This window comes from Grampus griseus (assembly GCF_964374135.1).
Source record: "Grampus griseus genome assembly, chromosome: 1".
Lineage (NCBI taxonomy): Eukaryota > Metazoa > Chordata > Mammalia > Artiodactyla > Delphinidae > Grampus > Grampus griseus.
This window is the reverse complement of record NC_139017.1, coordinates 33,431,556-34,008,271: the sequence shown is the minus strand read 5'-3', so window position 1 is coordinate 34,008,271 and position 576,716 is coordinate 33,431,556. Positions and strand designations below refer to the sequence as shown.

At 43.5% G+C, this 576,716-nt stretch overlaps 1 protein-coding gene across 3 annotated transcripts; it reads right to left on the bottom strand.

Moving 5' to 3' along the window:
- Positions 1–214,322: 214,322 nt before the first annotated feature.
- Positions 214,323–509,641, bottom strand: CACNA1E (calcium voltage-gated channel subunit alpha1 E; the record flags this gene model as incomplete). Of its 3 annotated transcripts, XM_082675182.1 has the most annotated exons (48): positions 214,323–215,252; positions 216,803–216,993; positions 217,947–218,127; positions 219,154–219,282; positions 221,732–221,843; positions 225,842–225,948; positions 226,225–226,325; positions 227,579–227,686; positions 228,784–228,889; positions 230,955–231,051; positions 236,448–236,575; positions 240,398–240,563; positions 241,104–241,195; positions 245,468–245,533; positions 249,033–249,158; positions 249,910–249,993; positions 253,507–253,617; positions 254,446–254,610; positions 255,430–255,631; positions 256,457–256,594; positions 257,123–257,283; positions 259,675–259,771; positions 261,405–261,416; positions 272,233–272,339; positions 273,108–273,167; positions 273,869–273,998; positions 275,162–275,321; positions 277,364–277,677; positions 278,082–278,735; positions 279,905–279,961; positions 284,065–284,162; positions 285,644–285,711; positions 287,756–287,873; positions 288,731–288,803; positions 289,254–289,385; positions 289,748–289,860; positions 291,504–291,616; positions 292,398–292,607; positions 293,554–293,643; positions 294,262–294,315; positions 298,755–298,870; positions 353,386–353,489; positions 415,420–415,601; positions 416,745–416,897; positions 418,228–418,331; positions 481,103–481,242; positions 482,097–482,202; positions 509,375–509,641. In XM_082675182.1, the coding sequence occupies 48 exons, from the start codon at positions 509,638–509,640 to the stop codon at positions 214,710–214,712; spliced, it is 6,945 nt and encodes a 2,314-aa protein (XP_082531308.1). In that variant the 3' UTR covers positions 214,323–214,709. The 3 variants fall into 3 exon arrangements, with proteins under 3 accessions (XP_082531308.1, XP_082531309.1, XP_082531310.1); XM_082675183.1 differs by lacking the exon at positions 219,154–219,282 and having other exon boundaries at positions 509,375–509,640; XM_082675184.1 differs by lacking the exons at positions 219,154–219,282; positions 279,905–279,961 and having other exon boundaries at positions 509,375–509,640.
- Between the last annotated feature and the right edge of the window lie 67,075 nt (positions 509,642–576,716).

The following is a 576,716-nucleotide window of genomic DNA, read 5'->3' as shown; positions in this document are numbered from 1 at the left end:
TGCATCCTTCCAATCTCTGTCTCCATAGTCACAATGTCTCCTCCTTTTCTGTCAAATCTTTGTCTGCCTCTCTTTATAAGGACACTATGATGGCATTTAGGGCCCAGTTGGATAATCCAGGAAATCTCCCCATCTCAAAATTCTTAATCACATCTGCAAAGACCCTTTTTCCTGAGAAGGTAACATCTATCCACGCGATATCTTTAGATGGCCATCATTCAGCTTACTACCCTGATGCGCAACAAATAGTATCAGGGGTCTTCTTACAACTATGAATATTAAGTGATAAACAATTTTTCACTTAAGGTAGCTGAAAGGTCAGTGAAAGTATAATTTTCCTGTCACTTAAAGAAACTTTGGCACTACAGCGGGCCTTAGAGATCACTTATTTTGCAAGGGAGAAAGCTGCAAGTTACACAGCTTTTAACGGCAGTCCAGAGTTCTTTTCATTCTACCAGATCCTCTTTTTCATTTTTGTGTAAAGTTTGATTTCTAATCTTTAAAGTCACTAACAGTCATAACTTTAATTAGCTCTATTAATTTCAGAAGTTATGGTAGATTTAAATAAAATACTTAGATCTCAGAAATGAAAATTTTTACATTTTCTTTTTATACTAATAACATTGCTTTAATTTTAGAATTGCTTCAATTCTCGATCTATAGCTGTTTCTGTCTTCTAAGAGCCATTCATAATTCCCATTTCCATCTCAATTAAATGATGTATTTAAGCTTTCAAGTCTTTCCAGCACCATTACTCCTTATTATAACTTGTTTTCTACCATTGCCACTTATTATCTGGGCAAATATAAAAGAAAAAAAAGTTTTCAGTCTTAGCATGCAATTTTCCAAATTCTTCTCCTTCCATCATATTTCAAAAGATCTTAAAACACCCTTACACCATGCAAAAGAGATTACTGCCAATATTTTCACAAATGTAAAAGAAAGCATTTATTAGAGGCATATTAAAGATGATGCTTTTGTAATGATACAGCAGTCCTGAAGAGAAGCGGTAAAGAACTAAAGATGAAACTAGAGTGATGAGTCTGGAAGTCATTCCCAAAATCTTTTAAAGCAGTTCTGAACCTTTCCTTGAATCACAGGCTTTTGGAGAATTCAATGAAAGCTATGGATCCTATCCAAAAAACCCACATTATTGATGTTTTGTGTTATGATTTCAGAGTCACAGACCTTATAAAGCCCATCAACTGGACAGGAATTAAGAATCTCTGTTAGATTCCTCTTCCAAATATGTGTCCAGCACCAATACCCAGGAACTTAAGTCAGTTACAACAGGAAAGGGCTACAACAGACTTACAAAGTAATCCTCATCAAAGACTATCTTTTAGGGGATTTTACAAAGGGAAAATCACACAGAAGATGACTGAGACAATTCATACTCCAAAGGGATAAACATATTTCTTCGAATGCTGAAATGAATTTATTACGAGTATAAATTAGTAAATTAACTTATAATTAGTCATGTTAAATTAACATGTTAAATTAATCATGTTCTCTCTTATAAAGGTAACAATTATTCTTGTAATTATAAAATGGTATATGTAGTTTGAAAAAAGTACAGGTTCATCTCACTAAAGTATTGTCATAGCTTTTAAGAAAAACAAATACTTTTTTGAAAAATTTGCAACAGTGACAAGGCTAACCAAATTACTAGTGTACTCTAGGAAAGAGTCTACCTTTGCATCCTGAACTGCATGCAAACCTGCAGAGGGGTTACAACTATGGAAAACTCCAATAAGGACTAGTCCTTAAAGGACCAAGCGGAGCACCAAATTATGAAAAGAGCCAGAGGCTTCTTGATAAGGAGTCTGCCAACCAAAAACTTCATTTAGTTCTGTCATTGAAAACTGTTATCTGTACTTGTAAATACCTACTTCTTTACTCCTGCTAGAAATGACTATGGCATTTCTAAGGGGAAAAAAACCCCCCACGTTCTTAGATTTATTTTAAGCCATCCATGAGGAAGCAGGGTCTGGGGAAAAAACCTGGACTAAGTTAATGACTATATTGGAAAGCTGGCAACATGAAATCTTAATGGAGACAAAACCAAAAGGTGATGATAAACTTAACAGTCCTAGCCACTAGGATTCCTCTGCTCTATGAGTCCATTGTGCCTCCTCAGAGCGCCTGACTCAGTGAAGGAATGATCGCAGGAAGCACAGGAGTGGGGTTTCTCTCCTGTATGAATCCGCTGATGGCCTTGCAGGGGTTTCAACCAGGGGAGGTCCCTCCACATTCAACACAGTAGAAGGGGCGCCCTCTGTAGTGTGTTTGTCGGTGTCTTTTTAACCTGACCAGTGGTACAAAGGCCATGCCACATTCTTGGCACTTGTATGGCTTGTCCTGCCAATAGATCACCTTATGTTTCCATAGAAGATTTGGTTTGCAGAACCCCTTACGACAAACAGGACAGATAGGTGTATGGTTTGGAGCCTTTCTTTTCTTTGTTTCCATCATCTGAACTGTGATGGTTCAGGTACGCAGTGGACCAGGGATTCTCAGGGTACCATTTCTACAACCATTTTTGAGTGTTCCATCCAGTGCATGTTACACAGGTGCCTCCACACATCTGCTGTGTAGATGAAACCTTTATGACATTCAGGGCACTTCTGTGTCCCATCCCTAGAGTGAAACAATTTGTGCACGTGTAGGTTGGCAGCCTGGAAGAATTCCCTACTACAAATGGGGCAGCAGTGGAAACATTCCGCTAAATTGTTCTGCTTATACTCCTGAAGTCCTGTAAGCTCCTGAAAAGCTGTCCCACAGTTCTTAGGTTGATCGGAGCAATCTTCTCCAGAGAGTGGCTCTAGGTCTTCATCATCAAATAAGGCAATAAGGATATGTCCATCATCCCCAATAGGCTCTCCCTGAAGCTCTTCTGAGTGCTCAGAGGAATATGTTTCCAGGTCTTCCTCCTCACACTGTGTGTCAAGATGGGTACTAGAAGGACAGAGTCCTGCGGTGGTTTCTCTCCGCGAGTGGTAGTAAGTTTCATAGGTGTCGTCATCTTCTCACTCAAGTTATACTAGGAGCTCTTGCTTACCTGAGAGCGCCCCACCCAAGATATAGCCAGCTCTGGAGGGTAGCAAGTACTCTTCTTGAACTTCCAGATGGAGGCTGGATTTCTTTCTTTTTTTCATTGAAGTATAGTTGGTTTACAATGTTGTGTTGGTTTCAGGTGTACAGCAAAGTGATTCAGATATACTATCTATCTATGTAATTGTTCAAATTCTTTTCCATTATAGGTTATTATAAGATGTTGAATATAGTTCCCTGTGCTATGTAGTAGGACCTTGTTGTTTATCTATTTTATTACATAGTAGTGTGTTTCTGTTAATCCCAAGCTCCTAATTTATCCCTCCCCCCTTTCCTCTTTGGTAACCATAAGTTTGTTTTCTATGTCTGTGAGTCTGCTTCTGTTTTGCAAATAAGTTCATTTTTTTAGATTCCACATATAAGTGATATCATATGATATTTGTCTTTCTCTGTCTGACTTCACTTCGTATGATAATCTCTAGGTCCATCTATGTTGCTGCAAATGGCATTATTTCATTCTTTTTTTGTGGCTGAGTGGTATTCTATTGTGTATATATACCACATCTTCTTTATCCATTCATCTGTCAGTGGGCATTTAGGTTGCTTCCATGTCTTGGCTATTGTAAATAGTGCTGCAATGAACATCAGGGTGCATGTGTCTTTTTGAATTAGAGTTTTCTCCAGATATATGCCCAAGAGTGGGATTGCCAAATCATATAGTAACTCTATTTTTCGTTTTTTTAATATATTTTATTTATTTTATTTTGACCATGTTGTGCAGCATGTGGGATTTTAGTTGCCTGATCAGGGATCAAACCCGTGCCCCCCTGCAGTGGAATCACAAAGTCTTAACCACTGGACTGCCAGGGAAGTCCCTATTTTTAGTTTATTAAGAAACCTCCATAGTGGCTGCACTAATTTACATTCCCATCAACAGTTTAGGAGAGTTCCTGGAGGCTGAATTTCTGATGTATCTTCCCCAGGCTCAGGCTGGTTTCATCTGAAGATGATTTCTCTGTGACCTGGACATCTCTGACTGCCATGCTACCTCTATACCCATCCTTGGGCCAATGGGCTAAGCATTTGTTTTTGGATTTTTGTTGAGGTTCTCGTCCTTCATTCTTACATACTTCCTAAGTAGATATTCTAAACAGATATAGCTTCATTTTAGTTTTTTAAACATTCCAAGGGGAAAAAAAGAGATCAGTTTTGTTCATAGAATTAGTTAAAATTTACTCTAGGAACTACAAAGTTATTTGTTTTTCTAAACAGTTAAACAGTTTTAAATTCTAAAAAGAATTAGAACTGTAGTTGCCTGTTTTTTTAGTCAAGATTGTACCGTGGGTTTATACTTTAACTACCACTCCCAAAATACATGGCAGTGCATGATAGATAAAATATAATAAAAGAAAACAATTAAAATATAGCTATATTCCAAAGCAAGATACAAATCCTCATGGACCATATCTGAATAGAAACAAAATGCAGTGATTAGGGCTAAAGGTGTATAGTTGTTGGATTCTGGGTCAGAGAATTGGCAAAAGTGGCTGGGAGTATAATTCTCAAAGCATAAATGAAATAAAAATGCAGCTGGGCTGGAAGAATATGTGACCACAGCCTGTGAGATGGCTGATGTAAAGCTGTATACCTGGAATAGTAGGTAGAAGCAGATAAAGCCACTAACCCAGAATATGATCAAGATAGGGGAAAATTAATAATCTAGAAAACAGAAAAAAAATCACCATGAGAAGCTGGTTCTTTGAAAACACTAAACGAAAAGATAAAGCATTAGCAAGATGGACAAAGGCAAAAGGAAGGAGAGCATGAAAACATTAGAAATGAAAAAAATCAAAATTACATTTCAGTAGGAAATTTAAAAACTAGAATAAATATTTTGAAAAATTAAACTGATGCCCATATATTTAAAAACTTAAATGGAAAAATTTCTAGAAGAATATAAGTCATCAAAATGGCCTCAAGAAGATAAAAAATAAAATAATAACCACTAAAATTTAATCTGTTATTTGAAGCCTTACTCTCTTTCCTTCAACCTAAAAAAAAAGACTTCAGCCTTATGTGGTTTTACACTAAATCTACAAAGAATACGTAATCCTTTTCTAATGCAAGTCATCCTAGAAAATGAAAGAGAAAAGGCAAATTTATATCAAGACTGGATTAGAATAATATAAAGAAAGAAAAGTATGGCCAAATCTCACTTATAAATTCAAAAATCCTAAATAAATATTAGGAAGTCAAATCCAGCAGGAAAAAAGAAAATCCAAAAGCCAAGAAACCAACAATGAAACAAAACTAACACATTTTGACTAGAAGGGTTTTTATCCCCCCAAATGAAAAGGTGTTTCCACATCAAGAAATTTTATTGAAGTAATTGACCACATTAATTAAACAAAAAGCAACATAGGATCTTCTTAACAGGTGTGATAGAAAACATATTCAAGAAAATTCACTAGAAATTCATGATAAAAACCACAAAATAGACACTTTTTTAGAGTTCCTTGAAAACAAAGCTTCAGACGAGTAACAAAGTATTGAGTACTTTATTTGGGAGGTGATTCCGGGTGGCAGCAGTGAGGTCGCAGAGAAAATGAAACAAGCAAAGAAGATGAGCCAATATAAATGTGTTATCAATATCACTGTTATAAACCACAACATCTCAATACCACTGGGATCCTTAGAAGCGTAGAAAAAATCGTCCATCAGAGGAAGGAAAGACTAGAAGCCAGGACATCCATCCTTGAGCTCCCATTCACCATTGATTCAGGGGTAACCTCTAGCCCAGCACTTCTATGTAGCATCTCCACACAAGGACTGAGTGGACTCCTATGGTTTTTGAAAAGCCCTACTATTGCAGAGAAGCCCATCGGGGAAAACTAAAAATGAAAACAAAACCCCAGAGATATATGGCATATGCTTGAGGTGAGATATTGTTAGCCTGAGTCAACAATGTTCACTATAGGTGCAGCTGAACTATAGTGAACTTTGCTGGGTACCAAAAATGTCTGCTACAGTTACCTAATAAGAAGCTACAACCAACATCATAATGGTGAAACTCTTTAAGGTCTGGAACAAGACAAGGATGCCTCTCATTATGATTATTACTACTCAACACTATTTGAGGAACCATGTGATGCTATAAGTTAAGAAAAAAGTATAAAAGTTTGAAAGAAAGACAAAACTGTCTTTGTTTGTAGATGATAGATCTGTCTAAAAAAAGTAAAAAAAAAAAAAAAAAGAAAGCTGGACAGACAAGCCATTGGAACTAAACACAAGATAAGCCTATAAAAATCAATAGGTTTCTATACACCAGCAATAATCAACTTTAAAATGTAACAAAAACAGATAACATTCACATTAGCAGTGATCTCTAGGAATAAAAGCCAGTAAAATATGAGCAGGACTCATGGAGACAATTATAAAATGTTATTTAAGCGTATAACATAGGGGAGCTTCCCTGGTGGCGCAGTGGTTGAGAGTCCGCCTGCCGATGCAGGGGACGCGGGTTCGTGCCCCGGTCTGGGAAGATCCCACATGCCGCGGAGCGGCTGGGCCCGTGAGCCGTGGCCGCTGAGCCTGCGCGTCCGGAGCCTGTGCTCCGCAACTGGGGAGGCCACGGCAGTGAGAGGCCCGCATATGGAAAAAAAAAAAAAAAAAAAGTATAACATAGGACCTGATTTAATACAAGGTAGATCAGATTCATGCTTATGGATGGGAGGACTCAATAGCATAAAGATTAATTTATCTGTAACACTCTGTAAAGTCATTGCACTTCCAATGAAAACCTCAATATGAATGTTTTAAGGACCTTGAAAAACTGATTTGAAAACGTATATGGAAGAGTTAAAGGACCACAGACAGCCAAAATAATTTGGGGAGGATAAAAAGAAACAAGAGGAGGAGGAGTAGCCTGAGTAGTTAGTAAGACATATGACACAGCAAGTCATTTTAGAGTAATTAAGTCAGTTTTACATTGATGTAAGGATAGACAAATAGATTAATAAAACAGAACAGAGAGCCCAGAAAAAGATCTAAGCATGTGTAGGCTCTTAGTATGTGATAGAGCGGATATTACAAATCAGTGGCAAAAGGTCAACTTATTCAGTAATGGTGTTGGGATAACTGGATACACATATAGAAAAAAATTAATTTCTTCCCTATAATATAAATGATTAAATACCTAAATATGAAAAACAGAGGTTAAAACTGTAAGAAGTAAATGTAAGATATCTTTACAGCACCAGAGAGATTTTTTTTAACAAGACAACAAAAGGGATCATAAAGGAAAATTGGTAGAATTAGACTACATTAAAACTTTAAAGATCTGTAAAACAAAGGGTAGCATAAGTAAATATAAAAGACAGGTGACACTTTGGGAGAACATTTATGACTCGTGTGACTATAAATAACTCAGATGAATCAATAAAAAAAACTCAAAAGAAAAATAGGCAAAGATTATTAAACAACTTTAAAAGAAGTAACTTGAACATCCAAGGAAAAGATGCTCAACCTTATAAGTAATCAAGGAAATTCAAAATAAAATGCAATTTCATTTCTTGTCATTAGATTGGCAAAACTTAAGAAAATCTGACAACCTCCTTATGTGATTCACTGAGAACACAATATCACTTATATAGTATTCCTGCCAAAAATACATAACCCCATCTAATCATGTGTAAATCATCAAGCAAATCCAAATTTAGGAACAGGAAACAAAATAACTGGCCTGTACTCTTCAAATATGTCAATATCATGAAAAATAATATCTAAGGAACTGTTCAGGATTAAAAGAGACTAAAGAGAAATGACAAAGGCAACATGTGTGCTGGGTCAGAAAAAAAATTGCTAAAAAGGACTTAAGTGGGAGAATTGGTGAAATGTTATAGTTCTTTAGCAATGTTAAGTTTCCTGAATTTGATCATTGTACCATGGTTACATAAGAGAATGTCTTTGTTCTTGGGATCTACATGTGGGAGTACTTGGCGCTAACAGGTCATACTTTCTGCAACTTATTTTTAAATGACTCAGGAAAAAATTATGGAAATAAAACATAAATGCATATGAAGGGAAGGAGGGGAGGGAGGAAAGAAGAGAGAGAGAGAAAGAAAGTAAAAGTAGCAAAGTATTAATAATTGGTGAATCTAGATGAAGCTTATACAGGAGGTCATTGTAACAGTCTAGCAACTTTGCTGGTTTGAAAATTTTTTCAAAATAAAATGTTTAAAGCATCTGTTCATATCAAGTATTATTAAGGTTGTAGGAAAATGGAAATTTTCATACTCTGCTAGAAAGGATGCAAATTAGTACAGTTCTTTGGAGAGTAACATAATAATAATGTATTATATTGTATTGTAGATACATAATAATAATATAATATAATAATAATGATAGTAATATAAGTAAAGGTGAACATGTTCATATCCTGTACCCCAGCAGTTCAAATGGGATGTGGGAAGAAAATAATAGAACTTTGTATTTATTTATTTTATCTTTTAAGAAAAAAATTTACATTTTACAGTGGATATTGTATATTAGTATGATAGAGCATTTATATAATTTATAGATAAATATAGAAATGTTGGGGATAGGCAGTTAAATATTTTCTTGATAGGGCAGCCTGATGAACACAGTAGGAGACCGCTGGTCTTAAGAAATTCAAATATGCACGAGGATATATATAGATATGTATGTTAACCGCAAATTGATTTGTAGTGGCAAAAATCTGCAAACATCCTGAATGTCCATCAGTAAGAGAAAAGATCAACTGTCTTTTATTCATATGATGGGGTACTAAATAGCAGTTAAAATGAATGAAACAGAGCTGTAAGTATCTACATGGGTAGGTTTAGAAAATGTTGAGTGAAAAAAAGAAGTTGGAAAACAATAAAGACACAATACTATTATTTATGGATATTTAAATCTGCCCTAAAAACAAAAGCACTGCCTAGACAACAAAATCCTGGTGCTTGCCTCTGGGAGGGATGGAGGAGACAAGTACCAGAAAAGAGATTATACAGAGCTTAACTTAATTTGTAAAGTTTTATTTCTTTGCCCCTTCCCCTCCAAAGAGAGAGTACGATCTGAAGAAAATATTACTAAATGTTAATTTTGGTTAGTTCTGGGTAGCAGATATGTGGGTGTTTGCTGTATTATTCTTTGAACTTTCTTGTACCTTTTGCTTTGTCCAAAAAGCAAAACTCAAAGTTTTTCATTTTCCTGATGAATTACAGGCCCCATACAGAAAGCACCTGACCAGCCAAACCTGTTCCTACAACTCTGCATATATCTCAGCTTCTGGACACACCAAAGCAACTTTAAATCAGAGCTTCTGAAAAAATACTTATCCACAGAAAACTAATGCCTCTTCTTTTCATAAATGTATTCCTAATTTTATGGAAATGTCAGTCTAGTAAGGAGCATGTAGAGCCACAAGTGATGCCATGTTGAACCCAGATATTCTGTAGTGCTAAGTCATTGGCTGTTATCTTGATGTATGCAAGGATAAAACTGGAAATTCTCTCAAAGGTTAAAAAGTAATTTAAGAATACAAAAGTTGCATATTGCTGAGTTACATATGTTAAAGTTCATTACCACTTCTATATAAAATTACCAGCCTCTTGCTAATGGCTCCCTTAGTTCAATATTTCAAGTTATGCTTGTATAATAAAAGAACTTTAATTATTCAGGGAAAAATTAATTTACATTTCTCTAACATTTGGCCTCTTAATGGCATTTTTGTTTGTACCTGTACTGACTCCACCTCCACAAGAAAGAGAGTGAAACTAAAAAATTGGTCTCTTTTACTATGTGTTGAGAGAATTAATTACATTTTAGTGAGAAAAAAGAATAGACACTATTGATTTAAAGGAGACTTGAGGATTACCCCCAAAATTTAATTGTAGGAACTTCCTGTGGCCCTCATTTGCATTAATTATTAGGAGAGGGCTCACATATTATTGCTGCCAAGAAATCTATAGGATAAAAGTCTATCCAATAATCCACCTATTTTAAGCAGTAATTTGGGCAGTTCCTCTGAGCTAGTGAGTGGAGAGAATAAGACATTAAGAATTTCTGTCTGAAGGAGTTTCTTAGGTCCTCCTCTTACCATATGTTTAATGTGTGCAGGATCTGTAGTGTGGTCTCTTTTTTCATTCCTTATATTAGACATTTGTCTTTTTTTTTTTTGAAAAGTCACACCAGAGGCTTGTTAATTTTATTAGTCCTTAAATTTTTTGTTTTGTTTTGTTGATTCTCTACTATATATGTGTTTTCTATCTGATTCTCTCTTACCTTTACTATTTCATTGCTTCTACTTTTCTTCCCCCCTGCCCACTGCCCCTTGGCAAGTCACTTTTTTTTCCTTTTTTTTGGCGTATAGTTGATTTACAATGTTGTGTTAGTTTCAGGTGTACAGCAAAGTGAATCTGTCATACATATACATATATCCACTCTTTTCCAGATTCTTCTCCCATACAGGCCATTACAGAGTATCAAGTAGTGTTCCCTGTGCTATACCATAGGTCCCCATTAGTTACCTATTTTATATATAGTAATGTGTATATGTCAATCCCAATCTTCCAATTTATCCCTCCCTCGCTTACCTCCTGGTAACCACAAGTTTATTTTCTACATCTGTAACTCTATTTCTGTTTTGTAGATAAGTTCATTTGTACCCTTTTTTTTTAATTCCACATATAAGCAATATCATATAGTATTTGTCTTTCTCTGTCTGACTTCACTCATCTTCTACTTTTCTTGTGCTTATTTTTTAGTCCTTTTATAACCTCTCTAGAAGGGTAGAATTCTTGCTCATTAATTTTCAGTCTTTCTTCATTTCTACTATATGGCTTTAAGGCTATAAATTTCCTTCTAAGGATTTCTTTAGCTAAATTGTACAAAATTGGATTGTATGTTTTCATATTGTTCAATTCAAAATATTTCCTAATTTGTTATCATTTCTTCTTTGACCATGGGTTATTAGAATATGTGCTAAATTTCCAAATATATGAGAATTTTGTGGTTACCTTTCATTATTCATTTCTAGCTTACCTGCATCAGGGTCAATAATATATTTTATCTAGTCTATATGATTTCATTCATTTGAACGTTGATGAGACTTTCTTCATGGGCCAGTTTATGGCAAATTTCTGTAGATGTTTTATGTGTGCTTGAAAAGAAAGTATATTCTGAAGTCTTGGGTAGAATGTTCTATATTTGTCCATTAAGTCAAGTTTCTTGATTATTCTTTCCTGGTATTATATCCTTAAGTTTTTGACTGCTTGTTCTATAAGTTGCTAAAAGAGGTATGTATAAAAAACTCCCATTGCAATTATGGACTTGTCTGTTTCTCTCTGGTTTTGACCATTTTTACTGTATATATTTTGAGACCATGTTATCTTCTCTGCTTAAAATGTAGGGAAAAAAAAGAAAGAAGAAAAATTGGTTGCAAAGATAATTCCATCTCCTTTTAATAAATCAAAAATGTTGCTGGACAAGTAACTAACATTGTAGGATATTTTCCATGATGACATTTGTTCTGGGTTGTATTGTGTCCCTCCAAAAGAAATAATGTTGGAGGCCTAACCCCCAGTACCTCAGAATATGACTTGACTTAACTTTACTCTGTAAAGACTTACAGTTCAAATGAAGTTCTTAGACTGATGTCCCTATAAAAAGGGGAAAATTGGACACAGTCAGACATATATAGGGAGAAGATGGCCATCTACAAGCTAAGGAGAGAGGCCTGTAACAGAATTCCCTTCACAACCCTCAGAAAGACCAACCCTGAACTCACCTTGATCTCAGGCTTCCAGCCTCCAGAACTGTGAGACAATAAATTTCTGTTGTTTAAGCCACCCAATTTGTGGTATTTTCTTATAGAAGTCCTAGCACACTAATAGGATATTTATAACAACACAATTTTGTCATTTAAAAAGAAAAGTATGTTTTTAGCAGAGGGAAAAAAAAAAACCAATAACCTTTCTGCCCTTAAAAATATAAAATGAGGAACCAGGAGTTGAGAAAAGCTGATTTGCTATTTAACAGAATATCCTTTTACATGTTAATAGTAAAGATAAAACTTTTTATCTGGTATCATGAGGCATTTTTATTTAATAAACTTGGTGGGTCAGTCTTACTGAGTGAAGGAAAACAGTTCCCATGTTCTCAGAATTGCATTTTATGATTTCCTAATTAAGGATGAGGAAGACAATTCCCCAGTTTCCTTCAGAGAGGACTGGAGCAATAAACATAATGAACTCTAAGAAGTTTAATAATAAATCACCAAATCCAATGAGCATAATAAATACAACCAGGGAATTATTTTAATATAGACTCAGTGGAATAACCACAAATTCAACTTCAAAGCAGCATGAGTTACACATATAGTACACATATATTAAACTTTGCTGGAAGTCAAATTTTAAAGAAGCTTAATTTTCTTAGCATAGATCTTGGGCCATGCCAGTTTTGAGGTTATTTCTCATTGGAAAAAAGAGAGGTATGACAATGTATAGCCTTACCTGTTCTAAGATAATGTCAGCAAGAGTAACAATGTCCTCCTACAAACCTTGCTAAAGAGAAAATATGAAGCTGCAGTAAGCGTAGGATATGAATATGGACCAAGTGATAACTTCTTTAAGACTGTCTGTAGAATTTTGCAATCACATACACAGGTTGTCTTATTAGCAATATGCTGTCTGATTCCCAAAAGTATACCCTATTCTGATATTTTGAGGCTCTTATCTCACATGTTCAGACCAGTGCCTACAATATACGTTTGGCAGACGGTCAACTGATGAATAATATGAGACAAAGTTTGATGTGGCTCCATCTTTACTGGATCTCATAAACCCAGAGCAAGCTTTTTTTTTTTTTAATTATTATTGTATTTATTTATTTTGGGCTGCATTGGGTCTTCGTTGCTGCGTGTGGGCTTTCCCTAGTTGCGGTGAGCTGGGGCTACTCTTCATTGCGGTGCATAGGCTTCTCATTGCAGTGGCTTCTTGTTGTGGAGCACAGGCTCTAGGCATGCAGGCGCTAGTAGCTGCAGCACACGGGCTCAGTAGTTGTGGCTTGTGGGCTCTAGAGCACAGGCTCAGTAGTTGTGGTGCATGGGCTTAGTTGCTCCGCGGCATGTGGAATCTTCCCAGACAAGGGCTCCAAACCCTGTTCCCTCCATTGGCAGGCAGATTCTTAACCACTGCACCACCAGGAAAGTCCCCAGAGCAAGCTTACTGTCAGTAAGAAATATATGTATCAGTTTCAAACCCTTGACTATGACATCCAGTCTGATATGATAAATATGTAGACAATTTTGGCTGGATCAATGAAAGTCTGATTTAAAGTCTTTGGGTTTAAGTATTTTCAAGTCAAAATTTGTATAAAGGGCCACTGTATGCAGGAAACTCATACCTAAGCTCTTCCTTGAGAGTTTGAGTGGTTCAAATGATAGAAATCTCTCATATTCATTAGGTATTCCATCCTACCATCTGACTGCTCTACTTATTAGAAATGCTTTCCCTAGAGTAGCCCTCAATTGGCCTATAGTTAAGTCTACTTATAAGGCTTAATTGTGCCTTAGGGAGATATAAAAAGAGGTTCATTCTAGAAATGACAGCTCTTCAGATATCTAAAGAGAGCAATCATGTCTCCACTAAGTCTATTTCTAATTACAATATAAATACATTTCTCTATTTCAATAAATGCGGGGGATACATTTAATTTTCAGTAATGGGGTTTGTGATAAGTAGGGGCTGGGGAGAATGATTTAATAATAGAATTACTTCTTTAAAGGGATTTTTGACCCTGCCTTCAAGCTTGTAATAACCTCCCTACTAATTTGTGTCTGAGCTAAGTTTCACATTCAGGGAGTCCAAAGAATATCTCAACAGGAAGCCAGGAAGGTACCTGGAGAGGAGGAAACAGTGAGCTGGGATAAAAGGAACCTTCAGAGGACATATAGAGATAAGGATCTTAGGTGATTTTATAGGTTGTTCATGTTGTCTGTCGTCTCTTTCCTCATTCTTCTATTTCTAGCCTTTTAAATTACAGGTAAGAAAGATCATTATGAAAAGATTATTAAGACTAAAATGTGGTGAGATACCTCAATTCAGTCATGAATTCCTTCACCTTATGATAAGCAGGATTTATACATTGTCCAGCAATTCTGTTCTTCCCAAACTTGGTTCCATCAAAGACTCCCTGGAAAAAAAGGGTGCATATTAGTTTCCATTAATTTGTAATTTCTGAAAAATCTGATTTCAGTCCTTTAAATCTTGGTGCCTAAATTCTGAAAGACAAATGTCTTGAGAAAGATAACTGGAATGGTACTTAAGAGTGAATTTAATAAATAGAAACCATCTTTCACTGTTCTAATTTTCAGTAATAGCTACCTCTCCCTGTATGAATACAATATGAATCAATCCCTCAAATCTATAGATTTTAGGTATGAGCATTTTACATCCATATTTTATAATAATATATAAACAGACTGCTATTCTACAATGTTTATTTTGTGTGTGTGTGATATGGGTACATGTTATCTTAGAGGCCAAAAAAGACATGGGAGCAGGGAAGCAGTAGAAGAAAATTAAGGCCACATTCTAATTGGCATAAAAACCAGCCCATGTTTATCCCTATACCTGCCCTTGCCTTTTCCGTGCTGGCCCAGTTTCTCTACTGATGCTGTTACTATTTATTCCTCCGGTCTGTCACATGTGTATGGCCACAAACATATAGGATAAACCTTTTTTTTCTTTCTTATTTGCAGTTATCCTACTTTTACTAACCAGCCTCAGCCCTAGCCAGTCTAAGCCAATATAATTGTGCTGTGATTAGCATCAGAAAAACACATCCCAGCCCCTTCAACGTCTCTTGTAGAACCTGAGATTGCCAAAGCTTCAATTATGTGGAAATGATTATATTGCTTAATGTGGTAGGGACATTCCTGTTGGATGGTTATCACAGAAATTAGTATTCAAAAAGCAAAGGCAGAGAAAGAAAATTAATGGCCTATATATATATAGATTATCAGATGCTAAAAGTTCTTTTTGAGAAACAAATTCCTGTTAAAGTGTATCATTCGTGAGGTCTAGAGACATGACACATTAGTGTGAATTCGATGAATATATTTAAATCTCTCCTTAAATATATTAAGCTCAGAATAAAAATATATGCAACATTCAGAAGCACATACGCACAGCAAATATATGGGCTAAAATAAACAGGGAAAATTTTGTGGGGTGATGGTCACGTTCAGTATCTTGACAGAGATTTGCGTTGCATAGGAGTATCTGTTTAGCAAAACATATTGAATGATCTATGCAAGATTTGTACATTACATAGAAATTTTACCTCAAAAGGAAAAAATCATAAGCAAATATTGAAATCTAGTTAAGGATGTACATGCTGAAGTGTTTAGGGGTGAAGTGTACTGATGGCTGAAGCTTACTTAAAATACTTTAGAAAATAAGATGGATCATTGGATGGATACACAGATATATGAATAAAGCAAGTAGTGTAAAATGTTAGATAGTACACATCAGTTTAAGTCAAATAGGATTTATATAACTCGGCACCATGTGCACAGTACGCTAAGTTGGCAACTAGAATTTTGGATACTTCCATTGAATGCACGAGTGACATTTTATTTCTAGGCCTTATTTTGATTATCTCTAAGTTGTAAATTGTCATCCATAATATTAAAGTTAGAAAAATAACTCTTAAATGTTATTTGAGCTAAAAAAATATGTGAAGAGAATATAATCAGTGATTTTTCCATCAGTCTGGGCTATGTGGCAATAATGATCTCAGAATCCTAGTGGCTCACAACACAGCTTTATTTCTCGTGTCCATACTGGGGTCACGTTTGACTCAGTTCCATGTCTTTTCCATGCCAGATAAAAGCAGCCCCTATCTAAAATGTAAGAGTTTCATGTCAGAATGAAAAAGAGCTGGTGGTGAAGGACCACAAAATGGCTCTTACAGTTCTGTTCAGAGGTAGGACTGTCGGTTCAAGTCACAGTCCAATGACCAAAGCAAGTCACACGACCATGGCTGCCACGAGCAGAGATAGGTCATCCTCCCATAGGTAGGGGCCCTATGGAAGAGGCAATGAATATTTTGAGGAAAGATACCAACTATTACAAACTAATGTAACTTTCAAATTTCATCAGAAATATTTTGAACTACTATGTTCCAGTCCTTTAGTAGTATTGTATTAATACTTATATAATTAGTATATAATAGGTATTCAACAAATGTTTGCTGAAGAATGAGTTTTTCTGTATTACATCTTTTCAAATTTAGAAAGGAATCACAAATTATTCAATAGGATCCAGGAAAAGAATGTAATAAGCAAAATACCAGGTTTAAGACAGAGAGGCCTTGGGACTTCCTTGGTGGTCCAGTGGTTAACATTCTGCACTTCCACTGCAGCGGGCACAGGTTTGATCCTTGGTCGGGGAACTAAGATCTCACATGATGAGTCGTGTGGCCAAAAAACAAAAGAGGGGGGTCTTAAAAAAAAAAAAAGTGAGGCCTGGAGTGGACTGTGGGGAATGCATGCCCTGTTATTACCTTGTTGCATTGGTGTGGTACATCTGTTACAAGTGGTGAAGCAATATTGATACATTATGATGAATGAATAACCCCAAGGTTTTGAGCCTCAAAACTAGACAAATCAAAGTTGTCAGAGAAGTCAGGGCAGTAGCTGAAGAGAAAGAAATTTAAATTCAAGAAAGAAAAGAAATTTAAATTCCAAGGTAGGCATATAGACTAAAAAGAATATAAATCTCCTACAGTGGAAAAAAAAAAAGCAAAGAAGAGTATAAGTCAAGGTCTGGACTATGCAAAAGGTAACATTTCTGTGAAAAACCAGATAGTAAATATTTTAGGCTTTGTGAACCTACCTCTGTCACAATCCCTCAAATCTGCCATGGTAAACACGAAAGTCGCCATAGACAATACATAACCAAATGGACATGGCTATCTTTCAATAAAACTTTGTTTACAAACACAGTCAGTAACCCGGATTTGGCTCCTGGGTCATAGTTTGCTGACCCCTTTTCCAGACCATGGCTTCTAGATTTGAGTACTACCTGGGATGATGGGTTGATCCTGGAGTACAAACCACCTCAGAACATCACAGAGGTGGCCTCAGGCCCTGTACCTCTGTACCTGGTATAATGCCAGACATAACAGAAAGTGCTCAGTACATGTTGAATCAAGGTCACCGGTGAATACAATATTAAAGAGTCACAGAACTTGGTAAGACCTCTCTTCCAAGATTTCTTGGCAAATAACTCAGAGGGAATCAGATAGTGACAACCAAAATACAGTTTTGATGACTGGCTTTGATTCCTCTTCACTTTTCTCATTTACCATGTGTGAGATATTATGCCTGTTATTTTTTCATAAGTTCACACAGGATTCTCATAACAACTTTGCAAGGAATGTACTTTTTTCACATTTAATTTACTTTTATTTAGTTATATCTTTATTGAATGAAAGATTCTTTAAATTCTACAGTGCTTTACAATTTTCAAATTTTCACACATGATTTCATATAATCCCATAATAACCCTTTTTCCCCCTACCCTAATATTGCCCCTCCCCGCTTCCCTTTCCACACTGGTAACCATTAGTTTGTTCTCTATATCTGTGAGTCTGCTTCTTTTTTGTTTTATTCACTAGTTTGTTGCATTTTTTTAGATTCTACATGTAAGTGCTATCATACAGTATTTGTCTTTCTCTGTGTGACTTATTTCACTTAGCATAATGCCCTCCAAGTCCATTCATGTTGCTACAAATGGCAAAATTTCAATCTTTTTTATGGCTGAGTAGTATTCTATTGTGTATATATATATATATATATATATATATATATACCATATCTTCTTTATCTGTTCATCTGTTGATGTACACTTAGGTTGCTTCCGTACTTTGGCAGTTGTAAATAATGCTGCTATGAATATTGGGGTGCACGTATCTTTTTGAATTAGTGTTTATTTCTTTCAGATATATACCCAGGAGTGGGATTGCTGGATCATGTGATCATTATAATTTTAGTTTTTAGAGAAACCTCCATACTGTTTTCCACAGTGGCTGCACCAATTTACATTCCCACCAACAATGTAGGAGGGCTCCACAAGGAATATACTTTTATTTTCATATAAGGAATGAAGATCTTGAGTCTTATTGGTTGAATTATGTACCCCTAAAAATGATAAGTTGAAGTCTTAACCCTCAGTACCTCAGAATGTGGTCTTATTCTTGGAAATAGGGTCAGCGCAGCTATAATTACTCAATGGTCATTGCAGCTATAATTATTTAAGATGAGGTTATACTGGAGTAGGATGGGTTTCTAATCCAATATGACTCTGGTCCTTGAAAGAAGACAGCCATGTGAAGACACAGAAACACAGGGAGAATGCCTTACAAAGACAGAGGATTGGAGTGATGTATCTATAAGCCAAGAAACACCTGGGGCTACCAAAAGTTAGAAGAAGGCATGGAACAGATCCTCCCCTAGTCTTTGAGAGAGCATCACCCTGCTGACATCTTGATTTTGGAGTTATAGCCTCCAGAATTACAGAACAATAAATTTATGTTGTTTTAAGCCACCTAGTTTTTGTTACTTTGTTATGGCAGGCCTAGGAAACTAAGACACTGAGACTCAAGGAATTTGTCACTTGTCCAAGATCACCCAGCTAGTGTGAGACAAAGTCAGTAGTCAAACCCATGGCTGTCTGACTCCCAAATCCATGCTCTTTTGATTACACTGCACTGAATCAGTCTTTATTCTACTTTACTGTGATAAAATGATGTAAAATCAAATACTGACTCATACTAGAAAAGTGAGTCCCTCTCTTCTATTCTCACTCTACAATATTCCCTATGAGCAATACCGCTTCCTTCCTTTCTTCCTCCCTTCCTCCCTTCCTCCCTTCCTTCCTTCCTTTCTTTCTTTCTTTCTGGCTGCATTGGGTCTTCATTGCTGCGTGAGGGCTTTCTCTAGTTGCAGCGAGCAGGGGCTACTCTTTGTTGCGGTGCCCGGGCTTCTCATTGCGGTGGCTTCTCTTGTTGCGGAGCACAGGCTGTAGGTGCACAGGCTTCAGTAGTTGTGGCTCTCGGGCTCTAGAGTGCAGGCTCAGTAGTTGTGGCGCACGGGCTTAGTTGCTCTGTGACATGTGGTATCTTCCTGGACCAGGGATCGAACCCGTGGCCCCTCCATTGGCAGGCAGATTCTTAACCACTGTGCCACCAGGGAAACCCTCTTTCTTTCTTTCTTTCTTTCTTTCTTTCTATCTTTCTTTCTTTCTTTCATTTTCTTTCTTTCCTTCCTTTTTTCCTTCTTTCTTTCAAGACTTCTCTACCAATATTACCTTTTAAAGTAAGGTTTCTTATACTATCCTTTATAGTCAGAAGCTATAAAGCTATACAAGTTTTGTCTTTCACCCTATTCTGGCCTCATGCTATCCATTTTTTACTGTTTTCTTTTTTAAGTAAACCATCTTAATCTATCTATACATGGCATATTTCTTTTAAAAACTTCTCCAGCACACATATTAATGAAGATCTCTTAAATATAGTCAATAAATTTATCCAAGTGATATTTCCTGGAAATGAGGGAGTGGAAAGTGAGAAAAAAATAGTACATGCTTTGCACCTTTCAAAATATACTATCTCTGATTCTCATTCCAATCCTATGAGGCAAGCATTATTCCCCCTATTTTTTGAAGAAGAAACTCAAGTTCAGGGAAAGTTAAGAAACTTATTTAAGATCAAAGCTAGTATATGGTAGAGCCAATATTTCCCCCAGGTCTGTCTGGCTCCAACATGCTTTACCTTCATCACATTCTCCCCTCTTTCCCTCACTTTTTTTGTGGCATTATTTCCAAACTAACACTACCTTTCCCCATTTCTTACCCAAGGAGTTACTTTGAGTTGTCATTTTCCATATTCATATATATACCACTAAATCCTTGCCTCTCACTTTCAAAATTGGCCAGAAGTAATATTGTGAAGTATGTAGAAATCCTATCAAGCATCCTTTAATCTTTTGATCATTTGGCAAACTTTAACAAGGCCTTGTGCAATATTTTGGAGACTGACAATCACATACAGCCTTTTCTCTTTTCCTACATTCTTAGAGATTGCGGTGTCCCTTCTCCTTTATGAAACCTAGTTCTCCATCTGGGCCCTTGATCACATCCCTTTCAGTCTCCTCAGGGATCTTCCTCTGTCTCAGATCTGTATCTTTCATCATTCCCTCCTCCCCTGCTGCATCCTCTCTGCTCACTAATATTCTCTCTCAAAAAATCCTTCCTTTATCCTCCTATCTACCCCTCAAGTCACTACCCAATGGCCATCTTCCCACCTCTTTATTCCCAGCCTTGGAGAGGAAGGTGTAGTTCATATCTGTCAACTCCATTTCTTGTTCAACCAAACCACTGAAGTCAGAATTTGCCCCCACCTTCCACTGAAACTGGTCTTAGATTACAAAAGCTACTTCAATATCAAAACCAATGCATGCTCTGAGGTCATCATCCAACTCCATTTCTCTGCTGCATTTGACAGTTTTTTTCATACCATTCTGCTTAAAACTCTCCCCTCCTTTGGTTTCTGGAAGATTGCATTCATCACGGTCCTTTTTTTCCCCTTCTTCTGCCTTCTAATGTGACCAACTGCTTGTCTCTCATTTCATGCTGTCCTGAGAATTCTTCCACTCTGATGATCTTCAACCAATGCTTTTATGCAGAACTATGCACCAGGACTATATAGTTGAGCCTGTTTTCATATGACCTCCTCTTCAGTATTTTCAAAGGACTTACTTTTCTCTTAAGATGAGTTTTGAAGTAAAAGTAGAAATTTTCTGTCAGACTCACAAAGTAGAGCGAGCGTATTCCAGGGAGGCAGCTACAAAATGATTTGCAGAAAGAAAGAGGGGAAGATTAATACAGATCGAGAGGGTTATCATCGGTTCAGTCATGCTGCAGTGTGCAGTGAACTGCTGGGGGTAGGGTGGGAGGAGAGAGGAGAGGTGAGGCCAGGCAGATAGGCAGAGGTCAAACAATATGAAGGATCTTATATGCCATGCAGATGGTTTCAGATTTTGCCCTGTGTATGGTGAACCATTGTGGAATTCTGAGCAGAGGAGTTCCATGATTGGATCTGAGTTCTAGAAAGCTCATTATGTTAGGAGGGTGGAGAAAGGATGAGACTAGAGGCAGGGGAACAAAGAAGTTGTGCTAATAATCCAGGTGAGAGATGATAATGGAGTGAACTAGGGCAAAGAAATGGTTTGGAGAGTAGGGACAATGGGCCTTTCTAAAGTGGAATCAAGAGAATTTGGTGATTAATCAAATAAAAAGGTACATAGGAGGTAGACTGTAGGATAATGGGCTTTAGATGAAAAGCCTATTTAGATGAAAAAATATTCAGCACAATGGACTATAGGAAGTAAAGTAGATTTATCGGACAACATTCATTTACGAAACAGATTTACTGAGCATTTTCTACATGCTAGGCACTGTGCTAAGCCCTAGAATGATTTCCATTTTGGATGTGTTTGAGATGCCTTGAAACATTCAGGTTCAAAACGTCTAGCAAACAGGTAGAGTAAGGCATTTAAAACTCAGGAGACATGTCTCCATTGTGTTGCTATTATTAACAACATTGTGACATTTTTGTCCAGATGACTAATTAGCTATACAGTGTGGAAGATATTAGCGAGATGAGAATTAGTTGAAATCTATAATAATCCCATGCCATGTTATTGATATTACTTTTTAAAATAATATCCTACTAATTTGCATTCTTGTACGATTAACAATTTTCCAAGAAAGAAAACTTGCAACTGCATAATTGAGTGGTGTAGGACTGATTTCTGCAAAACTGTTATAGAATCAAAGGTTAAAAAAATCCTCTTCGTAAGCATTTTATCACCCTCAAAGAAATTGCTACCTTCACCATACTTTAGTGGTGTCCTTTGACTTTACAAGAACATTTTATATATGATGCCTAATTTTATATTGATGACAGCCTTATGAATAAGTACAATCCTTTTTGGGAAATGGTCAAAATTTAGAAAGAGCTTGAATGTATGCATACCTTTTGACCCGGTAATTCAACATTTAGAAAATTCAACTATTCTAAGGAAATAGTCCAAGCAGTAGAAAAAGTTATATGCGTGATGATGTTTATCACAGCTTTATTTATAATTTTTAAAGAAAAGGAAGCAACCTTGGTGTCCATGGGAGTAAATTAGAGTTCATTTATATGTGACCATTAAAATTATGGTTAGAAAAATGATAGACATGCAAAATGCATATAATAGAATGGGAAGAGAAAAAATGCAGGAGAAAAATTTTAAGTAAACTGTAGTTCCAATTACGTAAAAAATACCCAGGAGGGCTTCCCTGGTGATGCAGTGGTTGAGAGTCCGCCTGCCGATGCAGGGGACGTGGGTTCGTACCCGGTCCAGGAGGATCCCACGTGCCGTGGAGCGGCTGGGCCCGTGGGTCATGGCCGCCGCGCCTGCGCGTCCAGAGCCTGTGCTCCGCAACGGGAGAGGCCACAACAGTGAGAGGCCCGCATACCGCAATTAAAAAAAAAAAAAACCCAGGAAAAATAATGGGAGTAAATTTGCCAAAATACCAACAATAGTTATATTTGAATGGGGAAATTAGGGGTTATTATTTTTATTTTCCAATTTATCTGTGTATCAAAGATTGATCATTTTAGCTTTCCTAGTAATCACTTGCCCTTTTTCTGGTAAATGTGCCCTGACTCTTCTTAGGGAATTGATGGTTCTTTCTCTGAGTTCGCGTGGTTTCAGTGAGGTTGACGCCACCCCTGCCAGGAATATAGCCCAAGTCAAGATCATTGGAGGCAAATAGATTCAATTCTAAAATTTTTTTTTTTTAACTTTTGGAAAAGATGCAGGTTGTTTTCACTGTGAATTGCTAAGAGGATAGGATGTAATTCTGAAGTTTTAGGCAGCTGTTTTGTCACCAGGAAGTAGAAGAGGTCCAGGGAAGTGGATTCAAATTACCCAGACATCCACATGGCACTGAGAAGTGGAAGAAACAATCACTGAGAAATATGTTTCAACCAATGACCTTGAACACAACTAGATTAACAATACCTTTTCTCTTGGGCAAGGTTAAAGAGTTAAAAAAGAAAAAAGTGGTGAAAGAAAAAATAGGAGGGTAGAGAATGAGATAGAAGTTGCCTTTTCTATAGTCACATATAGTTGTTAAGCGCTTGAAATGTGGCTAGGAAAACTAAGAAACTGAATTTTTAAATTTAATTGTAATTAATTTAAAATTTAAAGCTACAGCAGTGTAAAACATTCCTCCATTAAACACAGCTTTATTGTTTTGTTAAGATCATAGTTCACTTTAAACACTGTATTGTCTCAGATATTATTATTGTATTATAGTGTGGATGTCAGGCATGTGTGTCATTTTAGTAATATACATAAACACATCATGGATCTAGTTGGTGTCAATCCATTGATTCAATTTGAATTTTTTTTCTATGAATAAATGTAACATTTTTTTAATAAATGTATTTATTTTATTTATTTATTTTTGGCTGTGTTGGGTCTTTGTTGCTGCGTGAGGGCTTTCTCTAGTTGCTGTGAACGGGGTCTACTCTTCATTGCGGTGTGCAGGCTTCTCTTGCTTCAGAGCACGGGCTCTAGGTGCATGGGCTTCAGTAGTTGTGGCTCGCGGGCTCTAGAGTGCAGGCTCAGTAGTTGTGGCACACAGGCTTAGTTGCTCCACGGCATGTGGCATCTTCCCCGACCAAGGCTCGAACCCACGTCCCCTGCATTGGCAGGTGGATTCTTAACCACTGTGCCACCAGGGAAGCCCCCAGTGCAACATTATAATGCATTTATTTGAATATATTATGCAGACAGCATGAGCTACAGTAGTATCGATATAAATTATAATTGGTAACTAATTAAAATACATATTATTTTCTTTATAATGCAATTAACTTATTTTTCCAGGTTGAAAAATAAGTATGGACAGATTTTTAAATTAAAAATGAAGGCAGAGGGACTTCCCTGGTGGTCCAGTGGTTAAGAATCCGCTTTCCAATGCAAGGGGTGTGGGTTCGATCCCTGGTCGGGGAACAAAGATCCTACACGCTGCGGGGCAACACAAATTTTACAATGAATTGCAATTTGATGAGCAAAATTTTAAACTATATATATTATATACAAAATATTTTAAGATAATAAAATGGACATTTACAGCAAGCACATAATAAAATTGATCAATAGTCAAAAGAGAGTCAATGTAATTAATTGCCTGAAATCAAATTTAAATAACCAACAAAAGATGTTTTTAATGATTTTTAACAGGATCTGAGCTTGTAACATTGGTCAGCTATAAAACAACTTGACTTCCTGCACACACACACCCACCCACCCACACACACACACACACACACACATACACACACATACATATCACACTTCTAGATGGAGAGACAGTAGGTGTAAGAAGTTATTATTTGTTATAGAAATTTTGTTAGAAATTTATGAAGAAAAGAATAAAAATGTATTTTTATTACCATTAACCACTGTGCCACCAGGGAAGCCCTCAATATTTTAAAATATTAATTACATGTTGAGATGATATTACTTGAAATATATTGGCTAAATAAAATGGTATTAAAATTAATTTACACCTATTTCTTTTACTTTTTTAATGTGACTACTAGAAAATCTAAATTTACGTATGTGGATTGCATTAAATTTCTGTTGGGCAGTGCTGGGCTGGAATGTCAGGTGTATGGCTGCCTGTTTCTCCCATGGACTGCCAGCTCTTTGAGGATGGATACTACAGCTTGCTGTGCATTACCTTCATGAAAAAAGGTATTACAGGGCTTCCCTGGTGGCGCAGTGGTTGAGAGTCTGCCTGCCGGTGCAGGGGATGCGGGTTCGTGCCCCGGCCCGGGAGGATCCCACATGCCGCGGAGCGGCTGGGCCTGTGAGCCATGGCCGCTGAGCCTGCGCGTCCAGAGCCTGTGCTCTTCAATGGGAGAGGCCACAACAGTGAGAGGCCCGCATACCGCACATGAAATAATACTTTTCATGTAGTAGATAACCAATAAACGTTTGCTAAATTTAATTTCTTTTGGAACAAGACACTACTTTCTGTGATGAGAAACTACTCTCATCTTGTGGGTTTTTAGAACATTACTAGCAATGACTGTTAAATTTAGATGTTATTTTTTCAACCAGCGGAATCTAATATATTTCACATTTTTCTGTCTTCCCTTAGGTGCCAGTTCTTTGAAGCATCTTTATTTGTTTCTGAGTTCGCCCCAGTGCCAATTACTTGAGGATACCAGATAACTTTGCTCCTTCTGTACTGATTACTTCTGTCAGCACCAAGATAGAAATACAAAGCTAAAACATCGAGAAAAAACCCTGAGGGAAAAGAGAGGAGAGAAGGTGGGAAGAGAAGAGAGATCTTAAAAAGAGAAATGGGTAAAAAATCTAGTTCATGAAGCAGGAAATGGAATGGAGAGTCTGGTCATGAATCCCAAGCAAGTACCTTGAGGAGAGGGATCCCGACAGAACAAGGGAAACACGAAGACGTAAGGGTCAGTCATTGTTCAGATCAATGAACAAGAAATTGGGGTTTGGAGGCTAAGATGTGGAATGATCAGTTCAAACCCATATTCCAAGGCAGCAGTTACATATACTTCTGACGACCTGGGTCCGGAAGGCACCCGGGAAAATGTTTTTGTTTATCTTGAGTGAGTTTGACATATGACCACCTTTATGATCTGTTTAAGTTCTTTTGATTCTGCTTGATGGAAACAGGTGCACCAGAGCTGCAACGCATCTTTCTTGGTCTCCCACCAGGTACTCAATGAAGCACAGGGAACAGAAGAGAGTTCCCAGTAATAATGCTCCTTCTCCTAACTGGTCCTGCTTTATAGACAGAAAGTGAAGAACCAAGATGGGTTTCTGTGGCTCTTCCAAGATTTGAGGAATGTGTGAAGCACGGTCAGCTGCATCGTGGGGCTGTGAATGCCAACACTTAGAAGGCTGTATTAATCAAACAAAATTATTTTGCTAATATGTATTCACAATGTATAGTCACAATCACCTAGTTTTAAAAAACTTACTTCTTTTTGGGGGGCAATAAAGATTCTATGTATTGGGTGAAATACCACATTAAGTTTAGAGCTTTATAACACTAGGATTTTCTTTGTTTTATTTAATGTTTTGAGGAATTCTGATGCTAACAGGGTTAGATCTGGGAAAGGGACTGAGTCAAATGCCATTGGAGAGATCATTGTATGCACAGAGGCTCCTGAATGCCTGTGGAATATGTCCTTGGCTGGATCAAACCTCAAATCAACCTCTTACCCATTGCTCTGTCTTAGCATGCTGGCAGCCTTCCTTCAGAAGGCTAAAGGAAGAGCAGGGAGAAAGACACAGGTCAGGTATCTTATGTGGACCTTATTCATGTTATCTTATTGAATAACAACAGCCTATAAAGTGGGCATTGCCATCTTCATTTTACAGATGGTGAAGCTGAGGCTCAGAAAGCAAGAATTACAGCTAATAAAGTGTAGACCTGAGAGTCTGACCTAGTGTCTTTCCAAGGTGCATTCTCTATACTGTTCTATCTCAATGTGAGGCCTAGGAAAGAAGGTATTGGAGGGGTGACCTTCCTGAGCTGACATTTTAGCTTATTCCATATTAGCCTCCACTGCATTTCGCAAGGATCCCCTCCGAAATTATTTAGTCAGTGAGCCTCCACTGAGAAACAAATGACTGACATATAGGAAATGTACATGTAGGAACATATAGAAAAATATTCTCACAGATAATAAAAAAACATGCACATTGAAACAGTGATGAGATTTTAAATACTCTTCCCTGGACCTTCAAGTCATCTGCGCCCACACCCTAAGTACGCATGTGCTTGTTTATGAGCCTGAATTCCAGCCTGAATTCAAGGAAATTGCCTGGGAATTCCCAGCCCTTGTTTCTCCTGACCTTCTGGCACTCTAATCCTGCTCCAGCTTCCAGCTTAGTGACCTGACCTTATCTCTGGAGGCCTGTCTGTGCATATCCTACCTGATAATTGGGTCCTAGCTTGATTCTTTGAATTTCCTCTAGTTCATTCCTTTGGCTCCCAAGGAACTGCCCACCCCAGGCTCAGTCCTGAGGAATCGAATCTGGCCGCAGCCATTCAGTTGACTGTGTTGGCGTCAGGAGCTGGGGTGAGAATGCTGACATTTTGTCTAAATGTCCTCCTCTGGCAAAATTTAATTTACCCATTGGCATGCTCCACTTTCAGTTTATGGGAAATGGGATATATGGGAAAACAGTATTCCAGGATCAACTGCCCACACCATTGGCTCAATTACCAGAAGTAATGAAGGAGTGTTATCACTGCCTACAAGCCTTATGGAATTTTACTCAGCCTGTCACTTTCTCTCGGGTGTTCCAAGTAAGTATGCGGCTTCTCAGGAAGTGTTTTTGGTCTGAGCAATGCGAGACTTGCTACAAAGACCAAAAAACCCCCAAAAAACCCACAATTATATATGGCAGAGCTATAGACTTCATGACAAGAGCCTTTGTCCCCACCAGAGGACACATTTTTTTTTTTTTTTTTTTTTTTTTTTGCGTTATGTGGGCCTCTCACTGTCGTGGCCTCTTCTCGTTGCGGAGCACAGGCTCCGGACATGCTGGCTCAGCGGCCATGGCTTATGGGCCTAGCCGCTCTGCGGCATGTGGGATCTTCCTGGACCAGGGCACAAACCCTTGTCCCCTGCATCGGCAGGTGGACTCTCAACCACTGCGCCACCAGGGAAGCCCCAGAGGACACATTTACTTTGTGAATCTGTGGCTGTTGCCCTTCATAATTTTTTTCACATATACTTCCAGAAGGTTCACTGGGCTCTCAACTTTACCCAGGGTGGGGGGCATATCTTCATCATAAGAGTTAGTGGGACTATATACAAGTGACCAAGCCTCCCTGTGCCATAGTCTTTTCATTAGTAAACTGGGAATAATAATAGTACCTACTTGAGAATTGTGAGAATTAAATGAACAAATGCATGTAAAGAGCTTAGAAGGTACCTGGCACGTAATAAGCACTCAGTCTAGGTTAGCTGTTGTTGGTGCTCCACTCCCTTCAGGAATGAACAGTAAAGGCCCTTCGGCTGTTAACATTTCTCAAGGGGATGATGCGGGACAGTCAGTTTCTGCTCCTGCATCCCCAAGTAACTTCCTCTAGTGAGGTCTTGGAGCACAGTACAATCAGATTTTCTATTGGTGGCTTTTCTATAAAGAAAGTCACTGGTGTTTGGTGAAATGATGTGTAAAGTGACCCCAAAGTGGAACTCCTCATCCAGCCCCAGAAGGAAAGCGGATATCCGTCTACTCATCAGTGGGGAAACCTGCATGTTTCTAGGAAGGGAGGTTGGCATGTTACTGCTATAAAATCTTGTGAGGGGCTTGCAATGCCATCTTGTGGAGGAAAGGACCCTTCTAGTCAGGTTTTAGACCACATTCTGCCCCTAAAATATTTTACCTTGGAAAAATCACTGATGTATCTATGCCTTTTTTTACCACTTCAAAATTGGGCATTAAAATAGATGAATTTCGAAGTCCCTACCAGGTCTAACATCCTAGAATTATGTAATTTGTGAATCACCATGGTTTAGGAAAATCTTAAGTAAATAGATCTGTTCTTCATGTGGGGTCCACACTCATAATGCCTGAACACCTTATTAAATATTAGAGGAAAAAAAAACCCAACAGATAGGCCATTTGGCTATTTTAAGGCCCTATTAACATAACTTCACAGGACATTTGGTAACTGACTCTTATAATTCTGCAGCTCTAAGTGCAAGAGTGTTCTCAGACCAAGCTTAGAGTGAGGGTAGATGAGGGAGAAAATGAGTATATATCCACATCTCAGTACACGGTACCAAACGCTGCAGTCACATTGTACATTGTCTGGGCCAGAAATTGATGAGATGCACCTGATTCAGATGAGGACCTCCCCAGCACATATCCTGCTTAGCCATTAGAAACAACCCAAATGCCTATCGACAGGCAAACAGATCAAAAATAGTGGCATATTCATGATTGAATACTATAAAGGAATGACAAAGAATGAAGTACTGCTACATGCAACAATATGAATAAATGTCACAAACACAGTAGTGATCAAGAGAAGTCAAACACACACACACAAAACACAAACTGTGTGATTCCACTTATATAAAACTGTAAAAAAGGAAAAAGCTAATATATGATACTAGATATCAGGATAGTAGCTACCTTTGGAGAAGAGGGTGGAAATTAGGCAGGGCATTGTAGGCAGACAGGGTAGGGGATTCCTGAAGGAAGAGAACCAGATGTAACTTTTTTAATATAATTTTTAAAGGTTACACTCCATTTACAGTTATTACAAAATATTGGCTATATTCCCTGTTTTGTACAAACACTTTGTAGCCTACCTTACACCCAATAGTTTGTACCTCCCACTCCCCCACCCCTATGCTGCCCCTCCCCACCCTCTCCCCAGTGGCACCCACTAGTTCGTTCTCTATAACAGTGAGTCTGCTTCCTGTTATATTAACTAGTTGATTGTATTTTTTAGATTCCACATGTAAGTGACATAGTATTTATCTTTCTCCAGACATAACTTTCTTGACCTAAGAGAAGCCATTTTAGGCTTAAGCCATTTTGTGATCTCAGCCTGGCCACAAGTGCTTGCTCTTGACCAGGCCAAGGAAATAACTTAACCATATTGGGGACACTAAATCAGTTGTAAAGACTCCCATTTCTGTTTCGAAGGTAAAGGTTAGCCTGAAGCACATTCCTGAGCTATTCTGCAAGCTCTAAACCCCCCTTGAGTACTCCACCACCAGACTAACTGGAACCTAAGGAATGATGAAGCTGACCTTTGCTGACCTTTGAGACTTCAATCAACTAGAGCCAGGACTCTGTCAACCTTTGCCCCAATTCTAAGCTGCATTCTCTTCCGCTCAAGCCCCTCCATGAATATGCACGTACTATCCCGCCCAAGCCCCTTCGTGTATGCAAGTACCCTTAGCTTGAAACTTCGCTCATTTGGCTGTTCAGGGAAATACTACCTCAGGAAATTTCCTCGGTGTTCTCCCAACTTGTTGTGAGTAATAAATCCTTCCTTCCTTCTGCTCTTTTGCTTGGTTGTGTCTTGGCTTGACACCCACCAAAAAGCGAATCCAGTTTTCAGGTAACAGCTTGAGGGAGGCTACCTGGATATTTATAATACTCTATTCCTTCATCCAGGAGATAGTTACGTGGGTGTGTGTACTTCAGGAAAATCCATCAAGCTGTACACTTAAAATACATGGTTTGATAACATCAAGGAACATTTTTATGGGGTTTTTTTTGTTTTTTTTTTTTTGCGGTACGCGGGCCTCTCACTGCTGTGGCCTCTCCCGTTGCGGAGCACAGGCTCCGGACGCGCAGGCTCGGCGGCCACGGCTCACAGGCCCAGCCGCTCCGCGGCATGCCGGATCCTCCCGGACCGGGGCACGAACCCGTGTCCGCTGCATCGGCAGGCGGACTCTCAACCACTGCGCCACCAGGGAAGCCCAAGAAACATTTTTAAAATTCAAGTTTCACCCATGACAAATGATAAGATATATTGAAGGAATGGAATACTCACAATTTCCATAATTTACTGAAATCTGATTTGCATAGAATTTCCACACTTTTTGAGACTAAAGTGATGGATATGATTTTGGCAAAACTGGGAGAGGCTGGTGCAAGTAGAGAGAGGGACACGAGAACAGCATAAAGGTGAGCAAATGCAGATCACATTCAGTGACTAGTGAGAGGTGGGGTATCATGGGAAAGGTGGATGGGAAGGACATTAGGGGCCATGCTGTGGAAGGTTTTGAATACAACGCAGGGTTAGTTTTTAATCTCATAGGTCATAGACAGCCAGTAAGAGTTTTGAACAGGGAAGTAATATTCCTTTCCTCCAACTCTTTCTTTTTTTTTTTAATTGGAGTATAATTGCTTTACAATGGTGTGTTAGTTTCTGCTGTATAACAAAGTGAACCAGCTATACATATACATATATCCCCATATCTCCCCCCCTCTTGAGCCTCCCTCCCACATCCCCCATCCCCCCCTCTACATGGTCACAGAGCTCGGAGCTGATCTCCCTGTGCTATACAGCAGCTTCCCACTAGCTATCTGTTTTACACATGGTAGTGTATGTATGTCAGGGTGAGGTGTAGGGAAGGTATCTGAATGTATTCAGAAATGTTTTGTCCTAGGCTTGCACACACACACCATGTACTTACATATAAAATGAACGTATCCCCCACGACAATCCGAAGAAGTAGGTTATTCTTTCACAAATGAGGAAATTGATACCTGGAAAGGCTGAGTAACTTGTCCAAGGACAACAGAAGTGGCCTTCTGCCAACAGTGGAACAACCTTGCTTCCTTTTGAAGAGTGACCCCAGGAAACAGAACGTAGAGGTATTCAGCAGGAGATTTATTAATTGGGGGTGGGAGGTGGCGAGTAGGGAGAGGAAACAAAGAAAACCTCAGGAGAATTCTGAAGAGGCCACCATCCAGGGCTAGTGGCTAGCATGGTTTCCATGATGATAGATAGCCGCTCCAGCCACAAAACCTCATCCTCGTCTAGGACAGAGAACCTGATTTGGTGATTTCACTCAAGCTGTGGAATCAGAGCCACTCAATCCTGTGTCAGCTCAGGGCACTGCCTCTAGAAAAATACTTTTTAGCAGGTCATTATTAACAATTCTTCTTCCTTGTCTCAGAAATGTTCTGCTCAGTGATGGGCTGAGTGAATGAGTGTTTTCTGAAATTTTCCATCTCCTTCAGATTTGGTTCATGTGAAAAAGAGTTGAGAAGGTGGAAAATTTCCTTTACCTATACTGAAATGTGCGTCACCAGTTGTCTCTATATACATGAATCTATGATGTGCCGTTTTCTCTTTAACATCCAATGGTACTTTCGATGTCAGATGGTGGTTTTGGTTCAATTCCCAGACCCATCCCTTCCTAGTTCTGTGATTTGGAGCAAATTAATAGATGTCCCATAGTTTCAGTTTTCTTATCTATATTGTGGGATATGGTGCTAATACTTGTTTCACAATGAGAAAATGGACATAAAGTGCTTAACACAGCCAAAGCTAAATAAACTATTAATCTCATGTCTAGACTGTTTTTCTGTCTTTTCCACCACGTAATGGAGAATTTCTTAGTAATTTTTAACACCTATTATCCTAAGGAGTTGGGAAATGTGGTGTTTCAACTAATTAAATATTATGAGTAACTAAGTTGATACACACACACAAACAAAATCAACATGAGATCAAGAATATTTAGGGAATAAGAATCACAATTATCGGGGCTTCCCTGGTGGCGCAGTGCTTGAGAGTCCGCCTGCCGATGCAGGGGACACGGGTTCGTGCCCCGGTCCGGGAAGATCCCACATGCCACGGAGCAGCTGGGCCCGTGAGCCATGGCCGCTGGGCCTGCGCGTCCGGAGCGTGTGCTCTGCAACGGGAGAGACCACAACAGTGAGAGGCCCGCGTACCACAAAAAAAAAAAAAAAAAAATCACAATTATATTCAAGAGGCAGTATTATTGAAAAGCACTAACACTCAGGATTTGATTCCCATTGGCTAACTCTAGAGTCCCTAGTTTAAGCTTCCAAAGATAGGATCCTAAATGGGTTCTGTGTGTTCCCATTTCACAAATGCATAAGCTGAGGTATTTCCTTTTCATCTACAAGTTTATTACACCTGAAAACGTGAACCCTCATTTTGTAACCATGAGAAAGTCATTTAAACTCTCAACGTTCATTTTCCTTATCTGTAGTATAGAGACAATCTCAATACCTCCCTTCTGGACTTGTGAAGTTTAAATGAGAGAGTCAATGAAAAAGAATTTAGCATAAGGTATATACCCATTAAATGTTAGTGTGATGGCTTCTCTTAGCGCCCCACCTGGATCCTCTTTACAGGCAGTGCGCCCACCCCCAGGCTCCTGTTGACTGATAACAATTCACAGCTGCCCCAACCCTTGAAACCAGTCCTCAGCCAAAGAAGTCTTATTGGCCAGGAGGCAACGCCCCTTCCCGCCCAGGGCAGAGCTCAGCAAATGGCAGCAGACTTCGTGGTAGAAAAGGCTGGCTTCCTTGCCTTGTTGTGGTAGAACTTCGGCCTCTCTGTGGAGTCGGACTGAAACTAGTCTTCAGCAGGTACCACAGTCTCGCTTAAGCTTTCTACTTCCATCCTCCTCTGCTTCTTACCACTCCTCTAATCCGGAGAGCACTTTCTCGAGCATTTAAGAATATCTCAGTCCCAGCTGCTCAGGAGCCCAACTTAAGACCACTGGCTTCAGAGGTGAATTTAAGAAGCCTACCATGAGGATGGGATTCTGGAGCTGGCTCACTTGCTGTCTGGATGGCAATGAGGACCCCAGAGCTGAAGGTAGGTGGAGAATTGATAACCCTTGCTATGCTACATAGTGTGACTGCTAAGATTTCCATCTGTAATGAGCTGGGGTGAAATTCACGTGGGAGGGGATGTGCTAATTGGTACAATGAGTCAGCATTTGAGACTAATTTGTGGGAAATTAATGACTATAAGGTCTCTGGAATTGGACAAGTAGCTGAAGAGAGAAAATTACAGATTTATTGGTCAAAAATTTATAGCAAAACATGAGAGTCAGAAGGGCTTAACTCCTGCAGCTGGGATGGGGTGAGAGCAGAAACAGCTGAGATGGGGCATAGGACTTAATTGCAATAATGCAGAACTCTAAGAAGGCTGACTTCTCAGCCTGGGCAAGCCTTCTAAGTCAGAGTTGGGGCCTTAATGGGCAAAGAATGTGACCTTGAGACTTGGGATAAAGATATCACTGTGTAGATGTACTTTGAACTTTGATTCCTGTGAACCCTCTGATCCTGAAAAAGTGGTCTATTTCTCTATTGAAGATAGGGCCTCCTACCCCCACCCTTCTTGAAGATTATAAAGAGATTTCAAATGAGGCCTTATAAAATAGTGCAGAGACCTCTTCAAGATATCTTTCCACTTCCCCTCCTGGCCACCAGACTCATAACTAGCATCAAATCTCAGCGTAGCTCAATCAGAAAAGTGCTGGATCAGCCACAGGGAGATACTATATATTGAAGGAGCCTCAGGACCTAGAGAGAATTTATTGGCAGAACCTGTGGGAGTGTGTCTAACAGAGGCACCTGAGAGTGCTTGACTGAGAGAAAACAGAATATAAAGTTTGTTAAGGGGAAGTTTGTGGATATCAGAGCACTCCATCATAGCCATAAGATAATACCCTACAAGGGCCTAGCAGATGACTCTAAATTATTGGTGGCATACCTCTCAGAAGATTGGAAAAAGCAATGACCAACAAAAGTGAAGTAAAAATGCAAAACTGCTATTGCAAATGGTGGAGGAAAGAATCAGGAAGCTCAGATAAGTGAATATACTGGATTGGATCTGCCTTATAGGACCAGAAAACCACTGGCTGACCAAATTTTAAGGACGAGCCCAAGGTCACTCCATTTAGCAAGGCAAACAAGAGTGCACAAAGGTTCCCTTTTCTCCACATCCTTGCCAACACGTATTTGTCTTTTTGGTAATAGCCATTCTGACAGGTATGAGGTGATGCCTCGTTGTGGTTTTTTGATTTACATTTCCCTAATGATTAGTGATATTGAACATCTTTTCATATACCTGTTTGCCATCTGTATATCTTCTTTGGAAAAATGTCTATTTAGATCTTCTGACCATTTTTAAATTATATTTTCTGCATTTTTACTATTGAGTTGTATGAGTCCTTTATATATTTTAGATATTAACCCCTTATCAGATATATGAGTTGCAAATATTTTCTCACATTCTGTAGGTTGCCTTTTCATTTTCTTGATGGTTTCCTTTGCTGTGCATAAGGTTTTTAGTTTTAGTCTCACTTGTTTATTTTTGCTTTTGTTGTCAGATCCAAAAGATCATTACCAAGACCAAAATCAAGGAGTTTATCACCTCTGTTTTATTCTAGGAGTTTTATAGTTTCCGTTCTTACGTTCAAGTCTTTAATCCATCTTGAGTTAATATTTGTGTACCAGTTTCATTCTTTTGCATGTAGCTGTCCAGTTTTCCCAACACCGTTTATTGAAGAGAGTGTCCTTTCCCCATTGTATGTTCTTGGCTCCTTTGTCATAAATTAATTGACCATATCATAAATTAATTGACCATATGTGAATAGGTATATTTCTGGGCATTCTCTTCTGTTCTGTTGATCTGTGTGTCTGTTTTTAATGCCAATACTATATTGTTTTGATTACTCTTGATTTGTAATATAGTTTGAAATCTGGGAGTGTGATGCTTCCAATTTTGTTCTTCTTTCTCAAGATCGTTCTGACTATTCAAGGTCTTTTGTGGTTCAATACAAGTTTTAGAATTGCTTGTTTTATTTCTGTGAAAAATGCCATCAGGATTTTGACAGAATATATTTACATATAAGAATTTGTGACACATGAGACATCAATGGAAAAAGAAAGCATTCTGCATTGTGGTGCTGGGACAGTCTAACAATTTGTAGGAAGCATCAGTTCTATAAACTATTGGAAGGCAGGGACCTCTTCTATTGGTCTTGAACCTCCAGTGCCTAGAACATAGGCACACATTAAATAAACACTAAACTTCTCTTACTAGGGACTTAAAAAGTTAATCATAGTAAAGCAACAAGAAATTAAGTGGTTATCAACATTCTGTAGAACTATGTTCTTATAAGTAATAAATCACCAAAGAAAGAATCAACATATTTTTTACATAAAGATTTTGAAAATTTCAGCATATTAAAAAAAAAGCTAAAGGCATAACTGGCAAAGGGTTAATATAGAGAAGTCCTGTAAAGTAATAAAGCACTAAATAGATAAATAAGCAAAGTTTATGGACAGTTAATTTATTAAAATGAAATTGTTATAAACAATTATACAGAAAAACATATACAAAGCCATTTCTTCCTCCTAAGTTAGCAAAAACTTTCAATAAAAATATACAATGCAGGTGAATGTGTGGATAAACACATACGTGCAGGTATGCCTGGATGCTTTATGTACTGGTGTAACTGTGGAAGCTGATTTTTGTAAAATCTACCAAGAGTCATGAAAATATAAATAAGGTTTGCTCTCACCTTTACAGTTTTGGAAATAATCCTAAGGAAATATCCATCCTAGGGAAATAATCCAAATTTAAATTAAAATTTAGACAATAAGGTATTCATGGTTGTCTTATTTATAGCAACAAAAGATTGGAAACATAAGTCTAGTGAAACGTAAGTATAGTGGAAGGGTTAAGTAAAATATGGTATATCTCTTCGATAGGATATTTGTAATCAGTAAATGTAACAGCCACGAAGATAATCCAGTGCCATGGAAATACAATTATTACATAATGTTAAGTGATAAACACAAGATATAACACTGTGTATTGAATGGAGCAGGCCCCTTGAGATGCTTGCCAGTCACACTGTTCCCTTTTGTCAAACTAAGTGGTGGCCATGCGTCTGAGGGGTTTTATTTTACCCACAGATTGCTGGACCTTATATCACAAGACTCCTGACCATAGCTTCTTAGCACAAAAGATGAATGCCTGTATCAGTGGGCCCTTTTAAGCTGGAGAGTTGCAGGTTATAATCCATGGGTAACTTCTGGTGTTACTTCATAGAAAAATTCCTCCCAATCTTTTTTCTCTGTACTCTTCATGGAGTTCCTAACAATTGGATGGATTATAGACTTAATCTCTGTCTTTTACAAAATTTTTTTCTAATTTCCTCAACTTTATCCTCTAAATTCTCTATAGAAATGCAAATTTCAGCTGTCTTATTAATTTTCAAGAGCTCTTTCTTGTTCTGGTAGTTCCTGTTGCAAGGATATTAGACAACTAATATTCCATGTGCTTCTCTATATTTTCCAGCCTCGGTTAGATTTGGACTAGTTCTGGCCAATAGTCTGTGAGCAGAAATGATATGTGTCACTCCCAGGCTGAAGCAGTTAAAAGCTGTGCCTCAGTCCATCCCTCTCTCCTCCTGCTGTGTCCTTGTAAGCCACATGAAAAGATGGTGACATCACAGAATAATGGGAACCTGAATCTCTGAGTCCCAGATTAAGAAGAACAACTTTTGATTGCTTTGGACTTGGTATAAATGAGAAACTTTAGTTGTCCTAAGTCATTGAAAACTGAGAGTTTGTTACTATAGCAGAGCCTATTATATTTTAACTAACACAGTTCCTTTTCCATAGTACTCTGTCTTGTTTCATGAGCGCAATTTTTTTCTCTCAGGATACTGTAATTATTCTTCTGTTCTTTGTATAGTGTTTGTTTCTCTTCTTATTCATTTTCCCCATTTGTCGTCTCTCTTTCATGTTGGAGGCTTTCCTAAAAATCTTAGAGTTTTTGACTATTTAGTTTTAAAATAAGGTACAAAAATCTGATATGAAATTTTATATGCCTGCACAGGTCTTGTAGGCTATGGGGTTTCACCATGGTACAATCAAGGGTTAGCTCTTCATTGGGAGACCCACATATTTCAGTATGTGCACAGCTTTCTTTGGGGTTATCTGTTTTCCTAATAGAAGAATCCTTTAACATCTTGTCTGGGAAGTGGGATGGCACATGTGCTTGACTGTGTTCCGGGAGCAAAGGAAATAAGTGTTTTGTTGTTTAAAGTGCAAATTTTCACTGAATTCCCTCATTTTCAGTGCCTGGTTCACATCTGGAATGTTCTTTTTCAGTTTCACTAGAGAGTCAGCTTCTGATCTTTTTCAGGGACTCATCATGTGGCTGTGTAATTTTAGAAGGGGTGTCTGGGAGGATTCAATTGCTCATTACATAGATTCCAAACAAGCCCCTTATTTCCAGTCCTACATCTCACCTTCATCTTTGGTAGTGCCTGGGTCTCTAAATGCTAAGCCTTTCCAGGAACCTCTTAGGCAAGTTCCCCTTGTCTCTGTAGGCACAGGAGCTGAAGCTTACTCTGCCATACCTGTCACTCCTCCTCCACCTGATATTTTAACCTCAGTAGAAATGAGATCTTCCCAAGATGCCAAATCTTCTTCTCGATGGCTTCCTTCTGTGGTCTCTTGTTCCTTGTGGACTTACATACTTTTATTCCTTCACTGTGACTTTATGGCGGTCAGGGACAGAGAAGAAATTCTCTTAAAAAGTAAATGGTAAACCACCTTGTTTACCTGGAGATACATTGCTTTTGTAATGGAAAAATCTGAAAAAGAGACAGGAAAATGCCGACACTGCTCACTATGGATAACAGAAATCTGCAGAAGTACAGCAAGAAGGTGGCCAACATACACGATTTATCTGACCTTCTATCCACTCTCCTCCCTCCAATATCAGCAAAGGTTTCACAAAGTTATGCAGGTGCTTGTGCAGTTTTTGGAATATTAAAGTTTAGTAATTCAATTTCACAAATATTTATTGATGAGAAAATCAGATCTCTGAAACCCTTTTCCAGAATTGTTTTCTGCAAGTTGACACAAATGAGGCAAGCAGGAATTAATATTTTAGCTTTTAATTGCTTTGTTCTTTGGTTATTTCTCCAAGCAAAACAGAAAACATAAAAAATGACTTCTTTGGAGAAGCAAATGGATTTAAGTTATCATTTGAATTGACCGTATTGTAACATATAATTTCAGACATATTTCCCAAATGTTACTTGTTTTTATCGTACCTTAGTTCTATTAAAGTTCGTGTTTCGGGCTTCCCTGGTGGCGCAGTGGTTGAGAGTCCGCCTGCCGATGCAGGGGACACGGGTTCGTGCCCCGGTCTGGGAAGATCCCACATGCCGCGGAGCGGCTGGGCCCGTGAGCCATGGCCGCTGAGCCTGCGCGTCTGGAGCCTGTGCTCCGCAACGGGAGAGGCCACAACAGTGAGAGGCCCGCGTATGGCAAAAAAAAAAAAAAAAAAAAAAAGTTCTTGTTTCATAACATTTTCACCCCTCATATCTGACAGTGAGTCAGAAGCTGCTTATTCCCTTCATCCATCCTCCTTCCCCCCAACTATGTCACTATGAGAATATAAATGCTTATACTTTTTATACTTAAGCATTTATATTCTCATAGTGACATAGTTAGGGGGTGCAGGAGGATTATCACTATACTTTTTGGGAATCCATCCTAAGAAAAAAATGCAAAATTTAAAAAAAATAGGCATTAAGAGACTCATGACGTTCTTATTCACAATAGCAAGAAATTAGGGGAAAAAAAACTACCACCCATCCCTCAAACACACAACTTACCCAGTCAGGTATTAACTGCACAAGGGAGAAGCCGGCTGGCTTTAGAGGTACGTTAAAAAGTCCATCTTTTATAACAGGAAGAAAGCAGAGTATATGGGGGCAGATGGTTGGAGGTGGGTAAATGAGGTAGTAGGAGTTTGTGGAAATTCTCTTTTGATTGCTCCAATTTTGTGAGGAAAGTAAGAGGCAAGATCGTCAGCTAAGAATGAGCATGGGGGCAGAGGCGTTGGACTTGTGAGGAGAACGGAGAAGGTGTGAACTAATCATCTCAAAGAGTGGGAAGGCAAATACACCAGGGGAATCCAATGTGGCTGCTATGGTGGCATCAAGGGCCCCCTTGAGGTTCCGGACATGAATTTAAGGCACACAAGTCAGCATGGCTGTGTGTATGTGTTTCTAGTCACTTCAAGCTGCATTGAGTGTGTAGGCCAGTGCGGCTGGCAGAAATGCTCAAATTTGGAGTTTAGCCAAGCAAATACAATGAATTGAGGGGTATGGGAAATGATATATACACAGAAGTTACTAAGGATTGACTGTTGTATGTAAACTGGCTAAGGAGGGAAGGGGGCAGGGACAGTAAAAAGATGATAGAATCCCTGGATTATAGGTCCAGGTAGGGTCAGAATTCATTGAATCTGGGGCTGTAGAGGGAGATAGCTGAAGTTTATGGGAGATGGCTCAGGGAGAGGGCGGCATGGGATCTGTTGCCTGGAATACTTGCAATGATTTGTTATGACAAAGTCTAGGATGTCACCATGCAAAAGGGGACCCTCTTGCACTGTTGGTGGGAATGTAAATTGAAACAGCCACTATGGAGAACAGTATGGAGGTTCCTTAAAAATCTAAAAATAGAATTACCATATGATCTAGCAATCCCACTACTGGGCATATACCCACACTGGGCATAAAAACACAATTCAAAAAGACACATGCACCCCAATGTTCATTGCAGCACTATTTACAATAGCCAGGTCATGGAAGCAACCTAAATGCCCACTGACAGACAAATGGATAAAGAAGATGTGGTACATATATACAATGGAATATTACTCAGCCCTAAAAAGGAATGAAATTGGGTCATTTGTAGAGACATGGATGAATCTAGAGACTGTCATACAGAGTGAAGTAAGTCAGAAAGAGAAAAACAAGTATCGTATATTAACACGTATATGTGGAACCTAGAAAAATGAACTGGTTTGCAGGGCAGAAATTGAGACACAGGTGAAAAGAACAAACGTATGGACACCAAGGGGGGAAAGTGACAGTGGGGGGTGGTGGTGGGATGAATTGGGAGATTGGGATTGACATGTATACACTAATATGTATAAAATGCATAACTTATAAGAACCTGCTGTATAAAAAAATAAATTAAATTGAAAAAAAAAGACATTGAGGAGGAACAGAGTAGTGGCCTAGCAGCTGGAGGTGGGGGTGGCCCACATTTCAAAAAGAAGAGGGAGTGATCTTATTGGCAAATATCACTGAGGTCGAGTAAAAAGAGGCTGAAGAGAATCCTCTGGATCTACCATTTTGAAGGTCAAATCAAGGGAACTTGCATGGATTGACAGGGCAGAGCCAGTGGGTAGGGAATTGGGCACAGAGGCATTGAAGAAGTAGATGTGATTCAGATGATTATATCAAGACTTTTATCTTGGAGAAGAGAAACAGGGCAATAGAAAACATGAGTCTTAGAAGAGTAAGTTTTAAGCAACATTTAAGTGAAGATACAAAGAAAATAAAAAATACAAAAATAATGAATGATTGATGGAACAACCTCAAAGAGAAGATGAGGGAATGGGATCGAGGTTGCAGTTAGGTAGGAGGTAGAACTAATATTTACTGAGTGCCTTCTGTGTGCCAGGGACTGTGGAGTTACTTTCATATACAGTCGTCCCTCAGTGTCTGGGGGTTCCAGAACACCCCCGCCCCACAAATGCCAAAATCCACAAATGCTCAAGCCCCTTACTGTGTATCATGTCATTTAAATACTACAACCCCAGAAGTGTTGTATTCCTCATTTTACAGATGAGAAATTTGACCACAGCTCAGAGAGGTTAAGCAACCTGCTCAAAGCCACACAGCTAGTGAGGTTAGAGTCCAGATTCCAAAACCACGCCTATTTGACACCGAGATTCCTTCTTTTTCTACCACATCACACCTCTACCTCTTCCTTGAGATGTGAGATTGAGGTAAAGTAGGTAGAGTTGGAGATATGTTTGTAGAAAGGGGACCAAGTTGAAGATATTTACCCTTGAAGACTTGGGTTTTTTTTTGTTGTTGTTGTTTAATCCAAATATGCGTTCATGGGATCCTCTCTACCCCTCTAAACTGAGAGAAGATTGCCTCAATATCATTCCAAACCTTGTAGAGGTCTTCCAGCCTTCCACAGATCTCTGCAGATTCCCAGGTTCTTCATGGGCTCCTCTGGCTCGTGATCATGGCTTTCCCTGACTTGACTCAGTGGAGAGATCCTCTTGCATCCTGTGAGCACTCTAATGTCTCTGCCTCAAATTCTACAAAATGACATTCTCACAAAGCACTTTTATTTGTGGTAGACTTTACAGAGGCTTTTGATGGGGAGCAAAGGAGGGGATTTATCCTAGCAACACAAACAGCTTCCAACTGACCATAACTCACTCTTGTCCTTAAAAGACTTTTAGTATTTCCCACTGGGTTTTTCACTGGCTTCTTCACCCAAGGGTGTCAGCCTGCTTCAGCCATTCCTGTTAGCTTTCCTTTTCCTCTCCTTTTATCTCTCTTTTTTAACTCCTTCTTTCCTGTGGTAGCCTTGGGAATGCTAAAATGTTCTCATTCTATTATGCCGTACAACTGTCTGAGCCCCTACTCCCCTCTGCTGGTCTAAGCCTTCCTTTGCAAATCCAGGTTCATCAAGTTACTCCCCTGATTAAAAGGGCCTTCCACGGAACAAGATCCAGCTGTCTGCTTATGATTTTTATGTTGCCCTGTGTGCAGAGAGAAGTAAGGCCATCTGCTGAGATGGGGAGCTGGGCGGGGGAGAGCAGGAGGAAGAAAGGGTTTGAAAAGGGAGTGAAAATGTCAGGTAGCCACTGCAGGGAAAGGAACACCAGGGAAGGCAGAGACTCAGCTTAAGCAGGAATCTTTTAGATTTTTTTCTCTGGTAATCAGCTATCCAAGCAGAAAAAAGGTGAAAGATGGCTGGAGTTTCTTGGGGTTAGAAGTTTGCAGAGTGATCATGGGATAAAGACAAAACACAAAGTTGTGTAAAGTGATGGCGAGACAGTCACTGATGAGATGGGGTGTGGGTCTGGGGCGGGGTGGGTGGGAGAGGGCAGTGAGCAAGTAGGTAAGAGGAAAAAGAGTTCAACAAGATAGACAAACAGGGGTTGTGAGAGGAAGGGCAAAATGGGAGAAGGCAGTGGTCAGAAAGGGGGTTCTGGAGTTACACCTTTGCAGCTGGTTGGCCCTCCTGGCACTCGGGGATCTGAGCACCCAGTGTGCCAGAGCTGGCTCTGCCTCCCGGCCCTTGCATCTTCTCCCTGAAAGACTGCCTGAAAGACAAGCCTGTGGTGGCCTAAAGCAGCCCACCCCACCGGCCTCACAGACATGGAGATGAGAAAGGCTAATTAGGAAATCGAGACCACCCCCCCCCACACCCTGGCTCCCTCCACGTGTCTCCAAGCAGCTGTCCAGTCTAGGAAGAAGCACAGTGGCACAATAGCTGCTGTTTCTCTCTCGCACTTCTCTCCCTGACATCCCACTCTCTTTGTAGGGAATACTGTTCTCTTTTGTCTGCTGCTACACATATGGGGGTGGGGGAAATGGGCATTTGGTTTCCCTAGACCTGAAATTTAACACATCTCTACTCCCGAAATGCTCTCAATTTACATCTCCATTTTATCATCTTGTGGTCCTATTGTTCATAAGTTGCTTTCCTCCCCTTCCTCCCCTCCCACAGTTTCCCACATCTTTGTTTCAGTTTTTGCATGTTCATTTACTGCTCTTCCAATCACATGTCATCTCTGTTAACCCTGTATCTGAAGGTGAGCAGAGAAGGCCTGTCTTTGAGCTTTCGTTAAAGGTGACCTGTTGTTTAAGAGGTGTTCCACATGCCATAGGTAAGCCATCTGTCCTCCGTGTACCCTGAAGCGGCATCTTTCCTGCCAGTTTCTTCTCTCTATAGCTTCTGCCCCTAAGTCGTATCACTAATAGCTTGCTATCACGTACTATCGTGCCTATGGCACAGTTAGGGGCCACTTTAATGTGATAACAAATGTCCTTAGTCATGGGGCCATATGGAGATTCGGTGGGTGGTACCATTAGCTGTAAAGCTTGAGGCAGACTTGGAGTTGCCCAGAAAAGAATCCCAAATCAGAGAAATGTTTTAATAAAACATACTGCAACAGATTTTAAGCTGCTCTACCATCAAACAGGAGTCTTCCTCTTCTCAATTCAATTGTATTGATGTTTCCCCCAAATAGTTTCAAACACGACAGGAATGGGCATATAGATCCTGACACTTATGCATCATCCTCAATGATCATTTTCTTATCCTATAATGACCACACTTCATCATGCTTCTCCCCGGAACCAGGAGAGAATGCTGTCAGCCCAGTGTTTAGGGGATTAGGTGGGAAGCCAGTGACAGTTTCCCATCAGTATTTCACCATGAATCTACATATTTCTGATGAACTCACAGGTAAACAACAATGGACTTAGGGCAAGCTCTTTATCAGCCACTGAACTATAAATAGCCCTTGAATTTTGAAGCAGCCTGCTCCCCCTTCAAAGTGATGTCATCAAAAGCAACCTGCTTTTCTATCACATGGACCAAAATAGACCATGCCTGTAAGCAGCTTGCAGGTAGGGCCCACGTCTCTCCTCACTGCCCTAGCACATGTTAGGCAAGAAGTAGGTCCTCATGGAAGAAATGAGCTGAATCCAGAGCTGACAGGAGCCTACAAGGTCATCTACAAGATTATCTAGCTCAGGATTTCCAAAGATGGGTTCCTTAGAACATTAGGGCTCAGTAGGATAGAGGTTAAGTGGTTGAGGGAGGGGGAGGAGGGGGAGGAGAAGAGAAGGGTACCAGGACGGTTTCATGGCCAAGTTAGTTTGGAATATGTGATCGACAAAGTTTTTTTTGCTGTTGGCGGTATAAGTTTGAAGACTAGGTATGTCCTGTAATAAACAAAGTGCTTCTGAACCTTGTGAATGACCGAAAGAAGGGATAAAAGTGTGATTGTGTCTCTCCCACTGGAGTGCTGTGTATCAGTTTGGGAGAGGATGAAGCAACCTAACCCTCTCATTTTAAGAATGAGGAAAATTAGGGCTTCCCTGGTGGCGCAGTGGTTGCGAGTCCGCCTGCCGATGCAGGGGACGTGGGTTCGTGCCCCGGTCCGGGGGGATCCCACATCCCGCATGCCGCAGAGCGGCTGGGCCCGTGAGCCATGGCCGCTGAGCCTGCGCGTCCGGAGCCTGTGCTCCGCAATGGGAGAGGCCACAACAGTGAGAGGCCCGTGTACCGCAAAAAAAAAAAAAAAAAGAGGAAAATGAGGCTGAAAGAGGAAATGACATGCTCAGAAACACTTGACTTATTAGTCACACACCTGGGATTAGGATCTAGACCTCTCCTTACTGTGTGTTTTCCACAGGGGGTGTCGCCACATGGCCTTCTGCACCCAGGTAATAGGGAAAGAACCAAATGAATGAGCCTGTGGCATCAATCTGATGTCAGGTGCTTATTTTCAGCTTGACATCCCAAACATCAATGCCCTATGACTGTCAAGAATTACCCCACACCTCCCCAGGCCCTTAGAGGAGGAATGCATTTTCCCTCACGAACCACGCAGACCTCAGATTTCTGATCCGTGTGAAGAGATGTCATGCCCTGCTTTATGTTTTATTCAGGTTAGTCCAAGTCATCACTTCACCAAAAAAAAATAAAAAAGGCAAATGATCCTTATAAAAAGAAATTTGTGTACAAATGCAAGGTCCTTTGCTGAAACTAGATAAAAAAATAAAATGCCAAGAAGAACAGCTAAACGTGCATGTAACACTAGACAGAGGGGTGTGATGGAGTGGGAGTGTCTTCTGAATCACTGCCCTAAATTTAGCATTGCAGCTTAAAAAAATAAGCCTTTAAGATCTGCTTCCCAGAAATCCTGTTGTTTCTTTGCATATGTCTTACGTAAGTCTGTGCCACAGGCCTGCAGAATAATGAGATGGGAAGGGCACAGCCCTATTTTGAAAGAACTACCAAGAGAAATCCAAGAGAATTTGAGAGGATAAGAAACTCAGGAGAATGCAACCTCTGTCTTCTCTAGCCACGCAGCTGTGAGTGGTGCCGTCTGAAGGAAGTGATGTCTGTTAAGTGCTTCCCACCTAGAAGTTGTGGGGTGATTCGAAGATGTATTCATCTCCCCCACCAGAATAAAGCTGTCATTGTTGTCGTTCATCATTTCCAAAAGCCTTTATCGTTGTTCTTATTTAATTCCTAAAGGAGCATCTCTGTCACATGCCTTCATTCCCTTGGCACGTCACTCTCCTCCCCTGTTTTCCTTTCTCTAGCCTCACCCTGTGAGTGGTTCCAGAAAGCTGGGCCTCAAGAGTTTTCAGGAATTCATGTTTTTAGACTCTTCTTCCAGCTTACATCCAGTGGTTTCTTATGCAGTTTCTCTGAATCTCCTCTTAGCGAGTGGTAGAGAGTGAAAAGAATCCTGATGGTCAAGGCAGGATCGTGTTGTAGGCTACACAGGTGATGTCACTGAAAGAAGGTCACATTTAAGTGGGAACAAATGTCCTGATGTTTTCCAGCTCCCCTCTGCCTGCCTCTATAAGTGCCTGCCTCTGTAAATTGGGGTCAGCTTTGAGCACAACAGTGAGGCGAGTGGAAGGGGTCATGATGGCAAACTCCTCTCCAGAAGCCCCTCTAGGTGTCCTCTACTTGCCTGGACCCTCTTTCAAACCATGCCTCCCCTGCCCCCTATTTTCCCTACCTCCCCTGACAAAACCTTTTCACCAGTCTGCAATCCGATTTAATCCTCTTTTGCTTCCCCACTGAACTGCCAGAGATAGTCATGAATCCCTGCTAGCTGGTGCTCTGGAAGGAAGCTGATAAACAAATTCACAATAATCTATAAGTAACTGATAATAACTTCGTATATTACTTGCCTAGGATACTTTACATTTTAATAGAAGAGAGCTCATGTATTCATAGAGTTACTGGAATGCCTAGAACAAGGCCTAGGGATGAATTCAGGCAAGATCCCTGCTTATACTCTAGTGGGAGAGACAGACAATAAGCCAGAAAACAAATGAATAAGATGATTTTTTGGTAGCAGTAAGTTCTATGAGGAGAATAAAGCAAGGTAACATAGTTATTTGGGGAGCTGGAGTGAGCAGAGAGGTCTTCATTGAGGAAATGACATTTGAGTCTTCACCTGAAGAAAGGAAAGGAGCAAAATCTGGGGCAGGGTGTTCCAGGCAGAGGAAAGAGCCAGGGTAGAGTTCCTGATGTTGGAGCAACTTGGATGGGAACAGAGAGATGGACAGGGTGAGTGTGTGTAGTGAGTAGGGGACAGAAAGGAGGAGATAGCTCTGGAAGGGTGAGCTGGGGTCAGGTCATGGAGAACTTTGAAACCCATAAGAAGTTTGGAATTTATGTAATTGTAATGGGATGCCTTAGGAGAGTTTTAAGAAGGGAATTGACATGATCTAATGTAAATCTTAACAGACCAGCCCCTAACTTAATAGAATCTCTGTATTTGTAGAGGACCTTTCAAGCCAATGGAGGAAGAACTAAGAGGTGGTGGGTTGAGAAGTAGATTCGGGGAGTCTGGATGGAAGTTCTGACCTTGCCCAAAACAACTGACCAAAAGCTACCGCACGTCTTTGCCTTCAGGTTTTTCACGTAGGAAAGGATGAGGCTGGACCAATGAGTGTTCCCAGCTCTTTTCACATCAAAACAGATATAGAAGTTGATAGCAGGGCAGCACCCCTAGAAATAAATGAAGCTCCTCAAGGCTGTCCCAAGGGCTGAGGCACACTCACAACACACAGGGAGGGAATTTCTAGGCCAGATGATCTTGAAGTTTCCTCTCAGTTATGTTATCGTAAGATTTCATGACATTTCCTCATGATGCCCCTCAATCCACACCACACAGACAATCATCTATTTGAACGGAAGTAAGGGCGTAGTACTAATCTAGGTCATAATGACTAGTGTGGCCTACTATTTCGCATTTCCCAAGCATCAAACTTCATCCTAAATAATCAAGCATTGGCATCTGTGCTTTGTGCTTTCTGCTGCCAACCATGCAAATTTCCCAGATACACTGTGTCTCGAGTTCTCCTCTGCCACTTGGGTGGTCAATTCCTCCCCAAAGTGATCGACCCAGCTCAGAACTGCTGGTGCTGCAGAACGTTCTGGCTTTCGAGTTGACACATTTAGATCTCAAGCCAAGTGACAAGACAATCTACCACAATGGCTTATTAAGGTGGAAATTTGTATCGTTTCTTTTCCTCTTTTCCGTACTCCAAAAGAAATTTCTTCTAGAATAAAAAAGGAATAGCTACAGTTTATGTAATAGATAAGACATGGAAACTGAAGGTATCTGCACCAGGCGATCAAAAATCACTCTACAGCAATAAAAGGCAAATGTATAAACATGGTAAAACTTGCCCTCCACCCCAGGGCATGTTATTTGACACGTACATTCAATAGTGCAGATGTGTTGGAATATACCCATCTTCATTTTCCTGTGTCCTTTGAGACCTGGCCTAGTAGATACAAGCTGATTGAACTCTACATCACTCATATTTATTCCACCCTCTCTAACCTTTTTTTTTGTTTTTACTCTCCTACATTTACCTTTGCTCTGTGCCCCATCACGACCTCAGTTCTCTGACTTCCCTAGTTCTATCAGCCCATCCTCCCTACTCCCAACCTTACTTATTCTGCTTTTCACTATATACCATATGTTCATTCACTATATACCATGTGCTCACCAGGATCCCTTGTGACCTTGACCTTCAACTTTAGCAGTTCTCAACCATAGTCACTCCCTGAATTCTCCAGCATTACCAGAATTACAGAACCCAGACAACTGGGTATTGATTGTGAAAGGGTCAACCTGGTGGCTTTGTCCGGTTAACACTGCGCCCCACTTAGCTGGTCACAAGCTCCTCCGTAAGTATCCACGCCGTTGCAGAAGGTGTTCTTTTGTGTTGTTCCATGGAGGTGGTACCAGTGGAGAAAAAAATAAGACTTGAGGAAATAAAAAAGGGTACATCAAACTCTTATATAACTCTGTTCATTTAATAAGCTAGTCTTTGCCTATATTTCCTTTTCTTTCTTCTACTTGCTGTAGCCATCCTCTCATGTGTCTGACTTCAACTAACAGTTAAACATTTCTTCCTCTGTCCTATCATTGAACACACACTATAATCCTTTGCTTACATGTTTTCTCCCTTTCTAGATTATGGACATCTTTCAACACTGAAAATATTTCACTCCACTCTCTTCTTATTGCACAGATTCTGAAGAGAAGTCCAATATAATTTTTATCCTTCTTCCTCTATAGGTAGGATGTTTTCCCCACCATCCTCACTTCTTACAAGACTTTCCCAGGAATTCTCTGGTGGTCCGGGGATAGGACTCCGCACTTTAACTGCTGAGTGTCCAGGTTCAATTCCTGGTTGGGGACTAAGATCCCGCAAGCCATGCAGCACTGCCAGAAAAAAAAGACTGTCTTTGATTTTCTGCACTTTGAATATAATATACCTAGGTAGACTTTTGGCGTTTTTTATTTGTTTGTTTATCCTGCTTGGTATTCTCTGAGTTGCTTAGACCTGTGGTTTGGTGTCTGTCGTTAATTTTGGAACGACATTATTACTTCAACTATTTCTTCTGTTTCTTCTCTCTCTCTTTCTAGTATTCCTATTATGTATATGTTATGGCTTTTATAATTGTTCCACAGTTCTTAGATATCCTGCTCTGTTTTGAATCTTTTTCTCTTTGATTTTCAGTTTGAAAAGTTTTTATTGACATATCTTCAAACTCACTCATTTTCCCTTGGCCATGTCTAGTCTCCTGATGATCATCAAAGGCATTCTTCGTTTCTTATATAGTGCTTTATATCTCTAGCATTTTAAAATTATTCCTCAGAGTTTCCATCTCTCTGTTTCCATTTCCAATCTGCTCTTGCATGATGTCTACTTTTTCTATTAGGGCCTTTTACACATTAATCATGGTTGTTTTAAATTCCCAGTTTTGATCATTCTAAAATCTCTGCCTTATCTGAGTCTGGTTTTGATGTTTGCTTTATCTCTTCATGCGAGAAGCATGGGGGAATATTTCTTCACTATTCACCCCCAAACCTGGTGGGACTTCTGGAGGTAAAACTCATGAAAGTATAGGGACCCTCTCCCCTTAAAGTTGGGCCCCCAGGAGTTTTATCTTTCTTGTTCTTGTTCAGTCTCCAGCCATTAGTCATTTACTCTTAAATGTTCCTAACTGGTTCTTGCAGCAGCTTCTGTTCCAAGCAAGCTGTGATTCTTTGTATTTACATGTCTTTTCAGTTTTCAGGGTGGCAGTTTGCCCTGTGACCTCTATTCTCTGATTGTTTGAAGAGTGATTGATTTTCAGTTTTTTCCGTTTTTTTTTTTTCTAATGAGGACAGGAGTGACAACTTCCAAGCTCTTCCCATGTTAGACTGGCAACTGTGGGCTTACTATTCATCACTGAAGTCCTTTATAATGACATAATACCTAGAAAATAGCAGATATCCAAATATTTCCTAGGTCAAAGTCTACAAGAACAAGAAAATGAGGGGCCATCCCCCTAAAGATATAAAGCTTGTTTCCAGCTGTATTATGAGAGGAGCTTTACTCCTTGGTCTTGAACTGAAATTACAGTTTTGTTAAGGATTAAGTGCTCGCGCAGGCCTCTGCCGCTGCAGGCTTGCCCCGCAGTCCAATTATAACTACGTATCCCTCCCTCCCTCCGCCTGACTGAGCAAGAGCCCACTAATCAGCCGATGCTTTAACCCCATCCTGTCTGGGTAGGAACACATGCCTCAGGGGGACCTACATGCAGAGGTGGGGCCAAAACCAAAGCTGAACCCCAGGAGCTGTGCGAGCAAAGAAGAGAAAGGGAAATTTCTCCCTGCAGCCTCAGAAGCAGTGGATTAAATCCCCACAATCAACTTGATGTACCCTGCATCTCTGCAATACCTGAATAGACAACAAATCATCCCAGAATTGAGGTGGTGGACTTTGGGAGCAACTGTAGACTTGAGGTTGGCTGTCTGAGACTGATTTCTTTCTGATTTTTATGTTTATCTTAGTATAGTTTTTAGTGCTTGTTATCATTGGTGGATTTGTTTATTGGTTTGGTGGATCTCTTCTTTTTTTATTCTTATTTTAATAATTTTATTTATTTATTTATTTTATTTTTCTTTCTTTCTTTTTTTCCTCCCTTTTCTTCTGAGCCTTGTGGTTGACAGGGTCTTGGTGATCTGGTCAGGTGTCAGGCCTGAGCCTCGAAGGTGAGAGAGCCAAGTTCAGGACATTAGACCACCAGAGACATCCCAGCCCCATGTAATGTCAATTGGCGAGAGCTCTCCCAGAGATCTCCATCTCAGTGCTAAAACCCAGTTCCACCCAACAGCCAGCAAGCTCCAGTGCTGGACACCACATACCAAAAAACTAGTAAGACAGGAACACAACCCCACCCAATAGCAAGACTCTGCCTAAAGTCATACTAAGTTCACAGACACCCCAAAACACACCACCAGACGTGGCCCTGCCCAGTAGAAAGGCAAGATCCAGCCCCACCCACCAGAAAAAAGGCACCAGTCCCCTCCACCAGGAAGCCTACACAAGCCACTGAACCAGCATCACCCACTGGGGGCAGACACCAAAAACAATGGGAAATACAAACCTGCAGCCTGCAAAAAGGAGACCCCAAACACAGTAAGTTAAGCAAAATGGGAAGATAAATATGCAGCAGATGAAGGAGCAAGGTAAAAACCCACCAGACCTAACAAATGAAAAGGAAATAGGCAGTCTACCTAAAAAAAAATTCAGAGTAATGATAATAAAGATGATCCAAAATCTTGGAGATAGAATGGAGAAAATACAAGAAATGTTTAACAGGGACCTAGAAGAACTGAAGAGCAAAAAGCAATGATGAACAACAGAATAAATGAAATTTAAAATTCTCTAGAAAGAATCAATAGCAGAATAACTGAGGCAGAAGAATGCATAAGTGACTTGGAAGATAAAATAGTGGAAATAACTACCACAGAGCAGAATAAAGAAAAAAGAATGAAAAGAATTGAGGACAGTCTCAGACACCCCTGGGACAACATTAAACACACCAACATTCTAATTATAGGGGTCCCAGAAGAAGAAGAGAAATAAAAAGGGTCTGGGAAAATATTTGAAGAGATTATAGTTGAAAACTTCCCTAAGATGGGAAAGGAAATAGTCAAGTCCAGGAAGTGCAGAGAGTCCCATACAGGATAAATCCAAGGAGAAACATGCCAAGATACATATTAATCAAACTATCAAAAATTAAATACAAAGAAAAAATAGTAAAAGCAGCAAGGGAAAAACAACAAATAACATACAAGGGAATCCCCATAAGGTTAACAGCTGATCTTTCAGCAGAAATTCTGCAGGCCAGAAGGGAGTGGCAGGACATATTTAAAATGATGAAAGGGAAAAACCTACAACCAAGATTACTCTTTCCAGCAATGATCTCACTCAGATTCGATGGAAAAATTAAAACCTTTACAGACCAGCAAAAGTTAAGAGAATTCATCAACAAACCAGCTTTACAACAAATGCTAAAGGAACGTCTCTAGGCAGGAAACACAAGAGAAGGAAAAGACCTACAAAAACAAACCCAAAACAATTAAGAAAATGGTAATAGGAACATACATATCAATAATTACCTTAAATGTAAGTGGATTAAATGCTCCAACCAAAAGACGTAGACTGGCTGAATGGATACAAAAACAAGACCAGTATATATGCTGTGTACAAGAGACCTACTTCAGACCTAGGGACACATACAGAGTGAAAGTGAGGGGTTGGAAAAAGATATTCCATGCAAATGGCAATCAAAAGAAACCTGGAGTAGCTATTCTCATATCAGACAAAACAGACTTTAAAATAAAGACTATTACAAGAGACAAAGAAGGACATTACATAATGAAATCAAAAGAAAGCTGGAGTAGCAATTCTCATTTCAGACAAAATAGACGTTAAAATAAAGACTCTACAAGAGACAAAGAAGGACACTACATAATGATCAAGAGATCAATCGAAGAAGAAGATATAACAATTGTAAATATTTATGCACCCAACATAGGAGCACCTCAATACATAAAGCAAATGCTAACAGCCATGAAAGCAGAAATCGACAGTAACACAATAATAGTAGGGGACATTAACACCCCACTTTCACCAATGGACAGATCATCCAAAATGAAAATAAATAAGGAAACACAAACTTTAAATGACACATTAAATAAGATGAATTAATTGATATTTGTAGGTCATTCCATCCAAAAACAACAGAACACACTGTCTTCTTAAGTGCTCATGGAACATTCTCCAGGATAGATCCTATCTTTGGTCACAAATCAAGCCTTGGTAAATTTAAGAAAATTGAAATCATATCAAGTATCTTTTCTGACCACAACGCTATGAGACTAGATGTCAATTACAGGAAAAAATCTGTAAAAAATACAAACACATGGAGGCTAAACAATACACCACTAAATAACCAAGAGATCGCTGAAGAAATCAAAGAGAAAATCAAAAAATACATAGAAACAAATGACAATGAAAACACGATGACCCAAAACCTATAGAATGCAGGAAAAGCAGTTCTAAGAGGGACGTTTATAGCAATACAATCCTACCTCAAGAAATAAGAAACATCTCAAATAAACAACCTAACCTTACACCTAAAGCAATTAGAGAAAGAATAATAACAACAACAAAAAAAAAACACCCCAAAATTAGCAGAAGGAAAGAAATCATAAAGATCAGATCAGAAATAAATGAAAAAGAAATGAAGGAAACAATACCAAAGATCGATGAAACTAAAAGCTGGTTCTTTGAGAAGATAAACAAAATTGATAAAACATTAGCCAGACTCATCAAGAAAAAAAGGGAGAAGACTCAAATCAATAGAATTAGAAATGAAAAAGGAGAAGTAACAAATGACACTGCAGAAATACAAAGGATCATGAGAGATTACTAGAAGCAACTATATCCCAATAAAATGGACAACCCTGACGACATGGACAAATTCTATGAAAAGCCCAACCTTCTGAGACTGAACCAGGAAGAAATAGAAAATATAAACAGACCAATCACAAGCACTGAAATTGAAACTGTGATTAAAAATCTTCCAGCAAACAAAAGCCCAGGACCTGATGGCTTCACAGGTGAATTCTATCAAACATTTAGAGAAGAACAAACATCTATCCTTCTCAAACTCTTCCAAAATATAGCAGATGGAGGAATACTCCCAAACTCATTCTACAAGGCTACCATCACCCTGATGCCAAAACCAGACGAAGATGTCACACACACAAAAAAGAAACCTACAGGCCAATGTCATTGATGAACATAGATGCAAAACTCCTCAACAAAATACTAGCAAACAGAATCCAACAGCACATTAAAAGGATCATACACCATGATCAAGTGGGGTTTATCCCAGGAATGGAAGGGTTCTTCAATATATGCAACTCAATCAATGTGATACACCATATTAACAAACTGAAGGATAAAAACCATATGATAATCTCAATAGATGCAGAAAAAGCTTTGAACACAATTCAACATCCATTTATGATAAAAACTCTCCAGAAAGTAGGGCACAGAGGGAATCTACCTCAACATAATAAAGGCTATATATGACAAACCCACAGCAAACATCATACTCAATGGTGAAAAACTGAAAGCATTTCCTCTAAGTTCAGGAACAAGACAAGGTTGCCCACTCTCACCACTATTATTCAACATAGTTTCAAAAGTTTTAGCCACAGCAATCAGAAGAAAAAGAAAAGGAATCCAAATTGGAAAAGAAGTAAAACTGTCACTGTTTGCAGATGACATGATACTATATGTAGAGAATCCTAAAGATGCTACTAGAAAACTACTAGAGCTAATCAATGAATTTGGTAAAGTAGCAAGATACAAAATTAATACACAGAAATCTCTTGCATTCCTATACACTAATGAAGAAAAATCTAAAAGAGAAATTAAGGAAACACTCCCATGTACCATTGCCACAAAAAGAATAAAATACCTAGGAATAAACCTACCTAAGGAGACAAAAGACCTGTATGCAGAAGACTATAAGACACTGATGAAAGAAATTAAAGATGATACAAACAGATGGAGAGATATACCATGTTCTTGGATTGGAAGAAGCAACAATGTGAAAATGACTATACTACCCAAAGCAATCTACAGATTCAATGCAATCCCTATCAAACTACCAATGGCATTTTTCACAGAACGAGAACAAAAAATCTCACAATTTGTATGGAAACACAAAAGACCCTAATTAGGCAAAGCAATCTTGAGAAAGAAAAACGGAACTGGAGGAACCAGGCTCCCTGACTTCAGACTATACTACAAAGCTATAGTAATCAAGACAGTATGGTACTGGCACAAAAACAGAAATATAGATCAATGGAACAGGATAGAAAGCCCAGAGATAAACCCACACACATATGGTCAGCTTATCTTTGAGAAAGGAGGCAAGAATATACAATGGAGAAAAGACAACCCCTTCAATAAGTGGTGCTGGGAAAACTGGACAGCTACATGTAAAAGAATGAAGTTAGAACTCTCCCTAACACCATATACAAAAATAAACTCAAATGGATTAAAGACCTAAATGTAATGCCAGACACTATAAAACTCTTAGAGGAAAACATAGGCAGAACACACTATGAGATCACAGCAAGATCCTTTTTGACCCACCTCCTAGAGAAATGGAAATAAAAACAAAAATAAATAAATGGGACCTAGTGAAACTTAAAAGCTTTTGCACAACAGAGGAAACCATAAACAAGATGAAAAGACAACCCTCAGAATGGGAGAAAATATTTGCAAATGAAGAAACTGACAAAGGATTAATCTCCAAAATATACAAGCAGCTCATGCCTCTCGATATCAAAAAAAAAAACCCATCCCAAAATGGGAAGAAGACCTAAATAGACATTTCTCGAAAGAAGATATACAGATTGCCAACAAACAGATGAAAGGATGCTCAACATCATTAATCATTAGAGAAATGCAAATTAGAACTACAATGAGGTATCACCTCACACCAGTCAGAATGTCCATCATCAAAAAATCTACAAACAGTACGGAGGCTTCCCTGGTGGCGCAGTGGTTGACAGTCGTCCTGCCGATGGAGGGGACGTGGGTTCGTGACCTGGTCTGGGAAGATCCCACATGCCACGGAGTGGTTGGGCCCTTGAGCCATGGCTGCTGAGCCTGTGCATCCGGAGTCTGTGCTCTGTAACAGGAGAGACCACAATAGTGAGAGGGCCGCGTACCACAAAAAAAAAAAAAAAAAAAATCTACAAACAGTAAATGCTGGAGAGGGTGTGGAGAAAAGGGAACACTGTTGCACTGTTAGTGGGAATGTAAATTGATACAGCCACTATGGAGAACATTATGGAAGTTTCTTAAGAAACTAAAAATAGAACTACCATATGACCCAGGAATCCCACTACTGGGCATATACCCTGAGAAACCATAATTCAAAAAGTCATGTACCATACCCCAATAAAGATGTTAAAAAAAAAAAAAAAAAAAAGTCATGTACCACAATGTTCATTGCAGCACTATTTACAATAGCCAGGACATGGAAGCAACCTAAGTGTGCATTGACAGATGAGTGGATAAAGATGTGGCACATATATATAATGGAATATTACTCAGCCGTAAAAAGAAACAACACTGAGTTATTTGTAGTGAGGTGGATGGACCTAGAGTCTGTCATACAGAGTGAAGTAAGTCAGAAAGAGAAAAACAAATACCATATGCTAACACATATATATGGAATCTAAAAAAAAAGTTATAAAGAACCTAGGGGCAGGACAGGAATAAAGATGCAGGCATAGAGAATGGACTTGAGGACATGGGGAGGGGGAAAGTTAAGTTGGAATGAAGTGAGAGAATAGCACTGACATATACACTACCAAATGTAAAGTAGATAGCTAGTGGGAAGCAGCTGCATAGCCCAGGGAGGTCAGCTCGGTGCTTCGTGATCACCTAGAGGGGTGGGATAGGGAGGGTGGGAGGGAGATGCAAGAGGGAGGGGATTTGGGGATATATATACATATAGTTGATTCATTTTGTTGTACAGCAGAAACTAACACAACATTGTGAAGCAAGTATATTCCAATAAAGATGTTAAAAAAAAAAAAAAAGAATGAAGTGCTTCCCCAAACCTTCTGACCCAGCATTATATCCTAGCCTCCCAACTAACTCCTTACTCTCCCTGTCTTCACTAGGTACCAGATTTTGGGTTCTTATTGACCCTAACTCATAGCATTCTCAGATTTTCTAAACCTCAACTTGAATAAAAGACCTTGTGTTTTACTGTCATCTACCATGAGCTCCTTGCATTTTCTGTCTCCCATATTTAACTATTTTTCTTTAACTAGGTAATGCTTATTGGCAGGTTAGTAACACTAAGCACTGTTTAAAGTGCTTTTTGAAGATTATCTCATTGGCTCTTCTTAACAAATGTTGAGGCGGGTGCAATTTCTACTTTTGGAAGATATGAAATTCTGTCTGAAAGATGACAAATTGCCTCATTCACATAGCTGGTAGGTGGCAAAGTTAGGAAATTTTCAATCTCCTTTCTTTGTCCAGTCTCAGTTTATCAGTCCATCCATCCATCCATCCTACAAGCAAATACTGAGCATCTACATGTTACAGGCACAGAACTAGGTGCCTTTTTGATACAAAGATAAATTACATGTTCTTGCCCTCAAGAGTTACAATACCCTACTTGAAGGAGTGGGTAGAAGAGGATGAAGAAGTGGCAAAAGGGGGAATAGAAAGGGTAGAATGAGAGAGGTCATTTTTCCAGACATCTGTACAGCACTTCCAATGCAAATAACTTCTATTTTTCCCCTTCAATAATAGACAAATCTAAGACTTAGCTCTTGGGTTGAAATTCTCAAGAACCAAAGTTAGAATATCAAGAAGGTCTTCAAAAGATGCTAATAAAAATATGCCCTCCCCCAAATATGTCTTTCAACCTAGTCAAAGACAGAAAAGTAAAAGCTGGGAGGGGATATCTTAGAGCTATAATGCCAGTGTACCTCCTCCTACCAGTCATATCACCAGGAAGAGTCACCAGCCTATGGCCAACTCTGGAAAAGTGGCCCATAGAGATACCATTTTTGCAACCCATCGACCTATAGTAAACTTGGAATGGGGCAGACCTTCCTGCTTGTGTGCTCAATCCAGGAATTGTATTATATACTCTAGTATTAGTATATATATTAGTAATATATACTGTTCTACCTGATCTTAGATTTTTAAAGCTTCCCATATGTCCAATTCTGAGTTGCAATGATTTAGGTGTGGGCACCACCTCTAGAGATGAAGGTAAATGATAGAATAGGTAGATGGATCCAAGAGAGTAAATGAAACATGAGAGAAGAGGGAATGATTTGACCTTAGGGCAGGAAGGAAGCTTAGAGGTCATTTATTCATTTTATAAGTCCAAATATTTTTCTTTCTTTTACCATGCATATAGAACTTGCTTCCTGTATTGCGTCCTGCCTGTCACGTTCTCTCGGCTTCTCCCAATGTCTTTCCCATTTCTTTACCTTCTATTTCCCTTTTCTCCGAAGACTTGGAGCAGTCAGACCTCTGATGCCCCTGAGCTGTTTGGAATTGGACTTGTTACTTGACCTCTCTAAAATTCAGTTTTCTCTTCTGAAAAATGGAGATAATAATAGTTGTTTCATAGTGACTGCAAGGTTAAATGAGATAATATAGGTAAGGACTGTAGCTCAGTATTCAGACCATAATGAGAACATCATAATTGCTAGCTGTTCTGTTTAGCTATTGTTGTCATTATTTTAACTTTTTATTCGTACTTACTATTCTCGCTGCTTCTTTTTCCTACCTTGGAAAGCCATAGCTGGCTTTTCCCAGATGTCCTATTTAAGGCAGCTCCCTTTATAAAATCCAGAGGTTTGCATATGCATCAAAGTGTTTGCAACCCATAACTGGAAATACCTATGAAGATATGGATGTCCTGTTTACTCTGGCTGGGAAGACCTGGGATTTCCTTTTCAACTTATTCTAGTATAAGATCTCTACACAGCAGCTGTAAAAAATGGTTACCTGAGGACTGAAAGGCATCTTACTGCCCTCTTCTACCCCAGACTCCATTGAAATTTGACCCCAGCTATTAACAAAAGCAATCTAGAATGGGACTAGGAAGGCAGAGTCTCTCTCCCACCTGCACTCCCCACCGCCCCATATAAATCTTCCATTTTCTGTCTCTCCTGGAGCTCAGTTACTACCTGGCTTCTGGGGCCACACCCAGAACAGGAACAAAGAGAATGTGGAAAACTTCCTGCCAAGCTAGGCTCTCAGATGGCCCTGAGGGTGCCTACTGAAATATGTATAACCCTAGTCACTTAGAAATACATCTCATTAAATATAAAGATATTTTTTAAAGAACGGGAAATAATTTATAAAGATAAAAATAACTCAGCCTTGCCACAAAAGTGCAAAAATAAATTCTGTACCTTCTCTGTCTGATTCAGGGAGGGAGGGAAGAGATGGGGGAAGAGAGAATATGAGAGAGAGAGAAAGAATATGATGAGAAAGAATGTATTCTGGCTGAAGCTATGTGAGAACAGAAACTTGATCAACCAGCAGTGGTGCTATGAGGCCCAGGGATCTTGGGCAGGATAGTGGAGGGGAGCTGAAGTTTTAAATAATCTATTCCTTAGTTCAGAGCTCATCAAGTCATTCCCAGCATGGTGCTTTGTTTCTAAACAATGGCACACCACAGGGGTACATATCTATCCAGCCCCAGTTCCTCTCCCTCCGCAACACCTTTTAATTACAGGACTCTGAAAGCAGAAAATAGAGAGTTCTCGGAAGGTCCTTTCTTTTAGTGTTTTTTAAAATATACTGCTTGGGGCCTGCTGTGGCTCATACGTGACCTCATCTCCTCCGAGGCTCCCCCTCATCACCTGCCCCAGCCTCACTGCTCCCCATGACATTCCTTAAAAAACAGCCATGCTCCCACTTCAGGGCCTCTGTCTGTCCTCATGAGGCTCTTCCCCTGGACACTGAGAGCTGCCCGGGCAAACTCTGGTAACACCTATGACTACACATAAGATTTGTTCAGCTCACATTATACTGAATAATAGTAGCCATACTTGTACTTTTAAAAAATGAAAATGGCATCACAGACAAGGAATCAAGAAGCAATCTTATAATGGAGTTACTTTTTCCCCTCTGCTTGTTTCTCTCCTCTTCCTGAGCTCAGCAATCTCCAGGACTGGGAGTACCAGAAGTAGGGGCATCTCTTGCACATAGTGTACAAAACCCCTTTAATTTCTCAATCCTTGTGTTCTGGGCTCATAATATACCTAGTTGGTAATTGTGAGTAATTATAGTAATACATCATTCTAAGAAATCTGTACATAGTTGTAAATACATCTTTAATTTATCACCAATTACTGGGAGGCAGTCTGTCCAAAGCTCGGGTGTACTTGCTCTGATTGGGGCCTGCTTCCCCTAATCAGCTGAACTGAACTTGGAGTCTCCCAGCACCCATGCAGGGAAGGTAGAAAGCATGTCCTGACAGGTAGGAAGCAGCAGAGAGAAGGAGCTCCAGTCACTGTTGAAAGAGCCCTGGCGAGGCAAGGCATTCGTGCCTTAGATCAAGTGTCAGAAGACTCGGCTCAAACTCCAGCTTCTCCCCTTGTCAGTTCTGTAGGCTTAGAAGAGTACTTGAATATATGGCCAAACTTCACCTCTGTCATCTCTGAAATGAGATAATGTTGCTTGCTCTTTACTCCATGGGGTGTCTTAATAATAATGAAAATGGCTAACATTTATTTAGTACTCACTATGTACCAGACCCTGCTAAGTATGTGTATATATTTATACATGGAAGTTTACATATGTATATGTAAATATACATATTCATACCTACAATAAGGTACACAGATTTTAAGTGTAAAGCTTAGAGAATTTTTACGTATCTATACACTCATGAAACCACTATTCAGATCAAAATATAAAACAATATCAGCACTCCTCCTCCCAAGCAGTAACCTCCAGAGGTAACCACTGTTTGACCTCTGTTGCAGTAGATTAGTTATACCAACTCAAGACCTTGTCTAAGTGGATTCATAGAAGATGCATTCTTTTCTTTTTTCTGGCTCTTTTCGTTAAACATATGTCTGTGAGATTCATCCATGTTGCATGGAACAGTAATTTGTCCTTTTATTCCTGTATACTCTTTCACTATATCAATAAACTTTATGAATTTTGTTGATAACAGACATTTGGATTGTTTCCAGATTTTTCTGTTATAAAGCTGCTATGACCATTCTAGTGAAAGTCTTTTCGTGGACATGTTTTCATTTCTTTTGGGTAGATACTCAGGATGGAAGGTGCTGGATATTGGATTTATATATGTTTACCTTTAGTAGAGACTGACAAGTGGTTTTCCAACATAATTATACTAACTTGCAGGGCCAGCAGCAATACTTGAGAGTGCCAGTTGCTTTGTATTCTCACCAACACTTGGTATTGTTAGTCTTTTTAATTTCAGCCATTCTGATAGGGGTACAGTGGTATTTTGTTGTGGCTTTAATTTACATTTTCCTGATAACTTACAGTGCTGAGCAAATTTTTCTATGTTTGTTGGCCTGTTGCATAGCCCCCTTTTGAAGTTCAGGTCTTTTGTTTCTTTAATTTTGTTGCTTGTATTATTTTATTAGTTTATAGGATTTCTTTATGTATTCTAGATATGTGTCTGTTGCTACAGATATATATAGGTAAATATCTTCTCCCCATGTCTTTTTACTCTGTTAATTGTTCTTAAATTTAAGGAAGTCCAATTAATATATTCTTTCTTTTATGGCTATTGACTTTTGTGTCCTAAGAGTATTTGCCTACCCCAAGATTTATGAAGATGTCCTCATATGCTTTCTTCTAGAAATGTTATCATTTTACATTTTATGTTTAGGTCTATCTATGGTCCATCTTAAGTTAACTTTTATGTATGGTGCAAGGTGAAGTGAGGCAGCTTTTTTTTTCCATATTGAAATCCAGTTGACTCAATGATATTTATTAAAAGAACCATTCTTTCCCCACTGGCTTATAATGGTATCTTTTTCATAAATCAAGTGATGGTACTTACATGGACCTATTCCTGTACTCTATTATACTTCATTGCTCTATTTTATTCTTTCATCAATACCACATAGTTTTTATATTACTGTAGCTTTAAAACTAGGTCCTTGAACCCTCACTCTTCTTCAAGATTTTCTTTGCTCTTCTAGGTCCTTTATATTTCCATACAAATTATAAAAATAGCTTATCAATTTCTACCAAAAAATATCTGACAATTTGATTGGGATTACACTTAATACATAGATCACCTAGAGGCAAATTGACACCTTGACAATGTTGACCATTCCAATCCATGAATATGGTATATCTCTCTATTTATTTAGGTATTCTTTCATTTTTCTCAGCAATATTTTGTTTTTTCAGTGTGAGTATTTAAAGTGCTATACTTAATCTCCTGAACAACCCTAAGAGACAGGTACTATTATAATACATATTCTTACAGAAAAGGAAACTAAGGCTCATAGACGTTAAATGTCTTTCCCAGGGTAATGGAGCTGGGGGAGTCACTCTATGGATAAAATATAATTATGCAGGGACAAGATATTTATCGGTTGTAAAGTGCTACCCAAATGTCAGCTATGGTTATGGCTAAGTTTTCTTGAGCACATGGGCCCCATGCTGCTATGTAATTACTAAGAACCTTGTTCCTCTGTGAACCCAGGGTCCTTAACATCTCGGCTTGGTTGGTTGTCTTCTAGACTTTACTTTGAATTCCCCTTTCTGAATAAAATTTTGTGTCCTGAGAAAAACTGTTGGTGCAAGAACCATGTTTTTCTCATTCCTTTCATGCTGCGCTGTCTGGCATGATGTTTGAGATATAGTTTGTGCAGTAGATGTTTGCTGAAATGATAGTCTAGCCACGATGGTGAATTTTGTTAGCACTCATCATGTTTTCTCAAAATAAATCCTTGGTGAGCAAAGATCACCATGGCTCAATAGAAATTTAAGGACCAGTAGCTTAAATCCAAGAAATAGACTAAATTATCTATTCCAAATTTTAGAGGGAAGTAAGAGCCGAGGATATGGTCAAATGAGTAAGCCTCCTCTTCTGGAAGATCTCTCTTCTCTCACATATTTTTGAGTTACTGCAATATGATATTTCTGTTTCAGCAGTTTTATTTAATCAGTAGGTATGCAACTTAGTAAACACTAGGGCATAGACTAGGAGTTAAATTATTTCAAGTCTTTGAACTAAAGACTATTTTCTATGTTAAAATATCCCAAACATGCAATTATGGAAGACAATTTGCTTTGGAAAATGAACCATAAAACTCTGCGCTAATAGCTTATGGGGAGAGCTCTTTGTATACCTTTTCAAGAGGGTAGAAGGGTCAGGGTTTGAAATTAAAAAGAACAATTTCCACCTAATATCCATTACTATAAAACAGAAAATGTAAAGTGCAAGACACATGATCTTTCACTATCCTGTCAAACGTATGTCGTCTAAGCAAGGAAAAGCTATATAACAGTTCTCACAGTGATTTTCATTATCACGTATTCATGGGTTGACAATATAGAACCTCAGGAAGGAAACTTCTAAGATTCTTTTAAGGGAACAAATCATCTCAACAATGCTGCTGTGTGTGTATACTCACATGTGTGTTTCTGAACTTGCATGTGACCAGTGGATTCCCCCAAAACATGAGTTATAATTACTTCATATGTTCTCAGGGGTAATCTTGGGCATTGATGTTTGCTAAAATGGACAAAATAATATCTAATGATGGGACTAGAAGAGAATCCAAGAAATGCAGGAAAAATACTTGTATACTTAAAAAGACAGTGAGGCAAGAAATGGAAATATAAAGAAATAATAAGGTTCTTTAATTTAGAAATCTCATTCATGAGAAAATTGTTTTAATTATCAAATATCAGCTGTTTTTTTTCTCATTCAGGGAAACACCAAGAAGTATAAGAAAAATGTATCTAGTTGTGTACAGGTTACATTCTGCATCAATCCTTATAGATTCTTCTCTGTGAATTTTTCTCACTGGTCCTCTGAAGTTGATAGACTATTGACCTAGAGAAGCACAGAAGAGAATAATAATTACAGTGAAAATAACAGCATTGATAATCCACCTTGAAGTTAAACAAAGACTTTCTTATATCAAATGCAAGATGTTCCTCATATATCTTCACATTAATGCTCACATAAAGTTTAGGCAATTTAGGGGACTTCTCTGGTGGTGCAGTGGTTAAGAATCCGCCTGCCAAAGCAGGGGACACGGGTTCGAGCCCTGCTCCAGGAACATCCCACATGCTGCAGAGCAACTAAGCCTGCGAGCCACAACTACTGAAGCCCGTGTGCTTAGAGCCCTTGTTCCGCAAAAGAAGCCACCAAAATGAGAAGCCTGCGCACCGCAATGAAGAGTAGCCCCCACTCACCGCAACTAGAGAAAGCCTGTGTGCAGCAACGAAGACCCAATGCAGCCAAAAATAATAATTAATTAATTTAAAAATTTAGGCAATTTAGGAGCTGAAACAATTAGTGTTTCTACAGTTGGCATTAAGTTAAGATAAATCAATTGACTCACTTTACAGTATACATAGTTTCTCTGGATGAAATAGGTGGGATAATTCCCAATTCCTTCTTCAGACCTCTTTCAAATAGATATTTTTCTCCATTAATACCTTTTTTCCTCTTTTCTTTACTAATACTGTAAGAAATTAGGATACATGTCCTTTCATATTGTGTTACCTTTATTATTACTGCAATAGTGTAAGTCTCTGGTGAACAAGTAACAGAAACTAAAATGTGCTGCTGGCATTAAGGTAGTTTTGAGTATTACAAAAATTTAAAGAAATAGAAATGCAGCTTTGGGGTCCATTCAATTATTGAAACTTTAAGAATATAGTGTAATCACCCAATTTTATTCTTGTTTTATTAGTTCCAAATTTTCTAATGCTGATCCTAAGAGCTATTTATAAATTCTGGGACTCAAAGTATTCCCTATGTATATATATTTAAGATGATTCCTCAAGTAGAAGTTAGTTGCAGGTGTGCAAATTGAGTCTCCATAAAGAAAAGCTATCTAATGGCATCTGGAAGACTCAAAGGATGAACATATATTTGAGAATGGTCTATTGCAGGATTTAGATTATTTCAAGATTATTCAACAGCCTCAAAAAGTTAAGAGATGTGAACTCTATGAATTAAGAGGAAAAAAGTCACAAAGGGAGACAAAGCTGAGATGGGAATCATAAAATGAGATTAAAAATAGACCTAAAAAAGCTTTCAGGGAAATTGCAATACAAATATTACAAATTAAAATTTACCATAAAAAAGGAAAGAATCAATAAAAGAGAAAATGATGAAATCACAGAAAAAAATTAACAGACATAAAGAGCAGTATTGAGATTGTAGAGAATTAAAGCAGTTGGAAAAAATGGGAAGATATTCAGAATTCAGATTAAAAGGATAAATAGAGGAAAATGCTGACCAAGACGATGATGTATATGGATGGTAGAAAATGGAGAGCCCAGTACCTGAATATAATAGATATTTTTGGATGAAAGATCAGAGTAAATGGAACCAATGCAATTGTCCAAGAAATATCATAAAAGCATTTCCATTATCTGGAAAAAAAGTACCCTGTGTTTGCATTCAGGCTTTAGATATAATTAATAACTTTAAGAGGAAATGCATAGCTAGAGAGCCTGATCAAATTTTTTTAAATTAAATAGTCTTACAGACATCAAAAAAACCCAGAATTAACAGCAAAGAAAAATATTTTTTAAATCAGGCTGCGGGTACATTTTCAGCAATGATAGTCTAGGTTACTTTCTCTCTTGATAAGAACAACAAGAAAATCTAGAAAATTCATCTGTTTGAAAACATTGGAGAGTTTCAAAGCAGTGAGAATCTGTGGCGCTAAGACCCTGAGAGAAAAAGAAAGCAAAGGAGAAAAGCCCAACCTTTCATGTACCTGCCACGGCAACTGTCAGGTTCAAAAGCAGGTGCTGAGAGAATAAAATGCTGAGTAGAGCTGTAGACCCAGAGGTCTAGGGGAAAAATCAGGGAGTTAGGAGCTCAACAAGAAAGAATGGTACAGATTTTCAGCTGGGGCTCTGAAAGGTTACACCCTAGGAATAAGCATGAATTAGGAATAGATCTGTTCCCTAGGGACAGAAAGCTACCTTCAAATCATCTAAATTTCTGATGGTATTAAGTGATCTGGGATTGCTAGTACTCCTAGCCTAGGTGCCAATGAGAAGAAAACATAAACTATCTCTGAAGGAAGAGCATATCATCTAGAGCGTCAAATGTCTATACAGTCTTTCATTAACAATGTCCAGCCCTCAGTCAAATATACTCAAGCATGTGAAAACACAAGATTTGACTGAAAACTAATTAAAACAGACATTAGAAATAGATCTATGGGAAATTCAGATAAGAGAATTAAAAGGGAAGCTATTATGGACTTTAAAATAGTTATGATTACTATGTTGATGGAATTAAACAAGAAGGAAAATTTGGGCAGAAAAACTAAAAAATCAAATGGAAATTCTAAAATTGAAAGACACAACTGTAATTAAAACTGAATAGGTTTAGATATAGCTGAAATGGAAGATAAGATAGGTAAGAAGAAAAGGTAAGAATCAATAAAAGAGAAGATGATGAAATCACAGAAAAAAATTGAGACACCTAAATTATGGTAAAAAAAAAAAAGTCTAGCATATTTGTGATTTTAATCTCAAGGAGAAGATAGGGAGAAAGAGGCAGACACAATATTTGAAGAGATAATGGCTGATAATTTTCTTAAACTGAAAAGATCTTGAGCCACACATTGAGGGAGCACTATGAACTTCAAGCAAGATAAATAAAGAGAAAATTACACCGAGGATCTTTAACGTTTGCCAAAAGTTGACAGCAGTGAGAAAATCTTAAAAGAAACCAGTGTGGGGAAAAATCAGACTGGATCATAACAAAGAAAAAGAATAAAAGGAAGGATTAATAGATTTTATTACATTAAAATTGAAAACTTTTTTGTGATCGAAGTATGAGTAAATCAGAATGTCAATAGGACATTAGGAATCTATTTTTTAACATAGATGATAAAGTATTAGTACTTTACACATTAGTACTTCACACATACAATAGTATTTCAACTCAGTAGAAAACAAGAAACTTATGAAAAATGTTCAAACTTACTAGACATCAAAAATGCAAATTAAAACAATAAGTTTTCATTTTTGCCCAGCAGATCTACCATATAAAAAAATGATAAAACCAATTTTGGCAAGGACACAGGGAAATACGCACTCTCATTTCTGGTCAGGAAAGTAAATTCAGACCAATTTTCTAGACAGCAATTTGACCATGTGTATTGAAGCTTTAAATATTCCTTTCACTCTTTGCTCAATGATCTTTTAGGACTTTTATCTGAAGGAAATGTTTAGATGAGTATAAAAATGTATATACAAGATCCTGATAGCAACCTTTTAAAAAATGGCCAAAAGCATAATGTTAAGGTTGTTTATAATCCATTTCCTAAGTGTGAAGACATCTTTATCTTTCCAAATTAAATGTATGTGCAGTTGATATTAAAAGACTACCTACAGCTGTCAGGTGGAATAGTAAGTTATGGTGTGGTTGTCAGTGCCTTTCCAGGTGTGAGCTGAACTACAGACTGTAACTTAACAACTGAAGTGACAATTGGATGTAGTTACTTGCATCAGTATAACACTAAGCATTCCATTGTATAATGCTGTCAAGTCCCTTGAACTTTTAGCTTATTCGGGATGCCTCTTTATTGTGACAGGTTTTAGGACACAGTACCCTAAAATATGTCATGATGAATATTTCAAGCTGAAGGGATTTGTGCAGGTGCAGGAAAGATTTTCTGATCTTTCTCTGAAACAGCTCATAAGACCCTCATGTGAGAGGTGGCCTCCCTATACCTGGAGGAACGGAGCATCCCTATTTCCTAAGACACAGGAATGTGGAGAGGAATCTGAATGAACAGGCAGGCCTTCCTATTTCCCCCAGTTTATTACACTTAGTTCATACCTTTTTTTTTTTTCTTTGCCCTAGCACATTTTCCCACAACTTTCTAGTCTTCATCAAACCTAGCATAAAAACACTCAGATTTAACCACTTCTTTGGGACTTCATTTCCTTACCAAGGCTCCTGTGTCACATAAAACTTATATTAAATAAATTTGTATGCTTTTCTCTTGTTAATCTAACTTTTGTTACAGAGATTAGAAGTGTTGAGGAAAAAGAGAATTTTTTCCTTTCCTATAGTTGTATTAAATGGCCTAAAAAGATATTTGAATGATGAAAGCATTGAAATAAAAAGTTATCTTATAAATAGAAGACTGCATATCATATACTAGACAATACAATAAAAATTATATTGCCAAATCCCTTGTACTAAATAGAACTTTCAAAACCAGAGGAGTAAGGTATGGCCAATTCATGTGTTTGGAAGAACTAGTATCACTTAGGTCCTGTCAAATAATATAATTTTAAAAATAATAAAAATTTCCAAATAGGAAATGTAGACAAAATCCTGGCATCCCTTGAGGTGCTTTGAAATTATGCTATTAATCCTAATGGTGCCAAAAAGACCAATGTTATGAATATAGTTTTAAACAGCATAAAATTACTATAATTTTATATATGATTGCTAATGGCTAAAATGTTTTATAATAATTTTTAAAACTTAGATGAGAGGACTTAGATGAAAACTCTGATTTTAATATTAAAATATTATATGGACCAATGTGTTTTATTGTCTGCTAGCAAAAATTAATAAATAAAGACAACTTTTATATCCTTCTACGTCGATTTCCCCCAAAAGCTGTTATTAAATTAACGGTACACATCACAGTGAATGTCATCGGAGAAATGAAAAACAATTCATAGGCGTAAGATAATCAGAAAATGGTAACATCAAAGCATTAGGTATGTTTACTGCTGAGTAGCATTTATGTATTATCTTACTTCACTTTGTCTAATAAAACAGATTAATCATTATACTTTTCCTTTATAATCATAAATTCCAGAAAACGATGGAGCACATCTAGAAAATTTGGTAACCTGAGAATTTTGTACACAGCTAAACTTTCTTATATGTCAGCAAAATAAGGATATTTTCAGATATTTAGGCATTCAGAAAAGGTCCTACTCATGTATATTTCTTTAATAGCTACTTGGAGATTTGCCCCAAATGAATGAGGAGCAAAACTAAAGTTCAAGATTAGGGAAATCAGGACAGGAATGGAACAGCAACGACTTCTTAATCCAGTTAAAGTAGAGCTGTCTAAATGCCTGTTCCAGGTCTGATTGTAAAATTTTATGAAAATGTAAAATGATTATTTAAAAAACATCAAAATATAAAATAGCATAACAGCATTATACAAAAATGCCAAGGTTATTGTCAACAACAACCTAGAAGTTGGTGCTGGTTGAAGGGCGGAGTGGAGAAAAATCGTGTCAAATGAGAGGACTTCAAAAATACTGTTGAATTCTCTCTAATTTTAAAGAAATACAAGTTAACAGAATGCTTTCAAAAAATTTGTTGGAAACCAATGATATAATTAGGAACTGCTTATATGTTTCAAAAACTATAAATTATAAGTGCAGAGAAAATGTAGTTTATCGAAAGGCTGAAAACAAATAACAAGAAAAAATTTTTAAAGGATAAGACCACCACAAAAGAATTAAGACCAAATTTACAATTTATAGAAATAAATGTAAATTAGATTAATTCCTCCATTAAAAGACAAAGACGTTTAGATTGAGTTAAGCAGCATACAGTTTTTTTTTAAATCAGAGAATTATTTAATGCAAGGTAGCATTAAAATTTATAATCAAACATGACAAAAGTATTTTATGCAAATGCAACTAACAAGAAAAAATATCAGTGATAGTATCAGTATATCAATATCAATCAATAGCAATATCAGTGATAGTTTCAATATACTGATGGTGAACACCAATATCAGACAAAATTTAATTTTTACGAACAATTTTACCCAAAAAATAACAATTTTATTAACTAGGATGTAGTTCTCAAAGCTGAAACTGTCATAAACCTTTACGTGACAAATACTACTACCTCAGTGTATTTAAGGGAAAGATGTTAGATATAAGAGAAGCAGAAATACAGCAGCAGTAAAAGATTTTTGATACGTTTTGCGTCTTTAACAAACTAAACAGGTAAATAATAAGGAAAAATTAAATACGTATATAAAAATATATACATTATGTATCAGTCAGTGTTCTCCAGAGAAAACTAACCATTGCATCTTACAAAAATACAGTTTTTCCCTTCTGTAATTCATAGTACATTTCATTGATCACGTATTAAGCTGCAAAGAAAAATCATGTCCTAAAATCTGGTCATAATCTCTGACTAAAATGCAATGGACTCAGCATCATTAGTCAACAGGGAAATGCTAACCAAAACCATGATCTGTACTACATGGATAAGTCTTAAACATTATGCTAAGTGACAGAAACCAGACACAAAAGGCCACAACTTGTATGATTCCATTTATATGAAGTGTCCTCAACAAGAGAATCTCTAGGGTTAGAAAGTAGGTTAAATGTGGCTGGACTAGGTGGGGGAGTTGTGGGTTTTGGGGAGTGATGGTGAATGGACACAGTGATTCTTTTCGGGGTGATAAAAATGTTCTACGATCAGATTGTTGTGATTATTATCTAACTCTAAACATACTAAAAACCACTGAACTGTACACTTTCAAAGGGTGAATTTTATGGTATGGTTTTATCTCAGTAAAGTTGTTATAAAAAGTCAATGGAACTAGAGATTAATAATGAAGTATTTTTTAAAAGAAAATAGGAATTTATAAAACCTCTCTCAGTTTTTGGGTGAGAGAATTAAAACTCCAATCATAGATTATTTAGAAGTTTCTGGAAATTAAAACATTTCATATAAAAACAGAACATAGCCAAAGCTGTGCCTAAAGAGAAAATGAAGAGCATTAAATGATTTATTCTTAAAAACTAATAAAATGTTTAAAACATGTCACCGAGGAAAATAATTAATGAACTAGAAAATAGAAATATAAAAAGCAATGGAATTGATAAATAAATCCAGTAATCTGATATTTGGAAGACCAACAGCGTAGAGAAACGTTTAGAAAAGCATTATAATTTCAGGCTTGTCTCCTATTGTTACCCCAGGATGTAGGTTACATTTTTCTTATTAGTTGGTTAAGTCCTCTTATGGACAAGGCAAGGGATAAATCACACTTGAAGCAATCTTTCATGACCTGTGAAACTGTAAAGTAATGAAAAGGGAGATTTATCTGATTTCTCCATAGTTCCTACAGGGGTTCTGAATGATCTTGTATCCACCTCTTCCTTCTTGAAAGCACAGACAGATTAGGATGAGAGCTCCAAGTCTAGGCTATGTCCCCTTTCAAGTGGTTCCTAACCTTTGTGCGGGGCGGGGAGGACAGTGCCACAGATAACTTTGAAACCTAATGGAAGCTAAGTACCTCCCCCCAGAAAAATATACCCACATACGTTGTGCCCTACCATCAGTGGCCTCCTGGATCTTTCCTGTGTACCATTCAGTCCAGAAATGGTGACAGTAACACAGCTTGACATTTCAATGAGGGCTCCAAATCAGTGGTTCTTAAACTTTTTAGTTAGTGCCCCTTTACACTCAAAATTATAGAGAACCCCAAAAAGCTTTTGTTCACATGGGTGGGTAAGATCTCTCAATACTTAACCATTTTCAGAATTAAAACAGAAACTTTAAAAATTAATTTAAAATAACAATAATAAACCCATTATATATTAATGTAAATAACATAATTTTAAGAAAAATTACTGCTAAAACAAAACCAAAAATAAGTGGCATTGCTTTTGCAACTTGGCAAGTCTCTTAATATCTGGCTTAATAGATCAATTCTAGCTCAATACGCATATCTGCCTTTGCTTGTTACAGGTCATATAGCCCCCGGAAAACTACAATGTACACTCATGAAAGAATAAGAATAAAAAGGCCACTAATGTCTTAGTATTATAAAAACAATTTTGACCTTGCAGAACCCCTAAAAGTCTCTTGAGAACCCCCCTGTGGGGGTCCATGGACCACACTTTGAGAGAATTTTCCTCCAAGAAATTCTGTGAAACATTAATCCTTCAAAAGGTTAACAGATGTTGAACCAAGGGGGAAAAATTCAGCATATCCAAATGGTTTAGGGAAGACATGTTTCTATACCTGTGAGACTTTGTGTTCAAGATCAGTAGGACGGGCACAGGAACAGGGAGGAGCTCCTGCGTTACACAAGATGGCCACTGGATGGCACTGCTGTCCCACTCAGAAGATAAGCATCTGCATTAGGAAACAGCTTTTGGAAGCCTAAATTCCCTGGAAAGCTAAAAGACTTACACGGTACTTTAAATTTTTTAAAATAAAGTAGTGATTAAAAGTTGCCATAAAGGGTCATATAATCTCATTTATTCTCAGTGCAAAGGACAGTTTTCATTTAACCCCAAACTGGGGGCTTCCAGTCTATCGAAATCAACAGTGAGGTTCGGGGAGTAGCTCTCAAGTTCATGACTCTGAGTGAAGAATCTGAGGGGTCCGGAATGTGGAGATGACAGAGTCTCTGACCTCAGAGAGCTCACTTAGAATGTAAGAGAAACCAGGATGTCCTTGGCCAATATCCCCAGGTCTGATCAGTGTTGATTCAGCTTTACAATAGTCCAAAATTAACTGGACTAGTTGGGTGTGTCTGCATTGAGAAGGCATAGGGACATACTGCAAAAGCTGTCCTGGAGGACCAACAGCTCCACGGGGTGAGGGGTCCCTTACTGTGCCAGTAGGCTCTGTGGGAAGCCATTCAAGTGAAGGAAGATCCTGATGGCAGTTTGGGGGTGACATACGTCCTGGTCCACAGTGATGTACCCACACAGAGAGTGAGCCTGGCTCTACCCATCTTTGCTCTCCTTCAAGCTGCCTCACCGTGAATGTGGCTCTGGTTCAGAGCTTCACTATTCAGAGGGAACAGAATGTCACAGAGCAAAGGTCTGGAGAAGGTCAGTGCCTGCGATAGTCTGGTCCCCAGAAGTTCATTTTGCAGGCAGGCTCGTAGGATCTGAGGGGTGTGGAGTGGAGAGGAGAGGCTGGTGAGGCAGGAGGCAGGTTGGGAATTGGGCTTTTTCCCTGGGGGGCAGTGGAGAACTGCTGAGGGGTTTTAAGTAGGTGCCCTGCTCTGTGCCCCTTCCTGCCTTAAGTGCTGCAATACAGAGATGAAAAGTGCTAGGTGGTCAATGGCTATTACTAGAGTGACAGATGTACAGTTGTATATAAAAACAGCTAACACTCACTATGTGCTAGTCATTAATAGTAACTCATTTAATTCTCTTAACTATTCTATAAGGTAGGAGCTCTTATCACCCTCTCTTGCTAGAGAGAAAAATTGAGGGTCACAGAAGTTAAGGGACTTCCCCAATGACACACGGCCCATAAGTGGCAGAGCCAGACTCCAGCCGCTGTTTAACTACCCCATCATACTTCCTCACTCATAAGAGGGAACAAATGGTCCTAAAGTACTACAGCTACTCTGACAGACATCATCTGGGTCCAGTGGGAGCCCAAAGAGGGGATGTTAAACTCTACTGGGATTGGGGTAGAAAGAGAAATTGTAGTAAGAAAGAAATTTATAGAGGACTTGAACCGAATCTGACAGTTGAGTTTGTGTTGAATAAGCATAGAAGGGGGAAGGGAGAGTGGGAGGACATTTTGAACAGAAGAAACAAGGCCAGTCTGCAAAGATACAGAGGGGGCCCATGCCAAACGGCAAGTATCAATAGTTACCTTTGGATTCTAAGAGGTTTTTGGCTGCAAGTCAAACTGGGGAGGTAACTGGTGGCCAGGTGATGCTGGGCTCATGTATTCCATGTGAAGGAATATACCTTGTTCCTATTAAGCTTAGACTGTTAGATTCAGTCCATTTTTCAAACATCTCAAGATCATTTAGGAGACTGTCCCCTCCATCCCAACTATTAATCAACCTTCTCAGGTTCTAACATGCAAGAACTTGTTAAAAAAAATGCCTCTGTCCAATTCATGGTTGAAAATATTGACTTAGAACAGGAAACATTTAGGACAAAGATAATTACTTGCAATTTTGACACAGGTCTCCTCTGTATCTTTGCAGACTGGCCTTGATTCTTCTGAGCTCTTAAGTGAATGAATATTTGATTGATAGTTTGGCCATGTATAGAATTCTGGGCTGGAAATTATTTTCCTTTAGAATTCTGAAGGCATTGCTTCATGTTTTCTAGTTCTGTTGCCAACGCTGTTGACAGTGGATTAGTGGTAAATGCAAAGAGAAGACGAGGCAAGTCTTATGCCATTCTGATACTTCATCCTTTGTATATGGCTTCTGCCCCTGATGTTCTGACTTTTTACAATAATGTGTTTGGCGTGAGTCCATGTTCTTCCTTTGTGCTGGCCGCTTGGTGCACTTTTGTAATCCAGAAATTAATGTCCTTCAGGTCTGAGAACTTTTCTTGAATTTATTATTTGATAACTTCTGTTTTTGCCATTCTCTCTTTTTGGAGTTCCTTGGTATTCCTGGCTTATCTCTCTAATTTCATTCGTTTTCTATTTTTTTATATCTCTTTGTATTTTCTGTTCTCTGGGAGATTTCTTCAACTTACCTTCCCAATGTTTTTGAGCCTTCATGCTTTTTATTTCTAAGACTTCTTTACTTTTTAGTCCTGTAAATGCCCCCTCTTCTTTGTAGAGCATCTTGTATTTGTTTTACCAATAAAATTATTTCCCTTCTCTCTCAGGATATTGAAAAACATATATAAATTTAAAGGTTTCTTTTCCATTAATTTTCTTGGTTTTCTTCTAAATTCCTTTTTCCTCTTTTGTTGTAGTTGTTTGTTTTTGTCTTTCATATGAGAGAGTTTTTTCAAACATCTGGAAATTCTGGACTGTCCTTTCTAGTTTAAGAGTGGTGTCCTGAAAAGCTCCATGCTTGTGAGTGGGGTTCATTGACCAGAAACAGCTTCACTGTTGGGTGACCTGGTTGAATTGCTCCAGTGTGGAATCTTTTTAGTCTTGTCTCTCCTTTTTTTTCTTTTCCAGGAAAAACAAACAAACAAAAAACCTTTCACTCTTTTCCTAGAAGGGAGGAGCCCGGTGTTAATGTCCTGGTTGTACTATGTAGAAGGCTTTTCCAGTTGTGTGTGCAAACTTTTCTTGAATCCCCCTGTCTTCAGGACAGCACTTCTGCCTTCAGATGCACCTCGTGGCCCTGATCCAGCATCCCTCCAGTCCACCCTCTTCAGTCTCCTGCTGATGGGAGAGGGTGGTGGTGGAAGGTATCTGGGCATCTTATTGCTTCTTAAACCAACCTTCTGCTTTTCCTTCTGCTGTCACCTTCACCATCACCTTCATCATTAGAGGTATCTTGTAACTTTCAGGGGTTCTGCGGTACAGTTACTTTCACTGCCAGCTAAGATTTCAACCTTCTCAGCTCTGGTGAGTCTGTTATCAAATGCCCGTCTGCTTTCCACTTCAAAATTATATGTTTGGTGTTCTTATTCTCTTTGTCCTTAAAGATTTATTCCTTAAAAATTCCCTGTATTATCATTTTATTAGGGCTTCAGGAGATAGTAGAGATAATATATGCTGAATCTACCATACCTGTTGTAACAGGAAGCACACAACTATGCTTCCAATCTTTGTGCCGTATGACCTCCTATTAGGACCTTCCCTGACAGCCTCCACACCTACAGAACCAATGCTTCCTTCTTTATAGCATTCCTGTATCTGAACCTTGCACACACTTCCTTTCTTGTATGTATAACATGATTACGGAAGAAGTTTGGATCTCCCTACTGAATTATAAACTGCTCGAGTGAAGGAATCCTGTTATCTACTTTTACATCCTCAAGATCTAGCACACAATCAGGTACCTAGATGCTCAATGGATGTTTGTTGAGTTGAGTAGAAATTGGGTGGTGTTTTTCATAAGTGAACTCAACTTCAGAGAGATGAATGGTCTAATTGTCCTGGCAGCAGAAAGCCCCTAAATGGGGGTATTTTTCTAAATCCTATTTCATCATTTCTATGGATGGTGAGCAGTGGAATTGAAGATTAATCTTTTTTCTTTTAACATCTTTCTTGGAGTATAATTGCTTTACAAGTGTGTGTTAGTTTCTGCTTTATAACAAAGTGAATCAGCTATACATATACATATATCCCCATATCTTCTCCCTCTTGTGTCTCCCTCCCACCCTCCCTATCCCACCCCTCTAGGTGATCACAAAGCACCGAGCTGATCTCCCTGTGCTCTGTGGCTGCTTCCCACTAGCTATCTATTTTACATTTGGTAGTATATATAAGTCCATGCCACTCTCTCACTTCGTCCTAGCTTACCCTTCCTCCCTCCCCGTGTCCTCAAGTCCATTTTCTATGTCTGCGTCTTTATTCCTGTCCTGCCCCTAGGTTCTTCAGAACCCTTTTTTTTTTAGATTCTATATATATATGTGTTAGCATACGGTATTTGTTTTTCTCTTTCTGACTTACTTCACTCTGTATGACAGACTCTAGGTCCATCCACCTCACTACAAATAACTCAATTTCGTTTCCTTTTATGGCTGAGTAATATTCCATTGTATATATGTGCCACATCTTCTTTATCCATTCATCTGTCGATGGACATTAGATTAATCTTTTTTAAGGAATTTCCTTCAAACCTGGGACATGCAGTGGGTTTGGTTCCCTCCCTCAAGAACATGGCAGCAGGGTCTGGAACTAAGGGTGGCCTTGGGACAGGAAATAAGTTGGATTGTTTTTGTCAATGAGTCAAGGTAAGCATGGTGTCATGGTTCTGGAAGGATGAGTGCTTATGACCACCATCTCTTTTTGGGGGGATGAGATGTGATCAAGAATGAGTGTTGTATCCTCTCAAACTGCCTTGAGTGTTCCTTGGCCCTAGAACACATGTACCTAGCTTGTTCTGATGAAAACAGCCATCCAAAGCTGGGCTGAGCTGTGGATCCTCCAGCAGGGCTTGTAGAGTCTTCAGGGACATAAACAGAGTTCTGATTCAGGTGTCCCTGCTGGGAATCTAACCAACAGTGATCATGTAGGACACTCCTTGTACTGAATTGATCAATAAATCTGCCTCTTCCCCACTAGACTGGAAATCAAGAAACACAACTCACGCTGGCGACCAAGAAGCCACCCAGTAGCTGCCTTAATAAGTTGGAACTGTGGTCTTTCAGTTAGAGAACGCTGGATTGTGGAAGGTCAGCCTAGGATAGCAGCCTAAAACACTGGAAGGTCCACTAAGTTGGAAGGGTCTTTGGAAGCAAGGGAAGGTGGGAGGGGCGTGAATCCAGGCAGTGTGAGCAGGCAGTCCCAGGCTCTGTGGTACAGTCAGAAATAAGAGGTACCAAAATCACACCTGGGGACCAATTATGTACATCTAATCTGATAGGTGAGATGAGGATGGAGTGATTTGGAGTTAAGGGAGCTCGTCTGGACCAAACACCTAAGCTTAGCAACATTTCTCTCTGCTTAGCTATTCTGGCTTCAGAAGCGTTGCTTCTTAAGGTCTCAGGCTACTGTTAGCAGCTAAAGCCCCCTGCAGTACGACACTTCACTCTGCATGACAGCTCACAGTTCACTGTAATGACAGTGTTTAGGCAGGACCTGTCCAGGGCAGGAGAGAGAACAGAAGAGAGAGCAAGTGAAGGAAAAAAGATATCATTTTCTTAGGAGTGGATGGAGATTATACCCACCTGGGGGATATAAACCTGTCAGGAATCTGTTTGGGGTTGACACGATGTGGAATGCTGACACAGAAGCTGTGCAGCCTTGCAAGCCTGGGTGACCGAACGTTCTGACATTGGATATGCACATGCCGGGAGGAACTAGACTCTCGTAGCCAGAATGGCAACATTGGGGGGAAAAAAACTGCAAATCTGGAATGGAAGGGAGCAAATCCTCTTACCCTTTCTCTTCTTCCTTTGTGTATTTTCCTGTTTTATAATTTATAAAACAGTAAATGAAATTTGGACATGGATCTGAATGTTACTGAACTGCAAACACATGAGTTGCCCTTAGAAAACCCAGAAGATCTTACAGAAAACGTCAGACAAGGCCAGGAGTTTTCCAAGTGACCTGTGAGACAGTCTGAGCTTTTGTTCTCCTTTGGGTGAAGAAGGCCCTCGAGGGTCTTGGAGGAACACATGGGTGCATAAGTCAGGCACTCTGGACTCAAGTCCCAGCTCTGCCTGTTCTTAACTGTGACCCCTTAGCTGGGCAGGTGAATCAACCTCTCGAGGCTTTAGTTAATACACTTAGTAAACAGGAAAAATAGTCATTCCTACCTCATAGGCTGGTTGTGAATGTTACTCAAGATCACGTGACTAGCAAGGTTCACACAGAGCCTGGCACATAAGTGCCCAACACATGCTCCAAAGAGATTGTTGGTTTTGTTAGCACTCTCATGGCTACATGGGAGCAATGGCCCACCTGGGTGGCATTCGACCTTGTGGTCAGGCAGCGTGGACCATTCTTTGGTCACTCGGAGGAGATTATCGAAATTCAGCCAAAGAAATAAGTCCTCCAAAGAGAGTAGGTAAATAGAAATTGCGTCATAAAGCTGTAAGCATCCCAAGAGGAAATAACTAAGAAAGAATTCTATGCATGCTCATATTAGTCATTAGTAATATTTTCTGGGAAGCAAAAGTGTACTCAGAACATAGACTTAAGACCCAGACAGACGTGGGTTCCAGTTCCAGCTCCACTTGACTTTGGACAAATTCTTTAACTCCTTGAAGTACTGGGAAGTCCCCATCTGTTAAAATGGTACTGTCGACAGTTTCCTTGCTGATTGCTACTAGGAATAAAGAGGCAAAATATATCAAAATATGTTGCTTAATACCTTATACATAGAAGGCATTCCTCGATGCATGTTGGCTTCTTTCCTTCCTGTGGTTTCTCTTCTATGGTCTACTGAAGAATCGCGGATGCATAATTCAGAACCCAGATGTCAAAGAAGGAAAAATAACATTGAGAGATGAGAGAATCAAGATTAAATAACATCTCAATAGGTTGGAATACTGAGACTGAAAAACAAATAAGCTAAAATTATTAAGGATATATGTGAAAACTGGCACTTGTCTCAACACCCATTAGTGGCCAAATGTGTGATGGAGTTGGCTGTATGTACATGTGTGCACCCATGGGTGTGTGTGTGTCTATGTGAGAGCACAGCTCACATCTTGGGCTTCTGTGATGAAGCACCACACACCAGTTACTGGAATTGATGGTTCCATTGTAGCCAGCACTGGTCAGACCATCCCTAGAGCATTGTGTCACATCTGGGAGCAGCAGTTTTTAAAAAGGAACCCTGATACACCAGAATGTCTCCAGCGACATCACCAGTGTGGTGAGTGCCCTGAGGAATGGCTCAAGGGGTCAAGGAATTTTGGTATGAAAAACAGAATAAAAGGAAAACACGACAGCTATTTTTCCTTTTTTGTTGTTTTGTTTTGTTTTTTGCTTTTAATTTTTATTTTATATTGGAGTATAGTTGATTAACAATGTTGTGTTAGTTTCAGGTGTACAGCAAAGTGATCCAGTTATACATATACATGTATCTATGCTTTTTCAAATTCTTTTCCCATTTAGGTTATTACAGAATATTGAGCAGAGTTCCCTATACAGTAGGTCCTTGCTGGTTACCTATTTTAAATATAGCAGTATGTACATGTCAATCCCGAACTTCCAATTTATCCCTCCCCCTCCCCCTTCCCCCCTGGTAACCATAAGTTCCTTCTCTAAGTCTGTGAGTCTGTTTCTGTTTTGTAAATAAGTTCATTTGTATCATGTTTTTTAGATCCCACATATCAGTGATATCATATGATATTTATGACATCTATTTATATAAAGATCATCTTTATGAAAGAGAGAATAGGTGAGAAAAGTGTCATACAAGAAACGTAAAGTTGGAAATTTCGAGAAGAATATTTTGACCCTAAAACTTTTATTCACTCATACATTCATTCTCTCACCCAACAAACATTGATTGAACTGGGTGTGCACTGTGTGTTAGGCATGTTTCCCTGTAGGCAGTGGCATGCTGGTTAATGTTTAATAACGCTCTCGATTTGTAGCTTGTGCCGATCTCTGTGGTATAAATACTCCCACCATGGCTGATTACAGGCTACCAATGTAAATTGGGAGGAGATGCACCCAACTGACCCTCCCAAGCTGAAGCAAGCTCTCTCCAGCACACCGCTGCTTGTAGATTCTGAGGATGTCCATGGTTTAGAGGGAGAAAACACTCCAATTCAGCTGTGACCTAGAACACAAACTTGAGGAGGATGAGACTACTTGGGGTTTGGCTAGGGAGAAAAGCAGAGGGAAACACATTCTGACAGAAGGAGCAGCAGCTAAAAATATGCAAAACTATGAGCGGAAATGGTTGACATGGGGTTGTGTGTGTTGTCTGGCTTAATCGGAGTAGAGAGGATAAGATTCACTCAGGAGGGCTGACACTGGAGAAATGTGGTAGCTGGAACACGGTAATGAATTTGAGCCTAATTTCGAAGGCAATAAGGAATGGATCAAAGGTTGTTAATCGGGGAGTGATGTTGTTATACTTGCATTTTAGAAAGTTCAATCAGAGGGAAGGATAGAAAAATGGATTGCAGGGCTTCCCTGGTGGCGCAGTGGTTGAGAGTCCGCCTGCCGATGCAGGGGACACGGGTTCGTGCCCTGGTCCGGGAGGATCCCACATGCCGCGGAGCGGCTGGGCCCGTGAGCCATGGCCGCTGAGCCTGCGCGTCCGGATCCTGTTGCTCTGCAACGGGAGAGGCCACAGCGGTGGGAGGCCCGCGTACCGCAAAAAAAAAAAAGAAAAGAAAAATGGATTGCAATAGGTCAAGACTGGAGGTAGAGATATCAATTAGAAAAATCCCTCGGTAATTGACAAAGTGTGAAGGTAGTGATATTGGCAAATACAAAGGGGGGATATACATCTAAGTGATGTCAAAAGCATTAGAATAGATGGGACAAGATGACAAGGAGAGGGGGGAATAAGGCATGCTTATGACAAGTCTGCAAAGTAAGGGGGAAGGCTGAGTTAGGGAGGATGTGCAGTTCCGTGGGCCAGTGGTAGTGACGTTCATCTTGTTAGGAAATAGATCTTACAAGAACTAACTGGAAGAGCTTTTTAAAGTGCTAATTTCTGGACATCATGCCTGGAGATTATGAGTTAGTAGGTGAAGCTGGGCCCATGTGTCTTCATTTTCAAAGCACCCCAGGGGATTCTCATTCATTCCCTCAACAAATATTTGCTATGTGCCAGGTACCATTCTAGATATCGGAGATGCGGCAGTGAATGAGACAAACTCCCTGCCTTTGTAGAGCCTTTAAGTGGGTTAGAGAGAGGGTAAACCAAGTATGTGCAATAAACAATAATGTTTAGGTAGCAATACAGCCTATGAAGAAAACATAGGATAAGGGGATGGCATTTCACAGAAGGTGGGATAGGATTGCTATTTTACGTAAAGTAGTTGGTGAACCTTCTCTGGAAAGGTGACATTAATGCCAGGATATAAAAATAAGTGTTAAACTTAGAGAAACACTGTGTTACAAAATATAGGAAAAGTTATAGGATGTGATGTAAAAATGGCAGGGATGAAGAAATGGTAAGTTCAGACCTGTATTAAATGTTTCGGACCTGTATTAAAGCTCTCTGTTAGGCATCTGAGTAGAGACATCCAATAAGCCACATATAACAGAGTTTGTGGAGCAGATCTGGGCTCAGAATACTGATTTGGGAGATGTCAGGGTAGGGATGGTGGTTGAAGCCATGAGAGTGTGTGGAGTGAGAGTGGAACCCAGGGAAAGAGTGTTCTTTTGAGGGAGGTAAAGAAAGGACTCTGGGAAGGAAAATGAGAGGCAGGAGTCAGAGAGACAGGAAGGAAACCAGTAGGCAGTGTGGGTGGAGAAGAAGACAGTTTCAAGGAAGGTGATCCAAACAGGTTCAAGAGCTGCCTGGAGGCCAGGTGAGGTAGGGAGAGAAATGTGTCAATTGTACTGGGCAATGGGAAATAATTTTCTCTCTTGTTGAGAGCAGTTTCAGAAAGATAGTGGGGGGTATGGGGGAGCTGGAGTATAACAAACAGAGGAGGTAGAAAGTGGAGATAGGTGAGGTAAAACCATCTATTCAAAAAGTTGGTGAAGAGAAGTTCTAGATGGTGAAAGAAGGGCATAGGGTTGAGGGAGACTTTTTTAAGATGAAGAGCCTTGGACATGAATATGTGTTAATGGGAAAGAGCCAATAAAGAAAAGACGAGAGAAGAGAAGTCCTGATGATACTGATGGAGAGTGACTGAGATCTCTTCCCCTGAGACCAGAAGGAAGGGTGGATGCTTGTGCAGATATGTTTCTAGGTAGGTTTGGGAGAGAATGGATGTCCAACTGCAGGACCTTTATTTGCTGTGAAGTGGAAGTTACAGCTGTTCGTGAAGAGCAGGGTGGCCAGGTGGTCTAGGCAGAATTGGGGAAATTGGCAAAGGGACGTAAAAACTTATCCTTGGAAATAGGTTAGGGAGGTGACATGGTGTGATGGTTGGGTCATAGCTCAGGTGAGTTAGAGGCCCTGCCTTTGAGGACCACTGGCCTGCCCAGGTGTGAATGTGTTTATCCAAAAGCAGTATGGAGTCCAAGATGGAGGGAACTGAATAGATCTGGGTTTGGGGTTCTGCCCCACGAGTTTAGAGAGAAGGGAGAGAAAATGAGCAGCATTATCAAAGGAGGCTGTCCGTACTGCTCTTGTCATGCCGTGGCCGTTTGGTCCAACTCTCCCTCTTGGAGTGTCTGAGTGAGGACTGCTTACATCAGAATCACTGTAGAGCTTATAACACCTGCAATGAAGCTCTGAGGGGCGGAGTCTATGGATTTGCAGTTCCACAAGTTTCCTGCATGATTTTAATGTATACAAAAGTTTTAAAACCGCTCCTTTCTGAGGCCCCAAATCCCTCGACAGTATCCTGCTACATCTCTAGCCCCATCAAAACACATCCAAATGGAGCAAGAGGTCGGAAACAGGTCATGCTGCAGAAGGGAAGCCTCCTCTTCTGTGTCCCGCCCCCAGCGTAGACGTGTCAGATCCTCAACTTCCCCTGGCAATGCAGAGCTGCCAGGAGCGCATCTGTACTGATGCCGATCAATAGCGAGAAGGCAGGCCCCAGCCTCTGGCGTCCCCGTGCAGGCCCCTCTGGACCTCTGCCTTGCCCAGGCCTCCCCAGCAAGCCTGCAGAAAAGTCAGCTGTCCCCGGCACGTTCGTTCCCTGGAGAGCCCAGAGGGCTCCAGCTGCCCACCCCTCTCCCGGAGGAGCCCCTCCCCGACTGCCTGGCCTTTGGCTGGCCCTGCCGCAACTTCGCCTGGAGCTCCTGGCTTCCACTCCTCAGCCTTCACGGACGAGAGAGCGGGAATTTAAGAGCCGGAATTAATTAGGCAAGTGTAAGGGGGGCGTGAGTCACAGCAGACCTGAGTATTTTAGTCCATTACAAATCGGAGCCCTCCCAGCAAGGAGGAGCCTGCGGCACCGTCAACCGCCCCCACTGATTTAGGTGCTGATTTAGGTGCAGCGCTAGGGGGCGTCTTTCGTTGACCGGGCAGGCTCCAGCCAGGCCTCTGCAAGACCGTCCGTGTGGGTAGCGGGGTATGCGACCCTAACCTTTAGAGGGAATCCTTGTCAGTTTGTTCAGATAATTGGACGCTGAATAGACAACCCAAGCCAAACTAAAGGCTTGGGTAGGCTGTAAATTGAGAGCATCCTCGTTAACTAGAAGGGGCACGTTGGAAGAGAAAATTCTCAGAGGTTTTAAGGGAACCAGCAACCTGCCTGTGCTGAGTGTCTTCTTTGATCTTTTTCCAAACTCAATGGTCCAGATGCCCACTCTGTTATTCTCCAAGCTGGGGGAGCATCAGGGAAATGGTTGCAATTTCTTGTGGGGTGCTTTGACTTATAAGACGCTTTGGCTGAGTCCTTTTTCCTCAGAAATATGCCCTCTTCTCCTTCCCATGCCACCAGGTTCATCCCCCCAGACCAGGCAATGATTGTCAAATAAATGTAAAAACTGGGAGCAGTCTTCAAGCTCCATTTTCTATCACTTAATGAGTTTCATTCATTCAGCAAAATTATTTTAAATGGTGTCATGCTCCACACTGTTGTAAATGAATTTGCCATGAATCCTGCTCTGGGTAGTTTTAATCTATGAAGGGACGTGCACATCCTGAAATATAATAAAAAATGGAGAGTGATGAAAGTACCATGAGATATGTGAGGGTGATGAGTCGGGGGAGGCTATGAAAATCTGAAGAAGTGGAGATTAATCAAATGGGAGGTCATGGCGGACTTCCAGGAGGAGGTGGTATTTGAAGCATTTGGGCTTGCGAGCATGGTTATCCAGGCAGAGAGGCTAGACCACTTCTCTGAGTCCAGAGAGTTAGTGTGTGGCAGAGTAGCATCAATGGTAGAACTCAGGTCTGAATCCCACTCCAGTGATGTTTAGCCATTAGATGGTGGGTTTCCCTCCACCAGATAATTCAAGCTAACAAAAGTTATGAGGTATTTATGACATGCAGTACCTCTGAGTCTGATGAGGGATCTTTCCTCGAAGAACTAACAATAGTAACAACAAGCCCAGGCCAGCCAAAACTCTTCAGCCTTTAATAGTAACGGCACCATCTTTTTCCCATTGGAGTCATTCTAGATTCCTCCTTTCTTCCTCACTCCCTGTATCGAATTGATCACCAATTCTTGTTGGTTCTGCCTCATTAAAAATTTGGTCGATACGTATTTATTGGACATCTCTGTTAAGTTCTGGGAAACAAAGATAAATAAGGCACAGTCTCAAGAAGCCCATGATTAATGATGGAAGCAGACTTGTAAACCAAATATATGGTGTAATGTGATACGTGAACAATATGTTATGCCAGGAGTGCTGTAGGGGCAAAAAAGAGGACAGGAACTCAGCCTGGGGGGGGGGGGGCGGGGGGGGGCGTCAGCATGGGCACCAACAAAATTTTTCTAGTTCATGCCTCCACTCCATCCCCAATGCCATATATTGCATCAGGCTCTAACCATTAACAACTGGACTATTGCAAAGCCTCTTAATGGTCTCCTTGTCTCCAATCTAGGCCTCTATCCATATATTTTCCATTCTGCTGCTGGCTCTTTTAAAAATGCAAATTATGTACATACACACTTCACCCCACTTAAAGCTCATGAGTGGTTTCCTGTGGATTAGAATAAAAATTGAACTCCCGGTTTACCATACAAGGCTAGTAACCATATGACCCCTGCTTAACTTTTCAACCCTTTAATAGGTACTCCCCCTGCCCCCCACAGCCCTACTTACTAACTTGTGATTACTTTTGCACGTTATTCTCTTGATCTAGAATCCTTTCCCCATGTGTCTTCCTAAAGAAACACCACTTTTCTTTCCAGACTCCATAAAAGCTCACTTCCTGGGCCCTGCCCTCTCGTCCTTGGGCACAATTATTCATCCCATCCTCGGTCTTTTCTTGGTATTTGGAACATCCCCTGTTACCCTCATCTCTGTTCTGGACTGAAACAGTCTGTTAAACACCTACCTGTGTTCATCACCAGACAGAACACGGGCTATGTCTTTCACATCTTCGTATCTGTGCTGCCCAGAACAGTGTCTGACACGTAATAGGCACTTGATAAATGTTGGACACACGAATATAAGTAAATACCTTGAAAACAGGTGCATTTTCAGAGACAGTAGCTTCAAAGAAACCACCTACAAACTGAGAAGGAAATTCTGTGGAAAGCAACTAGGCAAAGAAAAGTATGTAAAGATGATTTAGTGTTGACATTACCTGTTAATTTTTAGTCAGAGATGTTTCCTTCATTTACAGTTAACAGTCAGCACCTAACCTGGGATACCCGTTCTAGCTAAAGCAAGTAGTTGAGAATCCCAATGCCTCAGAGGATCCCCAGAGACATGGTGTGCCGTGTCCTTTCTCTTCAGTTCTGGTACTTTCACCACTTTGTGATTTGGGTAATTTATCATCCTGGAGGCTTGATTTCCCTATCTATGTAATGAGAGTAATATCAGCTTGTAATGAGTTCAGTAATGGCCCCTAAAATACATGTCACTCAGAATGTGACTTTATTTGGATAAGGGTCTTTGCAAGCCTAGTAATTAAGGTAAAGATCTCAAGATCATGAGGTGGGCCCTGAATCCAATGGTAGTTGTCCCATAAGAAACAGACAAGGAGACACAGATGCAGAGGAGAAACCCAGAGAGGCCACGTGAAGGCAGAGGTAGAGATTGCCGGGATAGGTGTATCGGCCGAGGAATGGCAGGGGGCTGCCAGCAGCCACCGGGAGCTAGGACAAAAGCATGGGGTGGATGCTCCCTCAGTCTCCAGAAGGAGCCAACCCTGCCAACACCTTGATGTTGGACTGCTGGCCTCCAGAACTGTGAGAGGCTAAATTTCTGTTGTTTTAAGACACCCAGTTTGTGGTCATTCATCATGGCAAGCTCTAGGAAACTAATACACAGCCTGGCCTGGCTCACTGGGGTTTTGAGAAGGTCAAATGGGACAGTGTCTATGGAGGTGCTTTGTGAAGTTCTGTAAGAGCACCAGGCTACAGAGCTGGGGAACAGAGGGGTGGAGCTCCTAGCCCAGCACTGTCGGACAAGCAGTTCATTCCCCTGACCTGAGGGGAGGCTGACTTCAGTTCCAGGTGGCCCTTCCACTGCAGGCTCCACTATGCTACCTTGAGAAGTAACTCACCCTTTTCAAAGTGCTTTAAGAGCCCCAGGCCACAAGTACCATGAAGACAGAAGCCTACAGACTCTAACCCATCAGGTTACTTCTTTCTTTTTAAAGAAGGAGATTTTTAAAAAAATTTTTATTTATATTATTTTTGGCAGCGTTGGGTCTGTGGCTGCGCATAGACTTTCTCTAGTTGCGGTCAGCGGGGTCTACTCTTCGTTGCAGTATACGGGCTTCTCATTGCGGTGGCTTCTCTTGTTGCAGAGCACGGGCTCTAGGCACGCAGGCTTCAGTAGTTGTGGCTCACGGGCTCTAGAGCGCAGGTTCAGTAGTTGTGGCGCACGGGTTTAGTTGCTCCGCGGCATGTGGGATCTTCCCGGACCAGGGCTCAGACCTGTGTCCCCTGCGTTGGCAGGCGGATTCTTAACCACTGCGCCACCAGGGAAGCCCCATCAGGTTACTTCTTGAGGGTGTTTTTTTTTTTTTAATTGAAGTGCAGTTGACGTACACTATTATATAAATTATGGGTATACAGTATAGTGATTCACAATTTTTAAAGGTTCTATTCCATTTATAGTTATTATAAAATATTGGCTATATTCCCCGTGTTGTACAATATATCCTTGTAGCTTCTTTTATACATAAGTTGGTACCTCTTAATCCCCTACCCCTATATTGCCCTTCCCTGCTTCCTTCTCCCCACTGGTAACCACTACTTTGTTCTCTACACTCTGCTTCTTTCTTGTTATATTCACTAGGTTGTTGTATTTTTTTAGATTCCACATATAAGTGATATCATACAGTATCTGTCTTTGTCTGACTCAATACACTTAGCCTAGTACCCTCCAAGTACATCCATGTTGCTGCAAATGGCAAAATTTCATTCTTCTGTACTGAGGGTGTTTCGTACATAGTCAATTTCTGGCCCTTGGGCATAGGATAAATTTATTCATTATTTATCCTGTATTCTCCTAGCTGCTCAGCTGTGCCCATCTGAACGCTTTGGCCTGAGATGGTTAGGGACCTGGCTGCCTCCATCGCCTGGGGGCTGATTGCTTATTTACTGTGATCCAAAGCATTCCAGACTCAGGGAGCAGACAGGCCCTCTGTAAATCAGCATGGATATCGTGTTACCTCCCAGCGCCGTGCTGAAGCCTGCCCCAGCACTTCTGGGCCTGGCCTTGAAGGCCGAACTAGGGAAAACCATTTGCAAAGCTACCACCTCCAGCGTAGTCTTGTCGAGATGATTGCTACCACCCTCCCCCAGGAGGGCTTGAAGAGCCACCTGCCCGTTCACCCTCTGAAGCGGAGAAAGGGCCTGTATCAGAAGCAAACCTGAAGATTCGCCTTCAGCTGAGTAAGGAAGACATACCCATTGCAAGGATCTGAGGCCTACCTGTGAGGGGAGGGCATCAGTTCACTCTCAGCAGACTTGGCCATGACAGTAGAGCTTAGAGCGATGTTTCTCAAACTCTAGTGTGCATACGAATTCCTTTGGGATTTTGTTGAGGATGCAGATTTTTTGGCCCCATCCCCAGACTTTGGGGCATCTGTAGGTTTGACAAGTGCCTCTGGCGATTCTGATGTAGGAGATTCCCAGGGCTATACTTAAGAAACCCTGCCAGTAGAGCACGTGGCTTAGAGACCTGGCCTACAGCTGAGCTTGATATAGACTGAGGTTTGGATGGCAGCTCAGACGCCTAAGTTCTTAGAGCTTAGTCAAGTTGTTTAGTTACCATAGCCTCTGTTTCCTTATTTTAACATGAGGATAATAGCGCCCAATGTATATAGTTGTTTTGAAGGATTAAGTGATGTAGTAGATATGACGCGCTTAGTATAGTGTCTGGCATACAGTAAGTGCTCCAAAAATGTTAGAAATATCATTGTTGTTATTGGGGCAGGTGGTGGGCAGGGCAGGAGCCTAGAACTGGTATCCTAATGAGTAGGGGGAGGCCTGATGAAATCTGAGCAGGTCAGCTGGGACATCTGTTTCTCAGTAATAGGGCCGGAGCTTCCCTGTGGATTCAGGGGCAGGTCTTGATTCCCCAAGAGGGGCTTGCAAGGGGGAGGCAGGGCCTGTTGCTCCTAGGAGTGTCTGAGGGCATCGGCAGCTTCCAGAAACAGAAATCTGGGTTGGGGGCTGAAGCACTGTGCTATATATTTGTTTTGTATTTTTCGTATATTATGATGCTTTGACATCTTACGAACATTGCTGACTGGGGAGAGACTGCCCCTCCCAGGGCTAGTCAGTTCTTAGAGACAGCAAAGGGCTCAGCCAGGAGCAGGCCTTTGAGAGCAAACTAACCACTCCAGAGCCACGCCTCCTTTATCTGGCCTGCCCACCCCAGGGGGCAATATTCCATTACCTTAATCATCCCAGGGCCATGCACCGGACCACTAAAGACCACCCCAGTAGCCTAAAGCCTGCCCAAATTATTCAAACTACCAATCCTCAACTGTTTACCCTCCCTTGCCTTTCCTGCAGAACCCCCCAATAAAGGCCATGGCCCAAGCTCTCCCCTGACCCTATCTACTGTCACCTGACCAAAACCTGGCTCTTCCCCTGTACCCCTGCAAGGCATGTGGTAACCCACCCTCTAGGACTTGTGAGGGTCATACACTCTGTTTTCCTGAGAGTCGTATTTGGGATAGTCTTGGAGGGTAGGGTGGTTGAGATTTGCTAGAGGATTGATTATAGGGCCTGAGAGTAAGTGGGACTGACTGTAAGGATGTTGGCTTAAGCCCATGTGTGAATGTTGGCCTATTTATTGAGATAAGGAATGCTTGGGTAGAGAAGATAAGCCTCCAGGGAGAGGGCTCAAGAGTTTGGTTTTGTCCATGTTAAATTTAAGTTAGACATCCAGGTACAAAAGGCATTGGATATATGGGTCTCTATGTGTGGAAGAGGCTGGGGACTGACCTAAAAACTAGAGAGTCCTTGGTAGACAGATAGGACTAGATGATATCGTTTATGGAGTAAGGGTGGGTGGAGAAGAGATCCTAGGACAAGAGCTCTTCTACATTTAGAGATCTGGAAGAACAGAGGCTCCAGCTAAAGAGAGTTTTATATTATACCTGGCCTCCCCCCCGCTTTTTTTTTTTTTTTTTTTGGTACACGGGCCTCTCACTGTTGTGGCCTCTCGCGTTGCAGAGCACAGGCTCTGGACGCGCAGGCCCAGCAGCCATGGCCCATGGGCCTAGCTGCTCTGCAGCATGTGGAATCTTCCCGGACCAGGGCACAAACCCGTGTCCCCTGCATCGGCAGGTGGACTCCCAACCACTGCGCCACCAGGGAAGCCCTGGCCTCCCCCTTTTTATATCACCTGCCTGGCCCCTGTAAGCATTTGGGTGGTTAACATTACCAGTTCTGGAGTCAGACTCACCCAAGTTAGAGACCCAGCTCCACCATTTATCAGTGAGAAAACTTTGCCAAGTTATTAACCTCTCTTCAATTAACTCTTTCTTTCTTTCTTTCTTTCTTTCTTTCTTTCTTTCTTTCTTTCTTTCTTCCTTTCTTCCTTTCTTCCTTTCTTTCCTTTCTTTCTTTTCTTTCCTTTCTTTCTTTCCTTTCTTTCCTACTTTCTTTCTTCCCTTTCTCCCCTTTCTTTTCTTTCTTCCCTTTCTTTTCTTCTTTCCTCCCTCCCTCTCTCTCTCTTTCTTTCCTTTCTTTCGTTCTGTCCTCCCTCTCATCCTCCCTCCTGTTCTCCCTCCCTTTTGTAAAGTAGGGATAATAGCACCTACTTCCATAAATTTTTATGAAAATTAAAGGTGAAAATGCCTGTAAATGGCTCAACACCTAGCACATAGTAAGCTCTCATTAAAGTTTAGCTCTTATTAACAATGCTGTGAAAAATGCTTTATAAATCATGATATGTTAAGGAATTACTATTGCTACTACCATTATTATTTTACAGATTCTCAATTATATATACTTTTGGTTCCATGATCATTGAGATCGTTACTCATACATATGACTTATTATGTAAGAGAATCTGAAGATGGCCTCTCAGTGACCTTGAGAAAACCCACTTAAGTTGTATCTGGATACTTCTGTTCCCCCAATAAAATGATTACTTCAGATGCTTAAACAAGGCGAGAGAAAACTGCAGTATTCGGAAGGGGTTTGCCATAATCAGTCTCTAAACATCCAGCCAAAATAACGCTTCACACTCTTTAAGTGATGGGATCCCTGAAACAGAAGATTCTGGAAGAAAGGTTTGCTAAGACACCTCAGCATCCAGGTATAGAGTTCCCTGGAGACCGTCCGCCCTTCCCCAAGATTTTATGATAAACATGAGGATTCTTGAGGGACCTTCTCTTCCTGGTACTTAAAGAAGCACAAACTGCTGCAGAACTGAACTGATTTGGGTAATTTGTTCTCTACGACTTCTCTCAATAATTGAAGTACAAAGAGCCTTGCCAGGGATCTGGAAGAACAGGTATCCTGGCCCAGAGTCAGATGCTTCAATCCCTTCCGGGCCTTGAATTCAAACTCCATCAGTTTGAATGGAAGGTAGGTCCTTCTCGGCTGCAGGGTAGGTCTTCAGTTTCTCACCAGAATGGCACGAGAAGTGAAAACATGCCTCTTAAAATCTACCAGAGCCTCCAATAATCTTTTGTTTTCACAGGGTAAAGGGAATAATAGGACACTCTTTCAGTCCAGTCTGGTTAGTCCATCAAAGCAGCGTAAGGGGGAAGGTAGACACGTTTTAGAGTTTCTGGAAGCAGGAAGCAGCAGACACTGAGTGCCTGAGACTGGCAAGAACTCCATGTCACAAAATCAAGATGGTTCCACATTCATCCAAAGTTTTAATTTTACAACATCCATTGAGTATTAACCAGCTATTCTAATGACGCATTGTCAAGTTGTTAAATAATTCAGTTAGATAGAGGACAGTGGTCTTCAATGCTGGCTGAGCATAAGAATCACATAGAGAATTTCTGAAAAATATTGTTACCCAGGCCACACCTTCAAAGATTCTGATTTAGGGCTTCCCTGGTGGCTCAGTGGTTGAGAGTCCGCCTGCCGATGCAGGGGACACGGGTTCGTGCCCCGTTCTAGGAAGATCCCACGTGCCGCGGAGTGGCTGGGCCCGTGAGCCATGGCCGCTGGGCCTGCGCTTCCGGAGCCTGTGCTCCGCAGCGGGAGAGGCCACAGCAGTGAGAGGCCCGCGTAACACAAAAAAAAAAAAAGATTCTAATTTAATTAATATGCTGCAGGGCCCAAATATTGGTAGGTTTTAAAAGCTCCCCTGGTAATTCTAATTTGCAGCTGGGACTGACAACTACTGTGAAGAATATGTGGCCTTAACCTCATAGTTGTAACTATTAAAATAATTGGCTTGGACTGGCTACTGTTGGGTTTGATTGATTTCTCAGCAGTTGACCCACAACTGGTTGAACAAGTTGGCTATTCTTAGATGACCTAGGGATCCACAACCTCATTTTCAGCAGTTTAGAGACTTAAAAATGTTTCTTCAAAAGAGGAAATTATCTTTGATCCAGAGAAACCAGCCTCACATACAAAGATGTGTGAATTCCAAATCTGCTGAATTTGGATGTTTTAATTTTTATATGCAAACCAAAGAAAATGGAGTGTTACCAGGATGAGTCAGAACGCCTCTCAATCTGGTAAAAGCCACTTAAGGCAGGACCCTGGAGAGAGGTGACAGAGGAGAGTCCAGCAGCTCCCTTCTGTAAATACCATGTTCTCTAGTTTCTGTGTTTCATGCTTTGACATCTTAGGGCCTTGCTGACCCTGGAGGGACTGCCCCTCCCAGGGTTAACCAATTCCAAGAGATAGTAAAAGACTGGCCTGTAAGCATGGCTTTTATAGGCAAATAAACCAATCCAGAGCCCTCACCTCCAACCACCTCCTCTGTGGGCTCTAATCACCCCGGCGCCAGGTACCAGACAACTAGAAACAGTTTATGCCCCAGAACCTGCTGAAATTATTGAAATTAGCCAGTGCTAAGCCTGTTCTCCCTGCCTCACCTGTTTATCCCCATGTGTTCCCTGTTCTGTCTGCCTCCTAACTGACCCTGGTGCTTCTCCAAGTGGCCCCCCTCATCAGGCCTCTTCTCTTGTGGTCTGTGAGTATAACAAACTATCCTTTCAATGGAAATCATTTTCTGGTCTGTTGGCCTTGACACCTGAATAATGATAAAACTTACCATTTTACAATAACTTTCTTGGTATGGGGAAAGAAGAAAAGCAGGAGTCAAGCTAAGGGCAACTAGGAAGGAATTAACATCCTTGTCTCTATTGGAGGTGGGGGGACGTTGAGAAATCCTTTGCGTGTACATGAGTTTTAAACCCTGAAAAGAATTCCAACAGTCAGAATTTGATCCGTGACTGTTTACCTAACAGACGCTGCCCTCTCTTGCAGAAGCTTTTGTTGCTCCCTCTGGATGGAAGTCAGTAAGTCAATGAGTCATACTACTTTTCCTATAAGTAGTATGCCCAGGACAGGATGTCCAATGAGTACAAAACACCAGTCATAACAAAGCCCTCCTCAGGGGAATTCGTGGCACCTGGAGCAGATTGCCCTTTGCTGATTTCAGTGGCTATTAAGGGAAACCCTGAAGGTGTGAAAAAAGAGGAAACTGTCCCAAAGGACCATCCACCTGGCAGGATGTATGTGGCAGGAGAGTGGGGTTACATTACCAGAAGTCTTCTCAGATTCTCTTGAGGGTCGTTAGCTAAGTGTGGCTTAAGTGCTGATCAGATATAATACCTTGGCATCCGAGTCATATGGAAATGCTACCCTGCCCTTTGCTCACTGTCTCTCTGGGTTGTTACCTCTAGCTACTTGGTACCTGCAATCGTGGTGGTTTCACATACACAAGGTTTGAAAAATGAGAGTCTTTGCCCAAATTTGGTGCATAGCTCTGATTCAAATGATGTGCTGCGAGTTTTCTCATCTCGATTTCTAGAGCTTCTCGTAACTTAACAAATCTGGTTCTCAAAAGGTGGGCCACCATAGTCTCAGTAAGTACCTGAGTCCATACAAGATCAATTTGACTTCTCTGTGCCTCAATTTCCTCATGTATCAAATGGGGAATATATTTAACTACCTAAACATATAGAATGAGTTTATGTATGTAAAAATTAAGAATAATAGTACTTAGTAAGCACTCAATAAATATTAGCTCTCATTAACCACTAAGAAAACCACCAGGTGCTAAGAAGTAACTCATTTGAATTTTGTGAGGAGTAAACTATTCTTGACTCTCACATGAAAGGTGGAAGGAATCAGGGTTCTTTATCTTAGTTTCAGGGATGCTTAGGGTCTGCCCCACAAGTCTCAGAAGCTCAGAAGCTAAGGAGTAAATAATCATCTTCCAGCTTAGGAGCATAATTAAAACAGGATCATCAGAGCTTAACCTGCCTCCTGGAAGTCTGGTTTTCCATCCAGACTGGAGCCATTCCCACTCCCTCAGAGACAGACGGGTCCTGGGAGTTTAGGAATCTCCAAGGCTGGCACCCTAGCAGCTGATGGAGCAGAAAAACAAAAAAAGACTTCCCCATCAGACATATCCAGGCTCAAAATACATTCTGAGATGTAGTAGCTCAGAACTCTGTTTGGAAAGCACTTTCCCTCCCTTTGCCTGGTTAATTTCTTTGTCCTTCAGAAGCGATTCAATGTTGTTCCCTATGAAAAGCGTTCCACAACTGGCTCAGTCCAAATCCACTGTTCCTTTCTCTAGTCTTATTTCTGTTGTAACATTCCATTGCCATTCAGATTGAATGGGACTAAAACGATATATTACAGAGCACTGTGTTGTAATTTTGCTGCTGACGTGTCTGACCCCGTGAATCTGGATGCTTTGAACATGAGTTCCTCAAAGTCAGGGACTATGTTTCATTCATCTTTGTATCCCCAGGGACTGTCAAGAATGCTGACACAGAAACTGCTGGGTAAATATTAGGGTAGGTGAATGAAGTAAGGAAACTCCTCTGAGCATCAGTTTTAAAGTGGGGAAAAAAGGATGCCAACTTCCCAACGTTGGTGTGTGGATGAAGTGAGATGGTACCTATAGTTTGTGCAGGATAATCACAGCTCAGATTCCTCCCTGTGCTCACTATCTGGCCCAGGTTGGCCTTCAATCAATGGTTATTTGCTTTCTTCCCACAGGACCCCTTCATGGAGGTGACTTTCCCATAAGGGTCTCTAGTCTTCCTTCCCAGTCACCTTGGGAGGTCTGCAGCCCAATGACCTGAAGCCCAACCGGGCATCTTTCCTTAAGTCCTCTAAGTCTGCAAAGATTAGCCTTATTTCACCCAAGGCACCTTTCTTAGACTCTCCAGCCATACTTTCCCCAGAATTATTATCTGGAACTTCATGTCTTGTGGTTTTGGGGCAGGGATTCTCTCAGAGTCTGCAAATTTTTTTTCCTTCAGAAAGCCAAGTGCCCCTGCTGCCTCCTCAAATTCAATTAAATATTGTGGTGGAAACCTCAGAGATTAGGAGGAAATTTACCAGATATAGCAGGACCCACTGAAACACCTTCTGGGCTCTAAGACTATTTTCTGGACAGAAAAACGTTCTTTGCTTCCACTGGAGAGCACCCTGCTACACTGTCGCTATTTCGGTCAGTCAGAAATATGGGTTTTATTCCTTCTCCCTCTCCACCAACCCTTTTCCGAGCTGATAATCTCCATGATATATTCATCCTGGTCACCTGCAATCCAGTAAAATAGGTGATGTAAACCGTAGCTGTGGGGAAGGAACTGTTGCTCATTCAGACATCAGCTTTCCACCCCCCGAGGGAAAATTGGCTCCTGTGAGGAATGGAGGTCTGAGAAACTCAATACTCTGTGATGACCTATATGGGTAAAGAATCTAAAAAAGAGTGTATATATGTATATGTTTAACTGATTCACTTTGCTTTGCACTTGAAACTAACACAACATTGTAAATCAACTATACTCCAATAAAAATTTAGAAAGAAGATCTAGTAACTGCGCCCCTGGGCATTTCCAGACAATCAAGTACGTTGCAAATGACTCTGAAACAGGATGTGTGCTCCCTTACGGACTGCCCCACAGCACTGCGTGCTCCTGCCATGGCGTCTAGGGAAATCCCAGGCCTCAGCAGCCCTGCAGGAAGACCTTAACTGGAGACCATTCTGTCTGTAGTTCTATGCTGGCTGCTGGCAGGTGGAGATGGTGTTGCCTGTTGGCAGTGGCACCCCATCCAGGACGCTGCACCTCACTGCCAGATGCTGCAAGATGCTGGGCATGACTGAGCTTTGGAGTTTGCCTCCGGGTTCCAGAGGAGGGCAGGGTGACTGATCGTAACACAGCCAGGCAGCCCCTGTGCCTGCCAAGCATCTGTGTGCTCCCCAGTGGGAGCCACCGCCAGTAGTCCTTGTCATCAGGAACTGATGGAAACACCACCCATGATCCCGTGGTGCAGGTGCAGCTCACGGCTCCTGAGTTTTTGCTGCATTGGCCCAGCCTGTGCTCATGGTAACCCGAGTGCTAACACCGTCTAACTTCCTTGATTCTACCAGGGAACGCCAGCAACGGAGCCTCTGTTCTGCTACTCTAAGAAACTAACCTACCACACTCCCAACACTGCCCGTTGTTACTGAGATGGGCTTCTCAGGATCACTTAAAGTCATCAACACAGATTTTAAGTCAATCTTGGCCGAATGCTTTTAGGAATGCCAAAAGGACCATATTTTGGACATGAGTGTTCTGAATACAAACTAACCTTTTGAATGTCTGTGTTAAGAAGAAAGCAGAGGAGAAAATTAAAAAAAAAAAAACCCAAGCAAACAATACAGCCAATTAGATGTGACAACACTAGCTAGAAATGCTGTTTGGAAACATTTTCATCACTTCTAGAAAGTGCTTAAATAGCTGTGTGTGTCGGGGGGGGGGTCCCACAGAATAAAAGCATTGTAATAATCCGTTTAGAACAAGCTTGCTAGCTACAGCCAAATCACTGGCTAATTTTAGTAAATCCATTTCTATCCCTTATCTCCCCCCTTCTCTTTATTTTCCACAGATTCCTGTTTTAAATTACAGATTTCTAAAGGTTCAAATGTCTGGCATCAAAAGCACAACCCATAAAATAACAATGAACTGAACTTCACCAAAATGTAAAAACTGCTCTTTGAAAGACACTATTAAGGCAATAAAAAAGCCAAGCATTGGAGAAATATGTTTGCAGAGCACATATCTGATAGAGGACTTGTCTTAGAATATATAAAGAATTCTCAAAACTCAGTAAAAAAAATAAATAACCAAATACTAAAAAGGGAAAAGTATTTGCACAGCACTACACCAAAAAATATATACAGATGGCACGTCAGCACATGAAAAGATGCTAAACATCATTAATTAAGTAAATGCAAATTAAAACTAAATGAAATGCCACTACATGCCTTTCACAATGGCTAAAATGAAAAAGACTGAGCATACAAAGTATTGGCAAAGATATGGAGGAAGTAGAACTCTCAGACACTGCTGGTGGGAATGTAAAATGGTATCACCTTGGAAAACAATACAGCAGTTTCTGAAAAAGCTAAACATATACCTACCATATGATCCTGTTATTCTACTCCTGTTTACCCTAGAAATAAAAGCATATGTTCATACTACAGCTTGTTCACTGATCACATCCGATTAATTTACAGTAGCCCTGAACTTGAAACAACCCAACTGCCCATCAACAGGTGAATGGATGAACAAACTGTGGCATATTCATACAATGGAATGCTACTCAGCAATTAAAAGGAGTGAACCACTAATACACACAGCAACACAGATGAATCTCAAAATAACTAGGCTGAGTGACAGAAACCAATAATAAAGGTGTACATATTGTATGATTCCACTTGTATAAAATTGGGGATAAAGATGTGGAGAAGGGAAAGGGGGAAGGTTTACAAAGAGGCAGGAGGAAACTTTTGGGAAAGAAACATATGTTTGCTATCTTGATTGTGGTGATGGCTTCACTTTTTTTTTTTAATTGAAGTATAGTTGGTTTACAAAGTTGTGTTAGTTTCTGGTATACAGCAAAGTGATTCAGTTATATATACGTTTGTGTGTATATATACAATATATATATGTGTATACACATATATATATATACACATATATACACATATATATATACACATATATATATGTGTATACACATATATACACATATATATTCACATATATACACATATATATATGTGTATACACATATATATATTCTTTTTCAGATTATTTCACCTTATAGATTATTACAAGATATTGAGTGTAGTTCCCTGTGTTATATAGTAGGTCTTTGTTGGTTATCTATTTTATATTTATTAGTGTGTATATGTTAATCCCAAACTCCTAATTTATCCCTACCCTCCTTTCTTCTTTGGTAACCATAATTTTGTTTTCTCTGTAAGTCTATATCTGTTTTGCAAATAAGTCCATTTGTGTCATTATTTTTAGATTTCACATATAAGAGATATAGGATATTTGTCTTTATCTGGCTTACTTCACTTAGTATGATAATCTCTAGGTCCATCCATGTTGCTGCAAACGGCATTATTTCATTCTTTTTTATGGATGAGTAATATTTCACTGTATATATATATACCACATCTTCTTTATCCATTCCTCTGTCAATGGACATTTAGGTTGCTTCCATGTCTTGGCTATTGTAAATAGTGCTGCAGTGAACACTGGGGTACATGTATACTTTTGAATTATGATTTTCTCTGGATATATGCCCAGGAGTTGGATCACTGGATCATATGGTGACTCTATTTTTAGATTTTTAAAGGAACCTCTATACTGTTTTCCATAGTGACTGCACCAATTTACATTCCCACCAACAGTGTAGTAGGGTTCCTTTTTCTCCACACCCTCTCCAGCATTTATTATTTGTAGCCTTTTCTGATGATGGTCATTCTGAGCCAGTGTGAGGTGATACCTCATTGTAGTTTCGATTTGCATTTCTCTGATAATTTGCGATGTTGAGCATCTTTTCATGTGCCTATTGGCCATCTGTATGTCTTCTTTGGAGAAATGTCTATTTACATCTCTTGCCCATTTTTTGATTGGATTGTTTGCTTTTTTGATGTTGAGCTGTTTGTACATGATAGAAATTAATCTCTTGGTATCATCATTTGCAAATATTTTCTCCCATTCTGTAGGTTGTCTTTTCATTTTGTTTATGGCTTCCTTGGCTGTGCAAAAGCTTTTAAGTTTTATTAGGTCCCATTTGTTTATTTTTGTTTTCATTTCCATTACTCTAGGAGATGGATCCAAAAAAATATTGCTATGATTTATGTCAAAAAGTGTTCCGCCTATGTTTTCCTCTCGGATTTTTAAGAGTATCCGGTCTTACATTTTGCGTTTATTTGTGTAGATGACTTCACTTCTTGATTGTGCTGATGGCTTGATGTAGCGTTTAAATGTTAAAACGTTAAATTATGCCCTGTAAATGTGTATAGTTCATAGTATGTTAATTATAGCTCAATAAAAATGTTACAAATGCCTGGGAGAGGGATCCCATGGGATACTTTTTCTGTGCACAGTTAGAAATGGTGATGTCAGCATATTATCTCCACCCTTGGGTTCACGGGGCTCTGGATTCATGAGGCATCACACGGGGACATCTCCACAGCATTCCGAACCTGTAATTTGGGATTGCTTTTTTTTTTTTTAACGTCTTTATTGGAGTATAATTGCTTTACAATGGTGTGTTAATTTCTGCTTTATAGCAAAGTGAATCAGCTATACATATACATATATCCCTATATCTCCTCCTTCTTGCATCTCCCTCCCACCCTCCCTATCCCACCCCTCTAGGTGGTCACAAAGCACCGAGCTGATCTCCCTGTGCTATGTGGCTGCTTCCCGCTAGCTAGCTATTTTACATTTGGTAGTGTATATATGTCCATGCCACTCTCTCACTTCGTCTCAGCTTACCCTACCCCCTCCCCGTGTCCTAAAGTCCATTCTCTATGTCTGCGTCTTTATTCCTGTCCTGCCCTTAGTGGGATTGCTTTTGAGGTGAAGAAGGTATCTGTGGGATAATCTATTGACAGCTCAGGTCGCCTTGACACACATGTATCTAGTCCTTTTCTCAGTGCTCATGGGAACATGGTTTAAAACAGGAGACATTCTAGTCCTTAGAGGAACTTATGAGTTCAGTGGAAAAAGCAAGTCAGCTTCAGCATATAATGATTCAACAAAAAAATTATATAGTAGGCTTAGGTCTTAGTTCAATACCATGATCTGGTTTGGAATTATTTGATCATTTATAAAACAGGATGGTAATACATATCCTGTCCCTTTTGGAGGTGCTACAAACATCAAATAATTGAACAATTGTGGGAAAGTATTTGATAACTACTTCAATGTCAGCTATTATTAGATGCACGCAAGGAGAAGTAGGAGGTGAGGACTGTATGGTTAAGGATTGCTGGGATTGTCGGGTAGAAACTCCCAGAGTAAACAGGGAACACAGGAGATGAAAAGGGCTCCAGAATGTCCATTAGCTGGAGAATTATACTAGCTAAGAGCAGAACACCTGGGCCCAACTCATCAGTGTGGGACCCTCATAATTTGAGATCAAATTAGTGGTAGTTGTTTTTCATTTTTTGACTATCCAAAAACCATCCCCTCTTCCTAAAAGCACTTGCATTTTCTTTAGGGGCGCCAGTTCTCCCCTACGGTAGATATACTTGGTGGAAGGGAATTCAGTTGCCTGTGTCTTGAACCCAGTCCTAAGGGCCTGAGATTGTTGACCATTGTGTCTGTCCAACAGCCTTTCCTTCTCAGGAGACCAGAATCTCCCCTTACTCTTGGAATTGTTTCTTCTCCCGGTGCTCATGTGGTTATAGGGAACTTCCATGTGTTCACATCTTCCACATCCACAGTCTCTGGATGATTGCTTTACAAGTGGGTGTTGGCCCAAGCCAAGCCTATCAGGGTCCTTTCCTGGCCCTCTTCAAACTGGCACTAAAATGAAAGAGGTGGACCTTGTCTGGAAGTAAAATCTATGAAACATGAGCCATGGCATCTACACTATCATGCAGAGGAAGTTGACCTGTAGTAGAAGAACAGAAGAGGCGGAAGAAGAGAGCCCTGATGGCGTTCCAGGCCCCACAATGGTTTGGTTATTCAACTCCTCTTTTGCTTACATGATTTATTGTGTATTCTTAAAACAAAAACAAAAAACTCACCTTTTTGCCTCGCCATTTCGAATTGGGCTTATGTCACTTGTAACAAAATTTTCTATTTAATAAAAAGAGAGGAAGAGAATGTGAATTTCAAAGGTTTAGTTAACTGTTGAGCACCTACTATTTGCCTACTGCTCTCACATATCTTTAATGAGATCTTCTGAGATCTGTGGAATTATTTCATTTTACAGATAAGAAAAGCTGACAGATAATAATAGAGCCAGTAACAGGCAATAGAGCTGATGATGATCAGATTCAGGACGCTAATCAAAGTCATTAATTCCAAAGGCATCCACACTCTTCCCACTATTACGTATTACCCTCCTATGAACACAAGCTCTTCCAGGACCATGTCTTATCAATGCTGGTATTTTCAGCACTTTGAAATTTTCTTGTCACCTAATGGCCATCTTGTACATATCGGTTGAATGAGTGAAGTGTTAAGTTAAATTAAAATAGTTCTGGGGGACTTCTTTGGCAGTCCAGTGGTTAAGACTTCACCTTCCAGTGCAGGGGGCATGGGTTTGATCCCTGGTCAGGGAGCTAAAATCCCACATGCCTCCTGGCCAAAAAACCAAACCGTAAAACAGAAACAATATCGTAACAAGTTCAATAAACACCTTTAAAATGCCCCATATCAAAAATAATCTTAAAAAAATAGTTCTGAATTCAAAGAACTAGGAGGATAGGGTCAAGCAAGATTTGATAGTCTCTGCAAATAAGGTGTTTTACATAATTGTTATATTACTCCAAATGAGTGTAGAATTAAGCTTTCCTGCACCCAGTAATATTTTAAATACAGAGAACTTGCTCTCTAAAGGAACCTATGATGAGTCTTTTTAAAACAATAATTATGCTTCCTTTTTGACGTCTGCATAAATCTAGATTTTCCCATCGTATGTTTATTTAAAGCAGGAGCTGTGGACCTCTGGGCTACATATTTAGACTTCAGATATGTTTTGTTTAGTTGGCAGAGTGTTAAAAAAATTGAAATAATTGCCAACATTTACAAGCAGGAATTTTTAAATTAAACTTGGAAGTTTGGGTTTCTTTTTAAAAATGGGATATTGTGATAACACAGAGCTTTTGTCAACATGTGGCCATAATCAGCTGAATGAAGGAATGACTGCCCCCTTTGGTCAGAAGAAGGCCACAGAATCCCCATTTGATTCCCTCATGCTACTTACCTTCCTGTGTGCATTTGCATGAGCAAACCTGGTTTAAGTTGTATTGTCTCTTTTTTTTAAATTTTTTAAATTTTATATTGGAGTATAGTTGATTTACACTGTTGTGTTAGTTTCAGGTGTACAGCGAAGTGATTCAGTTATACATATACATATATCTATTCTTTTTCAAATTCTTTTCCCATTTGGTTATCACAGAATATTGAGTAGAGTTCCCTGCACTATACAGTAGGTCCTTGTTGGTTATCTATTTTAAATATAGTAGTGTGTATATATCAATCCCAACCTCCTAATTTATTCCCGCCCCTTTCCCTTTGGGTAACCATAAGTTTGTTTTCTAAGTCTGTGAGTCTGTTTCTCTTTTATAAATAAGTTCATTTGTATCATTTTTTTAGATTCCACAAAGAAGTGATATCATATGATATTTGTCTCTGACTTACTTCACTTAGTATGATAATCTCTAGGTTCATCCATGTTGCTGCAAATGGCATTATTTCATTCTTTTTTATGGCTGTGTAATATTCCATTGTATAGATGTACCACATCTTCTTTATCCATTCCTCTGTCAACGGGCAGAGGAATTTAGGTTGCTTCCATGTATTGGCTATTGTAAATAGGGCTGCAGTGAACATTGGGGTGCATGTATCTTTTCAAATTATGATTTTCTCTAGATATATGCCCAGGACTGGGATTGCTGGATCATATGGTAATTCTGTTTTTAGTTTTTTAAGGAACCTCCATAGTGGTTGTACCAATTTACATTCCCACCAACAGTGTAGGAAGGTTCCCTTTTCTCCACACCCTCTCCAGCATTTACTGTTTGTAGAATTTTTGATGATGGCATTCTGACCAGTGTGAGGTGATACCTCAAAACTTTCACTCATTAAAAACATCATTAAAAAATGAAAAAGCGAATCATTGTCTGAGGATAAAATGTTCAAATATACAAAAACCTAACAAAAGATTTGTATGCAGAATAATAAAGAATTCCTATAAATGAAAAAAAAAATGTATTCTCTCTCTCTAAGTCAGATAGAGCATGGGAAGAGCACATATAGAGAATGGAAAGATTCTACTCCATTGTCTTCCCAAAACCCCCAAAATTCACAGGCTGGCAGCTGTACTTTTTAAAGGCATGTGTTTTCCTGACTACCTAGAAATCTCTATTTGGTAAATGCCAGAAAGTTACTTCTCACACTGATTCACTTGGTCAAATAATAAACTTGATTTTGTTACTGGCGTATGTACCAGCAGTGGACTCATCCTCTAAATTATTTTCCAGTAATCTTCCCTAATGGCATTGAAGTGCAAATCGAAACGAATGCAAAACCAAGAGTTTGGAACTCTGGGCAATTAGCAAGCTCATTTGTTGACTTGACGAAGGAGAAAATGCTGATGTAGAAGAGAAAAATACTTTGTCACTTTTATGGTGTCTGGACTGGCCTTTTGCTTTGTTGCATTGTCTTCTTTTGGTTTTGGTTTCTTATGATGTAACCCTGGTGGAGCTAGCAAAGAAGAAGAGAAGAATTAAGATTTATTTAAATCCCCCTTCATCCCATTTGTGAATCACCTCCTTTAGACCATGCAACACCTATATATGATATACAGAAGGACACAGATGTTAAGCACATGGGGTCAAAGCCAGAATAACCAGTTTCTTACACTTACTAGAGCAGGGTCTTATTAGTGAAGTTATTTAACTCTTCTAATGTCTTTGCCTTCTTAGAAAAAAATTCTAAGGGTTTTGCATCCTGACTCTATGACTTGCTGTCTGTGTGTCCTTGGACAAGTAGTTAACTCCTCTGTGTCTCAGTTTCCTTAACTTTATATAGGGATGATGTCCCTAGCAAATTCTTCACAGGATCACTATGAGTACTGTCAGAGCATGGTTTCCTGAAAGTTAAAAACATTCATATGTATTTTAAGGATTGTATCAAAGGTTTATTTGACAATGATGGAACCAGGAGGAGGGCAAAACTGGTTTAAAAGAAGATAAGAAATGGATACATAGTCACTGGAAAAGAGAAAGAATGCTGTAATAAGATTGCAACGTTTGATACAAAACTGGTTAATATCCTACAAGAAAAACAACCATGACTTTGTGGTTATCTTTTCTAACAGACAAAAATCATTTGCAAAAATCATTTGTAACATGTCAATTTCCTAACAGTTAAAAACTACCTATGTAAGTCCTGGACCCAAACAATAGTAAATGGAAAGTCAAAGTTACCTCCCCTAAAAAGTCATAGGGCCTTTAGGCAGGTTGTTAGACACTACTGTGTAAAACTTTGAAAACTCATGATGGAGTCTTTTTACCTTATTTCCAAATTTCAGATCATTTTATTTAAAAGACTTAAATGAAATAACGTTCATAAAGCCCTTGGAATGGCGCCTACTAAGTGTTCATTAAATTTTATGTTTTTACACCATTACTCGTGAAATAGGGGAAAGTAAGTTTTCTACCCCATGTGATTATTACAATAATTAGACTATATAAGCTCTTAACATCATGCCTGGCACAGAGTAAGCCCTCAACAAATACGAGTGTTGTTATTTGTTGCTAGAATGTCAGATACTATATAAACATATTGTATGATCATATTAAGAATCCATGACAGCAACTTTGCCCATGATCACAAATTCTGTGAATTTTGACATTATTAACCTTTAAAGAATGCACAACTTTCAAGTAGCTTCAATTCCAAATCTATATAGTCTTATCAAGCGGCCTTAATTTGTTCTAAGTTATATGGGGAACACCTGAAACCCTTCAGGAGCAAGACTCTTCTTAGACTAATCAGTCTGTCAATCAACCAGTGAGGTGTCCATGGAATCACACTGACCAATCTGGATTCTGTGGTCTTATTTCATGGAATACATTTTCACAGGGAGCAAGTGAATTATCCCCTTTCTTGTAAATAGTGTTCAGTGAGGTTGTCTGTCTTCAAGTCTGTGCATTAGATGTGACAGATTGCGTATTCTCAAAAGCCCCATGAATAAGATCTATGAGCTTTACTACACTAGACTATGCCTACTCTTTTTGATCCTGTCCTCTCTAGAGAATACCCAAGACCTGCAAAATGTTTTGGGGAAAAGAGGAGTGCCCAGATTAAGAAATGAGGACAGATACTGTTTTTCACTGTCTATATTGGTTTCATTAGCAATGCCTATGCGTATTGAAAACTAGCCAATATTTAGAGGTATTCCCCAATAACGAAGCCTAAAGGCAAGATAGTTCTTTTCCATTCACACTTGACTATTATTGAGCACCTACTCAATGTAATTTCCCACTACCTCTGTTATCTCATTTAATTTATGCCAAGGGCAGAGATCATGCTTTGAGCGAACTGTTTCATACCCAGTGCAGTTATAGGATTGAGAATACTGCCAGGATGGAAAATTTTTCCTCTGCCCTCTTAGGTTCAGGAGTGTGAACTAAACCAACAAAAGATAGATTAACAGGAGAAAAGGCACACAGTTTTTTATTTATTTATGTGCACGGGAGTTCATAGAATAGAAGTGAAATTCAAAGAAGTGGTTAGACTCAGGGGCTTACCATCTCGACAAAGGAAAGGGATTTGTTCTTCAAGGGATAATAAATTGTGAGGAAGTGACTAGGAAATATTTGTGGGAACTACTGGGAGATAAGAGTTATTTTAGTAAGGTCTGTTTTTTGCAAACTCATCTCATTGTCAACTTTCCATCACTGGTAATAAGAGTAATCTTCTCCTTTGGGAGGTGGTGGGAGGCAACTTCCTCAATGGGAAATGTAGGCCCTGCTTTTAAGCAGACAAGTGGGGTGGGCAGAGAACTGTGCCTGCAACTGTTGATTTTTCAATTTCCTTCAACTCAAAATAATCCTTGTGCCAAAGTGGCATATTTTGGGGCAGTATATTCTGGACCACTTCAATACCTGTTGGGCATGCAAATGTTGACTCTTAGAGGCATTCAGAAAACTTCAAAATGAAAGGAAAGAAGAAATAGGGCATAGGAGCTACTTTGAGCAGCTTTACATAAGCCGGTTACAGCTATCAAGGAACATAAAGCTTGGAATCTCATACCTATTTAGAGAGACTAGAAGGTAATTAAACACCCTTGCACCTAATCTACTTTCCCAAAGGAGAGTGGAGAAGCCAAATTGCTCACATTGGAGAATCCTCGCTGTTACACCATAAATTTCCAAGGAATTGCGAAAAACAGAAAATCAGTATTTATTATATACAAACTATACAATGTTATCAGGAGTAAGAAAACCGTATCCAAACTCTGTGACATTAACAGGAATAAGAAAACCACTCAGCCTTTTGTTAAGAAATTAGGCTCAGTCAGTGGGTAAAGCCCTTGATCCATCAGTGAATATATTTGAGGCCTGTGGCTTTCCATCACTCTCTTAGGCATTCCAATTTTATTTTATTATTATTTTTTTAACATCTTTATTGGAGTATAATTGCTTTACAATGGTGTGTTAGTTTCTGCTTTATAACAAAGTGAATCAATTATACATATACATATGTTCCCATATCTCTTCCCTCTTGCATCTCCCTCCCTCCCACCCTCCCTATCCCACCCCTCTAGGTGGTCACAAAGCACTGAACTGATCTCCCTGTGCTATGTGGCTGCTTCCCACTAGCTATCTACCTTATGTTTGGTAGTGTATATATGTCCATGCCACTCTCTCACTTTGTCCCAGCTTACCCTTCCCCCTCCCCATATCCTCAGGTCCATTCTCTAGTAGGTCTGTGTCTTTATTCCCGTCTTACCCCTAGGTTCTTCGTGACCTTTTTTTTTTTTCTTAGATTCCATATATATGTGTTAGCATACGGTATTTGTCTTTCTCTTTCTGACTTACTTCACTCTGTATGATAGACTCTAGGTCCATCCACCTCACTACAAATAACTCAATTTTGTTTCTTTTTATGGCTGAGTAATATTCCATTGTATATATGTGCCACATCTTCTTTATCCATTCATCTGATGATGGACACTTAGGTTGTTTCCATCTCCTGGTTATTATAAATAGAGCTGCAATGAACATTTTGGTACATGACTCTTTTTGAATTATGGTTTTCTCAGGGTATATGCCCAGTAGTGGGATTGCTGGGTCGTATGGTAGTTCTATTTGTAGTTTTTTAGATTAAGAAACCTAAGTGCCACAATTGTAGAAACTCCATATTGGAAGGAATCATCTGTATTCAAAGGCGGTGTTCATGATTATGTTGAGCCTTTAATAGTTCGTTAATTCACATGTGTAGGGGAAGACTTTACCCTCTTAGGTTCTGTATTTGGGGCCTATCTATTGAACTGACAAAAAGATGGACTAACAGGAGAAAAGTATACAACTTTTATTTGATGTTCATATTTTGATGTGGCATGGGGGGCTTCATGGAAAGAAATGAAAACTCCCAAGAAGCATTTATACCCAGGGGCTTAGATACCATTTGAACAAAGAGTGATAAATTGTGAAGCCATGATAAGACTAAGGAAAAAGGTGTTTGGGATAGAGGTGGTATATTGTGGGAACATGACTGGAAATTAATTGTGAAAACTAATGGAAGTTAAAGGTTATGTTAGTAAGGTTTGTACAGACTCATCCTGGCATCAACTTCTTGTCTCTGATGACAAGAATATTTTCCTCTTCATGATACAAGGATGACACCTTTTTCATGGGAAATTTATGACCTGCTTTTAGGTAGAAAGGGGGAGGTCAGAGAACCTCCCCTTCCTGCATCTGCTGTTTCTCAATTGCCTTCACCTGCAGATAATCAATAGGCCAAATCAATATGCCAATACGTCACCCCAAAGTATATTTTGGGGTGGTATGTTCTGATTCCCTTTGATTTCGGACACACACAGCAGTGAGTGGTAGCTTACAGTGGGCAGCAGCTTGAAGAGAGACAGCTCTCTGACCGGGGGTCAAACCCTGATCCAGTGGTGAGAGCATAAAATCCTAACCACTAGAGCACAAGGGCCAGTGGCTAGAGTTTCGGTTCTGGGTCCTTGTCTGTCTTGAAAAGAAAAAATTCTGACAAAGAGACAGAAGGTAGAGAGGAAAGTAGAGTGTTTATTAGAAAAGCAGAGTACATGCGGACAGAAGCATAGGCGAAGTCAGCAAGAGTCGTGCCTAAGGGAAATTTAAATCCTTTACAAGGGGGCAGTCTTCCAGGTCTTTTTTTTCCCTCTGGCCAATTGTCTTTCTTTGCCCCCATGGCTGATTTGCCTCAGGACCTTCCCCTATGTGCGTGGGCAGCTCTCAGCCAAGATGGATTTTAGTGCAAGGGTCTTGGGGTGGGGGGTGGGGGGGTTGACATGACTTATTATGGTCTGGTATCCCCTGCCTTTTTACCCCTGAGGAGCCTTTCTGCAGTGTCTCCCTTACCCCAAGGATGGGAAATATGTGACTTCTTGATCTTTTGCTCAAACAGGATTTAGCCCCTCTCTGTCCCTGCCATGACTGTTATCTAAAAGTGTTCACAGGAAACAAAGTCCAGCTATTTACCCTGTCCCTGTTATTTGTATCTCGAAGTGCAGACAGGAGGCTGGTCGTAAATATCTAGCCTGGAGCCCACTTGCCTCCTGCCTCAGGAAATGTGAACAGGAGGCCAGTTGTAAATGCCTAGCCTGGAGCCCAGCAATCTCCTGCCTCACCCTTCTCATGGTTTTAAGTTCCATCTTTTTTAAACAAACTATGGGGAATATGATTGAAAGAGAGGTCCTTTCCTACATGGGTCTACTTTTAAAATAATATGTAATTTTTAAAAATTGAGGTATAATTGACATATGACATTATATTAATTTTAGGTGTACAACATAATGATTAAATATTTGTATATATTATGAGATGATCACTACAATAAGTCTAGTTAACATAGTTAACTTTCACCATACATATTTACAAACTTTTTCTCTTGGGATGAGAACTTTTAAAATTTACTTTCAGCAACTTTCAAATAAGCAACACAGTAGTATTAACTATAGTCACAATGTTCTAATTACATCCACATGGCTTATTTATTTTATAAGTGGAAGTTTATACCTTTTGACCCCATTTACCCATGTTGCTCATGTCCTATTCCCCACCTCTGGCAACCACCAATCCATTCTCTGTATCTATGAGCTTGGATTTTTTTTTTTTTTTGATTCCACATATACACGAGATGATACAACATTTGTCTTTCTCTGCCCGACTTGTTTCACTTAGCATAATGTCCTCAAGGTCTATGCATGTTGTCACAAATGCAAAAATTTCATGTTTTTAATAGCTGAATAATATTCCATTGTATGTATATGCCACTTTTTCTTTATCTGTTCATCCATACATGGACATTTAGGTTGTTTCCATGGCTTGGTTATTGTAAATAATGCTGCAGTGAACATGGGGGTGCATGTATCTTTTCAAGTTAATGTTTTTGTGTTCTTTGGATAAATACTCAGAAGTAAGATTGCTGCGTCACATGGTAGTTCTATTTTCAATTTTTTGAGGAAATTCTGAACTGTTTTCTGTAGTGGTTGCACCAATATACATTCCCACAAACAGTCCACAAAGTTTCCCTTTTCTCCATATCCTCACCACCATTTGTTATTTCTTGTCTTTTGGATAGTAGTCATTCTAACAGGTGTGACGTAATATCTCACTGTGGTTTTGATTTGCATTTCCCTGATGATTAGTGATATTGAGCATCTTTTCATGTACTTGTTTGCCTTCTGTATTTCTTTGGAAAAATGTGTATTCAGATCTTCTGCCCATTTTCATATTGGATTGTTTGCTTTTTTGCTATTGAGTTGTATGAGTTTTCTTTTACAATACTTTGGATATTAACCTCTTACCATATATGTGACTTGCAAATATTTTCTCCCATTCTGTATGTTGCCTTTTCATCTTTTTGATGGTTTCTTTTGCTACGCAGAAAGTTTTTAGTTTGATGTGGTCCCACTTGTTTATTTTTGCTTTTGTTGCTTTGCTTTTGGTGTCAGATCCAAAAGATCATCACCAAGAGCAAAGTCAAGGAGTTTACTGCTTATGTTTTCTTCTAGGAGTCTTATAGTTTCAGGTCTTACATTCAAGTCTTTAATCCATTTTGAGTTAATTTTTGTGTATGGTGTAAATAGCGGTCTGGTTTTGTTCTTTTGCATATGGCTGTCCAGTTTTCCCAACACCATCTACTGAAGAGACTGTCCTTTCCCCATTGTATATTCTTGGCTCCGTTGTCATAAATTAATTGACCATATATGCATAGGTTTGTTTCTGGGTTCTCTATTCTCTTCCATAATCTATGTGTTTGTTTCTATGCCAATATCAAACTGTTTTGATTACTATTGTTTTGTAATATAATTTGAAGTCTGGGAATGTGATGCCTCCAACTTCGTTATTCTTTCTCAAGATTGCTTTTTTTTTTTTAAACATCTTTATTGGAGTATAATTGCTTTACAATGGTGTGTTAGTTTCCACTTTATAACAAAGTTATACATATACATATATCCCCATATCTCTTCCCTCTTGCACCTCCCTCCCTCCCACCCTCCCTATCCCACCCCTCTAGGTGGTCACAAAGCACCGAACTGATCTCCCTGTGCTATGTGGCTGCTTCCCACTAGTATCTATTTTACATTTGGTAGTGTATATATGTCCATGCCACTCTCTCACTTTGTGCCAGCTTACCCTTCCCCCTCCCTGTATCCTCAAGTCCATTCTCTAGTAGGTCTGCATCTTTATTCCCATCTTGCCCCTAGGTTCTTCATGACCATTTTTTTGTTGTTTTTTAGATTCCACATATGTGTGTTAGCATACGGTATTTGTTTTTCTCTTTCTGACTTACTTCACTCTGTATGACAGACTCTAGGTCCATCCATCTCACTCCAAATAACTCAATTTCGTTTCTTTTTATGGCTGAGCAATATTCCATTGTAAATATGTGCCACATCTTCTTTATCCATTCATCTGTTGATGGACACTTAGGTTGCTTCCATCTCCTGGCTACTGTAAATAGAGCTGCAATGAACATTGTGGTACATTACTCTTTTTGAATTATGGTTTTCTCAGGGTATATGCCCAGTAGTGGAATTGCTAGGTCGTATGGTAGTTCTATTTTTAGTTTTTTAAGGAACCACCGTACTGTTCTCCATAGTGGCTGTATCAACTTACATTTCCACCAACAGTGCAAGAGAGCTCCCTTTTCTCCGCACCCTCTCCAGCATTTATTGTTTGTAGATTTTTTAGTGATGGCCATTCTGACTGGTGTGAGATGATATCTCATTGTAGTTTTGATTTGCATTTCTCTAATCATTAATGATATTGAGCATTCTTTCATGTGTTTGTTGGCAATCTGTATATCTTCTTTAGAGAAATATCTATTTAGGTCTTCTGCCCATTTTTGGATTGGGTTGTTTGTTTTTTTGATATTGAGCTGCTTGTAAATTTTGGAGATTAATCCTTTGTCAGTTGCTTCATTTGCAAATATTTTCTCCTATTCTGAGGGTTGTCTTTTCATCTTATTTATGGTTTCCTCTGCTGTGCAAAAGCTTTTAAGTTTCATTAGGTCCCATTTATTTATTTTTGTTTTTATTTCCATTCCTCTAGGAGGTGGGTCAAAAAGGATCTTGCTGTGATTTATGTCATAGAGTGTTCTGCCTATGTTCTCCTCTAAGAGTTTGATAGTGTCTGACCTTACATTTAGGTCTTTAATCCATTTTGAGTTTATTTTTCTGTCTGGTGTTAGGGAGTGTTCTAATTTCATTCTTTTACATGTACCTGTCCAGTTTTCCCAGCACCACTTATTGAAGAGGCTGTCTTTTCTCCACTGTATATTCTTGCCTCCTTTATCAAAGATAAGGTGACCATATGTGTGTGGATTTTTCTCTGGGCTTTCCATCCTGTTCCATTGATCCATATTTCTATTTTTGTGCCTCAAGATTGCTTTGACTATTGTAGGGTCTTTTGTGATTCCATACAAATTTTAGTATTGCTTGTTCTATTTCTACGAAAAAATGCCATTGGAATTTTGATAGGGATTGCATTGAATCTATAGATTGCTTTGGGTAGTATAGACATTTTAACAATAGTCTTTTAATCCATGAACATGAAATATCTTTATGTCTTTAGTTTCTTTCATTAATGTCTTATAGTTTTCAGTGAACTTCCATCTTTCTAGTCATTTCCTTACTGTCTCCTACTTGTATTTATCACATCCGACACCCAATGTCCAGGAGTGATTACAAATCTCCCATTATGCTATAATTAATAGAGTGTAGGAAAACCATCGTTTCCATCTTTCAAATACCATAGTTCATGTCAGTGCTGCCAAAGTTGAATCAGTTTTTTGGCTGCCACAGCTCAGAGTATTGACTCATACTCAGCCTTTCATTACACAATTCCTAATCTCCCTCACATGTGCTATTGCTAAGCTCCTTCTCCTCTACCTTGCTTATGCAGATGCTTTTCTGGAGAGGCAGCCCTGGCATTTAGAAGGGTATTTTTAGGTGTGGACTCTTTATTAACTTCTTCATTCATTCAAACAATTTTTATAATTTCTTGCTATTCTGCAGTCATTCTTCTGGGACTATAAACTGAATATGGTGGACACAGTCCTTGAATCTTTCAGTCCAATAAGGAATAGGAACAATTATTCCAGTGAGTACAACTGAGTAAGATAAGAGCTCTAACAGGAAGTACAGGATGGTATGACAGAGTCTCTCACCCAGGTTTGGGGAATTAAGAAATGTTTCATGGAGGAAATGATATGGTAGCTGAAGAGTGAAAGAGATGTAGGTGTTGGTTGAACAAAAAGAAAGGAAGAATGACCTCCCCACCAAAAAAACAAACAGCTTGATCAAAGAAAAGAGAAGCTGCATGGAGATTTTGAGACATTGAATCAGGTTAGGAGTGTAGGATCAGGAAGAAGCAGTAGAGAACAAGGCAGTAAGGGTAAGCCAAGTTTGAGTTTAAACATGATCCTAAAGAAATAAGGAGGTATTAAATGATATAAACAGAGTAATAGCATCCTATCATCACTTTAGAAAGATCACTCCGGCTTCAGAGTGAAGAATGGACTGAAGAGAGACATATTGTTGAAGGCAGGGAGACCAGTTAGGCTGTTGCACTACTCCAGGTGAGCCATGGTAGCAGTCTGAAACACAGTAGCAGCAGTGGCTATGGAGAGAAGGTGAGCAAGATATTTAGAGGTAGAAATAACAGAACCTGTTGAAAGATTAGCCAAGAGGGTGTAAAGGAGGGAGGTGGTAAAAATAATACCTGAGATTTTGGCTTGAATACCTGGATGAACACCGGGCACATTCACTGAGAAAGAGAATCTAGGTAGAGGAGCAGGTGTTTCCTTGGCTTTGTTGTTTGTTTGCTTGGGTGCAGGGTGAGTAATAAGTTCTGTTTTGCATGTGATGGGTTTCAGTTGACAATGGAGATGTTAAGTAGGAAACTGAATACAAGAATGTCAATCTGAATGACAGATTCGAGCTGGAGTTAGAGATTTGGGAATCATCAAGTGTATTGATAGGAAGTTAATACAGGGAGGGAATGAGAGGTTCAGTGGTAAGAAGAGACAAGGATATAAGAAACCCAGCCATTTAAATTTTGGAAGAGGAAGAGGACTCCGCAAAGGAGGAAGAAAGGGAATGCCCAGAGTTACAGATGGAAAACCAGCAAGGAACTCTCAAGAAGGAGGAAGCTATCAATTGTATCAAATACTGCTGAGAGGTCATCCAATGTATTTTCATTTTTTTATTACAATTCTGTTATCCAAACTTCAAATATGTCACTACATTCATTCATTCACTCATTAAAACAAATATTTATTGAACCCTTACTATATGCCAGATACTGTTCTAGGTCCTAGACATATATAGTTAATAAAATAGACAAATACCATATGTAAGGCAGATTAAAATGTTAAGCCAAATTAAGAAAAAGGGTCCTGTCTTACTTTCTATAATTTGGAAATTAGCATCCATGGGTTTCAGCTAACTTTGACCATCTAATGACATCAAATTTATATTTTGTTTTCTTCCCTAAAGGAATATCATGAGAGACCTTATGAAGTGGCATGTCAAATACCATATTGAAATCCAAATACAGCATGTATCATGTGTTTTCCTGATCTCCTAGTGTAACAGTGTGTGTGACTGATTTTTTTACTTCCTTGGAGGTGGAATTGTCAGAAAATCAAGTTTTGAAACTTGTCTGACACTTGGATTTCAGCCAATTCATTAGCCCACAGGTTATTAAATATCTGTTGAGCACCTGCCTTGTGCCAGGCACTTTTACCTAGATACCATGGTGGTCAAAACAGACAAGGTCCCCAACTTCTCACAGAAGATGGGATAGGGTAGTACTTAAGAGCATGGACTTTGTTTAAAGCCCTTCTCTTCCACTTAATAGTAAGTTATTTAATCTTTTCCTGCCCCAACTTCATCACCAACTAGGGCTTAGTTTCATCATCAGCAAAATGGGGATAATTATAGTAAACCTATCACATCGTTGTTAAAAGATAAGTTTTTTAAAAGATTTATTAATAGATGCAAAACTAGTCAAAATTAATAGGGTGGTAATCAACTGCATTTTACTGAACATGAGAGGTGACGTCTGAGACAGGTAGGAATTAACCAGATGATGGTAGGAGAGAGTAGGAAAGGGGAAGAGAAATGCACGTAAGTCTGGAACATTTGGGGAATTGAATTTAGCCTAGTCTAATGGACTATAGACTGCAGTGAAGGGAGAAAATGGTCAGAAAGAATTTGAAGATCTTCAAACCCTTGAACACTATGTCTAGGAATTTGGATTTTAAGAAAAGGATGAAATCTTGAACAGTTTGGTACAGGGAGTTGATAAGAATTGATTTGCATTGTAACAAGGTCTTAGGATTTCAATCAAAGAGCTGTGTAGAAAGAAACAAGACCGAAAAAAGGGAAATGAATTAGGCATTTTTACAGTTATCCAGGCAAGAGATGGTGGTAGCCTCAACCAGGGGCTTAAAGTAGTGATAGAGAGAAATAGAATCTAAATTCTTTATAGAGGACATCTGACAATGAGTGATGTGTTGTAAAGAGTAAGAGGGAGAAATTAAGTTTCCAACTCAAGTTATAACTTGAGCATCTGAAGAGATGATGCAGTCATTAACTGGGACAGGGAACACAGAAGAGGAAACGAGTGTTTGAGGGGGAAGATAGTAAATTTAGTTTTGGGCATGCATGTAGAGTTTGAGTAGCCAATGGGGCATTAAATGGAGATGTTAATGTAGTTAGATATGAATCATAGAGGGTAGAGGCAGATGTGGAGTCACTGAATATAGGAAGGAAATAAAGCTTGGTTTAGGATAGCTCACCCAGAGAGAGTAAGGAGAGAAGACCTAAGACCAACCCTGGGAACACCAATATTTTAAGGATGGGCAGGGAAAGAGCAACTACCAAGGAGACAAGGGGGCAATGAAATGTGTAGATGGAAAACCTGAGGAGTGCAGAATGGCAGAAAAGAGTGTTTCAGGAACAAGAGAGGGAGGGTCAAAAATACTAACAGAGAGTGCTCACCATGCAATAGGCACTGTTCTAAGTGTTATACATATATCGGTCATCACATCCTCTCAACAATTCCACATGATAAATACGATTATTATCATCCTCATATTATAGATAGGAAACTGTCAACTGAAAAAAAACGCACGACCTAAAACTTGAGAGTTATGTTTTTTTTAATATGAGGACTTAAGCCTGGGACACAGCATCTCAGATAACTGAGAGACTGCTCCGAAGAGGCAAGGTGGGGAGCCAGGATATACAGGAGTTTTTGCAAAAAAGACCAAGTAGTTGAAACATCTGAAGATTACTGTTAATTAAAGAAAACCAGATATCTCAAGTTAAGGAAGTTAGCGCTTTTCTTTATATTGGAAGATGCAAACGTCTAGTCTCATTGAAATCATTCCTTTGATATGCACCTCAGCTACGAGGGCTAGAATTCTGTGCTTTCTCATCCCGAGTCTCCTCAGAGTGCACTGCTGGGGGTGGCTGCAGAAGTTGACCACTAGATAGCAGGCATCCTGTTGTTTTTTTTTTAACATCTTTATTGGGGTATAATTGCTTTACAATGGTGTGTTAGTTTCTGCTTTATAACAAAGTGAATCAGTCATACATAAACATATGTTCCCATATGTCTTCCCTGTTGCGTCTCCCTCTCTCCCACCCTCCCCATCCCACCCCTCCAGGCTGTCACAAAGCACCGAGCCAATATCCCTGTGCCATGCGGCTGCTTCCCACTAGCTATCTACCTTACTGTGTTTGTTAGAGTGTATATGCCCATGACTCTCTCTCGCCCTGTCACAGCTCACCCTTCCCCCTCCCCATAACCTCAAGTCCGTTCTCTAAGAGGTCTGCGTCTTTATTCCTGCTTTACCCCTAGGTTCTTCATGACATTTTTTTCTTAAATTCCATATATATGTGTTAGCATACGGTATTTGTCTTTTTCTTTCTGACTTACTTCACTCTGTATGACAGACTCTAGGTCTATCCACCTCATTACAAATAGCTCAATTTCGTTTCTTTTTATGGCTGAGTAATATTCCATTGTATATATGTGCCACATCTTCTTTATCCATTCATCCAATGACGGGCACTTAGGTTGTTACCATCTCCGGGCTATTGTAAATAGAGCTGCAATGAACATTTTGGTACATGACTCTTTTTGAATTTTGGTTTTCTCAGGGTATATGCCCAGTAGTGGGATTGCTGGGTCATATGGTAGTTCTATTTGTAGTTTTTTAAGGAACCTCCATACTGTTCTCCATAGTGGCTGAACCAATTCACATTCCCACCAGCAGTGCAAGAGTGTTCCCTTTTCTCCACACCCTCTCCAGCATTTATTGTTTCTAGATTTTTTGATGATGGCCATTCTCACTGGTGTGAGATGATATCTCATTGTAGTTTTGATTCAGGCATCCTGTTTTTATCCTGAGTTCCCTCAGGGCTCACTGTAGGGGCAGCTGTAAAGTGATGGCTTGATGGCTGCAACATCCTGTGTTTACTGATATGGCAGGCAATATTTTTTATTCACAAAACCAAAGCCAAGAAGTTAGATAACCTCTCAAAGCTCGCATTAGGAAGAGTCATAATTCAGATTCAGACTCTCTGACTAAAGAGTTTACGCTCTTAATACTCTGCTTACTGTGTTGTCACACACTGCAGAGGTCAGGTCTGCAGAGTCTAAGAAGTGTTCATTAGATTTAACAAGACAGTTATTAGCAACCTTAGTAAGAGGAGTTTTAGTTGTTGGTGTAGAAAGGCATATTTGAGTAAAGGAGTGAATAAGAGACAGTATTTTTTTAAGCAGTTTAATTGTGAAGGGGAGATGAGAAGATAGTGGTTTAATGAGAAGGGATAAAGGAAGATTGTGTTATGTTTGTGTGCTAAGATGGAAGAGAATTGACTTCATTTAAATATGAACAGCAAGAAACTCAGTCGAGAGGGGTGGTTTAAGACACAGGGGAAGGAAGAAGTAACTAACAGGTGGAAATTTCTGAGAAGGAGGTGGCATACAATCCAGAGATCCCTCCCCGTCGATTGTATCATGAGAAAGGTAGGAAAGAGTGAATAAGGTAGGTCCCCTTGTAGATCTGAGGGATCTGAGAATCAGAGGGAGTTCCTATATGATGGAGGACAGAAGTTCATGTATTGTTAGGGGGCGTTGTAGGATGGAAGATGGGCAGTTGGGGGTCCAGTCAGGGCCAGAGATTCAGATCAGAAAGTCCAGATCCCAATCAATATAGTATGGGTATAGCTGGCCAGTCTCTTCTCAGACCTCATCTTATCCAAAGCCCTCTTCACAGGATCCTTGGGCCTTCAGCTTCTTGCTCAAGAATTTCACAAAGCCTAAATATGGTCCCTAGGTTTTTTCCAGTGGAGTCATTCATGCAGTCATGAATCACACCTGGAGGTTATTCCAGGGTTCAGTGCGTCTCACAGGCTCTTTACCACACCTGAACACACTTCACAAAGATAGGACCTTCCTCCTACAATCATTTTTGTGGAGGACTTATTGGAGGACAAATATTTATCTTAACAGCTTTGAAGAAAAATAAAAGCTTATATCTCTACCACGAGGTAGTAAAATTGTCTTTTCCTGATTTCCACTGAAGAAGCAAACAAACCATCTTCCTTCTCTGGAAACTGTGAGTGAGGGCTGGGGGGATCCCTCACGTACCTATCTTATGACCTTACTGGATATAAAATTTTTTTGCAGTTTCACAATTCTAAATGTATTGTCTGTTCCAGTGGGTATGTTTAGAGGACAGATGATAACCGGCTAGGTATCTAAGCAACTGTTCTATGACAGACTAAAATTGGGGAGCTACAAGTGAAATCATAAGAAGCATAGAAACATGATGTTAAAAAAGTCACAAGGCCAAAAAGCATTGCCAGGGGTTCCAGGCAAGGGACTGCAGCTGAGCCTCAGAGCTGCATTGTGACAAGACACTGCCAGGCTGCCATTGCACTGTGGTTGTCAAGGGAACTCAGGTAAACTCTCTAGGAGAGTCATCATTTCTCCTTCTCCAGCCTTCCCCATCTTAAATCAGTAGTTATCTCCTCTCATTTATATAACATTTTAAAAATATGTATACACAATATTGTACACCTGAAACTAATATAATATTGTAAATCAATTATACTTTAATAAAAAAGAATAAAACTATGTATAACTGGACTCCCATCCCAGAGATTCTCTTTTTCGACAAAACAGTTACTAATGTTTAGTTGACATACGATGAGCTAAACCTACTTAAAATGCACAATTTGGTCACTTTTGCCATAACAGCATCACCACAATAAAGAAAATGAACACATTCATCACTCCCAAGAATTTCCTCCTGCCTCTGGGCAATTCTTCCCTTCCACTACTCTAACCCCCATTTTCAGAAACTACAGATATGATTTCTGTCAAAATATATTAATCGTCTCCTGAAATTTTGTGTAAGTAATATTAGTATTTATTCTTTTTTGTCTTCTATCACTTGCATAATTTTTTTTGAGATTCAGTCATGTTGTTTGATCAATGGTTTATTACTTTTTATTGCTGAATAGTATTTCATTGTATGCATATATGACAGTTTGTTTAACCATTCATCTGTTGATGGATGTTTGGGTTGTTTCAAGTTTGGGACTATTGCAGATTAAACTGCTATGAAAATTCATGTGTAAGTGATTGTATAGATATATGCTTTCCATTTCTCTTGGGTAAATACCTGGGAGTGGAATAGCTAGCTCACATGGTAGTTGTATTTTTAACTTTTTAAGAAGTTGCCAAACTGTTTTCCAAAGTGGTTGCACCATTTAACGTTCCCACCAGCAGTCTGTAAGAGTTCCAGCTACTCCACATCCTTTCCAGTACTTGACATAGTAAATCTTTTTTTTTATTTTTTTAGTTTAGCCATTTTAAAAGGTATGTAACAATATCTCATTATGGATTTAACTTGCATTTCCCTAATGACTAATGATGTTGTGCATCTCTTCATGTGCTTATGTGCCATCTATATGTCTTTGATAAATGGGCATATCCTTTGCCCATTCTTGTTGGGTTGTTTATTTTCTTATTATTGAGTTGTGGGAGTTCTTTATATATCCAGATACAAGTCCTTTATCAGATACATGCTTTACAAGTGTGTTCCCCCAGTCTGTGGCTTGTCTTTTCATTTTCTTATTAGTATCTCTCAAAGAGAACCTTCCTTTTTTCTTCTTCTTTTTTTGATGAAGTCCAATTTATTCATTTCTTACTAAATGGATGATCCTTTTGATGTCATATTTTTAAATCTTTACCTAACTCAAGGACACAAAGATTTTTCTCCTGTTTTATTCTAAAAGTTGTATAGCTTTTACCTTTAGGTATATAATCCATTTTAATGTAATTTTGGTATACAGTGCAAAAATGGATTAAATTTTATTTTTCTTTGTATATGGATATCTAATTACGAATGATTCAGCACAATTTGTAGAAAAGACTATCTTTTCTCTACTGAATTGCCTTTGCATATTTGTCAAAAATCAGTTTACAGTAGATATGGGAGTCTATTTCTGGACTCACTGTTCTGAATCACTGATCTATGTGTCTATATTGACATTGATAAAACATTGTCTCAATTACTGTGGCTTTATAATAAATCTTGAAATCTGATAGTATTTATCCTCTAACTTTGTTCTTTTATTTTGAAGTCGAATTGTCTATTCTTGATTTTTTGCTTTTCCATATGAATTTTAGAATCAGTTTGTCAGTGTCTACAAAGAAACTTGCTGAAATTTTGATTTGGATAACATTTCATCTATAAATAAATTTGGGGAGGATTGATATCTAATAAAATTGAGCTTTCCCACCATGACCATGGTAAACCTCCATTTAGAACTCTAATTTTTCTCAGCAATGCTTTATATTTTTCAATGTACAGGCCTTGCACACCTTTTGTAAAATTTATCCCTAAGTATTTTATATTTTTATTACTATTTACATGTTTTCTTAAATTTCAATTTCCAATTGTTGAATGATTGTATATAGAAATAAAAATTGATATTTACATATTGATTTTCTATCCTGCAACTTTGCTAAACTCACTTATTAATCCTAGTAATATTTTGATAGATTTCATAGGGCTTTTTACAGAGATGTTCATGCTGTCTCTGAATTTAAAAAGTTTTACTCTTCTTTTCCAATATGGATACCTTCCATTTGTTTTTCTTACCTTACTACACTGGTTTGAACATCCAGAACAATGTTGAATAGAAGGGATGATAGCAGACATCTTTGTCTTATTATTAATCTTGGGGGTAAATATTCATTCTTTCACCATTAGGTGTAGGTTTTCTGTAGATGCCCTTTACTGGTTTGAGAAAGAATTCCTTGTTTGCTGATTTTTTTTATAAGGAATAGATGATGGGTTTTATCAATACTTTGTTTGCATTTATTGAAAAAATTATATAGGTTTTCTTTATTAGTCTGTTAATATGGTGAATGAGGAAATACAGTGACTGATTTTGAAATGTTAAAACAATCTTGCATTCCTGGAAAACTCCAATTGATCATGAGTTATTATCCTCTTATATATCATTGGATTTAATTTGCTAAAATTGTGTTTAGAATTTTTGCAGATGCCACAAAAAAGCTCTATTGTACTAGAGCTCATCAATGAAGTTGGCAAAGTTGCAGGATACAAAATTAATATATAGAACTCTGTTGCATTTCTATATACTAACAATAAACGATCAGGAAGAGAAATTAAGGAAACAGTCCCATTTACCACAACATCAAAAAGAATGAGATATCTAGGAATAAACCTACCTTAGGAGGTAAAAGACCAGTACTTGAAAAACTATAAGAAACTGATGAAAGAAATTGAAGATGACACAAAAAGATAGAAACTTATACTGTTTCTTGAATAGGAAGAATCAGTATTATTAAAATGACCATACTATCTAAGGCAATCTCTATAGATTGCATGCAATCCCTATCAAAATACCAATGATATTTTTCACAGAACTAAAAAAAATAATTCACAGTTTTCTATGGAAACAAAAAAGACATGAACAGCCAAAACAATCTGGAGAAAGAAGACCAGAGCTGGAAGGATCAGGCTCCATGGCTTCAGACCATATTACAAAGCTACAGTAATCAAAACAGTATGGTATAAGGTTAACAGCTGATCTTTCAGGAGAAAATCTGCAAGTCAGAAGTGACTGGCAGGACATATTTAAAGTGATGAAAGGGAAAAACGTACAACCAAGATTACTCTCCCAGCAAGAATATCATTCAGATTCAACGGAGAAAATAAAAACTTTACAGACAAGCAAAAGTTAAGAGAATTCAGCATCAACAAACCAGCTTTACAACAAATGCTAAAGGCAGGAAACACAAGAGAAGGAAAAGACCTATAAAAACTAACCCAAAACAATTAAGAAAATGGTAATAGGAACATACATATCGATAATTGCCTTAAATGTAAATGGAATAAATGCTCCAACCAAAAGATATAGATAGGCTGAAAGGATACAAAAACAAGACCCATATATATGCTGTCTACAAGAGACCTACTTCAGACCTAGGGACACATACAGATTGAAAGTGAGGGGATGGAAAAAGATATTCCATGCAAATGGAAATCAAAAGAAACCTGGAGTAGCAATACTCATATCAGAGAAAATAGACTTTAAAATAAAGAATGTTACAAGAGACAAGGAAGGACACTACAAAATGATCAAGGGATCAATCCAAGAAGAAGAGATAACAATTATAAATATGTATGCAACCAACATAGGAGCACCTCAATACATAAGGCAAATGCTAACAGCTATAAAACAGGAAATTGACAGTAACACAATAAAAGTGGGGGACTCTAACACCTCACTGACAAATGGACAGATCATCCAAAAAGAAAATATATGAGGAGACACAAGTTTTAAATGACACATTAGAGAAATTGACTAATTGATATTTATAGGACATTCCATCCAAAAACAACAGAATACACTTTCTTCTCAAGTGCTCATGGAACATTCTCCAGGATAGATCATATCTTGGGTCACAAATCAGCCTTGGTAAATTTCAGAAAATTAAAATCATATCAAGTATCTTTTCTGACCACAATGTTATGAGACTAGATATCAATTACTGGAAAAAAAACTGGAAAAAATACAAACACATGGAGGTTAAATAATACACTATTAAATAACCAAGAGATCACTGAAGAACTCAAAGAGGAAATCAAAGAATACTGAGAACCAAGTGACAATGAAAACACAATGACTCAAAACCCATGGGATGCAACAAAAGCAGTTCTAAGAGGGAAGTTTATACCAATACAATCCTACTGCAAGAAACAAGAAACATCTCAAATAAACAACCTAACATTACACCTAAAGCAATTAGAGAAAGAAGAACAACAACAAAAAAAACCCCCCAAAGTTAGCAGAAGGAAAGAAATCATAAAGATCAGATCAGAAATAAATGAAAAGAAATGAAGGAAACAATAGCAAAGATTAATAAAACTAAAAGCTGGTTCTTGGAGAAGATAAACAAAGTTGATAAACCATTAGCCAGACTCATCAAGAAAAAGAGACAGAAGACTCAAATGAATAGAATTAGAAATGAAAAAGGAGAAGTAACAGATGACACTGCAGAAATACAAAGGATCATGAGAGATTACTACAAGTACTATATGCCAGTAATATGGACAAGCTGGAAGAAATGGACAAATTCTTAGAAAAGCACAACCTTCTGAGACTGAACCAGGAAGAAATAGAAAATATAAACAGACCAATCACAAACACTGAAATTGAGACTGTGATTAAAAATCTTCCAACAAACAAAAGCCCAGGACCAGATGGCTTCACAGGCGAATTCTATCAAACATTTAGAGAAGAGCTAACACCTATCCTTCTCAAAGTCTTCCAAAATATAGCAGAGGGAATAACACTCCCAAACTCATTCTACGAGGCCATCACCCTGATACCAAAACCAGACAAAGATGTCACAAAAAAACTACAGGCCAATATCACTGATGAACATAGATGCAAAAATCCTCAACAAAATACTAGCAAACAGAATCCAACAGCACATTAGAAGGATCATACACCATGATCAAGTGGGGTTTATCCCAGGAATGCAAGGATTCTTCAATATATGCAAATCAATCAATGTGATATACCATATTAACAAACTGAAGGATAAAAACCACATGATAATCTCAATAGATGCAAAAAAAAGCTTTTGACAAAATTCAACACCCATTTATGATAAAAACTCTCCAGAAAGTAGGCATAGAGGAAACATACCTCAACATAATAAAGGTCATATATGACAAACCCACAGCCAACATCATTCTCAATGGTGAAAAACTGAAACCATTTCCTCTAAGATCAGGAACAAGACAAGGTTGCCCACTCTCACCACTATTATTCAACATAGGTTTGGAAGTTTTAGCCACAGCAATCAGAGAAGAGAAAGAAAGAAAAGGAATCCAAATTGGAAAAGAAGAAGTAAAACTGTCACTGTTTGCAGATGACATGATACTATACATAGAGAATAGCAAAGATGCTACCAGAAAACTACTAGAGCTAATCAATGAATTTGGTAAAGTAGCAGGATACAAAATCAATGCACAGAAATCTCTTGTATTCCTATACATTAATGATGAAATATCTGAAAGAGAAATTAAGGAAACACTCCGATTTACCATTGGAACAAAAAGAATAAAATACCTATGGATAAACCTACCTAAGGAGAAAAAAGACCTGTATGCAGAAAACTCTAAGTCACTGATGAAAGAAATTAAAGATGATACAAACAGATGGAGAGATGTACCATTTTCTTGGATTGGAAGAATCAACATTGTGAAAATGACTATAGTACCGAAAGCAATCTACAGATTCAGTGCAATACCTATCAAATACCATTGACATTTTTCACAGAAGTAGAACAAAAAATTTCACAGTATGTACAGAAACACATAATTGAGAAAGAAAAATAAAGCTGGGGGAATCAAGCTCCCTGACTTCAGACTATACTACAAAGCTACAGTAATCAAGACCATATGGTACTGGCACAGAAACAGAAATATAGATCAATGGAACAGGATAGAAAGCCCAGAGATAAACCCATGCACATATGGTCACCTATCTTTGATAAAAGAGGAAAGAATATACAGTGGAGAAAATACAGCCTCTTCAATAAGTGGTGCTGGGAAAACTGGGCAGCTACATGTAAAATAATGAAACTAGAACATTCCCTAACACCATATACAAAAATAAGCTCAAAATGGATTAAAGACCTAAATGTAAGGCCAGACACAATCAAACTGTTAGAGGAAACCATAGGCAGAACGCTCTATGACATAAATCACAACAGGATCCTCTTTGACCCACCTCCTAGAGAAATGGAAATAAAAACAAAAATAAACATGGGACCTAATGAAACTTAAAAGCTTTTGCACAGCAAAGGAAACCATAAACAAGATGAAAAGAAAACCCTCAGAATGGGAGAAAATATTTGCAAATGAAGCAACTAATATAGGATTAATCTCCAAAATATACAAGCAGCTCATGCAGCTCAATATCAAACAAACAAACAACCGAATCCAAAAATGGGCAGAAGACCTAAATAGACATTTCTCCATAGAAGATATACAGATTGCCAAAAAACACATGAAAGGATGCTCAACCTCACTAATCATTAGAGAAATGCAAATCAAAACTAAAATGTAGTACCACCTCACACCGGTCAGAATGGTCATCATCAAAAAATCTACAAACAGTAAATGCTGGAAAGGGTGTGGAGAAAAGGGAACCCTCTTGCACTGTTGGTGGGAATGTAAATTGATACAGCCACTGTGGAGAACAGTATGGCGGTTCCTTATAAAAACTAAAAATATAATTACAATATGACCCAGCAATCCCACTGCTGGGCATATACCCTGAGAAAACCATAATTCAAAAATATTCATGTACCACAATATTCACTGCAGCACTGTTTACAATAGCTAGGACATGGAAACAACCAAAGTGTCCGTTGACAGATGAATGGGTAAAGAAGATGTGGCACATATATACAATTGAATGTTACTCAGCCATAAAAGGAAACAAAGTTGAGTTATTTGTAGTGAGGTGGGTGGGCCTAGTGTCTGTCATACAGAGTGAAGTAAGTCAGGAAGAGAAAATCAAATACCATATGCTAACACATATATATGGAATCTAAAATTTTAAAAAAAAAAGGTTCTGATGAGCCTAGGGGCAGAACAGGAATAAAGATGTAGACATAGAGGATGGACTTGAGGACATGGAAAGAGGGAAGGGTAAGCTGGGATGAAGTGAGAGAGTAGCATTGACATATATACACTACCAAATGTAAAATAGGTAGCTAGTGGGAAGCAGCTGCATCACACAGGGAGATCAGCTCAGTTCTTTATGACCACCTAGAGGTGTGGGATAGGGTGGGTGGAAGGGAGGCACAAAAGGGAGGGGATATATGTGTATATATATATATATATATATATATATATATATATATATAGCTGATTCACTTTGTTATACAGCAGAAGCTAACACAACATTGTAAAGCAACTATATTCCAATAAAGATGTTAAAAAATACATATGACCCGGCAATCCCACTACTGGGCATATACCCTGAGAAAACCATAATTCAAAAAGAGTCATGTACCAAAATGTTCATTGCAGCTCTATTTACAACAACCCAGAAATGGAAACAACCTAAGTGTACATCATCAGATGAACGGATAAAGAAGATGTGGTGCATATACACAATGGAATATTACTCAGCCATAAAAAGAAACGAAATTGAACTATTTGTAATGAGGTGGATGGACCTAGAGTCTGTCATACAGAGTGAAGTAAGTCAGAAAGAGAAAGACAAATACCGTATGCTAACACATATATATGGAATTTAAGGAAAAAAATGTCATGAAGAACCTAGGGGTAAGACAGGAATAAAGACACAGACCTACTAGAGAATGGACTTGAAGATATGGGGAGGGGGAAGGGTGAGCTGTGACAGGGCAAGAGAGAGTCATGGACATATATACACTACCAAATGTAAGGTAGATAGCTAGTGGGAAGCAGCCACATAGCACAGGGAGATCAGCTCGTTGCTTTGTGACCGCCTGGAGGGGTGGGATAGGGAGGGTGGGAGGGAAGGAGACGCAAGAGCGAAGAGATATGGGAACATATGTATATGTATAACTGATTCACTTTGTTATAAAGCAGAAACTAACACACCATTGTAAAGCAATTATACTCCAATAAAGATGTAAAAAAAAAAAAGATGTTAAAAAATAGAACAAAACAGTATGGTACTAGCACAAAAACAGACACATAGTCAATGGAACAGAATAGAGAGCCCAGAAGTAAACCCATGCAATTATGGTCAATTAATCTATGACAAAGAAGGCAAGAATATACAATGGAGAAAACACAATAAGTGGTTCCAGGAAAACTGCACACTTACATATGAAAGAATTAATTTAGAACATTTTCTCATACCACATACAAAAATAAACTCAAAATGATTAAAGACCTATGTGTAACGTCGAAAACCAAAAAACTCCTAGAAGAAAACATAGGCAGAACACTCTTTCACACAAATTGAGCAATATTTTTTTGGATCTCTCTCCTAAAGCAAAGGAAATAAAAGCAAAAACAAACAAATGGGACCTAATTAAACTTAAAAGCTTTTGGATAACAAAGGAAACCATCAAAAAAATGAAAAGACAACCTACTGAATGGGAGAAAATATTTGCCAATCACATGATTGTTAAGGGGGTAATATCCAAAAAATATATACCACTCATACAACTCAGTATCAAAAAAACAAAAACAAAACCCCAAACAACACAATTAAAATTGGACAGAAAACCTGATGGACAAGACAGGCATATGAAAAAATGCTCAACTTTGCAAATCAACAGAGAAATGCAAATCAAAACCACAGTGAGGTATCACCTCACAGCTGAGAGAATGGCCATCATTAAAATGACCACAAATAACAAATGTTGCCAAGGATGTGGAGAAAAGGGAATCCTGTATACTATTGGTGTGAATGTAAAAAATTGGTGCATCCACTGGGAAAACAGTATGGAGTTTCCTTTAAAAACTAAAAATAGTACTACCATATGATGCAGCAATTTTGCTCCTGAGTATACATCCCAAGAAAATGAAAACATGAATCTGAAAAGATACACACCCCAGTGTCCATAGCAGTTTTATTTACAATAGCCAAGATATGGAAGGAACCTAAGTATCCATCAACAGATGAATGGATAAAGAAGATGTTGTGCAATGTGTGTGTGTGTGTGTATATATATATGTATAGATATATAGATATATAGTAGTATTCCATTGTATGTGTATATATAATAGAATGGAATACTACTCAACCATAAAAAAGAATGAAGTTTTGCCATTGCAACAACATGGATGGACTTGGAGGGTATTATGCTTAGTAAAATAGGTCAGACAAAACAAATACTATATGTACCACTTATATTACAAAATTTGTGTGTCCATAAAAATAAAACAATCTAAAATATAAAACAAAGATTAAAAAAAACTAGTGAATATAACAAAAAAGAAACTGACTCACAGATATAGAGAAGAAACTAGCGGTTTGTTTGTGGTGAGAGGAAAGGAGGGAAGGGCAAAATAGGGGTAGGGCATTAAATGGTGCAAACTACTTTGTATAAAATAAATAAGCTACAAAAATATTTTGTACAGCACAGGGAATATAACCAATGTTTTATAATAAATATAAGTGGAATTTATAAAAATTTTACATCACTATGTTCTATAACTGAAATTAATAAAATTGTAAATCAACTATACCTAAATAAAACTTTTTAATTTAAGAAGTTGAAAAATATCAGTTGACTGTAGATCCATGGATTTATTTCTTGACTCTGTACTCTTTTCCATTTGTTTATATGTCTGTGTTTTTGCCAGTACCATATTGTTTTGCTTACTGTAACTTTGTAATATATTATGAAGTCAGGCAGTGTTATGCCTCCAAGTTTGTTCTTCTTGCTCAAGAGTGCTTTGGCTTTTGGGGATATTTTGTGATTCCATGTGAATTTTAGAATTGTTTTTTCTATATCTCTAAAGAATGCCATTGGGATTTTGATAAGGATTGCATTGAATCTATAGATCATTTGGGGTAGTATGGACATTTAAACAATTCCTCAATCCATGAACACAGTGTGCCTTTCCATTTATCAGTGTCTTTAATTTTATAATTTTCAGAGTACAAATCTTTCACTTCTTTGGTTAAGTTCATTCCAAAATATTTTATTCTTTTTGTTTCTATGGAGAATGTGGTTATTTTCTTAATTTCCTTTTTGGGAAGTTTGTTGTTTGTATAGAAATGTGATTGATTTTTACCTGTTGATTTTGTATCCTACAACTTATAGACTTCATTGTTAATTCTAACAGGTTTTTGTTGTTAATTCTAACAGGTTTTTGTTGTTGTTGTAGTTAAGTCTTCATAGTTTTCTATGTATCTGATCATTTCAACTGCAGAGTTGATTTTTCTTCTTCCTTTCCAATTTGAATGATTTAAAAATTTTTTCTCATCTAATTGCCCTATCTAGGACTTCTAGTACTATGGAGAAAAGAACTGGTGAGAATGGGTGTCCTAGCATTGCACCCAATTTTAGATGGAAAGTTTTCAGTTTTTCTTCAATAATTATTATGTTAGCTGTCAGCTTATTAGATGTGGGCTTTATTGTGTTGAAGTAAATTCCTTCTATACCTATTTTGTTGAGAGTTTTAATCATGAATGGATGTTGAACTCTGTCAAATATTTTTTCTCTATTGAGATGACCATGTGGCTTTTTTACTTCATTTTATCAGTATGTTGTATCATATTGATTGATTTGTATATGTCAAACTATCCTTGCATCCCAGAGATAAATCCCTCTTGGTCATGATGTATGATCCTTTTAATGTCCTGGTGAATTCGGTTTGCTAGTATTTTACTAAGTGTTTTTACATCAATGTTCATTAGGGATATTGGCCTGTAATTTTCTTTTCTTGTAGTGCCTTGTCTGTTTTTGGTATTAGGGTGAAGTAGGCCTCTTAAGATAAGTTTAGAAGTGTTTCCTCTTCTTCTAGTTTTAGGAAGAGTTTAAGAAAGATTCGTAATAATTCTTTGAATGTTTGGTAGGATTCACCATGAAGCCATCTGGTCCTGGACTTTTCTTTGTTAGGAAGTTTTTGATAACAGATTCAATCTCCTAATTTGTTATGGCTTTGTTAAGGCTTTCTATTTCTTCTTGATTTAGTTTTGGTAGGTTGTATGTTTCTAGGAATTTATCCATTTCTTCTAGATCATCCAATTTGTTGGTGTGATTTTGTACATAACAGTCCTTGATAACCCTTTTTGTTTCTGAGGCATCCACTGTAATGTTTCCTCTCTCATTCTAATTGTACTTTTTGAGTCTTCTCAGATACTTTGTCTAGGAATTTAGACTCTCGCTAAGAGTTTTGTTTATCTTTTCAATAAACCAACTCTTAGTTTTGTTTTATTCTATTTTTCTCTGATTTATTTCTGCTCTAATCTTTATTATTTCCTTTCTTCTGCAAATTTTGAGCTTAGTTTGTTCTTCTTTTGTAGTTTCTTGAGATGTGAAGTTAGATTGTTTATATTAGATCTTTCTTCTTTTTATTTTAGACATTTATTACTCTAAACTCTTGGTACTGCTTTCATTGCATCCCATAACTTTTAGTATGTTCTGTGCCTTTTGTTGTTGCTGTTTCAAGATACTTTTAAAATTCCCTTTTGATTTCCTCTTTGATTCAGTGGTCATTCGAGTGTATTGTTTAATTTTCATTTATCTGTGAATTTTGCAAATTTCTTATTTGTATTGATTTCTAGTTTCCACTTTTGGGAAAAGATACTTGGAATGATCTCAATCTTTTTTAAATTTGTTAAGACTTGTTTTGCTACCTAACGTGATCTGTCCTGGAGAATATTCCATTTATGCTTGAGAAGAATGTGTATTCTTTGATTGTTGGGTAGAAAGTTCTGTACATGTCTGTTAGCTCTATTTGGTCTATAGTGTTGTTCAGGTCAGTTGTTTCTTTATAAATTTTTTGTCTGGGTGTCTGCCTATTATTATAAGTGGAATATTGAAGTTCCCTACTATTATTGCACTGCGGTCAATCTCTCCCTTCAGATCTGCCAATATTTGCTTTATATATTTGGGTGCTCTGATGTTGTGTGCATATATATTTATAATTGCTGTATCTTCCTGTTGAATAGATTCTCTTAACATTATACAATGACCTTCTTTTTTTAAAGGCACTTATTTAGTTATTTTTGGCTGTGCTGTGCGGCATGCAGTATCTTAGTTCCCTGACCAGGGATCAAACCTCGGCCCACTGCATTGGGACCGTGGAGTCTTAACCACTGGTCTGCCAGGGAAGTCCCTCCATTGACCTTCTTTGTCTTTAGAGACAGTTTTAGACTGAAAATATATTTTGTCTGATATAAGTATAGCCATCCCGGATTTCTTTGGTTACCACTTGCAGGAAATATCTTTTTTATCCCTTTATTTTCAACCGATGTTTGTTTTTATATATAACTTGAGTTTCATGTAGACAACATATCACCAGATCTTTTTCTATTATTGTTATCCTTTCAGCCATTCTATGCCTTTCAACTGGTGAGTTTAATCCATTTACATTTACTCATTGATACATGAGGACTTACTATTGCCATTTATTAGTTGTTTTCTGTTTTGCAGTTGTTTTGTCTCTCTCACTGTCTTTTCTCTTGTTGCTGTTATTTGATGATCTTTTGTAGTGATTTGCTTTGATTCTTTTCACTTTGTTCTGTATCTGCTATAGTTTTTCCTTTGTGGTTAGCTTAAAACTTGCTTAAAATATCTTGTAGTTATAATCCTGTATTTTAAGTTGCTAGCAACTTCAATTGCAAAAAACCCTCTACACTTTTACTCCTCATCTCTACACTTTGTGTTCTTGTAGTCAGAGTTTGGTTCTCTATATATTGTGTATCCATTAATAAAGTTCTATCTTTTAACTTTCATGTTGGGGTTAAAGGTAATTTATGTATCACCATTACATTGTTTCATCATTCTGTATTTGTTTATATATTTACTATTACCAGTGAGATTTATGCTTTCATGTTGCTTCTAGTTTTTGTTTCTATCTGAAGAATTCCTTTAAGCATTTCTTGTAAGACAAGTCTACAAGAAACTGCTCAGTTTCTGTTTGTCTGGGAAAGACTTTATCTTTCTTTCATTTTTTAAATGTGATTTTACTGGGTGTCTTATTTTTGTCCGTTTTTTTTTTTTCTTTCAGGACTTTGAATTTATCATTCCATTCTATCCTGGCCTACAAGATTTCTGCTGAGAAATCTATTCACAGTCTTCTGGGGGTTTCCTCATATGTCACTTTTCTCTGCTGCTTTCAAAATTATCTCTTTGTCCTTGAATTTGATTTATAATGCACCTTGGTGTGGTCTTCTTTGGAATGATCCAGTTTGGAAACTTTTGAGCTTTCTGAATCTTGATGTCCATTTTCCTCCCACGATTTGGGAAGTTTTCAGCTATTATTTATTTAAATAAGCCTTCTGCTTCCTTCCCTATCCTCCTTCTGGGACTCCCATAATGCATATATTCATCTAATGTTATCCCATAAATCCATTATTTTAATTCTTTTTGTTTCCTCCTCTGACTGGATGATTTCAAATGACCTTTCTTTGAGTTCCAAGATTGTTTCTTCTGCTTAATCAAATTCATTATTGAAGATTTCTATTGCATTTTTTCATTTTATTTATTGAACTCTTCAGCACCAGAATTTCTGTTTTGTTTTGTTTGGAGATTTCTGTCTCTTTGTTAAACATCTCATTTTGTTCATGTATTGTTTTCCTGATTTTGTTGAGTTATCTGTCAGTGTTTTTTTTGTTTGTTTGTTTTTGTTTTTTTTGTTTTTGCGGTACGAGGGCCTCTCACTGTTGTGGCCTCTCCCATTGTGGAGCACAGGCTCTGGACACACAGGCTCAGCGGCCATGGCTCACGGGCCCAGCCGCTCCGCGGTATGTGGGATCTTCCCGGACCGGGGCACGAACCCGTGTCCCCTGCATCGGCAGGCGGACTCTCAACCACTGCGGCACCAGGGAAGCCCGTCAGTGTTTTTATATAGCTCTCACTAAGCTTCTTTGAAACAATTATTTTGAATTCTTGGTCAGGCAAGTCATAGATCTCCATTTCTCTGGGGATGGTTATGGGAAAATTATTTTGTTCTTTTGGTGATATCATGTTTCTTTTGTGTGTGTGTGTGTATGTGTGTGTGTGTAGTCCTTGCAGACTTGTGTTGATGTCTGCACATTTGAAGGAGCAGTCACCTCTTTCAGATTTTTTGTAATGGCTTCAGTGGAAAAACCTTCACCTGTGGGTAGGTGTGAGAATGTCAATTGGGTGTGGTGCAGTGGCTCCAGCTCTATGAGGGGGAGGGGCAAAGTGGCATGGACACCAGGCAGCTCTGTCAGCTGAGGTCAGATTCAGTGAAGACCATAGGAGTCCTCAGCAGCCAAGGCTGTGAGTGTCTACAACAGCAGCAAGGGCTGTCTAGGTCCTCACTGGTGAAGGTTGCTGGAATACTCAGTGGTGAAGGCTTCTAGGGTCCTAATGCTCTCCTTTCCCCCCAGAGTGGGAAATTGCAGCTAAGGAGGTCCTTCTTGGTACCACTTTCTTGGTTGTAGGTATGCGCATGGTGGTGGTGGTTCTGGGGTCCAGGAGGTACATGCATATGCGCATATCACAATGAAAGGGTTAGAGGTTGTGGTATTTGCATGCACATGGTGGCATAGGGAAGTGGCACTGAGGCTGGAGATGGTGCAAAGGCTCTGGCCTTGGTGGGGAGGTGCACACTGATGTGTACTCTGGGCAGCTTCATCAGCTCAGGTTAACATTGGAGAAGACTGGAGGGTACTTTGTGTGAAAGCTGCACATGTCTACAGCAGTGGCAAGGGTTGCTAGGTTCCTCCTGCTCTCCTTTTCCCCCATGGGGGGAGGTCATAGCCGAGGGGATTCCTCTCGACGCCAAGCTGTGCTGGATTGGGACATGGATAAAAAGCTTCCTATGACTTTCTATACGGCTATCCTGAGTTTTTGCACTGCACTCATTTGCTACAGCTTCTTTATCGTACTCTGGAGCTGTCTTAGAGAGCTTTTTCTTGGTGGATAATTGTTTGTGGGTAATTGTTTAACCATTGTTTTTGTGTATGGTTGAGCTTTGGGGCCTGTTAGTCTGCCATCTTGCTGAGGTCACTTCCCTACACAGAGCTTTCTTTGTAAAAATATTTTAACTATAAATTCAATTTATTTAATAGATATATTCAGATTATTTAATTCTTCTTGAGTGAGTTTTGGTGGTTTGTGTCTTTCAAGGAACTTGTCAATTTCATCTAAGTTTTAGAATTTCTTGGTGTAAAGTTGTTCATAATACCCTTCTGTTTTCTTTTTAATATCTGTAGAACCTGTGGTGATGTATCCTCTCCCATTTCTAATATTGGATATTTGAGTCTTTTCTCTGTTTTGTTTTGTTTTCTTATTAGTCTGGCTAGAAGCTTACAGTGTTATTGATTTTCTCAAAAAATCAGCTATTTTTATTGATTTTTTTTCTATTTTCTATTTTGTTAATTTCCATGCTGATCTTTACTATTTTCTATCTCATGCTTACTTGGGGTTTAATTTGCTCTTCTTTTTGTAGCTTCTTAAGGTAAGAAGCTGAGGTCATTGATATAAGTTCATTCTTCTTTTATAATATAGGCATTTAATTTCCCCTTATGTACTGCTTTAGTGGCATCTCACACATTTTGATATGTTGTGTTTCATTCAGTTCAAAATACTTTCTAATTTCTCTTTTGATGTCTTCTTTGTCCCATTGGTCCTCTAGAAATGTGTTATTTAATTTCCAAATATTTGGAGATTTTCCAGATGTATTTCTGTTTTTGATTTCTAACTTACTTTCAAAGTGGTCAAAGACCATGCTTTGTATGACTTAATTCCTTTTCAATATATTGAGGCTTGTTTTATAGCCCAGAGTATGGTCTATCTTAGTAACAATTACCTGTACACTTGACAAGAATGTTTATTTTGATGTTGTTGAGTGGAATGTTCTATAAATATCAATTAGTTCAAGTTAGTTGATAGTGCTCAAGTATTCTGTAATCTTACTGAGTTTATGTCTAATTGCCCTATCAATTTTTTTTTTTTTTTTTTTTTTTTGCGGTACGTGGGCCTCTCACTGCTGTGGCCTCTCCCGTTGCGGAGCACACGCTCCAGACGCACAGGCCCAGCGACCATGGCTCACGGGCCCAGCCGCTCTGCGGCATGTGGGATCCTCCTGGACCGGGGCATGAACCTGCGTCCCCTGCATCGGCAGGTGGACTCTCAACCACTGCGCCACCAGGGAAGCCCTGCCCTATCAATTTTTAAGAGAGAAGTATGGGAAGCTCTCACTATAATTGTGTATTTGTCTTTCTCCTTCAAATTCAATCTGTTTTTGCTTCACATATTTGTTGTGTTATTAGATTCATAAACATATAGAATTGTTATTTTTGTAATTGTCTTTATCCCTGTTAGTATTATTTGCTATGAAATTTAGACCTTCCAACCTTCTTTTGATTAATTTGAGCATGGTATATTTTTTCCATCCCTTCATTCATAAGCTATTTGTGTCTTTATATTTCAAGTGTATTCCTTGTGATCAATATATACTTGAGTCTCACTTTTTATACAATCACACAGTGTTTGCCTGTTAGTTGTGTTATTTTGACCATTCTATTTATTGTGATTATTGATATGATTAGGTTTGTCTAACATGTTATTTGTTTTATATTTGTTCCCTGTGTTCTTCCCTGACCCCCTTTTTCTTCTTTTTCCTGCCTTCTTTTGGGAATACTTAAATAGATTTCATGATTCCATTTTATTGCCTTTGTTAGCTTATTGGCTATAGATCTTTGCATTGTTATTTGAGTGTTTGCTTTAGAATATATAGTACACTCCTTCAACTTACCAAACTCCATATTTGAATGATACTTTACCACTTCATGTATAATAGAACTTTACAATAGTATATTTCTTCCTTCCTCAGCTTTGCGATATATTTGTCAAATATTTTACCTCTACATGTGTATAAGATTGCAATACACTAAACACCACATTGTTATCATTTGTTTAAACAGTTAATTGTCTTTTAAAGTGATTTAAAAAGTGGGAAAAAATCATAAATATTTATCCATGTAGTTAGCATTTCCACTGCTCTTCATATGTTTTTATAGGCCATATTTCCATCTGGTATCACTTTCCTTCTGCCTGAATGATTTCCTTTAACATTTATGATAGTGCAGATCTGCTGGCAAAAATATATATATATGTGTGTGTATATATATATATATATATATATACACACACATATATATATATATTTCTGGTTTCTTAGTCTGAAAAAGCATTTTGCCTTCATTTTTAAAAGATATTTTCTCTGGGCCTAAAATTCTAGGTTGACAGTTGCTTTATTTTAGTCCTTTAGAGTGTGATTCCACTGTCTTCTCACTTGCATTGTTTCCAATGAGACATCTGTTTTATTCTTTACCTTTATTCTTCTGCAGATAATGTGTCTTTTATTCATTTGGCTGCTTTTAAGATTTTCTCCTTATCACTGGTTTTGAAGTTTTATTATGATGTATCTTGATGTAATTTTATTAATGTTTTTGTGCTTAGGGTTTTGTTGAAATCCTTGCATGTGTATTTTTATCGTATTCATCAAATTTGGGAACATGTCAGTCATTACTTCTTCAAATATTTATTCTGAAACACTCCTGCACTTCAGGTTCTTCAATTAAAAATATATTAGGCTGCTTGAAGATATTCCAAAGCTCATTAATGCTATGTTCATTTTTAAAAATTATCTTTGTGTGTTTCATTTTGAATAGTTTATATTGCTTTGTCTTCATAGTTTTCTGATCTTTTATTTTGTCATGTCTAATCTGCTATTAATCCCAGCCATTGAATTTTTATCTCAGCCATTGTACTTTTTATTTCTTGAAGTTTTCTCTAGCTCTTTTTAAAATATCTTCCATGTCTCTAGTTACCTTTTAAATTATATAGAATACAGCATTTAATTTCAATGTCCTTATCTATTAGTTCTAGTATCTGTCAGTTCTCGGTTATTTTCAATTATTTATCTCCTCATTATGGATTGCATTTTCTTCCTCCTCTTTATGCCCAGTAGTTTTTTTATTGGATACCGAACATTTTGAATTTTACCCTGTTGAGCGCTGGATATTTCTGTACTCTTATACTCTTGGGCTTAGTTCTGGAACATAGTTAAGTTACCTGGAAACACTTTAATTCTTTCTTGTGCTTTTAAGATTTGTTAGGCAAGACTGAAGCAGTTATCAGTTAAGGGCTAATTATTCCCCACCACCGAAGCAAGAAAACTTCTGTTTAATCTACCCATTGCCCCTTGAATCTTAAGGTTTTCCATTCTAGGTGTTGAGAATAGACACTATTCTTGGCCCAATATGAGTGTTTCATATTAATCCTTTCAGATTATTCCCCATAGTTTTAGATAAATTTTGTACACATATGCACTGATCAATAGTCAGATGAATGCTCAAGGAGTACCCTCTGCAAATATTCAAGGCACACACTCTCTCTCTCTCTATAGCATTTTTCTCTCTGATACTTTGTCCTGAGAATTCTACCAAGTTAATTTCACCAGAATCTCAGCTTTCCCTCTCCAGTCACAGTGCTCCACCCTGTACCAGAATCTGGCAACAACCTGGCTGCAAGCTGGGGTAATCACAAGACCTACCTCGTTTCTTTCCTGGGACCCAGAGATCACTGTCCTTTGTTTGCTCATGCCTGGGGTCTTGCAAACCATTGCTTTATATATTTTGCCCATGTTTTGGCTGTTTCCAGTGGGAGAGTAAACATGATCCCTGTTACTCTTAGTCAGAAGTAGAAGTCCCAGAAATTCTGTCTCAGGAGGTATTGGATTAGGCTTAACATATGATTCTGAGAAGCAACCAAGCTTGGGGGCGTCTGCTCTAGGCTAAAGAATAACCTCAGGAAAAATGATAACTTCCACAGTCAAATAAGATGAAGGGAATCTCTGTTTTCCTTCCATCATAAGCAAAAGTTAGAAGATGTTTCCTTCCTGCTGCTATGGCCCTTTGTCTAACCCAGAGCATAGTCAATCTTATATTTTTCTCCTTCAATGTTAAGATTCCAGGAAGTACTTCCTGGAATTGCCTACTCTGTCCTCTGACTCTACATTGCCCTCTCCCCCCCTAGTTACTGGTAAAGCTCACAACTAACCTTTGAGGATGATAGGTTGATTATATTATATGTTGTTCTACTTTGCAGACTGAACAATTGAAGGCCAGCAAATGGTGTAGGGCATCACCCAACCAGAGGCAGATCTAATAAGGAAATCTCTGGGTTCCCTTGGGAGTCCATAGATTTTAACAGAGAAAGGAAGGTAGCCCTTGGGGGAGGACCCAGAACTGCCAGTCTTCTGCAGCCTGAGACCTAGAGACTTGTGTCCCTTGTAATTTTGCCCGGATAGGTGCTGCTGCAAATGCTATTCTTGTTGTCAGGACTCTAATTTGGGACTAAAACACAGCAGCTTGGCTCACTATCTCAACACTTTAGTTATCACTTTCCCTTCCAGAATTTCAGTTAGAGATTTTTTCACCTTCACGAACTTGTGGGAAAAAAGGGTACCCCCAAATGACTCCTCATTGCCTCATGGATCCAGATTCAGAAGAATCCACCAGAGAAAACATCACTCACTCAGGCTCCCAAGGCAAGTAGAAATGGTGTATTATCCCCTTTTTATAAGTGAGGAAGCTGAGACCTTGATGAACTATATGTCCATGGGCCTGTGCAGAGATATCTCTAGGTTAAGGAAAAGTGAGTGCTTAGGACCTTGGAAACACGAAACTTAGTCTCTGGTTTCGCATTAGAATACAACATAAAGTGAAATAAACATACCTCCTACTGGGCATTTCAGGACTATCATCTAATGGCTAGAGTGATTATCAATCTTTGCACGCTTGTGAAAGGTACTGGTTGACTGCTGGTCAGATCAATTGGAGCACAGTAAGTTTAGCCAAACAAACTCAGCACTGCTTAGCATAACGGCCAATCACAGAGCTGTTGGGTGATGGTGGTAGTTCTTTTCAAACCACCAGAACTCTGATAACAAAGTGAATCTAGTTGTTTTCTATTATATTAAGCAACATATATCATTAAGAAAAGTGAAGTATCTGTAAGGTAAAGCTTAGTAAAACAATAAGCCTATGTTTATCCCCCAAATGTCTATCAGTAGAAAAAAATATTCCAACAGCAGAAAATTTGATCGAGTTATGCAAAAACGGAAAGAAGGAAAGAGGCTCTTTAGAAGATGGTTTTGTCTCCTGTATGACTTTTGCTTGGGGCCTAACTACTACCTCAAGTTGCCTCCTAATCATATAACCAGAAAATGTAGAGCCAGAATTATTAGGGTTCTTGGTATTAATACTTAGTTGGGTGGCTGGCAAATACACAATGAATGAGTTAATGAGAGAAGAAATGAAACTCTACTCGGCCCTTCCTGATGTGCCCTCAACCTGTCTCCCGGTCTTCTCACCTACTATGCTCCTTTTTCACTCCTCCAGTTTCCTTGACATTCTTGCTCTTTTTGAAGCATGACCTGCTCATTCTTGCCTTAAGATCTTTGCACGGGCTGTTTCCTTTAGCTAATTGCCCTTCTCCAGATCTCAACATGGTGGACTCTTTCTTACTGACCTTTCCTGATTCCTGATCTAAAATGGCTCATTAATCATCACATCACATCCTCCTCCTGACTTTCACCTTAGTATTATCGCCACCTGGTATTGGTGTATTTGTTTTTTCTCTCTCTCTCTTCTTCATTAAAATACAAGCTCTATAATAACCAGCATTTATATAGACTATGTGCCTTGCATCATTCTAGGAACTTTACACGTGGAATAATGTGTTTAATCCTCATAACAACCCCATGAGTTTAGTTTATTATTATTACCCTTATTTCACAAGTGATGACACTGAGTCAAAGTCTATAATGAAATCGAGGTGTGGGGAGATGAAATAACTTGTTAGTAAGTGGCAAGGCAGGGCTTCGAACCCAGGCAGTCAGACTCCAGAATGCATGTTCTCTCTGCCCCCTTCTGCAGGGAGTTGGGGACTCTTGTTAGTCAGGGTCCTCCAAGAAGCAAACACCAAGATGGGATTAGACATGCAAGAAACTTACTGGGGGAAATCCCAGTAACAGAATATGAAAAAAGAGCTGGAGGAAACTGGTAGAGAAGTTAGACCATGATGGAGTTCTGACCCTGGTGACGGAGAGAGGGGTAGAAGGCAGAAGAAGGAGGGAAAGAAGGAACACCACAGATTGCAGTATCATTTTAAGAAAAGTCTCCCAAAAAAGTCAGTCAGAATCATGCATCAGAGGAGTCATATCTTCCAGGACCTAGCCTGCGTTTGTACCTCTGCCAAGTTCATTCATTGACTGGGAGCAGTCCTTGGGAGGTGCAGCCTTGGCAGGAATATGGTGATGGATTTCAGAGCACAGAAGCTGGGGCTGTCAGTTAATGACATTCCCTGAGATGTGTATTTTCACAGTCACCACAGGGATGCTGCCTTGTTCAACTACCATACCTCGGACACCTAGACACCTAGACTAGAACATGGAAGACACTTAATATTTGTCAACTAAATAAATTACCCCTTGGAAAATAAATATACTTAATGATTGATGGTTGGATATAAACAAATAAGGGAACAAATGAACACACAAAAGAAATAAAAAGAAGTCTCCTAACTCCTTTAACATTTGCCCATCACCATTGTTGCTTTGGTGAAAAGCAAGAGTGGGAGGAACTTCAAATAGGGTCATAGGAGACACAGTATCTGCTTCACCCTTTCTTCTTGGTAATGCTGTGTTTAGGCAATGATTTCCAAAGGTAAGTGTCCTCCCCCAGGGAAAAGAATGCCATTTGGCTGTTGTTTGGGCAGATGTACTTCTGAACACTTCAGACCTGCACATTTCAAGAACTTAATCCACATGAAGTTATGATAGTTTACTCTCCTGAATCCATTCCAAGCTGACTAGATATATCGCATTGTGTTTTGTATCACAGACAGGCCCTCTCAGGCTCACAATTTCCTTTTTCTTTCTTCCTTTTTTCCCCTTTTTATTTTTGTTTTCGTCTTTTCCCCTTTCTTTCCATCTCTCCCTCTCTTTCTCCCTCCCTCCCTTCCTTCCTCCCTTCTTTCCTTTTTACCTTTCCTTTAAACAACAAAGATGTATTCTCTCACAGTTCTGAAAGCTAGGCCTCTGAAATCAAGGTGTGTCAGTAAGACAGAGCTCCCTCTGGGGGCTCTCGGGGAGAATCCTTCCTTGCCTCTTCTTCGCTTCTGGTGGCTCCTGGTAACTCTTGGCTTAGAGCTGCCTCCAATTTCTGCCTCCACCATCAGATGCTGTTCTCCCTGTGTCTTCTGTCTCTATATAGAAATTTTCCTCATCTTTATTTTTAATTCTGGCCAAATATATAGAACATAAAATTTATTTTAACCATTTTTAAGTGTACAGTTCAGTGACATTAAGTGACATTCAGTGACATTCACCTTGCTGCACAACCATCACCACGTCGGTCTCTAGAACTCTTCGTCTTGCATCACTGAAATTCTGTACCCACTAAACACCAACTCCCCATCCCCCTCTTTCCCCAGCCCCTGGCAGCCACCATTCTACTTTCTGTTTCTATAAATTTGACTACTCTAGGTACCTCATATAAGTGGACTCAGACAGTATTTGCCCTTTTGTGATTGGTTTATTTCACTTACCATAATGTCTTCAAGGTTCATATTATAGCATGTGTTAGAATTTCCTTCCTTTTTAAGGCTGAATGATATTCCATTGTACATTGTATTCGTTTTCTAGGGCTGCCATAATAAAATACTACAGGCTAGGTGGCTTAAATAACAGAAATTTATTTTCTCACAGTTCTGGAATTTAGAAGTTCAAGATCAAGGTGTCTACAGGCTTGGATTCTTCTTGAGGCCTCTCTCCCTGGCTTGCAGATGGCCACCTTCTCACTATGTCCTCACATAGTCATCTCTCTGCCTGTTGTCAGTGTGCCAATCTCCTCTTCTAGCCAGATGACCTCATTTTCCCTTAATCACCTCTTTAAAGACCCTACCTCCAAACTGTCACATTCAGAGGTAATAGGGTGAGTACTTCAACACATGAATTTGGGCGGCAGGGCACAATTCAGCCCATGACACCCATGGAACGGTTATCAAAATCAGAAGGTTAACATTGATACAATTCTATTATGTATTCTATAGTCTTGGTTCAAATTTTCCCAGTTGTTCCAGGAATGTCATTTTCCTGAATGAGGATACAATCCAGGTTCAGACCTTGCATTAGTTATCCTGTCTCTTTCATCTCCTTTAGTCTCAAACATGTTTTCAATCTTTCTTTCATGACCTTAATTTTTTTTTTTTTGGCGGTACGCGGGCCTCTCATTGTTGTGGCCTCTCCCGTTGCGGAGCACAGGCTCCGGACGCGCAGGCTTAGCGGCCATGGTTCACGGGCCTAGCCGCTCCACAGCATGTGGGATCTTCCCAGACTGGGGCACGAACCCATGTCCCCTGCATCGGCAGGCGGACTCTCAACGACTGCGCCACAAGGGAAGCCCCATGACCTTAATATTTTGAAATGTATTGTTCAGTTATTTTATACAATGTCCCTCTTTGTATGTTTCCTCGTGATTAAATTAGGTTTTGCATTTTTCAAGAATGCCACAGAAGTGATATTGTGTCCTCAGTGCATGATATCAGGAGGCATATAATGTTAATTTGTCCAATTTCTGGTGATGTTATCTTTGACTATTCGCTAAGGGTGGTGTCTGCCAGTCTCCCCCACTGTATTTTTTTCCTTGTAATGAATAAATATCTTATGGGGAGATACTTTGAGACCATGTAAATATCATGTTTCTCATACTTTTGTCTACAAATTTTAGTTTCCACTGATGATTCTTGCTGAAAACTATTACTTTAGCGTTTACTAAGTGGTGATTTTCTAGTAATCCTTCTACATTTATTGGAGTGTAATTCAAGGAAGAGCTTTCCTTCCTCCACCATTTATGTATCCAATTATTTGTATCTGTGTGCACTTATGGATTCAGTTTTACTCTATGAGTTATAACCTACGGTTACTCATTTTGCTGCTCAAATGGTTCTGGATGTGGTCATTGGGAGCTTATTCATTTGGCTTCAGTGTCTTTTTATATGGCTCTAACAGTTTTCAAGCATTTCCTAATCTCTGACCCCACAAGATGTTCCAGACTTAATATTTGTCCTGCCCAATTCTTGAAATGTGCCTTTTCTTCAAGGAGTCCTGGTTCATTTTATTGAGAATTATACTTTATTGAAGCAGTTACTTTTACTAGAGAATAGGCACTAGGTGTGCTCATTGGTGTAGGGGTATAATTGCTTCCAGGTCTTCTCAGCAGACAGAGCTATGAATGCACACAGACACACACACACACACACACACACACACACACACACACACACACACAGCTACTTTTATATCTATCTGTATATATATATATATTTTTGAAGAATTCTTTAAATTTTCTTTAATAGATGTTTATTGGAGTATAATTGCTTCACAATACTGTGTCAGTTTCTGTTGCACAAGAAAGCGAATCAGCCATATGCATACACATGTTCCCATATCCGCTCCCTCTTGAGCCTCCCTCCCATCCTCCCTATCCCACCCCTCTAGGTGGTCACAAAGCACCGAGCCGATCTCCCTGTGCTATGCTGCTGCTTCCCACCAGCCAACTATTTTACATTCGGTAGTGTATATATGTCGATGCTACTCTCACTTCGCCCCAGCTTCACCCTCCCACCCCATGTCCTCAAGTCCATTTTCTATGTGTACCCCTTTATTCCTGCCCTACAACTAGGTTCATCAGTACCACTTTTTTTTTTTAATTCCATATATATGTGTTAGCATATGGTATTTTTTTTTTCACTTTCTGACTTACTTCACTCTGTATGGCAGACTCTAAGTCCAACCACCTCACTACAAATAACTCAATTTTGTTTATTTTTTTGGCTGTGTAATATTCCATTGTATATACGTGCCACGTCTTCTTTATCCATTCATCTGTCAATGGATACTTAGGTTGGTTCCATGTCCTGCTATTGTAAATAGTGCTGCAGTGAACATTGTGGTACATGCCTCTTTTTGAATTATGGTTTTCTCTGGGTATATGCCCAGTAGTGGGATTGCTGGGCCATATGGTAATTCTACTTTTAGTTTTTTTAAGGAACTCCGTACTGTTTTCCATAGTGGTTGTATCAATTTACATTCCCACCAACAGTGCAGGAGGGTTCTCTTTTCTCCACACCCTCTCCAGCATTTGTTGTTTGTAGATTTTCTGTTGATGCCCATTCTAACCAGTGTGAGGTGATACCTCATTGTAGTTTTGATTTGCATTTCTCTAATAATTAGTGATGTTGAGCAACTTTTCATGTGCCTCTTGGCCATCTGTATGTCTTCCTTGGTGAAATGTCTATTTAGGTCTTCTGCCTATTTTTAAACTGGATTGTTTGGGTTTTTTTGATATTGAACACCATGAGCTGTTTGTATATTTTGGAGATTAATCCTTTGTTGTTTCATTGGCAAATATTTTCTCCCATTCTGAGGGTGCTCTTTTTGTCTTGTTTATGATTTCCTTTGCTGTGTAAAAGGTTTTAAGTTTAATTAAGTCACATTTGTTTATTTTTGTTTTTCTTTCCATTACTTTTGGAAGTGGGTCAATAAAGATCTTGCTGTGGTTTATGTCAAAGAGTGTTTTTCCTATATTTTCCTCTAAGAGTTTTATAGTGTCTGGTCTTACATTTAAGTCTTTAATCCATTTGGAGTTTATTTTTGTGTATGGTGTTAGGTAGTATTCTAATTTCTTTTACGTGTAGCTGCCCAGTTTTCCCAGAACCATGTATTGAAGGGGCTGTGTTTTCTCCATTGTATGTTCTTGCCTCCTTTTTCATAAATTAGATGCCCATATGCACGTGGGTTTATCTCTGGGCATTCTATCTTGTACCATTGATCTATATTTCTGTTTTTGTGCCAGTACCATACTGTCTTGATTACTGTAGCTTTGTGGTATAGTTTGAAGTTGGGGAGCCTGATTCCTCCGTCTCCCTTTTTCTTTCTCAAGATTGCTTTGGCTTTTCAGGGTCATTTGTGTTTCCATACAAACTGTAATATTTTTGGTTTTAATTCTGTGAAGAATACCATTGGTAGTTTGATAGGGATTGCATTGAATCTGTAGATTGCTTTGGGTACTATAGTCATTTTCACAATATTGATTCTTCCAATCAAAGAACATTGTATATTTCTCCATCTGTTTATGTCATCTTTGATTTCTTTGATCAGTGGTTTATAGTTTGTTGAGTACAAGTCTTTTGCCTCCTTAGGCCAGTTTATTCCTAAGTATTTTAATCTTTTTGTTGCAGTGGTAAATGGGAGGGTTTCCTTAATTTCTCTTATTTTTCATTGTTTGTGTATAGGAATGCCAGAGATTTCTGTGCATTAATTTTGCATCCTGAAACCTTACCAAATTCATTGATTAGGTCTAGTAGTTTTCTGGTGGAATTTTTAGGATTTTCTATGTATAGTATCATGTCACTGGCAAACAGTGACAGTTTTACTTCTTTTCCAATTTGGATTCCTTTTATTTCTTTTTCTTGTCTTGTCTCTGTGGCTAGGACTTCCAAAACTATGTTGAATAAGAGTGGTGAGAGTCTTGTTCCTGATCTTAGTGGAAATGCTTGCAGTTTTTCATCATTGAGTATGATGCTTGCTGTGGGTTTGTCATATATGGCCTTTACTGTGCTGAGGTAGGTTCCCTCTATGCTCATTTTCTGGAGAGTTTTTATCATAAATTGGTGCTGAATTTTGTTAAAAGCTTTTTCTGCATCTATTGGGAGGAGCATATGGTTTTTATTCCTTAATTTGTTAATGTGGTGTATCACATTGATTGATTTGCGTATATTGAAGAATCCTTACATCCCTGGGATAAATCCCACTTGATCATGGTGTATGATCCTTTTAATGTGCTGTTAGATTCTGTTTGCTAGTGTTTTGTTCAGGATTTTTTTTTCTGTTTTTTTTTGTTTTTTTTTCTGTTTGCTAGTGTTTTGTTCAGGATTTTTACATGTATGTTCATCATACATGGTCTGTAATTTTCTTTTTTTGTGATATCTTTTTCTGGTTTTGGTATCAGGGTGATGGTGGCTTCGTAGAATGAATTTGGGAGTGTTTGGGAGTGTTTCTCCCTCTGCAAATTTTTGGAAGAGTTTGAGAAGGATAGATGTTAGCTTTTCTCTAAATGTTTGATAGAATTTGCCTGTGAAGCCATCTGGTCCTGGGCTTTCGTTTCTTGGAAGATTTTTAATTACGGTTTCAATTTCATTACTTGTGATAGGTCTGTTTATATTTTCTAATTCTCCCTGGTTCAGTATTGGAAAATTGTACCTTTCCAAGAATTTGTCCATTTCTTCATGGTTGTCTATTTTATTGGCATATAGTTGTTTGTAGTCATCTCATAATCCTTTGTATTTCTACAATGTCAGTTGTGATTCCTCCTTTTTCATTTCTAATTTTATTGATTTGCATCTTCTCCCTTTCTTTCTTGATGAGTCTGGCTAGGGTTTTATCAATTTTGTTTATCTTCTCAAAGAACCGGCTTTTAGTTTTATTGATCTTTACTATTGTTTCCTTCATTTCTATTCATTTCTGCTCTGATCTTTATGATTTCTTTCCTTCTACTGACTTTCAGTTTTCTTTGTTCTTCTTTCTCTAGCTGTTTTAAGAGTAGGGTTAGATTGTTTATATTTCTTGTTTCTTGAGGTGAGATTGTATGGCTATGAACTTCCCTCTTAGAACTGCTTTTGTTGCATCCTACAGGTTTTGAGTTGTCATGTTTTCATTGTCATTTGTTTCTAGGTATTTTTTTATTTCTTCTTTGATTTCTTCAGTGATCTCTTGGTGATTTAGTAGCACATTGTTTAGCCTCCATGTATTTGTGGGTTTTACAGTATTCTTCCTGTAATTGACTTCCAGTCTCATAGCATTGTGGTCAGAAAAGATGCTTGATATGATTTCAATTTTCTTAAATTTTCCAAGGCTTGATTTGTGACCCAAGATGTGATCTCTCCTGGAGAATGTTCCGTGTGTACTTGAAAAGAAAGTGTATTCTGCCACTTTTGGGTGGAGTGTTCTATAAATATCAGTTAGATTTATCTGGTCTATTGTGTCATTTAAAGCTTGTGTTTCCTTATTTATTTTCATTTTGGATGATCTGTCCATTGGTGTGAGTGGGGTGTTAAAGTCCCCTACTATTATTGTGTTACTGTCGATTTCTCCTTTCATGCTTGTTAGCATTTGCCTCATGTATTGAGGTGCTCCTATGTTGGGTGCATAAGCATTTATAATTGTTATATCTTCTTTTTGGATTGATTCTTTGATCATTATGTACTGTCCCTCCTTATCTCTTGTAACAGTCTTTATTTTAAAGTCTACTTTGTCGATATGAGTATTGCTACTCCAGCTTCCTTTTGATTCCCATTTGCATGGAATATCTTTTTCCATCCCTTCATTTTCAGTCTGTATATGTCCCTAGATCTGAAGTCAGTCTCTTGTAAATAGCATATATGTGGGTCTTGCTTTTTTATCCATTCAGACAGTCTGTGTCTTTTGTTTGGGGCATTTAATCCACTTATATTCAAGGTTATTATTGATATGTATGTTCCTATTACCATTTTCTTAATTGTTTTGGGTTTGTTTTTGTGAGTCTTTTTCTTCTCTTGTGTTTCCCACTTGGAGAAGTTTCTTTAGCATTTGTTGTAAAGCTGGTTTGGTGGTGCTGATTTCTCTTAGTTTTTGCTTGTCTGAAAAGCTTTTGACTTCTCCATCAAATCTGAATGAGATCCTTGCTGGGTAGAGTAATCTTGGTTGTAGGTTTTTCTCTTTCATCACTTTAAGTATATCCTGCCACTCCCTTCTGGCCTGCAGAGTTTCCACTGAAAAATCAGCTGATAACCTTATGGGGATTCCTTTGTATATTATATGTTGTCTTTCCCTTGCTGCTTTTATTATTTTCTTTTAATGTAATTTTTGTTAGTTTGATTAATATGTGTCTTGATGTGTTTTTCCTAGAGTTTATCCTGTATGGGACTCTCTGTGCTTCCTGGGCTTGGGTGACTATTTCCTTTTCCATGTTAGGGAAGTTTTCAACTATAATCTCTTCAAATATTTTCTCAGACCCTTTCTTTTTCTCTTCTTTTTCTGGGACCCCTATAATGTGAATGTTGGTGTGTTTATTGTTGTCCCAGAGGTCTCTGAGATTGTCTTCAATACTTTTCATTCTTTTTTCTTTATTCTGCTCCTCAGCAGTTATTTCCACCATTTTGTCTTCCAGATCACTGATTCATTCTTCTGCCTCAGTTATTCTGTTATTGATTCCTTCTAGTGTATTTTTAATATCAGATATTGTGTTGTTCATCTCTGTTTGTTCTTTAGTTCTCCTCAATCTTTGTTAAACATTTCTTGTATTTTCTCAGTCTGTGCCTCCACTCTATTTCTGAGATTCTGGATTATCTTTACTATCATTACTGTGAATTCTTTTTCAAGTAGATTGCCTATTTCCTCTTCATTTATTTGGTCTTGTAGGTTTCTACCTTGCTCCTTCATTTGTGACATATATTTTTGCCATCTCATTTTTATTTTTTTAATGAGTGGGATTGTGTTCCTGTCTTACTGGTTGTTTGCCCTGAGGCTTCCAACACTGGAGTTTGTAGGCTACTGGGTAGAGCTGGGTCTTGGTCCTAAGATGAGGAACTCCATGAGACCTCATTCTGTTGAATATTCCCTGGGTTCTGAGGTTCTCTGTTAGTCCAGTGGTTTGGACTCGGAGCTCTCACTGCAGGAGCTTCAGCTGGATCCCGGGCTTGTGAACCCAGATCCTGCAAGCTGCCTTGGTGGCAAAAAAACCCCAAAAAACACAATAATAACAAAGTAAAATATAAAATTAGGCTAGGAAATTAACAGATATGTTAGGAAGAATATAAAAATAAAAATATAGATGAATCAACAACTGGAAGGTACATCAGTACCACAATATTAAAAAAGAGGAAGGGGGAAAAGAAAAAAAGGGGGGGGATGGAAGGCCTTGTCTGTGGAGGGTGGGGCCTAAGCAAGGGTGAGTTTTGGGTGGTGGGCAGGACCAATGCTCAGGACCCACAGGGCTGGAAAAGGCCCTGGGGGCTGTGGGGGGTGTGGCTTAGGCTCAAGGAACAGAAGGGGCCCAGGCGTACCCCCCACCCCTGGTCTCAGAGGGCAGGGGACCTCACCTGGGAGCGCAGCAGGCTTCCTGGACTCAAGTGGGTGTGGCAAATGCCCTCCTCTCCTGCTCCTCCTGTCTGAGAGGGCCCCTCCCTCCTGTCTCTCCTTATCTCCCTGGCCTCCCTGTTATGCCCTCAAGGACCCATGCAGCCTGGAGGGGGCCTTGGAGGGCAGGGGACCGGCCTAGGAGCTCAGCAGTCTCCCTGTACCTGAGTAGGTGGGCAATCACCCTCTGCTCCTTTCCCGCTCCTCCTGGATGGCTCCTCCCACCTGCCTCTCCTGATCTCCCTTCAGCTTCCCTCCTATGCCCCCAAGTACCCACACAACTTGGAGGAGGCTTTGGGGGGCAGGGGATCAATCTGGAGCTCAGCAGGATCCCCAGCCTGAGTAGGCAGAGCAATCACCCTCCACTCTTCTCCCTCTCCTCCTGGATGGCTCCTCCCACCTGTCTGTCCTGATCTCCCCGGCCTCAGGGGCACCGATCCTGTCTGGCTTCCACTTCTCCTCCCCCCTCAGTCCCCCACATCCTACCGGTTCACTTTGGGGTTCCTCCTGTCTCCTTGGGCATCAGAGTCCCCCAGCAGCAGCTGGCAGGCACCCTAGTTCTGTATATATTTTTAAGTCCTTGAGCTTATACTAATGCCTCCAATTTTAGTTCAACTTTACAAGGCTTATTCTAGCCTTCCCCTTTTCCTGATTTGCAACTCCTTTCCCTGACAAAGAGCAACCTAGCTCTTATTATTCATAATATATTTGCCGACTCATAGAATACTCATAAAGTAGTTTCAGAATTGCTAACCCATAACCCTGTGGAAAACAAACCTACCAACTAAAGTATAATATTTATGTAGTTTTTCCTTTTTTTCTTTTCTATTTAGTCTTAAATTATATAGTCAAACTTCTATTTTTCAAAGTTACATTGGTTAGTTATCCACTGCCACCACCATGCCATCAGTGTGGTTATATTATTGGTAATAGAGTTTGGCTCATACTTTTCTGTTTATATTCCTTTTGGAGTCTCCTTCACCACCATTCATTTTAATTATATATCTATATTTTGAGTATGTGAGATATTAATATAGATCTAAGTCACAACTATACAATTTTTATTTTTTACTCAAGAAGTGGTGTCCCCCAATTCCTACCACATTCCCGTTTTTCATCCTGTTTCTACCCACTGCCTGTGGCTGACCAATATTATTAGTTTCCAGTTCATCCTTTCTATTTTTTTAATAAATAAGTATATTTATGTATATTTTCTTTTGTTTAAACAAAATATTTTTTTTGATGTGGACCATTTTTTTTAAGTCTTTATTGAATTTGTTACAATATTGCTTCTGTATTATGTTTTGGTTTTTTGGCCTTGAGGCATGTGGGATCTTAGCTCCCCAACCAGGGATTGAACCCACACTCCCTGCATTGGAAGGGGAAGTCTTAACCACTGGACCGCCAGGGAAGTCCCTGTATATTTTCTTACTTTTCCCTTCTTATACTCACAGTAGCATGTGATAGACACTCTTGCATAGATTGCTTCTATTCACCTAATATTATGCCCTAAAAATTACTCCATATTAGTTCATACATAATTTTCTCATTTTTTTTTTACAGTTACATAGTAGTACTGCATTCTGTGGATGTACCATAGTCTATTCAATCACTTTGCTGTATTTAAATTGTTTCTTACATTGTACTATTACAAACAATTCTGCAATGAATAATCTTGTGCACGTATGTCTTTATATTGCTAAGTGTATATCTTTAGGGTAAATTTCTACACTACTTATAGCAATTGCTTTGACTCTTTGCTGGGTCAGTAATATTACTAAACCTGGATTTGGGTCTGCTTGCCTGAGAGCAGTAAAGCCAATCTATTGACACCAGGTTGTCATGAAGCATTTATTGCAGGGTGCTGAGAAAGGAGAACGGAAAGCTCATGCTCAAAAGACTCAAACTTCCTGATGACTTTCAGGGAAGGATTTTTAAAGGCAGTGTAAAGGAGGGGGTTGTAGGGTGTGTGATCAGTTCATGCACAATTCTCAGATCAGTTGGCATCAAGGTGAAGTTTCAAGAATCACCAGTCTTCTGGTTTCAACCAGTCTGGGGTCTAAGTGCTTGCGGTCAATGGTTTCCATCCGCTTCCTGTGGGAACAACTTAGGAATGTGTGTCAGACCTTTATCTATATCTTTCAGGGAACTGGGAGTTCTGTGATTCAGCTATGTGGCTGGTTTATAGTCTAAATTGTTACCAGTCTCTTGGCCCAATAAGTATTTTTCATTTCTACCTCTTCACATTTCCTAATCATTAACTCTTGAGCCAGACTTTTGAAACCCAGGGGAGGCCTGGGAGACTAAAGCAAAAGCCCTTTATTTCAAAGGCCAAGGATACAGGGGCTTGTATGTGGTTTCAATACCCCCTTTTCTTTGATACTTCTCAATCTTGAGGGGAATATGTTCAGGCATGAAGGGGAATAAAATTTTGGATAGAGAGGTTAATCATAAATCCAGCAGAGGAACTCGGTTTCAATAGGTTAGTGCGTATGTATTTTTTATTATGTAAGCACAAATTCTTCTCCAAAAGACTTGCACTAGTTTATATTCCCATCAGCAATGTATGAGAGTGCCTGTTTCTACATAGCATCACCAACAAAATGTCTTTTGTTGTTGTTGTTTTCACCTTTATGCTGGATAAGAACGGTATCTCAGTGTAATTTAATTTTCATAAACTTATATTTCATAAAATCTAATTATGATTGAGATTGAACATTTTTTCATATACTTGAAGGTCATTTTTTTTTTTTTGCGTTATGTGGGCCTCTCACTGTCGTGGCCTCTCTCGTTGCGGAGCACAGGCTCCGGACGTGCTGGCTCAGCGGCCATGGCTTATGGGCCTAGCCGCTCCGCGGCATGTGGGATCTTCCCGAACCGGGGCACAAACCCGTGTCCCCTGCATCGGCAGGTGGACTCCCAACCACTGCGCCACCAGGGAAGCCCTGAAGGTCATTTTATATATATTTTTGTTATTTGTCTATTCATATCTTGTCAATATTTTAATCAGTTTTGTGCCTCCCTTCTTAATTTTTATAAGTTGTTTACATATTAGAAATATTAGCTTTTATCTGTTATATATCCTGCAAATATTTTCTACTGGTTGACTAGTTCCCTTTTGACTTCGCTTGTTGGGGCTTTTGCCATGCAATTTCTGTTTTGTGTACTCAAATTTATCAGAAAGATGATTTCAAGACAGTGTCCTATAGGATGGTTGAAAGAGTTTCTAGAGAAGAAAAGCTTAAGAAAATAATCATTAATTTTCACTTATTTGGATTACTGTCATGTGAAAGAAGGACTAGACTTATTATTCTGTTTCTCCAAGGGAAAGAATTATATTAAATGACTTAAAATTGAAGGACACAACTTTTGCCATAATGCAGTGAGGGGCTTCCTAGTGATGTATGGACCATTGTTTTATAAGTAGCTTATTCTGTATCACCAGAAGAATTAAATTAAAGGTTGCTGTCATAGTGCAGGTTATTCTAAAGGTCAAATATTAGTCTTTGGTACAAAGTAAGATGCCAGTTGAGCTGGGGTAGTAAGCTCAAAATGGATTGTCAAAGACAGGAGTGATTAGAGCAAATTTGACATTGAGTGACTGAGCCAATCTAAGGTTGAAAAACCAAGAAAGTCTAGAGAAAATCAGAATGGGTAACAGGGGCTTCCCTGGTGGTGCAGTGGTTAAGAATCCGCCTGCCAATGTGGGGGACACAGGTTTGAGCCCTGGTCCGGGAATATCCCACATGCCGCGGAGCAACTAAGCCTGTGCACCACAACTACTGAGCCTGCGCTCTACAGCCCGCAAGCCACAGCTACTGAGCCTATATGTCACAACTACTGAAGTCCATGTGCGTAGAGTCCATGCTCCACAACAAGAGAAGCCACCGCAATGAGAAACCCACGCACCACAACGAAGTGTAGCCCCCACTTGCAGCAACTAAAGAAAGCCCATGCACAGCAGCAAAGACCCAATGCAGCCAAAAATAAAATAAATTAATTTTTAAGAAATGGGTAACAGAAAAGGGACTGGATCATATTTAGAAATGTGGGTTAATATCCTCAATGATTTTTATGAGTTTTTGCTGAATATCCAGCAAGGTAAATTGAGTTAACATAAACTATACCAATAGAAACCTTGTTAAATTTGCATTTTCTATAAATATTTATTGAGCTATGGCTCTGACACTGTCTAGGTGATCTAAATATAGCAGAACAAAAAAAGACCTTTTCCTGGTTTTGCAAGGCATGCAGTATTGAAAGTTGCTATTCGCCCTCTGTGAATCTGCTTACCAGAACTTTGTTCCAGGTCAAATTATTTCACCTAACACATAAGAATATCAAGAAATGTCATCTTGCTGAAATTCAGATGACTTATCTGGCTGGGCTGAACTGAACCAATTGTATTGCCCATATATTTCATTCTACGTACTTAGAACAACTTATACAATTTAATCATGACTATTCTAACAGAAGCATTTTCAGTATCACCCCATGAGAATTCAGAGGGATGAAGGGAACTGATAAGGTGGAAAGTAATAATCATCTCAGGCTGGGTGAATCAGCAATGGACCCCAAGCAGGACTGAAGACCTCATACTCTCAGGATCTCCATTCAATGACTAGACTACACAGCATGACAATTTGGCATCCTCGTCCTGTGCCTTTATGTTGCCTAACAACATACAGAGACATCCATAAAATTCATGGAATAGTGAAAAATTGCTTGAGACATCAGGCTAAGATTTACCCTAAATAGCTGCATTTCTCTCAACACTTGAATTTAAGTTTATGGACCTCTGGGACATAGAATAATTAGATGTCATAGACCTTTCAACCTTCGAGCTAGAAGATTCTGTACAGTCCACCTACTCTAACATCCCATACTGCAATGGCCTGGAGAGGTGAAGAGGTCTTCCCAAGATCACAGCTGGTTAATTGTATTTCAGAGTCTTCCACACTGTGGCTCCTGGGTATCTCATCTTCATCTCAGGCTATTTCCCCCTGTTCTCTGTATTCTGGCTCATCTCATCCTCCTTTAATTCCTCATATGCATGATGCTCTCTTTTGCCTCTAAGCCTCTGCACATGCTGTCCCCACTGTTTGGATTAATTCCTCTTTATCTCTCTCTGGACAACTTTCTCACTTAATTTTCTGATCTCAGCTTATCATGTAGGCTTAGTAAAGTCTCCTCTTCCATGTTCTCATAGTACCCTTTATATCCCCTTGGAAATGTTTATCACACCTGCAATTACATGTTTGATGCTTATTTCCCACCCCACCCCCACCCCCCTGCCAAAGTCAGTAAGCTCTTTTTGTCTTATTCCCCACTGTATCCCCAGATGCTAGCCCAACATTTTTGGACATAGTGGTTACTCAATAAATGATTTTTTATTGAATGGAAACCAGGATGCAGATTTAGTTTTTCTGGTTCCCAGTGTGACACTATTTCCACACAATAGTCCTGACTCCTGACTAAACATTCTTTCCCTCTGGAGGTATTAGAGGACACTGACAAGGATCAAGTATTTTCTCTGAGGTCATATGATTACTGTGGTACTTAAAAAGTATCTTAAAAAAGAAAGATATTTGAGAGATTAGAGTGACCCAAAGTTAGATGGATGAAGCCTCACATGAGATAAAAATGTCAGCAGGACAATTTTTCAATTTGTAAGACAAATATACACGTTTGGTTTGGTTAAATCCTGTATCACAGCAAATGTCATACGAGATTATCCAACCAGCAGGATCAGCCCATCAGTTCTGATATTTACTGGTGTGAGAGTTTGCCCTTATTGCCAAGGTTTTTCTGAATTCAAGAATACTCAGGGAGTTACCCATCGCCAGTCCCTCCCATCAGGAAACTTGCACAGGCCTATTAGATAGCCTCATCCACGAGAGAGCAGACAGCAGAAACAAGAAGAACTACAATACTGCAGCCTGTGAAACGAAAACCACATTCACAGAAAGATAGACAAGATGAAAAGGCAGAGGGCTATGTACCAGATGAAGAAACAAGATAAAACCACAGAAAAACAACTAAATGAAGTGGAGATAGGGAACCTCCCAGAAAAAGAATTCAGAATAATGATAGTGAAGAGGATCCATGACCTCAGAAAATGAAGGGAGGTAAAGATCGAGAAGATGCAAGAAATGTTTAACACAGACATAGAAGAATTAAAGAACAAACAAAGATGAACAATACAATAACTGAAATGAAAAATACACTAGAAGGAATCAATAGCAGAATAACTGAGGCAGAAGAACGGATAAGTGACCTGGAAGACAGAATGGGGGAATTCACTGCTGCAGAACAGAGAATAAAGAAAAAAGAATGAAAAGAAATGAAGACAGCCTAAGACACCTCTGGGACAACATTAAATGTAACAACATTCGCATTATAGGGGTCCCAGAAGGAGAAGAGAGAGAAAAAAGACCAGAGAAAATATTTGAAGAGATTATAGTCGAAAGCTTCTGTAACATGGGAAAGGAAATAGCCACCCAAGTCCAGAATGTGCAGAGAGTCCTGGGCAGGATAAACCCAAGGAGAAACACGCTGAGACACAGAGTAATCGAACTGACAAAAATTAAAGACAAAGAAAACTTATTCAAAGCAACAAGGAAAAAATGACAAATAACATAGAAGGGAACTGCCATAAGGTTAAGAGCTGATTTCTCAGCTGAGATTCTACAAGCCAGAAGGGAGGGGCATAATATATTTAAAGTGATGAAATGGAAGAACCTACAACCAAGATTGCTGTACCCGGCAAGGATTTCATTCAGATTCGATGGAGAAATCAAAAGCTTTACAAACAAAAGCTAAGAGAATTCAGCAGCACCAAAACAGCTCTACAACAAATGCTAAAGGAAATTCTCTAAGTGGGAAACACAAGAGAAGAAAAGGACCTACAAAAACAAACCCAAAACAATTAAGAAAATGGTAATAGGAACATACATATCAATAATTACCTTAAACGTGAATGGATTAAATGCTCCAACCAAAAGACACAGCCTTGCTGAATGGATACAAAAAAAAAACCCCATATATATGCTGTCTCCAAGAGACCCACTTCAGACCTTGGGGCACATAAAGACGGAAATTGATGGGACACAAAAAGATATTCCATGCAAATGAAAATCAAAAGAAAACTGGTGTAGCAATACTCATATCAGATAAAATAGACTTTAAAATAAAGAATGTTACAAGAGACAAGGAGGGACACTACATAATGATCAAGGTTTCAATCCAAGAAGAAGATATAACAATTATAAATATATATGCACCCAACATAGGAGCACCTCAATACATAAGGCAACTGCTAACAGCTATAAAAGAGGAAATTGACAGTAACACAATAATAGTGGGGGACTTTAACACCTCATTTACACCAATGGACAGATCATCCAAACACAAAATTAATAAGGAAACAAAAGCTTTAAATGACACAATAGACCAGATAGGTTTAATTGATATTTGTAGGACATTCCATCCCAAAACATCAGAATACACTTTCTTCTCAAGTGCATATGAAACATTCTCCAGGATAGATCACATCTTGGGTCACAAATCAAGCCTCAGTAAATTTAAGAATATTGAAATCATATCAAGCATCTTTTCCAACCACAATGCTATGAGATTAGAAATGAATTACAGGGAAAAGAACGTAAAAAGCACAAACACAAGGAGGCTAAACAATATGTTACTAAATAACCAAGAGATCACTGAAGAAATCAAAGAGGAAATAAAAAACAATACCAAGAGACAAATGACAATGCAAACACGATGATCCAAAACCTATGGGATGCAGCAAAAGCCGTTCTAAGAGGGAAGTTTGTAGCTATACAAGCCTACCTCAAGAAACAAGAACAATCTCAAATAAACAATCCAACCTTACACCTAAAGGAACTAGAGAAAGAAGAACAAACAAAACCCAATGTTAGCAGAAGGAAAGAAATCATAAAGATCAGAGCAGAAATAAATGAAATAGAAACAAAGAAAACAATAGCAAAGATCAATAAAACTAAAAGCTGATTCTTTGAGAAGATAAACAAAATTGATAAGCCTTTAGCCAGCTGCATTAAGAAAAAGAGGGAGAGGACTCAAATCAATAAAGTTACAAATGAAGAAGGAGAAAACGGACACCACAGAAATACAAAGCATCCTAAGAGACTACTACAAGCACCTCTATGCCAATAAAATGGACAACCTGGAAGAAATGGACAAATTCCTAAAAAGATATAAACTTCCAAGACTGAACCAGGAAGACATAGAAGATATGAACAGACGAATCACAGGTAATGAAATTGAAACTGTGGTTAAAAATCTTCCAACAGGGCTTCCCTGTTAGCACAGTGGTTGAGAGTCTGCCTGTTGATGCACGGGACACGGGTTCATGCCCCGGTCTGGGAGGGTCCTACATGCCACGGAGCAGCTAGGCCCATGAGCCATGGCTGCTGAGCCTGTGTGTCCAGAGCCTGTGCTCTGCAACGGGGGAGGCCACAACGGTGAGAGGTCCGTGTACCGCAATAAAAAAAAAAAAACTCCTCCAGCAAACAAAAGTCCAGGACCAGATGGCTTCACAGGTGAATTCTATCAAACATTTAGAGAAGAGCTAACACCCATCCTTCTCAAACTCTTCCAGAAAATTGCAGAGGAAGGAACACCTCCAACCCATTCTATGAGGCCACAATCACCCTGATACCAAAACCAGACAAAGATACTACAAAAAAAAGAAAATTATAGACCAATATCACTGATGAATATAGATGCAAAAATCCTCAACAAAATAGTATCAAACAGGATCCAACAGATTAAAAGGATCATACACCATGGTCAAGTGGGATTTATCCCATGGATGCAATGATTCTTCAATATACGCAAATCAATCATTGTGATACACAATATTAACAAATTGTAGAATAAAAACCGTATAATCATCTCAATAGATGCAGAAAAACTTGTGACAAAATTCAACACCCATTTATGATCAAAACTCTCCAGAAAGTGGGCATAGAGGGAATCTACCTCAACATAGTAAAGGCCATATGTGAAAAACCCACAGCAAACTTCATTCTCAGTGGTGAAAAACTGAAAGCATTTCCTCTAAGCTCAGGAACAAGACAAGGATGTCCACTCTCACCCCTATTATTCAACATAGTTTTGGAAGTCCTAGCCACATCAATCAGAGAAGAAAAAGAAATAAAAGGAATCCAAATTGGAAAAGAAGAAGTAAAACTGTCACTGTTTGCAGATGACATGATGCCATACATAGAGAATCCTAAAGATGCTACCAGAAAACTCCTAGAGCTAATCAATGAATATGTTATAGTTGTAGGATACAAAATTAATGCACAGAAATCTCTTGCATTCCTATACACTAATGATGAAAAATCTGAAAGAGAAATTAAGGAAACACTCCCATTTACCATTGCAACAAAAACAATAAAATACCTAGGAATAAACCTACCTAGGGATACAAAAGACCTGTATGCAGAAAACTATAAGACACTGATGAAAGAAATTAAAGATGAAACCAACAGATGGAGAGATATACCATGTTCTTGGATTGGAAGAATCAATATTGTTAAAATGACTATACTACCCAAAGCAATCTACAGATTCAGTGCAATCCCTATCAAATTACCAATGGCACTTTTTACAGAATTAGAGCAAAAAATCTTAAAATTTGTATGGAGACACAAAAGACCCCAAATAACCAAAGCAGTCTTGAGGGAAAAAAACGGAGCTGGAGGAATCAGACTCCCTGACTTCAGACTATACTACAAAGCTACAGTAATCAAGACAATATGGTACTGGCACAAAAACAGAAACATAGTTCAATGGAACAGGATGCAAAGCCCAGAGATAAACCCACACACTTATGGTCAATTAATCTATGACAAAGGAGGCAAGGATATACAATGGAGAAAAGACAGTCTTTTCAATAAGTGGTGCTGGGAAAACTGGGCAGCTACATTTAAAAGAATGAAATTAGAACACTCCATAACACCATACACAAAAATAAACTCAAAATGGGTTAAAGACCTAAATGTAAGACCAGACATTACAAAACTCTTAGAGGAAAACATAGGAAGAACACTCTTTGACATATATCACACCAAGGTCTTTTATGAACCACCACCTGGAATAATGGAAATAAAAGCAAAAGTAAACAACTGGGACCTAATGAAACCTGAAAGCTTTTACACAGCAAAGGAAACTATAAACAAGATGAAAAGACAACACTCAGAATGGGAGAAAATATTTGCAAACGAATCAACGGACAAATGATTAATCTCCAAAATATATAAACAGCTTATGATGCTCAATATTAAAAAAAAACAATCAAAAAATGAGCAGAAGACCTAAATAGACATTTCTCCAAAGAAGACATACAGATGGCCAAGAGGCACATGAAAAGCTGTTCAATATCACTAATTATTAGAGAACTGCAAATCAAAACTACAATGAGGTATCACCTTGCACCAGTTAGAATGGGCATCATCAGAAAATCTACAAGCAACATATGCTGGAGAGGGTGTGGGGAAAAGGGAACCCTCTTGCACTGTTGGTGGGAATGTAAATTGATACAGCCACTATGGAGAACGGTTCAGAAGTTCCTTAAAGAACTAAAAATAGAATTACCATATGACCTGGCAATCCCAATACTGGGCATATACCCAGAGAACCATAATTCAAAAAGACACATGCACCCCAATGTTCATTGCAGCACTATTTACAGTAGCCAGGTCATGGAAGCAACGTAAATGCTCATAGACAGACGAATGGATAAAGAAGATGTGGCACATATATACGATGGAATATTACTCAGCCATAAAAAGGAATGAATTTGGGTCATTTGTAGAGACATAGATGGACATAGAGACTGTTATACAGAGTGCAGTAAATCAGAAAGAGAAAAACAAATATGTATATTAATGCATATATGTGGAATCTAGATAAAAGGTACAGATGAACCAGTTTGCAAGGCAGAAATAGAGACACAGATGTAGAGAACAAACATATGGACACCAAGGGGGGAAAGAGGCAGGTTGATGGTAGTGGGATGAATTGGGAGATTGGGATTGACATATATACAGTAATATGTGTAAAATAGATAACTAATAAGAACCTGCTGTATAAAAGAAATAAAAATTAAATAAAAATTTAAAAAAAAACAGAGAAGAGAGTAATGCTGCAAAAAAACAAAAAAGGTTATCATAGGTATAAGTCCCAGAAGGAAAGGAGAGAGAGTGATTGGGGCAGACCTGAGAACTGAAGAGATAATGGATGAGAATCTTTTGAATGATTCAAAATGTTCAGCAGTCTCCAAAGAGGATGAACACAAAGAAAGCCAACCAAAGCACATAAAGTTAACCTGTTGAAAACCAAAGACAAATATAAGAACTGCTAATTCCAGTTTTCCCCAGTAGCCAGCCGCTGCCTGGGCCATGCCTGATATCCAGTCCTTTTCCTGATTTGTAAAATGCTCCCAGGAAATAAAATGCTACCAATTTCAGCTCACATAGAAAGGAGTCTTCCTCCCTCCAGAATTTTTTGTTATCTAGTCCTTATTGGTTCCACATTTCTTTGATGTCTTAAAATACTTTTTTCAATTGTCCTATTATTTCTTAGTTATTACAGATATAGTTTTCTTTTTTAAAAAATATACATATCTTTAATTTAGTTTATTATTATTTATTTATTTACTTTTGGCTGCGTTGGGTCTTCATTGCTGTGCGTGGGTTTTCTCTAGTTGTGTTGAGCAGGGGCTACTCTTTGTTGCAGTGTGCAGGCTTCTCATTGCAGTGTCTTCTTTGTTGCAGAGCATGGGCTCTAGGCACGTGGGCTTCCATAGTTGTGGCACATGGGCTCAGTAGTTGTGACACACTGGCTTAGTTGCTTCACAGCATGTGGGATCTTCCCAGACCAGGGATTGAACCTGGGTCCCCTGCATTAGCAGCCAGATTCTTAACCACTGCGCCACCAGGGAAGTCCCAGCAGATATAGTTTTCAACTCTCTAATAAAAACTGGTGTGCCAATCTGCTTACAATCAACTGTTACAAACTACTTTGATGTGGAAGTTCCCTTATATCACTTTTTATTTAAAGAAAATAGTTAAATTAACAGCAAAATTTCAGAAATTTGGGGAGGCAAATCATGCACTAATCTTAATGATATTTTATTTTACTGTCTGTGAAAAATAAAGGAGTTCAGTAAATTATTTCAATCAGTGTTAAAAGTTAATAAAATCTCAAACATTAAGAAAATATTTTAATATGTCATAGGAATATGAGAGGATATGAGGGAAGAATGAGATATAAATGTTGCATGTATGCCTTGCTTATATTCACAGTACATTATTATACATTTATAATTCAACAGGCTTGAATTAGTAAGCTCTTTTCAGTTCCCCGTGACATGTAGGTGACTAGATCTCTATCCTTGTTATACTCTGAATTCACTGAGCTGACACGGTGCCATGACTAAATCTGGACAGTGGTTTGCTGTTAAATGTCTGGTAACTGGCTCTTCAAGGAAAAAAAAAAATTTAAACCCTAGTTTGTAACATTTGCCAATTCCATGTTGTAAATATTCCAACCGTGTCCAACTTCAAGCTACCATTAGGAAGTTACTGAATGTGGGGTTTGGGAAGAGATATGAACAATTGGCTTGTATGAGCCCATGCCAACCAGCCCCAGTATACCACTGGGTCCCAGGATTGACTGAGCTGAGGGCAGTGAGAGGGAATTCTTTAACAAAGCCCATTCAGTCTCTCTTAAGATCTCACCACTGGCTACTCTGATGTGGTCTGAGTGCACAGTAGGCGGCCTTTAGTGATCCTTTCCTTGTTCCTTTGCCCATTATTCATTTCACACAGGCAACTCAGAAACAGCATCTCCTACAGAAACACTAAGAGAATAATAACAATAAAATGAAAAAATGTTGCTAAGTTCCATGTGTGCTATTCCAGCTGCTCCCCACCCTAACTATGACCATGGCAAGTCAGACCACTCTGCTTCACTTGTGAAATAAGAGAAGGACCCCCACATGGGTCCCACGTTGAGCTGCTCTAAGGCCAGGACCCAAAGGCAGAGGCAGTGCTTGGAGATGGAAGCAGCATACACAAAACAGAAGACTGTGTCATGGGGCAGAATAAATGTTTTACATTGCCTATGTAGCAATAAAATCATCTCTAGTTAAAAATAATTTATACATTTATTAAGATATATACCCAGATTTCAAGTGAGAGCCAGCTCTCAGTGGGAAGGAAATCTTAGTGGAAGGCAGGGAGAAGTCCAGTGGTTAAAAACAAACCAACAAACCAACAAACCAAAAACCCCAGCAGCTGTCATACATCTAGTTACCCCAAGGAAGAGTGGATAAGAAGCTAAAAGAGTCTGGAAGCTTCCAGAATGTCAGGGTTAGAAGAGCTCTTGAGGATCATCTAGCTTTACCTCCAAACCAGGTCAATGGTCTCCCCCACAGAGGAATCTTTTTTTTTTTTTTACATCTTTATTGAAGTATAATTGCTTTACAATGGTGTGTTAGTTTCTGCTTTATAACAAAGTGAATCTTAACATCCCCTGGAATTCAGAGATTTCTTTCTCTTTAATTTAGTTTCTCTATCCTCTAATCAAGTAGTATCCAAAATTATTAGAAAATTATGACTCTGACATCCCTAAATATGCTGAGAGTCTATGACCTTACTAAATATGGACAAAACTTAGAGAGGGACAGGAATGTTTCATGTTGATTGCAAACTTCAGATGACTTGCTGAGCCATGATCCATCACTGATACCTGATAATTGATCAACACAGCATTAAGGGAGAGGAAATATGGAGAAACGTCAAAGCAGAGGGAAGTTGTTTACTTCTTTTATGCCAGGCTTTCTCTGTTATAATTCATAAGGGACACACAGAGTAAAAAATAAGGTGTCATCCAGAATTTGGAAAAGGGGTAAATTTCCCTCACTGAATTATGACCAGCATATATGACTCTGGTTACAGCAAAGATATGAAAGTCATCTGAAAAATACAGCAAAGTTTGACTGTAACCCAAACGGATATATGAGCAGCGCTCACAAAAGCAAACAGTCAGGATGGGGTTGGTCAGTAAGAGAAACTTAGAAAAAGATAATTCATAGTGGGATGACTTAAGCTACATAAAGGAGGCAGAAAGTACATAGCAAGAGACCAATGTGGGCAGAACTTTTGATTCCCACTGGTAGGGCCCTCTCTGTAGTGTACGAAAGGATTCCAAGCCTTCCTATCTGGGGAGCAGAATCTCATCTAAATACCCTTGTTCTGCTTGGCTGTTTTTGGAGAATGTAGCTTTTCAGAGAGATTTGTCTGTTTATAGTGGATGTGGTCAAAGAGAGAGGAGAATAGGAAGGTTGTCTGAGAATCCCTTAGGGAGCTTTCCAGGAAGTATGGGAGCATCATAATGGATAAGGCAAGAAACCACATGTATGTTGAATTGCTCTCCATGTGACCCTGATATCCCCCCAACACTCATTCCTGAATATCACCAGACTTTAGAAAAAGAGCATATCACACACACGTGAAATTCCAGCCCATGTGATGATTATACAGCTGGCCCTTGAACAACATGGGATTTAGGGGCACTGACCCTTTGCACAGTTGAAAATTCATGTCTGACTTACAGTCGTCCCTCTGTATCAGTGGTTCCTCCTTACCTACAGATTCAACCAACCAGGAAACACGTAGCACTGCAGTATTTACTATTGAAAAGAATCTGCGTATAAGTGGACCCTCGCAGTTCAAACCCATGTTGTTCAAGGGACAACTGTATTTCTTTTCATAAGTTAATAAGTTATTAGTGATGTACACAGCAATTCCTGTGAGTTTAGTTAATGTAAAGCTACCCCTGATTAACCAACTCGCTCTCAGAAACCCCAAATCATTTTCTGGTCCTCGAAACTGATGACCAAAATCTGGACTGAGGTGAAATCATCTGGTTAAATGGCAGCCTTCCTGATGCTACCTGACCTCATGATGGGGACTCTTAAGTTTAGGCAACGAAATGTGGGAAGACTAATATCATAAGCTCTTTCTAGTTCCTACCTATGAAATGGGGATAATACCTTCTACATAGGGTTGTTGTGAGAACTGAATCAATATCAATGATAAAGAGCCTGGAACATCCTTAGTGTGGCAGGCTAGCTTGGAAGGCTGGGTGCTCACCAATCCATTTTCTTATGCACAGAGAAATGTTACATTTCCCAACATCCTCTGAAATTAGACTGAGTCCACCAGATTCTGGCTAATGGGATGTGGGTAGAAAAGTCCCTACACAATTAGCTCCCCCTTTCTCTTTCTATGGTGCTTCTTAGAAGCCACATGTTTAAATAGCAGTTTCACAGGATGCAAAGGTACTGAAACCCTGAGGTCACTGCCAAGCTGAGAGCCCCCAAGGAGAGCCTCTGACCCGCATTAAATAAGGGTATAAGCAAGAAATAAACCGTTGTGGTTCTTAGAGCAGCTAGAATGAATTCCTCTAACAAAGAAATTGGTATCTTGAATTGGGATGTTACTGAAAGCAAAAGCCCAGAATTTGTGCCAGGACCTAAAAAATCAGCACTGAGTGACAGCAAACCATTATTGGAGGCTAAAAAGATTAAGATACATATTAAACAGGGCTTCCCTGGTGGCACAGTGGTTGAGAGTCCGCCTGCCGATGCAGGGGACACAGGTTCGTGCCCCGGTCCGGGAAGATCCCACATGCCGCAGAGCGGCTGGGTTCGTGAGTCATGGCCGCTGAGGCTGCGCGTCCGGAGCCTGTGCTCCGCAAGGGGAGAGGCCACAACAGTAAGAGGCCCACGTACCGCAAAAAAAAAAAAAAAAGATACATATTAAACAGTGCCATACATTTGATGAAACACTAGAACTTGAAATACAATGCTGTAACCTGGATGTCAGATCATGTGTCTAATAACTTCATAAATTTAGGGGAAGAATCTGGAAAACAGGATGCTACCAATGCATGTTGGATACTCTTGGTTGCATTTGATGAGGTATTAGAAGAAAGAGATAAGTTCAGGAAAGACTCAGCTTGTTTGCAAGCAGAAATAAAATGAATAGAAAGTCCAGAAATCCAGGGCTTTGCAGGATTGTAAAAGCTGGCTGCTTCTAACTCTGAAGTGTTAGAGATGGGATTTTTGGAACCTCTGAAGACAAAACCCTTATAAAACTTCTCATTTGATGAAAGTGACTAGGGAAAAGATCAGATTCAAGTGACTAGGGAAAAGATCAGATTGTGGTTTCATGATAGCCATATTTAAGTTGAGATAGAGAACAATGGGGGTGAGAAAATAAAGATTTGAAAAAGCATATTTGAGAACTATGTCTCAGGAGAAATCTGGGTGTGGTTACTGGCATATGAGATGCACTGGAAATAGATAGATTAGAAGTCCATTATATTTCTGAGGGAATTATGTTACTGAAGAAACCATTAATGTGGATTTTAAGAAGGACTTTATTGTTCAAAACTTAAAACAATCCTCAAAACTTCCACAAACATGGCCTGCTTTAAAAGCTGCACAGTCCCCCCAAAGGGTACTTTATAGGTTTAAGAAACAAGGGGAGCCTCCTTGAAGAACCAGGAGCCACAGAGAACAATGAACAAGAAAACTCTTCAGAATCAATACAATAGAGGAACTACCCCACCCCAAAGACGGGTGCCTTTATGACATCTGCCTAACAAGTCACAGAATTGCTCCAGACAACTTTCTGTACAGTGTCTCCACTCTTCCCCTTTCTGAAGGGGTGTTTACTGTGGTTATCCCAGCCCTGTCCCATCCGTGTATTCTTTGTGCGGGCAGGGGAGGGGAAGGGAGATGCATATAACTTTCTCCTTATTTCATCAATTGCCAAGCTAAGAAAACCTACATGTGGAGCTGATGGAAAGGGCTGCCTAACACCTGGGTTCCTGAGCTTCAAGCAGGATACAGAGACTGGGTGGGGCTTTAATTGGCCTCCTTGATATGTATGTCCTATGTGTGAAAGCAGGAGTGAAAAAGACTTCCAGATTGGCAGCCTATGGCAGAGGCCTGCTAGATGCTCACCAATCCTGTTTCTCTCTTCTTGACACGGAAGACTACATTCCCCAGTGTACTTTGCAATTAGGTTGGAACAGTAAGAATGGATTCTGGCCAGTGGGATGTGGATAGACGTGATCATACTTAGCCCCTGTACTGTCTAAGAAGGTGGTCACTAAATTTAAGTCTAAATAAAATAAAAAATTGAATTTCTCAGTCATAGTACATGCCAAGTACTCAATAGCCACATGTCCAGTGGGTACCATACCGGCTGGTACAGATACTGAACATTTCCTTCATCACAGATGTTCTATTCAACAGTGCTGCTTTAGCCCTTCTGCAGTGACCTTGGCAGTCATTCCCTAAATGAGATGAAGGCTCAGAAGGTCCAAATAGTGGAGAGAGGGGTGACTCTAATGATTAGGACAAATTTTATAGATTTAAGTTTCAATTAGAAATAAAAGGTGCCACTAGTTAAACAAGTGACCAGTGGAGGAAACAGTCCTATTTATGCCTGTGGCAAAGAACTGGGGACAAGGGGAATAATATCTGCTGCTTTAAGAACAATGTTATCTTCCTTGACACTGAAAAGGTTTGCATCCTTTATCTGCTTATGGTGTTTGTAAAATGATACGAAAATAAGCCAACAGACTATCCTGACTTCTAGACTGATTATCCCCTCAGAAATCTTATTAGCACCCTTGAATTATGCTCTCTATGAAGGCAGAGTTTGTAAATCATAGGTAAACCTCAAGGCTTGTTGAAACATATTCCTAATCAATAAAGTTCTGGGATGCCTGCAAAAGTGCTTCTGGAAAATTGAATATTATCTAAATTATGATTAGGGCCAATGACTGCATGTATGGTTGAAAGATTCCCTGTGGGCATCATAAAAATTCTTCCCACCCCTCCACCCAACAGAATCAAGTTAACAGAGCATTTTGTGAAAATATTCAGAAGGAAATAAAGTAGATCTTTTTTTAACTAAAGAAAACAGAATCCACCATAATTTCCAACCTGACATAGTCTCTTTTCTCATCTGATTCTCCACAAGAATCTAATGGATAACGATCATCCTTCATGATCTTAGCTTTCTCTCTGATGATTCTGACAAGGTCAAATGTCCTATGTTAGTCTGGAGCCACAGGTGTTGTCTATTTGTCTTTCATGCATAAATGTGTGTCTATATTACATATAGACACATACCTCTTCCTTTTTAAGATTTTGCCTTTCTTCATATCTAAATGCAAGAATGTTCCTACATACACAAACATATCACACTGGTAGCATTTTGAGGGGAAAGGCAAACAGCATGATTCTACCACTATCTATGTGACCAGAGGCATAGTCACTTAATTTTTCAGGACCTTGTTTCACTCTAAAATGCACATAGGAATGAAATAATCTCTAAGATCCATTCTTGTTAACTCACATTATTTATGACTTTCATGTAAAGGAAAACCAAATAAAAAATATATCAAGAAATACTCTACTTAAAATTTCATTGTCCAGCTTAACCATTTACTAGTTTTAGGCAAGAATGTTTGACTTATTTAATAATTCCCATAAACAAATTAAACTTTGAATTTCCCTATTTTTTTGAATTTTATTTTATATATATTTTAATACAGCAGGTTCTTATTAGTTATCCATTTTATACATATTAGTGTATACATATCAATCCCAATTGCCCAATTCATCACTCCACCACCCCCACCCCCACCCCCACTTTCCACCCTTGGTGTCCATACACTTGTTCTCTACATCTGTGTCTCTATTTCTGCCCTACAAACCCATTCATCTGTACCATTTTCCTAGGTTCCACATATCTGCATTAATAGACGATATTTGTTGTTCTCTTTCTGACTTACTTCACTCTGTACGACAGTCTCTAGATCCATCCAAGTCTCTACAAATGACCCAATTTCATTCCTTTTTATGGTTGAATAATATTCCATTGTATATATGTGCCACATCTTCTTTATCCATTCGTCTGTCTATGAGCATTTACGTTGCTTCCATGACCTGGCTATTGTAAATAGTGCTGCAATGAACATTGGGGTGCATGTGCCTTTTTGAATTATGGTTTTCTCTGGGTATATGCCCAGTAGTGGGATTGCTGGATCATATGGTAATTCTATTTTTAGTTTTTTAAAGAACCTCCATACTGTTCTCCATAGTGGCTGTATCAATTTACATTCCCACCAACAGTGCAAGAGGGTTCCCTTTTCCCCACACCCTTTCCATCATCCAGTTGTTTGTAGATTTTCTGATGATGCCCATTCTAACTGGTGGGAGGTGATACCTCATTGTAGTTTTGATTTGCAGTTCTCTAATAATTAGTGATGTTGAACAGCTTTTCATGTGTCTCTTGGCCACCTGTATGTCTTCTTTGGAGAAATGTCTATTTAGGTCTTCTCATTTTTTGATTTTTTTTTTTAATATTGAGCATCATAAGCTGTTTATATATTTTAGAGATTAATCATTTGTCCGTTGATTTGTTTGTGAATATTTTCTCCCATTCTGAGGGTTGTCTTTTCATCTTGTTTATAGTTTCCTTTGCTGTGTAAAAGCTTTCAAGTTTCATTAGGTCCCATTTGTTTATTTTTGCTTTTATTTCCGTTACTCTAGGAGGTGGTTCATAAAAGACCTTGGTGTGATTTATGTCAAAGAGTGTTCTTCCTATGTTTTCCTCTAAGAGTTTTGTAATGTCTGGTCTTACATTTAGGTCTTTAACCCATTTTGAGTTTATTTTTGTGTATGGTGTTAGGGAGTGTTCTAATTTCATTCTTTTAAATGTAGCTGCCCAGTTTTCCCAGCACCACTTATTGAAGAGACTGGCTTTTCTCCATTGTATATGCTTGCCTCCTTTGTCATAGATTAGTTGACCATAGGTACGTGGGTTTATCTCTGGGCTTTCTATCTTGTTCCATTGATCTATGTTTCTGTTTTTGTGCCAGTACCATATTGTCTTGATTACTATAGCCTTGTAGTATAGTCTGAAGTCAGGGAGTCTGATTCCTCCAGCTCCGTTTTTTTCCCCTCAAGACTGCTTTGGCTATTTGGGGTCTTTTGTGTCTCCATACAAATTTTAAGATTTTTTTTGTTCTAGTTCTGTAAAAAATGCCATTGGTAATTTGATAGGGATTGCACTGAATCTGTAGATCACTTTGGGTAGTATAGTCATTTTCAAACATTGATTCTTTCAATCCAAGAACATGGTATATCTCTCCATCTGTTTGTGTCATCTTTGATTTCTTTCATCACTGTCTTATAGTTTTCTGAGTACAGGTCTTTTACCTCCTTAGGTAGGTTTAAACCTAGGTATTTTATTGTTTTTGTTGCAGTGGTTAATGGGATTGTTTCCTTAATTTCTCTTTCTGCTCTTTCATTGTTAGTGTATAGGAATGCAGGAGATTTCTGTGCATTAATTTTGTATCCTGCAACTTTAGCATATTCATTGATTAGCTCTAGTAGTTTTCTGGGGGCATCTTTAGGATTCTCTATGTATAGTATCTTGTCATCTGCAAACAGTGACAGTTTTACTTCTTCTTTTCCAATTTGGATTCCTTTTATTTCTTTTTCTTCTCTGATTGATGTGGCTAGGACTTCCAAAACTATGTTGAATAATAGGGGTGAGAGTGGACATCCTTGTCTTGTTCCTGAGCTTAGAGGAAATGCTTTCAGTTTTTCACCACTGAGAATGAAGTTTGCTGTGGGTTTTTCACATATGGCCTTTACTATGTTGAGGTAGATTCCCTCTATGCCCACTTTCTGGAAAGTTTTTATCATAAGTGGATGTTGAATTTTGTCAAAAGCTTTTTCTGCATCTATAGAGATGATCATATGGTTTTTATTCTTCTTTATTTATTACTATGGTGTATCACGATTGATTTGCATATATTGAAGAATCCTTGAATCCCTGGGGTAAATCCCACGTGTTGTGTGATCATTTTAAGGTGCTGTTGGATCCTGTTTACTAGTATTTTGTTGAGGATATTTGCATCTATATTCATGAGTGATATTGGTGTATAATTTTCCTTTTTTGTAGTATCTTTGTATGGTTTTGGTATCAGGGTGATGGTGGCCTCATAGAATGAGTTTGGGAGTGTTCCTTCCTCTGCAATTTTTCGGAAGAGTTTGAGAAGGATGGGTGTTATCTCTTCTCTAAATGTTTGATAAAATTCACCTGTGAAGCCATCTGGTCCTGGACTTTTGTTTGGTAGAAGATTTTTAATCCCAGTTTCAATTTCATTACTTCTGATTGGTCTGTTCATATTTTCTATTTCTTCCTGGTTCAGTCTTGGAAGGTTATACCTTTCTAGGAATTTGTCCATTTCTTCCAGGTTTTCCATTTTATTGGCATAGAGTTGCTTGTAGTACTCTCTTAGGATGCTTTGTAGTTCTGTGGTGTCTGTTGTAACTTCTCCTTTTTCATGTCTAATTTTATTGATTTGAGTCCTCTCCCTTTTTTTCTTGATGAATCTGGCTAATGGTTTATCAATTTTGTTTATCCTCTCAAAAAACCAGCTTTTAGTTTTATTGATCTTTGCTATTGTTTTCTTTGTTTCTATTTCATTTATTTCTGCTCTGATCTTTATGATTTCTTTCCTTCTGCTAACTTTGTATTTTGTTTGTTCTTCTTTCTCTAGTTCCTTTAGGTGTAAGGTTAGATTGTTTATTTGAGGTTTTTCTTGTTTCTTGAGGTATGCTTGTATAGCTATAAACTTCCCTCTTAGAACTGCTTTTGCTGCATCCCATAGGTTTTGGATCATCGTGTTTTCATTGTCATTTGTCTCTAGATATTTTTGGATTTCCTCTTTGATTTCTTCAGTGATCTCTTGGTTATTTAGTAACGCATTGTTTAGCCTCCATGTGTTTGGTTTTTTTTTACATTCTTTTCCCTGTAATTCATTTCTAATCTCATAGCATTGTGGTCAGAAAAGATGATTGATATGATTTCAGTTTTCTTAAATTTACTGAGGCTTGATTTGTGACCCAAGATGTGATCTATCCTGCAGAATGTTCCATGCGCATTTGAGAAGTGTAATCTGCTGTTTTGGGATGGAATGTTCTATAAATATCAATTAAATCTATCTGGTCTGTTATATCATTTAAAGCTCCTGTTTCCTTATTTATTTTCATTTTGGATGATCTGTCAATTGGTGTAAGTGAGGTGTTAAAGTCCCCCACTTTTACTGGGTTACTGTCGATTTCCTCTGTTATAGTTGTTAGCAGTTGCCTTATGTATTGAGGTGCTCCTATGTTGGGTGCATATATAATTGTTTATCTTCTTCTTGGATTGATTCCTTGATCATTATGTAGTGTCCCTCCTTGCCTTTTGTAACATTCTTTATTTTAATGTCTATTTTATCTGATATTAGTATTGCTATTCCAGCTTTCTTTTGATTTCCATTTGCATGGAATATCTTTTTCCATCCCCTCACTTTCAGTCTGTATGTGTACCTAGGCCTGAAGTGGGTTTCCTGTAGACAGCATATATATGGGTCTTGTTTTTGTATCCATTCAGCAAGCCTGTTTCTTTTGGTTGGACCATTTAATCCATTTACGTTTAAGGTAATTATCTATATGTATGTTCCTATTACCATATTCTTAATTGTTATGGGTTTGTTTTTGTAGGTCCTTTTCTTCTCTTGTGTCTCCCACTTAGAGAATTTCCTTTAGCATTTGTTGTAGAGCTGGTTTGGTGATGCTGAATTCTCTTAGTTCTTGCTTGTCTGTAAAGCTTTTGATTTCTCTATTAAATCTGAATGAAATCCTTGCTGGGTAGAGTAATGGTGGTTGTTGTTTCTTCCCTTTCATCACTTTAAGTATATCATGCCACTCCCTTCTGTCTTGTAGAGTTTCTGCTGAGAAATCAGCTGTTAAGCTTATGTGGCTTCCCTTGTATATTGTTTGTCATTTTTCCCTTGCTGCTTTCAATAATTTTTCTTTGTCTTTAGTTTTCTCAATTTGGTTACTATATGTCTTGGTGTGTTTCTCCTTGGGTTTATCCTGTATGGGACTCGCTGCACTTCCTGGACTTGGGTGGCTATTTCCTTTCCCATTTTAGGGAATTTTTCAACTATAATCTCTTCAAATATTTTCTCTCATCCTTTCTCTCTCTCTTCTCCTTCTGGGACCCCTATAATGCTAATATTGTTGTGTTTAATATTGTCCCAGAGGTGTCTTCGGCTGTCTTCATTTCTTTTCATTCTTTTTTCTTCCAGGTCACTTATCCATTCTTCTGCCTTAGTTATTCTGCTATTGATTGCTTCTAGTGTAGTTTTTCAGTTATTGTATTGTTCATCTCTGTTTGTTTGTTCTTTAATTCTTCTAGGTCTTTGTTAAACATTTCTTGCATCTTCTCGATCTTTGCCTACATTCTTTTTCTGAGGTCCTGGATCCTCTTCACTATCATTATTCTGAATTCTTTTTCTGGAAAGTTGCCTATCTCCACTGCATTTAGTTGTTTTTCTGTGGTTTTATCTTGTTCCTTCATCTGGTACATAGCCCTCTGCCTTTTCATATTGTCTGTCTTTCTGTGGGTGTGATTTTTGTTTCACCTGCTGCAGGATTGTAGTTCTTCTTGCTTCTGCTGTCTGCCCTCTCGTGGATGAGGCTATCTCAGAGGCTTGTGCAAGTTTCCTGATGGTAGGGACTGGTGGTGGGTAGAGCTAACTGTTGCTCTGGTTGGCAGGGCTCAGTTAACTTTGATCTGCTTGACTGCTGATGGGTGGGGCTGGGTTCCCTCCCTGTTGGTTGTTTGGCCTGAGGCAACCGAACACTGGAGCCTACCTGGGCTCTTTGGTGAGGCTAATGGCAGACTTTGGGAGCACTCATGCCAAGGAGTACTTCCCAGAACTTCTGCTGCCAGTGTACTTGTCCTCACGGTGAGCCACAGCCACCCCCCATCTCTGCAGGAGACACTCCAACACTAGCAGATGGGTCTGGTTCAGTCTCCCCTGGGGTCACTGCTCCTTCCCCTGGCTCCTGATGGACACACTACTTTGTGTGTGCCCTCCAAGAGTGGAGTCTCTCTTTCCCCCAGTCCTGTCGAAGTCTTGCAATCAAATCCCACTAGCCTTCAAAGTCTGATTCTCTAGGAATTCCTCCTGCCGTTGCCGGACCCCCTGGTTGGGAAACCTGATGTGGGGCTCAGAACCTTCACTCCAGTGGGTGTACTTCTGTGGTATAAGTGTGCTCCAGTCTGTGAGTCACCCACCCAGTAGTTATGGGATTTGATTTTACTGTGATTGCACCCCTCTTACTGTCTCATTGTGTCTTCTCCTTTGTCTTTGGATGTGGGGTATCTTTTTTGGTGAGTTCCAGTGTCTTCCTCTCCGTGTTTGTCCAGCAGCTAGTTGTGATTCTGTTGTTCTCACAAGAGAGAGTGAGAGCACGTCCTTCTACTCTGCCACCTTGGTTCAGGGCCACAAATTTTGCTTCTTCCTTAATTTTCTCCCACCAAAAGTATCAGCTCTGTGAAGGCACCATCAGTGGCTGCTTGTTTGTTGTATTTCCAACACCTCACTCTGTGCAGTTCTGGAGAGGAGAGAGCCCCACACGGTGCAGGGCTGCACAGGGAACTGTGAGGGTGGTCTCTGACCACAGAGAAAGAGACCAACTGCAATTTACCATCAAAGACTTTTACTGGAAGTGGCAAGCCTTCAGTCTATACCACAGTGTTCCAAAGTAGTTATATCACACAGATTCTGCCAGTTTTATTGTTGTCTAAGTGAGGAGACAGATTTCTGGTGCTTCCTACTCTGCCATCTTCCCAGAATCCTCCTACATTAATTGAATTTTGCATGTTAAACCAACCTTGCTTGCATCCCTGGAAAACCCCATGATGTATTATCCCCCTTTACATATTGCTGGATTTGATTTGTCCAAATTTTGTCTAGAATTTTTGTATCTATATTTATGAGGGATATTGATTAGTAGTTCATTTCTTGCTATGTTTTTATTTTGTTTTTGTTTAACTTTAATGTCAAACTCATAGAATGACTTGGAGAGTACTCTCTTCTTTTCAATTTTCTGAAAGAATTTGTGTATACTTGGTATTAATTATTTATAAACATTTAGTAGAATTAACTAATGAAGCCACCTGAGCCTGGAGTTTGCTTCATAAGGTTTTTCACTAAGTTCATCTAAGTTGTCAAATTTATAGGCGTAAATTTATTTATAATATTCACTTTTTAGCCTTTAAATACCTATGATCCATAGTAATGCCCTTGATCTAATTCTTGATAAGAATACTTTGTGATTCTTACCCTGTGTAGCTAAATATTTATCCCTTAATTTCAAAGAATCAGCTTTTGATTTTGTTGATTTTTCTCTATTTTTCTGTTTCATTAATTTATGTTCTGACTTTTTCTTTTCCTTTATTCTACTTCCTTTGAATTTAATTGGCTCTCCTTTTTCTAGCTGGCAGCTGAGGTCATTGATTTGAGGACTTTATTCTCTTCTAGTATTGGCATTAATTCTATAAAATTGTGACATTCTACAAGATTTGATAGGTAGTAATTTCATTTTCATTAAGTCTGAAATAATTTTTTTAAATAATTTATTTTATTTATTTATTTTTGGCTGCATCGGGTCTTCGTTGCGGTGCGTGGGCTCCTCATTGCAGTGGCTTCTCTTGTTGCGGAGCACAGGCTCTAGGTGCAAGTGCTTCAGTAGTTGCAGCTCGTGGGCTCAGTAGTTGTGGCTCACAGGCTCTAGAGCACAGGCTCATAATTGTGGTGCACAGGCTTAGTTACTCCGTGGCATTTGAGATCTTCCTGGACCAGGGCTTGAACCCATGTCCCCTGCATTGGCAGGCAGATTCTTAACCACTGTGTCACCAGGGAAGCCCTGAAATAATTTTTCATTCCCCTTTGATATATTCTTTGACTCATGTATAATTTAGAGATGTGTTATTTAGTTTCCAATTTTTGGGGGGATTTTCCAGAGATCTTTCTGTTATTAGTTTTTAATTTAATTTCATAGTAATCAGAGAATATACTTTATATGACTTGAATACCTTAAAATCTTTTGACACTTGTTTTATGGTCACAGTATGGTCTATATTGGTAAATATTGCTTGTGCACTTGAAAATAACATGTATTCTACTATTTGCAGAATCTTCTATGCTAGTAAAGTAGATCAAATTAAATGAAAGTGTTATTCAAGTCTGCTCTATCATTGTGAGAAGGTATTGACATCTCTAAAAATAACTGTAGATATGTTTATTTACCCTTGTAGTTCTGTCAATTTTTGCTTCATGTGTCTTAAAATTCTCTTATATGGTACATAAATTTATGCAGTAGAAGTAACAATCATAATAATTTATTTCTTTATCATTATGAAATACTATCTTTATCCGTAGTAATAATGTTTGCTGCATAATCTACTTCACTTAATACTAGTACAGCTGCTTTAGTTTTTTATTTTTACTATTGTTAGCATTGTTTATTTTCTATTCTTTTACTTTTAGTCTATTTGTGTATTTATATTTGAGGGGTGTTTCTTGTAAGTCGCATGAAGTTTCTTCCTTTTTAAAATAAATCAGACAAATCTTTGATATTTAGACCATTTACTTTTAGTGTAATTATTGATATGTTTATTTTCAATTTATCCTGTTGCTGGATATTTTTGTTTGTCACATCTGTTTTTCATTCTCTTTTTTTCCCTGCCTTCATTTGGATTTATTGAACACTTTTTTTTTTTTTTTTTTTTTGCGATATGCGGACCTCTCACTGTTGTGGCCTCTCCCTTTGCAGAGCACAGGCTCTGGACACGCAGGGTCAGTGGCCATGGCTCATGGGCCCAGCTGCTCCATGGCATGTGGGATTTTCCCGGACCGGGGCACAAACCCGTGTCCCTTGCATCGGCAGGCGGACTCTCAACCACTGCGCCACCAGGGAAGCCCTATTGGACACTTTTTATAGTTCTGTTTTATCTCTTTTTTGTTGTTTATTTATTATAAGTCCTTGTTTTGTCATTTTGGGGATTGATTTAGGGTTTATAGTATATAACTTTAACTTATGACTTATTGGTTGTCTATTTTCAAGTGATATTATACAACTTCTCATAAAATATAAGACACAACAGCATACTTTCATTTCACTCCTCCTGACCTTTGTCCTATTGTAGTCATAAATTTTAATTTCACAGATGCTGTAAACCACAAAATGCATTGTACTTTTATTTAAACATTTTTAATTTTTATTGGAGTATAGTTGCTTTACAATGTTGTGTTAGTTTCTACTGTACAACAAAGAAAATCAGCTATTCATATTTATATATCCCCTCTTTTTTGGACTTTATTCCTATTTAGGTCACCACAGAGCATTGAGTAGAGTTCCCTGTGCTATACAGTAGGTTATTATTAGTTATCTATTTTATACACAGTATCAATAGCGTATATGTGTCAATCCCAATCTCCCAATTCATCCCACTCCCCCATTTCCCTTTTGGTATCCATATGTTTGTTCTCTATGTCTGTGTCTCTAAAATTGAAATCCTATCAAGCAGCTTTTCTGACCACAATGCTATGAGATTAGAAATCAATTACAGGAAAAAACTGTAAAAATACAAACACACGGAGGCTAAACATTTATTTTTAATAAATGGTTAGTAAAAATATTTCGTACTTACCCATGTAATTATCATTTCCTGTTTTCTTTATTTTTTTGTGTCGATTCATATTTCAATCTGATGTCATTTTCCTTCTTCCTGAAAGACCTCCTTTATCATTTCCTCTATTGTAGGTCTCTTCAGATTTTATATATCTAAAAGAAACCTTATTTTACCTTCATTTTAAGAGTGAATTTCCCTGGGTGTAGAATTCTATGTGGATTTTTTTTTTTTTGGTACTTTAAAAATGTTGTTCAAGTGTTTTCTCTCTTGCATTGATTATAATAAGAATCAGCTATTATCCTTTTCTTTGTTCTTCTGTGTATTGGTTTTCTATTTGCTGCTATAACAAGATATGACAACCTTAGTGGCTTAAAACAGCACAAGTTTATTATAGTTCTGGAAAAATATTCAGAAGTCTGAGATGGGTCTCACTGTGCTAAAATCAAGGTGTTGACATTGCTGTCTTCCTTTCCAGAAGCTATAGGAAAGAATGCTGTTTTGCTTGCCTTATTCAGCTTCTAGAAACATTTTGCATTCCTTGGTTCATGACCCCCTTCCTTTTGAAGTCAGCAACATCAGGCCAAGTTCTTACACTGTTATTTCTCTGGTTCTCTCTATGGTCTCCCTCATCCTCTTTTGAGGACCCCTGAGATTATATTGGGCCAATTCAGACAATCCAGGATAATTTTCCTGTCTAGGGTTACCAGATTAGCAAATTTTATTTTATCATCTATATTAATTCCTTTAGGCATATAACATAAAATAGTCATAGGCTCTGAGGATTAGGACATGGACATCTTTGGAAGGCCATGGTTCTGACTTCCACATTCTGTATGTACAATATCATGCCTTTTTTTCTCTGGATGCTTTTAAGATTCTCTTATATCACTAGTTTTGAGCAATTAGATTTTGATATGCTTTAGAGTAGTTTTATTCCAGTTTTTTTGGTTTGTATTTCATGTAGCTTTTCGGGTTTTGTTTGTTTGTTTTTATATAATTATTTTTTATTGAAGTATAGTTGATTTACAATGTTGTGACAATCTCTGATGTACAGCAAAGTGACTCAGTTATACACATATATACATTCTTTTTTATATTCTTTTCAATTATGGTTTGTCACAGAATATTCAATATAGTTTTCTGTGCTATACATTAGGACCTTGTTGTTTATCCATTCTAAATATAATAAGTAATAGTTTGCATCTACCAACCCTAAACTCCCAGTGTATATTTCTCCCTCCCCCTCTCCCCCTTGGCAACCACAAGTCTGTTCTCTATGTCTATGAGTCTGTTTTCATTTTGTAGATAGGTTCATTTGTGCCATATTTTATATTCCACATATAAGTGATATCATATGGTATTTGTCTTTTTCTTTCTGACATACTTCACTTAGTATGATAGTCTCTAGTTGCATCCATGTTGCTGCAAATGACATTATTTCATTCTTTTTTATGGCTGAGTAGTATTCCATTATATATATGTACCACATCTTCTTTATCCATTCATCAGTCTGTAGATATTTAGGTTGTTTCCATGTTTTGGCTATTGTGAACAGTGCTGCTATGAACATAGGGATGCATGTATCTTTTTAAATTATAGTTTTGTCCAGGTATATTCCTAGAAGTGGGATTGCTGGATCATATGGTAATTCTATTTTTAGTGTTCTGAGGAACCTCCACACTGTTTTCCATAGTGGCTGTACCAACTTACATTCCCACTAACAATGTAGGAGGGTTCCCTTTTCTCCACACCCTCTCTAGCATTTGTTATTTGTAAGCGTTTTAATGATGGCCATTCTGACTGGTTTAAGGTGGTATCTTATTGTAGTTTTGATTTGCATTTCTCTAATAATTAATGATGTTGAGCATCTTTTCATGTGCCTACTGGCCATCTGTATGTCTGGTTTCGAGAAATGTCTATTAAGGTCTTATACCCATTTTTCAATTAGGTTGTTTTTTTGTTGTTGGCTGTATGAACTGTTTGTATATTTTGGAGGTTAAGCCCTTGTCTGTCACATCATCTGCAAATATTGTCTCCCATTTCATAGGTTGTCTTTTCATTTTTTTTTAATGGTTTCCTTTGTTGTGCAAAAGTTTGTAAGTTTGATTAGGTCCCATTTGTTTATTTTTGCTTTTATTTTTATTTTTTTAAATATTTTGGGGCTTCCCTGGTGGTGCAGTGGTTGAGAATCTGCCTGCTAATGCAGGGGACATGGGTTCGAGCCCTGGTCTGGGAAGATCCCACATGCCGCGGAGCAACTAGGCCTGTGAGCCACAACTACAGAGCTTGCACGTCTGGAGGCTGTGCTCTGCAACAAGAGTGGCTGCGATAGTGAGAGGCCCATGCACCGCAATGAAGAGTGGACCCCGCTTGCCACAACTAGAGAAAGCCCTCACACAGAAACGAAGACCCAACACAGCCAAAAATAAGTAAATAATTTTTTTAAAAAATATATTTTCTTATTTATTTATTTAGTTGCATCAGGTCTTGGTTGTGGTTCACCAGCTCCTTAGTTACAGCACAGAGGCTCCTTAATTGTGGCATGCGAACTCTTAGTTGTGGAATGCATGTGGGATGTAGTTCCCCAACCAGGGATCGAACCCAGGCCCCCTGCATTGGGAGCATGGAGTCTTATCCACTGTGCCACTATCTCTGCTTTTATTTCAGTTTCCTTGGGAGACTGACTTAAGAAAACATTGGTATGATCTATGTCAGAGAATGTTTTGCCTATGTTCTCTTCTAGGAGTTTTATGGTGTCATGTCTTACGTTTAAGTCTTTAAGCCATTTTGAGTTTATTTTTGTGCATGATGTGAGGACATGTTCTAACTTCTTTGATTTACATGTAGCTGTCCAACTTTCCCAGCACCACTTGCTGAAGAGACTGTCTTTTTCCCATTTTATATTCTTGCCTCCTTTGTCAATGATTAATTGACTGTAGGTGTGTGGGTTTATTTCTGGGCTCTCTATTCTGTTCCATTGATCTGAATACCTGTTTTTGTACCAATACCACACTGTTTTGATTACTGTAGCTTTGTAGTATTTTCTGACGTCTGGGAGAGTTATGCCTCCTGCTTTGTTTTGTTTTTTCCCCCTCAGGATTGCTGTAGCAATTCTGGATCTTTTACGGTTCCATATAAATTTTTGGATTATTTGTTCTAGTTCTATGAACAATGTCATGGGTAATTTGTTAGGAATCACATTAAATCTGTAGATTGCTTTTGGTAGTATTGCCATTTTAATAATATTAATTCTTCCAATGCAAGAGTATGGGATATCTTTCCATTTCTTTGAATCCTCTTTTATTTCCTTCATTAATGTTTTATAGTTCTCACCGTATAAGTCTGTCACCTCCTTGGTCAGATTAATTCATTGGTTTTTTTTTTTTTTTTTTTGGTGGATTTTAAAAGGTTTTTTTTTTTTTACATTCCTTTTCTGATATTTCATTGTTAGTGTAAAGTAATGCAACTGATTTCTGAATGTTAATCTTGTATCCTGCTACTTTGCTGAATTCATTTATTATATCTAGTAGTTTTTGTGTGGAGTCCTTAGGGGTTTCTATATATAGTACCATGTCATCTGCATATAGTGACAATTTTAACCTCTTACCTTCCAATTTGGATAACTTATTTCTTTTTCTTGTCTGATTGCTGTGTCTAGGACTTCCAATATTATGCTGAAGAGAAGTGGTGAGAGTGAGCATCCTTGTCTTTTTCCAGATTTTAGTGGGAAGGCTTTCAGCTTTTCACCATTGAGTATTATATTGGCTGTGTGTTTGTTATAAATGGCTTTTGTTATGTTGAGATATGTTCCCTCTATTCTCACCTTGGTAAGAGTTTTTATCATGAATGGATGTTGAATTTTGTCAAATGATTTTTCTGCATCTATTGAGATGACCATGTTTTTTTGACTTTTCTTCTGTTAATGTGTTGTATTACATTTATTGATTTGCATATGTTGAACCATCCTTGTGAACCTGGGATGGATTCTACTTAGTCATGGTGTATGGTTTTTTTATGTGTCATTAGATCCTGTTTGCTAGTATTTTGTTGATAATTTTTGCATCTGTATCCATCAAAGCTATTGGCCTGTAATTTGCTTTTTTGGTGGTGTCTTTGTCAGGTTTTGGTATCAGGGTGATGGTGGCTTCATAGAATATCTTTGGGAGTGTTCCCTCCTTATCTTTTGGAAGAGTTTAAGAAGAATTTGTGTAAGTTCTTCTAAGTTTGGTAGAATTTGCCTGTGAAGCCATCTGGTCCTGAACTTTTGTTTGTAGGAAGTTTTTTTTTATTGCAGATTCTATTTCGCTTCTTGTGATCAGTCTATTCAAAGTATCTATTTCTTCTTTATTCAATTTTGGTGGGCTGTATGTTTCTAGAAAGTTGTCCATTTCTTGTAGGTTGTCAAATTTGTTGGCGTAAAATTGTTCATATTATTCTTTTATGGTTTTTGTGTTTCTGTGGTATCAGTTGAGATTTCTCCATTTTCATTTCTTATTTTGTTTATTTTGGTTCTCTCTCTTTTCTTTTTGTTGAGCCTGGCCAGAGGTTTGTCAATTTTGTTTACCCTTTCAAAGAACCAGCTCTTGGTTTTGTTAAGTTTTTATATTTTTTAAATCTCTATTTTATTTATTTCCCCCTTGATCCTTATTATTTCCTTCCTTCTGCTGACTTAGGTTTTGTTTGTTCCTCTTTTTCTAATTCTTTTAGGTGGCAGGTTAGGTTGTTTACTTGAAATTGTTCTCTTTTTTTGATGAAGGCTTGTATTGCTATGAACTTCCCTCTAAGAACTGCTTTTGCTGCATCCCATAGATTTTGTATAGTTGTGCTTTCATTGTCATTTGTCTCAAGATAGTTTTTAATTTCCTTTTTGATTTCCTCATTGACCCACTGGGTTTTTTTTTTTCCTGTTTTTTAAATTTTATCATGAGACTTAGTTGTGTTTTTTTTTTAACATTTTATTTATTTATTTTATTTTTTGGCTGTATTGGGTCTTAGTTGTGGCACACAGGATCTTTTGTTGCAGTGCATGGGCTCTTCATTGCAACATGCAGGCTTCTCTCTAGTTGTGGTGTTTGTTTTTTCTCTCTCTAGTTGTGGCGTGCGGGCTCCAGAGTGCATGGGCTCTGTAGTTTGCAGCACATGTACTCTCTAGTTGAGGCACAGGAGCTCAGTAGTTGTGGCACATGGACTTAGTTGCCCCACAGCATGTGGGATCTTAGTTCCCTGACGAGGGATCGAACCCACGTCCCCTACATTGGAAGGCAGATTCTTTACCACTGGACTACCAGGGAAGTCCAACCCATTGGTTTTTTAGTAACATGTTATTTAGTCTCCATGTAATCGTTTTTTTCTCATTTCTTTTCCTGTGGTTGATTTCTAGTTTCATGTCACTGTGATCAGAGGCTTGAAATAATTTCTATACTTTTAAATTTGTTGAGGTTAGTTTTGTGCCCTAGGATGTGGTCAGTCCTAGAGAATGTTCCATGTTCACTTGAAAAGAATGTATATTCTGTTTCTCTTTTTTGGATACAGTGTCCTGAAAATATCAATTAAGTCTAACTCTTCTATCGTATCATTTAGGACCTCTGTTGCCTTATTGATTCTCTGTCTAGAAGATCTGTCCATTGATGTGAGTGGGGTGTTAAAGTCTCCTACTATTACTATATTCCTATCAATTTCTCCCTTTATGTCTGATAATAATTGTTTTACGTATTTGGGTGCTCCTATGTTAGGTACATATATGTTGATGAGTGTAAAATCCTCTTCTTGTATTGATCCTTTTATCATTTTATAGTGTCCTTCTTTATCTTTCTTTATAGCCTTTGCTTCAAAGTTTAATGTCTGATATAAGTATTGCAACTCCCGCTTTCTTGTCATTTCCATTTGAACGAAATAGTTTTTCTATTCCCATACTTTCAATCTATGTGTGTCCTTTGCCCTAAGGTGCGTATCTTGTGGACAGCATATTGTAAGCTCTTGTTTTTTTATCCAGTCTGCCACTCTATGTCTTTTGATTGGAGCATTCAGTCCATCGACAGTTAAGGTAATTACTGATAGACATGTATTTATTTCCATTTCAAACCTTGTTTTCCAGTTGATTCTTTGTTTCTTCTTTGTTCCTTTCTTTTTCTTTTTGTGGTTTGATGATTTCCTTTTATTTTATGCTTGTGTTCTCTTCTTTTAGGCTTTTGTGACTCTATTGTATGTTTTTGGTTTGTGGTTGCCCTGTGTTTCAAATATTTTAACCCCCTCCTATATCTGCTTCTTTTAGATTGATAGTCATATAGGCTCAAACACATTCTAAAAAAAAGAAAAAGAATCTGCATTTTCTTTCTTTCCCCACATGTTTTGATTTTGATGTTCCTTTTTCCATCTTCATGTTTATTCTTTGCTGTTCCTTGTGTTTATCATTGCTTTCACAAATACTTTTTTTTCTTTTTCTTTTTATCTTTATATACTGGCTAATTTAAGAGATTTAAATATATAGATATATATAAAGTATATCTTTATATACTGGCTAATTTAAGAGATTTACTTTACAACTGTGAATTCCTCCTTCCTATTTCTTCTTGCCTCTTTTCTGTTTAGAGATGGCTTTTCAATATTTCTTTTAGGATAGGTTTAGTATTGCTGTGTTTTTTAGTTTTTGCTTGTCTGAGAAATTTTTTATTTCTCCTCCTATACTAAATGATAATTTTGCTAGGTAGAGTATTCTAGGTTGCAGATATTTCTCTTTCAAGACTTTGAATATATTTTGCCACTCCCTTCTGGCCTGCAGTGTTTCTGTAGGGAAATCAGCTAATAGCCTTATAGGGGTTGCCTTGTAAAGAACTCTTGGTTTTTCTCTTGCTGCCTTTAGAATCTTCTTTTTATCTTTAACTTTTGCCATTTTTATTATAATATGTCTTGTTGTAGGTCTGTTTGGGTCTATCTTGTTTGAAACCCTCTGTGCTTCCTGTATCTGGATATCTATTTCCTTCTTTAGGTTTGGGAAATTTTCAGCCATAATTTCTTCAAATACATTTTCATTTCCCTCCTGTCTTTCTTCTCCTTTGAGTATCCCTATTATGTGTAGATTGACCCACTTTGTATTATCGCATAGGTCTCTTATATTGCTTTCTTTCTTTTTTTTTTCATTTGGCTTTCTGTCTGATGTTTTGATTGGGTAATTTCCATTAGTCTATCTTCCAGGTCACTTATTCTTTCTTCTGCATTATTCATTCTGTTATTCATTTCCTTGAGCTCAGCTTTTGTCTCATCAAATGAATTTTCTGATTTTTCTTGGCTCCTCCTTATAGTCTCTAGTTCCTTTTTACAGTAATCTGCATTTCTGTCAATAGCCTTTCTTAATTCCTTCAGTATTTCTATTACCTCCTTTTTGAATTCAGTGTCTATTAGACTGAGGAGGTCTATTTCATTGTTCCTTCAGGAGAATTTTCTTGGTAAATTAAGAAAGTTAATTTTTCTTTTAACTGAAAGTGGTTATTCTGCTTCTTCATTTTGCTTATATGTCTCTTAGTCTGTTAATTTAGGAGAAACAATTATCTACTGTAGTCTTGGAGGGTTATTTATAAGCAGGAGCATCCTGTGTAGCTTGTGAGAGTTTAATATTTTTGTGGCATGAGGGCTGTTTATGGTTTGCATGCTTTCTGTTTCTTTCCTCAGAGAACATTGGGGTGCACGTATCCTTTTGGACCATACTTTTCTCTGGATATATGCCCAGGAGTGGGATTGCAGGATCATATGGTAGTTCTATTTTAGTTTTTTAAGGAACCTCCATACTGGCTGTATTCTCCATAGTGGCTGTATCAATTTACATTTTCACCAACAGTGTAGGAGGTTTCCCTTTTCTCCACACTCTCTCCACCATTTATTGTTTGTAGATTTTTTGATGATGGCCATTCTGACTGGTGTGAGGTGATATCTCACTGTAGTTTGGATTTTCATTTCCCTAATAACTAGCAATGTTGAACACCTTTTCACGTGCCTTTTGGCCATTTGCATGTCTTCTTTGGAAAAATGTCTATTTAGGTCTTCTGCCCATTTTTTGATTGGGTTGCTTGTTTTTATGATATTAAGCCACATGAGCTGTTGTTTGTAAATTTTGGAGACTAATCCCTTGTTGGTTGAATCATTTGCAAATATTTTCTCCCATTCTGTGGGTTGTCTTTTCGTTTTGTTTATGTTTTCTTTTGTTGTGCAAAAGCTTTTGAGTTTAATTAGGTACTATTTATTTATTTTTGTTTTTATTTCCATTACTTTGGGAGATGGATTGAAAAAGATATTGCTGTGATTTATGTCAGAGAGTATTCTACCTATGTTTTCTTCTAAGAGTTTTATGTTATCCAGCCTTACATTTAGGCCTTTAATCCATTTTGAGTTTATTTTGTGTATGGTGTTAGGGAGTGTTCTAATTTCATATTTTTACATGGAACTGTCCAGTTTTCCCAGCGCCATTTATTGAAGATACTGTCTTTCCTCTATGTATAGTCTTGCCTCCTTTGTCATAGATTCATTGACCATAGGGGCGTGGGTTTATATCTGGCCTTACATTTAGGTCTTTAATCCATTTTGAGCTTATTTTTGTGTATGGTGTTAGGGAGTGATCTAATCTCATACTTTTACATGTACCTGTCCAGTTTTCCCAGCACCACTTATTGAAGAGGCTGTCCTTTCTCCACTGTACATTCCTGCCTCCTTTATCAAAGATAAGGTGACCATATGTGCGTGGGTTTATCTCTGGGCTTTCTATCCTGTTTCATTGATCTATATTTCTGTTTTTGTGCCAGTACCATACTGTTTTGATGACTATTGCTTTGTGGTATAATCTGAGGTCAGGAACCCTGATCCCTCCAGCTCTGTTTTTCTTTCTCGAGGTTGATTTGGCTATTCAGGGTCTTTTGTGTCTCCATACAAATTATAAGATTTTTTGTTCTAGTTCTGTGAAAAATGCCATTGGTAATTTGATAGGGATTGCATTTAATCTGTAGACTGCATTGAGTAGTATAGTCATTTTGACAATATTGGTTTTTCCAATCCAAGAACATGGTATATCTTTCCATCTATCTGTCTAGTCTGTTATTACTTTTATCAATGTCTTATAGTTTTGGGAGTACAGGTTTTTGCCTCCTTAGGTAAGTTTATTCCAAGATATTTTATTCTTTTTGATGTGATGGCAAATGGGATTGTTTCTTGAATTTCTCTTCCTGATCTTTTGTAGCTAGTGTATAGAAATACAAGAGATTTCTGTGTGCTAATTTTGTATCCTACAAGTTTACCAAATTCATTGATGAGCTCTAGTAGTTTTCTGGTAATGTCTTTAGGATTTTCTATGTATAGTATCATGTCATCTGCAAACAGTGCCAATTTAACAACTTCTTTTCCAATCTGGGTTCCTTTTCTTTCCTTTTCTTCTCTGACTGCCATAGCTAGGACTTCCAAAACTGTGTTGAATAAAAGTGGCAAGAGTGGACATCTTGCCTTGTTCCTGATCTTAGAGGAAATACTTTCAGCTTTTCACTGTTGAGTATGATGTTAGCTGTAGGTTTCTTGTATATGACCTTTATTATGTTGAGGTATGCTCCCTCTATACCCAGAGAGTGTTGGTCATAAATTGGTGTTGGTCAAAAATTGGTTTTGAATTTTGTCAGAAGCCTTTTCTGCATCTATTGAGATGATCATTTGGTTTTTATTCTTCAATTTGTTGATGTGCTGTATCACACTGATTGATTTGAGGATATTGAAGAATCCTTGCATCCCTGGGATAAATCCCGCTTGATCATGGTGTATGATCCTTTTAATGTGTTGTTGGATTCTGTTTGCTAGTATTTTGTTGAGGATTTTTGCATCTATGTTCATCAGTGATATTGCCCTATAATTTTATTTTTTTGTGGTATCTTTTTCTGGTTTTGGCACCAGGGTGATGGTGGCCTCATAGAATGAGTTTGGGAGTTTTCCTTCCTCTGCAACTTTTTGGAACATTTTCAGAAGGATAAGTGTTAACTCTTCTCTAAATGTTTGAGAGAATTCGCCTGTGAAGGCTTCTGGTCCTGGATTTTTGTTTGTTGGGAGTTTTTAAGTCACTGATTCAATTTCAGTACTTGTGATTGATCTGTTCATATTTTCTATTCCTTCCTTGTCCAATCTTCGGAGATTATACCTTTCTAAAAATGTACCCATTTCTTCCAGGTTGTCCATTTTATTGACATATGGTTGCTTGTAGAAGTCTCTTATGATCCTTTGTATTTCTGTGGTGTCGGTTGTAATTTCTTCTCCTTCATTTCTAATTTTATTGATTTGCGTCCTCTCTTTTTTTTTTTCTTGATGAGTCTGGCTAAAAGTTTATCAATTTTGCTTATCTTTTCAAAGAACCAACATTTAGTTTCATTGATCTTATTGTTTTCTTCATCTCTATTTCATTATTTTTGCTCTGATCTTTATGATTTCTTTCCTCCTACTAACTTTAGGTTTTGTTTGTTCTTCTTTCTCTAGTTGCTTTAGGTGTAAAGTTAGGTTGTTTATTTGAGATTTTTTTTGTTTGTTTACTGAGGTAAGATTGTATGCTATAAACTTCCTTCTTAGAATTGGTTTTGCTGCATCCCATAGGTTTTGAATCCTTGAGCTTTCGTTTTCATTTGTCTCTAGGTGTTTTTTGATTTCCTCTTTGATTTCTTCTGATCCATTGGTTGTTTGGTTGCATATTGTTTAGCCTCCACCTGCTTGTGTTTTTTACAGTTTTTTTTCCTTGTCTTTTATTTCTAATCTCATAGCTTTGTGGTTGGAAAAGATGCTTGATATGATTTCAATTTTCTTAAATTTACTGAGGCTCACTTTGTGGCCCAGCATGTGGTCAATCCTAGAGAATGTTCCATGTGCAAGTGAGAAGACTGTGTATTCTGCTGTTTTTGAATGGAATTCTCTATAAATATTAATTAACTCCATCTGCTCTAATGTGTCATTTAAGGCCTGTGTTTCTTTATTGTTTTTCTGTCTGGATCATCTGTCTATTGATGTAAGTGGGGTGTTAAAGTTCCCCAATATTATTGTGTTACTGTTGATTTCTTCCTTTATGGTTGTTAGTATTTGCCTTATGTATTGAAGTGCACTCCTATGTTGGGTGCATATATATTTACAATTGTTATATCTTCTTGGATCAATCCCTTGATCATTATATAGTGTCCTTCTTTGTCTCTTCTAATAGTCTTTATTTTTAAGTCTATTTTGTCTGATATGAGTATTGCAACTCTAGCTTTGTTTTGATTTCCATTTTCATTGAATACATTTTCCCGTCCCCTCACTTTCAGTCTGTATGTGTCCCTAGATCTGAAGTGGGTCTCTTATTGACAGCATATATATGGGTCTTGTTTTTGTATCCATTCAGCCAGTCTATGTATTTTGGTTGGAGCATTTAATCCATTTACATTTAAGGTAATTATCCATATGTATATTCTTATTGCCATTTTGTTACTTGTTTTGGATTTGTTTTTGTAGGTGTTTTTTCTTCCCTTCCTCTTTTGTTCTCTTGTGATTTGATGACTAACTTTAGTGTTGTGTTTGGATTCCTTTTTCTTTTTTGTGTATGTATCATAGATTTTTGGTTTGTGGTTAACATGAGGTTTTGATATAGCAGTCTATATATAAACAAGATTGTTTTAAGTTGCTGGTCTTTTAATTTCAAATGCATTCCCAATATCCTGCGTTTGTGCTCTCCTCTTCTCATAGTTGATGGTTTTGATATATTTGTGTGTGGATGATTTCCTACCTTTAATGTATGTTTGCCTTTACCAGTGAGCTTTTCCATCCATAATTTTCTTTTTTCTAGTTTTGTTCTTTTCTGTTTAGAGAAGTTCCTTTAGCATTTGTAGCAAAGTTGCTCTGGTGGTGCTGAATTCTCTTAGCTTTTGCTTGTCTGTAAAGTTTTTGATTTCTCTGTTGAATCTGAATTAGAGCCCTGCTGGTTAGAGCACTCTTGCTTGTAGGTTCTTCCCTTTCATCATTTTAAATGTATCATGCCATTCCCTTCTGACTTGCAGAGCTTCTGCTGAGAATTCAGCTGATATCCTTGTGAGAGTTCCCTTGTATGTTAATTGTTGCTTTTCCCTTGTTGCTTTTAATATTTTTTTGTCTTTAGTTTTTGTTAATTTGATTACTATGTGTCTTGGTATGTTCCTCTTTGGGTTTATCCTACCTGAGACTCTCTGTGCTTCCTGAACTTGGGTGACTGTTTCCTTTCCCATGTAAGGGCAATTTTCAGCTATTATCTCTTCTAATATTTCTTCAGGTCCTTTCTCTCCCTCTTCTCCTTCTGGGATGCCTATAATGCAAGCTTTGTTGTGTTTAATGTTGTCCCAGAGGTCTGTTAGACTGTCTTCCTTTCTTTTCATTCTTTTTTCTTTATTCTGTTCCACAGCAGTGATTTCCATCATTCTGTCTTCTAGGTCACTTATCCATTCTTCTGCCTCATTTATTCTGCTACTGATTCCTTCTAGTGTATTTTTCATTTCAGTTATTGTATTGTTCATCTCTTTGTTTGTTCTTTAGTTCTTCTAGGTCTTTGTTAAACATTTCTTGCATCTTCTCGATCCTTATTTCCATTCTTTTTCCGAGATATTGGATCATCTTCACTATCATTATTCTGAATTCTTTTTCCAGTAGGTTGGTTATCCCCAGTTCACTTAGTTGTTCTGGGGTTTCATCTTGTTCCTTCATCTGGGACATATTCCTCTGACATCTCATTTTGTCTAACTTTCTGTGATTGTGGTTTCCATTCCACAGCCCGCAGGACTGTAATTCTTGCTTCTGCTGTCTGCCCTCTGGTGGCTGAGGCTGTCTACGAGGGTTGTGCAGGCTTCCTGATGGGAAGGGCTGGCTCCTGCCCAGTTGGGTGGAGCTGGGTCTTGTCCCTCTGGTGGGCAGGGCTGTGCTCAGGGAGACTTTAAGCCACTTGTCTGCTGATGGGTGGGGCTGGTTGGTTGTTTGGCCTGAGGCGACTCAGTACTGGAGCCTACAGGCGGTTTGGGGCTAATGGCAGCCTCTGGGAGGGCTCATGCCAGTGAGGACTTCCCAAAACTGCTGCTGTCAATGTTGCTGTCCCCACAGTGAGCCACAGCAACCCCTGCCTCCACCAGAGACCCTCCAATACTAGCAGGTAAGTCTGGCCCAGTCTATTCTGGAGTCACTGCTTTTTTCCCCTGGGTCCTGGAGCACACAGGACTTTGTGCGTGCCCTCCAAGAGTGGAGTTTCTGTTTCCTCCAGTCCTGTGGAAGTCCTGTGATCAAACCCTGCTGGCCTTCAAATACAGATTCTCTGAGAACTCCTCCTCCCATCGCCAGAACCCCAAGCTGGGAAGTCTGATGTGGGGCTCAGAACTTTCACTCCTGTTGCATAACTTCTGTGGTATAATTGTTTTCCAGTTTCTGGGTCTCTCACCCAGCAGGTCTGGGGTTTAATTTTATCGCAGTCGTGCCCCTCCTACTGTCTTGTTGCAACTTCTTCTTTGTCTTTGGATGTAGGGTATCTTTTTTGGTAGTTTCCAGTGTTTATTTGTTAATGGTTGTTCAGCAGTTAGTTGTGATTTTGGTGTCTTTGTAAGAAGGGTGTGAGCTCATGTCCTTCTACTCTGCCATCTTAAGCTAATCTCTCTGTTTACATTTTTTAATTCTCATTTCTCTGTGTGTATGGTTTTAAAAATTTTTCTTTTACTATATCTTGAAGTTTACTAATTTTTTCTTCGAAGCCTAATCTGCCATTAATTTCATTAGGTTTATTTTTATCTCACACTTTGTTATTTTCATTTCTAAAAGCTCAATTTTAGTCACTTTTATATTTTCCATGTCTCTTCTTAAGTTTTGAGCATATGGAACTCAGGTATAATAATTGCTTTAATGTCTTTGTCTGCTAATTCTAACATCTGTATCAGTTCTGAGTCAATTTCATTTGATCACTTTATCTCCTAACTATGGGTTGCATTGTCCTGCTTCTTTACATCCTGGCAATTTTTATTGGATGTCAGATGTTTTGAATTTTACTTTCTGAGATGTGCGATATTTTTATATTCCCATAAATATTCCTGAGCTTTGTTATGGGTTGTAGTTATGTTACATGAAAACTGTTTGATCTTTTCAAGTTTTGCTGTTAAGATTTATAAGAGAAGACTGGAGCAGTTATCAATCCATGGCTTATTATTCCCTATTACTTAGGGAAGAGGCTTGTGTGTACTCTACCCAAATCCTCCTCAATTTTTTAGTTTTTCAGTCTGTTTTTGGGACTAGACATCATTCCAAGCCCTGTCTGATCACCAGGCACTGTTACCTCTAATTATAATCTTTCAAATAGTTTTCCCCCAGCCTTGAGTAGTTTCTTCATATGCATGTGCTAATCAGTATTCACCTAAATACTCAAGGGTAAATCTTTGCATATCTCCAGAGTTCTGTCTCTGTGTGGCGCTTTCCTTTCTGGTACTCTCTTTTTAGCAACTTGAGCTGCCATAGTCTCCTACAAACTCTCCATTCCTTATCCTCAGCTCAGGGAGTTCACTGGGCTCTCCGTGATTGCCCTCCACCCTGCACCATGGCCATCACAATGCTCTATCTCTCATAGGAATATGGTGTTTCCCATCTCTCAAGGACCATTTGCCTTCATTGCCTGATATGTAGTGTCTTGCAAACCTTTGTTTCATATATTTAGTCCTTTTTAAATTGTTTCAGTTGTAAGGTTAGATATGGTCCCTATTATTCCATTTTACAGAGAAGCTGAAGTCCCCATAGCCTCATTTTTTTTTTAAAGAGTAGAAACTATTTTGCATAGGCAGCAAGGGAGAGGAATGGAATTCTAGAAGTCATACTGCCTTTCTTAGAGGAGTTCACCTTCCTCTAGCATGTCTCAGCATCAGATATTTATTTGGTTTCTCGTTTTCTAGTATATTCTTTAATATCCATGCTGGATCTGCCTTTATGTAATGCTGCAGCTTTCTGTGGACCATTCTTCCTGGGTGTGTACTGTTGGTAGAGAGCAAAGTGTACCTAATATTGATAACTCATGACATACCAAAACAATATTTTACTATAATATAACCTCCAGAGAAAATATTTCAAAAAATTATTCAGAAACATCTCTTTCTGATATTTCTGGACTACACAGGTCTGAATCATAGATGAAAGATCAGACTATTTTATGAGTGTTTTTGAACTCCCCAATCTTTGTCCCCTTCCAAAAAATAGTTTATTCAGTGATGATAGTATTTAAGATATATGGTCAGAGAAATGTATTCATCATTCATTTATCCACTAAATAAATATTTGAGAACCTATTATGTGCCAGGCACCTTCACTCCCTTGGGCTGTATATGTGTGTCTCTCTTTAGCACTTTATACCTTTATTACTCTTTGTTTTGTGTTAGTATATAATGTCAATCTCTCTTCTGACTTGTGAACTTATTTCATTCAAAATCCATACCTTATTTATCATCTATATATCCCTCATAGCATTTGACATGTTTTCTAGAATCTAGAAAAACCTCAGTAAAGGATTTCCATTTGGAATGAACTTTTAAATACACATGTGCATTTGTGTTTTTGAGAATATAGATATATACCTTGTCTGTGTATTCCTTACTTACTGACTTGCAGCTTTTACACAGAAAACAATTTTGAGGAGACAATATAGTCCTTTCTTTGTAAAAGTCATTCCTTCTCAGCAGTAACTGTTGTGTCTCTGCAAGTTTGATCAAAGCAAGGCAAGAGTCCCTCAAGAGGCCCTGGTTGTTGAATTTAGAAGGAAAAATGTTTTGTTTCTTATGAATATTTGTAAGAGGACTATGCTTGGGAATGATGGTGCTAGTCATTTACATCTATGGGACATAATCATTCCTGTGGATGCACTACAGCTCCAGGCTGAGAGATAGCAAGGGTAGTCCAGACATATATAGATATTACCTGTTTCTCCCAATAGCTTTTAACTCAGACTAAATGATAACATATGAGGGCTCTTAAAGGAAAGTTTTCAGCAGAGGTTATTTTCAGCTTTATTTAGGCACTACTGACCTGTCTACTTAGTTATTTTATAAATCTTACCAGGGATAGGAGCATTTGGTTTCTATCTTTATTTACTCTTCTGCACAAATTTGGGGATGTATCAATGGATCTTTGCTGTCCTAATCTCTCCAGGTCACAGAGAAAAAAGTACTTTGGGAACAGCATAATGGGTTTACAGCTCGTAACTAATTTTAAATGTATGCAGTTACAGGCACATATCAAAACCTCCCTCAAGGCATGAAGCCCCTTTTGCTTACTAGTTTAGTCAGATTTTTTTTTTTTGTGGTACGCGGGCCTCTCACTGTTGTGGCCTCTCCCGTTGTGGCCTCTCCCGTTGCGGAGCACAGGCTCCGGATGCACAGGCTCAGTGGCCATGGCTCACGGGCCCAGCTGCTCCGCGGCATGTGGGATCTTCCTGGACCGGGGCATGAACCCGTGTCCCCTGCATCGGCAGGCGGACTCTCAACCACTGCGCCACCAGGGAAGCCCCTGATTATTTTTTAAATGGGCAATATTTATCTATAGGCCAATGAGAGCAAACTCCTGCTAAAATATCTATTTCCTTTTTTAAATTTTCAAAAAAATACTAAAGATGAACAAAGATTTGGGTTAAAAGATGAGGAGCCTAAACTCATGTTTCGCAATCTCACTCTTTCACCTCCTCTCTTTCTTTGCCTCTTCCTTCTCTATTTACATTATGTTTGAACTTTGTATTTACATGAATGAGTTAAGAGGAAAACTTTACGTATAAAAATGGGTTAAATAAAAGGTCTCTGACTGGATTTCTACTTAAAAGCATGATGAAATAACATGGACTAGGGCAAACTTAGCTTATAAACAGCTAGCAAACTAGATAATATACATGTGTCTTAGTTCATTCGGGATGCTTTAACAAATTATCATAGACTACGTGGCTTATAAGCAACAGAAATTTATTTCTCACAGTTCTGGAGGCTGGAAAGTACAAAATCAAGACACCTGCAGATTTGGTGTCTGGTGAGAGCCCATTTCTGGTTCATAGATGGGAGTCTTCTCACTGTGTCCTTACGTGGTGAAAGGGGCTATGGAGCTCTGTGGGGTCACTTTTATAAGAGCATTAATTTCATTTATGAGAGTTCATGGTCATGACCTAATCACCTCCCAAAGGCTCCACCTCCAAATATCATCAAGTTGAACATTAGCTTTCACATATGAATTTTGGAGAGACACAAATATTCAGTCCATAGTAACACAAAACAAGTATTTTCCAACGTTTTACAACAAGCAGGACAGGAGCGTGTCCCCTATTAGATAAATGGAGATAAACAAGTAAAGTGAGCCTCGTGATCATATTGGATTTCCACCTGGAGGCAACTTCTAGGCTGTGGGCATAGGTGGAGGGGGGTCAACTCAAGCAGGGCCCAGGGACCTTCATGAATTCAAGACATAGATATTCGGAAATTAGGGCTCAAGGCAGCTACAGTGGTGGATGTTACAGTACAGAATTTCAGAAAATATGTGCAGAAAAAGAACTCCAGAAACCTAAAAAAGAATCCTCATGAATCTTTGCTGAATACAAGCTATACAGTCCTAGAGGAAAACCATACAAAGCCAGGTAAAGAAAACCCAAGAGAATTGTAATCAGAATAATCCCCAGAGCTCATACAGGTCAATGAGATGTTTAAGCTGTGAGGATGTATTCAAACTATGGCTAGCCAAATTGGAGAGCCATTGGTGATCACACCAGGGCATTCAGTGTAGACTCCACAGCTTGGCACTAGGGCTATGCTATCATAGGGTGAAGACTACTCTAGACCTGCTCTAGAAAAGGTTAAAGACAGGCCTTAGAGATCAAACTGATCTGTAAATTACCTAACTGCCTGCCCAACACTCTTTAAGGAAAGACAACACAATCCAGACACTCAACAACATAGTATTCACAAAGTCCTGCATCCAGCAAAAATTAATAGACATTCCAAGAAAAGGAAAATGTGACTCATAATTAGAGCAAAACTCAATCAATAGGAACAGAAATGATAGCATTAGAATTGAGTGTCAGAATTGAGATTAATTGTAGGACAATTCAACTGGTGTTGAACAACCAGCTGGTGTTTGAGAATTGCGTGGTGGTATGTGGGGAGAACCTTGCCCCACATGCATTGTAATTGGTGACCAGAGTCAGACATGGCAAAGGAGAATTAAGGGAGAGGACAGAATTAAGTTTGCTAATCAGCTAACCTTAAAATAAGGAGATTATCTTGGATTATCTGAGTGGGCCCAAAATAATCACAAAGGTCCTTAAAATTGGAAGAGGCAGGCAGAGGAGAGAACCAGAGTGATGGTAGTATGTAAAGGACTTGGTTGACATCACTGGCTTTGAAGATAGAGGTGGGGGAGGCCCGTGAGCTAAGGAGTGCAGGAGGCCTCTAGTAACTGGAAAAGGCAAGGAAATAACTTCTTCTCTAGAATCTTCAGGAAGAAATGTATCCTGTTGACACATTGACCTTAGTCCAGTGAGATCCATGTTGGGTTTATGGTCTATAGCAGTAAGATAACAAACTGTTGTTCCTTTAAAACACTAGATGTTTTGTGATTTGTCATAGCAGTAGTAGAAAACTAACACTCTTGCTGAGGGTAAAATCTCAGGGAGATTCTTACACCAACAGGGCCATGTTCTTCACCACAGGACTCCTAAACCCAATTTAGCCACAGCTCATTTGCACATGGAGGACATGCCACATAAAAGCAGCCCATCTATAATCTGGCCAGTGGACAATCAGGTGTTGATTAAATTGGATTAATCAGATGTTTTCCCTTGAGCCTTGGAACTAGAGATATGAAAGAGCCAGAGTTCAATAGAAACAGAAGATAGAAGTGGAAAGGCCCAGAAGGAGTCAGCTCTGGGAAGAGTAGCTGAGTCATGCTAGTAGGGCAGAGTACAAGGGTGACCATGAATGGATGCCTACTTCCAAGGGGCCAGTTATTAACCTATTTGTCAAGTTGTCAGGACTCTGCAGTATCATGAATCTCTTCCAGTTTCGTTGACACCTTGATATGGTCAAGATCACTGTTATTCTTATGTCCAGATGTATAAAATTCCCTCTGGTACTAGGATCAACCTTGCTGAATATAGCCATTCATTTCTTATAAGCAGTGGAACTTATGTATTACTAGGTGCCTAGAATTTCAAAGGTTCTGAATGATTAGTGCCTCCCCAAGGATCGTTTAGAATTCTCATACCCTGTTTCAAATTTTAGTTAAGGAAGGGCCTAAGCAGCTGTAACAAAGAGACTCCAAAACAGAGGGACTCAAACAAGTTGTAGGTTTATATATTCCTCATTTAACAGTCAAAGTCGAACAGCCTGTGCATGGTAGGTCAAGCAGTTTCACCCTACAAGATCATCCAGGAATCGAAGTTCCTTGTACCTTGTTGTTTTACCATCCCTTAGGGTGCTTTCTGTCTCTACATGTTTCAGTCTCACTCACTAGCACGACAACTGCCTTCCAGCTGAAAGAAAGAGGGAAAGAGACAAAGTAGATGGCAAGCATATCCTTTCAAGACACTTGTGCGTATCACTTCTGCTTACTTTCCCTTGGTGACAACTTGGTCACTGGCTGAAAGGTTGGCTGTGATGTCTTCTCTGGTTTGGTGGTCCTGTGACCTTCTAAAATATCAGTGTGGAGGGAGAATACTATTCTTGAAAGAATCAGGGGGAATGAATACGGGGAAACAGTTATCAGTGTCTTCCACAGTTTCTAATGTTCATCTGAAAATACTACTATTATAGGCTAGGTCCTTGTTGTGCCAAGGATAAACATTGTTATAACAGTAACATAGTGTCTGCCCTCACGTAGCTTACATTCTAGTGGAGTGAACTGACACATTATAATTTGGTGTGATTATTTTTTTAATTAATTAATATTATTTTTGGGAGGCTGCATTGGGTCTTCATTGCTGAACGTGGGCTTTCTCTAGTTGTGGCAAACGGGGGCTACCCTTAGTTGCGGTGCACGGGCTTCTTATTGTCGTGGCTTCTCTTGTTGCAGAGCACGGGCTCTAGGCACGTGGGCTGCAGTTGTTGTGGCTCCTGGGCTCTAGAGCGCAGGTTCAGTAGTTGTGGCACACAGGCTCAGTAGTTGTGATGCATGGGCTATGTTGCTCCGTGGCATGTGGGATCTTCCCGGACCAGGGCTCGAACCCATGTTCCCTGCATTGGCAGGCAGGTTCTCAACCACTGTGCCACCAGGGAAGCCCCTAATTTGGCGTGATGATTGCTCTAATAGGGAAACTATAGGGAGCTATGGGAATATATAGTAAAGGTACTCAACCCAGCTTCAGTTCTCCCTGAAGCCTGAGTAGGAAGCATGGCAAAATGTAGTTGGGAAAGATTTTCTAGGTAAATAGAAGTGTGTGTTTACTTCCCGAGGTGAGAAACTTAGTGCATGCTGAATAAAGAAACCTAAGAAAGGGTGGTGACTCTCTTAGGTCACTCTAGTACCTTCTAAGTGAATCACTCATTTTTTTCAATAAGATATTTTCAGTGCTTATTATGTACTAGTCCCCTTCTGGGCACTGGAAAGCTGGAATGAGAGTTAAGACAGTGTTGTTAAGCCAGAAACTGCCATTCCATAGCTATGTAAATTTCTTTGTGTTCATGAAATAAGACTAGACTGTCTAACTTTTCTCTCAAGTAAAATGCCCAATAACCAATAATCTCACAGGGACTTTAATTCTAACCAGACTTTCAATATATACTGAACTGCTAACAGATTAGATGTACAAATACAAAATCTCATGACTCAGAGCATCACAAGGGGTTACCTGGTAGAAGGTCAGTATCCATAACAGTAAATTATACATATAATAATTAGATTAGCAAGCAGTGATATAGAATCAGGTTCTGTTCTAAATGCTTTCTGTGTTAATCTATGTAATCCTTATAAGAACCACATGAGGTGGGAACAAATACTGTCCTCATTTTACAGATAGAACTGACTCTCCCAAGGTCAGTAAGTGGTGAAGCCAGAATTTGAACCCAACCAATATGGCCCCAGAGTCCTTGTTCTTAGCCTCTATAGAAAACTGTGAAATACTTGGTAGTTAACGTTACACAACAGGGTCATGTAGTCTCTAAGATGTGAATTGCCCTTTTTTTTCCCCTCTTTCTTTCATACTGAGTTCTTATATCCAGCACCTCACTAGAAGTTTCAAGTATCACTCCACAGAGTGAAGGTCTTGTAAATGATTGTCAGTAATTAGGAAATAAATTGATTAGGATAATATTTAAAATTTGATTATATTTTTGGGATGATGAAAATGTTCTCAAATTAATTGTGGTGATAGTTGCACAACTCTGAATATAATAAAAAATACTGAATCGTAACTGTAAGTGGCTGCACTGTGTGACCTGTGAATTGTATCTAAAGCTTTTAATTAAGACAAATCCATGTGACTTCAGTTTATTGTCACCACAGCTAAAGCAATCCCCAGTCCTTACCTGGCAAGTGGGAGGCATGGGTGCTCTCTCCCTCCATTCCCGGGATGGGTCCCTTTTCACAAACTCTTTTCAATCTTGGAAACCTTCAAACCTCCAAGTGGGATGTGTCATCTCCCTTCACATCTCTCCCCCAGTTCTAATGATGGTGCTGATGTGAGGGAAGGGGGCGGAGCCCAGGAACTGGGTTCAGATCTGCATGACACACTTTAACAAGACAGTAGTGTTCTAGATCATACCCCAAGGAGACCGAGGAATTTGGAAAGAGGACACCTGGATAAATTAGGGATGTTTATCCTGGGTGTCTTGATAACAGTCTTCAAATATCTGATGACCTGTCTTCTGGAAGAAGAATTAGACTTAGGTAGCTCTAGAGGACGGGTCTATGAGTAATAGATGAAAGTTACATAGAGAGGGGAAAAAACGCCATGAAATGGGGCCCATCTCAAATTGCCACCTATTTAGTCAGGTCCACCTTAAAATACTACATTCAAAAGCTTACCCTTTGATATTTAAAGACTGGCTCTACATGGTACGTGCAAACCAGAGAGGAGTCACACTGACAGGAAATGCCCTGGGTCCAGTTCCACAAAGGACAAATTTTGGAGCCTGAATTAAAGATTCTGTGAGTGTCTGTCTAATCCCAGATACCTTTATAATTAATATCCTTTATCCTGGCTGAGTCAGTGTGAGGTCTCAAACCTTCTACCTAAGAGCAGACTGGCTCAAAGCAGCTGATGCTTCTAAGAAACTCCTCAAGAAGGAAGACAAAACATTATAGCTTCTTTTCCTTTGAAGCTGACATCAGCTACTAACAGAAAAGAACTTCCAAACCTATAAATACGGTTACATCTAGTGAGTCTCAGTTTTCCTTTTTGTTAAATATTTTCTCCGATAGCTGATATTTTCTGGAGGGAAGATATAAAGAGACTTTTGCAAGAAGAAAGGACCATGTAGCCCCCAAATGCCATAAATGGAAATACCTTTGGACTCAGAAGAGAATGTGTATTTGAGTTTTTATTTTAGATCAGGCTGTAGTTGGCCTATTGTGTAGCCTTACACAGGATAGATTTCTTTTTCTAATTTTTATTTTATATTGGAGCATAGTTGATTAACAATGCTCTGTTAGTTTTAGGTGAACAGCAAAGTGATTCAGTTCAGGATAGATTTCTTATCAATAAAATGAGGTGCTGGAATTAAATCCCTATTTCTCAAACACGGCTTCTCGGACCACTTTAATCTGAATCATCCAGGATGCTTATAAAATGTGAAAATATGGAGCCCCACCAAGACCTACTCTATCAGTATTTCTGGAGGTAGAACCCAGGAATCTGCATTTTCAATAACAGCCTAGGGGATTCTGATGTACGCTACAGTTGGAGAACTATTGGGTCAGATAGTCACTAATATCCCTTTCATCTTGAACGTTTTCTCATCCAGTACTTTTTCATCCACTGCGGAGAACCTGGAATATCTTTCAAGTAAAGATTTTGTACTGCATCTTACCCTTTATGGAGAGACCTAGGCTGACCAATGGTTGGTTTACCTAGGAGTAAGGGGATTCCCAGGATGCAAGCCTTTCAGGCAAACTGAAGCAAGTCTGTCATCCCATGAGGACCAGCTGAAGTGATTATTTCTTCCACTAGAGAGACCTGCCAGTCCACCAGGATGCCGGAAACTTCTCTGTGTCAGTCACAAATACACATCTAGCTGAGATTATAATTCCCGGCACTCTGATAGCAAAGGGTCAAGACACCGATGTGCCCCTTGGCATGAGGGTCAGCTCAGAAACTGTTGCCCTCTCTGTAGTCCATTGGCACGGCTTGCAGTGGGGATGGGTGGGTGGGTGGGCTTCAGTCTTGGGGGGAGTTGGCAGGGCAACTTCCATCAGCCGCTCCCATCCATCTGTACAGCTTGTAGCGTGAGCCAACGTGAGTCATCTCTGCTGCATCAGTGCAAACCACCCATGGGGAGTCCGACCTCTGCCTATTTCTAGAGAGGCATTTAACGAAGACTGACCTAATTCAAGCAAAAATACGTCTCAATTAGTGTGCAACTAACCCACTGATTTTTTCTAGAAAAGAACCTTTCTGCCATGCTTGGTGACTGGATGGTGATGCTTGGTAATGGTGAAGTTGCACTTTGCTTGTGTTAATGCTTCTCCTCCTTCTTCTTTCTTTTCCTCCCTCTCCTATCCTAGCTTTCTCTCTCTCTCTCTCAAGGAGGGTTAGCTGCTGGTGATCAATCATGGTGCCTGAAAACCCTCTCTTAGTCCCTCTATCTGGCAGAGCAGCTCCCATTTTTCATTAAATGAATATGGAAATTAGAAATGAAGAATAAGCAAATTGGGACTTGTCTCTGAGACAAGAGTGGGGGCATGATTTAAAAATAGATCTATAATAACATATAAAGACTGATGCAACCATAACATTTCTTATGTGAGGTATTAAGGGGTTGCCTTCTTAGATGAGAAGGCACTGTGATGCTTGGAGTGATACACTTTGAAGATGGAGCAAGGGTTCACAAGCCAAAGGATACAGGTGGCCACTAGAAGCTGAAAAAGGCAAGGCAAGGAACTCTGCCTCAGAGGCTCCAGAAAGAACCAGCCCTGCTAACACCTTGACTTTAGTCCAGTGAAACCGACCTCTGACCTCCAGAACAGTAAAAGAATAAATCCATATGGTTTCTCAAGCCACTAGTTTGTATAATTTGTTGCAATAGCAAAAGGAAACTAATAGACCATTTTAACTAACTAGCTGGCTCACTCATTGGAAACTACAGATTCGTCTGTCAGTGTGCCACATCAGCCAATCATCAAAGCCTGCCTAATCCTCCCCTAAGTGGACTTCTCAATTCCGTCCACTTCTTTCCATCTCTGCTGTCATTATCCTCGCCCGGGATAATGGGTTCCCCCTACAGTGAATTTCTCCTCTTTGAGCCCCATTCACCTCGTTGCAGCCAAAGTGTTTTTGTTTTGTTTTGTTTTGTTTTGTTCTTACAAATCAGACCATGCCATTTCTCTGCTTCTAACCACCTCAGCGGCTGGTCACTCACTTCAGGATAAAGTCTCGGGGATAAACAGAGTCACAGGTCAGAGGGTTTGTGATAGAGGTTCCCAGAGCCTCCTGGGAAACGGCCCCTCTGGGGTTCTACAGCACAGAACTGAGGGATTTATGTGGCCCGGACTGTGTTAGGCTGTGGAGGGGGTGGAGTTGAGGGTGATAGATGGGAGCTGTCCTCCAGCCTGAGAGTTCTGCCCTGTACAAGCCTTGTCATCACGGTGTGATTTCAAGACTGATGAGGTGCACCAGTGGAGGCATCCCCTGGCACCTCTCCAGATTGACCTACACGGAGAACAGCTTCAGTGTCATGCCTGGCAGTGGAACCTGGAGGAGATGGTTAGGCCTCCAAAGGGTCTGACGTAACCTCACTCATTCACGTCGTCATCTTTGGCAGTGTACTCCCAGTGCCCGATTTGGTGGTCACAAGATTGTATCTCTGACTGTCTTGGAGAACATTTTTATTTCTCTTCAGTGTATACTGACCGTCGTGACTTTCTTCTGTATCCTTTCGGTAAGCGGACCCGCTCTGGCTCACCCGTGCGATGTCTGTGTCTAGTCTTCTCATAATTGAATACTTGCCATTGACTAACACGGTGGTTGCGTGAAGGCTAAGCTCTGAACACGGTCTCTGTGCTCTCCCTTAATGCTCCAACCTTATCCCTTCACACACCCTCTCAAAGCTCTGCCCTTGAACCGCAGCAAGCTACTAATAGGTCCTCCCACACCTCTACCTGGTACCCTCTTCCCCACTCTTGTGGCCCAGCTACACTCTGCTATCCTTCAGCCCTCAACTCAAATACTGGCTCTCTCAGGAAGCTGTTTCTGACTCCCAAGCCCCTCTTAGGGGCTTCCATAGTTCCCTGAAAGGTCCCCCCTGCGTAAGAATCACACAGTGGGGCAGTGGTTTGTTTGTTGTCTGTAACTCCATTAGGCGGTGGACAGCTCGAAGCCACTACTTCATCTGTCTTCTTCACCATCAAAATCCTAGTTCTTGGCACCATAGTGTGTGATTAATAAATACATCTGATGAATGGGTGAATGGATTCATAATAACAGTAATCATGTTTTATGGAATGCCTGCTATGTGATAGGCACCATGCCAGGTACTCTGTGTGTGTGTGTGTGTGTGTGTGTGTGTGTGTATGTATGTGTGTGTACAGCTGACCCTTGAACAACACAGGTTTGAACTGCTTGGGTCCACTTATCTGTAGATCTTTTCAATAAATATAGTACCTGTATTTTAATTTTACAGATCTTTAAATTAAGTAAGTATAGGGAAAAGTTTGTGTTCAATTAGAGAACACAATATGTGGAATCAAAAGAACTAAGGTTTGAATCCTGATTCTGTCCAAACTGTTTCGGCTTCTTGCCCTTGTTTGAGTCACTCATCAGTTCCTCTGTTTTTGAGGCAGAGATAGCGGTATGCAGATTTTCGATGGCTTGGGGGTCGGCGCCCCTAAACCCTGCATTGCTCAAAGGTCGACTGTAATCTCTAATCCTAAATACAACTATGCAAGGTTGGTCTTGTTATCCTAATTCTGTAGTTGGGAAAACCAAGGATTAGAGGCTAAGTTACATGGCTGGGGTCACTATTCGATGCATAATTGGAATTTGGGGCCAGATCTATCTATTGCTTTATGTCAGTATATTTACTGAGCTGTATTTATAATGAAGCACCCTTTTCCCCTCTCAAACCTCTCCCAGCCATTCACACTGTAATCCCATCCAAGTCAAGCCATCAGATCTGGAGGCCCAGGAAAGCAGTGTTCCCAGCATGCCTGGGAACTGGGCCTGGATTCTATCCTTTGTTTCCAGGCCCAAATAGTTTGATGTCACAGCTCTTCCTTTGAATTCCTTTGAGGCAGGTAGCTCTGTGTTGGGCTTGGTCTTTCCCTAATACCTCCTGGGACTGTTGTGGGGGAATTATAAACAGCCTTTGGGGTGGGGCTGGGGGCTGTGAAGACTCAGGGTTTTTTGTGCTTTTTTTTCAAGAGAGAGGACCCATAGCTTCCATTAGAATCCCAAAGGAGTCTTCTGGATGTGTGAGCAAAAGGGCCTCCTGGGTATTTCTGTGCTGTTTTCTTCCCCTCTTCGTTTTTGGAAGTTGTGCTAGGGTGGGTGGAGCCTACTCTGGCTGCCCAGATTCACAGGAGTCCTCCTTGATCTCTGGAAAACCCACATTAGAGCTTTTCTAAATCTCATATCCCTCACGTATGAATGAGCTTGGGCCAGAATTGACACCTAGGCTCCTTTCTGCTCTAGCATTCTGGTTCTATGATTCCTGTGTGTTACAGAATCATTTAAGTATCAGCACATGGAGGCTAAAGGTATTTTATGCACACATGAGGTGTTGCATGCAGAAGCAGGGGCCGGAGGTTTGGAAGCAATACCTGATGCATGGGGGTCCCCTTCCTGGATGGACTCACGGCTGTTGAGCCACGTTGCTCTGCCTTTTTGGTTCTCTCTTCCCTGCAAAGCACTGCAATTTATTGATGTCCAGAGCGGATGCCTTATGAACTAATAATTTTTATTGACCACCTAGCAATGGTTTTTTAAAGGATTTTTCTGATTTTTTTCTTTCTTTTAATAGAGTAACAATCAGGCCGTTGGCGCTGAATCTGATTCTCTTACGTGTGCCATTAATTTGTCAGTTGCTTCATATTTCAAATTGCCTTGAATGTTGCTAGTTCATATGTGTGCAGTATTTTTAATATTGCCATTAACTTTATTCCTACTTTTACAATGACTGCCTCCCACTAATGTTTCTCCCATTTTGTTATTAAATGAATATGGAAATTAGAAGTGAAGAGTAAGCAAATTAGGGCTTGTTTCTGAGACAAGAACGGAGGCGTTATTTAAAAATAGATATACAATAATGTTTTGCTTGCTTTTTAAGGCTTAATTTATTCCGTTCTCGTTAGAAACCTGTCTACAGATCAGATTGTCCTCTGTGTTTCACTGACAGAAAAGGAACACCCACCCGGCATACTCTTCTGGTTAGAACGTGTCTCTGAGGGTTCAGTTTCTCGGATTTAGGGGGGTTGGGGAATGAACTTTTATGTGATGATAATGACAAGGATGGTGTTCCTATGGGGCGGGCACTGGCTATTCTCTTTATATGCAGTAACTTGTCAGTACCATCTAACCACCCTATGAGGTAGTTACTACTATTGTTCCATTTTATTTTATTTTATTCTATTTTAAATTTTTTGATAATTTTTTTTTTTTTTGGCCGTGCCGCACAGCACGTGGGATCTTAGTTCCCCGACCAGGGATTGAACCCTTGCCCCTTGCATTGGAAGTGCAGAGTTTCAACCACTGCACTGCCAGGGAAGTCCTATTGTTCCATTTTAAAGATGAAGAAAGTGAGTGTTAGGTTAAATGGCTTGCTCAAGGGCACACAGTTCATGAACGGCGGTGCACAGATTTGAACTCAGTTGGGTCTGACTCCAGCACTTGCTTTTATAACGTCTCTTCTCCTCTTTCTCTGTGTTGCCTCTTATGCTTGAGGTGTTCTAGAGTCATACACACCTGTGACTAGTCCCAATATTTTGTGTTTAAGGGACTGACATCTTGGTCTTTGGGAATTTTCCTAGCTTATTAGCAAAGGAACTTGGTATACAAGTAAAAACAAGTTTTTAATATTGTAGAAACTTTAAAGGACATGTGTTAGGGTAACCAACAAATGCTCAGAAGCATAATACAGAAACACCAGAAAGAAGTGCAGAACAGTGTCTATTTTTCTTTATATATGTTTCCTAGTGCCATCACCCTGTGAAATACTATGGACCTATGGTCTAGATTAGAAGGAAACCAAAAAAAAAAAAAAAAAAAACCCAAAACCCTTATTAATCCATGTAGAAATTCCTTAGAGACCAACATTTGCCTAAACAAACCAACTAGTAATCCCATAAAAGAATGAAGGTAAGGAAGACTGTTGCTGACATTCCATCTTCCCAGCTCCAATGGTGATGAAAGCCATGGGAAAGAAATTGTGACGGGAAAATACACAAAACCTGAGAGTTGGACAAGATCTCAGAAGTTTCCAATCCAGCCTCCAAGGACCTAGGCCATTTTCTTATAATCAAAACCGTCCAAAAATGTGGTGCAGTAATTCTTACTTAACAAAATTATATGTCTTAGGGCTTGAGAGGTTATCTTGGATGGAACTGCAGAAATGGGGGACTTATCCTAGAATTCTTGGTTTTATTTAATTGATAAAATAATTATTCAGATTAAAATAATAAACCCAACACTAGGATTAGAAGATGATGATGCTTCCCCAGGGAGAATGAGACAAAAAGTTGTCCTCCAAATGGAGACTCAAAGGGACCACTGGACCCGGGGACTGATTTCTATCTTTTTATTAAAGAAGCCATGATGGTCAAATAAGGAATGATATGGGCAGAAGGAAAGAATGGACAGTATTTCCTGAAAGGCTTGGGGAGTCTGCTCCGTCCTGAACTTGGCAGCTAAGCTGGTGTCCCATAATCTTCTCCCTCTTTTGGGAGGGAGGCTGCTTATAGTTCTTCTAGTCAAGAAGCCCTGTGTCCCATAAAGAGATTCTCTGCCTATTTTTAAACTCCTCCCCTGGACATAGTATTTTTCTGATTAGAAAAATTTCCCCAACTTTTTCCAACTAGTTTATCTGGTTATTTATTTATTTGTTATTTCCTCTAAGATGAAGAACATTTATTAATAAAAGAAAATCTTCTAGGACCAGGATGTCCTTGGAACTTTGGGAAACTTTGGAATTCCTCATAACTAGCTGGGCTGAGCAGACGTTGACATCCAGAAGCTGCTGCCCATCCCCCTTGAGAGTCCTGGCAACGATTCACTTCCATGATCTCCCTTTTGAGTGGGAGCAAAGAAACACATCGAGTGAGAGAGGGAATCAGGCCGATTAATTCTTTACAACAAGGTTTTATTTATTTATTTTCTTTGACCCCACCCCCCACCCCCCAAAAAAGAAACAATGAAAGTTGTTCATCTTTCTTTTATTTTTAATTGTTTTCCTTTTGGATCCAAACGAGCATTTATATTACAGGATATCCACCTGGTTAACATGCAGTGCTGAACTCTGGCTTTGGGAGAGATGCACCGATACCGTGGGCAGTCCAGCACTGGCTGCCATTCCAACACGGTCACTGAAGGGGCATCAGGCTGGCACACCGCGGTGGATGCTGCCTGTAAGGAAGTGTCTCAAGTGCCTTGACTCACACGTGTTTTGTAATGCAGGTGGCAGCATTTTAACAGCCTAAGGCAGATCACCCAATTTCCCTCTTGGTCCCATCTGATGTGCTCATCCTCTAAGAGCAAACCAAGCAGGGGGAATGGCCTGCCCTTGGGTCCCAAAGGACGGAGGGCATGGCCTGGGCACCCTGTTGTCCACTTCCTTGCAGTGTTATCTTTTGAGGCTAGTGCACCATGTGGAGTTTGAAATCTATTCCTGATAAAGCTTATCTCCTGTCCCGCTAACTGCCTCTCCTCCCTCTCCCCTCTTATGGTGCTTGTGCCACTAGGAAGATCAATGAAATCTCTCCACTACTGGCACTACTATATTGAAGAGCTGTTAGTTAAGGTCATCGAGATTGTCTTCAGGCTGCTTGAAAGCAAGAACCTCCTTTCTCTCCATCTCCCAAGTCTGGAAATTTTTTTTCAGGGCTCTATTAATCCTCTGAGGCCTTCAAATCCACTACCTAGAGTGGAAAGAACCCCTCTGCCCCCGATATCATGCTAACAAGTTGACCCGTGATCTGGCATAAATGAAGATCCCAGGTCACGCTCCTCTAAGCCTTCCTCTACCTGGGACCAGCTGGTATTTCTCACCTTAGCCTTGTCTTTGTCCTAGAGCTTGTTTTCCCCACCTCTACCCAACTCGTCCCAGCTATGAAATGCCCTGCACACTTAGTGCTTTAGATGTTTCTCCTCTGTTTGTTTTTCTGGGTGAGTTCCCAATCTTGGACTCAGTTTGAGTGGAGATGGACGGCTCTCTAATGTCACCAAGAAGGAGGTTCCTCTGCAATCACAGCACTTAGGGTGGCTTTGTATAAATTTTGGTTGGTCACAAAACCCCAGGGTAGAAAAACACTGACTGAAGTTTGGCCTGCAGGCTAAGTATCTATCTCCATGGGTAGCCATTAAAATATAATACCTATGTTTTTACTAAAGCTGTTGGGATCTGCTTAATGCTACCTAGCTCCATATCAAATGTAACTAAGACCAGAACTACAGTATACTTTAATTGGCAGTTAGATTACCTTGTTTAGCCCTCATTTCCTATTATTTTATTTTTTTAAAATTGGCTAATGGCACTTTGAAGCTTTGCAGTGTGTTTTTCCTGCTCATCTCTTATCAAGATTTCTAATAGATTTTGAGTGGTGGTTCTTCTGTGCTACAGGCCATCTCTAGAAGAAATTAGAGAGTACTGGAAGGAAAACTGAGTCACCAAATAAGGTCAAATGTGAACCTGGCAGTTTTGACTGATTTAGTCTCCTTGCAGTTTGGGGGTCCCCCTCTGAGTGAACCAAGAAGGAAGTGGTACTGCCTGGTACACATTCTCGGATCTGGTCCAGAACATAGAGAATAATCCATCCTTATCTCTGACAAGCTGGCAGAAGAGAGAGAGAAAGACCCACGCAGATTTCCAATGCTGAGTAGGAGAAGGGGTCTCAGGGAGGATCGTACGTGTTAGCTCGTGAGCATTGGATCTAAGACTGGTTCAGTGTCCACAAAGGAGACGCTGGACTGGGAAGCTCTGAGCATGGACACTCAACTGCCTTCCTGGATTCAAAAAAGAAAGTCTGGATTTTTGTTGTTGTTGTTGTTAGCAAGCTAAGAAGAAGAGGAAGGGAAAAGGGGAAAACTAGAGGGTGAAATTAAAGGAACTCCTGGATTCAGGATCCATTAAACATGAAGTTTCTTCCAAAAAAAAAAAAAAAAATGCTTACAGCAATGCCAAGAATGTCATAGGTCCTAAATGGGATATAGGGAGTGAAGAGTTTTCTAAACTGATTTGTGGAGACTTAAGTGCTTTATTTAAATGATGAGTTAGTAACTTACTTGCAAACACTTGACACACCCGGGAACTAGCCAAGCATTAGTATTTTAATTTTCCTAATAAGGGAAAGAAAGTAGAGAGAGGCGATACCCTGCTGAAGGCACAGGTTAGTACAGAAGGCTGGGATAGATTTTATTATTTTTGACTTTCAATAATTTTCATTTACCAAATTACTACGCCCTTTTTAAACTTTTTTATCTTTTCATCAAGACATAAATTTTGTATTTATTGGTTAAAGATGTCCTAGAAAAATTCTGTATCCATTCTATTATTTCCTTGGCTTTCCCTGTGTTTTCAGAGTTTTTCAGTCTTCTAGATAATATGTTAAGTCCCTAAAAGGAGAAGAGACAGAGAAATGAGAGACAGAAGCTGACTTAGAAGGAGAAAGAAGACAAAAAGGAAACCAGAGAGAGAAAATAGAGCTGGTACTGTGTAACCTCAGATTTTGGACTTAAATATCACATCATTAAATTGGACAGAAATTAATTCCTAAAGAGAAGCTAATTCAGAAACAATGCAGAGCACACGTTTACCCTTCTTTGCTGTTCTAGAGCAGGTCTCTTACCAAAAAGTGCAACTAACCAAACAAAAAAAAAAAATCCAAAAAACACTCCCATAAATCCCCTTATCTCTTTTTACCTGATCTACTCAGCTCTTTCAGACCCCCAGAAATAAGAATTCAGGGACCTCCCTGGTGGTCCAGTGGTTAAGACTTCGCCTTCCAATGCAGGGGGTGTGGGTTCGATCCCTGGTCGGGGAGCTAAGATCCCACCTGCCTCAGGGCCAAAAAACCAAAACATAAAACAGAATCAATATTGTAACAAATTCAATAAAGACTTTAAAAATGGTCCACATCAAAAATAAAATCAATCTCAATAATATATTTACATCACAGCATGACTTATTATAAAATCTCTTCTTGCATTTAGAAGGTCAAGATACCAGCCCCCCTATTTTTAGCATGGGGGGGAGGAAGTAAGACTATAAAAATAGAAGCGCAGTCTGGGGACACCCCAGCCTCACCAGCAATGTGATAGGATCTCCTCTGAGTCCCATTCTTGCTTCTTAACTAACTGGCTTGAATTTTAGGAGCCGCTTTTCAGGCCCTTGGGTAGGTTGGGACAATCTATGAATCAGTTATCTTTGGCTTGGAGTGATCTCTCTGGGATGCCTAAGCCTCAGAGGCTCAAAGCAGAAGGGACTCAAGAAAAAGACGGCCATCAGAAACCAAAGACGGCTCTTTCCGTTCCTAGTCTTTTCTGCCCCCAAGTGGTACATCTATATCTCTGACAGGGTGAGTTGTAGCACACGGCAGCTGACAATCGCCCCAGCAAGCTGCAGCTGAGCCCGCCACTAGAGCCAGCAGAGAAACCACGGGCTGCTGCTTTGCTGGGTTACACCTGCCTATGATGACTGGGTGGTTCAGAGAGGAGAAAACAAAAATCAAAAAGACAACACTCCTGACAGAGGCAGTGTTTATCAACGTGGGATCTCCTCTGATCGCCTCATGAAAATGTTAGGTCGCAACTCCTGAGTTAATCTCGTTTGGCTTTTGTTAAAATAAGAGTCTCAGTGTGGATATATAGTTATCCAAACCGGGACCTGATTCCCTATGGGGCTCCTGTCTGGAGTTAAACCATCATGCCCTGACTGGCCACTTGCATGGGGCCACTGTCCTCCTTTCCTACAGCATAAAGTCCTCTCCCGGAACTCCAGGGAAGTGCTCAATGCTCTGGAAACCAGGGGGGGGAAGGACAGACAGGATGGGTGAGAAGCAAGTGAGGAAGAATCTACCCCAAGGCATGGAAACACCTCTCTTCACCCCGATTCTCTGCATACACTGGCACTGGGCCTTTAAGATCTCAAACATAAGAGACATGAAACTGATAAAAATAGCAGTGAACGTTCCTTAACCTTCTCATAAAATCTCAGCAAAGTAGGTGACTTTCTGCTCCCCTCCTGTTACACATGCACCCCTTTTTCAATACAACCTCATAAGATGTATTATAGCTGAGCTTAGAAATTAAAGAATCTCTCAACTTATCCCCGGCTTGACCCACTAAAGAAATATTCTGTGCAAAAACGAGACATCTAGAGCAGGCTTTAGAAATAAGGATGTAATGAAAAACTGAGAACTTTCTTAAAGCATCAAAGTTATTCAATTTTGTTCCATTTTACTCCAGGAGAGACCTGATTTCCCTACGATGGGCTTTCATCGAGTACGTGGACGATTCGTACACACCAGCAAGAGTTCTGCACGTTACACTAGCTCAGATCATCTTGTATCACCAGGTGAGTCCCCGACTGTATTTCATGAGGCTCAAGCGTGCCCCAACGGCAGAGAGCCCAGCAGAGTCAGGCAGGTCGGCAGGTAAGCTTGGACTGGGTGGACTTAACCATCTCGGGAGTTGGGTCATCACTAACGTGTGGCAAAACGAGGGCTGGGATGGGAGGACAGAGGGCGCCCAGGCTCCTCACAAAGCCTATGTGAAGGAGGATGTGTGTGGAGGATGCGTGCTGGCCGAGTGGTGGAACATGGGGTCATCTCTTTGTGGTGGCAGAGTCAAGGGAAGGCAAAACCAGCAGATCTGGAGCTCAGCTTCAGAGAACTGGTATCAGTGATTTCGGTACCTCATAGAAACACTGAATGGGGAGACGTGAAACCCAGATCAGAAATAGATTCCTCAGCTAGAAAAACACACAGCCCCACACTGGGCAGCTGTGTTCACGGCTCATGTTGAGCCTGGGGGACCCTCAAGGATACCGTCCCGTCACAGTGTTGGTAAGTCTATCCTGACCCTGGCTCACAGGGCACCTTGGCCTAGAGCCTAGAGCTCTACCCCCTTGTCTGAAGGCCTGCTGGCACTCTGCCCCCTTGGTGACTGAGACAGGCAGCGGGACACACATATGCGTACACGGAAAGAGAGATGAATTCCCCACCAGAAGTCTGTCTGGAGCCTTAAGTGAAAAGAGGAGTATCTAAACACAAACCTAGTTAGAACATCTCTCTGCCTTGGTTTCTTTTCTTTTCCTTCTGCTTCCTTCTTTTTCCCTTCCTCTCCCCACTACCTCCCTCTTTCTTATTCTGAGGGGATCCCGAAGGCTCACACTGGCAAGGGAAACTGGACGTATAGCTAAAGATTCTTCCGAGGGGACCTACAGTGCTGAGTTTGAGCACGCTGTGTATCTCAAACACTGGTGGTGGTTCTGTTTTGCTTGGAATTTCTCAAGATGCTGCCATCCTTTTTAATCCAAAGAGAAGCACAGGTTTTGAGATTTAAAGGGGGGGGGGGAATCTTTTCAAGGGAAAGAGGCAGAATCTGACACCTAGGAATGGATCTCCAGGTTGGCTACTGGGGGAAGGTTAGGGTTCATATTTATTCAGAGGTGGAAGGAAACCACTGCAAGATTATGCTAATGCGTTCTGTGACTTCATAGAAAATTGTCTTTTATTATCTGGTCTTAATAGAAGGGTAAATGCAGGCTAAGGGATTAGAAACCTGATTTCTTGGTCAGGGGGAGATGAATTAAAGAGATGAGTTCGTAAGTTCATGGGTACTACAAAAGCCCAAGGAGTTGGTCAGGGGCCTGCATCTACAGTGCAGTATGCCACTTTATTCAGGACTCAAGTGCTTGTGTGGATGTGAGTTTAAGGAGTTCAGATGTCCAGGAAGGTTTCCTGGCACAGCAAATCGAGTGTCTGTAATGTTGTTTGCAGGCAAATCCCACTTCTGGTAATTGCTCTGCCAGCCTCAGTGCCTCCTGTTGCAATGGTGTAAGACGTCACTTCAACACCCATTCTCAAAACACAATGCAATAGACTCGCTGGTGCAGAATGGCCGTCCTGTGTCAGCCTTTCTCTCAGGAAAGCTGCATTTCCGAGGTGGAAGAAAGCAATTTTGTGCGAAGCAGCCCATAGCAGCACTTTGGCAGGAAAGGACACCGAGCAGGGGAAACCTTTAAGACAGTACAAGGCCCCGAGTCTGAGTCTCAGGTAACAATCCCGCCTGTTAGGATCAGGGTGTTACACAGTCACACTCCCAGTTACCCCTGAGCACACGCGTGTGCTGAGTGGGAGAGGAAAGGGAAAAAAGACGAGGGTTTCAGAGTGGGAGGCCTACGTCTCTGCCTCACTCGTCTCCTGCCCCAGGACTGCTTTGGTTTGGGGGCTGACTCTGGGCCGTGAAGCTCCATCCATGTCTAGGACAGAAGGCAGGGCCATCACAAATGATTTTGCAGCCACAGGGTTGAATCTGGCTTTGCAGAGCTGATACGACGATGCCTTATTTCTATTTCCACAACAACAACAAAACAAAAAAACCCAAGTTCGTAATAACAGCCACTGACTGCTCCTACCCAAGACGTGAAGTCTGCCTGGGCCGGAGGAGAATAAAGAGTGTTTGTTTATCCGCTGCGATCTCAGTTGGGGGCCTCTGAGTCGCCCCATGGAGGGTCCTGGGAGGCAGGTTCCATCTGCTCCTGGCTGGGAGAGGAGGGCCCTGCCTGGTACCCCCTGCAGGAAATCCTTCCACCTAACGGTGATGGTGCTGGAGGACTGGAGAGGGACATGAGGGGGTGATGTGTTTCCACCGAATGGATAATCGATACAGTGAAGGAGAACTGATCAGCTAAGAAAGGGCTCTCTTGTTCTCAATGCTTATGAGTTTTGGGGGTTAGGAACAATGTCCTGAGGTTGTCTTCTGCTCAGCTCTACTTTAGGGATGGGGAAAGCCCAGGGGAATATTCAGGACCACCGGGGTCCCAGGCCTGTCACCTTGTGTACTGAGGCCCCACTGGAGCCTGCTTTGCCAGAAGGAACAGCCCAGGTCTAAGCTGAGGTATATTTACTCATCACCTTAAAGTATCCTTGACAAACTGACCCTCAATCACAAACTAGCTGCAGAAGCTGCCCGTCCAAGCGTCCCTCCCTCACGGGAGCCCCTCAGTAAACTCAGAGCGACTCTCTCATTGAAGCTTCTCTGGTTGCAATCTGTTGGCCTTTCTCATCTCTACGGAAGAAGTCCCTACCAGGTGATGTGTAGCTCACCTTGGATGTGTGTGTGCTGCCCTCTTGGGGAGTGGCTGGGGAGGCCAGGCCACTAGCACTTGGGCTCACTGGCCTTGGCACGGCACTGGCCTTGCTGCTTGGCAAAGAGCTCTTCTGCTCCTGGCCCAGAGTCTGGGCTGACATGCAGCCGGTATGTGCTGGGCCGGCTGCAGCGCCGTTCCACATACTGAATTACCTCTATACTGGTTGGAAAACTGACTCTGCCTGAGCCCCTTAAGTGCCCCCCTGCCACACTCAGCCCACCCTCGGGGCTCCCCCGTGCCCGGCCTCTCCCGGGCTAAGTGAGGCCTGTCGGGGCATGGGGTGCCAGTGCTGAGGCCGGACTCCACGCTCATCAGCGGGTGCCCTGGTCACACGGGTTGTTAAATACTTTGAAAATGTCACCCTTACCAGAGCCTTCGGCACCTCCCTGGACCTCAGGGGGCCTCCCTGGCCTATCCTCAATGAACACAGCACCTACTGAGTGGGTGACAGGCCTCAGACGGGACTGCAGCGACCAGCAGCAGCAGCTCTCCGCTCCTTTGCCCCCCCCCCCCCCCGCTATGGTGAGGGCTGCCGGCCTATGGCTTTGCTCACCCAGACCGGCTCTCGCTGCTGCTACCACAGCGCCCCGACCCCTTCCCCTTCCCCCTCCCTCTCTGCCTCCTACCCTTGACATCCAATGCTCCTGAACTCAGCCTGTGCTTCCTCTGGGGACGCAAGCCACAGGATAACGCATGAGATGCCGTCATGGTTGGCCTGGTGGCAGGGGTGCTGGCCGAGGAGGAAGGGCTGGTGAGGGAGGAGAGTCCTCTCCCAGGGTCTCCATGACTCCCCAGTTAAAAGCCAGAATGTCTTCCAGGATTCTCAGGGCAACAGGCATAGCCACAGGCCGGCCTGACATCCCCGCGGCTATAGAAAAGTGGGAAGGGGCAAGGGGAAGCAAAGCCATCCTCGTGTCCCTTCTCCCCTGGGAATAACCCTCCATGTTCTTGTATATTCTTTCCCCAGCAAAGAGGCAGAACTATGGCAGTGCCCATCTTGCCAAGGGAAATACAGCGATTTGGTGGGTTTGACCGGTTTTCCTTCTGTCCTTTCCTTCCTCTTCTCTTATAATGCACGGTGTCCTTCTATCTTCTTCCTCCCTCTTCCTCCCCCCCGGGCCGCACTGGCTTCCCAATTGGGGTCTTGGTTTTCTCCGTGTTGAGAGAAGAGCATGCATCGGAGGGGGGCGCGGCCTCTAGCATTTGTCGTCTTCTTCCGTATCGCTCAGAAGGTCGCTGACGGCTCCACACATCATGCCTGGTCCAGGCCCCCCGTGCCTCCGCCGCCGATAGTGCCCATTGGGCATCTGCCAGCTGTGCCGCAGGGGCGGGGCTGAGCCGATGGTGTTGGACCTGCCGAGGCTGGTCGCCACAGCTGCTTCAAAGGTGAGCGTCTCCTCCTCGCCACAGTCCGAGGCGTGGGAGTCTTCGTGCAGGGCCAGGTAGGGCTCAGAGATGTAGCGCTGTGGGGAGGAGGGGTGGCCCTGCTGTACGTACCGGGGGTTGCAAGGCTCGGGCAGGCTGGCGTCATTGCCCTCCAGAGCTTGGGAGGTCAGTGGGGAGCCACCCTCGCTCCCATCAGCAGGTGGGGAGATGCTCCCAGTGTGTCTTATCAGGGAGCTGTAGGAAAGGAGGGGCCGAGGCTTCGGAGGGACAGGTGGGAGCTGCCGACGACTTCGTCTTGGGGTGCTGGTGTCGGAGACGGAGGGAATGGAGCTTTCACTGAGGGACCCTGTGCCCTGTGCGGCAGGAAGAATATGGCATGTTAGCCTGGGTTTGGCATCATTCCTACTTGGGACCTGGTTAAGGTCCCTAACCCCTCCTACAGAGAGCCACCAGAGTCCCCTCTGCTACCAGTCACATCCGCTCAGGGACGCAGAGATTACAGGAGACTCAGGAGCCAGTACCATGGAGACCAGGGTATGTCAACTTTCAATATGCTTATGCATCTTTGGGGTCTTGTTAAACTGCAGACGCAGCTCAGAAAGTCTGGGGTGGGGCCTGAGATCCTGCATTTCTAACAAGCTCACAGGTGCTGCCGGTCCTTGGAACAAACACGTTGAGTAGCAAAGATCCGGAAGCTCACTCTCTCTAGCACGTGGCACGTTGAAAGAAAGACTTGAAGCTTTTGGGAAAGACAACTACGTGAAAGGTAAACGAACGCTCTAGAGTTGCTCTGTCTGGGGAACGTTCTTGGGAATTGGATCTAAGGGCATGGCAAATACCTTCCCTCATCTTCTCTTTTTGCATCTGTGTTTTCAGTGGCGTGCTAAGACTAACTTGGCTTCTACACCCGCTCCCCACTTATCTGCTGGTTCAGGCCTGACACACCTAGTCCCAAGGGTCTCTGAGTCCAGGGGTTGGTACGTGGACCTCCAGCTCAGTGTTGAGGCTTAAGGTGTGCGTGTAACCTAGGAACCACATGCTCAAGATCTCCTGGGAGATTCTGGGGTCCTTCCAAGTGCAGACTTCTGGGTTCTACCTTACAGCGGGTCTCACTACTGAAGCAGAAGCCTCGAGGTCCCAGGAACGTGCACTTATAACAAGCCCTAGGTGACTCCGTTCTGCACTACAACTCGACACCACTGCTCTAGAAGTAAACTTCTCAACTGCGTCTGAAAGTTGGCTGTGGAAGCCCTTCCTCTTGCCCACTGCTCACTGACGATGGGTCTCACATCTGGACTCCGAGAGTATTGGAGCAAGGTAGGGCAGGGAGTGAGGGATGGTAGTCAGGAGGAAAACAGGGCCAGAGAGTGTTTTCACACAGCCCTCATAGTTGTATCTTAGACCTAGGCTGACGTTTCAGTAACTGGCCGGAAGGAGAGATGCTCTTCCTCTTGGGATGGCCGGAAGCTAGATAGATGAAGTTGAATTGATCTGACTTTTGAATCCTGTGTTGAGAGAGGAATCACCATTCCAACCAATATTAAGGGTCACACGACTGGTCAAAGCTTTTCTGGCTAAAAAACCATCCTTTCCTCTGAAATCTGCCTGAGATATTTATGAACTTATTTGTTGTGACTCTTGTAACTCTGGATACTGAGAACCAAGATGGAATGACCCCTAGACACCATTGTCTTTCTTGGGGGGGCTCTTTGGTTTTCTGTGAATCCGTATCATTTCTGAGTACACAAGTGTTAAGTAAAAAGCTAACCTCTATGCACAATGGATGCAGTTTCCTGTGAAGCTGAGGTCTGTGTGGGTGCTGGATGCCCACATTCTGCACCTCATGTTAACAGCCCGCCCCTCCCTGTCTTCTGCAGAGGCTCAGCTTCCTCTCCATGCTCACCGGTCTGTTGGAGGTCTGCGACCTGCACTCGCTGGGAGACCGGGACTGATGACGTTCTGGGGACTCCCAGTCGGCCTGGGTCCCTCGCTCCTCGGAGTTGCAGCGGGAGACGTCGGGAGAGAGAAGATGCTTTCGCTCTTTCGATCGTCCCCGCTCTCTGCCCCCTGAGCGGTGGGTGTCGGACTTGTGGCCTATGAGAGATGACAGAAGCAACTATCGTAACTCTGCCCATCCTGGCCGCTGAACACAAAGATAAGTCTTACAGCTTGGGACCAGGCCCCTCAAGGACCCTGGCTTCTGCAGACATGTCAACAGGTGATCTGAAAGGGAAGAAGGAGAGAAAGACTGGAAAATTACCCTTTTGTGAAGAGGTAAGTGTGCAAGCTGCCACTGGAAAGACTTGCAAATTCAAGGATGCAATCACTCTCTTCTTCCATTTACGCTAGATACAATTCAGGTAGAATCTCTGCCAGCAATGTGGCCCAAGAATCCTCTACGTCCTAAACATGGGTGTGTAACTTTTTAGAGGGAAAACGGCACTAGCAGAAGGGAATTAAGAAGTTGCTATGAACAAAGTAAACACAGTTACTGTAATGCCCTAGGACTGAAGTCAATGGATTTCACTTCTAGTCCCCTCTCTGCCACTTGCTGGCCCTATGATATGGGACATGTCACTGCTTTTTTATCTTTGTTTCTTTACTTAGTAAAAATAGTTTGAACCAGACTAGGGATTTTCTGTTTCTATCAATATGACCCTTTTCCTTAAAAAACAAAACTCAAATGCATAAAACAATTCCAGGTAGCACTGTCTGGGTCGAAGTGCAGTTAGTGGGTAACGCTCCGCCCTTGCCAGGGGGTCTCTAATGCTTCCCTAAGGCAGTGGAGTGGTTTTGTAGAAGGCCCTTGGGAAAACTCTGTTTTAATGATTTTTATAGCCCTGGTCTGGAAGAAAGAAATCTCATCAGCCTTTGTGATGACTAGAGAGGGTTTTGTTGCTTTGTTTCATGATGTGAGTCAGACAGGAAACCCCCTTTGTTAAGGAGCATTGTTCCTTCACTCTCCGCAACCCCATCTTTACCTAGATTCTGTTCCTGTGACTTTCAGTTCTCGTCAGAAAAGAGGCAAACGGTGAAGACTCCCTCACCTGAGTCAGAGTTCAGGCGGTGGGCTGACAGCCTCAGGGAGGAGTGGTAACTCCGGCGACGCGACTTGTAGGTGTTTTCGCTGCTTCGCTCCATGGAGAATTCCTCCAGCCAAGAGGAATTTGAACGCTTTTCCCGAATAGTGGAAAATGAACGTCTTATGGAGCTAGGGTCTGTCACCACCTGGAAACATGAGCCCCCCAGAAGAACACAAGGTATGGATTAATTACTGAAATGGTCTAGAAGTAAGGAAGATGTAGGACTGAGATTGTTGAAGACTGCAAATTGTCATCTCCCATAAATCCCTTTTGCTCAGACCTTAGCTGGAGGAGGCTGTTCCAGAAAGTGTCTTTACGTTAACATAGTCACTGGGCTGGTGCAGGGCTCCTCTTCACGCTCAGGAAAGCAAGGAGCTGAGGGTCCTGTGCAAGCTGCCCATAGAACCATCTACCCTGGAGACTCAGCCAGGACCTGCCGTGAACCTGGAGCCACTTTGAAACAAGTGAGGGCAACTGTCAAAAAGTCTCCACCACGAAAGCAGCACGGCTCTGCCGCTTGTTTCTTGCCCTCCTCGGGGAAGGCGCCACCCTATAGCGCTAGAGCTGAGGAGAGCCGGTAAATGAGTGGCTCCTGAGAATGCACTGCGCTCTCTCCATCAGTCCCACCCCAGCTCCTCCTTAAACTCTGGCATTTTGACTTGCCACAGATGTGAAAACAGATCCACAAAAACTTCTTGTCTCTGTCAAAACTTGATGTAAGACAGACAGACAGAAAAAAGCCAGGAAAACAGACAAAGGAATGAGGCGTGGCCTGCACTGGCTAGGACAGACAGTCCTGACACAGAGCTGTGTGTGTACGTAACTGCCTATGCGCTAGAGGAACCAGGAAAGGAGAAAAGGAGGAAAAATGCACAGGGGAAATCCTGGAAAATATTTCTTGCATGGCTGGTTGGTTGGGTCTTGAGGATGTTGAGCCCATCCGGGGGCCTGCCCTTTGGCTGGTTCGGCTGTCGTGGTTAGGGTTTCATTGCAAACACGGTGTGGAGGAGCAGGCTCTGTAGAGAAAGCCCGTGAGCCAGGTTTTGCTTATAGAGAAGGGGTGGGGGCAGGTCAAGGGCTCACCTGAAGATATCAGATGTGTGTTCAGAACCCACCAATTCAATACAGCCCAGGATGCCACTGCATATGGTAGGTGGTGGTTGCGTTTTACCTGGGGATCCACAGTCAGGCGTGGCATAGAGGATGCCCTCCCAGATCCCGCATGCTCCTGGGTGTCCGAAGGAAGGTAGATGCCATGGTTAGAGGGCTGCACGCTTTTTAATTCACTAACCTCTGGCTCCTAGAAATAAACACACAGCCAAGCTTGTGGGACCTGATTCCATCCCATTGCTTCTCACTTCCAGGGGATGCTTCTGCCTCCTCCATGTGAAGAACGGCTTTCAGAAGAGACACTTGCATCTCTAAGGTCTCCGTTGTGTGTGTATATATGTTTGTGTCTATGTGTGCACATAGGTGGTATACCAGATGTCCCAAACAGAAAGCGCTAACTAGGATTGAGGGATAAGGATCACCTTTTCTGGTTAAGTATCATCTTAGTTATCACTGAGCAATGCTTCAGATTTTATAGCTTTGTGAAATTTACCTTCTGCAAGTTGACAGTATGGGGTTTAGTCTTGTAATCTGAAGAAGCCATTTGTCAATTAAATAGAAATCACTATTTTAAGGAAAGTCAGCAATTTCCGGTGTCAGGTTTAGCTTCTGAAACCTTAAGACACGTGATTTTAAGAGCTTTCTTATGATTGAAACCATCCAATAATGGGGGGTGGGTAGCCATCTTTCAGGAATGCTTTGGACTAGTGCAGTCTAATAGAAATATAATGCAAATCACTTATGTCATTTAAAATTTCCTAGTAATTACATTTTAAAAAGTAAAAAGAAACATGAAATTTAATAGATTTTATGTAACCCAATATAGCCAAATATTCTCATGGCCACATGTAATCAATATAAAAAATTAATGAGCTATTTTACATTTTTTGGTACCAAGTCTTTGACATTGGCATGTACTTTACACCTATGGCACGTCTCAATTTGGACTAGTCACATTTCAAGTGCTCAGTTACCGTATGTATTGGACTATGAGAGCACTTGAGAGCTTTAAGAAGGTTGGATGGGAGAACTCTAGGGTCGTGCCCAAATCAGTTAATTTTCCTGGTTAAAGAATGTTAGTTTGGCAAATGTACGTGCTCTGTATAGACAGCTAGTGTCATTGCGCAAAGAGTACAGCCGCTTTAAAAATGTTTACGTGGGCCACCCAACAAAGAGACCTAGGAGTATCTTAGACATCTGGAGATTATACCAGAAAAAAAGCATTTTACATTTAGGAAATGACACCTAAAAACATGGGTGTATGAGTAGGGTACTATTAAAGGAAAGGGGGCCTGAGACACCCCCTTGGCCTCAGTGACCATTTGGCTGAGTGGTTCCTGGTACGAACGGGAGGACTGCCTTCAAAGGACGTGATGTGTGCACCTGAAGAAGTTACAGTGTTTGCAGTATGTGCTTTATATCGCACCCAGGTCTGACTCAAAACAGACGTGATAACGACACTGCAGTCTACGTGGTAACAACAACTGCAGCCAACGGGTATCAGAGGTGGTGCAAGACACGCCCACACACACAAATCATGGCCATGTCCCAGGACGTTGAGCAGGGAGCCCCAAAGGATGGGCAGGAGTACACAGTGGTGAGTGTATCGCATGGGCTGACACCTGAATTGAATTACAGACACCAGTACTGACAATGAGATGAACATATATCCAAAAAGTCCTGGCACTACAGCTCAGCCCCGGGAAACCTGCAGAAAGGGTGATGTAATGAAGCCTCCCTGTGAAAGAAAGGACACGTGATTGAGATTTTTCTCACCAGACAGACACATCACCAGGCAAGCCATAAAATGATGAGAGGCCCTTTTTAGAATTAAACTGTCTGGACCAATGAGTCCCTTTTCCCCTCTGAAGGGTACCCATTCCATCAGACATGGCCTCCACAAGCAGGCCACACCCACACTCCACCCACACATCCATTCAGGAAGGTGCTGGGGTACACTAACAGTGGGGCGGGGTCAGGGAAAAAAATGAAGGGGAGAGAAGAACACAGGTGAATTAGAATCAAAGTGACATGGGACTCACTTAATACAAGCTGTCTATATAGACTACTGCAAAGGTTGGGTTTTACCCTTTTTCTTTCCAGACCAATAACCACCTGGATTTTAATTCTAAGCTCCAGAGGGAACTTGACCTCATGGCTCCTGAACTCCTCATGGCTCCTGAACTAATAGTAAAGTCCATCATCTCTGGGAGTCCCATTTTAGCTTTGTATTATCAAAATCTAAAGTTCCATCTGTCATCCATTGGTGCCATCCATTCTTATGATGATTCATCCTCAGGCTCCCTCTCAAAGGCAAGATTTCATTTGTCACTTCTGCTTCTCCATTTGATGCCCAGGGGCATAAATTAAGAGGGCTTGGCCTGAAGCATTATAAGTTCCTGAAGCAGGTAAGGAGCCTCTGGGGTTGTAAAACCCGAAGAGGGAGCATTTGTCAAAGAACATGAGAAACTCAGCTATGAAACGGGAGATGGCAGGAAACTTTCAGGGTAATTGGTTGGACGATCAGAAAGGTTTTTTTTCTGATGGAGCAAGGCTATGGAATAAAATTTGAGAATGAGAGGGGGAGGGATCAGGAAACCAAGGAAGTATTTTTGAGGTCATGTAACTCATTCATTCACCAGAGATTGCTGTTCCTGGAATTGTCCATCGTCAGCTGGGTCCATACAGGCCAACTGGAATATTTCCTGCGGGGAGAGTGGACTCATCGAAGGGTATCCGCTCCGGCCACTCCTGCAAAGCAATGCCAAGTTCAGAGGTAACGTGTGCATAAGAGAAAGAGAAACAGTCATGACGTAGTTGTCATTACCAATTCCCACCCAGACAAGACTTCCTCCCCAGCATAGGGCAACACCCTTTAGCCTTGGCTGGCTTGAAAGCCTGATAACTTACAGGTGGCTGGCCCTAGAATAGAAAATTTTTTAAAAAAAGCATTGGAAAAGAGGAACCACTGTTTTCAACCTGCATTTGGAACCATTCATCATTTTGCTGGCGACTAGCATATCTGTGACAAATGACATCATTTGTCACACTCAGCCATATGGAAGACCAATGCTAGATTGTAAACCTGTTTCTGCTCAGTTTCTCCATTCGGCAGAAAAATGCCATAGTTTAAAGTGAACAGTTTGTTTAAATATTAAGCAGTCATGGTCTTTTAAAAAATTTCCTCCACTCTCAGAAAGAATATGGTTGTATTGTGCCAACATCCCTGGCCAAACCAAACAATTCAATGCCATGAACATTTATTGAAGGACTGCTCTGTATCAGACACTGCTGGTGTATGAACTGCATGGAACGATTTCAGAAGAGGTGAAAGAGGTGACAACGTCTGGGTCGATGGCTATGTAGGAGGATGCTTCAATGGTGATGAGGTAAAAAAGGACAGGGGCAGAGTTGGCCAAGTGTTTAGGGGCCTCTGAACGAAAAGCATGGACAGCTGTTGCAGTGTGCCTGCTATTAAACCACCGTTTGGTACCTGAAAGACACCCTCAGCCTATGGGATCCACTGGGCTGGTTAGGAAAAAAAAGGGGCAGCCAATCTTTCCTGAGAACTTGGCGCTGCTGCGGCCACTCATTGCTACTAGTACAGTAACAGTTCCTCTTTGACCTAAGCCAGCATGCAGACTGAGCTTCCTGATCACGGGAAGAGGAACGTGGTCAGTGACTGGGGCAGCAGCTCCCTCGGTGGGTGTGGAATTAGGAGGGAGAGATGGGACACCGTCTCTGCCAGTGTCCCATCTGCTCCGGAGAGAGCCACTGCAGAGTCTCCTGCTAATGACTGTGAATCCAGTGGAAAATCCGAGACCTAAGCAAGGATTGCCAGTCACTGCAAAATAATCCATTAGACTGGGATCACAGGGGACAGTCTGAAGCACAGACTTTTCACCCAACCCGTCCCCTCGCTGCTAGTGAGGGCTTTAGCCGAATTGTTACAACTGCTAGAGAGCAGTCTGCCATTTAAACGACTGCTTAAATGTCAATCATCTTCTGCTGTGTGCCTTGGCCTGATGGGAAACAAGATAAGCACTGCTCTATAGGAAATGGGCCCCCTTTTGTCCTACAGAAAATGAGTAACTCCAGGATCCCCAATAGGTAGACAGGACACTTGAAAGCACTGAACAACCTTATAGACTTGAAGAATTTGAACCCTGAGTAACCTCTTTGAAAACCTTGTCTGGCTTCTCACTGTTATTAGGAGAGAGTCCAGAGGCCTCTTTCATGACCCACTTCCTACCTGGCCACCCTCCTCTTGCATTACTTTCCCTTATTCCCTGAATTCCAACATGCTGGGCTCTCTCAGTTGGTTGAAGGTGCCGGGCTTCTTTCTGCCTCAGGACTTGAATAAAGGCTGTTCCCCAGAGTGCAGGATGCTTCTCAAACACCCGGTCCCTTGCAAACTCGTTTTTGAACTCATCCTTCAAAATTCTTCTTAAAAGGCACTTCCTTAAGGAAACCTTACCTGATAAACTCGTCAGAGGTCTCTCTCACACGCAATCAGATCATAATGTATTTTTTTCCCATCCTAGCGCTCACCAGAACTGTGATTAAATCATCAAAAATGACAAGTGTTTTTTTTCCTGATAATCTGTTTCATGTTTGTTTTTCTACCAGCTGTAAGCTCAACGAGAGAGGAGCCCTGTCACGTCCACCACGCTACCTCCAAAGCAATCTCTACTTGAACAATTCAGGGCTCTAGAAACACAAGTGGTTCCAAAGAACCAGCCTGCTCCTCCACCAGCATCTCCGTTTCAGGAAGTGGACCAACATCCACCTAGAAGCTCAAACCAGAAACCCGAGGGTCATCTTGGACTCCTCCCTGTCCCTCACACCATGTAGCAAATCAATCAATCACCAAATCCTATCCGTTCTGTGTATTAATTGCCTCTCAAGTCTGATTCTCTCTCCCCATTTCTATCCTGTTAGTCCAAGCCACAGTCTCACAATATTCACAATTGCAGCCATGTACTAAATGGTGTTCTATCTCTCGAACTGCTTCCCTCCAATCCACGGAGCCCACACTGCATTAAAGAATGATCTTTGGAAAGCCCAAACCTGGTCATGTCACTCTGATGCTCGTGTCGCCCATTATCCTTGGATGATACTAAACTTCTGTATCCTGCCTGTAAACTACCTCTGTATCCCTACATCCTGGCCCCTCCAAATCCATCACCTGCCACGTCCCCTGATATCTCTGTGCTCCAACCATCATGACGGTTCTTAGGTTCCTTAAACTTACCATACTTTACTTTATTTCACCTCTTGAAGTACCTGCTTTTGAGTCTCAATCAAATGTTACTTCCTCAGGGAAGCGTCCTCAAATCCTCAAACTACGTGCGTTGCTTCCTTTACACAGTCACAATAGCCTACCCTTCCACATTTTAACCTTTATCACTCTTGTAATTTCTTTTTTAAGAACTGTGTCCATGGGGACTGTGTGATTATCTGGACTGAATCCCCAGTGTCTGAGCCAGTTTTGGGGTCACACCGACTCTCAGTAAATATTGGTCAAATCAATGAGTGAATGAATTAATAAACATATGGGACAGAGGCTGGAATAGTCCAATGATGGGAGTTAATTTGTACAGCAAATTGTTGTGGCTAAAACAGATCTAGATGGTGGAGGGTGTCCTCTATTTCTAAGCCAAAGACCCTTGAAAAACACTGTGAACTCTTCCAAGGAGGTAGTCCCTAGTACTCTAATCATACCTCTTGACCACCTTCCCGCACGGACCAAAGATAAACATGTACTTGTTTTTTTGTAGACAGGAGAATCCATACCTGCTATTTAAACACCTCACATGTTTTGTAAAAACGACCGACGGCCTTGGTCGTTTTTTTTCTTTTTCAAATGCGTTGGATTGTGACCTTTGAAAACAATGCTTTTCAAAAACAGGTCTCCAACACCACAGGCAGAAAGAAATTTATGGCGTGAGAGATTCCAAATGGTATTCTGACTGAGGGCTCATTCCTAAGCCTGGGATTTCACTCCTCTGACAATTACTGAAGTTGTGATATTTAGTGATTTACTGGTTCCAAGAGAGCTAGACTGGAAAAAAGTCACTAATCATAACCAACGACAACAAGCCATTTACGCTGGGTAGAGGGACCATTTGGGTACATCACTTGTGATGAGAGAAAGAAAGCATTAAAATGAAGTATGTATATTACATTAGATCCTTTATGGCCAATGACCACGTGGGGGCTAAGGCTTCCAACTCGGAAGGATTGGCACATGCCTTAATTAGGGTTTTGTTTCCACTTTCAATATAGAAAATTAACAAAAAATTGTTTTGCCTGATTTAAGGTTCTTTTTGTTCATTACAGATAACACAGTGTAGTGGGAAGACTCTGGGCTTGCAAATAACTGACTTAAATTCCAATTCAGCTTCCTACCAGCCATATGGCTTTGGGCCACTTAGTGAACCTCTCTGAGTTCACTCTAAAGTGATGATACTAATACAGCCCCTTACTTCCTTTGTCCATTCACAGTGCTCCCTGTCTCTGGAGCTGGCCACAGCACCAAACACGCTCAGTCTGCTTTTCCATTACCCCTGCTGAATAACCATCTTAAGATACAACATGTGGTCTTCTCACCCTCAGAGAGGGGACCATCCATGCATCTCAGCGTTAGTATTAGCTCGGGCACGTCTAGGCAATGAGTTTCTGGGTCTGCCCGACGGCACACGTGATAATGCAAGCAGGGGAGTCATGGACCCTCTGGTAATACTCACAGGCCTGAAACGGGGTCCTGCTGGAGATAAGGCAGGGCTTTGGCATTAGCAATGATCTCCTGAGGCAGAGATGACGGCTCCATCCGCTGGAACATGGGTGCGTTTTTCTGTGTTGAAAGTGGAAAGGAGGAAAAAGGAACTCAAATGACTGTGGGGGAAAAATACCATTTGAGTAAAACAGGAATATGACTGATACCCTGTTTGACTATCTGAACCTCTGCCCCACTGGTTTTCTAATCCCTTGATCCTAGGGAGGTTCCTGGACCCTGCAAAGCAAAGCCTGACCTCTGCTTCTAAGCACTTGCAGGGCACTGTGCCCCAGGGATGCACAGGCCTGTCCCTTCAGGGGCCCACCCAGCCACCACGCTGTCCTTGACCTTCACCTGTTCCTCCAGCTGCTGCCTCTGCTTCTTCACCTTGCTCTGTTTATAGTAGTCCATGATCATCATTGCTGCATAGATTTTGCCCACAGTCAGGTCAGAGGCTGAAGACACAAGTGTGGCATGGAGGGGAACAGGGAGAAGACACGGGGGGGAAAGTGAGGACACCTAGGAAGCAGGTTTGCCCCTTCGGCCACCCACCCATCCAACATTTATTGAGGGTTCCATCTGTGCCAGGCACTGAGGCTACAGAGAGAACAGGCCCCCATGTCTAGCCTCAGGGAGCTTCCACGGCCACCCAGGGAGGGTGATGTTACCAATGATGTGCAGCACATCAGTAAGCACCTCTCCACCCCCAGAATGGTCTAGGTTTCCGTCTCTTAGTAACACCACCTTTTCCCCAACGGCTTGAAGGTTTGCTGAACTGTGTTATGTGGAAGGACAGAGCTATGTAGCCAAGAAGTTTCATCCACCACCGCAGTGACCTATCTTAAGAAACTGTTCTCCAGTGTGGAGGTTCCTCAGAAAACTGAAACTAGAACTACCATGTGATCCGGCAATCCTACTCCTGGGCATATATCCAGACAAAACTCGAATTCAAAAAGATACACACACCTCAGTGCTCATAGCAGCACTATTCACAATAGCCAAGACACAGAAGCAACCTAAATGTCCATCAACAGATGAACAGATAAAGAAGCTGTGGTACATATATACAGTGGAATACTACTCAGCCATAAAAAAGAACAAAATAATGCCATTTGCAGCAACAAGGATGCAACTAGAGATTATCATACTAAGTCAGAAAGAGACAAATAACATATGATGTCACTTATATGTGGACTCTAAAATATGGCACGAAATGGAAACAGACTCACGGACATAAAGAACAGACTCGCAGACATAAAGAACAGACTTGTGGTTGCCAAGGGAGGGAGGGTGGGGGAGGGAAGGATTGGGAGTTTGGGGTTAGTAGATGCAAACTATTACATATAGAATGGATAAACAACAAGGTTAGTATAGCACAGGGAACTATATTCAATATCCTGGGATAAACCATAATGGAAAAGAATATAAAAAAGAATATATTTATGTATATAATTAATTATGTATATAATCACTTTGCTATATAGCAGAAATTAACACAACTGTAAATCAACTATACTTCAGTAAAAAAAAAAAAAAGAAACTTTTCAATTAATGACAAAAGGAACTTGAGAAGTGAGGGATTTTTGTTTCCTAAGAATAAAAGAGCACCCTTCCCTTATCTCCTCGATCATTCTGTGTTCCCCCCAAGGGTGTGGTCTTGGCGTGCTGGGCCCACAGTGACAAGGATACCCTGGAGGAGACCCCACACCTTTGGGCATGGGCACAAGCAGATCTAACATCTTCTGGGACAGGTGAGGCCAGATGGCCAGGGTCTCCTTCTGTAGCTCTGAGTCTAGCTGCTGCCTGTCCGCACCACCTAGGGGAAGATACATTTATTAATAGCGAAAACAGAACAGACACAGAAATAACAAGGACGGAGGAAGGAGGTGGGGCAGGAGCTGAGTCAGCACGGCACGTCATATTCTCAGAGGGGATCTTGGTACTTAGCGACAGTGGACCTGGCAATACTGGGTCTTTCTGCTGAAGAAGCAGAACACATTTTGGCTCCGTTTTCAGTGACTCAGGGATATCCTGTCACAGAGAGCCGAGGCCCTGGGACCAAGATCAGCCTCCTCATTGATTCACAGAGGCTCCCAGCTGCTCAGTATATCAGAAGGGGGAATGCAGAGAGCCACGAGCCAGCCTCCTCTGCCTTTATACGTGTATCAGTTCTTCCAGCGATCTGACTCCAGAGTCTGAGTGACCTGATTTTTTTTTTTTTTTTTTTTTTGCGGTACGTGGGCCTCTCACTGCTGTGGCCTCTCCCGTTGCGGAGCACAGGCTCCGGACGCGCAGGCTCAGCGGCCATGGCTCACGGGCCCAGCGGCATGTGGGATCTTCCCGGACCGGGGCACGAACCCGTGTCCCCTGCATCGGCAGGTGGACTCCCAACCACTGCGCCACCAGGGAAGCCCGAGTGACCTGATTTTAAAAAGGATTTGGGTCAGGTAAGAGCAGGAAGCTGGAGGCCCATCTGCAAGTAGTAAACCCTTTCTTTCCTAAACCACTGAATTAGAAATCAAAAGGAACAAAAATACTGCCATGATAGCACCTGCCACAGAAGCCTTCCAAGTTGTTAAAGGCACCACATAAGGGGAAAAAAAAAAAAGAAAAAAAAGAACTGAATCAAAACTCATTTGTTCAATCAACAGATATTTCTAAAATGCCTACTTTGTGTCAGACACCAAAGATCACATACTGTTGAAGTTAAAAGGAGGCTTAGTGATTATCAAACCGTTCATTTCACCAAGAAGAAAGGGCAAATATAATAGTTACTGTAGCTCAGAGGTGAAACAGGGACCCTACTATTTGATCTCCAGGTCACTGCCTCATGGATGAAAGGTCAAACATTTCCATCCTGCGCCACCCTGCGTGAGTTGTTTCAGAATCTCCCCCCCCTCTAAGCTTACTGACCTTTGGCGATTTTAATGTCCAGAGCTGTCCGGATCAGAGCCATAAGCGTGGAAGTGAAGTGGACAGTCATGTCCTCAGCCACCGGCATATTCATCAGGACTAACCTCTGTGTGAAAGAGAGAAAAGAAACAGCAGGAGGAAAAAAATGTATCGAGAGAAACCTTGGTGAGAAGGGAGGAAAAGTGCAGAGGTCAAATGCAGAGACAAAAAAGAAGGGCAAGGATACCCCCGTCCCCTGTCCCAGTCCTGCCCTCTCCCAGCTTCTCACTTAAGGCTCATTGGCTGCTGTTTTGTTTTGCTTTGTTTATTTCTAGGGAATGATGCCGAATTCCAAGGGAAGAGGGACTAATCATTCTGTAGGACTCCTCCACAGTCCTAAGAATGTCTTTAATAGGGATTCCTAAAAGCAGTGGCTCAGGGGAAGGAGTCAGCTCTGTGAGGTGACTCCATTCCCTGTTTCAGGGCTGCTCTACAATTCCACTTGTCCCATGAATACCCCCCAAAACTCACATGGGGGAGATTGTGCTTTGCTTATCTGACTTGAAAGATGCATCCTGATGCCCCCTTTTTGAGTCTTTAAAAGATGAAATTTGCCAGCACATGGTTGAACATGCAGAAGTCCAGCTTATCCAAAAGATGAAGTGGAGCAGAATGGAAAAGTGGGAGAGTGCAAACAAGGTCTAGGGGAAGAGGGCTGGGGAGAGCAGAGAAGAGAAGGGTGATCAAGGCAGGAGCAGAGTGGGCAGGCCTTGTTCCCCTCACCCAAAGGAAGGGGATCAAACTGAAATGGCCAAATCCACTTTCCAGAGAGTATCTTGCTTTTGGAATTCTTTAACTTTTCCTCCAATCCCCACATCCCTTCTCCCACTGAGCTTCACCCCAGAAATTCAAAGAACTTAGGGCCACATTCCACCACCCGGTACCGTTAGATGTGGAATCGTGAGCAAAAAGGATGCCAGCCCCTAAGCTTCAAAGGAGGAGCCATGTAGTGGGGTGGATAAGGGTCCCTAATGGGCACCCCCATTCCAATGAGATGCTCTCTGGAGCTTTCAACTTGGAGGTAGCAGCAGGAGAAGGTCCTCCAACAGAACCACCAGCCTAGCAGGAAGGCAAGTGTTTCTTCCCAAGACAGGGTTTCTAAAACTCCATTGGAACATCTTGCTTAACGTGATGCCACAAACACGGTGTCTTAGAGTGTAAGGCCAGTTTCTTGTTTGTATCTGACTTCCATCTCTCTCCCACTTCTTTAGGCTTCTAGAGAAGTGGCGACATTGCTAGGGTGTATTCCTAGGTGAACGAAAGAGCTCCAGAGTTCTGGGTCAGTCTAAATAGCAATGGGGAGTTAGCAGTAACTATTATCCATTGTGGAGAAAAAGTTCAGGCCCCAAGGCTCCGAACACCCCAATGGCAGTTGACTCCCAAGGCACAATGCTGTCCTAAGCAAGCCGAGGGGAGTCCACCCATAGTCATGCCAAGAAGGCATATCTAATGCTGAATGCAACTTGTGTCCATCATCACCCTTTCCTTTGAACTGCCAGGAAAAACGGGTAGCTGGGCTAATGGGGAAGGGAGCTGCATCCTTCATCATGTATCATGGGATGAAGGTTGCCGTTCCTCTTTCTTTTCTGGTACCTAGAAGGAACCATGCCATCGTTCCTCCCTACGTCATGGAGGAAGAAATTTGTTAAGAGTTTTCCTCTCTCCTAAAAATTTCTTCTTGAACCATGTTTAGAGGAATTTCTGCATTATTTCCTGAGCTTAGCTGATGGAAGATTTTTTTAATAAGCTCTGATAGCTGTCTTGCTGCAGGCTTTCTTCTTGCCCATATATGCTATTCCACAGCCCACCACTCTGCCTCCTCTAGAAGGAAACATGCTACTTAACACTTCCTTTCTAGGAACCCACTCACAAGAAGCCACACACTTGTAGAAACAGAATAACATTAAAAAAAAAAACCCACGGCGAATAGTCTTACACACCACCTTGTGTATCGATTCAGGACTTCACCCCTTCTGTGAAGTTTCATGACCTTTTCATCTCATCATTCCTTTTTTCCTTGGTTCCCTCCTCTCCCTCCCCAGCCCGGCTTCCTCCCCACGTTCTGACCTCCCCACAGCTGGCGCCCATTTCCTGCTGGTCACTAGCCCAGAACAAAGGAAGAGGTGGTCTACCTTATATGCCACCTTGGAGGGACATCTCTTGCCGAGGCCTAGCGGTGGTGACATGAGAGTCAGCATTTCATACATCTCAGTGTAATGGATGCGGCCACTGCTCATGGCGGGGTGGTAAGTGGGGATGGGGGCAGGGTGGCAGGGCAGGGAGGGTGGCAGGGAAAGGATGCAGACAGGGAGGAGAGGAGAACAGGCATTCCCGGGGAGCCAAAACAAACAAACAAAAGAGTACAGAAAACAGGAGAAGAAAAACGAAACAAAATGGACAGACAGGAAAAGAACAGGAAACCCGTTAATCAAGGCAAGTCGTACACGTGTCTCCATCCTGGTGCGGGTTTATAGCACACCCAACACAGACCCGGGAACGTGGCGGCAACCTTTGGTCTCTCTGCGCGGCTGTCACAGGGACCGGTTTTCTCCTCCAGGATAAGCATCACCCTACCTCTCTGTTCAACTCATCCATCCCCCATACAACACAAGCTTGTCTTCAATTCCCAGGGCTGTGTGAGAGTGGTATAAACCAGATAGACGGTGTTCCAGCCGTGGGTTAGGATTTCTGGCCCCGGCTGGGGACGGGGGTGCTGGCCTGGAAGTCAGGCCTTTCTCCTGCTCTGAACCCGCAGGCGGAGCATCGTGTATCCCCCTCTGTGGTGTGAGTGCAGCAGGAGACGGCGGCTCGCGCTGGAAGTGCTGCGCTACGGCTGCTGGGCAGAGTCGGCCCGTTGCTTCCACCTGGCTCTGGTGGCAAGAGTGCTCTTTGTGCCCCGGCATGCCCCGGGGGCGACGGCATGCTGGGGACAGAAGAAACAAAACCAGGAGGAGGAAGAGCATCTCGCATGCCATGCTGCCCTCCCCGGCTCTCCCACATGCGGCTGCAGGTTTCACCAGGGTGGAGTTTAAAGAGTCTCTGCAGAGGCAGCTGTTCGGCCTCCTGAGTATGGGAATCACTTGTCACCATCCCAGGCCATCTCCTTCCCATCGCCCAGCCTGGCATCTTCCTGGGCCTAAGTCGTCTTCCGGCTGCCAGACTGTGCTACGCACCCGGGAGCCCGCGCATCCCTCCTGTAACACCAGGAGAGACTTCCTTATCTGGTGGGCTTGGCCTTGGACAGGGACTGGGTGGAGCCACTGTGCTAGTCGAAGAGGGAGGTCCTGTGCGCCCCTGAACAACGTCCTTGGTCTCACAAACAAACAGTGACTCGGCAGTTACAACAGAGCTCTCGGTGCCTCCAACAATACACGGCAGGACCCTCAGGCAAGAAATCTGCTCCGAGCCCTCGTCCTCTGCTGGGACCTTCCCAGACCCTCTGAGCTATTAAATTCTCCCACCGACTCTATCCTCTTTGCCTTCTTGACTTATCCTCCCCTCCTGCCCTCATTTTTTTTTTATGATTTCTCACCTCCCTTTTGTCCTATAGCTTTTATAATTGCTTGTGGCCGAACTACCCAGAGCTGGGCAGAGGTAGGCATGGCTAGAATCACACTTTTCTACACCGTATATGGGATGATGCTACTAGTTTGCTAAAAGGAGGCTCTCTGTCTCCAGGGAAACGAAACCAGAACTCCTTGCTGGATTCAAAAGATTTCTGCATTCTCTGGAGGAGGGAGAGGTCCCTCTGGTTAAATCCACAGATTAACGTGGAGTGAGAAAGAGAGAGAGGAGAATGTGTGTGTTATACGTGCACGAATGAGTGTGTGCATGTGAAGAAAACAGAGGTCAAAGCAGCCTCCGTTATTAAGTCCTTAACTCTTTTTTTATCCGCCGTCCCCCCAAAACGTTCCCTTCTTCCTTGTGTAACAGCTGCTGGTTCTGGGAGGGATTGGACCTCTTTAAACTCAAAGGAAAGCAACATGAAGGTTCCCTCATGTGGCGCAGTGGTGGTGGAGCAGAACGGAGAGGAGGGGGGTTGGAGGCTGCACCCCGCCGCCGGTCACGGTCATGGTCATGGTCACAGCTGGGGACCGGAGGCAAACCTTGCAAGCCACCCTGTAGGGGCAGTTCTCTCCCAGGCCCAGAGGTGGCGAGATCACCCGCACTAATTTGTACATATCCTTATACGGGATCCTGCCGCTGTAAAGGAAGCACAGGTGGGTTAATAGGACACTCAGAGAAGGGTAGGAGAGAAACGACAGCCTAGCCACGAAGGGGATGGCTGGAGGAGGAAGGGCAGCTGCTTTCCTTGGGCCCAGCAAAGCCAGATTAGGAGAGACTGAGCACGAAAAGCATCAGAGAACCACCACCTTGCAAACAGCGAGGTAAGTATCAGAGAACCATCACTGCAAACTGCACTGCCTCGAATTTTCTAAGGAATCAGAGCTCATTCAATGCCTAGTGGCCACGAGCACCCAGAGATATCTGTTGGGCCTATACCTGACCAGATGCAGAAAGTGGAGCCTGGGTCCAGCTAGGCCTCTAAGAACAAAGCCCACCAATTCACAAATACCTCTGACTGCCACCAAGAGCAGACACCAGGCTGCCGTGAAGCGGACTGCAGAACCCTTTGCTTTACACAGACACTGATCACAGTCAGTTACTCAGACCCACTTGTCAGGGCAGTGGGAAAGTCAGCCTCCTTCTACAGAGTGCGAGAAAGAAATTTCCCATTAGGCTAGTTAGCAAGGAGCACAGTTGGCATGAGGGAATTTGCAAAGGGCTTTGCTTCTCGTTGTGGCAGATTTTTCCCCCGAGTTCTGCTTGGGCAAACTCTTCTCAATTTGGCTGGAGCCTGCCGGGATCTGTGCTCAGAAAGCAGCCTGCAAGGGAGCTGAAATGCTCTCCCGCCAGCCCTGCTCCTGCAACCCAGCCCATAGGCAGCTTGGTCAGATCCAGTCAGAATTCCAGGAACACTGTGACCTATCTTATCACTCCCGTTTCACAGAGCCTGCTAGAGAATTCTGATTTCCTGTGTAAAGGACAGACTCAACAGTTGATTCATTTTCAGTGGCTAAAGCATCTGCTCCCTCAGGGGCCAGAACAAGTCAGCAACGGCCAGGGATCTGAGGGTCTGGACACATCCTGGTACAGACCAGGGCTTCCACCGGAAATGATAAGCACGCATTCTCCACCTCCAAGCATCCGATCCTCGCCAGTGATGTCGAGACTACAACTTTGCCCCAGCGTCACTCTTCCTAATCTTTTCTTGATTTTGCTGTTGATTCCTCCTCTTCTTCCAAACAGCAGCTCAGCCGTACTTCCAGGTCTCTTGACTCTTAAGGGGAGGTTCATTTTACCATGTGTTCTTTTGTTTCTCATTGTGGATGGGACGTGGGTGCGTTGGTCCTGCTGTCTACAGGCTGATGTGCTCTGCAACCCGTCTGTCTCCTTTTTGAAGACATTGGCTTACTTTACCTTGGTTAGTTTCCCCTCTCATCTCATAGAGAAGGCCAGTAAAACTAAAACCAGGACAAGTTATGCTGTGAATTTCAAAGTAGACACAAGAGGTTCTCTTTGGTCTTTTTGCTCTTTCACAGCTCATGCGTCTGAGTCTCATGATTAGTTCTCGTGGAATTGTTCTTCCCAGCAGATGGAAGAACTGGGGAGCAGCATGTTTAATGCCCAAGGCACCTGGGTCCCAAAATAATGTGAACCCCAAGAAGTTGGGGTTTCTGAGAGCCAAGGGCACCTGAGTGAGGCTATAGGTGAGCCATGAACTCCTTTGCTAGCAGCTGCTTTCTCCTCTCTCAGGTGAGTGAAGAGGTCCCTTCTTGGTCTCCCGATCCCATGGCCATCCAGCTTTACAGACACCAGTTTTTCATATTTTCTTTCCCATATGGTAATTAATTATAACAACAGTTAATACATGATTTAATATATTCTTCACAACCAGCCTTCAAGGTAGGCAGGATCATTACCACTCTTATACAACAAATGTGGAAGCTCAGAGTGGTTGAATGACTTATCCGAGGCCACAGAGCTGACAAGATACAGGCCTGGCTGCATTCCCCTGTAACACAGTGCCCACTGCATTCTAAAGCAGCCTATCCTACTAGAAAGAAGGCCCAGAAAGTACAAGCCATTGCTCAGCCATTGTAACAGGAATGGATTTAGAGAACTCTGTGCTAAGTCATTAATAATTACTGAGGGGAAGAGGAATTCTGATTCACTCTTTCAACATCTAAAGCAGGGACCCAAGTTCAGCAAGCCTCATAGGAGGACAGATTTGGGAAGAGTCTTAGATTATGAAGTAGTTCCAGGTGGAAGCAACGTGGTCCATTCCCATGAAGGATGGAATTTCTTGTAGTATTTTCAGAGGGGGACCAGAATGGATAGACTGGCGAGATAAGATCCTAAAACTAAGATGACTTGGGACAGAAAACTTCCCATGGAGTGAGTGCTCACAGCACTCTTACCCTGTCTTCAACTGTGAGGACCAAAAGCCTGCCTTTGAACTCTAAATCAGGGATTAGCAAACTTTTTAAGTAAAGGGTCAGATAATACATATTTTTGAATTTGAGGGCCATGCTGTCTTTGTCACAATATGCAGTTCTGCCTTGTAGTGGGAAAGCAGCCATAGACAGTACATAAATGAGCATGGCTGTGCTCCAATAAAACTTTATTTGCAGGGCTTCCCTGGTGGTGCAGTGGTTGAGAGTCCGCCTGCCAAGGCAGGGGACACGGGTTCGTGCCCCGGTCCGGGAAGATCTCACATGCCACAGAGCGGCTGGGCCCGTGAGCCATGGCCCCTGAGCCTGCGCGTCTGGAGCCTGTGCTCCGCAACGGGAGAGGCCACAACAGTGAGAGGCCCGCGTACTGCAAAAAAACAAAAACAAAAACAAAAAAACCAAAAAAACCCCCACCAAACTTTATTTGCAAAAAATAGACAGTGAGCCACATTTAGCCCATGGGTTATAGTTTGCCAGCCTCTGCTTTAAAGCCCAGAAGGCACAATATCACTTGAGAACTATTGGAAAGTGAAGAAGACCTAGGGAGGTCATCCCCGCAAATTCCTGCCATCTAACTCAGTTCCATGCAATAAAAATCCACAAGTATTTAAGCAATCAGTTAGAAGAATAACTTGCTCGCTTTTTTATATAATTTCAGAGTTATCTGAAACTGTACCTTTTGAGAGGGATGAGATAGAGAAAAGACGAATGTCACTGACCATGGTGGCCAGATGTCCAGCTGGCCCCAAAAACACTTGTCAACCCCCCTGGTGACTCAGAGGGGTCCACTAACCATTTTGGAAGCTCCTCTAGGGACTGACTCAAACACTCTGAGGTGCAGACTGTGTACTGAGATAGGCAAAGAAAGGGGAAAGCCTGTCACAGAAGGAAAGAGAGGGGAAAGGAAGATAAAGAAGCTAAGTGGTCCATAACTGGCTCGATCCCAGAGCCAGTCTGAGGACCTGGCCTCTTCCACGGGCCACAACCAAGAGGAATCTCCTCTCCTTCTCTAACAAGCAAGCATGGGTGTCTCCAATTCCAACCTCTTCCTTGAGAACTCCAGAGGCCCTTGATAGGGGCCTCACGGGGGGCGCCGAGAGGCCTACGCACCATGCCGCTCTGTCATACTCTGCCCAGACACGGACAAACTCGTCCAGGTGGTGAGGCCCCAGGATGGATGAATCCCGAGTCAGGTACTCAAAGTTGTCCATGATGACGGCCACGAACAGGTTGAGCATCTGGAGGGCAAGGGGGAGAAGAGGAGTTAGGAGAAACCCAAAGCAGAAAAACAGGCTTCAAGACAAATAAAGAAATCAGACGTTTGTGAGGCTGAGGCTCCTAACCAAAGCACTGTTGACCCTGCCGAAGGCAACGCAGCATTTTCACGACTGAACTACACGTCTTTCTGCCTGCATTATGATTTCACTTTCCTCTGCCACTTTATATCTGCAAAGTATTCCTCAGTCGCTTTTGTTATCTATTAAATTTCTTTAATTATTAGTGCAGCAGCAGCAACACGTTCTCAAAGGCTAGAGGAAGTCAAGGCCCGACACCAAGCCTCCCTGCCAGCCTCCCTCCCCAACCCCTGCTCCCCAAAGCGGCCAGTGAGAGAACTGGTGGGATGCCTTATAGCGGATGAAGGGCTCACTGTGCGACAACTTGAAGCTGTTCGCGGCTCTTAAGTGCTTCCAAGACCCTGTTCTCCACTTATTTGTTCAACAACATTTATTGTGCACCTACTATGTTCCAGACAGAGCTCCAGGTGCTGGTGGTGGGAGTTAAGAAAGGTCTGGTCCGAGATACATTTCCATAACTAGCACGTTGCTTAAGGCACAGCGGGCGTTCACTAGATGTTGTTACTTGAATATTCTTAAAGACATTTAGTATTTAGCAGAGACTGTGATGTGTTGGAAACATACAAATGTTACAGATTTTTTTAAGAGCCGTGAAAGAAGCATGTACAGCAGGGACAAAAAGGAGTATGGGTTCGAATTTCATATAATTTTCATGTCACGAAATATTATTCATCTTTTGATTTTTTTTCTCAACTATTGAAAAATGTAAAAATCATTCCTAGCTCATGGGCCATAGAAAAACAAGTGGGAAACTGGATTTGGCTTGTGGGCTATAGCTAGTGGAGCTCTATATAATCTTATCCAGCAACAGGAAGCAACAGGAACCCCTAAAGGGGTTTAAACTAGGAGAGAGACCAAGGGCTATGTGCATTCAGAAAGAACACTTGGTCGCAATGTGGAAGGTGTGGAAGGTAGGCAGGAGACCAGGGGGAGGGTTTTGCGACGCTCTTGAACTAAGCCAGTGCCAGACAGCAGCCTGGATAGAGAGTTTAAGGAGGTGGACTCAACAGGCCTCGACCACAGCGAACAGCACTTCTTTGTTGTTTCTTGGCCATCCAGCACCCATATACTGTACTTCCGGTCTCCTGGGGACACACCCTTTACCTATTCCCAGTTAATATGGTTTAGTGGGGCACCACCATGACCCAGGCCTCAACCAGCCATTGAATCCCATCTCCCTGGGCTACAGTGACTGGTAAGCCAATCAAGGCCAAGAAAATGGCATTGAATCTTCTGAGCAAGAGACTTGTTCTTCCTTGCTGGCCTTGAATACGTGGGGAGTGAGGTACACAGCTGCTGCTACAGCCACCTTGGAGCCAAGGACTGGAGTTGTTGGAGAAAAGAGCTCACATGCAGAAGCCTGGAGAAGAGATCTGACAATAAAGAAGGGAACCTGGGCCTGGGGATGTCATCTGAGCCCCAGATCAAGCTTGCTTAAGCCTGTCCTGCCAGACCCTTCATTTATATGAGCCGATGAAATCCCTTTTTGCTTAGGTCGGATGCAGCTGGACTTTCTGCCACCTGCAAGTGAAAGAACCTTGCCTGACAGAGATGAATTGGCTGTGGAGGTGAGCGAACAGGAGCCTCTGTTGCTGATTCCCAGGTTAAGTGGCTGGGTGGGTGGAGGTGCCAGGTATGCAGACAGGATACACAGGATAAAGACAAAGTCTGCAGGATGGAGTTGCTGGGAGTCTTCTCTGCAACAGAGACTGCTGGCTGCATCCTAATTATTATTAATGTTAACAAAAACTATTTGTATTATTATTGCTTTACATTTGCATAGTCTTCTATAGCGTTGTGTGCGTATTCACACCTACCAGACGTTTAATGCTTGCTCTAACCTTTCGTGAAGCAGGTTTAATTACCACCAGCCTTTCAAGGACACAAGTGCTTCCTAGACACATCTGTGTTCTTTAGCTCCAAGCACATAGCTGGGCACATCCCAACGCACCGGTAAATCTTTCTAGAGTGGTTGGCTTGAGTTGAGAAGCTGTGTGACTTGCCCAAGGTCACAGAGTCAGTGTCGGGCTGAGATTTGAAAGCAGATCATCTCATACTGAATATAGCCTCTATAAAAATAACATTAATGTGAATTATGCAGTAGCCTCTATCTCAAAATTCTAAAAGTACCTTTATGGTCACTAATTAATTTTCCAGTTATATCTTTGGTTTCTTTTGAAATATTTATTAAACACTTAAATGATGAAGGATAAAATGGAGATGTCTGCATGGCCTTCTATATCTCCACTTCCCCCTGTGATAAGCACTGATACTCCTGTATGAGTTTCACCTTTCAGTTCTAGGTGACGGATGCACTGAAACTCGCTGACGGCTTCACCTCAGTGTCTAGCTCAGTGTGGACCTTTTAATGGCCACGCAGTAAAAATGTGCTGAAAGTGCTGAATACAGGAATGAATAAACAAAAAACTCCGATTTATATCATCATTCTAAATTTCCTTGGTTATTTTCATTATAGGTTATACTTCCCTATTCCTAAATAAGATAATATTTTCTGTTCTTTTTTCATCAAAAAACCTTTCACATCCACGAGAAGGAACACATGTATCAGCTCACTATACCAATAATACTCTTATCAGCAAGTACTTTATCTTCCCATTTTACAGAAGCCACAAATGGGAAGGTGTCTTGGCCAAGGCTAGAACAGCAACAACGCCAGTGTGGGCTCCCCAAGTCTCCGGTCAGTTCAACCCCTGCTACGTCGGCCTGCCCACCACCCTTACCAGTCTGTGTGTTAGCCACTTCCCCACACCCGACAGCTGGACACATGGCAAGTCCCCTTGGGATCACTTTAAAGAGGTAGAAATTCCTGGACACCAAACAATTCACTGTAGGATTCCCAGCCATGAAGCTGACCACTTTTAAGTGGCATTGCTTTCGTTTTAGATTTTTTGTGTAGCCGGTGGCCTCAGCAGTGAAGCCGAGCCCAGGGACGTCAGGGTGGCCAGAAACGCCAGACTGACCCTTCCAGTTATCTGGTAGCCCCTCGCCCATTCTTCTCTTTATCACCGCTTGTGTGACTGTGCAGGGTAGAGATTTCTGGATGCTGCTGTGCTAAGTCATGTTTTCTCCCAAAGAAAGAATTAAGAAGGCACCTAGGGCTTCTCACTATTTTATAGGTGGGCGTGTGGCACGTATATTACTCAATATTTACTAATGCCTAAAGCAGTCATATCCTTTCACGTCTATCAAGCTGGCCAACTGTCACCAGACGTAGCGACATGAGAGAGAACCGCATCTACTACATTGTATATTGTCATCATCCTACTCTGATGAATGCTATCCCCTTACAGTTTCAGAGTACGTTTTCTCAAACAGTTCAAAGGTCTCCAAAGGAGAGAGAAAAGATTCTGAGCCCTGCTTGTGAGATAAAATACCGGAGATACAGAAGAGAAAGATTCACTCTGGGTCACAACTGATTCAACGTGGTATTCAATACTCTATTCACGGAACCCTACCTACTCTCCTAATTAGCTCTTCTCACACAGTCCTCGCCTAGAAGCAGCAGAGACATCTCTCAGCCATGGAAAGTCACCCACCCTGGCCTCCAAGAGCCTCCGTGAGGAGGCCTAGTTCTCATCATGGGCTGGGGTTCGTGGCGGAACGTACACCGAAGGAAACCTCTCGTCTGTTTATCAGAGGGGGGGACTGGGCCACATCTCAAGCCAAGAGCACACTGCTGCTCACCAAGAAGGAACAGAAGAAGATGAAAGAGACGAAGTACACGTAGGCCAGGTCGGTGCCACAGCGCTCGCTCTCGCTCTGCCCTGAGGGTGCGGTGGTGTCAGGCTCACAGCCCTTCTCCCCGAGGCACGACAGCATTATCTCCTGCCAGGCCTCACCCGTGGCACTCCTGAGCCCAAAAGACAACTCGGTTAGTAGCAGCAGGTCTGCGTGTCCTAACCTCTCCTCAGCACTCTTCCCGACTCACTCATCTAGGTTCCTCTTATGCTCAGCCTCCTTCGAGTGCGATGGAGAGTACCAGTGAGGTCTCTCCTGGGCTCTGCCACCTCACCCACTGCCTCTCCATCTTCTGTTGACAGCGGTAGAGAGGGCAGTGGGACTCTCTAAGACCCCACGTAAACCTGGTCATCCGTGGTTTCAGCCCTTAAATGGAATCTGGCCTGCAATCCACCCTCACCTTCCCCTTCTCAAAGCCCTGGAGGATGTGCTGAAACTGCATTTTGCAAATTGACTACTGAGTCAAAGATGTGGAGGAAACGTTCTAAAGTCAAGTCATCGGAGCAGTTTTTCGGACATCCTGCCCCTGCTTCCGCCCTCATCTCACTGTCTATCCTGTGAGCAGAGACAAAGGGGAACGGGCGGAAGAGGCAGGCCGACTGTTTCTCTCTCGCAGGAGAGCTCCAGCCACCACAGTTACGGATCCAGGTACCTGAAGAGTAGCATGAGGGACCCAAAGAAACTCCGGAAGTTGTTGTGCCGGTTGATGTGACTCTCCTCATCTAATTTTATGTTTCCAAAGACCTGGATGAGAAAAACAACAGAAAGCCCTGAGCATTATTGAGCGGTGGGATGTGTCCAGTGCAGGATATTAGATGTACCTGCAGGCTTGGTGAATTCACATGCGTGGCTTCTCCCACTGGCCTAACCATGAAGCAGACAACTCAAAACCCAGGAAGGCTGGTAGACCCCCACGTTCTTGGCCTGATATGCGGGAGGAGTTATATTCTCCAGTGACGCAAAGAGGATGAATGCTTGCAAGGACCGCAGAAGGCAAGATCTTTGAAAGCCATTCTGCTTAGATGTAGTTCCTCCCACACCTAATTTGGTCTTTTTATTTCTGTGATACCTACTCACTATGGTACTCAAGCAGTCTGTCAAAGACATTACCCTATAATAGGCATGCAGGGAACGAGTTACCCCTCCCCTCTTCCTGTCTCAGCTGGTAATGATGAGAACACTTGCATTTGCAGAAGATGTGATTTATCCCTTACAAAGGATAAATAGGCAGATGTTGTCCTGGAATTTGCAAGCAGTTTAAGTCAGAGAGGGGTATCTCTATCTTCCTTGGATATGTTCCCATCTGAAGAGTCACATCTCAGAAGTGTGATACAGCTATAACCCAGAGTCCATGAGAATGAACACACACCAAGTCCAGGCCAACAGGATGAAGAAAGTCTGGAAAACTGGATACTTGGAAAAGGAAAAAGAAAATGGATTGGGGCAAATCTGGCTATAGAGTGAGTTTACTAATCTGCTGTGGGTCTCTGGGCTTAGAATGAGGTCACTGTGCAAGTTCATGTGAAAAAAAGAGGGAAAAGTCAGAGATCTTTATCTATAGTGAATAATGATGAGCTCTCAGACACAGTGCTGTCTGGAGCCAAGGTCGACCCCATGTCTCTCTAGATGGGAAGGGTGCCCTTACACGTGTACTTTCCTCCCCAGACATGATTCAGATCTCAGGATCTACTCTCACGAGGCAATGTCTGTACAACCGAAGGCTTACAGGTCACTTTTCCGGCCTTTTGAGATTATATTGAGCCTGTATTTAACATGCTTCAGTTTACCTAATACGTGCTAAATGGAACACATTTCCCGCCCCCCCCCCAACAGTGTCTAGAATGTGCAATTAAGAACAGTCTCTGCTATTTTGTTCAAATAGCTCCCACTGACACCTGCATGGGGAATTTGTTCTCAACGCTGATTTTCAAAACCTAAATACTACTTGTCTCTCAGGGAGAATGGAGGTGGCAAGCTAGGCAGTGCTGGGGAGGAAGGGAAGGAGGGAGATAAGGCTGAGGGCCCCCAGTCAGACAAATAGTAGCACTGAAAAAAATCCCACTCAAACAATCAAACCTAGTTCTGGATGCCCCAGGAGGAAACCGCCATATATCCTTGCCCATGTTCACATCCCCTTCTGTCTTTCTTTACACTCATTTAACTCAAAATCCATAGTTTATGCCTGATTCATCACACACACACAACTTACAGTGTATTTCCTCCCTGTGACACTCCTGAAGCCATTATTCGTTGTCCCCTTTACGATATTCTCGAATACCTTACCCAATCGTGAACTAGCTGGAAGGCACACTGTGAGTTTACAAAAGTTATGTGTGTAATAGTCAAGGAACTACTGTCAAGCCAATAATGTATATTTATAATGAATGTGGTGTTTAAATTTTTCCACCTTTTGAAAAAGCTTTTCACTTAGTCCTTGTCAGTAACCCAAATCTCCTATATCCAAAGGAAAGGCTATGGAAGAGAAAGGTTTGATGAGACCCACTGGAACACTTAATGAAAGTATAGGCTTAAATCTGTTTCACTTGGGATTACAGAACTTTAGAACTAGAAGGGACCTGTAAAGCTATCTATCCAACTCCTCTACTGCACCGGTGATGGGGTTAAGGCCCAGAGAGGTTCAGTGACTCGACCAAGTTTGCACAGCTGGTCAGTGGTGGAGCTGAGGCTGGAAGCCTGTAGCCCCAGGACTCTCCCAAACCCAGCAAGTTACTCCTTCCTTCCATCTTCAGACTTCTCTGCAAAGCTCTCTTCTTCTAAGAAGCCCTTGAAAGTTCAGAATAATGGTGCTTCTCACAGATACCTCCTATTGCTAGTTCTCTTTCCAATGCTTGTCTACTTTCCTTTTGCTTTTCTGTTTGTACGGATCCCTCTGCTTTGTTATGACTGTATGAGACACAACCTTTCTAGGTACAAGCTAGGTGTCTGCTTTGTGCGTGGTGTGGGGTCTCCGTCATGGGACAGGATGAAGATGGCCAGCTAAAGGTAAGTCACAGTGGGAATGGCATTCATGTCTTGGTGGAATGGAAGTAGTGATCTTATTTTTTGGAAATAAGTCTGAGGGCAATAAATGATTACCCATTGTGGTTATTGTAAATATTGCAGTTTCACAACTGAAGAACTCCTATCTCCCACTAAAGGGTCAGAGAAATACTTGTATTTGCTTGTTGGTGGGAGGAGAGACAGTGCAGAGAACTTGCAGTCCAGTAGGAACATGGGCTGCAGAGCAGACAGAGCTGAGATTTAAACTCAGCTCTCCCACTTACTATCTGAGATCTTGAGTGTGTTACAAGTTACTTAGCCATGCTAAGCAACAGTGGAGACAATGAAACCCACATATAAACATTTTCATATCACTCCTGAATACATCAGTCATGTATCTTGTGGGGGGTGTGTGTGTGTGTGTAATATATATATTTGCGGGGAGAGAGAGAAAGTGAGGGAGAGAAAGGGAGGCAGGAATGGGTAAGAATATCTATGTAGCACAGTGTCTGGAACACTCAGGAATTCAAGTGATGGTAAACGGTATTATCATCATCAGTAGTATTACTAACGGGTTAATATTAGAGATGGTGTTATTCTAGTTTATTTTGCTGGAAGATGAAAAGGGGATAAGAACTATTCTAAGCATGGACCAAAAAAAAAAAAAAAAAAAAAAGAACCCTAATTTAATCAAGTTTCATTTGGCCGTTCAAGAACATTTTAATTCTAGAATCAAATATCTGAGAGTTTGGATGGACTTAATAGAAGTCATCAAGCCAATCTTCCACTTCAGCTGGGATTCAGCTTGCACCCACTTCTGACATCATCATTAAAGCTCTACCAAAATATCCTCCGTGAAGGAGAACTCATTACTTTTCAACCAAATCTCACAGTTTTTGACACTTGACATTCCATTGTATTTTTGGAGAACAAAACTCTCCAGTCATGGGATCAGAAGATGAACAAAATTTGGAAGTGCAGGCAAGAGAGAGGAACAAAAAGAAGACATTTCAGAGAAGCGCTCGAAAGGGCTGCTGACACGTCAAGCCTGGGGGATGCGTGCAGTGGCTCCAGGTGGCAGCCACCACTGAGAAGGCAGCTGGCCATTCAAAGGCAGCCAGACCACCTGACTGCAGAGACTCCCACTTGGCTGAGGTCCTACGCTGGGGTTTAGTCTCCAAATCTCCAAGTCAGAAAATCAGCCTCTCGGAGCCCAGCAGAGAGCCTGTGTATCCAACTAGACAGGTGCATGGGATGTGCTGCTGGCTGTTTACGGTAGGAGTTCACCCACCACAAATGACAGCTGCCTTTGAAAGATCTTTTGGCCTCTTCTGCTCAGTGGGTTTCTGGTTACCTGCCTAAGTACCCTGGGTGGGAACCTCATCCACTTCTCAATTCCGAAACTGGAAAGGATGTGGTAACCAAGGAGAACCATCCAGCGAGCTGCGTGGTCCTTTGACAGGCATCAGCCGGGATGTGGCCCTTGGGTTTCCTGAGGACTGGGCACACTGCCAGGAACTCTGAGCTGTTCCCAGTGGTGGGTCTTAGGGCATACATCTCAGCCATGTGGGATGTAACTCGCATACATTTTGTGCTGCTGTCTGCAGAAGAACAACCACCTGACCTTCTTTTAGGTCTGGCTCAAATATGGGAGGGTCCTGAGATACGGATCATCACGAGCCCTACCCTATCCTTAGTCTCGTGGGGGGAACCCCTCTGGCTAAGAACAGCGGTGTCATCTTCACTGGAGTCCAGCTGCTTATGAGGCAGCACCATGACCTGACGACCTCAGAGGAAGCCCCTGTATCAGACCACCCTGACCATCTGGGCAACCCGAGTGGGGAACCCTGCACACGTGAATTCCCAAGGTCATATTGCAACACGATCCTGGGAGCGAGCCTCAGGGCAAGAAGGGATTCTTGAAAGGACCTCAATCCTGTAGGCTCAGGCTAGAAAGCCAGGGACAACCTGGGCAACAACTGTCCCCCACCAGAGCCCTGATGCACCCTCTCTCACCTGCATCCCAATGATGGCATAGATGAAGAAAAGCATGGCAATCAGAAGGCAGACGTAGGGGAGGGCCTGGAAAGAAAGCAGAGACACGACCATGAATTTAAAGGCAGGCAGCTCCAGGGTCACCTGCAGCACGGGCAGACAGGAACTCTTGTCCTGAGACTGACTTAAAACACAGGGCTGGGGCTCTCTATTCACCCGGATGTTCTATTTTGGGATTCCGTACTTTTGCAGATGTCCATATCCTCTGACAGATATGTAAGCTGGTGGCCCCAGAGAGGCTTGTAATTTCCCCTCTGTCGAGAATATTCCCTGACCCACAAGTGTGTGGCCCATATATCCAAGAGAGAGCTAGGAAAACTTCTTGGGATTGGGATTCATCCCACTCCGTATGCAGAATATTAATAACCTGGGCAGTTGTGATGCAAATTACACAGCAAGCATTTAGCTTTGGCTCCCAAACCCCTGTATTACCCTTCCCAACCCTTGCTCAATGTGAGGTTCATAACGGAGCATTTGGAAGCAAAATGAAATGGCTGGGGTCTCAGCTGCCGGTCAGTTCCTAGCAGGCTCCTTCAAGCTCTGATGAAACATCTTTTTCCAATGTTTAAGCGTCCTGACCTTTCATTCTGTGTCACGCAAAATTCCAAAAAGGCTTTCAAAGCGTGAGCCATCACAAAACCCTGCCATGAAGCCACATGGCACAAAATTCCACACTGTGCCAGCTAACTGCCACTCTGGGGTGACAACACTTTACTGATGGGGGTGAAAGGGCGAGTGCAAGAGACAGAAGGCCGGGAACTGCCCCTGGTGGCTGGGGGAGGATGGAGACATAGGGCAGTCTGGTTTGGAGGCCAGGGTGGGCATTATAATTCTGGACTGATCTCCGTGCTGACATGGAAGCCCCTCTTCTTTACCACCCAGGAAGCCTCCCTGGCAGTTCGTGCAACTCCGAGTCTCCACCCTCTCTCGAGTGTGTACAGCATAACTCCCCGGAGAGCAATTGAAGGCTTTCAGACTGCATGAACCAGGCAGAGCTTATCAACAGAGCTAACTAAATGAAGAGCCCTGGGAGACTTTTACAACTTGAATAAAGAATAACATTAAAATGCAATAGGGCTTCCCTGGTGGCACAGTGGTTGAGAGTCTGCCTGCCGATGCAGGGGACGCGGGTTCGTGCTCCGGTCCGGGAAGATCCCACATGCCGCGGAGCGGCTGGGCCCGTGAGCCATGGCCGCTGAGCCTGCGCGTCCGAAGCCTGTGCTCCGTAATGGGAGAGGCCACAACAGTGAGAGGCCCGCGTACCGCAAAAAAAAAATGCAGTAGAGGGGTTTCCCTGGGGCGCAGTGGTAAAGAATCTGCTTCACAATGCAGGGGACACGGGTTCAAGCCCTGGCATGTGGGAAGATCCCACATGCCGCAGAGCAACTAAGCCCGTGCGCCACAACTACTGAGCCTGCGCTCCAGAGCCCGCAAGCCACAATTGTGAGCCCACGTGCCACAACTACTGAAGCCTGTGCGCCTAGAGCCTGTGCTCCGCAACAAGATAAGGCATGACAATGAGAAGCCCGCGCATCGCAACGAACAGTAGCCCCCGCTCACCGCAACTAGAGAAAAGCCCGCGCAGCAACGAAGACCCGAGCCAAAAATAAATAAATAAGTAAATAAATTAAAATGCAATAGAGAGTTGGTGGGAGAACCCCTTCTCCAGTGGAGTGCTGATTCTCAAGATCTGTGAGGAGCGACTACATCCCGAGGGGGCATGTGAAGACACCATCTGCTGAAAGGAAAGAGTAGGGAGGCAGGTTTCTCTCCCAGCTTTGAGGAGAGGACCAAAGAGTCATCCTGATCTCTCTTCTTGTCATGTTGTAAATTCCAACACAAAATAAGGAAGAGAAAAGAACTGAGTAGGGGTCAGTGGTGGAGAACTGGGTGATGCTCAGGGTGGGGCTGGGGAAGGTAGAGGCAGGGGCAACGCTGTTTACACAGTGTTACTTTCTGCTGTGTATGCACAGAGGCAGCCTTTGTTAAACCAGCTTCAAGGAAACAACTTCTACACTGTTCCAGGGCTGCACCATCCATCACAGTGTCACCTGGAGGCAGATTCAGCTGTCTTCACTGTTCTCTCTCTATTCACTGGAATACGCCAACCATTTGGTCATCAACTTCTGACATGCTTTTCTTTGCCCTCGATAGTATACACTTTGACAGAGAATCAGTGATCATGAGAATATGACAGGCTGACACATATTTCTTAAGAGACTCACTAACAACTGTAACTTGTTGCACAGGCCTCTATAAAAAGCTTTTAAGACCATCTTGTGTTTCAAATTCTAAATCCAGATCCACCCGAGACTCAAATGGTAAATTCTTGCTAAGGTTTTCAATTTCTCCTCTGTCACTGAGCTTTGGAGAAATAGTTTTCATTGAGGTGACACCTCTCTGGGAGTCATAGCACCAAACAATTATCTGAATCCAATAAAAATGTCAAGGTTGCTTGTGGGACCCTGAGCGTCCTTACAACTGGCCTCACATCTCAGACCCCCAGGACTTTGCTGAAGAAGTAAATCAGTAACGATGGTGTGGCACGAAGTCCCTTTCAAGTGACAAGAAACCATGAATTCACTGACAAGCTTTCTTTAGTTCAATCTGTAGTTAAAATGTACAAACAATTAAAATAAAGAAGGCAATTCAATAAATTCATGATTTTTCATCTTTGAATCAATTTCATCAACCACATTTTTAAAGTACATTCATTGAAAGACTCTTTTTTATAGGAGGAAAATAGTAGGCTTTTGAGCAGCGTTGATGTCCCCCAAAGCTGAAAAACAAACTCATTATATTTGCTAGAGCTTGAAGATATTGAAATATGTTTGGAGAACTTCTTTTACTGGAAACCTCTGCCATTATAGTGGATCTCAGGTATCAATTTTTAACTTGTTTATTACATATACATTTCTGTATGGCTCCATGAGATCATTCAGAAGAAGCTCTCACCATATTAACCTTGCTCAGGTGCCCTCTGGGTTTGTGGGATGCAGAGGTAACTATTAGCATGGCATATATTCAGTGGTTCAGGAAATACACTAATGACGACACGGGTGGGACTGGTATGAATCATCTTGTTATAAAACACAACTGAAGGAGTCCTTTGAAAAACCGTTCTGTGAAATAAAGCCACGGACGAATCCCTGAAAAATGCAGAGGATATGTGACTACAGGTGGCTGGCTCTGTCCGTGGATGGGATTGCCCAGGGCATACTGAAATACCTCGGGAGGGAGCACACCTCATAAAACGAGCCCCCTGCCTCAGTGGACAGAGAAGGTAACTGAGTTACAAAGTTGGGGTGATTTTTTAGCATGAGATTCTAGCCAGTTAGTCATAAGCTAACTGCTGCCTGGCCAAGTTGTGTTGTAACTAAGAACTGCTGTGTTTATCTAATGCTTCTGACAAACGCCCATCCCCAGAGGCGAGGGGACTTGTGGAATCATGCTGCGTTGCCTGGTGTGCTGTCTGATGTGACAGGGCCGCTGCAACCCTCAGAGGGGAGGAGCTTGTGCCCTTTACCTTAAAGGACTGCACGAAGGTCCAAAGTAAAATACGGATGGTGTAGCCTTGACGCAGAAGCTTGATGAGGCGGGCGGCTCGGAAGAGCTTCAGAAAGCTCATATTGAAGCCATTGGTGTTCACCAGCTGGTGGATCAAAAGGAAACATATCATTAGTGACATTATGGTCATTTAGAACATCTAAGCACTGGTATTTGTGTATTTATCTCTCATTCAGATCATAGAATGGAACATGGATGCTGTCTTTTGTTTTTAACCCCATTTTCAGCTGATGGGCCAGTGGGGACCATCTCTCGGAGCCTCCCCAGGCCTGCCCTCTATTCCCAGAAGCAAGGCGTGGAAGTACCACAGATGGATGCCCCACATACAACTGACAAAACTGGCCTCCCCAGTCTTCTCTAAGTAGTCCTAACTCTGCACTCGGATGCCAGAGGGCAGACCTAACAATCTCTCTTGCACATGATGGCCCTCCAATATTCAAAGACTTGTGATGAGCTCTCCAAGTCTTCCTTAGGGTGAACCATTTCAGGGAAACAGTTCAGGTCTAACAAGTCTGAGGGCGAAGACCCTGTGCCTCTTTTGTGTCTCTCAAAGAATCTAGCAGGACACTGTGCACACTCGGCCTCTCCTGGGCCCTCTATCCCATTCACCCCCATTGGATGGCTGCTATCTGAGTCATGCAAATGGGACCAAGCCTTCCATGAGATCCAGCGCCATCCAATGTTCCCATTTTCTGGCAAAAGCTCAGGAATGAGGAAGTGAACAGGGGGCTGCACATTGGACTTGTGGAGTTACAAATGGACTGAATGTGCAGAGAATTTTTTTTTAATGCAACCCCAGGGCCAAGCCTAAAGAGAAGGACCAAGGAGCCACTCACCTTGCTGTCTGTCAGAATAATTTCTGTGATACTGCCGATCACCGTGATGAAGTCAAAGATATTCCAGGTGTCTCGGAAATAGTTCTGCCAAGTGGATTCAGCCACGGGAACATCCGGGAAAAAAAGGAAAAGAAAACACGGGAGAAAATGGAAAAAAAGACATCTTTCATGACATCACTTTGTCACTTGGAATTAAAACTTGTCAATTCCAGGAGAAGTTCATTCCAACTTTCGCTTTAGTTTCCTATTTCTAACCAAAAATGCTGTTTTTCCTTCGCTAGTTTGAGAGTTTCTCATTTGGGAAGCAGTTTCATCACTATTTGGAGACCTTGTTTTTGAAGCTGTCACTAAAGAGCTACATCAAAAAAAGTATAAGATTTTTTCATGTAATATTACATAAAAATATGTAAGAAAGAGATCTGGGGCCTAGAACATTTTGATGTCCAAAAATGAAAGATCATAATTGTCACCTACAAGACAATAAAGTTATTTACAGTATCACTCCAAGGTTTTCTATAACTTGTAAATTATTATTTATATAGCATCAAGTGACCCTATAAATATACAGTTCTGACTTTCAACTAACAATAAAAGTCACAGAGATGTCCTAAGTGACTAAAGATCAAAGATGTGTCAAAAATCGCTTCCTAACTCCACTGAGCCTTTTCACACCAACTGCTGATTGGCAATGGGATGAACAAACTCATCTTTCCCCCGTTTCCCTGCCCCGTTACACCTTTCGAGGAGGTGTAACTAAATACAATACAAGGAAGCAGCAACAGAATGAGTGGGTTAAAGGACACGAAGAAGTAAAGGACCCGGATAATGCACCAACCAGCCAACGTTAAGCTTAATAGAGACAGTGGGCTCTGCTCCCATCTCCAGTGCTCCGGTGAAAACAGACCTTGGACTATATTTCTTAAAAGAAACAAAGCGCTTGGGACTCCAAGACGTTACCCACTTGCCCTTGGGTGGCGCTTCCCGTAGGAGACCCTCAGAGCACTGCAAAATACACCCTCTTCCATCCCCACAACTGGCATTCATGAATCCTTGCTACACATGCCAGATTTTGTGCCAGGTCCTCCCTTGGCATTCTTTCAGTTCATTTATTCCTCCCATGGATGCTGTAAGTAGGTAGTGATAAATACCTCATAAATTACTGAGTGGTAGGGCTAGCAAGAAGAATGGGTAGAGATACGCGATAAAGAGAGAAATGTTCTGGGGAGAGAGAAGGTACGTTTATGAGCACCTACTCAGGACCTGCCACCTTAGGTATATTCCCTCACGGGACACACACACAGTATCTAAGGCTAATGGCAGCTATCGTTATCCTCCTTTTATGAATGAGAAAACTGAGGCTGAGAGAGGCCTGTCTGATTGCAAAGTCACAGGCACCTGCCAGGCATGTACAGAAACTCAGCACACAGCCTCAAAAACTCACTGCTGCTAAGGATGACTACCTCAGGAGTGGGGTCAAGTTGAGTCTCTGAGTTCCTCAATTCTCAGTGCTCTCCTATTACCAACCCGGGGTGAGCTTCCTAATTCTTGGTTAGGTCCCTATATGAGAGCTAGAATATAAATCTAGCTCTCAGGGGACAGAAGCCCTAGATTCCAGTAGAGGAGGCCTTACAATACAGTATGGTAGAGCACAGCATAGCATAGTACAGACTAGTAGATTACGGTGGACAAAGCATGGGCTTTGAAGCCAGAGAGACCAGGATCTGAACACTGGCTCTGCCTTTCAGTAACCTTGTGCAAAGTACTGAATCTTCTTGAGCCCTAGCTCATCCGCATAAGAAGAAAACCATAATGGCCATCTAATAGAGTTCTTATGAAGCTAAAATGGATAATACATAAAGCTTTTGGTACTTAGTAGACAACCAATGTATGTCAATTCTCTCCCTCTTTCTTTCTCCTCTTCCTTCCTTTTCTATTCCCACTCCACTTTCCAATTCTACTGCCTTTTATTCTGTAATCTTCAAAGAGCGACACAATTTTTCTGACCTTCAATTTCCTCATTTAAAATAACAACAACAACGATAATGACAGCTTCTGCCATGCCTATTTCAGAGTCATAGAGAAGATCTGACAAAAACAGTATATATTAGGGCGTTCTGAAAATCTACAGTACTATATCAATGAAAAGACTTATTCGGGACTGGTGGTGCCTTTTATAGTGTGAGAATGCTTCTAGACCTTGAATGAAAATACGGGGCTGAAGGTGGGAAGGAGGCAGGCTTTGGGGCCGAATCATCTAGTTAAGCCTGTAAGCATGTATTCGGCATTCACCATAATTTGACAAAGAATTGGGGACTTAAGTCACAGACGACGTCAATCCAACATGCAAATAATCAAGATGCAGGGAAAAACTTGCCCTGTTTTTACACAGGCTTCCCCCACCCCCTTCTCCTCCCGCCCAGGGCCAGACTGTATTATAATGGCATCTTTGTTGCTGGTAGTTTACTTTTCTTTATTTCTCCAAGACTCAAAAGGGAGTCAAGCAACCAACAATACAGCCACCTGCAAGGGGTTCCCTTCAACTCTCCTCCCCAAACCATCAAATCAATGACTTTTCAAAGAACCACCAGGAAACCAGAAGCAATCGCCACCGTCAACACTCACAACCATCAAGCCGAGGCCAGAGCCCCTGTTCAAGCTGCCACCAGACAAACATATTCAGATAATCAGCTGAGTTTCTCTTCTTGCAGGGAAAGCCATACACATATAATTTGAAATGGTAGCTCACACACAAAGTAAGTGTGAAGCAGCTGTCGGGTGGGTTTATCTGCAGCCCACTGATCTCACTGTAAACACTGAGGCAAGGGTGGCAGAGAGGATTTTGTTTACAGGACACTGAAGTGAAGGGCTAGGTTTGCTTCACACCCTTGATGGTAGATGCGAAAATCTGCCAAACAACTATAATCAGTAGTTTAGGAGAAGTAAAAGGAGGACTCATGCCAGAAAAACTCAACCCAACCCTCCCCAAACCAATTCCAGAAACTGCCCCCCGACCCCACACTTGCTCACTCTCTCATACACACACTTTAAAGGCCATTAGCCTTTGGAAGCTTAAGTGCTAAACATTTATTTTTAGTGGCAGAAATTACTCTTCAGGTAACTAAAGGGAGGAGGATTACTAGGTAAAATCTATTATTTGCTATGTTTGAGGCTAAGCGGGACAGATGTTTTCCCATTTGAGTTATAAGATTTTAAACCTTTCACCAGTAAATAAGCACTCAGGTTTATTAGTCCAGTCCTTGTTTTGCTCTTCCTGACAGATAAATCTTACTAAGTTCTAGTAAGACTCAACGACTGTCGCCCCTTGACAACTGACAGACTTTGACGAGAACAGAGCTGATAGCTAGAGGTAGGAGCTGGGGATCTGGTTCTCTTTGTCTTTTCTCCTAACACCCTCACACATCATCCTGTCTCTACGGCAGTTTTTTTAAGCAGTCGAAACAAGCCCACAATTAGGTGGGCAGGTGTGTGAACCCCTTCTGGAATAGCGGTGACCGCCCTCCCTTCCAACAAAGGCTGGCAATGTACCCAAAGAAAAGGGAAGACAAGAATGGTGCCGGGATAAATTCCATGACGTACCAAGAAGCCAAACGCAATGATCTTTAGGACACATTCCAGGGAGAACACCATGGTGAAGGCGATATTCAGGTACTTCAGGGCCAGTTCATAGGTACAGGGAGCAGAGTAGTACTGCCGGGAAGAGAAAAGAGGAAAGAATCAAACCCCTAAAGGTGAGAGGGTCCATGAGAGAGGCTGGCCATCTCGCGTCCCTGCCCTTGGGGGACATTCTGGTGTCATCTAGGGCTAGAGAGGAGAAGCACACGTCCTAGCAAAACAAAACAGAGGAAAACACAGGTCTTATTAGCAAAATGGCCAGTCTTCCTAGAGTTGAAGGTGAGAAGGGCAGAAACATTTCCTAGAGTCAATTACTTTACCATTTAGTATTAAAAACCTCTTCCGACACTCTTAGAACCCCATGATCATCTACATCTCCTGACATCTCCACCCCTGTCTGCGTCTGATTGCCATCACCAACCTTTGCTTTCAGAGTTCCTGGACTGCTACTATATATTTCACTGCATTTTGCCCCAAAGACCCAAAGGCTGGGCTGTGGATGGAGACAAGATGAAAGAGAAATTCCACGATGGAAAAGTACGTAACAGGGCTTCCCTGGTGGCGCAGTGGTTGAGAGTCCGCCTTGCCGACGCAGGGGACACGGGTTCGTGCCCCGGTCCGGGAAGATCCCACATGCCGCAGAGCGGCTGGGCTCGTGAGCCATGGCCGCTGAGCCTGCGCGTCCAGAGCCTGTGCTCCGTAACGGGAGAGGCCACAGCAGTGAGAGGCCCGCATACCGCAAAAAAAAAAAAAAAAAAAAAAAAAGAAAAGTAGGTAAGGAGGCAACAGACTGGTAAGCTGGAGTGTTTTCTCAGTGTCTCGGGCACACACACAAGTGCTCTGCGAGGGGACAGCTGCCGAGGCTCAGCCTGCCCGAGTGCCTCCCAGCCACCACCTTCTCACCTTCATCATCAGCACGACAGTGTTCAGGGCGATCATGGCCATGATGGTGTACTCAAAGGATGGAGACACCACAAAGTGCCAGACGCGGTACTGGAAGGTGTGCCTGTTCTGGGGCATGTAGCGGGTGAGTGGTTTGGCACTGATGGCGAAGTCGATGCACGCCCTCTGCAGGAGAGTCACACTGATTAGCCAAGCTCAGATTCCCTAAACCTCGCACACGGGTGAGCTCTCTGTTAGACGGTTAGAAGAAGAGGACAGTGTGTGAGAAGAGGCTAGGGCTGGGCAAGCAGAGGTAAAAGTAGCAAAAGAAATTATCTGGACAGAGCCACAGGTGAGATGTCACCTTAAATGAATACACAGAACTAGAAGGGTTCGGTCCCATGCGGTAAGGACTTGATGGTTATTAATAATGCCCTTTACACAGCACAAGACTTAGATATTTGGGCAGGAAGCTCACAGTCAGAAGTAAAAATCTATCTCCCTGTGCATTCCCATAGCACTTTATTTGCATTTCTCTTATGGACTCTAACAATTTCTAGTTCAGTTCCAGGATAAAAACGATGGACCCGACAATGTGTCAGAACTACACTTGTTACTACAAAAGCAGTAATAAGTTAGACAGGTTCCCTGCCCTTACAGCAAATATACACCATTGAGGGTTGCAGGAAGGGAAGCAGACGTGTTAACGTTATAACGTTGGCACACGTCTTTCACCCCCACCTCCAGACGATGCGCCACATAAACGCAGGGGCTGCATCTTAAACACCTTACATCCCTCCCAGTTCTCTGTGTCTCATACCTGGGCTTTAAACAGAGCGGATACTCCAAAAACATTTATTTAATGACTGGCTAATGCATTTCCCCCCAATTCTCTCTCTAATTCACAACAAAATGGAGAGCATTCTGTCTTCCTCCTGACACTGCTGGTCTGAGAGTCCTTTCCAGAGCGCCCCCTGGCCCTACACTCCAGACCCCTCGTTTCACCTCGTTCTTCTCCAGGCTGCACTCCTCCATCATCTTGTCCCCTTGCTCCTGGAAGGTGATGATGATGAGAGCCACAAAGATGTTGACGAAGAAGAAAGGAAAGACCACAAAGTAGACCACGTAAAAGATGGACATCTCCATGCGGTTGCTGCGGCTCGGGCCTCGGTCTTCCTCTGTCACATCGACAGAATGCTGCAAAACTCTGGGGACAGAACGAGAGGGCACGGATGGTGGACGGCAATGTTGGAAGCTGCTGTGACTCAAGGCTTCATTAGCAGATGTACCATCTACTGTATTTTCTTATCTGACTTTTTAAACTTGGTGGATCCTCCGTGAATTTGGGGCTCCACAACCAAGCTGGCGGACCCCCAATCCACTGCTCTTTCTAGCCCCGGTGCCATCACGCATCCAACTCCCTAACACCAGAGTGACATTACTTTATAGTTGAGGTTGTCATAAAATACCAAGAGACTCCTGAATTTCCCTTTGGCATTTTGCTGCCACCAGAAAGTAGTGTCTTGGCTACCGCCAAGTCTCTGAAAAAATAAGCCTGCAGCTACGAGCAGCATAAAAACTGCATTCTGTTGTCTTTGACATGTGAGGTATGACCACAGAAAGCATCTCTGGGTTCTGCCACCGCATCCTTAACCCTTGACCCTCATGTCCAGGGCCAACTCGGAGGATAAATCTGTCTAAAACAGTCCTCAGGGACTCTCCTACGGTGCGGAGAGCTGTTCAAAACTCATTTGTTCTGTAGGAATCAGATGGCTCTATTCAACTCCTTGATCATGGGCTGAAACACTGTGTTTCAAATATTTCCCTGACTTCGTCAGCTCCCTCCTGATTCCCGCCTGAAGGATTTTCATTTTTCCTCTCTCCTGCCCGTCTTACCTACTCATAACCACTTACTTTCCTTGGTACAATAACAAAGGGTTAGCCTTGCTTATCTCGAATCAACTTCTCAAGGCAAACACATGGCCCTAGCCCAGCTCACAGACAAGCATGCCAAGCCAAACCCATCACTCACTGAGGCCATCCTTCCCCTGTGGAGACGGTGAAGAGGGTCAGCAGGGCCCAGATGATGTTGTCATAGTGGAATTCATGGCGCTTCCATTCTCGGCCTTTCACCTCCATCTTGTTTTTCTCGTGATCTACATAGTTTCCTCTAAAACCAGAGCAGAAGTGAACCAGAACCTCTTCACTATAGCTCATGGAAGAGCAAAGAAATTCTAGGGACTTTGATAATGTACAGTAGTAATTATCAGCATTCAAACTCAAGCAAGAGGGGATTTTATTAAGGCAGTGTATTATCATGGAATAAAAATGAGATTTGGTGCCCAACAGACATGGAAGATTAAATCCTAGTCCTTTCACTAGTCACTGTATAACCTTGAGCAACTTCCTTAAACTTTCTGTGCCTAGGCTTCCACACCTATAATGTGCAAATAAAACCTATCTCAAAAGGTCATTAGAAAGATTTAAAATTAAAACCTGATGCAAAATGCTATGTTCCATGTCTGACACAAAAGAGGTACTCACTCAAAATGTGGCAACTTCTTATTTTGCCTTTTTTCCCAAAAGAGGAATGGATTTAAGAAAGGGGGAAAGAAAAGACCTATCTGTAAAGGGTTGTGTGGACCTTGGCAGAACGCACTTTAGCAGAAAGTGAGTGGTATGTGCTGGTGGCGCTTACATGCACTCCTTCTCTGTGTCCTTGGAACTGTCTGTGCAATAGAAGAACTTGCCCTTGAAAAGTTGAACTGCGATGACAGCAAAGATGAACATGAAGAGCTTATAGACAATTAGTATGTTGAAGACATTTTTCAAGGAGGTGACCACACAGTCGAAGACAGCCTGTGAACAGAAAAAAGAGCCCTGGTGTGTGAATCCCTGAAATGGCCTGTGTATTTGCCTACAGCTGAGTTGGACCCAGACTACCACCAGCCAGCCCACTGAGAAGGTGCCCTAGGAGATAGCACCCTAGGACGAAGTGACACTCATGGGATTCGGACCTGTTTTCTAAGCTGGTCATGACTGTAGGAACGTATAATTTAGGAGGGGAACACATGTTCTGAATCTGGAAGGAAACCCAAAGCAGTAGAGACCAAGATGGTATCAGGCAGTGGAGGGAGTCCTTTGTGGAATCCTATTACGGGCACTCCACTTAGTGTGAAACAGAAATTTATTCCAGAAAAGGGATCCTTGAAATCATTTAGCCTGTTTTAGGCGTTAAATAGCTTATCCGTAACTTCATCTATTTGGGGCACGTTCTTAGATTTGATTTATATACTGAATATGTATTGTTTTCTCTTAGCCTTTCTAAATAGATCAGGGAGTGATAATAAACTCTCATCTTTGTTCATTTTAATGATATTTTGTAATGAGTTCACACATTTACCCCAATTACATTCCACACTTCACGTAAATGTTCTCTAGTTTAAAGCTGGCTGTGCTGGGGATGAAGATTCAACAGGTGATGTGGGAAGGGGTAAGAGCCACCCTCTCTTAGAGATGGGAGGATCAGATGGACAGAATCAGGAACTTGCACTTCAGTTCAAGGCAGTGAATCTCCCTCTGAAGAATCCATTGTAGGCCCTAAGCCATGAATAGTTACATGGGAATTCAACACATTTCAAACCATTTTTAGGTTATTTTCTAGGTTTGTAGGTTTAGCTCACTGAAGAGTCTAGCCCCACAGTGGCGCTGCATTTGAGCAGTTACCTCTTCACAGCGCTGGGTGAACACTGCTGGTTTAATTAGTTCAGCACTGCAGGGAATGTGAGTGACACGCAGCCTCGTGGAATTATCAGATCCACCTACATTTCCCTCAGGTTATGGAGCTGCAGAGCAAAGAGCCAGCCCTTCCTAATTAGTTGGAATTAACCAAGGTTGGGTCGCCTTCTTCAGCCTGTTAATTAATCTCATCATCCTGTCCAAGCCCTCCTCAGGACCCCAACATAGCTCAGAGGAGGAGACCAGTGGACCTGGGCTGCAGCTAACAACATTGGTTAGGGCCCCAGGCCTCCCGGCCAAATTTTTCTGGGGGTAAGGCAGAAAGGAATGAATGTTCACAGGCACTGAGCCCGGCCAGGCCCTGTGCTGGGGCCTGTCACCAGGTGGAGGGTTATAATGAACAGCGTGTGAAAGATTTCCTGATACCGTGGGAGGTGCCTGATCCAGGAGGGAAGGCAGGGCAGTGGAGGAGGAGAGCAGGCAGTGAGGACACTTCCTTTGGAGCACGAGTACCTCTCCTCGGGAATCCACGCAGGAGGCCAGGGCCCTGGGCTCTGAGAGGAAGCCACGTCTCAGCCAGTTAGGGGTCTTCCAAAAAGACCTTCCTGTGGTCTTAAGCCTTTGATCAACCTGGTTGGTTTAACACCTCTCTGCAGAGCCAGAGGGCTGAAAGGGAAGCAGTTGGGGTGGCGGTGGAGGGACTGGTGGGGAATATCAGAGGTGAGGCAAACCCAATGGGAAAGAGGAACTGGGGAGCAGGGGAGTCCCTTGTTCCCTCCCTGGTGGTGGCTGGCTCTCATTTGCAGGAATTCAGGAAGGAAAAACTTTTCTCCCATGAGGCTTCAGCTTCCATAACAGCAAGGGATCTGTGTGGGAGAGGCGGGTTCCACAAGCCAGCAACCTAAGGGCAGGAAGGCTCAGGGAAGGAGCTCAGGGTGGGTGAGCAGGTCAGAGGGCAGGAGACCCCAGATAATAGACCTATGAAGACACAGGTCCTGGCAACAGGGAGAACTTAGTTGTGTGAGCTCACTTCCCCATTTCTTCTCTGCTTGTGCCCAAAATGACTCTGTGTCCTTGGGCAAGTTATTGGCCTCTAAGATATGAAGGGTCAGGGCTAGAAGATTCTTTCTTTCTCTAGAATCATGAGGAAAGAAACCAGCCCAGGTGACTTGGTCTGACGTAGTATGTGGACCACAACACGCAGGGCTCATGCTCCTTCCATTGTGGTGTCTGATCCACCTTAATGACACAGGAGGCTCCAGGATAAAGCCACACAGCGTTCTTCCTATGACTTCCCACACAGGGTGGGGCAAAAGTCCTTAGTGATAGATTTTTTAGGATATTGGTTATTTTCCTTTGAAACTCAGACCCTTAGTTCAAGCAGATGAAAAGAATCTCGGTCTCTGTGTGAGCAAAAAGAATATCCCCAGAAATAATTCTCCAAAAGCAGGCCACCTAGGCGTCTCTCTCTAGAGGAAGGGGAGCTGATGGGAAGAAACTGGCGAACGTTACCTTGAGCTTGGGCAGGCGCTTGATGGTCTTCAGCGGTCTCAGCACACGCAGCACCCGCAGGGACTTGATGGTCTTGATGTCCCGGCCCTTGTTGCTTCTGCAGGGGAGAAGCCCCGGGAAATCACAGGACAGGGGACAGTTAAAGTGACAGGCACACTACTACGTTAACAGCAACAGGGAGAAGGGAGAAAGAGGTGGGCAAGAGGCCTGAAACTGGGTCAGAGTAGACCCCAAACAACACTTTCTGGGAACATTTTCCAATCACTCCCCAGCATGCACACACTCATATGCACGCACACTCATGCATACTCACAAAGGGCAAGACACAGGCACACCACAGAGGCACCCGTGCACACACGTTAATCAACACTTCCTACCCCTAACAGCCGGAGCAATGCTGCTCATGACCACACTGACCAAATGGAAATGGAGGATCAATCGACTGGGGAACATGACCGTAGCCCATTGTGGACAGGCGTGGTGCCTAGCCTAGGGAGTCTTCAGTAGAACGCTCTCAAAGAGCATGTGCTGAATTGAATAGGGAGCCATGGTTGACAGCAAGTCTCATCAGAGGACTCTACCTAGTCCTTCCTTCAGCTCTAGGTTTGTCACCTCTGCACAGTTCATGAGTTCAGGGGAGAGCAGGGTAAGGAAGGCTGGTGGGGACATGACACCCATGCTGGGCTGGGCTGCTGACGTCATGCAGGCTTCTAGCCAGGACTTGGGCTCACATCCCGATTATCTCTGTGCGAGTGGCTCTTCCAGCAGTCCCTTCCCATTTCCAGCTCTCTGCACCTAGCACAAGCTGCAGAGAGCCTGCAGTTGGAGGAGGCCCAAACTGCAGCCCCCGCCCACCTTTATCCTTGCCCTACAGCTGATGACCCTCCCTCTTCAGCCTCTCGGAAATGTTTGCTCCTAGTAGACAAAATACATCTTTCTATTTTTAGGAAGGAAATGAGTAAATCAACCTGCATCTCTCTCTCCACCCTGCCCATCCCTTGAGATCTTTGCATTCGAGTCAAACAACTGCAATTTGTAAAACATGCAGATGGTAGAAAATGAGACTCTAAATAGTGAGCTCAGGTTCTGGTTCTTTCCTCACGTTGGCCCAGATCACCATGACACCAACTATCGGAGGAAATGGGATCCATCTAGAACATCAGATGGGAACTACAAGGCTTCTGCCTGCTTTTCACCCTGTCCTTCCTGCCATACCCATCCTCCAAATAGGGAGATCAAAGGCCATCCATTCCTTCATACAAGGCAAGGCAGGAAGACGGTTAATGGAAGGCTGACCACCTAGAAGGTGAATTTTGAGACCCTCTTAAATGGTTACAATCCATGATGTGTAAGTTGCTCTTACTCCGTTCTAGATCTGATTATAGATAACCCAAAAGTATCACATTGATATCAATGGCCTTTTGCATCCGTGGGCTTTGTATATTTTATAAACTCTTTTACTTTAGTAGGATCGTCTATCTACCTTTCTAAAAAGGCAACATATAGGCTGAAAACATATCCAAACCAATAAGAATGATCATTTCCCAAGAAGGCTTGGTGACTCCTAGTTTCTGTTCTCTTGGATATCAATGAAAACACACCACTCACATAAACTCACCACTCCTTTCTTAGTGAGCCAGTTCCTTCCCTCTCAACCATACTTTCTCCCTCCTCCAACCCACTCCCCATATTTTTTTACTTCAAAGAAAACTGAAGAAAAAAATATTTACCCCAAGGCATTCCTATGGAGGATCCAAGCAGAAAGCAGTTAAAAAAAAAAAAAAAAAAAGGAGGAGAGGTAATGGAGAGAAGGGAGATAGTCAGTAAATTCAGGGAGAAAAGAGAACTTTAGGACAACGGGAAATTGGAGATGCCCAGACCCTAGAGATCCCGCTTACAGCCTTGGCACTTGCAGAGTCCGCACGCTTTGTGAAGAAGAGGAAGAGCCAGCACACCATCGCTCCACACCCACCTCTCTACCCTGCAGAGGCAAAGGACCTCTTGCAAGTGTTAGGGACGCTGCCTCGAACTATATGGCATTCCCCATGTGTACTTTATTCCATGGAGCCCCGCTGAATTGGAGTTTTCTAAATGTAGTCTTTCACCTCCATTTCCTTAGTAGCCTTCAGACAAACTCCTTCTGTTTCCAGTGAATTTATAAGAAGCCAGGCTAGAGGAAAAAATGCCTGATCTGGGCCAGAAACTATGTCTTGGAAAAGGAGTTTCAAGACATGGTGGCATACTTATGCTTATGAAGGAGTTCATTTGAAGAGTGAGACACCATGTCCAGGAGAGGGCTACTCTGACATCTCTCAAAAGCACAGATGGGCCATACCATAAAACCACCTTGAAATACGGGGGAAGGCATTGTCTATCAAGGTCCTGATGTCACATAAAGGGATGCCTTTTGATAAATTAAATGACCACCTGTCCGTTGTGAGCTATTTACCGTGTAGCTTGCAGACAAATCATCCCAGTTCTATTGGTGAGGCTTAAAAATGACAAAAATAAAGATGGAGAGCATAAACATGAAACATTTGAGATAGAAATAATAAAAGCTAACTTTCTGAATATTTACTCTTGGCCAGACTCTGTTAAGCACTTTTAGTGCAACTCTTTATTCGGACGTCCTAATAACTTTCGGACAAAGGTATTATTATCTCCATTTCACAGATGAGATGCCGAGAGGCTGAGTGCCCAGCAGTGGCAGGGCAAGCTGGGACTTGAACCCAAGTCTATATGATGCTCAGAGCTCTTGCTCTGCACCATTAAGCTTCTGCACCAGCAAGTTTTTGGTTCTAGGCTCTGTCAAACAGCTCACCAAATTCTAGAGCTGGAACAGATCCTTGAAATCCACTTAACTGCAAACAGAACTGCAGCCCGTGGAACGTGTGCCTTGCATAAGATCTCAGTAAGTGAGCCCCAGTGCCACGGGTGAACAGCCAGCTGCTATGAAGAAGTGCTTAAAATTCAGCCTTTGCTTCTTGGTTGACAGTTGGCTGTGAAGGGTATTTTTTTTTCCTTTCTTTTAATTTTTTTTTTACTTACCACAAACCTATGTTACACCACCATATACCACAAGCAAAGATTTCCAATGACCATTTTATTCAGTGAATGATTCCACATTCAAAATTATATTAATTTTCACTGTAAATGCCAAATGAATGGTGGTTTGAGAATTAAACCCAAGTCCTTATAAACCTTAAATCCCTCATGTGATAATCTCCAAATGCTCAGAAGGCAGAGGAAATATCTTCCCCTGAGTTATAACAGTGTCTTCTCATGCATGAGACTGGGCACGTGGTAGGTCAGCCAAACATACCTTTATCCATTCATATAACGGCACTGATGGAGTCCTTAATAAATGTCTGGCACTATTCTAAGTACTGACTACACGGTTGTGAACAAAACAAATGAGGTCCCTTCCTAATCTAGGAGGGAAGACAGGCCTTAAATAAACAAGCAAACAAATGAAGGTATAACTGCAAGCTAAATGCTTGGGAAAGATGGAATCATTTGACTGAAAATTTTGCCAGAATAACTAAATAGGTCACCATCTTTTCCCCAGGCTACATTCATCTTTAGCAAAAGCTCAGGGAGAATCTTCCAAATCCTTGAAATGAGAGAACAAAGTGGTCCAGGCTTTCACCTTCCATTAGCCCAGGTCCTTAACACCAAGACCTTTATATCCAGTAGACTCTAAATGGGTTCATACTCACAGATGCCCATCGTATTGAAGGAAAGTTCAAAATTTTTTTCTCCAGGACAGAATTTGCTCTCTACAATTAATTTTGTCCCAGGATCCTAGTAAAATGTCACGCTATAGAACAAAGGGGATCTCTGACGACGTGTGTGTGTGTGTGTGTGTGTGTGTGTGTGTGTGTGTGTGTGTGTGTGTGTGTGTGTGTCTCCCTTGGTTTGGGAAGTGGAATGCTTCGATGGTACACTCTGATCTTAACAGCTGATTGTGGTTGCCAAAGTACTGGGCTATTAGTCCCATTCTGACTCCTACAGAGTTGAGCCAAGGATAGTAATCAGACACAGGCCAAAAGTAAAATAAAGATTAGTCATTGCTCTGCACATCTTTCAAACAGGTCTGCAGAAGAGCTACTGAAAAGCTAGGATTTTGAGTGGCTGCAAAAAAACATGCTTGGGTTCTCAGTTTTGTTAACATACATTCAGTACGAACTTGAAAATTGTCATTTGAAATGAAAGGAATACTGGCTAACAAAGCCACAGGGTCAGGAAAAGCATCAACAACGTAGTCCCCATTAATTAAAATATAGCATAAATTTACACATGGGCTAGGCTAAACTACCTCTCCCAAATCCCTGCATACAAGAGTCATTTAAGCCATTATCCAAGTCAACAAGATTGCAAGGGAGACGTTTTACCAAACCAGGAGAACAGACTCTTCAAATACATCAACTGCAGCATATTGTTTAAGAAAAAATTCATGAGCTTTTTACAGATGATTTAAATATAATCATTTGATAACACTTAGCTACGCTTTGCTACTAACTGTATAAGCAGAATTTTTGTACACTGCCTGGCTAATTGGTGAAATTTTATCAGGTTTAAAATTGACTCTAGAAGTTTTAGCCACAGCAATCAGAGAAGAAAAAGAAATAAAAGGAATCCAGATCGGAAAAGAAGAAGTAAAGCTGTCACTGTTTGCAGATGACATGATATTACACATAGAGAATCCTAAAGATGCTACCAGAAAACTACTAGAGCTAATCAATGAATTTGGTAAAGTAGCAGATACAAAATTAATGCACAGAAATCTGTGGCATTCCTATACACTAATGATGAAAAATCTGAAAGAGAAATTAAGGAAACACTCCCATTTACCACTGCAACAAAAAGAATAAAATACCTAGGAATAAACCTACCTAAGGAGACAAAAGACCTGTATGCAGAAAACTATAAGACACTGATGAAAGAAATTAAAGAAGATACAACCAGATGGAGAGATATACCATGTTCTTGGATTGGAAGAATCAACATTGTGAAAATGACTATACTACCCAAAGCAATCTACAGATTCAATGCAATCCCTATCAAACTACCAATGGCATTTTTCACAGAACTAGAACAAAAAATTTCACAATTTATATGGAAACACAAAAGACCCCGAATAGCCAAAGCAATCTTGAGAAAGAAAAATGGAGCTGGAGGAATCAGGCTCCATGACTTCAGACTACACTACAATGCTACAGTAATCAAGACAGTATGGTACTGGCACAAAAACAGAAATATAGATCAATGGAACAGGATAGAAAGCCCAGAGATAAACCCACGCACATATGGTCACCTTATCTTTGATAAAGGAGGCAGGAATGTACAGTGGAGAAAAGACAGCCTCTTCAATAAGTGGTGCTGGGAAAACTGGACAGGTACATGTAAAAGAATGAAATTAGAACACTCCCTAACACCATACACAAAAATAAACTCAAAATGGATTAAAGACCTAAATGTAAGGCCAGAAATTATCAAACTCTTAGAGGAAAACATAGGCAGAACACTCTATGACATAAATCACAGCAAGATCCTTTTTGACCCACCTTCTAGAGAAATGGAAATAAAAACAAAAATAAACAAATGGGACCTAATGAAACTTCAAAGCTTTTGCACAGCAAAGGAAACCATAAACAAGACCAAAAGACAACCCTCAGAATAGGAGAAAATATTTGCAAATGAAGCAACTGACAAAGAATTAATCTCCAAAATTTACAAGCAGCTCAATACCAAGGAAACAAATAACCCAATCCAAAAATGGGCAGAAGACCTAAATAGACATTTCTCCAAAGAAGATATACAGACTGCCAACAAACACATGAAAGGATGCTCAACATCACTAATCATTAGAGAAATGCAAATCAAAACTACAATGAGGTATCATCTCACACCAGTCAGAATGGCCATCATCAAAAAATCTAGAAACAATAAATGCTGGAGAGGGTGTGGAGAAAAGGGAACCCTCTTGCACTGTTGGTGGGAATGTAAATTGATACAGCCACTATGGAGAACAGTATGGAGGTTCCTTAAAAAACTAAAAATAGAAGTACCATATGACTCAGCAAGCCCACTACTGGGCATAAAACCTGAGAAAACCATAATTCAAAAAGAGTCATGCGCCACAATGTTCATTGCAGCTCTATATACAATAGTCAGGACATGGAAGCAACCTAAGTGTCCATCGACAGATGAATGCATAAGGATGATGTGGCACATATATACAATGGAATATTACTCAGCCATAAAAAGAAACGAAATTGAGTTATTTGTAGTGAGGTGGATGGACCTAGAGACTGTCATACAGAGTGAAGCAAGTCAGAAAGAGAAAAATAAACACCATATGCTAACACATATATATGGAATCTAAAAAAAAAATGGTTCTGAAGAATGTAGGGGCAGGACAGGAATAAAGACACAGACCTACCAGAGAATGGACTTGAGGATATTGGGGAGAAGGAAGGGTAAACTGGGACAAAGTGAGAGAGTGCCATGGACTTATATACACTATCAAACGTAAAATAGATAGCTAGTGGGAAGCAGCTGCATAGCACAGGGAGATCAGCTCAGCGCTTTGTGACCACCCAGAGGAGTGGGATAGGGAGGGTGGGAGGGAGGGAGACGCAAGAGGGAAGAGATGTGGGAACATATGTATATGTCTAACTGATTCACTTTGTTATAAAGCAGAAACTAACACACCATTGTAAGGCAATTATACTCCAATAAACATGTTAAAAAAAAAAAAACATGCACGCTGGGGCTTAAAGACAAGAACAGGTAGACTGGGAACTTCTGTCTTTCTTTCAGACACTTCCTTCGTGTGGCTGCCACTACGACCTTCCTTTTTCCCTCCCAAACCCTGTTTGCAAGGCAGCTAGGGTGTAAAATGCAGCAGTGGGAATCCCAAGAGTCCATGGACATTAATCATCTTCAGTGTCCCTGCTGGGGTCCAAAGTCAGATAAAGTCACTCTTGAGGTGACTCTTAAGGCTGGAGTCTCAAGCAATGACAACCTTCTATCTGCTCACAGCTGGAAATTTCTAATTCCAGCTCAGCTGGCATCCTAAATCCACAGTTAACGGGCTACCTGACGGCTACATTTAATTTTAATCCTTCATTCTCTTCCACAGAGCAGTGGAACTGGATGAACTGTCTGGCTCAGTGGTAAATGGGTCTTCTTTGAACGGAGTAGGACTTTGTCAACCCTTTTTCCCCCTACAAGATTAATGAGTAGTCAGAGCTTCCTGCGGGAGACACCCCTCTCACTTTTAAAAGAATGGGGGCTGTCAAGAAAGAAACCCCGAGGCAAAACTTGAGGTTTGAGGGGACTGCCTCAGACCCAGGCAGACAGCAAAGGACAGGAGAAAGGGTCAGGCAGGTGTAAGGTGAAGTATCAGTTCCATTATTACCAAGCTCCGCTGAGTGTGAGCACGTACCAGCATTTCAGTTCTAAGTAGTCACTCCTTTCTCATGTATGCACACTCCCACCTTCACCAACACAAAGCCTCAAATGCAAAACCAGAACCAGAGTACCATTTCCAAGTCTAAAATTGTCTGTGCTTGTGTATCTCGTTGAATGAATTCAGAACCGGCTCTGCTGCTGTGGCTGGTTCTGAATGCGTTCAAAAGACCTTATCCATCTTAGAGACTAGGGCAGACTGTCAAGTGTCAGGAAAGTGACATACTTCAATGAAAAGAAGGTACTAAAAGCTAACGTGGGAATTCCGGTTCCTTCTGGCATCAAGAGGCGATTGACTCATGTTTTTCTTTTCTGGCTAAGGACTGAATAATGAAAGGCCAAGTGCGGCTGTGATCCAGATCCCCTGCGTGCCAGGGAGCCCTGACCTTACCTCGTGCCCTGCTATGATGGAAAACGGTAACGGGAAGCTTTGGCGTCAGCTGCCTGAGAGCCTGCATGACTGACTGATGTACACAGCCGTGCTGGGGAGGAGGTGGGAGCTGAATTGCTAGTTATTTTTCTTTTCAACTGTTTGTGTTGAGAAGCTATCATAAGCTGTGAATTTACTATTTAGAATCCAACCCAGGACAGCTCACCTGGTGCTTGACTTGAGCTGGTCAAGTAACATGTTGTAGAGCAATAGGAATGAAGAGGAGGGAGGGGCCTGGGCTGGAGTGCAGGATCACACCCTTCCCATCCTCCCCTGCGGTCCCTACTGAGGTGCTGGCCTGGCCCCGCCCACCTGCCTGCCAGAAGCCCTTCACTAAACACGGAAGACGGGAAGCCTGAGGGCCGGACAGCATCGCCATCAATGGGCAGGATCCCATAAGGTTTATGTACTCAACCTGCACAGTGGACACATGACCCCCCTACAAGGCAGCCGACTCTGGGGGGGTGCCCCAAAGTGAGGGGGTGTGTCCAATGTGCAGATACCCAGAAATGCCAAGGCTGGAACCATCCCTGCTTTCCCACCCAGCAGACCGGGAAGCAGAAGTGATGGCAACAGGGTGTGAGAAAAGTGGGAAAAGCAGTTTCTGGTCTTTCAGTGGACAATAATTATCAAACAGCAGAATCCCTCTTTTTCAAATAGAAAAAGATAAAAGAGAAAGGTTTCAAAGGCCCAGTCACTCACCAGATTTTTCTTGAAATCACAGAGAGGAAAAGGCACAGTCAGGATATTTATAGTTGGCAAACACTCCGTGTCCCCACGTGGCCCAGAAAGCAGGGTGTTGTGAGGGCAGTGGGATGAGGGAGAGCTGTAGCCAACCTCTGTCAAAACTTTGCCCCCTCTATACAGGTATTGGGCTTGTGGAGGGAGACCTGAGCGTTCTTATAAATGCTTTATAATGTAAAAGTGGACTCGGCAGAACAGGAAGGGTGCAATACAGGTATCTTTCCATTTACTTTCTTATCCTTTGCTATGCCCACACTCAGAAAATAAACCCCCTTCCCCTCCTCCTCAAAAGTCAATACAGTGCCCACATGGAATCCGTCGAGTTTACATTATAAAGAATCCCTTCACTTCACATATGCAGCTATAAAGAAGAGAGATCCCCTTCCAGCCAATACAAAACAACATACACGCTCCTAGAAAATATACATGATGGCAGGGGCAGACCGCTGCAGCAGAAGGGCTCAGCTTTCTCTGAGAATTCAGCTAGAGGCCATTTTCTCCCCTTGGTTGGGGTGTTGCTCCTGGGACTTTGGCTGGGTCCTCAGAAGGCTCTGGCCGCCAGCGGTGGAAGAGATACCAAGTCACTTCTGATTTCTGAGGAGCCACGGAAAGGTATTACCATGACAATCGCCATCAGTTCTGCTCAAATTGAGCAATAACGTTTGCAGAAGCCTCAGTAAAACAAGGTTCAATTTCAAGGAGAGAGAGAGAGATAGAGCAGGAGTAAGGTTATGTGAATGGTGGACATTCTTAGGGGCAAAAATATGGGATATGACAATCAAAGTTTTATCCACAGGGAGGGATGTCCTTGAGAGGCCTACAGAAAAACTCACACGTGGTTCTCTTGGCCTGAGCCCCTGACCACAGCCCTGCAGGGGGACGTAGGCCTTATTCCGATGTCAACCCGTTTCAGGTCAGGCCCTTGCTTTGCTGTCAGGGGAAACCCTGGCTAACCCTACCAAAGTGATAGGAGAGCTGAATTCTCTGTGCCCTTAATGAGGAAAGGGGAGAACAGAGTTAGAAAGCATGAGCATACGAGCAAGAGAAAGCATTACCTGGACCTCAGCAAACGTGACGAAGGCCAGAGGAGGGGGGTGTGAGCCTGTCCCATAAGCAGGAGAAAGGGGAGAGGAAATGGGCATGGCAAGCTTAGAAGGATGCTAACAAAAGAGAGAGTGTGCATGGAGAAGGATGAGCAAGTACCATTTACATTTTGGAGAGAAATGAATAAAAAGTTCAAGAAGTGAAATCACTAAAAGCAAGCAATGGGGCTTCCCTGGTGGCGCAGGGGTTGAGAGTCCGCCTGCCGACACAGGGGACGCGGGTTCGTGCCCCGGTCCGGTAAGATCCCACATGCCGCGGAGCGGCTGGGCCCGTGAGCCATGGCCGCTGAGCCTGTGCTCCGCAACGGGAGAGGCCACAGCAGTGAGAGGCCCGCGTACCGCAAAAAACAAACAAACAAAAAAGCAAGCAATGGATCATAACGCTCAATCCATCACAATACACGTGGACCCCAGAACCAGGGGGTTTCTGGGGTACCCTGCACTGTACCTGGTCTGAGGACCAACAGAGAGGCTTCGGCTCCGGGGCTGTTAAGGCTTCCCCTGCCACAAACACCAAAGCTACCACTGCCACGTTTCAAAGGGCACAAAGAAAGAACAAGACAGATGACAACCCTCCAGCCCGTCGTCACTGCTCTGGATCTGAGGAGACACAGCTGGACTGTGGACATGTGGCAGGCGTGCAGAGGCTTCCTTTAACACACACCTCCTTCCCACTGGCACCAACACAGGCCAGGTGTGTGTGCACAACAACCAAGTCTTGGAAACCAGCCTGTGTTCAACTTTTTGTGTACGTTATGTCTCAACACACATTTTACTCCATATTCGGACTTCATGACGTGATGGAGAATGGAAGCATAAGGAAGGGAATTCACGTTTACTGATCGCTCACACTCGGTAAGGGTCTGGGCTAAGCCCTTGACACACAGTATTTTGTCTCCATGTCAGAGATGAGAAACGGAGGTTAAGAGGGTTAATACTTTGCTATGTTGCTCTAGGCCATGAAACTGGTAAGTGGAGGAGCTGGGCCTTCCTGACTCCACAGCCCACCCCCTTCCTCCCACTCTGCCCTGTGACCCCAATGAACTCCGTTCTTTCCCAAGAGGACGTGGCTCCTTTCCTATATGCTCCTCTCTCCTTGTCCTTTATTTCTTCAAAGAGAGACAACGTATTTTACCGAGATCAAAGTAAGGGAGAAGAACAATATGGTGAACAATGTACACAAATGAGTTGGAAAAATGAAAAGGGAACTTGACTTTAAAAACTCAGGGGTAAGATTTATCTCTAACATGAAAAGGTGGACCTCCTTAGGAGGAAGGCAGACTTTGGTGCTTCTCCCCTTGAAGGAGGAGGAAGAGGAGCTGGGAGCCCCCTTATTAGAGCCAGAGTTGCCTTTATTTTTATCTTGCTATGAGAGTCCACACAGGGACCAGATGCTTGGAAAAATGTCATACTTTTGTGAAATCTCCTTGGGAACAACAGTTCAGAAACGTCTGATAGGAGGTTTCCTTGTGAGGGGCACAGGTGACTCCACGTGACTCTAACGGGGTAAATACACTGGTGCACATAAGGACAAAGGACACTGGAATTGTCCTGACTGCCAGCTCAGGGTCACAAGTCACATTCAGCCTGGTTCTCCTTTGGAGGGTCCCCCATAGCTGGGGCAGCAATAGACACAGTCTACTTCCAGGTTCTGGGAGGTCTCAAATTCTTAGCACAGCTGGGGACCTTTCATCTCTCCTCCCACTCCTGGCCACCTGAGGAACATTCCTTCTTAACTCTTACCCCATTTCTTTCTCTGCCAGATGGATAGGGATGGAAGCTGACAGTGTCTGGGGAGAAGGTGGGACAGATGATCCCTATTTGACCACTTGGGTCTGGGAAGGTCAAGCCTACGGAGGTGTTTTGCTCCTTCCCTTCTGTAGCTGTCATCCATGACAAAAGCTCCCAAATGCTTTCCTTGTGCCCCATCACACAGTGTAGCTCGTCTTGCCTAGAACACTTGGCTTTCTCTTGTACTCAGAAGGCTGGAGGGCATATTCTATTGTGCCATCCGGCAAAGGGTGAAGCTGCTCTGACAGTGGAACAAGGTACGGACAGAGCCCAGAAGCCTGTCATTCATCTTCTGGGGCCCTCTACCCACTAGCTTAGGGAAAACGCTCTGACAATATGTCTACTTCCTAGCTACACCCTGGAGGGCTAGGAAAGCCCTTCCCTGGATCAGTGTTCAGGAAAAAAAAAATCCCCTAACGTAATGAACATGGTTAGTCACCTGAATGGTTTAAGACTGTTTTCCTAAGTGTGTTACCAAGGAAAGTTGGGAAAGTCTTTCCTTCTGGAGTTCATCATATTAACACGCTTCTTGTGTCCTTGGGATAGCTCTGGGGTACTTCTGCTTATAAGCAGAGAATCTCCCTACACCCAGGACTCTGTGATTCCCCAACTCTGCTCTACCCGCTGCATTTTTCTTTCAAGCTGATCCTTTGTTTGACAGAATCAAGAAATGAAAGGGTACCTCGGCTGCCCCTGGGTCCCGCGCCGAGCCCATGGGGGCACACAGGTGAGTGCCTGCCCAGGCCCACTCATCTCGAAGGGAGGAATGCCAAGGCCTTTGGCTTCTCCCTAGAGACTCGCTCTGCTCCTCCTTCACCAGTCCCACAACTCAGGGCGTGGGAGCTGAGGCTGTAAGGCCCTCAGGAGCCCTGTCGAGGGGTAACTGGGAAGCAGACTCCCAGGGCAGCGTTCATGGGCACCACTGAGTGAACTGGCCCTGGAGAAGCCCTCAAATCAGCCGTCTCAGAAAGGAAGGAGGGAAGGGAATTGAACGAGAAAAAAAGAGTTACTTACGCCAGAGCAAAGGCCACCAATGCACCAACCACTACCACAAAGTCGAGGATGTTCCAAAGGTCTCGGAAGTAGGACCCGTCCTGCAGGATCAAGCCCTGGTCTATCATCTGCAGGAGGATGTGAACAGCCATCAATGAGCCCAGGAGGTGCCGGTCATACGTGCCCTGAGCTCTGGGCTCCCCATGGCAATGTCCCCACTGCCACTGCCTCTAGAAAGCAACCCACACGGGGACCCAAGAAGCAGGAGGACAGGTCCCACAGGCTCTGTCCACCTAACTGTGAGGCCCAAGGCCCTTCTCATAGCCACCAGGGTTCACTTAGACTCCCTGGCTCCTCGAAAGCTGCCACATCCCTCTTTACGTTAGTGGCTCAGAGCCCCAGGCATCGCCACATACGCACAGACGAGAAAAATCTCAGATGGGTGAGACTGGGAATAAGATGGTAACGTGGGGTGTTCTAGTGGCAGGGAAGAGAGTGGAGGGCAGTGAGTAAGGTTGGGACTAAATGAGGCCAGGAAGACATCTCTACCTAACCCCCTGCCTTGGCAGGTACCCATGCTCAAACCAGGAAGCGTGTTGGGGAGGTGAGAACAGTCCCCACGCCTGGAGCACCTCTCCTGCCTGCCTGAGAGGGGGCCCGCCTTCTCCCCGGGCCATGCCCACAGGTCTGCACCAGTCTAAACAGATCCCCACAGTCACGTCCTGCCACGACAGACCTCACTGGGATCTGAGGCTGGAGGAGGGGTCAGCAGAGGCGCCGCTGAGATTCTGACATTGATCAGGAGGTGACAGTCCTGGGGAAGGGCACCAGACTAGAGAGGCAGACGGGTGGCCCATCCAAGCCCCAGAGCCCAGGTTTGCTCTAGAGGCTCTTACCTTTATAACCATCTCAAAGGTGAAGACGCCAGTGAAAACATAGTCAAAATACCTCAGCACCTGTGAGACACATAAGGTAGAGACCACCAGGCTACACACACCCCTCAACACAGGCTCTCCTGCACGCCCACCCCAAGCCCCGCTCACTTCTACCTTGGAACAGAAGCTCGGAGTTGTAACTGCTAATCAGACGCAGGGAAGAGAGGAGCCGTGGATACTGCTGGGGCCCCATGACCCGCTGGCCAGTCCTTGGCCCTTCCCTCCCCTGTGGTCAGAACTTAATGTCTTGGGTCCGAACTGCCCCCAGGTCTCTCCCTCCCTGGGATCCTTGTCCGTTCCAATCCTCCCCACCCCCTTGACCCCTCCTGACATCCACCCTGGCCCTCTAGGAGGTGCCTCAGCTCCCTGGGAGGAGCTGCAGCGCCCTGATGTCACCCACATCACCCATGCCCCTAGGTCAGACCCCACATCCAACCCATGGGTGACTGCAGACCCCCTTTCAAGGCCATGGCTGGCTCTGGGTGTAAGGCCCACTGCTGAACGTAAAGGTAAGCAGTGTGGTTAGGGTTAGGGTTGCGGGTGGGGACTGGCCTGGAAGCGGTTCACGCTTTGCCCTGAGGACTGGGACCAGGCAATCTCTCAAGCCTCTCTCATTCTCCAGGAACCTTCCCTTAGCTCATCTCTAATGTTGGGATGGGAGGGGCTGCGATGGGCGGTACCAGGGTACTACGGGGGCTGGCAGTCAGCCCCCGCGCACCTACTTTGTTGCGCTCCGAGTTGGTCAGGACGGGGTCCTCGGCCGCCAGGGCGATGCTGCTGGCTGCGATCACCAGGAGGATGCACATCTCAAAGTAGCGCAGGTTCACGATGTAGTGGCAGGCCCTGCGGATCCTGTGGGCGGCGGATGAGCCCGCTGAGCTGGCCCCCCTTCCCTCCCATCCCCATCTTTCCTCCCCACCCCCATGCACACCAGCCTCTTCCAGACAGCCAGGCCCTGGCCAGAGGGGGAGAGCCATTTAATTTCTCAGGCACCACCCTTGATTGAAAGTGCTGGTGGGGGGAAGGTAATCAGATTGGTTAGAGGCTGCAGTACGCAAGCCAAGATACGTTATCTGCAGGCACATCTGAGCTGGGGGGAGCCGCGGCCAGCACCAGATGACACACGCGCGGGTGGCTACAAGGTACCTTCCACTAGGTCTCAGTGTCTACTCCCCAACTGTACAGAAACTGGGGCGCAGCAAGGAACTCCTAAGAACCAATAAATGTAAAAGCAGACCTTGATCCTAAGATTCCTGATGGAAGCAGCAACAGGCTTCCCTGAGCCTCAGGTATTCTGATTAAAGTGACTATTCTATAGACAGCATCCTGGCCTCGGTTGGCCTGACATCTCTTAGCCCCGGTTCCTTCCTTCCCAGGGCCGTGCCTGAATACTGCCCACACGGTCACTGAAAGCCTTCTCACCTTCCTAGACTCAGAAGCTGGTCTATGTGTACATTTTGCTCATTTCCAGGGTGGAAGGCAGCTTCTCTTTCAAAATTCCATCTTTCCTAAATCTAACCTTCCAGATTCTTCCTCGCCAACCCCATCTCATGCCCTGCCTCTGCTCTGAGGGGCACACCCACTTCAAAATTCACACGTAGGGCAGCCAACGGATGATCGAGTTATCCAAGCCTCCCTATTCTCAGCTCTGTCCACCTCTGGAATATTTGGTCACACATCCCAAGTAGATTTCCTTCCTTCTCACCACGCCCCACCCCCCCAACCTGCTGACCAAAGAGTAGGTGAAGGGTCCTTCCCTCATGACATTTCTCATTCTGTACTGTCTTAAATTACTCTTTAGACTATGGGCACAGAGTTCCAAGGCTGTTCATTAATTCCATGACTGGCCTCACCTAGTGAGCACCCTGGAGTCTTCAGATGTCTGGCCACATTCCACCAGGAAGGCTCAGGAGGAAGACTGGACCCCCATCCCTCCTTCTCATCACCCCGCCCTGGCTCAAACCTGGGCTGTTTACTCCAGCACCAAAGGGAGGTGGCAATGGAGGGTGTCTTACGGGTTGGTGGTGCTGAAGATGAACATTGAGCTGTGAGGCACCATGGCTTTGCCCGTCTCACGCTTCTCCTTCTTCTGCTGCTTCTTCTCCACTTCCTCCTCATCCTCTTTGATCTCTGCCTCTTTCAAGGGACTGGCTTCTCCATCAGTCTTGCTGCTGACTGCAAGAGGAACGTGTTGAAATCTTCAGAAACCTTGCTACGTGCAGAACGGTGCCCTTCATTTTCCACTGGGGATGGGATGGAGGGCACAGGAGAGGCAGCTAGGGATGTGCCTGGCAAGGTGCCTGAAAACATCGGGGTGTTTGCTAGATTATACTGAGTTAAGCCCTGCTCTCTTCCTAGCCTTACCCCTGCCCTGATTTCAGGTGGTATAGCCCTGTTTTTTGCCATATAAATGATAATCATGTTTCCCTGGGTAAAACAGAATGGTTGTTTCTGTTGCAAAGTTTACAAAGTTTATTTATATCTAAAATCTGAACTCTTTGTATATATTCACTTATGGCAGTTTTCACATCAGTACACCTTGGACGGCATATATTATTATTCCCCTTCTACAGATGGGAAAACTGAAGTTCAGGGAATTCAAGGACCTATCCTAAGGTCATACAGCTGGTATGGGTTCCCAATTCAAAATTCTATCTCCTTTCAAAGAAATCACACTGCAGTGGAAGACTTTAAGAAGACATTACTCTGTTTGTGGCAGCCTTTCTGGCTGTGCTTTTTCCCGTCATGATTAATGTAGAAACAAGAATGCAATATTCACGCGAAGATGGGTCCATGACTTTATCCCAGGATTGAGAGGATGAAGAAGCAGAGACAGAGTGGGGCTGCTGGACCACTACTCTCTGTTTCCTTCTGCAAGTCCCAGAGTGGGGTGAGTGGCAGAGAGGATGAGGCTATCAGAGTGGGGCAAAGGAACCTCTCCCACATTCCCATTCACTGAATGCTTCTGCCCTGGAACCTTGTGTAAGTAGCAAACCTCTGAGGTCCTGACCCCTTCCAGGTCCTTCCAAAAGGTAAGTCATCCAAAGTGTCCAAAAACCCTCTGATGACACGCTCTTACCTACGACCAAGGACAGGGACTAGCCCCAGAAAGAGAACAGAGGGGGGTCAAACTTTCTTATGTTGTGTCTCATAAAGGAGGGCCCCCAAAACTTCATTATTAGAACATAAAATTAAATAAGACAGAAAAAAAGGTTGTGAGCCTGAGATCCTGAGACATGCCCGCCCAAGTCAACCCCAGGGGCACCGGATATGCGAGATTTCACTTTTTAAGGTAGCACTGGCACTCTGAAGAACACTTTGAGACATTTTCTTCACTTTGAGAAGGCGACGAAACAGAGACAGAAGTGGGAGAGAGAAAAACAGGGAGAGAGGACTGTTCTGTGAAAAGAGAAAAATATGGGGAAAGAGAGAGAGGGAAAAAAGCAAGAGTGGAATCCTGTGGTCACGATTCAGTGATGATAATAAGGTGGATGGTGGGACTAATGCAGAGATGGGTGGGGTGTCAGGGCAGGGATGGGTGTGGGTTAAGTGCTTTTGGGTTGCTTCCGTTTAAGGTCTCACAGGTGAACAACCATTGCCTTTAGGAACTATAAGAGAAAGTGTGACTAAGAGCTCCTAGGAGAAAAAGAGTAGATAAGAGTAAGAGATTCATAAAATGTTAGCACAGGGAAAGATCTCAGAGGTCATCTGGTTCGATGCCCTCACTTCACAGATGATAAACTGAGGCCTCGAGAGACACAGGGTTTAGGAGGCTACACACCGAGCACAGCCAGGGCCGGCCCCAGCCCACCTGCCATCTTCTGTTCCAGCAACGGTCCCCAAACTGTCAAGTGGCAGAGCACCTGGGGGGTCCCAGAGAATGCCATCAGATATTCATACAATAAATCAAATAGCTGAATATAAAAATGGGTCAAAAATCACGTGTGATCTCTCTGAAGACTCTAGGATGGTCACAGGGGCCAAAGGCCTAAGGACATTTTATGGGCAAAACTTAAGATTGAGAAAATTCTAACTTATTTTTCTTGCAAACTGGGGAAAAAACTGCTGCTGTTTTTTTTTTACATGTTGAAGAGTGAGTTCATCCCTCTGGTGGGGTTTTCCACGCAGCTCTCCAGGGATGATTCCAGAGCCAAGACTCCCCCAGCCCCGGGCACGATGAGCAATGGGGGTGAAGGGGACAGGAACTGTGTTCTCACTGTGCACCACGGTCGAGTCCACCAAGGGGTCCACGTCAGGGATGGCGACGGTGACGCTGGTGCTCTCGGGGGCAGCCCTGTCCGTGTTGGCCGTGGTGCAGGAGAGGTCGGGCTCACTCTGGCTGATGACCCGGCCCATGTCCAGCTGCACGTCCCCCAGCAGGGCTTGCTCACTGCTGCCCTCCGGCTCCTGTTCCGTCAGCGCTGCATCCTTCTCCGCTTGCAGCTCTGGTTGGGGCAGGGCGAGGGGTGTGTTGGCCTCGTCGAGGGCTCCTGCCAGCCCGGAGCGTCTGTGCACCATCAGACTATTGGTCCTGTGAAGAGAGAGGGGGACACAGGTGGTGCTCAGATCGAGAAGCTGTTCCGAAACGTCTGATACGCCTGGCGAGAAGCAGAAGTGCGGGGAGCCAAAGCAGCCCTGCTGGAGAGCACGTGGCATCCGGTGCCTCCCACCCCACCCAGCCAGGCAGTATCCACAGACAGTATCCACTGCCTTTACTCCTATCCATTCATCCACTACCCACTCCCAACAGGAGATGCCCTGGTGTTCAGGGGGGTGGACGCCACCGCTGTCATATTTACACACGCCTCGTAAAAGGCGCATTAGCATCACCTCCATTTTACTACAGGGGAAACCGAGGCTTGGAAGGGCTCACGCTGAAGAACCCCTAACTCCAGCACGCTACATGCCTCGGGCATGCTCCTGCGTCTCATTTACCTCCTTAAGTCCTGGGATCGCTCTTCCTCCTGGATTGTGGGCTCCTTGCCCCCGTGGCTGTCCCTGGGCTCGAGGTCCCTCTCCCCCTCACTGGGCACAGCTTCATCCAGACTCCGCTCCTGGCTGGCAGACCTGCTCCTGGAAGCGGAGGAGGACTCCTTGCCCTCCGTCCTGACGCGGCGGTGCCGGCTGCGCCGCTGGCTCTGCCTGTGCCTGGCCCGGTCCTCGAAGGCCACCACGGTCTCCCCGCCCCCGGCCTCCTGCTGGGTCGGGTCACAGTTCCCATGACAGGGCCTGGCCAGCCAGGGCGGCTCCCGTTTGCCCAGGGACATGGGGCTCCTCTGGTTGTCCAGGGCACTCGACAGGTCCCCTCCGTCCCCCTGGAGGGACCCCCCGCGGCTGACGCGCTCCTCCTCACACTTCTCCAGACCCAGGCCCAGGGCCGGCCCCTCGATGGGCCTGGGTCTCCGGTAGAGGCTGGGGTGGGCATTGAGTGGGTGGAGGGAGCTCAGGGGGTTGAGGGGGTTGAGGGGGTTCATGGGTGGGGCCTCCTCCTTGTTGAGGGCCTCCTGGCTGGGCATCTGCATGTGCCTTCTCAGCTGGCTGGTGCGCTGCTCCCACACCGACATGTGGTGTCGGCGCCTTCGCTCCCTCCTGGCAAAGGGGAGAGGGCGAGGGCTTGGTCAGAGCTGACGGCTAAGGGCCAGGGAGGGCGGCCACGGGGCAGAGGCCAGCCCTCGGTGGCCGTGGGATGGGGGGACACACAGTGCAGGGAGCGAACGGGAGAGCCCAGGACCTGCAGACAGGGTGCACAGAAAGACGCGAGGGGCCGAGGGGGTGGTGGGACCACTGTCCCCCGGTCCGTGGGGCTTCCCGCTCTAATCACTGCTCCGCAGGAGCTGAGAGGGGTGGGGTCAGCCCAGGATTGAGTCCCGGTCCCCAGGACAGTAGTACGAAGGCTTACCAGATGTCCGCTCCCCCAGCTCCCCTCTGCTTTCAGGGCAGCAGCCTGTACCTGCTCCGTGCCCACCAATGGCCCTTAGTTCAAGGTGAGAGGCCTTTCTTCCTCCTCCTCTCCCTCTCCTTTCCCTTTCTGAGGACAGCCTGGGAGAGCCAGGGCTGAGAAATACAATGGGCAGGTACTATCCAAGGGTGACGGATGACAGTGGCGAGCAGACCCGTGTTATAAAAGGTCTTGGCATCACTCTTGCAGTGATGCAGTGGGGTCTCTTCCACAATCACTAATAAAATCCACAGGACTCTATGTCCAGGGACCACCAGCAACTCATACTCAAAACAACCGCTGAACAGTCCAGCTCAGGGGCCTGGCTGAGCATTCACGTGGCAGCGGGAACACACAAACGTGACACAGAGAGTGGGCTCCCACGGGGGGGGTGGGGTGGACGCCTATGCCCACACTCACACACGCCTGCGGGCGCACGCCTAGAGCCCGTGCAGGGGATGCTCACATGTGCCCACACGCATCCTCACTGGGGCCCACACGTGCTGTCCACAAGTGCCTGCGTGAAAGGCACCCCACCGGCACTAACGACCCACACCGACACATGCCCACTCACAGGCCACACGGAAGAGCAAACTGCACACGGGGTCACATACCTGAGACGCACACTGAGATAGGCACATGGTGAGAGGTGCGGAGGGGCAGATCCACAAACCATGTGCACGGAACGCCCACGCACACACCATGGCACACACTGACACGTGCACGCCCGATGCCACTCTGCCCACGGCAAGGACAAAGACACGGTGTCCCCGCACCCACACGTAACCACTCACAAACACGCAAACCGGTACACACATACAGGTGGCTGCTGCGTGGCTCCCACATCGACATGTGGTGTCTTCTCCTTCTGTCTCTTCTGGGGAAGAAAAATGGACAGGTTCAGTTTATCCTGACCTCTAGGACCCGCAAGCCCCATGGCCACCAGCCGATCTCCAGGGAGAGGTGCAGAATCCCCTACGTGTCTGCTGCCCTCTGTACACTCCCAACCTTCAGCTCTCCAAGGGAGTGACCTTGGTTCCTTGCTGTGTGCAAACACACGGATCTAGTATTGAAGCAAACATGCGGGCACACAAAGGGTCTATTGCTTCCCGGAGGTAACAGCTTCGGATACTCAGTCATCAAGCCCCACTGGCACTCACGCTTTCACCTAAATATCCTTCAGAGACCTATTTTGGAAACCCTGTAAACTTGGACAAAGAGTTGTATTTCCCCCTGATCATTTCTAGGATATTCACAAGGGTGTGACTCCCCAGCTCATCACTCCAATCTCACACAACATGCAGGGAACAAATGCACTGCCATGCACACCATCGAGGCCACCAAGTAGCCCACGGCCAAAGGCGGGGCCACCACTCTGTGGGCTGCTGTCCACATACTTCAGGATGTAAGCAGTGCCCCCTGCATGTGTGCAATGCAGTGGCCCTGACCAGAGGCCTTCAATGTTCAGTCTATTCAGCTGGGTAAAGCACAGTATTAACCTTCCTGGCCTTGCACAGGGAAAAATCTCTTCTACAGATACACACGTGTTGTGTCCTTTCAAACACAAGGAAGGTCAGAATGGTAGGGTAGAGGCATCACCCACAAAGGCAAACAGGAAAAATGAAGCTGTCAGTGCTCAGGTGGAGGATTGCACGTCTGGGACACCTGTGGAATGAGCTTGCCCCAGTTCCTGGGCTGACAAACCCAGTCTGGCCCAATGGGCCCTGCCTGGACCTGGGAGGTTGGCAAATGCTGCTCCTTCCCCGATGAAACTGACACCCACCAGTGGAGAACACGCAGGCAAACTAGCACTGTTCAAACGCCGTGTCCACATCTGCAGAGAAGCGTGGTCCACGGTGGGCAAAGGGAGCAGAGGCAGCTGGTCTGAGCCTGAAGAGGCGCAATGCACATAAGCACCCCTGGAATGGATGTGGGTATCACTGTGGAGACGCCTGTGAGCTCCGCAAATGAACGCACCCCTCAGCATTGACAGCTGCAATGCACGCAGAGTGGCCATGCCAGGAAGCACGGGCAGCACAGAGAAAGAGAAGCACACGCTCTAGACGGGCAGCATGCACTCCCACCAGGAAAAGCACCTTCCACTGGCTATTTGCAAATTCTCAGATATTCAAATGCCAGCCCTCCAGGAGCACATGTGTAAGGGTGTAATTACATGGAAGAATTCTCTCTCTCTTACATGCTCACATGTGTGCATACCCACATATGCGCACACGCACACGCGCATACACACACACGCGCGCCAGGCAAAAGAGAGAACCAACCTCTAATTTCCACACAAATCAGATACACACTTCAAACTTCACTTCTCCAGTCGCACATACAAAGATCCAGACTCATATCCCATCACAACCATTAATATGTCTTCATACCTAAAATCACAGAGAAGCATCTTTCCAACTCATGCATATATGACCTCACATACACCTTGCAAGGACCCTGTGGATCAGGAAGGGTGGTTGGTATTCTTCATTTCGAAGATGGGGAAACAGGGATTCTGAGATGCCAGGAGGTTCCCTCAGCGTGTGAGGGACCGAGCTACGACTAGCACTTGGGCCTTTTAATTTGTAACAATGTTCTTTCCGTGTTTCTCTATGGACACCACATTCGCACTTAGTTATACCGTAGCCCGGAAGTCAGGAGTCTGGGCTGTAAGCCCAGGCAGCGCACACACACCCTGACAACATTCCACCTGTAGCACCCACCTCGCAGCACAAGCACTGCACCCAAAGCCTGGATCTCTGCTCATCTTGGATGGTCACAGCACCTCTCCCACCTCACTGTGGCCGGATACGCACACAGCTCAATGCCTACTGTCATGTGCCTACCAGCATCTCATTCATTCTTTCATTCCATAAATAGTGATTTTCTACTCTGGGCCAAGCATCCTTCCCCCGCGTATCTCTAACCCACTCCTCCTCCAGGCTTCCTCATCTCAGTAAATAGAACCACCTACTGCTAAGTGACAGCCAGCCCTACCCACCAGCATGTTTGGATACCTGTGTATATGTATTTTTAGCCCAGACTCATGAGTGCAGGGAAAGTGGAGTAGAAACTGCTCAAGGCCCAGAGAATGCTCTAGGGAGCAAGGAGTTGTTTCACCTTTCTTCATCAATCTTTAAAAAATTTGCCGGGGGTGGGGGGGGGGAGGGGAGTTTTTTTCTCATGCAGGGGAGGGAGGTCCCCACACATAACTCTGGAATGTTCCTACAAGGCGAGGCCGAGGACATTCATAGGCTTTCACACGAGCTCTGGGCAGAGAAGGGCTCCTCCCTGATCAGCTTCTAGTAATAGATGACAGGGTCTGGGGCCAGGATAGAGGTCCAGCTGCCAGGGCTCTCAGACCCTCCCCAGTGATACCCCAGGACCCCTCACTAAGTTCTCAGGACGGCCAAGAAGCCACAACAGGAATTCCGTGGTTCTGTGGTCACTTCTCAAGGCCCTTCTCCAAGGCCCTCCCCCAGCACCATACAGTGGTCAGTCGCCCCGCAGGGCCCATGGCCTGCCGGTTCCACCAGCAGCCACAGGGCCAGGCTGGATCCTCAAAGAGTCTACACTCGCCACTCTAATTTATCACCTCCCATTCTCTCCCTAATCCGCTCCAACTGGATTCTGTTCCCACTGGGCCACTGAAACGGCTCTCGGGAAGGTCGCTAACAGCGTTCATTTTGCCAAACCCAACGCTCCCTTTTCTGTTCTCATCTTACGTGATCTTTCAACGGTCCTGAGCTCCGCCGTCCACTCCCTCCGTCTGGAAGCGTGTTCTTCTCCACGTCTCCAGGACACCACGCCCCCTCGTTCTCTCTCCCACCTCCGGGCTGCTCCCCATCAGTCTCCTCGCGGGTTTTCCTCGAGGCCCGGAGTGCTCTGGCCTCTGTTCTCAGCTCCTCGCTTCTCCAGCCCACCTCTCCCTGAGTCAGCCCGCCCGGGCTGACAGCTAAAATGCCGTCCAAATGCAAATGCTCCCCCAAATCCTTATTTCTAACCTCGACTTCTAAACTCCAGACTCACGGGCCAACAGCCCGTTCAACACCTTCACTTGCATGTCTTAGCATCTCAAATTTAACGTGGCCAACATGAACCCTGGATTTCCACTGTTCTCCAGGCTAGCAGTAAATACCACCATCATCTACCCAGTTGCTTAGGTTCAAACCTAAAAACCTGGGAGAAACGTTTGTTTCTTCTCTCTTTTTTTTTTCATCCCCACCTCCATCACATTTATTCCATCAGCTCATCCTATTGGTTCTCCCTCCAAAATACAGACTGAATGGGATGACTTCTCATCTTCTCCATTGCTACCATGGTCTGTCTAAACCACCACCAGCTCTCACCTACTTTACTCTAAGAGCCAACCTCTGTCTTCCTGGCTCCAGTCTGGACCCCTACAGTCCATCTCCACAGAGCACAGGGACCTTTTAAAAGTGTAAATCCTAACCTATCCACCCTTCCCCTCTAGACCCTCCTATGGTTGTAACTAGAATAAAAGCTAAAGTCCTTCACCTGGGCCTTCAGAACCTCCCGGGCCATGTCTCCTTCTCTTCCCCCTTGCTCCCTTCATACCAGCCACACTGGGTCTTGCTGGGGATGTTCCACCTTCGTAACGTCACACGACCATCTTCGACACATTTAGGTCTCTGCTTAAATATCATCTCTTCAGAGAACCCCTCCCAGATCGCCCGAAGGTACTCCACCCAATTCCTGTTCCTCTGCCTTAGTACCCTGTTATATGTATTTGATAGCTATTCTCACTATCTAAAATTATTTCTGTGTATTTATCAGCTATCTTGCTCACTGAAATAAAAGCTCTGTGAAAAAAAGAGAGCCTGTCTTGCTCACTGCTGTATTCACAGGACGTTTCCTGGCACGGAGCAGGCGCCCTGTGAGAGTTCACAGCTTTGGAATTGAGCAACTGGCTGTCAGCACAGGAGCGCAGGGGTCTGTGAAGTGGGGACAGCGACTCACTCGATGGAAGGCATGTTGGGTGCAGACATCGGGCTGACCTCCTTGGCCTTCTGCAGTGCGTGTTTCTGGTTGAAGGCCTCCTCTTCTTCCTGTTCATCCTAGACACAAAGCAGAGAGGGCTTTGTCTGGGATCCTCGTGAAGGACAGCAGCTCCCATGGCTCTCCCCAGAAGGCGTTCTGGAGACCAGGCGAAGCGAGACAAGCAGGGCAAGAGGTGAAACAAGGCAGAATGAGGTCAGGTTGGCTCACAGACCTCGGGTGGCCAGCAGCCAGCCCCCTTGAGACAGCAGCCTCCTGGCCAGCAATTCTGGCCTCCACCCTGCCCCACCTTCTCAGGACAGCCGTGCAGTTCTACCCCAGTGCCAGTCCTCAGCGGAGCTGGCCGGGGTTGTGGAGGTCAGAGGCCAGAGCCGACACTTCTCAGATGCTCTGCAGTGTCTGGAAGTGATGGAGGGGGACCTTCCAGGCACAGCCCCCTGAAGTAAACACCACACTTCCCATCACGCCCTCTTCCCTGCACAGCTAAGTGACCCCACCCTGGGGCCCAGGCAGGGACCTTATCCCCTCACCCACATTCCTGCTCATAAATGTCCCTCTATGTGATGACGCCAAGGAAAGCCGGTTCAGGTAAAATGACTAGAGCTCCTAGGAATACACACATCTTCACAGCCTGCTCTGGTTTTCACACGCATCATTTTACTTGATCCTTGCAGTACTCCTGTGAGGTATGCAAGGCAGATATATCATTCCTTTTTTACAGATAAAGGAAGCAAGGCTAATGGAGACCAGGGGTCAAGCACAAGCTAAAAGAGCCAGTAAGTGGTAGATGCATGACTCACAGCCAGCTTTTCAGATACTGGAGCTGGTATTTTTCCCTGCCTGCAGAGAAGAAGACCCTCAAGGACGTAGGGAAGAGCAGTCACGGAAACATCACCAGGTTGCTATGGGCTCTGCCCCAAACCAAATGTGTATTACGTGGGGAGAAGTTTTCACTCATCTCCCTAGACCATCCCACTGCAATCAGTATTGCCTCCACCCCTGAAGAAATGACTCAGAGGAAAGAAAGGAACAGTTATTTGAGCAATGTAGCAACTAGCTTCATTGAAACTTCCCTCAAGATGACCATGGCCACTGGAGTACCCCAGGAGACACAGTCTAGGAACAGAGATGCTCCTGGCCCCTCTCACCCCCAAACCAAGAAGTATGAAGGCACATGATTGAGGTCACACAGCCACAGGTCACAGAAGCAGAGGTGGGACTTAAATCCAGGACTTTGGTGTTTTCTTTCTTTTCCAGGGCGTAATTCTGCAAAGGATATCTTTAGGAGTTTGCAGTGACTAAGTGATTATCTTCTACGTCCCATGAGAGATCCAGTCTGCTCCAAGGCTCAGCAAACTCAGCGAGGGTGAAGCAGGCTCCTTTCATGGATGTGTGTCTCTCCAGCTGTCCACAAGCTCCCAGAAGGGGCCTTCCTGGCAGGCTTGAGCCAGGCAACGCAGACTTTTGGACACAGCCCCAAAGGCCAGCAGGCACCCAACGGCACTAGAGAACCATCGGATCCCCGGAGAACAATGCTTACCTTGGTCAGCTCCTGGGCATTGGCCAGATTGTCCACAGCGATGGCCAAGAACACATTCAGCAGTGTGTCTGGGGTGATGAGTTAAGGATGGGCAAGTAAGAAAAGCCAAAGGCCCCAGCAAGGCTGAGAGGGCATCCCCAGGCCTTTCCTGCCTGGGACACCAGCAGGAGCAGAAACCACCCCAAAGAGTCACTTAAGCAGGGGCTGTCGGGGGAGGGAGAGAGATGTTATGCAACTCTGTTTGATGGAGAAAATGTCTTCTCTCCTTCCACATGTCATCTCTTTGTACAGGACAAAGAAATACCTGAATCAAAGCTCCCAGAGGGCAAAGTGAGCTACTTTGTGACAAACTGGCCTTCCATTTCTGTGACTCACTGCCTAGCTTTCTTTTTATGGGTTTTTCATGTTTAGTTTATAGTCTGCTCTGGCCCCTAGAAGTTTTCAGGGCAGAAAACTTAAAGAAATATCACTGTTCTGTGAGGCTATGGAAAATGCAAAAATATAGCTGCAGCACATGGCTGTCCCTTTTCACTCTAGCAATCCCAATTCAACGCAAGTCCCACCCCCCAAAACTTCTAATGATCATGTAGAAGTTTGCAGTTTATAACGTAACATTCAAGCAAATTATCTCATTTACTATTCATAACCATCAAAGGAGAGAGATACTGCTTCTTCCTTTCAGATGTGGAAACTAGGCACTCAGAGAGATTAAGTGACTTTCCCAAGGCCACACAGCTGGTAAACAGAGTTGCTGGGATTAAAACCTAAATCTTTCTGGTCTAGAGCCCACGACCAGCCATGGATTTTGGAATTAAATGCACTTAGTTTCTAGTCTCCCTTCACAACTTACTAATTGTTTGACTTTGATTGAGTTATTTCCTCTAAGTCTTATAAGGTAAGGATTAGATGCAATAGTGCCTGGAAAGCATTTACTACAGGGTCTCATGAACAGCACAAGTACGATAAATGTTAGCTATGCTCAGTAGTATCAGCATTAATCATGATACTAATATTTTTGAGAACTTACTATGTGGAAGGCTCTGTTCTATATTAACATATAGAGCTGCCACATGATCCTGCAATCCCACTCCTGGGCATATATCTGGAGAAAACTAGAATTCGAAAAGATACATGCACCCCAATGTTCATTGCACACTATTTACAATAGTTAAGACATAGAAGCAACCTGAATGTCCACTGACACGTGAATGGATAAAGACGATGTGGGATATATATACAGTGGAATACTACTCAGCCATAAAGAAGAATGAAATATTGCCATTTGCAGCAACATGGATAGACCTAGAGATTATCATACCAAGTGAAGTAAGCCAGACAGAGAAAGACAAATATCATATGGTATCGTTTATATGTGGAATCTAAAAAACATGATACAAATGAACTTATATACAAAACAGAAATAGATCCACGGACATAGAAAACCAAGCTTATGGTTACCAAAGGGGAAAGGGGGAAGGAGGAATAAATTAAGAGTCTGGGATTAACATATACACAGTACTATATATAAAATAGATAACCAACAAGGACCTTCTGTATAGCACAGGGAACTATACTCGATATTTTGTAATAACCTATAAGGGAAAGAATCTGAAAAATATATATATATGTGTAACTGAATAACTTTGCTGTACACCTGAAACTAATACAACATTGTAAATCAACTATACTTAAATAAAAAAGTCTTTTTTAAAAAAGTAAAAAAAAACATATAATTAATTCATTAGTATTATAATCTTGTCACTATTTCAGCCCATAGTGATCTCTGTCTTTTCTTATTTTCCCCAGCTCATTGTATCTCCAACCATTTACTATAACAGACTCATATGTTTTTATTTGTGATGCTAATCTGATAACTTGGATATTATGATATCTGATCATTTGGATGATACTTGCTTATATTTATCTTCTTTACCCAACTAGCAGATGATCCTTAGATCGGGATCCTTGTGCCTCTTAGTACACCTAGCAATGGTCATCCCAGTGCTACCCCGCCCCCCACTATTACCACCATCAGCACCACTACCATCACCTCCTCCTCCTCACATGCTGGTCCCTGCAGGCAGCCCAAGAGAAGCCTTTGAGAAAGGATACAGTTTCCAAACAAGGTGAGCACAATGAAATAGATAGCTGACCACATGCCTGAGCTGACCCCACCCTGGGAGCGGATCCCATTGTACATCACCTCATTCCAGTCCTCACCCGTCAGGATCTACGCAAAGCAAACAACAGGCAAATCAGAGACCTGGGTTGGATGAGAAAATGGGGTCAACGGAAGGGGGAAAATTCTGGGCCTGGGTCTTTTCCATCTACCCCTTGCTTGATTATCCTGCGAGAGAGAAAAAAGTGTCACGGCCACGAATAATCCTCAACTTCCTTCTGATATGTAAGAGACATTGAAAACAGAAGGAGAACATCAAAAGGGAAGATTCTATTCCTCAAAATATAGAGTCTCCCCACCCTGACCCAAACATCAGCTTTGCCCGGCCTGTGGGAATCACACAGATGAGGTGGTCTGGTCACCGCCTGACTGTCCCCAGGAGCTGCCAAGATACAGTTCCTGAGACAGCAGCATTATTGGAAAGGGCCTCATGGGCTCCAGTTCTGGAAACCTGGGTTCTGGTTCAGCCTCAGATTCTGGCTAAATAGCGTTCTCCTTTAGCTCTTAGACATTATTGATTTTGAGTTTCCCCCATGATTTAAAAAAAAATTTTTTTGGGGGGGGTGCGTGGAAAAGATGCTTCTTTAAATGCACACGTGGGTTTGAAGATACTTCCAATTTCATAAAACCAGAAATGCAATGTTGCTGAATGACTTTGACTAACATCTCTTGCCAACTCACAAGTGTAAGGAGAAAGCCAATGAGGTCATCACAATAGAGCTCTTTTATTATTGGTAAGGACATAGCTATAGAAATGCTAGGAATTATAGTGGTGATGATTACTCAATAAGCAAGAGTACCCAGCTGCCTGAGAGGAGCTTGGAGAGGAAAGGGAGAATTCTCTTAACACATCATTTTATAGTGTGTGCACCAAGGGATCCCAAGTAACATTTTTTAACGTCTCATACCTGGAATACAGTCATGATGGCTGCAGGGAAGGTGTCAAAGTTTGCTGAAGGAGTCCCATCATTAAAGTTGAACCTGAAAAAGGAAATTCAGAGAGAATGAAATGACCAAGTTTTCCTTTCCCGAGATTATGCCGTTTTCATCACTACTTTTCCCCTTTCTCCACATCCCCCTGTGCCCTACTCTCCCCTCATCCCAGTAACTTATGAAGACAGTTTTAGTGACTACTACTGGGGGACTGTGCACTTGAAGGGCCCTGGTAATGGGACGGGGTCTGGGCTGATCCTGAGTTACAAAGCCCCAGGCTGTACCTTTCACGGACAGCTCCAGAGAGAGGGGTCCCCTCAATAAGAACCCTGTACAGTGTGAACGGATTAAAAACAGAGATATCTGTTCCACACACATGAGCCACAGACACGAACAAACGAGATAGTTAACATGGCAATCAAATTAGTGACCCCAGCGCTCACAGGTTGAAGTCTAGGTTTTGAGGCTCCTTTGGATGCAGAGTTCATTGGTGCTTACCTGCCTCCAAACAGCTGCATTCCTAGGAGAGCAAAGACAACGATGAAGAGGAAGAGAAGGAAGAGCAAACTGATGATTGACTTCATGGAACTCATCAAGGAGACCACCAAATTCCGGAGGGATGCCCAATACCTACAAAGAACCCAGACAGCATTACAGCAGTGAACACTAAATACCAAATTATCTCCATGCACAGCTGAGCATCTGCCTGGTGGTCTATGAGATAAGCCGCATCTGCATACTTGTAGGAAGGAGAGATGACAGCAATAATGTGGCTCCCTTGGGAATGTGGCACAGGATATGGCATCATGGGCATTTTTCTGGTTTAATCTTCGGAGAAGAAGAAGGAACTGGAGAACGGAGTGGGGGGTGGAGTCAGAAAGGGGATCATGTGGTAAGGGCACGTGGGGATGGAAGGAAATAAATATAATAAGGCAGAGAGAAGCGTCCACTCTCGAAGGTGGTTGGGAAGAGTCTAGATTCTGATCACTTACTTGGTTATTTTAAATATTCTTAGAAGCCGGAGAGCTCGCAAGACACTGATTCCAAAAGATGTACCAGGTCTGAAGATCGCCCAGACCACTTCAAAGATGCTGCCCACTGTGACCTAAAGAGCCAAACCCAGCCACGGTGAGAAGAGGAAAAGGAGGAGGAGGTGAATGAGGAAGAGGAGAGAGGAGCAATCTTGTATTCCGCAACCAACAGCTCTCACTGGGCCATTGTGAAATTCAAACTCCCCCCTCCCCCACCCAGCCCACCTGCAACAGGACCACCTGTTTGTGAAGGCTGCCAAGGAAAAACAAGACTCTACCACCTCTCTCCCCACTGCTCCCCACTCCCCTTGCTAAATTTCCTCCTTCATACTACAGATTGCTTTACTGACTGCTGTTCTGTCCTTTGTGAAAACTGCAGTAGTCATTCACCACTTCTGCACACATCTGACAGCCATACTGTTCTTATAACACCTTGAACAGACAAAAGAGTGGTCCTCAAATGAGAAAACAAGTTTAAATTAATACACGTTGCATTCCAATACAAAAACCTCTGAGAAGATCCACGTTGTCTCATTGTCCTAGAATTTAGTGCTAACAAGAATGTTTCAGTCACCTGTACGTGAAGTATCTTTCAGTCACTCAGGACCCCATACCCCAACGTGATGGTACTACTTGGTGGCGTAGAATCTGACTGCTATAGAAATAGCAACGTCAAATCAACCATCCAATTTGTTTTACGCTTTAATTATGTGTTTACTGAAAGCCTACTACATTCCACACATTGCACTAGGAGAAAGAACAAAAATTAATTCTCACAGCAATGCTGAAAAGTATGTACATAAGGGAACTAAGGTGAAAATGGGCTTTCACTAGTTATTATGCCTGAAAATTGCCTGTACCCAGAAGCATATGTTCCAAGTTAAAATGCAGATTGGCAAGGGCTCAGAATCGTTAGCACCTAACTGGAGATTTGGCAGAAAAAGAAGTAGGTTTGGCAGAAAGAGAGATGGTTCAGGAACCCAAAGTTTTGAAACCGACTTCTGCTGCTAACTGGCTGTGTGAACTTGCCCACGAGGTCTCCTATTTACTCATGTGTAAACGGGCAGCCTAACTCCCAGCACCTAACATCGTGGACATCGGACCCCTGCAAGCAGTGGAGGACAAATATGTATGTGAGAGCACCTTGAAGACTGTTAGTAACGCACACATTTATGTATCAATATTATTTAGGAAAGTGGACACTGGGTGAAGTAGTCTATGTGGGGACTTGCTAATACACGAGTGTGTATGTGCATATGTGCGTGAATGTTTAAGGGTATACCCAGATAATTTTCCCAATTTTAAAGCGAACTCAAAAAATAAATATATAAGTTGCTCATTTTTGATTGAACCACCTTCTGGAATCAAGTCTTTTGTCCTTCTCCCCCAGGCTTCCCCCAAGATAATAAGTGGTTCAAAACTGGCTATGGGTAGCTTTGTAAAATTTACCAAAGTGTTTACTCTATGGTATGCGTGTTACCATTCAGTAAAACATTAAAAACATTAAAAATAAAAGAGCATTTAAAAGACCCAAACAAACCCTAGTACGGCAAGGATTCACACATTCCTGACCTCCCTTTTTGCTAATCCTATCTATTCCCCTTTTATAAATTCTGATTTCAGTGCTTCACGCCGAGAGCCCCGGAGCAAGCTGCTTATCTCAAACCGTGGCATAGCAACACCTGGCAGAAGGATGGGCGGGCTCCAGAGCACTTACCCCAAAATCAAAGCAGTTGAACGAAGAGTGAAAATAAAGGCGAGGCCCCATGCCGTACATCTTCAGGGACATCTCCAGGAGGAAGAGTCCCAGAAACAAAAATTCTGCATAGTCTGAAAGCATTAAAGGCAGAAGCGTTGGTTCCATGGATGGCACGGGCTTCTGCCCTCCCCGGTCCAATCGCCCCACCTACAGAGGAACCCTCCACAGCAGCAGGACCTACACAAGCGGGACTTGCAGTGACCATGCCAGCTCAGTGCCAGGCAAAACCTAACGAAGTCTGAAAACGCTCAGACCCAGAATGAGTCCCAGGCACACTCCACAGGGTCAGCTTTGCTCTCTTGACAGGTGGCTTTGTCATTGCCCTTCAAATGGTAGATGGCTCTCAGGAGAGAGAGAAAGGGCTTAAGCATGGCTTTGATGAAAGAGCTGGATTCGCTCTCCACACTCCCGGCAGTGACAGCCTCTGGGAGCCTCACTTGCGCCCAGCGGCAGCCTTACCCAGAGCTGACCTACACGTTTCCTTTCTGGTCTATCGAAGGTATCCATTTCCCTAGGAACTTTTTCCCTAGGACTTTGGTGACCAAGACACCCTACGTCGCTGAGCCTACGTAAGGCACTAAGCTGGCCTTAGACTACCCAAGGTGCAACACCATCTTGTTGACTCATCAGCAAAGATTTGTTGATCTGATTCAATAACGAATGACAGCTAGGAATGGTCGTGTGATAACCCCGACCCCTTGAGGACAGCTCTGGCCTCGGTCACAACGTGGTGGAGAGGCAGAACTCTGGGTGGGCAGGACCACGGCCAGGCCCACGTGACACCTTGCTCTCTTGACATTCACACCCCAATTGAGCAGCTGCCGTGAAAGCCAGTAGTCACCATTCACTTACAGAGGAGGTGGGTGAGCCACTGGGGCTGGTTGTGATGGACGATGGCCACACAGGCGGTGTTGAGAGCCACAAGGCTCAGCACAATCCAATAAAACACCTGGGATTTAACCATGTGGCGGATAGAGATACGCAGAAGCCGCTCCTTGTGCCGGAAGTAGGAGGCCCCGTCCACCTTTGTACTCTTGATGCTGGCTCGGGCGAGGGGTGTGCCTAAGTGGGAGAAGTAAGGAGGAAGAATGAGGCTGCAAAGGACATCACCCTCCGTGGCAAGCAGGTATTCGCAGGGCAAGGTGGGCAGCTTTGGTCCCAGGGCTAGGGTACTGCCACGTGTTATGAGCTAAGAGTTTCCACAGCACAGCAGGGGACCCTGCTTTTCCTCTGGACACCCTCAGTCCTAGGAAACGGAAAGATTCCCCAGGCAGGACACCAGGCATCCAGCCGGTATCTTGAATCCTAACAGGATCGTGTTTATGTCTGTAACAGATTGGGCTTCTCTCTGGCTTTTCTTTTTAAATATGCTTCGGGCACTGGAATCATCCTGCCGCATTTGTGATTTTTCTGCCACTGGAAGCCTAAAGCAGCGATGAGCTCTGTACGCCTCTTCTGCTTTGGAGGATGAAGTCAGACCCTTCCCTTTTATCTGGGGAGGAAAAAATCTGCCATCAGCCAGAATCTCTAAGGGAACCTGAGGTTGAACACCAGTCATGTTAAAGGGTTGTCAGTAGGAATTTGTGTAAGTATCACATGGAAGCAGGCGATGGAAGTAGGTAGATGCTACTATGATTAAGCAAATGATTGCAGGTTCTCAAATGGGTGTCCTCAGGATCCTTTGAACAATTTCCCAAAGTGGGTTCTCATTATCACATCCAGGAGAGATAGGATATATATGCCGATGGGATACATCTGCCACACTCGAAGAATCTGGGTTGGATTCTTGGCCCTAAGCCCCATGTTTCACATAACAGTATCCCCTGGTCCATCTTTTTCTGTAAGTCATTGTCAACTAGATTAGATTCCAACGCCTTTTCCTAATTACATCCCAAAGTTCTGGATTCTTTGGCCTCCCTTCCTCCTGGTGGTGTTTCTCCAAAGACAGGATGTTCCCTTTCAGAGGAGGTTCAGAGCAGTGAAAGGAGATCTGACAGCCTCCACTCACCCACAGAGGAGATGTCGACACAGTGCTCGTCGCTGGAGTCCCGCGTCATGGCCTCCGTCCGGCTCCTTTTGATGGTTGCCCTTCGGAGCACTACACCGGGGAAGGCGGAGGCCAGGGAGAGGACACAAGAACAACCGGATCAGTCTGGTCAGAACTGAGGACTGTGGGCAAGAGGCCCCTCTGACACAGGCGCCTGCCTTTAAATACCCGAGCCAGGGTTAGTGAAGTCAGCAGCACCTCTGACACACGAGGCTCTTGAATCCCATGGGACAAGGCTCCCGAAGCCTTGCTAGAGCTTATCTAAATGCAGTAGGTAACAGGTACTCCGTATCTATTTGTTCTGGTTCTTCATAAACAATGTCACTTCCTGCCAATGAAAGTGGTCCCAAGATGATCCCCACAAATTGTCAAAGAAGATCCCTTTCTGTGCCATTGGTTGTATGATGGCTTTTTCACTGCCCGTATCAAGCACACGCCCTGGAACAAAGCAACTCTTGGATTTCATTTTCATCACTTTAAAAAACATTTAAATCCATGACTCAATTCCCTTCATTTTAAAGCATGAGGGATTTTATGACAGAGAGACTTGCGTTTCAAATCCCAGAGCGCCCCTCTTTTCTTTCTTTCTCCTCTTTTGATCAAGAGAGATTGCCTCTGCAGAAGAGGGGGCAAATGCGAAAGGAATGAGGCCCTGGAGCACTTCCTTACCTTCTAAGGCTGACGTTCCAGCATTTTTATTTTCTTCAGCGAGCATGACTTCCTCTATATGGAAACAAATGGTTTAGTAAATTATCGGTAAATGCCAAATTACTTTGCAACATGAAAATCCCTCAGGAACGGCTCTGGCTCCAGGGCAACAGAGAGAGAGCAAAGAGTTCAGAGCTGGTCACAGGCATCAGCAAGACATCAAAGGTCATGAAGGGAGCACCCGAAGGTCAGAACAGAAAGGAAGGTCTTCAGTGAGGGGGTGTTGGTGGGTGATCGGTAAGATTCAGCTCTGTCTCTGATACACTGTTTAGGAGAATAGCCCTGAGAGCGAAAGCTGATCTTTTTAACTAAAATCCCCTAAATTGATAAGAATGACAAATTTCCATTTCTGTTTTTTCTTTTATCCAGGTTCCTTAAACCTTTTCTAGCAGCAGGAGCTCCCTTAATTTTGCTTGTCTGCAGCCCCCAGGTCATAACACCTTACCCCTTCATTCTGAAGGTGAGACCGTGTTTTGGGTTCTAGCCTACTCCTTTAAGGAAGGGGCGGAGGAAGATTCTCACAGCCACCCAAAAGAGAGGAGCAGGGCTTATGGGCTTGCCTCCTCTCCCCGCCACCACTTCCATCCTGCCTAGCTGAGCAGAGCTTGAGCTGAAGAGGCTTGGGCCTATCATGAATTTGTCCCTGTGATATAATAAAATATAAATATTTGGTTTCTGTCCACCTTCCTGGCACAGAGCTTCCAGACCCTTGGAATTTACTGTCTTTTGTACGCTAATGAGATGACTCACTGTGGGAGAGGCCTAGTTAGTGTAAGCATGGGGGCTGGTTTCCCCCAAAAACCAACCACATGATTAGAAGGTTGTAACTTTCAGTCTCATCCCCCTCCCACCTCGCAGGAGGGGAGAGGGTCTTAAGACTATTCAATTACCAATGGTCAATGATTTAATCAATCACGTCTACGTAAAACCTCCATAAAAACTCTACACGACGGGGCCCAGCGTGCTTATGGGTTGGTGAGCATATCAGGGTACTGGGAGGGTTAAGTGCCTGGAGAGGGCATGTGGGATCTGCATGCCCCCCAAACGCCACCCTCATACCTTACCCCGTGTATCTCTTCCATTTGGCTGTTACTGACTTGTATCCTTCATAATAAACTGGTGGTAGTTTTTCCTGAGTTCTGTAAGTCATTCTAACTAATTATCAAACTTGGAGCCCTCTGAAATTCTAGTCAGCCGGGAAGAGGTGCAGGTCACCTGGGGACCCCACTGTGGCTGGTGTGTAAAGCAGAGGCAGGCTTGTGGGATGGAGCCTTTCGCCTGTGGTGTCTGCACTAACTGCGCGTCAGAATTGAGTTGAATTGTTGGACACCCCAACTGGTGTCAGAGAGTGGAAGGCCTGGTCGGCATTGGGACGATGTATTTGGTTGCTGGCGTTTGGAAAACAACCACTCAGTCCCCTGGACGCCCCTCTTGGCCTCCCCAGGAGCAGCCTGTATTCCGCAGCGGCGTCATCATCGGCAGGATACTATTTTCTGCTAAGACTTATCAGAACATGCCTCACTGACATCCCTCCAAACTTATCAACAAAACAGCCCTTCTGTCCCACGTGTGCTGGGATTCTGAGCCCAACTATTGGGAGTGGTGTGGATGAGTTCTGATCCCTGCCCCCGTCTCAGCCACAGGTGAGGGAGCTGGAGGCCCCAGCAATCATTCCCTAAGATCCCAGCTGCTGGGGAAACGCTTGCAGCAGGGTCTATGAAGCAATGCTTTAATTTAAGCACTTCTAACAAGTAAAAGGACAGGCATAAGAGGGTAAAGTTATTACCATAATTCCACCTGCATAGAAAACTGAGAGCATATAATGTATTTCCCAGGGAGGGGAACATTTTGAGGCTCGGAGGGTACCATGCAGGATGGCCATTATAAAGTCATAACATTTAGCTTTCGGTTTTAAGTACAGCCCTCCGGCAAAACTAAGTTGACAGGTTAAGTGTTATTGGTGGGCTGCTCCTTGATGAGGACAAAGAGGGTTTTAAAGTCATTAATAGCACTTGCTTTTGGAGGGCATCCTTTTAAAATTAGGTACTTGTTAAAATACCTCATAGCAACATGAACGACCTCAGCCAGAGAGTCTTTTTCGTTCTGTGCAGTGTCGGGGCTTTGGGATCAGCAGATCCGAGGACCCCCAAGGCAGATGGAGGGTGTATGGTGCTGCTGAGTACCTCTGGGAAGCGCTCGAGGGCTCTGGATGGGCTGGAACGGCCCTCCCATCCCCCCCCACGCCTCTTGCCAAGTTCGCTTTCGAACTTGAGCATGTCTTTCCAGGCAAATGTAACCCATATGTCTCTGAATCACTCACGCTCCACTTGTAAAGGGAAGGGCCAGGAAGCACAATTTGACGTCGCGGTGCGTCTTTTTTTGCTGAGAAGGAGAGTGCTGGCTTTGCCAACTGGAAGAAAGTGGAGCCTTGGGATTCTGCATGCGACTGAAAAGCAGAGCCGCAAAGAGCGGCATACCGGGCTGCCTGACCCCGAGCAGGGCCGTGGCAAGGGCAGGGAGGGTTGTCTTCCAGCTCTGCTGCCAGCCTACTCGCTAGGGTGGTCTGTCAGACGGCTCCCCTGCCCAGGAAGCCAAGGGCAGTTGGGAACTTCAAGCTGCCGGCCTGGCCTGGAGGCAAATCTGCTGAGATACTGTTCCAGGAAGAGGGAGGGGAGATTCACATTAACCTCCACACAAGAGCCTCAGAGGAGAAAGGGCAAAATGGAAGTACAGTCGCCACTCTCATGGCTCCTGCTTCCAGAAGCAGCAAGTCCCAAATGAGACGTGGCTTTTATCTGGCTTTGACGTGGCACTTTCCACCACACATGCCCTCTCACCCCTGAAAGATAATCCAAAGTTGACTCCTGAACTGAGAGAGCTTTTGTGTGCTGTGATCTGAATAAGCGTCATAGCATCATTCCAAAGCTTAGAGAAGAATAAGGGTCAGGCACCTAAGTATCCAATCCTATTCCAAATTTTTCCAGAGAGACCTATTTGTTCTCTGCTTTCTACCAGGAATACAGCAAAGATGCTGACTATCATGTGTATTTTTTTTTTAATTAAAAAACAGTTTACTCTTTTGCTCGGGATGATATACAACACCAATGCAACGCAACCTTTAAAATAATACGGAAATCAAATACATCCTTTTTACTGACAGGTGTGGGGTGATCGATGTCCCTCATAAGCAGCAGAGCCACAGTCAAACTTGCATCCGGGGGCTCTGTGGGTTAATGAAATCGGGATAAATCTGGACCTATCCTCGGGGCTGGGCAAGAATTTTTCCCGAGGCTGAGCCACAGAATGAGGAGCTGATGACAGTGCAGGGAACAGCGAACACCAATTCTCACCATCATCTATTAGCTGCCTTACTGCAGTGGCCTCACAGTCAGTCTCCCTGCTTCTAGCCTTGTCTTCCTACTGTCTGTTCTCAGGGCAGCAACCAAGTGCTCCTTCAAAATCTTAAACAGAGCATGTCCCTTCTCTGCTCAAGACCCTCCTGTGGTTCTTGCCTCATTCACCGGAAAGTCCCAAACTTTACAGTGGCCCGTAAAGGTCATACACAATCTACTGCCTCTGCTCCCACCACAGCTGCCCTCATCCTTACTCTCGACACCTTCCCCTGCTCACACCTCCTGCTATTCCTGGAGGGCTCCTGGCCCCTCCCACATTAGAGCCTGGGCACTGGGGTCTTCTTCCCTCAGAACTCCCTGTGGCTCACGCCCTCATCTCTTTCGAATCTCTCCTCACACGGGTCTACCCTGACCCTCTATTTAAGACTGCAACCTACCCTAAACCCCTAACCCTACCTTGATCTGTTTTCACTGTACTTATCACCTTATCAAAAGTAATTATTTTGTTCATCGCTGCCTTCCCCAGCTACAGGGTAATGAGCTCCACAAGAGTAGAGCTCTGGGGGAATTCTCCGGCAGTCCAGTGGTTAGGACTCAGCACTTTCACTGCGGTGGGTGGGGGGGCCGGGTTCAATCCCTGGCTGGGGAGCTAAGATCCTGAAAGCCGCGTGGCATGGTCCAAAAACAACAAAAAAGGTAGAACTCTGGCTCATTGCTGTATCCTAAGTGCCTAGAACAGGACTTGGCACAAAGTAAGCTCTCAATAAATATTTGTGGAATGAACAGGCTGTTAGTAGTAGTAGTAACAGTAGTAGTGTAGAATGTCATCAGCCCAAACTCATGGGTTATGTTACCTTTTACTCAGTTCACCTTGCTAAAATGCCTGCCTCGTGAAAGGCGTTTGGCTGAAGAACTGGGACAGACTCCAGAGGGAGAAAAAGGGACCAGCGGGGAATCCAAAAAGCCAACAAGTCATCTCGAGCTTCTCTCTGCTCTGGTCTAGGCTGCCCCTTTGAATGGAAGTATTGGGAGTGGGAACTGGGGCAGGTCCCTGATGTCTGGGCAGCCCATCACCAACCTCCCCCAGCCCCCAGGCCTTACCTGCTTTGTCTATCCACGCGCGGTACCCATTCAGCTCACGCTCGATCTGCTGCTGGCGCCGCAGTTTCATGAAAGCTCTCCGGTTCTCCACTCTCTCTCTCTCTTTGGCAAATTCCCTGTGGACAAAGCAGATAAGATTCACTAGGTTTGGGCAGTGCCATGACTAAAAGAAAGGGTGAAACAAGCAGGAGGGAGAGCATGTTTGAACAGGCACTGTGTATACCCCATTTCCTTTGTCCCAGGCTGCAACGGGGATCTCCTTAAAAGGTTGCACAGAAATGCACTTCGTTCAGCCTCCTGCAGGAAGCCTTCGCAGATCAGTTTCATTCCAGTCAGCACTAATGCTCTCTGCTTGCTCTATTTTGAAAGGTATTGACTTAGTAACGTGACCAGCTAGCTTCCAGAATGCTACGTTATGTCTCTCCGGCTACAACGGAAGCCCTTCACCCTCTGAGGGGCCCAGCTACCCCTTCTGCTCTTAATAACAACAGTGACTAATGTACATTGACTGATGATTACATGCCAGCCTATATGAAGTTTTTCATACCCATTAACTCATTTAATCCTCAAAATCACTCTATGAGGTAAGCACTATTAAAATTCCTGTTTAACAGATGGGGAAATCAAGGTTTAGGGGAGAGAGGTAACTTGCTGGGATCTGAACTCTACCCATAATGCTCTGCTTCCCCTGGTGGCCTGTACCCTGTGGTGATCGGTACGGGCTGCCATGGAAGACCACGACTCTGAGGCCTAGAAGGGCTGAAATGCTGTTTGAAGATGGCTGGTCGAGATTAAACAAGAAAGCTAAGGACACAGGAAGGGCACATGGCTCCAGTAGAAAGACAGTAGGAAGATGGGGTGGTGTGGAGGGGAAAATGAGACAGCATGAGGGTCAGAGATAAGACAGAGCCCACTAACAGACACAGGGGACCAGAGCCACTCTGTGGCACAAGACGATTAAAAAAACAAAACCAAAACAAAAACGAAAGCTCCATGGGAAAAAGAAGACAGAAGAGGAACGAGGGTTCCCTGGCAGAGAGGAAGATGATCAGATTCAACGAGTGAACAAATGGGGATCGAGAAATATTCATTTGCTAACAGGCCCCTCCAGATACCACCTCTGCACCAATGCCCGTCTCATCACCAAACACCCTTCCAGCCGGAACACCCCTTGCTAGCGTAGTGCCTCCCAGCCACGGCTCACGCACTCTCCTACTGCCCTGGAAGCTGTTGCACTCATTCAAGGTGTTCCCCGTCCATAAAGAGCAACAGCCTGAAGATAAGAGAGTCGAGCACCCACTGTGGGTCCTGCCACCTACCCCGTCATGTCCAGGGAGGAGAAAATGAGCCAGGGGCTGAGGGACGTGCCCCAGCCCCGGTGCAGGGAAAGGAGAGGCGCCAGTCTACCGTGAGGCAGAGGGATATACCGGTTTGGGTCTCATACAGCCCCTCCTTCCAAGATAGAGAGGGATTCCTCGGGCACAGACACCTTACAATGGTCACAATCAGGCTAAGGGCATGGGGACAAGGCACATGGGCAGGAGAAGTTCTCCTGGGCTTGGTTTCAAGCTCGGTGGGTTCTCCTAAGGCTGCTGTGGAGGAAGGAAGAGTTGAGCAGGGCCAGCGAGAGTCAGGGTAAGAGAACTTAAGCCCTGGGACACCTCCTTTTTTCACCTGCCCCTCTGGATTTCAGCAATTGGAAAGTAACGAACAGCTAGCTTGGTTCATGGCATCACCATCTACCGAAGTTCCTACCTTTGGTTCTTTGTCTTCTTCCTATCCTTCCTGTCTGACGAATGCTATTGTTCTGTTGGTTCTATCTTCAGAATAGCACTTGGACCCAGCCTCCCTCTGCATCCTTACTGCCTCTTGGTCCTCATCCTTTCCTGCCTGGACAACTGCAATAGCACCGACTTGGTCTCTCAACCACCTATCTCCCTTCCCTTCATTTCATCTATTTCACAGTTACTCCAGTTATCTTTCTAAAACGTGCACTGGATTTTGCCACTTCCAAACTGAAAATAATAACCCCAGGGAGTGACATTTATGGAGCACTTTCTAATTTCCAAGCACCTGCATCCATTTTGTGCATTTAATCTTTACAACCAAAATGAGAAGGAGGTAGAACATGTATTTTCAGCCTCGATGTAAAAGTGAAACAACTTGCTCAGGTTCAGGTAAGAGATGGAGCCAGGTTTGGAACCCAGGCCTGTCTGCTCTAAGAGCCCAGGCTCCCCGCATATCTGCCGGCCCAGTGGCATATTTCTATGCTGCTTTCTTTATCTTTTCATACGTATGTGTCTTCATTTTCCAACTATGCTCTAGGGAAAGCCAAGAGGGTTTTGCAGGAGGTAATGTTTTGAGCAAGACATTGAACAAGGAGAATTTAAGCAGGCTATGAGCAGGGGAACACAGTAATCTTTCTTTTAGCATCTGCATTATTACCAACATCTCCATTTTCCAGCTCAGAAAACTGAATCTTGGTGGTGGGATGAACTGGGAGGTTGGGATTGACATAAATACACTAATATGTATAAAATAGATAACTAATAAGAACCTGCTATATAAAAAATAAATAAAATAACATTCAAAAATTCAAAAAAAAAACAAACCCCAAAACTGAATCTAAGGGGAGTTAAGTGGCCGGCCACTAAGAGGAACCACGACCCTGAGATCTTCTAAATTCCCTCTTCTCTCTACTCTATCCTCCCCTCCTCCACAGTCTCCTCCAACAGCTGCTAAACACCTAACAGACCCTTCAAAGGCCTTCACAGCTGGATCTGAACCTTTCATTCAAACCTCACCTCCCATCAATCTGATCTATCTCTTGCCTACTTGCAGCCCATCACGGCCATGCTTGAAACACAGCACACTTTCCACAGTTCCTGAAAAAGCAGTGAGGGATCTCAAGGTTTAATTCACACTGCCCAGAATCTGTTCTTACCTTTTGCCTGAGTCTTTTTTTTTTTTAAACATCTTTATTGGAGTATAATTGCTTTACAATGGTGTGTTAGTTTCTGCTTTATAACAAAGTGAATCAGTTATACATATACATATGTTCCCATATCTCTTCCCTCTTGCTTCTCCCTCCCTCCCACCCTCCTTATCCCACCCCTCTAGGTGGTCACAAACCACCGAGCTGATCTCCTTCTTCAAGGCCAGGTTGAAATGTCACCTCTAATGTTTAGCTTTCCCCTCCCCCTCTCCCTTGCCCCCAGTCTTCTGGCCTCCTTTCTACCTTATCTCTATCTCTTCACAGCTCATGTTACAGCCAGACCTCTATTGTGGTGAGTTGTACATGTGACTGTCTCTCTCCCTCTATGTGAGCTTTTTGAAAACATTTTGTCTTACTCAACTTTGCATCTTCCAGGACTAGACTAGGTCTGGCGTATAGTACTTATTCAATAGATTATTTTATTACAGATACCCAGGCTGACTTGAGGAGCACACAGATAGCTCTGACCTGATTCCCAAAGGCTTAAATGAGGGGGCGCAGCATCTCTGCACTGACCCAAATGGAGCCAGGTGAACTAGCGGGAATTTAGCAGTTGCCAGGTAACTCCTGGACACTGCCACCACTATTTTTCTTTGTTTGACTCCACTAAAATCTCTGTAGCATTCGTCTATGAAGTATGCAGTGTGGTACCTCTATCTGACCCCCAGGATGACCGCGTGGCTCGATTTCCGGTGGGATAGCCCAAGACACCGCAGCCTAACCTCCCTGTATATTTGGAAGTTTCCTGGCTCCAGTCTCACCAGCTGGCTTCCCTGCTCTCCTCTGCCACTGCAGGCCCCCATTTCCTCCCACCCTCCCACCTGGCATCTTACAGGCCCAGAGCCCAACAAATCTGGCTTGGTCTTTTTAAGAAGCCTCTTGGCTAAAAGAAATAGAGTATGCACCAACGGGGCTACTTCCTGAGCAGCTCCCACGTGTCAGTGGGGGGAAGAAGGGCTGTGTTTGGGGTTCTTCTGTACTATGTTTATCATTTGGCCTTCTGTGTTTTTTTTTTTTTTCATCTTTGCTCTTATTTATTTTACAAAAACTGGATCATAGCATACTGTCTATAGCACGTGGCCTTCTGTGTTTTGTTTTGCTTTGTTTTGTTTGTCAGCTGGGAGCCTAGGGCAGAGAGTCTGGCACCAGTGTCTTTCACGACACTTCTTAACCCCCTCCCTTGACATCACAGTGTGCCCACGGCTTTTCTCTAACTAATCTGAAGGTTCCATGAGGCCAAGTAGAGGCTGAATCATATCACATTCTATCAAGGACCAATGAAGTTTAATCCACAGCCTAGTATTATAGCAGATTCCATAGATGATAAATAAGATATTAAGCTTTTTAAGCCACATTTGTAAGATTTTTATTTTCTAAATCACTTTCATGTAAATTATTTCATTTAGATTTGCAAAAACCCTGGGAGGTTCAGAAAGGTTACTTCTCCAAAATGACCAAATTATCAGGAGGCAGAGCCAGAATTCAAATGAATGCCTTTTGATTCCAGATGAAGTGCTGTTTCTACGAGGCCTGAGCTGTCTTCCATGTTATGTAGCAGTCAACATTTAAAATCCACAAGAGGGATTTATTTTTCAGCCAGAGGTTGAGGAAAGTAAGGACATAAAAACAGTTTTGTGTTTTTTCTAAAAGGACTATCTTCTTAATTGAGAGAGCAGCGTACAAATCCATTGCTCTGTGTTGGGTTAATAAGGACCTAGTATCAATGCTACTAATTTGTAGCATTAGTCAAGCTAGTGATGTGTTGCTTGATTTTGTGTCTATATCACAGTCACCATTTATTTATACACATATTTCATTCTGGAGAACACAGGGACAAACAGGATTCAGCTCTATTACTTGCCAAAAATCAGTGATTATTCTAACCTTAGATTCAACATGTCTGCCAGTCTCGTGAGTATATATGTAGCCAGACGGAAGAAAGGGAAATGTGTTCCTCCCACTGGCCCCTCTCTTCCCTGAGGACCTGAGTGCTCTCTTCTCTTCATAGAGGATTATCCTGGGGTTATTCAGATGATGATGCTTTTGCAAAGATAAAACATATGGCCGTTGCCTTACTTAGCCATCTCGATGACCACCGCCAAACTTCTTAATGAAAGGTGCCTCAAGGAGTGGCCCTATGGATATCTCAATTTATCCAGTTTCCTTGGATCAAGCAACAGGAAGTTCAAAGGAGAAAAGTCTGGCTTACATTAGAAGAGTGCTCATGTCCTCTAAGAGCACTTAGTATTAGCCTGTGGCTCAAGGTAAGAGGATGGGTAGTCAGCTCCCTTTCATTTCCTCCATCCAGTGTTTCCACACCCCTAGATGTAACAGAACTCAAGCTGAGATGTATCTAGACACTCAGGAAAACAAAAATAAATCCCCATGTGATGTGGCATAAATACCACCAAGTCAATTCTCAGAGCTAGGTACCCAGGTAACCTTTGCTTTTAATAAACTGGGCAGTAAACCTCTCTGTCTCAGTTTCCTCTTCAGCTAGTGTTGCCATTAGAAAGACACGAAACCCCCCTACTCATAACCAGAGCAGGAATAAATCTGTTTGAGTCTGGAAGTCCTGAGTGGATTCTTGTAAGAGATTGTAAAATGATAAAAATTCAATGAAATGGCAACCTATGGAATGAAAAGGCAGCCTATGGAAAGGAAGAAAATATCTGCAAATCATGTATCTGATAAGGGGTTAATATCCAAAATATATAAAGAACTCACACAACTCAATAGCAAAAAAAGAAAAAAAATACCATTATAAAATAGGCAGAGGAACTAAATAGACATTTTTCCAAAGAAGACAAACAAATGACCAACAGATACATGAAAAGGTGCTCAACATCACTAATCATCAAGGAAATGCAAATCAAACCACAGTGAGATATCACTTCACATGTATTAGAAAAGCTCTTGTCAAAAAGACAAGAGATAACTGTCAGAATGTGGAGAAAAGGGAACCCTTTTGCACTGTTGGCGGGAATATAAACTGGTGCAGCCACTACGGAAAACAGTATGAAGGTTCCTCAAAAAATTAAAAATAGAATTACGATATGGTCTAGCAATCCCGCTTCTGGGTATGTATTCAAAGGAACTGAAATTACTCTCTCAAAGACATTATACACTCCCATGTTCACTGCAGCATTATTTACAATAGCCAAGACATGGAAACAACCTAAGTACCCATCAAGAGATGAACGGATAAAAAAATGTGGTGTATGTGTGTATGTGTGTGTACACACACATACACACACACCCACACACACAATGGAATATTATTTGGCTATAATAAAGATGGAAATCCTGTCATTTGGGACAATATGGATTAATGAAGGCATTATGCTAAGTAAAATATGTCAGAGAAAGCCAAGTACTGTATGATCTCACTTATTTGTGGAATTTTAGAAAAACTGAACTCATAGAAACAACATTTTGGTGGTGGTCAGGGGGTGGGGGAAATGGGTGAAGGTGTCAATAGGTACATACTTCCAGTTATAAGTAAGCTCTGGAGATGTAATGCATAGCATAGTGACGGTAGTTAACAATATTGTGCTGTGTATTTTGAAGTTGCTGAGAGAGAAGACCTTCAAAGTTCTCATCATCACAAGAAAAAAAATGTAACTATGTGCGGTGATGGATGTTAACCTACTGTGGTGATCATTTCACAATACATACAAATATTGAACTAACACAACTTAAACTAATACAATGTTATCTGTCAATTATATCTCAATAAAACTGGGGGGAAAATCCATTGCATTTCATTCAAATATTTCTTACCCAATTCTGTTATCCATAATTTTTGGCTGTCTTTTTTTTTTTCCTGGGAGGAGAAATGGCAGTTCCCCTCAAAACACAGCTGTCACAGAGATGGAAGGATGATGACGTGGAGATGAGCACAGCTGAGCCTCTATTCTGGTTTTCTCATGTGTATGCAAGGTTTGGGATTTTAAACTTCAGTTACCAGAACGAAGAAGGAGGCTGATCTATCTCCCCATACTGCACGGTTACGTACAATTTTCTTCTTACGTCTGACTTAGTGAATTTACATTTGTGACTGCTTTTGTTTTTTAGCAGTTTACATGAGAGGCATAATTTGTACAAATCAACGATTCATACATAACCAGTTCCATATTATTCACAATTAGATAAAGTGCAAGAATGATGTAGATAATCTCAGACAAAGTACAACATCCATGTGCGCTTATCATGTTTGACTGGGGGGCGGGTGGTGGGGAGGAGGTAGAGTTGTCTTTCAAGTCATATTTAGGTTAATGTTAAAATTAATTTATATTTTATGAACTTCTGAACCTATAAAGGAGCCACAGGTAATTCACAAAGCAGCTCATCTGTATATTGATAAATAAGTGATTGGCTTTGGTCCATAGGGCGATGGGAGAGGCTTTGAACACTCACGTTGCTGGAATTTATTATGAGATGACTAACTGCTGGGGGTTAGGAGTGAGGTTCCCTGAAGCCTTGCTCCAATTGGAAATTCCTGCCCATGTTGTCACCTCAGGATCACAGGGCACCTGAACAGGTATCTCTGTATTTACCTAGTGGCGAAGATGTGCCGGTAGGTCTGCTGTGACAAGAAACGGGAATAAAGACACAGACTTACTAGAGAACGGACTTGAGGATATGGGGAGGGGGAAGGGTAAGCTGGGACAAAGTGAGAGAGTGGCATGGACATATATACACTACCAAACGTACAATAGATAGCTAGTGGGAAGCAGCCACATAGCACCGGGAGATCAGCTCGGTGCTTTGTGACCACCTAGAGGGGTGGGATAGGGAGGGAGGGAGGGAGACGCAAGAGGGAGGAGATATGGGGATATATGTATATGCATAGCTGATGCACTTTGTCATAAAGCAGAAACTAACACACCATTGTAAAGCAATTATACTCCAATAAAGATGTTAAAAAAAAAAACAAAAACACTCTGTAGGAGGATTAGATGGCTCCCAGTTTGGGCTTCTAGCTCCAGACCCCTCCTCCTGGTTCAGTCACACAGGCAGCTTTGTTTACGGATACGGGATACGGAGGCCCTCGCTGTTGTCATGGCAACCAAAAGGAAGACAAAGCCCGCCAGGAGGGGCCGGCCCCTGTGACTCAAAGACCTGTTTACCCACACTCCTGTATGCACTTGTACACCTCATCACACACACACACTGGCACAAATGCACACATGCTGACACTGGCACGCAGAAGCATATGTGGACAGACTGCCAAGCTCACAAATGGCCACGTGGTCATATTTCTATTAATCTTCAAAGCCCATATTTCCAAAGTGCTTCACTGCCCCCGTGGAACCTTGCCAGTCTTCCTGTAACACGTTTGCTTTAGGAAAGAGGAATTTGGGTTAGACATCAAAAAAAACAACCCCTTTGACCCTAACTGTGCTAAAACTAACAAAGAAATTGGGGGAGGTCAGAGAGGCAATTGTGTGTTGGCAGTGTTTTCATTTCGATTTCATTGGAGAATGGCATGGGTGTGGTGGGGTGGAGGGGGTTGTAAAACAGTCTTTCAGTGTACTAGGAGCCTGGGGAACATTTTCTCCTATTTTTCAGAGGAGCAAACACAGCCCCGAGAAGGTAAATACCTTACCGAAGGTCACACGGTTCAGCTGTATTACAGTTATTTACACCTTATCCCTTGATTTGTTCCAGAAAGGATTTAAGGAGACTTAGGTTGTCAATAAATAAAGGCCCAAACAGCACGCAGTCCTCTAAATGCCATCCAGTGTTGACTCTAACAAGCAGAATGGATGGGCATAGAGGAGGGTGAGGGATGCATTAACTCGGGCACTGCATCATACCATGTCGTTTCTCCTTAGAGATCAGGGGCTCCAGTGAGCAAAAGTCCTTCCCTAAAGCAGTGAAGGCAAATAAATGGCCTTACACAGAGTACTATAGCCCACCCTCACTCCTCCGCGCTATACCCACAGCAATGAAAGAAAGGCCACGAGTCTCACAGGCCAGAATCAGGTGGGAAGGACCTCACAGACCACTTCCCCAAGTGCCGCCTTTTACATGCGAGGAAACTAAGGCACAGAGAGATCAGAGGGCTTGCTGGCCCAAGGCGGACAGGGTGCTCGGAGGCTGACCTGGAGCGTCACTTCGATCTCCAGGTCCCAAAGCCAGTGCCGTTCCACATCTTCATGATATTTCAGTCATGAGACCTCAAAGAGGCAGATTCTTTTAGGATCTTGGGAAATTTGCTCGGTCTTTTTTTTTTTTTCCTTTTTCTTCTTGACATTGAGATCTCGTTTATATATTTGTTTGAGCAGATGCAAGGGAAGGCCTGGCAACTAACATAAAGGACATAATGAAGGAACTCTGTCTCCTGTTTTGCTTTTTAAACTTGAAGTTGGTATAATCCTGACTGTTATAGCATAATGATTAAAAGTTCTGAAATGTGACTGAACTGGGTTTAAATCACGGCTCTGTCAGGGACCTGGGGCAAGTTCTTAACCTCTCTGAGTCTCAGTTTCCTCGTTTGTAAAGTAGGAATAAACACTGTACCTCTCTCAAAGCGTTGTGAGGATTAAATTAAATAATAGATGGAAAGTGCAAAGTATAGTATCCAGCACAGAACAGGTATTCCAAGTGCCTATTTTAAGAACTGCTGACATTACTAAGAATGTATCATAATACACACAAACTACTATCAGGGTCCTTATCTATCTATCTACTTATTCTGCTTCCAAAATATAATTTATTGAGTGCCTACTACATGGTTGGCATTGCTTTAGCACATGGGGATACAGCAGCAAACATAAAAGTAATAATCCCTGGCCTCATGGAGCTTACACTCCAGTAGAGGAGACAGGCAATAATAACAAAGATAAGTACAAATATAAAGGATGTTATATACTGATAAGTGCTGAGGGGAAAACAAAGCATGAAGAGGAATAGTAAGTATGAGGGTAGGGTCTGGGGTTTGGGGTAGAGTGGCTGGGAAAGGCCTCGCTGAGAAGACTTGAGAAATGACAGAAGAAGAGTGAGACAGTGAGCCATGCAGACTTCTGAGGAAGAGCATTCCAGAAGAGGCAACAGCCAGGGCAAAGCTGTGGGGCAGGAACATCCTGGAGGAGCTTCCGAAGACCTGAAAGGAGCCAGTGTGGCCGCGCTGGACGGAATAAATAGAAAATGAATGAGATGAAGTCTGAGCGCGTAACAGGCCACGTGGAGGTGGGAGGCTAGACCAGGTAGACCATGGATAATAACCTGACTTTCACTTGGTGTGATCTGGAAACCATGGGGTGGGGGTGGGGGGTTTGCAGCAGAGAACTCATGTGACCTGATTAAAGTTTTCAAAGAATGTCTCTGATTGCCCTGTTGAGAACAGACTGACGAGGGCTAAAGGTGGAAGCAAGGAGACCTCCCAGGCTATTTCCAAATCATGACTGCCTTGGCCAGAGTGGGAGGAGTGGGGACACTGAGAAATAGCGGGATTCTGGGTATATTGTGAGGTAGAGCTAGGAAGACTTGCTGACACATTGAATGTGGAATATAAGAGAGATATGAGTCAAAGATGACCCTCAAGGTTTTTTAGCTTGAGCAACTAGAAGGATGGAGTTCAAATAACTGAGATGGAGAAGAGCAGTTTCTGGGGGGCAGACCAGGAGTTGAGCTGTGTATCAAGTCAGCTGGATATCCTGGGCCCAATAGCACCAATTCTCTGTTATCCACACGAGATCAGCTAGCTGCTTCAAAAATCATCTGCTGTGACTGAAACAGCCATCCTAGACTCCTTCCACACCCTGCTTTCTCCTCCACTGCCCGCAGGTGCTAGAAAGATGTTAACTGATTTTTCAGCAAGATGTTATCGAGAAATTGTTTTAGCTATTGCTGCAAATACAATTCAAAACAAAACCCCGCAAACATTCCTGAATGTTGCACTATTTCACTCTAACTAGCTTTATCATTTCCTTCTATCATCAGAGATGACCATGGAGTAGCAGGTACGAAGAACACAGTGAAAAGTTTTGAGTTCTCACACGCTTGTCCTTACAACTTTTCAGGGAGGAAACTAAGGGACCCTCATACTTTTACCCCCATTCTTCTGAAATTCTTTCCAAAGTCTACTTTTCAAAATATACAAGCATGTCAAAATAACCATCTTTACTGTGTGTCTAATATAATCAATGACCACTACCTTTCTTTGTAAAAATGAAACCCCCTAGATTAAAAATTGTTGTAATAATAGAAACACATTTTTAACACATATTAAATGTGTTCTATGCCACAGGCATTGTTCTAACTGCTTTACTTCTATTATTTCATTCATCTTCACGACACTTTTAGGTATATACTATTCCTATCTTCGTTTCCAGATGTGAACATAGAAATATTGCCAGAATTTATGTTGAGGAATGTGTTCATTCTTCTTTAAAACTTGGCATACAGGCTAAATCAGTTCAACGTGACTCTTGGAGAGGCACAGGGTTACAAGGCAGAATTCTGATCTCCCGACTCTGATGAACTCCCCCCCAGGCTGCACCCTCTCACTTTAGCACATAGGCACCATGGAGGCAGAAACCCAGGGGCACACATGTCGCTTTCTCCCTCTCTGTGCATATAACAGTGTGTGTTTCAGTCACAATATTTCAGTGAGTTCAAAGCCCTGCAGTGCAGGAAGAATAAGCCACGAGGGGAAGTAAGAGCGTTTCATATTCCTCCTTCTCCCCCATTTCCACCCCCCTACAGCACTCTAATTACAGTATGAAAGAGGCATCTTGACAGAGAACAAATGGCTGTGTTCTTTTCGGAGACACTTTCTCCATTTCTCTGAGAAGCTGCCGCAATCAGTTCCCTCCCGAAAGGTTCTGAGGCGCGTGAGGAGTGGGTGCGGCTGGGTTCAAGGGAGTGGCTGAGAGTTTATTATCAAGTTCAGCCATTATACACTGAACACTGTGTGGGCAGTTGAATTTCCCAGAATCCTTTGTTCCACCTCCCCAGATCATTTAAACATTAAAGATGCCTCTCAGGAAGGTCAAATCTTCTTGGTTCAGCATCAAAGGATTCTTCTGTGATTCTTCTCAGCATCAAAGCCCTTTCTTCTGCTTTGGGATGGACAAGCAGAACCAAAAAGAAGGCCCAGAGCTGAGAGAACAGCAATGGTGAAGGGCGAGGAGAGGAGCAGACATCTAGAAGGAAAAGCTGGAGACTTGCTGTAGGCTAACACACCAAACGTGAGCTCGCCACACAGACAGGCTGCCCAGGCCTCCCCACTCACTGCCCTTTTAGATGTTCCACGAGGGGCTAGACAGGAGTTTACATCCTCAGGGTATATCAGAAAGCTCCTCAAACTTAGTTCCATTTCTCAGACGGAAAATCAAGGCTTAGAACAGCAGCTATACTTGCCCGAGTCTCACAGTCTATACTAAAAACAGCTGTACCTCAACCATTTCTGTTCATTGTAATTGTCCACTTGTTGGGGACCTTATTATGTTATAAACTCTCTGAGGGCAGGGACTGTGTCGAACTGTTCTCATTCAGCGTTACACCCACGGTGCCAGCACAGATGGGCTGCTCAACAAACGTTTACTAAGTGAACGAAGGGCACCACACAGTAAGGGCAACCACCGGACACAGAGCAGGTTCGGATCTTGGAACAAGAGGCAAGACTGGGTCCAGTGGAGTGAGTGGGGCCTGTGCCGTGTCTCAGTCCCGGGTCCTGGATGTGCAGGGTCAACAAGGGGTGGGAGGCACGTGTGGGTGTGTGACTCCAGCTTATTCTTTAGGAGAAAGAAACTTCTTGTCTTAGGCTTTTCTGCTTTGCTTCTTCTCCATCTCCTTCCTTCTCCTGGACACATGGGAATGCCTTAGCATCCAGGCCTAGGTCTTCTCCTCTACATTCTCCCTCCAGATGATCCTGTATAGGCCCACGGAATCAACCTCATCTCTATATTATCAAATCTATAGCTCCAGCCCCAACTCACCAATGAGCTCCAAACACGTTTATGCAACTGTCTCCCTGTGATCGGCAACTGGGATGGCAAACAGGCACCCCAAACGTAACATGGCCAAAATAGAATTTTTGATTTCTCCCCCAAATCCCTCCTCCTCTAGACTGTCCCACCTCAGTAAAGCGTATCAGCGAAGCTAGGAGTCACTTTCAATTCTTCTGTTCTTCTCACTGCAACCCCAATCCAATCCAATTCCTAGCCATCCAACCGCCTCTCTCCAACTCCACTGCTGTCCCCTGAGTCCAAGCTACTCTGCTCTCTTGCCTGGATGCTTCCTGCTTTCGGTAGCCTGAAGTAACCTCTCTAACTCACTTCTTGTTTCTACCCTTGCCCCAATCCCCCTATTTCCCTCATAGAAGAAAAAGGAGTGACTTTTAAAATAAGTCATGTTACCCTCCTGCTTAAGACTCTCCCCTGGCATCCCCCAGTTGTCTACGAGACCCTACATGAGTCTGACTCTTGTCTGTCTCCTTAACTTCAGGGAACCTTCCCTGATCACAGAACCAAAACTAGTAATCCCACTACCTGTCACACTCTATTACAACTACCTGTTTGATTTTATTAATAACATTTGTTGCTACAAGATTACCTTGTTCAACTGTTTGGTTTTTTGTCTTCCCATAAGAATGTCTTATGGGGAAAAAGGGGGTCTCTTCTGCCATGTTCACCATTATATCCTCAGTGCTCAGAACAGTGCCTGGTACTTAGAAGGAACTCAACAGATACTTGTTGAATGAATGAATAAAGGTAACAGAACATGCAGAATTATACATTCTTTTCTCTGGAGGTAAGTTACCAATTTGAGTCATGACCATTGCATATCCTATCTACTGGTAGTGTGATCAATTCCTCAACCTCCAAGAATTAATTCTCAACCAAATCTAAAACTAAAATCTGCCCCTTTTCTTAGAACGTGAACTTTCAAAACCACTCCAAAGCTGTAAAGCATCGATCATGGCAGGAAATTCTTTAGTGTATTCTACTCAAATATTTTCTTTTTTTTTTTTTTTTTTTTTGCGGTATGCGGGCCTCTCACTGTTGTGGCCTCTCCCGTTGCGGAGCACAGGCTCCGGACGCGCAGGCCCAGCGGCCATGGCTCACGGGCCCAGCCGCTCCGCCGCATGTGGGATCTTCCCGGACCGGGGCACGAACCCGTGTCCCCTGCATCGGCAGGCAGACTCTCAACCACTGCGCCACCAGGGAAGCCCAACTTAAATATTTTCTACTGCAGTTGAGACCTTATCCTTCTGCAGTCTCACTTAAGTTGATGGTTATCATCTTTTATTCAGAAATCTTTCTCAAGTTGAGGATATTTAATAAATCACCATCTTCTTTAGTTTGTCTTACAGTTAAGCAGGGTTCTTTGTGAAAATGTAATTAATTATTACTTCATTGAAAATTTCAGTGTCTCTTAGAGACAAATGCTACAAAAGCAGGTGATGTACAAGCAAAGGTGTTCTCCTGAAAGGCTGGCATGTGGTGGACATTACTGTTTAGGACTATGTAGGCTATGCATTTTCCAACGAGGACTCTGTAATAATACATATACAACCAAAGAAACAAGATGTTTTGAGAGATAATTAAACATGCGCTATAGTTTAAAAGAACTGTATCTAGACTCAGTACACCTAGCTTTGAATCACAGTCATTGATTGTGATTGGGAAAGTCATTCAAGCTCTCTGAGACTTGATTTCCTAATAAATGGCACTGATAAAAACAACCTCACTGGGCTTCCCTGGTGGCGCAGTGGTTGGGAGTCCGCCTGCCGATGCAGGGGACACGGGTTCGTGCCCCGGTCCGGGAAGATCCCACATGCCGCGGAGACGCTGGGCCTGTGAGCCATAGCCGCTGAGCCTGCGCGTCCGGAGCCTGTGCTCCGCAACGGGAGAGGCCACAACAGTGAGAGGCCCACATACCGCAAAAAAAAACCAAAACAAAAAAACAAAACCAAAAAAAACCCTCACTGAGCCGTTGTGTCAATGGGCTCAAAAGAGCAAAGGTACCCATCATGGTGTGGAGCATGGTACCTCTTAAATATACCCAAGCTGAATCTGAACCGGAAGCCCCAAAGTAGCTAGTTCACTTAAAGTATAAAGCACTGTGAGTGGATGACTCTCGCTGTTCATATTTTATCACCTTGGGATACTAACTCAAAACAGGTATTTAGGTCAAGGATAATATAAATCAACACCAGAAAGGAAGGAATACCAGTGAAGTCAGAGAGGAGAAAAGTACGTCTTTTGACAAAGTCTATGTTACGAAACATTAGTAAACTATTTAGCTACTCCTCAATTCTAACTGCTCACCTCATAGATTTCTGGATAACTCTGCCACCTTCAGAAGAAACCACTCCTGCATCGGACTTTTTGATGAGAATTTCCTTTAAAGAAGACGTTCCAGAGTTTGGAACAATCTGGGTCATGTGTGCAAATGAATGCATTAGTTGGGAGCGGGGAGCTGCCAGCTTGGATCATAACCCTTCACCCTAGCATAGACTTCTAAGAACTTCCAAGCCCTTCCCTTACCAAAGTTTATCCTAATATATATATAGCCATCATAGATCTGCTCCTCACAGAGCAGTGGTACTCAAAGTGTGGTCCATGGACCAATGCCCATCTGTACATTGTTACTAGTTCATGATAAAACAAATTCAGAAATTAAAAGTGCTTAGTAACTTCTATAACAATTTGATAGATATTTTATGTCAATCGAATTTAAGAATAAAATTGAGGGCTTATATTTATGTCTCTGTGTATTTTTATTTATTATGGTAATCCATTTTTGTGACAACTGCATTTCACAAAAGTATCAATACTCACTAGACTGGGAATGTTAAAAAGTGATTTTTCACTATAGATAGTTGGAGAAGCACTGTCTGGAGCAAAACTAATGTTTTTTGTGGCTGGAAGATGTGGTATTGAGATCATAACACTAATTACCATTTATTTTGTGTTTATAACAGAAACTGCTAAATGTTTTATAAGCACTATATCATTTAATTTTCATAAAAACACAAAATACACGCTATCATCTCACTTTTAAAAAGAGGCCAAAGGATATTAAAAAACCTGTTTGAAGTCATAAAGTGAAGCAGTGATGGCACCAATATTCTTTTGACCACAAACAGCTCTAAGAGGCAGATGAGAAGCCAGGAGGCTAGTGCCACTTGATGGCCTTATGATTATATTGGTAGCATTTAGTCATATCTTTTCAGTGTATCTTTCTCTTCTTTCCTTTTTTGCACCCTCCTCCTCTGCTTTTTGTTTTTCTTCTTTTTCATTCTTTTCTTTTCTGTTTTCCCTTCTGTCTCTCATCCCTGAGGATGGACTCAGCCAAAAGGATAGAGCCTGAGGTCACAAAAACCCCTGAACTCCACTACAGGATGTCCCTGCCCTAAGCTGCTCTGTGTGGTTGAGCGGTTGAAGCCATAAGGAGGCATGAAGTTCACATTCTCATCCTGTGCAGAAAGTATTATCAAATGGTAGTTAAGACAAATGAATTCTCATTAAAAGCACCAATATCCAACAGCACAAATCACAGCCACGTCCTTTTGTAAGTTAAACCTGCTCTGCTAATAAACACTAATCATTTTTTCACATGTCTTGCATCCAAATATTACAATGAATTCTAAGTTTATGTTAAAATATTACTTATTTTCAAATCTTCATTCTTACCAGAAAATGCACCTCATCTGAAAACACTATCTGTGAATACATGTGGCTGCACAGTCATGAAATGGCACATGCACACAATGGGTCTATACATAACACGTGTATAGCCAGAGCCCCACTTATAGGAAGGCTCACACCTCAGAACATATACCATGCCGACATTATTTCCAGAGGTTAACCTACTGCTTTTCAGTCATGCGTCCTACCTGGGGAAGCAGTAAGTACAGGCTTTATGTTTGAAGGGGTAACTAGATAGGTTTTGACTGAACAATTTTGCTTAAGTGTGATGTAAGGTAGTCACTATCACGCTAGAACTGTATTTCTACCTCATGCTGCTCAGGAAACTGTTGTATCTCACAGGTAATCTGAAAAGTAAAATAACTGACTTCTAAGTCTGGCAGACTCATGCACTAATGTTCTGAAATACATTTTACACAAAATATCCGGATGCTGGATAAATTACAACACGCATGCTAATTAATACATTCCTAAGCTTACAGGAAAGTAATAGAAATCTCTAAGGTTAAAAAGATAAAAATGATACGTATTATGCAAGTACTGTCCCCGGTCTCATCTTTTGTCAGATTTGTTCCTAGATGTCTGATTTTTTTTACTTTAAAATTCTTCATTCATCTTAATTCATTTCAGTTGAAACTGAAGTATTTTCAGTTGAAATTGAAGTACACTGCAAATATTATTAACCCAATTAAAATGTTGAATTTGACCTATGTCCTATGATCTTGCTAAATTTGCTTATTAGCTCTAGTAGTTTGTAGATTCTATTGTTAGATTTTCAAAACATGCAATCATATTGTCTGTGAAAAAAATTAGTTTTACTTCTTCCTTTCTGATCTATGGGTCCTTTATTTCTGTTTCCTACCTTTATTAAAATGGCTCGGATCTCCAGAAAAATGTCGAACAGAAGTGGTGAAAGTGGAAGTTCTCGCCCATTTCCGGATCATAGGGAAAAAAGGGATTAATATTTCACCATTAAGTATGACATCAGCTGTAGCTTTTTAGATGCCCTTTGATCAGACTGAGAAAGTTCCCTTCTATCATTAGTTTACTGTAAGTTTTTAATCATAAAAGATTATTGGATTTTGTTATATTCTTTTTGGGTATCTACTGAGTTGTCACATGTACTTTTTCCCTTTAATACTGTTAATGTGGTATATCACACTGATTGATTCTCAAGTGCCAAGCCAACCCTGAACTCATGGATTAAACAACATTATCCTTTATAGTTTGCCAAATTTGACTGATAATATTTTGTTAAGGAATTTTGCATCTATGTTCATGATGAATATTATTCTGCAATCTTTCTTTCTAATTATATGTTTGTCAGGCTTAAGTACTGGGGTTATACTGTCTACATCAAATGAGTTGAGAAGTCTATCCTCCTCTATATTCGAAAGAGTTTGTGAAGGTTTGGTATTATGTTTGGTAGAACTAACTGATGAAGCCATGTGGACTGGAGTTTTCTTTGTGGGAAAATTCTAAATTAACAAATTTGATTTCTTTAATAGATATGGGTTTAATTAAATTTTCAATTTCTTGTATAAGTTTTGCCAATTTATGTTTTCAAGGAACTTGCCATTTTCTCTAAGTTGTTGAATTTGCTGGCATAAATTTATTCATACTATATCCCTATTATCTAATGTCTGTAGGGTCTATAGTGATGATCCCCTTTTTGTTCCTAATGTTGATAATTTATTTCTCTTTCTTTGAGATTTAAATTTCAAAGGTAAGTTATACAGTAAAGCAGACAGCATTGAAAGAAAAAGGCAGTGAACTGTAAAGAGATAGGAAAGATGAAAGGGAGGTTAATACAAATGTTTGACAGGATAAAGATCTTAAATAGGTCAAGTCAGAGTTCCATAAAAATAGAGGAGATAGAAGAAGAAGAGGAAATATTTGAAAAGATGCCTGAATTTCTCAGAATTGATGAAATACTCAAATATATAGATAGAGTAAGCACCATACATATAAAAGCAGTATGAATAAAAAGCAACCCATAACAAGAGCCATACAACACCAAGGACAAAGTCTTTAAAGAAGCCTAAGAGATTTTTAAAAATTATCATTTATCAAGGGATGTCAATTAGGTCTCATCAGTAATGTTGGAAACCAAGATATAGGGATTATATGTTTAGAATGCTGAGACAAAATAATTGTCGCCTTTGAATTATGAATCCTGACAAACAAACTTTTAAGAATGAGGTCAAAATAAAGATAGTTTTCAGATAAATAAAAACTGAAGGAACCTACACCAAAAGATCTCTGCCAAAGGAAACTCTGAAGGATGTACTTTAGAAAGAAGGAAAACAGAGCACTGAGTAGAGTTCCCTGTGCTGTACAGCAGGTTCTTAGTAGTTATCTATTTTATATACAGTAGTGTGTATATGGGAAAAGAATCTAAAAAAAAAATGGTGGATATATGTATATTCACTTTGCTGTACACCTGAAACTAATGCAACACTGTAAATCAATTATACTCCAATAAAAATTTAAAAAATAACATGTTGAAAAACTAAAAACAAAAGAAAAGAAAAGTTTACAATGGAAGAAAGAATGGTAAGCAGAAAACGTGGTAGACATGCAAGTAAATCTAACAAATATATTTGTTCAAAATTGTAAAGACTATAAATTGCTGAATGAAAAAATTAGAACTTCATGTTGACCAATAATAGCTTATAAGCCAAAAATCAGGTAATACAAGTAATTGAGTTTTTATGTTATGAGGTAGGAGGGTTAAGGCATTGAGTTTACAAAAATTTCATTAATTTAGAATGCCTGGAAAAGATTAAAATTTATCCACTAAAAGAAAAGAAATAGAACGCTACCTTCACATCTGATAGAAGGTATAAAGTAGACTAAGTGGAAAAAAGAATTAAAAAGCTGTGTGATCTTTGGATGATAATACTATGCGCTGAAAACCCCAAAGAATCTACATATAATCTAATAGAATTAAGAGAGTATAACAATATTAATGAATACAAATGATCAATTTCCAGAAATCAATGAAAACTAGATACCAGAACAATTAGAAAATTAATAACAAAAAGGTACCATGTGTAACAGCAACACAAATCATGAGGTACCTAGGAATAAATCTAACAAAAGATGTGTAAGACCTTTCTGGAGTTACGAAATTATATTGAAAGACATTAAATAAGGCACCGAAAATGAAGATATCTATATGCTCATGGATAGACTTCTTATTGTAAATATCAGTCTCCCTAAGTCGCACTAGAGGATGCGAAGCATTCCAATAAAACCCTAACAGATATTATCTTGGAACCTGGTAAGGATGTTAGAATTCATATGGAAAAGAAAAGCACCAAAAAGAATAAGCTGTTTTCTTATAAGTGGTGGGTCCCTAAATTTTATAAACTTTTTAGAATATAAGAATATCTCTATAACCTTGAGGTAGAGAATGATTTTTTTAAAACAAGTTTTATAAAAACATAAACCATAAAAATAAGACAAAGAAATTCAAACTTCAAACTTCTGTTCATAGTTAGGACATGACAGAACAAAATAATGATGTGCTACAAGCTGTGAGGAATTACTTCTAGACAAAATACTAACAGCAACAAAAGTAATGTTTACCTAGAACATACAAAGAACTCCTAGAAAAAGACAAATAAGCCAAAAGAAATATAGACAGAAGATGGAAACGGGTAAAATACAAATCGACAATGAACATTTGAAACATATGAAAATATGCTCAACCTCATTAGGAATCAAGAAAACGCAAATTAAAACCACAAGATGCTGTTTATACACATTAGGTTGACACAAAATCAAAAGTCAAAAAGTTTAAGTGTTAACAAGGATGGCGAACAACAGGACCTCTTATAAACTGCTGGTGAAACTGTAAACTGGTACAATCATTTTAAAAAATAACTATGCACTGTCTCATAGAGTTGAAAATGCATATGACCTATAACCCCAGAAAACCACTTCCAGAATCTTCATGGCAACATACTTGCATTAGCAAAAAACTAGAAGGACCCACCAACAGGAGAATGGATAAATAACTTGCAGTACATTTACACAGTGGAATTCTACACAGCAATGACCCAAGATGAATAAAAACATACACAGTACGTTCCAATTCGTATAACCAAACAATGATTTATTGTTTAGGGAAACATACATAGGTAGTAAAACTAATGAAAAGCAAAGGGATAGTAAGTACTACCCTTGAGGGGAGGTGGGAGAAGCAGTTGGAGAAAGGCCATTGGGCTCCACTGGTACCAGTAATAATGCTCTCTCTCCAGCTTCACTGTGAATACCCAGACACTCATTTCATTTATGTTTGTAACACATATATGGTACAAACCTTATATAAAATTACATATATATTTTTTCTTTTATATATGAAATATTTCAGACAGAAGGGTTTTTGTGAGTCAATGAACCATGAGTCATGAAAACACATTGCTTCATGGTTATGAGGGTGTTGAGTTACCTTGAATAATAAGAAAAACAGTACTGACTAGAAGGGGAAGAGCTGGTTTCCAGTCCCGACTCTGACGTAGCCTAACTGCGTGATTCTGGCTAAGTCAACAGTCTCTGTTCCTTACAAAATGGGGATGATAATTTCTCTTGAAGTTATGGTGCAAATAAAAGAATAAAAAAAATATACAAAGGTGTTCTGGAAAAGGTAATAAGCCATATCTATATATGAAATATACATATATATCAAAAGACCCTAAAAACACATGCAGGAAATAATTTTTCTTCCAGTTCAAGAAACTGTGTCTGTCAGCTGCATTCTTTTATAGTTGACCCAATGCCCCTTCTTATAAAAACGTATGTGGCGGTCAGAAAGCACGTTAATATTTATCCTCACCAAGTTCAGCGGGGAGCATCTGGGCTCTCAGACCCAGCTGCCTGTGTTCACTTAAACAGACCCTTTGGCATGCCTTCCTCCCAAGCCTGCGGTTACCCACCTTGTCAAAGGGCCAAGCTCCAGCCAGCTGAGGTTGGGCTTGACAAGCCAGAAGAGCTGTGAGGAACCCCAGGTCATTTAAGTCCCTAAGTAACACACCTGATTTCCCAGCATATCACCCTGAGCGACTTTCCAGAGCAGACTGTCATAGATTCCAGAGCTCATTAAAGGAACATTAAAGATCAAGACAGAAGACACGACACCCCCAATGGAAGACTGAAGGCTGGGGCGGAAGTGCCATCTGTTCCCCCTGCCCCGGCACCTGCTTCCCTGATAACTCCAGGGTCTCTGTTCCCATCTGGCTGCTGGGGGCTAGATGTCATACTTCTTCCTTCAAGGGGAGCCCTTCTGTACCCACACCAACCACCTCTCTTGAAATCTGTGAATTAAGAGTAGCTTGTTGAAACACCACCCACCCCACACCCGGCCCCGGTCTCATGGTCCCAATCAAGCCAATCACATTTCTCTTGCCAAGAAGATAGCAAAAGACACGCAGCAGCCATCGTACCAATAGGCGGAACAATGAAAATCAGCATCACAAGTCGCCCAGGATCTCCACCCCTCTTTGAGGGGAGCTAGAGGAAAGTCCGTTTTAGAGTCTTTTTAGAATTCCCTTTGCCCCTCACCCACAAGCCTGCTTTCCTAAACACCGCCACACAAGAGAGCTCTCCACAGGAAAGTCCTGCTAGCATCCCCACCTTGGCCCGTCCCCTCTGGACATGTCCTCCCTGGATTAGGAGGGCCTTATGATTCCCACTAGCCGCAATCCGAGCTGCAATATCTGGATAGCAATAAGGACTAAAGGAGGCTCATCATCTTGCTACCAGCCTGAAAGGCCAACACTCAGAGACACGAAGCCACTGCTTGGAAACCTGAGTTCTTACTGACCTCCAAGGCTCTGTAATCAATTTAATATTGAATGAAAGTGTGGTCGTCGGCACCAAATGAAGGCCTGGGGATAATAAGGATGGAAGTCAAATATCAAAAGGCACATCTGACAAGGGTAGATAGACAATAAACACTGAAGAGGAGTCAAGGGGCCGGGATTCCAGCCTTACTCTGACACTTGCCACCTCTGGGTCTTAGTCAAGATAATTCGTGGGGTGGAGGTGACTCTATGACCTCAGCCATGAAACATTTTCTAAGGGCCTTGCTAGCCTGAGCACTTTCAGATTATAACTCAAATGAAACCCAACGTTAGTTACATCTGATGCTCCCAGGAAGTGAAATTTACAGAACTAGGATGAGGGTGTGAAGCATATGAAGAAATAGTCCAAGTTATATAAAAAGCAAAACAATCGGGGTACAAAATGAGTAAACTCTAGAAACCAGGGATAGTAAAACAATGAGATATAGGTGAACTATTCTAAACAGTCTTGGAGATAAAGTTTGAGAGGGTCTCTTGAAAGTAGGTATAGTCGTGCTTTTCCCACAGAACTGAACATAGCACCTGGCTCATAGTAGGAACTATATTTATGCATTGAATGAATGAGACCAGGATGGAGAACATCTGCTGGAGAGGGAAACACCTGCCCAAACCATGGCAATTTAGAACATTAAAGGAAAGACTTAGGATCCTTCCAGAAGTAAAAAAGAGGTATCCAAGAGAGTCTGAGTCAGTAGGGGTAAGGGGACTGACCCCCAAGGAGGAAGATGGTACAATGCGCTGCTGTTGGTTGGGTTAGTCATCCACAGGGTCCAGCTGCATTCCCCTGGAGACTTGTACAAGGCCTTCAGAACACAGCACTGACTGACTTGAGGGGTACAGTTTCTGGCTGAGGACAACATGAAATAATAGACGTAAAAACAATTTGAAATATTAAAAGTGAGCTATGTGCAACCCAGTTAGGCAAGGAAACATCTTCTTTGTAAGCATGCACCTAGGGGGAAAAAGTCTTCATTTGCTCATCAAATTCTCATTCAGCATCTATTATGCAGCAGACATGATGCTGGATGATAAGTAGAATATAACGTTAAGTACACTACTTATAACAGTATGTTACTTTACAGTCTGTAAAAAACCTTCACACAGAGTATCTCAAGAGTAACTCAGTCTTGGACTTCCCTGGTGGTGCAGTGGTTAAGAATCCGCCTGCCAATGCAGGGGACATGGGTCCAAGCCCTGGTCTGGGAAGATCCCAAATGCCGCGGAGCAAATAAGCTCATGCGTCACAACTTCTGAGCCTGCGCTTTAGAACCTGCGAGTCACAACTACTGAAGCCCGCACGCCTAGAGCCCGTGCTCCGCAACAAGAGAAGCCACCGCCATGAGAAGCCCATGCACTGCAACGAAGAGTAGCCCCCTGCTCACCGCAACTAGAGAAAAGCCCACGCGTAGCAACAAAGACCCAATGCAGCCAAAAATAAATAAATAAATTTTTTTTTTAAAAAAAAGAGTAACTCAGTCTTTGCAAAACATTAAGCCCCCAAAGCCATATAGAATGCTTTAATTCAGGCTGTCAAATTGCAAAGTAGAATTAATCTATTTATTTCCTGTAGCATGATCCTAAAAGGGCAAAAAAACAAAAAACAAAACAAAAACTCAAAAACTTTTGTTTAGGGAGAACATCCATCTAGAATGGGAAAGTGGTATTATCACCAAATGAGTAACAAAGCAAATTGGCAAACCTAATGAACAACAGAGGAAGAAAATCTGATAAGAAACAGTCTCCTAAACCCAAGAATAAGCACATGGAACACAATTATGTAAGAGACTAAAAAGTTACAAGCGGAATAAAATTCAGTAGAAAGTGGGAACAAGAATCAAGAGTCTTAGGTTTTGGTACCAACTCTGCCTGTTTGTGCGGCTGTGGGAATTGCTTTTGTTTCCAGTCATTCAGACACAGAATCTTATCCAGTGGCACTGGATAAAGTGCCGCTTGTTAGATTGGAAAATACAAAGATGTATAAGATACCATTCCGATACTCAAGTAAATCCAATCTTCCCAGAAGACATGCAAGTAAAACAATAAAAAATGGAATGTGCTATAAATGAGACATGGATGAAACAGGGAAGAGAGAGGCTCCAATTCTATGGGAGTAACTAGGGAAGGTGTCCACGGAAGATGAGATGTTTTGAAAGATAAGTCGAGAATAAATGGTAACACCAGCCACTGAGAAAACACAGGTTGAACGGTGGGATTTGCTGGCAGAGATGAAATGAGGGCTCAGGATGGACATGCTGAGTCTAAGATGCCAGGGAGCACTAGGTGGGGATGTCTTGCCCTTCTTGGTCCTTCAGTTTCCTCATCTGTGATGAGCAGAATTGACTAAAAGATAGTTTGTATTCCTTCTAGTTAGAGTATCTTTGAGGGTCAGTTCTTTTTTTTTTTCTCGGTACACAGGCCCCTCGCTGTTGTGGCCTCTCCCGTTGCGGAGCACAGGCTCCGGACGCGCAGGCTCAGCGGCCATGGCTCACGGGCCCAGCCGCTCCGCGGCATGTGGGATCTTCCCGGACCGGGGCACGAACCCGTGTCCCCTGCATCGGCAGGCGGACTCTCAACCACTGCGCCACCAAGAAAGCCCCGTCAGTTCTTATCTTAAAGTCCCTGACATACTTAAAGCTACTGTGTCCCATCCTCTTTGGAAGAAGGCTAAGCAAAACCTGACAAGGTTGACTAACTAGTGGTCCCATGGAGTCTTTGCGTCAGAGCTTGGTCAGGCAAGGAGGCGATCCAGAGGCCAAGGGTCTGAGGTAACTGCTATGGGGTAATGCAGCAGTCTTTCAAGCTGCTCACATAATGCTTTTGGCTTTCTGCCTTCTTAGCCCCTGAGGCTGGATATGGCCATACGGCCAGTTCTGTCAAACACGTTTGAGGACAAACACTTCACTGCCAGGATTACAGCCTCCAGAGCTCTCTCTCCCCTTGTCATGGTGTGAGGAGGTGGCTGAAGTACAGTAGGCAGAGGGGGAGAAGGAGGGGATGAGGTCAGAGAATGGCTGCTCCATCAGCCCAGGTTTGAGAGGAAGCATAATACCGAGCCCCCAGCCAGCTGGATGATGGACGTGAACATGAGCAAAAGATAAAGCAACCCTGTGAGGTAGGTATTATTATCTTCTTTTTATAGTTTGGAGAACTGAGAATCAATGAGATTAAATAACTTACTCAGAGCTAGTAGGCGGTGGACCAGGATTCAAGCTCTTGTCGGTCTCTGTTCAAATACAACTCCGTTCCCCCCAAGGAGTTGACATGATTTACTCTGTGGGTCGTAGGAAATTCTCAAAGGTTTTTACATAATGGAGCAACACAGTTAGATCTATTTTTAGGAAAATCGCTATGTTTTTGCCAAGACCAAAGGTGAGGAAGAAACACTATTTAGTAGACTATGGCGGGAATCCGGGCCTGGAGTGACCAAGGGCATTGACAATGGAAAGGAGGATGGATAGGCCAACGGATATTTCACAGAATAAAAAGGAATTTGTAGACCAGACAAGGAAGAGCCAGAAATTTCAAAGGCCCCCAGGATGGCTAAGTGGGTGTGTTAGCAGAGAGAGGAGGTGGGGAGTTTGGTATCAGAAGTTCATTTGGTTTGCAGTATGATGACCTTAAAGTAATTCATTCACATCTATCACACAATTGGGAATATGGCTTTGCAGCAGAGGAGGGAAGCAAAAGTTGGGGATGTGGATCTAAGGGTCAGAAGGACATGGAAGGCTTATAGCTGGGGGAGTAAATGAGACTTTCCAGGAAGGGCAGGGCGATGTGGCTCAGAATGGCTCCCTATGGGGAGCCAGTGTTTCACCAGGACCTAGAAAAAAAAAGGCCAGCAAACAGAGTGAGGGAGACACTACTGACAGCTCTCCTCGACTTCCGGGCACACGCAGGACTGCTCATCTTCCAACTTTGACATTAGGCAAGGCTATGTGACAGGTTCTGACCAATGAAATGTGAGAACTGTCAGGTGGCACGTCTGTGCCAGGACTGTCAGCCTGAGTCTCTGAGAGGCATCTATGATATGCAACCTTGACCGTGTAGCCTGAGCGAAAAATAAACTTCTATTATTTCAAGCTACTGAGATTTGGGGCGTCGTTTCATCCACATAGCTTAATCTATACAAATACTGAGAGGGAGTGGTCAGAAATCTAGGAAGTGAAAAAGAGAAACCTAAGAGAAGAGGAAAGGTCTCCATGAAGTCATCAACATTTTCAAAGGCTGCAAAGCGTGGAAGAGTTTCATGACTGAAGAGACTATTAACTCGGCAATGGGGACTGCCTGGGAATAACCAGAGACAGGTATGGGGTGTGGTGAAGTGTGCCGTCAAGTGGACTGATGTCTGGAAAACTGCAGAAACCAGTATCAGGAGGTTTTCTTTCTTTTGGCTCTTCCTTTCCGGACGCAGAGAGCCTGAGGGGCAGGGAGGCCTGAGCTGGTTTGCATGTGAATTAGAGAACACACAGTTCCTTGATTTGCCTTGGCCCTGTTGGTTGGCAGCCTACACACTTCTCACTGTGGCGATTTTCATTCGCTCTAGCCCATTGGGTTGCCACATCCTTGGCCTGTGCTCTCACCCCAAATCACATCCCTCTGCCCACTCCCCCGCCCCCGGGGTTGGAGTTTCACGCATTATAGCACATTATAGCTTGAGAAGTGCCCAGCCTGCCTTCACAAGGAGGACAGAGAAACCACAATAAAAGCCCACTCTCTGCCCAGGGAATCCTTCCAGGGCCACCTCCCCACACCCGTGTTCATTCTCCTCACTCACTGACCCCTCCTACCCACTGGGTCCTCCAGCCTGTATCCTGACTCCTGTTCTCTCTGCAGCTCCTTAGATTGGGAACCCAGATTTAGAGCATCAGCCCTCACTCTGACTTTGGTCCCCTTCTGGGCATGGATCTGTTTGTCAATTCCGCGCACTATAATGCTAAATAACGAACGGCCTGCCTATCCTAAGCTCCCCACCGGCCACTGCCCACTCAGACCTGCTCCTTGCCCAGCCACGGAGAGGGGGACAGACGCTGAGCAGCACCTCTCAGAACCCCAACTCTGCTGTACTGTCCTGACGGCTAATGTGCCTTGGGAGTGCGGACAGGGGCTCACTCTGTCTCCCCCAAACCAAGCCAGCCCTAAGGGACACAGGAAGTAGAAGCTGTGAAAGCATACCTTTCCTCCACTTTCCCCCATTTCCCTGTTAACAAGTCTACCTCCTTTACATCTTTACATTGGGCCCTTTGGCATTATGCCCTTAGCCTCTCCTTGGCTTTCCTAGGACGCTTGGTCCCCTGAGTTTGCCTCCTTCCAATAGGCATCACCGCTCTGTGCATTTCCCAAGGGCCAGCAGAGTACAGGACAAAGCACACAGTCTTTGGATTAAGAGAGCCCTGAGTTCAAATCCTGGTCCCTCCATTTACTAGCCGGGGATCCTTGGGCAAGTTACTTAATCTCCTGTAGTCCACATCTCCTCATTTGTTTTTTTTTTTTTTTTTTTTTTTAACATCTTTATTGGAGTATAATTGCTTTACAATGGTATGTTAGTTTCAGCTTCACAATAAAATGAATCAGTTATATATATACATATATTCCCATATCTCTCCTCCTTGCGTCTCCCTCCCTCCCACCCTCCCTATCCCACCCCTCCAGGCAGTCACAAAGCACCGAGCTGATCTCCCTGTGCTATGCGGCTGCTTCCCACTAGCTATCTACCTTACGTTTGGTAGTGTATATATGTCCATGCCTCTTTATCGCTTTGTCACCGTTTACCCTTCCCCCTCCCCATAGCCTCAAGCCTGACTTCAGACTATACTACAAAGCTACAGTAATCAAGACAGTATGGTACTGGCACAAAAACAGAAATATAGATCAATGGAACAGGATAGAAAGCCCAGAGATAAACCCACGCACATATGGTCACCTTATCTTTGACAAAGGAGGCAGAAATGTACAGTGGAGAAAGGACAGCCTATTCAACAAGTGGTGCTGGGAAAACTGGACAGCTACATGTAAAAGTATGAGATTAGATCACTCCCTAACACCATACACAAAAATAAGCTCAAAATGGATTAAAGACCTAAATGTAAGGCCAGAAACTATCAAACTCTTAGAGGAAAACATAGGCAGAACACTCTATGACATAAATCACAGCAAGGTCCTTTTTGACCCACCTCCTAGAGAAATGGAAATAAAAACAAAAGTAAACAAATGGGACCTAATGAAACTTAAAAGCTTTTGCGCAGCAAAGGAAACCATAAAGAAGACCAAAAGACAACCCTCAGAATGGGAGAAAATATTTGCAAATGAAGCAACTGACAAGGGATTAATCTCCAAAATTTATAAGCAGCTCATGCAGCTTAATAACAAAAAAACAAACAACCCAATCCTCATTTGTAATATGAGGAGAACACACCTACCTTACTGAGTTGTTAAGAGAATTAAATAGATAATATATTAAAATTTTCTACCATACCGTGGTTACTAATTACATCTTGTTTGGAACAAGATGTTTTAGCTTTTTCCAGACTCCTTCATCTTTTACAACTCCATTCCCCAACTATTAAAATAATTCTGGGACTTCCCTGATGGCACAGTGGTTAAGAATCCGCCTGCCAATGCAGGGGAAATGGGTTTGAGCCCTGGTGCAGGAAGATTCCACATGCCGCGGAGCAACGAAGCCTGTGCGCCACGACTACTGAGCCTGTGCTCTAGACCTGTGAGCCACAACTACTGAGCCTGAGTGCCACAACTACTGAAGCCCATGCGCCTAGAGCCCGTGCTCTGCCACAAGAGAAGCCACTGCAAATGAGAAGTCCACGCACTGCAACGAAGAGTAGCCCCAGGGGCTTCCCTGCTGGCGCAGTGGTTGAGAGTCCACCTGCCGATGCAGGGGACACGGGTTCGTGCCCCAGTCCAGGAAGATCCCACATGCCGCGGAGCGGCTGGGCCCGTGAGCCATGGCCACTGAGCCTGCACGTCCAGAGCCTGTGCTCTGCAACGGGAGACACCACAACAGTGAGAGGCCCGCGTACCACAAAAACAACAACAACAACAACAACAAAAAAAAGAGTAGCCCCAGCTCGCCGCAATTAGAGAAAGCCCACGCACAGCAACGAAGACCTGACGCAGCCAAAAATAAATAAATTTTTTAAAATAAGTAAATAAATAAATAAAATGATTCTGTCCTGCCTAGGTACCACTCTTCTGGGGCTCTGTTATTCTAAGATGCTAATAAATGAGTCATGCAAAGCTGCTGAAGGAATATGAGGGAGAAAAAGTGTAACTTTCACTATATATCGTGTTTTAGTTATTTAGAGGCTCTTACAAAGCCTCAACTCAAAGATACAGCGGATGAAAGAAAAATTATGTTTCCACAGGAGGTTAGTTAAGTTGCCCTTAATAATAATAGCGCTATGCTATTGAACATCGATTATGTGCCAGGCACTGTTTAAAGTTCACTGCGTTTATTATCTCATTTAATCAACGTCAAAATAATTCTATGAAGCATTGCGATCCCCACTTCAAAGATTGGGAAACTGAAGCTTACAGAGGTTGGAAAATTTGCCCATCATTATACAACAGTAAAATGAAGAGTTAGGATTTAAACTTGAGCTCTCCAATTCCAAAACCACTATGCTAGACAGTCTCCTAGTTTTGGTAAGGGACTCTTCCAAAACATTCCCATCAGGGGTTGCCTTTTTTTGTCTGTATTTACCCCCAGCACTGTAAAATCCTAATGACTGTTCATTATGTCCTTGTTAGAAGCATATATGTTAGAGATGCCCAAACACAGTAAGAAAAGCCCTAACACTCAGTAAACACTTTATAAACAGGGGCTTTATTATTACTATTACTGTTATGACGTACAGCCCTTTGCTACAGCTCCTAGATGTGTGTGTTTACAAGGGAATGGTGACTATTATTTTTGATTTTTCATTTATCTTTTAAAAAAGGCCTTTCTTTTGAAACAATGTGCATCCTCACACGTAACCGCAAATCTCAAAGCCACGGTCTCGGTGGAATGAATGCTCTTTCAGTCCTTTCAGAAGCATCCTAGCCTACCTTCTGTGCCCGGCATGTCTGTCACAGTGCAGAGTGGCTGACAGAGGGACACAGCCATAGTCCTCCTGAGAGACAGCTCAGAGCTCCTAGAAGATGAAAGAGTTGGGGAGGTGTCAAAAGAACTAGATAAGCAGGAGTCCTTGCCCCCAGGACAGGTCTGTAAGTCCATCTTCCTAAAACACTCTATCCCGCATGGTCATCCTGTATCGTCCATCCAGTATACACAATGACTCACCCACCTGCAGGAGCAAACCTAATCCCCTCTTTTGTGAGCCCTGCCATCATCTGGCCAGACACAACTATAAGCCAACCTCGTTTGCACCACTGTCAAATGCAATGTCCTCTATCTCACAAATAAATTAGGGCCTCAAAGCTGGTGCTCGGGCTTCCCCGGTGGCACAGTGGTTGAGAGTCCGCCTGCCGATGCAGGGGACACGGTTCGTGCCCCGGTCCGGGAAGATCCCACATGCTGGGGAGCTGCTGGGCCCATGAGCCATAGCCGCTGAGCCTGCGCGTCCGGAGCCTGTGCTCCGCCATGGGAGAGGCCACAACAGTGAGAGGCCCGCGTATCGCAAAAAAAAAAAAAGCTGGTGCTCATCCTATTCCTCCAGCCTGAAATGCTCCTCTCCCCCAACCCCACTCCACACCGTCCCTGGCTTACCTAAATTTTAGCCACCCTTCAAAGTCCGGCTCAAATCCCCCTTCTTTCCACAAAGCTGCTCTTCTGATAGAAGCCACAGTTGACCCCCAGCCACAGAACGCCTGTTACAGCGATCGCCAACATGAAAGAACAGCAGGTTTAAGCTTCTTGGGGAGGACGTAAGCCCCAAGAGAAAGAACCAGTTCTCAGACTTCTCTTTCATTCGCCTGTTTTTGGTGATCAGAAGGCCATACACCAGTCAAGTGTGCTACAAAGATAATTTCTGTTCTGTAACTATGCTTTCCCGACTGACCTTCAATATAAATATCTAAGGGATGCACACTGAACTTTCTGGATTCCTTGAATGTGACAAAAATCGCATCTGAGGTTGTACCGTATCATTTTAAATTCCATGTTTAAGGGGGAAAAAAGACTTTCCAATCAACCCTAACAGTACTGTGGGGATCAATATATTTCTTCTCCTCCTGATTATGGAACCAACTGAGATAAACAGAATATGTAGGCGTCTGATACAAGAAGACAAAAACATCAGCTTTATTTCGGATCCAGCCCAGTGGAGACATGGCTTCAGCTCCACCTCTAACATTTGCTTCAGCATTTTGAGCCGCCCAGTCATAGGCACAAGCTACGCGTCTAAGCCCGCCCTGTTACAGGGTGCTATCCCGGTAAGCCAAGAGCCAGAGGAGGCGAGGACACCCACACCTGGAGGGCAGGCCGGCCCTAAAAAGGAGAAAAAGGCTGAGGGAGCCAGTTCTTTTATTCTTACCAGTTATGAGTCGGCAGGAATGAATGAAGGGTAGGGAGAGAAATGCAGTGTTTTCTGGAGGAAGGTCCTCCGCATGGATACATGAAGCCAGAGAAAAAGGAGGTCCCCTCACTAATAAATGGGTCTAAAATATTGGAAGTGTAATGCAATACGAACAATGTAACCGGTTAATATCTGGAAGAGAGATTGGTAGATTAGTCTCTGCTGATCCGAAGAACTCACTCAGCGTGATGTGCTCATTTCAGTGGCGTTGCTGTCCTTCTTAGGGGTACAGGGCTCACCTGTATGTCGTCTGGTGAGCTTCATGTGCATTATGGCCAAAGAGCCCTTTGTGAGAGTCTGGCCAGAGCACATATAATAAAAAGGGCCTGAAACCTGAACCAGAATCAAGCACTCATTCATTCATTCAACAAACATATTAAGTAATTAGAGTGTGCTAGCTACTGTGCTTGGCAGCAGAGATATAACAGCGTATAGACTAATGGGTACCCATGTCAAGCAAGCACAAGGTGGCAGCAGGATCCCCAATTTCACGCAGATCTAAGAACAAGGCTGTTAATTCACGGATTGGTTCAAAATGCTGTAAGATAATCGCTGATTATACGAGGGAAGGATATGTATTGAAATGTCCACAGCTATTCTAATGAGAAAAAGAAATGAATGATATTTGAATAAGGATAAGAGAACACCGAGGGGTTGCTTCATTAAATATACCTCTTTTAAGAGTAAACAATTCTAAGATGCTTTGGGTGCATTTCCAATGTGAGTATGGCAGACGAACAAACCATTACCTACACATCCTTCTCAGCCCTCACATTTTATGCTTCTCAATGCTGCCTTCTTTTGTCTGAACCCTACACAGTTCTGGGACTGGGGAGAAGAGCTTTCTAGTTATAATGAGTGCCCCGTGATGGAGACTTTCTGTTCTAAACTGTTGTGGTGACAGGGATACAGTGCACACTGTCACTTGAGTGCCAGGGAACCCACTGCAAGAAGGAACGCTGAGAGGGGGGCAAGTGGGAGGAGAGGAAGGGGCAGCAGAGCAGGACGAGAGCCTGGCTTTCAGAGGCTTCTCCCCCTACGATATGCCTCACACACAATGCAGTTTTCTTTGTCAGAATCTCTTAGCCTCGCATTGTCCGGAGCCCAGGAGGTTGCGAGAAGCATTGTACGCGGCCCGGCAATTCCCGCAGTCTCTGCCGTGCTCGGCCAGGAGCGAGCAGCTCCACAGTCCAGGTCCCCAGGTAGCGGCAGGATGTGTTAAGAGCCTCTTCAGAGGCGTCCTTGGCCTCATGATCACTGCTTTATTATTTGTATTATTTTAATTCTTTCCTTCTGGGCTCCCCTGCTTCCCCTGCAAAACTAGTTCAGAGATGCCATTTTGGAGCTCATTATGTTGTTATGGCAACTAGAATTCTCAAAGTTTATTTCCCCTCCACTTCTCCCTTCCAGGAACTCCTTTTCCCTCTTCCATCTCGCCGCGTATATGTTTTGCACATGAAACAAAACATGGAAGAAAATACGACCAATATCACCACCGGGTAAATTTTCTCACACACTTTCTACTTCAGCACTGCTTGTCCCCCTGGGTATTTGAAATTGCCCCTGTTCTCATAATATCCAATTAATATTCTTAGGCTTCAAATCTCTGTGATGTCTGGCAGCAAGGCCTTGGGTAACAGCCATCAGCTTGCCCCTCTCTTCTCTCCTCCTTCTCTCTTCCTGCAGAGAGAAGCAGATTTATTCCTTCCTGCTTATATAAACCATGCACATGCTGTGTTTTATTTATCCTTTGTTAACCCTTGAAAACAGCATTTAAAAAAAGAAACAGCCACAACTGTACATGAAGGAAAGTGAAAACACCTTGGATGCGGGCTCTCCGGAGATCAGAGGAGCTACAGTTGCCGAAAGGAAAGGAAAGGCAAGCCCCAAAGAAAAGTTACTACATTGATTGTTTAATTATAACATGAACCTTTGCTATCAAGAACCAGACGGAGACAGAGAGGGACAGGAAACCGAAACGAGGAGAGAGCCTGAACTCCCACACTGAACACAAGCCATCGCGAGAGGCTGGCGCTGGCTCCCACCTGCTTCATTCACTTATGAGGAGGAAGCTCTGAGCTCTGGCATGCTGGGGCACCTGTAGGTGAAATGGTTGTTTGGGCCACACTGCTGCTAAAGGAGTTGTCACCCCAAGGACTCATGCTCTGGTTCTCTGCGCTGGGGTCTGGGTGACCCAAGAGAGGTGGTCAGGACAAAGTATACCCACGAACTCCTTCCTCCTGACAGCCCCGCGCCTCTGCTGCTCTCCCCACTGGGGAGAGGGAAGATGACTGGGACAGAGAACATAGGAATGCTAGGCTGAGCGGGGTACGAAACGGACAGAAGGGGCCTGACCCAGATTATGGGACAGTGTCCTGAGGCTCTAAGATTGAATGACCCTCTGGCTACTGAGATCCAATATTTTTAATTCACAGACCAATTGAGTTTGAGATTAGACTTTGTGACATCACCAGTGATGGATGAGTGTTTTTGTTCTTGTTTTTTTTTGGTTTGTTTGGTTTTTTTTGCGGTACGTGGGCCTCTCACCGCTGTGGCCTCTCCCATCGTGGAGCACAGGCTCCGGACGCGCAGGCTCAGCGGCCATGGCTCACGGGCCCAGCCGCTCCGCGGCACGTGGGATCTTCCCAGACTGGGGCACGAACCCATGTCCCCTGCATCGGCAGGCGGACTCTCAACCACTGTGCCACCAGGGAAGCCTGGATGAGTGTTTTAATTGAGACTCTGCTTACTTATTATATCATTCATCACTGTTAACAGAAGGAGATCTCCACTTGCTTAAGTCATAAAAGCTCCAGACTCCAGCATTGCTTAAATTGGCCCATAATAGGATTAGCTGCGTAGATGAGGGAACTAAATAATGATAAAGGGAATACTGTACTTCACAGCAAGGGGAGGGGAGGGTGAAAAGGGAAGGAAAGCTGAGTAGGACAAACGCATGTTGGGATACACTGGAATGGTGGGTGTGTTGGGGAGAGGAGAAGGCGGAGAGAAATGGGTAAGGAGAAGAGTGGGGTCACGCTGACCTCAACTTTCAGGAGTTGTGTTGGCCTTGTGGGATATGACAGGGGTGTCCTGCCCAGCCCATGGCTTCTAAGCAGCACACCTACTCCCAGAGCACCTGTCTCCTCCCCATTGAAGGATGCTCTCATTCTGAGCAGTGGACCGACCACCTGCTCCTCCAGCCCACTCCATACCTCAAGGCTCTATTCCCACTCTGCTTCTTTTAACTTACCTGGACACTAACCTCAGAAATACTGTTCCTGGCACATAGTAGGTGCTCAACAAATGCTGGATGAATGAAATATTCCTTGAATGGGCAGCAAGCAGTGTATGCTCTGGATGGCCCACTTCATATTCCCTCAGGTCCCCTTTGAGTTGTCTTGAAGCTGCGGTGGACGGGTCCTGCGTGCTTTGACAAATGTGACAGTCCCCACTTCAAGTGCCCACACTTTTCTGTTTCTCTGTCTGAGGGACTTCTCCAGTCCCCCAGGGGCTTGATCAGCCCACAAGCAGGGCAGCCTCAAAGTGTCATCACTCAAGGAGGGCCAGGAATTAAGGGAGATTATATGTAAATACATATCCCAATGGCTCAGTCCTCAGTGGAGCAATTCTGAAATATATCCTATATGGTTCCTTACAAGGTTCCCAGTGGGTTAAGCCTCAGCAACCCGTACCAGAAACTGTCTCAATTAATACATATTATTTGGCTTTGCCACTTCTGTCTCAATGTCTCCATTCTTTCCCTTTTGCAGCTAGAGATCACTTCCCAAATAAACTACCTAGCCCCAATCCTTTTCTTACGATCTTCTTTCAGAGGAACCCAGCCCAAAACACTACCTGTGAGCCAGTTAGTCCAGCAAATCATTTTCCTCCCTGACAAAAAGGATGGGAAAAAGGAACGGGTGACATTAAACTTGGGGAGAACAAAGGTATGTCATCTCAAGTATCAATGCCTACTTTTCAAATTTTGCCAGGACCAAATCTTGACCAGGGTTGAAAGATTATATACATGGACCAGAAATTCCTAGAAAGAAAGGTTAATTTCTGTTTAACTCATCTGTAAAAATGGCCAACCTAGAGATAGCTATTTGTTACTGCTTCTAAGGACAGTGCTGAGAAAAGGGGCCAGAAATGAGTGACTGAATCAATAACATCCTTCTTCTCTGGGGAGTAGACAATCTGGGACGTGACTTGGCCTTGGGGTTCCCTCTGACCGTTTTAGACTTTAACTATTCATAGGTGTATGCAGAGGGAATGTAGAAGGCAGAGATATCAACAAAAGCATAGTCCTGGATGCTGGCTCATTATCTCTGGAAGGAATATTAAGTTGCTTGATCCACTGGGGCATCTTTCACTGATGGTTAACACAGAGGCACCCTTTTTAACCCCACCGAGTGCAGAACAGGGGGTGCCCCACACAGATTAATTAACACGTTCAAGATACTACTGCTTGTTAATTTTTTGTAGTCCCATTGCTTGGGAAGTGACATTTTCAGAATAACAGATACTGTCCTTCTAGAGCAAAACACGTGCCATCTCTCCAGTGAGGGAGCCCTTGTGTCAGGCTGAGAAAAGTATGTCTACAGATCTGACACCTAGGTCAGACCCATGTTGCTCTCTCAAGTCTGATGTTTTTCACCCTAAGACAAGAGTTAGAGCTGTTATTCAAAGGCTGTTCATTTGCTTCATAACATGTACCATTAATACGGTGCTACTTGCTTGCTTTCTGTCCTGGCCATTAGAACTTCACGACTATGAAGTTCATGAGGGTGAGGGACCCCACTTCTCGTCCACTATCAAACACAGGTGCTTAATAAATGTGTGCTGAAAAAAAAATCTTCATAAATCATCAAATGGGTGTTTCTTCTCCTTGCCTTCCTCTGCTTAAAAAAATTATCTCATATCTCCTCCTCTCAGTTCTGGGTCTCAGATACCTGCTGGCTGAGGCATTGATGTCTGCTAATAAGATCATCCCTCCCTTGTGTTATATCTGACCACTGGGTATTGTTCTAAAGGAAGAGCATAATGTGAAAAAGCAGGGGCAAGGTGATGGAAGAGGTACTTCTCTGTGTACAGCACACAAGGTCGTGGGAGGAGTCGGGAAGATTCGTGTCCCATTTTACTGCCATTTCAGTCAACTCTGGTGAGGGTCTCCTCTGGTCTGGTCAACTTAAGCTTATGAATTTGTCAGCTGGTAAACAGACTGGTTATCAAGTTTAGTTTAACATGGGTGAGAGTAATGTGGCCCCTTTAACAGGCTTTGGGGTCCCCTCCTGTTCTCTCAAAGCTCTCAATAGCTGTTCATTTCCTGGGTTCTCTATGGAACACACCGTCTCCGTGTTCTCCCTGCGTAACAGAGTTTGCTTCTTCACCAGGAAAGAGTAATTGCAATATTTTTGCTAAATGAGGAATATTTGGGGATGCAATGATAATTAAGTGTTGAGAGTGTGGTGATGCACTTGACACCGAGGGGAAAATAAAGAACTTTTAATTCAACTGCAACTCTAACGGCACTGAAACGTAACAGCTAGAAATGCCAAGTACCCAGTATATAACCAAGTTATAAAGACTGTGATTATCAACCGGGGAAATTGGGAGGTATTATTTCAGCCACCTCAGTGTGCACATGTCTGCAAGCACACAGAAAACATGTCTAATTATAGGGGCCTGACTGTGGGCTATAAGCTCAGAATGAAGTGAGGCTCTAATACTATTACGAATTTCTATGTGGTAAAATCAGTTACTATGAGATTCCACAGACAAGAAAAAGAGACACTGGTTCAAGCAAAAAAAATTTTTCTAATGTTGAAAAAACTAAGATTTTGGCATAAAAGCCACAGTGAAATGAGCATATGGGATAAATTTTGTCAGCAAAAAAAAATCTGTTAAAAAGCCCCTCAAACAGCCATGGATTTGATACAGTGGCTTATGTCCATCAATCTGATAATGACAAATGTTCCCTCCTTCTCCCTGTAATGGAGAAGGTCTAAGCACAATTGTTAGAGTTGTTCCTTGACACCAGCAAAAGAATGGAGTTCTGCTACAGTCATCTGTGCTCCGCTCTTCAACTAATGTTAAACTTGGGTTTCAGGGAATTATAGCCACTGAAAACAGCGCCCAAAATCTCAGGAAAATTTCTGACAAATGTGGACATCCCATACACAGGAAGACGGCCTTTGATTTGTTCACTAGAGGGTATCTACTGGGAGCCCACTGAATGCCTGTTAATTACGCTTGCCAAGTGCTGGAGAAAGGAAGGTGAGCTCACCATGGTGCCTGCTTTCATAACCCTATGAAAGGGACAGAGACCTCCACAAATAGCTATAAAATAAGACAAGTGCTCTAATAGAGGATTACCAATAGTGCAAGAAAAACACAGATGAGGGTACTTAAGGGGAATTTGACCTTGAAAGATGAGTCAGAGTTTCCTAGTCAAATAAGGCAGGTGTATGAAGGGGGATATGGTGGTTCTTTCTAGGCAAAGGAATGGAGGTGTGTGTACCTGGGGCATCCAGGAACAGCGAGTGTGTAGCAGGGCTAAAGGAGAGGGAACATAGCATTGAGGCCAGAAAAGTAGGTTGCGCTAAGCTTTGAGAAGTCTTACAAGACAAGGACCATTTCTTTGGACTTTTTAATAAATTGATGATTAAAGAAGCTAGCAGTTGGAGATGTGTTTGTGATTATCCTGTTTTAAAGCCTTTAACTATTAAAATTAAAATTTATTAACTCCATATTCATCTTTCCAATCCATCTAATGTTGGTTTTGTTGTTGCCGTTTATTCTCTTTTTCTGAGAACTTCTTGGTCCATAATGTTTAAAAACATGATCTATCTAATAATCATTGGTTTACATTACTTATATTACCTTAAAATTTCCACATAAATTGTGATATTTTTTAGTGTTCATTGTATATTATTATTTAATTTTTAAAAACCAGCCAGTGAGGACAAAGAAAAACCAGAATTCTCACTTTTTCTGGCAGGAATGTAAAAGGATACAGCCACTCTGGAAAGCAGATTGGTAGTTTCTTATAAAACTAAAGATGCACTTACCCTATGACCCAGCAATTATACTCCTGGGCATTTATCTCATGGTTACGTTCACACAAAACCATGTAGACAAATGTTCAGAGCAGCTTCATCTGTAATAGCTCCAAACTCAAAACAACTCAAATGTCTTCCCAAGGGGTGAATGGAAAAACAAACCGCGGTACACCCACACCATGAAATGCTGTTCAGAAACAAACAGGAATAAGCTATTGATACGTGCAAAGACCTGGATGGCTTTCAAGGAAACTATGCTGAGTGAAAAAATAAGTCAATTTAAAAAGGTTATATACTGTATAATTCCATTTAAATAACATTCTTAAAGTGACACAATTAGAGCGATGGAGAACAACTGAGTGGTTAGCAGGGGTTGAGGAGTGGAGGACAGTGGGTGTGATTATAAAGGGGTAGCATGAGGAAGTCTCATGGTAACGAACTAGTTCTGCGTCTTGATTATGGTGGTGGTTACACAAATCTACACTTGATAAAACTGCATGGAACCACACACACACAAACACACACTTGCACACACACAGGAGTGCATGTAAAACCAGTTAAATCTGAATAAACTCTACAGACTGCACCAATGTCAATTTCCTAGTTTTGGTATTGTACTATAGTCATGCAAGATGTTATCACTGGGGAAACTAGGTGAAGAGGATACAAGTCTTCCCTGCACTTCTTTTTTTTCAACTTCCTGTGACTCTATAATTGTTTCAAAAAAAAACAAACAAACAAGCTAGCCAGGTCCTCCACATTGAAAACTTCAACAGCTATTTTTTAGTCATCTTTGTATTGACCCTATGATTCATTCAGCATTTGGGATTTTCTCATTCCTTTTAGAAATCCTGTATTTCTTTGCCCTCTACGATGTGATGCTTTTGTGATATCCTTTTGACCAATCTTGATATTTTAACTCTTTAATAGCTAGCATTCTAGAAATCTTTATCCTTGGCTCTGTTTTTTCTTCTCTACATGCCCTCCACGGATAACCCTATCTATTTGTGCCATCTTCTCTACTATGTTCTGAGAGTGTGTCTCATCTGTTCTCCCTCTGTTCTCAAAACACAGATATTGGCTGATCCTATCTACTTGTTAGGCTCTCCTGAACCTCAAACACTCTCTGTCTGAAATTGCATGCATATTCCTCCCAGAACAGAGATGTTTTTCTTCCTATATTATTCATCTCAGTAAATGGAAAACCAAAGTTCTCCAAGACATTTGCAAGTGAACCTTGGGATGTATCCTAAATAATCTTCCCTCACCCATTACAGCCAATCATTTACGTTGTCCTGACTATTTTATCACCTAAAATCTTCACCTCTGTTTTCCCTTTTTCATTTCAGCCATCAGTGCCTAAGATCCTCACTTTCTCTCCACAGCTAGAGCTCTTCACAGTCTTATTACTAATCAATCACCTTTTTTTTTAAAACCACCGTCCCTAAACCTCAATCTAAAATTCAAAACTAACTCAAATTTTGTCTTTTGATCTTATTAATGAATTATGGTAGTCAGCACATTTTTATTTTTACAAATTCAATTTATCAATTGTTTCCTTAATGGCTTACTGATTTGTATCATGCTTAGAAAGGCTCTCCCCCTTAAAGAGTTTTAAACAGTCCGTAATCTTTTTGAATATTTATAGTTTCATTTTAAAAACGTGTACTTGCTCCACCTGCAATTTACTTTGGTATAAGATATAAGAGATGGGGAGCCAATTCAACTTTTTCTTTACAAGTGACTGGCCAGTTATCAACACAATTCACTGAATAAGTTCACTAATTTGAAATGACACTTACATACACTATAAATTCATATATATATATATATATATATATATATTTGAATCTCATTTTGGTCCTCCTATTACTACATCAGGCCACACTGTTTCAATTACTGCAGCTTTAGAACACATTTTACTACTTGGAGAAAAGTCCCTGTTCCTCACTGTTCTAAGAAATGTCTTGGATATTCTTATATACTATAGTTTTCAGATAAATTTCCATTTAGTAAAGTAAATCTTATTTGCATTTATTAATATTCAAGTTAAAGATGAAACTAGGGAAAACAGACATCTTTGTCATCTGAAGCATTCCTTTTCGAGTACAGTGTTTGTCTTCTTATTTACCTAAATGAGAATAAACAACTTAGAATCTCCCCGTGTTGGAATTCAAGCTCCACAAGGGCAGACTTTTTGTTTTGTTCTCTGCTATATTCCCAGTTTCTAGAACACTTTCTGGCACAGTAGAAGCACAATACCTATTTGTTGAAAAACTGAACACATAAATTATCCTATTATTTAGGCAATAGAAAGCCATTATAAATAATTAAGGTACACAAACTGTGTAATTAGATGTCTAGTTAGGAAAGACTGCTTTGATCATGGAGAGCAGGCTGCACTAGAGTAGGCAGAGCACTTAAAGAGGCAATTGCTAGAGTCCACGATACAGCTCATGAAACCTTTCAAAGGGGGAATCAGTAGGTCTCGATGAGCAACTAGATGCAGAGAATCAGTAAAACGAAAGGACTAAGGTTAACTAAGGTTACTATCTTGGATAACTAAAGTGATAATAGATAACAGAGGGAGAGTATGGAAGAGTAGTGGGTGTTTTTAGTGGTGGAGTAGGGGAATGAGGCAATGAATTCAGTTTAGAGCATCCTAAGTTTGAGACATGTAAGGGATACCCAAGTGAAAATATCCCTTTTGGAGCTCAGTAGCAGATGGGTGAATTAAATCCAGGCTGGCCTGGTAATAAGCCACCTTCTTAAATATAATTTTATATTATATTATTTTATTAAACACAAATTAGCTCCTCCTCTGAAAAACAGATAACTTAAATGGGATTTTAAGACAGAAACAGTCTTAAAAGAGGCTTAAATATAGTGTGCAAGTGTGCAATACAGTGTACACTGTACAAGGCAAATTCAGAGAACTGTACAGTCACCTACGGGGTCCTTAAGTACTTTATGGAGGAGCAAAGACTGGAATACAGCATGTATATAAAGTGTGAGCATGAATATAAGCATCATGTACATGTGTGGAAATACGTGTGTGTATGTGTGTATGCATATAAATATGTGTGTATATTTGTGTGTGTGTATGTGTGTGTGTGTACAAATGTATGTATGTACACACACATATATAAATAAAGGTATCAGAGTGTTCGAGAATGAATCTCGAACCTAGTTATTCAGGTTATGGCAGAGGAGATAACAGTATTATTTCAGTCACCTAAGAACTTGGCCAACTAAAAATTTAATGCACGAAAAATCCTTCAACAGAGAATGGACGCATTTTTATATTTAGCTGTAGTTTTCATCACCAAAAAGGCACCTAATGAATTCCAGGTCTAATGTTCAAATTGCTCTAGAAAAATTATGAGTCCATGTAAAACAGTACCTTGTTTTGATGATTTATCTTGACTGTTGTACTCACTGATTTCTCTATTCCTTTTCTGTTAACACTTTGACCCTGCCTCTCGGAGTTGACCTTTCTTGATAAGATTGTTAGTTTCTACCAGATATGACTTCACTGCTCCATCCCCACCACACACATATTCAGACAATGATCCTCCCACCTTGGCCCAGGCCCTCAGAACCATCTATCCCAGTACAGCCCCTGCTCCCCCAGATAAATAAAAGAGTGCACTAGAGCTTGACTTTTGAGAGGGAACAAATTTTAAACAATAAAAGAGACCTAGAGCCTTTTTCTTCTCAAAGCATTACATTTCACATTCACAATCTCAGCTCATAAAGTTATCAACAAGTGTGATTTCAGGGTACTGGCACTGATTATACTTCTTCATATTAGTACATCTTAAAATGGGGAGCAATATTCTAGAAAACAGAGATTACATGTGCAACACAAAAATATAAGTTACATGAGGGGAGGGATTTTTCAATTCCAGCATCTAGAACAGTGTTTGGCACATAGTAAGTGCTCAATAAATATTTGTCAACCTAATAACTAAATTCAAAAGAGCATTTTGTGGTTTGTTGGAGCATGTATGTAAATCACACCGCTATGTCTTGAATAGAAGCTGAACAGCAAAGATTCTACTGGCAATACCCAACTCCAGAATGGGAAAAAGTGTTCTGTGTAACCAGGAGCACTGGACTAAGGGTCAGAACACCACACCCTTACATTTAGGATTTCAGGCATGTCGCTTGCTCACTTTTGAACTTCAGTCTCCTAACAACACAGTTCCTAGAGTCACTATGAGAATTAAACCAATGAATACCCATGAAATGCTTTCTAAATGAAGTGCTCTACGGTAAAAAAAAGAAAAGAAAAGAATAACTGCTTTAGTCTTTCTGTGCTTCCAACAGACTTAGTTGCCCACAATTCCCACTAGGATGACAGCTTTAACTATCCTTAAGTGATTGTTCCCTAAATATTTGCCACATGTGATTTATATGGATTAATATCCTCACTACATAAATAGAAATTTTAAGTTCATGTGAAAAAGATAAATATGGCTAGAGGAAAATGGGCAAAGGACATGAGCAATTAACTAAAAGAAAAAAATCAATAGCTATGTGAAAAAATGTTCAGTATGTGACAATTGCATGTTTGTAACACCTGTTAGATGCAAGCAGGGACCACCACTCTGCAAAGTAAACAGCCGCTCTTGGGCTTTCCCCTGGATCCCCAATGCTAGTGACTGTGCTCCTGACTTTCAAGATACCAGCCTCTTCATAGTCCTCTGCAGTATTATTCTCCAGAATGCCACAAGGGGCTAAGAAATCTTCTAAGAGGGGCCTGGTGTTAGTTGGTTTCCCTTCAATCAGCAATTATGTACTGAGCACAAGATAAGGCACTAAGATGTTAAGAGAGGTCCAATTATGTGGAAAGCCATCTCCAACATAGGAAATAAAACCTGGACTTCCCTGTGGCTCAGTGGTTAAGAATCCACCTGCCAATGCAGGGAACACGGGTTCAATCCCTGGTCCGGGAAGATCCCACATGCTGCGGAGCAACTAAGCCCGTGTGCCACAACTACTGAGGCTGCATGCTGCAACTACTGAAGCCTGTGTGCCTAGAGCCCATGCTCTGCAACAAGAGAAGCCACTGCAATGAGAAGCCCGCGCACCGCAACGAAGAGTAGCCCCCACTCGCAGCAACAAAGACCCAATGCAGCCAAAAAAAAAGAAACAATAAAAAAAAAAGGAATAAAACCTAACAGGTGACAGGGACATTCATAACTCCAATACAAGGAAGACGGTGCATCCTGGGCGGGACAGGAGAGTTCTGCCCCCTGATAAGTCATATTTAAGACTCAAACTTTCTCAGCCTCCATTTCCTCATTTATTATAAAATGGGGTTAACAATACTACCTTACTCGTGAGGCTGTTATAAAATTAATCAAAATAATGTGTATAAAGTATTTAGCACAGTATCAGGCAGATAGCGAGCTTTCAATAAATGTTAGCTCTTTTCTTTAGCATTATTATTAAATGACATAACAAAATAGTGTAATGTTATACTGAGTAATAGGTTCTAATGGACAGGTACATAGTGCTATGAGAGCATATGGGAGAAAGATTTTAATCCTAACTGCAGAATGGGAGTGGCGGTATGGATCTGGAAAGATCTCATGAAGGAAGTCAAAGCTGAAACAGGTGATGAGGGATGAGCAGGAATTCGACAAGGAAAACTAAGGGGGCAAGGCTTACTCCAGACCACAGGAGCAGAGGGCATTGCTAAGAAACTGCAGGAGGTATAGTGTCCAAGGTGATGGCCACATGTGGAGGTACAGGGGGGTGGTCCAATGATCCATCATTACTATTCCCTCTAGGGAACAGGGTGCCATGGGTGGTCAGCCCGACCAGTGGCATCTGAAAACACCCGAGTTCATGCTAATTGACTCAATGGGGGGACTTGGTAAGTAAAAATGACTCTTTTCCAGTCCTACCTACTGAGGTGTAAACCAAGGTCTGGAGAGAAGAAACCTGCTACTCAGAGCTAACACTGATTAAGTATTTACTATCTCCCAGGTACTGAACACTTAACGTGAATGAGCTGATTTAGTTTCCCCAACAATCCTACACGGTGGATCCTAGAATCCTTGTTTGCCATCGGGTCATCGAGGGTATAGAAAAGTGGAGCACCTTGCCTAAGGTCATGCAGATGACAAGTGACGGACATGGGATTCAAACCCAGGTATGCTCTTGACAGAGTCTGTATTTACTACTAAGCTATCCCCATTTGTGCAGAGGAAATAAGCACTCTGAACAGGGAACCAGAGGACTAGGTTCTAGTCAAGATCTGCCGCTAAATAGCTGCGTATGACTTCAGAAAGTCTCTTCACTCTCTGGTCAGACTTCTTCGGTTATAACATGGAGGCCAGGAGTAAACTACACTTATAGTCCCTTCTGCCTCAAATAATTTTTATCACACTCTAGGGTACAACTCTGACAACTGATACACAAAACAGCTTCTTGGGGAAATGCAGACGCTTTCCACAAACCCTCAGAGCTTTATGTGGGAGTCCCATGGGCAAGCAACTCATCCAGGAGCATGCTTCCAGTCAAGGTGGGAAATATGAACACTCTACTCTGGTCATTACAGGTGTTTGACATGAAATCTCTGTCTGCAGGACTGGAAAGCTCTGTATGGCCCACCAGCCACCAAGGGCCCCTTCATTTCCATCGAGTTCTGTGATACTAGATCCCAGATAAATTCCTTTTAACAAGGACATTTAAACTATATGCAAGATGTATTGGGGTCCGGCCAGACCTCCATCCAAGGTCTGAACCTGCTGCTCTGTGAGCTTAGGCAAATTACCAAACCTTCCCGTCACAGCTATCCTATTTATAAAGGATAGTACTAACTCAAGGGTCATGGTGAGGATTCAATGAAACAATATGTGTCATGAGATTAGCACAATGCTTGGTGCATAGCACAGTCTCAATAAATTACAGCTTAAAAAAAAATCAACCTAAAACAAACCCTCCACTACTGCTGTGAACTCGCCAAAGGTGTAAAATGCGTTACGCTTTCTCAAACCCTATAGGTACAAAACCTCAACTCTTTCCCTCAAAACCTCTTTGTCCTGTCTTCTCCCTCGACCACCTAGTGGCTCAATTCCGAATGAAAGAGACTCACAGACAGAAAACAAACTTATGATTACCAAGGGGGAAAGAGGGGTTAGGGGAGGGATAAATTAGGAGGCCGGGGTTAACATATACACACTGCTATGTATAAAACAGATAATCAACAAGGACCTACTGTATAGCGCAGGGAACTATACTCAATATTATGTAATAACCTACAAGGGAAAAGAATCTGGAAAAGAATATATATGTGTGCATGTGTGTGTTTGTATATATACATATGCTGTGTGGCACACCTGAAACTTACACGATATTGTAAATCAACTATACTTCAATAAAAAAACTTTAAAAAAATCTAGAAGTAGTCCAAGACACTTCCCTCTTATTTCCACCCCCAGTACACACTCAAACACACCCACACAGTCACCAAGTCATGCAGATCCCATCCCACCAACAACTCCTGGATCTGGTCCACCTTCTCCATCACCACTCCCCTCTGCCTCACTGCTTCTCTGCTTCTTTCTTCATCTGTTGCTCCAAACATGTCTCCCTGCCTCTAATCTCGCTTCTCCAGGGTAATCATCTTCAAATGCAAACTGGCTGTCTTCCCCGCTAAGCTTGAGAACCCCGCCCCCCACGAGCTCTAGGGGTCAGGTTTGAACTCAGGTTCAGCCCACAGGAGGGGCCCTGCATGATGAGCCGCTGCCTCTAGTTTCACCTCCTCTACAGCCCCCGACATGTTTCACTCCAGTCACTCACAATGGCCTCTCATTATACATCTTCCTGACTACCAACCTGATGGAAAGTCCTCTTCCCTTCTTCTTGCTGGCCATTACTCATTCTTCAAAAGAATGCATCAATGTCACCTTCTTCAGGTGGTCCTGCCTGATCCTTGCCCCCATCTAATATAAATGCTCACCCTGTGCTATCTCTCTACCTCTCCACCTAGACTACAAGCTCCCTGAGGGTAGCAGCTCTCTGTCCCTGTCTGATCTCATTCCCAGCCCTAGGAGCAAGTGACATATAGCAAGCACTCAGGACCTGCTCGCTGAATTCCTCCCAGTTGATTCCAGTGCTGGAATCCTGGCAGGAGAATTACCGTGTGGTCCATGCACACGCTTATCTTAGCCAGTCTCCTTCGATGTCAGTCTGCCTCGGGAAGATCACACACAGGCCAAACTGATACCCACCAACCCCTCAGAGCGCTCATCTGGACCACCGATCTGGGCATGAACAATTTCCTTCTTAAGACCACCAGCCATTCCTATCTCAAGTCAGGCCTGGGAAATGCTCAAGTGCCGCCTCCTAACGTCCAGAGGGAAGCAATGGCAGGTGACTCAGGATATCCAACATTTAATATTGAAGGTACATTCATTAGCCTCTTCCCTGTGGACAGGACCTAGGTCCTACTCACCTTTGTATTCTCAGCAATGCTTCACAAGATAGTAGGTGCCCAAAATACATGACATATGAACCTTTAACTTTTGATAGGGCTAGAATTCTGGATCTATTGAATTTAGACACCATTACATGTATTTTGAATGACTTCCTTAATTAATCTACAATCTCTTTTACTCATCTTTGTAATCTCAGAGTCTAGCGTGGTGTTCTAAGTACAGTAGCCACACAATCAGCTTTTGCTGAATTGCACTGAATCGTCAAACCTACCCAGCAAAGGAGTTGGTGACAAGACAGACGGACCACAGTCATCTTGCCAGTCATGGGAGCCACTCCACTCATTCAAGAGATGCGACCAGAAGAATTCCTCCTCTTATACGGACAGTCCACCACTCCCTATTAGTCTTGAGGGCAAGAGGACCTGGACAGTGGGCCTTGGCATCTTCTACTTTGTATGTACCAGGTCACATTGTGTACTGAAGACCAGTGTATGAGAATAAGTACATGCTTCAATGTAGGTGCAGATTAAAACTCGTACCAACATCTGTATGGTCAGGATGATATTCTAGGTTAACCACTGGCCAACTTGCTCTAGTTGTGCCACATTGGGTGCCAGTATTCCTGGATGGAGGTCACCTGGTGCAGGTGTATTAAAACAAGTCCCTAACCAGAAGGTGGGAAATTATTACCTCTGGCCACACCTCTGGCAGCAACTACTTGGGGGTTAGCACCTCTAAACCGCCCTCTTCCCATCTGTAAATAAAGATAGTGTCTACCTAAGCAAAGGTGCTCTGAAAACTATGACATGCTTTACATACATGCTCCCTGTGTGCATGTGTAAGCAGTCCCTGGCTTGGCTGTCCCTGCCCTGGTTTGGAGATAGCACAGCTGCTCCCCCAAGCCTACCTCCCTCTCTCCAGAAGCCCTGGGAGCAGAGAGCAGAGGCGATGGGATAAGGGTCATTTTCTGTTTGCATGAGCCTTCTGCCCTGTAGCCCCTGACTGCACTTCAGGATGTACTTAAGCAACCCTGTTTTGTTTCCATGGAGACAGGAAGCTCTGCTTCTCTTCAAGCCTAAACTAATGGTTTTCATCAAATCCCATTTCCTCTGAGACAAGTAAAAATGCGACAAAGCTTCTATCCACACTTCCTGTTTAAATACACTGAAACTGACAGACATACCTCTGAGCGCTCCTCCCACCTAGGCCCGTGCCCCTGGGACAGGTGCAACCATCACTTCCACACCTGGTGGGCCATAAGCACCGGTACGGGCTGCCTGCCCCCACTCACCGGACTCTTCTTCACTTGCCCGGCAGAGGGGTTCCTCCTTCCATTGCCTTCTCCCTGCTTTAGGAAACCTTGGTACCTAACGTTCAAACTGCCTGCAGGTCACTGGGAACATGTATCCCAGAGATAAAACCTTCAGAGCTTTTCCCTGGCTTATGAGTGCAATTCCCAAGCAAACTCTTACTCGAAGGAGAACGCCTCCATCCCCTCCAGGGGCATGTGAGAACCAGACAAAGCAGGAGAGAGAGCCCATGCCCCCCCACCCCACCCCCGCAGCCCTGTACACAGAACTAGCTGCTGCCGAACCCTCTGCAGACACCAGTGAAACCCAATACATGTTGAGCATCAGAACGAGAAAAAGAAACCAGGACAGAAATATTCCAACCCCGGCCTGTAAGGCCCCTATTGTTAACACTCCTTGAAATGTTGGAATTTATTCACACCAGCTGTTCCCAGCTGCTGCTGTCACTTCCTAGGCTTCTCCAGAAGTGCTAAGGAGGCATATGTCACGCAGTTCTGTTTCATCTCCCAGCCTGAGGAGGCCGTCTCCCGGTCAGAGAGGAACTGATGGCCTCGCGGCAGGTTCAAGCCCAACATCACAGGCTGCTACTCAGATGATAGCCACCTGCACCTAACAGGCAGAGTAAACGAACATCGATAATATCAAAGGGTGTAAGAGCTGACGGCTACTCCATGCCAGACCTGGGCTCGGCTTCTGCCTGGGAGAGGGATATGGCTATCCCATTTCACAGAGGAGGAAGCAGGCTCAGAGTAACTTGTCCAAGTGCACAGTGCTAACAAGCGGCAGGGTTAGGATCTCACCCGTGACTGTCAGATGCCCAAGCTCCCATTTCTCCCAACCTCCCATGCTTTCCCACCCAGAGAAGGATGTAGGAGAATTCAAAGATGCAATTCCAAACTAGAGCTAGTCCATCAGAGTGGACACGGTCAGACAGGAATTGTGTTTCAGGGCAGTGCTCTGTCCCATTTCCAGCTCTGTTATGACACATCCTCAACCCACACTGGAACCTTATCTGGAATATCAATGACCTGTTATTCAATAGTGAGAATCTGACTTGAATTTTCTCAACTAAAATGTGGACAAGTAAGGACAAAGAATGTCGGCTAAGATTATACAAACAAGAGATTATCCCCTCAGTAGAAATACAAGAAGAAAGAAGTCTATGGTCAGGTCCCTCCTGGGCAGTCATTGAGGTAGAGCAGGTGACTTGTAGCTATAGGCTATGTGGAGAGAATTACCTATTGAGCATAAAGAATGTCAATAAATGCTCACTGAATGAGTACATACATAAGAAATCGCATTATGTCTTATGACTCTCCACTCAAGACATACACTATTAAGAACTTCTTCACACTGTCTCTTGTCCTTCCTTCATAACCATTTCACAAGTCACCCAAGGCTCTTAGTACCACAGAGTTGACTAATATGGCTGTTTCCTCCTTAATCCTCCTGTATCTGGTCTCTCTCCAGGCCAATCCTCCCCCCATGATGCTAGACGAATAGTCTTATACACTCCTTTCATCCTGCACTTTTTGTGTGTGTGCAGTAATTTTAAAATTTAATTTCTATTTTTCTCCAAGTCATGCATGTTGAGTTTTAAAGTCAAAAGTTTTTAAAGCTTGTAATGAAAAAATAGCAGCCCACTGCCTCACCCCTTCTCACCCCTGAACCTGACTCCCCAAGGCAACCACTTATAACTCTTTTACCTGGTTCTTCTAGTATTCATTTCCAATTTTATAAATATTATACTTACACAACTGTTCTTTCTTGATATTTCACTTTTAGTTATCACTTAAGGACTTCCCCACTGTAGAACCTAAGATTTTAGTCTTTGACATTCCCTTCTCCTCCCCCATCTTTATTCTCCCCCATCCTCTTAAGGCAATTATAGCACCACAGGGGCTATCTCAAAATCCAGTGTGAACAATGTACGTCTGATTGACAGCTGAGTGGTATAGAGTACTTACTTTGCTTATATTACTTTAGTGGTAACACTTCTGTATTTTGTGGAATTAATTGCTTAGATTGGTGTGTGTGTGCAAATACATATAAATATTTATATACTCATATACATAGTTTTAGAAAAACTTAAACTCTTGTAGGTAGAATAATACACATTGGGAAACATATTAATTTCATTGTTTTCTTAAACATATTTTTAGAGCCCTCTGTCATCCTACTCAAATCTGAACTTGCTGCTCACTAGGACTTCTGACAGTTATTATCCTTAAGTTCCCTTCATCATCATCCTGGAAATCTCCTTTCTTTCTCTCTAATGAATCCCTTGTTTCCATGAGTCTCGGGGTCCTTCTCTTTCTTCAATTAATTCTTTATTTTTAGTGACTCACATTCTCCAGTAACTTCTTCAGAGAAAGTGTCTCAAAATATTGCTATTCCATCCTCATAGATAATTGCTATTTGGGCTAGGTATAAACATTCTATCTTGGAAATTTTTTTCCAAAAAATTTTTTAGGAACTTCTCTATCGGTTTCTAACTTTCAATGTCATGGAGGTGTCCAAAGCCATCCTAATTCCTGATTCTTTATAGATAAAATTCATCTCCTTACTAAGCACCAGAAGCTTCCAGAATATTATTTTACTCAGATGCTCTGAAATGTCATGGTTTATCTTGGTGTAGTCTCTTCTCAGCTGTTGTGTTGAGTGCTCAGTTGGCATTTTTATTATTAACTCACTTGTTCCCTTTTTTCTCCACACCCACCTCCCATCTCCTTGCCATACAAACAACCATTACACTATATTCAATGTATAGTTTTTATCTGAATGAATTTTTACGAACAGTATATTATGTGTACATGTATTTTTTAATTTATGTGGATGGTATTATACTGTTTCCTTCTTGTTTTCACTAAACTCTTTTTTTAACATGTACATGGTCTTTGTTGCTCCTGTCACATAGTATGTCATCCAAGAGTTACGTTCACCTAACTACTCTCCTAGTTATAGGTACCCAGGTTGTCTCCAAGTCCCCACCATCAAAAACTAATGCTAGAAAGAATATCCTTGCACATGTCTCAACCGATCTTTTAATCTGGCGGTATGAGTTTATTAGTTCTGAGAACATTTTTGGTATTTTTCTTTGTTAATTTCTTCCTCTCCATTTCCCTATTTTCTTTATGGAATTCTTATTAGTTCAATTTTGAACCAATCCTCTAATTTTCTTATTTCTGTTCTACTTTCTGGGTGATTTCATCAACTTTATAATCCAACCGTTTACTATTTATTTTTATTACATTTTAATATATTTACATTAATTAATTTTACATTAATATGAATTTTACACTAATTATTTTACATTAATTTCCAAGAGCTCTTCTTAACTGCTAAATGTTCTCTTTTTTTAATAGCAATCTGCTGCCTTGTAGATAAAATAATTTCTCTTCTATCTCTGTTGATATCAATTATACTTTTAAAAAGTTATCTTCCACTCCCTGCATTATTCCTGTTCCCTCAAGTTCCTTTTTCCTATTTATTATTTTGATTTTGTCTTTTGTGTTGGACCTTTTCTTTGAATGCTGATGACCCCTAGCTGTGTGTTTATATTTAAGAGCAAAGCACAAAAGGCTTACTGGAAATTCCTGCACGAATGGTTGGGGCTTGTAGAATGCTGGGTGTAGTGGTTTGACTGGTGGCCCCCTCCCCCAAAGATAGGTCCACATCCTAATTCCTGGAACCTGTGCATGTTCCCTTATTTGGAAAAAGGATATTTGCAGATGTAACTAAGTTAAGGATCTTGAGATGAAGAGGTCATCCTGCATTATCCAGGTGACCCTAAATCCAATGTCAAGTGTCCTCATAAGAGAGAGGCAAAGGGAGATTCTAGACAGAAGAGAAGGAGGCAACTTGACCATGGAGGCAGAGACTGGAGTGACACAGCCACAGCCAAGGAATGCCTGGAGCCACCAGAGGCTAGAAGAGGAAGCAAAGAAATTCCCCCGTAGAGCCCTTGGAGGGAGCATGGCCCTGCCAGATTTTGGACCTCTAGCCTCCAGAACTATGAGACAATTTCTCTCACACTTTTAAGCCACCTAGTTTGTGGTAATTTGTTGGGGCAGCCTCAGGAAACTAATATGGTGAGCCTCACTGAAGGTGAGGGATGGGACCATTTCTCTGATTACCCTCAAATATCAGGATACAGACGTCTTTTCTCTTCAGATGGGTAGTTCCCCCATAGGGGAAGGCTGTGAACTCCACCACATTGCTACATTTTTGAGAGCCAAGCAGAAGTGGGCTGGGAGCATGACGTTCAGTTTGTGGACTTTCATGTAACACTCCCGTTTTCAGTACAGAATATCAACCCCACCCTGATGTTACTATTCCACGCTTCTCTGGTTCAGCCTCCTCAGAGAGGAAGTCTTCTAACTTTGGCTGGGGGGGGGGGAGCGGGGGGGGTGCGGGGGTTGGGTGGGACAGGCACCTGTGAGCAGTGTCTGGGGGAAGAGATCTAAGGTACTGGGGAGAATGCATCTAGGAACTGGGAAAAATCCTCTTGTTCTAGAATCCCCCCCATACCCCAGCTTTTAGACATACCTGGTGCCTCAATTCATGAGCCTTTCTCTCATTTTGCTTTTTTCTTGGCATTCCTCGCTGGAGGCAGTGTAACCTCAGCTTTTCGTGCCACTAGATTAGTTACCATTTACTGGCTTCAAAAGTTCTGTTGACATCTCTCATCTATTTTCATACCCTCTCCTGTTCTCTTTGTCACTGTGTCCTTTCAATATTTACTTCCTGTGTTAGTGGACTTATAAGAGACGTCCAACTTGGTTCAATCTGCCACGTTTAAAGAGAAGGACCACCTTATAAATTTCCATTTCAAGAATGTCTGCCATTCAGACAAGAGATTATGTTCAGTTTTGCTCAGAAAAATGAAAGCCTCTCTAAGGCCCTGTTTTAGCCCTCCTATTTTAGCCTTTCAATTCCCAAATGAAATTTCCACTCAAGTTAAATTTGGTTGCATTCTAGTCTCCTCACTCTCCATGACGAATCCCATTTCTTCATGTTTGCTTATGGTGTGGTGCTCAACTTCCTGGAATATTCACTCCCATATATTCTATTTTATTCTATTACATATTTTGTATCCCAAGCAAAATCCCAATCCTTTATGAAACCATTTCTGATAGCTTCAGACTATATAGATTTGTCCCTTCCCCCAAACAAATGAACTGTATCTTATATTAGTCAGTAAAAGAACTCCTGTTCCCTGTTTCAAGTGGTTGTGTTGTCTTCTCAGCAAAACGTAAGTTTCTTAAAGGCAGAAACCGTGCCTTATACTTTATGTGCTCTTTGCGATGGCATTGAACGTTCAGTACTTGTTAACTGATGTATACTAATTCAAGCCACAGATATGGAATCTGATGTCCGATACACAATAGAGTAAGAACCTTTTGAGGGTAAAGCCTGTTTCTTATTAAACATCATATGTCTATCAACCAGCACAGTGTTTGACACAGAAGGTCTCTGTTGAGTGACAGAATGAAAGGATGGATGGATAAATGGACTTGCATTAGCTACCATGTTCAAGGTTGTACCAGTCTAAAGACTTTTCAGTTCCTAAGAACACTAAAGATGATTAAAACAACGGTTCACGACTGCCTTCCCAGAATCTAGAACAGCTTTTAGCACATAGGGGCTGCCCAGTTGATGAAGGTTACATGAATGAATCCGCAAGGAGTCAGGAACACTAGTTTATCGTTAGAAAGGAGAGAGAGACATTTGGCTTACCCAGAAAGCACTCCCAGGACGAGGTTGAGAACAAAGAAGGATCCAATGATGATCAGTGGGATGAAGTACAGCCAATTCCAGGTGGCTCCTAAGGCATCATTGGTCTGAAAGGAAGAAAAATGGTTCCTTAATGCTTCATCAGGACCACCCGCCAGGTGACGGCCTCTGTTCCTGCAGCACATTTAGGGTGATGAAAAAGCACAGTGCAATACGGTTAAACGCTGCCTCACTTCACTCCCAATTTAATGTGGTTGTAGATTAACTCATGTTCTCCATGTACGCTGTGAAGGGCACCGTGTCAGCCACACATAACATCCTGAATTGGAAGGGTCTAACACCCTCACTCGGCAGGTAACTGAACCCAGAAAGGTAAAATACTTTTCTAAGATCATGCAAATAATCACTGGTTTTACAGTGTTTGGTGATGTGGGTTCTAAGCCTTTGTACTCTAAACTGGGCAAGTTCTCAAACGACTGTGGCAGGCTGTGTCCATCACTTTATCCCAGGGATGCTGGCAAACACCTTGACAGGTTGCTTGGGAGAGATTAATGTCATCCACATCCTGCTCAGCTCATGACCCTGGGCTCTGGCTTTCCTTCCTCCATCATAGTCCAATAGTACAGAGCTAGATCAGGCCTGGCCCTGGGAAGGCTCTGGTAAAAGAAGGAATAAATCTAGATTTGAAGAGTGATCCCTTGCGCTCTCTCTAATGTGAACACACAGTGAACTAAAAACCGCATGGAAACCCATATTCTGGATTCTTATACCACAAGTGAGACGTAAGGCCCTTGAATGGTAGGGGGCTGAGGGAGGATTATACGACATGTCTTAGCCAAAAAAAGCAAAACAAACATAAAGCAACTCTCAGCAGGATGTCTCATTAAGGACCTTTAAACAGTTTTGGAGAATTCTGAAAAGTCCTAACACATGGACCTCTCAACTAAGCTTTGCCTTGACTGTCTCCCCTCATGATATCAACCCCAAATCTTCCTAACAAGTCCACCTGAATTGCATTTTACATATACAGGGCTTTGAATCCCCCCAATCCCACTCCACCCCTCACACACAAACTTTAATACCTCTTTGAAACTCAAAAGTTTCTGCAAAGATATTTTATTCCCAATTCACTGGAGAAACAAGGCCATCCAAATCCAATGCCACGCCTAAAATTCACAGCTAAATTAGTGAAATGAAGATCTGAACTCGGAATTTCTATTGCAAAGTGTTTCTTATCCCCGTGAGTTACCTTTTTCTCCCTCTCACTACTACCTTTGCAAACATATTTTGATTCCTTGTCTTCCTGCTTCCCATGGACTTCTATGACATTCTATCTTGTTTTTCCCCAAATTATCTCATTTTCCTTCTGCCTCCCATTCAAATATGTCAGTCTATAAAATACAGCCTCCCACTAATCATGGCAGCTATCACTGTACAGTAGATTTTTCCATTAAAAAATAGCTTCTAAGGCAACCTCTTTCACCAAGCTCGTGTCTTTTTGTCTTGCCCCTATGCTGTTCAGAGAGATACGTTTGCAAATGAAGCAGAATAAAAGTTAAAAACAAACAAACACCTTCTGAACTGTATGAACAAAAGCAGAGACCTGCCAATTTCAGTGTATAAGATCTAGGCCCTTTGGTTCAACCAGGTCTGCTCAGTCAAATTCGGGTCAGACCGCAGAGAAAATTTCTCCTGATATCAGAAGGAAGATGCAGAAGAATTAGATGCCAAGGGCCACAGGGGGTTTTAATGGACATAGGAAGCTAGTTTTTCTGAGATAACTGAGACATGGTTCTTCCTGTGAGCTACAGGATGGACTGAATGATCTTTGTATAACTAGCTCTATCTTGATCCATGACTATAAATGCAACATTTTGTAAAGACTGGTTAGCGCGGATGGTTCACCGGTGGTGCTCCAGATCAACAAGTTTCATTCACCCCATGGCTCAGACAGTCAGCCCCACCCTGAGAGTTCTTCGGCAGCAAGAACTGAGTCTGCTCCCAGCACCCAGATCACGGCTCAGCTGCCAATACACATTAGTTGGTGTCAGCAATGGCAATGATGAAATTGTGACTTTGAATCTGTTTTTGGTCCCAGGAGTGACGGTGCTACGTTTTGAGGATGGCTAGAGCAACTTCGGTTGGGTGACTATTTGCCAGAGATGCTGCACAGTGAAGAACAATTCCCAAATTGTGTTCTCCTCGTTGCTAGCAATCTGTAAGATGTTCATGGGTTCTGTGGAAAATGAGCTTCTGGAACCAAAGAAACTGGGGAAACACAGCAGATTATATTTTCGTGTCAGTCTGTGAGAAGATCCACCAAAAAGGAACATTATTAACTTTATTTCCTCCATCATTTCTTACGCTTCCTTGATTACAAAACCTCCTTTTCAACGGCAATCTATTAACATATCAGGAAATACAGCCTGTGAAATACAGGGAGAGAAGGACTTCCCTCACAGGCCCCGAGTCTGGAATGTGCTTCCCAATTCTCTAAAATGCTGCTGATGCAGAGGGTCCTTTTACTCAGTGCGCTGCGAGAATGTTTTGGTTTCGCTTTAACCTACATTAAGGCAAGAGCCTCCACTGTCTGCTCATTTCTGTATCTGGCATCTGACAAAGTGTTTGGCACACACAGATGCTCAACCAATCAATAACTGACCACAATTTGAGTAAGATGATTCTCGTGTTTAAAATATGCCCAACAAAATTCATTCTGATATTCTCCCCAAGCTTTGTCTGAATTGCTTTAAAAGAAAAAACAAAAGTCATCCACCATGGTACTGGGTCCTGTTGGATGAGAAGGACAGAGGAGAAAGGGAAGAGAAGGAGAAAAAGAATATCTGGGAGGACCCCAGCACCAGCGGCTAGGGGGTTAATAACCCTAGGGGGTCATTAAGGATGACTGACAGCTTACAAGGTTCTTCTGGAGAAAGCAGCTTGACAGCTCCCCGAGATTATTCACAAACCTTTTAATAGACTTGCCCTACCCTCTCTACACCTTCCACCTCTCCCTCCGGCTTCCTCTTCCCTCAGCCCCTCCCGTTCCTCCTCTTCAGGTGGCCTCACACCCCCACCTCCCATGCCTGTCAGTGGATCAATGACAAGGCCACCAGGACAGGGGAACACACCTCAGCAGGAAGTGGGCAAGCCCAGGACTTCATGCTTCCCTCCTCCAAAATGGCAAGGTTCTTTCTCATGCTGATTAGAGCTTCAATCTCCTTCTGATTCATCGTTATTAAAACCTTAAAACTGTCCAGTGTAGGAGAGACAACTACTGAAGTGTCTTTTGAGATGAAAAAAGAAGAAAGTAATCGACAACTCTGAAGGCAGCAAGTGCCCTGATACCATATGAGGTGGGACTCAGGAGCGCCAAGCAGAAAGGTACCAGTTCAACTGCAGAGTTGTGACTGTGTTCCCTCTGGGGTGGGCATGTGTGTCTGTGACACAGCAGGGCACGGGAGAGAGGAGGGGCTGCCTGTGTGAGAGGGAGAGCCTCTCCCTTTCCTTCTGTCTCCCCTGTACCCCCTGCTTCTGTGACTCTCCCAAGCGCCTTGCCTGCGGGAGCATCACGCTTCATTCTCCCTAGCAACTCTTCCTTCAGGGCCAGGGGACAGCTGTGCTAAGTCCTCTTTGCAAGATCCCGGGGAAGGAGACCTACAGCTTTCCAAAAATGGTCCACTGGATTCTGGCCCCAGGAGAGTGGACCCTTCCCTGCCCAGACCGCTATTGTGGAGCAGCTGAAGTGTAAACCAGCCCCTCACTGCAAAGACAGCTGCACACAGAGTACCAGCTTCCTCCTCCCCACCATTCATGGAACACCCACTCTGTGGCAGGCAGTACATGAGAGCGCTTTTCTTCGGGAAACGTCCTCTTATTTAAGATGCTGATTCTCCTCCCACCGACCCAGTCAAGCCCCTAGACTTGGCAAGCAGGCTACCCTCCATCTCTCTCACCTGCTGATTCCCTGAGTGACACACACACACACGTGCACACGTGCGCAGGATGGGGCTGATGACAGAGAAAGCGGTCGGGGGTGGCGGCCCACCCTGCACAGGGAGTGCTCAGCGGGTACCAGGCCTGACACAGTGGGAATGTGTTCCTTTGGGAACCTGCCTGACTGGGGGTGGTGAGTGCACCCACTCCCTGCGTAAACAGGCACACATGGCAATTATCACATTAATCTCCGGGTGATGGGGGAGATGGTGGAAGGCAGGGGTGGGAGGAGGACTGGTAAGAAGGATGGAGATGGAGATGACAAGAGGCAGGGGGTCCCTGCCCAGCCCTGGCCTGGGTTGCAAAGGCAGTACTATAGCTCCCATCCTTGGAAACAGGCCTCCATCAGGGTTCCACAAGGTTCTGCAGAAAACAGGCCGAAGGGCCTCCTCCTGGATGTCCACGCCTCTCACAGAGCAGCTCTGGCCAGGGAGGCTGAATGACATATAGCTGAGTGGGGAGGCTGAGTGAATTGGAACTGGGAAAAAAACGAGGATACTTATTCCAGGGTCCTTTCAGAGGGAAAAAAAAAAAGGTCTCTCAGGTACACCTGCTTCCCAGGCTGGAGGTGGCACCCGCTGGCAAGCTCTGGCCTGGCCTGCCGCAGGCTCAGTCTGGGCACCATCGGCATCGTGGGCAGGATAATTCTTTGCAGTGGGAACTGCCAAAACACCTGGGGGCAAAAACTGGCTTCAGTTGCGAACTGCTGGCCTAGAGGCTCTGCCTCAAAGAGAGAGCTTTGGAACTGCCAAGTGAGCTCAGGTCAAGGGAGGGCTGCAGCAGCCACCCTGGGCTGTCAAAGAGGCCAGGCCATTCGTCTCAGCAAAAGCATCTGTCCTAGGCCTCTGCAGACCATCCCGGGGAGAGAAAATTCAGAGAGGGCAAGAGGTGGAGGAAATAAAGTTAACAGTGTTCCTTTTTGCTGGGTCTTCTCACGGGCAAACACAAAAATATAATAAGGAGGCCAAAGACGATTCAACTGCTTACCACCTCCCCTGAGGGAATGACGCCTGGGCATCCGGCACTGCCCAGCTGACTTGCCTCGCCTGGGCCCCTCACTTCTTTCCAGCACCAAGCGTACAGCTCCTTTTCATCCCAAGGGACTTGGGACTCGGAGTCCATGTCTCAGAGCCTAAAGGCCATATTTTGTTCAACAAATTTGTGGACCATGTACTAGGCAACAGATATCCTCCTAGGTACTGGGGATAAATGATGAACAAAGCAGTCTCAGGTCCTGGCCTTCATGAACTAGTGTCATGGGGAGACCCACATTCAATAAGTGAGCTCACACATGCTGTGCGGCTTTAAACCGAGATGAGTGTGATGAAGGGACCACCAGGGAGCTGACCCACAGGTGCGTCTGATCTGGTCCAGGGGGTCAGGAAAGGATTTGCTGAAGCTTTCAGAGTAAAGAGTCACATGACAGTCTAAGAAACTACCTTGGCAGGAGGCAGCAGAGGTCAGAAAGGCAGAGAAAAGGTTTATCATGGAGGTGAAAGAAAGAGGAGGAGAAGGTTAAGATTAAGAAGTCATACAAAACACAGTCATAAAAAACAAACTTATGGTTACCAAAGGGGAAAGGGGGGTGGGGAGGGATAAATTAGGAGTTTGGGATTACCATAGACACACTACTATATATAAAATAGATAACCAACAGGGACCTACTGTAGAGCACAGGGAACTCTACTCAATGTTTTGTGATGGCCTGTAAGGGAAAAAAATCTGAAAAAGAATGTGTGTGTGTATATATATATATATATATATGTATATATATATGTATATGTAACTGAATCACTGTGCTATGCACCTGAAACCAACACAACGTTGTAAATCAACTACACTTCGATTAAAAAAAAAAGATTCAGGGCTTCCCTGGTGGTGCAGTGGTTGAGAGTCTGCCTGCCGATGCAGGGGAGACAGGCTCGTGCCCCGGTCCGGGAAGATCCCACATGTCGCGGAGCGGCTGGGTCCATGAGCCATGGCCGCTGAGCCTGCGCGTCCGGAGCCTGTGCTCCGCAATGGGAGAGGCCACAACAGTAAGAGGCCCGCATACCGCAAAAAAAAAAATAATAAAAAATAAAAGATTCAGAAGTGTCAAGAGGTAGGGGACACGTGAGAAGAAAAACGAGGGCAGGGAATGCTCTCTGGGGATGAACTCCTGCCTTCCTGCGATAGCAGCCCCCGGGGCCCCGTGCGGATGTTGTACTGAAACATACACGAATCATAAGGGCACTCTTAGTGGATTTTTTCAAAACGTACATAACCGTGCAGCCAGCACCCATATAACCCCAGGGCTTCCCTCACCCCTTCCTAGGCACCATCTACTTCCCTCAAATGTGACGTTCTCCTGACTTCTATAACCATCAATTACGTTGGCCTAATTGGAAAATCACATCTGAGCATTTCCCAGCGTGTCCTGAGCTATCCCCGTTCCCTCTTTGCTCAGGGACTTGTATTCAGAATAGCCCCCTCATACCCTGCCTCCTAGCCTCCCTCCCTGTCCGGCTCTCAGCAGCCTGGATGTGGCAGATTCTGTGCTGCCCCCATCAGGTCTCCTTTACCAGCAGGTGTACCCACCCCCTCCCACCCCAGCAGCTCTGAGTGTTGGCTGCTAACGGCTCACACCTGGATCCTCCTGAGAAGTTGGCCCCTGGCTGACAGACCCTCCTCATCTGGGAGTTTATGCCTGTCCGAGGGGGACAGTGACCTGGAACCAATAACTCACCGATGCAGGGGTGTCAAGGGCCCAGCCCCTTCACCTCTGCATGGGACAACTTCTGTGGTGCAACTCACTGTGGAGCCGCCTGGGGGATACGACTGAGGCTAAAACGTCTGCAACCACACCTCTGCCTAGTATTTTCTCCTGACTTATTCTACTTCCCTCCTATCGGTACAGGCTTCTCCCGAAAGCAGTCCATAAATAAATCATTGCCACAAAAATCTCTGTCCCAGAGACAGTTTATAGGGAATCTGACTTAAGCCATTAAATCCCTTTCTCATCAGTGTTTTTTTTTTTTTTTCGGTACGCAGGCCTCTCACTGCTGTGGCCTCTCCCGTTGCGGAGCGCAGGCTCAGCGGCCATGGCTCACGGGCCCAGCCGCTTCGCGGCATGTGGGATCTTCCCGGACCGGGGCACGAACCCGTGTCCCCTGCATCGGCAGACGGACTCTCAACCACTGCGTCACCAGGGAAGCCCTCTCATCAGGGTTTTGACCAGCCTTACAAAGCAGATAACATCCTGCCCCTGAGTCACATAGATAGACGGTGGATGGTGTTTCTAAGGGCAGAGTCACTGCCCTTTGACCACACCCACATTTTAGCGAAAGGACACAATGCCCACCCAGCATACCGTGCAACCACTGGGCAAGTAAACCTTGTGGATTTCTTGTATACCAGGAAGGCTAGCCACAGTCTTGGAAGATTATGAGAACACACTGTCCAATCCATCAGTTGGTAGAAGAGGAAACCAAGGTCCAGGCGAGCAAAGTGAAGGGGTTCCAATCTAGAAGCACAGTGGGTCAACTTCTTGAGGACACTTGACTCTCCATATCTCGTTTGGTTCTAGATCTCTTAAAAGCAATCCTACCCATACTGTCTCCACCTTCTAGGGGAGAACCACATTCAAGAAGAAAGCCAACACTAGGCTCCGGCAGCCAGAACATGAAAGCTGTCTTCCCAGTCCCCAGGCAAGAAAGAAGGGTGGGGGGAGCAGGGGAAAAGAGTGAGGACAGAGAGTCCCGAGTGCAACACAGCCACCTGCTGCCACCCAGCAAGGAGGCAGAACCTGTCAGTCCTGGAGGCAGGGCATTTCATTATGTCTCAGATCCCTGAGCATATCTAATGCATATGCTCAGTCTCCCCCACACCAACAAGCTCCAAAGGCAGCATCTGGCTTGGCCAGGGGCCTGTGACAAGTAATCAAGACTCTCTACGCATTCTGGCCCTCCCAAACCCTCCCAGACTTGATGGCCAGCAGCCACTTTCTCCACTTGCCTGGACGGCCAGTGACCGTCACTGATGCAGCAGTGCCTTAGCCCACATGCAAAGCACCTCCAGGAGGACTTCCTATTGGGCATTTCACCACCTATTCTTCCCCTTCTCTGACTAGTGGAAAAACAGAGCAGGACCAGTCAGCCAAAGAGGAGAACCAGAAAATAACAGCTCGCCCACCCTGGTCCACAGGCGGTAGCATGATTCCAATGAGACCACCCTTGGGAGCTCTGCTCAGCATCATGGACCAGTAAGCACTGCCTCACTTTGGACGTGGGCGGTGATCACCACTGGTGCTGGGCAGACAGGTATTGACGTGTCCGTGAAAATCTATCCTCACGCCTGGGAAGAAGACTCAAGAATAAATGTCAAAGTGAGGGAGGATGAGTAGTGCCACATCTGACCAGGAAGGCTGCCGTGACGTTGTCCACGCCAAGTGAGAGCCTCAAAACCCACAGAGCTCGGAGCCCTGCTGTGGCCTGAAAACTCTTTGGTTAAATCCTAATAATTCCAATATCACTGTTATGTGAGGTTATTGTCACCTCCGTTTCTGAGCCCTGGCCCGGAAGCCCAAAATGGAGATGAGAGATACTTTCAAGATCTTTTAACTGTTGAAGCTGGGTTTGGGTTACACAGGGGCTCAATATTCTATTCTCTCTACTTGTGTGTATGCTTGAAAACTTCTACAATAGAGGGTTTAAATTTTTCCCCAAATAAAACTGTATAGGTTGTTTATATGGTTCAGGGTCACATGTGGATTTTATGATAACTGGGGGTGGGGGGTAGGCAGGGTAGAAATTAGTGATTTTGTTTAAAAATCTTTTTATACTTTTCCTATACTTTGCAACTTTTCTGCAGTAACTAAGTGGTTTTTGTTTTGTTTGTTTTCATGGTCAGAGAAAACATATGGGGGGGAAAAAAAAGCCAAAGAGGAGGTCCTCCTGCCCAGCGACTGCAGCAGGGTGCCGAGGAGGCTGACGTTCCTGGGGCCACTGGGAAGCCGGACAGTTGACCATACAGTGAGCCATCCAGGCCAGGATGCTGCACTGCTCTGGGAAAAGGTGAGTGTGTTGTTCTGATGCCGCCATATGCAGGCTGGCCAAAGTAGGCCACTTAGAGAGGATGCTTCCTATGATGATCAGCTAACGCACATCACCCCTCTACACGGCGGGCTGACCAGAGACTGAATGTCTTTTTGCAAGAAAGTCAAGCACCAGTAAGAGCTCAGAGAATGAGAGAAGACACGAGTCTCAGAAGACCCTTCCTTTGAGGCCCAGGGACAAAGGGTGCACAAGGCTTGACAGATCCTCTGCACTGTGAGAGCTTTGTGTAGGGTCCACTGTGTTCTACAAAGACTGTGCTGATGACACCAGGGCAACAGGTCTTCAACCAGTTCCCCAGCTGGTTCTCGGCTCTATCCTACAGTCCTTGGGGGTCAGTCCTTCTGGTTACCATCATTTACTGCATTTCCATGAGTCCCCGGTCCCGTCCAGCTAACCAATCACTATTTCCCATTCATCTAACATGCATACTGTAACTTTCATCATCTTGCAGTACATAGAGCTAGGAGGAATCACAGCATCTTGCACAAACCCCTCATTTTATGGATGAAGAACCAAGGGTCAAACGTTGATTGCTGAAAGATACCCCACTAGTTGATTACAGAAGCAGAACTAGGACTTCTGATCCCCAGGCTACTCTGTATAGCCCTTGTATTCTCTGCCATATCATTTAGTACTGATAAATATGTATGGCCCTGCTCTCTCTGGTTATTTTGTATGTAGTAGTCTAGCTTCATGCTTTCCCTTGGAAGCTACCTGAAGGTGAAGACCACGACGATGTGTCTTACTTCTTCTGAAGGTTTGGAGCACGGAGCTATGAACATGGCTATCGGATTTCATAAAGAAAGGAGTGAGGCTAGAGATATCCTGGAAGGCTTCCTGGGGCTGTGCCGTCACCTGGACTTGAAGTAGGAGAAGGATGTAGATTGGCCCATCAATGGAGGAAGAGAGTCCAAGAGAGGGAAAGAAGTGGGAATGATGAGGCCACAAAGAGTGGCTGTGGGCAGTGGCGAGGAAGGCAAGATGAACAGTGGAGGACCCTGAATGGTGGTCTAAATGTTTGGATTTGCTCACTCCCCAAGAGCTCTTCCTTCCTTCTACCCTCTCCTCTCTGTGCCAAGCCATGAGTTCCCTCATACTGGAGAACACTGCTCAGTCTCTGGAAGGCTTCCCCAAGGCGTGTCACTCTGCTTCTCTCCAGAATTTCCCAGCGCTTAGGCGTACCCCATAGCAGCATATATATTCATTCAACATTTTTGAGTGTGTACTCTGGACAAGATGAGTGAGAAAGGAAAACAGTCCTTAAGGGCCTTGGTATCTGTAAGAAGGCTAAGTCATGAGTATAAATGCCTATAATTGTAAACAAAACATTAAGTGCTGCACTTGGGTTTTTATTTGTACTTAATTACAGGCCCTCTTTAGATGTTATTCTGTCTCTTTCACCTATTGGTCCTCCCTTTCCATCAGGGTTGACTGGTTCTTAAAGACAGAACTGCATCTTTTATTTCTCTGTTCACTCTCTAATGCCTAGAATATTATTCTACAAACAAGAGATGCTCAGTAACATTGTTGACTACCAGGAGATTGTTAACACCACTACCATTCTTCTGCTTCACAGGCCTGCATGAGTTTCCTTCTCTGGAATAAATATATCATCTGTAAAATGGCATCTCTGTTGACATATAGCAAGAACACTTAGCTAACTCAAATATTCAGCACAGCATATAAGAGCAGACACTCAAGAAAAGAGCTTCAGGTCATCATTTTTCTTGGCTTTCATTCCCTCCACAAAGAGCAGGTGAATTAATTTATCACTGAACATCCCCGTTTTAATTAACGATTGCATGTCAAACACTAGGTAAGGCTGGTAAGTGCAGCTGGTTCCCTGAAGAAGCCCCAGGCCAGTTAGTTTCATTTATTTTGTGGCCACAGGAGCCACTCTTACTCCTTGGTAAGAACGGCTTGAAAGCAAGAAACCATGGCTTTGAAGTCTCTATATCTTCAGATTTCAAGAAAACATGCTCAATTAATCTGCATTGGTGCTGATAATTGGTGATAATGAAATGCCCAGTCCCACATGCCTATTTGTCACCTGAGGGGCTGAGAGTACCTGGGTGAGGCTCTTCACTCTGGTCCTGCTGGATCAGAGTTTCTCTAAGCACACTGGCCTTGGAGAAACACAAGTGCCCAAAACATCACTCCACTCAACTCTCACAGCCGCTGGCAGAGCCTGGCTCAGCCAGAGTCCCCAAGGCAGTCACCTCCACTTGTGAACAGCTTTGTCCACTCACCCCAGCGCTAGACAAATGTTATTTTCTATTTGTTCCATGATGTGAAAAAAAAAATGGGAATCACTGTGCCAGACGACCATCTGTCAGGGACATTGAGGAGGGAATTCCTCGCTTGAGTAGGTGCCTACATCAGACAACAGATGTGGGGTCCCTTCCCACTCAGACCCAGATTCCTCACTGTGCTTCTCCTCTATCTCATGGACTCGAATTCTCCGGTTTCAATTCTACTACTCCCTCGAAACCTTCTCTTTTCTCATCTCCTGATTTCTCCTGTCTTGTTCACTCTGCTGCTGCCCTCCTAGGAATTCACCTTGGTTCTTCTTCTTTCCCCTAAGATACACAGAGTGCATGCCCCAACTGAGCTCTCCCATTGGTTTGGGGGCATAACAATGTTGAAACAAAATACAGATAATAAAGTAATAATGTTCACTGCTTCCCCAATCTGGGAACCATTGGAAAGAAAAATCTCTTTTGGCCTTTCCCATTCTTTGTACAACTTTCGTTCCTGTTCATTAGGGTGGAATGTACTGAGAGCAACCACGATGGGTGACTAATACAGGACTGCATATAAACTGTTGGATGGCAAATCCAACACGGACCCAGTCAGACCTATTTCTGGAAGTACTAAGAAGACCTGATTAAAACATTCTTATCTCCACATTTTCCTTTGACTTATACCCTAAGGCTATTGTAATTGAGAAGTGTAATTGAGAAGGAGAAAGAATCATGGCTTCCATTCGTTAAGCATCTAGTCTACGCTGAACAACGAGCTAGATGCATAACAACCATGTATAGGAGAGGTGCAACTGTAATTTCATATGCTAAAAACAAACAACAACAAAATCGAGGCTCAGAAAACCTGAGGACTTGCCCAAGGCCCTGTAGTCAGTATGTTACAGAACCCAAATCCAAACCCATGTCTGACTTCCTCTTAAGACATGAAATTATGCTGCCTCTTGTATGGTGGGAAAGGGGGAGAGAGACAGAAATAAAAATGTTGTTTTAACGTGGAACATATCTGAGAACAGAGCTATGCATGCAGGTATTTACAACAGCAGTGCCAGCAGAAGAAATAGTTTCTGACCAATTGCATACTGCAATCCCATCTGAATGTTATGTGGTTTCAACTCCTTTGATGTCTACACCTTAAAGCAGTGGTTTCTTCTCTGCCCTCGATGTCTGATAAGGTTGGAAGGACTTGTCACAGCAAGTTCCCTGGCTAGTAGTGCAACAGTCACTCTGTTGCCAGGGTGATCTTGTAAAGTGGGACGAGTGATTCCCAGCCACGGCTGGCTTCAGTCTTCAGAGCAGGGGAAAGCTGTCATTTCTAACCAGCATCTCTCACCCTGTCTCTCTTCTGCTTAAAACCCTCCAAAGGCTGCCCTTGTCAAATCCCCCACCATGTGCGACCCCAGCCCAACCTCTCGGGCTCACCTCACAGCCCCCGCCTCCTCGTATACCAAGTCAAGTGGCCACACCCCACTTCTTGCAATTCCCCCATACGCCACGTTCTTTCATAGCTGTATGCTTCTGCACATATTGTTCCCACTTCCTAGAATACCTTCTCTGCCTTTTTCACTTGGAAAGCCTCTACTCAGGCCCTGATTAAAGGTTACTTTTGCCAGGAAGCCTTCCCAGAGTTGGTTGCTCTCTTCACTCTCTGCACTTAAGGCTACCATGCCACTCAACTCTACTGTAATCATGGCTTGCTGGTATGTCTTTCTCTACAAGACTTAACACCCCACAGGAACAAGGAGGAGGTCTTATTTTTCTGTCTGCCCCAGAACCCAAGTTAGCTCTCAGGAGGTGCTCAGCAAGTGTTCACTGAGTGAACAGATAAATGAATAAGTTAATAAGCTGAATGTATGGCTCTGATTAAATCTAAGACAAGCAAAAGAAAGAAAAGGTGATGAGAAAAGATTTCTTAAAGAGTTAATTAAATGCCTAGAGGTTTCTTTTATCACTAAGAGGGCAGAGTCACTGGATGATTAGAGGGGGTTTATCAGGAATTATCACTTAGTAAGCCCTTCCCAGGTGTATCTTGCCACCGAAGGACTTCATCCTCTAATCCTCTCCAGAAGAAGAAAGGCTTTATCACTCATCTCCGATGAGCTCAGGAAAGAATTAAAAACAAAACTGGTAGCTTCTGCCACTTCATCCAGCTACAGTTTCAGCTGTAAAGCTGGGTTTGAGGGAGGCAGAAAATACAGACTTGATTCTCAACACGAATGTGGACAGTGGTTCCTGCAGGGCCCCATGCAGAGATTAAGGGAACTCTCCCTAATCTCGAAACTAGAATAGTGAAACTCATCTCTCAGCGGACAGTGCGGGGTGGAGTAGGGGGAGGTAACCAAGAGGGGAGAGAGCAGCCCCTTTGGGAAAGCAGCAAAAAATGCAGCCTCTTTGCTGTGGCCTCTGGGCACGAAGGTGATGGGGAAGAAAGCATGTCTCAGGGAAGGTGACCCTGGTTCTCTCAATGTCAAAGGTAAACTTGAAACTTTCTAGATCCCAGCCGGAGGGCTCTGTGTTCTGTCCTCTTAAGCTTGGTGAGGTAGAGATGTTCTTTTTTTTTTTTTTACATCTTTATTAGAGGATAATTGCTTTACAATGGTGTGCTAGTTTCTGCTTTATAACAAAGTAAATCAGTTATACATATACATATGTTCTTTCAGCTGGGAATTCTTTTAAGCCTCCATCTAAAACTGCCACTCATCCTCTCAAAAAATAAGAAATGCTTTGTCAAAAATCCTGGCCATCCTTCAAGGCCTTTGTTATACTCCATCTGGATGAAATGATGCCCTGATCACCCAGCCAGGGCCGTCTGGTGCCCCAGGGGCTTTTTGGACTTGTTTGGAGATCCTCTAACTCTCACATTCAGAGCCAGCCCCAAACCATTCTCTTGGCTAAACCCTGGTGAGTTATTTAGTCTGAAGAGTATAAACTTCTCTAGGCAAACTCTCTTGATATTCAACATGAGGTCACACAATATCAATAAAAGTCAACACTTTTTGGAGAAACTACTATGTACATTTTGCCCACATTTGCACATTTAATCTTTTCAAGAATGCTTTAAAGCTGATAGTAGTACCATAGCCTTTTTCTCCAATGAGGAAACTGAGGCACAGATTGGTTAGCTAACCTGCCTAAGGTTGCACAGACATTAGGGACAAGACTAGAACTACAGCCAGCAGTCTGAGAACTGAAACACAGAAAATGCTCCACACACATGACATATTAATATTATTTAAATAGGTTAAGCTCAGTTCCCTTTAACCCTTGAAAAAGGGGGGAAAAAAAGAATGGATGAATCACTATTATTTTTTTAACATTTTTATTGGAATATAATTGCTTCATATTGTTGTGTTAGTTTCTGCTGTATAACAAAGTGAATCAGCTATATGTATACATATATCCCCATATCCCCTCCCTCTTGTGTCTCCCTCCCACCCTCCCTATCCCACCCCTCTAGGTGGTCACAAAGCACTGAGCTGATCTCCCTGTGCTATGCAGCCGCTTCCTACTAGCTATCTGTTTTATATTTGGTAGTGTATATATGTCAGTGTTACTCTCACACTTTGTCCCAGCTTACCTTTCCCCTGCCCTGTGTCCTCAAGTCCATTCTCTACATCTGCACCTTTATTCCTGTCCTGCCCCCAGGTTCTTCAGAACCTTTTCGTTTTTCTTTTTTAGATTCCATATAAATGTGTTAGCATACGGTATTTGTTTTTCTCTTTCTGACTTACTTCACTCTGTAGGACAGACTCTAGGTCCATCCACCTCACTACAAATAACTCAATTTCATTTCTTTTCATGGCTGAGTAATATTCCATTGTATATATGTGCCACGTCTTCTTTATCCATTCATCTGTCAGTGGACATTTAGGTTGCTTCCATGTCCTGGCTACTGTAAATAATGCTGCAATGAACATTGTGGTACATGTCTTTTTTTGAATTATGGTTTTCTCAGGGTATATGCCAGTAGTGGGTTTGCTGGGTCATATGGTAGTTCTATTTTTAGTTTTTTAAGGAACCTCCATACTGTTCTCCATAGTGGCTGTATCAATTTACATTCCCACCAACAGTGCAAGAGGGTTCCCTCTTCTCCACACCCTCTCCAGCATTTATTGTCTGTAGATTTTCTGATGATGCCATTCTGACCAGTGGGAGGTGATACCTCATTGTAGTTCTGATTTGCATTTCTCCAATGATTAGTGATGTTGAGCATCTTTTCATGTGTTTGTTGGCAGTCTGTATATCTTCTCTGGAGAAATGTCTATTTAGGCCTTCTGCCCATTTTTGGATTGGGTTGTTTTTTTGATATTGAGCTGCATGAGCTGCTTGTATATTTTGGAGATTAATCCTTTGTCAGTTGCTCCATTTGCAAATATTTTCTCCCATTCTGACGGTTGTCTTTTCGTCTTGTTTATGGTTTCCTTTGCTGTGCAAAAGCTTTTAAGTTTCATTAGGTCCCATTTGTTTATTTTTGTTTCTTTTTCCATTTCTCTAGGAGGTGGGTCAAAAAGTATCTTGCTGTGATTTATGTCACAGAGTGCTTTGCCTATGTTTTCCTCTAAGAGTTTGATAGTGTCTGGCCTTACATTTAGGTCTTTAATCCATTTTGAGCTTATTTTTGTGTATGGTGTTGGGAAGTGTTCTAATTTCATTGTTATACCATCTCATCTAAATATTTTGCTTACCTTGTGCAAGGAGATTGGTGTCTACTTCTAAGCCTCTTATCATTTGCAGGTGATTGTAATATTTATCACACCAGACAATGATTATTTACTTGTCAGTCCCCTGTACAAATTGTGAAATCTTGGAGGACAGGGTTTTGTGGTTCGTTGTATAGCGTACCTGCTATAGTACCCTGAATACTGCTCAATTAACATCTGTTGCACGAAAGGGTGAATGAGTAATCAAATCCTTTAGAATCGAAATGTAAAGGAATATTCCAGCCATCACTAGTTCAAATTGGATGAACACAGTCTAGAACAGTGGTTCTCAAAGGTGGTCCCTGGTCCCCCAGCATCAGCAGCTTTGGGGGCCTTGTTGGAAATGCACTGGTCCGAAGGTACCAGTAGAGACCTTCGGATCAGAACTCTCGGGATGAAGCTCAGCACTCAGCCATGTGTGTTTTAACAAGCGATTCAGGTGATGCCTGCTAAAGCTTGAGAACTAATGGTCTAGGGAAAAAAATAAGTCTGCCATGGTAGCCTCAGTTGCTATGCTGTTGTATCCAGGAGTGCAAAAGACAGATCTGAGGAAGGAGAAAGTCTGAGGTTGAGTGGGGAGGAGAGAAGATGACAGAAGGGTGTGGGGAGAGATGGAGAGGGAGGAGAAAGAGGGTGGGTGAGAAGGAGAGAGTCATCTCCTGGGAATGAAATGGGTTCATGATCTCAGCAGCATGTTGCCACAGCAACAGGTCCAGCACCTCCCCCACCCCCTCCCCAGGATGACCAGGCATTAGACACACCTACGCTGAGGCCTGAGCCCTGCAGAAAGATTTAAGCTTCAGCAAGTTGGAAAAGCACAGTGAGGGGAAAGCTTATAGAATTAGCTCCCCACACAGGCTCTGGCCCCCAGGTGCACTCCTGGAAAGGTCGGTTCTTCCTAAGGTCAGTGATCAGTCCCAACAGGCGGTGAAGACACAGCCATGTGGGTTTGCTCCTCTGCACCCCAGCTCACAGCCTGGCTAGGATGGCTCTGCTGCCCTACAGAACTCACTGTGAGAAAGGATGAGTGGCCTAGAGGAGAGGGAGAGAGCCCACCATGCTGCAGGGGTGGAAGCAGAGGAGGGCATAAGGAGACAGGGCTCAGAGACCAGGGATGGATTACTCCAGAAGCCAGGGCGGGCGTCCAAATGGGGAAGGAGAAGAGGAGCGGAGCTTGCATGCAGATTCAAGGGGCTCAGGGGGGAGAGCAAAGGGGTGGTGAGGAGCAGAAGGCTCTCAAGAGCATCTCGGCCCTTTCCTGGAAATGGCTGGAGCTTCCAGGGCACCCACAAGGCAAACGCACATCCGACCGGCTTCCCTAATAAAGGCAAGACAGGGGCTGCAGGAGGACACTGAGATAAGCAAAACGCACAGTGTTCCATATGCTCGATGGAAATAACTCCGGGAAAGCGAGTTTACAGCCAATTAGACATTAAAAGTAAGATATAATTGCTGTTGCTATGTTTGTTTCCAAGAAGAACTGTGTTATGATTAGACTAACAGGCTAGTGTTAGAATTCTGAGCAAACTGCATGGAAGACTTAGTCTCGCTTTGTCTCCGCGTGAGAGAAGAAAGAAGGTGAGAAAAAGATGAATCAATAAACCACCACTATGTTCAAGGTCTCCACCCTCTGAAAACCCCTGTGAAGCCCTGAACCGTGTTTTGGAGGGGGAGAGGGGAACTAGGGGAGAATATGCAGAGATTTCTCCCATCGGATTCCTTCTAATCCGCATTAACAACCCAATGAAGTCATCACAGCAACTCCCATTTTTATGGATGAGGACACAGCCCAGAGAAGTCGAGGAGCATGCAGGTCATAAAACAAAGACTGGGGTTCGAACTTACCTCTGCCTGACTTCAAAGACCATGCTCCTTTACCCACAACAAAGGGCATAATTCTGTCCACAAAAATGGAGGTGGGGAGAACTGGTGGTCCACAAGTTACCCAAGGGCTGTGTGCTATTCCAGCCAGAACTGGGTGTCTCTCACTGGACAGGTTATTCCTGTGAGATGCTATAGTGTAATGGGAAAACACTGCCCTCACCTCTTATTAGTTCTGTGACAGTGCGCACATCATTTAAACTCTTAGTGCCTCAGCTTCTCAACTTGAATAATGCGGGTGATAATCTCTCTCATGAAGCAGTGCTGGGAAGATTAAATGAGAAATATAGTGTGATAGTTAACACCCACCCCACCCCACCATGTATTAGCTGTGGGATCTTAGGTACGTTACTTAGTTTCTCTGCCCGTCAACTGATTAATCTCTAAAACGGTTGGACTAGGAATAATGCAGCTAAAACACTCAGCTCAAGGCGTGGCATGGCACGCAGAAAGCATGTGATAAGTGGATGCCGTGTGTTCTACTTCTAGCCAGCTCTCCTCCTCGGAGAGCACAAGCCCATCCCACAGCTGCTGGGACCATCTGTCCCTGACAGCTCACAGCTGCATCCCTCACTGGGCATTGCCCTGTACCTCTGAAGGGGCACCTAGCTCAGCTGGTGTGGGTCAGCCTCTCCTCTGTCCGACTTTGGTCTCCTCACTTCCTCAGGTGTATCTCCCAAAAGCACACCCCGATCAACACTCTGCACACAATTCTCCAGTGCAGAGTTGCTTTCCAGAAACCCCAATCTAATCTATAGGATCTATATCTCAGTGCTCAGCAAAGAGTAACTGATAACAGCAATTATGAAGTCTTCAAACTCAAAAGGCTATGATACTGTACATGTGACTCCTGGAAGCTTTACAGAATTATTGGCCGGACTGTACATTCTTTAAGGAGCAGGACCATGTCTTAAATGTCTTTGTTTCCTTCAAGCACCCTCAAGAGAGCACATCCTCTAGAAACATATTTGACTCATACGGGCTATATTTCTATTCAGCCCAGAATCAAATCCATCTGCATGGGTCCAGGGGGTACACATTTCATTTCCACAGCATTGACATACATGGTTCATAACCAGGACGTGCAGAGTCTCAGCAGGAAGGAACTTTATAAATGAAATCCCTCTGACAGAATAACTTTGTAAAAATGGGCCACGCAAATCAAACAAGGGAAGTAGGTTATATGAACTATTATTAGTATTCTTGAAATATTAAATATTAAACAAAGTTCACATCTGTAAAGATAAGTGTTTCTGACCTGACCCTCCAGCCTCCCTGAGAGAGAGACATAAGCTCCTTGGGGGACAGTCGATCCCAGCACAAGTCTCCTTCTACCCCGCCTCCTACCAAGGTGACACAGAAAGCCAGTGACAGTGCTTGGAATAGAAACTAGTTCCCCTATTCCCAAACCTGTATGCTTGGGTTACACTATATCCTCTGTAATTTGCTCCCGTGGAAGCGTAGGTATAAGAGAAAAGGGGAGATGCGCAAACTTGCCCTTTTGGTGCCGTGAAACAGGTTAACCCCCTGCTGTTGATATTTCCTCAGTGATGTCCATGTGTTAGCTGCAGGGTGGAGAATGTGTAGCTGCCAATACTGCATCAGCTCATTCAGTTCAAGGTGACTCTAGTTCGGTCTGAAGTCCGTGGGGCTCCACAGGGATGAGTTCTTTCCTCAGGACCCCCAGACAGACTTGCTGCTCTTTACATCTGTCTGAGTTCTGGTGGGTGGGGTCTTGAGATCCACGGAGCAGTATTCCTGTCACTTCACGAAGCCCAGGCTGAATCTCATCTCCCTGGGCTTGTGGAGCCAGACAGGAGGCCCTCGGAAAGGCCGTGTCGATCGTGTGGCTTCCCTGCAGCCCAGCCAGAGCCATCCATCAGAAAAAGTGGTCAAACCAAGGGTTCCTCAACTTTCCCTTCAGCTTGCAACGAGAGACAGTAAAACAGGCATTTTAACAGGTGAGCTTTCGGCATGTTCCCTGGAAGCCGAGGAGCGAGCTTCTCCTTCTCCTCTTCCCTTGGAGTGCAGCTTGCGGGGCGTGTTCCCTCTTCCCCTCAGCTGCTCGGGGGTTCCCTTCACTCTGAGGGGCAGCATCCAGACGAGGGGCCGGCAGGAGGTCCTGCGATGAAAGGTCCATCGCTGCTGCCCTGCCTGCTGCCACCGGTCCCCGGGAATACAGCTCCAGGGACTCCCCGGAATCCTCACACACTCCAGCTATCTCTGGGCTTACTGCACTACCTATGCCCAAAGCACTATGCTGGGGGAGCAAACTGTTCGAGACACTCCTGGACCTCAGGCAGCCTAAGATGTAGTCAGGGAGACTGGAAAGTGCAACAAATCAAGGCCAAACAAATGATACACCAAAAAAAAAAAAAGACTCAGAGAGGGGAATAGGGTCTGAGGGCCTGAGGGGTCCTATAAGACGTTCTCAGAAGAAAGGTCATCCTGGGACCTGAAACATTAGAGCTCTCTGCAGAGGATGTCCATTCTCGGCCAGAGGTCTCCACAACAGCCCAGACTCATTAGCACCCAGCCCGGGCCGGGCCAGCATATAATCACCTAATTAACCGAGCATCACGCACCTGGCTGGCAACTCGGCCGCCCTGGGCACCAAGCCTGAGAAAGCGCCCCTGTGATGCGGCGTCAGGCTGGGTTTGTTTGCTCTTGGAGAGTAGGCCTCCAAGGAGCACCTCCCAGCTGACAGTGACAAGCCAGGCTCCTTCCAGCCAGGTCTTCCGGCTCCCTGAGGACAATTCCAGAAGATGCTAGCCTGCCTGGCCTGAGAGGAATCAGGTCAGAGTTGGAAAAAACAACACTAACACTTGGAAGGTGAGCAGGGCTCAGAGTCAGTACAAGCAGAAAGTCTGGCATATAGTAGGCAATCGTGCATGTACGTGTGTGTGTGTGTGTGTGTGTGTGTATTTTTAAATGATAACTAAGGTAAGAAATTGATAAATGAATGAATGAACGATAGGGCCTCAAAATGGAGAGGCTAAAATAAAACAGGTGTAGTGGGTGGTGTCAATTACACCACTCTGTTCTAGGCATGATATTAAAGTCCCTGGCAGGAGGAAAGACGTTCACCTCACTTGGCATCATGTAGCTGTTTTCTAGCTGGTTTGAACAACCGTATGGCCAGACGGGAGCAGATGGGAACAGAAAAACCATCCTAATCGGTTCTTAATCTTTAAGTACTTGTGAAATTTTAAATTACAAGAGCAATGAGCCTTAGGAATAAGTAATAAACAATACAAAAAGGTATAAAGAAAGCTTTAGTTTCCCCTCACCTCCACCCCATCCCACTGTGTTTACACCATGTCCATGGCCTGATGTGTATACCTCCCCACCTATCTCCATGCACATTCAAACTGACATATAGCACTTTGCTATTTGTTTGTTCTTTTAACGGGATCACACTATACACATCACTCTGTAACTTGCTTATCTTATGTAAAACACGTTAGGAATGTCCCTACAGGACAAACACATAGATCAAACTCATGAAAACACGCCATACACACACCACAGGGGCACAGACATACACAGAACCACAGCTATGTGAGTAGGGGGTCCACAGATCTCCCTACTGCTGTTTGTTTGCTCTTGCTTTGGGTGCTGTAAAATAAGGCTGAATACTCTCTCTTGCATATGATATCCATATTGACTGGTCTTTTAATTTCAGTAGGTGCATGTCTCAACAGTTGGGCTTACAGGGTCTAAGGCAATACCTATTTTCAGTATTAATTCCCCTAAAGGTTGTAGCAATGCACCAAATACTCCACCAAAATTTCACGAGTGCCTCTTACTCCACATCCTCACAGGCACTGGATGTTATGACCCGTAAAAGTTGGCCAATCGGATGGATGAAAACTGGGTTTTATTTAATACTTTATTTTGCATCTTTCAGGGGTCTCAGCACCATTTCAGGTGTTTAGTAGCCATTTAGATTGCCTTTTCTTTGAACTGCTTACTCATACCCTTTGTTCTTTTTTTTTTTTTAACGTGGTTGTCTTTTTTCTTATAAATTTGTTGGGGCTCTTTGTATATCAGTTCCATCAGAATTTGCTTTATGTCATTTTTCTCAATCTGTCAATTGTCCTTTGACATGACCTAAGGTGTCCTTTGCCACAGAAAATTTGTAATTTCTTAAGGTTGCTGAGTCCAATATTAGAGTTCCCACTGGAAATTAAAACATTCATGTTCTTTTTTCTCTCCGTCTTGTTGGGGGGTGTCCTGCTTCATGAATAATAAGGTTTCAGTCTTAGAGACTGAACTTACAGACTGAAATAAGGCAGTTCATAGTACAAACTCCACAAGCATACTTGACGGAAAAGTGGAGAGAAAAATAGTAAAATAACCTCTCCTGATGATTAGGGAAGCAAACGCTGTGAACAACTTTTCACCAAAATTCACTCCACGTAGAAGGCTAGGCAAAGACCATCAACTGCTGATTGCTTGTCCTGACACCTGAACCACTCAACACCGAAGTCCACCATGCCTCTGATCCTGGTCATCTTGGGGGGTGGTGGGAGGCCACCACCCAAGCAAGCTCTGCCTCACATTTTCATCTCCTTGAGCACTCGGCTCTGGCAACATCTATACCTTCCCTCACCGCCCCAGGCCAAGGGACTCTGATCTAATGGGCCTCCCCGCACTCCTTGGTATATCACACTTACCTCTGGATTGATAATTATTTACCTGTCATTCTTATTTATATTCCCAACACCTATTACTGTGCCTAACACACGGTCTCTGCTCCTTAAGTAGCTGGTGAAAGAAAGGAGCAAAGAAAAAGGACAAAACTGAGGAAGAAGCATTAAAATCCAAAGCTGAAGGTTCGCAGCTAACTGCCAACTCAAGATCAGGAATGAATCTTAAACATTGCTGAAATTACAGGGTAAGTTAATAATAAAAAAAAAAGATTCCATTTACAAAAAGCTGACTGACACATAAAATTTCAAGAACAAGCCTGGTTCATAAAGAGAAGCCCGCCTACACTTCAGGCTTGCTCAGCTGCCACTCTCCAGCTACCATGTTTCACTCTGGGACGAATGGGTTTTGGTCAAGGATAAAGTCTAAATATTCATTTTTCAGACTCTTAATGAGTTTTTAGAATGATCACTATCATTCAGCCCTAACTGCAGCCAATTTTCTCTGAGTTAATCTTGCCATCAATACCCCACCTAAAGACTTTTCTGTGATAAAAAATGATTCCTGGGATAGTGTTCACACAATCAAGCTTGCACCTTCCAGAAGCAGAAGTGACACGTTTTTGAATTGACTATCAGACTACAAAGGCCACCAGCAATGAGCTCCTGGGAGAATGGATTTCAAATTTTTAACAGAGGAAAGATAATCTGGTTATACAGATTCCTCCTTTAGAAATAGAGTCCTGGCTTCCTCTCTGTAAGTGCTATGGACATCCACTCTCCGACTTGGCCTCATGTATGCCCTGAGAGTGAGTGTTTCCATTCCTGAGGAATGCTGAAGAATCTAAGAAAATGGAAGGCTCCTGAGACACCCACAGTGAGCAGAGCTGGACACATGCGTTTGCAGTAGGACAGTTGAACTTTTCACCTAGGATGGGGTTCAAAGGTTGATGACACTGGCCAGTTACTTAAGGGACATACAGACCATCTCAACCCCTCATCATACCATCTAGCTTCTTGGTGGTTTTTTTTTTTCTTCAAAGTATGATTACGCAGTCCCATGATTCTAGCTTACAGCATTAGGGAAAATTTCTAATGATCTAAACATGAAATGCCTAATAGAGAAGTAATTTAGCTCACTTGAGAACTGAAGTGAATATGAACTAAATGTCAATAACGGGATGGAAGAAGACTAGACAGAGAAAGCAGAGGTGGGTTGACAAGACATGACATTAAAACAATGAAATTATTGTATCGCAATTCCAAAAAGTTTAGCAACCTTTAGCCTCAGCCACTAGATAAGCATTTTAGTGACACAACTTAAACCTTATTCTCCCTAATTTGTAATAATTAAGGACAGTGGGGAGAAGCCTGGTGCTTATAGAAGTATCTACCATCTTGAAAGGCCTTTCTCAAAAACTACGATCCCTAGACAACATTCCCTTATAGCTGAATTACTGTGCTGGCCTGATGACTCCCCTCCAACCCACTCAGCAGCCAACACACTGCTTTATCACAGCCTTCCTCTGCTCAGAACTCTGCACTGGCTACACTCTGTTCACCAACTAGAGGCCATGAGCGCGACGAGCTGGGCCCAATCTGTCTCTTGGACTCATACCCCCCCTCCCAGATACGATCCCTCCCACATACCCAAACCTGACCTTTCACAGTTCCTTGATAACACACTACGTTTTCCAGATACAGGTGTTGTTTGCTTTGACAGAGAGATCTACTTTCCATATTCTATCATTTGCTAACTCTTCCCATGAGTCCTAGTTCAACAGCTTTCTCTTCTGTGAAACATTCATCCTGTGACCAGCTCTCCATCTTGAATCATAATTATTTGTAACCCTCACAGTGCTTGTAATATTATAAAGGTTAAATAAATATTTATTGAATGATATGGGTGTTTGTTGAAATGAACTGAACTTTGAAATTTTTCATTGTTCTTTTACCCTGCTAGGATTTTTTAAAATAAAATTTTGTTCTTCTGCTTATGAAAGTAATACATGAACATTTGAAAAGTACAAAAAAGCAGAAACAGGAAAGCAAAAATTACCCATAATCATCACCTAGAGATAACCACTCTCATTACTCTCTTAATTGCACATTTTACATCAATGCAATTTAACAAATTTACATATGGAAGTCCTACGCCCTGTGCATCTTTTCCTGAATTTAGATCAATTCACATACTATGTACTCACCCAGCATTTGGTTGACCAGAAGTCTCTGCCAATGAGCACTCCTACATATCAATAGTACAATGCAAGCAAATGTTCTTGGTGATGCAAGTCTCTGAACTACTTTCTCCCAAATCATAAATGCATAGAACTTTACCGCTCAGAGAGACCTCAGAAAACATCTCCACTAACACCACCTCTCCTCCCTCCTGTGCATTTGGCCAACATGGCTAATCATTTAAGATACTCTTCAAAGATGGGTTTGGACATGATCTCAGAATCCTCTAGGAAATCATACCCCTTGGGTGAAAACTGCATGCAATGTGAAACCCAGTTGTCATCTGAGATTCCATCCACTCATTCTGCACATGGTAAAAGGTCTTGAGAGAGACTAACTACCCAAGGTCCAAAAGCCCATGAGGGGCAGAGCAAGAGGCAGAATTCGCCAACTTGCCTCTACCGTCCTTTGCTTTATGTCACCCATCTAAGACAGATGAGATTAGATCTATATGGTTTGAATTTAAAATGTATTTTATTTCAATTTGATTATTTCAAAGTTCATAATTTGCAAAATCTATACACCAGCCTATTAAGTACTACATTTGATTAAACAGAAATTTCTAAGTTTATGGACCCAAAGAAATACCACTGCTTCAGACAAGTCCTGTAATCATGTAATCATCCAGCAAACATTTGAGAACCTGCTCTGTGTCTACTCTCTGCTAAACTCTGGCAGAAAAAAAAATATAAGGAGTGATCCTTGTCCTGGAAGAACTTATTATGTAGGGTTTCTAGGCAACCACTTCAGATCCCACCCTTTTATCCTCTGGAAACAGCCTAAATGGATTTCCAGAAAAGGGGTTGGAGGGAGTGGAGACAACAGAAGGATGAAGTGTGGAGTAAGGAAGAGCTTCCCCACTGTTATGGGCTGCTCTGTGCCCTCCAAAATTCATATGTGGAAGTCCTAGCTCCCAGTACCCTAGCATGTGACTATACTTGGAGATAGGGCCTTTAAAGTGGTGATTATCTTAAAATTAGGCCATTAGGGTGGGCCCTAATTAAATCTGACAGATGTCCTCATAAGAGGAGAAATAACAGACACATGAAGCAACACCAGGGATGCACACACAGAGGAAAGACCATATGAGGACACAGCAAGAAGGTGGTCATCAACAAGCCGAGGAAGATGTCTCAGGAGAAACCAAACCTGCTGACACCTTGATCTTGGAAGTTCAGCCTTCGGAGCTGTGGGAAAATATCTTTCTATTGTTTGAACCACACAGCCTGTGGTGTATTTTGGTTTCCCTAGCAAACTAATATACCTACCAACTACTCTAACATTGCCTTCCTAATCAGAGAAGGTTCAACCATGAAACTTGACTCCTTGAAAGAGAGCAGCCCTCTACTAAGCCAACAGCTGGCTTTCAAAAAGATCTAAATGATTGTGAAAGACTCTCAGGGGAAGGAGACAGAGGAGCTCACCTTGGATATGCCAAGCATTACCTGATAACAGAAATGGGCCAGAGGCAGCTCTGATGGATCCGTGCCAAGGAGAGGTGGTGGAGCTCTGACTGACCTAACTCATCCAGGAGAAAGGAGTAGGGACTCTGCTACTCAAGGACCCTCTTAGGGCAGGGACATTCTGGGCAGTGAGAGAGGCCCTGTACTGGATGCCTTAGCTCAGCAGGGTCTTATATGCCCTTTAAGGAGGGGATACACTCATGACGGGGCTGGGCGTGACCCACACCACAGCTGACAAAGCTGGTTCCGTGAGTAGATACTCCCTTACCTATGCGTTGTAGGGAGACTAAGCTTGATACAGGCAAAAACTCTGGCCAGTAGTGGAGAAAAACAGAGCTAGTAGTAGAGAAAGTTCCCCTCCCCTCCTTACACGTATACAATCCTACCTACACTTTGTGCAGGGTCTTCCATGGCTGTAAAGGAGATACACAAAATGTAGCACAAGGCATTATGGGAGTAAAAAAGCATTTCTGGGATCAGCAGTCAAGAGTTTGAGACATGCCCTGCCACTGCCAGGCTGGGTGACTTCATAGGTCATTCAGCCTTTCAGTATCTTGGTCACGTCCCTGGCAGATAGGGTTGATGATACCAATCTCACAGGGTTGTAGTGAGAATCAGGTGTGATAATATGTGGTCATGTTTTAAGCCATTATGGAGCTCCACAAATGCTAGCTGAACTGACAATGATTAAATTTCCTTACCATAGCTCTTTCTGCTTATCTAAGTTCTGTCCTCTTTTATTGGCTAGTTGACTTGCAACGTGGACATGCATTTTATATGCAGTTAGACTTTGAGCAATGGAGGGAGGAAGCCATGTGTTCAATTTTTTTCCCTGTCTCCCATCTACATGTATTAGAAAGCTACGGACATGGTAAGCACTTATCACGCACCTATTTGGTTAATGTACAGTCAGCCCTGTGGTACATGCTTGGAAATGGTTCTGTGTCTTTCCGTTAACCCTAACAGCATTGTTTTAACACTCTCGATTCTCCTTCTAGCCTATTCTCTTCCTTCACTTCACCACCACCAGACGTCTCACGACCCCAGCCCGCCTGCACTCTGCTATCAAGAGATCTGTCTAGAACACATTTTTAAAACAATCTCTTATCCAAAAACTTCTAGTCAGCTGATAACTGCCAATAAGGTGAAGTTCTAATTCTTTAGCTTGACAGTCAAAGCCTTACATAATGTAGCACCAATCACACATCTTTGTCACATATTTGTCATGAATCTTCTGCTATGGTCAATGTGGCCTGTTCACTGGTGACAGACAATATTTGCTGCATAAGTAGATGGATGTTTGACTAGCATCAAACAAATGACCATATCATGGCTGATTCTACCTCCTTGCTTTTGTCCATGCTCTTCTTCCCTCCTGGAGTATCTGTTTTGGGCCCACTGATTACACACATAAGACACATGATTAGGATATATATGGTGCTGCATGAAGCTGTGTAGGTATTTCCTGCACAACCACAAAGAGGAGGCTTCCCCCTCTTTCTTTTACTTATTTAAGTCCCTCCATTTCTCAAAGGCCGGTTCAATCCTCACCCGCTGTGAGAATGAGCCTTTTCTGACTCCATGGTACACAGGAGTTTCTTGCTTCTCTGCATTCCTCACGACATGTTACCTTCACCATGCCCTTGCCTTCTAGCGCCCTCCATCTTGCATTGTTATTTGAACTATACAGTGGATGGAAGTCCACCAGATAATAAGTCCCTTCAGGAAACTCTCTAAGTCTTCTACCTCTTTGCACCCACCACATTGCTTTGAAAGTAGTGCAATCCACTTGGGACTCCTAGGAAGAGGACAACAAGCTGGGCGCATCTGTCTTCTCAGATTCATGAGCTATCCAGGGTCGACCAGTCCTAAGCATGCTCTGATCCGTGTTATCTCTGGCCCATTTGTCAACTCTACCTCAAAGTCTCACCCTGAGATGAATGAACCCTAAGAAAAATCAGAAATGAATTCAACTGCACATGTCAGCCCATGACTCAACATACGGATGAGGGGTGTCAGCATGGCGAAATGGCATTCTCCAGGTGATTTGTATCTGCATATCTGTCAAAGCAATCAGGACGTGCTCCCCTTCACAGCAAGGATGATGACACGCTGACTCACCCCAGTGAGGCTGCTTTCCCAGTAGTGAGGCTGGCTGCTGCTGATCCATCGCCCTACTCTCCCCAGGCTCACCTGTGGCCTTGCTGCGCACGTGCGCTATACAGCTAGCTTGGGCTAGTGTCTCTGAAACTAATCAATGGCCCCCCAGTAGAAAGACCTATTTGGGTCACATACTGATGGAACACATGACATCGGCTTTGTTCTCATCGAATTTTCATGGCCATCTATATGCTATAATAATAATGTGATACTAAATATAAAATATGTATAAATAACAATAAAACAAAATAACAAAAAATGTATAATAGAAACTTTTTTTTATATACTGTAATAACCCAGCAATATAAAGGTTCACCACAAACCTCTCCTCTGACCTCCAGAGTCATATGTCCAGCTGCCTATTCCAGATCCTCCGTGGAGGTCCAACAGCCATCTCAAACTTCACATGTCTAAAACTGAGTTCCTGATATGCCCCTCACAAGTCTGTTTCTCCTACAATTTTCCCCATTTTAGTTAGTTACAATGCCATTCTACTAGTTGTTCAGACCAAAAACCTTCAAATCACCCTTAACTCCCCTCTGTCTCTCACATCCAACTTCTGGTCCATCAATAAATCCATCAGCCCTTTCCTTCAAAACTCATCCAGGATTTTACTCCTTCTCCTCCCGTTCTCTGACCACCCTGGGCTAAGCCACCACGATGTCTTACTGGGCTTAGAGCCTCTTTCAGTCTATTCTCAACACAGCAGTCAGCATGTTACATTTAACATTTAACAGTGTGACCCTGTTAAAACATAAGCTGACTCATGGCACTGGCTTCTTCTAAGCTCTCCAAAGGCTTCTGAGCTCACTCCAGGTAAAAGTCAAAGCCTCATCATGACCCACAAGGACCCTCCATGACCTGGGTCCCCAGATCTCACCCCGTAGCCTAGATTGCTCTCTTGTTGCTAAGCTCTACCCACACTGTCCTCTTCGCTCTTCCTCAACCTCTGCAGACCTATTCCTACCCCAGGGCTTCCACATGTACTATTCTTCTCAGAATGCTTGTTGCCCAGATATCCATGTGTCTTAATTCCTAGCTTTCTTCAGGTCTTTATTCAAAAGCCAACTTCTCTTTGAGGCCTTTCCTACCTATCCTATATAAAATGACAACCTCAGGCCCTCCTACCAAAACTGCCCATGCCTCCTTGGACTGTACCCCTTTCTATCACACTATGTATCACTTAATACTAACATGACTAATATTACTCATTTATTTTACTTTTTAAATTGTTTAGGATGTAAGTTCCATGATGGCAGGGATTTAGATTGTTTTGCTCCTTGCTATCTTCCCATTACCTAGACCAGTGCCTGGTGCATAACAGATGCTCAATGAAAATGTGCTACATGGTGTAATAAATCTAATTCAGTCAACTGAAATTCACTTATTTTACCCATTACTACTGTATATCTATGAATCAAAAATTTGATAATCTTTGAGGTAAATACTTTAGGAACAGACTAATCAGATACTCTGAAGAATATCTTAAAGAGTAGCCTTGACGGAATTTTTACTAGCAGCAGCTATGTATTTGGTGTTCATTCCACATTTAGTGAGCACCTACCATGTGCTAGGTATTGAAATAGGTGCTGGAGATACAACAGTGATCAAGGCAAATATAGTCTTTGACCTTTGACATTTATAAGCGAGCAGAATCAAAGTTTAACTTCTTTACCAAGTAATGAAACATCTCTGAACGTCAACTGTGTTGTCTATAAAATATGGATGAGGATACTTCACCTACCCAAGAACAGAAGACTCAACCAGATGATGTTTGATGTCCCTTCTACTATTATGAATCGAATCTGCCATGCCCACTATCATCCCTTCTCTGGTATCTTCCTACTCTCCCCAAGAATATTTCCCTCTGGTTCATCTAGCCCCCTATCTCACATATCCACATTAATACAGATGCACAGTCACTTCATGGTTGGTATTTCTAAAACATTCGAAACACCACTGCAGGCAAATTAAACGTCATGCAGGGACTCACTGTCTATAACTTTGGGTCTCTGGAGCAAGGCAGTGGGGGCAAGCCATATCGAGTTTGGAGTCTTAAATGAGGGAAAAAAAAAAAAAGAGGAGCTGCCGTGCAGATCCAAGAAGTCTTTCTTCCCACACTGAAAATAAACTCCCTCAGTGCTAGGACTCACCCAGCTAAGTGTGGACAAAGCATCAGTCATCCAGATGACATGCAAAGCCCTAACGGCACTTCCAACAGAGTCACTGTGCTGATACCACATCACTCTGTCACCATCACAAAGCTGCGCCCCTTAAAATACCCAGAGTCGTTTGGGCTCTTTTGTAATGCAGAGAGGGGTGGGAGGCAATCCTTCCTTGGGGGAACACTGAAAAGGAGGGCTGTCGGGAATGCTGGCAGAGAACATGCTATATACTTAAGCCTGTAGCACTTCTCACTGCTTTCATTGTTAGTGATGGGGGTGGGGGAGAGGGGAAGTAGAAGTCCTTGATAGGGGGACTGCTAGGAAACAGATAAGCATGAGAGCCGCCTAAATCAGAGAGGCAACTAAACAGAAGACAAAGGTGCCCAAGGGAGCTGCACTATTCACTGGCAGCTGAACAAACTCAGATTTCCGACTACCTCTGTCCGAATCTCCTGCTCTTAACAAAGAGTCAGTGCTTATTCACTCATTCATTCAACATTTTCTCGTGGAACACTAAGAATGTGCCAGGTACTATTCCAGGTGCAATTTACCATGGTGAACAAACAGACACTAAAGACGCTAATTAAAAGACCAAAATTACTTACAAAAAAGCACACCTTAGATATAAAGATGCACAGAAAGGTTGAAACTGAATAGCATATTAAACCACTGCCCAAGTTCGAAGAAAATAATAAGGAAAAGAAATTGAAATAAAAATAAATTTGCAATACGGAAAATCAACAAAACCAAGAATTGGTTCTTTGAGAAGATTAATAAAATTGATAAACCTCTAGCAAAACTGATCAAAAAATAAGTAAATAGAAGAGAGAAAGCAGAGATTACCAATATCAGAAAAGGGGGAAAAAAAAGAAACAACATCACTACAGATCCAATGAACATCAAATAACATAATAATGTATGATTAAAAACTTTATGCAACTAAATTTTAAAATTAAGATGCAATTATTTGTGGAGTCTAGAAAAATGGTACAGATGAACTGGTTTGCAAGTCAGAAATAGAGACACAGATGTAGAGAACAAACGTATGGACACCAAGGGGGGAAAGTAGGGGTTGGGATGAATTGGGACTAACACATATACACTAATACGTATAAAACAGATAACTAATGAGAAACTGCCGTATAGCACAGGGAACTCTACTTCACTTTGCTGTACAGTAGAAACTAACACAACATTGTAAAACAACTGTACTCCAATTAAAAAAATAAAAATAAAGATGCAATGGATAAATTATTTTTAAAACATGACTTAAAATAACTAACACAAGAATAAGTAGGAAAGTTTACAATCTGATGTCTAGCAAAGAAATTAAATCTGTAATTTAAAAAATCACTAAACAAAATAAAACTTGAACTTTACTAAATTCTTTTTCTATATTGGTCATGTTTGCATTGATCACAATTTTTCTCTTTCATTCTTTTAATATAGTGAATTACACTGATTGACTTTTCCACTGCTAAACAAACAAACTTCCAACTTGGATAAAGCCAAAACAAAACTTTAAAAAGTAAAAAAAAACCCACAACTGCCAGGCCCAGATGACTTCATGGATAAATTCTAAGGAAAGAAGTAACTTCAATCCTTCAATCTTATAAATTCTCCCAAAAAATAGACAAAGAGAGAGAACATATAGTTTTTATTTATTTATTTATATTTTTATTTTTGGCTGTGTTGGGTCTTCGTTTCTGTGCGAGGGCTTTCTCTAGTTGCGGCAAGTGGGGGCTGCTCTTCATCACGGGCCTCTCACTATCGCGGCCTCTCTTTTTGCGGAGCACAGGCTCCGACGCGCAGGCTCAGTAGTTGTGGCTCACGGGCCTAGTTGCTCCGCGGCATGTGGGATCCTCCCAGACCAGGGCTCGAACTCGTGTCCCCTGCATTGGTAGGCAGATTCTCAACCACTGAGCCACCAGGAAAGCCCGAACATATAGTTTTGATATCAAGGTTAGGTTTCATGAGGGAAACCTAACCTTGATATCAAAATCTAAGTAGGACATTTTAAGAAAGGAAAATTACAGACTAATCTCTATTATGAAAATAAATAAAATCATAAACTAGAATATAGCAAATCAAACTCGATAATATAAAAAAAGCATACATAACAAAATTGGTGTTAGTCTAGGGCTGAAGGTTTAATACTGGAAAATCAGTGTAATTCACTAAATTAAACTAACATAGGATGGACTTCCCTGGTGGCACAGTGGTTAAGAATCCGCCTGCCAATGCAGGGGACACGGGTTTGATCCCTGGTCGGGGAAGATCCCACATGCCACGGAACAACTAAGCCCATGCACCACAACTACTGAGCCTGTGCTCTAGAGCCCATGAGCCACAACTACTAAGCCCGCACATCTAGAGCCTGTGCTCCACAACAAGAGAAGCCACTGCAATGAGAAGCTTGTGCACTGCAATGAAGAGGAGGTCCCGCTCGCCACAACTAGAAAAAGCCTGCGCGCAGCAACAAAGACTCAATGCAGCCAAAAATAAATAAAGAAAATACATTTATTTCTAAAAAAAAGTCAGTGTTGTCGACTGAAAAAAATGCACAACCTAAAAGTGGAGAATTATGTAAAAAAAGAAAAGAAAAGAATATAGGAGAAAAATCATGTGATCATTGCAGTAAGTAGAGAATGAATTTAAGGAAGTTCAACCTCTGTTCATGCTAAAACGAAAAAAAAACAAAACTTTAGCAATTTAGGAACAGAACTTTCCTAGCCTGAAAAGTGGTATATATGAGAAACCTACAGCAATCATCATATTTAATGAGGAAATATTGAAAGCTTTTCCACTGAGATTGTGAATAAGAAAAAAAAATCCATTTTTATCACTTCTATTTGTACTAGAGGTCCTAGCCAGTGCAATAAGAAACAAAAGGTATAAGGATTAGAAAGGAAGAAATAAAACTATTCTTATTTGCATGATGGCATGAGTATGTATGGAAAAAATCCGAAAGGCTCTTCAGATACACTATTAAAATAAACAAGTGAATTTAGCAAGATAGCTAGATACGAGTTCAACAAACAAAATTCATTTGTGCGTTGGTATGCTAGCAACAAAATATTAGAAAACAAACTATAAAAATAATACCAATCAAACAAAACATCAAAAACATTGTTTACTAAAAGATGCATCAGACCTATACACAACATACTATAAAACATTACTGAGAAAAATTAGATATAATAAATACTATGCTCATGAATGAGACGGCTCAGTATTGTAAAGATATCAATTCTTTCCAGTCATCTACAGACTTTATAGTCTCAGTCAAAACCCCAGTAGAAATTTTTTATGAAAACGGATGTTAATTCTAAAATATGTATGGAACTGCTAGGAGAAAAAAATAAAAGCTAAGACAAACCTGAAAAGGGAGAACAAATTTGGAGAAATTACATTACCACATATCAAAATTTATTATAAAGCAACAATTATTAAGAAACTGGTATTTGGAACAAAGACAAAGAGACACAATGGAACAGAACAGAGAATCCAGAAACAGACTCATACACATATGGTCACCTGGTTTATGATAAAGGTGACAAAGAGAGTAATAAAGTAAGGATAGTCTTTTCAGTAAATACTGCTAGGTCAATTGGATATCCATTATGCAAAAAAATGAGTCTTAACTCTCACTCACAACATACCTAAAAATCAATTCTGGGTGAAATGAAAACTAAATATGAAAAATAAACCAATAAAACTTCCAGAAACTAAGACAGGAAAATATCTTCATGACCTTGAGGTTGCAAAAGTTCCTCAGTCAACCTGGCAGTTTTGTGTATACTCAAGAAGTGAACGAGGAGGTATCTTACTTGGCACTGTAGATGATAGTAGCTATGGACCAGAACTTTTCACTCTGTTACAAAGAATGATTAAGAATATTTGGTGGGCTTCCCTGGTGGTGCAGTGGTTGGGGGTCTGCCTGCCGATGCGGGGGACGCGGTTCGTGCCCCGGTCCGGGAGGATCCCACGTGCCGCGGAGCGGCTGGGCCCGTGAGCCATGGCCGCTGAGCCTGCGCGTCCGGAGCCTGTGCTCCGCGGCAGGACAGGCCACGGCGGTGAGAGGCCAGCGTACCGCAAAAAAACAAACAAAAAAAACAACAAAAAAATAATATTTGGCATCTTAAACCTAAAAAACTTAGATGCACAATACTGTACTCTGTGCCTGGCTGTGTTACAGAACAAGCAGGGTAGGAAAGTGCTGTAGAAAAAGATATGCTCTTGGGTATCTCCCAACACAACTCCTCATACACGCTCTGCTAATCCCCCAATTATGCAAAGACATGTTTGGAAGGAGACTTCTCAAGCTTATATGTTTAGGTTACTGGTCTATGATTTGAGATAGGAGTAAGAGGGATGGCTGGAAAAATTATCCAATTGGTAGTATATGCAGGGACTCTAAGAGGGCTGATCTTCAGGAAGTCTGCTCAGGCCACAGACCCTCTTTGCAGTACTGGAGGCAAAAGGCTTGCCCCCTTCTTCTTGTACAACATGGGGAACAAACCATCATGGCTTTTAGACTAAGAGGGAGGTGCCTATGACACACCAAACTGGCGGTGGGCTTTCCCCAGCCTTTCGTTACCATCCACCAAATGAATGCTTGTGTTTGTACATCTCTGGGCCAGCTCCCAGAATGGGGGCGGCTGGGGGGTGGGGTACGGGTGGAGATGTGCTCTGTCCCGGCAGCTCTTCCCTAACTCCATCCACCCAGTTACGAGTTCGTGCTAAGGACCAGGTGGAACAATCCCTCGACAATCCTGGTTTTGCCCCTTTGAGTTTGGGATCCACCTGTGCCACCTACCAGCTGTGTGACCTTAGGCAAGCTACTCACTCAGCCTTGCCATCTCTAAACTGAAGCTAATAGTAGTTCATCTCATAGAACTGTTGTGAGAATTAAATAAGATTATGCATAGAGGAGCTAAATACAGTGCTTCATGACATGATGAATAAATGATTATGAAGATTTGTATTGGCTCATTAGCAATTTTTCTTACAACTTGCACACACATACCCAGGCGAATCCCTCACCGATTCCCCATCCTGACCCAGAGCTCCTTCTACCTCACCGAGTCTGGTGTGCCCCGGTCACCTGCCCCCTCTGTTCTTCTCTTCCTATTTCTATTCGGCCACACTTGGGGCTACTATTCCTAATGCTTGCTTCCCCATCACACCTGACACCACCCCATCCCTGCCACCACTAAGAATGCATCCTTTCCAAACAGCTCACCCCCATTCTCTTACCACTGACCAAACAAACAAAAGCAAATAAAGAAATTTAAAAAAATACAAACGTCTTTTAAATAAGAGGTTGTAAAGGAAGGGAGAGTAGAAGAGGGGGCGAGACAACCAGAAAGCAAGCAAGCGAGCCCCACTGCCATTCTCTCTCCCAGGACCCTCATCTCCTAGATGATGTTTTATTTTCTTGTTCGTCTTATTTCAGGTCTAAGCTCAGGGAGCGCCACTAGCATTTCGCGTTGTTTCCATGTGGCCCTGATGCACCTTTTGTGCTTGGCAGATGTTAAATAAGAATTGCATCATACAAAGAAATGGCACTGGATAGATGGGCAGGAGGTGGCCCTGCTAGGTAAAGCATTCATTCCGTCAGGTGTAAGGAAAAAGCCAGGGGGAAAAAGTGCCCTCTCTTCATTTCGTCTTCCAAAGATTAATGCCCTTTGCAGACCCTGGGGCTCTCCTCGGAGTCTAAAATTGCCTGCGTGGTCCAGGCTGCAGCCGAAGGGTTGAAACACAGTCAGGAGACACCACTGTCCCAGCCCCACAGGCTCAGAAGCCTCAGTCCATCATTCCTGAGTCTTACAGGAAGAATGCACCATTGGGAATCAGGAATGTGGAAGAGGGCTCCAGAAACAAGAGAGCAGGCAGCTGTAGCAGAGATGTCCCAAGAAGAGAAGAGAAAAGCACCTGTCACAAAGACCCCTGGCATGGGACTAGACAGAGGGGAGGGAGGTACGGGGAAAGTGAAGCAATCCCGCCCACACATGGCAGGACTGGGGACCTCTCTGTGCCCCTGGGTCTCCTGCGGACATACATAGTGGCTGATAACCTCCACATCCAGGTCTCATCCATTCCCAGCGGTCCTTGTGTTCATCCCGCGCTTTCCACTCGCACTCAGCTGTCATTCAGTCCAGGCTCCCTGTCCCCTCACATCAGGCCCCCTTACAACAGTCTTCCAGTCGCTCCTTGCTTCCCTCCACCCACATATTTCTGCCTAAAACATTCTTCCAAACACAGGTTTCCTAATGGGTCTTCTCTGTTGAAACATCTATAACTTCCCTCGTTTGCAGGATAAAACTCAACCTTCCAAGCGTTAACAGTCAACTGTGGTTTGGTCGATGCTACCTACTTCTTAAATCCTATTTGCTGTTGATTTCTTCAGCTGATCCCTAAATACTTTCCAGCCTTTCTGCTCTTTTTCTTACACCATTATCCTCACCTGGACATCCTTGCCCCTCCTTGTACCTGTCTTCCCAAATTATACCCACCTGTGCTGGTTATTCTCCAGTTGCCTGCCCCTCCCCCATGTATTCCCTACCCTTCTCTGTGCCCTGAGAGCTAGCCCCTTCGAACTCCATCATGTGGCTCCCTAGCCTTCTCACTTCTCACAAGAGGCACCAGCAGGAGGAGGGAGCTGGAGGTATGTCTTTCCCAACTCCCTTGGACTTTGCTGCGGGACTATGGTTGGACCAGGTCCCTCTGTGATCGCAGTCTGGCAGTCCCTCTTCCCTGCTCCCAGCTCTCACTGGGCTCTGCTCACCCCACCCCCATCCTTGCCTCGCTCCTCTGGACCCAACAGTGGAAATGGCCTTTCACTGAAGCTGTCCCTGGGGTCTAAACATCACTGGCTGGCTCTGACCACATCTCTTAAACACTCCCTTCATGAAATCTCTCCCTACCCCAGCTGAACATGCCTCCTGTTTCCTGTCAAGATCCTGCCTGAAACACCATCTTTCCAGCCTCAATCTCAATCCCACCCCCTCCAAGAAACTTTCTTTTCCACTGCAGTTGAGTGATGGCTCATCTCTCGTCACTCCCCAACATCCTTACTTAATTCCAACACTCTTATGGAGCTGTACGGTTTTCAAAGTATTTGACATAAATGAACTCATCTTTTCCTCACAACAACCCTGAAAGATAGACAAGGTATTATTACCATTAATAATCTCATTCGCATTTTGCAGAGAGCTGAAGCTTCTAGAGCCATGGCTGAGAACACGCAGCTATTCGGTTGTCTTAACGCAGTGGTTTGGGCCACAGGACCTTCTGGGATCCCAGGGATACAAGGCCAGTGGGCAAAGGGAGGAAGGATACATCTTGGAAGACAGGGGCTGGAAGGGTCTCTGTGTATATACGACATCCAAGAAAACAAAACCCAGTGAATGTGTGTCCACAAAGTTTAAGACACAGTCCTCAAGGAGTACAAACCTCTATTTGGAAACATGCATACGTGCATGCACAAGTTGATGACACAAAACATTTTAGGGCCAGGTGGGAAGGGGCCTTAGGCCAAGGACTCTTGGTAATTCCTTTCTGAATGTCCTGCCCCACCCCTACCCTGTGCTTGAATCAAAGCCCCAGACACAGAGGTGTTCAGGGCAGATTCATTCATTTGTTCAGCCTCTACAATGGGCCAGGCATGGTGCCGTATTCCGGAGACACCACAGTGAACAGGACAGACAGGGCCCTGCTCTCGTCGAGCTTGCACTTATTAGGAGGGATGGCATTACTTAAAACATTACAAGTGACCGGAATAGCACAATGGTGATAAGCACTCCAAAGAAAAACAGGAAGGAGTCACGAGTGAGATTTCTGGGGAGAGCTGACTTTGTTTAGGGTCGTACCGAGGGAACATTTCCCTGAGAGTATGTCCTTAAAGCAGATCTAAAAGACGAGCAGGAGTTGACCAGCAAGGGAAGGGGCTCCGAGGGAAGAAACTCCATTACGTGCAGAACAGCATGTCCAAAGGTCCTGAGGCTGGTGCAGCTGTGGGCTGCGTGGTTCTGACAAAGGCCAGCATGGCCACAGTACAAAAAGCAAGGGCCAGCAAAGCTAGAAAGGCTCACAGGGGCCACATCCCTCACAGATCACGTTAAAGATTTCTGTCTATATTTCAAGTGCAACAGGAACCAAATAAAGGGAAAGGGAAGTGACGTGGGAGACGTGTATTGTTTAAAAATCATTCTGGCTGCAGAGTAGAGAATGGATTGAAGAGGCACAAGAGAGAAAACTGGGAAGGCAGGAGGCGACGGCAGCAATGCGGGGAAAGAACACGGCAGCTGGACCAGAGGGGCTGTAGGGGAGATGGGAGACGGGGGACTGGAATGCATTTTGAGGGTAGAAGCCATAGGATTGGGGTTTGATGGGAGACAGAAGGTGAAGGAGTGGGAGGAAACAAGGAGACAGGAGGCTTCTGCTCGTGCCACTAAAGAGGTGGTGGGGGGCTTTCCTGGTGGCGCAGTGGTTGAGAGTCCGCCTGCTGATGCAGGGGACCCGGGTTCGTGCCCCGGTCCTGGAAGATCCCACATGCCGCGGAGCGGCTGGGCCCATGAGCCATGGCCGCTGAGCCTGTGCGTCCGGAGCCTGTGCTCCGCAACGGGAGAGGCCACAGCAGTGAGAGGCCCGCGTACCACCAAAAAAAAAAAAAAAAGAGGTGGTGGGGCTCTTGTACTGGGATGGGGGAGACCGGAGCAAGAGGATGGTGGCAGATCAAGTGCTTAGTTTAAGGCTCGTTATTCTGAGGTATTTCAGGATGGTGCAGGCAGTAGGTAATTAGATATATATGCCTGGAGCTCAGAAGAGAGTTCTGGGCTAGAAATATAAATTCCAGTCATCAGCGGATCGTCAAGGGACTTTCAACAATACCTCCCAGGGAAAGAGCGTGTGAGAAGAAATGAGGGCCCCAAGGAGAAGAAGCAACCAGAAAGACGGAAGGGAACAGGTCAGTGTGATGGCTCTAAAGCTATAGGGAAGGAGCATCCCATAAACCAGGATATACTGATCAGAGCCACACACCAAAGGTAACATGACTGGGTTTTTAAGCGCTCAAATGGCCTCATGTTTATATCGTACCCCAGGAAAAAAGTCTACGCTAAAATCTCCACGTACATAAATACCTACTAGGTAAAGCCTGAAAGCTCCCTCTGCTGAAAGCCTCCCAAGAAGATCACGGTCTCTTCTCCCACCCAGGACAGAGACCAGGACAAGGCCACTGGGCCCTGGTGGGTGTTGCCCCGAGGGCCCCTGGGACGGGACGGAAATAGCTGCATAGATAATAAGATCCGTGCCTGCTCCGAACTGCTAAGAACACTGGGTGTTGATTAAAGTTTCACAGCTCCATGACAGATTCCACCCCCCCGCCCCCTGTCTCTTTTTTCCCCCTGTGTTTCTTTTCTGGTGGTTATTCCTGTTTCCAAAACCTAAAGAAAACACAATACAAGAGGTTCTTTTCCTGCATGAGTTTTGGCTTGAGGTTTGAGTGCTGCCTGGGGCATCAGTCTGGCTTCCAGGAAAAGTTGTGTCAGCATCTGGGAAACAGTGCAGGCTCCCCACCTCCCAGCTCCCCTCTCTGCCTTTTGCCCCTGTTCCTAACTCCCTTCCTTACCTCTCCCTTTCACTGCCTCTTCAAGCAGCCTCTTTTCCGTCCTCTTGTCCACGTTATGCCTCCTTCTCCCCCACCTCAGTGTTTTTCTAACTTGTTCTAATTTCTCTCTCTCTGTTTTCCCCTCAATTGCCCCCTAACTTTTTTTTTTTTTTGCGGTACGCGGGCCTCTCACTGTCGGGGCCCCTCCCGTTGCGGAACACAGGCTCCGAACGCGCAGGCTCAGCGGCCATGGCTCACGGGCCCAGCCGCTCCGCGGCATGTGGGATCTTCCAGGACCGGGGCACGAACCTGGGTCCCCTACATCGGCAGGCGGACTCTCAACCACTGCGCCACCAGGGAAGCCCACCTCCTAAGTTTAAATCCACGATGTTGAAGCGTGCACGCACACGAGCAAAATGAGGTTCTTTTCTCTCCCTGTCCTCCCTTGCTCGCTTAGTCTCCGGACAGCTCTCCTTATTTCCATTCTCAGAGAAGAACTCTAGAGACTGTGGGTCTCTGAGAGAAGACAAATAATTGCCCGTGCCTTCTTCCACGTTCGGAATGACAAATGGGGCCATTCTCATCTCTCCCACACCAGGAGGGGTTCAGGGGCACTGTCCTCCCCTTGTTCTACAAATTGGACTTAGGAAAAGAGAAAAGATTCACTCTGACCTCTGTTAAGAGCCCCTGTGCTAGGTGAAGGGACGCAGCCTGGACCAAGCCTCCACCCCAAGGAGATCAGAGTGGCCCTGGGAGGTCTCCTCTCCTCCCTCCAGTCGGGATGTGGGATCAGATCCAGCTGGAGGATAAAGTAGGGCAAGGTGTGTAGTAAGCACAGTTCTACCTCATCCCACAGGAATCGCAACAGGCGACCCAATTTCATCTCCAGTGACTTGGTAGTCAGTAGAAAGTGGCATCAGAAGCCTAATCACATGAGTGTGAGGCTGGTGCCGTGCAGACAGAACCTACTGGTCCTGATGTAGCTACTGCCCCCTTCCCAGTCTCAGCCCAAGGAGAGTGGAGCCAACCTCGGCCCCTTTTCCCAAACAATTCCACGGCTGCCCACTCCACGAGAGGCGGTACTCAAGGCTGCCTGCAAGATGGGTGGGGTGGGCTTGTGTTGTGTTGAAGGTAGTGGGGTGTGAGCATCCTGATTACTCCCGCAAAAGGAAGGCTGACTAAGGTGGGGCGGGTTCCCCAAAGGCCCACACTCTGGTGGCAGATGGGACCTCAGTCTGAGACAGGGTCAAGGTGGAACTCCGCATCTGCTCAGGCCTCAGAAGGCAATGGTACTTGAAGGCTGGACATCAGGGTACCATTCACGGGAGTCACAAGGACCTTCCTTTCAAATCAGGATGAGTCCAGCAAACACAAGAAGCCTGGCCATTCTCTTAAAATCAGTGCTTCTATTAAGATGTTATGGAAAAACTCAAGCAAACTTTGTGGCCAACCCAACAGAGTAAGAAGAGCTGGCCAGCTCTGTTACCCACAGCTCTGTTACCCACAGGGCAGGGCAAAGTGTAGAGGGGGGTGGGGCAGAGGTCAATCCCCAAGCTTCATTACCACCAAGTGTCACTGATCTTCTACCATCACTGTCCGCCTGAACTGCCCTCAGAGGTCCACAGGTGGGCTGCTGCAAACCTGACCCCCTAGCCCTGGACACCTGATGGTGAGTCAGCACACGTCCATCACCAGGAATGGAAGACAGTTGGGCAGAGGCAAAAACAGGAGAGGACAAGAAACTGGCTCCTCTAATCACTAGAGAATCCTTCCTGGGTAATCAAGAATTTCTTAGTACAGAGGATCAAAGGGGAAAAATGCTTAATAGCATCTAACCAGTCTTCAAGGGTCCCAAACCCTCCAGGACCTTCATCGAAAGGACAGCCCTACTTTAACATTCTCTCTTATGAAAATTCAAAAAAAAAAAAAGTGTCATAAGCAAAGTCTCCAGCTAGGCGCAGTGGGGGGAAAATACCTGTTCTCTCTTGGAAATACTAATTACAGTGTTCACATGTGCATGCCTCATAAAAACATCAGTTTTCACACACAGCTACTCCCCACAATAATATCACAAATTAAAACATAACATGTAAGCATATTAAACCACCTCCCTATTCTCCTAAATGGCCGGTTAGCCACACTTATTTTGAGACAGTTATCGTATAATGATTAAGGGTACAGACTCTGGGAGCAGATGACCTTGATCTTCTCAACTGTAAAACGGGGGTGTAACAGTCCTATCTGAAAGGGTTGTGGAGACTATCAAGTGAATTTATACCTATAAAGTACATAGAACAGTGCCTGGCGTACAATATATGCTATATAAGTGTTTGCTGTGATGCCTCACCCTGGTCCTTTCACAACACTAAACACCCCCAAGGATATAAACAAGAAGTCTCCCAGTACTTAAGGCCAGTAGGTTTTCCTTCCTGGTTTTAAGGTTCACTGACCTCCACTTCATTCACAGATTTAAACTCTACTCAGTGGGGCTGGAGGCTTGCTGTAGCACCTGGATGAAGGCGTCATGAGGGCCCCCTCGGGAATTCGGATCTCCTCCCCGTCTCCCAGCCAGAGATCTCACAGTTATCTTCATGCATAAAATTAGATCTCATGAACCCTCAAAAGAATGACTTGCTTTTGTGAATATGACCTCAGTGAGCCCCTGTGTGGATTTATCTAACCTCATACCTGGGATGGTCAGTTTGCTAATAATACTAAGGACAGCTGGGTGAAGGGCTCACACACCACCACCACCCCCGGCCCCCGTGGCGGCCAGCTGGCTTCTCGAATGGGAATGCTGTTCTGAGAGCACAGATTAGGTCCCTCATGGCAGCCAACCATCTCACAAATGCACTCCACCCATCAGCAGAGGTTCTGGCGCAACAGCCAGGGGAGGAACAGTAACTATAACAGATACGGTGCATTGACCACAACCCCTCCCTTGTGGGCTCGTATTCTGTCATGTATTCATTCAGCGAAGAGTCATTAAAAACTTAGCTTGTGCCTGGTATTGATCTGAGCAGCAACTGTTCAAAGCAGTGAGTAAGACAGAACTCCTGCCTCCCGAGGCTTATTGTAATGGGATGAGTTAGTCTTCAAACAAATGGGAAAAATATACGCTGTGGTAAAAGGTTAAGTGCTCTGGAAAGAACGAAAGAAAGCAGGAAGGGGGATAGAGACTCCTGGGAAGGGGAAATTCAACCTTAAATAGGGTGGGCATGAAAGGATGCACTGAGTAAAGACCCGAGGAGGGGAAAGGGTGAGCCCACTCTGATCTCTGGGGAAGCACATTCCAGCAGGACAGCACAGTTGCAAGGCTCCGAGGCAGGAACATGCCTGGTGTGTCTACTGCAAGAAGACCGCTGTGGCTGGAGAAGAGTGAGGGGAGAAGAGGAGAGGGGCAGAAGCGGGGAGGGGCAGATGGTACAGGGTCCTGTGGCTTCCCGGCGAGAGCTCTGGCTTTCACTCAGCGAGGCAGGAGGAGCCGCTGGAGGTTCCCTGCAGCAGATACGCGTGCTGACCTACATGTACCAGGGTCACAGGGCCAGACTTTTTTGTCTTGTTTTGGTTTTTTTTTTTTTGGCTGTGCCACACGGCATGTGGGATCTTGGTTCCCTGACCAGGGATCAAACCCGCGCCCCCTGCATTGGGAGCCCGGTGTCTTAACCACTGGACTGCCAGGGAAGTCCCAAAAGGCCAGACTGAAGTGGGGCAGTGATGAACTCAGGGAGACACTGCAGTAACTCAGGCAAGAGATGTGGTGGCTTGGGCCAGGGTGCAGGGCTGCAGGTCAGACGGGTGGTCAGGGTCTGGATAAATAGGGACTGTAGAGCTGACGGGAGTTAGCGATGAATTAAATGTGCCGTACGAGAAAAAAACCAGAAGAATGGTTCTGAGGTTTGGTAGTTACAGTATCTAAAAAATCAATGATGTAACAGCTGTGAATAATGGTGTACCGGTGAATAATACACGCAGTGCAAACAAATCGAGACCAGCTGGGAGAGAGCAGATGACAGAGAGCAGTACAGACATTTTCAGAGGAGCCCTGGGTTGGAAAAGGGAGCATTCCAGCACTCAGCCCAGCGTCCAGCACATAGTAGGCCCCCATAAATGTCCTGAATGTGAAGGAGTACAGTTACACGAATAAAAACCAAGCTTTACAAGCAATATCATCTTGAGGGAAAATATAATTTTTATAGAAGAGGAGCAGACGAAAGGAAAAGGAACCAAACCAGAACGGACTTGGATTGAAGAGCTTTGTCCACACCTGAAACCGTATCTGTCCTAAACCAACTCATTGGCTGGTGGTGGGAACTCCTATCTGCCTTCCCTCTAGTAAAGAAGTCCCGGCCATAATCGACAAACTGGCCCTAGAGCATGTTATTATCCTGCTAATGTCCTAGGAGAAGTAATAATATTACATTTGGGCTAAATTCCAAAAAAAATAGCTCTGAGAGAAAACCCCGAAGTTCTCAGGGCCTTAATAGGGCCACTGCTGGGCCCTATTACATACACATTGAGTTGTAGTTCCTCGCAGCTCAGTCCTTAATCCTCTTTTCTTTTTTTTTTTTACATCTTTATTGGAGTATAATTGCTTTACAATGGTGTGTTAGTTTCTGCTTTATAACTAAGTGAATCAGTTATACATATACATATGTTCCCATATCTCGTCCCTCTTGCATCTCCCTCCCTCCCACCCTCCCTATCCCACCCCTCCAGGTGGTCACAAAGCACCGAGCTGATCTCCCTGTGCTATGCGGCTGCTTCCCACTAGCTATCTACCTTACGTTTGGTAGTGTATATATGTCCATGCCTCTCCCTCGCTTTGTCACAGCTCTTTTCTATCTATACCTTCTCCCTGTGCGGCATCAGCCCATCAAGCCCGTAACTCTAAAACCTTTCATAAGTTGATGCTTCTCAAATGTGTTATCTCCTGCTCTGCCCTCTCCCCTGAGCTCCAGGCTTATGTATCTAACTGCTCACTCATCGTGACACCACTAACTTGGATACCTAAGATGCGTCAAATAGGCATCTCCAATTTAACATACCCCCAACTGAACTCTTGACCCTGGTCAATCAACCTGCCCCTTCTCTAAGCTTCCCTGTCTCGGGAAATGGTACCACTGTTAGTACACTACTGTAGCTGAGGAGCCATCATTGGTCCCCACCTTTCTCTCTCACCCTACATTCAATCCATCGGCAAGTCCTACCGACTCTACCTTCAAAATACAGCCCAATCTGACCACCGTTCATCGCTGCCAGCGTGACCATCCCAGGCTTCACCACCATCGCCTTCTATTACCTCCACCCTTGCCCACCATGGCCAGTTCTCCACACAGCAGCCAGAGTGATCTTTCAACATATACCAAGTCACACCACCCATCTGCTCAAAACACTTCAAAGACTTCCCATCGAACGTGAAATACAACCCAACGAGGCCCAATGGGATCTGGCCCCGACTGGCTTTCTGATCCCTCTTCCCTCCATGCCCTTCTGAAGTGCTCCTGCCTTCCTGTTGTTCCTTGAACCCACCAAACAATCACTGTGCCAAGCAAGCCACTGTGAGGTTTCTCTGCGAAGCCTTTCTTGACCACCTCAGACAGAATACGGCTATCGTCTGGTTGTTCTCACAGCACTCAGTCCACAAGGGTGGAAGGGATAACACTTTATCATGGCATCCGCTGAACACAAGTCTGTCTTCTCTCCTCAAAAGGAGCCACAAAGTACCTTCTACCATCCCGACAATGAGGAGGCTGTCTAAAGTTTGTTGTGTACATTGAGTTGAACTGAATGGCCCAATCATCCACCACCTCCTCTGCCGATCTGTTCTAACTGATGGCAGCAGGGAGCCGTGGAAAGAGCCTGGGCTTTTCTAGTGACACAACACTAGGTTCCAATCCAGGCTTTCTACCTTAATAACTGAACAACCCTGGGCAGGTCACTTAACCTCTCTGTGCCTCAGTTGCCTCATCTGTAAAACAAGGAATGATCAGATTCAACTTCAAGGTTACTGTAAGAACTAGAAGCCACGCAGGTAAAGGACCCGGCACAGTGCCTGGCACACAGTAGGTATATGATAAATGGTAGCTAGTATTATTATCCACATATATCTTGTCTTTCATCTCTCTTTACGGCATTACTGAATGTCCAGAGATTCCAACATAGCATGTTTCGTCCTTCGAGAGGAGAAGTAACACAATGAGAAAGACATCAAGACATACGGATGGGAGAAGAGGCTTCACTCCAGGTGGTGTAAGGGGAGGTGGCAGACTGAGGCCATGGGAAACAAGATGACTGACAACAGCAAGATAACCCCCTTTTCCTCTCCAGCCAACCTCTGCCCACTTCTGAACTGTCCATGACCGCAAAAGCCACAGAGGACCCAAGTCCCCACTGAGGTCTCAGTGCCTGAGCGCCGGGGTGGGTCTCATAAAAAGAGATTGGTTGCCACAGCAGAAAAGGATATGCAAGCTCTTCCAAATTAGAACAGGAATTTAATTAAACCAGGAGAGAAATGAGAGATAGGGAGATGATTAAGGCCCCAGGATATTTCCTTCCTTAGAGGCGAGGGGAAGAGGCAGGGACGAGCTAGAATTCACCCCCACTCACAGTCTGCCCCTTTCCTCCCCGCCCCCCAGTCATCTCCCTCTATACCCCCTACTTCTGACTCCTGGGCAATCTTCTTCCTCCGTTTTGGAACCCCTGGGCCCCTACCCCAAAACCAGCTCGGCACAAAACTCTCCCTCAAGACATATGTGCTGCTGACTCATTCTCCCAGCTTGTAACAAAGCTTAAAACTTTTAATTCCCCAGTTTTTAGTATCTTTTCTCACTCTTTCTACTTCATCTTGCTTCACGTTATGAATTATGTACAGTACTTCTGGTACTCAAGAAAGACCCTTTATCAAATCTGTGCAAAAGAGAATTCATGAGTGATTTTGATCGACGAACAGTCTCTTGAAATGACAAAGAGTTCCCCGGGCCTGCAGGGAGCTGGAGCTTGATAGGCACACAGACAGGCACGTGGTGGTAGGGAGGGACACTGTGCTGTGGACATGAGACCTCATTTGGATTCGGTGGCTATAATATGTTCTAAGGACATTCTCCCTTGCGTGTCTCCCCTCTGTGAGCTGCTTAAGACCAGAGCACGTAGGGAAGAGATGTGATCATGTCAGGTGAGCACAGAGGTGGGCAGCTGCCTTACCAGGTAGGGTAGCTCACTGCAGACTTCATGCAGTCTGCAGGGCATGCCTTCGTTTTTTTTATCCATAAACTGTAACTCAAGATAATGTCCACAGGAGGCTGCTTCCCAAATGCCTGAAACAGAGAAAGCGCTTCAAGGTCCTCCAGCAAAGGGGCTCCCGGCGGACAAGCCACAGCACACGCGTGCCTTATCCATCTGAAGGGAGGGGAAAAGCCACCTCTTGTTCCTCTTGGCCCCTTTCTCTGAATCTCCTCTGCCCAAGCTCCCATCTTTCTCCCTCCTCACCGCCCACTTCCCCACTTGCTGAAGACACCCGAGATCTGGCTAAATAACCCACTTTGCAGTTTATTTAGCTCTAAATGGAAGTCGTAAGACAAATGCAATAAATAACTTGGGTACAAAAGGGAGGCACGCGTCCTCCCTCTCACTGTTACACACGTGCACACAGACTAAACAGGGGCGGGTACTCTCCACGGTAACCTTTCCCAGGCTCTGTGGGCCGAAGGTCACAGCTGCTTCTAGTAGTGCAGGATGACAGGCAAGGTTCGTGTTCCCGGGTAGACTGGGGTCCTGGAGGGTAGACCAAGACTGCTGGCCCAACGAGGTCACAGAGTCTGTAATTCCCAGGACTGGAACCCCGCTGCCCACTCTTTGGGGAGCATGACCTTGGTGACCTAGCTATTAGCCATGGGTGCCTCTGCTCTTCCCAAGCCATTCAGGTGGTGCGCTCCCTGAGGGGCTGTGTCATGCCACTCCAACGCCACCTGCTAAGGAAGAGGAACCTGTCACAGAGAGAGAGGAGAGTGGGAGACCTGGGGAAGGGAAGGAAGACGGAGAGAGAGAGAGAGAAAGAGAGAGAGAGAGCCCTGATTGGAAACCCTGGGAGAAAGGGAGGCTGTGACAGAGATGCACCAGCCTGGCGAACTACCCCAGCCCCACCTGGGTTTGGGAGACACGTTGCCAAGAGCTCGAATGTGATCACGACTGGCGGTGAGGGAGGCGTGATCACCTGGGTGTGCGCGTGCCTGCTGCCCTTTCGATCCTGCCTTTCCTTCCAAATCAGGAAGGGCGGCCTCTCTGATTCAATGGCACAGCTGTACCTAGCAGCACCCCCGAAGGCAGGTGGAGGCACACCTCGGTCATTCAGATCAAGGTGGGGTCCCTTGGAAAAGCACTCACGTTCCCACACTCCCTTTCTTTTCTGCTTCATCTAGGAATCTGCTCCTTTTATACAAAAGACTCCGGGAGTGGTGGCTCTGTTTTACATCATCAAGGAAACAGTTGGAAAAGGTCACGGTACCGTGTTTTGTGCACAAAGGAAAGAGAAAGATCCTAACGATATTCTAAATATATATATTCTGCCTTATTTCCTAGGGAGCCCACTGATCATATCTGCCAAAACACATTTAAAGATGATACGTGAAAGATCGATTATTGTGAAGCTCAAAAACAGAAATCCTCTAAACATCACTGTTCATAACCTTAAACTATTTTAACAATCCCTTAAATTTATAAAGCATATCTTGGTGCACAAAGCCCTTTCATGCATACATTCTGATTTAATTCTTACAACCATAATATGAACTAAGTGTTCCAATTTAACGGAAGAGGAAGATGAGTCTCACTGAGGTCATGTGACTTGCCTAAGATCATGGTATGGGGGAGGGGGAGTAGACAGAAAATAAAACCTGAACTTGAACCCAGATCTTCTGAGTACAACCCAATGTTGAATACTACCTATTCCTTATGGTATTCGCTATGCCAGCCTAACTGGTTTTCTAAAATATTCGTTCTTTGGTGACAAGTCACATAAGCAACTACTAATTCCTGTTAAAATTAATGTAAAAAGCTCACTGTCACCACAATGGGGAAAAACAAACAAACAAAAAACTCACATGCCAAGCTGCTAATAGCAATATTGTGCATTCACAAGTAAATTATTTACATCAATGTAATTACATTAATAGATTAATCTATCATATAGATAAAATCTATATAACCATAGTGTTTTTTTTCAACTTTCACAGATCAGAGAATTTTCACAAAACAAATACAAAAGACTATGGGCTTGCCATGCAGTTGTTAACTTTTTCTTCTGCCAAGAAAAGATATTAACTTTGAAAATTCAACTTCAAGTTGAACAAATTTAGCTTCCCAAAAAACTGTATTGCTATTATTTTCTCATTATGCCAGACTGCTAAAAACTTCATCAAGGGCTCAGTCCCGGCCCATTCAGGAACACCGCTGGAGATAAATGTCAGGTCTGCCCTAACACGAAGTGTAGAAAGTCCTGAAGTGTGTTAGAATTTGAGAGCAGCTGTAACATCAGCATTTCGCCAGTTATCCAGAGGTAATTCAAGTTAGTAAGAACTGGCATGAATACGTAAAATGTGTTCAGAAGCCATTTTAGCATCAACTACAGGTATGTTTTTCAACGTGCACATAATATAAATAACACTACGCTTCAAAGCAAAGGCACAGGCCATGAGAGCTCTCAATACATAGAGCAAATGGAAGCTAAGGAAAAGGAAACATGATGGGAGAATTTGCCTTACATGCCCCCAGCAGCAATCAGATACTCTATTTGAATAAGCAAAACAAAAAACAACAAAAAAAGCTCACTTAGCAAAATCGAGTTTATAAGTACACAGCTCTTATAAGCAAAAAGGAGGGAGACGCAAGAGGGAGGAGATATGGGGATATGTGTATATGTATAGCTGATTCACTTTGTTATACAGCAGAAACTAACACACCATTGTAAAGCAATTATACTCCAATAAAGATGTTGAAAAATAAAAAAAAAGCACTCATAAAGCAAAGAATGAGGGTCTTTTTCAAAGCACTTTCATATGTTTTAGCTCATGTAATTGCTACAAGACTCTTGAGGTTAGGAACAGCTGGTGGTATTACCCGCGTATTACTAATGAGAAGACTAACGCATGTTCATTTATTCATCTGACACTTACAACGATCACAGGGCTCATGGCAGAAGGGGGTCCGGTGGCTGTCCCCCATCCTCAGTGTAAGTATCAAATCCCAAGCTGATGCTCACAAAGGTAAAAAATGGAACTTGTAGGGCTTCCCTGGTGGCGCAGTGGTTGAGAGTCCACCTGCCGATGCAGGGGACACGGGTTCGTGCCCCGGTCCGGGAAGATCCCACATGTCGCGGAGCGGCTGGGCCCATGAGCCATGGCCGCTGAGCCTGCGCGTCTGGAGCCTGTGCTCCGCAACGGGAGAGGCCACAACAGTGAGAGGCCCGCGTACCGCAAAAAAAAAAGGAACTTGTAAAAGGTGGATTCAGCTGCAGAAAGTGATCACAGAAACAGAGTGTGTGTGTGTGTGTGTGTGTGTGTGTGTGTGTGTGTGTGTGTGTGTGTGTGTGTGTGTGTGTGTGTGTGTGTGTGTGTGTGTGTGTGTGGTCACGTTTCATCACAGAAAACAGGGCATACTTTCTCTTCGTTCTGTTCCCAAACCCTAACCATGTCTCAGATTACCATCTCTTAGGTCTGGGTCTCTTTAAGAGCATTTCAGAGCCAGGTTCCAAGCCAGGAAGGCCAACTGTGTCACAGAAATTAACTACTAATTACACACAAACCCTGTGTAAACACTCCAGTAAATTACAGTCCCCCTACTTTTCACTAGTTGGGTTTTTGTGTGTGTGCCTCTACCTGTCACAGGAGAAGGGAGCATGGCGCTGAGCTGGAGCACAGCAGGGAAAGCAGACGGCAGCAACAGTGGGGACAGCCCACTGTCCAGCATTAGCGGTGTCCTTCCCGACAGCAGCTCCTTCATCTGAACCTAGACCCTATGCTGCATATGCTGACGGCCGGGCGGCCTGGAAGCCAGGGCACCCTGGGTGGGTTCACAGAGCCTCTCTGTGAAATTAGCCTATTGATGGATATTTACTGAATACATAATCATGTCTGGGGAACTGTGGTTGATGCCAGAAGACAGAATGGTGTTTTGAAAGGGTAAAGGGACAGAGGCACCTAAAAGACAACTCCTGATAGGGGAATCTGGGAGAAACATCAGATGAATGCTACTGACGTTTAGGTCTGGGGGAGAGGGCTTAGAGGAAAGATCTCTTTTCCTCTGAGTTTTCAGGGGTAGTCAGAGAAGGCTCTGTGGAGGAGGTGGCCAATGTTTTGGAGGAAAAACTAATTCAAAAAACATGAATGTAAGATTGGCAACGATGCATATGAAAGGTACTAAGTGGCTAGGCTGAGAGATAGGAAAGGACCAGTCGGAGAGGAGAAGATCTGGACAGCAAGTGGGCAGTGGAAGAAGATGTTCTGCTTGTCTCCCCTATATGAGTGGTTTTCACAAAATGTTCTAAATAATTAGTTAACACCATTAGTGCTTCCTATGTGCTAGGCACATGTCAAGGGCTTTATCCAAGATATCTCATTTATTTCTTACTACAACTCTGTGAGGGGGGTACCGAAATTATCCTCACATTACAGATAAGGATAATAAGGCATAGAGGTTAAGTTGTCCAGGTCCCACAGGTAGTAAGGGTGGGACCAGGATTCCTAACCACTGTTATACCACGTCTAGTAAGAAATCATTGTTTCAAACAAGATCATCAGAACATCAATGCAGAAAACGTACAGAGAGGAACACCTTTGGCATAAATGTATTTTTGCTATTTAATATATATATATATGCATTTATCATACAAAACATGTATGTAATGTAGACTCAATCACTCAAAACATAAGGTGGTTTTGGGGAAGATGAGCACTAAAGCCGGGGGTAGGAGGCCTGCTGCAGTCTTGAATCAGCTTTGACATCCAGTTTATTTCTGTATTTTGTTTTAGTTTCATAGTACTGAGAAAATCCTCAATCATGCAGAAAAGTAATAGTGTGCTAACTTATATCACTGTCTGTGAGCAAACAAGCTCAGGCCTGAATTTTTTAAAAAGACTAACACAGAACTACCAGCCTTCTATTAGCACATTTACACAAAGTTCAAACGAACACAGAGATGGCAAAGGGAGCTTTACTCCAAGGTCTGCACAAATAAGCCAGGGCAATCATGAACAGTCTCCAAGTATGAAGATTTGGTCTCGAACACACTGATTACGTGTGTCTTTTTAAATTAGTTTTTTTTTCATCATTTTCTACTTCCTCGATTCTAAGATACACCTTTCTTTGCAGACAAAGGTTTTAGGACTAAGAATATACGAATATGTAACATACAGAATGTAGTAGGGGTTCCCTCCTGAAATGCCATTATTAACTTTTTTTTTTTTTTAGCGGTACACGGGCCTCTCACTGCTGTGGCCTCTCCCGTTGCGGAGCACAGGCTCTGGACGCGCAGGCTCAGCGGCCATGGCTCACGGGCACAGCCGTTCTGTGGCATGTGGGATCTTCCCAGACTGGGGCACGAACCCGTGTCCCCTGCATCAGCAGGCGGACTCTCAACCACTGCGCCACCAGGGAAGCCCAAATTTTGATTAAAGTAGGACCTCGTAGAAATCCATGTGGTGGGGGAGACGGGCTTTCTGAAGGCTTTCTCTTTAGTATGCTCCCATTTCACCCTCCCCCAGCCCAGTCATTACAACCACACGGAACTGTCACACTTCACTGTGGCCTGAGAATCACAAGAGAGCTTGTTAAAAATACAGATTCCTTCTTCCTAGTTCTGTAGCTGCCAGTTCATTAGACCCAGGAAGAGCCCAGGAATCTGAAATTACATTAATTGCCCCCAGGCAATTCTAAGAAGGCCCACACTCTGAGGGGCACTGAAAGAAAGTCCTCAATAAATATTTTTCTAGTGAATGATAAATTGAGGGAAAAATGAACAGAGACCTTTTGGCTGCCTAGTGCCAGAGGCTGGCACTGCGCCAACCAGTCTGGCTGGGATTCCGTAAGGATTTGGCCTCCAGGGTGAGCCAGTTGAAAGTACCTGAAACAGCCACTGAGTCACCAACACACCACCCCCAGTTAATTTCTGCCCCTTCGTCCTAAGGCCTGGGGTTGCCTCAGAACAGAGAGATCATAGCCTAAGGCTGCATGACACACCAGGCACCTGAGGCCTCCGGCCAGGGATCAGAAATTAAATTGTGTATTAGAGTGGGCTAAAAGAAAGGCAAAGAGCCCTGAGCCAGCTTAATGGTTCTGCACAGGTGAAAGATCTGGAGACTGGCTTGGTGAGTGCGTGGTGTGAAATTCAGGCACCTGATCAGGAGGCAAACTTCGCATATTTGGAATCAACCCTAAACACGCTGACATCTCTGGTTTGACAAGTTATTAGGAAATCAAAATGGATATGAAAGAGTAGGAATAATTTCAGGGTAGAAGCAGCTATGGATGGGAAGGAGAAAGAAAGCAAACCACAGTTTTTTTTTTATCCCACGGAGGGAACCAGGGACTGGAAACTGTGGACCCCAGGCTCTGGCCCAGCGGGCAGGGAGCAAGGAGAAAGGCATTGCAGGGTTTAGAGGGAGGACGAGTGATTCACATGGAGAACAGGCTGCCAAAGGCAGCAGCAGAAGCTACAAACATAAATGTTTTTTTTTTCCACCTGAAAAGCCGATATCTTTATTTTTTTTTAACATCTTTATTGCAGTATAATTGCTTTACAATGGGGTGTTAGTTTCTGCTGTATAACAAAGTGAATCAGCTATGCATATACATATGTTCCCATATCTCCTCCCTCTTGCATCTCCCTCCCACCCTCCCTATCCCACCCCTCTAGGTGGTCACAAAGCACCCAGCTGATCTCCCTGTGCTATGCAGCTGCTTCCCATTAGCTATCTATTTTACATTTGGTAGTGTATATAAGTCCATGCCACTCTCTCACTTCGTCCCAGCTTACCCTTCCCCCTCCCCGTGTCCTCAAGTCCATTCTCTACATCTGCGTCTTTATTCCTGTCCTGCCCCCAGGTTCTTCAGAACCTTTTTTTTTTTTTTTTTAGATTCCATATATATGTGTTAGCATACGGTATTTGTTTTTCTCTTTCTGACTTACTTCACTCTGTATGACAGATTCTAGGTCCATCCACCTCAATGTGTTTTTAAAAAGAGACACTCTGGGGCTTCCCTGGTGGCTCAGTGGTTGAGAGTCCGCCTGCCGATGCAGGGGACGCGGGTTCATGCCCCGGTCAGGGAAGATCCCACATACCGCGGAGCGGCTGGGCCCGTGAGCCATGGCCGCTGAGCCTGCGCGTCCAGAGCCTGTGCTCCACAATGGGAGAGGCCACAGCAGTGAGAGGCCCGCGTACCGCAAAAAAAAAAAAGACACTCTGAGGAGGAAAACAGGATTACAGAGTACAATGCTAGTGAGGAAGGTGGGCGGGCCTGGTAGGTTTCAGTCCCCCACAGTTTCCCCAGTCAATGCTCTGAACTGGGCTGACGCAGGGCGAGGTGCCCAGGAGTGAAGTCTGGGAGGGCCCAGGAGGTGTGCCACACCTTCTGTCACAGCTTACTCTGCTCACGGGGACACACACCCCTCACTCACTCACTCTCCCTCTACTGGGGGCAGTTCAAGCGCCCAATTAGAAATCAGAACAGCTAGTTTTAAAGCTCACTGCCTACGTCTTCAGAGCAATGAGACAGGTTTCTCAAACTCACTCCATAGACTGAATTTGTCCAGGAGATTCCAGAGTAACATTTGAAAAAAGGCCTATAATCCGTTTACTCCCTTTTCACAGTCTCCCCCCGCCTCCCCACCTCTTTCTTCCCTACCCAGCTCAAATTCCACCTCTCCTGATTCTCATTTTATTGGTGAAAGCCAACTCTCCACCTACTTCCTTGCCTGAACCTCAGGGGCCAAATGTGACTACAGGAAAACACAACACAGTCACTGGTCTCACTTTCACCCCAGCACCATTAACCCCAAGCGGGTCCTCCATGCTGCCCGGCGATCAGATCCCCACTGCACTTAGTCCCTCGCTCCAACTTCCAGCATTTCCCTCCTCCCACCTTCGGCTCATGACCTGACTTTCTATTTCATCGAGACAATAGAAGCAATAGGGGAATTTCTACACGCTTCCGTCACCACGTCTACCCCCCATCCCAGCCTCTGCAGCCTCCCTCCTAGGACCATGGATGAACCATGAAGCTGGGCTCCAAGCCTCGCCCTCCAACCTGTGCTCTGATGGGCTAGGAGCCCACCCCCTCTTACCTGCTTTAGAAGGGCGCTCCACCAGCTGTCCTCTCTCTCCAGCAGCAATGATTTTTACCTTGAATGACTCATTCTCACCAAAAAGCAAGTGGTATTTCTTCTACCTGCCCCACTCTCTCTGCTTCTCTTTCAACAAAACTCAACACGACGGTCTGTATGGCTGTCTCCAAACCTCTCTTAAACCTTCTCCAATCAGGTTTTCGCCCCTCCCACTTTCCCCTCCTGGCCTCTGATGATTAATTCTTAGCCCTTATCTGCCTTGACCCATCTCTAGGCAGCATTTGATTCAGCTGATCACTGCTACTTCTTCCTGAAGCACTCTCTTCCCTTGGCCTATAGGACACCCTGCCCCCCTACGGCTCCTTCTCAGTCTTCTCGCTAACTCCTTAACTCACCCACATCTTAACACTGGAACTTAGTGCTGGAACCTCTTCTCTATAGTTAGATATTTCCTTCCTTGATGGTTTCTCCAGTCTTTGCACTTTAAATACCATTCTATACACAGAAAACTCCTGAATTTATTATCTCCAGCCTAGGCTCCTACCCTGAATCCATTTACCCAACTCTCTCCCTACACCATATTAATAAGCATCGCAAATTTTTCATTCATGTCCAAACTCAATTCTTTATCTTCCTCCCCATCTACTTCACCTCTCAGCCTTCACGGGAAAGGGGCAGACTAACTTCCGGTATCCACTTATTAATCCCTTTGTGTATGAGACAAGTCACAGGTGAACAGACACTGGTATCAACTGGTATCAGATTCCAGGTGTCATCTGTATTACAGGGACCCAGACAACTGCAAGGACACGGGAACAGGCTCGCACAGACAGGGATGTGGGGGAAAAAACAGCCTATTCCAGAGCATGAGTGATCGGTTACAGGAGTCTACAAATTGTACCAACTAGACACCTTATCCTAGGTCAGCTGGTACACCTTACCACTCTGACACCGTAAGATGATGGTAGGTTCCTGGCCCCTATCTGTCAAATGAGCTCTGAGTATGTTCTGTTCCCAGAGCATGTGGAGGAGGTGGTGATGAAAACTAAAGCAGAGATGAGCAAACAACATTCCCTAGTCGCATGGAACTCAGCACCGAACACGTTCTCTGCAGATACTATAAAATCAGAGAAACTTCAGGAAGCTGGAGACGGCAGTTTTCCACCAACCCTCGGATGTGGCATTATTCTTTCAACAAACAACAATTATATGTTGTATACATACAATTATTTTTTCAGCAACGAGGCAAAAAGTGAGTTCTCTGTTAACCATTTAGCATATATTAACTATGTGTAGCTGGGAGAAGGCAACTTAAGGAGCGTCACGGGCTCTGTCACAGACCAAAGGACTTCCGAGAGTGAGGAAGACTCTCAGAAAGCATCAGACCACAGGTTGCCTCTTCTTTCCAAAAGCCAGGAAACAGTATAAAAATCTTCCCCACAGCAGCACAGAGCACCGAGGCAGTCATAACAGATACAGCTGGCGCACCTGTGAAGCCGAAGAACGCACACCTCCAAAAGTGTCCACATCTGCATGAGTTATCAACACCAGGTGAGAAGAGAAACAGCTTGATGAGAAATACAGATGAAAGGTAGAAATACCGATCAAAACGACTGGACTTGAAGAGCACAGATTGGAGGAACCGCAGACAGCGAATGGGAACCCCCGCAATCTGTATATTATATTCCTGGTACCACAAACAGCAGAGAACATAAAACCAGAATGACGACAGGGAAATCAGACTCAGCCCAGAATCGGGAGAAAGCCAGATCTGAGAGCCACACCTCACCCAGGTGAAGAAGGTTAGAAGTTAATAATGGAGCCACGGTAACATCTGCGGAGTGAACAGCACTGAGGGAGAAGGTGCTGTCCTGGAGAAGCAACACCTATCCAGATTAGAAGAAATGAAAGGAATTAAACTCGTAAGAAGAAGGGAGAGTCTGCAAATGGAGGAGACCTTGGGAGAGACAGACAAAACAGGAAGAAGCAGCCAGCAGAACCGTAGACTGCTTTGCATCTTTCTACCACAAGAGGGAGGGAAGCCAAGAATACAGTTGGAGTGGGACCAAGCCAAGTTGAAATTTTGGGAGAGACTAAATTGAGCACAGCACGCAGGACTCCAGGTTGCCCTGACGATGGGAACTCTCCCCCACCCTTACAATCATGCATGCTCATGAGAAAAGCTACATGCAAATGAAGTCAACGGTAATCAATGGCAGAGCCACACAAGGTCACAGGAGGCATTTAGGAAGGGTCTGTGCGGCAGAAAAGGGATGCAAACACCAGGGAAGCATTTAACTTACATAGAAAAAGGTTAAACTGAGTCCACATGTTTGAGAGAGCTTCTGCGTACAGTGTAAACCTGAAGGTTCTCCTAATGGTTTGGTTAAACTGGCGCCAATAAATCTTACGTATTTGTTGTAACCACTGAATAGAAGAGGCATTGGACGGGGAAATAGGGACTCCCTTTACTTTGTGGTCTTTGTGAAGAAATACAGTGGCTGGGTGAATTGGGCCTTCCAGGAATAGTGGTAGAAAGGGAGATCAACAGTTATATCTGCGTCTTATTAGCAGTGGTAATAATAAAAGGCACAGTGGGTAATTTTTCTCTATGTAGAAACATACATATATACATACATCTATTTAGAGTACTCAGGTGACTAGTTGTTCATAGTTAATTCAGTGCTGTGTAACCAGTTCCAATATATATGTAAAGTTTTGTCATTAAAAAATCTTAAGTTAAAATTAAGAGAAGAAAAATAAATACTCAGGTATCGTTGACACGGGCTTTCAGAATCTGCACGTTTTCAACCAAGATCCTAGGCATCTCTAATCTCATACTTTCAATGGGCATAAGCGGGAGAGGGGTGGTAGGTGAATTAGTCTGTACCTTTTATTTAAAAAAATTTTTTTTAATTTATTTATTTTTGGCTGTGCTGGGTCTTCATTGCTGCGTGCAGGCTTGCTCTAGTTGCGGTGAGCGGGGGCTACTCTTCGTTGAGGTGCGCAGGTTTCTCATTGCACTGGCTTCTCTTGTTGTGGAGCATGAGCTCTAGGTGTGCGGGCTTCAGTAGTTGCAGCACACTGGCTCAGTAGTTGTGGCAAACAGGCTCAGTAGTTGTGGCTCACGGGCTCTAGAGTGCAGGCTCAGTAGTTGTGGCACACGGGCTTAGTTGCTCTGCAGCATGTGGGATCTTCCTGGACCAGAGCTCAAACCAATGTCCCCTGCATTGGCAGGCGGATTCTTAACCACTGCACCACCAGGGAAGCCCAGTCTGTACTATTTAAATTGTTATTTTCCCCCATCCTGGATCCTCTTTCCTGTCCAAGCTAAATGGTTGAATTTGGGTAAATTAAAAGTGTTTAAAACAAGACAACAGGTTATGCTAAGCCCCATGTCACCAATGCAAAACTTCATTTCAGTGTCAGCCTCTCCCACAAATGGGCTCTAAAACCAGTCAATCAGGAATCACCTGTTCAGCACTAGTGATCAGGTGAGTCATCTGCACCAGCATCTTCCTGATAAAACCCTGCCACGCCCCAAAGGAAAGTGACCTTGCCACAACTAATCCACTTTTTACTAACTTCCTGGTCCAGCGCCCTTCTGCCTACAAAAGCCTTTCGTTTTTTGAACAGCTCCTCAGAGCTCCTTTCCAGCTGCTAGATGGGATGCTGCCCAATTCATGAATGGCTGAATAAAGTCAATAACATCTTTGAAATTCACTCAGTTGAATTTTGGTTTCTTTAACAAAAGCTTGTATGACGTGACTCCACCATATATTGCAAGCCCTACACCCACCAGACTGAGGAGTCCACAGCTCTGAACCTTCCTCCAGTAGCAGAGAACCCTAACTCCAGGATGTGCATCCAGTTCCTGCGAGAGAGCTCTGCCTGGGCCATGCTTTCCACCCCAGTCTCCTGCTCAAAGGAAGCCCAGACTTTGATGGCTCCTTCTCTTCCTAAGGAGCCAGACTTTGTCCTTGTTCCACTGGCCTTTTTCATCCACCTTCTCCTGAATCAAGGGGTCGTTACCCATCTAACTACAACCATCACCTCTGCCTGTGGACTCTTGGCTCCATGCCCTCCCCCTAGATCCAATGCTTTGGAAAGTGATGTCATTTCAAAGTGGGCATGAGTTCATTCTGCCCCATAAGCAGCCACTTTTTGGAAATCAGCCCAACAGCTCATTGAGTTCCCTCAAGTCTGGATCCAGCCACAGGGGTAGCAGGAGGCCTTCAGTAAACTGAAGTTCAATGACTGATGTCATTGTCAGAGGTACTGTGAGTCTGTGGCCCTGGGAGCCCATGCAATCCAAGGTTTCAGAGAATCTGCAGCTTGACCTCTTCTCCCTGCTTCCTCGGTAGAGCACACCTGCGTTCACTGTGTCTGGGTGACCTCCATACCTATGTTGGACAGATAACCTGAGGGAGACTGGAATTTGAAGAGAGCACCAGGAGAGCAGGGATCATGGCACTTTTTTTTCCCCTCTGTTTCCCCAGTGCCTAGCACACTGCTTGACACATCACAGATGCTCACTAATATATGTCGAAAGAATGAATGAACAAAGGAACTAATGTAAGTGATGAGTAATTCCTGTTTATCTCAGTACCTTCTGAGCCTTGGCTCCGGAGGACCAACAGATCTTGCCTTTATCTTCAAATGCAACACTTCTCCCTTCAGGCTTTCAATGCATTTATCACATCACTTAGGTGAGTCTACACATATAAGTGAAATACATCCCTCCCAAAGCCCCGCAAATGACACCAGCCGCTGTGGGGACAGTGCTGTCATTTCCAGAGGTGCCTGGTTAATCTGAGTGACACGGCTTCGAGACAACCTTCACATCTCAAATGAGGAGCAACTGGACTCATCAACCTCGCCTCCCTGACCTCCTTCCTGCCACCCCACAACTGGTGAGAATCCCAGAGTGTCCTCAAGGGTTTTCTAGGTCACACATAACCCCCCTGGGCTTTCTGGGCATACGCTGGTCCTTGGGACTTCTTCACTGCCCTGTAGAGCTTTGGCATAACAGCCTGTGGCTGTTTTCTGCAAAGCTCTACCTGCCTGGGAGCTTGGGAATGGGTCCAGGTTAGTGATGGACATTTACTAGGTACCTACTTGTACGGGCTTTATGCAGACCCTGGCTCTTCCTCCATGACAATCTGGTTGAGTCTCTCCTGAGACAGCATTTCCTTTCCTTCCGGTATAGATTATGTCCAGAAGTCCTTCTAAGGGGGGCTTTTTGTAAGCCACCCCATGTTCCACCCATTATTTATACAGACGGAATCAGGTTAGAAGGAAAGGTAAAGGTAGACTGTGGGAGGGCAAGTAAGATGGGTGATTGCTCCAAACGGATCTGCCTTGGGGTGGGCTGGCTGTATGCATAGGAGGGTACGGACCTTTATGAGCACCTATTTACAAAGACAATTTGCCCAAATTGCTTTGCCCCCCTAGGCCTCCTATGTAGCAAAGCACACACCTCCCCACCCTCTCATTTTAGAACTTAGACTCTGCACCATGCCTTTCATAACTTGTTGAGATCAGACTCTGGGAGGTGGAAGACACTTGAGTGCTCACTCTAACATCCCGCACAGACAGTTAGATAGCCCTGTCTTGTATACCAACTCAGAACTTTCCCAACATGCCCAATCACATGAATCACCAGGGGCACGTGTAAAAAATGTAGCTCAGCTCACCAACTATTCAAAACCACATGAAATCAAAATCTCCAAGGGCCTGTGAATCAGAATTTTCAACAAGCATCCCTAGTGAGTCTTACAATTAAGCGTGTTACTTATGTGCATGTGATGCAATGGTTCTTGAGGGAAGCTACATATTAGAATCAGCTAGGAAGCTTTAAAAAGAAAATCAATGATAGGTCTCTACCCCTAGCTATTCCTACTTAACTCGTCTGGAGTAGAGCCCAGGCGATGTCAATTTTTAAAGCTCCCTCCCAGCTGCTTCTAGTGTGCGGCCAGGGGTGGGAACTACCGGAATACCTTCCCAGGCCAGTGGTAAGCTCTTTGAAGACAGCAACCAACAAATCTATACCTCTTGGTGCCCCTCACTGAATCCCACCACCATGTCGAACCAGTAGCAGAACAAAACGGCTGAGCTGATCTGACTAGCAGTTCACCCATCAAATATGGCATGTAATTTCCTAACTATATTAAGAAGCTGTGTACTTAGCAAGAGGCCAAAAAACAGAGGCAAATGAACTGCTCAGTATAGATTATGTCCAGAAGTCCTTCTAAAGGGGGCTTTTTGTAAGCTACCCCATGTTCCACCCATTATTTATACAGACAGAATCAGGTTAGGAGGAAAGGAAAAGGTAGCCCGTGGGAGGGCAACCATGGTTGAGTCTACACACACACACACGCGCGCACACACACACACACACACGCACACACGCACACACACACACACACACACACACACACACACACACCTGCTCCGGCCCCTCGCCAGCTCTACTCACATTGTACAGCACGGTGGTCCACCCTTCCATGGTGATGCACTGGAAGACAGTCAGCACAGCAAAAAGGATGTTATCAAACTGGGTGATCCCATCATTGGGGCCGATCCAGTCCCGGCATTCATAACCAGCTGGGCAGCCCTGCACACCACATGGGTGAGGGGGGTCAAATCCTTCTAGAATACCTGCAGACACATTTGGAGGGTGGGGGATAAACCACACGATGCTTAGCATGAGCTGGAAATGATCCCAGGAGGCCACAAGCATGCAATTCTATTTCCCACAGAAAGGTTTGTCCTTCTTTGTCTCCAGCTCCTACCCTTCTCTGGCATCTCTGCACCTCACAGCTCACGTACCATGTGTTCAACCCAATGGTTCCCAACCTCCTGTGAAAATGAAGCCTCCTCCACATGCCCCCCCCACCCCCTCTTTCCTCAGGTCACATCTTCTACCTTCTCCTGAGTCCCACGGGAATTTACAGGACTGGGTCACCCAGAAAGGTCTGAGCTGAAGGCAGAATCTTACTGCTTTTCTAACTTCAGACTCCAGGATAGACTCTTAGTTCTTTCTGGGTTCCTTGGGAACAATTTAAAACTACAGTCCCTTCTGTGGATCTTAACTCCTTGTTTTTATGGCCTAAATTCCTCATCTTAAATAAGACAAAAATAAAAATCCAACGTGAAAGGTGTCCTTTGAAGATTCTTTTCATAAAAACATGGTACCTAATTGGGCTCCTTCAACCTCTCCCCTGCCCCCTTTCCTCCTAAAGCACTCGACTGAACTTGAAAAGAACAAAGAAGATACAGGGAGACAAGAATGCCAGATCTGTGTACGCTGCTCATCTCCCAAGCACCCCTGCCAAGTCATGCTCAGAACTCCCCCAGTTCTTCCACACTATGTGTGGGTCATAGCAGAGAGGGGGAAGGTCATGAGCTCGAGCATGGGTGGAAAATGTCCCCAAGCTCTGGAGGGGCCCCAGATCTGACTCCGGACTCCTGGTCTCTCTGGCTGTGGGCCAAAGAGGCCACATACAAAGGGTAATTCTTCAGGCAGAAGGTTTTTGACATGCATTCTGATGGCCTCCTACCAAGGGATGGGACAGCTGAGACCTTCTATTGAAATAAACTATAAACCTAAGAGGTTACTCGCTTTGCGGTATCAATGCACAATGGGGATCTTTAGGCTGGTTGTGCCCCGTAAAGCTGCTGACTAGGAAGCCTCTGGTTCTAATTCTGGGGTTGGGACCAGCCTCCAAATGCCCTGAAATGACCCCGATGACCAGAGGAGAGAGGAGGGAAGCAGCAGACGTCAGCAAACAGTGCCCCTACCTGAATTGTTCATGAAGCAAGCTCGGTGCAGCTTCCCACTGTAGAACTCCAAGCCGATGATCGCAAACATCAGGATGGCAAAGAAGAGCAGAAGGCCAATCTGCAGCAGAGGCACCATGGCCTTCATGATGGACTTCAACACAATCTGCAGGCCTGCAAGGAAAGCAAGAGAATGATAAACGGAGCCCTCGCTCGGCACCACCTCATACGGCAGGCTGACTTCTTCCTGGGAGAAGAGGGGCAAGTCTGAGGGAAAAGAGCCATTGATCCTGAAATGATAAAGCAATTCACGAAGGGACAACCAGGATAAGTCAAGCCAAAGACGGCCATCACCCCCTCCCCTAGGGATCAATCCCTACCTCTTCCTCACCGTTCCCTGATCATTTACATACCTATCACCCTTCCCTTATTCGCTGCACCCATGCTGTCTTCTGGATTCCTCCTATAGATGAAACTTATTAGAATACGCTTCTTTCCTAAAGGGAATTAGGCCCAGCCCTGCTAGGCTATAAGTCTGTAAGAACAAGGAAAAAGTTCATCTTCCCCACGACTCAATCTCAGACCCAGCTCTCCCACCCACTGTTGGGGAAGCAGAATTAGGACAACCACTGTTCATGAAACACCATATCCTTTGACCCAGAAATTGTCCTTCTAGGATTCTAGCCTAAGAAAATAATCAGAGATTTGAATAATATTTAAGTAAAAAGATGTTTGTTGCAGCACTATTTCTAGTTAGAAAAAGAAAACTGCAAATAACCTAAATGAATAGCAACACAGAAATGACTACCCAAGTCAGGGACTGTATAAGACAGACTATAATACAGATTTAAAAATCATATTTCTGAAGAATTTTTTTTTTTTTTTTTTTGGCGGTATGCAGGCCTCTCACTGTTGTGGCCTCTCCCGTTGCGGAGCCCAGGCTCCAGACGCGCAGGCTCAGCGGCCATGGCTCACTGGCCCAGCTGCTCCGCGGCATGTGGGATCTTCCCGGACCGGGGCACGAACCCGTGTCCCCTGCATCAGCAGGCGGACTCTCAACCACTGCGCCACCAGGGAAGCCCTGAAGAATTTTTAACGTCAGGAAAATCAAATGCTTATGATGGGATCCAATACCAAAATTACAGCATGATCCCAATCACATTAAAATGCACAGGAAAAAATGAATGAAAAAATATGCTAAAATGTTAACAAAAGTTATATTTCTGAGTGATAGGATAATGGGTGCTCTTCATTTTCTATTATTTCCTTTACTTTCCCAATTTTTTACAAAGATCTTTCATTATTTTTTAAATATGAAAAAAGTCTGCTAAATTTTAAAATGGAAGGTGATGCCGGATTGCCGCAGGTCCTCTATTTATTACTGCAGGGGCTTCCTCTCAGGAGAAATTATTTCTTGTTTATCCCTAATTCTCTTCGACCCTGGATCTGGTTGAGGACACATCAGTAAAGCTATCAGCAGAGGAGAAAGAAGAAAGGTGCTCACTAGGTATCCCCGACACGAGCTTCAGGGGCCTTAGGACACGCACAGCCCGGAGCGTCCTCAGGTCCACATGTGTGTTGAAGTGGGTTCCCGCAGTGGCCAGGATGCTGCAGATGGAGACACAGAAGGTCAAGGTTACCACAGTCTGCCTTTCTCCCGCTGTTCCACGGGGGAAGCTGGGTTAAAGAAGGATCATCGGCCTGGAAAGCACACAGAGCTGATGCCAGCTGCGTGTGGGCGCACCTGAGCTTGGGTGAATCACCAGTGATTCCGAATGGAATTAAATTTAGCCGCATGGATTTCACTTCGAAAAGGAGGAAAACTGATCATCGCAATGGAATCCTAGCTACAAATCATTAGTAAAACACAAGGTCCCCAGCATCTGTCTCATCCCTGCCCCGAAACCGTGTCCCCTACCCTCCTCTCTGCCCCTTGCCAATTTCCTTCCCCTCTTTCCAACCTACCAAGGGCCTCACATATTTTATCTTAAAATTTTCTTCGATTCCCCTGTCTCCTATTGCCTTCAGGAAATTTCTCTGGATTAACTGCAGTAAAGGAGTAACTCACTCTTCTTTACCTTGACGCTTAGAATTTTTACCAAACAAAATCAATCACTCTGATGCTTATACTTAGGGAATAACGTCACTGGTCCCCATGCAGTATTTTTATAATCGCCCCCAAATCACTGTGTGACCTGGATTTGGTTTCTTTGTTTCCACTCTTCTACTTCCACAGCCATATCCAGGAACACACACACACACACAACAAAAATCCATAACAATCCTATTAGATGGTGTACACCAAGTACCTTGTCTTGAGGAGACAATTTATTTCATATAATCCCATGACACTGCAAGTACTTTGGAGAGACAAAGACACTTAAGTATTTATGATAGGTACAGCAGAAGACTAACAGTCAGAAGAACTGGGTTTCAGTCCTGACTCATGTACTTGTGAACTGGGTGCCTTGAGGCCAGTCAACCTCTATGAGCCACGCTACCCTTATCTGCAAACTGGGGGAGTACCATGGCCTAGTTACAAAAACAAAACGACATGGAATTGAATGTTATGAGTGTTCTGTAAACTATAACGTGCAAAACAGACATTATATCTAACACAAATGTTAATAATATTGCCTTTACAACTCTGTCTAATTTTAGTCTTCTTTCTGTAGGGTACTGCTTTTTCTTCCTTACAACTTCCGGGACAATTTCAGCTATGTGGAACTATTGGGGAATGACTCATTCAGAAAACTGAGTTTTCTATATGGTCAAAGGGTGGCAAGAATGATTTATTTCATTTAATTATTTTAAGGGGCTTTGGAGGACTGGGGAGAGGCTGGTTCAGCTGAGGGTAAAAAGGGCCTGGACACATCCCGTGGCTGGCCACGCGAGGCCCCTGCACCATAGTTTTGCTTCTCTCTTTGACGTTAGCTTTACTTTTCTTCTCTTTCCCATGTCATCAACCCTGTTTCTCTGACATTTGACATTCAAGATACCTTGAAGTCTCTTTAATACGTGAACGAAACGTTTATGCTCTATTATCTCTAGAAAGTAGATACAGGATCAACAGAGACAAATTACGCAGACCCAGATTATAATCACGAGCAGTAACTTTGAGACAAGCAGTGCTGGCCAACAGCCAAGTGGGCTGCTTTATGTGGTAGTGACTTCCCGACATTCGAAGTATTCAGGACAGACAGAAGAACTCTCTTTTACGAAGGTAAGAGGGTTCCAACATTGGGTTGAAGGTTATTTAAATGACCAACAGAGATTTCTTTCAACTTTAAGATTCTATAATTCTATATGGATCCAATCTCAAAATCAGAACCACAAAGAAAGTTTAGTCTCATAACGCATCTCAGGAGCTAGGTTTTCTCTGTCTCTCCCAACCCAAACTTCCATCCTCTCATCTTAAAAGGAGGGAATTCAGGAGACACTGCTTTTGACTCTATCTTCCAAGGCCGAAGAGTAACATTAGGGAGGGGAGTGATGTAATTTCTAGTAAGTAGGAAAAAACTGAAGAGAAGACAGAACAAGGAGAAACATGGAAAATAGGAGTGAAAAACAGGACAGAAATAGAAAAAAAAACAAAAGAAAAGAGAGAGAGAGAAAGAGAAGCTTCAAGGATAGGTATAGTGATAGAGAAGCAGAACCCCAGGAGAATGGTGCCATTGCTCCCCTGATTCCGCTAACAAGGGAAGGAGACTGTACTCAGTCTTCGGAGGGGCACGCATGGAGGCTGCTTTCCCTCTGGTTCGCTGTCTTACAAACGCAGTGGATAGAATCTGCCCCGTTCAGAAACCAGAGTTCTGTTTCCTAGGATACCCAGATACATGTGAGATGCTCTTTCATATCATAAGAAGGGCCATTGAAAATGAAAATCTCCCCAGCCCAGAGATGAACAAGGTACATTTCGGAACACGGAGGTAGGAGGCCAAGGACGACATTAAAGGGCAAGAAGGTGCAGGTGTAGAGAGAAAAACAAAGCAGCAGCAGAGGGAAAGGAGAATGAGAGGATGGGCAGTGAGCAAAGGAAATGTGGAGATGAAAGCAATAAGGGAAATAAGAAGAAGTGAAAGCTGGTGGAGAAGCAAATGTCAGAGAAACAGGGATGATGACATGGGAAAGAGAAGAAAAGTAAAGTTAACGTCAGAGAAGCAAAAATATGGTGCAGGGGCCTCGTGTGGCCAGCCATGAGATGTGTCCAGGCCGTTTGTACCCTCAGCTGAACCAACCTCTCCCCAGTCCTCCAAAGCCCCATCACACTTCAGGCAGGGCTGTGCGCCTGTGGCCCTGTGCTCCCCTGGCCCTCAGAATTTTCTTCTCTTTCATCCAGTGCAGGAGGGCTGTCAACAGAATCTCTGGCTGCTGCACATTGGCCACTGGCTACCTGCTAGTATTCAAATCGTCTTTGAGGGCAGGAATCACAATGTGGTTCCCCCATCCACCTGTCAGAAACAGGAGCAATGGGATCCTTAGAGGAAAAGATCGTTAAGGAAAAGGGCCCTATTCTGAGCTCCCATAAAATTCTGTGCCCACCGCCATCACTGCCCTTAGCACATCCCAAAGGAAGTCTCTGTGTTCTCATCTGTCTACCCTCTGAGATTCAGAGCTTCTCACCTGGAGACACCGTCTTCCTCATCTCGACAGGCCCCACACCTAGCCCAGGGTCTGGCAAGTAAAAGGTGCTCAATAAATGCTCGAAACTGCACTGACGAAAGTAATAAACGTGTTGAGGCAGAGACCAGATGGACAGACATACTGCAGAAACCCTAGAGCTTATCAATGAAAAGATTCAGATAGCACAGCTGATTTGCTACCCAAACACGCGCCTGTGTGAGCATACAGGAGTGCACAGGAAATCTGGCCTCGAGCACTGTAGGGCCTAATGAGGATCTTCTGATGTACTGCTAAGACTCCTGCTCTCAAACAGATCCCACAGGACAGGATCTGCCCAGCCCTCAGTGGGAGAGTTAGAGAGGGAGGGAGGAAGGAGGAAGACTCAAAATTCAAAGACTTGCCTCCTAGCAAAACCCAAGTACTGAAGAGTACCCAGCTCAGCACAGCTCCAAGCCTTGTCCGGAGCAGGCCTGCGCGAGAGGCTCTGGGAAAGCGAACCAGAGGAAAAGACCCTGGCCCTCAGTCTAGTGGAAGGAGACAGACACGGAAATGAAATGATTATAATTCACCGTGAAGAGTGTCAGAACAGAGGTGTTTACAAAGTGCTGTGAGAATGGGAAATACTGCAGTGGACAAATACAGGGCTTACTATCTGCTAGCATTTTCCAATATGTTATCTCATTAAGTCCTCCAAAATATCCTGATATTACTATCGACTCCACTTCATAGGGGAGGCAACTGAAGCTCAGAACAAAATTAAATTTCTAATAAATGGCAAGAACAGGCATTAAAGTTAGTTTTCCTGTGAGATCAAAACCCATCGTTTCCCTCTCTGCCATGACGCCGGGCAGCGTCTTCTCGGTCCCAGGCAGCTCCACTGTTCCTTAGTCCAGTGAGTTGCTAAAAATACCAAGGTTGCAGAGTGTGGTCGCCAAACGAGCCAGGGAACTTGGCTTCCTTCGTTCCAAGGCCACAGACTGCTAACTCCTACAGACTTGACAGCAATCGCTCTCAGAACCAGCAGGGTATGAGGCTCCTCGCACCCCAGGTGGTGACCGCCACAGTACCTACACATACACACAGGAAGGGACACGTGCACCACAAGGTCAGAGCGAGGCCACTGCGGAGGAGTTCAGTTCTGAGTTAATAAAAGCTAAGCTCTCCGCCGTCCCAAGAGGCATACGCATGTGCTCTTCAGGAGTGAGGGCTGTGTTCCCCATTCCTTTTGTCACCATGAGCACAGAGCCTGGTGGAGAGCTCTGGACACAGAGGGGGGTCTTAATTACTACTGTATCCCCCCAAGCAGAGGACAATCGGACAGCAAACAAACTTCTGACCAGCACCAGCACAGAGACTGTGTTCTGTAGGCTGTGAATGTTCAAAAAGTGTTTCCTGATGGATGTCAGGGCTCAGCCCTGCCTCTATCGTTTTTGCTTGTAGGTGTCAGCAGGTAAGAAGAGAATGGAGGCCGATATGATTCTGAGGGTGTGGCCTGCCCATCACACAGTGGCACAGCACAGCAGACGATGGGAGTGATGCTCTGGGCAATTATAACCAAAGGTCTCTTCCCAAGTCGTCACTCAAAGAATTCTTCAACACTGTATTCCTTTTGACCTTGGGGTTCTGCCATGACCTCCTTGTCGATCCAGATCTAACAGTCTCTTTGCACACATGTATTTCACTATACACTCCCATGGCTGAAGGTGCCCGGAAGCACTGTACAAATATTACACTAAAAATGATTCGTTGCTTATCTGAAATTCAAACTTAACTAGGCGTCTCGTATTCTAATTAGCTAAATCTGGCGACTCTACTTCAGTGGTGACCAGAAATGATCAAGTAAAGAGCCTCCCTTCTCAGTGGTTGCCCCAGCCCTAAATGAACATTCAAGTTGTCTTCTGAGAAGAGACACAAGCCCAGGACTGTTAGCATCAGGCCTAGAATTCCCTCCAGAGCTCCAGAAATCACCTGTTCTGTCTCTGACCATATAAATCCCCAGGGAGAACCTCATTAGCATTTGAAAGCCAAGTTGTCCATATCTGTGCAAAAAGACTGATTAACAGTAGCAAAAGGTGTTAGGTATTTATCCAGCCCATGTTATGAGGAGACCCAGAGGAGGCAGGAAGGCACCTAATTCAAGTTGGATTCCAACCCAGAGTTGAGTCAGGATATCATTTCCTTGGGTAGTCAACAGAAATGAGTTGCTGTGTTCACTTAAAACTGTTCCCTGGGAGGTTGACTCCTTCATCTCTTTTACTATTTTATCTCCAGTGAGGCACCAAAGTCCATCATATCTTTCCTCTACTGCATCTCTTAGATTTACCTGTTACTCTCCGGCCTCGCTCTTGCCTGGACTGCCCTTCTTATGCCATCTCTCTCCTGCCTCAATAATATGATCCAGACTTCAGGGCCTGTCCTTGAAAACAGGTCCACAATCAAGAGAGACTTGAACTAGGATTCTGAGAAAGTAGTTGAGCCCATGCTCTCCAGTCACACTGGCTGGTTTTAATACCAGTTCCATCACTCACACAAGCTGTCTGGCCTTATGCAATTGTCTCTCTGAGCTATAGTTTTCTTATCTGTAAAATGGGGACAGTGCTTCTCTAAGAGGGCTGATGTTGTTTAAAAGAGGTTGCTTGCAAAGTTCTTCACACAGCGCTGATTTACCACGGTAGGGTTCCTGGTTGAAAACGACAGAAACTAATTTTAGCCTTCTTAAGCAAACAAACCAAAAAAAAAAGTATATTGAGAAGATATTAGGATCTCACAGAACTGAAGGTATATTGGAAGACCAGGCTGGGAAAACAGAAAAGCAGGAATCTTCGTGTAGTTGGCTGAATAATGCTCCCTGAAGATACCCAGGTCCTAATCCCTGGAACCTGTGAATGTTACCTAATATGGAAAAAAGAGGTTTTGCAGATGTGATTAAGGATTTTGAGATGGGGAAATTATTCTGGATTATCTAAGTAGGCCCTGAAAGCAATCACAAGTGCCCTTATGGGAGGGAGGCACAGGAAGACTTGACTAGAAAGAAGGCAATATGGTGAGTGAAGTAAGATGCTATGCTGCTGGCTTCGATAGATGGAAGAAGAGCCCACCAGTCAAAGAGCACCGGACATACAGCTCTAGAAGCTCAGAAAGACAAAGGAATGAATTCTCTCCTAAAGCCTCTGGTGGGAGCACAGCCCTACTGACACCTTGATTTTGGCCCAGGAAAATGAATTTTGGATTTCTGACCTCCGAACTGTAAGAAAATTAATTTTCTTTAAGCCACCAAGTTTGCAGTAATTTGTTACAGCAGCAACAGGAAACTAATACACTTGGCAAAGGTCAGAGAATCCAGGACATCTGATTCTTAGGCCACTGTGGATATTCTTAGGAATATATCTGCCAATGAAAACTCACGTCAGAATGTCACTAGCTTAAAAGTCATGTGGAAAAAAGTCATGTGGTTGAGCTTAAGTCACATGTCCCCTTATACCACATCTGCCTGCACTGGGACAGTCCACCACTTCCAAGGAGAGCAAGACCCCTAGCAAGAGCACAAACAATAAAAGATGCTCCCAAAAGGGAGATCAGGGACCACGGAGGAAGCTGGATGTAGGATAACTAAAAAAAACAACGTCTATTAAGTAATAAATAGGTGTCGTGGAGGAAAAAGAGAAAGAATATATTTGTTTTCTTATCTATAAAATGAGGTGGTCAGATAGAGAGCCCTCTCGGACCCCTTCACGCTCTCAAACTCTGTGAGTCAAAGCCTACCCACATGGTGCTACACCTGCAGCTCCCACCAATCTCCCCTTCCTCTGGCCATCCAGAGGGCTGCACAACATCTAACACTTGACTGCATACTGTTCTTGCATCTTAGAACGAAAGTCTGATCATGAATGATAATTAGCTGGACCCTCATAACTCAGTTCAAAGCCAGCTCCTTGATAGTACATTTCCATCTACCGCGGCCCCTTCCCTAACAATATGCCAGAGTGGTGCCCAAGAAATACCCTTGACTCAGGGATAAATGAGCGCTAATACGTCCCCCCATTGAGATGGATTGGCTGGACTTGTCCATGGAGCTGTGGGTGAGCCCACAGGCACCTGTACGTGTAACTGGACATCCATTTAAACCACATGTGCACACAATGATGATCTATCAAAAATCTACTGAATTACACCTTATGTTTGGCTCTCCGTTTCTTTTTAATGAATTACTGAAAGTGTGATTTGATCTGGGAAGCAATTTCTAAACACTTTACCTCATCTACTCAAAACCAGAAATGTCAGTATATATTAAATTGTTTACACGGAGACAAGTCTTCCCTCTCCAACGTTCAACTTGACCAAAATATACTTGAGGGAAGACAGTGAGGCTGGGAAAGAGACAACAGGGGTCAGGCCCAGCCCAGTCCCCAGCCTCTGGAAGCTGCCTCCTTTTCCTCCCCAGCCCTTATGCTGGGGCCCCTTGACCCCATTCAGGCTTAGCTCCATCCCAGAGCCCAGAACCCATCTACAACCTACTGATACGTATTGAGTGTATGCCCTGCAGGAGATGCTGGCATTACAATGGAGAACAAGATGAAGATGGTAGTTGTCCTCAGGAAACTTAATGAAGAAGACAGGCACTAAATAGATCACAATTATAGGAAGTGGAAGGTCAGGAAAGAAAGGCATATGAGGGAAGTGGAAATAGCACATGAGCTCAAAGGTAAGGTATGAGTGGCCAGAGGAAGCAATGTGGGGAGAACATCCCAGATGCAGGAAAAGGCACGTGCAGAAGGCCCAGAGGCAGAAAGGAGATTGGCATACTTGAAAAATTGAAACAAGGGCTTTTGTGGCTGGAACCTAGTGGTCCAGGGAAGGATGGAGAGTGGAGAGGCTGCAGAGACGAGAAATAATCTTCCCAGATAACAGAGATATCCTCTGGTCATGCCAACTAAAGAGGCTGGGCCCCTCTCCAGCCCAGAGGGTGCACCTAGATTAGTCTAAGCAAATTGTCTAAGCAAATTAGTCTAAGCAGAAGTCTAAGTCCATTGTCGCGAGTAGTGACTGGTTAAGGAATGGGCAGGGGATGGAACTCAGGCCTTTGGTGTAAGGGAAAACATGCTCTGGGGCTTCAACTGACCCACGTTCTTAGAACAAAAAAGCATAAACGGCAATGATTTTCAAAGCTTTTCTGACCACAGCCTATAGCAGAAAACATATTTTACATCATAAGCCAGGGGGCATGTACATATATAATTGTATAATGCTTCATAAAATAATACCTACTCTTTCTATGTGTAATACATTCATATTTTCTCAATTCTTCCCTTCTACCTTTTGTTTAATGCTGGTTGCAACCAACTACATTGCTTTCATGACCCTCTAATGGGGTTTGGCCCACAGTTTGAAAAACCCAGATGTAGAAACCAGCCAATACGTACACTCATTCTCTCTGAGGAGAGGATGAGATGGACCAACATGAATTGCTGCTTTAATAGTACCATTCTTGGTGTTTTATCAGAACAATGAAACAGTCTGCCTTGAAAGGCTTAGTGATTTTCTAAGAACTGCAGACACAGCATTGTAGGAGGGACCCTGTTCCCTCCTATGGTATCTGAAGTAGCATTAGCATCTTGCTGTGCCGGGGAATGGGCAGTGTTAAAGAGATCACATACACACACGCTAACTTCAAAATCATCCTGAGGCAGCCACTTGTTTCTGTTTTGTTTTGTTTTGGTTTGGTTTGGGGGGGGGGGGTCGGTTGTTTTTGTTTGTTTGTTTTGGTATTTGGCTTGGGTCAGAAGAGTGGAGTATGGACTTTCTTATAAGTCCACAGATAGTAAATCATACCCAGAAGCCCTAACATTTCTTAGGAAGATGGGAGGAGGGCAGGGTCAATTTGCCCCTTTCTAATAGAGAAGATCTATTTCCAGGAGGGAACGAGTAGCTCTGTATTTAATAAAGATAAGGCAACACTTTCTGGATTTTAAAATGGGGTTTCTAATTAAGTTTCATAAGAATCTTAGTGGATATGAAGGAGTCCCAAAATATGCCTTTTGATCTCAGCCTAAAAATCCTCTCTTTCCTTTCCCACCAAAAGAAAGTTCAATGCAAGTTGATACAGCCACTATGGAGAACAGTATGGAGGTTCCTTAAAAAACTAAAAATAGAATGACTATACGACCCAGCAATCCCACTACTGGGCATATACCCTGAGAAAACCATAATTCAAAAAGAGTCATGTACCAAAATGTTCATTGCAGCTCTATTTACAATAGCCAGGACATGGAAGCAACCTAAGTGTCCATCAACAGATGAATGGATAAAGAAGATGTGACACATATATGCAATGGAATATTACTCCGCCATAAAAAGAAACGAAATTGAGTTATTTGTAGTGAGGTGGATGGACCTAGAGTCTGTCATACAGAGTGAAGTAAGTCAGAAAGAGAAAAACAAATACTGTATGCTAACACATATATATGGAATTTAAGAAAAAAAAAAAGGTCATGAAGAACCTAGGGGTAAGATGGGAATAAAGACACTACTAGAGAATGGACTTGAGGATATGGGGAGGGGGAAGGGTAAGCTGTGACAAAGTGAGAGAGGCATGGACATATATACACTACCAAACGTAAAATAGATAGCTAGTGGGAAGCAGCCGCATAGCACAGGGAGATCAGCTCGGTGCTTTGTGACCACCTAGAGGGGTGGGATAGGGAGGGTGGGAGGTGGGGAGATGCAAGAGGGAAGAGATATGGGAACATATGTACATGTATAACTGATTCACTTTGTTATAAAGCAGAAACTAACATACCATTGTAAAGCAATTATACTCCAATAAAGATGTTAAAAGAAATAAAATTAAAATAAAATGGGTAAAGACAATTTAATAATGAACTTGGATAATATACATGAAAGAAAAAAAAAAGTTCAACAATCAAACCATGTCACACCAAGGAGAGGAAGTTGTATTGACATTTGAGACCATATGTTTAGGAAGTTGTGCTGTGCATTGTGGGATGTTGAGCAGCATCCCTGGTCTCTACCCACTAGACGCCTATAGCGTTCCCTCCTCCATTACCCCCTCCCCAGGTTATGACAACTAAGGATGTCTCTAGACATCATCAAATGTCCTCTGAGGGCACCCCTGGTTGAGAACCGCTGCCATAAGGGAACCTCTCAGACAGTGATTCCCTCAAGCTGAGCTAGAGTCTGACCAAAGGCAATGTGCTTCACAACTAGTCCCCAACCATGCTGGGAGAAGTACTCATAGCCTCTCTCAGGCAGAAATGAAAAGGTTGCCAGGATGACCCCCAGCTACAAGTCATAATTTTCAGGGACCTCCAGCATTGATGAAAATTCCCTTCTGCTTTCTTCTTTAAACATCCCCTAGGGAATGCATAAAACTGAACCCCACAGTGTCTCCAAAGGAAGACTTAATCCAAAAGAAAAGTTTCCCCAAATGATGCAAGGTAAAGAACAAGGAAACGTAAAGGGGGGTTTTAGCTCCTTAACCTCAGTGTAGTGGAAACAAAGGTCAAGTTCCTACCAGTGGTCCCTGGTTTCTTTCTTTCTTCCCTTTCTTCCCTTCCTTCCTTCCTCCCTCCCTCCCTCCTTTTTTTCTTTCTTTCCTTCCTTCCTTCCTTCTTTCTTTCCTCCCTCCCTTTCTTTCCTCCCTCCCTTCCTTTCCTTCTTTCTTTCTTCCATCCATCCTTCCTTCTTTCTTTCTTTCCTTCCTTTCTTTTTTCCTTCCTCCCTTTCTTCTTTCTTTCTTTCTCTTTCCTTCCTTCCTTCTTTCTTTCCTTCCTTCTTTCTTCCATCCTTCCTGCCTTCCTTTCCTTTTTTTTTTTTTTTTTTTGTTTAGAAAGTCCCTGATGATTCACTCAGACACAGCAAAGAGAAATGCCAAGGCAATGGGTAGAAACTCTGTCATTCAGGACCAGGTGATGACTATGAGGATAAGAGAAAACTGCCTCAATGTTGTTTCACAGCTTACATAACCCTGTTCCATAGCGATACCATTATCCCCCGTTTTATAAGTATGAGAATTAAGGCTCACAAAGAGAAATTGGCTAGCCCAAGGTCACTGAGATAGTAAATGGTCAAACTGAGACTCAAACCCAGAAATTTAGATTACAAAGTTGGAGTGATTTCAGTAGCTACAAAAGATAATGGCTAATAGCTACAAATATATCCCAAAGGCACATATATTTGACAAATGCCTTCTCTTGGACAACCAAAGAGCTGCCTCTCTGCAGAGCCTTATGGTGTCCTGTGATTGCAGCATCATATGCACGTTACCAAAACTGTGCCTCAGAGAGTTGGCAAAGAAGAACTGCTGGAGAGGGAAATCCCACATTATAAGAACTCGCTAACATAAATACATGTTCTTTGAGTTGTTTTGCTAGTAGTGGTGAGGGATTTCTGTTGATCTACCACCCACACACTTTCTCTCACCAGGTCTCCTGCAGGACCAGGAACAAGCTTCTGTGAGACAGCTAGCCAGGGAGAGAGCCCAGCTGAGGAACAGAACACAGCTAATTATCCATGTGGGGGCCAAGGCCCTAATGTTAGCCTCGGCAGAAGAATGCACTAGCAAACTCCAATACCAGATTACAGACACCAGCTTTACAGTCCAGCACGGCCCCTACTGAGTGGCCGCCTATGGTTTGTACTGCCTTTCTTCCCAAAACACCACTCTATCCCTACAGTTCTTTTCAGAAATGACAACGTTCTTATGTGACATGGCTGGCCAGTTTACAGGTTCAGAGACAGGGAGTGCCCTGGGATGTTTGGACTTAGGACCAGAGTTTGGTTGAACTGTTCTGAAGCAGCTATAAAATAAAATATAAGCCATAAAATAAAAGGCTGTCACTGCCCATGCTTCCTCTCACAGAACAAAGCTGGCTGCAGTGAAAGAGAAAAATAAAGCGGATCCCACAGAGGTAAGAAGAATGAAGGAAGGAATTCTGCTGGAGATGGCATCCTGATCCTACAGTTCCTGAGGCCCTACTCTTCCTAACATTTCTGCAACTTGGTGGTCCTGGGAAACCGGGACCCTGAAAAGCCCCTCTTCGCTTAAACTAGTCCAAGTTTAATTTCTGTCACTCACAATGACCTACTCACCTATTCTGTCCAGATAATACCATCTGGATAAGAAACCAAAGTGAAGAACTTGAAATAACTGGCATGGTCAGACAAGAGCTAAGTAAGATTCATGAAAAACAAGGAAAAACTCAGAAACATAACTCTGGCATGGTACCAATATATCAATTAGAGGATGTACAAGCTTTTTTCTTGATGTCACCTTAGCAAGTGGCTTAATTCCTAAGATATTGAAACTTTGGTCTCTCAACAGCTTCAGAAAGACTGAAAAACTACACACATTCATAATCCTGGGGAGAGTCCGAGACCTCTTCTCCAGACATCAAATGCTGATGAGTGCAGGTTAACCCTGGATGGAGGGTTGACTGAAGGGATCCTTAAAAGTAGAAGGAAAAGAAAAGTCTAAGTAATAAAACTCGGCTTTCTCATAGTGTGTTGAGGTAAGGAGCACCGCCCCCCCTTTTTTTGGGATGTCTGGGAAATACCTGGCTGAAAGAATCTGTTTGAGTTTATAAAACATTCTCAAATCAATGACTCTTTGAGACAAATCATGGCTCCATAAATGTTAGAAAAAAATATACTTGTCCATTGTTCCACTTTCCTAGTTCTGCCTACAATGCCTGAGACGCTGACTAGCATGACAGGCATATGCTCTCCATCTTCTAGGATGACAAGTATTAAAAAAAAAATACTCAGATAATTTCCCATACTTGCATAGAAGACAAACCTACAATTATGGTGCATGATGAAGAGGCAGCCACAAAGTCGTTCTAAAATATCAACTCTCCGTAGAGCACCCAAATGAACTAGAGCTATTTGTCAAGAAAACAAAGTGTTTTTTACTTTTCAGAGTCATTAAACCAAAATACATTCCAGTACTTCTGAGTCATATCACATCCAATACCACCTATTTGGAATACAATGAAGAACAAGCTATTTTAATGATTAAAAAGAATTGCGCTTATATCCAGGAACGCTTTGTTACCCAAATCTATTTGATAGAGTATGTAAGCACAAACAAAGTAAGTGGTTTTAATTGCACTTTCATTGTGAATAAATAAAATGCGGAGCTGTTAAAGGAATCAAGAGGTTGCTCCTCCAGCTGAAGAACTAAATAGCATGGGCATTTTCTCAGAAAGGAGTTTAAAAGAGCGCCTTTCTCTATTTATAAGGAACAATGGAGTGTGTTCGTTAATAATGGAGTCTAGACGAAGGAACTGCTGCCCCTTGTACAAGTGCTGACACCCAGGGTCCAAATTTAACTCGACGGCATTGCTCTTTCTTTTCAGCTCTGAAGTTATTTTTACCTTGCCAGCTATGCAAATTAACTCATGGCCTCCGAGCATGAAAGAGAGCAGGCTGAGATTGGTTAATATTTTATGAAAAATGAAAATACTGTAAACCACCGTTCCTAGCACTGAGCTTCACATACTCTATAACTGACTCTGTGAAGATAGAGCCATGAAAAATTTCTGTGCTATTCTAGCATCAAAACCAGCAAGGCTAGAGATGACTTACAAAAGAATAAAGAGAATGTTTAGTGATTATATGAAAAAGTTCCATAGCATTGTAGTCAAAGAAATTCAAATTAAAACAACATGAGAGCCTGTTCTGCCTATCAAATTACCACCACTAGAAAGACAGTAAATTGGTACAACCACTTTGAAAAATTCTTGAACAATGTGTATATAAAGACACTGATGATGTTCACAATCTGATCTGGTGGTTTTAGGAAATCATTTTAAGTACAAGCTCCAAACTGAGGGCAAAGCTTTACATATAATATTGTTCATGGAAGCACTTTTTACGATAGTACAAAATTTCAAAATTACCCACAACTAAATAATAAGAAAACAAATAACCCAATTAAAAACATGGTCAAAAGAAGTGGATAGATGCTGCACCAAAGAGAGATGTGGATGGCAAATAAGCACATGAAAAGATGCACCATTATTTTTTTTTTACATCCTTATTGGAGTATAATTGCTTTACAATGGCGTGTTAGTCTCTGCTTTATAACAAAGTGAATCAGTTACACATAGACATATGTTCCCATATCTCTTCCCTCTTGCGTCTCCCTCCCTCCCATCCTCCCTATCCCACCCCTCCAGGCGGTCACAAAGCACCGAGCTGATCTCCCTGTGCACCATTATTAATCACTAGGGAAATGCTAATTAAAACCACAATAGTTATTACTACACCCGTACTAGAAGACTAAAATAGAAATGAAGCAAAACAATAAAAAGCCTGACAATAGCAAACGCTGGTAAGACTGTGGAGCAACTGGAACTCTTGTATATTGCTAGTGGGACTACAAAACGGTACAACTCACAGGCTTTCACAAAAGCACTCTTCATGGCCCCATCCGGGAGGGCCACTGAACTGGGTGGGGATTTCCATTTTGGAAAACAGTTGGGCAGCTGCTTAGAGTTAAACATACACTTGCTATATAACCCAGCAGTGAATGGTTACTTATCACAGTTAGATTCATAATTGCCCCAAACTGGAAACATTACAAATGTCCCTCAAATGGTAAATAAACAAATTGTGATACAATCATACAATTGAACACTAGGCAGCAATAAAAAGGAATGAATTTTTGGCATATGTAACAACATGGATGAATCTCAAAAGCATTATGTTAAATGCAAGAAGCAAGAGTGAAAAGATGACGTAAGTGATTCCATTTATATGATATTCTGGAAAAGGTAAAACCGTAAGGACACAACAGAGCAGTAATTGCTAGGGGCTGAGGCCGGGGAGAGCGGACGGACAATAAACAGGCTTGAGGGAACTTTCGGAGTGAAAGAAATATTCTATATCTTGATTGTGGTGGTGGTTAGATGACCACATACATCTGTCGAGACACACAGAATGGTATACCTAAAAAGGATGGCTTTCATTATATGTAAATTATACCTCAGTAAACTTGACTTCAAAACATATCAGACTCCTTAGTGGGTTTTTTTTTAATTGTGGTAAAACATACATAATATGAAATGTACCATCTTAACCATTTTTAAGTGTACAGTTCTGTGTCATTAAGTACATTTACATTGCTGTGCAAACATCACCACCATCCACCCTCAGAACTCTTTTCACCTCATAAAACTGAAACTGTACTCATTAAACACTAAGTCCCCATTCTCTCCTTCCCCCAGCCCCTGCTAACTACCATGCTATTTTCGGTTTCTACAAATTTGACTACTCCAGGTACCTCAAGTAAGTGGAATCACAATATTTGTCCTTTTGCGACCGGCTTACTTCACTCAGCATAATGTCTTTAAGATTCATCTGTGTTTTGCACATATCAGGATTTTCTTTCTTTTTAAAGCCGCATGATATTCCATTGTATGTCTGTATCACATTTTGTTTATCCACTCATCTGTCAACAGACACCTGGGCTGCTTCCACCTTTTGGCAATTGTAAATAATGCTGCTACAGACACTGGTGTACAAATACCTGTTCAAGTCCCTTCTCTCAATTATTTTGGGTATACACCCGGAAGTGGAACTGCTGAGTTATATAGTGATTCTGTGTTTAATTTTTTGAGGAACCACCATACCATTTTCCACAGGGAGTCTTTAGTGTTATAACAAGAGGGGAATGGTTGAGCAAAGTATAGTGCACTCAGTGAAATAGTATGCAGCCTTTAAAATGCTATTTCTATATTACTTTTAATAATATGGGAAAATTCATCATATAGTCTTAAAGGAAAAAACAGTGTAATTTTAAAGGAAAAATATTTTGTACAATATAAATTCAACAATGTGCAATGTGTAAGAGCAGAGAAAAGACTGGAAGGAAATATACCCAAATGGGGACCGTGATCATCGTTAGGTGGTGGGAACTACAGGTTACGTATATTTTCTTTATGCTTATCTGTACTTTGCAAAATTTTCTTTACTGAGAATGTATTCCTTCGATAATCAGAAAAACATAACTATAAAAAAAAAGGCAAGGTTGCTTGGAGTGTCTCCCCAACCTTCTGAAGCCAGCATCACAGAGAACAACTCACAGGCCTTCACAAAAGCACTCTTCATGGCCCCATCCAGGAGGGCCACGGAACTGGGTGGGGATTTTTACATTCATATCAAGACAGGTTTTGATTGATAAATCTGAAAATATGACTAAAATATAACACACGTAAAAAAACTCTCCAATAGTCATTGGATCCTTAACTTAAAACAATCCAACCCTTCTAGTACCAACACGGACTGGGCAGAGGTGACGTTGTTCCTCACGTCAAATCCTCATCGGAGGCCCTGTGTTCCGCATCCTCAGGGGTCCTGCGCTATGAGTGCCCCTCTCCTGTTTCTTCCACTCCTTAATCTCTATCTGTTGACACAGCTCTTCCCTGGGTGCTCAAGGTGCCCTTCTTCACCTTACTTCGCTGTCCAGCTTCTGAAGCTGGTCAACATAGCCACTCTACCTCCTCAGCCCACTGCCCTCTGGCCTCTTCCCTCACCACTCTATGAGAGTCATTCTCATTAAAGGTCATCAATGGCCTCTACGCCCCCAAATCCAACATGTACTTGTTGGTATTCTTATTATAGCACTTGCTAAATCTGTAGGCTTTGGTGCTCTCTCTTTGAAATTCCTCCTTTTCCTTCTGAGTTACCTTTTTTCCTCTGGCCACCCTTCCTCCTCCACCCTCCTTGAGAAGCAGTGTTTCCCAAGGTTTCATACTTGCACCCTCCTCCCTTTTTTTTCAATTCAACACATTCTCCCTCCGTGGCCTCAGTGAAACCAGGCTTTTATCACTTAGATACTAATGACCCCACCCCCCCACCCCCGATCCCATCTTTATCTGCAGGGCAGACCTCTCTCCTTGCATCTCCAGTCCCCAGTTGGGCACCTCCACTCTGCAGTTCAACCACCTGCTACAGGGCTTCAGGCGTGCATGCACCCTCCACAGTGCTTTCTCCACATGGCAGAGTGAACTTCCCTAAAGCGTAGATCACATCAACTTGCCTAAAATGCTGTAGCTTCTCCCCATGCTTACAACAACGACTTCCCACGAATCAGGTCCTGCATGATTTGGGCCCTGCCTCTCTCTCACCTCATGTCCCTCCAGTTTCTCCACCACCCTCTGTGATCCAGCCATACCAGTCTCCACTCTGTTTCTCGAACACTCCAGATTTATTTCTGTTTCAAGGGCTTTGCTGGTCCTTTGGTTTGGAACTCTCTTCATTCCACGTTTTCACATGGCTGCTTTCTTCTCATCATTCAGGTGTCACCTGAAATGTCACCTCTTCTGTCTTTCTCTAGATATTGTCTTACAGTAATTCCTGTAGCTTTGTCTCCGTTAATCTCTCTATCCTCACTGCCAATGTCCTCATCATTTTTCACGTCACTACCTAGTGGTTTCTCTCTGTCTTGCTGCCCTCTTCTCCCACAATCCTATCTCCAGACCATTACTAGAACGATCTTTGTAAAATGCACGCCTGATATGCAACTTCCCATTTTAAATGCTCCCATACCTCCATGTTGACTTTCAAATAACACCATGATCTAGCCCAGCCTGTTCCCACACCTCCCCCACCCCACCCTCCAATCACCTGAACTAATTACGGTTTCCTACAGGTGTCAGGCTCTCACATGTCAATGCCTCTGCATGTACCTTGCCTTGTCTGGGTATAACCTGCTCCTCCAAAACATTTCCCTCAAAAGTCTGTTCAGCGTGAACCTCCTTTAAGAAGTCTTCCCAAATCACCCTCTCCCCCATCTTCTATCTAGTAACTCATTCTTCTTATCTGTCTTCCCTACTAGACTGAGTTCTCTGAGGGCAAGGCCTGTGCCATAGTTCCAGTACAATATGGAATAAAGTATGTCTTCGTCTGTTTGGGCTGCTATGACATAATACCAGACTGGGTGGCTAAAACAACAGAAATGTATTTCTCACAGTTCTGGAGGCTGGGAAGTCCAAGATCAAGGTGGTGGCCTATTTGGTATCCGGTGAAACACGTTTCCTGATTCATAGACTACCACCATCTTTTTGCTGTGTCCCCACATGGAGGAAGGGGTTGGGGGAGTTTTCTGGGGCCTCTTCTTATTAGGACACTAATCCCATTAACCAATCACCTCCAAAGTCCCACTTCCAAATATCATCACCTTGGGGATTAGGTTTCAATATATGAATTTGGGGGGGACATGAACATTGCCTATGACAAGGTACCTGGCACACAGTAAGTAGTCAATAAATGTATGTTGCAGGGAAGAGAACTAGATCAACCTCAAGTGGGAAACGATCTTGGAAAACATCAAGCCCAAACTCCAAGCCCCTATATAGTGTTCCTAGGCTAAGATCATTCCAGCCGCTGTTTGGACCCTCACAGGGATGAGAAGCAACGTTGTTCCAAGGCAGCCCACCCCTGACCTTGAGGCTATATAAAGGAACCCCCTCTTAATGGAGCTGCAAGACTGTCCTTCAAGTGTTCAAAGTCCACACTCCTGGTCTTCTCCAGGCTTACATCCTTATTTCTTCTCTCACGTCCTGTAACTTTTCTTTAGGCCAAACCCTGGTTATTCTGGACAATTTTATGTGTAACCACTCCTTTTTGTCACTTGTTTGGGATCTTAAATTCTGGTTACAGAGGCCTGGATGGCCTTATCCCCTTCTCAGCAGCCATTTCACTCCCTTACGGTATCCTGAGTCCTTTCCCACAACCCACTGCTCAACCAGCTCCAAGCCGTCCTCCGCTGAGAGACGGGAGCCATGGATGGTTCTTGACCAGGGGGACAACGTGAGCAAAGCTAGGCTTTGGCGGGTCGTCCAGCAGTGGTTGAAAGAGTGGCCAGAGAGAGGAGGGACGCCTGGGCAGAGGAGCAAGGAGGCTGTGAACTTGGTGACAGTAAGTGGGGTGAAAAGGAAGTTCATTATCTCCATCTTCCCAGAACACTCGGCATGTTGACAGGATGCATCTACCCCACATGGTTGTCAGTAGAAGGACGATTAAAATGCGCAAAGCTGTCAAAAAGGATTGAGGCAGCCACCGTATGGCAAAGGGTGACCGCAGGAAGGTTCGATTTGCTGGTGTAACTTTCCAGAGAGGAAACGAAGGCTCTAGAGAAAAATCAGGAGGTGCTCCCGAGCCAAATACAGAGGCTTCCCACACATCCCTCTCTACTGACACCTGCTCTTTGCACCTCTCAACAACCTCATCACTAGAGGAGCCCACATGACTGTCAAAGGAAAGCCCTGCTGAAGGCCGACAGGCTGAGCCTTCTGGAGGCCAGGAGCCAGGGTCCCAGGGAGGAGAGCTGTGGGAATGCCGCCCTCACGCTCCCCCTGAGCTGATCCCTGACACCCCCAGCCCTCGCCAGAGCCCCTGCTCCCAGAGCTGGGGGGCAGGGGGTGCCCTGCAGCTCCCATCCTTACACCGCGTGATGCCCCTCCCGCTCATCTCACTGTCTCCGACATATTTAAAAGAAAAGCCGTGGGGATGGGGAAGAGGGACTAAAGGTTCTGTGTGAACTGTGAGAAAGGCTGAGAACTAGCAAGTTATCTCTGGTTCTCCCTCCGAAGTCTCATTTTACACCTCTTGGTAGCAGCAGCCGCGGCAGCGATACTGCACGCATTCCGGTCTCCAGCCCAGTAATTAGGAACGTAGGCCCGTCAGAACTGGAAGCTTTAGCATCTTGTTTCCTCAATATGACCACCCGACTTCTGCCCACCAGCCCCACAATGTGGCCTGAGGCCATGCACCCTCCAAGAGAATCCGCAGGAAGTCGATTCGCACTTCAGGGTGACCCCTCTTTGGGGGAGAAGGTCCGGATACTATTATGGGAAGAAGTGCATTCAAAAGACCAGTGTCCGCAGGGCTTCTCTGGGGATGAGCTATCCAGGGGAGACAAACTGCTGACTCCACCCACACGCCGCCCCCCTCCACACCCCATCCCTTCCAGCAGTTTGGATCTGCTGTGATTACGGAGGAAGCCTGATTTTTTTGCCTTTTATATTCTTGCTTAGAGGTGACTATTATGGGGAAACGAGGAAGCAAGACTCTCTCCCAGAGATACCGACGATATCTGGACGATAATCGATGAGAATGCAACGTCTTGGGAATTTAGTGTTTAGTGCAAACCCTGCATGAAGGTACACCGCACCGCTTCCGCCCCAGAGGGACGAGGTGAGGGGTGTTGATGCCGCCCTGCAAGACATCCAGTAAGAAGATGCCCTGGGGCTTCCCTGGTGGCGCAGTGGTTGAGAGTCCGCCTGCCGATGCAGGGGACACAGGTTCGTGCCCCGGTCCGGGAAGATCCCACATGCCACGGAGCAGCTGGGTCCGTGAGCCATGGCCGCTGAGCCTGCGCGTCTGGAGCCTGTGCTCCGCAATGGGAGAGGCCACAACAGTGAGAGGCCCGCGTACCGCAAAAAAAAAAGAAGATGCCCTGGAACACTCTAGTATATCCACATTTGAAGCAGAAAATCCACGCTGCATCTTACTCCTGCAGTGCCCTTCACCCATGACAGCAGCTGGAGGCCCAAGCACTCCTACACCACTCCAAACCATTTGCTCATCTCGGTCCATGTTTCCAACAATCTCAGAACATTTCCATTCTTTTGGACAGGATTTAAAGAGTAAAGATGGGTGGAGCTTTTCTGATGAACTCCTTTCTGGGACTCCTCATAACAAAGCTTAAGAAAGATTGCATGTCATGGCAGAAGCCACAGTTCCCATGAAAAAGATTTCTCCCTTCATTCCTTTGTTCATTACTTCCTGCATGAATGTACGCTGACATTTCATGTGTGCCAGGCAGCAGACAATGTGAGGAGCTAGGATGCAATGGCAAGCAAGATGGTCACGAGATCAGGGCTTACAATCTAATGGAGCACATCTTCCGAGAGCTAAGACCAGGGATAGAACACAGCAGCTCTGCTGAGGTCATGACACCACGTGAGCCCATTCTTCTGCGTCTTAGTTTTCCCAATGAGAAAACGAGGCTGCTGGCCATAGGGGAAAGAAGCTGGTTGCTCTCTGTATGCAGCCCACCTTCCCACAGTAACGCCAGAAGAAACTGCAGAGGTAACCAGATTATTCTGCTGACACGGGGAGGGTGGAAGAATAAAGAAAAAAAAAATAAGAAAATCTATGCATATGGTCCCCTCCTTCTGGGATTAATGTGATTTGCTTCTTTGAGGACTTCTGCCGGTTAGGGACTCCTTGAGTCTGCAACCCAATTTCTTGTACCTCAAGCTAAAACAGTAAGGAAGATGGCTAGCGGGTACCTCTTTCTGGGTCTGGAGACTAATATTCGGCCATACCTCTGTGTGTCTTATAAATATATAAAATAAATAAAAAAGGGTAAGGCAAATTTTGTTAAGAGAAAAGTGAAACCCAGGTAGGAGATAATATAAGAGAGAATCCCTAACCATTTTAGATAATAACAATAGCTCAAATATGTCTGGAACTTTCAAGTTGGACAAGCATAAACATTCTCCCAACACGAGTATTTCAAAATCCCTAGAAATATTCTGCATAGGATTACTGTCCCCATTTTAAGGATGAGGAGACCAGAGCTCAAGAAGATTGAGTGATCTGCTGTTCGTCCCATAGATAAAAAGCTACAGTAGAACTGGACTTGAACCCAGTCTCCAGCTCCCACATTCAATGCTCGTTTAGACTCAGCACTGAAAGAACATCCAAACTGCTTGTGAGAAATTGGGGATAAAAACAGAGGCCTTGGGCTTCCCTGGTGGCGCAGTGGTTGGGGGTCCGCCTGCCGATGCAGGGGGCGCGGGTTCGTGCCCCGGTCCGGGGCCGCGGGGCAGCTGGGCCCGTGGGCCGTGGCCTCTGGGCCTGCGCGTCCGGAACCTGTGCTCCACGGAGGGAGGGGCCGCAGCGGTGGGAGGCTCGCGTACCGCAAAAAACAAAACAAAAACAGAGGCCTTAAAAACCTGAACAAATGTCTTGATTGCCAAAGAGAAGATTCTAGAATGGTAACAAGTAAGCTCATTGTCAACCCCGGAGGAATTTAGCAATACATTGGTAAATAGTTTGTGAGCAATGAGAAAGCAAGATGATCAAATAATGCACGGGAAAGCTTAGCTCAGTTCCTAGCAGAGGTGAGGAGGGCTCAGTAAATGTGAGGACTGTTCCTATCACTATCATCATTGTTTCTTATTACCAGGAATTAGCATGGGATTGCTTGGAACACACTGAACCAAGCTAACCTTGTTTCTTGTTTTTAAAGGGTTATTGGATGAATAAGTCAGGAAAATGCTTACAATTTGGTATCCCTGTGTTTCAGTAAGGCCTCTGACAAAACCTCTTATGCTATCAGAGCTGTGGACAATACCACTGGGTGAGTTGCTGACATTTGAAAAATCTTGCCCAAATTATACCGATCAGTGAATAAAATATGGAGTTCAAATTCTGACTTTGCTACTTAGAGCCTGTGAGACCTTAGGTGACTTACTTAACCTCTCTGTGGGGTGCCACAACCTCATCAGAAAATTATTATTATCATTAAATAACAGCAAGCAACTCAGAAGACCACAGAAGGTTGATGAGATGGATGGATAGACAGACAGATAGACAAGCAGCAAACATTAGCTGTTAATGTAATTATGTTATCAATTTCAACCTACACGGAGGTCTCTAGAGGTGTGCCACTGAGTTCTAGCATCATTATTTCTGTCCATTTCAACATATTCATGAACAGCTTAGCTGACAACAGCAAAAAAAAAAAGTAGAAAACTAGAGGACAATGACAGCTGTTCATACGTAAAAGATCTGAGGATGACAGTCAGCCAATGGTGTGATGAGGGGATTAAAACGTAAGCCCCGATTGTGTTCACAGATGTGTGGTACCATCTGCAAGTTTGCTACATGGGTCAGACCAGTGGAGTACGATGTTCAGTTCTAGGTGTCATATTTTAAGAGCAACACTGGGAAACATGGGGGATGGGGTAGCACAAGGAGTCTTGTCTTGAAATGTCAGGTGAGAAGAAATTGAGAAAAGCACGAATGTTTTGTTTGGTAGCAAGTGGCTATCGCTTGGATGAAGACTTACACTGCTTTTCTTCTTGGTGTTACTTGAGCCAGTGGATCAAATTAGAAGGGGCCAGATTTTGCCAAGAAAGACAGAAAGACAGACAGAAAGGAACGGAGGGAGGGAGGGAGGGAGGATGGGGAGAGGGGTACCTAGGAACTAACAATGGAACGGTGGTGTGCCTTGCCCAGTAGTGAGCTCTTCATCACAGGGAGAGTCCAAGCAGGGGCTTGATGACCAGACATCAGGGATGCTGTTGAAGAGTTTGATGAACTAGATCATCTCAAAGGCCATTTTCAGTTCTCAGAGGCTATAAACGCCCCCCCTCTGCCCTGCTCAGAGCTCTGTTCCACACACCCCTTCCTCCATCAAAGTCACTGTGGAGCTCCTGATCCCATGAGCACCTGCTAAAATCTGGCCTGCGAGATGCATTTTCAATAGTGACGGATTCAGCTGGATGAACTTGGCTGGCCTGTCTGGAGACTTCGACACTGCGGCAAGTGACCCTCTGGAATCCCAAATGAATTGTGGAGAGCATCAGAGCCTGGGCTTCAAGCCCCCTACTCTGGGGACCTCAGCCACACAGGCCAAACGCTGCATCACTACCTCCCCTCAGCTGCCCACCATCACCATAGCAACCACAGGGGCTGACTACCTCTCAAGGCATTTCAATTCAGGCAGAGGGAGGCCCAGTTTTTCCTGCAGTTTCCCAAAGAGTGAGCCCTAAGGGGATGCAGGGAGGAGGAGTGGAGAGGGAGAGTTTCTCCTATCCTCCCCCAACAGGCTGCCCTGAGGCCACCTTGAGTCATAGCCTGTCATGCATAACTTGACCCTGGTATCCTCTCACGCTAACCAAGAAACAGGAGAGAAAGCCACGGGGGAATTTCATTATTTTTAAGAGTACAATCACGTAGCAACCTAAACATCCCATTCTTCCCCACCCCTCCAGAAGCCCAAAGAAATAAACAGTATTGAGGACTCCAGTGTTTGGCTCTGATACAGCATGAGGATGTAATAATAATAATTTCTATTTATATAGAAATAAAGCTTTCCTTCCAAGGACCTCAGAGAGTCTTAGTAAAATTAAGGCACTACTAACCCCTTGCACCTGGCCCCCTCTGCCTCTCAGTGCAAACTTCCCAAGGGTGACTTCTCTGCTCTTTCAAGAAAGCCTACACCCAGAATGGACTTTACGTATGGAATCTAAGACATGAAACAATAACAATTCATTCCAGAGGGGCAGGGCCCCTGTATATTACTGCCTCCTGCAAAGAAAACTGCACTTATCTCTAGCAAGGAAGCAGAAAAAGCTCAGGGTTTCTCAAGCAAATGCCAGCAGTGATTTCCCTCCTCACATTTCACCCTGTTAACCATTTGCTTCTTCTGTAAACTCCTCCCTGCTAATGGTCTCTGCTAATCTTGTCTCCCACTCTGTGCCTGCTGCCTCTCAGCCTCCCCTCCGGATTGCCCTTGTTTTCTGCACATGTTTAATGCAGGGTCCTGTGGAGTCCATTCTCAGCCTCTTCTCTCTCTGCTGCTCTCCTGGGACAACCTGATCCATGTCTATGGTTGCATATGGCAACCACACACCGATGAACCACAGATGTCCACACAGACCCTTGAACTGACCTCCAGCCTTTTGACCAGGGTGCCATACCCAGTGGTCCAAAAGGCATACCCAGCCCAACAGAGACAGAATCATCCTTTCCCCCACTCCTGGGTGCTCCTCATCTAGTGTGTTACCCTCTCTCTCAGGGAAGGAGTCCACCCCCCACCTCGCCAAACCTGGGACTCATCTTTGATTCTTCCCTCTCCCTCATACTCCCAATTGAAGGATCCCTAAATTAAGAGTCTCACGCTCTACCGACTGAGCTAGCCGGGCGACTGTGCAGGATCCCTAAATTATATCTGTCCCCTCTTCTCTGGTCTCACTGACACAGTCCAGATTCATACCACCATTTTTTTCTAGACAGTAACATGCGTAAAGGAGAGCCTCCTAACTGGTCCTCTGGGCTCGAGTCTTAGTTCTTCCTCCCTAACCAGCATCACCCACTCACGTGTACCACCGGCAAGAATCTAAGTCTTGGTGAGTTGGAAGGTTTATCTGTCCAGGAATTCTTTCTCTCTTGCTTTAACCCTTTAATGATCCTCTGTTGTCTTCATAATAAAATCCAAATGTGTTATCACGGAACACAAGACCCTAAGGTTTCCACCTGCCTATTGGTCTACCTCTGGAACCACCATGCTTGACGGTCCAGCCCCTGCACACTCCAGGCATGCCATTCTCCAAATACAGCAGGCTTGCTCTCGCCTCCATGCCTTTGCTTGTATTCTCTCTGTATGGCTTTCTTCCCCAGCCCCACCGTGCAGCTGAGGAGCCCCTTCTGAACGTCTCCATTCAAGCAGCAGCTCCTCTGTGTGGCCTCTTTCCCTGACACTTCCAAAAAGAGCTAGATGCTTCCTCTTTCATGCTCCCTGAGCACCTTGTACTTACCCATCTTACAGCCTCACCACCCTATGGTAATGGTTGGAGTCCAGGTCTAATTTCCCAAGATACTTGGACTCCTGCAGGAAGAGGCCGTGTCTTCCATCTGTGTCCCCTGAACTCATCACAGCGCTCGCCATTTACTAAACACTTAAAAACACCTGTTAGGAAGCTACTCTGGTTTCCAGAGCTCCACACTCTGCTGCCACGCTCCTCTGATGGGATTCTAGACAGTCTGCATCCCTTATACAGTATACAGGAAACAGTATATACCTTGAAGAGTATGCACCTTGAATTAACACATCATTTACATGGAGAGTGAAGTCAAAAGAACACACATACTATTACTGCCTTTCCTTTGGACCCAGTATTTCTACAATACTGATGCAAATTAAGATGACATTAGTTAAACCAGAAAACATCAGTCTTTCTCATATGCATTGCTGGAAAGCCATAGCTCTGCTATCTGGTTCTTAAGTTATTCAATTATGAAATCCTAATTCAGGACTTTACAATTCTCCCTTTCTATTTCATTCATGTAGGACTTTGGATCTCCTTAATTAGGGATTTGGGGAAATCTAATCATTATTATCTACTCCGTTCCCCCACCAGAAGATACGCGTCCTGCCCCATGGGGCTCCACTCATCAACAGCTCCTTCTGCCAATGCCCCTTGCTCCAACAAGTATAATGGGAATCCAAGGGTAATTCCTCCTCTTCCCTCCTCCCCCTTTGCAAAGATTCACTCCCTAGAAGTTTCCAGAAAGCTCTACAGTTGCGGCAATATCATTAAAAGGGAAAGAGATGAATCTGGAAGCAGCCTGGTGGGGAGCTGTTTATCTACACGTCCCCAGCCCTGATTCTTGTGGCATGATTCTGCCTTCTCTCATTCTCTTACTTGTTCCTCTTTCCAGAGGAGGGAAGTATCCTGAATCAGAAGCAAATACCAGGGTATATGCCCAGTAGTGGGATTGCTGGGTCATATGGTAGTTCTATTTGTAGTTTTTTAAGGAACCTCCATACTGTTCTCCATAGTGGCTGTGCCAATTCACATTCCCACCAGCAGTGCAAGAGGGTTCCCTTTTCCCCACACCCTCTCCAACATTTATTGTTTCTAGATTTTTTGATGATGGCCATTCTGACAAGTGTGAGATGATATCTCACTGTAGTTTTGATTTGCATTTCTCTAATGATTAATGATGTTGAGCATTGTTTCATGTGTTTGTTGGCAATCTGTATATCTTCTTCGGAGAAATGTCTATTTAGGTCTTCTGCCCATTTTTGGATTGGGTTGTTTGTTCTTTTGATATTAAGCTGCATGAGCTGCTTGTAAATTTTGGAGATTAATCCTTTGTCAGTTGCTTCATTTGCAAATATTTTCTCCCATTCTCAGGGTTGTCTTTTGGTCTTGTTTATGGTTTCCTTTGCTGTGCAAAAGCTTTGAAGTTTCATTAGGTCCCATTTGTTTATTTTTGTTTTTATTTCCATTTCTCTAGGAGGTGGGTCAAAAAGGATCTTGCTGTGATTTATGTCATAGAGTGTTCTGCCTATGTTTTCCTCTAAGAGTTTGATAATTTCTGGCCTTACATTTAGGTCTTTAATCCATTTTGAGCTTATTTTTGTGTATGGTGTAAGGGAGTGTTCTAATCTCATACTTTTACACGTACCTGTCCAGTTTTCCCAGCACCACTTATTGAAGAGGCTGTCTTTTCTCCATTGTATATTCTTGCCTCCTTTATCAAAGATAAGGTGACCATATGTGTGTGGGTTTATCTCTGGACTTTCTATCCTGTTCCATTGATCTATATTTCTGTTTTTGTGCCAGTACCATACTGTCTTGATGACTGTAGCTTTGTAGTATAGTCTGAAGTCAGGGAGCCTGATTCCTCCAGCTCCATTTTTCGTTCTCAAGATTGCTTTGGCTATTCGGGGTCTTTTGTGTTTCCATACAAATTGTGAAATTTTTTTTTCTAGTTCTGTGAAAAGTGCCAGTGGTAGTTTGATAGGGATTGCACTGAATCTGTAGATTGCTTTGGGTAGTAGGGTCATTTTCACAATGTTGATTCTTCCAATCTAAGAACATGGTATATCTCTCCATCTACTTGTATCATCTTTAATTTCTTTCATCAGTGTACCCTGAGAAAACCATAATTCAAAAAGAGTCATGTACCAAAATGTTCATTGCAGCTCTATTTACAATAGCCAGGACATGGAAGCAACCTAAGTGTCCATCATCAGATGAATGGATAAAGAAGATGTGGCACATATATACAATGGAATATTACTCAGCCATAAAAAGAAATGAAATTGAGTTATTTGTAGTGAGGTGGATGGACCTAGAGTCTGTCATACAGAGTGAAGTAAGTCAGAAAGAGAAAAACAAATACCATATGCTAACACATATATATGGAATCTAAGAAAAAAAAGGTCATGAAGAATGTAGGGGTAAGATGGGAATAAAGACACAGACCTACTAGAGAATGGATTTGAGGATATGGGGAGGGGGAAGGGTAAGCTGAGACAGAGTGAGAGAGTGGCATGGACATATATACACTACCAAACGTAAAATAGATAGCTAGTGGGAATCAGCCGCATAGAACAGGGAGATCAGCTCGGTGCTTTGTGACCACCTAGAGGGGTGGGATAGGGAGGGTGGGAGGGAGGGAGACGCAAGAGGGAAGAGATATGGGAACATATGTATATGTATAACTGATTTACTTTGTTATAAAGCAGAAACTAACACACCATTGTAAAGCAATCATACTCCAATAAAGATGTTAAAAAAAAATTTTTTAAACCAAAAAAAAGAAGCAAATACCACTCGCCCCTGTCTTTACTCCTTCTTCCTCCCCTTCTCTCCAGCCCTTCCATGATCACCTGCAAGTCTATTCTAATCCATTCACTTCTATTCCTCTCTTAATGCCCTCAAAGCATAAAACAACCCAGTTGTGTGACATTTCTGCTAACAACCTAACAGGGCTGTGGTATTAGGGAAACCGATACCTGAGAGCCAGGACAGGGGCCCAAAAGGCCGAGCTCTCTCCTCCCCCTGCCCTGGGACTTTGGGCTGGCTTCCCTTCTTTGGACCTCCATTTCTTTATCTGTAAAATGAGGTTAGACCTTCTAGCCCTCAGGGTTGGAATTCTCTTTCTTCCTGGCTTTCCCTTTCTGTTTCCCCCAGACATACCTTTCCTTCCCAGACCACTGCAGTTTGGGTGCTTGGAAAATGCTGCCTGTGCCCTGTTACCAGGAATTTGCTTTATTCTCTGTGCCACAGAGTAAACAATAAAAATGTCATCTCTTCATTATCTGGGCTGACGGAGGGAGGAAGAGACTTAGCCAAGAAACCATGATGGATAAAACCAAAGTAACTTATTGTGTATTTGACTTTGAGAGGAGGTTCGAGACACACTCACAGACATACAACTACCTCTGCCCATCTGGAAACCAGCCCAAACCCTCCCAGCCTGGCCTGCATCCCAGCCTAGGGTTTGGCCGCATTGGTGGGAAGAGGCTCTGAGCTGTGCAGAAAGACCTCATGTGGATAAGATGGTGCTAATTGTGTCGTTATTCATAATATTCAATTCAACAGCCATGTATGGGGCACAACATCTTAATGTCTTGGGACACTCAGAATCCAGGAGAAGGCAGGACTTTGTTCATGATTATCCACGTTTTGAGCCACAATCAAGGTACTGATCAAGTGCTATGAGAACAGAGGGGAGGGGGCTACCTGATTCTAACCAGGTGGTTCTGGGAAGCCTCAGGAGAAGAGTTCAGGCAAAGCCAACACTAGTATGGCGGGGCGGGTCCCCCTCACCAGCTCCAACATGAGCCTTGCCTGGAATTGCCTTGAAATCCAGTGAATCCCCAAATAAAGAGCGAGTTCCATTCCATGCCTGGAACTGTGTGAGATGCTCCAGGCTACAAAAGATATTTAAGACAGTTTTGACTACCAGGCATAAAGTAATAAGTGAACAACGCAGTGTAATATTCTGATATAATAAAGGGCTCAATGTGTGGAACTGACAACACAAATGAGATCAAACTGTAATAAAGTGCTAATTGCATGGAGAAGGCAGTGAATAAGAAATCCTCCACAAACATTGTTATTTACTTCCACTGCATCTCCCTGGCTGGTGATGGCAACACCCCAGCTAGCTGTGGGTAAGAACATTTCCTCTACATCTGTAGGCGGCACGTTACGATGGGAGCGCAGGACCAGGAACGGGAGGCCTGGCCCTGGAATCGCCTGGTATGTATCACAGGCAGGTTATTTCCCCTCTCAAGGCCTCAGAAGAGAAGCAAGACTCGAGGCTCTTGAAGATCCCTTCCAATTCGCATGAAGTGTGACAGAGGAACCAGCTGACGTCCAGGCTACAAAAGGACTTAAGGGCATGGGGAGGGGGAAGGGGAAGCTGTGACAAAGTGAGAGAGTGGCATGGACATATATACACTACCAAATGTAAAATAGATAGCTAGTGGGAAGCAGCTGCATCGCACAGGGAGATCAGCTTGGTGCTTTGTGACCGCCTAGAGGGGTGGGATAGGGAGGGTGGGAGGGAGACTCAAGAGGGAAGGGATATGGGGATATATGTATACATATAGCTGATTCATTTTGTTATACAGCAGAAACTAACACACCATTGTAAAGACGTTAAAAAAAAAAAAGAAGACACACGCACCCCAACGTTCATTGCGCACTATTTACAATACCCAGGTCGTGGAAGCAACCTAAATGCCCATCGACAGACAAATGGATAAAGAAGATGTGGTACACATACACAATGGAATATTACTCAGCCATAAAAAGGAACAAAATTGGGTCATTTGTAGAGATGTGGATGGATCTAGAGACTGTCACACAGAGTGAAGTAAGTTCGAAAGAGAAAAACAAATATCATATATTAATGCATATATGTGGAATCTAAAAAAATGGTACAGACGAACTGGTTTGCAAGGCAGAAATAGAGACGCAGATGTAGAGAACAAACGTATGGACACCAAGGGTGGGGCGGTGGTGGTGTGATGAATTGGGAGATTGGGATTGACATGTATACAGTAGTATGTATAGAATAGATAACTAATAAGAACCTGCTATATAAAAAATAAATAAATAAAATTAAATTTTACAAAAAAAGGAAAAAAGAAAAGAGAGGGCCCAGCCCCAGCAGGGGCTGATGTGGGGAGACCAAGGGTAGCAGGAAATTGGGAGGGAGGGAAGGAGGGCTGTTGCAACAACTCTAAAATGATAAATCAGCCATCTTCCAAATGCCCTAAGCTGTTCTCAGCACCTCCGTGCGGTAGGCGGAGAGCAGCTCTACCTGCTTTCAGAGAAGAGGGCAGAGGATTGGGGAAAGAGGAAGCTGGCAAGTGCCCAGGTCTCTGAGTTCTCAGGCCAGCATGCTGTGCCAGGCCTCCCTCCTCCTCGGGGATGGCACACGCTGGCAGGCTTCTCAACTGGCCTGAGACTGCTTTAAAACTTGATGACTTGGCATTCATCCCCTTTGAAACCAAGCTCTGCCTCTGCTGGATGTGGACTCTCCATTTACCAAAGTGACAAAGGCCAGCTGGCTGCTTCCCATCACCTGTACCCCTCACTCAAAGCCTCAGCTTCCCTCTCCACGAGGCTGGCCAGCCCAGCTCTCCTGCAGCCCCAGACAGAGCCCCACGGCCCAGCAGGTGGCCACCCTGGAGTCTATTTGGTGACCTCCTCTGCACCTCCATGCCCAGCCATGTAAAGGGGACCAAGGAAAGAATACGCCTGAGGAAAACAGCAAAGAAAGAAACTGGATCGGGGCGGGGCAGGGGGGAGCTGAGGTAGCCATTGACCAAGAAACAAAAATTCCTCTCTCCTAGAGATAGGGGGTAAAGGCAGGGGTCTTAAAACCTAGGAGGGAAAAGAAAAAAAAAAGTGACAACTATTATGATCCAAACATGGCAACCTCCCCAAACTCTCAGAACAGATGTCTCCTGGGACCAGGGAGGCAGGCTGTGGTTTCCTCATTCCTCCTCTCTTTCCTGTTCTGTCAGTAGAAATTCTATCCTGGGGCTTCTAGAGTTTCTGCGTCCTGCCCTGATGGATTCTGTGTGGAGCCAGGAGTGGTCACCAGGGGACCCTCCGGGCAGAGGGCCTGTGGGGGGAGATGGGCAGGGCCAGGCCCACCAGGGGACTTCCAAGCTGAGGGCTGCCATCACCTATAGCCCCACGGGAAACACGAAGCCCGATCTAAACTTCCAAAGGTGATAAAGTCCTTTTTTATTTCTTATTATGAGATAGTTCAGGTACTCAGGACATAAGGCTATGTACATAGTGATACACGGTCCCATCTTTAACAGGGGTTACCATTTTCTGCTATTTGCTTCAAATCGTTTTTTTAAAACAGATGAACATTTCAGACACAGCTGAGGCTCCACCCCAACCTGTTTTCTCCCCCACCTCCCTAGAGTAACTGCTGTCTGGAGTTGCTCACAGCAGTTGCATACAGATTTATGTACTTTCCCAATACAGTTTAGGTGTTTTTCTAGCTCAGATGTTTTCAACAGTGTCTAGGAACCACCTGCACCAGGGTTATCTGGGTGCTTCCTTAACGGGCAGATTCTTGATCCTCTCAGGGTTAAGGCCAAAGTTCTGCTTTTTAAACAAGAGCCCCAGGTGATCTTAATGCACACAAAAGCTTTGAGAGCCACTGTTCTGGCTTAGAACGTTAAGCTTTTTAAAGTGCAAAACGAACAACAACCAAAACCAACCAACCAACCAATCCCGGGAAGGGTAAGGCATGAAATTGCTGTCTCTTACTGCCCCATGTGAGTGACAGATCCGAGGCAGGTTTTATACTTTCTCCAAACTGCCTGAGGTCACCCTACTGCTTCACCATCACTGCCTCAGCTCACTCAGAGCCACAATGAAACAACAGTAACATTTATTATCTCCTTGGGGAAGGAGGAAGAGAAGAGAGCTAAAGTGCCATCCTTACCTAAATGTCCTTTGTATCAGCCCACCACTGCCTCCAAGCCTCTGGCACCTTACAGATTATAACAGAGTTAACAGCATATGCCACAACTGGATATCTGTATTTTTGTTGTTATGCTAATTTAGAAGCTATACATATTCCTTTTTACAGCTGCTTTGAGTTATAATTTACAACCACAAAACTCACCCATTGAAAGTGTACAATGCAGTGGTTTTTAGTGTAGTCACAGAGTTGTCTGACCATCTGCACTGTCTAATTCCAGGATATTTTCCTCACTGCAAAAAGACGCATCAGCAGCCTCTCCGCCACACCCTGCCCTCCAGCCTTGAGTAACCACTATTCTACTTCCTGTTTCCATGGATTTGCCTGTTCTGAACTTTTCGTCTAAATGGAATCATACCATGTATGGCCTTTGTGTAAAGGACTTCTTATACTTAGCATAATGTTGTCAAGGGTCACCCATGTTGTAGCATGAATCAAAACATCCTTTTCGTAGGTAAATAGTATTCCATTGTATAGTAGATCACATTTTGTTCAGCCATTCATCAGCTCTTGGGCACTTGGGTGACTACCATTTTTGACTATCATGAATAATGTACAGTTTTTTTGGTATGAGCACATGTCTTCACTTCTCTTAAGAATATAGCTAGGAGTGAAACAGCTAGGTCATGTGGTAACTTTATTTTGAGGAACTGACACATTGTTTTCCAACGTGGCTGTACCATTTTACATTCCCACCAGCAAATGTTTAAGGGTGCCAATTTCTCCATATTCCTGCCCAACACTTGTTACTGTCTTTTGACCACTTCCATACTTTCTTTTTTTTTTTTTTTTTTCATTACGCGGGCATCTCCCTGTTGTGGCCTCTCCCATTGTGGAGCACAGGCTCCGGACACGCAGGCCCAGCCATTCCGCGGCACGTGGGATCCTCCCGGACCAGGGCACGAACCCACATCCCCTGCATCGGCAGGCGGACTCTCAACCACTGCACCACCAGGGAAGCCCTTCCATACTCTTTCTTTAAAGCTTTTAGCAAGGAGCCTGGAATCCACTGTTTACAGTGATTCTCAAAAGGTGGTCTCTTCCCTCCCCTGCACACACTCACATACCAGCAGTATCACCATCACCAGAGATCTTATTAGAAATGCTAATTCTCAGGCCCTGCCCCAGGTCACCTGAATCAGAGATTCTAAAAGTGGGGCTCAGCAATCTATGTTTTAACAAGCTCTCCAAGTGCCTCTAAGCTCTCTTAAGTGGAGGCTTAAGTCTAAGAATCAATGCTATAGAATAACGTTTCTTACAGGGTGTTCCATAGCATTTTACCAAGTGATGTTCGATAAAGAAATTTCTTGTCAATATAAGTTTGCAAACACTGGGCCAAACAAAAAATTCTTTACTCAGAACTTTTCAGACCCTTTAACATGTTTATGAGCACTGTGAATCTACAAAAGGAGATCCAGTGTACAGCATTTCCCAAACTTATATGAGCATCAAACCCCTTTTACATGGAGCATCTTACAGGACTAGTGTTCCACAGAAGTTACTTTGGCAAACATTCTTTTTTAAGTATCCTGTGCCACCATTTTCTTTATCAAATCAAAATCTGTTAACAGTATCCTTTAAACTAGTTCTTTACAAAGTCTTTTGCTTCTGTTGTCTCCCACTGCACAGCAAAACGGAGTGGCTTATGACAACAATCATGTGTTATCTCACACAGCAGTCAGGAATCTGAGAGTGACTGAGGTGCCTGGTCCTGGAGCAGGATCTCTCAGGGTCTTGTAGTCAAGATGTCAGCAAGGGCTGCACTTATCTGAGGCTTGACTATTCTGGGTTTCCAAGATGGCTCACTCACCTGGCTTTGGCAGGAGTTCCTCACCACATGACCTTCCACAGGGCTCATTGAGAGTCCTCATAATATGGCAGCTGGCTTTCCCCAGAGCAAGTCATCCAAGACAGCAAGGCAGAGTGGCAATGCCTTTTATGACTGAGCCTCAAAAGTTATACTCTCCCTTCTGCCATGTTCTCTTGGTCACGAAGACCAACACCGACACAATCTGGGAGACGACTATGCAAGGACGTGAAAACCACGAGTTGAGGATCGCTCTGCCAGTAAGTGACTGGGCTGCAATGGACCCCAGGCAGTCTGGTTCCAGAGTCCAGGATGCTGTGTCCTGCTGCCTCTGTGTTGGTCTTACTAAACATGCTCTCTGTTCTCTGATATTCCTTTAAGAATGGGTAACTCAAAAAGACCAGCCTTTGCAGGTCAGAACTCAGCGTGGGTTCCTCTGCTTGGTGTTATCGTGTCCATACGCTTTTGCAGCTGCTGTTAAGCACTGCAGTTGCCCAGAAACTGAGCTTTTCAGAACACAGGACTGGAACTGTTCATTAGCTAATTAGGCTGTTCTTAACTAATCTGGGATATGAGCATCAATTTACTTCTGTTTATGCTCGCAACAATCCTGTTACTACTAAACTAGAAATCGTGTCCCTTTCCCTTTTTTTTCCCCTTCATTGTCCACCTGACTAATTGGGAGATTCATAACTCCTACAACCTCTAGCTTCTAAAATCCTATTCTTAGAATCCCTCCATCTTTTTTTAGGTGTATCTTTTTTTAGGTGGTTTTTTTTTTTTTTTTTTTTTGCGGTACACGGGCCTCTCACTGTTGTGGCCTCTCCCACTGCGGAGCACAGGCTCCGGACGTGCAGGCTCAGCGGCCATGGCTCACGGGCCCAGCCGCTCTGCAGCATGTGGGATCTTCCCGGACCGGGGCAAGAACCCGTGTCCCCTGCATCGGCAAGCGGCCTCTCAACCACTGTGCCACCAGGGAAGCCCTTTTAGGTGTATCTTTAACTGCTATTATTATGGCAATGGAATGTTGGGTATAAAGCCTCAGCTCCTTTCAAAATGAAATGTTAATATTTTTGACTAAAACCATGTTAAATCTTAGGACCCCTAGGACCTTAAAAACATTCTTGAAATATTTGCCTGCCTTCCTAAAATCTCCCCCTTTTCATATCTGCCATTCATTCATCAGCTTGTTCAATATTCATCAAATATTGCTGAATGACTTCTAAGTGCTATGCACATAAGGAATAAAAACAATCCTATGGGCTTCCCTGGTGGCGCAGTGGTTGAGAGTCCGCCTGCCGATGCAGGGGACGCGGGTTCGTGCCCCAGTCCGGGAAGATCCCACATGCCACGGAGCGGCTGGGCCCGTGAGCCATGGCCACTGAGCCTGCGCATCCGGAGCCTGCGCTCCACAACGGGAGAGGCCCCAACAGTGAGAAGCCCGCGTACTGCAAAAAACAAAACAACAAAAACAACAACAAAAATCCTATATAAAATCATATAACATACTGTGTGCCATAGAGTATGGAGACCATGGTGGTGAACATAGGAGAAATCAGATGAGGCGACAGGAAATTCCTGATGATGAAGCACCCAGTCAAAGACCTCTGATGTTTACTGTGTGTATGTGCATAGCTATGATCAACCCCACAAGGTATGTAGGAAACGTGTTTACAGTAAGGTGGGTTTTGGGAAGATCCTCCATCTCCCTCGTCATAAACAGGCTCTAACTATGCATTGTGTCACCAGCACATCATAACCACACAGCAGGTATTCACTGAGTATCTGTTGGTGGTTGTGATAAGGAGGATGGAGGCCAAACAGGGACTAAACAGAGAACACTTTAATTTATTGTAAGACTGGGGACCTGAAATCAGAAATCTTGGTTTCTAATTCCGCCTCTGTCCTATTTGAACTTAAGACCCCTGGTCAAATAACACAGCTTCATCGTACACCACTTCTTACATACGGCAGCTGAGAGCAAAGTCTAGACTCTCCGTCAGTCTTCTACAGAGAAAAGGTAAATTTTAACAGGAGTTTTATCCATTAAGTAATGTAATGGTTTTATATCTAATATTCAGAGGTTACTGACCTGAGGAAGGATTTCTATTAACTAAGAAGAAAGCTTAACATTTTTTTCAGGTTGCTTTTATTCAGTTCGAGGAAAGCTTCAGTGGGACTCAGACATCGTAGGACACATGCAGTTGAGCGGCTCATGCAGAATTAGTACTGTTAAAGGACCACTGGAGAAGGAGAAAGAGATGGGGAATGATATATTCTTCCTCCCATGAAGGTTACCCTTGGACAAAGATTGGATCAACTCAGCATTTCTTCATCTGGCCTTAAGAGCATCCTTGAAACATTCGCCTGCCTTCTTAAATTCTTCCCCCTTTCCCATCTGCCATTCAGGAATTCACTCATTAGCTTGTTCCATCATTCATCTGTTTTTCAGCAATATTTGCTGAATGACTACTAAGTGCCAGGGACACAAGGAGTTCAGATAAGCATAAGATATATCCCACTAGATGGGCTGCTTGCCTGCCCTCAAACCCTCAGCAAGCGACCCATCTAGTGGAGGAGACACTAATGTCAATCGTGGGAGTTAAGTTCCAAGTGAGCCTAGCCAGGAAGGAAGGGAAGAATGGAGGGAAATGAGGAATTAGCCAAAGGCATGGCAAGCATGGTGTAACAACAGGCGAAAGAGCATGATCAAAAGGAAGGAGGCATGAAATGCATAAAGCTCAAGGAACTGTACGTAGTCCAGTATAATTGGAGGGCAGGCTGCCTATGGTCAGGTCAGGAAGGATCTTAATGGCTCTTGTACTCTGCTACTCTGCAAACGACTAAAGAAGGGCTTTAAGCAAAGAGTTGCATAATCATATTGCATTTTGAAAATCCATGGTGATCCTCTTCTGCAAGATCTTTTTTCAAAATTCAGCAGAAGTCTTTTCAGATTAACATCATACCGTTAACCAGATTTCATTTTGTAGATTCTTAGGGGTTTGCAATTCAGTTTGCTTTATATTGGGTGATATCCTCCGCTTTCCTGACTGAACACCCTTCCCCGCATTCTCTATGGCAGCCCCTTATCCATCTTCAACAACAACCAAAAACAAACATCATCTCTCCTGTGATTTTTTTTCTTCCCCCAAACACAGTCAACTTCTCCTTCCTCCATGCTCCTAGAATACCTTCTATAGAGCATGACTGCACTGATGCATTCCAGTTACTCCTAAAAAGTCTCTCTCTTCCTAGCCTCTGGGTCCCATGAAGGCAGAAACTTGCATTTAATTTACATATACTACAAGCTCATTTTCTCATCAGTACTTGATCGAACACTTGCTCTGTGCCGAACACTGTGCTGGACACTGGTTTTTAATACAGTACTACTGAATGAAGGAAAATTTTCTCATGCAGTATATGTAAATGTGTTTGTGATGTATATGTATATGGAAATTAAAAACTGATTTCTTTAAAGCAAAAGTTAATGTCTTCTTCAGTACTCTGAACATGAGAAATTACAAACAACTGATTTTCTTTAAAACTTATTAAGGTAACTAAGTTACATATTTGTGATCACACTCTATGACAAAGAAGAAAATGTTGAAATGGTCTCGAGCACCAATACCTGAAAATCTAAAATGTTGAGCTGGTAGGGTGGGAACCAAGTTTCTGGGAACCAACATCCAGAAACCCACATTTTTTTAACTACAAAAGAAAGCACCAGGATAGAGGTTTCTATCCAAAGATTGCTACACGACCTTCTGCAGACCAAGTGGAATGTAACTTTTTGCTGTCTTTTCATTCATTCACCATGTATTTTTTTGTGCCTGTTATCAGCCAGCTCTGTTGTTAACTCTGAGAAAAATGATAGGTGCCATTTTTTAATGAATTTAACACATTTCAACTACCATGTTAAGTGCTTTACGTGTATTAATTCAATAATCCTCACACTAACCCTATTATTTGGGTAAATTGGCCACTTATTTGGGTAAATAACCTCTCTGTGCCTCAGTTTCTTCATCTATGAAATGGCAATAATAATATATATCGTAGGGTTGTTGAGGAATTAGATGAGTTTACACATGTAAAGTGTGAACTTAGAATAATGCCTGACATATACTATACTTTCAAATATTAACTAAGTGTCACCACCATCACCACCTGGTTGTGAACATGAGAAAACTGAGGATCGGTGAGATTAGAATAAGTTGTCCCAGCTTCTCTCTCTCAGACAGGCAGACAGTGCACACACTGTGGCCTCTTCTTCTTTCCAATTCCTAGAAATCATTTTACAAACACATATAATAACCACACTGGAAAGCAAGAAGGGAAATAGGCCTTTGGTCAACTAGAGATTGTAATGAATGCCCTTAGGACAGAAAATAGATGCAATTTGATTTTTAAAAGAAAACCACAGTTCCCAGACCTCAGAGGAGGATGCCACTCCCATAAATGCAGGCTCGCTCCGTGAGTGCTCCTGTCTGCAGACGGTGGACACCAGAGTCTGGAGGGATCCAAGGGTGACCAACAGGGTGACAGTGGGTAGAGTAGCAGTAAGATCAAGCACACATTTTACTCTCTCCTCCTTACCCTTCTTTCCCTTCCTTACCTCCTTGGACCAGGAAGCAATAAAAGAATGTCTGCCTATAAGCCAGGGCAATGGGCATGGAAGTTGGGTGAGAAAGTGGGGCAGTGCCCTTTGTGCCTTTCCATGCCTGAAAGGAACAGGCGACTGGCCATCAGAATGACCCACCCAGCAGCAGGTTGCATCCCTCCACACTCTCACTAGACTGTTAGCTTGTTAGCTTCATAGTCTAATGTCCCTTCAAGCAGTTTGCACAAACAGATATGACAGGTGACGTTACGATCAAGAACCACAAAATACTTGAGGAAATTCAATACCACAAAGTGAGGAAACAAACTCAACAAAGAATTGACACTCAATGAGAATGAATACATATAATTACTAGCTTAGGGGAAAGTGTGAGAACATTACAAGCATTTTAAAAAATTGCTAGAGATAGGGCAAATAAAGATTTCAATAACTGAAAAATTTTTAAGTGGCTAAATAAACTGAATGGCAAGATAGACAGTTGAATTAGAGATCTGGAAAATAAAACTGAGCAGTGTTCCCAGAAATCAACACAAAGCAATAAAAAGATGAAAAAAGCAAAGTTAAGAGATGTAGTGGATATACAGAAAAGTCCCAACGTTATATATAATGAATGCTAGAAATAAAGAATAGATAAAATGGAGAGAAAGCAATATTAAAAAGAGAGAGAAAAGGAAGGAGCAATTTGAAGGAAGGAAAAAACAATTCAAAAGTACTTCCCAGAATTAAACAATAAAGATATGAATCTCTGGATTGAAAGGGTCCCCAAAACTGGCATGAAAGATAAAAATAAATAAATAAAAACCATCATGTAAAGCACATATTAGTGAAATTTTACACCACCAAAAATAAGGGGTAAATGCTAACATTGTGTAAAGAAATAATCAAGTTCACATTAGAACTGTCATCAACTACATGGGATAAAAGACAATGGTAGGAAGGTTTAAAATTTTAAAGGTAATCGTGTGTGTGTGTGTGTGTGTGTGTGTGTGTGTGTTGAAATGGAATTAAACCTTTTTGTAAACAAGAAATTTTGGTTGCATTTTGTTCAAAACCAGTTGGAAATCTCTTTAGTAGCTACCCTTTAATATTAAGGATACCCTTAAATTAATGTTAATATTAAGCTACCTTTAAATATTTAACAGATATTTATGCTGATGATATTAAAGATGTAACTTTTACAATCTTCTTGAACGATTTTCCTTTTATCAGAATGGAATAGTCATCACTGTCCCTTTAATGCTTTAACCTTAATGATTTTTTAAAAACTATTATATTTCTTTTTATTGAGATTTCTTTTTATTGACATTGTCTAGCATATTTCTTACCACTCTTTCAATTTTCTAATATCATTTTTATTTAGCTAAATCTTTTAAACATAAGTTAAATTTAAATCACAGTTTATATTTTTAAAAGTAAGTTTAATCTATTTACATTTGTTCTGATTGCTATTAAGCTAGGACTTATTTCTACATTCACATTTTCTGTTTGTCTTATTGTTTCATTTCTCTCCTTTCTTGCTTCTTGATGGACTTTCTGGAGTTTCTTTATTACCTTTTTTCTTTACTGGTTCTATTTGTCTACAGCTTCTATTTCAACTTAGGGAATACCAGACCTTGCTGGCTGTGATTAAGAATTATGTGTACCTCGCAACTCCACGAATTTCCATTCCATAGGCTTCTTAATTTAGTAAAAACTTTATTTCTACAATAACACCAACATTATACCAAAATCATATGCATATTATCACTCCAAAATAAATGTTTATTGTTTTTTAATAAGAAGAATGGTTATAATTTTTTTTTTTTTTTTGGCGGTACGTGGGCCTCTCACTGTTGTGGCCTCTCCTGTTGCGGAGCACAGGCTCCAGACGCGCAGGCCCAGCGGCCATGGCTCACGGGCCCAGCCGCTCCGCGGCATGTGGGATCTTCCCGGACCGGGGCACGAACCTGTGTCCCCTGCATCAGCAGGTGGACTCTCAACCACTGCGCCACCAGGGAAGCCCCAATTTTTTAATTATTTAAAAACAAGGTGCAATTTTTCATTTTACTATACTCCAATAAAAATTAATTTAAAAAACAATATGTACTCTAAAAGTTTATTGTTAATGCTAAACTTTTAAAATGAATTTTCAATAGCATTCCCCATAATTTCAGTGCTTAACCTTCTGAAGAATGAACTTCCAAATCCTTTGAGTTTATAAATTAAATGAAAATACTGAGCTATTGGTGAAATTAATTTAACTGTTACTCTTTACTTACTTTATAAAGGGTATCTACAATAACATACAGTGTTATAACAAATATCTGTCTTGATGGTGAAGCTTTAAAAATATTCCCTTTAGTATCAGAAATAAGATATGAATGCCTTCTATTACTGCCGTTATTCAACATTTTCCTAGAAGTTCTAGCTAGTGTAATAAGGTAAGAAAAATTATATAGAGTGCATGAAATGGAAAGAAAGAGATATAATAACACCTATTTGCAGTTGATGTAATGTTCTACATAGATAATCTAACAGAATGTCAATTAAAGAAAGGGTTTGACATGACTGGAGGGTATAATACCAACAACCAAAAATAGTAACATTCCTATACACTAGCAATGTTTGATTAGAAATGAAAAAAATACTAATTCATTCACAAGAACAGTAAAATTATAAGGTACATACAAATAACTCTAATAAGAGATGTACAAGTCCTAAATAGAGAAATCTCCAAAACCCTTATAAGACCTAAAATATATCCCAAATAAACAAAGACATATTGGTAAGACTCAATATTATAAAAATGACAATTTTCCTCAAATTAGTCAGTAAATACACTGCATTTCCAAACAAAACCTTAAGATTTTCATCACACGTTAATTCTAAATTTGTATGCAACTATAATGTCCAAGATTAGCCAATTTTAAAGACAAATGGAGAAGGGATGATTAGCACTGTCAGTTACCAAAGAGCATTATAATACATAGTCATTAATAGGACAAATAATAACTGATGGACTAGAACAGAGAGCCTAAAAACAAACAATGCATATATAGGAACGTGGCATATAAACAGAAGTGGCATCAGCAGTCAGTGGGCAAAAGATGTACTATTCACTAAATGAAGCTGGAAACCTATGGAAAAACATATAGGTATATTCATACTTCACATAATAACACAAAAATAAATTCAAGAAGGATTAGAACATAAATATGACAAGCATAATTTTAAAATAGTACTAGAAAATATAGGGGAATATCTTTCTGACCTTCCTGAAAAAAGTCCAAATGACCAATAAACATACTGCCATATCTTCAACAGCCTGGCATTCTACTTATACACTGCCTCTGTCTCAACTCCCTAAAATAAAATGTGGAGTCTGACTGCCTAAGAAAAAAATGAACTCTGTTTAGGTAACAAAATTATTTTTTCTCAGCTGGCTTCCAAAGATCAGGGTATATTCAGGAGTCCCAATTTTTCCCTATAAAATGACTAAAACTGAGAGGGTTTGTAGGTAGAGAATGTTGCTCTTCTACAAGCTAGGCATCAGTCCTACTGTCTCAGGCACACAAATATTTAATGACAGTTTTCAAAGATAAGGAAGAGCTATAAAATGAATGATAACCAGGTGTTCTCTGTCTTCAGTGAAGGAGATATATGAGGAAACTGAATAGCGTGGCAGCAGAAAGTAACTAGGTTAAGACTCTGGGTTAAGAAAAAAAAATGTCCCTTGACTAGGAAGGTCTGAAATACTATATCGCAAAGGGAAGAAGGCAACATACTCCCTTTTTTCAAATGCTTTGAAAATCAAATTAACCATTCATCTTGGGAAGAGTGAATAGCTGGTAAATTTAAAGGGGATAAACTCCAGTTCCCTGATTAATCTGACCAAAACCAGAACCACCGATCTAGAAGGACTGAAATGCATACACACACAGAGAACCTTGCTTTCCCGGGAGAAGCTCCAACCCTCTTACCTTTGCTAGAACACAGAGAGGAAGACCACATATGCAGTCTGTTCTGCCCCTGGGCGATGATCTGTACCATCCCCTCCACAGAGCCAGGGAGAAACCTCTGACCTTTTGTAGGAGGTGCTGATCACACACACACACACACACACACACATCCTGTTGCCCCACCATATGGCCCATGAATCATTCACAAAGCTTCTGAATCAATTATTCATCCAAACCGAAGACCAAACACTTTGCTAATTGTCTAGGGAGGAGGGGTGAAGGGGGAAGGGAGACTGACGGAAGGAAAAGGAATCTAAGCCAATCTGACAATTGGCAGTATTAATACTTCATTTATTTTAAAGAAAAAACAACAACAACAAAGCACAAAGAGAAAGAAAATAGCTTCCTCTAAGTTAACTGGATTACTAATATGGGATACGAGCTGAAAGAGAAGAGGCCCTCCCACAGAGTCCTGATCAAAGCACTCCACCCCATGGGACCCCATTCTCCGCCTTTAGCCTCCCACCCTCAGCTGCACTAGGAGCTCAGCACCCACACACACCACTACTGGACCTAAGGTTCGGCCACGGCCTGCATTTTTACTCCTGCTGCGTGGGCTGAGGATGAGAAAACACACCAGGGCAGACTATGAAACTGGAGTTCAAGGCTTCAGCTGGGTCCATGTTTCCCTCCCCACCCTCCCCACTCAGCTCCATGGGCAGATATCAACAGACCCTTGCTTTTCACCTCCTCATTCATCCCGCCTTTGTTGGGCATTTATTATGAGTCTGAGAAAACCCAAGTCACCCTAGGGAAGAAGGAAGCAGTACATGTCCCATCCTCAATCTCAATGCAGAGACAAGAGGGCCACAGGAATAACGAAAGAGGAAACACAGCACCTGCTGATGAAGCGAAAATGCAGCTAAGTGCTTAGGGAGCCTGGAGAAGGGGGTCTATCTTGCTGAGGAGTCAGGTCTTGAGCTGGTTCCCACAGAACATCATGGCACAGATTATTAAAAGGCACGCAGGATATAAACAAAGCAGGGTGACAGCAAGTGAAGGAATACAGAAAGAAGCTCTGAGATGAGAAAGGCACCTCCGAGTCTGGCCCTGCTGGGATGAAGGAGCCTTCAGTGACAGTAATGACACAAGAGGGGCAATGGGCACGAGGCAAGGAGGAGATTCAGCTGACGGGTGTCCGGGATGCAATGCTAAAGAGTTTCTTTTCTTCTTTTCCATTCCAAAGAGGAAAGAAAAGTTTGTCAAAAGGTCCTGATCAGGAGAGAGGTATACAGAAAGAAATGATTCAATTGCACATGTGATGACAGAGGAGAGCTGGGGCAAACCTGTGGCTAGAAGTCAAGTTATGATGGCCTTGCAGGGCAGGGACTCATTGATGACAATCCCAATGAGGGAAGAGATGACAGAAACAGGCAGGAGGAAAATAAGGTCTTGGGTTGATGAAGACATCAAACGTAACAGAAATGTCTACATGACGGCAAGGCTAATAAAACCCAAATAAATTCTCAAACTTGTAAGTTCCTTAAAGATCATTTAAAGGAATGGTCCTAAAATGTGGGTCACAGGCTCCTTTGATAAAAGCTATGGACCCTTTTCCTGGGGGAAAATGCTCATATATATTAACTTATTGAATGATTTTAGGTGATGCAAGACTCCCTAAAGCCCATCCATCCAAACTTCCCAGGCTGCAGCTGGGGTTGTGGCTCTGAAGGGTCTGATGGTGCCTGGAGCAGATCCTTGTATTCCTGACACGCGTCAAGGTCGTTTCCTTGTAACCACACAGACTACTGACACCATTGATAGAAATGGTGATGTTGGGAAAGGTATCATTTTGTAGGAAAGAATTTAATCAAAGAGAAAAATCAAGGAGGTAGAAAAAAATAAATAAAAACTGTGCTGTGAGAAGTTACCTTTCTGGAATGTCTCTGAACTCAGTTAAAAAAAAAAATCACCCTTTTTTCAAATCCCTTGATGTTTGTTTTTGTTTTTAATACACAATTAAATTTGGAGGAGATGTGCCCTTCAAAAATCATCAAACAGGCTCTCCTTCCTCCCTCCTTTCACATAAATACAGGGAAGACAGTCTCAGCTTACCCCATTGGGAAATGGGTCTGCCCTCAAAGAGCAGACCATGAGTGAAATAAAGCCTGAGTCGCTGTCCTTGCTGTGACAAATTCATTTTCAAATGTCCATCTAAGCCCAGGATTTGCATTCCAGAAATGATGACCTGTGGGAGTTTATTCCCAGGAAATTCTAAGGGTTGGGTCCTCCTGGCAAAGACAAAACCAAACCGGTCAGGGTTGGGGGCTGAGGACGCCACTGAGGTGGAGAGAAGGAAAGAGACATCACTTTGTAGCAGTTTACAGAAAGGCAGGGAAACCCACCCCTAGAACAAGCTATGGTAATATTATAAACCAATGTTACAATAAAAAATAAATTCTTTAAAAAAGGAAAGAAAAGGCTTTTAAATCCTTTTAACAAAATCCCTGATAAAGAAAAACAACTACTAAGAGAACACAACTGTCATGCTGTTTGCATTCAAGAGTTCTCCTTAGGATAATACATGATATGGTGGATACAGATGAAAGTATAGATGCAGATGTACTTTGACACAACGTCAGGCAAGGATATACATGACACATCGGCAGGCACACATATGGGCAGATCATAAGCCAGAAGCCTGTGCCTATCTTCTTCAAAAGCTGTACAATTTGATTCTTATTCTTCTCTTCTCTTCCATTTCACCTCTCCAGCCCAGCAGTGCCCAGGAGCACCATCAAACTTTAATGGGCTCCCTCCTCTGCAGCACCACAGCCTGAATACAGATGAACTGCATAAGGGGGCTCCATGATTCCTCCTACTGATGCGCGGAAGTCAGGAGGAAGGTAGACAGGAAAAGACGGCAGCAGCAAGGAAGGTACCAGACACTCTCACATATGTCATTGCATTTAATCTCCTCAACACTTCTGGAAGGCTAGTACTGCTCTCTTTGTAGAGCAGACGATTAAGACTCAGGATGGTTACAAACTAGCCCTACCGTCATACCAAAAATAAGGACAGGTACTAGGAACGGATCAGTTTTGATCTGGACGGGCTTTCCACTACAACAAACAATTTCTCACCGGCACTGACTCAGTTTGACAGTCAAATTGTCAGTGATACAGCAAGTCTTAAAAATCGACTATAGGGCTTCCCTGGTGGCGCAGTGGTTGAGAGTCCGCCTGCCGATGCAGGGGACACGGGTTCGTGCCCCGGTCCGGGAAGATCCCACATGCCGTGGAGCGGCTGGGCCCGTGAGCCATGGCCGCTGAGCCTGCGCGTCCGGAACCTGTGCTCCGCAACGGGAGAGGCCACAACAGTGAGAGGCCCGCGTACCACAAAAAAAAAAAAAAAAAATCAACTATAAATTCAGCATCAAGTTTAGTGCTGTTATGTGTATTCATGCTTACAGCCTGCAAAGGAGTGGGGGAAGTGATAGGGAATAAAACAAAAAAGATAAAACGTAGTAACTCCACCATAAGACTTAATAATTTGGTTGACAATTATAAGAAACTGATTATAAGATTCCGATCAATACAGAAAAAAATAAGGAAAAGAAACATGAAAAAGAATAAGGTCTAACGAATAGCAAATACTGTATAACTGAAAGCAGATAAATCATTTATTATAATAAATGTTAATGTTTTGTGTTCTTTCAAAAGGGGAAAACTCAGCTGTATAATCAGAAAGCAACACACACCAAAAAAAAAGAGAACTATCATGAGATACTGACTCCAATTTACTTGTTGTAGTCATGCATAGTTCACTAGTAAACATCTGACTTCTCAACCTTCTTTGTGCAAACTAAGGATAGAAAAGACATTAGTAAACTAAGAAGCTGGTTTTCCCTCTGACACTGGCTCCCTGATCCTCTGTCCTACTGGCCACAGAGTTTGGAGTTTGACAGATGTTAACCAGCAGTGATATCCAGGCCAACATGGACATTTTATAAATAACCTCAGCTGGCTGACTACCACTGGGAAAACAACACAAAAATCAAATAAAATGAAATAAACTACCTGCTTCTCATCCTTACCTTCAAAGCCTGGTCAAAAGAGGTGGCAACACGTGTTCAAGGGCTGCTGACACCGGCTTCTAGTACAGGTGCCAACAGTAGCATTAGAGCAAAATGAAACCAAATTCCCAATGACCTTCCATCTCCTCCTGATTTAACTCTATCACTGACCCTCTTACTACTCACAGCTATGCTGCGTACACAGTAAGCACTTAATAAAAGGTGGGTAGACAGAGAGATGGAAAGCTGAATGGACAGAACAGATTTATTTGCAAACTCTCCTCCTGATCAAATGGTTTGAGCACAAATTAAAACTATCTGTATACAGATGCTATCTCTGTATCAGACTGACACTCCTTGAGAGCAGATATCTTATTACTTATCTTTTTCGTCCAAATACTTAGTAAAATGTTTTATACATGCGTAGGAAATATTGCTTGAATCAACAGGTATTACTAATAATCAGAAGAAAACATTTATTGTATACCACTATCTGTCCAACAATTTACATACATTTTCTTTTTTAACCTTCATATAGACAATGAAGAGGTCACTACCTGTCCTCCAAAATTGATGCTCACCTTTCCACAGTGTAGTGTTGTTGCTAGGAAGCAGCTGCCCAGTTAGAGATTAGATCTCCTAGTCTCCTTTGCACCTAGGTTGAGTCACGTGGCTGGTCCTTGCCAATGAGGTGTTAGTAGAAATCATGTGTGTCTCTTCTATGCCAATGAATGTAAAAAGTGACTGTGCCTTCTTCACACTCTTTCTGTTTCTACTGAGATGTAAACCATGAGAACCTGGAAGATGGCAGAGCCACCAGACAGGAGGAGACTGGGTCTCTAAATCACCAAGTGAGTGAAAGCCAAGAACACACGGACCTATTGAAGGAGACAGAGATAAATCTATTGTGCTAACCCACTGAAATATAGGGGGTTGTTTCTTAGAGCAAGTAGTGGTACTCAATCTAGCACATAAATCTTGCAACAGAGGTATTTTAGACTTAAAAAACAACAACAACAAGAATCCAATAGGCTAAATAACTTGCCCAAAGTCACATCCGAATGGCAAAACTGAAGTTCAAGTTCAGGTCTACCTAAACCTAAAGTCCTTAGTCTTTTCACTACGGTATGATTTGATGTTGGTAATGGTTGGGCACACATCTACGAAACAACCACTTCTCCCCACTAACAAGTGCAGGAGAGGCAACACCAGGCTAAGCTTCCTTATTCCTCCCTAAGCCTGGATTGATGGTAAGTACCATGAGGGAATGGACCATAACAGTCATATTACTGATATAGTCAGCATCCAATATAGTGCATGGCATTCAAATATTTACTTAATAAATAACGCATGATGGTTTGTCAGATGGATGAGTGGATGGATAGGTGCATAGGTGGATGGGTAGGTGGGTGGGTGGATGGATGGATGGGTGGGTGGATGGATAAGAGGATGGGTAGACAAGTATATGGATGGATGGATGGATGGATGGATGGGGAAGAAGTATTACTAGGAGAAATCTGGTGAAAAAAGGACTAACGATCTCTTTCCCCCCATCCCACATCCTCTTGCAGCAAGAACCAAGGATGCTGAGAGTCCTTATATATACCATTATACCTTCTTTCCCTCTTCAGTTCCCCACAAAGTCTCTCTCAGCCTTGCTATGAATCCATAAATTTTCATTGGTGAATTTCAGGGAACAGATTTAAAGAGCTAACACTGTGCTCCTTTATCAAGCAGTAATCAAATCAAGATCTACAGTCAACCTGAAAATCCTTGAGCAAAAAGACATTTTCTTTTAGGACAGTAATACAAGGTGTATATACACATAGGGTCAAGAAAAGACGGGCAAGCAACCCCCAAAAAAGACTTAACTATCCAAGTCACCTTGGATCAATGGTGAAAGACAAAGAACCCAAAGGCTAACTATGGAATACCTCATCTTGGATACAGATCTGGGTATCACTGGCCCAACTTACATCTTTCCCTTCTAGCCACTCCTAGAGGCTGAACCACCTGACCACACTGTGCTGAGCTGCCTTATGTACAGATACACGTACATATGTGTTCTACTCCAATCAAACCATTTCGTTCATGAGTGCACGCACTGGGTCTAACTTCCACTTCTACTTCCCCTCCATATCTATACCGCCAGACTGAATACAAGAAATTATAAGCCTGACCAAAATCGGGTGTTAGCTATAGGCAAGTAACCTCCCAACCAGAGACAAGAGCACTAGGCATACACTAGAGTTCAAGCTCTCAAAGCCCTCTCTGGGCCTCAGCCCCTTCGTCTGCAACAATGGGTCACACTGGGTCAGCCATTCTTACCCTTTCAAGTGTGAGGCTCCTTTTTTAATGGCAAGAGTCCAAGACCCACTTGACCCTCCCAGAGGAGTTATTTCGTTAATATAGCCCCATGACAACCCTGTCAGACAGATGTTATTATCCATCACCACCTCCCCTTTTTTATAGAGATGAAGACATTGAGACCTACAGAAGCTGGATCATCTGCCCACAACCACAGAGCTAGGAAACAGCAGATCAGAAACAGAGCCTACAGAGCCCAAACTGTTAACCGCTATGCTATACTGACTAAATGAGAAAAACAATGCCACCATTTCTTCAAGAATGCTTCTACATCTGTTTATATCTAATAAATGACAATGGCACCCACACACATTTTAGAAAAATGATCCTGTGGTACATATTTGCGGGAAACACTATTCAGGAAACAGCCAATGCTAGGTGCGGCCATGGAGCCTCACGCCCACGGCAATAATGCCAGGGGTCTCTTAAGGTGTATTCTTAAGGTATATTCCTGCTTTAACTTCCCACCTGTGGTCCTAAAATTTGAATTCCTGGGTGACTTCAAGGTGCTTAGCTTTAGCTTGGTTTCAGATCAGTCACAGCTGGGGGGGAGTTGAAGTACTCATGGAAATTTCTCCTCCTTTATTTTCAGTAGTAGCTGTTCAAACTTTGAGCTATCAGATTCCCAGTAGGGAGAACCCTTCTCATATATGGATTTGTTTGCTGGAGAAGAGGGGTTGAACGTCAGACTCCCTCTACAGACAGAGCCCTAAGAAGGCGTCTGTCAGAACTAGCAACACATACAGACACACACACACAAATACACCACCTTCTATGGCACGTGTCCTCAACTCACCCAGTCTTTTATTTTGAACCAGGGTGAAAAATGAAAACAGAGAAAGGTTAGGCAGAGTAAGAAGAGAACAAAGCCAAGAGCAGGGAGGAGGAAGCTGGCTGCACTCATGTGAAGAGAGGATGTGAATTTAAGTACTCAGTGGGAAAGCCTGGGGTAAGCAGTGAACACCTCCCATCGCTAGCACCAGAGCCCAGCTGTGAAGCCTCCATCCGGGTGACCTGTCTCTAAAACAGAGAACACAACACTTACTCAGAAAAGGAACCGGGAGGGAGGCCTCTATTTCCTTTTTCCAAATGAGAAGTGGGAAGAGGGTGAATTACAGAGCACTTTGAGCTCTCCCCAGAAGGGGCCCCTAAATCACAAAATGGTATATTTATCGTGGTTATTAACCAGAGTTCAACCTGGATCCAGATTCAGCATCATGATGTGTCATGGGCTTAGAAAGCAGGAAAGAGAAACATCCCATAAACAAGCATGTGGGCTGGCTTGATCTTTTGACTATTGTTCTATCAGAAAAACAAAAATCATAATAATCATACAGCAGTGTTCTCAGAAAAGCATTTTTAAAATAATTTCTCTGCTGAATATCAAAAATAGAAGCCCCCACACTCATCAATTCTTACCCATTATTTGAATCAGTAGGAGGTGCTCAGAGTGTGAACCCAGAAGACAGGACTATGTCTTTACTCTGGGCAGGGCTAACATTTTTAGCATAGGATGGGCTAGAGTATAAGGTCTAGAGACTGGGTTTTGGTACAGTTCCAACAGGTTAAACAAAATTATAGTTGAGGGCCAGTGTTGGAAGGAGGAGGCAAGAGGAGGGAGGGAGGGACTCTTCGAAAACATTAATTCTATCCTAATTCTGAGCAGACTTGGAATCATTCCGGGAAGTTCTATTTTCTCAGCGAACATCACCCATCCCCAGTCATTTTCTGCAGCTATGTCTACTTCTCTGCTTCAAACCAGTCAATGGCTTCCCACTGAAGACCCTTGGTGATACCAATGAGACCCTGAATGATGTGGCTCCTCCCCCTCTCCAACTCCCCTCAGGTTACTGTCACCTCAGACACTACGCGTTGGGCTCCACTGGCCCTTCTGTTTCCCAGAGCTGCCAGGCCCTCTCCCACCTCCAGCCCTTTACACCGGCCCTACCCTCCACCTAAACCCTCCTCGTCCCGCCCCCTTCCCTCTCGTCATCTTTTCCTAGCCAAAGGCTACTCCATCTCCAGGTTTCAACATTAACATCAACTTCTTGACCTCCTTCCCCTCAGATTAGGTTAGAGTCCCAATCTCAAACCCTCCTGGCACTGTTAACACTTCTCCTTTGCAGCACTTTATACACCACTGCAGTTCAATTTAATTTACTATCTGGCTTCTCTGCTAGACAGCAAGCTCTAAGACAATAGAAACTCTATCTCCATCCAGGGCTGTACCCCTTATAGTGAGCACGATGTTTGGAACATAAGAGGTCCTCAACTAATACTGGCTGCCTCTAGCCTTCCCTCTCCCTTGTCTTCTCCTGGCTCCTCCTATGTCTTTCCCCATGATTCAAAGTTTCAGATATGGGGGCTAGGGGTGCTTAGCTCTGAGTGGGCCAGGGCCAGGTGATACATCATTCTGGTTATCACTCCTCACCCACAGTTTTGATTAAGTCTCAACAGCAAAGATATCCCAAACCAGTTCTGTTTCAGCTGCAGCTCTCCATGGCCACTCATGTGGTCCTAGACTAAGAAACGACTCCTCAAGGACCCTCCTGGCCCTAGAGGGTTGATGGGGGAGGAGATGAGATGCATGGAACCGCCCACAGTGACGTAAATCATGAGACTTCACAGCAAATGTCATCTGAAGTGTGAAGCAGCCACACCTGTCACTCTGCCTCCCAGTCACTGTCCCAGAGTTTGAGGCCAGGGAGAAAAGCCATGACCTTGAGCTCCTCTCCTAACCATTCTGTCACCAAGGCCCAGGCTCCTGACAGAAGAGTGGCAGCCGAGACGGAAGGAAATGAAAGACAAGGGGAAGGACATCAGAACTCAGCCTTTCCTGTCAACTCTCCTCAGAGCGAGGATGAGAGTTCTGTGCACGATCCTTCTGATGGGACATTCCTCCTTGGGGGAAAAAGGGCATCCTCTTCAGCCTTCCTTTGTAGCACTCAGAGCCTTCTGACTTGTGTGTGTTTGTGTGAAGCGGGAGGCCAGAAGATGAAGACAAAGACACGGAATATTAAAAAAATAAAAGTAAGAATATGGAAAAATGTAATATTTTCATTGTTGATAAGGCTAAAAATGAAGGCCTTTGTTTCCGCTTTTACTTGGAATTTCTTTGCTGTTGTTGATAATAACCGTAGAAGGATTTGACTCGTTCTGATAAAATTAGATACTTCTAAGAGGAAATAAGATATATCTCACGTTCAGTCTGGAGTACTTCTGCCTTGAAGCAAAATGACAACTAATGGGAAATTTTAAATCAGCCACAGCCTTGGAATTTGCAGTAAGTTGCGGTGAAACTTGTCTTTGTAGTTGCAACTTTTATGGAGGTCAATGCCTATTCTGAATGAGCTACAGAACTACAGTATTTTGAATATTTTTAAACATCTTTTTCAAAAGGCACTCAAGGTGCTTTATGTGTATTTTAACATTTATCTTCAATATATCACTGACCTGGGCGGCAAAGTATTTCTGCTCACTGATTTCGTATTTTGCTTTATTGTCTTCCCAAGCACTTTTGCTGAGGCGGCTGTGCTGTACAGTAGACATCACACGGGCTTTAGAACTGCTGATAATATGATGAAAATGCCGATCCCTCCCCTTAGTAAGTGTTTGGCCCTGAGCACGTGACAGCCTCTTTGAGTTCTGAATTCCTCATCCGCAAATCGGAGATAATATTTGCCTTGATTTATGTTTCTATACTTAAAATGATATATGCAAGCGCTGACAATAGTGTATGAAGGCTTCCACATTTAAAATAAGACATGTGAGCTCCTGGTAAAATGCGAGCCATCATCACCAGTATCAGCATCGTCATTACTGTATTTGTTTGTCACAAGACCTGGTGAGGCAGCTCATGCAGGCGCTACCTTCATTTCATAAATGACGTTTCATGAGGAAAGCTGAGATGGTTTAGGTATCACCCAAGATCACACTGAGGTATCAGAAAGAGAATGCATATTAACGTCAGGACCAGGACTCAGGGCCCCTGAAATCATTTAGTCCACTAAACTAAACTCTGTTTCCATATAAGTTGCGTGTATATATGTATCTATATATATATACACACACACACACACACACATTTATATATATATATATATATATATACATACATATATATATATATTCCAGCCAACCAATTACAAAAATCATTTATTTCTTAACATCCCAGTTTAATGGCCTGAACACAATCAAGAAGCATCAGATTCTGACCGCTGGGGAGCATAGCGCATAGCTACAACCAAGTCCTGGATTTGGAGTTAACAAACCAGTATCCAAGTCCCCGCTCACCACGTTCCAGCTCTAAGACCCTGGACATGTGGCTTAGCCACTTGGGCCTCAGTTTTCTCTTCTGGGAAAAGTAATAAATACAGAAAGTGGGACAAATTTATCATTCCCCCAGGTCTAAAATTTGTTGGTTAAGTTTTAGTAACCTCAGACTTAAGCTTCCTTTATATGTTCTCCTTAAGCCCCACACACCCTCTTTTTCCTTTCAGCATCTGCACTGCTTCCTGTGTTAACCACTCTGCACTCCTCACACCTGCTATTTTCTGACTTCAGGGAATCATACATTGAATAGTACTGCTGCATTTCGCATTTCACACTGAACTGTGGACTATATTTACAGTACAGACAGAAGTGCACAAAAGCTCTATCCAAAGGAGGAAACGTGTATCACCCACAGAATGGAAATGTAAACACTCCCTTTAATTCTCAAGTCTCCCTTGTAAATTTAGAGAATGAACATTTATGCTATAGCCATCTCTGCTTTGCAATCCTGCCTTGGAATTTTCACCCCTGCTGCGCTCTTCCACACACAGTCATGCACATGCCTAAGATTGTATGCACTTAACAGCCTTCCAACGGCAGCTCCAGGCCCAGGGCGGTGGTCTGGCTTAGAAAGCATCTGGCCATCATTTCTTTCCCTTTGTTACCCTGAATGAATATAAAGCCAGAAAAATACTCTGAAACCAAACCACCCGGGGGGTCTGGACCTTCCTCCACTTGCTCTGGCTTTCCTTCCTCCTTGTTGACACCAAGATGAATTCAGGCCCCCACTCAGTTCTCTCCAGTTTGAGCTTCTATCAGTCAATGGAGGTGACAAGAAGCAATGTTTCAGGAAAGAGAAACCACCCCAACAGCAATGTCTTACACCCAGAACACAGTAAGTAGTCAATAAATACCTGCAGAATGAATCAACGATGACTCTCAATACAGAAAAAGGATAGAGTACATATGTAAGAAGAAATGATCTCCCACCCAAGGAGCAACCCCAGCTCAACTGCCTGTCACCTACTACCTGGGACTCTCATCTGGGGTCTCCCTGAAAGAACTGGGTTTATCATTAGCACAGAGTGAAGAAGAGACCTCCAAGCTCCACATTTTGCCTTCTGCCTACCTCTCCCCTGAATCCAAATTCCATATCCTAACTCTATCTTTTCCATCATGCACCCATCTGGAGGGAAATGGAATTAAAAGAGAACTAATGTTCTGACAAACGGAGATGCTGCAAGCAGCAGCTGTGTTCCCCCAAAGTGAAGCTAGAAATGAACGAGGAGCTTGTGAGGAGGTGGAGGTCTTTCAGACAAGCAGCCACCAACTCTGCTGGGAGAGAGCACTTGAGAAGCAGGCGGAGCTTAAGGACTAGCAAAGCACCCCCACAGCAGCATGAAGGTACAGAAGACCTGGTCTCCTTCTACTGACTCGGGTCTTCTGAGTAGCTCCCAGCCCCCCCATATCACCTCACTCAGCCTCAGTTTCCCCGTCTCTGAAAGGACAAGCTCCAATGTCTCCTCCCTCTACCCAGCCTTTCCCTGCTCCCCACCTTCCTGCTTCGCCCACTTAGAGCAGAGAGGATGAGTAAAAGCCAGGTCTGTAAAATCTCACCAGGCTCACTGGCACGGAGATGCTATATAAATACCAAGCGTTATCATACTATTACCACAGAGATTTAAATTGGGCTGGGGGCCCTGGGGCTGCGTTCGCAACACCTCCCGCACATTCTCAGCACTGGAGAGACGGTGCTGGAGAAGGAAAACTGTGCTTTCCTCGATCTTTAGCTGCTCGGGAAACTCGTGTATTAGGGCAGTCTCCTTACAGAAACCCTCTAAAAATACCTACCGATGTATATTTAGCTCCAGATACCGTCCTCCTACCAACAGGCTCTGCTTGTGCCACTGGTGAGAAGCTGGGGACATCCAATAGCAGCTCCCAGCTCTTCTGCAGCATCTCCTCGGGCTCTTCTCCTCCCCGTCCCCTTTTCCCTTCATCCTTCTTTTCCCTGCTGGGTGATGCACCTCCTCCCAAACTGCAACTAAGGGGATAGCTATGGCTTCCCTCTCCTTTCCATGCCCTTTGCTCAGCGTTAATTCCAGGATGACAAAGACCTGTGCAGCATCCAGCACTGAGTTAGAACTAATCATTCCACCCCTGCTCAATGCCTTCAGGGGCTCCCCACTGCCTTCTGGCTACGGTACAAGCTCCTCCTCACGGCCTCGGCTGGCCCCTGCTGACCTCTCTGCGAGCATCGCTCACTGTTCCACTGGCCAACTCTCCAGAAGCATCCTGCATGCTCTCTCTCAGCTTCAAGGATTTGTATGTAGCATTCTTTCTCCCAGAAAAGCTCTTCTCCTTCCTTGTCTAAGTCCTAACAGCCTACCCCTCACATCCCAGTTTCAATGTTACTTCCTCCAGGAAGTTTGCCCCAGTCCCCAGAACTAGGTTGGATGCCCTTCTTCTGGGTTTTCATGACATGCGGCCTCCTGGTGGGGACACTCAGCCCTGCCCCACCCACATCTAGCACAGTGCCTGGTACATTGTGTGTCGTCAACAATGTCCCTTGAAGGACTTGAAGGAAGACAATGTCCCTTCAAGGACTTGAAGGAAGACAGAGGGACAGGTGATCACCTGGGCCCTGGGGTGATGGTCTTGGTAGAGGAAGGAGGCAAAGCCCCAGGCTCAGATACACTTGCCCACTCTTCAGAGTTTGTACCCATGTTCTTGCAGTTAAGAAAATAGTCAAAACAGGTCAGCTCCGCCAGAAAAGCTGGCAAAACTGATAGTAAAGCATGTTCTGAACAATAGGTATAGATATAGATAAAGATATAGATATAGATACAGATATAGATAGAAATGTAGTCTTTGCAATATAGCTCAATAGATGGAAGCTTTCATTACATGGCAAATGCCAGGTGAGGCATTCTTCTGCTTCTTTCTCCATACGCCCGCCCCCAACCCACAGCCACCTCTAGGAAGTTGGGTCTTCAATATTCAGCCCTGACCCCAACCCTGCACCCATCACCCAGGAAACAATTCCCAAAAGGTAACACTGCGAACCTAGTAAATAGGCCCAAATGATATGAAGCCCAATATTTTACTCACCTAGAGGCTGAGTTCCCAGCTTTCATTTCTCTAATAAAGTGATCAGGATGTGAGCAGCCAGGCTGAGTCATAGCTACATGAGAGAGATGTAGGTACTGCCTGGCTCAGCCGGACCAAGAGGCAGGACTGGGAATAGGCAACCCCTCCACACTGCCAGCCCCAGGCTGCCCCCAGCACTCTCCTTTGGATCCTATCGGTGACAAGACAATCTGGGATGGAACAAGTGATTCCATTCTACTAGCATTTATTAAGTACCTACTCTGACCAGGCACAGACATGAATAGGGTTCAAAGACACAGTCCTGGCCCTCACTTCCCTGTTCCTACCCATGGGTTAGCAGTACCTTTGAGTTCTCATCCTCCGCTATCATTGTCCATCTATTCCAGGGACTATGACTTATTATTATTTTATTTATTTATTTATTTTGCGGTACGCGGGCCTCTCACTGCTGTGGCCTCTCTCGTTGCGGAGCACAGGCTCCAGACGCGCAGGCTCAGCGGCCATGGCTCACGGGCCCAGCCGCTCCGCGGCATGTGGGATCCTCCCGGACCGGGGCACGAACCCGTGTCCCCTGCATCGGCAGGCAGACTCTCAACCACTGCGCCACCAGGGAAGCCCTATGACTTATTATTAAGACTAATATATAATAACGACTTCGAGTAATTTAGAATTCTCCAGGTGGCCTAACAAATGGTTAGAAATAGCATCTCTTGAATTGTTACCAGTACAAGAGAGATTCCAAGTTATGTAAGGTAAGAATTTGTTAAAAGAATAGCAAATTCCACTGTCTTTTAGAAGAAATGAGAACACATTAACCTTGCTGTTTCTCAGTCCCAGAATTTGCTTGAGTATTCAACAATACACGTTTTGTTGAATAAATGAAGGGATGGATGGGTGAATGAATGAATGAACAAGCCAATTAATGAAACAAGCTGGAACTTCGGGTTCAGTTTTTATGTATTAAACCATGAGAGTTAAGTAACGTGCTTTCTTAACCACAGAGCAGGGAGTTGGTTGTATTCCAAGCCCACAGAGAGATGTCTTAGGATGGACACATGGGGCTCTGGTCCTCTTCAAGGTGAAGCCTCAGCTCTGGGTCAGGGACATCTGCCTGATTATGCCACTTCCTGAGCCCATTCCACATTGCTTCAAGGGGACCAAAGGAACATGCAATCACAGAGCTACAGAACCACAGAGCCTGTGAGCTTGTGAGGTCACTAATGGTGTGGGGAAATGAGCATTGAAGAAGGAACTTGGATCCAGAAGATACAGGCTCAAGTCCCAGCTCTAGTACCTCCTAGTATATCACATACCTTCTCTAAACCTCGGTTTCTTCATCTATAAAACAGGGATAACGAGATCCCATTTTGGGGATTATGAGGATTAGATGAATAATGTACATAAATTAAGCTTCTGAACCATGGAACTCCCTCAGCTTACAGACCTAAGGATTCTAAAGGTTAGAAGGTCGAGAGTACAGGCAGAATGTGGTGGCCCAGGTCTCCCAATCTCTGAGCCAAAGGCAGTGATGGAAGGTCTCTGGCTGAGCCAGCTGTCTGGCACCTCAGGCCCCCACCCCTCCACCTCCCATCACACACTGAGAGCTGAGAAGTTGTACAGCCTCAGCCTGAGGCGGTGTCCTGCTCTAGTACCTGTCACTCCTCCTGTGCGCCGGTGGCGGATGTGAGGTGACACCTGGAGCTGAGGTAAGAAGTCAGAGCAGCCAGCACGGGCTGCTGCAGGGGCAGGTGTCAGGAAGCCTAAAGGAGGGGTTGCACCGGGCAGAGGTAAAACACCAGGCTTGGGTCAAAGGGCACAGTTCCAACTCCTGTATCTGCTGTCAAGGAGCTGGTCGTCTTGGGCTGAGCACTTAACCTCTCTGAGTACTGGATGACTCCTATCTAAAGCCTGATCTGCCTGCTTCCCTGGGCTGGTATTACAACATATTCACTGCATCTAAGACCCCAGCAGTTGTAAGATGCCCCGTGGTTTTATTTACTACTATGAAAGACAAATGCTGTCAATTAAACTATATCATGCCATTATTGTAGGACACGGGCTGATTTTAGAGATGCTCCAGCAGGAGAAATATGCATTTTAGAAGCCATGCAATGTGGTAGATGAAAGCATCGTGTGAACAGAAGACAACATCTGATTACCCATTCCTGCGGGGTAGAACTGCAACCCTGAGCTCGGATCTCAAGAGTGCCAAGCCCTCTCCCTGGAGAGAAAGAATGAGTAGGTGCAGGAAGAACAGGGGCAAAGTCCTATTGGTTCAGAAGGACAGCAGTCACCTTTCAGCAAAGTTTGAAGAGCCACTAAGCATGGGAGATGCCCGGGCTGGGGGGAGAGAGAGCAGAGAGAACAAGTGACTTGGCCAAGGGCTCAGCACCTGCGCGCACTCGTGTGCACCCCACACACGCAGGTGAGGACACAGAGGGCCTTCTTGGCCATGCTGACAAAGGACTCTGCAAATCTGCCCCTTCAACCACCTGGCAACCCTCATTTGAAGGCAGTGCTTATGGCTCCCACCAGCCTTCTCTCGTCCCATCAAATGGCTGGCCCATTTCCTCTACCTTCCCTCACCCATCCTAGTTCCCAGGCCCCACCCCAGAAAGGCAGATTCTCCTTTAGAAGTACTTCAACCTATCAAATGTCTCTTAAAATGTGACATCCAAAAGATGTACATTGAGCATCTTTAATAATTATTTATAATAGCCAAAACCAGAAAGCAACCTAAGTCTCAGATAAGTGCAAACATGGAGAAGTAAGCTGAGTACATCTATTTAACAAACTGCTGATCAGTCCTTACAGATTTTTACCAAAATATGGAGTAATATGTACTACGCCCATACTATACTGAGAAAAGGTAGCGCAATTACAGGCATTGAAAGGAGAGCTTAGCATTAAAGGGGATGGAAGGAAAGACCACAAAATAATCAGGAATTTTTCTTAATCAGTGACTGTTTTTTTTCTTTTGATTTTTCTGTATTTTCCAAATTTTCCTTAATGAACATAGAATAGTTTAAAATAAAAATAAATAGACTAGACGAGAAATTTCAAATGGCCTCTGACACGTATAGGCCTCAATGAGACCAAGAATTCACGCAATTATAGCATATAATCCATATACATTACAGTCCTCTTCTTTTAGACAGAATCATATTTCTAAAATGACTCAGACTCATTCAGGCCTTTTACTGTACACATCTTCCTTGACTTACAATGAGGTTACACCCTGATAAACCCATCATAAGCTGAAAACACAGTTAATACACCTAACCTAGTGAACATCACAGCTGAGCCGAGTTACCTTCAACGTTCTTAGAACACCTGCATTAGCCTACGGTTAGGCAAAATCACCTAACACAAAGCTTATTTTTTAATGAAGTGTTGAATATCTCATGTTATCTATTGAATACTATACTGAAAGTGAAAAACGCAATGGTTGTATGGGTACACGATGGTTGTCAGTGTATCGGTTGTTTATCCTCGTGACCTCAGGGCTGACTGGGAGCTGTAGTTGCTGCTGCTTAGCACCACAAGAGAGTATCATACTGCCTATCGCTAGCCCAGGAAGAGATCAAAATTCAAAATTCGGAGTACAGTTTCCACTGAATGCGCATTGCTTTCACATCATCGGAAAGTCAAAACATCATACGTCAAACCATCCTAAGTTGGGGATTACCTGTAGAGTATATATTATTTATTTTAGGGACATTTAAAACATCACCCAGTTATTAGCAAAAGTCAAAAGATAACAATTGTCGGTGATGATGTGGAGAAAAAGGAACCCTTGCGCGTTGTTGGGGGAATCGTAAATTGGCGCAGCCACTATGGAAAACTGTATGGAACTTCCTCAAAAGAATTAAACATAGAACTACCATATAATCCAGGAATTTCACTTCTGGATATATATCCAAGACAATGAAATCATTATCTTGAAGAGATATCTACAATCCCATGTCCCTTGCAGCATTAGTCACAATAGCCAGATATGGACACAACCTAAATTTCCATCGATGAGTGAATGGATAAAGAAACCGTGATACAGGTACACACACACACAGAGGAATATTATTCAGCCTTTGAAAAGAAGTAAATCCTGCCCTTTGCAACATGGATGAACATGAAGGATATTATGTGAAGTGAAATAGAGAAAGACAAATGCTGCCTGATCTCAATTCTATGTGAGGTCTAATTTTTTTAAAAGCTGAAGTCATAGTAACAGAGGAAGGAATGGTGGTTACCGGGGGCTGGGAGTAGGGGAAAAGGGAAGATACTGATCAAAGGGTACAAACTTTCAGCTACAGATGAATAAGTTCTGGAGAACTAGTATTCACCATGGTGACTATAGTAAATAATAATGTATAACATCCTTGAAATTTGCTAAAAGTGTAGACGTCAAGTGTTCTCACCACCAAAATACAACAAAAAAAGTAACTATGAGAGGTGACGGATATATTAATTAGCTCGATGGCAGTAATCATTTTACAATGTATACATATATCAAATCATCACATTGTACACCTTAAATATATACAATTTTTATTTTTCAATCATACTTCAGTTAAGGTGGGGAGAAAACCCCACAAAACATCATCCAGGTGTACTGCAGTCTTGGACCATGTACTTCTGAAACACTATGCAGAAGGTGTATCTTTATACACTAAATCACATTTTAAATGCAGTCGTAGAATCTTCTTTTAGAAAAATAACCTTCAGAAAATCCTTTTGTAAGGAAACAGACGTTTTTGAACATAAAGAGTCATCTCCGTCTACTTATCTGTTCCCTATATTAAAGGGTTCGATGCTCGGGAGCTTCCATTTATACATTCTAGTCAATTGCCCCTTCAACTTTTTCCCCTTCACTTAATCACAGTTGACATGAAGGTTAAGCATATGAGGATTATGTCTACTGCAGAAGACATAATGAAGAGATGCAAATAGTCTCAAACTCACTCTTGTCAGATTTTACCTACGCCCACTCCTCTGGCTCTTCCCTGGGTGTGGGGTGGGGGGTGAAGGTCCTCTTTGCTCCCCTCTGCCTTTGGTCAATCATAATGGTAGCTCCTATCTCCCCACTCCTCACTTTTCTACTCCACTCTCATCTTGTCCTCACGGGTTTGAACAACTGGGCAGCCGGGTAAGGGAATTTCCACGCCACACCCCTTGCTGCCACACCCACACAGGACCCACCTGGCCTGGACTACTCCCCTCCCCTGCAGGTACCAAGAGCAACCTGATACAAAGACACACAAGAAGCCACAGAAGCCCAGGGAGGCAATGCCCATCATCACCAGTCCCAAGGCCCATCGCATAGGCTGCCAACAGCGCTGGATCAACCCCAGTATAGGTATACGATATTCATTTACAAAAGAATGACTATCGGATATTTAACTAAATGTACTGCCATCATATATGCTGCTTATGACACAACGCAGTATTACTATGTTAATTTCCAAAGGGATGCGTTGTCAGACATTTTCGTGTGATTCAGTTTTACACCTCCTCGTATAATAAATATGTATAAATCTGTAAATCATAAAGAATTCTGTTGTCAGGACACGAGTCTCAATTATCAGTTCAAAAAATATACTTCGAGTCTTTTCCAACCTCCAGAAGAAAACTGCACCTAATGGCATCTTCTGGCCCATTTTGGGTGGGGGGGTGCCGCTTGCTGTAGTGAAAAGACTCACTTGGAAACGTCTCTGCATCCCTAGCCAAACACAGAATGGGAAACCAGAAGCAGCAGCGGCCAGACCTTGGGGTCCATGGCCTCTGCCGAATGCCACGTGCGTCTCCAGAGTCCTCGCACCCCCCTGCAGGTGGCTCATCTATGGCTCAGCCCCGTGGGAATCTCACCCTTGAACCTCTTCCTCCACCGAATTCTGCCTTCCCACCCCCAGGTTCCTCGCACCAGCCGCTTCTTCCCCCCACAGGCCCCTCCACACACAAAGATGAGACAGGAAGAGGACTCACCCACTGAGGACCACGATGAAATCCATGACATTCCAGCCATTGCGGAGGTACGAGCCCTTATGGAAGATGAACCCCAGGGCTACGATTTTGATCCCAGCTTCAAAGCAAAAGATCCCGATGAAATACGGTTCTGTCTTCTCCTGTGGGATGAAGAACAGAGGTGCTGGTGAGAGGAGGACTGTGCTTCGTGAGACACAGGCCAAGGCACCCCCTGGCTAGCTATCCTCTCTGCTCTGACATTTCCTCTCTCCTACAGGACACCTGGACGTCTGCACTGAGCCAGCCCCATGTACAGGTGAGGGTGCTGCGGGACTCACGGAGAGCACAAGAGCAAGGGAAGCCAGCTGCAGAAATGGATGGACGTGGGTCTCATGCCCAGGACCGGCCATCCTCCCACGACAATGGCCAAGGGTGCTGGCTTTGCCTTGAAGGGGTCAGCTTTCCCACTGCTGGCCTTCACTTACGTTGGAAGCTTAGGAGTTCTTTCTCATCCATGGGTTATCAGGCTGGAGCCACCTACCCGTACCTTTGGATTTTAGGCATTTTGTTTGCCCTCTTTAGAGGGAATACTTTAGACACATGGATGATTTCTTTATAGAGAACACGGACAAACGTTTAGGAAGTTCGGAACAGTGAAGGCACATAGGCTTTGAGCATCCTTCATGCTCTCTCCTTTACTCTCCCTCTTCCTCTCACTCCCAAAGTCCCTCAGAAAGAGGAGAGAAGTGTGTGTGGACCCCGTGTCCTCCCTTTCTCCTTGCCTGGCTTCCATGCAGTGTATACACAGAACTTCCTGGGAGCAGGAATTTAAAAGGTCAGTCCTCTTGTCTTCATGTATCCCAACGGGACTTGTTACCAACTTGTCCCTCGGCAAAGAACAAACTCACAGAACTGTACAGAAGGGAAGGGAGCCAGGTGAAGAAGCAAAGGAGAAGGGACCCAGGCAAGAGGAAGAACACGGGGAAAGAAAGATGAGAAGGAAGGAGGCACCTACCAGTCTGCGGGACATTGGGGTCTTGTCATCCTCAGGAAGATGCTGCTCCAGGGCCAAGACGATGCAGTTGGCAATGATGGTGGCCAAGATCATGTACTCAAACGGCGTGGGAAAGCAGGAGTTAAGAAACAGATTCACCGAAGAGAGCGGGACACAGCCTCCAAGATGGCTGTGTACATCAATACACAAACTTTATCAACCCACACGGTGCGCAGTCTGCATGACTGATGTGAGCAAACAGGCAGGTAGGACAGTGGAGGGTCCTCAGCATGTGGAACTGTAACCATTTCTGATTAGGCTCTGAACACAAAGTATCTTCTCAAGAAAAGAAAGAGTGTAGCCAATAAATAATATATTAGACATACGGTAGACACTCCAGATACTTAGTGAATTCAGTGACATATCCAGGAATTAACCAGGACTAAAAAGGGAAGTGGGACGAAGGGAGGAAGAAACACTGATGCTGTTGCAGGCTCCCCGTTCTTCTCAGTCTTCAAACCACTGGACTGTATAATGATGCTTCAGCAAGGATCCAGCTGTGGCTGTTCGTTGCTGCCTCGGGGAATCACATCGGTAGTGCCCTCTTCTAGAACCTCTGCTCAAATGAATAGAAGAAGAGCCCTTGGAAAAGGAACAATTCTCTCCACGAGCTCCCTTTTCTTTTAATACCCAATTCAGGAAAATCTATAATGGGGCCAGGAGAAACTGGCTTTGTCCCACCTTACTTTCTCCTAAGCGTCTACATCTATAAGAAACAGACAGACAAATCATTAGTCTGCATTCAGGGCAGCAAAGTCGGGGCCTCTAGGAATCAAACTACAAAAGAATGGATAATGAATTCAGGCTTCGTTTTCTGTTGCATTTTTCTGAAGACAGGTGAGTGGGCTCCCTGCGACTTTTTGAAAAACAGGACTACGATTCTAGTGCCAGCATCCCCGACTCCCGCAGAAAGGTTGTGCCGTAAGCCCAGGGGAAGGCAGGAGAGGGGGACTTCTAGAAAAGAGAGAGGGAATCACCGGCTCCAGGATCACTCTGCACGTGGGATTTCGTTCTATAACTATGGTTGTGACAGACAGAAGTGAGCGGTTGCCACTGGTCTTGCTGAGCAACCTGGGATCTGGCAGTTTCTGGAATCCAGGCGGGAGAGATGAGTAGTAAGTCGGATAAAGCGGAGGGAAGGGAAGGGATCTTGTCTCCCCACACATTCAAGCTGGCTGTGTAGGACGTAGGGCCCGGAGCCCTCCCTAGGGAGTACAGAAGGAGGGCAAATCATAAACACGCCCCCATGCCTCCGCATCCCCACCAGGACATGTGTGCCGGTGAACATCAGTGGCAAAGAAGCACTCGCGGCATCTCTGAGAGGGGTTAGGGCAGAGGTGGTACGTGCAAGATGTGAGCTGCCCCAGCGGCTGCTCTAGTCCTGGTGCTGGAATGGGAGGCTTCAGGGGGTGAGACGGCCGGCCGCATCCGAGCCTCCAGAACTATTCATTCTCATTTAGCAGCACCGCTCCCCGCCCCCTGCCCCCATGCAGCCCTGAGTCACAGCCCATTCTCCAGCAGCTGGCCACCCTCCCTTCCCACACACCCCAACACTCACACGGGACTCATACCCTGGGGACAGCTCTGCTGGCCTCTAGGACCCAGCCACCGGATCTGAAAACTGGATGGATGGGGCTCAGAGGACCTCAAGAGCCAGCCTCCTGCCCCCATACCCTACTGTGCTGGCTGAAACCCTCTCAGTCAGAGGGGAGCCTCACCACACGCAAAGTCCCCCAGCACACCTCGCCACTCTTCCTCCTTCCGTCCTTCTGGGCACCAAGCATGGCCCCTGAGAGCTAAACATGCCAGCAAATACACACCAGAGATGCCCACCGCACTAACAAGCCTACTTTCTTGTGACAAGTCCCCACACACAGCTCGCCCAGGGGTACCAGTGCCCACCAAGCACAGGGGGAGTTCTCCTCCATCCCATCATGGGCTCTAATCCAGCGCTCTGAACAAGTGCAGGATGACCAGGACCGCACCAGGATCTGGTGTCCCGTAAGCCCTCTGAATAGGCTAGCCTGTCCTTGGCCTGGTTCAGACACCCAGAATTCCCCAGGCCCGAATGGTAAAATGAAGACGGGAACATGGCAGAAGTGGAGGCCCAGGAACCCATGCCCTTTCCTGAGAACATCCCTAGGGAATCGGTACAGATAGGGAACCAAGAACACGACAGCAAGCCAATGACAAATGGCAAAAGAAGTGAAGGGCACTTGGGACATGTTTCTAAGATGCAGGCCACAGGGTACTAGTGCTACAGGGACTCGCAGTCAAACGAATGAGGGAGAGCCTGGGTTCGGTCAAGGTGAGGTTTCCTCCCAGCAGGGTGCTTGCAGCCTTTAATACTCTTGTACACAGCATGCACCCCCTCCCCCAAAGGGGGCTGGGAACAGGACACAGCACTCCCAAACTTCTTCACCATATAACCCTGCTGTCAGAGCATCTCTCCTGGGGATTCTGTTCATAGGAACACACCTGGGGAGCCCTGATACAAAGGGCAGAGCTCACGGCCAGTCCCCAAGGGTCCGGGGAATGCGAGGATGGCGGCTCTGACAGGAGTGAAATTAATGCCTCTCCCACTTCACGCCCTGTCCTTGTCTCTAACAAAAATATTCTAAGTGTCAGGCTTGGCCAGCCCTTTGCCATGGCTGGAAGGCCCCACACAAGTTCAGAAGGCTACTCAGCAGGTCCAAGGGGCCCAGCACGTGACCTGGGAAGCAGGACCGGGGACACGCATGCTCACATTCAAGCTGCAGATGTCGCGCACTCTCATTGATCTACTGGGGGGACAGGCTTCTTCTCCTGAACACCTTCGAGGGACAAGCACAGACTCAAAAGTAAAGGAGCTCTTAGTTGCTGACCTTCAGGCAAGGCAGCTCCCGCTGGCTGTGCATCTCCAAGGCTTTCCACCCAGCAATGCCCACTTGGGCTGCCGCAGCCCCTCTGTCACCCCATTCCTCATGCCCACTTCCACACCTGCATCCTCCTGGCCAGACAGTCTAAGCATACAGCTCCCTGCTAGGACCCGTAAGCTCACCTAGCCCGGAATGTCCAGGTGCAGATAGATGAGGCTTCTGGGGGACACAGGGCTAGCTCCTTGGCCATCACCATGAAGGGCGCTCAGTGCAGGAGAAAGGCTGACGAGCCAGACTTCCTGTGGCCAGACAGGTGTCTGGATGGCCGAGAATTCACGAGGGCGCAACAAACGGCACCACCTATGGCCCAGGGGGCTAGAATCTAAGTGAGGCCTCGGTAGTTCAGTTTCTGAGACGACCCCGTTCCCACATCCTCCCGACTCAAGTCCTCTGCCTGCAGTCTGATGGCTAAGGACCCACTCAGAGCAGTGATCCTTTGGCTTGAAATTCTGAAAACCTCAGGAAATTCCCTGGCTGTCCAGTGGTTAGGACTCTGCGCTTCCACCGCAGGGGGCACAGGTTCGATCCCTGGTCAGGGAACTAAGATCCCACAAGCCGCGTGGCAAATTTTGAAAACTTCAAATGCACATATCCTGGAGAGGGATGTCCCTTTAGGCCTTATAGAGCATCTCGACCTCAGGATGAATTCGTGTCTGGGGCAATTAAGGATCTGAGGTGAAATTTTGGTGTAGAAGTAAAGGTGAAACGATGGGAATTCTGTGTATCTGTGACTAGGTGAAAGGAAGAAGGGGGACAGGGAAATTTTAGGAGAGGAGAGCAGGAGAGAACACCCGGCTCAGCCCAGGCCCTAGCCACTCCCCCTCACAGCCCTTTCCTTCAACCTCTTGTCCACTTCCCTTTCTGAAGAAAGCACAAAGAACGGGCACTTACATCTTAGTGATTTTGCTTCCTCTTGCAATGGCCTTTCTCCTCCTTTCTGGTCATATATCAAGATGGAGGTGAAATTCACCTTGTCTGTAAAGGCTTCTCCCTGTGCCCCACAGCTCTCTGCATGGTACAATTTTATCATCCTTCCTCATACTGATCTCCCCCAAGAAACTATACCTAGAAAGCAGGGACAGTGTTTTGTTCACCTCTCCACTGGTGGTTCTCAGCAGAGCTCCTGGCACACAGTAGGAGCTCACTCAGTGTTAAGTGCAAGGCATGAATGAAAGGGAGGCATCCCTGTCCGTGAGCAGCAGCTCCACTGAGCAGCTGTCACGAAGACCAGGCTGTAGTCACTCCCACTGGCTCGGGCCCCCAGCTTGGGATCTGACTCAGGGGCACCGCTCCCTGTCTTCCTGAAACAGAAGTTCAAGCCCCTTACCAAGGGCTCTGCTACATCTCCCAGAGGAAGAGCCTGGACCGCAAGTAACAGCCCACAGGGCACAAGGATGCACCTCGCAGGCTAGGCAAAGATGTGCTTGGAAAGGTCAAAGGAAGCTCCGTGTTGCAAGGCCTCAAAGAACAACGCCCTTCATGAAACAGGATGGAAGTCTGTTCAGGACTCTGATGCCTTCTGCCCAGGAATTCAGAGACTCCCAGTACATTCTGTGCCTGACACCAAAGGCATTTTGGAGAACACTCTCTCTCCCTGGGGTCTGTACTGTTTGTGGCTTGAGATTTTGATTATATGGAGCTGATGAGGGAGCCTGAGGGCAGGGGCTTTTTTGCCCAGGGACCTCTTGTACCCCAGTGCCCAGCACACAGCGGTCACCCCATGACTGGTTTTTAACTAATAAAGTAATCAATCAATTCATAAGCTAATAGCACAGGAAAACCAGAGCCGGAGCTATCCTTACAAAAGCTACCCATACTTTCTCTACACAGTGCACCCATTTGAACTTTGTGTGCTATATGCCGTGTACACACATTAGCTCTTCAAAAAAAGAAACCAGCATGCATAAAAGACCCCTTTAATGTAAAAAAAAAAATTTTTACGAGCAAAGGAAAAAATCTGTCTTGCTAGAAGGATAATGAGTTTTCTTGGAGTAGCAGGATTTCTTCTTTACTCCTTTACTCATTGTGTTATAATGAGCATGTATTCATTTATAATTATAAAATCAATTGAAGCTATATCTATTCTAAAAAAACCAAACCAACACAAAAACCCATGCCAACCTGAGGGTCATGGAAATCAGCACAAGATTTCTGAGAGGATCAAATGCAGGAAAACAAAGGGACTGGACCGCATGAGGAAATGACCACGGAAATTCTCTGAAAGCTGCAAAGATGCCTCTCTCTGCATCAGTCTCGCTGTCTGCTCGCTAGGGGCCTCATTTTATAAACTTCCTTGGCAATCTCCCCAAATACCCCTTCACTCCTTTCTCGCTCTAAGCCCATTAGTGAGGACCTGTGTCACTCCAACACTCCCTTTCCCATCTCGCAGCTTCAAGACAATCATTAGGGAAATGATAAAAATAGGATCCCTTATTGATTTATCTCCTTTACCCAATGCTCCTTCCTTCAAATGGTTGACTTGTTTCCTTAGCAACACAGCTAATTTGAGCAGCACGACTTGGCCTGCACACCTGCTATTTGTTCATCTCCTTCCTGAAGCCCAGAAAGCTGGGGCAGGGGAGAGAGAGGACTGCCCTCCCAGCTAGCTACTGGCTACCGCGGAGGCACTGGCTCTGCTTGTCAACAGAGCCCTGGGGGCCTGGCCTGGGAGCTAAGCCCTCCCTTTGCTCACCCAGCAGAGCTTCCCCATCCACACCTCACAGGGACTGATGTGCAGGTACAGGACTGGGAAGGCCTTAGGGCCCGAGCAGCAAATCTGGGGTGTCCCCAGGGAAACATGCACCTCTCTACCATCAGGAGGCTGATCTTAGACCCTTCTACTCTCAGCTGCTTCCTCTCAGAGCTGTGACGCTAGAATAACAAGGAGGAGACCGAAAGAGCTCAGAGGGCTGAGGGCCCACCGGGGACAGGCAGTCAGATGGAACGCTGTGCCCTCTCTCCAACTCCTGGCCTAATGGAGAATGTGCTTTTGTGGGGGGCAGCCTGTGGCCACCTAGGCACTTCCTGTAAACTCCTGGGGAGTCTAGAACAGCACAGTCTGAGAGGCAGCAGGCCTCAGGACCCATCACCACCCCTCACCCCAGGCCGAGAGCACGCCCCCTACGGGCAGGTCTGTCTCCTTTCCTCCTGTCCATCCCTGCCTCCTGTTTAGGGATGTCTAATTCTAAGAGATGGAAGATTCTCAGAAGACAGCCTGGGCAGCGTTGTGCACATCCTTCCACTCCTCCCTCACCTGCACAGAAATGTCATTCTAACCAGTGGAATGTTGACTCAAAAACAGTCACGGGGGTCTTCCCTGGTGGCGCAGTGGTTGAGAGTCCGCCTGCCGATGCAGGGGACACGGGTTCATGCCTCGGTCCGGGAAGATCCCACATGACACGGAGCGGCTGGGCCCGTGAGCCATGGCCACTGAGCCTGTGCGTCCGGAGCCTGTGATCTGCAACGGGAGAGGCCACAACAGTGAGAGGCCTGCGTACCGCGCAAAAAAAACAAAACAAAAAAAAACCGTCACGGGGTGAGGAGTGCTGCCTAGTCTGTGATTCCCTCAAACACAACACCAAAGGAATATTTTAAATATGAACAATAGTGAAATCCAGCTATCCAAGACCTTCGTGCTGCCTTTTTAATATGAGAAGAATTAGAATCTTCCTCAAGACGTGGAATGCAATGGAGAAAACGTACCTTGGCAATGGAAACCAGAGCCATGGCTCTCCATGCAAAAGTCACCCCGACATGATATTCAAGTCAGAGAAAACCACCGCCACCCGTTCCCCCAGAACCAAAGGAGGACAACAAAAGGATCAAAGTCTAAGATGACACATGAATATGTACACACTACTATATATAAAATAGATAATCAACAAGGACCTGCTGCATAGCACAGGAAACTCTACTCAATACTCTGTAATAACCTATAATGGCAAAGAATCTGAAAAAGAATAGATACATGTATATGTATAACCGAATTACTTCGCTGTACACCTGAAACTAACACAACACTGTAAATCAACTATACTCCAATATAAAATAAAAAAATTTTTAAAACCCTTTGAAAACTGTAAGGTGCTACACAAATGCACAGTCGTTTTATTCTCCTACTAAATCAATCTTTAAGCACCGCTCTGGCGCTAAGCTTTGGGGGAAGCAGCTGTTAGGGGTCACAGCCTCCGGAAGCGGGCTGGCTGTCTACAGCCATGGGCTGACATTGAAGAGACCCACCGCGATAAAGGATTTAAAAGAAAATTATGGTAATGGGCCTCCGGGAAGAAAGCAAAGACATTTGGCCCAGAACCTCCTGGGAACATGCAAAGCACATCCAAACACCAGTCCCCAGAGGAGGATTTATGAAGTTGATGGCTCTGATGCAATCTCGCCCAGTGATTAGAAGGGACATTCATCACACCCAAGGCCAAGGCTAAGAACAGGAGGGGTTGAACCGCCACAGAGGTCAGGCTCTGGCTCCTACAGACCCTGATGGAAATGCAGTGAGATCATGCTGGTGAGATCATATCCCCAGGCCTGGGCTGCAGAGAACAATACATCTGCCCTGGAGGGACCAGTAATAGTGAAGAGATGAGACTTAGGCCTAAAAGCCAGACATGGCCAGAGCCACCGTCATCGTTTCCACATGCAGTGTCTGCACCCCTCCCTAGAGGCTGACATTCTCACAGGAATAGCTGTCTCCTAGCCTTTCCACACACATCCTATGTACAGTTCTCCAATGCCTCACAGACTGAAAAAAAAAAAATTAAAACCAGCCCTGTTAGGCCTGGGGCCAGCTCTCCTTCCTGGAAGGGTGTTTCACCTTTTCTCCAGATTGTGGCATGAAGTAGGAGGAAATATGAGATAAAAAGATTGAGCCAAGAGGGCTTTCTAACAGCTCTCAGCTAGCCTTTGCAGCCCTGCCCCACTGAGGCCAGGTTCAGAGGTTAGCCACGGTCCAAGGGAGCTTCGGCCCAGTGGCTAACATGCTCCTGGATGGGCTCCTCCTGGACTTCTCTGAACTTGCTCCCGTGGCTGACCTAGGAGGACAGTGCGTCCAAAGAAGACTCATCCAGAAGAGTGAATAAATAGAGACACTGTATTCTGTGGGGTTCTGAGGGGCTACAGATAATTTTTTTTTCAATTTCCTGAAAAACAATGTTAAGCATCTGAACTTATCAATGTATGAACCACTCTCATCTCTGGGGCAAGTCACACCCTCAACTGCATTCCCATCTCTTTTCTCAGTCCTTATTTTTCGGTTTCCAGGCTCTGTCCCGGGCTCGTCAACAGAGGGTGGACCACACGTTGCCACCGAAGGGCAGGAGGGCTAAACCCCTGTGCTTCCCCATGTGACAGAAGAATGAGTACACAATTCTGGCTGCAAATCTGGAAATCCATCCTGGATCTCTCCTTCCTTTCCCATCCCCACGGCAGCAGAAACGCACTGTTAACAAGCAGAAAAATGGGGTGGAAGGCTCTGCGTACTTCGTATTGTCCCATTTCATTATCTCATTGCTTACCTTACTAGAATTTTTCTCGTCTTAAAAAAAAAAAACCCAACTCATCTTAAAAAAAAAAAAACAAAAAACAGATTGAAAAACCAAACCCCTTTTCTTTTTTTAAAACAAAACAAAACAAAAATGTATCATGTGACTTCCAGCCTTAACATTAGTTTTTTAACTTTGGTTTCCATGGTGGTGGGATGCAACCTGCCATCACCATGACAACAGCTGCCTCTGTTCAAATTCACCGTATGACAGGCAGTCCTGAACACACCTCTCTCCCTCTCTCTCTGTCAAGAAGATGGAAATGCCATTACACCTACTCCTAAAGACTTAAATCCTAATGAATGAAAAACAAAGGAAGCAATGTTGAGAACACAGCAGAGAGGCAGAGACCCCCCCACCCCACTGAAAGAGGCTTTCTGTTTGCCGGTACAGTCCCACTGCTCACTTAGGGAGGTCAGTGGACTCAGTTACCCAAAACAAAGACCCCTAGCATTACCCTTGCAATGCTGGCTGTGTAGCTGCATTGAACTTTTCATTCGTCTGACTCCCCTGTCCCTGCCCTCTACATAAGATGACTAAAAGGAAGTTCACATTATTGCCAATCTGGTTAACCCGTGCTGAGGTCAGTTCCAGACTCAGCCGAGCCCCAATTCCAAAAGGATGGGGAGTGGCGATTCTGCGGAACTCAGACAGCACCGGCTTCCTTCTCTCTTTTGTCTAACAGTCAGCTGGATAGGTCTTAACAAATTCCCTTTTTGTGCGTCTGACTGAATCCTGGACTCAAAACGCTGTCATTCGACACAGAGTTTTGGTGATCAGGAGACAAATGATTGAACGCTACAGAAAAGGGAAGAAAGAAAGGGGGAACGTTAAAAGCCGCTGGAAGGAAAACAAAACAGTGGTGGGAAAATTACCTGTTTCAGAAACCAGAATCTGTGTTTTGATGACACTCTGATGAATTCAAGCCCATCAAGCATTCTGGCAGCAACGTGCATTTTAGGGAAAGAATGTGGGCTGCAGTCAGCAACCACACCCAAGACTGTAGCCTACCCCACATCCACACTCACTCCGTGTGGCTCAGCCGGTACTCTGAATGCAGAAAGAGAATGAAAAGCCTTTTGTGAAAAAGTCCACAGATCATCTCTGGGAGGAGTTTTCGTTTTCCTCTAAAAACCCTGCAACTGCACCCCAATATTCAAAGCCACCTACTGAGCCTCCAGACCACATGAGAAAACGTTGAACACGCTGAGGGTACTCAGCTTGGAAAGGGAAGACTTGAGAGAGACATCACAGCTGTCTTCAAATATCTGAAGGGCTAGCTTGTCAGAGGGGGCTTTGATGTCGTCTAAGTTATTGCGAAGGGCAAGGCTGAGACCACTGGGTGGGGTGCCCACCCAAAGGCAGATCTGCGGCAATACAGAGAAGTTCCACTGTTCCGCAAGCGAATGGACTACTTTGCTAAGTAGTAAACTAACTGTTGTACGAATAGATGTTTAACCACCAGCCTCTCTGAAGAGAGAAAAGCCCTGATGTGCAGCGTGTGTCAATCTCTGGAGTGTAAAGACTGTCTCCGTGGTGACTGAGGCTACCAACTTGACACCAATGCACATGGAGTTGGGAAGAGATACACACAGTTGAAACCCACAAGCTGGGACTAGCCAGTTCCGCACACTACTTACTGTAAGTTCCATGTCTCTGGGAGACCATCAAGGATATTAAGGAAGAGATTCCTGTATTTGATAGCAGTTGAGCTAGATCAACCCTCCTATGCATAAGGAGTTAACAAATGGGAAGGAAGAAAGTCAAGGATTCCTCGGTCTCTTGCTCAAGGGCCTCATGGGTCAGCATGACTCCCTCTGTCCCTTAGACTCAAGTTGCTCTCTTAGCTGGACCTGCCTTCATGAAGTCTGAAGCATCGCCCGTATCACAGAAGGCTGGTACCTGTGTGGCGGGATGTGTGCCAGAAGCAGCCACGGGTGAAGTTTGCCGGCACCATGAAACGTAAGAATTAATCATCCCATTCTCTCAGGTTGAATTCCGGGAGACCCGGGGGCTCCTGCTATATCACCGTAGCCTATGAGAGGAACCTACCAAGACACGTGATTAAAAGCACAACCCAAGGAAACAAATCAGGTAAAGGCTCACCTCTTATTCTGGAAGATGAGCGGACCTCAGCCTTTGCTACACAGTAGAATTACCTGGGAAGCTTTGAAAAATTAAGGGTACAGGTATTCCATCTGTAGAAATCCTGATTTAATTTGTCTCAGCTACCATCTGGGCATCAGCATTTCTAGAAGGACCTAGGCGGATTTCAATGTGCAGCCAGGGAGAAGAACATTGCCTTCAGTGCTGGAGGCCATGACAGCTCATGGTGTCCTCAACTCAGCTGAGATAACAAATGAGGAAACAATCCCAGAGGCACCTCGCTAAGAACTGAAAGGTGCCTTAGAGCTCTCTTAACTGATTCAGCACGCTCATTTTATAGATGTAGATACTGAAACCACAGCAGGAGTAAGACTTTTCCAGAGCCAGGACTAGAAATCTCTATGGATTCCTGAAAAGCTTAGGAGCCGATTATCAGGGCAATCAAATAAAACTCCCTAGCTTCGTGGCTTGAATGGACAGTTCTTAGAAAGAGATATAAGGTATCTTCTTACTGAGTCTACTGCCCCATCCCTACTCAACTGTCCTCAAGAGCGTATCTCTTAAGGTAGGGTGTGGACCTTTGTCAGGACCATGGAAGAGTCCAGAAAACATTCTGAGAGGAGTGCTCGCCTCAGCAGCCACTCTCCCATCTGCTGAGATGTGATCTTGGTTTTACGTTGGGCAGAAGCCCATTGCCTGCTGAGTACTACCACTTCGTAACATTCTCCAGCAGAATTTTTGGGAAAGGAAAACATCGACCATTGTTCTGAATCACTGCTTCCCATTCTCACTGGATCTGTGCTGGTTGGCATCTCTTAAATTTTCCTTCTCTTGTCTACTTTTTCTTAATTAAATCCTTTCTTATTAATCATGACCCAGCCTCCTATGCCCCAACCCAGAGAAACACTGAAAACATATACCTGCTAACAAAAAAAAAGGAGGAAAGCATCCCAGAAAGAGGATGAGGGGATAGAAGGATGACGACCGAGTGGAGAAAGAGTACTGAAGAAAGCACAGAGGAAATGTGATAAAAAAGGAGCCCTGGACTGAGAGTCAGGAGCCCTGGGTTCCAGCCCTGGCTCTGTCACTTACTGAGAGATCAGTGACAAGTCACTTAACCTCTCTGACTCTCAGCTTTCCTACAGATAAAGGAAGGTTTGGTTAGAGTCTCTCTTAGGTCCCCGTAACTCTAACGTTCTCTTAGTCTGTGGTGCTACTAAGAAGTAACATGATGGGAAGGGAAGTGAGACAGAAAGGGGGAGCGCCCATTATTACAACTGAGAGAAGCCACTTTGGGCGAAGCTACTAATGAGTACATCCAACAATAACACCCAAAGCAGAAGTCCTGGCACACCTAGGAATACCTTTCAAGTGTCTAAAGTCAATGGAAACACTTCTAAATTTTCAATAGCAGGAGCTCCATGACAAGCTGGACTGGCTAGAAACACCTCTAAGAGATAGTTAATAAAAAGTCAGAATCCTCCAAAGGGTGACCTGAAGGTGAACCTGAGGCTGCTTTTCCATAAACCTACTGTAAGCCTTTTCTACACTCTCTGTCGGGATAGTAAAGTCTTTTCTGCAGCCTCTCTGTCCCCACCGCCCCCATGTCCTTAACAAGCCGCAAAGGTAAAAGCATTCAGTAAAAGGTGAAAGTTCAAAAACAGTCATAAATGTTGTCTACTCCACGCTACCACTCACACTACGGGTGCCCCGGAAAAGGGAGGGCTGAGAGCAGACCTTTTGAGGGCTGGAAAAAAGAAAATGGACTTGATATGCTAATACTAAAAAGTACTAAAAAATACTAAAGACTAAAAAGAAAAGGAGAATTGGCACTTCCAAATCAAAAGTCCTTTGCAGAGTGATGACGTCTGACTGTAGCTTCTGGTGAAGACAGAAGACAAAAGAGCAAAGGGCCCCAGTTGCAAATGAAGGTTGCATTCCAGTGACACAGGGCAAGCTGCCTCAGACCCATTTCATGACGATGGGTGAGAGATCTTCGTGCTTTTCCCATCTATCGCTCCTTTACTCCCCCATGGGTTTAGCCTCATACCCAACGGGGGCTACTGATACAGGCAAGCAGTTCACAGTGTCATCCTAAAAGATGCTCTGTTAGGGAAGAGTACTTGCTACTCTTCTGGTCTGACCTGAGGCAGTGTGGTACAGTGGAAAGAGAGGAGCCAGTGGAGTCATTCAGACCACATCTCCCTGTGACCCTGGGCTAATCATCTGTAAGATGAGAAAATAATATCCACTTCACACAGCTTTGGGTAAAGTGATAGTATGGCTCTAAAGCACACTGCAGAGTGTCTGCCACACAACAGGCGTTTATTAAAGGTGAGGTTCCTCTGAACACTCCCAGGGATGTGCACTGAAGGATGGACGACTCTCCAGGTCTGGATCGTGGTCTCTACAGCATGCTGGTAAAATGATATGAAAATAATTACATGAAAATAAAAATAAATGAAGGGAAGAGAAGAGAAAGGGATGATAAACCTTATCATCGTGCAGGGTTGCTCTGAACCCAGCCTCTTCCACAGTGGAAGTGTGGAAAGCTGTCAGACAGTTCTCATTTCCCAGAATCTATTCCCTTGCTTTGCTCCTTTGAGCCTGTCTACTGAGGTTTGGGACAGAAGTGAGCTCAGTCTTCCTGAGCCTGCACATTCAGGGGTGGGCATTTGTTTGTTACTCTCTAATCATCACCAAGGAGAGAGGTTACCCAGAGAAGATGTACCGTCCCTTATCCACAGAACTTTGGGGGAGGAGGGGCAGATGGTGATCTCAAAAATAAATAAATACATTAACTATCGATGAGAAGGGATTATCATGTTGCCAAAGTGCCCAGATCCTCTGAATTTACATGGGCCCATATCCCCCAGAACTGCCTCTCCTCATGTTACCACATCCACCTACCCACCCCACCTCCAGAAAAGCCCACACCCTTCAACTGCTCCTCATATCAGCAGACCAGGAGAACACATGTATCCTTGTACATCCATATGGCTCAGTTATCTCATAAACACAAACTCCCTTGCAAATACACTCCAAAGTTAGCAGAAAGAAGAGGCAGTTCCTTTCATGTTTCTTTAGGCCCACTCCCTAATTTCCTTTGGGTCCTGCACCTGGTTTCCAGAAGCCAAGTCGTATATCCTGGTTCTCCATTCACATCCACATCAGTGCCCAGTTCCCTCAAGTAAAATGCCCTCCAGTGTCCTGGTCAGATGACCTTCCCTAAGCTCATTATGCAAATGTCCAAGGGCTCATGGAGCCTCCCCCTCTCTGCCACACGCCTCTAACCCTTTCAGAAGTTTCATCCACAGTTCACGGAATCCCATTGTGACTCCCTTCTCTGATAGAACAAAGATGGAGACTTTAAATACCCAGAAACCCAAACAGACAAGGAGGAGTTAGCTAGAAGGCTGACAACCTCTGAGAAGAAAACCTGCCCAGAGGCCAAGCTGGGGTTCGAGGAGGGACACTTCCACACACCATCAATCAGGCCATCTGAAACTTGCGGCTACCATTTCTGTACAAACAAAATCGAGTGACTTTGTCTAAGGTTGATAGTTTTGAATATCTCATCTCCTTTTATCAAAAGTTTGCTGGAAAAATTCCGCATCATTATTGCTCCTACAGATATTTTTTTTTCTGGATTGTAAATCCAAGTGTGTCCTCAGGGACAAGGTTGCTGTAAAACTGGCATCAGAGACCCATGAAGAAAGACAGGTTTGGATGTAGATATTTTTAATGTATCTTTAAAAATGTAAACCCAATAACTTTGAGAAGAAAAACAAAAAGGGCTGGTGGGCAAACCACCTAGTTGCAGTGGTTGAGAGCACGGGCTCTGATCCAGGCCTCCAGGCCTCACTTGCTGTGTAATCTTGGGCAAATGAGTTAACGTCTCCACACTGTAATCTTCCCAGCTGTGAAATGTAGAAAACAAGCATGCATATCTCTGTAGAACTGTCATGGGGAATAAATGCCAATAATCCAGGGGACGCACTTAGCACAGGAATCTGGCACATAGTAAATACTCAATAAAATGTTGGGTATTTATTAACCCTATTGACATTAACACTAGTGCTAATATCTAACACGTTTACAAAGGGTTTTCATACATATTAGATGATGCTAGCCTCACAACAGTCTCGCAAGGGAGGCAAAGCAGGGCAGGTGACCTCTACCTCACACCTGAAGACGCTGAGGCTCAGAGGGGTTACAAAACCAATGCAAGGTCACATAAACATCTGGCAGTGTTCAGGTCAGACAACCAACAAGGGTCAGGAGAAAATAAATGGTATTGTTAGAAGGAAAAAACTTAGCTGCACAAATTCAATGTTGAGGCAACTGAAATTAACCAGATACTAACAACTAAGATGTATTCATGGCTTACTATGTGCCAGACATCGTTCTCACATTTTCCATGTGTCATCTCATCTGATCATCACAAAAATCCTCTAAGATACACCTTATAGGTAAAATTCCTATTTCCACTTTAGGTTTGAGGATTCTAAGGCACAGCAAGGTCAAGTAACTCCCAGAAGCACGAGCAAGGAAGTGGTGGAGATGGTACCAAGATTTGAATCTAAAGGCCACATTTTTAACTATGACACTCTAATGCTTCCAAGCAGGGACTGGTAAATCCTAAACCCTAAGGTGAAGCTTTCATCAGCTGGGCACTGGACTACCTGACGTCTAGTATCACTTCAACTCCTACGATCACTTCAACTGTCCACGGTAAAGAAATAAAATATTGTCTAAGTGAGTCTCTGAAAATGACACACAGTGTGGACTTTGCAGAAAGCAAGATGCTATCTATCCTGGCCTAACAAAGGCATGAAATAGGCATAAAAGTGTGTACAGATTTCAGCAAAGCATGTGACAAGGATATCTCGCGCAATATCCTTACAGGCAAAACAGAGAGATAACACCTGGCTAGAGGACCGTTCAGGAAATGTGAGAAAAGCTGAACCGTCGATGAGCACTTACCAATGCACTAGTAGTAAGCAGAAGGGAGGTCCCCAGTTCTAACCATATATCTATCAGTTACCTGAATGAAAGCATAAGGCACATGTCTATCCGGTCTGTAGTTGATGTAGCCCTCAGGGTAAAGAGCACGCCCACTAAACAGCAGGGTCTAGAGGCAATGTGCAATGGAAACCACCTAAGTGTTGGAGTCAGACCACCAGGGTTCAAGTTCACTGGTGATGACCTTGGGCAACCGAATGAATCTTCTTTAGCCTCAGTTTCCCCATATATAAAATGTAGATAAAAATATGTATAGAGTCTGAAGTTTACGGATGCTCAGTGAATGTTAGTTCCCTCTCCCCACTTGAAAAGGATGTCTACAGGATGGACTGCTGGACCAGAAACAAGGAGATAAAATGTATTTGAAATAAACACGGAGTCCTGAATTCACGTTCAAAAATTAAATTGAATGAGAACAGTTCGAGGGAAAATTCACTCTGTCATCAATTCATAGTAAAAGATCCAAGGCTTTAAGCTGACGACAATCTCAAGTCAAGTCAGGATGCCATTTCTTCACAGAAAAAAAAAACTTTAAAAAATTATTTTAATTTAAATAAATGGGGACTTCCCTGGTGGCACAGCGGATAAGAGTCGGCCTGCCAATGCAGGGGACACGGGTTCAAGCCCTGGTCCGGGAAGATCCCACATGCCGCGAAGTGACTAAGCCCGTGCACCAAAACTACTGAGCCTGCACTCTAGAGCCCGCGAGCCACGACTACTGAAGCCCACACGCCTAGAGCCCACACACCACAACGAAGAGTAGCCCCTGCTCACCGCAACTAGAGAAAGCCCAAGTGCAGCAACAAAGACCCAACACAGTCAAAAATATAGTATAAATAAATAGACAGATAGATAGATATGTGTGTTAAATGCCAATGTTAGTAAGCACTGTTCTAAGTTCCGGAACTTACAGATAACGGCCCTTCGCTTGTAGGGATTTTAAACCAATACTAAAGCTATGTGGTAAGTGAGTGTTATAAGAAAGTAATAAATTAGGTGGCATATGGGAGCCAGAAGGAGGGAGTTGGCCTTACTCTGCTGAGAGAAATCAAGGAAGGCTTCATGGAGGAAATGACCTCTGAGTACAGTCTTAAAGCCAGGAAGTCGGGGGGAGAGAGAAAACATTCCAGGCAGAGGGAGCAGCAAGTACGCAGGGATGGAGGCCTGGGAGAGGATGGTCCCTTCAAGCGGCCCACTGGAACAGCTGGAAAGAAGGGCATCATGGTGGGTGAGACAGGTTGGTACCATGTGCAGAGGGGATCACAAGAAGCCCTGTGCAACAAGCTAGGGAAACTGTGTCCAGTTACAAAGCAAACAAAGAACAGAACCCGGACAGGAGCTCAGACTTTCTGACTCTATCTAGCCTCTCTACTTCTGCTTCCCTGTACTGTAGCTACTAGCCATACGTGGCTATTCAAATTTGAATTAATTAAAATGAAATAAAATTTAAAACTGAACACTCGGTCACGATAGCCACGTATCAAGTGCTCAAGAACCGCATGTGGCTAGCAGCTACAGCACTGGACAGCACAGATGAAAACATATCCATCATCACAGAAAGTTCTAGCCAATAGCACTGCTCAGTACCGTAGTACCATTAAGTGAACAAGAAGTAGATTCGGTCTGTGTTGCTTTACAGAACAGAAACAGGAAAACAAACAAACAAACAGGTGGAAACTATAAGGAGGAATATTTCAGCTTCCTACACTTTAAGTTTTCTAATAATGGAAGAGCACCCTGACACTAGAAGCCTGATGGCCGTCTATCAGGGTGATGGAGAAAGAGTTCCAGTATTGACTTAATGCTCTTTGGTTAGAATGTTTATGTTTCATCATGGTAGCATGGCTGATGCACTCACACAAACAGATATCTGTAGCTCTTCCACGTGAAGTCCTGTCACAGTTGTACCTAAAGGATACATTGTCCTGATGGCCCAGCATCCCAACATCCCAGAATGTGGGAATTTTCTAACATAGTTAGCATTTTTAAATTGTGATCCATGGACCGCCCCTCCATGAAATTTAATGCAAAATTGTATGTGTATTTTTCAGGAAAGAGGCGTCCACAGCATCACTTGGATTGCAACAGGATTTGTGATCCCGATACAGAAAGCAAGAAAACACTGTACCAGGAGGACGTAACTGTCCCCATACCCCAAGAACAGTCACCTAGATGTCATCTACACAGTCGTTCGGGTCAGTCCCAACTCTAAAGTTCCACAGCCTTAAGCATCTAAAGACCATCACCCTGAAATGAACAGTTTCAAACCAAACATCCTCTGATCTCGATCAAGGAGAAATGAGATGGGCGTATAAAAGAGCATGGAACAGTCCAAAGCACAAAAGTTGGGTAATTCAATCAAGTTGGGGAAGCTGTCACCTGTCAATCTCTTGCTGAGATGCCTATTGGAGACCCTCTTGGAAATCTTGGTGGTTCATTTTCAACGTGAGCCTACGGAACCAAGCACACCCAGTTAGATGCAATGCCGGCTTGTCAGCTGGAGAACTTGCCCACTAAATCTAAAGCTTGCTGAGCTATTTAAAAAATAATGACTTTGTTCTAACCGCCACCTGACATTATGACAACTGTACCAGGATCCATCTCCAGGTCCTACAGTATTACCAGAGTTGAAAGGACTCATTTCTAGAACAATGCAGAAGTTCCTCTATTATCTGGTGTAGCTGGAGAAGAAGATTTTGGTTAATTTAACAAAAAAGTGATAAAGAGCTACTTTATATAATCAATATGGATTATAATTTGCAGCAGCTCTGAATACAATAAAGTACACACACCATTCAAGCCATGTTGACATAATGTAACGAATGCTTCATTGGCCGTCATATTCAGAAAGCACTACAGCATTCTGTGGTACCTAGGGGCCATCCGTATAAATGTCAATTGTCATTAAACCATAGATCTCTGGGTGCCAATTAATAAAGAGTTTTGTACAACCAAATGCCCGATAACAACAGACACCAAGTACTTTCTGCACAGCCTGCGTTGGATATTATAGAGACTAGAGCGACCCTTAGCAAGGTTCAAAAGTAGGTGAAGCTACTTTTCCAACCTCCAAATTCCCATGTAATGACCTTTCAATCCCCTGCCAGCCATCCAGTGCCCTCACCACCTCCCAGCATTCTCCTCTTCCCCTACTAAGGCTACGCCTGGTCCTACAGGTCCCAGTCAGTGCAACACTAGACACATAACAGGCACTTCACCGATGCCTGTGGTTTTAATCAATAGCAGCTGATTAATTCGATCATTCAACAACAGTTTACCGAATACTCACCAAGTGCCAGCATTGTGCTAGGTGCTGGAATTAAATGCGCATGTCCTTTGCCTATTCTCAGAACAGGCTGCTCTCAATTATAAGCCCAGAAAGAATAAGAACGAACTCTAAGTGGATAATGTCATATACTAGCTTACTATGTCCCTGCTCCCAAGATCATCTGTATTTTGGTAAAGAAAGTCTCAAAGACTCACTACCTGAACCCAAAGAACCCCTGTTAACAGCAAGGCTCCAGGCTGTTATACGAGAGAGAGAGAGATTTAGGATGGGCGCTTTGTAAGACTGGTCTTCTCTAAAGGCACTGCCAGGCATAGCAGTGGTTCTTGAAGTACGGTTCCAGGGCCGGCAGCATCAGTGTCCCCTGAGAACTTGTGACAAATGCAAATTCTCAGGCTCTACTTCAGACCAATGAAGTCAGAAACCCCAGGACTGAGGTCCGGTAATCTGTATTTTCACAAGCCCTTCAGGAAATTCTGAGACACGATGAAGTTTGAAGACTAACGGTAGAGATGAAACAGACAGAGTCCATGTGTATGACTTCAACACAAAGAAGCTAAATGAGGAATTAGCCTTGATGCTGACAGAAACCACCTGCTGGCAAGGAACATCCCTGACAGCGCGGAAGCAAAACAGTTCCCAATAGGACACAGCTGGAATTGCCAGGACGTCAGCGAGTGACTGCTGAAAATCCATTTCATGCTTTTTGACTCCGACCAGCCCCATGACCGTGAGGTGTGGAAACTGAGAAAGGTACAGAACGTTTGCAACGCTTCAAACCTCCAACTGAGCTGAAGGCTGGGAAGACTTGAGAGCACGAACTTCCTCCTCACGCTGGTGTGCAGAGGCTCTCCTCTGGGTCCCTGAGGCCACTCCCAGCCCCCTGTATCTCGGCTACGGAAATGATACCAGACTCTGATTACTGGCGAACCTCAGTTCCTCACACTGACCAGAGCACTTCTCCCCTCTAACCTGTTACCCACTGTGTGGCCACATCCTTTTCATCTCCCCTAAAGGGGAAGAGGAAAAAAAACAGGACACCCCACTCCACCGCCACCTTCTGGCTTTAACGACACAAGCCTTTAGAAAGCCAGTGCGTACATCTGAAACAGGCTTTCCAAATTCTCACGAGATGAGGCAAAACAGATGCAGCAAAAATGCAGCAGGACCAAATGCAGCCCCCCCCCCCACCAAAAAGAAGCCTCATAATTATGCAGAGTTGCAACAGAGATTCAAATCAGCCACCTACAGGCACAAAGGCCACACTCGGCACAGGAGGGTCCCTCCCTGAAGCCGCTCACTTAGCTGGACCACAGGAGCCTAGAGCCGGAGCCTAGCCTGGACTTACATCCCCAAGCCCCACCCACCTGCCTCTGGGATGAACTACTTTACAAAAATGGATTCATTGCAGGCCTTAAAACAAAACAAAAAAAAGTCAAAAAGGCTGAGAGTGGAACTGTTCAGTCCTACAAACTTGGAACTCAAAATACAATAAGAAGAGAAACCCCTAAGGGATAACCCACTGCATTGTCAGGGACAGGGTGGGGTATGGATTGGATAACAGACACTTTTTAAAGTCATTCAGTGCTGTTCTCCTTAATCTGGCCCATTTCTGCCTCTTAAGGATATACCTTCTAGCTGCTCCTTGCTTTCCAGAGAAGGGGACACAGGGGCTCATAAATAGGGTTAAGAGTTTATAGCCAAAGACCGGCCAAAGGTGTGGGGAATGAAAAACTCAGTAAACATTCTGGGGGTGCTCAGTGACCAAAAATACACCATAGACAGCGCACTGAAGTAGGCTTAACGCATAAGAGGCTGCTCGGTCGGAGGAACCTAAAAACTCTGTGCTGTACTTTCCGTCCTTAATTAAGGGCAACGCTGGCAACAGGGCTGGTGAACCTCCACCGGCCCTCTCTGCGTAGGTTTAGAATGTTTGGGAAGAGAAGCGTTGATAGAGGTCCCTGGCATTTTTATCCCTCTTTGAAAGGACTGCTTCAGAAGTCACATGGTGATGGGGGGCGTGATACACTAATTTAAGTGTCTGCTCCCCACTCCAATCCTATGTGAATTCACACTGGAATTTGAAATGAAGCAGTTACAGAAGCCTGCTTCTTAGCTCAGTGGCTCAGCATTTATCAGCGTGAAGACCTAGGAGGATGAAAGGATTCAGAGTGACAAGTGCTTGGGGACATAAATATCTTCTAGTTAACCACGTTCTCTGAATACAGGAGGGGAATGGCTGCAAACTGATGGGGCACCCAAATGTAACAGGACTGGGTAGGAGGCAATCATTGCAAAAGCAGCAAGAAAAAAACGATTTAAAAAGATTCTTCCCCCCAGCTACCCTTCTCATGTGTCCCAATCCCACTGCAAAAATATAGAGGACTTAGAGAAAAAAGTTGATTTGTGAAGTTGGCCCTCTGCAAGAGATCTTCCTCATAACCAAGAAGAAGATGAATAACCTTCCTTTTCCAAAAAGCCTAGGAAAAACCCACACATATAATGAATTATTCACAAAGGCTGAACCTAAAAATGAGAGGGAGAAATATAGAAAGATGAAAAGGGCGGAGGACTGGGCAGAAAGAGAAAGTGAAGAAAAGGACCTGGTCTCTCTCTCCCTGAATAAAAGGGTATTAATTACCGTCACGTATAGGTTCCCCCTTTTAATGTCTTAGTGGTCAGTGATAAACAAAATTAGATCAGCACAGTTGCCTCTGATGGGCTGGACCACATGCTGGCCTTGGGGAGCTGCAGCCTCCCAGGCAGCCCTGCAGATGACAGGAGGGAGGCTACTGATGACATGATAGAACACAGAGAGCCAGAGTCTGCAAGAGTTCTCATAGTTTTGCACATCTTGACTGCATTTTATTTCAACTAAGAATATGAAAATGGAAAGAAACCAGATGTTCCTATAAAGAGGGGGAAATGCAGCAGAGTTTGAGGGGGGAAAAAAACACCTACATTTTGTATAGCAGCAGCTAAAAAGAGATAAGCAATTCTGGATCGAGCTACTAATCCCAGAGTCTAGATCTTTCAAAAGAAGATAAAAAGAAGGCCTGGTTTGTGACCACCTAGAGGGGTGGGATAGGGAGGGTGGGAGGGAGGGAGATGCAAGAGGGAAGAGATATGGGAACATATGTATATGTATAATTGATTCATTTTCTTATAAAGCAGAAACTAACACACCATTGTAAAGCAATTATACTCCAATAAAGATGTTTTAAAAAAAAAGAAGGCCTGTTCTCGTTATTTTCTTCCTCCTCCTCCTTTAATTCATAGTGTGCCCTGCACCTAGCACAGGGAAAGCAAGTGGAGAGAAGTGGGGAAATAATGACATGCAAACCAACAGACAACACTATCACATCCAAGATATTTTTGTCTCCATCCTCAAGTCATTTCATTTCTGTCAAACTCCTTCACTCCAACTAGCATTCCAGGCTGCATCCCAATTACAACCGGTCCCCACGACAAGTCCTAGCCTGGTTTCTGGAGGAAACATTTCTCACACCTTATTTCAAGGGCAAAGCCACTAGGCAACATGGAGATTGTCCTGGGAGACTCAGAAAATGAAGACCTTTATCCCGCAGCATCAGTGCCAGTTACAGTCGCTATCTGTTTCACTGCCTCTGTGCCCAGGTACACAGAAGATGTGAAGACTTTCTGCATTATCTGATCACAGGATATAATTACAGACTTCGTTCTTGTTAGCTGCCACCCTCTGCCCTAATCAAGGTGCTCTGACTCATGAGCCATTAGAGTTACATCAAACCTGAAATTCCTGCCAGGATTACAGTCTACTATCTTTCACAGTGCAATATATTTATAGGCAACAGAACAGGAGAAAAGTATATGCCGTAATGGGAGATTGGGGAACTAAAGCTTTCAGTAATCTTCAGCAAAATCCTCCAAAAATAATGGATAACTGACAATGGGAAATTCTCCACAATAAAGCACATATCCTCTGACTCAAAGCCAGAGCCCTTTGGGGCTATAAAGAAATTCTCTGAAACAAGAAATCACGAATGAGTATCCACAGGTTCATTATAATGAGCTTCATCAGCTCAGTGGCTACACATTTGATCTTCCTACTTTAAACCATGTTCATTTCCACATGAAACATGTGCTCCCCTGCTGAGATAAACCACACCATCGGGGGGGGGGGGGAATCTCCCACTGCCCATCGATGGCACAAAGTCAGACATGCCGTTTCTTCCCTTCATCCTCTAACCTGGAAAAATGCAAACGCGTGGGGAACATCTCACAAACCATGAGGGAGACCCTGTAGGTCCACAGGGCAACTGGGTCTGGGCACAGAAGGGTTAGAGCCAGTAAGCTCATGACACAGTGAATGCGGGGTGACATTCACAGCAGCCAATTCCCTGAGAAAAAGAGAACCCTTCTGTTAGATCTATTAGATGAGCAAAAAAGAAAAAGGAATCATATAAAATGTAATACCACATTTTAAATCAGATTAGCATTTTCAAAAAGGTTATGGCACCCACTGCAGAAGAGATTGCCATAAGAAAATAAAATTATCTCCCTGTGCAGATGTAGCTTCCAAGAAAAATGAAACACATTCAGAGTGGGCTGTTGACTTGCCACCATTTTTCTTGCCAAATCTAGGTTATCCTATGCATTTCTTCCCATAAGAACGAGATCTGCCCTGTTAATAACTGGACGAGGTTATCACCACCCCCAACCAAGTCAGAGAGTGGCAAGTCTAAATTAAATCATTCCTTCTGTTTAACTGATCTTTTCAGGCTAATCTGATTAAAGACCAGTATTACGTGGTGTTCAGAGACCACTAACACAGCACACAGAAGTACGTATTATCCCCCTAGTTCTACAGTGACTTTTTGCAGCCAAGAAAAGATGTATACATCTCAAAAAGTGTACTACATGAATAATCAAAATCCTCAAGCACGTTGCATATGAACATGACAGTTCAAAACAGGTCTTGACATGTGTCCCGAACCTTCCTGTCTGTGAAAATCTGGCCCTTACGTAGAGCACAGAAGTGCTTGCCAGACGTGAACAGGCATACTAAGCACCTGAGGATCTTATTAAAATGCAGATTCTGATTTAGTAAATCTTAAGTGTGGCTCAGGATTCTGAACTTTTTTAATGGAAGTATAATTGACTTACGATATTATATTAGTTTCAGGTGCACAACATAGTGATTCGATATTTTATAGATCACATGCCATACACAGTTATTATAAAACATAGACTATAGTCCCTGTGCTGTACGTTCCATCCCTGTGACTTGTTTATACTATAACTGCTGGTTTGTACCTCTTAAGCCCCTTCACCTATTTTGCCCCTCCCCCTGCCCCTCTCCCTTGTGGGAACCACTGGTTTCTTCTCTGTATCTGGGATCCTGAATGTTTAACAAGCCTCCAGGTGATGCTGGTCTTTGCTGTCTGTGGGAGACAAAAGCCTAGAAGACTTCGTTCACCTAGAACTAAGATCCCTCCCTTCTGGTATGCTGAAATTTCTGAAGGACTCTATTAATAATAATAATAGCTAGTGTTTGCAGGGAATTAGGCGGTGTTCTAGGAACCTGACGTATATTAATTCATTTAATTCTCCCAGTAACTCATTATTACCATCCTTATTTTACAGATAAGGAAACTGAGTCACAGAGAAATGAAGTAACTTTTCAAGGTCACAGAGCTGGTGAAGGAACTGAGATTTGAACCCAGACAGCTTAGCTCCCAAGCTTTACTGGTAACCAGTGCTCACACTGACTCCCAGTAAGAAAAAGGAATATAATACCAGAAAGGAATTAGAAAAGAAGAGAGGTGAGACTAGGAACTGATATGCGGTATTAGAGCAAACGCAGAACCCACAGAAGCGCAATGTGTCCACATGGTCACCACCAGAGGGAATATATATTAGTCAATTACACTGTACAGCCAGGAATAAACAGCAAACATGGTGTGTTTTAAATTTGCGAACAGGTCTCCACTACACACCTTAGCAGATGCTCTCCAAACACTAACAGCCTACATGCTGTGGAAGCACTGTGAAACTTCCAACTATGGGGATGGAAGAGACCACTGGGACGGGGCTCAAGGCCAAGGCACTGAGTAGGATGCCGAAATCAACTCCCTAGTCTCTCCTTTGAGTCTCTTTGGTGCATTCTGGCCGAAGACAAGGAAAGAGCGCAGTGAAACCCACAGTCGCACCTTGCGCCGCTCGCAACTCCTGCTATTCTAGGCGGCGTTTTTGCAGCGGAAGAGAAAACGTGAAAAGCGGCGAACGCGTGGTGTAGGAAACGTGCTTAATTTCCCCTCCCGGGAGCCTGGGCCCGGCCGGAAGTGCCCGAGGTGCTGAACCCCGGGGACGGTGGCGCCCAGGCCGCGGGGCAGTTTCGGTGGCGCTGTCCGAGGTACCAACGCTGGCTGCGGGCACACTCTAACACCCGCGCGGCGGCTGGGCGGCTTTGTCTACCGCCGGGAAACGGGAGGGCGCCTGTCTAGGTAAACAGGCCCCTAAGAGAGGCAGCACCTGGTGGGTGGGAAATTTTAGAGAATTGTAGAAGATGGGCGGGCGGGGAAGGGGGTGCCGCTGAAGAAATCTCTAGGGACCTGACTAGAGCAGTGTTCGCAGCCGCAGCACGAAAACACAATGAGAGCCGTCGCTTTGTGCAGCTCACCGGCAGGCGGGACTGCAGGGACCGGACCCTTCCCCCTCCCCAGTCCCCCTCACCCTAGGTAGGTTTAACTCTGGTACTGTTTGGCCCCAGGACCATTCTGTGCGGGTAGGAGAGGGAGGGGAGTGCAGGGAGAAGGGGAGAAGAAGCCCAGCCAGCGGGGGCTGTGGGAGGGTTCGAGCAGCAGCAGGAAGAATATCTGCCTAGAGATGCTCCTCCGTTTCTAATGAGGGGTACTGCCTAGAAGCACCACGAGCCAGCCAATCGCCATGCTGCTGAGGCAGGGAACTAGGGAGGAAAGAGGGGAAGGCCAGAGACGAGGGTGGGAGTAGCAGGGAGATGCCCAGACCCCGAGGGGAGTGAGCCACGAGCCTCGCTGCTACTAGAGACCCAACGTGGCTCCAGCTGTCTCCCTGCTGCACACCTGGAGGGTGGGGGAGGGGAGGAGGGAGGATGGGGAAGAAGAGGAGTGGCCTCTTTCGCAGGTGCATCCCTCCCAAGAAATCCCTCTCCACAAGCATCAAAGTCCCATGTCTCCAAGCCTACCCCCACGTATAACACCATCCCACGGGCTTGCTCCCTACTCATCCCCCTCACCATCCAGCAACCCCCAATTCCTAGAGACCTTGCCAGACGCCCATATTCTTAGTGAAGAAAGAGGCAGTGAGATGCCTAATCAGCAGCCCACATTTGGCGCACTTCATTAAACCTGCAAAGAACCTCTCTCTATGCCCGTTCACCCTGACACCGTTACCATCAGAGATTCCCCCCACCAGCTCTTTGTGGAGAGCAGTTCCTCTGGAACTAGGGAGAGACAGACTGCGTGCACACCTCTGGGCTCAGCTGATGCAGCACCCCGCTGATGCATTCAGGCCCAGCAGATCTGCCTGGATCCTGGGCACTAGGAGAGCGCTCAGCTGATGAAGCATTAAGAGGCAGGAGTACCCAACCCAGGACTAAGGAAAGGATGGGCCCTGATGAGCTGCTCTTCCATGGCTGAGAAGAGAGCCCGAACTCTGCGTTGTCTGGGCTGTGTCATTAGAGATTGCCTCCCCTGACACACTCATTCACTCCACTTCCAGTGGAACTTAAACTCAGTCCCCAGCAGAGTTAGCTGGGTCCCAAGCCAAACGCCTGCGTTATTTATCCATTTGTCAACTTGTCTACAGGGTTTTGGTTCAGAGCTCTTGAAGCTTCTGAACTGATAAATCCCCTCATGGAGTCTTGACTTTCCTACAAGCTGATAGTGTAGGTGTCTTCCCGGCTGGTGGGGATGGGGGCAAAGGGAATGGCTTAAAGGGAGGGAAAAGGGGGGCTGAGTATGAAAGAAAACCCAGAGATTAGGGGCAACCCATTCTATGCAGCTTGTGAAGGGACTAGGGGGCTGAGAATCGAATAAAGCCCAGCCACGAAAGGGGCAGACACCACAACACCACGCACCCAGGGATGCTGGAGACTTCCACGTAGGAAATATCAAAAACCAAAAGTCTTACCTTGCAAAACACTAGTGCCCACATCGGTTTCTACAGCACCAAGCTTGCCTCTTAGGTGCACCAAAGTACAGAGTGCACTTCAGCAGAGGCAAATCGGCACCAGGAAAGGCATGGGGGTGCAAACTCCATGCTACGTTTCCCCCCTTACCCGAAGAAATGCAAAGGGGGGAGAGGGGAGCGATGGTGGGCAAGAAAGGATATGGCCAATCGATGAGCTTCTTGGCGTATTTCCTGACAATGTTATCTTCTCCGAAGATGAACAGGGATCTGTTGACGGTGAAACAGTTCTGCCGGACGGGAATGGGGTTGTACAAAGCCATAGTCCGCGCCCTCTGCGCTTTCGACTGCTTGTAGGCGGCCGCCGGCCCGGAGGCCGGCACGGGGGTTCCTTGCCGGTTCCTGCTCTGGTCCGAATCTCCATCTCCCGACCCCGGCCTGCCGACCACCGCCTCCCCGAAGCGAGCCATCCTGAAGTTTAAACAGACAGAATACACACAAAGGTGATCGTGGCCGAACACCCGCACACAGCAACAAGCAGAAAGACACACGGAGTCTCAGAGCCGCATCCAGACGGACACGGGGACCACCGCCTCCGGGGAGCCTCGCGAGCTCTTCGGAAAGGCGGCAGCAGCAACCCCGCCGCTCTGAACTGTTGAATCTAAATACAACCTCTGCGAAGCTCCATTCCTCAAGGAGGAAAAAAAAGGGGGGAAGAGCTTGGGTGTGCTCAGTTTCTGGAGGCAATTTTTTTTTTTTTTTTTTCAAAATGCCAGTGTGTGGTGGCGTTCAGGGACTGGAGAGGAGACGGGTGGAGTAGGCTGCTCTTCAAACATAGCTCCTCTTCTGGCAGACGCACCACCTAGTTCTGGGAGAGAGGCAGGCACCGGCCCGCTAGGTAACAGTTTGGTAATTTATTGGTGGGGGGAGGGGAAAAATGAAAACAAAAGAACTTTTCAAAAAAAAAAAGACAAGGACGAGGTTATGGTGACATGCTTTATAACGCCAGCCCCCGCAAGTCCATCTGAGAAATCCCACAGCCAAGACTTGGGTCTTTAAATCTGCCAGCACAGACGCATCCAAAGGTTGAGAGACAGAAAGGGAGAGAGGGGGGAGAGCGGTATTGAGGTTGCTGCGTAAACCGCAACGCCCAAAATATCAAAATAAGAAGTCGATCCAACCGGAGAGGGACAAATGACTTCAAAGCTCCTGCGCTTGGGAGAGAAGTTGAGCAGCATCCAGAGAGCCGCGAAGCCCGAGTGCCAGCATCCGCCCGGAGCGCTCGCCGCCGCCGCCGCCGCCGCCGCCTCCCCGGATCAGCATGCAACAGCGATCCGCGGCTGCGCCGGTGAGAGGGCGGGAGAGCGGGAGCGAGCGAGCGGGCGGGCAAGCGAGCACTTGGGCGAGGGAGGAACAGGTTGCAGCTGAGCCCAGCGGTAGCCTGGCACGGGAGTTGTCCAAGGACCGAACTTGCTCACTACCGACTCAGTCTTCCTCTTCCACCCTGGCAGCCCCACTCCGAGGAGCAGAGGAGAAGAAGCACGAGGCCAGGAGGGGGAGAGCGAGCGGAGCGCAGAGGCGCAGTCAGGCGCGTACTGAAGAACCAGGAGAAGCGGGGGCGGGCCTGGCGAGCTAGGGCGGGGCGGGGATGGAGCCGGAAGGACCCGGCCAACCGCTGCAGGAGGTTCCTGGGACCCGAGGCTGGCTTGGGCTACTGATCGATGTAGCCAGAGGGTAGCGGGCCCCCTCTGCAAAGATCCAGGCAAGAATCGCCTTTCCCCAAGTACTGCTGAGAGGAGACAGCCTGCCGCAGCTGGCGGCGCGGCGGAGTCTCCGCCTGAGAGCCGAGGCCTGGCGGGGGCGCACACGCACGCGCGCACGCTCTCGCGCCTCCTGTCCCCGCCGAGAGGCGCCCGCCGGGGCTGTGCCCCGCGCAGTGACCGGCGCGCCGCCGCCCTAGCCGGGAGTCGAAGCCTTTGCGCTCTACGCGCCCTGCGCCGGGGCCGGGTCGCCGCGCCTCCGCACCTCCCAGGCTCCGAGAGCGCTGCCCCAGGGTTTCCGCAGAGAAGGCAGCACCCTCTTCTGTCCATGTCCCCACTTAGCAGCCTGGAGGTCCCACGAGGGACGCTAGGACCTCTGGGGGCTCCGCACTCTGGTGTTGGAGCCAGCTCTGGCGGGAGCTTCTGCACCCCGCCCCTCTCTAAAAGCGATCTGGGACGACCTCTTGGGTTTGGCTCTAATAGAGCCCTGTATCTCTGGGATACTGAGTTCCGAGGTAGTGAGTTCTAGGCTAAAACTACCTTCTCAAACAGGGGGATCCTCCCACCCCTATCTTTTACTCCCAAGTCCTCTCCACTGACTTCCTCAAACACACCCCAAGAATGAAGAAAAAATAGAATTAGCGTCTGAGCTGCAGAAGCGGGAATGGTGGACTTCACGCCCCAGAGAACGAGTCCCTGGGTTTAGCAACCAAGCCCTTGCGCACAGGTGAGTCAGTGGTTTGAACTGAAGATAGGTACCAGCTGCCCCCCTGCTTTGGCTTGAACGCACAGCCCTATCCAAATCCTCCCCACCTGAGCCATGGAAGAGACGGGGTGGGGGTGGGGGTGGGGTGGGGACAGAGGAAGGAAACAAAGACTGACCATAGCCCGGAGGCTGGAAATCACGGGTGAGTGTGGATTCGCGGGTGTGGAAGGCAGTGTCTGTGTGTGAGAGTAACTGGTGAGAAGAGAGGTGACATCTGAGAGGCACGTGTGTTCCGCGGTGGATGTGTGTGTGTGCTGGACAAGGCCATGTGAGCACTGACACGGGTCTGCTGTGTGAGAATGTATGTGAGTGTGTGTCTGTGTGAAGGGAAAGTGTCTGGTGCTGGAAAACAAAAGGAATGGTCTCAACACGTCCTCCCCTAGCAGGCACTGCTGCCCTTGGGCATGGCGTGTTGACATTTTGATTCAGGAAGGCCCATTTTAAGCCAAATTACTATTCGAGGTGAGTCAGAGTATTTTGCTTTCCCATTACTGCCTTACTCAGTCCTTCTACCTACCTCAATTGGAGGGTCCTTTTCTGCCTGAACACCTAGTCAGAGTGAAAGGGAAGGCGATACTATGAACCCAAAGTCCCGTCAGCTGTCGGTCATTTAGAACCAGTCACAACTGGCTGTCTCAGTAGCCCTGTAAACCATACAGGAAGAGAAAAGACTTTCGGAAATGATCAAATCCATGCTTTCAGAGGTAGGACCCATAACCCAGAGCACAAAATTCATTCAAATCATTTGACAAATATTTCTGAGCCCTAGGCCCTGTTTTAGGAACTGAGAGCACAATCATGGACAAAATAGATGATGATAAAAATAAAGTATACGCTTCTGGGATTAAATTAGATTGTATAACTTTACTGGCTAGAATGCTAGATGGACCTCATTCTCATGCTGCAACTTCATCCCTCTGCTTCGTGTCCCGGCCTTTGCAGGCTAGAGGGTAGCATGCCTGTTAATTCTCAGAGGAAGCAGGGCTCACCAACCCATTACCTCCTGGAAGAAGTTCATGGAAGATCAGGAACCCTTGGCTTGTGTCTTCAATGTCACCTACTAAGCAGAGATCCAGTACTAATTCCTTTTGCTCTCTCTACAATGTCCTGTGTTCTCTGTTGCTGCTGTAATTCTACGGACCTAGAATTCCCAAGACAGGAGGTTATTCACGGAAACGTGAGGACCCACTGCAGTTGAGGCTTACCTTCCTACCTTCTCAGGAGGCAGGGATCACAAATGCATGTGTTGGGGATGATGTAAAGTGTGCTGGGGAGCATGAAAACCTCTGTAGGGGAGTTAAAAACTGGGAATTCCTAGAGGGTGGAGCCCAAGAGGACAAAGGCAAACGTGACGGCACAAATGGCTTTGGGAATGGACTTGGCCTGAGGACAGTAATGCTGGGAAGAAGGCACACTCTCATATTCACCCCCACCTGGCTGTCACAGCTCTTGAGCCCTTTGAGATCTGTGAACTTCTTTCATGCTTTCCGATGCCCCCATTCTCCCAGTCCCCAAAGGGCTACAATTTTAATGGCTGAACAATATCTTATGTGTCTTCAATAGTTTTCACTTTATGTAACTCTAACTCCAAACCTCTGAGGTCAGCCTGGCAACACATGTATTACAAGCCTGATGTGGTGAACGAATTAGAGTTTCAGAAATGTTAAGTAGTTTGTCCACATCTGATAAGAGGCAGATTTTAGACTTCTAACAGATCTTTCACTTGATGGCTTTTTCCAATACCCAGGCTAATTTCTCAGGGGCAGTAATAGTGTGATCCCAAATTGTTCAACATCAAGAGAACAAACTATGCAATCACGCTAAGCCTGTGGGAATGCTGGGCTTACCATCCTCAAATTGAATCTGATCAGTGGCCAAATGCTCCTGGGACCACGCTGGGAAGATGCTTAACTGGGAACACATCTACTGCCCTCAAGATCCGGGAGGATCCTTAGAAAAAACTTCAGATTAGGTCACTGCCATAATGCTCTTTGTAAGGGGAACTTGCCATGTCCCTAGTTCCAGTGTCCTCTTAAAGACCCACAAATGGAAATATAAAAAATCAGCAATTGGGGCTTCCCTGGTGGCGCAGTGGTTGGGAGTCCGCCTGCTGATGCAGGGGACACGGGTTCGTGCCCCAGTCCGGGAAGATCCCACATGCCGTGGAGCGGCTGGGTCCGTGAGACATGGCCGCTGGGCCTGCGCGTCCGGAGCTTGTGCTCCGCAACGGGAGAGGCCACGGCAGTGAGAGGCCCGCGTACCGCCAAAAAAAAAAAAAAAAAAAAAATCAGCAATTGGTCATAACTCTGATTGGAAACCGGTTTCCTAAAATCCCTTTCCAGCCCAGGAGGGAGAGCAGCCATATTTTCATGTTGTTAGAGCACCATCTACTGGTCATTTGTGAGCACATCCCTGTGAGCTCAGGTACTCGGCAGCCTAGCACCTCGGGTGCCACACCTCAGAGTCTAGACATTCCTAGACGTGAGCTCTTGTCACTAGCCCTCTACTCCTGTGGTACTTTGTTGAGGCCCAAGCCCCAAATTTCACCAACAATGCAATCAGCCATCTCACAGTACTTGAAACGTGCAGCCCCACACACTAGGCACGTGAGTACAAGGTACACACACACACACACACACACACACATACATACATACACACACACACGAGTTAAGATGGTACGGCCAAAAGGTCTACATGTTTTCCTGCAAGAAGTGACCTGAAAACTAGAAACCCAAAAGGATCCAAGGAAGCAAGTGAAAAACTTTCCTGGAGTATGAATCCCACGCAGATAGTCCAATTCCAAAGCATTAACCCCGCAACTCCTCTAATGGTGCCTCCAGGGCACCATTCAAAGTGCAAGCAAGAGAGAAGCTGACTGGTAGGGGGTCCCTCCAGCATCCTCTGGAAAAGGAAGGAAGCAAGGTTGCCACGCTCCCCCCAGACCAGGCAGGCCATGGGAGTTTGTACCAAGATGGAGAGATGTGAGTGGCAAAGATGGAGAAACACTTAGCCTATTTCCCTCATTCATAAAGCTCTTCCCAGATCTATCAGGTCTTGGGCCATCTTCACAGGAGATTTCAGCCCACCACTGGGGCGTCTGCACACCTTCGCCTCATCTAAAGGTGTGTGCCCTCACACCAGCCCCACTCCCTCATCTCCCCCTACCCGGCCAGTTCCACTCAGATAGCTTATGCTTAAGTGATCAGGGCCCCTTTTGTTCTATTTTTCCCCTGTTGAGCCTTTCCAAGAAATAGACTCTTATGCAAAGCACTGCTCTAAGGAACATAATGCAGAGAGGATTTGGGATTGGGTTTTAAGAAGAAAAGTTGGCAGGAGACCATATGCAAATTCATAGCAGAGCAGAGGAGCATTATGGTGATGCAGACATCTTGGGAGTCTGGCGGCTTCCACAATACCTTACAGCCCTGACTTGGGTGAAAACATAACTTCACATCCTTATGTAATGTCTGTCCCTAGAACCGGCATTTCTCAAACCTATGCCTGAGAAACCGCACAGCTCCAACCCTCTATCAGCTAACTATAGATGTGCAAAGTTTGCTAAAAAATATTTTTTAAACCATTCATTTACGACAACTCAATATTTCCTGGGTGCCAACCGTGGTGATGTTATCTCACGGCATCTTTGCTGCAGGACTGTTGAGACACATTCTATTACCTGGGGCCCAGAGGTTCAGGGACGTGTCCAAGTGTACAGAGACAGGCAACAGCAGAGCTGCATCTCCTGGTAATGAGGTCAGGATTCCTTACAATGTGTGACCACACTTAACATACTGCATGTCAGGATAATGTTTTCCTTGCTTAAGAGTCTGGTCACAGGCATGATCTTAGACCTTGGAGAAGTAAGCCATGACCTTGAGCCAGAGTCTCCCAGAGGGTTAAATTTCTAAGAATGCCCATCACCTGTCCCACAGGGCTGTTATGAAGATTAAGTTAGTTAATATTTATCAAGCTCTTAGATCAGTACCTGGCACACAATAAGCGCCGCGTAAGTGTTTGTTAACTACATTTTAGCTGTGACCATGGCACACACAGCAAACACCGCACATCTGACAGCTTTCTGCTTCTGAGAGCAGACTTCAGAAGTGCATCCCACGGGTGGCTGTGGTGTGTGCAGGATAGATGGAGGTGGAGAGGAGTGTAAGCGCCTGAGACTTAGAAAGACGAGGGAAAAGAGAAAAGAAAGCAACATATTAGAGACCAGAGTCTGAAGACCCCAAAGGTCTTGATACCCGGGAGAGTCGTGCTTGTTTACTTCTTCGTTAATTCATAAACGCATTGAACAAATAAGCACTAACCCCTTTTAATGTGCCTGGCATTGTTCCCAGGGATTCTGAGTGTCAAGGATAAATTAGACACAGTCACGGCCCCTAAAAGCTTACGGTCTAAAAGAGGAGAAAGGGAAAACATCCTTATGAAGAACCCTAAGAGGAGGCAGAATGTGGCGGGCACCCTAAGAGAGCACGGGGTCTGGGGTGGAGGAAGAGCCGAGTAGGGAGGCGTCCCCTCGGGCTGGGGCTGGAGGCGGCTGGGAAAACAGAAGAATCAGTGGCACCCCCTGAAAGAGACAGCACTGGAGACCTTGAGAAGTGCTGGGGGACGCAAGAGCCTGGGCATGCAGGGGATGAAAGGTAGGGAATTCATTAAGCAGTCAGCATCTTTCATTTCTTTCAGTGTATCTAGGATCATAAACGGGTCTAGTATTACCACTTCAATCCTTTGTTTTCCATAAGATGAGGTCACTTTTCGGCCTGGACAAAAGTTAAACTTGAAAGACATTAACCCCTATTGGGAAAGTCATTTTGGAGGTTCAGTGTCTAGCCCCAGACAGCCAAGGATGCCTGCCCCATCCCTGTGCACCTCAGCTCCCACCCTCAGTGTCCAGCCCTGCTGTCCGGCCGAGGCAGGGGACGGCAGGACCACTCCGCAGAGCTCCAGCTCTGACCGACAGGGGTGAACCGAGGGTGCCTCGCCATCTAAGGGTGAGAACAACTGATGCAAACACGCCCATTCACCTGCCCCCTTGGCCTCTTGACTTGGAAAACAAAATACAGCCCACACATTGCAAAGCTTGCTCAGCCTGGGTGGGCTCGGGCTGATGCGTTCATTCAACAGAAAGAAAATGAGAGCCTTCACGTGGCGTCGTGCTGAGGATGAGAGGGCGCTGGGCTGCATCCTGCACTGACGGGCCGCTCTTGACGCACTCACTCCCCACGTTCCACTCTGGAAGAAGATGTCCCACCAGCAGGGAAAGCAGCAGCTCAGAGCCCAAACAGAGCCTCGAGGAGCCCTGCCGGTCCAATGAAGAGAACTCGCACCCACCCCGCCCACCAGGCTTGTCTCTCACAGGACTCTGGGTTGGAATCATCGCAGATTAAGCCACCACCTGTCCATCACCACACCCTTTCTCTCCCACTCTCTCCTCCGCTGAACAGCTGGTTACACCCACCTGGTATAAAATAATCAGAGTGAATAAGGCGTTCCCATATGATATGGACTTGAGGCCAGCTTTGAAACGTGCATCCGAGCAGACCATACTGGTTCTGCCCCTTCCAACCCCCAGAAATTGCACAAAGACCCCACTGACCTTGTATGGTCTCTGTTTTCCCCTCCTTCTCCTGGACCATCATGCAGGGTTTGGCACCACTGACCTCCCCTTCTTCTCAGAGGTCCGCCCCTTAGCATCCCAGTCTCCACCCCTCCCAGAATAAGAGTAAGAGAAGGACCCACCTCACTGCCCGGTCCTTCTCTTACTCCTCTTATTCCTGTCCCTTTATCGTGGGAGGCCCCATGGATCTGTCCTCAACCCCTTGACCTTCTCTCTCTAACTTCTCTCCCTTTGGGGTCATGTCCTTACCCACAGTTTCAACTATCCTCTACTTCCACGTCTAGCCTCTATCCCGTACCTTTCACCTCATTTCCATAGCCAAATGCACAATTAAGTAATGGGTAACTCTGTACCGACTGGGCTACCCACCATCCTCTCAAACTCAATGTACTTGAAAGTGAATTCATTATAATTCCTTCAAAGCAAGCTCCCCCTCCAAAAATGCCACTTTCTACCCAGGTGACATCATTCTCCCTGTCAATCACTTGACTTCAGTGGCTCCTCACTGCCTAAAACATGGCCAAACTCCTTAGCCTGACAACTCAAGACAATCTGAATTCAACCTACCTTTCCAACACCATCTCCCCGTGTACCAGAGCATTAACCAGTCATAACACATTGTGCCCATGCCTACCTCAAAACTCTTACTCACAGCACCTGCTTCGGACTGACCCAAGCACACGCTTCCTCTTTTCTGCTTCCCCAACTCCGAGGTATCCCTCAAGGTGTGTGGTTCAGTTCAATTCTGCCTCTGCCATGAAGACTTCCATAACCTCTCCAAGTCAATCTGTGATCTCTACCTCCTATAAACTCACAGAGCTTCTGTATTGCTCATCCGCAGTACCCTGTTTACTCACTGTCATTGTTGCCATGGATATAACTTCAACAGTACATGCCTATTTAAGTTTGCAGTTAGGTATGCTATGTCTCCTCCACTGTGGTATAAGCGTCTCAAGTACGGAAGACATATATTCTCCTTCATTATTACCTAGAGTGCCTGCATGATATTATCCTCATAGCAGGCCTTTACTAAACACACAGTCAATGAATGAATGATTGGGTCTCCTGCAACTCTTTTTGGTGAAAAGAGCTTTGGCATCAACCAGGTAGCTGGTCCCTGTCTGAGGGGCTGCCCTTCTCCTAACACATTCTGCCACTGACTTTGAGTCTCTGTTCTGTTGTCTGATGTTTCCAGCTGATCTTTCTGAGTTGAGTGTTCATCCTCCCCTTAATTAGAAGAGATGCTTACCTCTCGCGTAGGAGATCAGGTGACTCTAACTCAGGGGGACCTTTTCCAGCACAGTAAGAGCCTCACGCTCATTTTATCCATCATAAATTATGGGGTTCATTCCCCTACGAGGAATATCTCCTGCTCTTTAAAAATGTAGTTGAATTAAGGTTTGGGGAATCAGTTATTAAAAAGAGACATTCAGATCCCTACATAGAGAATATTTTGAGATCCCTTTCCTCAGAAAATAAAACATAGCAGAATAAAATTCTACTTCAAAAAAAAAATCGACTACAGAATTAACTTGTTCTATCTCTTCTCTCTACAAAAAAGGCAAATGTCACCATTATACACCTCTTTCCCTTATGAAGAATTACATGTGAGGACTTCCCTGGTGGCGCAGTGGTTGAGAGTCCACCTGCCGATGTGGGGGACTCAGGTTCGCGCCCCGGTCCGGGAGAATCCCACATGCCGCGGAGCGGCTGGGCCCGTGAGCCACGGCCGCTGAGCCTGCGCGTCCAGAGCCTGTGCTCCGCAATGGGAGAGGCCACAACAGTGAGAGGCCCGTGTACCGCAAAAAAAAAAAAAAAAAAAAAAAAAATTACATGTGAAAGAGACACACACACTTTTGACTGTATGCAGACATACGCACTAGCTTCTGATCTGATCTCAAGTTCTGCCAGTCACGCGTCCAAAAATATACAAAGAATCTTCCTATGCTGTTGAGAGCTTTCAGACAGGCTTAATAATACAGTACATTCAAAGGTGAAGAATTATAAGCTCTTTTGAAGATTTCTAAATATTCCTAATGTGTCATTTAAAATGGGAAAGGTGGAAATGTAATTCTCAATCAAAAGAGAGAATTTGTGAAATACTCCTCTCTAATACCCTTAACAAGCCAGTCCCTTGGACACACACACATAGACACACTCACTATACAGCCCTTTCCATTAAAAACTTGTTTTTGTTTTGTTTTGTTTTTCACATAATCACCCCATCACTCAATCACATTCTTCAAAGAAATTCTACCAGATGTAAAGTGGTCACTTATTAATATAATCACCCAAAGCTTCCTATGATGCTATTTTCCCCTTGTTAAAATAATCTCTATTCTCCAATAAGTCATAATTTCATATGAAAAATTCCAGGACTATAAAAAACAAGGAGAAAAAGGGACATGCGTCAAGCAAGCAAAGAATAATTACAAAGAAAATACTAATGAGTGATAATACTAATTGCAATAGGTATTAAATACGTATTATGTGCAAGGCACTGTCCTAAGCCCTTTACTTTCCTTATTTCTCAGAATAATTATATGTGGTAGGTATTATTATAATCTGCATTTTACACATAAGAAAAGCAAAACTGAAAGAGACTAAATAATTTCACTTAAGGTCAGATAGGTGGTGAATGACATCACAGAAAATCAACCCTAAGTCTGTTTGACTTCAAAATCCATTATCTTCACCACCACACTGTACGGCCTCTCACTGATATCATTAATAGAGATTTGGGGTGGTCACTTATTGTCATGATGATCCTGCAATTCCAAGAGGCAAGAAAATGTCCAGACACTACAGCAGGTTCTGAGAGACCCCAGAATAAGCGAGTTATGTGTGTGTGAGGCAAGACAGAATTATCCCTCAGTCCTGGTTGGGTTTATTGCCCCACCTGCGGAAATGACAGCAATAGCGCCTGCCATCTGAATCTCAGGAGACTATTGACAGACCAACTGTGAAAAGAGACTGTCAATGCATTGTATTCCAATCCATGCTGGTACTATTAGCCTGACCTGCCTCAGTTCTGCATTGCTATGTCCCCAGGCACAAGCCATGCAAGAACTGAGTCCTCCTTCAAAAACTGTTCAAACTCTTCAAAACTTCTCAAAATCCAAAGCGTATATCAGTGTGCACTGTTTACTCACGATGAACATCGTTTTCTATCCCATTTACTTGTTATCCAATGAATGGCCAAATCTACCCCAAATGCCCCAGCCCCTGAGCTCCCTGGTGGGTCACTCTAGGTAGCTATCTGGAAACGTTTTCAGCCCAACTCTGGAGGGGTCACTGAGGGAGAGAAGGGAGAAAGGGAGAGGAGATGACGCCCAGCAGCAGAGAAGGAGGGTACACGACACTGCAGACCCAAATATTAGCCAGTGCTCTGTGTTCAGGAAATCCAAGGCTAGTGCCATTCCGACCATTCAGGAATATCGATGCTGATCACTCGGTTTGGCTTGAAGTTTTTTCCTACGAATACTTCTGCTGCCGACGCATGCCACTAAAGGATTCAGCACACTTAAATCCTCCTGCCTTTCAACTTGTTGTTTCCCTGCCTACCCTCCAGCAGGTAAGACACCCACAGACTCGCGGTGCTCCAGGCTGTAGAATTCACAGGAGTCTATAATGTTCAGGTTATTTTTAAACTTTCAGGCCACTTTCCCTCCCCACGAACAGCAGGCCTGCCATTTAGAACAGTGTTTAACCCACACCCCACCTACTGTGAAACTTTAGCTTTTTGTGTTAAAAGAAAGGAAGCTATCCTTCACGCTCATGCATGCGCACTCACACACACACACACACACACACACACACACACACACACACACACACACACACACACACACACCCCTAAAAAATGAAGACAGTCACCAGCTCTCTGGAGTGAAAGACCCAGCTCCCAAAATGATGCTGAGCTTGTTGAGATGATGTGTGTGAAAAGGCTTTGTAAACTTAGAGTGTCACACACGGTAGGTGGTATTATTGTGATATTTGCAAGGACAGATACCAGGCGTTATAGGTGATGCCAAAAGACAGCTCCCTACTTCCAAAAGGGAATTATACCGGAACAATCAAAGCATTCAAGGCCCTTCATTTGCCTAGGGAGCCAGACAGGGGCTGGCTAAGGGGTGTTAGGTTATAATTTTCTTCAAATTAATTGCTTATTTTTTTAAGGTGGAAAACATTGGAAGAGAGGGAAAGAAATTCTGAAAACAATTCAACGAAAAGAGAGTGAAGCAGGAAAATGAAAGAAAAAGTTTCAAAGCCCTAACAATACCTACCATTTGTGGAAGGTCTAACTGATAATCACCGTGTATGTGTTACCTCATTTGATCTGCATAAGAATCCTCAGAGGCTTCAACCATTTTTCAGATGAGATCAGAGAAACGATGTCCCTAAACTAAGATCACACAGTGAGTATGTGGCGGAGCTAGACTTGGAGCTAGACCTGCCTGATGCCAGAGGTCACATCCCACACCTCCCTCTCACCGCAAGAGCCACACGGAAGGAGCAAGTGTGGCCTGAACGGTGAGGCTGGGTAAGAGTGGTTTCAAGGGCCCACAGTGGAAGAGCTCAGGGTCACTCTAGAGTCCGTGAGGGTCAGGCAGTGGGCACACAGGCTCCTCCACAACCCAAAATAAAAACATGAACAGTCCCTATTCCTGGAGGAAAGCTGAAGGATTTGCGTGAGCTATGTCCACACAGCCACCCAGGCTGTGGGGAACGGGATGGCATGGACAAAATCCATCACAGACAGTCCCCAGGGTCTTCGCGGTGGGGGGATACCTCTCAGGCCAAAGGCTGTAGCTTCTAAAGTCCCCTTGTTGCCACACTGGTACCTACCATAAAACACACCAAGCAGCTTTTCCCTCACAGCAAACCTCTTCACCACAACTCCGCACACACAGGAGGGAAGACTCGCTGGAGAGCCTTCTCCTCCCCCTTTCGCCCCCCTCCCCCTCTGGCTGAGGCCCTGAGAAGTGATCAAATGATCAGGTGGCTCAACACTTCTACAGCTAAATACGTTCCAAGGGATTTTTAACACCAGAGTCTGTTTCCCTGGAGGCTATCAGGGTGTGTACACATTCTGCTGCATCCGGGGCTCAGCAGGAACTGGCTACCCCGCCTCCCTGCTTCCCCGACCCCTCCAGGAGTATCTCCAATCTCCTGTTCTCCCTGCACCTCCCTCGCTGCCCCTTCATCTTCTTCACCTTTTCTTCTTCCTTTTCTTCCCTTTCTTCTTCCTCCTAGAGGGACGCATCTCTCACGGACTGTTCCCTACCCTCTTCTCTATGCAGACCCTCTCTCTTGGTGATTCCATCCATCCAGATGGCTTCAACCACAGCTAATATATGGAAGATTCCCACATCTTTTCCTTTGGCCTATTCTGTTTAAAGTGTGGTACCACATTCACAACTGCTCAAAGGCTCCTCCACCTGAATGGCCTGAAAGTGCCGTCAATCAACTGGTTTAAAAATAAACTCATCATCTTTCCCTCCAAATCAGCCCCTTCCCGGGTCTCTAATTCTGACTGCAGCACCACAGTCTCCCCCTAACTCAGGCACGAAACTTTGGAATCAGAGTTGATTCTTCCTCTTGCCCATCTCCTCCACCAACCCTTCCCCAAGTCCTGTCAGTTTTTTTTTCTACTCCATTTTCACAGGCTTCCTTTCATTCCATGTGCACCACCACCTCTCAAGGTCAGACTCTTATACCTCCTCAGAAGCTGGGAAGAGCCTCCCAACCCATCTTCCTCTTCCAGGTTCTACCACAAGTGTTCATTGCATAACCCAACTCCGACCCTATCCCCAGCCTGCTGTGCAGCAAAATCCAAGAACTTGTTCAATGTTGCACTCCCCGTGCCTAGCACACTGTCTGCTAAAAAAATCATTACATTTATGTATTGAATGAAGAGGTGAGCTTTCTAGTGCCTAACAAATATAACTATGGAATCACGAGACCTTAGAATCTTAGGGTTGTATGTAAGCAAACTTAAATGTCATCCCATTTAACTCCTTGTTTCAAGGACCAGAACTAAACAAAATGCCCTGCCACATCTATGCTCCCAGCAATATCTCCTACGACTGTGCAGCTCTCACTGCCTGCTCCAATGAAGCAGGACTCTCGCCAGTCCACAGACACAGAAATACACACCTTCCACAAATGCAAGTCCTCCTGCATATCACTTCTCATTTTCTCTCTCCCTTCTGTCCCCCTTCTATGGTACCTACCTGTCAAAAAACTAGACTTCAAAACCCAGTTCATGCCAAACTTCCTCTGCAAAGCATTTTGTGATCATAACACAACAGGATCTCTTTCTCCTCTGAGAACCTTGGGCACTTTATGACCTCCTGCCTCAGACACTGTGGTGTATGGATCTCTCCTCCCCACTACACTACAAGGGGCTTCATGTATCCGTCCTTTCATTTTCCACACAATTCATGCACTGCCTTACGCCTGGTGGGTACAAAACACATATTTTTTGAATGAATGAATGGTAACTATATGCGAAGCCAAAGGGACACAACCAGGACATGGACTTCTTAGGATCTGTGCCATGTTGGGAAGGTTGCGTGGGCATAGCTAGAAGTGATAAACCTGCTCTGCAGAAGCAGTTCAGCTCAGAGAAGACAGTCCTTGGCTCTTACTTCACAGGGACAAGTGTGGAGGCAAACACAGTAGTCGCTGTGAACCTGCTAAGCTCCCAGCATTCTGAGGACACAACTTCCTTCTTTTGGCAGAAAATGAGGTATGTTTTTAGCCCATTTCATTTGATTCATGCTTCTAAGGATGTGACATGGATAGAAGTGGTCTGTGTTAGATAGAGCGTGCAAGTTGAATATTAGAGCTTACCTATCATATCAACCTCCTCTTCTAACCCCTCCTTTTTATATAAGAAGAGGCAGGTAGAGCAGGGTTTTGTCAACCACAGGCATGTCAACCACAGTACTATCGACATTTCTGACTCAGACAATTCTTTGTCCTGGTGGGCGGGCCTGTGCACTGTAGGATGTTTAGCAGTATTCCTGGCTCCTTACCGACAGATGCCAGAAGCACCTCCCAGTTGTGACAATCAAAAATGCTTCCAGTTGCCAAATGTCCCTTGAGGGGCAAAACTGCCCCTGGTTGAGACCACTGGTATGGAGTAATTAAATGAGTTCCTCAAGACCACACGACTCACCAGCATTGGAACCAGGAACGCAGTAACTCCCAGGAGAATGCTCTTGCCACACCAGCACTGTCTTTCACTTCTCTCCCTCATATCTGATGAGACACAGCCTTTGGGGGCCAGAGTGAACTCAGAGCTGCACATGTGGTTTTCTAATGGCCTCACAGCCCTACATGGGGATCCACACCTCAATATGAGACATATTCCTAGCAGAGACCAAAGGGAGAACTCAGGCTGAAGCATAAGAGTGATCATAATCCAATATCATCTGCTTAAGGCTTAGCAAATGGATCTCAGGCAAGTGGCATTTCTCCTAATACTTCAGATGCTAAGAAATGTGGTTACCAGGCCCCACAGAGAATAGGTTTTCCCCCACAAATTGGCTTTGTCTTCAGTGAAAACTCCTACACGCATGCTTTCAACTCAGTCCTTTACACCCTCACCCCTGCTTCTCCTTCTGTTTGCTTCCTCTTCTAATGTTTAAATTTAGAGGAGAGCTTGAGTCCTTCAATCTCTCCTTTCCCCAACACCTCCTGTGGCTCCCAGTTTGCTTTTAGAATTTACTTTCACTAGAACTTGAGAACCATCTCCCTGCTTCCAGATTCTGATCTTTTATTCCCTAAAAAGACTCAATCACTTCAGGCAAGATATTTTTAGAAGCTGCTTACCAGGACTTGTCAATGATCACTTTTCTAAGTGAACTGCCATTAGCTAAACACTCAAGTACCATCTGAGGGGGCCGAAAGTAATTGTCCATTAATGCACTACTGTTCCTCCCCCACTTCCTTCCTCAAATCTTCTGCTACACTCAGTCCAGCACTGAGTAACCTCTCCATTAGGAACATCACACTTACAAGTCTTGAAGGATGCTGTGTATGCCCCCAGGAAATATCTTATGCTTTCCTATTTTAGTGAATTCTCTTTGTAAAAGTCATTCAAGGATCCAGTACTAGCGACATGGCAGAATAAGAAAAAACCTCTTGCTAAAAATTTCTAGAAAACTAAAGTACAGAAATATATTTTCAAATATATTTTAAAACATATATTGCTGAACTTGCAAAACATAAAAGGAAATCCCTAGGAGGAAATGAAAAACATAGGACTAAGCATGTGAACTGAGACTGCAGCTGTCCCATGGGCAGTGATTAGTCCTGGTAACCTAGAGGATTTAATGGATGGGTTTTAATGCCCATTCAAGAGCAAGAGATAAGGTCTTAAGAGCACCTGTGAACAGAAGTTAAAACTAAGATTCTGCATTAAGCTGGGACACTTGAAGGACTGCACTCTCAGTTAAACAATAAACTGCATAAAAGTCAACTCTATAGCAAAAGGAGATGGTGAAGAAGCTTTTATCTCTGAGTGAGTGAAAAAAGCAAAACTCTGAGAAATCAAAACCCAACATTGTATATGTTATATGAATTTATGAGTTGAATTCATATCACATGTTCAGGAGGGTTCAGAAACCCTTAAGCCAAAGTAAAAACCAGTCCTAGTAACTTTCCTGGGTTAAATAAGAGAACTAAACAAAACCATCCTATGAGGCTACTCTCACAACCCAGATTCTACTGTATTTCCATAGGAAAAACAAGCATCATTAGACATGAGCTTGCAATCAAAACTTTTCACTCACACAAGGAAACAATCTACTATAAGGGAAACTTAGTTGATATAATAAATAAGATAATTAGAGCACTAGAGCTTGAAATAATAGAAAAGGTATATAAAGAAAGACATTAATAGGATACAATGAAAAAAGTTTAAAGTGACAAATACAATTTTTTGTAATGAAAAAGCTAATCTTTGAAATTAAAGGCAGTAGATAAGTTAATTATTAGGTTAGACACACTAGGGAGAGTGTTAATGAACAGGTAGACACATTTGAGGAATCTGAGCATAACGGCACAGAGAGATAAACAGATGGAAAATATGATTAAAGGTAAGAGAAAGGGAGAACAGATTTAAAAGATCCAAAATATATCTAATGGGAGTTCTAGAAAGAGATAATGGAGAAAGACAGTATTTGAAGAACTAAAGATTAAATTTTCCAGTATTAATGAAAGACATAAATCCTCAGAGTCAAGAATTTCAATGAGTTCTAAGGAGGATGATAAATAAATCCAACCTATACACATTTTAGTGAAATATTAAAAGTTCTAAAATTATGAAGAGAAAAATCTTAAAAGCATCCTGAGAGAAAAATCTTAAAAGCATCCTGTAGGCAAGCATACAGATTGCCTAAAGAAACAACAATTAGATAATCAGCTATAATACTAGAGGCTAGAAATGAGAGAATAATACCTTCAAGTGCAAAAAATATTCAGTAAATTGTTACTCAAAACTGAGATTGAAATAAAGCCTTTCTCAGAATAATAAAGAAGATTTTACCACTCAAGTTCAGGTGAAATAAGTACTATACAATATTCCTCAAGAAGGACATTTAAATGGAAGGAAAGACTGCCATGCAAGAAAATGGCATGATGAGCAAAAAATAATGGTAAACATGAGGACAAATGTAAACTAAAGATAGATAGATAGGCAGATAGATGATAGATAAAAGAGATAGTTTAACTTGTGAATACACACACACACACATACACACACACACACACACACACACACACACACACACGACGAAGGCATATCACTAGACAACAGTGCCTTGTAAGGTAGGAAGGATGACCAGAGGTAAGGTATTGGCCAGGAGGAGTACAGACTTGAAGTCAAACCATATATTTGAAGTGAGGTATGTGACTAGGACACCCACTAAAAATGTTTCTATTCATCGTTGTACTTAAAGTACTAGTCAGTGTAATAAGTAAAGAAAAAGAAAGGAACGGCATATGGATTATAAAGGAAAAAAACAAAGCTGTCATTATTCACAACTGATACTGTCTACATAAAAAATATGACAGCCTATAGGGGGAAAACCATTCAAAGTAATAAGACAGTTCTGCAAGAATGCTGGATATGAAATAAGCACACAAAAGTACAAATTCTGATACAACTACAACAAAGAACCAGAAGATACAATGATTAAAAAGGCATCATGCAATAGCATCAAAACTGTAAAACAAATCAAATAACAAGATGTGCAGTAAAAGATGTAGAGAAAAAAATTGTAACTCTCTTGGGGGACTTTAAGGAAGATCCAAGCATAGGAAGAAACATGTCATGTTCAGGGCTGGAAAAATAGCTTGAAGATTGCAACCCTCCCTCAAATAAAACTATAAATTCAATTTCAATCAGAATCCCAGTTTAAAAATGAAATACAAGAAGCTTATCCTAAAAGTCATATTAATGAATAAAGGCCAATATCCAAGACAATTTGGCAAGGGTGTGGAAAGGATTTACCCTAATATATGAAAACCACAAAGCTATAAAAACTAAAGTAGTGAGAGAGGGGTGAAAGGGATATACCATTAGACCAGTGGAATAAAAAAGATGCCCAGAAACAGTGGAAACAAATTGACTCGTCACTAAATGGTGACTAATGGGACAAAGGTGACTAGTCACTAAATGGTGACTAATGGGACAAAGGACTAATCATGGGGGTGGGGGGAGATTAAAGATAAAATTAGAGCCTACCTCTACACACAAAAATTAATTCCAGATGAATTAGAAGAGCCAGATGTGACAAGAAAAACTAAAAATTATAGCTTAAAAAAATACAAATGAGGGACTTCCCTGGTGGTGCAGTGGTTAAGAATCTGCCTGACTGGCTTCCCTGGTGGTGGAGTGGTTAAGAATCTGCCTGCCAATTCAGGGGACACGGGTTCGAGCCCTGGTCCGGGAAGATCCCACATGCCGCGGAGCAACTAAGCCTGTGCGCCACAACTACTGAGCCTGCAATCTAAAGCCCATGAGAAACAACTACTGAGCCTGCGTGCCACAGCCACTGAAGCCCGTGCACCTAGAGCCCATGCTCTGCAACGAGAGAAACCACCACAATGAGAAGCCCACGCACCGCAACAAAGAGTAGCGCCCACTCACCGCAACTAGAGAAAGCTCGCACGCAGCAACGAAAACCCAACGCAGCCATAAATAAATTAAATAAATACATATTAAAAAAAAAGAATCCACCTGCCAATGCAGGAGACACGGGTTCAATCCCTGGTACGGGAGGATCCCACATGCCGCAAAGCAACTAAGTCCGTGCGCCAAGACTGCTGAGCCTGAGCTCTAGAGCCCACGTGCCACAACTACTGAACCTGCATGCCACAAATACTGAACCCACATGCCACAACTACTGAACCCGCGTGCCACAACTACTGAAGCCCGCACGTCTAAAGCCCGTGCTCCGCAGCAAGAGAGGCCACTGCAGTGAGAAGCACGCACACCGCAATGAAGCCCCAACGCAGCCAAAAATAAATAAATTTATTAAAAAACAATACAAATGACTTCTTTTTATCTCAGTTTGTGGAAGGAATTTTTAAATAAGACAAAATGAACAAAAATCACAAAGAAAAAAGCAGATAAATTTTACCACACTAATATTAACAACTCTGTGACAAAAAGCACTGTAGACAAAGTGAAAAAGACAAGCCATGTGAGGGAGAAGATATTTTACAACCCACAAATCATATCTGTTTGTAAGGACTGTCACAAATCATAAGAAGAAAACACAAACTACATGATAGAAATATGGGAAAAGGATATGAACCTACAATTCACCTAAGGAGAAATCCAAATGCCCAATAAACATACGTTAAATGCTCCATTTCGTTAGTAATGGGGGGGAAGGAAATGCAATTAATGCAGTAATTGGATTTCATTTTACACCCATCAGATTTGTCAAATTTTAATAATTCTTATCATCTCAAGTGTTGTGGAAGACATATGGAAATGGGAACCCTACACATGGTGGGAGGGTAGATGACACAGTCACTCTGGAAAGCAATGTGGTGACACCTGATAAAGTTGGAAATGTGCATTCCAAACCTCAGTAATTAAACTTTCAGGCACCTATCCTAGAGAAAAATCTCACATGTGCCCAAGGAGACATGGACAAGGTTGATCATTTTCACATTGCTTATAACAGCAAAAGCATCAGAACAACCCAGCTCCCCTCAGAAGGGGAGTAAATTAACAACCTGTGATTTATCTATACAGTGCAGGTGTAGGCAGAAAGTGAATAATGAACTAGGTGTTTGTGTAACAACACTGGTAAATCTTAAAAATAAATGTTCACTTTGTTGCAAAAGGGCACATTCCATACATCATTTATATAAAACTTAAAACTCACAAAACTTCACATGCATAGTTTATGAAAACATACATATGTAGTAAACTTACACAAATGCACATGGTAATGAAATATCAATTTCAGAAAAGTGGTGACTTCTGGAGCTATGGATAAGGATGAGGGTACATACATGCACCTGTAACACTTTATTTCTTTAAAAATGGGAGAAAGAGGAAGTAAATATGGCAAATACCATGATCCATTTAATCTTCGTGTTAAGTATATGGATGTTTCTTAATTATTTTCTATACTAAATGTCTGAAATATATCATAATTCAAATAAATGTTTAAGAGAAGTTCAGGAGATATTCTTACTAATTAAAATACAGAGAGGGGACTTCCCTGGTGGTGCAGTGGTTAAGAATCCGCCTGCAAGGGACACAGGTTCGAGCCCTGGTCCAGGAGGATCCCACATGCCGCGGAGCAACTAAGCCCGTGCGCCACAACTACTGCGCCTGCACTTCAGAGCCCGCGAGCCACAACTACCAAAGCCTGCGAGCCACAACTACTGAAGCTGGCGTGCCTAGAGCCCGTGTTCTGCAACAAGAGAAGCCACCGCAAAGAGGAGCCAGGGCACCGCAATGAAGAGTGGTTCCCGCTCGCTGCAGCTAGAGAAAGCCCATGCATAGCAATGAAGACCCAACACAGCCATTAACTAATTAATTAATTAAAATAAAATAAAATACAGAGCTGGCAAAGATCTGGGCGATCTTATCCACTACTAGCAGGGGTGTAATTAGTACAAACTCTCCTGGGGGAGATTGGGCAATATTTCTCAAGCATCATAAATATATGTATTGCCTATGCCCCAATAATTCTAAGAATTTACCCTTATGAGATCACTGAACTTGCACACAAATATGCATTTGTAAAACTGTCCATGGTATTATTAATTCGAACATTAAAAGCTACAATCCAAAATAACAATAAGGAACTGGTTAACATATTATGATACAGTCATACAGTGAAATATTTGACAATTATTTAAGATCATAGGCTAAAATAAATCGTATGGTAAAATAACATTTAAGGACACAGGAAATTGCTCACAGTATATTATTAGGAAAGCAAGTTACAAAAGCAATATGTATGCACTATAATCCCCAGTGAGTACAATAAACTGTATTTAGGTATATGTATGTGACTGTTCATATGAATGCATGGAAGCAGGGGAGAAACTGATCCAATGTTAGTGATTAATTATATATGCAGGAAGATTGATCCAATGTGAGTGATTAATTGTACATGATGGGATTGTGGATAACCTAAATTTTCTTCTTGTGCTTTTCCATACTTTCTAAAATAAACATAAAGTACTTTTGTGATTTCAAAGAAGCCACATTATTATATCTAAGATGGGTCTAAGGTTCATATGAGTTGTTCACATCAGCCACTGTTAGCGACTGATGATTTATCCTGCAAGTGCCAGCATTACTTTTAGTTGAGTAAGGGAAGAAGAGAGCATGGAGGGGGGAATGCCTTGGAGTTTGATTGCAAATTGGGAAGGCACAACTGCCTAAAGTATTACAATCTTCCGTCTATGAAATGGATTGAAAACACTTGTCTCAAATTATCTCACAGGGGCACCATCACAGTTATTCATAGATGGATGCTGCTTGGAGCCTCTCAGAAGAAAGGGCTAGATTCCAGCCTCCTAAGTATCACCAGAGGAATGTTTTATAAGGATCTATTACCTCCTTTAATGGCACAAACTCCAGAATCTCCGGACTAAACCCTGGAAAGTGGTCTGCCAGATGAGGGTCAAGGCTGAACCCATCTCAATTCAACCCCACTGAACTGCATCTTCCATGGGATTAATTTATCGTGAGCGCGGTGACGGGAGAGAAAGAGCATGTATCAGGCAGGTTATACACCTAAATCATTTCATCCTCACAACTCCAGGCAGTTGGTGTTATTAATCTCCATACTGAAGATGAGAAACTTAGACTGAGGTTCTATAACTAGGAACTGGTCAAGCTAGACTTGAAACCGAGAGCTCTGTGAATCTAAGACTCAGTCTGGTCTTATTATGGTAAATTACTACTCCTCAATGGAAGAAGTATTTCCTTACACTTTTAGCCATGGATCCCTTTCTGCAAAAGAAATAACCACTCTAAGTGTAAACAAATGAAACAAATGAAAGTGGAGGGCTACTCTGATTCAGCTAAGAGTGGGAAACCAAACTCCTTCCCCCTGAGCAGGGAGCAGTTCGAATAACACCATCCCAAGGTGACTGCAAAGGTCTTCAGTTGTCCCCAGCAGTGTTCCCCAAGGGTGAGCCTTCTCTAATCTCAACATAGATGAAGGTCCATCCATGGACCTTGTAATCTGTCATCTTGCTGAGGCACACATTTGAATGCCAAGCATAAAGGCTGCTGTGCAGAGGTGAGTCCATTACTAAAAGCAATCTGACCCACCACCCAGCACCCATCTCAGTGCAGCCTTGCCTTATGATTGGCCTCATCGCAGACACACATGATTATGCCCCCCACTGCCCCCACTCTCGTTTGGGTCATCATCCATCTCTCACCTGAACTATGGCAATAACCTCAACACTCCTCAGCCTGCTTCCACTCCTGCCTCCCTTCAATTTATTCTCCCAACTGCAATCAGAGTCATCTTTTTAAAAAATCAGATCATCATTCCCCTGTTCAATATTCTTTAACTACTTCTCCTAATTCTCAGAATGAAATGCAAAATTCTTACCATGTCCTACAAAGCCCTCCATCAGCTAGTGCCTGCCTGTCTGTCTCAGCTTCCCCAGAAAGCAGAGCCTGAGGCAAGGATTTAGGTATGATCACATGGAAGCAGGAGTGAGGGAACAGGGAAGGAAGGCAGGGAAAGAGAGAGCCAATACAAGGGTGTATTACCAAGTTAGCTGCTGCTAAAAGCCCAGGTAACTGTGTATTGGGGCAGTCCATCAGAGGGGAAGAATTCATCTGCTGGGTCTCCTATTGGTCAAAAGTTATCACTCAGAGAGTTAATTTCTCTCTTCAAATTGCAGTTGCCCAGAAGAGTCCCGAGCATCTCATGGGTCAGCATCAATAGAGAAGCTCCAGGGTAAGAGGTAGGCAGTGCACAGTATGAGGTGAAGGGCTATCGAGTTTTACATGCATAAAGTTGGCCAATCACTACAGTGGTGGCTGGGCTGGAACAAGCAGCCAAAGGTCCCAGAAACAGGTGAAGCCAAGAGTCTCTACATGGCCCATGTTAAGGCATCTGACACGATGACCTCAGATCTGACCATATCTCCTACCTCCTTCTCCTTCACTCATTCCACTCACACTGACTTTGATATTTCTAAGCACAGGCTTGCTTCTGCGCTAGGGCATCTAAGCTAATTGTTCTATGCTGGGAATGCTCTTCCCCCATCTGCCCATAGTGACTACTTCCTGGTGCTCCAACCTCAGCTTACATGCCACCTTCTCAGAGGCCTTCCTAGACCACCCACCCAGAGACCATCTATGACATCACCCTATGTTAATCGTCCACTTTTTACTATCTGGTATTTTCTTATTTATTTATTGTTGACCTGTCTCAGAAGAATGTAAACTACTTGAGAGCAGAGACTGTCAATCTTGTTCACTGCTCTATCTGCATAGTTGGAAGGTACTCAATAATTATAGGTACTCAGTAATTGTAATAGGTACTCAATAATTATTTCTCCCATATTTGTTGAAGAGATGGATGAGTAAATAAGTGATGTAAAATGTATCTTGTGGGGCTTCCCTGGTGGCGCAGTGGTTGAGAGTCCGCCTGCCGATGCAGGGGACACGGGTTCGTGCCCCGGTCCGGGAAGATCCCACATGCCGCGGAGCGGCTGGGCCCGTGAGCCATGGCCGCTGAGCCTGCGCTTCCGGGGCCTGTGCTCCGCAACGGGAGAGGCCACAACGGTGAGAGGCCCGCGTACCGCAAAAAAAAAAAAAAAAATGTATCTTGTGAAACATAGCCATGATGTGATAGAAAACCCAAGTGAAAGATGAAAAGGCTAATGTGGTGATGCAATGCACCAAAAATACAGGACCCTCAAAAACACTTGCGTATTCCTGGGCTCTGAGATTCCCAGCTAAAGGCTGCTTAGCTCCCAGAGGCCAAGGGCCCACAGCACATCAAATTATGCATGTTTCCTAGATGTGGGTTTCACAGGCTAAATCCTGGCTCCCTCTCTGCTGTCTTTTCTCTTCCTAGTTGTGGATGGGACAAGTAGATCCAACGTGTTTTCTTGGGGTTCTTCCCCCAAACAGCCAACCCATCTCAGCTCTTCCATAGCTTTACCCTGAAGGAAGCAGCCCATGCCTTGCCAGGCTGTTTCTGAAATGGCCAGAATAAAAGAAAACTGTAGGGCTTTCCTGGTGGCGCAGTGGTTGAGAGTCCGCCTGCCAATGCAGGGGACGCGGGTTCGTGCCCCGGTCCAGGAGGATCCCGCATGCCACGCAGCGGCTGGGCCCGTGAGCCATGGCTGCTGGGCCTGCGTGTCCGGAGCCTGTTGCTCCGCGGCGGGAGAGGCCGCAGCAGTGAGAGGCCCACGTACCGCAAAAAAAAAAGAAAAAGAAAACTGTAACTACTGCTTCCTTTTTTTGCTTTTGCCTTTTGGCAAGCATAGGTTGTGGGACCTGCAGGGCGATGGGGGCAGAGGAGGCCAAAAGGGGACTTTGTACTACAAGGAGTTCCAGAAGTACCATCCCAGGATCACCTGTGTCTTCTGCCTTCATGTCCTGCCAGCAAGACACCCCCAGCCACTGGAGACCCCTAGCCAGCTACCATAGCAACGCGAGGACAAACTGGGACAAGAGAAAATCATGACACACAGCTCAAAAAAGCAGTTTGAAGAACAGAAGCAGGCTTTCTGGTAAACGGCTAGAAAGGCAGGAAAAGGCAGCTAGAGGAGTGAGTGGAGGAGGGGCACTGGTCCACTGTGGGGAGTCACACAGGTGGACCCACACCATGCCCAGAATTTATATGGGGTGACAGCCCCACCTGCTCCCAACTTTGAGATTCCTCTTTTCACCCCTACCCCATCTCCCCTACGTGTCCCTTCCTCCAGCATCGCTGGGAAACCTCCTTTCCCATGGCAGGAACGTATCAAGGTCTTAGAACATCACCAGGTATTCACCTTCCTATCACTCACAAGCCATGCTGAGTTGAGACACTTCTCCTATTCCTGGTCTCAGACATTTGTTCAACTTACTACATATGTTCGACTCCTGATAGGTGAGCAGGTAAATATGGAGGCTGAGTCAGCATCTGGCGGAGTCCCAGGGGTAGGAAGCAGTTATGTACCTAGCCATGGGAAATCAGCTCAGCCTCCCCTGTAGGGGTGGCCCACACCGGCCAGCACCAATTGAGACCATCAAAGTAATGCCTCAGATTCTGTCATCCATGCCCTGTAGTCCCCAGCTCTGTAGTCCCTCACCTGTAAAAAAGTATCCCTTGGCTGGCAGCTACTCCCGTTCCCGGGCTGCCCAGGGGCTGACCCAATCTTTAGGGCATCTCCCCAAAGCCATCTGCCCAGCAGACTCATCTTCCCTCCTTGCTTTTTAGTAGAGAAGTGAACACAAGACCCCCGACTTTTCCCAGCTATCTCTGAATTCTCAACCAGGCAGTCCTGAAGATTACAATTACAATTTTTCCCCTTTTCAAAGTTCTAGGGAAAGACAGGTGGAGGAGGAAGAGAGAAAAACGTCCTCTCCACCTCCAGCTGTCACATCCCACAGCCCCACAGCTAATGCAGCAGGTAAATATTAGCTCCCACTGGAACTGAAGAATACCAGAAAGAGAGTGAGGGAGAGCGGGGGTGGGGGTGGAGGGGGCATGTGAATTTCTGCTGCTTAGCACTTTCTTGGCAGCGTGGGAAGCTGGTGGAATAAGCAAAACATGGGCTCTCAACTCCACACACATAAATAAGCTCAAATAGATGCCCTGCTTAGCAGCCCATGACAGAGACCTAAAGAAGGATGGCCCCCTTGGCCGCTCCCCTCTCTGTGCCCTACAGCCACTCAGTTCCTGGAAGCAAGGACCGCTTTCCCCTGAGGAGGGGTGGGAGGCAGGGAAAGACGTGAAGACACCAAGCAAAGGTGGTGGAGGTTTGTGTCAAGGAAATACCTCAAATCACACAGAGGCTCACAAAACAAGCACACCTCTCCCTCCCCCTCAGGCTGCTCACCTACAGTGCAAGATGACTTCTAGTCCTGAAAGGATGGGTCCTTGCCAAAACCACGTATATGATCTCTTGGTTAGCGGAGTCTCTCATCTTGTCTACCATGGGCTCCCCAGCCCCCTATGGTCTACCCAGTCCTTCCTGCACCAATTCCAGCCTTCACATGAGGCTGCACTCTCCCGTTTCCTCCTCCTCCATGCTCTCTGGACCTGCAGCAGTGATGCAGTCTCTCTCTAGAAGCTCTCGATCATGAATCCTTCTTGGCTCCAAATGGATCTGGTCCTTCTCCTCCAGCCTCCCTTTATCTCCCTTCTCATTTCTGGGCTCAGCAACTTTGAAATCAAATTCTTTTCCTCTTCCAATCAGGCTCTCTTCCTATTTTAATCAACGGTGACCATCCCAGCCCCACACCCACAGGCTTTGGCCACTGGTTCCTCCCTCTCCACCCAGTCACGTGTTCTACTGAGACTTCTTCCATCCCTCAATCTGCCCTGTGATGCATCCTGGGCCCTCCCAGGACTGCTCACTGGGCCCTCCTCAGGAGCTGAGGCTAACTCCATAAGGGTGCTACCCTCAAGGGTGTACATCTTGCCTAAGGTGTATATCTCTGGACAAGGCCAGAATGAACGAGTTCAGTCCAACCCAGTAACGAGGCCAAGTTGTGCTCAGGGATGCAAGCAAGAGGTCAGAACTGGAAATGAGTGACTGCTGGCCAGAGGTGAGCGTTAAGGCAAGGTCAAAGATCAGCGTGTGAGCGGGCAGGCCAGAGCCAGAATACCAGGTGGACCATGTCACTGATTCAGTGACTGGGGTAAGGGGTTCAAGACAGTGACTTGGTTAATTCAAGAAAGCCAGAGATCTGTTGTTATTGTAGTAACAGCTGGGTGAATTTTTTTTTTTTTTTTGCGGTACGTGGGCCTCTCGCTGTTGTGGCCTCTCCCATTGTGGAGCACAGGCTCCAGACGCGCAGGCCCAGCGGCCATGGCTCATGGGCCCAGCCGCTCTGCGGCATGTGGGATCCTCCCGGACCGGGACACGAACCCGCGTCCCCTGCATCGGCAGGTGGACTCTCAACCACTGCGCCACCAGGGAAGCCCCAGCTGGGTGAATTTCTTCTGGGCCCAGCAGGTAAATGGACAAGGCTTCCAAACTTCTTCCTATTATCCTAAATGAACCCTCCAATCTTACCCCCAAAGTTCTTTTCACATTACTCCCTCAAGGGGAAGATTCCTCACAGCCTTCCACTTTATCAAATCCTTTGTCAAACAAAATCGATGTTTGTCCTTTCCTTGAACACTCCAGTACTCAATAATTGCTCCTTCCCTTGGCTCTGGACAGGTGTGCACACCAAAGATTCTCTTGCTTTTGAATTTCAAGGATGAGCAAAATTTCAAAAAGAAACATATTATGTAGCCAACTTTTTATTTTTCTAAGTATGGGCTTTCAAAAACAACTACCACTATTTAGACCCCATCATTTTATAAAAGAAAGAGCATTTTAACACTAAAATTTCAGAAGCATATAATCTCAGAAAATTCTGTAAAACAAATACCTCAGAGATATCACGGGTTCAGTTTCAGATCATCGTAACATAGCGATGCAAAAAAATACCGTAGTAAAGCAAGACACCCGAATTTGTTGGTTTCCCAGTGCATATAAAAGTTATGCTTACACTGCACTGTAGTCTATTAAGTGTGCAAGAGCATTATGTCCATAAAAGCAAAGTACATACCTTAATTTATAAAATACTTTATTGCTAAAAACTGCGAACTGTCATCTGAGCCTTAGCAAGTCACAATCTTTTTGTTACTGTAGGGTTTGAAATATGGCAAGAATTTCTACCGAAATGAGACACAAAGTGAGCAAATGTTGGAAAAAATGGTGCCCATAGATTTGCTCAACGCGCGATCGCTGCAAACCTTCAATTCATAAAAAAGGCAGTACTTGCAAAGTGCAGAAAAGTGCGATAATACAAGGTACGTCTGTAATCTGAGCCTTATAAAATAATCACTACTTGCCTAGCTTTTCTCATTTCACAACAAACTGATGAAAATGTTGTCATCAACAGGCACCAACCCATAAATTAGCATTGGAACCATAAATAGAGATGTCTCATTTGAAAATCATACAGTGCGTTGCAGTTTTGCTTAGTTTTATTTTCTCCCATATTGTTTATCCAACTTTTCAACTGTTCATGTTTTCTCTGTAAGCTAGATGGGAAGACCCTCAAGTTCTGTTTATATTTCTTTGTATCCACCAACTCACAAAGCCTTGTACACATGGGATAAATACCAAGTGAGCGAATGTCAGGTCAGAGCAGGGAAACACTTAAGAAACCCAAGGTAAAGAGGGAGCTAAGCTGTAAAAACAGAGGGGAAGACAGCACTTTTCCACCTCCATTTTTTTTTTTTTTTTTTTTTTTTTTTTTTTGCGGTACGTGGGCCTCTCACTGCTGTGGCCTCTCCCGTTGCAGAGCACAGGCTCCGGACGCGCAGGCCCAGTGGCCATGGCTCACGGACCCAGCCACTCCGCGGCATGTGGGATCCTCCTGGACCGGGGCACAAACCCGTATCCCCTGCATCGGCAGGCGGACTCTCAACCACTGCGCCACCAGGGAAGCCCTCCACTCCCATTTTATGCTACCTTTATGCTACAAGTCCTTGAATGATACTGATAAAAACAGCATTTGTCTATGATAAATCTGAGAAGTGTGTGTGGTCCAGCCAAAGGGGTCATTAGTTCACGATGCATGAACTAACCTCCCAAGCCTCTGAGCTGTCACCAATTTTTAGAGCAACTATGTAAAGGAGGAGCCTTCTACTAGGAGGCAAGGGCCACATTTTCTGCTCTGCCTTTGGGGTGTCATTTCACCTCTTCTAGGCCTCAGCTGCCTCTCCTGTTAAATATCTTTATTTTACATTGTATTGGAAAATCCTCTCCAACTCTGAGCGTTGTGATTTTTTTCACTTCCATTTTATCAGTGTACAGATAGGACTAACACACAGAGAAGGTTCAGAGGCTCATCCCAGAGGCTTTGGGGAGGATCCCGATCACTAGACCCTCACTCCACCATGCAGCATGGCTATCCTGACACTCGTGAGAGTGACGTGTGACATCTGTGCTAGGCCACCCAACCTGTGGCCTCGATCCCCTTACGAAGCCCTTGGATCACAGCGAAAGTCATGAAGTACTATTTATTTGAGTGCCTATTATACACCAAGCACTTTCCTTGTGCTGTCCCCCATCTTCTCAACAATCCAGCAAGGAAGGCATTATTTCTCCTTTGTACCATAAGGAAACTAAGGCCAGGAGAAGTTAAGCAACCGACACAGCAGAGTGGGAAAAAAAGAGCAGGGACTTGAACCCGGGCCTCTGATTCCAGAGCCTGTGCTCTCCCAGTGGTAGATCTGGTGGGTGAGCTGTTCCAGGGTAATGTCTTCCACAGCTCCAGTCTGTCAGGGACTGAGAAATCAAGAGCTACTCATGATCAAATTTTCAAAAACACACAATGGAAATATCTTGAGTTTGTCTCGGCACGAGGATCCCACCTGAGTCCAGAAACTCTCCACCATCAACCACGCCAGCAGTTAGGACTTGATTTATCAGTGTCAGCTCTCTTTCGCTGGACCTTTCCTGCCCTCTGTCCCCAGAAGAACTCTACCATCAACCCCCATACTTCTGGAGTGGGATACACAAGGGTCACCTGTCAGAACACCAGTGTTCTCACTCGGAACCTTGAAATCATCTGGTTACTTCCATTTTTCAGGCTACCCTCAGTACTCACTCCATCTATCCATCCCTACCCTCTTCCTTGTATTATTTAAGTCCATGCCAGGGCCATTAACTCCCTTGAAGGCAGAAACCATTTCTTAAAATCTTTGTATCCTCTACATAATCTAGAACTACGCTTTGCCCCTCAACAGGTGCTCAATAAGTATTTGAGAAGAAGATAAAGGCTTAGGCCTGAATTTCACAAACTGTGAGTCAGGAAGTTGCCACTCAATTCTAGGCAGTCCTCAGAAATGGAAAACACAGAAATACGAATTCTTAATTTTGCTGTATAATCAGGAAGCAAAATTACTGTCTTTGCCTCTGGGTCTTTTCTCTTTAGCCTCTAACGCATACCTACTAGTGCATCAAGGCGAACTGCAGTCTTTTAAAAAAAGATTTTAATGGAAAAGGGATTGTTTTAATGCAGGTACAGTTTCTGAGGATGAGGGAATTGGTAAATTGATATGCGTGAGATGCAGTGGTTTCAGGAAAACACTGCCACTAAGTGTCCAAACACAAGCCCATCAAGATTTGAAGATACTCAAACTATCCTGCTGATGGTCACAGGGTCAGGAACGATGCACGTCCAGGAAAGAATCCAAGCTGGTAAATTTTTACACTCACTCTTCCAGTGTCTGGAGTGCCAGGAGTCTATAGGAGGAGGCGGAGGGACAGAAAGCAAACAGACATCCTGATGAGAAGAACTGGTACCACAGAGCATAGGTCCGGAGGGGAGAGGCCAGAGCTGAGGCCGAAGGGTTAAGGTTAGAACAAAGCAAGTGGCTTGCCAGGTGTTTTGTGTGGTAAACAAAGGACCAACACCAACTTTGGGGGATGGTTTGCAGACAGATGTGCCTTGAGGAGTCTTAAAGACAGGCTGGTGTAGGTTCCCCACACTGGGAAATGCTTCCCTGGTAGAAAACTTCCAAAGAAGGCTGATCTAAAAGGCTGACAAATGCCTGAGAGCCTGGCTGAGGTAGGCTGGGAGCTAGCCCTGCCTCCTAGATGCTTCCCAACACCTGTAACCCAATGCAGTCCCTGAAGGGCTCCAAGGAACACAGTTTGCAAACCACGGGAGAAGTGTGAAAGAGCCAACCCTGGGATCTAAAGACCCAGATTTCAGCCTGGCTCCGTAACTTATTAACCCCAAACGTCTCTGAGCCTCAGTTCCTGATCTCTGCAATATCCTCTAACTCAGCGGTCCCCAAACTTTTTGGCACCAGGGACCAGTTTCATGGAAGACAATCTTTCTATGGACCGGGGGGATGGTTTCGGGATGATTCAAGCACATTACATTTCTTGTGCACTTTATTTCTATTATTATTACATTGTAATATATAATGAAGTCATTATACAACTCACCATAATGCAGGATCAGCGGGAGCCCTGAGCTTGTTTTCCTGCAACTAGATGGTCCCATCTGGGGGTGATGGGACCGCCTCAGCTCCCCCTCAGATCATCAGGCATTAGATTCTTGCAAGGAGCGCGCAACCTAGATCCCTCCCGTGCGCAGTTCACAGTAGGGTTCACGCTCCTGTGAGAATCTAATGCTGGGGAGGCGGAGCTCAGGCGGTGATGTGAGTGATGCGGGGCGGCTGTAAATACAGATGCAGCTTCGCTCACTCACCCACTGATCACCCCCTACTGTGTGGCCCAGTTCCTAACAGGCCGCTGGCCAGCACTGGTCGGTGGCCCAGGGGTTGGAGACCCCTGCTCTAACTTACCTGCTGAAGGGATGACATGAGGGAATATACCTCAAAGAGTTTTGTAAACTGCTAAGTGCATACAAAGGCTTTTACTTTTCCTAAGAACCCTTTCTGCCTATTCAAGCATCTAGGCTTTGAAAGGGAACTCAAAAGTCATGTAGTTCCAAGGCGCTCTCTCTACTACTGAGCATTCCAGCAAAGGCAAATGGATTGACTAAGCCCTCAGCTGACCCTAACCATCAGGTGAAGGAAGAGCCTTCACACTGGGGGCTCCGGACTATGCTGTGGGACAGAACTACTTACTGCAGGATGGTGCTAATCACCACATGCGGTGAGCCGTTTCCTTCTGAATTGGAGGCAGTATTATCTTGCCTACCCCAATTAGAGCATAAGCTCCCTGAGGGCAGCGACCTTATCAGACTTCTTTAGCACTCTTCTTGGCCCTGGGAGTTCCATTAGGTGTCTCATGCTTCTGCTTAAAATACTTTATTGGCTCCTTACTTCCTGTAGGGTCGAGTCCAAATTCCTTAGCCCTGGGGGGCCCCTCTTCTTATTCTGTACACTCTCCTTGAAGACTCTCATCCACTCCAAGGCTTCAACCTTTAGGCTGATGACCTCAAACAGAGTACAGTCATCTCTCGGTATCTGCGGAGATATCCCAGGACCTCCAGGGATACCAAAAGCCACAGATGCTCAAGTCCCTTGTATAAAGTGGCATAGTATTTGCATATAACCTACACACATCCACCTGTACACTTTAAATCATTTCTATACTACTTATAATACTTAATACAATGTAAATGCTATGTAAGTAGTTGCCAGCAAGGCAAATTCCAGTTTTGCTTTTTGGGACTTTCTGGAAAAAATGTTTTTGAATATTTTCAATCCGTAGTTGGTTGAATCCAAGAATGCGGAACCCACAGACAAGGAGGGCCAACTGTATTCCTGACCATTGACCTCTCTTTCCCCTGAGCTCTTGACCTTTTACAACCAACTGCCTGCAGGACACTTTGCTGTCTTCAAGGAGAGATGTTAAAAATACTGAATGGGGCTTCCCTGGTGGCGCAGTGGTTGAGAGTCCGCCTGCCGATGCAGGGAACGCGGGTTCGTGCCCCGGTCCGGGAAGATCTCACATGCCGCAGAGCGGCTGGGCCCGTGAGCCATGGCCGCTGGGCCTGTGCATCTGGAGCCTGTGCTCCTCAACGGGAGAGGCCACAACAGTGAGAGGCCCGCGTACTGCAAAAAAAAAAAAAAAAATACTGAATGGCCCTGGCAAGGGCACTAACCAGTCAGAACAGGAGACCTGTCATGCCGCATATGACCGACATTATCGGTTTAGTTTCTAGATCTTGGGGAGGTCTGAGTGGCTGGCAAGCACGGTGGTGGAAGGGGAACAGGGATGAGGAGCTGCTCTGGGCAGTGGCTCTCTATTGGCAACACAGAAGTATTTCATATTTCAGTAACCAACCAGGCCCAAATGAGTCAACACCAATGAAAGCTCCCGCTTGGCCATCCCACAGCCCCTCACATTCAACCTGTCCACACTTGACTCATCTTCTCCACCCCAGCCTCCCGCATCTGCTCTGCCTCTCCAGCCCTTGTAGCTGTGAAGGTGGTACTATCCATCCGGTTGCCTAGGGCAGAAATCTAGGTGAATTCTTAGTACCACTTCCTCTCCCTGAACCCTACGGAATCAGTCATCAAGAGCAAGTCCTATCCTTTGCAATTCCTAAATGTTTCTCCAATTCACCCACTTTCTCCATCCCGAAATTTAAGTCAGGCTACTGCTTTTTCCACTTAAGACCCCTGTAATGAGCCTCCCTGATGGCGCTGCCTCCTCCAAGAGACTCTTCACATCGCAGCTAAAATAATGTCCTTCAGGCCAAATTGGTTTGTGTAACTACTCTTCTATACTCGTTCAGCAGCTCTCCGTTTCCCTGAGGCTGAAGCACAAATTTCTTTACTTGGTCTACAGATTATCTAGTTTTTCAGTTCCCGCTAGGCTAATCTCTCTCCACTTTCCATCCATCATCCTACTCTGAATCCCACCCATCATCTCTGCTTCTAATTCTCTCGTTTGCCTAATTCTCTCTGGCCTCTGGGCCTTTGCCCATAACATTTATTCTGCCTAGAACTCTTCTTCTCTTTGTCTTGAGGCCCCTACACACACACACACACACACACACACACACACACACACACACACACACACACACACACACACACACACACACACACACACACACACACACACACACACACACACACACACACACACATCCTCCCTCACCTGAAGAAAAAAGCTCCGGTTTGCTTTTATGTCTAGCTTGTATGTCAGTTCCTTTAGGAAGCCTTCCCTGTCCATCCGCTGCCCGGATTGGGTTGGCACCTTCCTGTGTGTCCCCATAACTCGCTATACTTCCCTGCCTCCCATACAGCATTTACAACACTCTATTGTATTTGCCTTTTTAATCAAGGGAGAGGTTTGTCATCGTTTGCCCTTGAATATCCAAAGGAGATGTTCATTCAGTGTTTGCTGAAATGAAACAGAGGAGCCCGCAGCCCAGCACCTTCACATACAGGTGGTTTGTGGGAAGGCACTGGTCATCAACAGAAAGAAGCCCAGGTGTCTGCTCACCCAGGCTCCTCCCTGGGGCCTCCCACCCTCCCGGGTGCAAACAGAAAGATGCCAACACCACTTCCTACAACGCTCCAGACTCTTGATGCAGAAGCTAAGAGGGAGAAGAGATTAGGCTAGACGTTAGAAATTCCTCATCAGTCGGAACTGAAAAGCAAGTCAGCAACTTGCAATCCTGATCTGTCAGAGTCACTTTAATCAACATGCAAAGACAGAATCGTGGTGCCCTGCTAGCCTGTCAGAGCAGTACCAAAATTGGAAGTAAAAACCACAATACTGAAGCAGGACATAAGCCGATCACATATTTAAAGTGTATACGTGAGTGTACGTATGTGTGTGTATATGAGGCTGAAATAGCTACAGCCTCCCCAAGTTGTTACTGTGGGAGGAATCTCAGGGATGGGGCTGCGTGTCTCTGGGGATCTTTCTAACTGAGGCAGAAACCAGATATCTCTGGCTTGAACTGTGAGCTCCCAAAGGCCACAGCATCAACAGCCTACCCAGATCCAAACCAACTGCATCGGCAGGAAATCAATGATCATAACACTGGGGTGTTTTACAGAACTGGTGGCCTCCAGGTGTGGACCCCCTGACAGCCACACCAAACCTGGCATGCCCTTCTGCCTCACCCTGTCTCTCTGGTCCCTGCAATTCCTGCAGAGCTCCTCCAGTTCTGATGCGGCTGGCACAGACACTCCAACCCCTCAGTTTCAGTCAACTGGGAGGGCAGACACTGCTTGCCCAAGGCCAACCTCCTGCAGGGCCCCAGGCATCTGAGATGAGCAGAACAGAGGAAGGAATTCAACCAGCTTCCCAACACCCAGGACAGGATACCACAGGCACAAGATTCCTGGTTCCACCTTAAGCCACTCTTAAAAGATTTGGAGCTTGGCCAAAGGCCCTGAGACAGAGTTCCCTCATTTCCTCAATTGTCTTTCTTGTCCCAGGTGATATAAGTGATATAAAATTGGTTCTGCTGCTCATCAGAGACAGGAGTCTGGGAGAATGAGTAATCTATACTCCACCTCCAGCTCACATCTCAAACAGACTTTAATGAATCTAGAGGAAACATTTATATTTAAACAAGCCTAATTCTGAAGCTCTTGGTTGAGATCCCAGGAGAAACAATATGGAATGATAGAAAGAACAGCATTCAGACTTTGGAGTCTTACCCTCTTGGGCTCAAATCCTAGCTCTATCATTTACTAAATTTTGGATCTTAGGCAAGTTACTTAATTTCCCCAAATCTCAGTTAACTCATCCCCCAAATGAGAGAACTTGCCTAACTAATGCACGTGCAGGTCTAGCATGGTACTTGGCATACCATAGGTGCTCAATAGATGTTAGTTCCCCTCCTCCTGATTGTAACCTCTAGAATTTAATGCACTATGGGCTTTCTGAAGAAACGATATATGAAAAGCATAATAATACCCAGCCCCCAAAGATATCCCCATCCTAATCCCCAGAACATGTAAATTAAGAGGATTAAGTCTGCAGATGGAATTAAGGTTGCTCATCAGCTGACCTTAAAATGGAGAGATTAACCTGGATTATCACAGTCCCATCGAATCTAATTACACGAGCTCCTAAAAGCAGAAGAGGAAAGGCAAGAAACGTGGATGAGAGAGATGTGACATGAGAAAGATTCAGCCCACTACTGCTGGCTTTTAAGATGGAGGAAGAAGGTCACAAACCAGAGAAGGCGGCACCCTTTAGAAGGAGACAGCCCTCAGGCTACAGCCAGCAAGAGACTGGACACTGAGATCCTACAACTGCAAAGAAATGAATTCTGCCAACAACCGGAAGGAGCAGGAAACACACTCTCGCCTAGAGCCTCCAGAAGGGAACATTCTGCTGACACCTTGATTTTAGCCCAGTGAGACCCACACCAGATTTCTTGCACACAGAACTGGAAGGTAATAAATCTGTGGGGTTTTTAAGCTGCTAAATTCATGGTAATTTGTTATGGCATCAGTAGAAGAACGAATGCACTACACTATGTATATATAGATTTAACTTTTTAATAGAGTTCTATTTTGATAGGGAAAAAAAATCCCAAACTGGAATAGCAATCAAGTTTTCTTTTACTCAGTTAATGACTCCTAAGAGAAGCTTGGATATTCTGTATATCTGAACCTTGAGGCTCTCATCCAGGTCCTTTCCTCCTGGTGTCCACTAGTAAAAGGAGGCATAACATTTGGAAGAACTTAAGAGCCTTGGAATTATAGTCTAACCAAATTACCCTATGACACAGGAGTACATCATAAGCCTAAAACACAATGGCCCAGATTCTTCTGGGAGTAAGAAAGGCTCCAACAGGTGCAGTTCTAAAGAACACTTTTAACAATGGTGGGCTTGGCCATTTATGCCGAACATGGTATCTGGAAATAACACAATGATCCAGGAGGAACCACAGCCCTACCAGCCACAAGAAAAGCTTTTCTGGTGACATGTATGGCACATTTCACAACTCCCATCAGGTTAGAATCCACCCTGCAAACAAATGGCAGGGTGCAAGAGTCCCCAAGGGCACATGCTATAAAAGAATAACGGGGGTGAGTAGAGACAGCATGGGGACCAAGATAACGTCTTCGTTTTCAGTCCCAAGGACTTCCTAGATTTAGACAGTCCAAGCCAAGAAGCTGTAAACATTAATTCAGCATTTGATCATCTTATTAAATGCCTCTGAATCTTCATATAGTGCATTAGCCACCCAAATGCCAGGAACAAGAAGAAGCTGATGGCAGTAACTCCAAGCAACGGGTGCTGAGGGAGCCCACAGCTGCATAACGAAACAGCGGTCTGCCATATTAATAAGCACATCTATAATAGCTTTATCCACAGTAATCAAGACAAGATGGTACTGGCACGAAAACAGAAATATAGATCAATGGAACATGATAGATAGCCCAGAAATAAACCCATGCACATATGGTCACCATATCTTTGATAAAGGAGGCAAGAATATACAATGGAGAAAAGACAGCCTCTTCAATAAGTGGTGCTGGGAAAACTGGACAGCTACACGTAAAAGTATGAAATTAGAACACTCCCTAACACCATACACAAAAATAACCTCAAAATGGATTAGAGATCTAAATGTAAGGCCAGACACTATCAAACTCTTAGAGGAAAACATAGGCAGAACACTCTTTGACATAAATCACAGCAAGATCTTTTTTGACCCACCTCCTAGAGAAATGGAAGTAAAAACAAAAATAAACAAATGGGACCTAATGAAACTTCAAAGCTTTTACACAGCAAAGGAAACCATAAACAAGACCAAAAGACAACCCTCAAAATGGGAGAAAATATTTGCAAATGAAGCAACTGACAAAGGATTAATCTCCAAAATATACAAGCAGCTCATGCAGCTCAATATCAAAAGAACAAACAACCCAATCCAAAAATGGGCAGAAGACCTAAATAGACATTTCTCCAAAGAAGATATACAGATTGCCAACAAACATATGAGGGGATGCTCAACAACACCAATCATTAGAGAAATGCAAATCAAAACTACAGTGAGGTATCACCTCACACCGGTCAGAATGGCCATCATCAAAAAGTCTACAAACAATAAATGCTGGAGAGGGTGTGGAGAAAAGGGAACCCTCCTGCACTGCTGGTGGGAATGTAAATTGATAGAGCCACTGTGGAGAACAGTATGGAGGTTCCTTAAGAAACTAAAAATAGAACTACCATATGACCCAGCAATCCCACTACTGGGCATATACCCTGAGAAAACCATAATTCAAAAAGAGTCATGTACCACAATGTTCATTGCAGCTCTATTTACAACAGTCAGGACACGGAAGCAACCTAAGTGTCCATCGACAGATGAATGGATAAAGAAGATGTGGCACATATTACTCAGCCATAAAAAGAAACAAAATTGCGTTATTTGTAGTGAGGTGGATGGACCTCTGGGATGGACCCAGACTAGGATGGACCTAGTCTGTCATACGAGTGAAGTACATCAGAAAGAGAAAAACAAATACCATATGCTAACACATATATATGGAATCTAAGAAAAAAAAATGGTTCTGAAGAACCTAGGGGCAGGACAGGAATAAAGATGCAGACATAGAGAATGGACTTGAGGACACGGGGAGGGGAAGCTTAAGCTGGGACGAAGTGAGAGAGTGGCATTGACCTATATACACTACCAAATGTAAAACAGAAAGCTAGGGCTTCCCTGGTGGCACAGTGGTTGAGAGTCCGCCTGCCGATGCAGGGGACACTGGTTCGTGCCCCGGTCTGGGAAGATCCCACATGCCGCAGAGTGATTGGGCCCGTGAGCCATGGGCGCTGAGCCTGCGCGTCTGGAGCCTGTGCTCCACAGCGGGAAAGGCCACAACAGTGAGAGGCCCGCGTACTGCAAAAAAATAAATAAATAAAAATAAATAAAAACAAAAAACAGAAAGCTAGTGGGAAGCAGCCACATAGCACAGGGAGATCACCTCGGTGCTTTGTGACCACCTAGAGGGGTGGGGTAGGGAGGGTGGGAGGGAGACGCAAGAGGGAGGGGATATGGGGATATATGTATATGTATAACTGATTCACTTTGTTATAGAGCAGAAACTAACACACCAGTGTAAAGCAATTATACTCCAATAAAGATGTTAAAAAAAGTAGCTTTATCCATTAGGCCCACTGTGTTCCAACGTGCCCAGGATGCAATGTTTGGCATCAAGCAAGCCTGGGCCCTTTGCCTGAGATTCATTTCATCCTCTATTAAAGGCAGAGGCAAAATCTAAGCTGTGCTGCAAGGCCAGGATAGCACCTGTGTGGCGACCTCACAGATGCTGGGAGACCCCAGACAGGTCCGTGGTCCAGCAGCCGCTGCCACATCCCTTTCCTGGTCTGGAAGTCCCTCCAAAGAACACCACAGTCTAGCAAAGTAAATAAGATTGCCCCAGACTCTGAGGTCAGCCCTGTTGGTGAGCATGTAAGGAGCCAGTCTAGAAAAATGATGCTATTTTACCTTGAGAACAAACTGCTAGGTGGGCTCCAAGATGACTGCGTGACAGTCATTTGCAGGAAGAAGGATAAGCGTGCGTCCTTACATTCCTCCTCTTCCATGAATGCCGGGGCTGGGTGCTCACTGTGGAGGGCTGAGGAGAGCAATCATCTCCCCAAAGTGGGGTTGCTGAGGATTCTCTTTGACCCAACTCGGGAGCCATATACAGAGACGCAAAGATGCTTTCCCCAAAACGATGTCTTTCTTTTTGGAACCTGAACGATCCTGGAGGCATGAACCACTAATTTAGCAAGTGAGGTGAGGCTGGGACCAGATTTGTCAAATGCTGCAATTTTTAACTCTAACTTGGAAAGTTCCCCAACTACTGTGTGTCAGGCTTATTTCCCTCTGCTCTTTGAGGGCAGGGCCCCTGTGTGGTGCATCACCTGTTATACATCACAGCCCTGGTGTATGCTAAGCACAGGGCAAGTAGGCAATAAAAACATGTGGGTGGGCTGGGAAAAGCTCACCCACCACTCAGACAGCCACCCAAGGAACTTCCTCCAGGCCAGAGAACCACCGCCACTCTTCATCCCCATCACCATCCTTCATCCCCATCACCATCCTTCATCCCCAACACCCATCCTTCATCTTCATCACCCCACCACCCATCCTTCATCCTCTCCAGCCCTGAAGTCTAGATTCTGGAGCAGGGGAAATGGCTTCAAGGCTTCAATGGCTTCAAACATATTTTCCTCATGTCTGATTAAATCCATGCTAAACACAGAAGAGGCACTCAGGAAGAGTGCTAAAATGAAAATACAGGGGAAAAAATCTTGAGTTGGAAGATGATGCATTGTATTTTTATCTTTTCTTTTATTAGTAAGTTTACAAAAGAAGTAAACATACAATTCCTCAAACACTAGTTTCCCCAGTGCATGTAAAAGAAGACTCAGTGCTTACGAACAAAGGGATGAATAAGCCAGTTTTCCTACCCTCAAGAAATTCAAAGTCAGGAAGGAGAATGGGACGCAAAAACATATAAATTATAGAACTGATCAAGAGAACAATCTAAGTACCTGTCTCCTTTCCTTTCCCTCCATTTTGTCTTGTTTAAGAATACATCTATAACTAGGACTGGAAAACAAGAATGCCATCAGTGAAGCAGAGGGGTGAGAAAATTCTAAAAGATCAAAAGCCACGGGTACAAACAGACAGGGAGAGAAGACAGAGGAACCACAGCCAGAAAAATGGAAAGAGGAGACCCTAGACGTGGGAGCAATTCCAGGGAACTCCAAGCGGAGTCAACTTCAAAGAACACTCAAGGTAGGGAACTGGGGAACTGCCTTCCGAGCTCTGGGACCAGCTCTTCCCATCTCTCCCGCTGGTGCTGAGCCCCCCAGCAGATGACCGAAGGCTAAAGCAAGGAACACATCTGCCAGGGCCAGACAGATGGGGCCCTAGTAGACAGTGTCTCAAGTAGATAGCAAGGTAGCCCTGAGTTCAGAAAATATATTCTCTTCCCTAAACTCTTCTTCCCCCCACCCCAACTCAAGTCTGTTTCCCTTCCAGAATTCTCCATCTTATTCTACCCTGTCTCTGTAGCCAAAATCCTAAGTCACCCTTCCCTTTTCTTTCCCTGTCTCTCCAGGCAATCCCCAAGTCCTGTAATTCTACCTGTCGGTGTCTCATAGCTATCTCCTCCTCTCTTTCCCCGGTGGCCTTCTCCGTCGCTTAAGCCCTCTCTTTTAACTCTCTCTCCTTCATGCTCTCCCATATGAAACAATATAGAGGAAAATCCTATTTTTGTAAAGCAATGTCGTCTCTACCCTTGGAAGACACCAGCTCTGTTGGGTGAATACTTTGCTAAGCCACTTGGGGAGATGGCAGAATCCCTGCAAATGCTCACTGGCCTGTGATCAAAGGGAGTCAGCTCAGTGCACCGCAGAGATTCTGCTTGGCTGCCCTGTGTACGCTGCTAGGGTGGGCGCCGAACTGCTTGGAACGATGGAGGGGGTACCAGGGGCCAAAGGAAGAGAGTGAGAGAAAACAGATGAACCAACCCTGAAATGGAGCTGAGGGAAAGGCATCAAGGAGAAGAACAGAGATGTTAAAAAAGAATTCAAGGAATTCAAGAAACTTTTCCTAAGTGATGTGCAATGCAAAATGTCTTCCTCATCCGGCCCCAGAAAATCTTTAGTCAAAGCTCCATTTCTCACCAACGTGCTGTGAAGCTAGATTTATTCTGCAGATTCGTCCAAGTGCTAAGTCCTGCTTTGAGGTGGGTGCAGGGTGAGAGCTGCCATGTCTAGATCTCATGCATAGTCAAGTACATGGTGCTGCAGTGGGAAGAGGATGGATCCTGGCATTTGACAGACCTGGGATCAAATCCTGGCTTCACCACTTACCACTGCAGTAGCTCTGTCCGCTCACAAAACCTCAGTCTTCTCACATCCACCGGAAGAATAAGAATCCTGCCAGCGCAGTTGTTACAGGACACCCCATCTCAGAAGCTGCTGTCTTCATGAATTTGTAGTGAGATGGTAAGACTGGTGGTCCTGCCTGCAATGAGTTTGTCTTCCTCCTTTTGAACCTGCAACACCCCTTGTACTTTTCCTCAGCAGTTGACTGTGGTTGGAAGGGCCAGGACTCAAAATGTGTTTAAGCCATTTTCGTAGTTGTCTCCAGCATCTTAGAAACAAGAAGAGCACATTTTCCCATCAACTGGGAAAATCCAGGGAAGAGACAAACCCTGAAGTGTGAGGTCAAGGACCATGGGGACGAACACCATGATGTTTGTGATGGAAGAACAATTGAGAAGCCTGAGACTGTCCAAGCCTGTCCAGAACCTTACTTTCATCTAGTATTTAATATTTTGCAAACAGCCTTCACACGTTTTACATATTAGTGCTGTGAGGGAGAGAAAGTAGAGACATTTTGCAAAGAAAGAAATGAAGTCTTAAAAAGCAAAGTGACTCATGCAAACTTACGCAGTTTGCAAAGCCAGAGGCAGGACTCGAACCCAAGTCTGGTGTGTTTCCTATCACCTTAGGCTGCCCCTTCGGGCGTGGCGGGCTCATCTCTGTCTGTGCTTTTCTTCTCCTTGGTTTATAAGCATCCTACTCTTCCCCCTCTGGGCTGAGGGAAAGGAGCAAAGTCACCCTGAGCCAGAGGGGAGAGGCTGAGGAGGGTGCCCCAGGGCAGAGTGGGTCTGCAGAAACAGCTCTTCTGCTGAGGGAGTGACCCTCGGATGGGACAGCTGGGCACCGTAGCACTGAGACGCTTGCTCTCTCGTGGGGTGAAACATCATTAGCTGAGCCCATTGCCCCCAGCATCCAACACCTTCTGGGGGTGGAAGAAAGCAAGGGGATAGAAGGATGTGGAAGGACTGAGAATTAAGGGCATTTGAGTCTATCTGAAGACTAACAACCAGGACATAATCATGTCTTCAAACTCTTTCTAGGATCTTAGGGAACCAGGACATTTGGAAGCTGGAAGAGACCTTTGGGGACCCCTGCAATCCGGGTGACGGGCAGCTGGTCTGCTCCCAACAGAGGAAGTGGGAAGGCAGACCACTGGGAAGCTCTTTGGGAGCAGCTGGGAAGAGAAGGCTCAAGAACAAAATAAGGAGCCACGATGAAGGCCCCTGCCCTTCACACCCGTGCCCTTCACACCCGTGCCCTTCACACCCCTGCCCTTCACACCCGTGCCCTTCACACCTGTGCCCTTCACACCCGTGCCCTTCACACCTCTTCCCTTCACACCCGTGCCCTTCACACCCCTGCCCTTCACACCCGTGCCCTTCACACCCCTGCCCTTCACACCCCTGCCCTTCACACCCCTGCCCTTCACACCCCTGCCCTTCACACCTGTGCCCTTCACACCCGTGCCCTTCACACCCGTGCCCTTCACACCCCTGCCCTTCACACCCCTGCCCTTCACACCCGTGCCCTTCACACCCGTGCCCTTCACAACCTGTGCCCTTCACAACCCAATCCCCGCTCCCACATCCCCCAGTGAAGCAGGAAACGGCACTGCTATTCTTACAGCCAATTACAGAGCACGCCAGAGTCGAAGGTCCACGTGGGCTCTAAAATGCTGTAACTGCACTGACTACACAACCTGTGAGGCGTAGATGCGGCAACTTCAGTGTCTGAGCTGTCACATGAGGTGAACGAAGGCTTCCCTAACTCTCCCCCATCCTGTCTTCCATCACCCTCTCCAAGGCTGCTTCACGTTCCCCAAAGTGAGGTGCCCCTGCTTCCAGTCACTCTCTCTGGCCCCTTTCCTACTGCGCTCTGTAGAAACAGGCTAAGAACACACAAGAGTTTGGCTCCAGCCCAGACACACTCGCAGCTGCCCACAAATCCCACTTCCCAGGCAACCCAGCAAGGCAGAGGGAAGAAAGCAGAGGCGGCACTCGATACATTCCTCTGAGGCCCCATCGGCAATGAGTTCCTCCCTATCCAATACGATGCGCTTTAAGTTCTGAGAACACAGAGTGATCCACGTGTTTGCATTAACCAAATGCTACAACAGAGCCAACTCGGCACTTCTAACTTGGGTAGGGAAGGAAAAGTATGACCAACGCCACAGTGTTCTTAAACCAAGCAGCCATCCGACAGCACTTCCTTGGTATCAATAAACAAATGCTAAAAGCACTGAATCATTAACTTAGCCAATTACAAATAATAAATTGAGGCCTCACCACCCACTGTGCAATGCAGATTTGACATATGCCCTGGGGGCCAGGAAGCCAGCTTTTCCAGGCTCTGGGAAGACCTGGGCATCTTACCAGCTGGGGCCCCAGTCAGACCATCTTGAGTTGACAGTATGGAGCTGACCCAGTCATCCAACAAGTTATATCAACTTTTTCAGTAACACCACCCCCTTTTGCCTCTGCCTAGCCTGCAAGTGTGAACACAGACCAAACACTCCCCCAGATTTGGAGGAGTTTCAGGTGCCTATGGTTCTATGGCTGATTGACAGCTTCTTGTTTTTGTTTTTGTTTTTGTTTTTGTTTTTTGCGGTACGCGGGCCTCTCACTGTTGTGGCCTCTCCCGTTGCGGAGCACAGGCTCCAGACGCGCAGGCTCAGCGGCCATGGCTCACGGGCCCAGCCGCTCCGCGGCATGTGGGATCTTCCCGATCCGGGGCACGAACCCGCGTCCCCTGCATAGGCAGGCGGGCTCTCAACCACTGTGCCACCAGGGAAGCCCTGACAGCTTCTTTGACACACACACAACTTCCAGTCCACCTCCCCTGGTTCGCCCCTGAATAGAAGCATTGTGCTACACAGCACATACATGTATTTTAAAAACTGAAGTAAATGACAACTAATTTCCTTTGAAGAATTCCAAGACAACCCTGGGGAATCATTAAGCAGGGCTGGGAATCACTGATGTAAGGTTTCACCGCTAGGGGTGGGAAACTTTTCAGCCTTGGCTCCTGCATCTCCTATGGGAGCACACAATTGCCTCTTTCTCCCGCACGCTCGTGCAACCCAAAAAAGTAGGTAGCCCAACGCTGGAGACCATTTTCCAAAGAAAACATCTACCCGATCACAAGGACTGCCTGAGACTATGGTCGCCAAACCATGCTGAGATAATTGACAGGAAAGCACTTTTGAAAGGTATAGAGCATTCTATAAATGTAAGTCCTTATTATTTCCTATTATTCCTATTATTGCATCAAGGATGGTACTCCATGTACCACACACTCTATTTCCCACTCATTCTAGAGCGTTCTGGTCATCTCATTGGAATTGCCTCCAAAGCTTCGACCCTGTTGCACTTAGCATTCAACAGACATTTGTGAGATTGGATGAACTTGAACAGAGCTCCACAAGGGTATTTCCTAAACGGAAAAGATGCTGTCTCCTTGTAGGGATGGATTTGGCCATCATTCAGGAAGGCCCATTTTTATGCTATTTCCTGTGACCGGATGACATGTTATTCTCTTGGTAGATAGATCATGCTATCTCTGTGGGTGAGACCTGTTTTGGGTGGGGAAGTGCCTCTTGCCAAAGCAAGTGTATACACCAGGAAAGTCGCCAACGAAGTGATGCAACTGAAAGGAGCTAGCAAGTGCTGAGAGCTTGTTCATGGCCGATCACTGCACTGGGTGCTGGGGACACCAAGGTGAGTGGTGCAGACCCAGTCCCTAGGGCTCATCCTCTAGACAATAGGGTGACTGTGCATAGTGGTTTCATATCATCTGCAACTTGGAGCAAGTTGGGGACAGAAAGGAGCAAAAGTCCACCCCTAACCGCCACCGACAAAGGCCTGACCCACTCACGCTAGTCCTGGACCTGGGTTTTAAAGGTGGTTCTTAAAAAAAAAAAAAAAAAAAAAAAAGACATTTGGGAAATGTAAATCTAGCATTCTGAAATTCATGGGGGAAATGTTTCAAATCTGAACTTTCTGTCTGATTTTATGCATGCTGTTCTTCCCTCTCCCGGAAATGACTCAGGAGGCACCAGGGTTTTTACATCTTCATCCCTAATTCCCACCTTCAAACTCCTCCCCCTGCACCAACACCTTCCCTGACACATTTAGCATATAATCTTAAATGTTTATTTATCTTTATAAAATATGAGATATAGGGAGGGAGGGACGTTTTCAATTTACCTAAGTCATATTATGTTACGAATTTCATTCAGTTCCTCATTTTTTTCACTCAGTGCTGTTCTTAAAGCTTATCCATATTTCAGTATGCAGGCTCTTGCTTCCCTACTGCATGTCCTATAACTGCTCCCACTGCAGTTAACTGTTCCCTTTGTAATGGGCACCTAGGTTGCCATTAACTCCCTGCTATTACAAGCAACACGACAATGAAATCTTTGGACACGGCCTTTCGGATCTATGCAAAGCATTTCTCTAGGATCTATGTATCTGAGTGGGACTTCTAGGTCATAGGTCATACACATGTTTCATTTCACTAGATTCTACCAAATTATTATACTGATACTTTCCAGAGTCGTTGTACCAGTTACGCTCTCACCAGCAGTCCATGAAAGTTCCCATCTCCCCACATCAGTGCCTACGTGGGTACTATCCAGCTTTCTGAATTCTGGCATTCTGCTGGGTATAAAGAAGTTAGTCCTAATTGTTTATATTTGTCTTTCTTTGAGGATTTCTAGCTTAAAACACCATCTGACTGACAGTGTTTGATTTAGACTCTCCCACTCCCCACCAAAATACCCATGATGATAAAGGAAAAGATGGACAAAAACAAGTAATATGTTTTTAAAAAAGAATAACAACTGAGAATGGAATTGGAACAGAACAAACTTACAAGCCTGAGAGAATTTCCAGAAATGCACCATCCCTCATCTGCAGTTCCTGCTGCACGTCACAGGGAGGCAAGGGTTCTACTGCCCAGAGAACCAGGAAGCCACCCTTCTCTTGCCTGGGTATAACTTGTGAGAAGACAGAATACCACTGCCCACTCTAGCCTTCAGCACCTCTGTTTCTAGAGCCATTACAAGACCAAACTTCCTAAGAAGGAACAGGAAGTGGGAGTAGTGGGGAGGGAGAACTGGCCACAGACTTTGGGTTCTGGGACATGCGCTACAAAATAAGGAAGGTCAGATCAGAGAGAGGACAGTCCTGGAAACAGCACCCTTGGGAAATGTAGCTGTTACCTCACCACACACCTTCCTTAATCCTTCAGCATTAACTGGGTTTGGAGGCACAGTGTAGATGGTGGTGCCGTTTGTAGAACAGGGAAGACATGGAGGAGGAGGAGCTTGGAGGATGGGGTAAGTTGCAAGTTCTGGTCTGGACATGTTAAGCTGAAGAAGCTACTAGACCCCTGAGTTAAGCTGTCGAGGATGCAGCTGGATTAAGCCTCAGAAGCTCAGAGGAGAGATAAAGGCTGGATCTATAAATGTGGAAGTCATCCACATACGGATTTCTGGAAACCTGTAAGAATGGATGAGATCCTAGCAGATGAGTATAGATAGAGAGGAGAAGAGGGCCAGAACCCAGACCTGAGGCACACCTACATGAGGAATAGAGCAGAGAGGAAGGGCCAGCAACAGAGACTATAACGAATAGTCACAGAGTTAGGAAGGAAACTAGGAGAGCGTGCTATCCCAAAAGCCAAGAGAAGTAAATGTTTCAAGAACGACAGTCGTCAGCTGTACCAAATACTCTGAGAAGTCAAACAAAAGGAAGGCAGAGAAGGAACCTTGGGACTCAGCAACAAGGACACCACTTTACAAGAGCAGTTTTAGCAGACAGAAGCCTATTAGAGTGGGTTAAGGAGGGAACAGCAGACGAAAAAGTGGGGACGACTATTGACAACTCTTTCAAGAGGTTTTGCTGTAAAGGAGAGCAGAGAAACAGGACAGAGGATAAAGAGGGGTATGATATTCGGGGAAGGTTGCTTTTTTTTAATATGAGATTATATAGCATGTATTTACACTGGTGGAGATGATCTGGTAGAGAGAGAGTGTGGGAAGGTGAAGAGATGACATTGAGAGCAAATGTGGAAATTTTTAAAAGAGAATATAAAACTGTCAGAAGCAAGACTACACACATCAGCCTCGTGGTGAGAAGGGAAGCCTGTGGTGGTATGAGGCTACCCGTGGCACACGGTGATGGGTGGTCTGCTGGCCTTTAGAACAACCAGTCAGAGATGCTGTTTGTGAGCACACAGGGAGGTCCTGGCAGTCTCACTCGAATCATGCATTAGTGACAGTGCTTAGTTGTTCATGTTTTAATGGGTAACAGATGTTTAGTTGCATTTTATTGCATAATATTTTGTTATCAATCACTGAGCTCTTTGGATTTAAGACACCTCAACCTCAGAAACATCATTAAACTAGAATAAGCCAATCCTGGACATTCCAAGTAAGAGAACTCATTCAACTGTATTAGAATTAACTCAAGAGTTCAGAAGGGTAGTCAGATGCACTGGTTCATTCCAAGAATATATCAATATATTGAGAGCCTACTATGTGACAGACACTGTCCTAGCCAGTGGACGTAGCTTGATAAGTAAATGGCCATGGTTCTTGCAAATAAATAATTATAGATTGATAGGGTGGTTAGGAAAGTCCTCTGGAAAGAGAGGATGTGTGAGCCCAGACCTGAAGGATAAACAGGAATCAGGTATATAGAGAACAGAATGGGAAGTTCCAGATAAAAGGAACAGACTGTGCAAAGTGGTAAAACAAAAAGGTCAGGATGTTGGAGGAGGTAAGAGAAAGCCAGATGGCCCAGAGGACAGACAGAAGAGAGCAGGTGTAGGAGATGAAGCTGGAGGGGCAGGCGGTGCCAGATCAGGCAGAGTTTTATAGGCCCTGGGAGTTTAGATTTCAATGGGACACCAATATAAATGGTCGACATACATGTACACAAAAAATTACAGCTTGCCTGCATGCCAGCAATAACATGTTAGAAAAAAGTATCTTGTTCATAATAGCAATAAAAACTATGTCTAGAAAAAAAAAACCCTTAACAACAGAATTTGTATAAAGGAAGGAAATTATAATATTTTACTGCAAAAGGTAAGAGAAACCTTGAATAAATACCATATTCCAAGATGGAAAAAATATAAATGTCCCTTTTATCCAAACCAATTAAAGACTGTTGCAATTCCCAACAAAATCCTAACATTTTTATATTACTGCAAAGTGATTCTAAAGTATGCTAAAGGAGACTTTACCTTATCAGATATTCTAATATATTATAAAGCTCAAAATAAAAACAGCACGATAGTAGGAAATAATAGATCAATGTAATTAAGCAGAAATAGAAACAGACTCTACTACACCTAAAATTGTAGATGATGATACAGATAACATTAAAAACCAGTGGAGAAAGATTTCTTCAATAAATACTGCTGGGAAAGTTGGTTAACCATTTAGAATAAAATGAAATTGAATATTAACTAAAAATCTTAAACCAAAATAAATTCTAGATGGATTAACAATGTATTTTTAAAACATAATTAAAACATAAATGAAAATTCCTCGGGCTGAAGAAACAATATAGATCTTATTCCATACAAACGTAAAACTTCAATATATTTTTAAAAATTAAAAGAGTAAAGAATAAACTAAGAAAAAATATTTGTACCGTAATGACAAAAAATTAAAACTTTTAGTATATAAAGAGTTCTGACAAATCAATAAGAAAAATACAAACACCCAATTTTAAAAGGCGCGTAGGACATGAATAAATAATTCAATAAAGAAAATAAACATATGAGTGATAAACATTCAATCATTAATAATCAAATAGGACACCATTTTTTATCTAACAAATTTAGTTTTTTTCTTTTTTTCCCCCTTTCTTTGCTTGCTAATGATCAGTATCAGTAAAGTTACAGGAAAGGTGTCTTTTACTGCTGGTGGAAGTATAAATTGGTGAAAACTTTAAGGAGGTAGCAATTAGATGATTTTACGCAGTAATTTCACTTCTAGCAATTTCTCCTAAGGAAGTACTCAGAACTACAGTCAAAATGATACGTTCAAGGATGTTCATTACAGTATCACCTCCATTTAATTCATTCTCCACAGAGAAGCTAAAGAAGTGTTTTTAGAAACCCAGATCAGGGTGTTCCAGGGGTGTGCTGGTAAATGCTTAACAATGGACCCTCTGGAGGATTAAAGCCCTGATTTGTAGCAACTGCTACAAATTTCTGTAGTGTGAACACTCTCACCATGGCCATTTAAGTCACCAACATGATGTCACTAAACAATTAGTTGGGAAGAAATGGGTATAATCGGTTCTCACAAGCCCCCGTGAGCCAAGTCCAGCTCACATGACTGAATGTGTGTTTCTCCCCCACACAAAACCCCCCAGTAGGGGTCCCTCACATTTTGCAATAAAGTCCACACTCCTTGCTCTGTTCCCCAAAATGCTCCATGATGAAGTGGCCCCTGCCCATCTCCCGGGCACCTCCTCCACCCCCTTTGCTCACTCACTGATTCTGAATTTTTTTTTTTATATCTTCATTGGAGTATAATTGCTTTACAGTGTTGTGTTAGTTTCTACTGTACAACAAAGTGAATCAGCTGTATGTTTACATATATCCCCATATCACCCCTCTTGAGCCTCCCTCCCACCCTCCCTACACACCCCTCTAGGTCATCACAACGCAATGAGCTGATCTCCCTGTGCTATGCAGCAGCTTCCCACTAGCCATCCATTTTACATTTGGTAGTGTATATATGCCAGTGCTACTCTCTCACTTCATCCCAGCTTCCCCTTCCCCCGCTGTGTCCTCAAGTCCGTTCTCTAAGTCTGCATCTTTATTCCTGCCCTGCCACTAGGTTCATCAGTACTGTTTTTTTAGATTCCATATATGTACTGCTTCTGAATTTTGACTGAACTCCCCAAGTTCACTCCCACTTCAGAGCCTTTCAACGTGCCCTTTCCCACTTCTTCTCCCACATCCTTCTCCAATAGGATCTCCTATTTAGAAAGATCCTCCCTGACCACTCCATCTGAAGTTGCCACCTCTTAGTTCAGTACATTGTCTTGTTTCATTTATAGCCCTTGTCACCACCTGACTTAGCTTCTTTGTCATGTCTCTCCAGTAAAATTTAAACTCCGTAAGATGACACCTGTCTAGTTACCCCATGTAATTCCCGGCATTTAGAAGAATACTTGGCATCCAGTAAGTACTCAATAAATATGTGTTGAATATTGATAAATTAATTTGTTTTTAATAGTGAAAAAATTTTAAAACACATAAATGCCCAATGATACGGAAATGGTAAAACTAACATTTATTGATCATTATGTGCCAGGTACTGTGATACATGTTATTTGTTCACCTCACTTAATATGTACAAAACTCTGTGGGGTGAGTACTATTGTTATCCACATTTTACAGATGAGGAAATAACCAGAGAGGTTAAGTCATCTGCCCAAAGCTACACAGAGCCAAGGAAGTAAGTCAAACCCAAGTCAGCTCCACAGGCCCATCTAGATCATCTAAGATTCCAGCGAGGGGGGTGAGGAGGCTTCACTTAGACCAATGAGCCCAGAAACACCCAAGTGCTAGTTTCAAGTGCTCGCTGAGCTATTATTGAAATAGCTTCTTTTTTCACAGTTGGCTGCTGCTCTTCAGAGTTGCAGTTCTCCTGGGCAAGAGCTCTTTAGGGAGGAAGAATAAGAAGCAAGACAGGAACTAAGTTTACATGAGTCTCTATCTTAACAGCAGCATAAGAACCCCCAAATCTCTCCCTGAACTTCAGCCATTAGCCATTACAAATCCGGTTTTCAAATAATATTGAATGGTATTACTATAATACTCACAATATAATGAAAAGTGAAAGCAGCAAGATAGAAAACTATATATTCTGTAGGAGCTCACTTTGGGGGGCGGGGGGCTAGAAGTTAAAAACACATCTGTATGTATATAAAATGCTTTGAAAAAGACCAGAGGGAAAAACACACCACAATGTTGGCAGCGTTTGGATTCAAGTGACTGGACTGTGTGTAATTTTTATATTCTTCTTTATAGTCTTCCTTATTTCCCAATTGTTTTCCAATGAATATGTCTTTTGTAATGAGAGGGGAAAAGTCTATATCATTACGTTTTTTTAAACGGTTGAAGATTTTAAAGGCAATGGGATGCAAAATTGAGAGAATGTTAAACAGCCCAGATAAGCAAGATTGGGAGACTGCAAATATGGTTTCTCCGGGGCCAGGCTGAAAGAAGCCTTGCGGGGAGAGGCCTCAGGTACTTAACCTGAGAAACAACAGCTACAGAAGTGGTCACAAAGGAGACAAGCACAGGACAAAGAGGGGATGGTGAGGAAAGGTAACAGGGTAGGTTAGGTTTCGAGGGTTGGTCCCTTCCCCCGACACTGGAGGGAGGTAAGTTCTAGGTTAGGGTAGAGTTTTAGGTTCCTGGACCCAATTCCAATACAGGGTGGGGTGTCCCCTACAATTCAATTCAATTCTGACACTATCGACCCGGAGATACCCTATGATTCCACAGGTTAAGGGATCAGTCCTACAAGACCTCCCCCCATTGCCTCCACTTCAGATTCCAATCACAAGCCCAGGTTGTTACCTGTGCTTCTGACCAACCTGCTACAGATTGGAGGTTCCCATCACCTGCTCCTTGGACTTCAGATGCCTACTGCAAGCCCAGGTTGCTACCTGTACTTCATTAAAAGGTATGAAATTTAGCCATTTTCAACAACATGGATGGACCTAGAGAATATCTTACTAAGTGAAATCAGACAGAGAAAGACAAATATCATATGCTATCACTTACATGTGGAATCTAAAAAACAATACAAATGAATCTATTCACAAAACGGAAACAGACTCACAGACAGAGAAAACAAACTTATGGTTACCGAAGGGGAAAGAGTGGGGAGGGGATAAATTAGGAGTATGGGATTTACAGATACACACTACTATATATAAAATAGACAAGCAACAAGGATATACTAGCACAGAGAACTATATTCAGTATCTAGTAATAATCTATAATGGAAAGTAATCTGAAAAAATAATATATATATATTACAATCACTTTGCTATACACCTGAAACTTAACACAATATGGTAAAACAACTGTACTTCAATTTATAAAAAAGAGTCATGATGTCTTCAAAATGATAAAATGACATACCTCTGAGTTTCAGGGTCAGTATGTTGTGATCTAAACCAAGTCAAAAGCAACTGGAGAGCAAAGATGATGTACCCCTGCCACATCAAAAATCACTTCACAATTTCAGCTCCTTATTCAAAGCAAACACCAATTTTCCATTCAAATTTCCTTTTAAGCAGAGCTTAAATTTATCTTTTGCCTTATTTGTACAGTTTGAATTGATTTTTTTTAGCAAATGGTCATTAATTTCTACATGAAAAATTGAGGAAGAAGCATACTCCTTTGGAATACCATTTTTCTATTTTATGTATGTGAAATAAATTACTCATAATAATTTGTAGGCAAAAATTGTTCAGGCTGTTGTGTGTATATGAGTGCGTTTCTGGGTGGGGAGAGTTCCATAGCTTTCCTGGGATACTTGGAGGAGCCCATAAGCCTGAAAAGGTCACCACAGTTCCAGATCTAACAATGGCTGAACTTATAGAAAAGTTAAGTGTCAGTGGCCTTGTTCCTTTGTGACAGTGTTAGTCCCTGGGCCCTCTATGAACCTTACTTATTTACAGTCATATGAAATTGCAAGGTCCATGTTCAGCAGAGTTGTGACGTAAATGAAAATGTGGGTTCAATCCCAGCTCTAGCTGTGTGATTCTGGGTAAAACATTTAATCTCTCTAAGCCTTTCATTTTATCCGTAACAACTGGCCAGGTCATTACAAGCTCAAATTAGATGACATAATGAACATGCTTTGTCCACTATATAATGTCCTAGAATTGTAGGGTTGTATTGTAAGGTACATAATGTCCTACAGATGAGGAAAATGAGGTGAAGGAGAACTAAGTAATTTACCCAAGATCAGACAACTAAGAATTGCTGGATTCAAACTGGATTCAGATCCAGATAAGCCTTCCCCCTCCCATTATCCCAGGACTCAGACAAAAGGATATAAATTATCATCCAGTGAGCCTTGGCCCCTTATTTTACATGTACAGAGATGCAGAACCCCTCAGAGATGCTCTAATTGCCTTCTAAAAGGCCTACAGGAGCGATCTCCCCCCCCCCAAAAAATGTGGGGGGTCTCAGGAGATAGTCTCAGACAATCCGCTATGTCCCAGGAAAGATGATAGAGGGACTGACTCCTGACAAAGGCTGGACACAGGTGCCTGCCCATCTGCAGCCACAGGTCTGGGTCAAAAGCTCTCAACCCTGGCTGCAGCTTAGAATCACCTGGGGAGGTGTAGAAAAAATATATATCAATATACATATATACATACATACATATACATGCATACACACATATCAATGCCAAGACTCCACCTAAGAGTATCTGCATCTGAATCTTTCAGAGTTGGAATCTAGACACCCATATTTTATAAAGCAAACTGGGAATGGTGTAGGTGGGTCACTGAAGCTCAACGTGTAAATGACGGTCCTGCTTCCTGGCTACAACCTAAGGAAAGTGAGGGACAGAGAAAGACTGCAATGGACTGAATGTTTGTGTTCTGCTAACATTCACATGTTGAAATCCTAAAGTGATGGTATTTGGAGGTGGGGCCTTCAGGGGGTGATTAGGTCATGAGGGTGCAGCACCCATGAATAGGGTTAGTGCCCTTACAAGAAGAGGCCAGAGAGTTGGTGCTCTCTTTCTACCTGTGAGGACACAGTGAGAAGTCGGCCGTCAGCAGCCCAGAAGAAGGGCCCCACCAAAACCTGACCGTGCTGGCACCCTGATCTCAGACTTCCAGCCTCCAGAGCTGCAAGAAATAAATTTCTGTTGTTTAAAAGACACCCAGGCTATGGTACTTTGTTACAGCAGCCCAAACTGACAAGCCAAAGATGAATAATAAACGTTAGTGAAAATGAGATTAAACACATCACGAGAGCATAAGAAAGTATGAAGCTTGTCGGTAAAGGTAAATACATAGACAAAAAATAGCCCTGAGATGTTGCTGCTGTTAACCCCAGAAAGATAAAGAGACATGTCAGGCTACTGGGTGACAGGCTCAGGTCTACCTAATGCCAAGGATTTTCAGCCTCCACTGAGCTCTGCTGCCAGAAGCATCTGAAAGGAGCCCGAGACAGCAGAGTCAAGCCCAGACGCCAGGCAGGTGATCCTGGCTGGTGAAAGTGAGGAAAGACCCAGACCCTCCACTGAGAGGCTCCAACCATCTCCATAGGTGTGCAGACAGATCGGAGCAGAAAGGTAAGCACTCACAACAGAGGAGCACCCTTGGGAGAACAGGTCCTGGCTGGTGTTCCAGAAGGTTCTGGCCAGCCCCCGTGCCTCTGCTCAGAGTCAAGTCTGTACTGTGTGGATGGGGGGGGACATGACGTCCTCCCTCCGTGTGGTGCAGGAGTTCTTAAAGCAGTGTGGTGGATGCCATGACATGCCCTGTCTCCCCTTCAGGACTGCAGGTCCTTTCCCCCAGCTGCTGGGATGCTGTTGGCACACAGTCCGCACTGTCACCCCCTCAGGAATTGCCTTACCTGCAGCTGCCCACCTGGACCAAGGTCAGGACACCTTCAGGGCCGGTGGGCGGCGGAGCTGCATGCATCCAGTGTCTGGTCGATGAGGGAAGAGAAAGGCCTGGCCTCTCTGCCCCAACTCCAGACAACTCTGGAAGACCATCCAAGTTCTAGAGTCCTCTACCTCCACCCCATGAGGTCATCTGAGGCCTCTGTGGAGACGAATTGCAGCCCAACTTCTCCCTCAGCCCAATCCTGCTTCCCTCCCTTCCTCTCCCCCAGTGCTGATCTCAAGAGCACCCCCAACTCTGCATAAACATCCTGCACATTAATCCTTGTCTCAAGAGTCTGTTTCCCAGAACCTGGTCTGCAACAAGCAGCCTCCCACCCCTGCAGCAGCGTGGGAGCAGAGGCCCCAGAGCAATGTGGGAAGGAAGGCAGGTGTCCTAGGCACCGGAGGGTAAAGGATGGGCTTGACAGAGCCTGGCCCTTAGCCAAGCCAGGGCCAAGTGCAGGAGGAGGCGATGCCTGCATCCCAGCCCAGAAGATGTGGCTCTGTCTTAGCCGCATGGCCCCCAACTGGCTCCATAGCCTACTTGGGAAGACGGGGAAGGAACAGGGCTGAGTCCCAGCCAGGCGGCCTAAGAAATTTCCATGTCAAACAGCGTACAAACGTGGGAAAAAATTATTCTCATCAGATTGGAGTTTACGTCAATATCAAACCAAGATTAGTTCTAAGTAATAAAGGCAGGAGGGAACAGAGGCCCAGAGAGGTGAAGTGACTTACCCAAAGCCACCCAGCTCCCAGGTGCTAGAGCCCGGATGGAAAACAGGCAGTCCCACCTATAATTTATCATGTGCTCTGAGCCATCTGACCACACTGCCTCAGACAGCAAGCAAGGGCTACCTCTAATCCAGATTACAAACAGAGCCCAGAGACGTAAAGAGGCTTGGCCAGGGTCACACAGCTTCTTGGTGACAGTCTCCTCTATAGGAACATTTCTTGAGCAACTTTATACAAGCCTGGCACTATATGCACGGGCCAGATGCTACACCTCATAGGAGTGTACGTGTAGTGAAGGGGGACGGTGGGGTTAGAACAGTATTTATGTTGAGGCAATCTTCCTGGGCCACCTCCCCCTAGAGGGAGCCTGTGATGTGAAGGCAAGGCTCCTCCCTGAGACAACTACACCCAACGCAATCTGGCAAGTGTCACTTGCCTGCAGCAGAACCAGAATCACAAACCTGCCACGTGGGCCAGCACACACCAGCCAGCACCATCTGGACAGTAACCCCCAACCCTGCCCGCCGCCCCCCCAGCCTGTTTCCATTCCGCCCCCCAACCCAAGGAGGCACACAGGGTTCCCTGGAGGAACTTCTGAATTCAGCCAGCCCCTTGCAAGGAGGCCCCTACTCCACCCAGGAAGGCACGAGGGCTCCCTGCTCTGCGCCGGATGCCACAGGCTGAGCCACGAGCGTCCCCGAAGCGTCGCCCTGGCTCTGGATAAAACCGAAGCTGTCAGCATGCTAATTATTGAGAGGAGAGGTTGGGCACACTGACTGACAATTAATGACTCCATCTCTCTGTTTCCTGCTGGCATATTATTAATTCATTGTGCCTCTCCGGTGGGGCCGGAGAGATAATACAGACTGCGAAAGTTCACATTTCAATTTGCAGCCAAGATGAGAGGAGGGGTTTGGGGAGAAGCCTCAGTCCTCAGGGGGCGAGAGGGCACAGTGTGGGAAAGCCTCCTCCACCCACCCCCTCCTTCAACTCTCTCCTACAGGAAGGAAAGCGCGTGTCACAGAGGCTCGATCACAGAGGGTCGCTGGAGCGCGGCTCGTAATCGCCGAGCGACCGGAAACTCCCCTGGAGAGGGGCTATGTGAACAAATTGTGGTTCTAAGGAAACTGCATCTAAGGAATACTATGCAGCATGAAAGAGACACTGTGGTCATCTTTCTAGAAACTGCCAGGGAGAGATATCCATGATAGAATGTTAACTTAAAATTAAAAGCAAAATGCAGACCTGTACGTCTAATATGATTGCACTGTCATGACAGAAGGAAAGGGAGAGACCAGTGTTCCCAGCTTCAGCACAGAAATAAGGGGAAGAGAGTCACCACAGTGGATGATGGCTGGGGAGCGCTGAGATGAGGGGGGAGGGGGATGAAGATGGACTTGACCTCAGCATACCCAGGCCAGGTATGTCCAGCCACCCTACCCCACACCAAAGAGCACGCCCCCAAGTAAGTATTTCTGTACTCTCAGAACAGAAAGAGAATTTGCCTAACTCTTCCCTGTATTCTTTATAAATGTGGGGAGGGATGCAGCTCTCCCATCACCGAGATCAGCAGGTGGTGAGCAGCGTGGCCCGGTAGTGAGATGCGTACACACGGCAGAGGGTCTACAAGGGGCTTCCCAGGTAAGAGGAGGAGGGAAGGGAGAGAAGCAAGAAAGGAACCCAACCCCACATTTACTCATTCCTTTCCACACTGGGCTTTGAAAAACAAATGAGGAAGAGAGGGGGTGAGAGGGGCCAGCAGCAAGGAGAGATGGAAGACGGTACAGGTGGGAGAGCAGGCCTCTTGAGGGGCATCCTGTGCTGAGAGGAGAAGCAGCCCCTGAAAACAGCACAGGCCAAAGGTCACAGCAGACTGGCCACAGGGCCTAAGGTGATGCACTTCTTTCTCTCCACCTCTGCTTTCTCATCTGAACGTTAAAAGAGAAATTACGTGAGGCGATGTTTTTAAACGTCTTGCTCATCACAATACCCGGAATACCGCAGGTGGTCTGTATGTGTGTGTGATCTTCAGCACCAAGTATGTCCTTTTCTACATGTGTCTTCATCCATTCTGGCACTTCCGAGAGAAAGACACCCCTGACTCATCTGGAACCAGGCATCCAGGTGAGCGAAGGAAGGGCAAGGCAAGGCGGTGAGGGAGATGGGAAGCCCTGCGCGCTCACCCAGCTCTGCAAGGCCCTCCATCTTCTGGCTTTGGTGTCCTTACCTGTGATATGATGGGTGACCCCTAGGCTGCTCCGGCCCATTCCAGCTACACAGCACTCTGTGAAAAGCTTCCAAGTGAGAGACAATGGCTGCACTACACAGAAGTGACCACTTGGGGACACCATAAAACAGGAAAAATTATCTCAAGAAGCAGGGAAAGTGTGACAAATTGTGCCGCTGACAGTAGAGGGCGCCCCTTTCCCCATTTTCTTCAAAAAGGTGTCTCAGGGGATAGAATCGCTTCCTATCTTGACGTGTTCAGAAGGCTGAACGTCTTCTGAGGGTACCCAGGCATGGATCATGCTGGCAGAGAGGAGATGGTCGGGTGGCGGGGAGGAGAGATTGGCTCAGCTGTCCCTCAGAACAGACAAGACTGATGCTGCCAGAAAGGGAAGCACAGACACGGACTGGACACCTGGGGCACATCAGGAATGAGAGCTGGGCTTCAGACTCACACATTCTCCTCCCCGCCTCCTCCTTCCTGACCTGGCCTTGAAGGGACGAACCAGGACAACAGAGACTCACCTGACCCCACTAAGTGCTGGCTCCTGGCACCATGCTCTGGAGAAGGTGACACATTCTGGTTTCCCTTAGGGCAGCCAGTGGCTCAGCGAAGGAGCAGAGAGGGTATGAGGGGTGAAAGTCACCAGGCACTGCGGGAGGGGGCTGGGCACCTGCACAGGGACCCCCGCTGCTTAAGCTCCCCACCATGCGTGTCCCCACAGCCTGCTCTCTGAGGGAAGCTTTCACAGAACTGCCAGAAGGTCTGAAGGAGAAAAAAAAGTAGGGAAAGGAAAGTCATTAGAGAACAGACCTAGAAGAAGACCATTTTTTTGAAATCCCTGGAAGACAGGTAAAAAAGAAATTCAAGGATGTGTGCTGAAGCTCCCCCAAAGGGCCATCCATCCTAAAGCCAGTTTCTCGGGGTCACCAGAACTGTGCTGGTTCCCAGGGTGGGCTGGGGGGTGGTGCCCTGTGCCGCTCAGAACTCCAAGAAGGCAGGGCATATGCTGCAGGTCCCCGCTTGGCTCGTGGCTTCCAAACGTGTTGTTGGCTAGTGATAACGCAGTGTGTTGAAGGCTCATGATTTCTGTGTTCCATTGGCACGTGTCCTGGTTTTTGCAAGGCTGTTATATATACTACAACCCTAAGAGCCTGAAATGCCTTGTCTGTGAGTGAGGGGGCTGAACTCTGCAGGGCTGCCTGCTCAAGCGCCTTCGGGGCAAAGCTGGTCCTCTAAACCGCCTGAATCAGCCCTGTCTGAGGCAGTAGGGAGTGATGGGGACTGCAGTGACCTTCCTGCCCCTCCTCAAAGCATACAAATTTAAATTGTATTAAAATATCGGATCATTCAACGAAGCACTTCTATTCAACTGAGCAAAAACTCTGCCCCTGTGCCCTCCTGGCAATGACATTTTTACAGACTCTAGTATTCTACGAACTAACCCAGATGAGCCTGATTTTGCCAGCAAGTGACAGCATGTGGAAGGACATCCCCACTTAGTCTGACTCGTTCTGCATGGGGTTAGCTGCCTTTCAAGAGTTCAGAGAAAAATTGGCCACATGGCTTTAAAAATTGAACCAGAAAGCTTCAAGATTGAGACGTCTGGGGTTTTTTTTTTTTGTTTTTTTATACAGAATTTGTCACGGATGTTGAGTGTGGTGTGAAAGCTGGCGAGAATGTTGGTGGCGTGTTTGAGTTATCGTCTCTCCCAATCTGGCTGCCCCAGTCCCACCTCCCAAGATAGCACAGCTGCAGGGCTGTGGGCGGGAGTGATGGGTGGGATTTACAGGGCTGGGTCCTCCAAGCCTTTTCATTCACCACAGTCCACTGACCTTGCCATCAGAAGAATGGTTTCTGTAAAGCAACAGCAGTCACCCAGCCCTCAGGACCCCAGTTTCCTCATCTGTAAATGAGGCAGCCGGACCAGGAGGCGGGGAAGGGGAAAGGGAAGGGGAAGAAGGAAATGGCTGGGTGCACACCGACTCTTTACCACGTGCTGGGCATTGTGCATTTCCTCGTTTCGCCACCTGAGAGCTGCTGGGGTCCGCTGACTTATGCAGCTGATCCCAACCCTGACTGCACCCTCTGTGCCACGGACTTCAGCAAACCTCCACGCCCTGCTGTAGACAGGGATGGCAAGTCACGGCTCTGGAAGGTGAGGAACCCAACATTAGGGGGAAAACAACCGAACGCTGGACTAAGCACTTGGCATGTTCTTCAGAAAGGTCAACGTCCTCATCCACAATCTAGCTAAGGAAGAAAATGAAACCCTGAATGCTTGAATATTTTTCCCCAGGTCAAATAACACATGGTTCAGTGTGATCAAAGGAAGGTGTGAAGGAGGACAGTGCCCAGATGACCTGCAACTTAACCAACCTGGGTTTTCATGGCCCATGAGGCTTTACACCCCAAGGGCGGACGCTGGTCTAGACTCAGAGCCCTGAGCTCCCCGGACCCCATAACGCGTCTGGGGGCTGTCAGAGGCCGGGTGAGCATCGAGATCATGATTATAACCATGTCAACTGTTCACTGAGCAATCATTCATTCACTCACATATATTCACTAAGAGCCTGGGTGTCAGGCATTGCTCCCAGCACTGTGACTATGGAGGGGACAAGGCTGCGTGGCGCTTGCGGGGCGAGGCAGTCAACTGCGTAGGGTGATGTGACCCAGAGTTACCAGATGTCTAGTTTAGACTATGTGGTGAAGGGCAACCTCTCTGAGGAGGTGTCATTTTAGCTGAGGTCAGAATGACAAGAATGGACCAATCCTGTTAAGTTCTGGAGAAAGAACATTCTGGGCAGAGGGAGGAACCAGGGCAGAGACGTAAGCCGGCACGGGCCTGGCCTGAATGAAGGCAGGTGGGCGAAAGTATAGGGAGGAAGGGAGAGAGGGGTCGGGATGAGGCCAGAAGCCACCCACAGGCCAGGTGGTGGGGGAATTCGTGAGGCAGAGAAAGGAGTTCGGATTCTACTCTGAGTACGAGGGCAAGTTATGTCACAGAATCACGGCTAAAGTTACATCCTTTATAAACATCCCTGTCTGGTGAGTGAATAGACACATTCCTGATCACAGAGAAGCCAACACGAGGGCGAGGCCAACAGGGAGGCCACTGCAGTGGTCCGAGTGACAGTGGTACAGAAGAGACTGGCAGCCATGGGGATGGAGAAGTGCTCAGACTTGGAATATGTTTGGGAGATGTGTGGGTAGAGGGCTTACCAACTGATTGGAAGCGGGAGAAAAGGGCAGGACAGCAATAAAGGATCCTGAGAATCTTTGGCTTGGGGCAATGCACAGATGCGATGCCATTTATAGGAACAAGGAGGCAGGTGGGGTCGGTAGAGGGTCAAGGGTTCTGCTTCAGCCATGTTAGGTTCTCGATGCTGGTTAGACCACCACCAGTGTGGAGATGCGGGGCTAGCACTGGGCTACAAAAGTCAAGAGTTCTTAAGAAATCTCCATTCGGGAGTCATCTCTATATATGTGGACCTGGTTGAGGTCACCCAGGGAGACTGTGTAGGCAGAGGCGAGGCCCAGAATAACTCTGGGGCTCACCAACATTTTGAGGACCCACACCAGCATATGTGATATAATAAATATGGCCAAAATTTACAACAGATCAGCAAGGCAAGTATTATTACTCTCCTCCACTCTAAAAATGCAGAGAGCTTACAATCAGCCCCAGGTCCCACAGTGTACAAGTTTAGAATCAACCCCACTAGTTTGAATTGGGTTCCTGTCACTTGCCCGGGCTGTGTAGTCACTGCAGGGGATACTAAGGTGGGCAGAACACCTCCGTGGAATAAGACAGGAGTTGAATCAGAGGGCCTGGTGTGAATCCTCATTAGCTGTGAGATTCTGGACAACTAACGTAACCTCGTCAAACCTGAGTTTCCTAGTGTGTCAAATCACATCTTTCTTTTTTTTTTTTTTCATTTTGCAAATATCTATTAAGAGTCTATTACGTGCCGGGTACTGTGCTAAGTGATGGAGACACAATGCGATTCAGACAAACTTCTCTGCTCTACAGTCTAGTGGAAGAGACAGACGTGTAAACAGGCAATTACAATATAGCGTGATAAGTACTATGATTATGGAAATACTGTTTCCCTCTTCATAGAGTAAGTTGTACCAACCTACGCAGACTTTAAAGTTACACATATTTTCCTTTCTTCCAAATCCAAAGGCAATAATAGTCCCATATGAAATGTTTCCATTCTTTATAATAGTACCTGTGATTTCCATTAGAATAAATAACATGCAAAGCGTCTAGCACGTAGCCAGTGCTCAATCGATAGCGGCCGCTGTTATTAAGACTTGGGTTTTTTGACCTAACGCCACCTCTAGCTTTGCAGCTCATTTTCCTTTCTGTAAATTAGAAATAATAATAGCTGGTCCATAGGGTCATAGTGAGGGTCAGATAAGACAGTATATATGAAAATATTTTGGAAGCTTGAGGGAATTATATTACAGCATTAGTAAAACATGGTTTCATGCCCACTTGCTAGAGCTATAAAACTTAAGTGTTAAACAAAAGGTCTCATAACCAGTACATTGGGCCTAAGGAAACCTTTTAACAGGTTCTTTGGGAAATAACATTCCACACAAGAAAATCTGCTTCATCCAAATGACCTACAGTCCGTCTTCAGGAAAACGGAGACCCTTTCCTTGAAGTCTCCTCCTACCCTCCCAACTCCCCCTCCCAGCATTTAGCTCCCCCAGGCAAAAGCAAAAATGCTGGAAACAGCCCAGGTTGGTTTCTAGTCTGCTTCGTGCGGCACCAGAGTCCTGAGTCAGCGCCAAGGAGGCAGGATCTGTAAAGCGGGTGGTGTGCGTGTGCCATAGGCTGTCAGCTGTGTGGGCGGTGGACAGGGCCTAGGGAGGGGCTGGAGCTGAGGAGCAGGAGGAGCTGAGGAGGGAGGAGCAGGAAGCTGGCAGGGCCACCGACAGACTCCTTCCTGATTTCCTACTGCAGCAAATCCATGCTCTGCAGAAAGACCAGGCTGCCCTGTCCTACTGCCAGGAGGAGCCTGTCTATAAAAGGTTAAGTCCGGAAAAGCTAGAAGGCAGAAGACAGAAGAGAGAAGAAGGCTCCATCTCCCCAAGGTGCACCACAGACACGGGGTCCTGAGCAGCCCTGAAGGAGGGCAGAGAACAGACTCCCCACTTCCTCTGCTGATTGTTCAACTGGAGGGCCTTGTGCAGTCAGCAACCTGCACAACTGCACAGCTGACCCAGAGAACTCAGTTACCTCTTTCCCTGGAAGCTAGCTGATTGGAATAGGTATCAATTCCCCTCAGTGCGTTTATTTCATCATTCATTCAACAAACAGTTATTGCGAGTCAACTACATATGGGACATTATTCTATACACTGAAAATAAGCAAAGTCCCTGCTTTCAAGAAGCTTACATTTCAGTGCAGGGAGACAAATGTACACACACAAAATACGTGTGTGTGTGTCTGCGTCTGTGTCTGTGCATGTATCTCTATGTGCTTGTATGTGCACGTATGTGTGTGTTGGGAAAATGATAGTAAGGCTATGATGAAAAATAAAGCACAATAAAGAGACCTCAACAGAGAGGGGTCAGGAAGGTCTCTCTGAGCAGGGGCCTCAGTGAAGTGGGGGGTGAGTGCTCTGAGGGGAAGAGCACTCCAGGCAGAGGGAACAGCAAAGACGAGGGTCCTGCGGTGAGGTGGGTTCAAGAAATGGCCTGAGGCCAGCAGAGCTGGAGCAGATGAGTGGGGGAAAGATACAGAGATGAAGTCAAAGACGCCTGTGCATCTTTGCAGGAGAGAAGTCAAGGTCAAAGTCGAGGAGGGAGGTCACGCAGAGCCTTGTAGACGATGCTAAGGACTGGGGTTTGTTCTGTGGGGTGAGCGCCGCTAGAGGGTTCTGAGCAGAGGACTGATGCAATGGGTTTCTGAAGACTCTTTCATGGAAACTCTATGCACTATCTTTCCAGCTCCTTTGTAAATCCTTTTTTTAAAAAGAAAAAAAGAAAAAAAAGGAAAGGCAAAAAAGGACGATTCACTGCAGTGAGGGCGACAAAAGCCTGATTGGAATGGGTTCCAGAGGGAATTGTAGGAGAAAATTTAGAGATAGAGCGAATAGACAAACAGGCTTATCATGCTCTACATGGGCACCAGACCTCCACATGGAGTGTGATGAGGGGTTGGTCCACAGAAACAGGAGGAATGGCCTGGAACAGGGGCCAGATGCAGCAGGTGGTCAGTGCCGGTGAGAGCTCGTACAAACCTCTTTGACTGCTTCTATTTTCCCAGTGAAGTAGGAAAGCAATTGTGGTCATGAGCTAGGAACAGGCTGGCAAGAGATGTTGGGGTTTGAGAATGAAGGGAAAAGTGTGTGAACTAATCTCTAAAAGAGTGTGAGGGTGGATGAAAAAGGAAAAGTAGTGGGATTTCTGGGCAGGACTAAGGGTGGACCTGAGGTAGGGGTCACAAATTTACAGCCAGACCAATGAGCACAGCTGTGAGTTTTGCTATAGCAATGTTCAGCTGCCCAGGTGCAGGTGAAGAAGAGGTGGCAGGTGGGATTTAAGCAGGGCTGGAGTTTTGCCAGACCAGTATAATGGAGCACCAGAGGGGCAAGGAAGTCGAGGGTGAAAACAAGGAAGTGATCACCACGATGGTGAAGCATGAAGTGGGCTGAGCAACTTGGGAGTCATCCAGCATCCTGGCCCTCGGCTACTGACTGGCTCTACCTTAGAAGGTGGCAGGAGAAAGAGCTGAGAGAGTAGGAGGAGACCTCAAGTGAAATGTCACCATTTTTCTCTGGAAAGTATTTTTGGTGCTTACAATGGAGTTTAACTTGATAAGATGGGAAATGAGGATACGGCTGGGGAGGGGGCAGTGACAAAGTAATAGGATCAACGTCTTGTGGAGGCCAGTGAGATTAAAGAATCTTGGAAATGCAGCACCAGAGGGAGTGCACTGGACAGAAAGGAGGTGACGGTCAGACAGTGGGATGAGTGAAACTGAGACCGTGGAGCAGTGCAGTTACGACACGGTCCAGGCTAGCCAAGGAGATGAGGTCTCAGCTGGAAGCCTGGAGCAGAATCATCGGGGAGAAGAGGTTAAGGAACCAAGGGGCCAGGGTACAAGAAGAGTTATCTAAGTGGATATGGAAATAACTAAGAACTGCCGGCAGGAGAAGAGATGGGGAGAGAGGCAGTAAACCAAAAGCTGAAATCTTCCTGGCATGAAGGAGGGTGGTCTGGGCGTCTGTACATGGCTGCAGCAGGAAGGAACAGCAGGTGGTGCTGTCTGATGCCACGAGCTCCAAACTGGCGTTTCAGGACAGGTATGAGGAATAATGGTCTGGAAGCAACAGCGAGAAGCAAGGAGACACATACCCCACCTTCAGGCTCAAGGGTACAAGACAGTGTGGGAGGGAAGACAGCCATCACGTGACGCGGCTGCAGGTCAAGTAGCATTCTTGGGAGAGAGGCAGGTTCCACTTAGAACAGGAGGTGAAGGGACTGTCCAGAGAAGGCTCTTGCTGATGATGGAACATGAGTCCTAGCCAGGGCGATATCAGGGAATTTGGGAATTTGGGGAGAGGAGGAAGGGGATCAGACTAAGGCATGCACAGAGCCTTGTGGGGAGGGAGTTTGTGGTGAGGAAAAGGTCTTGGTGGTATTGACCACAGAGATCTCCCAACAGACTGCAGTGACGGCTGTGAGTGCTGGGAGCAGGGAGGGTGTGGCCACGTCACTCCCACTTTCTCCGCAACCCACTCCATCTAGAACCTTGCCCCATCACCCTACTGAAATTGTTCCCATTAAGGTCACCTCCATATTGCCAAAACCCAGTGATTCCTCTCCATCATCATTTTATTTGACCTTCCAGCAACATCCAACACAGATGGTGTTCCTTCTGACACACCCTTCTTTTTGATTCTCTGTCCCTGTGCCCTCCGGTTTTCTTCCTACCACTCCAGCCACTTCTTCTCACCTCCTTTGTGGGCTCCTCCTCTACCGCTAGTCTTAGAGGTTGACATGACCTCAAGCCATTGGTGTGTCTGCTCTGGCTCCCCTCCTCATGGACCCGCCCTGATGAAAGCACAGTCTCCCACCATCCCCACAGTCACTCCATCCTCCAACTAGCAAACGTTTAACTTAGAGAAAGACCTAAGAGTTATTCACAAATCGCTAGGCATGGTGAAGCTAAGTTTTCAGTGAGTGTTGTAGGAATTCTTGAGTTAGGTCGTATGACAGGCATTGAGCGACATGAAGAATGTGCAAGACAGTCTCTGCCCTCAAGCTGTTCAGCATCCTCTTAAGAAGACAAGACAGAGGTGCATAAAAATATAGGACTTCTGGAATACGAAGAAATACCAACCATAAGAGTTGTACCGTATTCAAATGGTCATCTACTTTCTCCTACTTGTTTTTCAAAGCCATGATGAGATGACTTACCACCTATAAGGTCACCCTGGGAATTAGCCCCATGTCTCTCAACCTCCAAGCCAGTGCTCTTGCCATGGCATCTCAATGGGTGGTTGAGATAAGGAGGACTGCGAGAACTAGAATATAAAAGGCACTGTGCCTTCAGAGTTAGAAGCACGGATTCTAGAACCAGACTTCCAGGGTACAAATCACTAACGAACCTCAAACCACATGAACAATGCAGTAACTATCAGAGTGACCTTGG